General features: G+C 39.7%; 1 protein-coding gene across 2 annotated transcripts; it reads left to right on the top strand.

Moving 5' to 3' along the window:
• Nucleotides 1–17736: 17736 nt before the first annotated feature.
• Nucleotides 17737–411953, top strand: LOC123613404 (teneurin-2-like). 2 transcript variants are annotated; one of them, XM_045508114.2, is made up of 4 exons: nucleotides 17737–17870; nucleotides 150507–150620; nucleotides 335440–335739; nucleotides 410079–411953. In XM_045508114.2, the coding sequence occupies exons 3-4, from the start codon at nucleotides 335514–335516 to the stop codon at nucleotides 410369–410371; spliced, it is 519 nt and encodes a 172-aa protein (XP_045364070.1). In that variant the 5' UTR covers nucleotides 17737–17870; nucleotides 150507–150620; nucleotides 335440–335513; the 3' UTR covers nucleotides 410372–411953. The 2 variants fall into 2 exon arrangements, with proteins under 2 accessions (XP_045364070.1, XP_074206424.1); XM_074350323.1 differs by lacking the exon at nucleotides 17737–17870 and adding an exon at nucleotides 148973–149616.
• Nucleotides 411954–501790: the final 89837 nt, after the last annotated feature.

Raw genomic sequence — 501790 nt, 5'->3', positions numbered from 1 at the left:
GGAATATAGACCAGTGGCTCTCAACCGAGAGTCATTTGTCTTCCAGGAGACTGTTGGCACTCTGGGGATGTTGCTGGCATGTCAGACGTAGAGACCAGGGATGCTGCAGAAAAAAAAATATTACCATGCATAGCACAGTCCCGTCCCCACCACCACCCAAACTTCATCTGGTCGAAAACGTCAGCAGTGCTGAGGCTGAGAAATTCTGATATACACCAGGCACGAAGCTTTGTAGAAGTTTCCAAGTGGTGCTGTTGTAAGTTACAGAAAGTTGTCAGATATTTGAAATTAAAGCATCATCAGGTGAGGCCATTCATGAATGAAGCACTCTGTGATAGTCAAGGGGAAGATGGGACTAAAAAGTCAGTGCTACGTCATTTTGCCATCAGTACGCATCTTTTTTCCTTGCTTGTAGGACCAGTTATGTATGTGTCTGCTCAGGAAAGCATACTTGAGAGCTAGGGTCACAAATGTAACTCTTGGGACAAGGCTGATAATTCAGCACCAAGTACGGGCTGTTTCACAGCAGATCAAGAATAGTTACTGCCTCAAACCCCCCAAGGAGCCTCAAGCTGCCCCAGGTATCCTGGGTTATTTCCTAGGACGCTTCTCACCACTACGCATCCAGTCTCACAACAAAAGGGTGAACTTGTCGCAGAGCAGGGAGCTCCAGGACACTGCCTCTAGGTGTAAAACCAAGTCCTGCACTAATGCCCAGTGTTCGGGGCTCCAGGCCACACCTGCCGTTAAATATGTATCCGTCCAGATGAAGTAAATGGCGAAGTGGCCCAGGTGTGAGATGCCCTGGGGCTGGTGACACTGAGCCCCGTGGAAGAGGAAACCCTCAGGAGTGGTGGGGACGCTGGGGCGTGGAGAGCACATGCCACTGTAAACATGAGCAGCCCCTACCAGGTCCAGCAGATGGTCGCCATGTGGGAATGCAGGCCCAGAGCTGCCAGCTTTTTCAAGAGAAGCAGTGAAATCTAATGATTTTTAAACATTGGCAATTAATTCAAATGTAGAACACTATTCAGCCCCCACAGCAGCCCTGTGTAATCTCTTCTAGGGTTATCCTGTGGGCCAGCAGTTTGCAAATTCTGCTCTAGAGGGATGGTGAGAGGAAGGTCCCGATTCTCTGTGCCAACGTGGGATCATTTCTCTGATGAAGAGCTTCCCCTCCTTGACAATGAAAAGCATTTCTCTGAAACACCGTTCTGGGTGAATTCAAACTGCTGCTGGTATTTGAGGCAACAAATGGGCCTGCCTCTTAAGGGGCCAGACAATTGACACTCCTGGTCATGCCTTTTAAGGCACAAAGCTCCTACCTCCCCCGACCAGAGAAAAGGGAGGCTCCGTGTACTCACGTGGCGGGTTTGCAGGAAAACATTCCCTGTCGGTGACTTAAATATGAGCTTCATGTTATGCTCAGGTGGGTGTGAAATCCAGGGAATCTATTTATGATTTTACCTAAGAAAAGGCATCAAGTAAAAGACAGATACTAAATACTCTTCTCTGAGTGGATGTTACTAACGAGAATGCATCATGAGGCCGTTGAAAAATGAACCCAGGTCCAGATGACAGAATATTTCACTTAATGTTCATGTCAGGAAGAGTAAAGCAAGTCCATAATTCTGTTCCCAAATAACTGATCCTCCAAAGGACCACCATTTTTTTGCTGTTTATCAGTACCTCCGTCAGTATTTTGAATATTGGAGGCTATTTGGATCACTTAAGCAAGGATGTGCTGTCCCCTCTCCAATTATAGGGTCTTTATCCCCAAGTGCTAATTCATAGAATGACAGAATTGAGGACAAATATTTCAATAAAAACACTAAAAAAGAAGAGCATCAAATTTTTAATACAGGGCCACATTATAGAAGCCTGTTATGAAGAAGAGACTGACAAGGGTCAGGTAAACTACATGGAAGGCAGGCAGCAGGCACTGGAGTTCAAAATGAGTCATTCCCCGTTGCCAGGTATGAACGTCCTAAAAAGGTATGAAAGGCGTAGGGAAGGTTCGGATGAACAGGGGCCACTCAGTTCACAGCAGCAATCACGTCGTGGACGGTTACTCCTGGGAGGTTCTTGAGAAGAAGTAACGTCCAGCTCCTCCCTGCTCCAGCAGGGGAAGTTGAAGCCGAGGAAGGTGACATCCCAGAAGCTCCCGAAGTCACAGATCTCGTTTTCTGGTGACTGTTTTCTGATTGTATTTCCCTTGGCTGCCATTCCTGCCACCATTTTTCTTCTGGCCATTTCATACGATGCGGGTCAGTAAATACGAGCAGAAACCCGTGGATGTGTGTGTGCGTGTGAGCACGTGCCCGTATTATTTGTAGGTAACTCTGTTCATATGTTCAAGGAATAGGAAGTTGCATTCAAAAAGTAAAATGGGCTTTTAGTGTTGTAATCATTCCCAAACCTCTCTCATGCTGAGTGAGTCAAGAGGTGTTCATAGCTGCAGTAACCCCATCTTGGGTCTGAGGAACTGAAGGTTTTCAAGAGGAAGGAAGGAACGTTTATGTGTTTACTGTGTTACTATTACGTGTTTTCTCTTAACGTACATTGTTTAACTGTAATCCCACAAAAGCCTGAGCCAGGGACTCAGAAGTGAGGTCACGTTTATAAAGCCATGCTGTCAGCCCCTGGCCCAGCTGGCAGTACTGTGGGGTGGACAGAGTCCGCAGTAGCCCGTTGCTTGGGTGTGAACCCCAGGCTCCAACCCTCCCACGATGGAAACCTTTGACCCACTTGATTCATTCTCTTAAGTGTGAGTCCCCTCATCAGCAGAACAAATAACAATAGTTCTCACATCGTTTGTAAAATGGGAATGAAAAAAGCTCATTGTTGTAACTCTTAACGTTGTTTGAAAGAGTCAGTGAAAAAAATTAGGACACTTGGCTCTTGTTTGAACCATAGGAAACGTTCAGGGAACGTTAGCTACTGTTATTGTTACCATCACTCCCAGAGTTTCAGGGTGCATGTGTTTCTCACACTATCACGTATTTTCTCTATACCTCTAGTCGCAGTGTACCACCTTGCATGTGATGCTGATGTGTTAAAAATTCTGTAATGAAGAATTCCATTTTTCAAGGATCTACAGGCATTTTAGCAGTGGTTTCTCTTCATAATGGGTTTCTAATGAAGAAAATGTTAACAATGCTCAGTTGAAAATGAGGCTGTGTGATTGAACCCAGGATACTTGAATACCCCCTACCCTTTCACTAATCATGGACACCTTGACCACTTTCCTAATGTGATGCATGCAGATTAAGTCTTTTGTTTACTGATTGGCCAAATATATGCAGGACGAATGTATGCTACTTCATCCTTGGCTCTTCTGAGGGAGGCTGTTACCATGGTAACAGAGGCATCCTTTGACTCCTGTTTCTACACAGTTATAGAAATGCTTCTTAAAAAATACTTAGGACAATATTTAATGTTGAATCTAAAGTAATTTTTCTCATTGTTTGGGGAGCAAAATTGATTTTCCCTGGGCAAAGTTTGTTTGGCTGCCCAAATGTACTGTTTATAGCCATGTGTTCCACCAAATTTCTTTAAAAGCCGGTTAAGTGTATTTTGTCTTAACTTCTAATCTAATTTCATCATTTGGAAGTGCCTCTTGCTGCACCGTGCCTATTTTGATTTGGAAATAGTGCACATTTCGTCTTTGCTATGTCAGGGTGAGGTGGAGGGGAACAGGATGAATCATTTGATTTCTCGTAGCTGAGAACAGTATGTGTGGCGAGGGAGGGAGGACACGTGCTTCAGTTTGTTTAGGAGTCTGTGGCTTATTCGAAAGCTGAGATTTTTCAGGTAGCAGCTGGTGCCTAGTGTATGATTCCGGTGGTTCAAAACCTATTCTTTCTCAAGAGGCATCTGTTTTAATTTTTTTCCCGAAATTAAAATAATTTTTGTTGTTCTCATTACAAGTACAATGCATGATCATTTCAGAAGATTCAGAAAATGTAGATGAACAAAAGAAAGACACTGGTAATCCCACATGCTGGAGATAACCACTGTTACTATCTGGGTGTCTCCTTCCAGAGTTTTTTGTGTTTACACATGCGTTTTATTTCACAAAGCAAGACCAAGGCCACACCTACTTAATATGCTGTAACGTGCCTCTTTTCATTTAACCACGCACTCGTAGTGCCGACGTGTTGAAAGATCACTTTTAAAGCACGGTGTTTAATGGCTGCAAAAGTTGTAAGATAGCTGAAGATACTGGTAAATTGAATTAATACTCATTTGTTGGCTGTTCAGGTGGTAATCTAGATTATTCCTTAGTTTAAGCAGAATCGTAATGAATTTCTTGATATATTCACCTTCATATACACTTTCTATATACATTTAAATGAGAAAAAAATAAGGGTAGATCTGTATGCCTTGCTGGAATGGAAGGGATGTGAGGATGTGGTTAAGGTAGCTCTTGCCTCTGCCTCCCATTTCCCCTTCGTGGGAGGACACCCAGACTCAGCTCATCGTGTTTGCCTCCAGGAGTCATAGCAATGAACTTGACATGAGCTCATTCTCTGTGACCGTGGGCCATTCAAGGCTGAACTCTAGCTTCTGTTTCCTAGGATCTTGGGAGGTAGTTTAGCTTCTTTCTTGTATTTATTCCACAAACATTTACCGAGACTCATTTATATCCTACTACTCTGCCGTCCTCTGTGAGTTGCACCACCTCCCCGTACCTCGTCCCTGACCCCACCGTGCACCGGCACACACGCAAGCCTTACGGTTACACAATGTTGTAAAACAACACAACACCGGCTTTCACTTCTGAGAAGCAGGGCTCTGAATCCCAAGTCTCCTAATGAATAGTTAATTAATGTTTTTAAGAGTCAATTTTCTTATCTTTAAAGTGGTAAAAATAAAACTTATTTCAAGTGTTCCCTCCCCCCCCCCCGAGTCATTGACTTAATTACAGAAAGGGCTAGGCGTGTGTATGGCATGCAGTTAAGACAGTGGCAGTGATGGTGCAAATGGCAATGGGAAATTATGGGAAAGGGAGGTTCTGCTCCTTCCTGGAGGGATCAGGAAGGCATTAACTTCCAGTTCTGTGCTTAGTGGACTCAGCCCAGAGCTGCAAGCTTAGAACTCCGTGCCTAAGTGCCAGCTCTCCATGTGACTCACTGCCTGACCTTGGGTTAACCACTTAATCTCTCCCTGCCTTGGTTTTCCTCTCCATAATATGAACATAATAACTCTTCCCCACCTCACTAGGGCAAGGATGATTAATCAGTGTTTATAAATCTCAATAAATCCTTTGGATATGAAGTGCAGTGAGATTGGAAAGCATTATTACTATTACCTGCTTTCTTAATACCTAAACCAGCATGCCCAGGACTGCTGAATGGAGTACCACAGAGTTATACCCTCTTCCTATATCATTGTCAAGAATCTCAGTTTCTTCAGCTGCCCCTGAAGATAGCAGTTTTTCAACCACTGTAATGCTCACTCTTCAACAAGGAGCGATCAGTTTCCTCCTTCTACCCAAATGCCCACAAACACCCACACCCACCAGCAATGTTTTTTCCTTCAACAAATACTTATTGAACATTTGGAAGGCACTGTGCTGGATCCTGGAGATACAAGGATGTGTAAAAATCAATATGGCGCTTACCTTCAAGGTATTTAGTACCTGGTGAGCAACCTAGACTGGTTACCTGCAGTCCCGTTACAGCCCAAGTGCTCTGCTGGAAAATATCTCGGACCCTAAGGGAACACAAAATGTACACGCACAGTCACCAGAGTCTTTCTGCTATAGGAGTGGTGTCTAAATGAAAACCGAGAGAGACACAACCGTAAAGCTGGAGAAATAGCGGGGAGTGGGGAGAGGAAAGGGAAAGGATGTTCTGGGAAGAAGGAAAATTAACATGCATGCCTCACAATTCGAGTGAGTGGGATCTGTCCAGGAAATGGAAAGAAGTTGCTTGGGACCGAAGCTAGAGGAAGGGGAAATGGTGTATAAGGGGACACTTCCAACACAATCTGATTCCATCTTTGGGTCAGGCTAGCCTGTTGACCTCATCATTGGTACCCGTCATTTAAGGTGCCCCATAACCTGGCGTCCTGGCTCGTCCCCAGCCTGAACACCTGAGCTGACAGCTTCCTCAGCCCCTGGACTTCCGTCTCCTGGGCCCTGAACCTCTTGTGCACTTCTTAGTAGTGATGCTAATAAATGCTTCTGGGGGCCGGGGGGTCTGACTGCTCGCTATTGTCCAATCCCTGTCTGACTTTTCCTGTAGCTTTTGCCTGTTTGGTAGTATAGCTGCCAATGTCAGGAATGATGTTGCTCTAAATTGGGAGCCTAGTCATTAGAAATTGAAACTCTGTACACAGAAAATGAAAGGACTGAAAAGAGAGAGAGGCAGAGATGTCTGGGAGAGTTAAGTAGAATGTCACTGTGGTGTTCCTGTTTGTAGCTGGGAAAGGAATATGCATGATCTGGTTTTTGTTTTTTTTTTTTAATGCAGTGCATATTGTACGTTGATTCTGCAAGCACATGATAGAAAGTCCTTGAAGATAGCCCCAGTCAGTATAGACATGCAAACCTAAATGCTGTCATGAAATCTTACACAGGAGGCAAGCATTATATTGAAAGAACTAGACCCCCAAAAGGCAGAAGAAAAAAAGAAACTCGTCAGTAATAAAAACACGGTATAAAACTTTAATCAGCGTCAGAGTTAATCACCTCATTTGGTAACTGACAGTTCAATGAAGTTTCTGTTTTAAAATCACCGGCAAAGCAGACTGCCACGTTTTATTTGTCATCTGATATAAGTTGAGCTGTAGTCCGAGATGGTGGAAAACCTTTCTTGTTGGGTTTTACCTCTTTAATCGCAAATGAAAACTGGCACTCCATCTGGATAATGTCCAAAGTGACACATTTTGGGAACCATCAACTACCTAGCCTTACAAATCAGGAGCACTGATTAAATAATCAAGATTTCTGAAAAGCCTTGAGGGAGCTATACGTTTTTTGCATCAGTAATCGCCATTCTGTTTGTAGCATAAGATGTTTTTGAGCTCTGGATAAGAACTTGTGTTTGACATACAGCAATGAGTATCTTATTTATTGGGTTAGCAGGAGTCTGACATTCTTAGAAGAAATATGACAGCGAAGAGGGAAATTGTGGGGTTTAAAAAAGAATCTTAACCTAATGAAATTTGTCACTAATAAAATGAAACAAGTAATGACTTGGTTATATGTCTTTGAGGAGTATAAAGGTAATGCTATTTTGTCAAACATCCATTTAAATAAAAGCTGTTATTGTTCATCGTGATAGCCTGTAATATACAAGTATCTGCATAATTATTAATCCTCTGTATGTAAGTTGAGTTACCTTTCCCTTATACTAAATAGAAATGTAAGGGTAGAAAATTCTGCCTGTGACACATGGTCAAACACACCTTTATGGTGATTTAAAATAGCCACTGTTCAAATTAACAAGACATTGATTAGAATAATAACTGATTTCCCAGAATTGCATGCATGAAGGAGCAACTCTTTCATTAGAGATGTCAAAATTAGTCCAGAAAATATCAATGAACATTATTAATGTTATGTTCTGCTTTGGCCGTAGGCAAAATTGTCAATTTGGTGAAGTTATTCTTTGCCATTTCTCAACATCCCTTTGAAGGACTTTACTTATGCTGAATTCAATCATTTATTCATTCACCAATTTTTTAACTGAGAGCCGACTGACTAGTTGGCAGACACAGTCCTCAGTGCTAGAGATACAGCGATTAAAAAATAGTCAACCACCCCGTGTATATTCTAGAGACTAGGATGGAGTCAGACTAAACTCAACTGAACTAAATAACTAAGTTAGTAAGGAAGAAAATTCTGGATTATAGTAAAGGCAGTGATAGTCCCAAGTTAGGAAGGTATGTTGGAGTGTATCTGTATCTGGGGATACCTCAAATCAAATGATCAGGGAAGACCTCTCTAATGAGCTGAGGCCTTTGAGCCGACCATGGGAAAACGTCAGGGAGCACAAGGGAGAAGAGGAGGATTCTGGCAAATGCGAGAACCCCAAGGCCACAAAACTGGGATGGGGGCGTTTTTGGAGTTTGATGGACAAGTAGATCTGTGTGACTGAGTGTAACGAACAAAGAGATAGCAGTATAATATGAGGCAAGAGAGCCAGCCAGCCACCCGGGGGCTTCTGGCTCATGTCGGTTCTACAAGGCTTAAAAGAAACTGTATTATCCATCTGAAGGTGTCTACCTTCTTCCTTCTGCTCTCTTTGAACTTCCATTCCCTGGTTTCTGAGACTCTTCTCTTGTAGCTCCCCTAATAGTGCCTTTGCCTAAGACATTTTGTAATCCCTTCTAATAAAATGTACACTTCAACTTCCTAATCTTTCAGGTACCTGCCGAGTAATTTGTAAACTAATCTGATAAACCAGTATGAATTAGAGCATTCGTAATAAATGGGGCTTAAAATGACACCCCTGTAAGACAGCATCTTTTCTTTAAAGCAGTCTGTATTATCTAGACTTCAAGGAGTAAATACTTTGGAACTTATAGCTATTTACTAGGGGGGAAAAAACCCCACACACAGTTTAAGCAGCTGCTTTTTTTTCATCCTTATGCAAAGTAATATCCTTGATTGTGTGAAATCTTCAAATCTGAGGGCTATAAATCAGTAAGAATTGTTATCATCCTTGGTTTTTATGATCACTATGATTTATTAAGCCTATCTTAGGGGCTAGGCACTATACTAGACACTCTACATGCATATTTTCAATTTATTTCTCACTGCCAGTGCTGTAAATTCCCAATTTCGATATTGTGGACCTCAAATGAGAACAAAGTCTGGAAGCATAAAATGCAATCAATAACTGTTTGCTGAAGAAATGCATGATTGGTTTAGGAAAACCTAAATAAAGTCTCGGCCTGGAAAGGAATGGATAGAGCCCTGATTGCATCCAGCCCTTCACTGACTTTGAAGCCTACTCTCTGTAGAACGAAGCCTTCCCTGTTTAGTACGTGGTGGGTTGGGTTTTCTGATCCACAGCTCAGAGGAAAGTTTATTCAAGGCAAGAAGAAATATACACAGAGAGGCCAAGTCTTCAGTCAGTCTGAAGATTCCCTCCCCTCCCTTTTTCCGGTTCTGGGGAGCAATTTGCTGAATCTCCGGGGAAGTCAGGCAGATTAGATGACTAAAGGCTGATAATTCTGTTATTTTGACAAGACCAAAACTTGCCCAAAGGTGCTGGCGGGGAACGCACACTCACAGGCACATGCACGTACGCACAAATACATACACATTTTCCTGCAAATGGGAAAATGCCTTGTGGAAGACAGAAGGATCTGGGCTTTTGCCTCCAGTCAGTGTCTATAACCAAGCCAGCTTGTTTTTGGGTGATGTTCAATATCTTACCAGTTACAAAGAAAATACCCCTGTGGTGTCTAAGAATGTGATAAGAGTTATCTTCAAGGAATACAATTTTGTTCTTTGATTTTAGCGAGATCTACACATCTCTGTCGGAAGCTGAACGGGTGCCAGACTCTTTAAAACAGAAACAAACAAGTGTGTAGCTCTGATTCATCCCTTTCAGAAATAATACTAAACTCTGGGATAGGCGTTCTCCTGAAGAGAAGAGGCTTCTGTTTGTATTAGAAACCTGAACGTAAGGAAGTTCCCCCCCAGAATGCTCTTGTGAGGCTCTCATTCCATGGGCTACTATGTGGGAAGAAACTGCTCTCTGATCAGATATGGTTAGGGAAATGAAATAAATTGGCTGACCTCTTAGGAATTGGCAAAGACCATAATTAAAGAATCCAAGAGGTCCTTAGAAACAAACAAGCAACAACAACAGCTTACATAACTTTGTTTACCCTGTGTATCCCCAACTAATTTGGCCAGAAGATACCATGAAAAGTCCATGGAATTAGCGGTCCATGGGATATCCTTTGGGAAATGCCAATCAAAGAACTTAAAGTGGCTCGTGATACATAAAAAAGTAAAATAATTTGTGTGTCAATATCGGTTTTATAACCTCTCATGATTTATGGGGTAATTTATAAAAATTTAAAGGGGAAACATCTTTGGGGTAATATGTGCTGTTTACCTGTGGCGCTATTACTTCTGACCCTTTAACTAGAGACAGAAAATCATGGCAGGTGGGAAAACACACTGTTGGATCAAGTCCTAAGTCTGCCATGTACAACCCACATGGCTTTGTGTGACTCACTTAGAGTCTTTGAACCTGACCTGTTAATAACTTAGCTCGAGGGAAATGATGGAGGTAATGTAAACAAAGCTCTTAGCGTTTTGCTGGGCAAATAGCAAGTGCTCGGTAAGAGGCAACGGTTTTACCTTTTCTATTTTTTTTTTTTTCCTGATGCTTCTTATGAGTTTGTGCAGAGCCATTCACACTCTCTTACAGAGCTCTCCTCTTGTCAGGGGATGCATTTGTAAGAAGGCCAAGTGGGTATTAACTATCTCATATATAGACCTCATTAGTAGAATTCACAAACCAAAACCAGAGTTTTATAGATACAAAATGCAGAACTACTTCTTGCAGTGTTACCCACTTTAGCTATAATATTCAGGTAAGTGGCACTTTAAAAAGCCATTAGCACAAAAATCGCTCATATTAAAACTAGTCTTAACATTAAAAATCAGTTTTTTTATCAAAATCTGTGCCTGTTCTCTAGGCTGTTACTAAGCCTGTGCAGGGAGGTCCGCTTAAAAACCAAATGAGTATCATAAAATGATCTAGCAGGGAAATTTGCTGTACAAGATAATGGGTGACTGTTTACCCTGAGTTACAGGCCACCAACTGCCAGACGGACATTTGGATTTGCCAGACTTGCAGGTCATTGGTAGAATGACAAACAAGTGCTTCCAGTTAGCCACAAAAACATGTGACATTCACACATCTGTAACCTATATTCATAAAGAAAAAAAAAAAACACACCACTGCAGGTTTAAAAAAAGATTTTGCTACATGTACACTTGAGCGGATAATGACTTTCGTAGGATTTCTGTGCTGTGTTGTTGCGTTTATTATTTATTTTGGAGGCAGAACATGACAGTAGTTCTTAATAATTTAGCATGATTATATATTATAAATCTTGTTATTCCTCTGCTCCGATCCAGTGGTGCCCCATCTCCTTCGGAAGAGGAGGGACAGTCCTTGGAATAGGCTCTGAGGCGCTCTGATCTCACCTGGCCTCACCACTCCTCTCCACTTGCTCCCTCTGCCCCAGTCACACCATCCTTGTTATTCCAGACATGCTCCTGACCTCAGGCCTTTCTGTTTTCCGTTCCTCCTCCCTCAACTGTTCTTCCTCCAGACGCTTAACCACGTTGGTCCCCCAGTTCCTTCCAGCCTCTGCTCAAATGCCACTGCACTCCGAGTCTCCTCCCTTCCACCCCTGCATTGTATTTCTCCATAGCCCTTGATTCTGTCTGACAAAATAATCCCTGCCCACCAGAGCCAGTATTTAAATTTTCAGAAATTTTGTGCAGTGATTGTGAAGACATAAAAGCTGGAAGTTGGCCAGGGTAGGACTGTTCGCACCACGGAAGTTGGCAACTGCTACCACTCAGAGCTTCTCTTCTCTGGCTTACCAGAATGCCACAAGACATAGTCCACGTTTACTTGTTTAGATGTTGACAGCTGTCCACCACTAGAGTGAAAGCTCGGTGAGGGCAGGGGGCTTGTGTGGTTCGCTGCTGTCTATGCAATGTCGTCGACAGCGTCTGACCCAGAGTAGGCAATCAATAAAAGTCTGTTGAATGAGTGATGGGTGAGGATACAGCATATTAGGATTTTATGGCCTTCTTTAATATCTGTGAAGAATGAGGGTCACTTCTTTTATCCCTCCACTAATTTGACCATGCAGTAAATACTCCTGAGAGCCCATGTACCAAGCACTCACACTGTTCTAGGACTTGGAGACATTTTAGTGGAGAACAGAGAAAGAGTTCCTGCCTTCATTAAGCTTTCATTATGTTAGGGGAGAAGATACAGGGAACTAACACAAACAAATCAAAATCAAAATAAATAAATAAAAGCAGTAGACTCAATACACAGACAATGAGGCCCTAGTGTATAGCATAGGGACCTACATTTAATATTTTGTAATAGCCTATAGCAAAAAAGAATGGGAAAAGGAACATATATAACAAATACACACACATGGATATATAATATATATAGACATATAAACGTATGTATAACTGAATCACTATGCTGTACACCAGAAACTAACCCAACATTGTCAAACAACTCTACTTCAATTAAATTAAAAAAAAGTTCTAATATTGGTATCTGTTAGAAAAAAAATTAAGCTTCGATATTGGTAACTGTTAGTAAAAATAAACAAATAACAACAACGAAAACCAGAACGAGGTCACGGGTAGAGAGGGACCAGGGGAGGGGTTGATCGTTTACACGCAGAAGTCAGGCGAAGCCCTTCTGAAAGGTGGTGTTGGAACTGAGATAGGAAGGATGAGATTAAGGCAGCCAAACTCCGCTCTAAGGAAAGAGCATTCCAAGCAGAGGGCACAGCAAAGTGCAAGGGCCCTGAACTGGGAGTGAGTTTTGGTGAGCTTGAAGAATAGAATAAGAACCACTAATTTTGAAACATACTGGGTTAGGAAGAGAATGGCGGTGGATGAGGTCAGAAAGGCAGGTAGGGCCAGATCACACAGGACCTTCCAGGCCATAGGAAACCATTAGAAAGTGACATGATTTGATTGAGAGTTTACAAAGATCATCCTGGCAATGGAGGATGTTAAGAGAGCAATTAGAGGGCCCTGCAGTGGTTCAGCACGTATACCACAGAAATAGACCGTATATAGGTGAGTAGAACAGACCCCAGTGGGTCCTGATCATTTTAGAGATGAATTTAACCAGACTTTCTGCAAGCATGAAATCTTTGGCTTTTACATGCTGTTCAAGAGAGATTAAAAAGAAGGAATATTTTGCAATATTAATTTAAAGGTAATATATAACCTAGATACCCAAATGAAACAAGGAAGGTGTGAGAAAAGAAATTGTAGCCTGACTCAATTAAAATTCTACATGCAGAAATCCTAGATAGAATATTAGCATGCCAAACAAAGAAGTGTGTAAGAAATACTTTGTGACCAGGTAGAGTTTCCCTCAAGAATTCACGGATGGTTTAGCAGTAGAAAAACTATTAATGTAATTAAATATGTTAACAGGTTAAAGGAGGAAGAATTAGATGGTCTTCTCAAAGGATACAAAATAAAATAATTTAATAAAATTAGACACCTATTTCTGATTAAAAAAAAAAAAAGAATCCAGGGAATCTAAGAAGACATCCTTAATACAATGAAGGTACCAAAAAATTAACCCAGCATCTTAATAACAAAAGGTAAAAATACTCATTATGAAGTCAGTCAGTGGTTCTCTTGTCTCTTTTCTGTTCCACATTTTAATAATGATCCTAACTAGTGCAAAGAGATTTTTTTAATGTATATAGTGAATGGAAAGAAATGAACAGTACATTTATTATTCACAAGAGAATCTAAATTATTAGAACCCAGAAGAGCTACATACAAAATCTAGTAATATTCTCTCATACATTGACAGTAAACAGAAATGTAATTCTAGAGAATATAGCATTTAAATCTATGAGGTAACTAGGAATAAGTGTAACAAAAGATGGCTTTAATTTTTAAGAAAAAAATTATAAAACCCCTAAAATTAAGATGATAAAAAGATTTATAAATTTAATCCTATTAAAACTTAGAACTTGTATATTATAAAGACACCCTGAACAAAATGAAGTGGAAAGTCTCAGACTGAGACAATTTTTCCACCCAGGTAATTGTCAGAGGACCATAATCCCCTAATATATTAAGAATTCCTACAATGCTTAGTTAAACTAGCACAGAGCCAAATCCTTGTCCTCTTGTCTTTCTAATTTATTCCCTTGTTGATTTCATCCATCTTTATGCCAGGTATACCTTTGATGATTAATAGACGTGATCCGCCCCCAGCCTTCCCCCATCACAGTTGAAGTACCTGCATCCTTGCCGTGTCTCAAGGCAAACTCTAGCCCAGAGCAGCTGTTGACTTCTCTTTTCTTTAACACTTCACATCCAACCCATCTCAATCTTCGAACTTTGTCCAGAATCTGACCACCTTTCACCATGTACATTGCCACCATCCTGGATCAAGCCGTTGTCATCTCTTGCCAGTATTGTGCCAACAGTCTGCTGGTTGCTCTCCCTTCTTCTGTCATATTCTTACACAGAAGCCACGGGATGCTTTAAAGCCTTAGGGCAGATCATAGCTCAGAATCCTGCAGCGACTCCCTCATCTCCACTCCAGTTTCTTCCTCCCTCCCTCGTTCTGGTCCAGTCACACACTAGTGTCCTTTCTGTTCTTCAGACGTGGCCAGCATGCGCCTACCTTACTGACTTTGTTCTCACTGTTTCCTTTGTCTGAGCTGCTTTATTCTGCAGGAAATGGTTTGGCTAACTTCTCTGGCAATTTCAAGTCTGATCAAATTTCCCCTCAGAACTGCACTGACCACGGTATTTCATACTGCCACTTACACATTTCCCTTTACCGTGCTCTATCTTTATTTCCATTTGATATATCACCTTGCCACACAATATGTATTTTCCTTATCTTTCACGTTCTTTGTCTATACCCCTTCAGAAGTGTAAACTCCAAAATGTCAAATATTTTTGTTTTGTTCATTGAGGTTTCTCTAGCTCATAAAAGAGTGCCTAGAGATGGAATGTTCAGTAAATACTTGAATAAATGAATGAATGCCCATCAATAAAAAAAAAAAAGATAGAAACTGGACAAGTGATATAAACAGACAGTTCTTTGAACAGAACACACAAGTGGCCAGTCAGCACAGGAAAGGCTGCTCTACAAAGTAATAATCAACAAAATGAAAAACTAAATTAAGATAGCACTTCATTTTCATCAGACTGGCAAAACAAATTAAGTTGGATAACACGAAGTATTGGTGAAGATTTGTGGAAACAAGCAGTGACACAAAGTCTGGTTTGAATGTAAATTTGAACGATCGTTTTGAATTGCACATTAGTAATACTGACTATGCTTCAGCCCAGCAATTCACTTCTAGATGGTCTCCGCAGATAAACTCTCCCACTTGGGCAAGGAGACGTTGGCACTGCTTGTAATAGTAAGAAAGGGGAAGTGATATAAACACTTCTGTAGGGAGAGAGAGAAATAAATTGTCTTTCATTAATACAATGCAGCTTTATACAGTTGTTAAAATTCACAAATGAGTACTACAAGATGTATTAACATGAATTAATTTTGAAAACCTAACGTGAAGTGAAAACAAATTAAAGAATATATACAGTATGTGACCCTATTTGAATTTTTAAAGACACACACACAAAATATATATATATGTATATACATATATATATATATACACCCACATATGTATTTTTGCACTGTATATATACATACATACATATATAGTGCAAAAATACAAAATGCAGAAAAAGCATGGAGTGACAAGTCTACTTCAGGAGAGAGACAACCTCTGGCAAGGGAGAAAGGGAAGGCTTGGGGATTAGGGCTTTTCGTGTTACGATTTATTATTTTCTGTTAAAAAGATTTTCAGTAAGCATGAAACAGATTAATACTTAATCTCACCTGTGGTAGTCTTCTAATGTAATTTCCTTGATATAATTCTGAATTTAAAATTTTTAGATGTTAAACTAACATTTTTGGCAAGTCAGAGTAAGCAAAGAGAGATAAAAAGGGAGGCTGGACGATAACAAGGAAACAGCAAGAAAAATATAAAATTCTATTTGGAGAGGGGAGATCTAAGTATATTTGTAAGCAGGAGAGAAGGGGCTTTGAAGAAAGGGGAATAGGCAATATAAAAGGTAAAAGAGTAAAATCACGGTGACACGTGTGGAATGTCAAAACAGGCATACAGGTAGCTGTTAGTTATGACAGGAGGAAGTCATATTTCTTCTACAAGAAGGAGGAAGGAAATACTGGTTGAAGGTATAGAGTAATACTGAGATATATAGAGAAAGATAAAGAGAAATTAAACAGACTTAACATTCCCAGTGAAGTTGTAGACAATGAGATATCAAGGCTAATTCCAGTGGGGAAGATAGTCAAGGGCTTTGGTATTGTGAGAAGACCAGGGAAGACTTGCAAACCCCTGCAGGTGTGTAATAAGAAACTGACACAGAAATAATGGTTACCAAGCAGCCTTATAAGCCCAGTTGTGTTAGGAATTGGTGTGTTTCATGCTGTGCCTGATCCCGTAACCTCCTCCAGCAGTGTTCAGTCGTCAAAGGAGAAAGAAAATGGGTTGGAGGAGGGAGGAATGACTCAGGGTTGAAAATCAACAGAATTGTAAAGTCAGGGGGGAAAAAAATGAGGGCATGAATCTAGGGTATGAATGAGAACAACAGTGAAATAGCTAAATATGCTATGAGGAAGGAGGCACGTGAGATCCTCCAGAATCTCACAATAAATGGGAAGCAGTGAGAAGCTGAAGGGGTGAAGATTATTATGAAGGCAAAGGAACATCTTCAGCAAGACTGCAATGACAGGAGGAATGAAGGGAGGAAGATATGGTGTGCTAGATAGAGTTTAGGAGATTGTCACCTTGGATGTTACTTAGTTCAGGATAAAATCAAGAAGTGTCTAAAGATGGGCAAAATGAGTGAAAATGATCATTAAACTGTGGGAGAGTAATTTGAAATCCAAGTATTGGTGATATCACAAGTGTAATTTTTGAAATAGCTGACGGTGATGGTTGTGATGAAGTGAAAAGAACTCCTGGATAGCTGTTGAATTATTAAAAAGAGAATGTTACCGTTATTAATTTGAGAACAAGAGTAAAGAGTGGATGCTATTTTCATTTAAATATTTACAAATGTTTAAGCCAGTGTAATGTTACTTGAGATTTACCTGTGTTCATAGCCTGTTGACCTAATCCACGTATTTTAATTTTTTTACACTATTCATTTGTACAAATATGCTAATTTATTATCTACCCTCTAACTGATGGAAATTTAGGTTGTTTTCAGTTTTTTTTTCCCAAAGGTAATAATGCAAAATTAAACATTATTATAAACTTTCATTATGGACTCATGAGGGAATATCTTTAGGGCATTTATGTTGAAATTCCTGGGTTGTAGGCATACACATCTTCCACTAGAATATGCAAGTCTCGGGAAGATATGTGCAGAATACACCATTTTTACAAATTTTTAAAACGCAAACACTTTATGTACATGCGTATCAACTAAAAGTTTAAAACTTGGTTAGGAAGTATCAGGACTAATAGTTACTCTAAGAAGGGGGGCTAGTTGTTTATTACTTTTTAATGTATGTTTAACATATTTCATAATAAAAAGATTAAAATAATATGTTTTCAAAATGATAACAGTTCATTGTAGAAACTTTAGAAAGCAAAATGAAAGAAGTAGCTGAAAATAAAATGACCTTTTATCCCAGTACTCTGGGATTAAGAACTATTAATAATTTGGTGTATGTTTTTCATTACATATACACATTTGTAGGTATAAAAACCTTGTACTTTATGTCGTGTTTTAAAACATGCTTCTATTTTACCCAACAGGACATTGTAAATATATTACTAAACTTCATGTTTTAGCTCCGACATGTTAAGACATTGGAAGTTATCACTCCCATCCTTAAAAAAATAATAATAAAGCTGAATGAACTCAAAACTGTTATCTTCTTTTGTACCCATCAGTGAACTGAGGTTGCAAGGCAAAGTGCTACTGCAGAATCTAGAGAGAAAGGAGAGTCCAGAGAGGCATCGCCAAGGTCTCCATGATGGAGCAGAAGCTGCTGGAGCCATAAGCCGGCAGGAGCCCTTAAATGGTAACTGTAACAAAGTGTTGGAGGCTGTGTGTGGATTTCTTGGGAGTGAGAGACTCTTGGAAGGTCGTGGTCTCAGGGGCTTCTCATACATTAGTGGGCTTTATCTCTGGGAACCCCACGAGGTTCTTACGACAAAAAGTCAGAAAAGATCTCCTCGTGGCTCTGGCAGGGGAGGGGAGGAGGGAGCATTGTGAAATATGCCAGTACATTCTCCATAACTAAGGTCCACTCTCCAGAAGATACTTTACCAGAACCGTATCTATCCAAAGTGGGCAAATAGCCTCTGGGAGGGTGAGAATAGGGATCTAAGAAACACTCCGTGCAGCTCACAGTCCAGGTCACTAAATGACTGAGCTGTAATTGTGTGATTATAAAATGCCTCCCCTGTCCTGTATTTTTTCACCACATGAACGTGTTTTCAGTGTAGCAATGGTGCGTTAAAGCTAAAATCGCTGCAAGACACAGTCCTGATCTGAGGAGTAGTTCTTAGGGAAGACCGGAGACAACATGAGAGTCAAACATCAAGGCTTCTAGAGAACTTTGAAGCCTCTGGCACCAAGAGCTATAACAAAGGTAAAGCACAGACCAACTCCAAGTCAGATGAATGTAAAACCTTAAACTAAAGGCCTGTTTATCTCGGTGCTTGTTACTTACAAGGTATGCTTAAAAAGCAAGGAAAACCATAGTCTTAAGAGACAAAGAAAACATGAGAACCAGACCCAGCTATGACAGAGATTTTGGCATTATGTGTCAGAGACTTTTAAAATAACTGTGATCAATATGTTAAGAGCGCTAGTGGAAAAAGTAAGACAACATGCAAGAACAGATGGCCAAGGTAATAAGAGTTGGATACTCTGAGAAAGAATCAAAGGGAGATTCTGGAAATAAAAAACACCGTAACAGAAATGAAGGACACCTTTGATGGTCTCATCTGTAGACTGGACGCGGCTGAGGAAAGAATCAGTTAGTTTGAAGATAAGTTAGTAGAAGGTTTCCAAATTGAAGTGGAAAGTGGAAAAAAAAATGAAAAAAATAGAATCGAAACCCAAGACCTGCTGGAAAACTTCAAAACCTAGACATACACATAATTGGAATACCAAGAAGAGGAGAGGGAGAATGGAGTAGAAGAAATATTTGAAGGAATAATGGTCAAGAATTTTCAAAGATCAATGAAAGACACCAAACCAAGGATAAAGGAAGCTCAGAGAACATCAAGCAGAATAAATACCAAAACATCTGCTCTCAGGCATACTGTATTCAAAGTGCAGAAAACCCAAACCAGAGAAAATTTTGAAGGATGTCTGGGATGGGAGAACACCTTCTCTATAGAGGATAAGAATTCAGTGGACTTTTTCTGTCAGAACCATGCAAGGAAGAAGACAGTAGAGTGCAATGTTTAAAGTATTGAAAAGGAATAAACTGCTAGTCTGAAGTTCTATATCTAGCTAAATTATCCTTCAAAATTGAAGGATAAATATTTTCTCAGTCAAAAAAAATAAAAAAGAAGAAGTAGGAACTCATCCCCATCACACCTGCTCTGTCAGAAATGTTTTAAAAAGTTTTTCAGGTAGAAGGAAAACGTTATATGTGAGAAACTCAGATCTATATAAAGGAAACAAGAGTGTTGAAAAAGGAATAAATTTTGGTAAAATGAAATTGTTTTAAATTTTTAATTTATTTTAAGAGAGAGAAGCCAGCCTGAAAAGTTTGCAAATTGTATGATTCCAATTATATGACATTTTGAAAAAGGTAAAACTGCAACAACAATTCAAAGGTCGGTGGTTGCAGAGATTCAAGGAGTTGGGAGGTACTGAGTAGACAAAGCACAGGGGAACTTTTAGGACAGGAAACTATTCTGTACGATACATGGCACTATGCATCAGTCAAAACCCTTAGAACTTGATGGCACAGAGTGACATGTACACAAGTTTTTGTTTTTTTTTTTCCAAAGTTCATTTAGTTCTTCAGGGGATTCCAAGATGGAAATTAGAATGTGGTTTTGTTTTTTTTTTTTTTTTACATCTAAGTGTATTACACATATGCAAAACTATCTTCCTGAAGCCTATAGGAGAAAGGATGCTGACCTAAGTTAACACTGGACATGCGTAGAGTCTATATGATGAAAGTCCAGACAAACAACTCTGCTGAAACTCGTATCTGTGAATCCTGGAATGGAACCATTAAGTAAACGAATGGCAAGTGGTTGGAGCCAGATTTCTCCCTGTTGAAGTGGGAATTTACAGATAAGCAAAGGGAAACGTCTTGAATGATCCAGGTAGTAATGGATTAGATTTGGAGACATCAATATGAACTCTTGTGTTTAGCTTAATATAGTTACAGAGGGTTAAATATGGAAAAAAATTGTAAGTATGTATATATACTTTAGTATATTCACATATATTTCAGTGTTCTGTCAAGCTTAGAAATAATGACACCTCAGTAGTAATGAGCACCCCTAGTAACCAGATTTTTGTTTCTAATACCATTCTTAAAGGAACTAAGGCTCCTTGGAGAAAGGACTGATTTGAGGATTGGGGCAGAAAATGTACAAGTGAGCTTGGAGCATTTTCTCGTGCAAGACAGTAAGATAGTGCTACAAACAAAACAAAACAAAGCACAAGAATGGGGGTATATTAAAGGGACATAGGAATCAACTGAAAGAACATTCAGTGGCCAAGGCTGAAACTATTTAAGCAATAAAATAAAGCATAAATTCAAGGTATAAAATAAATATCCGTAAGTTTATGGTGATATAATTAAATTATTGAATAAGTTAATGGGAGAGAAGAGACAAATCTCCTATGAAGAAGAATTCTAAACAATTGATGTAGATACTCCATTCTCATAACTCCCCCCTCCTCAAGTGTGGGCTGTGTGTAGTGACTTCCTTCCGAAGAATACAGTCTGGAAAGGGGGAGAAAAGAGTAGTTACATAGTATAGAAATCCAGCAAACCCTACTTCAGCCAAGTGATCAAATTCCATGTCAAACATGCTAAACTATCCTTGATATGACCTGGTAACAATAGCTCGTTACTCTGTGTCTCCTCCCCTAAATTCCTAACCGCTGTCTTATTCGTTTGAGACGCTGGGGAAAGTTTTCCTGAGGAAGTAACATTTGAGCTAAGCACTGAATGTTGAGCGCTGTCTTCACAGGTTAAATCCCTTTTACAATGGTGACATCTGATCTTTTCCCCCATTTTGCATGGATGAGACCTGCTTATCACAGTGACACAACTACAGTTCCTTTGTGTGCTTCATGACAGGAGTTACTGGAAGTCAGGGGCATGGGGGCATGTGGTGGTGGGGGCATCAGAAAACACCTATGAAATACAAGGCAGGTCATCAACAGCATTCATGAATCCACTTGAGGCGGCTTCAGTGAGCCGATCCACTTTTTAGTGCTCGGCCTCATAAAGTGTCCCTTTCACATGATGACCCCATTCTTGGCACCCCAGCAGTGTCCGGTGAGTCCTCAGTGGGGCAGACTGTTTGATATTCCTCTCATCACTCTGTTTTTAGTTTTGAAATGTGTCATAAAGCACAGAATATAAGGAAGCATCTTCAAGTCAGAGAGCAGAGATGGCTGCTTGTGCTTGGTGGAAGGAAGGGATGGAGAGAGGGACAGAGGAAGGGGGTTCGGGAGGGAGAGAGGGAAAAATAAAAAATCAAAACAAAGTAAGTCCAGCTTGCTTTAATTAATAGGTTTTATTATCTAGGTATGGTAAGGAGAATAGATAGGAGATGACTGCCATTGAAAAGACAGTTCATTGTGCTCATCGTTCCCGGGGTTGCAGGTGGCGCATGGCACACAGCATCCATCACAAGGCAGAGGAAGCTGGGAGCTGCGAGCAGAGCACCTTTACTGTGGTTTCCAAGGGAAGAGATGTCAAATCAGGAAACAGGCCTAGGACTGGCCAGTTGGAATGATTTCAGTGGGCTCTGGGGCACAGGGCTTGTATCTGGTTGTCTGGTACCTGGCTCTGGGGTGATTAAGGTGGGGGTATAGTGGCCAGGAATGTGAGAGCCTGACGAGGGAGGTGGTTAGGGTGTGGAATTAGTTCAGGAAGAGGAATGAACTGGCCTCTAGCCCGGGCCCCAAAACTAGAACAAAACAGCGTTTGAAACACAGTGTTACGCATCAGAATGCTACCAGATCCAAATAAGCAATTTGTATGCTATATACTTTATTAGGGGGTGAAGGGGTGTATTCTCAATTTTAGCCACTGATTTTCAGATGATTGAACAAACACAAAACCCAAACTAAAAATAGTTAAGTTCATAGAGAATTTGTTTTACCCCTTTGCATATTAAAAGAAGTGAAAGTCAGTTACAACATACCAATTAAAACATCTTTATTTTAAACAGGTCTGAGGCAGGATTTATCTGAAGGAAAGCCAGTAAAACTACACTCCATTAATTATATTAATGTTTATTTTAGCACTGTTCACAAATTTGAGGCAATCTAGGCAGTTATATTCACCAGTGGCATTTTGCTTGAAAATCATTAAATTCTGGTCTGCTATTAGTAACGTCAAAGCAGGTTTCATGTAAAAATTCAAGGAAGAGAAAAAGAATGAAATTTGTATGCCCAGAAGGCTAGTCTGCAGGTGATAATAGAAAATCTTGCTCGAAAGCCCAGGGATAGAAGCTGCTATCAAGCTCATTAATTCTTGGATTTACTAATAAAAATGATGCTTTAATGAACTGGAAAATTTAAGAAAACAAGGACAGGTAGTTAAATTCTGTAGTTAAGTATATGACTCTCCATCTGTCCAAATGGCTTGTATTGACATGATTTCTAATATGAATAAAACATCACTAAGATCAATATCTCGTGTTTGTTCCAACCACAATGTGACAATAATCCATCCATGGTAGCATTTATTTGATCAAAGACTTTATGGTTATTCAATCTATTTAACAAAAAAAGCAATAACATTTTACTGAAAATTAAATTAGGGTTTTAAATGCAAAGCAATATTCTCTCTCCAAGTATTTTGGCAGGAGTCATTTATTCCAATAGGGACATCTTTTAATGATATCTAGTACTTATAAGGCATTCTCGTCTTCCACGTGTTTCCCTAACACAGATTAATTAATTTTCATTATATTGCAACAAGATAGGTAAATACAAGTTAAGGAGAAAACCAATCTTTTTCTTCCAGTCCAGATGGGAAGTCAGTGTCTAAATTTAAATCATGCTTAGAATTTTGGCTTCAGTCCTCTGTCCCAGTCGTTAAATAAAACGTACCCACCTCAGTATTGTCAAATGCTATGAAAGCATGTCTATCAAGAAAAAGAAAAGAAAAAAAAAAAAAAACTTCACAAACTCAAGAACCAAAGTTAAAAGAATAATTTCAGTTTTTCAAGACTTCTGTGCTTTCCTCTAAAAGGAGGAAAGAAAGAAAGTGAGAAAGAGAGAAAGAGAGAAAGAGTAGAGCTTTCTACTGCTTTCCTACCTCTGTCTTAATAAAATAGCTTTATAGTCCTGAAAGTTCAAACTGTAGTCCCTACAATGTGATGTCTGGTAGTCTTCAAATTATCTTTAAAATAACAGTCTTTTTTCATCAAAGTGTTGGTGAGAAAACACTGAAAAGAATCAGATGTGCAAACTATTTGTTACAGCTCCTGAATGCCTGCATAACAATGTGAGAGAAAGAATTCTTTTCAAATACACTTACACTCAAGGTATCGTTATATACCAGAGACTTAAAAAAAAATTATTGCAAGTTTGAATAATGTATACCTTCTTCTGTCCCAAGATTGCATTCTTTAAATAAATAATAAATATCTCACAGTGCTAGCCGTAAAAGAAAGCTGCGTGAAGATTTCAAACTATAGTTAGCCGGAACAAAGTCATTCCCTTTGTAGGAGTGACTGAGATACAGAAAGTCTTTGACTTTCTGTTACTTTTCAGGGGTAGGCACACCATGGCCCAAGGGTCAAATCCAGCCACCCACTTGTTTTTGTAAGTAAAATTTTATTGTAACTGTAACTCCCATTTGTTTACCACATTGCCTATGGCCACTTTTGTGCTTCTGCACTAGACTTGAGCAGTTGGAATGAAGATCACATGGCCAGAAAAATTAACATAGTTACTCTCTGACCCTTTATGGAAAACATTTGTCAACCGCCTGATCTGTTAAAGGTGACAAGTTGAGTCCCTGAGAGAAGTCAGACTACATTCATGGAAGTAAGAAGAAAACTACTAAATATGAAGAGGAAATCAATTCAAATTTGTATTTATATAGGGAGTATCTAATTTCTGAGAAAGGTATGATTCAAAATTCATTTGTAAGCCATTTGTTCCTCACTCAGTCATATTCATTAACTCATAATATGACTTTCTAAGCTATAATATAATTCAAATTGTGTTTATGGGCCAGACTATGGATATTTAAAGCATTGTTTCCCCTCATCTTCCTAGAACTCCCGGGTTGTGAAGTTACCCAGAGAAGATCAAAACAAATCCTATTAGTATTTTGTCCTTATGAAACCAGCAGATTCCGCTGGGAGTGAACAGTATAACATGTCTAATTTGTTTCATAGGAAGTTTGGAGAGGTCACAAAAATGACTTCTTCACAATGAGTAGGAAAGAGACTTATGGTACCCATTATTTCTGGGGTTGTATATTTTGTATGATATTCATGTAACGTAGATTCGCCTGATGTTTCTGACCTACTCAGATTTCCTGGAGCCATGATAAAATCTTCTCAGTTGTCTAACGTTAGTGATAATGATGACAATGGTACATAATCCTCACTGAGTGTGTCCTGTGTTCTCTTCATTGTTCAAAGCTTTGGTGTGTGTTGATCAGTCTTCATAAGAACCCCAAGAGGTAGATTTATTATTATTCTTACGTTACAGGCCAAGAATTACATAAGTTCTAATAGGTTACACAGTTAATAAGGAAGAGAGGAGAAAATAGGTCCCATCAAAGCCTTAACTATGAACTAATTTCTCCCAGCCCCATGACTCTCTTTGGAGACCTCTCCTTGTACAGGTTTATTTCAACCCAGACAAGCTATTTATGTTTAAATTTAATTTAGCTTTCAGCTAAATTAGCTTTCAGCTAATTGTCTGTTGTTACCACTAGATAGTAAAACTCATGATTTCTGAATTTTACTCTTATCTCATTCCAGTTCTGCCTCAATTTTATTTTCCATTAAGTTTTGTGAGTTTTTGAACCAGAGGCTAGAAAATAGTGCTTATTTTTAGCAGTTATCTGGGAGGATTCGATTGGGTCACTGGAAGGAGGGGAAATTTTTTTTTTTTTTAAGGTCTGTTAAAATTACTTCTTTCAAAGGAGGAATATGTAGGGGTTGTTTTTGCCGTTTACTTCAAAGATACTTACATTTTAATTGTGGGCTGAAGTAGTGAATTGCTTGCTGTTCTAATACAACAAAAGAGCAAAAAAACACCCAAAATGCAATCATTAGTGGTCATGGTGGGTTCATTAGCTTTCAGCACCTGCTTGTAAACTTGGAATCAAATAATAGGAGGAATATATATACATATTCCAAGTTTTATATATATATAAAAACACACACACACATATATACACACATACACACACATACATTTGTAGTCAGTGGACCACAACTGTTAATAAATATTGGTTTTCTATGTTGTTTATTAATATTAGCTATTTGATTAATCAGTGTTAGTAATATTAATATTGTATTAGTTTCCTTTATCCTTTCTTATACTCTGATCATTTAATAATATGCAGCATCACTTGTTAATGAACTGATTTTACTAAAAAAAAAAGGAAATTCCAAATAATTTAGCTTTTGATCTAAAGCACATAAGCTTTTCCATCATTTTGAAAAAATTTGTTATTTTGTATCATCATAAAGATTATTTAGACTTCAGCTTCTAGTAATAAATCACCAGGTAATTTGAACCAAATTTCTTATGAAGACAGCTAGAAAACTTAGACAAAATGTTAAAAATGGCTGTTTGAAACCACTGGGGAACAAAAATGTTACCAGGCCGGGATCAACAAGATGGTGGAGGCCCTGAGGCGGATCCCATTCTTAGAGTTCTTCTGGTTCCCCCCCCCCTCCCCCGGAGAGTTTGCTGATTATGAAGCCAATCACCTGAGAGACTGAAGTTTAAATAGCTCATGGAGCTAAGGTATCAGAAATTTAGAGCCTACCAGGAGAAGGAAGGGAGGCTGTTGTAAAACTCTGATCACTTTGGTTTGTGACTCTGAGGGACCGAGTCTGTAGAGGAGCGGAAACTGGATAAATCCTCTCAGGGACGGCAGCTCTGCTTCCCACCAAGCTAAACTGGAAACTGGACTGAGAAGTCACAGAGTAACTGTGCCCCCACGCATCTTATGGAAACAAACATTATTATTATTTTTTAATCAAGAGAAGAATAACATTATCCAGGTCTTTGAGCTATCGCTACATTTGTTTAATTCAGCGTTTGGTACACATTCTTTAGAAGCAGCACATAGAGTTATGATATAACATAGGTAAAAACCATTACAAATAATTTACAACATGAATAAATACCAACAGCAACAGACAATAAAAACAGATTCATTGGGACTTCAGATATTAAAGATATAGAATATAGATTTTTAAAGTAACCATGCTTGTTATGATCAAAGTAATAAAATATTAAAATTATGGGGGAACATGGAAATAAGAGAAAAAATAGATATTTGATAACTGAAAAAATACAATAACTAAAGTTAGGTACTCAGTGGGTAATTTTATCAGTGGATTAGATAGAGATAAAGAGAGACTAAGTGAATTGGAAGATACATAAGAAAATTTTCAGAATAAATCATAGAGGGACAAAAATATAGAGAATTACAAAAGTGTATAAAAGAGGATGTGATAAAGTCTACCAATGTTAGGAGTGAAAAAGAAGTCAATATTGCATATGTATAGATATTAAAAAGATAACTAAAGATATGACAACTCTATGCCAATAAACATATACATTTAGATTAGATAAATCCACAAAAGAATTACATAAGAATAAATTTTAAATCTAAATTTATCTGTAATTATTAAGGAAATTTAATTTATGAATTAAAACCTTCCAAAAAGTAAATTTCCAGGCCCAGGAAATTCTAGCAGACATTTCTGGAAGAAATGATGCTAATCTAGCACAAATTCTTTCAAAAGCTAGAAAAAGGAGCAAATATTTCCCCTGCTCATTTTATAGAGTTTAGCATAAATAATCTTGATACCAAAAACCTGAAAAGGTGATTATTAGAAAAGGAAATTAATGGCCAGTATTACTCATGAATGTAGATAAGAACATCCTAAACAAATTATTAACAAACCAAATCCAGCAATTTAAAAAAAGAATAATGCATTGTAAATAGACTTATGCCATCAATGCAAGATTTGTTTAGTATTTGAAAATCACTGTAATACATCATACTAACAGAAAAAGGGAAAAAGATACAGAAAATCTTAGTGAAATATAACATTCTTTATTGATAAAAAGCTTAGCAAACTAAAAAAGAGAACTTTCTTAATTTATAAAATTTACTCACAAAAGAAATTTAAAAATTAAAAAATGAATCATGTCAAACATTATATTTAGTGTAAAATACTGCAAGTTTTTTCTCTGAGATTGAGTTCAAGACAGGTATGCCTAATAACAGAACTTTGGTTCAATGCACTAATGGTTGTAGCCAATATCACAAATCAAGGGGAAAAAAAGGAAAAGAATGAAGTCATGATTGGGACCCAGGAAATAAAACCATTTATTTGCAGACAAATCTACATGAAAAGTCAAAAAAAATCTGCATTAAAAATACTGGAATTACTAATGTCAGTAGGTAAAAATCAACTGTATTGATTGCACTAAACAAGCAATTAGAAAATGAATTTTATAAAACAATACCATTTATGAAAATACCAGAAATACAAACCACTGAAGACCAAATCTAATGAAAGCTATGCACACCTCTGCAGATGAAACTCTGATATAGTATTGAGAGAACATAAAGATGATCTAAATAAATTGAATGGAGTTCTAAAAAAATTTTCTTTTGCTTGATATAACTTGACAAGTTGATGATAAATGCATACGGAATTGCCAAGAGCCAAGAATAACCAGTATAATGTGGAAAAGACAAAGTTGGTGACTTATTCTATGTAATATTAAGACTTTATTATAGAGCTGTTATAATTAAGACAGAACAATATTGCTATAAACATAGACAAACTGAGCACTGAAACAAAAATTCCATAAGCAGCTTCTCTCATGTACTGATTCCTGATCTATGACAAACTTGGTACTGCAGTGTGGAAGAAGTACCATTGTTCAATAAATGTTACTGCTTCAGTTGGAAATCCACATAGGAAAAAAACAAAACAAAAAAAACAAAACAAAACCCAACCTCACACACACAAAAACTAATTCCAGGTGAATTGTAGCTTAAATTGTGAAAGACAAAACAGTGATTTTTCTGGAACATTATATTTGGCATAGAGAAAGTTTTAAAGGAATAGAATAGTCATAAACATAAAGAAAATCAGTAATTAAACTGAATTTATATTAGGAATATTGGTATATTAAAGCTCAGGATGAATAGGGTGAAAAATTAAGTTTCAGGGTAAAAGAATATATTTTCAACACATATTACGTAAAGGGGCTTAAATCCAAAATATACAAAGAACTCCTGCAAAACAATTAGGAAAACAGAGATAGTGCAAGAGAGAAAAACAGATAAGTACTTGAACAGTCACTTTGTCAAAGATGCCTGATACGCACATGTAAGGTTTGTCAGCCGCGTAAGTTATCAAGGTTATACAAATCAAAGTCACAATGTGATAAGACTACGTACCCAGCAGTGCCTAAAAATGAACACCCTGATAATATGAGATGCTGGCAAGGATGTGGATAGAGCACCTGGAACTCTCATACACTGTGGACAGTTTGGCACACCTTCTTTGGAAAATTAAAGTCAAAAATTCATACAACTAGAAATTTCACCCTTAGATAGTAGCTTGAACCATATGAAATTGGATGTCTAATATATCCAAACTAATATACCCAGCTGAACTGCACACAGGTGTACATAGAAAACGTGTACAAGAAGGTTCAAAACAGTTTTATTTATAAAATTGTTCCAAACTGGAAGCAACATAAATGTCGATCAGTAGTAAAGTAAATGGTGGTAAATTCACGCAGTGTGTAAAATGTAGTAACAAGAATAAATGCATTATAGCCACACGTAACATTCTTTATTTCAATAGTAAAGAGGATGCATTTTTTATTTCACTAGTAAAAAGAAAAACAGGCAAAATCATGGTATTTGGGGCATGTTATTTATAGCAAAAGCATAAATGAAAGCAAAGAAGTGATAACTAACAAGGACGGAAGAGTAATTGTCTCTGAACAGGGAGGGAAGATGTGCGAGTGAAAAAGCACGAGGGTGTTCTGTTGCTTCACCAGGGGAGTGGTTATATCAGCGTTCACCGTATGAGCTTTGCATTTTTATTTTGATCTCTGTAGGCAAATGTTTAACAATAATGAAAAGTTAAATAAGATGACAGACTTTAACAGATAATATATATGCCAAATTATTAAGGAATATTATTGCTCTGAATTATTCATTATCAATGAACGAGTCAACATACTTGATTTGTTACAAAGCTTCTCACATCATGGGGAGCTCCCTCAGTTACTTTATTTTTGAGCAGTAGGCTAATTTACTCAACAACTAATCTACTCGTTTGGCAAATATTGAGTGCTTATTGAGTGCAAGGCACTGTTCTAGATGCTACATTTCAGCCATGAGCACAGTCTAGAATTCCCTGCTTCTCACAGTTTACAGTCTAGTGGAAGAGATGAATGATGCACCAAACTAAATAAGAAAGCATATCAATGTTAAATGATCACAAATGCTAAGGAGACAAGGCAGGAACAAGATGTTTCATTTAGGAAGTCTCAGGTGGGGTTACCCGTTTACATAGTCTAACCTCTGTGAAATAAAATGACAGTTCAGTGAGTGAGGGATTCAGGCACTGGATATCTGGTGGGGGAAAGCATCCCAACCAGAGGAACAGCAGATGCAAAATCAGTGGGGAAATACACCATCCAGAGATGATCTCAATCAGAGCCCTGTTTGGATTCTCAAAGAAATCAATGGACGAAGCTAGGAAAATAAAATAAAGAAATTTAACACAAACTCAGTAATTATTCTTGTGGTCTGACCTCACACTTCAAAGTGTCCTACACCATGGTAAACAAACATTGAAAAGTTTCTCTCAACAGCAGTCAAGTAAGTGGATTACATCTTACGGATCATATATATGAGATTTCCAGAAAAGTGGGAAAATCAGCAAAGTGTTCAAATGTTAAATGAAAGAGTTCTTGTGGATTGGTCTAAAATTTCCACTGAGATTATTATCCATGGATTTTTAAAGTTCTCTATTTCCAAGAAATTAGAATATAATGAAAATGATGTGATCTGGACAACTGTCAAGTAAGTCAGAAAGTGACTTTATTGTTAATGAAGATTAATGTTGAAGGTGCCTATGAAGAGTTTGAATAAAATCGTTTCAAGAAATGTGAAAGTACGAAAATACTCTTAAATTAATCATTTGAAAATCTCTGATTCTAGGTATATATCCCAACAAAAACTGTGCATATACATTTATAGCAGCATTATACATGATAGCTAAAAGGTAGAAACAATACAGATGTCTATCAGCTGACTAATGGATAATCAGAAGTGATGGATCCACACAATGAAATATTATTCAGCCCTAAAAAAGAATGGAGACCTGATAAATGCTACAACATAGATAAACATTGAAAACATGCTAAGAGAAATAAGCCCGTCACAGAAGACCATACATTATACGATTTCCTTCATATAAAATGGCCAGAACAAGGAAATCTGTAGTGACATTTCCGCCTGTTGGTGGTTGCCTGAGTCTGAGAAAAGGGATGGGCTGATAGGGAGGTGGTAGCCAAAGGGTATATCTTTCTTATGGGAACTCTGAATATACTGAAAAAAAAAACATTGAATTGTACCTTTTAAATAGGTAAATGGTACTATAGGTGAATATGTCTAAATAAAATGTTGAAAAACCTCTACTCTTTCATAGGTATATGTGATTAAATTAATAAATATACATAGGCATTTGATGATTTCAACTGTAGCTCTGAAAGTGTGCATACTCACACGAACCCCAAACATTTCTTTATAGCTCTCCTCTTTGGGAAGACGGGTGCCCTCTCCAACCTCTGTCTTGGTTAGATACAGGAATGAAATAATGGGCCAGTGTGAGTGTTGAAGAATTTCAGTTCATTTTTTTTCCGGTTCTTCCTGCCATGACTGTCCATACTAGTTTTGATCTCCATCCCTAGTCCCTTGTCACTTAGTCCCTTGACACTTGTTTCCCCTGCATGTTGGGAAACCATGTTTGAATGTCAGAAAATGGGGAAGAGGGACAGATTAAGACTTTGTTGGTTCTAATCAGGGAATGACTCCACTGCCAATAGGAATACATAATTCAAAATTAGAGAAAACAAAATCGAACTCAAAACCTACATGAACTATCTTCAACATCTTGTAGTAACCTATAATTTAAAGAATATGAAAAGGAATATAGGTAGGGATGTGTGTGACTGAAGCATTATGCTGTACACCAGAAATGGACACACCATTGTAAACTGACTGCTTCAATAACAAAAAGAAATGAAATAAAAATATAACCTGAAAAAGAAAAAAAAGAAAAACTTAACATGACCAGGGAAATTTAAATAGCTTTCTAACTTTTTTGTTTGCAAAACTCTAGATAAGTTCGTCAGGACTGCCTTCTCCCTCCTCTCCCTTTTTCTTCTTGATCAGATGACTTACTACAATGATGCCAGTGCCTTGAGTGATGTTTCATCCGCCTGTTGGGTGGCCGAACATGGAAAGTGGGAGAAGGCAGATGCTGAGAACCAAGACATATCTGGCTTTGGCTCTGAGTAGAAAAATTAGCATGTATAGAAATGCAAAAATGTAACTATGTTGTGGTTTTAACACTTACACAGATGACATGTTCTTACTTTTCTTTTGGAAATTAATTTGCTTCTGCCATAAATCCTCAGTTTCAATCTCCCTGTCTCCGACAGTGTTAAAAAAAGACCTTAACTAATCAGAAGAAGTGAGTCAAAGAGTTTGGCTTGATTTGGGCAAAAAGTGGCAGGAATGTGTTAAATTGATAAACCTGGTTTCCCTGTATGTTTCTATAAAAATGAAAGAGGCTGAGACATACACAGTGAGCATACACAAGTAAGCAAAAACCATGTCTTCCTCTGCCTGTGTTCTCCTAACGATTGAATCATTAGTGGTACCATGTTGTTTTGGTGTCTTCAACACTGCCCTGGGCATGACAGTCGAAATGTAACTGCTACATCCATTGACAGTTTGACAGTTTCCACCTGAATCAAAATCCTAAGACAGGCTTGCCATTTTAGAAAGTAACTGCCATTGCAAAATTAAATCTAAAATAATTACAAATATATCATACTATATATTTTAAGCAGTCACTCAATTAGCATGCTTTAGGCTTTGTTTAAAGGGTTTTTTCTGGTTATTAAATGTTATTTTTTCACAGTGTGTTTAAGAGACCCTTCTCTGCACAATTAAAGTTAAAAAAAGAAATTTTAGTAACATGAGAGTCCTAGGATGGCAAACATTCACTAAAAATGGGGAAATCTTAAAATTTATTGTTTTAGACGTTAACACTAAAAAAAGTTGAGAAAAAAATCAGAATACATTGAGGGCGTTTATCTGTTTTATCCATGTGTTTAATATCATGGAAATTCAGTCTTGATTTTATGATTCTGGAGCTTTTTCAGTATTATTCCTTCCACAGCTAACCTGTATTTACTCAGAATATCAATCAGTTGCATTTCTGTAGTGCATAAAACACTCTCTAATTAAGCTTTATTTAATTTGTTTTAATTCAGAGTGTAAAGGAGGTGACACAGTGTGAATTACTCATGATAGTCACCTCTCCTTAAAAGTACGAACAGGTACAAAGTGATCTCTGGGTGTGTTTTTATACTGTAACATCACTCACAGAAGGAGTTCGCAGAAAGATGATAACAATAACCATACTTAGCATTTATATAGCATTTTCTCTCTTCACAACACTTTATAAACCTTAACTAAATAATGGTACTTATCGGAATGAGGTTGCAACACCAATGAATTAGCACATCCCTTGCTGTAATGTTAGTCCTTGGAAACGTCACCTCACTGTGTCTGTACCTGTGGGAATGATGGCTTGTCATGATGGATTAAAAGCAGAAGCAATTGATCGGCTGATCTCAGCCTGCACTCTGAAGAAACCTCCATAGCCTTTGAATGTTAATACTGATTAACTCAAACCAAGGCCTGTTATCTGTGGTCTCAGACCAGCCCTCCACGGACAGAGCCAAGTGGAGAGTTTAAAGGAATGATTTGGACGAAATCAGTCCCAAACCTCCGCTCACTCTGAGTCAGTGAGGTAGTTGTCTCATTACTCAATGCCAGGGTTTTTCAAACTCAGCAGTCTTCACATTGGGGGCTGGAAAATTCTTTGTTGCTGGGGTTGTCCTGTGTATGGGTAGGAGGTTTAGCAACAGCCTTGGCCTCTGTCCACCAGACACCAGGAGCACCCCCTCTAGTTGTGAAAACCAGAAATGTCCCCAAACATTGCCAGATGTTCCCTGATGATCAGAATTGCCCCTAGTTCAGAACGATCGGTCTGTTCTTCGCTGGCGGCCAGCCATCCTTATTCTGCATCGCAGCACTGCACGTCTGTCTCCAGCAGCACCTCCTTCGGCGGTCAATTTTGGATAAGTTATTCCAGTTTGATTCTCCCTAACTAGGAAACCCCAGTGTCGTGGTTTAGGAAACCTTCATTTCCAGTCTGTTTATGACATGTTGGCTCGCTACCTATCCCTGTGCCCGGAGTCAGGAATTCTCTCACACTGAGTACAGAACAGCCGTATAAATGCATCCGGAAAATCAGTTTAGCATTACAGGTTATGAAAAACTTACTTCACAGGGTTTTGAGATAAGTTGACAGAGGCTAGTTTGAAAGCTCAGCCTTACCCATTTTGCTTCTCAGCTGGGCTTAGGAAATTGTGGCGACTGTAGTTGTAAGGAAAATGCTACCTCAAGGCCCCATCATGGAAGGTTCCATCAGACAGATGTCTGCAGTTATTTTGGGTTCTGTATTCAGTAAGCTTTATATGGACCTAATTCCCAGAAAAACTCCCCAGTCTGTTTACATGGGCAGGATGAACTGGCTGTGTTTTCTTTGTATTCCTCGTGTGAGCTGGTAATTATCCATCTACTGCTGGGATCGTGCGTGTAACTGGTGGACGTTTTAGACACCCCGTGCATCCTTAATCTCCCTAGGATTCTCTAGGAGCAAAATTATTTGATATGAAAAGCTTTGATATTACAAGTTGTGTTTAACATTTCAAGCCTCATTTACATCAGTTCAGTTCAGCGAGCTGCTAAGCACACAGGACGACGTATCACGTATCACGGAGAGGAGACCTAGAGATGCACTCAGTAGCCTGAAGGTATATTACACAGAATAATAAAAGTGAACCGCTGAAGAGGTATCTGAAGTTTATTATTAGCACAGAAGGCATTAGTGAGGCAGTTGAACATCATCCCAGAATATTTTTCAAAATGGATAAATAAATAAGATGAGTGGACAGTGAAAATGATGACTGTCTTGATGTACAGATTACGTCTGCTATGCGTATGGTCTAATCTGTCGTGAACTAGTTATCCAAGCATGAATGTACCCAATCCCCTATTGATTTAAATCCTACAGTTTAAAACCTCAGTCTTCCCCCCCCCCCCCCGGAAATCATGAAAGGCTTTGACAGTTTCCACGTGGGCTAGAATGAGGCGAGCAGTCGAACAGTTACTGTATGTCAAGGAGGTACTAATGGCTGTAGCTAAAACACCTGCTAACCTGCCATTGTAAGCATTTATCCGGTATTTGCCTGTGGCAGAAATAAATGAATAAATAAACTTTTGCTAGTCATATTACATGAGTTAATGCATTATAGCGTTATGTAAAGCAGCAAAGCGCATTCTTCTGGGGCTTTTTAAAAATCATTATTTGTGGCAGGTTAGAACGTATCTGCTGGCTTCTCTGCTCCGTTCTCATCGCTCAGGTTTCTGTCAGAGCCCTCCCAACTGCAGGGCTAGTTAGCCTTTGCTCTCTGAAGAGTACCTTTGAGACAAACAGCCTTCCTAATCCTCCGAGTTTTTAAATGGCATTACGAACAGGATGAATGTATTAAACACCTCAGCTGTCAATGAACAGAATCAATAGCTGTGGGTACAGAGCTTACGTTATATCTACTTACACAAGGTTTGCACATGTTTGGAAAGGAGACCTTTTCTTTTGACAACTTGGCACCAGCTGCTTCAAGAAATAACACAGCTGTATACCCCCACGACATCTGGCTCTCCTTTTATAATTTAAGGAGAAAAGATGTAAAGCAGTGACCAGAAAGGGCAAACCACTGCTCGAAGCCTTGGCTGGTATCATTTCATTTGAATTTTTAAAAAGTATTAAGGCTGAATTATCAATTAAAAATAAAAATCTGGAGTTGGTTGCTCCAATTTTTTAATGCTATAAGGATATAATACTTTAGTCAGTAAAATATATAAAATACATCTCTGAGAGACGGTATCATTAATCACAATGATATATATATAATGAATAGAATCACTGAACATAGTATGAGCAACAGTGTGTTATGCTTCAAAATACACTGTCCATAGGCATGCCTTGATTTAGACTTCCAAGGTGAAATTTTTGTTTACCTTTTCTGTATGATGTGCTCCAGTTTTTAAAGGTCTCTTTGCTTAGAATTCTAGTTCAGAAATCCTATACTGAAAATTGTGCCTGTTAGGACCTGATATGAGAGTAGGCTTCCAGAGACAGATGCCACCTAAAACAAGAGGAGAAGAGAGTTTAACCCGCATCATTTTTTAGCATACTCTTTAAACATTTGGTATTTTACTGCCTATGGGAGAAATGTCCCTAATTTAACTTCTTCAGTTGTTGTTGCCTAATTTTCTTGATACTGCACCCAGAATACAATGGTAAAAATTAAACATGGAAACCGTCCTTGGCATTGCTCAAACTTTGCATAAAATTAGCGATGTGCCATATTTCCCTGCAAGACAATTGCCTAAGTCATTTATGTTTAATGCATCAAATTTTGGAATGTATCTATGAGAATGAAATTAAGAAAACAATTCCATTTACAGCAGCGTCAAGAAGAATAAAATAATTATGGAGTGTAAGACATGTACAATGAAAACTACAAAACCGCTGGAAGAAATTAAAGATCTAAATAAATGATCATGAATTGGGGGACATAATTGTTAAGATGGCACTATTCCTCAAATTGATCTACAGATTCAAACACAATCCCTATTGAAATCCTAGCTAACTCTTTTGCAGAAATTGACAAGTGAATGCAAAAATTCATGTGGAAATGCAAGGGAGGGACCCAGAATATCCAAAACAATTTTATAAAAGAAGAACTAAGTTGGAGAACTCACATCTCTTGATTTCAAAGCTTACTAAAAAGCTGTAATGCTCAAAACAGTGCCAGCATGAGGATGGACACACAGATCAATCAAAGAGAATTGAGATTCCAGAATTAAACCCTTACATTTATGGCTAATTGACTTTGTACAAAAGTGGCAAGAAAATTTTATGGGGAAAGAATGGTCTTTCTATCTGATGGTGTTGGACAACTGGATATCTACGTACAGAAGAATGAAGTTGGACTCCTACCTCACACCATGCACAAAAAATTAACTCAAAATTAATCTTAGACCTAAATGTAAGAGCTAAAACTTCAGAAATCCCAGAATGCAAAAGAGTAAATCTTTGTGCCCTCGGGGTAGGGAATTTTTCTTTTTTAGATTTGACAAACAACAACAAATAGAGTAGACATCATCAAAATGGAAAAAAAGAAAGTGTATGCTTCTGTGTGCACCATAAAGGAAGCGAAAGAACCCTCAGGATGGGAGAAAAATTTGCAAAACATGTATCTGGGGACTTGTGTCTAGGATATATAAATAATTCTAAAAATTGAATGAAAAATAATCCCATTAAAGAATGAGCAGAGAATCAGAATAGTCATTTCGTCACACAATATGTACAAATGGCAAGATAAGCACATTGAAAGTTACTCAACATCAATCACTAGGAACATGCCCTCAAAGACAGGATGGGGTGCCACTTTCCACCCTCTAGGATTGATACATTTAAAAAGACAGACAATAATAAACGTTGAGGATGTGAAGAAATTGGAACTCTTGTATTGCTGGCAGGAATCTAAACTGGTTCAGTCACTTTAGAAAACAATCTGCTAGTTCCTCAAAAATCTAAATGTAGAGTTATCCTGTGGCCCAAGTTATCCTATACTGACGATAAATGAAAACATACATCTGCACAAAACTTGAACATAAATGTGCAAAACTTGTGCACGCATGTTCAAAGCAGCCCTATTCACAAAGGCCAAAACGTGTAAACCATCCAAATTGTCTGTCCACTGATAGATGGATAAATAAAATGTGGTACCTCCATTTAATGAGATATTGTTCAAAAATAAAAATAAATGAAGTGCTAATACATGCTACAACACAGATGAAGCTTGAAAATATGGTAAATGAAAATAAAATGGGTCACAAAAGACTATGTATAATTCCACATGGATATAATGTGTCATAATGAGGGATAACTGGACATAAAGCCTGTTTTCTTCATCTTTTTTGTCAGTAACAAGTCTCAAGTGTTTTTTTAATACCCAGAAGATAACAGTAACAGTGTTACCAAAAGAAAAATTGTTACCATTTAGGGAATTTTTTTAATTCTTTTTTTTTAATTGAATGAGAGAGGTCTGTGATTTGTGGCAAAATGTGAATAATACTTGATGTTATGTGCAAAAGTAACTTCTATGAGGTAAAACGTTGCTAAATTCATTTACGGATTGAAACACAACTGTGGATTGAACCCTTACAATGTGTCAAGGTCAGCTTGGGGCCAAGGGTCCTAAACGGTGAACAAGCTGCTGTGAAAATAGACGCTAAACAAGTCAGCAAATTAATAAGCTGCTAGCCGATGGTGATAACTGAAATGAAGCGAACAAGAGAGGGTCATGGGAGAGACAGTATCGGGGTAGGATTAAATGAGGGGAAAGATCTGCAAAGTCCAAGGGCAGAGAGCCCCAGGCAAGTGCAGAAGGAGGATGGGCAGGTGAAGAGGCTGATGTCCGGGGAGCAGAAGAGAGCCCTGCCTGTGCCTGGCGGAGATTCCCAGGGAATGAGAGGAGGTCAGAGGAAGAAGCCAGACTGAACCGTCTGAGGTCAGGTGAGACCACCAGCAGGTCTGGAATTTATTCCACATACAATAGCAAGTCATCGGAGGGCTTGGAGGGGGACAGTGCCAGGATCAGGTAGGACTTTTGCAGCTGTGTGGGCTGCATGAGAAGCATGGAGGACGGGCCTGGCTAGCAGCCCTTCAGGCTGAGGTCCGGGGCCCTCCGGACGTGGAGGGCAGCCACAGAGAGAGTGACGAGTGCTCAGAGCCAAGTTACTTAAGACATTTCTTTTTCTGCCTCATTTTATTCTTGGGGGATGTAAGAATATCGAACATTTTGTTTCGAGTTTAAAAGTGAATTCTGACTGATGATCTGGTCTTGCCAAAACGGAAGGCGTACAATGGCATCTGACTATTTTCCCGGGCAGATCTGGCCACCTCTACCTCAGTGCTGAGGGCGTGATCAATAAACATAATAGGGACTATTCATTCCACCAGGATGGATTCCAACAAAAGAGCTCTGTTCACACTGGTAATAGGCAGACTTCACCGGTTCCATCACATTATGTATTATGACTAGCGTCTTCGGTCACCTACCTCCTTTACTGTTCAGTGGTGATGAAATGCTCTGTTGGCATAAGAATGATTTCAAAGCTGGGCTGTTTACACGTCTGGTGGCCAAGACTGTGTCCTTCCAATGAGGGGGGTGGGGGTGAGGCACTGTGTATGACAACAGGACAGACAATTCACACATTTTAAAGATGATAAAATTTAGTGCATGCTGAGATTTGGATTAGGGTTGTTTTTTTTTTTTTGGAGTTTGTTTTTTTAATTGAAGTATAGTCAATTTACAATGTTGTGTTAATTTCTGGTGTACAGACAGCATAGTCATTTATTTATACATAAATACATTCCTTTTCATATTCTTTTTCATTGTAGGCCAACAAGGGAACTAGATTTGCTACCTTGTAAAGACTATAATGAAAAAGAATATGGATTGGGTTTTAAAGGTGTTCCCCCCCCCCCCCGCAAAGTATTTCAATGCAACCTTTTAAATTTATGTCAGTAGGTTTGATGAATTTTAGCAAACACGTGCTACTGACAGTGTTTAAACACTTTTCTTTTTTGAGGCATGATCATTATCTTTCTCCCCATATCTTCCATCGTGAAGAACCAAACTAGCTTTTCTTGGACTTGAATTCAGCAGGCCAGTGGCAGCATGGATACCTACAGGCCTGTGCAGAGAGTAAACCTTCATTAACTGGAACTTTTTCAGTAGAAGGCTGCTGTTCTGGGCTTATTTTAGAGCAATTAAATATGACTTATTTTCCATCATTTATGACTTATTCATCCAGCAAATGATTATTGACTGCTTACTGCTATGTTACACAATGCGAGACAGACAGAGGAGCCTAGTTAATAATGATAATGGCTAACATTTGTCGAGGAGACACCGTGCGCCCGCGCCCGGTGCTTCGTATGTTTATCTTCTTAAACTTATATTTTATTAAAAGTACCTGATGATGCAGCTGCTATTGCTATTTCCAATTCGTGGAGAAGAAAACTGGGACATAAAAAGCTTCAGAACTAAGCCCAAGATTGTACATGGTAGGTCTGGGAGTTGAACTCAGAAACTCTGCCTCAGTAGCCCTTGCTTGAGTGCTGACATATTCAGCTTGCCAAGGGATGGCAGGCATCTTGTCCTCAAAAAGTGTGAATGCTGGTAAGGGGAATAGGACATTTAAGCAGACAAGGAGAGTTCTCAGTTAATTCAAATAGAAGAATAGGTGAAAACAAAAAGCTATTAAGTGCTGAAAGGAAAAAGTCACTTCCTTCCAAAAGCAGCGGTTCTCCACCCTAGCGGCAGGTTGTAATCGCCTGAGGATTTAAAGGAAAAAAAAAAAAAAAAAAAAAAAAAACCCTGGTGCCTTGGTCCCAGCCCCAGAGATTTTGGCTTAATTGACCTGGCGTGCCTTTGTGCAGCTGGAGTTTTTAATGTTCCCCTGGTGATTCTAATGTGCAGCCAGGTTGAAAACCCTGGGCTGGAGGGACTAGGGAAAAATGTTTGGATGGAGAGAGGTTCAGAGTTGATTTGTCAAGGAGAAGTAAGGATTTGAAAAGTCGCAAGTGTCAGGGGTGCCCATGGGAGTGGAAAGTCATGTTGGGATATGGAAGAGATCCTTGCTCCTCAAACTGTGGTCTTGGGACCAGCAGCGCCGGTATCACCTTGGAGTTGGTCAGAGGTGCGGGCTCTCAGGCTATCCCAGACCCCATGAATCAGCAGCTGCACATTGATGTGTGTGCACATTGCAGTTTGAGAAGCGCTGGCAGAGAACCAAAGACCAAGATGGGAAACTAGAGAGTACAACTGGGGGTTGGCAAGTGGTACCAAGGGCCAGTAGGTGGAGGTGGGCGAGGCAGATGGTATGGCGTGTTGGGCAGGTGCAATCAAGTGGAGGCCGAGTCACCAGGTGCTTTGATTGCTCTAAGGAGCAGTTAAAACTGTGTTCTGTGGGGATGTGTGTGTAGGGACGGTGTAGGGCAATAATCCTGTGAGAATCTGCAGAACAAATGAGGGACAGGGAGAAGCCGGACAGGGAGAGGTGCTCAGAGAGGCCTCGGTGTGAATTCTCAGTCCACAAACACGCCAGGAGTGAAACTCAGGCCAGCGTGCAGCTCAGTCGGGAAGTTCTTATCTTCAGAGCACATTGTTTCACTGTCAGGAGTTCTTATCTTTTCCAGCAGCCTGACTTTAGAGCGATGTTGTGTGTCTGAATAGAGACAGAGAGTACCTCTTACCCTGAGTGGCTGCTGGGGTTTGCAGTCCACCTTTGTTACTGCGTCCATAACATACCTCCCCCCAGTATTAGAGGAAGAAGGACAGAATTCTAATGGTAGAAGAAATATAGTTGTATTTTTCCAGTAGCAGTATGACTGTTGTACTGTAAGTTTTTTATGTGGTCATGGAACAGGGCATTGATAAGCTCTTCTGATGGAGAGGGGTTACCATGAAATCTTGGGAAATTATATCTTTGGATATTACACCAGCTGAAAATACTTAATCCTGAACGTGTATCAAACAATTTTTTTTTTTTTTTTACTCAATAGTTACGTGATCTTTTAAGATCAGTAGCAACTAAAGTGATAAGGATCGTCATTAAAAGGCACCGGTCATTTTATGCATAAAAATGAGCTTATTTATAGAAAATTTTGGTTGGCCAAGTGCTGGGCATGTGTGTTGCTGTTATATTCTTTTCATCTAAGAGAATACATCTTTTTTTATGTTGTAGTGTCTGATCCATTGTTTTGTATGTAACATGTTCATTTATTAAAGTAACAAATGCAGAGACTGCACATGAAGAGACATTATATCATGAGTAGACTTTAAAAATCAACATTTAATGATAGCATTTATGATAAATAAAGTGCTTTTGTTTAAAGTATGTAAGTAGACTTTAAAAATGGAAAATAACTGAAGATACTGAATAATCAGATGCATTGCAAGTATCTTTAAAGTTATCTGTTAATAACCAGTATAATAATAGGTTGCCAAAGTGATCAAAAGGTAGTAACTCTTACTGTGGTTCATATTTTTTAAATTTAAGCTCACAGGTGTAAATTTCCAAAATTTACCCGTCTTAAAAACTCAATACTGCAATTTGCGTCTGTTGCCACCAGGTGGTGGTGTTTGCTTTGGTCAAGATCACATGATCTCAGCCACCATTAGCATTGTGAAATAGGTGAAGTGAGCTGATAGTCAAACTATGAATACTCAAGTCTTACTCTATTTGTCAAAAATAGAACAAAACAAAGCAAAACAAAAAACAAAACACTTAACGGATTGCTTCCTTGTTGGCACGCATTCACCGTATAAATAAGAGTAAGACAGAGTCGACCCTCAAATCACTCAGTTCTCTAGTGAGGTATTATAGAAGACAATTACTATGGAATCAGAAATTATAAAGTAAAAGAATTGTTAAGTGTCACATGAGGCAATAAAGTGGCACGGGAGAGAGTGCTGCATTCTTCCTAGTGGAATCTGGGAACATTTCACAGTAATGTTTTCCTATTAATCAAAGCTTTGAAGGATAAATAGCTCACCAAATGTGGAAAAGGAAAGAATATTGATTGGGCAGGAAACAAGACACGCCAAGGCACAGAGCAAATTTTATTTATAAAAAGATAGTGAGTCAGTGTCATCAAAATGTGGGGTCCATGGCTGGGAAGTAGGGAAAGACGGTACTTGATGGTAAATTTAAAATAGATGTCAAGGGCAAGGCGTGCCCTGCTGTTGGGTTTAAATCTCATTTTTAAGGCCATAGGGAGCAATGGACGATGTTTAAGAAAAAGATGGCATGATAAAATCTCTAAGATAAAGAGATTTTTAAGCTGGCTTGTTAAGAAAGAGATTTATGGATGCAGCTTTGTCTTATCAGGAAGAAACACAGCTCATCACAACATCCTTGGTGAGGGAACATTCTCAACAGGAATTTTCCCATTGTCTCTGTGTTCCTCTGCTTCCCCTCCTCCCTACCCCCTCCCCTGCCCCTGCTAGATTATCAAATCAATTTGTGTCCCAGTTTCTTACCATTTGCCTTCACATTCAGGGACTGGAGTGGTGCGTAGTTCCTTGGTAAAGCGCCTCTGTCGTGGTGTCCTCCTCAGGACCTTCTCCCTAGCTGAGATGTGGGGTGGGGTGTGTGATTGGTCCTCAGTTCCCCTCAACTCTCCTTTCCTCCCCGTGCTCACGGCTGTGCCCTGGGCTGTTGGAGCTCTCTCTAAAAGTTCTGAACCCACTTGGGATGAGGGTGGGGGTAGGAATGGGATAATTACATTTCCTAATCCAAATCCTTTAATGGCTACTTTGTTTACTGCTTGCCTTGACCTCCAGTGTTTGGTCTTTTTCATAAAATAGAATTGAGGGCACTGTGCCCTGTATCTGATTGGTCCTGAGAATAGGTGGTCTGCTCACACGGGGTGCTAAATGCTGCCTAGGTCTGGGTACCCTAGGATAAGGGCTCCTTCTCTGTTTTCCATAGAAACTGCTCTTGGGAGCTGGCTTCTGTCTTCGCTTGGCTTGCCAGGAGGCCAAAGGCTCACAGTTTGGTCACTGATAAGACTAATCCTCTCTGACAATGAGTTGGCAACCTTTCCCATTAGAATATCTTTGAAGTGTTTCCGGCTGGGGGTGGAGGCTGGAATTTGGGCTGGCAGGAAAGGACACTGGCTTTTTAATCCTAGAACCAAAAATACTCTCCCGGCTTCTTATTTCTCCAACATCATTGCCCTCTGGAAGGCATCCTGCCCCTCTGAGTCACTGCGCCCTAAGTCCAGGGCCCTTCTGAGTGCTTCTGGAAGCCTGGCAGGAAAGATGGTCTCTTTACCAGAGACGTAAAGTCTGGAAGATGCGGCAGATGTTCTTACTATAACCGGACTCCTCACCTGTCCTTAACCTGTTACTTCTCTGAGCGTGTTTGTTGATGGCTGTGAACTGTTCAAAGGCTTTGTGGAAGAGAAAAGAAAGAAAAACAGGGAGTTGAATTCCCACCCATTCAATATCCCCTACTTGAGCCGGCGGACTCTGTGCTGTGCCTCTTAGATCATGGAGTGTGTGAGGGACCACAGCAGCGAAGGTTCCCGAGGCCTCTTGAAAGCACATGCACACGAGAGCTGCTTCTGAACCGCTTTTCGCTGCTCCTTAACAGAACTGCACACTGGAAGAAAGATCTTTCTTGATATTGCCTCCATCCCTCTGTTCCTACTCGCCTCCTCCCAGCCCCACCTTGAGCACCTTATTTTTTATTTTTTTATGGATGTGGGTTGCAGAATGGCAGCTTTTTTTCAATGCTTTTTTTTTTTAATTGACGTAGAGTCAGTTTACAATGTTGTGTCAATTTCTGGTGTATAGCATCATGTTTCGGTCATACATATACACACATGTATTCGTTTTCATATTCTTTTTCACTGTAAGTTACTGCAAGGTACTGAATCTAGTTCCCTGTGCTATATAGTATGAATTTGTTGTTTATCTATTTTATATGTATTAGTATCTGCAAATCTCGAACTCCCAATTTATCCCTTCCCACCATCTTCCCCCTCTGGTAACCATAAGTTTGTTTTCTATGTTTCTGAGTCTGTTTCTGTTTTGTAGATAAGTCCATTTTTTTTTTTTTTTTTTTTTTTTTTTTTTAGATTCCACCTATAAGTGATATCATATGGTATTTTTTCTTTCTCTTTCTGGCTTACTTACATTCTCCAGGTCCATCCATGTTGCTGCAAATGGCATTATTTTATTCTTTTTTATGGCTGAGTAGTATTCCATTGTGTAACTATCTCACAGCTTCTTTATCCAGTCATCTGTCGATGGACAGTCAGGTTGTTTCCATGTCTTGGCCATTGTAAATAGTATTTCTGTGAACAGCTTATTTTAAGTAGCATCTTTTCTCCTGGAGAGGGCTGATCCTTCCCCCACCTCCAGGGCCACGGTTAACAGGTAGTGCTCCATGCCCTTTCCATGGATTAGCTCATTTTCCACTGACAGGGACCCTGATGGTTAGTGACTGAGGCTTTAAAACTGAGATCACTGAGTTAGTGGATGGAGAGGGTCAGATGAGCTCTGCTCCGTTCCTCCATCATCTCTATGTCTTTAGCATCTTTATATCTTATATCAGAAAAGAACCTTGTAATGACATTAGCATTAATGAGAACCCTGCAGCCAGAAGACCAGTGAATTGTGGACACCTGTCTTACTGGATTCTAGTCCCTGTGCTGGATACCTGCCCTCAGAATAAACGTGTCTGTTTCAGAGACCACACATCTTGCTCATCTCATTGACATTTTCATCACTGGGGAGGGGGAGTGACACAGCTGAACCACAGGGTGGGTTTCAGTGGCATTATTCTGCTCCATTCACCATTTTTGGTGCCCGCCACCTGCTCCAGATCATAGTATCCATTAAACTTTCCAAAGGATGCTTACAGACTTTGGAAGCAAACACTAAGAATTTGTTGATTTGTCTTTCAGTGGGCCAGTCCACAGAAGCTTGAGAGGGAGGAAAAAGAGGAGAAAGAGAAGGAGGAAGAAAAAGAATTACTGTTTTTTTTTTTTTTTTTTATCAGCACCTACTACGATCTAGGCATTGCTACTTGCTTGCCCCATACGGTCACAAATAATGCTCACAACAGATCTAGGAGAGAAGCGCTTTGTTTGCCTCCATTTTATCAATGTGATGACTGAGGTTCAGAGATGTTAAGCAGTAAGGAGCAGGGTCACCCAGTTTGTAAGGGGCTGAGGTCATCTGAAGCCCTTGGTCTTTTACTCTATCAAGATGCTTTTAAAGAAAGCATGTGACCGTTGCTTTTACCCAAAGGGAAATTGGAGGTTCACGACCCAGGACTTCATTCTCACCGTGGTGCCGTGTCATTGGATGGGAATGAGGACTTTAGGAGCCTTGCTTGTGGGCAGAATGTCAGGTGATCCTTTGAGTATTAAATACAGATCTTCACTTTGGAAATGAAGCTAAATCACCTTTGCCATGTGAATTAGTTCTGCCAACGTGACACGCTGGCCTCATTCACCTTCTATATGTTAATCTATCAGTGTGAGTCATAGGATCTTGTAAGGGTAGGCTTGTGTTGGAATTTCTCTCTTTTGCCGCCTCTAGTTCTCTCCCCTTCTTGCCCTCTCCCGCTTTCCTTCCTCCTACCATCACGGCCACGTGCTGAGGCGTGTCACAAGCTGTCCGTGACCTTGGGTGAGCCGCTTAAAATTTCTAGTTCTCAGTTTCTTCATCTATAAAATGTTTCCAACAATAGTACCTCCAACAGTTGTTTTGAGGAGAATATAAGCATGTGCAGAGAACTTGAATAATACCTAGAAGATAGTGAGCAGTTCGTAAAAGTTAGTCATTGTTCCTTGAACACATCGGTATTAATCCAGACGTGGTGCAAGGCTAGGGAGCAAAAGGAATCTCCCTGCTGGAGGATATCACTAGTTTTCATCATCATGCTTCCCTCTGTTTTCTTGTATGATTACATTTCCAATATAGTTTGAAAATGTATTTTCAGTGTCATTTTTTCGGTATTCTCTGCTCACGGCACCCCGTCTCTTTGTCGAAGAGTAGTCCACACACCAAGCCTCTGTGAGGGCACGAGGGCTCTGGGAGCGATCTGGGAGGAAAAGCTGGCAATGTGGGAGACCCAGGTCCCTGGTGGTGGTGGTGGGGAAACAGTTATGTAGCCCTCACCAAATGTTTTTCATCTTGAAAGTGCTTTGAAAACATTAACTAATTAATTAATCAAAAAGAATTTCTACCAATCAGTGAAAATGCTCTTTACAATGTATTAAGCCTCTTGAAAGGTATTATTTATTCAATGATGTTTCTCTTTAGTCTTGAGGGAATCGTCAGTTTCTTTTTTGGAGACATTTGGAGGACTCTGCACACCGCTCTCACTCTCTGCATCCCAGCCAGCGTGAGCATGTGAACATGCTCCCCCACACACCCCCATACACGCAAACACAGACTATTACTTCATCATGATGCCTGTTGACATTGAAGACGTTAAAATACTATATAAGGTTCTCTCATCTCCTCTGCTTATCAGGTTTTTATTGACCTGCCAGCCAAGTCAAGACGGAAAACTCCCATTAAGGGTCAAGTATCAGTGTCGCCTCTGATGCCCATCTACTTTCCCGTCTCCTCTACTGGCCTGGGAGCCCCTTGAGAGCTGGGGCTTTGTTACCATGGCCTTAGAACCTAGCTGCTCACAGAAACTCCCCCACATTAGCCCTCTTCTCCAGCCCACAGAATGCAACTTAATCTCTTTGTGACATATCAGGAGCATAGCAATAATAATCTTATGTTCATTAATTCAGCAAATATTGAGCATCCACCATTCATTTATTTATATATTCCTATAGCATACACTTTATTCAGTGCAAATCTTTGTGTGACTCATGGTGATGGATTAAAAAATGATCCAGACAGTGTTATTTCATTCAAGTTTGTTGTCCAGGAGGAGAGCGAAGGCAGGAGCATGGATAGCTTTAATATGAGAAGGACCTGATACTCACCTGCAGTGAGGTACCTTCGCAAAAAGCAGGGAGGATTTCTGGCTGGGGCATGCAGCGAAGACTTCTGGGGATAGATGACACCTGAGTGGGATATTTGAAGAGGAATTGGGTTGTAGAAATGTTGAGAGAGGAGATAGTCCTCCGGATAAAAGGACAATAAGATGGGGGGATGTATGGACAAAGGATTAGTAATTCTGACTGGAGCCTGGGGAAGAAGGTTAGGGAGGATAATGTAGGAAATGAGGACTGGTTCTATGTTTGGGAGATGCATGGCACAAGCGGTGCTGTCCTGGGTCTGCCGCAGTAACAGCCGTCACTAATCAGAACAGTGTAGGTCCCACGAACGTGGCATCCACATCCCTGTTGAGATGCCTCTCCGGGCAGTCACTTCTAATCAGATGTGCTGCAACACACACATTCAGGAGAGGAAAGCCACATGCCGCTCCTGGACCACGGCATGGAGAGCCCTAAGTGACGGGCTGAGGAATCCAAGCTTTATTTTTCTGGCTTCAAGTTGTAATCAAGGATGCGTTCGGAGTCAGCACCATTAATATCGTTGGCTGGTCTACAGCAATGTAATCCGACGATACACGGGAGTTCTGTTGGAATGTGGGTGATTGGAGGCTTACCTAAACGTTACATTAAGGCTTTCAGATATTTTGTGTAAAATTAAAATTTTATCACCTTCTTTATTAACTCTGGTTATCAGTTTCTGGTTTTTGTTATTAATTTTCTAACAAGAGCAGTTAACTTCTTGTTTTCTGATTCCCTATAGGCTTGTAAATTCAGATTTATTGGAATACTGCATAAAATTAAAATATGTAGGCTCTGAGCAATTGTTTGAGGGGTTGTCAGAATTTAAATTCAGATACTATTACATCTATGTGAGCTGCTCAGACATCATTTCTTTTATCGGGCTGATTTCTGGAGAGATGAATGATTACTCTACAAGATACAATCTCTACCCTTAAGTTATAGAGCCGGGCTGTCATCAGTTATCCTTTTCTGTACAAGGGATCCTATGCAAAAAATGCAAATGTTGCCACGCAGGTGAGCTACCTGGCACCCAATTAATCTGCCTGGATAGAATCACGTCCTGGGGGTCTTTCCTGACCTCTCTCAAAAGCGCAAAATCATAAGGTACTGAACTTTCAAAAGGATGTTTATAGACACTGGAAACAAATACGGAGAAGCGCGGCGATTTTAAAAAGCTCAGGTTGTCTCTACTTCTAAATTTCCCATCCTTAGGAAAGTGAACATTTTTCCAGCATGTACTCTGTACAGGATGCTCAGAAATTGAGGAGCATATCAATGAAGAGTGAACGATCTGGGAAATGGTAGGCAGCTGCGTTGGAATGCTGTTTGAAAGGAAAGGGAATCAAGTCTTGTCAAAGGGAACTCAAGAGTCCTTTGCTCCGATGACATTCATGTTGATGCGTTCCTCCCACCAAGTCCCACACACGTCAGTTTTCTAATGTGCCGAGTGAACAAAGGGCCGCTCCTTCCGAGGGGATAGCGGTGTTACTCCGCGGGATGTGCTGTGCACACGAAGTGCGGGTTCGCTCCCCGCCTCCGCGCCGCGCCGCCTCCATCCAGCTCCGCGTGCAAAGGGGAGCTCGAGGCGGCGGATGGCAGAGCTCCGCGCAGGCGTTGACATCCGACCCCCTTGGGCTTGCGCCCCAGCTCGGAGACTCGGTCGTTGGGCCGCTCTGCTGTTAATGGTTTTACTCTTTCAGAGCCTCTGTTTCTTCCTCTCTAAAATGGGGATTGTAACTGTGCTTGCCCCGGAGTGTTGCTATGGGGAATGACCTTGCCGATCTCTGCTATAGTACTCAAACAGAATTAGGAGAAGGCTCCTCGGAAAGCTTTAAATTCACGTCCTGGGCGTCACTGCAGGACATCCACTAACATTTCAAGTTCTCAGCGCCGTTTTCCTGAAGGTTGCCCTCTGTGACTTTCTTAACAGGTTATACTCATCATGCGTTGAAGAGCCTGCTGCTCTCGTGACAAAAATCAGCCTAACGTGTGTGTAGAAAGGAGGTCATTGAGAATCCCAGGGAGCTTTCTGCCTTCTGAAACATTCTCCAGGGAATAAACTTATTCTTAAGGGGAAGGAAAGAGGGTTAATGTTTAACTTTCCCTTAGCAGCCCCTCCCTTACTTTATTCTTAATATTTCAGTCTATAGCAAGTTACTAGCCAAACAGTTGCAGGAGACCTATCCATGGTAAAGGGCTGGTTGTGTATTTGTGGCTGGATGTGCATGTCTATGGCTGTGACGTATGTAAATACACGGACACAATTTGTGGATGCTTTCTTGTGCACAGGGAGGACAGAACAGAGAGACGAATACCAGAGATGGAGTAGGAAACACATGGGATTGAGACTTTTTCCATAGCTAAGTGTCTCATTCTCATAGACAAGTAAGAATTCTTATAGGAGTCTTTGCCAAGTGCTACACACCAATATTCCATTTAGAAGTAATACTCAAAAATGGAAAATGAGAAGGTGTTTAACAAAAGCTTTCCACTAGTGATCAAAGCAGCCCCTTGTCACGGAGCATGCCCAGTAGCCTGCTAGAAGCGGATCTGTGCAAAATGCAGTATTACTTTCCCGGTTTGTAGCCACTGCCGCTGCAAAAATGAGTAGGGAGGCGGTGAGGCATTGGGTTCAAGGTGAGGCCAGAAAAGGCAGAGGCACAGGGGCCTGAGCAAAAGTGGAACCTGGAGGAGTGGTAGCAGGTGGGAAGGGAGGTGCCAAAGGTTTGCTTGGTTTGCTGCAGCATTTCGTCTCGGAGTGAGGACTCCCTTGGTCCTCATCCACACCCCACACCCTCCTTTGAAACCTCTGAAAATCTTGGATACTCTGCCTGCCACTCATGACACTGCAGCACACATCTGTCCTGAGAGAGGCCTGGGTTTAAAACCTGCCTCTGCATGATGATACTGGCTGTGACCTTGATCAAATAGCTTTCAGTCTCTGAATCTCAGATTCTTTGTAAGATGTAATGGACCAGCAGGGGCTCTCTCTCGTGGTAGACGCAAATATATCCTTAGGCACAACAGCACGGTTAAGCTGCAAACCCCATCCTGACCCCTTAATCCCAATACCCCCTGAATCTCTAAAGTAAGACAAACTCAGTTCAAATCCCAGCTCTGGAGCTTACGAGCTGTTAAGACCTTGGGCAAGTTGCCTGATGTGTGTGTGTGTGTGTGTGTGTGTGTGTGTGTGTGTGTGTGTGTGTGTGTGTAAGAGAGACAGCAAGAGACAGAGAGTGAGTTTAAAGGTTGTTAGGTACTTTTGGATAAAATGACAAATAAAAATAAATATCTCACTTTCCCCCTGGCATTGACAGCCTAGTGGATATTATTTTTTGTTGGGGACCCTCGGTTTCCTCATCTGTAAAATGGGAATAACAGCACTGTTGCTGGAAGAATTGCTGTTAAGGTTAAAATGAGAGAAGTTCTGAGCCAGGTGCCTGGCACATGGTAGGTGCTCAGTGTGGATTACTGATGCCCAGTTGCATGCCCTTCCAGTTTCTATAATGTTGAATTATCTCTGTTTCCTCCCATAACGCCGTCCCCAGCAATCTGTCTTCTGTACTTTCCATGAGCCACTTTTGTGTACTCTGATTGATTACTGGATAACGTGGTCCAAGCAGCAGAGCCTGAGGGCTCTTCATGTGGATATAAGCACCAGACAGACCTGTTAGAACCCTTCTCTGTCACTTACTCAGATGTGCGCCCTCGGCAAGCTATTTAACCTCTCTCAGCCTTGTGTTACTCATCTTTTAAATGGAGGTGGAATCATTATTCCTGTTCCAGGAGTATTTGTGTGTGTGTGTAAGTGTGTGTGTGTGTGTGTGTGTGTGTGTGTAAGAGACAGAGAGAAACAGCAAGGTGAACGTCCACCAGGTACTACGAGATAATGGAAAATGGAAAGAGACATCCCTGTTGGAGTTTATGGTCTGCGGTGCTGGGTGCATGGGGGAGGCTGCACTAGCTGAATGATGGCATCCATGGAAAACTGAAACTCCAACAACTTTTAAAAAGGAGAGTGGTGTGATGCCTTGAAAGCCTCTATCTAAGCGGGATTTGACTCAGCCAGAGAGATCACAGGTGGCTTCCTTGAAGAAGTGACCCTGGAGCAGAAAACCTAAGGACAGATAGGAGGTTGCTGGACGAGTAGGGGAGGGAGCGACATGCATTGCTAGTGAGCTGTCAGCATCCGCATCACAAGAATATGATCACTATCTTCTTGTCACACGATAAACTCAGAGCATTCTGGAATTGTTTCTTTGTCATGTGTCACCGCTAAGACCATTCCCTGCAGGAAGTAAATGCTCAGTAAATCTTTCTTGAATGAGTGAACGTTAGTAGCAAATCAATATGTGTTTGGTGAACGAAATAAAAAGTCACTGCTCTGCCCTCAACTCACGGCTTTGTTCAGGATGCAGTTAAGGAAGACACATAATTTAGTCATAAACCAACATGGACCTTGGAGGCAAATAAACCACGCCTTCATGCTTCTAGCCCTGACACCTTGAGGAAGTCACAGGACATCTCTGTGTCAATCTCCTCATATGTAAAATCTGAATAAAGATAAGCCTCTTTACAGGGTTATTTTAAAGATGATAATGGTAAGTACACAATGCTTAATTAAAAGGGTGTCCCCGAGTACATAGTCAAGAGATGAGTATTATGAATGTTCTTAGTATTAGGACATTGGCAAATTGCAGGCATGCAGTTTTTTCAAAGAGTTGCAGATTGCTGAAGACAGGCCAGGTACAGCTTGAAAGCCAGAGGGTGTTAGCATCCGGACATCCAGCGGACCTTTACTTTGCCAGATATGCCTGGAGTTCATCAGTCTCACTGCATTCTCTCTCCAGTGCCTGAGTCAAATTGCAGGTTTGGATTGCCGGATGCTTTGGTTACCATTGACTAGCAGTTAGTAAAATATTCTGGAGCCTCAGTTTCCTTCTAGGGTTAATCATACAGTGTTTGGACAGAATAAAATCAGGTAATTCATGGGCATCACGGAGCACAAAGCCGGCACAAGAGAAGTAAGCAATACCTGTGAGCGGTGACTATGAGGACGGCCAGGCCCTGCTGGATGTTCTGTCAATTACTCTGCAACTGAATCAGCCTTTCCCCGGGGCCGGGGAATTGCTTCCTTTTGTAATTCCCTTTATGGGAGGAAGAAAAAGCAACTCCCCTCTGAGGTCTGAAAGCCTAGCTTCCTCGGACACCGCGCCTTCCAGGGCAGTTTCGGGCCACTGAACAGTCTAGGTGAGGCAGGTCAGCAGGGGCTCAAGGCGCTGGGACCTCTGCCTTCCCTCTCGAAACCACCGAGGTCGGCTGTGTCCCTCTCTGCGCCCCTAACCCTGAAAGGCGCGATCTGAGGTTCCGGCCGAGCAGTGGGCATGCCCGCAAGCCGAGGCAGGCTCGGGTCGTCCGCAGGGCGCGCCAGCTGGCTGTGCTCCGCCGTGTGCTGGGACCCGCGTGCAACTGCGGTGCTTCGCGTTTCGCAGAGCTGGACCCGCGGTGCGTGCCGCCAGGGGAGCCGAGCCTCCCCCGGCCGACCCCTGAGCCGAACTGAACTCTGCACCGCCCGCGGTTCGCGCGCTCAGTGTCTGGTTTTGGAAACGCCCGGTTTGGGGAGGAGAAGGGCAGGGGGGTCTGTCTGCAGACAAAGGGGTGCACATGCCCCCCCCAGCGCCCCTCTTTTCGCAGCCGCGATCCCCTCCGTGGTCCTGTTCCCCATTAACAGTCACAGGGGCTGCAGCCCGAGCGCCACCACCCAGCCCCGGCGGCCTCGGCCCGTGCGCGCGCTCGGGGCCGGGGATTGGCTCGCACTCCCCGTTCAGGGGCTGCGCTGGCGGGCGGGAGGTGTGCGGTGCTCCGTGTGTGTGTGTGTGTGTGTCTGTGTGTGTGTGTGTGTATATGTGTGCGCGCGCGTATGCATGTGTGTGCGCGCGTGTGTGTCTGTGCGGCGCGCGGGCGGGCGCGTGTGTGTGCGCGCGCGAGGGCTCCAGTGCGGGAGTCGCTGGGTGTGCGTGCGTGTGTTATGGGTTTGATTCCAGAGCAGGTTGCACATTGGTCCTGGGTGGCTCGCAGGCTCAGGTCGTGCTTGGGCGTCCTCCTCCTAATCGTTTCCGAAGTAGCAGCAGCAGCAGCAGCAGCCGCCGCCGCGGCGACGTCGACAGCGGAGGCAGCAGCTCGGCGGCGCAGCGGGCAGAACTGTGCAGACGGGAGCACCGTTTGGGGAGTCCGGGGGGCGGGTAAGAGGGAGGAGGGGGAAAGCCTGTCTTGGTCTTTGGGATTATTTTCCCCTTCTTTCCCTCTCTCTTTTTCTTGAGGGTGTGTGTTGCCCCCTCGAAGTGAAGGAATTTTGCTCCAAAGCGAGCTGGGACCGAAGACTCTAGGCTAAGTTATCTCTCTATGTAGATGGTGTCAGGGAGCGAAGCTACTGACCGAGCCGCTGGTAAATGTTTTTCACTTCTTACTCTTTAATGCTTAAGGCTTTTCCCCCCCTTTTCTTTCTTCCTCGTTTCCTTTCTGTTGCTCCTCATTCTGCAATCGCTCCTGAATCTGCCTGCAGTTTTCCTTTCTTTCTCTCCTGGCGTTTGTGCAGTTTGCAACTTGTTTCGTGGTTTTCTATGTATTTTTTTCCTCCTTCATCCTCAGATGAATGCTGGAACATTTAAATTCGGCACTTCGGGAGGTCATCATTAGTTGCATGAGTTTCGGGGGGAGGGGAAAGATTGGTAGAGCAGACTGTTATTTCTCTGCAGAAGGACTGCCGGTTTCTCTCTAATGTTCATCGCAATTATAGGGATTTTTTTTAGGATGCATTTTAACGTTGCCTTAATGTTTAAGGTTATCCTTCTCCAGGATTACAATGCATTTTGACTCAGTTTTGACAGCATGGCAAATGCCAGTGATTCCAGAACTACTGTGTGGTACATGCTGGCTAAAATATTCAAAATTGGAGGAAGAATCATTTGCATTCCAAAAGAGAATTTCTTTAAAATGCTGTTTTGCATCACATTACTGCAGATTTGCAGGAGGCAATAATAGACACCACTACTCATGTTGCTTGCAAAGATAATAAACATCTGAGTGGTTTAGTGCATCACATACTGTCCTGATCTCCAGCGATTGAGCTATTGCTAAATTTACTTAATAATAAACTGAGGGCTGTGGAGAAGGAGGGAGATTGCTGGTATTGTTTTTTTCAAAACTGAGACACGGACAGCAATTTCTAACCCCTAAGCCAGCCCTTTCTTAGATCTTGCTTGAAGTGGCATCTTGTCAATTGGGGAGGGGAAGGGCAGTTTCATCCACATGGAATACAATTATTTAAAATAGCCAGCATAATGCATGCAAATTGAACTCTTAACTCTTTTCTTAAAAATAGAACCGACTCTGTAACTCTTGCTTCCAGGATCTGTTTTAAATATTATTTAAAAAATTAACATACAACTGTTCTCTAATGTATTCCTATTTAAGTTCTTTGAGGGTTCCTTAGCAGTTACCCTGTTTCATTTGTTTGGCTCTTTTCCCCCTAAGTTTTCAGTTCCAGTAACTGAAGGGTCAGTGAGTAAAGGCAGATCAGCAGTTTTAAAAGAAATCAGTTTAGAGTTGTTAAAAATTCTGCTAAGCCATGGGAAAAAATGGGCTAAAATAATGGCAGCTTACGTGTAGGGAGGGAGGTCAGGGGTAGAGCCGAATGACTGCAGTTTCAGGATGTGTGTTCCCATCCTGAGGCACTTTGAACTCTAGACCCAGGTGAGGAATATCCAGTTCAGGGACACTCTGAGGCATATACATTTTACAGAGGGAAAAAATGCTGTTCTTTAAGGAAGCCTGCTTCCACTACGTGGTTGCCACCTCACAGAACAGTAATTACCTACGTGCAAAGAGTACGTTTGTAATAATGCTGTTCAACTTTGTTCTAATGTAAACTTAGCTGATGTTGGAAGAACAGCATAAAACAGTGCAGCGTGTTTTGGACAGAGAAACAAAACGAACTATAAATGAACTGAACTAGTCAGACCTTCTTTTCTATAGAAAAAACTTCACGGCATCATGCAAATCTACCTGCTCTGGGTCGCCTCTGTTGACGAAAGCTTTCCTTGAGATTGTGGACAGGATTCCTGAGATCTAAAGCTTATTTCTTCCTTTGTAATCTGCTGAGGAGAATAAGATGTTTTATTTGGAGTGAAAGCTCAGCTTACTCATGGGTCCCTTGAGATGACAATATTGCTATTTTAAAATATTTTTATGGACCTTTGCATTTACCATTTTGATCAAGTTTGGGGGGAAAAAACCCAACTTCCATTCACTAGGATCACAGTGGTCTTGAAGCATTCGTTTGCCTAAGTACCAAAGAAAAATGAATTCATACAGTACCTTATGATCCTAAGAACCCAAGTCTTCTAAAGCATCACGCTTTCCTCATTCTAGGACCAAAACCAGAAAGCAATATACTCCATGCTGAGCAGCTGCCTTATTTTCTTGCATATTTCACACACATGGGCACAAACAGATAACTGACCAGGCTAAGGACCCATTTCACGTGGCCCAGGAGGCAAGATTTCTAATCATTCTGTAATGTATTCAGAGCATGAATTTGTTTACGAAACAGCACAGTTAGCTTCAGTTTTAGCATCTTCACTAGACACGAAGACCAAGGGTCCATTGATTTAAAGAACATACTCCTTCCTGCTGAGGTTGGTTTTTCACCCACCCACTCCTCTTTCTACGTCTAGTTTCCTGGCAACTCCTGAAAAGCTCTGAGAATCTGTGTTAAAATATTAAACATACCTACTTTTTGGGTGGAATGCCTGGTGAGATTACTATTCAGTCAGCTGGATTTGTGATTGCTCTTCTATGGTTCTGTGTGGCACAGTGTTTGTGGCATGTTGGTGGTTTTATTGTTGTTGGTTGTTAAGTTTTTCCAAGTAAATCTTCACTAAGCTCATTTGAACTTTCTGTGTCCGGCGTTGATCTCAGGTTAACGTATCAAAATAATACCCTCCTTTTGCTAAGCTTGTTGGTAAATTAGGTAGTTTACTTTCAGTTGGTGTTTGTGTTGAATTTCAGCATTTCCAAAGGCATGGCCTCTGACATCGTGGGGAGAAGGTAACTTACTTGGGAAGAGACAGCTGTGTAGAAAGCGACCGTTGGTTCCTGGAACTTGACAATCACATTTGCCCCTATGGCTAAGGTTCCTATTTTCATTTTGATAACAGGAGTGTTTTCTCTGCATATATGAGGCGTTTATCATGCTAGAGCTCCTGAAATGTTTCTTAAAAGTAATTTCTAGTTGTTTTTTTTTTTCCATTGTATAATTGAGAGGAACTCTGAACTCCTTGTGTCTTTTGAAGGAAAACCTGAATGGGCGAGCTTTTCCATTGTTTTCTATTCTGTGTAGACTTAATTTTGAGAAGTAATTTCTGGTGAAATATGGTCAAGGTCATTGCCAAGGGCCTTTGTATCCTTCTCCACGTAAGAATTCAAATCGAAAGTCAGATTTACAGAGACAAAACTTGTATGAGGCTCCTACCTCAAACGGGACTATGTGGAAAGCATATGTTTTCCTCTCTCATTACTTTGTGTGAAGCAACAGTTTGATTTTATTTTTTTTTTAACTTCCTGGGTCCTAGTATCCCTGATAGACTCACAGAGAGAAACCTTTCCATTCTGTACTCATAGTACATACAACAGATTCTCAATCTTCAGGGAAGATTGTAAGAGCAATTTTTTTTTTCAGTGGATGGCTGCCTTTTGATACATCCTTAATAGGAAAGGGGCATAGCAATATTTCATAAAATGTGATGTAGATCTAATTAGATAATACCCCATGTAAAATTTTGTGAAACCAACACTAATTTTGTAAGAGTCTTCTATAATGACAGCAAATAGTAGCTTTGTCAAAGTATTTCTTTGTACTCCTGGTTTCTGGTTTGCTTTGTAAAAGGAACATTCACAATGTTCAAGACTTTGCGCTACCAGTAAATTATACATATATATATAGTATTGTTTTCTCTACCTAACAAAGGTAAACCACTACTTAATTATTTTAGCTATGCTAAATGTATCCTGCTCGTATTTCTGAAAGATTTTATGAAGTTGAAGAGATATCAAATCTTTTCCCTAAAATTCACACTACTCACTGCCCCAAGTCCACTTAATACATCATATTCTCCAATGTGATTTTGAACTTGAAATATTGCAGCCTTTTTTTTTTTTATGAATTCCTCATGGCAAAAAAATGAAGCACGTTGAGAAATAGTTTGCAAATCAAGTTCCCTCGTTTTTGCTGAAAGACTTTAATTGGTCCAGCTCTCCTAAGCGTAGAAATCTGAATCTTTTAGACAAAAAGAATTATCAGGGGAAAAAAGTACGGTTACATGCTTTTCAACAGTAGTGTAGGGGAGAAGAGAGCAGGTGTTTTAACTCCTTTTATGTAAATTTAGTGAATAGAAATTGAAGCTAAATAATACAGCTAATATGTTAAAGTAAAATCTCATTTCCCCAACAAAGATTTCTCTCCTCACCCTGGACAATATGAATTGATGTCTGATTCTAATGGTGTGATTGAGTGCCTTCCTCATCACTTCCCCAGAATATCGGTGGTGGGTACCAAAGATTCTGCACCCGTATTGGGAACATATTAGTGCATGGTTTGGGAGGAAAGAGATGGTTTCTTAAAGAGTTTAGACTTCTCAGGCCTTGACTTCAGTTCTTGCAGAAGGGGGCTTTGCTATCCTTGACATGTATTTAGATCACGCGTGAAGACTTGCCCTCCTTCCTCCTCTCCCTGATTTCATTCTGCCACAGGTTATTCACATACAAATGTGATGCCAGATTTCCCAGTTTAGTTCTTATCATCTCAGTAGTGTGTGATATCTGGGAGATGAGGCAGACCTTTTAAAGTTTGGGACTCAGTTTTCTAAAAGACAGGTCTATTTAATTGTTCTAGTGACTCAGTTATTTAGCTGTATAAGCTTCAGCCTGTTAAAAAATGTTAGAAATTTTGTAGGATCCATTTCTATTAGTCTGGCCTTGGTAAAGCATTTATTCTGTGATATGTAAAAGGGAGTTATGGCCCTTATAAAATAAAGAATTGATTTATGAATTTGGTGCAAAAGAATAAGTCATTTGTTTGTTTGTTTGTTTGTTTAGTTTCCCCAGTCTTCAGTTTACCTATTAGGAGGCAAAAACTAAAGTCAGAGAATATAATTTATTTGGTGAAGATAGAATTGATACTAGCAATAATGTAATTATTTAAAGTCTTTAGAGGATATTTCTGTAGAAGATTGTTTTGGAAAAGGCTTATGTTTAAATGTCATTTTTATTATTGCTCAGAGTTTAACTGATACTCAGCGTTTTGACTTTTCTTCTTCTTCAATTAGAGGAATAAGAGTATATGTGGAAAATGAAATACATCATTAAATAGAAGTGATTTTGGCAAAGGTTAAAAAAAAAATCCCCTGAAGTAAAAAACAAAAACAAAAAAACACAAAATTGTATAAGCTGCTTTGTATATTTGTAACAATTTTTTTTAAGTACCACTTAAAAATTTTGTCTTAAATGATAGAAATAGTCAAGTTAGGGTCTTAGATTATGTCTAAGAATGAGACTGATGAGAGAGACAGCTATATCCACGTATATGTCCTTCTTTCAAACAGTAAATATCTGCATAGCTAAAATCATAATCATTATTAGAGATCTTATTCCAACAGACCTTTTGATCTTAACTGTGATAATTTTTCTAAGCCATTTCCAATGGGAGAGTATATGGTTATATACCATACATTTCAGTAGAAATTATCCATTACTGAGAAGGAACATAGACAAATTAAAGCTGCAGATAAGTATATTTCAGTCTTTTATTTTATTCATTTTTTCTTCAATAAGCAGTTTTTAGATTCCCAAGACAGGGTAGGTTCTGTGCTCCCCTAAGAGCTAAATCTTATGGTTAAGAGCCATTTGATGCCGAAAGGATGTGTAAGAAAGTTAAATGAGAATAGAGGTGGTTGTTTTGTTTTTGTTTTTGTTTTTTAAATACAAGCTAAAGCTTTGCTCTTTGTGTCTCTTGAGAGTATATTAGAAAAGTGATTTAATTTAACTGTAGTTTAGGGTTGGCTTAGGCAGTGACTATAGACAAACATCTTCTCATTCTCCAGCTTCCATATGCCCCACTCGTATCTCCTTGTGTCGTCTGGTGTGATGTGACCCCTGGAATTAGAGACCTCAGTAAAGTTTGGTGCTACTTGCATGGATTTAGTGGAGACACCAGGGAAAGGCAGTGTGAGTTCGTGGGTCGAGGTTGCAGACCAGAGGAAAATGTATTCTGTATTTGGCTACCATTTCCTTATAGCAATAATCATGGCACCAAGTTTTATTTTTAGCCTCACCTCCACTTCTGGGGAAGACACAAACTGCTTCTCTAACCCTAAGAATAATAATATAATTATTACAAAAGTATTTTGCAGTGGTTAGGGCTCTGCAATTTGTGTGACATAGCATCTAATTTTTCTCCTCTCTAATCCTGTTTATATATCCCCACACATAATCAGACTCAGTCAGATGAAACCAATTACTAAGGGGAAAAAAATCAAATTTATTTATTATATTTATTGGATGTGTCTGTTGCTTAATTAGCCATTGGCGTATTTACACATGGCCGCAGAGAGGGCCATGGATGAGTGTGGAAAAATGATCAATCATCACTTCTCACAATCCAGAGGAGCCTGCCAAGAAAACAAGGGAAACAAGCAAACAAACAAACGAAAAACACAACCCTATCATTTCTCAGTGCTATCAAGGTGGGGGGACTGAAAACTGAAAAATAACTATGACCCTGAAAATGTGTTTGGTTTGACGTTAGGAAGATCTGGAAAAGATTCGGAGTTGTTACCAGATTTTTCTTAACCCCTAGATTTAATGTTAGGAAGAAATGTAAGGAGTTCGTTGTGCTTAGAAACAAGTAGTGATTTAGATGTTCAGAGGTGTGTGTTGGAAAACAAACTCAAATTATGCTACAGCGCGGATGACCAAGCCTGCCCCTTGACTGTGCCCTGGACTGTGGGAAGCAGGGAAAGGATGGCGGGGTGGGGTGAGGTTTGGTGGGTGGGAAGGGTGAAGGGGTCTGCAAGGTGGCATTTGCAAAGTTATTGACCACTGCCTGATACCCCGATGAGTAAGTGCTAAGACAACATGGTTAAAGCAGTGAATTAACATAGCTTTTGTTTTTGATCTTTGATGGCAAAGACATACACAGGCTTTTTTGTTCTCGCAGATCCATTTTTTTAAATTCCTTACTGCCACCAGAAATGTTTTCTTCTCATTTTTTTACCCACCCCTGGCTCAATTCAATGAGATCGATTTTGAGCATAGCTTATTTCTTAGTGTTTTCTCTCTTGTCGTACATTTTTGGAGATTTATCATTGTGCAAGTTGTTCTTCAAAACAGATAATAAGTGGAATAACCACCATTTCAAGTTAATGGGGCAAGTAAACTAGTAACAGAAGCATTATCTTATCTCTGCCATTCTTGAATTCCAGGGACCACTACATTTTCTGTTCATCTGTCCTGTCCATACCCTTAAGGTAGACCGTGCATGTCAAATTCAGGGAAACAAACAAACACACAAAACCGCTTGGGAACTTGAGGCATGTGAGGACTGTCTTCAAGGAAACACTGAATGAAATGCGTTTTTTAAGAATCGTAGCGCACTGTGAATGCGTCCTTTAGAGAAGACAATGGGTAAATTATGATTTATTGCTAATTGCCGTTTATTTGGGGATGCTGCTTTTGAAGGAACTACTTAAGCATTGTGCGTTATGCTTTTGTTACGACTGGCTGCAGCGAAATTAAAATGGCAATGTGAATCTTGAGAGCGGAGAGGAAAAGGTAGTTTTATACCTGTTGACTTAGCAGGAAAATACGAGAGATGAGCTAAATTTTGCATTTATTCTGATCTGTATTTTAAAAGTTATTCTGTAATAACCTTCATTGCAGAATAAAAGTTGCTCTCAGCTGGATTCACTGAAGAAGCCGAACAGTAAATAGATAAAGAGCCTGAACTCTCCTTCCTACAACAGTGATTTTTTTTTTCCCTAAGGACTGTCTTGGTACATAAGGCGAACCAGTTCTTTTTATATGATTTGTGTACGTTCCCATAGATTGTGAAGTCTATTCCTGAGCAATTTTCAAGTTAAAATTGTGTTACGGCTACCCTGAAGGTTGTCATTTCTTGTTTTTTCCCTCTTGTCAGTCAATTCATAACTGTTTATTAAACCCCCATGGGGTTTATACAGAGTCATGTAGTGTTTGGGGTGAGGTGTGTGTATTATTGGCTTCAGGTTTAGAAGCTTATAGTTTGCCGGCAAAAGTACGATTGTGTGTGTAAAATCATATTTTAATTACAGAAGTTAGTAGTCGTTTTGTTTTGTTTCTCATAGCGTCGTGCTGGAACTCCAAATGCATTTACTTCGAGATACCCATGGCTTCGAGGGAGGTCAGGAATGTAACTTCTCAGCTTCCTTTCTGTTACATTCGGACATCTAATAGCAGACATGTTTTAAGTAAGGCGTAAAGCCAGAAGGCTAGTATTAAGCTGTGGATTCTTGCCAGGATAACATCCAGGTTTCAGAGGAAAGACAGATTCTGATGCTGGTCATTTTTAGGACGCGCCTGTTACCTGTGTAAATTCAATCAGTGAGTCGATGAAGGACGTCGTGCCCCAAAGCTGTCAATTTACATTTTTCATGACCAATGAATCAATTTATGATTTACCTTTTTTTTTTTTTTTTTAAATGGAGGGCTTTGGAAAATGATTGAAATCGGGAAGGAAAGAAAATTTCCAAATGTTCCCATGGATGAAAAATGTTCTCTAAAGGAGCACTTTTCCCTGTTGAACTTGGAAGCATAAGGTGAATATGTAGGGTCAGGGATTTAGTTTTCAAAACTTACTCAGTTTCTCAAATTTATCTCTTATCAGTCATTTGTGGGAATGGTAATATTCTTGAAAAGTACCAGGTGAATAGCTCTGGAAGTGGATGGCTAAGGAAGAGCGCACAGAGATGCCGACCCTTTCCACAGCCCCAGGTAATAGCTTCCTGGACTTCTGGCGGCCAGCTTTGACTTTTGATGGCACTGGCCAGGCCCTTGATTAATGCTCATTTTCACTCTGATTTTCAAGATGTGCATATCTCATTTCCAGCAAATCATCGCTAAACCGTCAAATTTCTTTTCCATCTTCTGTTCCTTGTGGATCCGAATGAGAGAAGCAATGGCTAAGAAAAATAGGAACGGCTTGGCTAATGCAACCCTCATTTAAACTTTGACTCCTGGCTCTTTGCCTGTTGGGTACGTGAATTTCTAAGGATTTCTGAGCTCACTTACCATTTGCTGCAGGAATCCATCTGGATAGGATGTTTCCTAGTCTTTATGATGAGAGAATGTTCTTTGCAACTCACAATATTGCAGAATCTCTTAATTTATTTCCCAGTGGTTTATACAATTAACCAACACAGAGTAAAAGCACAATTTGATTTATTATTTTTGGTTGTGGAATTGGGTTATATTCTTACTTATAATTTGAAAAGACTAATTATGGCTCACATCGACAGAAAGGGAATGTATTAGAAGGCTAATGCAAATAATGGCATCACCAGGCAGGCGCTTCTGCTTCTGATGCTGAATACTGGGTGCCCAGCTGTGGCCGTCCACATCCCTGACTCTGGGCTCTGCCGGTGCCGTTAGCATCAGCCGGCACTGCCGCCCTGGAGAGGGGACTCTGTGTACCAGACCTGGTACCCCTGTCTTTTCTTCTGGGGATCCTTGGCTCTCTGCGCAAAGTTCTGATCAGGTACCTGCTCCTGATTGGCTGCATCTTGATCAAGTGTCATAGCCTTGTTCTGGGAAGTCGAGAGGCTGGTCCTTTGTGCTCCATAGTGAGGCAAGGCGACCTAGTTGTTGAGCAAGATACAAATGATGGAGTTCCCTCAAAATAAAAGTGGGAGGCAGTCAACCAAAAGATAAAACAAAAAACGCCTCAGCAAATATTTACTGTAAGTGACCTGTAGGATCTTAGGGGATGGACCACAAGGGCCTCAGGGTATGAACTCGAAAGGCAGACAGCAGGCAGAACTACTCTCTTGCTTAAAATGGGCTGGAAGACGGTCCTGATTATAAGGGCACGAAGTACGATGCTTTTGATTTTAGCATATGCCAATCTCACATATGTTCGTCATGAAGAATTCTTTTTATTATCATCAAGAGCCATATTACAGTGTTACCCATTTGACTTCTTCTCCTGTTGAAATGAAAGATAATTCACTTAGAATGGGCTGAAGGTTGCCTATGTATAAATAGGTAAAGTTGATAAATCGTATGAAAAAGTGAAGTTTGGTTTAAAGTACATAAGGAAAACATCTGGATGGCTGAGTAATTTGCGTGGAAGGAAGTGAATAGGAATCTGGGGTAAAAGACGAGACCAACTTTCTACTTATAAACTGCTAATAAGAGTAATTGTGGTTCTTGAAAGAAGTAAAACCATGTTTCTTTTTTTTCCCTCCGTTTAGGCTCTCTGAGGTTCGAACACGTTTTCCTCACTAAATTATTAGCCAAACTGGTGAGGTGTAGGACCCACACAAGCAATCCCTGTCTCTCGTAAAACTTTTGCATCTGGAGGCTCAGTCCCTTCTTCTTCACTTCCAAATTGATATATTTATCCTTCTATCACTGTCTCCCAGGGATTTTGAGAATTAATTAGAAACAAAATCACTTTCAGTCCTTGGATGTTACATTCCGTGCTGAAAAACTATGAGATACTGCAGTGTTATTAATAATGACAAAGGTTCATCCAATAAAATAATCCGACTGGCTGAATTCTCACGTGGTTGGTATTTTCTAATATAAATTATTGTAGGATTAGGTAGTTAAATATTGAATATTGTCTCATTTAATGCAGTTTCATGAAATATTAATGATAATGATAGTTCTCTAGTTTGGGGAATAGGGAATTTTTTTTTTTTTGGTTACTGACTAATAGCTTTGGCTGGTAACATAAAATACATTTTACAAAATGATAATGAAGATATTTAAATGAAAGTGAAGCAGGAAATAAGTAGCCACTGACTTGATAGATTTCAAACAGATCAAACATCACGCACATTTTTTTTTAGTCTGTGTGTTAAATCGTTTTCTATTCTAATGACACCGCTGTGATCATTGTGAATGGCCTCGAGATTTTGTTAAAAGAACAGATTGTCCTTATTAGGCTCTTGACGAGGAGTGTTGTTGATGTTGTTTAGTTGATGTGAGGTGTAACAGTCTTAAAACTGGGTTGGGCTTTGAAGGAAGGTTGGCTGTGTTGAGTGTGACCGTCCAAATGGGACTGTTCATGAAGATTAAAAAAGAAAAGGGGTGGGGAGAGAGAGAGAAAGAAGGAAAGAAAGAAAGAAGGGAGGGAGGGAAGGAAGGAAGGAAGGGAGGGGAGGGGAGGGAAGAAGGAAGGAAGGAAAAGGAAAGGAAAGGAAGGAAAGGGGGAAAGAACGAAGGAGAGAAAGACAGAGAACTGTTGACCAAATTGTGCAACTGGAGAAACTTAGGTCTGTGTAGAATCCACTATGTAGTGAATAGAGCAAAAACTTTTCAATGAAGACTTTTTAATTGTTTCAGTTAAAAAAAAAAAAAAAAAGACCCGTTTGACTTTTCTTGACATTCTTGAGTCTCTGCACTTGTGTCTCAAATTAGGAAAGTAAAACCCGATGATCAGTCGGGTAAGTGACTATTATTGGCATATTTTGTCACAAATACAGAATAAGGACATAAACCAGCACATCAAATTGGTTTAAATCGGCTGGGTTTTTTTTGTTTTGTTTTGTTTTCTCTGGGGCGTCGGGGTGGGGGTGGAACTTTAATGTTTTGTGAGATGATTTTATTTGAAATTACAGCGATCCTCATTTCAGACCTAGTAATTTAACAGTTGAAAAAGCTCCCTTTTTTTTTTTTTTTTTTTTTGCTCCGTGTAGTTAATGTATGTGTTGTGAGGGAATGCATTTTATTTTTAAAGTGTTTTGGGGTAGCATTCTTTTAGCACAAACTCATTCCTCGATAAAGGAGCTGGCTGTGATTTGCAGAAATGACTGTTTCTTTTTCTTTAGTTGTTGGGTAATTGCTTTTTGTATACACTGTGGAAATGTTCGTATAGACCAGTGACAATGCCTAGCAGATGCACTTGCAATTATTGGGAATTTAAGTAAATTTTGCATCTGATACACACAAAGCAAAGGCTTTGTCCGAGCAGGCTCACACGCTGGCATGTGGATTGCTGTGAATACAATGAGTAGATTTTTAATGGAAAACAAATGGGACTATTAGTAAGTCTTGTCTTTTACTTGAAAAGACACCCGCTTGGGCATGGCCTACAATCTTATTTATATTCATAGTTGGTTCAGTTCTAAATTTGACCTCTGAAATTGAAGAAAAAAATTTGAAACATTTAAAACAAAATTGTAGCCATGTTTTTATTGGAGTCACATTCGTAGTTTTGAGGGGGAAAAATGGTGAAACAAATAATTTGTTTCATACTTCGACGTTATTTTTCCTGATTGCTAAGGAGAGCAGTCACTCATTAAGACTCTAAAAATGTGAAAGGGGACTTCATAGTATAAATAAATTATGCTATAGATAAAAGATAATTACAATGTTACTTTAACAACCTCAGTTCACAGAGGGGACCATAAGAAGGAATTTATAATGGGTCCAAATTCTACTTCTTCTTGTAAACCAAAGAGATCTAGCCAGAGGAATAGTTTTCTGCAAAAGCCTCTTTTCCACGTTTTGTTTGAGATTAGTCTTTTCCACTGTGTATCTTTTTGTTGTTGTCAGACTTACATAAGTGAGATATTTGAAGGCTTAATCTTTTGCTCTGTAGTTATTCTTAGAAAATACTAAATGTACGGAGCTTCGTGGATTCTCTCAAACGCCTCTGGGTCTTTGGAGGGGGTGGTGAAATTATTTTTACTTGCACTGAGAGAGTTACAAATAATAGGTCCGGTTGACTTCTTTTTCATAGTTTGAAGGTGCTCCATGCTATTCCGGTCTTTGAATGAAGCAAATTTCAAAAGTAACTCAGGCCACATAAAGGAGTGCCTGTCTTTTCCATTTTCTGCTTTCTTCTCAGTCTAAAATGGGATCAAATCATAACTGGAGATCTTTCCTAATTCGTTTTAAGAATCAGGAGCCTCCCCGGGGTCTAAGGGTTGAGTAATTGTTGGGGGGGGGGGAATAAAGTGGATAAAGTAGATATGGGAAGAAATTTTTAAGAAGGAAAGGGAGAGCCTGACAGAGGTATTTTGGGCTCTGAATTAGAGTCAGACAGATGTGCTGTTGCTGGAGTATCGTGCCTACAAAATGTGCCTCCACCTGGACCACTTTTCCAAACCCAAAATGTAGAACTTGTTCAACGAAGGACTCTTTCTGGAATTTGATGACGCTGACTTGGATGTGCATCGCCGGGTTGTCGCATGTGTTCCACAATCTCCCCAGCGCTGTTCGTGACCTCCCCGCGCCCCCCTCCCCTCCCCCTCTCCTGCTTCCGTGTCTCCAACCATCACAGGCTATCTTTAGGCTTGGAGAGAAAGCAGGTGCTTTCCTTGGTATTTAAGCAACTTGCTATTTTGAAATTCCCTTAGAGAACTGTGGGCATTTTTATCCCTGTGTCTTGAAGCCTCTCTTTTCCTTTCTGAGGGAGAAGCTGCTTATATAATACCCAGAAGCAGACCCTGGGGAACCACCTCGCTCTTTGATGGATATTTTGCAGAAAGAGAAAAGCCAGTGCTCCTGCGTCGTGCGCGCCCTCCCACGGGGGTCTCAATTTGAGATATTTGCACAATAGCAGATTCTCAGAAGGATAAATATATACACATCCATCTTTCCAGTTGAGTGGAACCGGTAGGAAGCAGCACCTCGGAGGAGGAGAGCCCACTGATAGCACCGCCTGAAAGAGATTCTTGAGCAGTTCCAGAGCCAGGACCCAACTGTCAGCCGAGCTTGCCAGGGAGACAGATGCTGCGGTTGGAAGACAGTTTTCCTCAGTTAGATATTTTGTTCTTGTCGATGGCCAACCATGACTCATGGGGGAAAGCGGAGAGAGAGGGGAGGGGGGAATGAGTCCATTAATCATTGTATTCATCCCTCTTTAGAATTCAGTCATGGTGCTAAATGTCAACCTGGTGAACTTTCCAGGAAACCAGAAGGGTTGTCAAGACAGATCCAGGGTTTTGAAAGTCATGCCAGGTGAGAATATAGGCATCTCATTTACCCTGCAGATTAAATTACGGACACGACTTCAGGACACCTGTAGAAAATAGTAATGCAGGGATTATCTGTCTCCTAATCCGGGCACAAAGAAAGCATGCTTTGAGGGGACTGAAAGGACTTGAATCATTTTTCTCCGAGAGATGATGTTGGTTCTCTGTTCACTATTTCTCTATCTGTGTCTGCGAAAATAGATGTGTATGTGAGAGATAATCTTTTCTTCACTGTTCTTTTTTCTCCACCTCTCCCTCTAGATGCATGTGATGTGTGTGTGTGTGGGTGTGCACACACAACATGCCTGCACAGCTGTGTTACATGAAGCCCAGGTCACTGTGGCGCCCTGAAATGCCAGCTTTCACCCACATTTATCATGCACTTCCCAACCTCCTAACTCTGTACCACACGCAGTTGATGAGATAAATGCAGAAGATCCGCCGTCTGAAAGATAGTGAAATTCAGTGTTTGTGACCCATGCCTTGAGCCAGATCATGAGTTTCCTTCAAATTCCCAGAAAGGGGTTAATGTGGTAGGTCATAGTCTCAGCTTCCTCTATTTTCCCTTTTTTTTTTTTTTTTTTTTTTTTTTTTTAAGATTCCTGACTTATTTGGAAAGTAAACAAAAGAAGAGTTTCATAGTTTCCCTGATGCTCACTTGTTTGGGGCTGAGGATGCCAGGGTCCCTTTGTGCCAAGTTTATTTCTCCAGGTCTGGTCCGTAGGTCTCCAAAGCCAGACTGCGTCACGTGTGTGAGTGCCTGACAGTAGCTCCTATGTCGAACTTCAGATCTACCATTATCCTGATAGGGTCCCAGAAGTTTCTGTTTTCAGATCTGCATGTCCTTTCTGAGTTGGGGTGGCAGATGGCCAAGAGGTATATCCTTAGGGGAGAAGCTGGCTTTTATTCTCCCCCACCCCAGTCAGCTCTTAGGAGGGCACTCTGGAAACTGAACATCGCAACCATGGAGCCAGTTTAGCGAGAGTGACTCACAGTCGGCTTGTGGAAGATGCAGCCTGACTTCTTGAGCCCCTGCACTTATCTGGCCAATATTGAACTTTTGGAGATGGGGGCTCTTCCCCTCCAGGTTTATGTGTCTTCCATTGTATCTCATGTCAAATCAAGCCCTTGGAGACGATCTTGTTGATTTGTAGCACTCTCTGGAGAACTCTTGGGTCTTGAAAACCCAGGGTCGTATTGATTCTTGAGGGAAGGTGGTTGCATGTCTTCTGAGGTTTATCCAAATAATGGTGACGTTTTTTATGTAAGTGTTTCACACACTTATTTGTAAATGCACACACACACACACACAAAAGATGGATGATTCTTAGACACATGCCAGAAAGGTTACTGTCTTTTCACATTGCCTTGCATAGAGTGTGTGTTTGATAAATATCTGTGGAGTGAAAGCATCGTGGTTTCTTTTTTTTTTTTTTTTTTTTTCCTTTGAGAGCATGGAAAGAATCTTCCATGCCAATTTTTTTTTTTTTTTTTTTTTTTTTTTGTAACAGTGACTGGCTGATGGAGTAGTCTTGGTTTCATGGATAGACATTGGAATTATGTTGCTGCATGTTCTATTCTTTAATAAATAAAGAAATCATCCTAAGACTGAAAGACAGACTCAGATATTGAGCAATACATGTGTGGCAGAGTTAGAATGATTAGAACCCTGAATTAGGTGTCCACCAAACGTAGAGTATGAAGATATCATAAATCATTATTTTTTCTTCTCTTCCTTCACGTTATTTAAAAGATGCTGTAGTAGTTACTGCACAGGGATGATGGCAGTAGCCATCTTTCTGGAGTGAGAAAATATGTATGTCATTATCACTTTCCATTTACAAAGAGAAGCCAGGTATCTAGTGCCTTGCTGGAAGTTGGGAAAAGAGCCCATAAAATTGGTTTAATGTACAGGTCAGCAAACTGTGACCCGTGGGCAAAATATGACCTAGTACCTGTTTTATATGCCTGTCATTGAAAAAAAAAATACCGATCAATGGCCAGTCTAAGAAAGAAACAGAAAGTTTTATGCAAGCCAAACTCAGGATTATAACCTGGAAGACAGCCTCTGAGAGAGCTCTGAGAACTGCTCCGCAGAGGTAGCAGGGTGGGGGAGGTTAGTGTAGGTGTGATTTTGGCAAAGGGAACACATGCCATGAAGCACACGTCTCAGTAGTGCCTGCTGTCAGTCACGAGGAGCAGACATCTCTCGTTAACGGTTTTAGTGCGTTTGCACGTATGGGAAGGTGCAAGAATCTAGGTTCATAAAAAAATTCCTCCTGAAAATATCTAACTATCTGCAGGCCTGTTCTGCCAGTTTTCCCAGAGCAGACTGCCTTATCCTGATCGTTCCCTGAATTCCTTCCAGAATGTTCTGTAGCGACTGCAGTGGCGAATGACATGAGTCTTGTGGACCTGGGTGGTGGGAAACGTTCTTTGTTTTACAGTCCCTTCCCTTTTGGTCTTAATCGCCACCAAGGTTTAGGAGGCATTTCATGACCAATTTGTTTCCTGGCACTAAGAATGCTCATTCCCAGGTCAGGCAGAGGTTTCACTGATGGGCCACACACTGTGCTTGTACTGGACTGGGGCTTGTTGACAGGAACCAGAAGCCTCCGGACCGCCTGCTTTGATCTATATATTTGGTCACTTGTTTCAGGTCCCCTGACCATCATTAGTTTTATCTGAGGCTCAGTCACACATTTGGTAACGCAAGAAGCAATAGTCTTGTAAAACAGGCAAAAGTAATAGAGCTAGTACCATTAATAAGGTCATAGCTGAGTATTTAAGCCAAGAGCTTGTATTAGGTGCATCCCAGTATCTCCCCAGGCCCTCTGACCACTCTGTTTTGCACCAGTCACTGTCTTTAAGGGAAATGATATACTGGCATTGGACGTAAAGTTCACCAAAGGTCTTTGCACATCCCAGGCGAGGGGTGGGTCACCGGGACCCCTTACAGGATTGAGAAAGAAATGTTGTCTTCTGAAAAGTTACATGGCTGGTGCCAGAAGGAGAGAGACTGATCTTTAGAGCTGAGCAGGTGTTTGTGCCAGGGGGGAGGACTGGGTAATACGCAGTGCAGATGCACAGTGCACGTTACAGGGGAAGGAGGAGGCCAAAGGGCAGAGGAAAGTTCTGTGTTTAAAATTTGCTTGTTTTGCCTTAAAATGTGAACTTCTTTTCACCATGCCCATAAGCCAAGAATTTTTTTTTTCCTCAAGTGGTTGGGGGAAAAAAATTAAAAGAAGGGTCATATTTCATGACACTTAAAAATTGTATAAAATTAAAAAGTCTGTGTCCATAAATAAAGTTTTATTGGAACAGAGCCATGCCCATTCAGCTGCCTGTTTTGGGTGGCTGCTTTTTTTTTTTTTTTTTTTTTTTTTTTTTTTTGCACTGTAACAGCGGTAATGATTAGTATGACCCACAGTCCTAAAATATTTACTGTTTGTCCATTTTACAGAAAAAGTGTGCCATCCTTATCTAAAGTATGATTTGCAGTGGTTCACAGGCAATGCAGCAACACTGGTTCTGTTTTTTTATGAGTTTATGCGCTTGTATAGACAGCTGGGTTTGACCTGCTCTGGAAATTTTGAGTTTATGGATTACTGACTATGTGAACCAAAGATTTTGTACCTGAATAGGATGATGTTAGTTCTTGGTTTTACAGCAGAATAGACTGAATGTTTCCTTCTAAGGTGAGAAAGTGATGTGTTCGAAGGACAGGGCTTTAGGTTGGAATTGGAACTTTCCATTCTTTTTTTTTTTTTTTTTTTTCTGATTCTTTCAGGCCATTTGGATTAGCTACCCCCTCCCTGACTGCATACAAACACAGCAGTTATCCCAGGCAGATTTGGTTTCTTATCAGTGAAATTAGCGGTGGCGTGCATTCCTGGTTTTTATTCACATACCTTTGGACACCCCTCTTCCTCCACCAGGAGTGTGACTGGCCTCAGGAAACCAAATTCACTTGTAGTTACTGACAAGATATGTATGGAGTACTATGCTGTGTCAGGAATTTTGTCCAGGCTTGGGGTTAGAAAAATGAAAGAAAGAAAAAATCTGCCTGACCAAGACCTGCCAGTGGTAAGAAGCAGACAGAAACCAAATCATTTCAGTATGAGATACTAAATAAAGTCCGTAATACTTCATTAAAATAGCTGATATTTATCAAGCCAATGTTCTAAACGCTTTACATGTATCATATCATATAATCCTCCAAAGATTCTTCATAAGAAGAGGAAGCTGAGGCAAAGAGATTTTCTGGAATTTACCTCAATATGTCAGATATGGAGCAGAGATTGAGGTCTAGGCCATGTGACTCCAGAACCATATTCTTGACCACCATTCTACAGGACCCCCCCAAAGTGCAAACGGTGTATTTTATACATATAGTTTACTGTGGCTGTGGCATCAGTGAATGGCTTTTTTTGTGTTTAACTGAAATGTAAAGAATGAGTCTGAATGAACACGGCAGAAATGGAGGCAGAAAGAAGGCAAATGGGATATCACATGCAAAGGCCCAGAGGCCAGAGGGAGTGTGGTGGATCTGGGGAAAGCAGATGTCTTCATTCAGTTCACCTGAAGCAGAGCAGCAGTGAGGAGAATGGGAAGTTACAGGAGTCAGATCATTCATGAGTCACTGATTTATTTAGCAAACATTTATTGAGATCTCTGCTAAGTACCAGGCACTGATTTCAGCACTGGGATAGGAAATAGACATGTGGTTTATGGTCTAGTGGGATGAGATAGACAAAAACTAAGTAAACAAATGAATTATCAGAATAATTTCAGAAAGTGATAAGGACTTGGAAGACCAGTGGGAGTGATATGTATGTAACTAAGTGTTTATCTATGTGCATGCACGGACCAGTTAATTCAGGTAGGGTGGTCAGAGAAGGCTTTTCTGAAGCCATGGTATTTGAGCCGGGAACTCAGTAACCAGAAGGAATTGGGTACTTGGACAGGTGTGGGATTTTCTCAAAGGAAAAGGAACAGTAAGTGCCAAGGCCATGAAGTGGGAATGATCATGGAGTGTGTCGGTGGGATGGAGGGAAGACCAGATGCGGTTTCGAGGTCAGGGAAGGAGAGTGGGCTGTGATGAGTTCTGGTCAGTGACCAGATTGTGAGGCCTCAGTGAAGAATTTTTAGATTTTATTCTCAATGCAGTAAGAATTTATTGGATTATTTTAAGCAGAAGAGGGCTATGGTCATATTAACATTAAAAAAAGTGATTACCCTCCCTTGAATGTTACTGTATCTAAATGATATCTCAATGAATCTGACTTAAAGTGAATAGCTATCAAACTTCTAGCTCCAATAATCAATTCATAGGAGATGGAGGGAAAGAGAAATATGTTTAAAAGACACTGGAGGGATATAATCAGCACCATCCTAATTTTGTCCTGAAACTCTCAGGCACTGATGAACTCAGGTGAGGATTGTAGCAGGAGTAAGACGCAAGAGATACGGGATGTGTTTTTGATGTGGAATTGACAGCTCTTGTTTTGGATGCAAAAAATAAGAGTAAGAAAACAACCAAAGTTCTGGTTTGAGCATTAAAGTATGTGGTGGCATCATTTATGGAGAAAGAACATCTTTTGGGAGGTAAATCCCAAAACCACACTTAAAAGCAGTGGGGATCCGCTGAAGACAGGTTGCCTGGTAGCAAGATCAGGAAAAGACTAGGTGACTGAGTCCTGGCGTGAGTGAGTTTGAGGTAAAGGAAAGACCAGCATGTTGATCCTGATGAGAGATGCTGCTCACACTGACTCAATTGTTGAAAGTTAGAATGGAGAGAAGACAAGGGATCTCCAGCATATTTTGGAAGAGGAATCGGCATGACTTAACTGGAGGTGGGAATGAGGGGGGAAGGAAGACCCAATGGTGCCTTCAGGTCGATGGTGAGCATATGGTAGACAGTAGCGGTTGCAGTCAGAATAGAGCAAGCTTGGGGGGAAAAGATTAGAAGTGCAACTTGAGCCACCTGGTTTTGAGGTGCCTTTCATAGGGATGTCCTGTCTAGGTAACTGTATGAGTCTGAAGCTTAAAGAAGAGATAAGAACAGGAGCCTTCAGGAGTGTCCGTTTGAGCAAAGTTGCCCAGGGGACTTAGAAGGAGAAGAGAGAAGAGAGGAGAAAAGAGAAGTGGAGCTAGAGTGTTGGGAAACACCAGCGTTTCCAGCTTAGACTGAGGAAGAGGGAGGGTTGGGGAGGATAAAAAAATGCAAGGGAGGGGGACCACGTGAGAGTAATGCTGTAAAACCAAGGCAGAAAGGAGTTTCAAGAAGCGGGACACCACAGTCAATGTCAGATACCGCAGAAGCGTTCATTAGATTTGGACTGGAAAGCCTTCATCGCGTTTGACCATTAAGCCACTGTTACATTTTAGCAAGATCCCAGTCCGTGGAAGGCAAGGCTGCATTGGTTTACGCAGTTAATGAGAGTACAGGAGATGGAAACTGAGATACCTAATCCAGTCAGAAACTCGGCAAACACCAAAATAGAAATTAGGGAGATCAAAAAGAAAATTAAAAAAAAAAATTCTATCTGATGTCAAATGATACATGCCAAAAGCCTATTTGAATTGTTAGAATTTTCCCTCTCCTGCCATTAGTAATCATGAGTTTTACTTTACTTTGCTTTGTGGAATTGGACTGTTCATATGCTGGTTTTATGTTATAAATCTCACTCAGGAGTTTATAATTGGGAACACGTTTGCTTTTATAATTCAAAAGTAACCTCTAACTACTAAATTCATTTGTATATTTGTTGCTTAAAGAAAAGACCACTGAAAATGTAGTGGGTAAAGAATCCTGTGTGCCAAAAATAGCAGATGTTTGAGCCATTGATATAGACTTGTTTTTTGGAGTATATCATATATTTGTTCTGGTTTGATTGCTTAATTAGGAGCCCATTTATTTAATAAAATGGGGAAAGTAGCTTGGAAAATTTTAAAACAGAATATTTTTACACACAGATAAGAATACCTTGTACAGATCTAGTTTTTGGAATGAATAAATGGTTAATTTTATTATAAATGATATTGTATAAATCAATGGTTATGTATATAGATAAGATCATTGGAACTTTTAGTTCTATTCATAGAAAGTTATTCTTTTCAAAATTTAATCAGGTTGTTTAAAACAGTCTATAATTTACTCATGTAAAAGCTCTCGGATCATTGGACTTCCTAGAGTAAAAAGTAAGTTTTTTTTTTAAACTTTGTTTCTATTTGCCTGATACAAAATGACAGTTTAGTCAGTTAGCCAATACATTGGCTGATGGATTGGTTAGTGAATCAACCAATTAATTAATTTTGTCATCCTGTGGAGCTTTTGAGATAGAAATTTTAGGCTGGTGCAAAAGCTACTTCAAAGATTGTAAAGATCCAGAAGTTCCGCATTTCTAAATTAAGACACTATTTTGATTTGATGAGAAGCCCTAAAGTTGTAAGTTTATGGGTATACATTTCAAGGAAGAAAGTTTGGCCTTAGAGTCTTCATGCATAAAAGCCTTGGTTAAAGGTACTGTAGTTTGATATGGAAAGGAAATTACCTCCTAACACTCCCAATATCATGAGTTACTCTCATTTCCTTCGAGCTTATGGAAAAATCATTCTCCAGGCATTCATACGTATTTCACATAGCTTATTCTGCAGAGTGTATGCAGTAATCTCAGATGTTGAATCTTGATTTCTGTACAGAGCAGCACTGGTCTGATTTATGGGGCTGGAGGAGTTATGGTGACATGTCTCACTGCCATTATACTTTGTTGCATGAAAAGGACACTGTCCAAGACCTATGCGAAGTGGAATTAAAAAAAAAAAAACAGTAACAATAATAGCAAAAACGTATTCAATGTTCCTTATTTTTTGTACAGTTCTTGACTATTAAAGTCAATCAAATGTTAGGCTTTTTCAAAGCAGGCTGTAGAATCCCCATCACATGTTGTTACAAATGTTGCCTTCTACGTTCTCCGCAGGAGCAGCCCATTGGGTCAAAAGAAACAACGTGTCAGTGGCAGGGATTGTTTTATGCAGGAAAGAGCATGTACAAGCTCGTTGATAGCTGGACTTTGACTATTCCTGTAGTTCTCACTCTCTCTTTCTTTTTTAATAGACAAATCTCATTGGATTCTCCAAATGCTTATTTTATTTTCCTTTCTGCTGTTCCTCCCTTTGCTTATTCAGTGAGTCACTTAACAGAAAGAGTTGCTTGCCTGAGTTGATTTAATTCATATCATATAAAAGCCCTTTTTGTACTTATATCAAATTGATTCTATTATTCCCAATAATATTTTCCCCTTCTTGTAACAGTAAAATGACATGGGATATTTTTGGACAGTCTTTGTAGTTCCTATGAAAAAAGAATTAGGGGAAAAAACAGTCTTTCTCAGAAAAATATCACGGAGTAGCGTAACCATTCCAGAGCTGTAAATCACTTCAGAGAACATTTAGTTCAACCTCTTAAAAGAAGGAAATTTGGGCCTAAAGCAATGAAAAACAAGTTGTGAAAATACCTATAAAAAACATGCTGTATTCCCTAAATGAAACTTATCATAAGCTATTAAGTTGTATGTTAACTTCCTATTTTTAAAAAAAATTAACACTATATTTAGAAATCTCTTCTTGAGAAAAGAGTAACTCCAGTGAGTTGAAGCAATCTGGAGTGAAATAAATTATAACCAAAATTGCTTAATAATCAATGAGTCGTCATTGTCGTTGTAATAATAATAATAATAATAATAATAATAATAATAATAATAATAATAACAACAACAACAACAACAATAATAAATGCCTTTTAATTATTCCAGGTAGGAGTTTCCTCTTAAGAAATATTAGACTCTTGAAAGATTATTTTGCAATGATATGGATTTTTCTTCCCCCTTAAAGTTCCTCCACATAAGAAATAATTAAATATGATTAATATATTTAAAATTCTTCTTTTGCTTGGTGACTTTTTTTTCATAAAGCCCTCTAGGACTCATTTGCAAAGCTGCTTTGAAGTTAATTTCATGCAGATCTTCCTGATTTGTACTTGTGGTGAATTATTGTTGAGCTAAAAGAAAAATATCTGAAAAACGCAAATCATCCAAACTTGCCATTTATTTCATCTTTTGTTTAAATTGGTTTACTTTAAACCATGTAAGTGATACTGAGTAGTTCAAGTCTCTGGTAAATTAAACAGACCTGATAAAATCTTCCTATGAATTAATATGGGATACAGCAGAATTGCTGTTTAATAATCCAGGTGTCTTCACCCGAGAACACTTATTAAGATACCTATCACCTCATTAAAATGTCCCTACAAATAAAAACCTCTTCTTGAGTGTTCTTTTCCTTTTAAACTGTGATTTGGATAATTGGGGGAAGGGTATTTTCATTATGCAAATGACTTCCCGTGCTCAAATGCGAGTTACCTAATTGTCAGCCAGTAGGTCAGTTTATATGTCCTCATTAATATTTGAAGTTTTCCTTGAAACCCCATTGTGGCACAAATGACAAGCTGTGTCTTGTAGCATAATTTCATTTATTGTGACCATGGTGTCAGGTTTATTTTAAACTCGTAAGTGTGTCTTTGTGATTGACAATCACCGTTTGTTGCCTGATTGCAAAGGTAGAACTTCTTTTATGTCTTAAATTTACAAGGACATTTTTTGAAGATATGTGTAATTCAGGGCAAGACAGTTGACAGCCCTGCAAGTGTCTGGTTTCTAGAACTCTAATCAAATTCAGTGAATAAATACTTAGACTGATGATCTTAGAAGAGGGACTCACATTATACAATAGAATGTAGAACGCTTGGCATAACACATGTATTCTTTTCAGATGGTTCATTATTAACATGGAGTGTATCTAATGAGCGTTTTAGCTTCTTACTTGGAAAATGTCGTCAACTCTCACTTATAGGCATTTGGACTCTCTAGTTTGTGGATTATCTGTAACAAAATGTTAATCCCAGCCATGATTCCGAGTCAGTTCCTTTGCTCAGGAATTGTAATTCATTTTTAATATTAGCCTTAGGGGTAGAAACATGATTAGAAATGCAGAATAATGCTTTCATTCAAAACCAATTAAAACGACTTCTGGATTCTCCAGCATAATGGGTAATTCACAGCACTGCACTTCTCCATTAAGATAGACTGAATTTGATGTGTTGAAGGATGTTTTAAAATTTAGTCACTGAAATATATTTCGGGAAAACATATAATTTTAGTTTTTCCTAATAAGGAAAAAGACTTAGTTTTGTGTCACATTTGAAAAAATACAAGATTGCGTTATGTCTTGGCAAAAGAAAAGTTGAGTTTCTGTTTTTGATCTGTTGCAAAAAGATGATGTTTCATATAAACTGTACTATATTTGCTTTAAGCTAGCTATGCCTTGCCCTGCAATAAAGTATCGTTTTACAGTATATAGAGAAACCATCACTTACAAAATTTATTTATTGGTGGCAGTATTATGTAATCTGATACTTTTTAAATTTCAGGCAGGAATTAAAAAAATACAGTTGCAAAGAAGATAATTAATGGCATATTCTCTAAAGTCTTATTGTATTTGCTAGGTTAATTGGCTTTACTTTTTAGAAATCTTTGTGTTTAAAACCAAAGATGGGAAATGTTATTACTCTTTGAATACGTACATGGCTTATTATTTGGTTATGAGTAGGTACGTTAGTCGGGAAATAAAACTTGAGATATAAAAAGATTTTTAATAGTCTTCTGGCTTGGAGCTGTGTTCCTTTTAGGCAGTATGCTTCGCTGGGTTAGAAGGGCCTGGCGTTGTTCAGTGTCAGAGAAGAGCTTTTCTTCCACCCTGTAGCCGGCTTGTGTGACAGGAGTGTGGGAAGGGAGCCTGTCAGCTGTACTTTAGAATTAAGTAAAAAGAATTGTCTGATCATAATTATTCATCTAAACATCACTCCTGAACTGACCTTCCTTTCTACCTGTTTTCCTAAGATGATTGGAATACAGAGTCAGGAAAAAGAAAGTCATTCATTCATTCATTCATTCATTCATTAAAAAAAAAAAAAGTAAAAAGTCAAGAAAATGTCTGCAATGCAAATCACGAAGAAAAAACAAAAAGAGAAATTTAAACACAAATTCTAGAAAGGAAGTTGGTTGGGGTTTGGTTTTGTTTTCCTTTCAACTGGATTCTGTGAGTCCCTTTGCTGCCTCGCCGTCTCCGCAGCAGTGCGGTGCGGGTTCACAGGCTTTCTGCTCTGGTGTCCTTTACTGCTTCTGCACGCGGTGGGCACCACTTCACAGAAAGAGCTGTTGGATGTTGGGAATGCTCTGTGGAGGGGAGACAACATCTGAAGGATGTAAAGAAGTTTTGTCGCCCACTCCCTGAGTATCAAATATATTTACTTCCTTAACTTGTCGGTCCAAGAGAATGCCAGTTTTTAACTGAAGCCTGCAGAACGTTCTCCAGGAGCACTGTAGATGTTTATTAACTGGAGGATGTTACTCTGTGTCCACCGTTTAGGATGTTACTCTGTGTCCATCATTTTGGACTTTTAAAATGTGGTGCCCTTGGCTTCTAAGAGGGCAGATGACAAGATAATATGTAGTATACCAAACTTTTAACTCAGTGTTATGTTTCCAATATGCTTAATTAAAAAAAAATGTTTATTCTTTCTTATCTATATGGATGTGCTTGCTGACAGGGAATGCTAATTCCTACTCTAACTGCTGAAGTCTTTAATTGTAGTAGGAGGCAGACACAGACCCATCGAGCCTGGACTAGCTTTCCTAGTCCTAAAGGACCTGAAGTCTTGGGTTTCCTCCCATCTTTATTATCCTCTGAGCCAGCCTGGAAGCCCTGAGATTCCAGAAATGCTATGGCCTGGGTACCAGGTTAATATACTTACTGTAAATTTTACAAAAAAAAAAGTAAAAATAACCCAGATGCTCAATACTTCTTAGAAAAATTTTGGTTAGTTCAACATTAGAAGAGAAAGTACACACCCTTATTCCATTCTTTTTTTTTTTAATTGAAGTACAGTCAATTACAATGTGGTGCACAGCACAATGTCCCAGTCATGCATATACATACATACATTTATTTTCATATTCTTTTCCATTAAAAATTATTACAACGTATTGAACATAGTTCCCTGTGCTATACAAAAGAAACTTTTTAAAACCTATGTTTTTATATAGTGGCTTAATCTGCCCAAATCGCTAAGTAGAAGGGAGCATGTTTCTTTACACATATTTCTTTCTCCCTTTTTTTTTTTTTAAAGCAAGCTGTTTTCTAGTTTGATTTGCTTTTACTTGATGAAAATGCTGAAGCATGGCATTTCTGAAAGTAAAAATATACAGAAAAAGTAAAAGGAAGAAAGTTTAAAATTCAGACGTGTTCCTGTAACCTACATCTAACTGCTATCAACGTTTAGGTGGCACGAGTTATTCTAGAGAAACGCAGTTGTATTTACTTGTGTGTATCTATGCACGTACAGGAGCACAGGTACACGATATATTTAACTTTATGTAATGAGTCACTTATTTACGCAGCACTGCATACTCCTTTTCTTTTTTTTTAAACCTCAGATTATATTATGCTTTTTTGGTCAATAAAAATTTTCAAAAATATAATTTAATGCCTGTGCAGTGCGTGATTCTGTCTGACGCATTTTAATTCATTTACTCATTTTCCTGCTATCGATTCTTTGCAGTGTTATAAAGAAGGGAGGCGCCTGCACTCTGAATATCGTTACTGGAATGCTTCAACACGCACATGTCCTTTTCTTTTTCCCTCTTCCCTCCGTTGCCCAGGATGACTGGGTCTGCTTGTCTGTTGATTTCAGGAACATACACAGAGCCTTCAGTCTCAAAGGCATTTCCCAGCTTGCAGTTAAAAAGGACAAGCCTGTTCGCTCTGAGAAAGTATTTTAATCTGAGCATTTCCAATTTAAGGAAAAGAGCTTACAGAAGTTAATTTTGATGAAGCATATTTAATCTTTTGCCTTACTTGGCTGTTAATTTATGAATGCAATGCATGCATAGGCAACACAATAGTATAAAAGTATATCTGTGTGTGTGCGTGCATATATATATATATATATGGCTAATTCTCTCTGCTCACTGTTTCTTCAGTCTACCTCCCATACCACCCTTGGGTAATTTTTATGTTAATAATTTGATGCTTCTCATTCCACACTTTAGTGTAGGCTTATATAAATTGATCGTTCAATAAGGTGCCCCATTCCCAGGAAAAAAAAAATCTGGTGTTTTATCATCCCTGTTATTGTCTAATATGCTCCTCCTACTGCTCTTGTATATGATGATCAGCCCTAGAGTTAAATGTACGTACCTCATTCATTCTTTTTAATAGCACGTTATACACTATCGTGCCACAGGTGAGGTTCAATCTCTCCACCATTTCTGTGACCGCCAGCTCCTGGTGTGCTCTCACTTCCACCAGCCAGCACCTGCATCTCTCTGAGGGGCTTGGCTCCAGCTGCCCGAGCCGACTTTTCATCCCCTGCGGGCAGCCTGGAACCGATGACTGACAGGTGCAGGGGACCGCTGGGGACAACACTGACCGTGACCCCCGCAGCGCCCAGAACTTCTCTCTGTGACTGAGCCAGTTGCCATGGTGGGACACTGCTGAAAATTGCACAGTGGTCCCCCTCCCCTCCCTGTGCCCCCTCGCAGGCTGTTTTTTCTAGGAGCACTTCTTAATAAATCATTTTTACACAAATCTCCTCTCAGGGCCAGTTCCTGGGGAACTCAGCCTAAGACATAGAGTGTGTCTAGGTTTTCTTCCCTGCTAATGGACATTTAAGGAGTCTTGACTGTTGGGTCTTCTAGCCTTTTCTTCCACATTCAAACTTGCACACACATCCTTCCATGTGACCGTTTTCCTTTGTTACAGGATAGGTGGACCCTCACACTGATTTCTGAGTAAAAGAGTTGATGTCATTTTTAAATTTTAATAGACAAGAGCTGGAAGAAAATCCAAAAATGATGGCAGACATTCACACTCCTTCCAGCACACAATATGTGTGCCTGACAGTTTTCCTGCACATTATTCACGCTGGGTATTAACAATTAAAAAAATTTTTCTTAACCTAACCAGTCAAGAAGGTTTTTGTTATACCTGATTCCTAGACGCCTTGCGCCTCCTTTCACGCGTTGTTTTGTGTTTCTATTAGTTTTGCTGTTCGCCACATCTTTGTGGATTGGCAGAGTCTTTCATATTATTAGGGGTGCCACCTTTTTCTTAACAGTTTGTAAGATGTGTTTGTATTGAGATGTCTTCATTCTTTGTCTACATGTATATTGAAACTATGTCTTTCCAGTTGTTTGTTTGGAGTTTGTTTCAAAAATCATTTCAAAGGAGAGGCAGATAAAAACACTGAGGCTATGTCTAAGGAGACATCCCCGGCTTGGGAACCGTGCCTGCCCGTTCGCGTCCCAGCGTCTTGATGTGCACATTTGTGAATCATATGCATCGTTCCTATTTGGGTCAGTGTGCACAACTTGACTCAATGCAGACTGTCCTATTTATAGGACTCCCGCTTTACGAATTCCCACAACAAAGCTTTTAGCACCAGTCCTGCAGGCTGTCCCACTTACAGCTTTGCGCTGCACATCAAGACGTGAGAGGAGGCAGCGGATCGGAGTCCGGGCTGTCCAAGTGTGTGGTTATCAGGCACTTGTGGGAAAATGAGCTCCCACCAGGAAACGTGAGAGGATCAACTGCACCGCGCCGTACACATCAACTCATTTACACCCTGCAGCAGGGACATGAGCTCCCAAGTTAAATTTTAGGCTTGAAAGATCTGCTGTGATGGTTTATATTGATTAAATGGTCAGGTGCACATGGGCACATGCCCAGCACGCACCCACCCTGCCCGGTTCCGTTCCCTCCCCTGGTTCACCGGGGCCAAGGGAGGGGAAAGTCCTTTCCTGCACGTTGGGCTCCTCTGTGCTGTTCACCTTTTATTTCCTTTCTAACCCATCCCATCCATTAATTTTTCCATATCACTCTGCCTCTCTGCTTACTTTTAATAATTAGAAGTTTAAAAATAGTTGCTTTTCAAAACAAATAGATGTCTGTATAATTAACAGACTTTTCGTGAAGTACGCTTTTTTCCCCTTAGTGCGAAGTGTTAAAAATACGAAAGACTATCTATGTATATAATAATTAAGCTAACGAATATTTAAGGAATGGATTTCTATATCTAGTTCATACCCCTCAGTCAGAGTATAATTAATGGACATGGTCCCAGTTTTATGGAGATCATCTTTTAAATCTCCAAATTCCTCAAAGCTTCTTTGGCCTTGGAGTTGTGCACACTTGCTTTTCAGTGATCTCTGCATTTCAGCCCATGCACATAAAGCTCCCTACCTCTCACCCCGCCTCATCTCAGGAGAGGAGCAGCCCTGTGATATATACGTTTCCTAATTAAAGCTTAAATCTAGTTCCCAGCAATTGCACTTCTGAAATGTTGGAACCACAGAGTGAAATATTTTTAACTTTTTCCATCTATCACTCTGGTGTTTAGGTTGCCGGTAATGTCAGCCAGGAAAGTATCTGAATTAGGAGCATTTTTCATAGAGACGACTACTGCATTTCTTAAATCGGTAAGTTAGTGTTAAAGATATCACGGGAATTTATCCCAAAATGTAATTGAATTTTTTTTATTGGTTTTAGGGTACAGTTCTTAGTTGTTCAGTTCACATATGAACCATAAGTGAAGAACATAGCACAAGCTGGTGTTGGAACAGCCATTAAATTTTACAAAGGAACACGATCTTTTAGGAAGTCAAACCCTTTGCCTGGAGATACTGTCCATTTGGCATTGAAATGGACAGCCTCCTAGGTATGTGAACTACAATGGCAGCGCTGGGTGAGAACATCTGGAGTGTTACTTTTTGGCAATAAATTCACTATTGTCGAAAAATGAATAAAAATCTCCCACTTGGATACCTACGAGAGCTAGCCATTCTGCTTTTTTACGGCTGTTGGGGCAAACCTCTTATTTCGTTACACCTAATAGTTCCTCTGTACAGATTTCACCATGATATTTTATAATTCCTTTCCAAAGAAGTAGTGTATTTGTTTTAAATGGGAAGAAATGCTTTGATTCTATTTCTTTTGCCTTTTTTTTCCCTTTTCATGTAACACAACATTTATGAAACTTGGACTATTGTTTTAACACGACAACAGTGAAGGCCACAGCTTTTGGATGAATGATATTAAAGTGGTACCGTAGCACGTGATAAACAAACATGAGGGCTTAGTATGTGCCTGCTGTTTGGCCCAGCACTTTATAAAACACGGCACCGTTTATTCCTCATAACACCCATGTGCCCAGGTAGTGTAAGTAGCCTTATTTTACAGATGGGAAGAAAAAAAATAACACATGTGAAGAAACATGGTCAGACTGTGCCTTAGCTAATAAAGTAAAATTCCTTAATTCCTTATTTGAAGTTTAGGACATCCGGAAATACAAATTTTTCAGAGATGAAGTCGATGGTTTTTGTTTCTTGCACGAACTCAAAGTAACTGCTCATGACCACTTCCTCTGCTCTTCTTGTGCAAGGAAATGGTTAACACTGTTCACCTTGAGCAAGAGTCATTGTAACTGACCAAAAAAGTGGTGAAATCCACAAACTTCTCAGTAGTGAATTATACCTCTGTAATTCTCTGTACTATCATTCCTGTCTAGTAAGCCCTGTCTTCATCACACAAAGGCAGACTTAAACCTAGCCGTGGGTCATAATGTCTGTAGTTCCCAGGGTGAATACTTAAACGTTTGGATTTTGGTCATAGGAGCCTGGACAGGTGCAGTGTTTCAGCATTTATGGAGAGGTACCCACTGTGAGTTTGAAAATGGAGTCTTAACATATCGAGAACTGTAAGTCTCTGTGTTCTTTGGGCACTTGGTGAGGGAGGTTGAGAACCTTGCTCAGAGGGGATGCTGAGCCAGAGCGATTAAGCCAGGACAGGGCACAGTTGACAGGGAGTCCTTGTTTGTTAGTATATACTTGCCTTGGCAGCCCAGGTTTGGGATTCCCTCTTCTCCCATTAGTAGGAGAAATTTGAGGCCAGATCTGGAGTTGGAGTTTTTGTCCCTTCCATTAGGAATTGAGTTATGTTGATTTCTTTGGTGAACTCACTTGGCAGGTGACGTATACTATGATTCCATTTCCTACCCGAGACACTAATATTAGTAGTATGGATTTATGTCACAGGATATGATTTGTTGTTAGATTATTTTTGTCTTTGTTGTGGAATCAAGGTTGTTGACTTGTAAAGTGCATGGTTCTATTGGTTGTGAAATAGCTGAGGCAAAGTGTCATGGCGGGTGATGGCCATGAAAGCTTTCAGCTCAGCCTTCTCTTCTGACTGTCCCTTCTCTTCTGTTGCTGTCAAGATTCTTCTCCTCCTGGAGTTGTGGCCTCTCAGTAACCATAAGCATCAGAATACAGAAGATAAACACAATTTGGCTTCTAGCATCTTCACAGATTTTATTGGCCTTTTACCATTTCTTTCTCTGTAGAAGTCTTGCCATGTCCCAAATCCAACACATTTGGAATGAAAAGGTTTCATGGAGAAAATCACCAAACTTCTCAGTATGCCCACTGATTTAATTTTCTTCCCACACTAAACTCTAGTACCTGCATCCAGCCATCATTTACACATAGTTATCAAATGCTTCCACACATGAGGAATGCCATTGGTTCTGGAGATACCATGGTGACTCAGACTGACAAGATGCCCTCACTCTTGGAGCTCATATTCTAGTGAGGAGAAGACAGATAATACCATATGAACAATCAGTATTGAGACAATTTCAGGTGGTGATAATGCAGGAGAGGTAATAAATGTGTAGTGTACAGGGAGGGTGATGGGGCTGAGAAAGGGAGGTAGTCAGGGGAGACTCTCAGAGGAGGTGAGATGACCTGAAATCTAAGCAATGGGAAGGAATCAGATGGAAAGATTCTGGAGGAAGAGCTTCCAGGCAGAGGGGTTCCAGGGCTGCCATGGAAGGTTGTGTGGTATGTGCACTGCATAAAAGGCACCTGGACAAGTGGAGAAGTTGAGTCTGCAAACTTATGCTCCTCTCACACAGCTGTGCTATGAGGCAGGGGGCTGCGTCTTCCCTGAGAAACAGCAGGACTTTTTGTTTGTTTGTTTTAACCACAAAGGCTGTCCTTTGGCCAAGCCGAGCACCTGAGGGGACCGTGTCCACCAGAGGGTACATATGTGAGTTTTGTTTTGCTTTGTTTGGAGTGGAGACCACTTTATAGGCTACAGTTTTGGGTGAGTTAGGTGTGTAAAATTGACCTGTTAGTGCTCAAATAGATTATAAGATTACTGACAATATATTATTGCAACTAATGTATGATAAAGCTTTCAAACATGATACATTCATCAGAGAATGTTGTAAAGCTTCTTGCGAGAACACAGCAGGTCGGCAAGCTGCAGAACCTGGTGTTGTGAAACGCTGAGACCGTCAGTGAAATCTGAAATAGAACCAGTACATTGTCATCGCCTAAGTGCGTCAGGATTAAAATGCATTATATGCTTTCATTTTGTGAAAAGCACGTGTTAGATTGTAGGACTTAGGAATTATTGACTGGGGTTTGATGCCATCGAAGAAAACCAATCATTTCCCCCCAAAATGATCGTGAGCTTTGTAAGAGGAAGACCCTGACAGCTAGTTTTGGACTTAAGGTTTCTGAATGTCACAGAATTCGAATTTGACAATGGTTTTTGGAGAAAGATAGAACAAAGCATGGGTGTGTTTTAGGTTTAACAACAGAGGAGGTTTCGGTGATCTGCTCGTAGCTCTAGGGAAAGGAATTAAAAAAAACAAACCAACCAACAAACACTCAATTCGGTGGGCCTGAATTCTCCCACTCTCGCCCGTGCCCCTTCCCCTAACCACATTGTGAAAGATCTGGCCCAGTCAAGGAGTCTGTTTAAGGATTAAGTTCCCTATTCACACAGGAAAGGTGATCACACGGACGGGCCTGTGTTCTGAATTTTAATGAGCCCCCCCTTCCATCCCCCCAGGGTGAGGAGAGGTAAGAAACAAATGGGCCAAAGAGACTAAACAGTACAATAACCCTACAGAACCCTGTTACATAAAGAGAAAGAACCCAGACTGGGTACTTCAAAGTGAACAGATGTGGCTGGTTAATTCAGTTGCCCTGACCAAGCGATTAAGGGAATTAAACCTGGCCTGTTTCATTACGCTGAGCATCCTTACACCCACTCTTCTTTCGAGATACAATGCTGCTTGGAGTCTAAGAGTTATCATCAAAGACCAGGGTGAAGCCAAACATTATCAATCCCAGCTGTGACATTTCACCTTTTCCCTTAAATAAATGCATTTGTGAATGTAGGAGGCTTCTGCAGAGTCTACCTAAATTAATCCCTTTTGAAAAGGGTACATAAAAACCTGGAGCTTTGCTTTGTGATAGAGCTGTCTATTTAAAGGGTCCAAAAATTTATATAAACCATCATTATACCAACCTGTTTTCTAGCTGTAATGCGAGGCTCTCTTGGGCGCAGTTTACTATTTATATATAAAGTGTATAGATGGTTTAAACGTTTTTCTAGCACATACTAGACTCTCAATAAATGTCTTTAATTGGTGACTGTAAGAATGACCAGACGAATCTTTTAGTTTCCTGTGATATTTTGAGAGTCTAAGTATTTTTGGTTATTTCAGTGGTTGGTAAAAACAGAATTTTCTCTTCAAAATGCCACACTCCTCTAAAATACGATGAAAGTTTAGAGAACATAGTAATTCTTTTTTAGTTATACAGTTACAGAAGAGAACATTTACCATCATTTTTAGATTTAAATAGGGGTAGTAAAAAATTCCTTGCACAAAGATATTTTGGCATGCGGGTGTTTGGTTGGAATTCCAACCTGGAAATCACTTTTTAAACATAGGTATTTCTCCAAAGAGCAGACAGAACATTGTAATCATAGCATAAGAATATATTTCGTGTTGTGTTTACTATTTATTCATATACTTCCCAGGATTACTGGATGGTCTTATTAGTGAATGCTTTATAAAATAAACTTGAAAAAAAATTCTTATCCATACCTTAGAAAATTGTTGTTATGTAAGATAATACATGATTTCTGTAAAGTGTTTGCACCTTGTAGATAGTTTGTTTGACATCTTGCCATCTGTACTTTCATGGAAAGGATCCCAACATGCACAATTGTGTACCTTTTTCAAGCAGGTAAATCAAGTCTTTATGCTAAAGGACAAGATGTAAGGGTGTTTTGATTTGTTTTGTTTGTTTTAGGTTTTCCCCTCTGTTTTAAATAGAGTCACTGCTTCTCCAGTCTGTGATGTTGAGTCATCATGGTACTAACTCCAAATATATCAAAGCCATTTCCCTTTCCGCTTCCCTTGGACCAATTGACTTTTCCCTTTTCTGCCCTAAGTAATCCTCAGAGGCCCAGAAAGTGAGGAAAATTCTGGCGTTAGAAGAGAGTTAGAGGCCTCCCGTCTGTTGTCCTTCCTGAAGAACCATTAGTGCACACTGTTTATCATATTGACAAATGCCTTTTCTCCTGATAGTCCGTTTAATTTCTGGTTTTGCATGTATTAGAAAGGAAATGGGACCAAAACCCAAAGACTCCCTGATTATGTGGGTAAAATAGAAAATGGATATATGAATTGACTTCACATTCCCAGCAATAGTTTTTCTCCTCTCTGATTTTTGGGTTGAAGGAAAAAGGTTGATAAACACTTCTTGTCTGATGCGACTTCAGTCATGACACCAAGGTGGCTCCGTTCACTGCAGCTCTGAACTCTCTCCTGGTTATTGGAACTGTGCTAGGGAGGAAGGACAAAGGGAAATGCTTTCATTCCTACTAATATCATCACTCATCTTAATGAGATCAGGATAGATTCCCCTGTGAGAGCAAGATACTTTTGTTTACGTCAAAGCCCACCTGATTAGTACATAAAGAGAAAACGGGGTTTGGTGGTACCTGGATTCCAGGCGATTGTCGTGGGTGTTCCTTAGAGATAGCTGTCAGCTGCTAACAGTGATGCCTCAGATTCAGGTACCTGCTCCTGCCCCAAATTAAAGTCTCTTAGCCTCTCGTCCTTCCTGTCTTGACTTGCAAATATATACATTATGAGCATTTCCTTAGGAGATTTGATTGAGTGATAGGTATTTTCCCTTCCTGGTCTTATTACAAATAAAAGTTCTTCATCTTGAATATTATACTTGTGGGATTTTTCATGTCTGCTGAGATGAATCAATATATTTCAGCTAGGTTAATTTTGACAAAATAAACAGACCAATTTCCATCCCAGTGTTCTTATGCTCCTTTGGCCATATAACTAAAGAACACCAGGGGAAATCTGAATTACTTATCTGGAAATAACTGCAATATAATTATTTATATTGCAGTAGAAAAGTTATATTATTTTGACTATAAATGTTGTATGCACAGCCTGATTGTATTTTGCACAACATTTGTAAACGTGTGTGCGTTTTCTAGACATTTTGTCCAGTGGAAATTAATATTCATTGAAATCAGTGAAAATAACTACCTTCTGTTGAGTACTGTGTGCCAAACATGTGCCGTATTAGCTCATGTCATCCTCAGAACAGCCCTGTGAGATAGGTGTTTTCTTATTCTGAAATTTAGAGAAGTATTTTAAATATTCAGATGCTTTTAGTTATAAGGAATAGTCTGAAACTGATGAAAGCAATAAGGAAATTTTATCTTGTAAAACTGGAAATCTAGAAATACATCATTACCAGGCAGGATCTGGTTAGAGTTCTGGCTTACCTTTTTCTTTTTTTTGGCCTTTCTACTCAATCGATCCTAATCTCTGTGTCACCATTGTCCTCAAATTATTTTTCCTAATGGTTAGAAAGAGTTGTTAAAATTGATTGGAGCAAAAGACTTCCTTGTTCATATCTAGTGGTAGAAAGAAAAACTGGCTCCCTGTTAGTCTCTGGGGAAAGGAAGAATTTTCCCAGAAACCTCTGCAGCAAGCCTTTATTCACATCACGTTGACCATGCCTGTCCTGGTGCCCCTTCCTGAGCCAATCACCGGCAAAGAGGAAGGGAATTACTCTAAGCTTATACATATCAGAGCTCAGGGTGGAGGTGAAGGTAAGGTCAGCTTTCCCTCCCCCTTTCTTTGGTTACGGTAGGGAGAGAATGGGTAACTGGTCGGGGTTAAGATTCTGTGGAGGAGGGAGGGAGGCATGAATGGATTTCAGTTAAAAATCATTGTCCAAAAACAGAGGGACTGGATAATCCATAAGGCTTTATGGCTTCTGACTGGTGGTCCCTACCCTGAAATTACGTCTTTTTCATTTCAGAAACCCAGGCTTCTCTGTTGTCTCTGGTGATGAATATCAGGTCTTATTTATGAGAATATATTTTCAATAAAACTTAAAAAATAATCTGCGTAGCCTTGGACATGTCACTCTCCCTTTCGCCTCAGTTTCCCTATGCGTACAAAGAGTGAACTGAAACATTTTAGGCTTTGTTACAACGCACCATGCCACTCTGCCCGTATAGTGTGAACACAGGCGTGGGCGATTTGTAAATGGGTGGGCGTGGCTGTGTGACAAAACACTTTATTTACAGTAATAGTGGTGACCCATGGCTTCCAGTTTGCCCACCTCTGAACTGGTTGATCTTTAAGATCTCTATCCTCTAAAATGTAGGCTTAAGATTTGTATACATTAGTAGCAGTTTTAATATACATTTTGAATCAGAAACTTTTATTCTAGCAGAATTCCCATATTTGATATATTGTAGATTTAAGAGCTATTAACATTCATAATTGCTAAGACTTGATATTATATTACTTCCTAGCATAAAATTTTAAAGTGCATCCTCTGCCATTTGGATATCTGCAGGAAATTTCTTATTTTTGGATTGTCATAGCATTTTGGAAACCTTTTCTCCCAGACTGTGTTGACACTTACTCGTGAAAGTAACATTCCTGTCTTGACTGGCAGCTTAACCTGTTGAAGATGACAAGACGATGTCGATAAAAGTAGCATAAAAGGCCTAGGAAAAGAGAAAATATGGGAGGGACCCTTATCATGTTAATGAACATGTGATTATCAGGTGTTCATCTTTTATTTAAAAAACGAAGTTGTTCATGGAAAATAACACTGAATAGTCTTTTATGGTTCCAACACTCCTCATAATTAATATATTCCTCTCTTAATTATAAAATGTGCAGGTAGATTCAAGGGATAGAAAGCCACTCAGTCACCTTCATTAATATTAAATGAGATACATTGCATATAAAAATGACATATTCAGTCAGTTTCCCCTGAAATAATACATCACAATTCTTGTTACTCCTGGAGTAAAATAAATTGGTTTTAGTGTTTGGTTTTAGTGGGTCAGTGTCACACCTGTAGCAAAGAGACAGGTGCTTGGCAGACAGCAATAAAACTATCAGGGAGCTTGATAGTTGAAAATCCATCTTACCTGTTTCTTTTTTTCCCCCTAAATTCCACTTTAAAATATATATATATATATATATATTTTAAATTTATATATATATATAAATTTTTATATAAAACACATAAACCAGATATCATCTTTGAGTCAGAGATGAATGAATTAATGAAGGTTTATTATGATCACAGCACATGCCATTTGCATCTACTAAGAACAATTACTCATGAGAAATACAAATTTTAATTTTAGGGATGCACGCAAGTAATAGCTCATTCATTTGTCCACAAATAACATGTGAGGAGATGAGATTTCTGCCTGAATCTAATCTGTCTTCTTTCACCCTCACTGCCAGGGAAATATGTGGGGAAAAAACATCTAGAGTGTCAAAGGCAAACAAAAGTAAAAGAAAATTTGGGGATGATCTGAACCTTTCAAGAGGGCAACCAGGTAGGTGGTGGAGGTCTGGGAGACTGTGCCACAGTTTAGTTGATCAGGAAAAAAAAAAAAAAAAAAAAAAAGACATTTCTGTTCTTGAAGCTTCAATTCTGATGTTTGTAAAATGGGACAAATAATATATTTCCTGACTGCTTCAGAGGCTTGTTAAAATCAAGTAAGGTAATATATGTGTGAAAATGCATTGTACTCTGATGTGATTCTATGGGAATGAAGGATTTAAAAATCTTGTGCGGAGTAGATTCCTTTTGAGGTCCGGTCAGCACACCTGAACGTGAGTTCTTTCTCCCTGTTTTCTATGTGCGTCACTGGTTCTTCTCTTCGCTTTGATTTACCTTGCCTCAATCCCACAAATTACAGATTTTAGGTTAAGGCATAATCTCTTCTATTTATCCATCCATCCATCCATGCATGCATGCATGCATCCATCCATCCATCCATGCATGCATCCATCCATCCATCCATGCATGCATGCATCCATCCATCCATGCACGCATCCATCCATCCATCCATTTATCACTCAACATTCATTTTCTGTCCTTTAGAGGGACTGAGGTGATTCTCTCTGAAAGGGTCGTGATGATTCAACAGTCTTGATGGATGTTTTCTCCAGAGGGAAGGGCCTTCTGGAGTCATTGATGTCAGTCAGTTAGGTCTGTGACTGGCTGTGGTCAGATGCCTGAGTAGGTATCAAAATGGCCTGGCAAGGTTGGTTGTGGAGAGATGGCAAAAGACCCTTCTGAGCAATCTGGACTTTTTCAGGAATAGACAGCAGGCACTCTAGACATTTAGACTGCTTCCAGGACAACTTTCGGATTCTCAAGCCCTCCAAATTAAGAGTAAATTAATTTAACCATTAATTTATATTTCCTTCAGAACAAAAGAAAAAAGATTTCTATTGAAGGCCAAGAGCCAGTAGGTAATTAACCAAATTCTAGCTCTTTGGGGATGGGAGGTCATGTAGATCAGAGGGGAAAAAAGAAAAAAGAAAAAGAATAACAAAAAATGGAGGAAGAATAATAAAATATGGGACAGTGTTGAAAAAGTTTTTTCCATGTCTATACTAGACCCAACTCTGTGCCCTGAAATGAGAAATACTCACCTAGTGTTAAAGTTCTTTATCTTCTGGCCCATCCGGTCATGTCAGCACATAGGATGCGTTTTCTATGGGGGAGTTATTCCAGGCAAAACTTGACTCGCGGATACTTTTGAAACATAGCATGTCAGGAAGTGGATAGTCAGCACTGAGTTCAGGAAGAACTCTGCTCTGGGCACCGAAGCGCCTAAAACTCAGCGTTCTGTAGGCCTGATGACTCAAGGTCCTGGAAATCATTTTGGAAGCTACCGAGTATGAAGAATGCTAGGAAGAAACTCAGAAATACGTTTTTCCTCTTCTCATTTTATAGCTGAAGACAGAGATTCGCAGATGTGCAGTCTCTGGATGTACTCAGTCAGCCCGGGCACCCCTTCTCCCGGGCCTGGGACAGAGGAAAGGCTTAAGGAACCTCTCTAAAGTGGGCGTAAGATTATTATCAGTCATTTCACCCCTTCGGATTTCAGCTTCTTGTCTTCAAAATAGAGAGTTCGGACCAGGTGAATTGTAAGGGCTGTCTTCATTGGCTGGTTGAGTCTTCCTTTTTGAGAGGCAGCTGTTTATTGGTCTGAGTTGGGGACAAAGAGAATCTCCTCCCCTGTGTATCTGCTCTTGCCAAAGTTTGCCCGTGGTGGCTTCTTAAGGAAGGCCCCAAGACGGTGATGAAAGTTTATATATATCCTGCGACCATGGTATGTTTTACTCATTGCACGAAGAGATCTTTTTTGAAAGAGGTATTCATGGGATAGAGAACATCCTTGAAAGGAGACCTATATTTGGCCCTGCTCTGTTAAGTGCACAACCTTTCACCTAAAATAAGGCAGACTGGTGAGTTATCAGTGAAGTCAGTCAGGAAAGACAAATGGCTTACTTCTTTAATTTGGGGGATGGAATGCCACATCTGAGTTAAATTTACTCAAATGATGGCTGCAGGACCAAAATACAGTAGTACAGGAAATTAATTGTGGTAAAAATTTAAAATGCTATAAAGAACTGTGTTAATTTAATTTCCCGTTACTTTGTGGAACGCACAGAACATAAAATTCGCAGAACGACTCATAAAGCCAGAGCTATACTTTACTCTTCTGACGGGGAGGCCCTGGTCTCAGCTTCATGTTGTGATTTTTTTGTTTTTTCCAAGAAGAGGTTATCTTGAAAGATTTTTTTTTTTTTTTTTTTTTTGGTCTCTGTGTGCAAAAAGGCAACACAAATTACACCAGATGCTGCTCCTTGGATCTGGCAAATTTTTGTTCATGAATCTAAACCTGAATTAAATTTCTCTGTCTCAGCTTTCTGTAAAACTGAAAGATTTTTTGCCTAGTTGTGCCTGTCTTTGACAGGTTCCTGCTCATTGATTTTTTTTTAGCTCTTTATTGGAAGATTGTGGAGGAAATACCAAGGTTCCGGTTCTGCTGGGCACTGACACTGTGACCCTGGATAAGATACTTACCTTCTCTGTGCCTCTCTACTTCATTTGGAAAATGAGAATAGTTAAGATTACCGCAATTCATAGCAACAAGAGAATTAAGTCATTTAACGCATATAAAGCACTCAGAAAAAGATCCGATGCACAGCATACACTTTAAAGGATGCTGATTATTTATTATTGTTATTGTTGTTATTTTTGTCCTTGATTCAATGATCCAAATAATCTTTCCAGTGGAAATTCACAGAAGTTTATGTTCTTCCACATGTATATACAAGACTTCATGTTACATTTTATCTGCTCTTGAACTTACCTCTGTGTAGCTACCATCAAAAGGAAGAAGATGTTTTTACATTCAAGGGACTTTAACATCTATTTGTTAAAACAAGATGTCCCCACCAAAAATTTTAAAAACACAGAAACACAGTAATAGAATAACAGACTCTAATATAATGGTTCAAATTGAATACCCACGTGAAGAGTCTGTTGGAATTCATCAAGGCAGGAATTTTTTTAAAGTTGGTGCAGCCCAGCTTTATCTAGAATCTAGCTTGCAAATGGTTCGTATGTACGGTTACCAGATACAAGGATTGCCAGAGGATACACAGCTAAATTTGAATCCCCAGGTAAACAACCAGTCATTTCCACTATAAGTATATCCTGGATGTTCTTATACAAAAACATTTTTCATTATTTACCTGAAATTCAAAATAACCTGGGTGTGTTACAATTTTATTGGTTAATTCTGGCAACTCAAGTCACAGAGTATCATTATAAAAAGCAGGTGCTAATTGCCAACTTCTAAAATTTGGGGGATTTTTACAATGAAATACAAATTGTTGCTTTTTTGAAAAATTAGCAGATTTGGCAAAACTGGACCTAAGAAGCAATAACAAATTGGACTTGAAGCTTCTGTTCCCTTCCCGTGAGGCGAGTACTCACAGTCAACACTGTCTTCCCCTCCTCATTGTCTTTCTTCATTCCTTTGTCTCTAATTTCCATCACTTTCTCCTGGAGACCTTTGGTTTTGAAATCTTTACTCTAATGACTAAATAGGAATTTGGAATTTTAATGTATTTTGCTCATTTCAGCGTGCATGTTTTTTAATAAAGGTTCAAAGATACAGTAATTTAGTAAATTACTCAACCACGATCTATTTACTGTAAGATCTGTAGATACTTTGCCAAGGCATTATCTCGCCAAATGAAAACAGTTCCCTCGAAGCTGTGATGTGCTAATAAGGCCTCTGGGACTTACCACCCACTGGCCCTCTTAAATGCTCCATCCTCCTTCTGAGAATTTGAGCTTCTAAGATTCTGGCAACTTGTAGATGAGGAATCATAATTCTAACATTCTGCACTCCTGGGTCCAATCCAAGGACAGTAACAGGAATTCTTGCTTTCCTTGCAACTAAACTTCATTAGCAATTTCCAGCTTAGTGTGTTTTAATGCATGGCATTCTGAAGTGGTTCAAATGAAATGAAGGATATTAACTTAACATTAGTAATTTCTTGAATTGCACTTGGCTTAATATGTGAAGAGCATTACACACATTATACCTGTCACCAGTGAGAAAGTCATACACCTGGATGGATGTAATCCTTTCATTGGTTTATGTGGACACAAACCATGAGAGAATTGTTTGAAAATCTTTTGAGATTCAGAGAAATTAGGTGTGATATTAGTACTGTGAACTGACTGTGGGAGTGTAAAAGTGTAGATAATTTTCAAAGGTGAAATGCATCTAATAAAAATGCTATCCTTTTGTCCCTGTTTCCCTGAAGGATGATGGTTTATATTTACGTCACTGACCAGAATGACAGTAGAATCAGAGAGTCAATGAATTAAAAGCATCTCTTTTCAAAACCACTCTCTGTTATCTTTTCAGTTTTTCCCTCAAGCCGACATATTTCCTGAGAATGCACCTATAGGTCCAAAATAGAAATTGCAATGTGAGGGCGTGTACCTTACCATCAAGGAGTAAATAAGCCACATATTAGTCTAAGTCTACAAGTCTAGATTCAGCTGCATTTTTCTGCTACTGTTGAGACAGAAAACATAATCCCCTTAGGGAATTGTCCCCTGGTCAACACTTCTCTTCTGAAAGCAAATTATTCAAGAAGTCTTGCTAGTGGGAAGGACCATTAGTAAAGAAATACTTATTTATTTACTGGTATTCTTAAAAATTGACGTGTGGCATTTTACTCAAGGAAAAAAGGCTTAATTGAAATTTTAATATAGCCACATCTCAAATTGAGGTAATAGGCTATTCAAATAAATGAACAAGCAATCAAATTAGCCTTAAGAATAGAGATTTACAATGTGTCAGTTTCTGGTGTACAGCACAATGTCCCAGTCATGCATATACATACATATATTTGTTTTCTTATTCTTTTTCATAAAAGGTTATTATAAGATACTGAATGTAGTTCCCAGAGCTATACAGAAGAAATTAAATTTTTTATGTTTTTATATACCGTGGCTGACATTTGCATGACTGGGTCATTGTGCTGTGCACCAGAAATTGACACATTGTAACTGACTGTACTTCAATTTAGAAAAATTTAAAAATAAAAATCAGAAACAAATTTTTAAAAAGAATAGAGATTTGCCAGAAGTGAGTATTAATCAACTCTCTCTCTTCTGAATTTAGTCATTAGCTCTAAGCCTTTGAAAAAATTATCTCAAAGTGTTGGTAAACTATTTGAAAATGAGAGCATCATGGTTATAATCTGTTGTTCAGCATCGGGTGCTCATTGCCTTTCTTGGTAAATAGTTATGGAGGTTCCCCTATTTGCTAGTCACTGTTCTAGGCACTGAGGATAGAAGAGTGGCTAATAGGGACCAGTCTCTTCTCCTAGAGCTCCTTTCTAGAAGGACAGACCCAAGATAAGCAGTGAACAAGAGGTTGTCAGACGGTGTCAGGCGTCATGAAGAAAATGAAGTGCGGATGAGGGAAGGGGCAGGAGTGAGAGTGAGAGACAGGGCTGGTGAGACGACTTCAAATCCTGGAATCAGGTTTGGGCATGGAAATAGGGGTAACAGAACACACAGAACCATTCCCGTAAGGATCTGTGTTATGAGCTTTGTGGGCAGAAGCAACCGCGAACATAAGAGCCGTAAGGTGAGACTAGCATGGCTACTTCAAGGAGCTGAAGGAGAGGCATTGCGACTGGATGTTAGTGAGCCAGGGGGACGGTAGTGACGGTGAGGCTGGGAGGTGAGTGGGCTGGACCAGGTAGGGGCATCCACGCATATGCATCTTTCAGCCCAGGACTCCCAGATGCACCTTTGTACCGTATCTGACATCACTCTGTTCCTTCCCCTTTGAAAACCTTTCTGCATCTTCTCACTGTCTGCACAAGAAAATGGACTCATTTTAGCATGCCACCTCATTCCTCACTGCGAGAATCGCTGGGACATCTTTAAAAATATAAATGCTCAGGTCCCACCCTAGCTAATCCAATCAGGCTTGACATTGATAATTTATCTAGCTTCCAGCTGATGGGAAGATACAGGCAAGGTTTAGAAACACTCATGTAGATTTATGCAATCCAGCAGAATTATAATACAAGCCCCCTGTATTCTACTGGCCACGTCAACAGGTAAGAAGAAACAGATAGAGTTAACTTTAATAGTGTATTTTTGTTTAACCCAATATGTTCAAGATACCACCGGTTCAATATGTAATCAATACAAAAATTATTAAGAAATAGGTCAAATTCCTTTTTTTCAAACCAAATCCTTGGAATCCAGTCCGTATTTTATACCTGAAGCACATCTCAATTCTGATGGCAAATGTTCGTCAGAATTACTTGACTTACATTTGGAGTACATCAAATTCATGGTTGAAAAAAGAAGGTGCCCGCACCTAAGCTGTCCATCACATACTTAAGATCTTCCAGTAACTGAACTGAGTATCATTGTCAAAAATTGAATTATAAACTAAAAATGAAATAAAATCGAAAGATTAATAAGTTCCTTAGTCTCATTAGCCACACCTCAAGTGCTCCAAAGCCATCCAGGGCGAGTGACTGCCATACTTACCGCGAGGCTTTGGAGTGTGAGTCTGATCTGTTGTCCAGCATGACACAGTCCTGGATTAAGAACTTGAGTTTTGCAGTCCGACATTAATGGGCTTCAATCCCAACTGTGTGCTGTGGGATTGTCGATTAGTCCGTGCCTGCCAGCTTTAATTCTCTCACCTGTAAAAGACGAATATTATTGTTTCCATAGTATCGTTAGAGTTAATTATGGAACCAGAGGTCAAGCATTTAGTGCAATACAGTAGACTTAACAGTTGGTTAGGTTTTTCTTCTACCCTTCCCCATTCCACCTGCCCCATACTTAATCTTATAATTCAGTTGAATCTCTAGAATGGAAAAAAAATAATAATAATAAATACCAAGACCTTCATGTCTGTGTGCCTTTGGTTATGGTCATCTTTCTGAATTTCCTTCATCTCTGTCCTTTCTTTCCTTCTTTCCCTCCGGTGTTATCTTGTCCACAAAACCCCCACCAAACAAGTTGCTATGTGTATGTTAATACAGGCATGTTGTTTAGTTCTTAAGAGTCTCTTCAAGGCGTTGTGGAAGAATTTTACGTTTTTGTAACTCCATTTAAAATATGACTTTATCCTTTGTAATCTAGAATCATATTCAGATAGGAGTTGGGATCATTTTGAGGGGATGTTGAGTTACTGAAGTATTGTTGTTGTTGTTGTTGTTGTAAAAATGCCTTCAGAGGTCATCAACCTCCAATTTCTCATGCAATGCTTTAGTAAATGCAGTCTAGGGAACGTTTACTGGTTGGGTCTCGTTCACCCAGATAGATAGCATTGAAGTCTCTATTTTAATTCAAATATCCTCTTACTCAGTACAGCCCTGGAGATGCTTATTTATTAGCACTTATTTTGGATGCAAAATTTGTTAGGATAGTAAAGATAATTCTGCTTGCTTTTTTAAAAAATGGTGAATATTAGATATTATTTAGGAAAAAACTAGGCTATTAGTATAATCTTGTGCTTTTATTTTCTTTTTTAGAAAAAGTACATTTACTTCAGAAAAAAAATCACACTAAAGTTATCTATTTTTTTCACTTAATTATAATTCATGGTCATTTAAATTTGATTTAAATGATTCAGGAACATATAGGAAGAATGTAAATATTATCCAAAATCTAAAATCCAAAAACTATCACTGTTAATACTTTGGTGCATATTGTCCCAGATACCTCTTCACTCATATATAAAATTTTACATAAATGGCATTATGTACTTACACGTCAAGCATTTTTATTTATTTATTTTTTACCCAGTCAGTGATAAAACCTTACAGACATGCCCATAAATACAGAACATTATAATTTTTGTGGGGGTATAAGAATATCATAAAATAAATTTACTATAAATTATTTTACTAATATGGCATATAAGTTTTTTACTATACACATTAAAATGAACATCCGTATTTATGTACTTTTAGACAACTCTTTTTTTTTTTTAAGTGAATCCTTGGTATTGAATTTAATGAATCTAAGGCTATACATACACATTATGTATTTTGATGCACGTTGTGAAATTTCCTTCACAGAATTATCAACAAATACTTTGTGTTGATTTACCCATGTATTCACCAACAATATGTTTTATTATGTTTTCACTCTTTGCCAATCTAGGTGAAAAAATTTATCTCTTCAATTTTCGTATCTCTGATTACTATTTATTTTCTAAATTTCTCCTGCCAATTTTTGTAGACGGATGTTCCCATTTTTCTTATAAATGTGAAAGAACTCAGAATATTAGTTTTATCAAATGAGGTGTATTTATAGCAAACATACATAGCAAGTAGTCATATTTATTAACCTTTTCTTTCATGTATTTTTCCTTAAAAATGATATCAAATTTATTGGGTCCATTTTAAAGTAACAAAAGACCAAGCAGGCTTCATCTATTTGATCAATAGTTGGCCCAAGCTGTCTAAGCTCTGCCACTGATGAGTCAATGTGATTCGAGGCTTGTATTCTCATTCTTTCTAAATTTCCTAACATACTACATGAGAGAGTTGTATGAAATTACTTATAAGGTCTAAAATTATTTGAATCTGTCTTAACATTTTATTGGGGTTTTCTACATTATCACTGAATCTTTGAAAAACATGACTTAAGTTTCTTAAGAACAGAACATAAAAATTTTGTCACTCAGCAATCTAATTTGATCAGTTAAGCAGAGTTGTGCTTTATTTTTAGTCTTTTTTAATCCGGGCCAATCTAGTTACATTAGTTGTGTGGCTTATATGGACTGGATATTCTTAGTCCTAGGATGAGTTCCCCAATAAACACGTCTCTTTGCTGCTTTGTAGCTTATGGTGCAGAAGGCTGAACTGAAGTGTTTTCTTCTCCCTGACACTCCATCTGCCAGTACAGACCCTTGACCGTTGTGCGTTCTCACGGTCATAAACATAGCGAGCACACCATTTTCTTTATAAAATGGAGTGAAGAACAACTAGAACTTTTGAACAATCCCCTTTGTGCTCGATGAGTCAACAGAAAATAGTATAATCAATGCTTTGGTTTATCTGAAACGTTTTGGACAGGTGGGAAGGGAACACTCAACATCTCTGCAATGCCCATACTTTTCCAGACTCTATGCTCAGCAATGGGAGTGTCGACAGTGATTCAAAGCCCTAAACTTGGCTCCATTGCTTCCTACATGCACAGGCAAGTCACTTTGCAGGCTCTCTCTGTCATCCTCATCTTCAGAATTGGGATTAAATTAATTTCCTGTCATGGGGCTGAGGTCAGAGGTAACCCAGATGTTAAGAATGGCTGGCATTTATCCAGTGCTCGGCGCCAGGGACTGCGGACTAGATTTGTTGTTATTTTCACAACCCTTCCACGCTTAATACTTGCCCCTCCATGAATGTTGCTTTCTTAGTTCCACAACACTCTTCCATGGGTGAAAATAATGAAACATTTTGTTCCCTTTCCAGTTACAGAGCTGTAAAGCCAGTGCTGGTTAGAGTCCTGGCTGCACCTTGCTAATTACCTGACTCCCTGTGTCCTGGGAGCAGCCCTCCAGCTAGTGCTTCGCGTCCTTACCACTGACAGCCACGTGGACGTTCCTCTGATGTGGGCAAAAAATAGCCAGTGATTTCTTAGAAACAAACCAATTAAATCTGTGATTGTCAGGGATCAGCCAAACATCCTGGCTAATCTCTAACAGTTCCCTGGTCCTCTGTTGAAGAGTAACGGGAAGCTAGTTCCTTTTCCATTGTTCTGCATCGCGTTTTCCTTCCTGGGCGCATTCCTTCTTCACTGGTCGCTTTCTCACGATTCACACATCTTCTAGGATAGTAGATGCAGGCTGGGGGTCAGTTTGGTTGGTAGAATTTAACAAATAAATATATTTTAATTACTTATGAACACTTAAATGTTAAGAATTGCAAATAAAATCTAGATTTCCGAATTTTCTTGGGGGTAAAAAAAAAAAACAGTGGATATGGCAGCCGTTGGCTCTTACTCCTACACAGCTGCAGTTGACTGGTGACTTTTTGGATGGGTCACATGCTCACTGCACTCAGCATCCCCAACGTTTTCCCTCCTTTCCATTTCCCCAGCTTTGTCTTCATTCCTCACCCGCTTGTGGATTCTGCCCTATGAGGATTGGGTTTTTCCTCCTAACTCCCATTTGCTTGCTTCTTTCTTCTGACCTTGCTCCTTCCTTCCCCAATTTCAGGAGTCAGCTCTCTGTTTGCATCTCTGCTGCTGCTTCTGGCTTCTGTCTCCATAGTAACGGGAACAGAGCGGGGAAGTGAGAAATTCTGGGTAGTACCAGCAGGGGGTGAGAGTCCTAAAAAGGAAAGGGAAGGACAAAGTCTGCATAAAGGAAGAAGTGGCAACCCTGTCCTATGTTTAAACTCTGCTGATGCCTGCCAGGCATCCTTTATGTACCACTCCTTGCCTCCTTGTTCCTCTTGCACGGAACGCCACTTCCTGTAGGGGTTCCTGGCAATGTTACATTGTGCAAGAGCTGAAGGGCCCTAGTCCCCGCTCCTCTAGTCCTGTGCGTCACCAACCACCTCCAGGCTTTGCCTGTGGAGTTTCCTGAGCATCACCTCTGGAATTTTTGGTTCAGTAGAACTGAGTGGGACCTGGGAACTTGCAGTTGTTAAAGGTGATGCAGGTCTTCTGAGGAGCTGGTCCACAGAAAGACAGCTAGAAACCAATCAAAACTTCACTTTGCGTGTAGAAAATCTGAAACCCAGACAAGGGGCAAAGCTGTCTAAGAAGCTCATGCTCCAGACAGGCTCGTGCTTCCATGCAGGAGCCAACATCTCTCCTTCATGTAAACATTCATTGGAGGGTACCACAGAGTATTTGTTTTCCAGTTTAGTATCCAATTTAGACCGGCTTTCATTGGAGCCAAAAGTAGAGAGAATTTTAATGTTGAAATTTTCACATTAAAAACAAGTTAGATTTTTTTTGGCTTTCCTTGAGAAATGGCAACCTTGCATTCCCACATAACATTCCTTAAGTTAGTAAACTTGCAGTCGCCTGAGTGCTCGAGTCTGGAGTTGATTCCAAAATAGGACAACCTCGTACATTCTATATATAATTAAACTTATAGCAAGAATAGAATGAACGGCTTGTAAGGGTTGAAAGAGGGTTTCCTGCGTGCATCTCCTTTTTTTTTTTTTTTTTTTCCCTGTTGTATGTTTTGAATTCTTTAAAAGCCTTATGAGTTGTTCAGGTCTCTTTCCTGCTAAGGTGACCTTCGTACAGGTTCGTGTTGGAAGTTCAGCCTGCGAGCAGCAGGCCACTTTCCAGTCTTGCTTTGCCATCCTTCGAAGATGGATAGCCACGATTGCTGGATTAAAACACCTCGCCATGCGAACAGGAAGTTCAGTGTTCTGTCAGATTTCCCCTGAGAATCCAGAGAAGGATATTAATTTTAAGTGAATATGTACAATTTTATTCACGGTCTGGGGAATATTATAAGATTACAGGTATAGCTAATTTTGAGAAATTTATGAGCTTTTGTGGAATATAGACTCAAGGGTAAAACCACCAAAAAGTGCATGCATATAATTGCGCCACAAATAAGCCACAATAGAGATGCTCAGTGGCGCAATTTGCAAGCCTAGCCTTAGACTTCAGGTTGAATAATGTCCCGAAGATGCAGTGGGATTTATATTTTTGCTGCCTTTGCTGTTGGGTTTCTGTATTGTCAAGGGTGGATCACACAACAATTCTGATCATTAGTAGGAGAGCTTTTTGGAAGAGGATGAGAGGCCTGGAAAGTAAAATCTTGGAAATCAACTAAATGCCCTCGTGTTTTATTAGCTAGCACTTTTTATAGCTCCTAATAAAGTCGGCTCAGAAGGTCACTTCTTGAGCACGGCTATGAATATTGTAGTGCATGAGTTCTCAAATTGTTTATAAGCAGGCTGGGCGAGGATTTCTAATAAATGCTTGGCCAAGAGAACTCTTTGATATATATATGCATGTGAATCATGCAATGAAAAGTGGAACTGGATTCCTCTTCCTCTCTCCTGCCCTCTTCTTACCTCACCCCAGGGCAGCAGCCAGCGCCATCTGCACGGAAGCTGTGGTTGTGAGAGTCTTGGTTTCCCTTTTGCATTTGCTCCCTGTGGAAATTGTGGGGTGCTACAGGGCAGTTTGCATACTTCATTTCTAACTCAGCTGAAGGACTTTGTCACGTTTATTTCCTGCTATCTTGTATCTATTCCGTCAGGTGTTTCTGAGGTGAAGCCAAGGCCCCTATAGATGAAAATCTCACCTGAATGACTTTATTTTTCAGCTCAGAAATTGAGGTGTAATTATTGCAAGCAATACCAAGTAGGTGCATGGAGGCAGGGCAGCGGGAGAACTGCAGTGAGAGAAAGGAGCAGGAGGAAGCACGTGGGCTCGCTTGCTGGAATGCTTTCCTCAGCGTTGCATGCCAGATTGACGAGTGTGAGATCAGAGGAATAGGATGCAGTTTAGTACTATCTGCAGGGACCACACTGAACAAGTCAACAGTATATTGTGATGAAGGACACATATAGTTCCCATCTCTTCATTTTTGCTATTTTTTTTTTTTTTTTAGAAAATTTGCTTTATGGGATAATGCACTCAGTCCAGTCAAACAGAACTAATATACAACCTTGCTGATGGGCAGATATTCCTCTACTTGATTTGTGGAACAGGGTGAATAGAATAAAGCCGTCTGGCCCGCGTTCAGTTCCCATCCACTTGAGTTCCATCTTTCAAACTGTAGACTTGGACATCACATCTTAGCTGACGTCCGGTTTTCCCTCAGTTGTGAAGTTAATTATGATAAGCTGATTGTTGTCTTTAGCACCAGCACCGACGAGGAGCCTTTGTAAGGTGTGCTTGCAGTTTTACTTGCTGTTTCTTTTTATCGAAGGTGCAGTTTGAAACATGGAAGCCAGCTAGTCGGTTTCAGTTTATTTCATAGTGATTTTGTAGTTTTCCTTTCCTGTCTTTTTTTTTTTATGAAAATATATGATGGACTTTTTTGTACCTAATATCCAAAAGAGATAACAGTGAAATTTTTAAAATTGTATCACTTGAAAGAAGGTAAGCATGTGAACATAAGTACCTTAACTATTGTTCTGGGGAACACTGATTCTCATTAGGGGAAGATTTTTTCTGTTTTTAGCAAATGTAAGTAGACACACTGCAAACACCACACTATCATTTAACATTTGTAATTCAGTGTATTTTTGGGAGGTGGGGTTTGGTGTTCAGACTTTTGGGGGGCAAGATAAATGATATTACAAAGTAAAAATCTTATATTGTTGCAGTGCCCATAATTTTTTTTAATGATTTTTCCTTCTTTAAATAAAATTAAAGAAACGAGAAAAATCCATTAATGACCCATTTTTATGTGTATTCGGCAAGTCAATATGCATGTCTTTCTGACTAGGTGTCTACTTGAACTTTCCTAAATCCTCAAGATAGTTCTGAAAATAGGTATTTGTCTATGTCTAAAAGTTCCTGGATCAAATACTATATTGGAGTTGGGCACTTCAGATATTTTGAGTGGGGTGAGGGGGTGGGCAGAGCAGGGAAGTGAGGAAAACCTCTGAACTCCGGAAAGGAAATCTGGACAAGACATTAGGAAATAAGAAGATGGCGCTGGGTGTTTCTATGCACTTTCCTACTTTCCAGACCAGCCTAAATAATCCCCCAAACTACTGATGACTCTTGCCACCGAATGCAGTCTTGAGGATTCAGTAGCAAAATCCAGTCCATCCTTTCAGGGTTTCCTTTCATTTAGATATGTTAGCATTAGGTGATATAGGAGTTGGTTGTTCCATATTGATACCTTAGCACTGAGCTTTTTCTGACTGTAAGGTGGAAAAGATAGCAAAAAGAAAGGCAAGTGTACATGTGAAATTATTTTTATTTTGTTTTTGTTTTGTTTTTTATTGGTTTTTTTTTTTGGAGGGGGTAATTGGGTTTATTTACTTATTTATTTTTTTAATGGAGGTACTGGGTATTGGACCCAAGACCTTGTGCATGCTAAGTAAACACTCTACCACTGAGCTATACCCTCTGTCCCCATGTGAAATTATTTTAAATTAGTGGTTCGGGAAAATGAGTTGAATTAATATTTTTATTTTCTTCCAGTAGCTGTTCCAAGCAACTCTTTAACTGTGTTGATCATTTCTGAGTCTTTTGAGGCTAGAAGCCATGAGTTGGTTATTTACAAGTATCTACTTTACTAGATTTCAGGCTGAGCACTCCAGTCATATCTTAGGGTTGCAGGGAACCTTGGCTACAATAGAAATTAATATTGTCTTCTAAGATGCCGAAATTTCTCCTCCAAAGGGAAAATACTCTTCTGGAGTAGGTTAAGAACATTTGTGTTGGTGATTTTCTGTTACACATGAAAGTGTTTCCATATTTCTTGGTTTGTGGGCCACGTTATATTTCGTTACAAACATAAAACAAACCTCCAGACGTATTATCATGTTTCAGAATGGGCAGGAGCACGTTAAACCATCAGTGTTTCATTGGCTGTCTTCGCATTCAGGTTACCCAGATGCAGTCTGAAATCTAATAGCGATTTAATTTTGTTTTTCATTCTTTCCATTCCTGAAATGTCACCACAGCCTCTACGTTATTTGAAACATATACACGCAGGGCTATTACTATGCACGGTAGTTCTTTAATTGCAGCATATTTCATTAGGTGGCACACATTAATTCAACTCTGTTGGAAGAAGGAAAAAAAAAGAAAACTGGAAGTAACTACAGGGTAGTTAACTTCATATGAATTTTCATGAGTCAGTATAGGCACTGATGTGATGCTGTTGGATGACTGGTCCTCAAAATGTCATCCTTCGAGGCCTCACACGACCAAATGAGTAACTGCAGAGTTAGCGATTTAACTACTCCGACGGATTTGTGTTAATGCTGTTTATTGAAATTTGTGTTAATTCGGTTTATTGAAAACTTCAGTCTGAGTTTAGATGCGGTGCAGTTGAACATTGGTAATGACGTCACCCACCACCATTTGCTCCGTTACCGTGTCTCCCTTCTTCCTGTCTGGGTGGGGTTTTCACAGTGTCCTGTCAGCCGGGTTATGTACGTTCATTTACTCGGTAATCTCTTATGGAGGAAGCTCTTATTGGAGCTGAGGCCACAGTAGTAAAAGAGGTGAGGAGGCTGCCTTCCCAGACTATGTTTGAGGGGAAGAAGGGGGAGACAGAAAGAAGCAAAGTAAACAATGAATTGACTAGAGGGTAGTTTTACATAATGGGTAAGTCCTGCAGAGAAAATGGAGCAGAGTTAAGGTAACATAACGGGCTTGGTAGGAAGGTCAACGTTAAGTATGATGGTCAGGGGATGTGTGCCCTGACTCCAGACTGGGGAGGATCTGGGCGGACTGGGGGAGGGGGGTGTCCTCGAATGAAGGGAGAACCATTGCAAGGGACCATGCACAGAGCCACTGGAAGGTTCGTTTTAACCTTTGGAGATGGTGTATTATGTACATCACCGAAATTAAGTAGGAAAGAGAGGAAGCGCGACAGGTAAGGGGGAGTCAGGCTATTTCAGGCTTTATTCTTCTTTATGGTGATTCATCTGCTTTGTTTATAATAATTGTCAAGCATTTCCAAGATGGCTTACTTATAAACAAATTATATTCTTCAAAAATTTTAATTTTTGAAATTCTTTAGACCAATGATACAATGATCAATCACATTTCAATAGGTAATCTTAATTTCTTCTCTAGTTTAGTTATATTATGGTTATGGAATTATATCAATAAAACATCCTTGCTTTGAATTCTTATATATTATTTAGACATAAACACATTTTTTCCCCAAGAATTGAGGTATATTTCATGAAGTTTTTGTCCCCTTACTTACTATTATTCTACGTCCTTGAGTGGGAAGGCCACATGATGTTGGTGATTATTTTCCAGAGGCACTGAACTAGGATTTATTTAATTGTCTGTATAAGCAGTTGAATTTGTCTTTCACCATCCTGTTTTCCAAGGGCCTTATCCTGTTAAACATATGCACTTTCCTGAATTCTTTTTTATTTGCTCTCTCTCCCTAATCTCCAAAGCCGCCTTATTATCTCTCACCAGTCTTGGCCCCTCAGACCAATTTAATACTACCTGTAGGTTTAATTAACTTGTTTATTTCTCTGGTCTGGACCATTAATGAAGATATCAAATGAGACCAGGCTGACCTTCCCACACTGAACATGCTTTGCCATTTAAATGCTGTTTTGCTTTGTGATCCTCAATTCCATTGTCAAAATATTTCTCCCTACTCAGAATCCAGTTTGCAAAGCAGAGTGTGTGAATCCTGTTTCTATTTAAAAAAAAAAAAAAGAAAGAGTGCATCATATATGCATGGAAAGGTGTATTGGTTTCTTCAGGACTCGTGAGGACATTTGCATTTTGAGAAAGATTTTAGCAAATTACCTCCGACTTTGCTCTTTTCCCCTCGGTAGAAAAACACCACCTCAGTATCCTTGCTCTAAAGTTTTAAGTTACGTTATAATCATTGCATGTCTTGAGGCACTTTGGTGATGGTTTCTGGACAAAATTTTCCTTGGCTGATCCCAGGTGCTGTGAGTCACTTGTGTTTATTACTATTGTTTTTATTAAGTTCTATGATTTGAAGCTTTTTGTTTTTAAGGTCTTCATTTAGAGACTTTTTCAAATATGCTCAAAGACAAGAAGAATGTTTTACAGATTCATTGCCAGTCTGTAGCAGGCAGTTCCATAGGGAATCTCTGTGTCTGCTTTCTGCCTTCGGCCCCAGTTGCTCTCGTTCCAGCACAGGGCCCGAGGCCAACCATGCAAAACCTGCAGAAGAAATGCCTGAGAACTGGTTTTGCTACTTTTACACCACCACCATCCTTCCTGTTAAAGAGGTGGCAGAAACTGGTAGGAGAAGTGGAAATGGAGGGTGCGATTTCTGGGAGGGCAATGTAGGGTCTTATGAAGGGGCAAGGAGAGGTCTCTCTCCCCAGGCCCACTGAGCAAGTCTTCAGAGAGTGACTGACCCGGATCGCCCGCTGTCTCTGCGGCATAGAGTCTGGTGCTGGGACCATTCCTGGAGAAGACGGGGTGAGAGACATGGCTTAGATCCGGGAGTAGGGAGAGGGGCTTCTTTCAGAATGGCCTGTGCTCCTGGGTCCTGGTGAAGGGAAAGATGTGTATGTTTCCTGTGGACTTTGTGGGAGAAACTTTCCTGAAGGAGGGCTCTTGGCAGGCAAGTCAGGCTCAGAAGAGCCTGGGGCTGTATTGTGAAATGAAGACTGAGAGGCATTGCTAGAAGCAGTCGATGGGGACACTGGCATCCCTGGGCGATCTGTGACGGAGATGGTGTGGGAGGAATGCTTGAAGAGTCAGCAGTCGAGCATCAGACATCTTTCATGACCACAGGACTCCACGGCCTTGACTTACATCAATGCTAGTCAAGTCAGTGGTCATGTCCCCTCTGCCTTTTACCCCTTCTCTGCTTCCCAGCTCCAGGTCTGTAAGGCTCAGAAATTGAGACAGAGAAGCTAGGAATGGGGGGAGAGGAGAAAGGGCAGGCTGTTCTGCCGTTCAGGGGATGGCAGTGGCCCTTCTCCATGACCGTGGAGTTTAGACTTGAAATGGAACTGAAGGAGGAGAGAGGGAATAATTTATCTTTAAATGAATTTTGGAGTTTTAACTAGTACCTTGGAATAGACATTTTAAATCTGGAAGATTTTTTTTTTTAACTGAAAAGCGTTTTAGTTAACTGAAAGTCACTGACAGACTTTTATTATCTCAGAGCAGTTAGAGCAGTCGTGGGGTCAGGCCAGGTTGTCCTTAAAGAGAGAGACAAGCCACCACTGCAGGAAGGGGCTTACATGAGGGTGATGGTCAAGTCTAATTTTTTTCCACCCGTACCTGGTGTAGTTCTGCCCTTTCAACCTAACATTTACCTTTTTTGCCTTTAGAGATGACCAAGAATATAAACTTAAGTGATGAGACTTTTAGTTCAGCAGCTCAGAATCTCCTTGGAGTCAGCAGACCCAGCCTTTATTTGATACCTACTCTTTGTCTCTTTGGTTGGTAGAAATGAAGCCCAGATCTGGCCAGGGAGAAGTTCAGCAGGAAATGTAAATACCAGGAGAAGGGGACAGGATGATAAAGGATCCGAGATCCTTGAGGAGCGAATATAAGGGCAAGGAGCGTATTTACTGTGTAAAAGTGAAAGAATTTGGCACCTAGCTTCATGTTTTGTAGGTGAAGGACTCTAATTCTGTGTGTGTTCATAGAAGCAAACTGGGCGCATTCTAGGAAGATAGATGATGCGCTAATCAAATGACAGCGTTAAAGTGTTCTGAGCTGTTTTTAGATCCTGGAATGGGTATTCCTATGAGAGTAAGCTACCATCTCTAGATAGTTGCAAGTGACGACTGATTGGCTAAAAACAAGGGATGCTGCAGGGGAGCCCTGCATTGGGGGCAATCTCAGATTTCATACCTTGGTGTCCCTTGCCAGCACCGAGGTTCTAGATGTTGATAGCATGTCGCTGAAGAGGCACTGCCCAGGAACCCGGACCGCCATCGCTGGGCAGTTACCACTGCCACACGTAGGCTGGCCACCTGCACCCAGAGCCCCTGCAGTGGCACGTGTGTCCCACCACGACCAGTATGGCGGCTGCCTGTCCTGCAGTTTTGTAGCTGGATTGTGTTCGCCTTTCCGGCTGTGGTAGCCAGCCAAGGGACGCTAAACAGAGGACAGATGCAGTATTAATTACAAAAATAGAAGGTTGAAGCCCCAGCAGATTTTGATTTGGTGCTACCAGAAACATCTGTGCATCTCTGATGTGTGAAGCCGTGTGTCCATATCAGCATTGGTTTCACTTTAAAGATTTAGTTTTCCGAAGTGATAAGCATTTCTGTAACCAAAATAACACAAGGTTCTGAAGTGAAGTTTCTGTATACAGAAGTTAATCTTTCATTGTCATAAAAAAAAAAAAAAAAAAAAAGAAGCACAAGTCTTCATCTGCTCAGTTGAGTGGAGTCGAGTTTGAAGGCCTGTCTGCATTCTGCATGGCTCTTCTGGGATTTAGTTTCCAAATTGAGACTAATAATCTTCTGCTCCTGCTATTTACAATAGGAGTTCATCTGTCAGCCTAGAGACACAGCCCTCTTCCTGGCAGCAGAAATAGGGCTTATAGGATTCGTTCATTCCTCCATAAGTATTTTTAAACATGCAAACATGCTGTTCACTGCATTAAAACACACACGCATGGCTTTATCTGACACATTGGTCGAGCTAACCCCCCCACTGATCTGCTTTACAGCAGAACTTTCCAGGAGCTTTCTTTAGTTGTGGTCTTCAATTCTTCTCCTACCATCCTTTCTTGAACCCAGTATCTTGATGACCTCAAGGATTCTTCCAGTTTTAAGATCATTCCCCAATGTATATTGCCATCCCAGACCTTTCTGTTGTCAAAACCGGGGAACAGAAATGGTTCCCAGAGGAGGTAAGCTTGGATATGAGTCTCAAAGTTGAGGCTAGCAATTTAGGCAAGTGAGAAATGGGCTGGCAGGCGGCTGAAAGTGAAGTCCCCAGGTCAGAGGCACGGCCTTGTGAAGCTAAACACTAAACCGAGAGAGTGAACAACAATCACCTTGTGGAATTAGGGTCAGGAACACAGAAGGCAGCAAAGGAGTTGGCAGAACACAGGTGAGATGCCACAGTTCCTGCGAGAAGAAGCACTCGCAGGGGCTAAAGGAAGTCTTTGAGACCTTACCTGTCTATAATTAGACCTATTGTCCTTGTCTCTGAATCCGGGTCTGGAAAATTCTTCCTTCCCAAAACTTATTTTTCCTTGTAGAGGCTTCACTGAGCTACCATGCAAAGGGAAAAAAAAATCTATACAATGTTTTTTAATAAATGCTGAAAATTGTATGAATAACATTTCCTCCACTGATGGTTATGAATCTTATTTTACTGTAGTTAGAAGGCTATAAATACATTGAGCTTTAATGAATCTTTGAGATAAATTATCGATGATCATGAATTTTCTTACACCAAAGCCAACTAGAGCTGTACCCCTGCAGTTTTATGGAAGCAAATTGTGTTTGTATATTATAAGTCTATTAGGAGAATCACGGTTTCCTGCTGCTGAGAGCTGTGGGTAGAATGATTTAGCAACATGGTGGTCAGTTTTCAGTAACCCTTAGGTTATTAGATACTAATAAGATACATTTTCTTTTCTGTGACACATCAGGCATTTGGAGGAAGGGGAGCAGAGCACAATAAACAGATAGCCACATGTGTGGAAATAGTTAACCATCTATACATTATGCATTTCTTCAGCCCTTGGCATTGAAGTTGTGACAAGACAGCCTTTACTGAGTGCAGTTCCCTGGATGTGTTCAACATTTATCTGGCACTGATCACTAGTATCAGTGTAGATACAGATCTCATTCAAGATATGGAATTAATGCATAAGGAATGTCTTCAGGAATGCCTTTTGTTGGGAAGATACCCTCAAGAGGACATAATTTATGCAACCAGCCCTAACTAAAGATCTCAGAAATCCACAACCACCACCTATGCCTAGGGAAGCAGAGCTCCTGAAATAGATTCTGATATTAGGGACCTGAGCGAGGGAAGCAAGTGTGTGCTGGTTTTCTTGGCTGTGGGAAAATCCATCTTCACTTTTCCCACCAAGTGGCTAATTACCAAAGAGGCAAATTGTGAAAGGGCTCAGGGTCCTAAGAAAGAAAGGGACACCAAAAGCAGGGACACCAAAACATTTCTAAACATTCAGCTGGAAGAAAAAACTGGAACTTTGCAACCAAAGGAATCTGGAAAAACTCCATTTTAATTTCAGCACGTGCATGAAATTGGGTGTTTTATGATTTTTTAAAAATTACAAATGCAAGAGGACGCACCAAACTCTTTTCAGGTTTTAGGGCTCTTTAAAGGTCTTCAGCTGACCTTGTTCTGCCCTGAAATGGAAGCAAAGCACCCCCTCCCTTCTCAAAGCACACAAGTGTCCCATGCTGGGTGCTGGTCCACTGGGGTCTTTGTGATCCCAAAGGTAATTAGTCTGAGCCCAGGAGGATGATTGGATTACTTTTATCTGCACGTGAGGTTGCAGCACGACAAACGTTATTAATGGTCATAAAATTATCTGATCCCTTTTCCACACCAGTTCAGCATTTGTCTCTCTGACCTTGTGCAGTGATTATTCTCGCAGGCTGACCAATGTGTGCTGGCTGAAGACGAATTCCTCTTTTATTGGTTTGAAATGTATTGTCCGTTAATTTCATTGATCAAAGGGAATAAAAGATCAAAGAAAGGGTAGCCCATTACATGAAGATACAAATCATTATTACTTCCTTTAATATTTTTGACGTTAACATTAATCACTATGAATTATGGTGGTGCTCCTTTGGCTGTAATGTGCAACTTCAAACACATTTCCTTTGAACACCGTATTATTGCTCGCCATGTTACTTAAGCAAGGTTTCTTTTAGCACAGTTTTTTTTTCCCTCATTTGCAACCAAATGGGGGGGAAAGCATCATGTTTGTATCTCTAGAGGCTGTGATCACACATCTGTGTACCTGTATCTGCTTTTGCAGCAAAATACTTAATATTTAATAGACTTGACTGAGCTGTGTTCTTTTCCCCAACAAACTACGCTGACTTGAAAGGCATATAAATATTCAGGATCTGTGGAATCAAAGACAAATTTGATATTTTGGGGGGGAAACTTAGGGCCGTGAATAATAGGATTGTGTACTTGATTTGAAAATGTGAAGGAAAAGATAGAAAAGAGGCCTTTGATGCATCTATAAAGACATACATTTCCTAGCCAAAGGACTATTTTCCAAGGCAGTTTTGGGGGGTTATTTTTTAGAGCTAAGTATGAAAGATTCAGTTACATAAGTACCTTAGGGAAGGTGGTTGGAAGCAATTTGTTATTTCTTCTTAACTCAGTATACATCTCTGGTTATTTACAAAAAATAGGGGTTTTTTTTGTTTTTGTTTTTGTTTTTGTTTTTTTTTTTGGTAGATTGCTTTAGTTCTTTTCTTTGAATGTCTGCCTGTGTGGTCAGTTATGACCTCACATAAAAAAAATGGATATTTGAGAGCTAGAGAGATTTTAGAGATTATCCTATTCACCTCACTGTACAGGTGGAACGCTTAGATGAAGCAGCGATAAATGATTTGTCCAAGAATTCACGGTTGGCCAGTGACACCACATGTTCTGGAGCTAAACATTTCTGACTTCCAATTTATTGATCTCCGAAAGAAATCTCATTTGTTCTCTGGCTACATTGCTTCTAAGGCATACTGATTGTTTTCAAAATAATTGAGGCTGCCTGTCTATTCTCTTGAGCTTAAAACTGAAGGTCCTTGTGCCGCAGACTTCAGGTGGAGTTCACCAGTCACTTCCCCAGCGTCTGCCATGTGATAGGCCCTGTGCTTCGTCCTGGAAATACCAAAGTGATTGAAAAGGTAGCTTCTGATTTCAAAGTCTAGTGAGGCAGACAGACTCAGGCAAAAATAACATGACAACACAGTGGAAAGTGTAAATGCTAGAAACTTCATGCTGCTTGGACCTGCATTCAAGGAAGAGAGGGCTTGCCTCTGGGAAACACCAACAGCTGTTTCAAGACGGAGAAAAGTCTTGTCTGGGTGAGGTACTGAAGAGAAAATAGGTGGTTTCCTGGCAAGATTCTTTTTTTAAAAAAGGGCATTCAAGGTGGAGAAGAAAAACTGAAAGTGCGGATATCCAGAGATGTGAAAAATTACAGGATGCTCAGAGCACGCCGCTGTGCAGGAGGTACAGGGATGAGGTGCCTGGGGCGGGGGCGGCGGCGGGGAGATGGGGCTGAAGAGGAAGACAGAGCCGAGTCCCGCACACTCCCGCCAAGGGAGCTGGCCGTGGGAATCCAGAGGAGGGCTCGTGCAGATATGAAGCATGATCTGATTTGTGTTGTCTGGACAGTGAAGAGGACTGATTGAAAGGGGTAGGAATGGGCATGGGGACACAGGACGTAGGCCATCTCCTTGGCCCAGGCAAGAGTGGCAAGGGCCTGAATTATGACGAAGTGGGGTGGTTTATCAGAGAGGATTTGGTGGCCTGGGGGACTGTGTGAAAGGAGAAAGAGGCTGTTGTGGAGACAGAAGTGTCAAGGGTGATGTCCAGAGTGTTGGCTTCTATAAATGACATGGGATACAAAGTGACACTGGGGTGGAGAAGAGGAGTGAGGACACAGTGCGCTCAGTTGTGAGTATGTTCAGTTTGAAGTTACCACACTCATCCATGAGGTCCTCGTGTCCCCCACCCAGTGGGATGTCCAGTTCTGGTTTTCAGGTGAGAAACACAGGTTGGTGGTAGAGGTGAAGGAATTGCCTGTGTGTACAAGTCACTTAAGCTCATGAGAGATTGTGAGCATCCACAGGGGCAGCAGAAAAGAAGGACACCAGGGAAATTCTGAGTGCCACCAACATTTCTGAGATGTTGAAGGGAAGGGCCCTCAGTAGAAACCTGCTAAGGAATGGGGAGCCAGCAGGCTGAGTTTAGCAGACAAGGAAAGAGTGTTTTAATGAGTCCGAAGTCTCGGGTCATGGTAAGATGAGTGCTGGAAAGTGTCCATTTGACTTGTCCATTGAGGTGGAGTATTGGTGACTTCAGGAGAGGCAGTTCCTGGCATGGTGGGGGCAGAGGTCTAGTCCGGAAGCAAGAGAGAAGATGGGAACAACCAGGTACAGTTGACCCTGGAACAATGAGGAGGTTAGGGACACCAACTCCCTCCCAAATGTAAATCAGAATATAGCTTTTTATAGTTGGCCCTTTAAATCTGAAGTTCTCACCCTGGGACTCAGCCAGCCGCAGATCATGGAGTACTGTGGTGTTGATTGACAAAATATCTATTTATAGTTCAAACCCATGTTGTTCAAAGGTCAACTGTACAGATAAGGATTCTGGCACAAAGTGGTGATGTTCAGAGAAAGTGCAGGGGTCAAGGAATGGGGCTGGAGTGGGCAGATTTGAGCAGTGTTAGAGACCGATGGGGAGGAAGACTCTAGAATGGGAGAGACTGGATCTAGAGGTGAGGAGGCACATTAAAAGGGGACATTCCTATGTATATATGCGTGTATATGCACGACTGGGACATTGTGCCGTAAACCAGAAATTGACACATGGTAATTGTACTGCAATAAAAGTAAATTAATTTAAAAAATTAAAAAGATAAAAATAAAAGGGGATGTTCCTGGATGCGCAGAGGGAAAGCTGCCTTTGACAAGGAGAAGGGAGAGTGCATGCTTTCAGGCTGGATAACGTGGGTGCAGCCTTGTTTGAGGGAGAGGAAGTAACGTGGAAAACCCACCCAAACTGCGTGATTTTGAATATAAATCCTGACTCTCTGGCTGTGTGTCCTGGAGCAAGTTTTTGTTACCTCTCTTGTCTTCAGCGTTCTCATCTGTAAAGTTGTGACATTAAGTAGCTAAGCCGTGCTGAGTTACAGGTATGAAAGGCGAGAACGCCTGTAGGGGTCTCACTTTGGCACCCGACTCCATGCAAGTGCATGCAGATGGCGGCCCTCACTGAGGGCTGGCTGAGGAGCTCTTTCATTCCTACATCCTTCCTGATCCCTTCCATCCCCTTCTGCAGGTGTGGCTTCTCTCCCTTCCCTTCTCCTTCCTCCCACTTGCAGACCTACCCTGGCACCTTCCTCATCCTGTCCTGTGGTTGCCTTTTAGAGTTGGTCAATTTACTATGCGTGGCATCCCATTCTTCTGTATTTCCGTCCCTGCACGGTTCAAAGGGAAGGCACAACCAGTCTATCATTATCAAGCTGTCAACTGTTTTCCCAGTTCATACGCTCAGCTTGTTTGCATTAAGGCACCGTAAGCCAGGCAGAGGGTCTGTCACAGTGCTCAGACCGACCTGCGCATCCCTGGGGAGCAAACAGAATGCTGCATCTCGAGGTGAAACAGTAGTTATTTGCCCACACACTCAGCTCTGGACATAAGGACTTCAGTCCGCACTTTCAGAGACTGATGGTTGCTTGGTTTTTCGTTTGTGCCCGGGGAGAATTCGTGTTGGCAGAGGGGTGACTGGAGGGAGTAAACCATGCTCGTCTTCTCTGCTAGCTTCTCCTAGAGTGAAAGACCACTTGTCTTAAACGTGATGCTTAACTCCATTTCTCGGTCCCCATCTCAAAATTTGTCAAAGTTCCTTAAAACATCCAATGTAGCCACTTACAGCCTTGCTTGTGAGCACATAGAGCAAAAAGGAATCAAGAACACACTGGGAAAAAAGGCAGAGTGGTCTCCTTCCAAATCATAGTCACGTGTGGCATAACCATGTGTGGACCCCTGCCACGTGTCTCTGTGCCCTTCCTTGCCCATTCTTACACGCACAGACACACCAAGAGGTATAATGAGATTTTTTCCCCCAAAATATTTTATTTATTTCCATGGTGAAAAAGAATCTTGTGATTTATTAGTCCATTGAAAACCCATTAAAGATCTACTTGCTTTGATTAAATGGCACCATTTTAAAGGTTAATCAGTGTCATTTTTTATATTTAAAATTTAAAGGTACAGTGCTTCTTTCATACTGAAAATTACCAGCAAAAAAAAAAAAAAAAAAGGAAGGCGAGCAGTCATTGAAATGCATACTTACATAAAGCATGGAATAAACCGTGCGAATCATTTCTTGGTCAGATCCTATGGGTCAGTACACTACTAATAATACACATTTTTCTCACTTTTAGTAACTGCAAGGTCAGTAAGAGTGTCGCTGTTTGTAGTTTTCTCCATGCATCTGTATACTAAGCAGGCTGAAGACTGTCCCCTCTCTCTGTCCTCTGATTTCCAACAGCCTGTGTTAGTGGAGTTCTCACCAACGAAGTGGAAAACTCTGCTCCCAACGGGTGGAGAAATACTCTGTTTTTCTTCATGGAGGCTTTATTCCAATTTGCTTTACTCTCTTTCATAATTTTCATAATTTTGGTTATTATGTTTAATGTCTGCATATCCCTCTTGTAAGTCGTACTGAATCATCGCAGAGAAGACCTGTGATGCCTCTGACCCTCATTCCACATCTGGGTCTCCTCCCAGCCTCTCTGCTCAGTGTGGTCCCTATGTCATCATTTTCTTTCTTAACAGCGAAACATCATCCTGTAGGTGTTCATCTACACCTTGCATTTTTCAGCCTCTGATATGTCCTAGATTTAGCTTGTTTTTTGCTCTCTTCACTTATAACGTGAGACTTAACAAAGAAATGTTCAAATTCTTCTTGAAACTGTTGAAACGAAGAAGCTCTTCACCAGTAAATCAAATATGAGCAGGTATTGGGAGGTAAATCCTGCAACTATTTAAGTGAACTTCTTGGCTTCATTAGGTGATAAGAGAGAGGCTAGTTTATATTATCTCTTGAGATTGTGAGATGCTGTTCTGAAGCGGACTTTTCTGCATTGGCCTGTGTAGAGTGTGGTTTCCTTGCTGATGACTCTCAACCTAGTGAGTCTTTAGTTGTGAGAACTGACTGTGTGGGGATGTGCCTTCTGTTGCCCGGCTTTTGCTTTTCAGTGAATCACTGCATCAGGGAGCTAGCATCCTCTTTTAGTATGATGCACACACACCTCATTGCTGGAGAGAGAAGGAAGAAAGACCCTATAGCAAAAGCCTGCATACAGCTTGCTCTTTTTGTGCAAAACATATTGAAGAAGCAATACTGCTTGGATAGTGCTATGCTCAGTGGCTTTGCCACAGACAGAAGAATTCAATAAGAAATTTTTTTTAAAAAAAAAAATCTAAATGAATTTAATCTGTATTCATGAATAATTATTTGGCTACGATTCCCTTGTTTACCAAGTAATTATGGTTTTAAAATCTGTTTGGGTTAGCATTTAGCATTTCTCCATCCAAGGGAATCATAACATTGATGGAATATCTATCAGCCCATTCTTATGAGCTAAAGTAATTAAAAAATTCTTTATTATTCTCTGTATGATAGTAACCTATAATAAATTTGGAGTGAGTTGTTCAAATATTGACTATCAAAGCAGTGTCCTTCTGCCTCTCTGAATAAAGGAGGGGGAGAATTTGAAGGGTTTTATAAAAAGGCTTTAATAACACTCATGATTTCAGAATCACCATACATTGGAAAAGAAACAAATAAGAGTTTTAATCACACCACACACACACACACACACACAGGACCAACTCCAAAATTAGAGATAAAAGTTATGCCTTTATTCATCAGACCTACAGAAACGCACTTAGATTCTGAACCTCGTTAGACTGAAATTTTAGGGCTGTTCTATTGTAAGTTATGATTTAGTACCCTTTTCTTTTGATTAACTTAAATAGAGGAGTCCACCCTATTGCTGCTAAACAAAAACACCTATTTGTGTTACTTTTTAATCTCGAGTTATCTTCTAAATTAGGAATAGTACCATAAGAGATTTAAAAAGAAAATCTACAACAAAATGAGGCCATTGGACCAGAATATATCTCAGGTCTGACTGCTATCATCATATAATATAATTCTAAGGTAACTAGCATTCCAATAGAGATTCTTTGATTTATTTTCCTTTGGAAATTTTTTTTGCAGCTATTCACATTTTCAAGTGAGGATAGTGGAGCCGAGATAGGGGTTCCCAGCAGGTACTGGGAGAACAGTGTACTTTTTTTTTTTTTTAAGAACCACAATGTTGAAACTACGTAATTACATAGTAACTGTTGACCTTGTAATTACACTATAAGTACCTGTAGTGACAAGATAAATGCATGGTTATTTCAGTCTTTTAAGCTATAGGGCTATCATGCGACCCTAACAATGTAAGCTACATAGTAATTTATTTGTAGAGTAAATAGTGCTTACCCACAAGTAATACCCACACATACGCTGCACTTGCCACACAGATCCAGAGAAACATGGCAAATCAGTGCCCTCTAGGCACTTTTATTGAAATGACGTTCAAGCCACCTGTGTGTATATCACTGGGATTATGTAATTTTTTTTTGTAGAGCACTTGGGGGTCTTCATCACTGCCTTTTTTTCCCCTAAAATTGCCTAGCGTCTACATAAATAGAGTGAACTATTTTTCACAGTAATTATTTTTTGTTACAGTAGCATGTGATCATATGGTTCAACTGGGAGTCCTTTTGTCTTTACAAGTTTTCTTCGCTTAAAGACATTTTTGCAAAAAAATAAAAACAGTATATACATCAAACTGTATTTTAACAAGTTTTCAGTGGTCATCTTTATATGAGTTTGCAATAGGAATAGTAGCTGTGAAGAATGTTGTAAATCATAAATGCTTTTGTAATGTAAACAATAATGGTTAGTGCTCACATTTATTGAATGCTTATTAGGCCCTTGGACACCATGATAGTTTTACTGTGTCTACTACTCACGTTTGGATTTCAATATACTGAATGTTTTTTGGACAATTTGATTTTAAGAAGATAAATGACTAATTTTTCAGTCATTTATTCGTTCAAAATATTTTTTTTCCTGTATCTCTGTTGTACCAGACACTGTTACAGGTAGTCTTTAAAGACTATGCATCTTTATAATGTGAGAGAAAAGTGAACCACTTACTTCAACCTAGTGTATAAAAATAATAGTAAGTGTAGAATGTAATGGAACCTATTAAAGGTATCCAGTCACGAGGGCAAAGGAGGGCTTGTGATGGAGAAGGAGTGTATTCTAGGCTGAGAGAACAGCATGTCACAAGTACCCAGAGACAAAGAAGAAGTGACATGAGGAATCTGAAGCCTCCATGTCTGGGACTAGGAGTTTGAGAGTATGAGCTTGTAAAGAGTAGACTCCGAAAGACAGGCTCTGTTCCTTGAACGACCTGATGGGAGGAAGATGGGATTTCATCCTGTGGTCTACGAACATTAGACTGTAAACAGGAGAGTGAGAAGTTACATTGTGAACAACGAATGAGAGTGAGGCACTATGGCCACCAGGGAGACATGATTGAGATCCTTACAGGAATCCAGCGGAGAAGTGATGCTACCCAGAGGCTCCTCCCAGGTTTTGTTCCCTGTGGGTCACCATTCTGGTGTATTTACTGTCACCGCCCTTCGTGACTGTCATACGTGTATCTGGGTCCAGTGTAAGTACAGAGTGGATTAAGTCTGGAACTAATAAGTCTGTGACTGGCCCAGGTTTAGCCAAGATGCTTATAATCGAAGCCTGAACTTGATGTATCATACACTAATGTTTTTAAGTTCGGTAGGTGGAAGTTTGTCACAGTGAAGGTGATTTCAGCCACTGAGGCATGCTTCAATCTTGTCTAAAACACTGAATCATTTCAACCAATAAGCCACTGGCATTCCCCCACCTCCGACTCCCCATGGCCTCTCTGTTGATGCTCTAACCAACACTCAGTTTTCACATGGCATGTTTGTTCCTTTTTTCATAAGGGTTGTGAGTAAACCTCTTTAGGAGAGACTGTGTATATGAACCACACTGAAGGGCTTATGGAAAGCTAAATTGAGGCTGTTTTTTCTTAGCACATCAGTGTATGATCCGGAGAAAAGAGGAGGGGAAAAAAAAAAAGCAAAAGACAAACTTTTGTTTGGATTCAAATGTCATCTTTGCCTGTGCTGCATTTATTTTTATTTCCTTTCTGACAAGGAATGTTAACTTTCCAGGAAAACTCAACTTCTCTAAGAGAACAGCCAACACAAACAATTTTTTTTTAAGGTGTGATTTTCCTTGAGGCTGTGATTTTATCATTTGGAGCGAATGGTGGGTTGGGAAAAAAAAAAAAAAAGAAAGAAAAGCTTGGAGTGTACATTTCCTTTACTAGGACATCAGCTTGAATCATGCTTTGGATATTGTGGCTATGGTTTTCCAGTCCTTTGCCTCTCAGGAGACCCTGATGTGAAACAAAATGGAAAAGTGTACTCACATTCTCTTTGGGTCAGATCTCCAGGGGGTCTGGGGAAGGTGAGAGAAACTTCTGCTTGCTTATGACACATCCTAGACAGACGTGGTCCCTGAGCATATTTGCATTGTGAGCATTTTCTATTGGGGCAAGGCGGATTTTTCTGAAATAAAAGCAGCATTTTCCTTTCCTTAAAGGGAGAAAATTCTCTATTTGGGTAGGATGTCCTCAAAACAAGTTTTAATACAAAATAATCAGCTATAACCAACAAGGAGCTAAATTCTCTGATCTTTGCCCCTGTCTCTTCAGCACTGCAGAACAAAGATAATATATATTTATTTTTATTTTTTCAATTCATTTAAAGCTTAAGTAGATTTCTTTATGCCTTCTATGTGTTAAGAAAAATACAGATTCTCTTTGTATCATTTTCTTTGTGCTTTTGAATTTGAATAGATATCTTCTGCTTATAATATTTGTATGTTTTGGAGTTTGTAGTGTAAATAATTGACCAGTAAAGCCATTTCTGTCCTCCATATATTATGACAAAAGATAAAGCTCATTTATAAGTGGTGATTGGCATGTTAGCCCCATCTTACTATCACTTTTATAATTATAAACTGTATCAGTGATGGTTATTTAGAAAATGAGCAGGAAGGATAGATAATAGCTCAAGAATATAATTTCACTAGTATTTCTAATTATGTGACACCTTGAATTCTACTCAATACTTCAGCATTACTTATTCCTTGAACTTTTACTATTAATGATATTCAGACTGTAAGGAAAAAAAAGGTTGAAATGCCAACATCATATTGGAAGACAAATTTACATTTCATTCCCAACACCGTAATTTAATAAAAGTTTTATGGTGTTATGGGTACTTAATTATGCTCAAAGCAGAGCTGGAATTTAACATTGTTCCACATACAGAGAGGATCTGGTGGTGCTTTATTTTAAAAAGTTCCTTTGAAAGAGCATTGTACTATATGATACACCAAATATGCACTTTTAAAAGACACTTTGGAAAATTGTGAATTACTTAATTGTATTTCATTGCTGTTTTAGAGAATAAACTCTTCTAATTACTTAAGGTGATTTAATATATGAGGTTATTGGATTATCATGCGCTGAAATATTCATTCCTCTCAGAATCGCAACCATGTCGATGTTACTATGGTATAGACTGTGTATGCAGCTTTTACATTATAAGCCAAGACATGAGTTTTCTGAGGTTTTTTTTTTTTCCTAAGTAAGTGTAACTTAATTCTCCTGGGCACCCTTGGAGATAGGGTTTATCATCCCATTCCCCTCTTCTCATATCTAATCAGCAGTTCTATTGATTTGATCTTTTTAAAACTCAGTGAGATTCATGTTATCCTCGTCTGCTTAAAATTGTTCAAAGCTTTCTTCCCTAGTGTTGACACAATCTAGTCCAAACTGCCACTTACAGTTGTCCAGTCTGGCTTCTACCTACTTCCATTTGCATCCCTCACATCCCAGCCAAACTTCACGCTGCTCCCTCCGGTAGAATTCCTCCGCTCCTCCCATTCCACCTGGTGATTTTTTTCATCTTCCCAGACTTGGTCCATATGCTGCCTCTTTCTCTGACAGAAGTTCTTCTCCAGCATTGGCTTCGTTTACTATATTCTTTATTTTCCTTTCCATTTAGACTTACAAAAGAATTATTTTTTTCTTATGCGTGTGACACCTCCATGCTAGCTTCCAAGATCCCTGCCAGAGGACTGTACGCCTCACTCATCCTCTGAGGCACTTGTGCAGTGTCTTCTGCAGAGTAGCCAATTGATTACTGGCTGTGGAATGAATGGAGCCACTCTTGGAACAGATGTGTGTACGTGCCAAAAGTGATGGAGTAGCCATACTGCTTTTCCTTTGAACGAATTTTACGTCGTGGCTCCATTTAAACTGGTTTTAACTTCAAAACTACCACCGTAAACTGTTACCCTTGTCTGTGCATGAACTTTTCCACCATTAGGAATTCCTGTTTGGTTGGAAGTATCAGTTTTTCCATCCACTTTACAGAGTATTCATCTTTTATGTTAACCACCTCATCATTTTGTAGGGTTGTGTGACCAAGATAGGTATTCCCAGATGGAGCTCTCTTGAGAGTAAGGGGTTTTTTAATGAATAAAAGTTATTTTTAAGAGCAATGCTAGGTTCACAACAAAACTGAATGGACAATATGAAGAATTCCCATAAACCCCCTCTCCTCACAGGCTTATACTTCCCTTCACTGTCAGTTTACCACATCTGAATGGTGTATTTGTTACGATCCATGAACCTAAACTGACGTTTCATTACCACTCTATGTCCATTGTCTACATTAGGTTTCACTCTTGGTATTAGACTTTCTATGGGTTTCCACAAATGCATGTCATGCATCCACCACTACCGTATCACCCCGAATAGTTTATCCACCTTAAAAATCCCCTATGCTCTGCCTGTTCATCTTTTTATCCCCACTAGCTGCTGGCAAACACTAATCTTTTTACTGTTTCCCTAGCTTTACCTTTTCCAGAATGTCATACACTTGGAATCATACAATCTGAAGCTTTTTCAGATTGGCTTCTTTCACTTAGTAATATGCATTGAAGAATCCTCCATTTCTTTTCACGACTTGAAAACTCATTTCTTTTTAGTGCTGAATAAAATTTCATTGGATGTACCACAGTTTATCCACTCAACTACTGAAGGACATCTTGGTTGCCTCTAAGTTTTGGCAATTACAGATAAAGCTGTCATGTTCAGCTTTTTTTTGTGTAGACATGAGTTATCAGTTCCTTGGGGTGGATACTAAGGAGTGTGAATGTCAGATATTATGGTGAGTTGTTTAGTTTTGTAAGAAGCTGACAGACCGTCTTCTGGTGATACTGGCTGTATCATTTTGCAGTCACATCAGCAGTGAATTAGATTTCCTGTTGCTCCACATCTTTACCAACATTGATACTGTCAGTGTTTGGGGTTTTGGACATTCTAATAGGTGTGTAGTGGTATCTTGTTTTTATTTGCAATTCCCTGATGACCGATGATGTGGAATATCTTTTCATAGGCTTACTTGCCATCTGTATATATTCTTTGGTGAGGTATCTGTTCAGGCCTTTTCCCATTTAAAAATAGGGTTGTTAATTTTCTTATTGTTGAGTTTTAAGCATTCTTTGTGTATTCTGAATAATAGCCGTTTATCAGATGTGTCGCTTGCAAATACCCTCTCTCAGTCTGTGATTTGTCTTACCACTCTTTCAACATTGTCTTTCCTAGAGCAAAAGTTTTTAATTTCGCTTAAGCCCCACTGATCTATTATTTCTTTCGTGGATCATGGTTTTTGTGTTGTGCCTAAAAATTCACAGCCATATCCAAGGCCATCTAGGTATACTCTATGTTACCTTCTAGGAGGTTTATAGTTTTATGTTTTACCCTTATGTCTGTGATCATTTTGAATTAATTTTTTAAGGGAGTAAGGTCTGTGTCTAGATTTTTTTTTTAATGTGATTTCCAGTTGTAGCACCAGTTGTTAAAGAGACTGTCTTTGTCCTATTGTATTGCCTTTTCTCCTTTATTGAAGTTTGATTGGCTATATTTATGAGTCTATTCTTGAGTTTTCTATTCTGCTCCATTGATAGATTTTTTTTGTCTGTTCTTTCACCGGTACCATACTATTTTGATTACTATAAACTAATAATAGGATTTTGACAGTGATCACATTGACTCTATATGTAAAGTTGGGTAGAACTGACCTCTTGACGATATTGAATCTTCCTATTCATGAACATGGAATATCTCTCCATTTGTTTAGTTCTTCTTTGGTATCTTTTGTCAGAGCTTTGTATTTTTTCTCATATAGTTCTTGTATAACCCTAAGTCTTACATCTATTAATGTAATTGACATTGTATTTTCAGTTTTGAATATCACTTGTTAATTGATGGTATATATTAAAATGATTTAATTTTGTATGTTAACATGTATCCTGTAACCTTGCTGTAATTGCTTACTAGTTCCAGCAGTTGTTGTTGTTGTTGTTGTTGTTGGATTCTTTGGGGTTTTCTACATAGAAAATCATGTCATCTGCAAGGAAAGACTGTTTTATTTCTTGCTTTCCAATCTGTGTAACTTTCATTTACTTTTCTTGTCTTATTGCATCATTTAAGACTTCTAGTAGGGTGTTAAAAAGCAATGGTGAGAAATGACATCCTTACTTTTTTCCTAATCTTAATGGTAATGCTTCATGTTTCTCACCATTTAGATGGAAGTTAGTTATAGGTTTTTAAAATATATATATATTATTTACTACATTGAAGAAATCCTCCTCTATTCTTAGTTTGCTGAGACTTTTTATCATAAGTGGATGTTGGATTTTTTTCAAATGATTTTCTGCACTTGTTGATATGATCATGTGATTTTCATCTTTAATCTGTTGATGTGATGGATTACATTAATCAAATTTTGCATGTTGAACCAACCTTGCATACCTGGGATGAATCCCATTTTATCATGGTGTATAATTCTTTCTATACATTGCAGATTCAGTTTGCCAATATTTTTTGGACATTTTTGCATCTACATTCATGAGGAATAGTGATGTGTAGTTTTTTTGTAATTTTTTTTCTGAGTTTGGTATTAGGGTAGTGTTGGCCTCACAGAATGAGTTAGAAAGTATTTCCTCTGCTTATATCTCTGGAAGAGATTGTAGAGAATTAGTAAAATTTCTTCCATAAATATTTGGTAGAATTCACGAGTAAATCCATCAAGACCTAGAGTTTTCCCTTCTGGAAGTTTATTAATTATGGACAGTTGCTTTAATAGATATAAACCTATCCAGATTGCCTATTTTATCTTGTGTGAGTTCTAACTGATTGTGTCTTTCAAGAGGTTGGTCTATTTCATATAGGTTGTTAAATTTGGGGGCATTTTGTTTTTCATAACATTTCTTTATCATTATCCTTTTAATGTCCATAGTATCTGTATGATGGCCCACTTTCATCTCTGATGTTACTAATGTGTGTCCTCTCTCTTTTTCTTAGTTAGCCTGGCTAAAGGCTCATTGATTTTAATGATCTTTTCAAGGAATAAGTTATTTAGTTGATTAGTTGGTTTCCTCTATTGATTTCCTGTTTTCAGTAACATTGATTTCTGCTATAATTTTTATTAATTTCTGTCTGTTTACTTGCACTATTATTTACTCTTTTTGTATTTTTCTAAGGTGGAAACTTAGATTATTGATTTTAGATCTTTCTTCTTTCCATATATATATGTATATTTCAGTGCTATTCATTTTATTCTAAGCATTACTTTTGCTGCATCTCATGAATTTTGGTAGTTTGTATTTTCATTTTCATTTAATTTAAAATATTTTTACATTTCTCTTGAGATTTCTTCTTGACCATGTATTATTTAGAAATGTATTGTTTGATCCCCATGTATTTTGGGATTTTCCAACTATCTTTCTATTATTAATTTCAAGTTTAATTCCATTGTGGTATGAGAGAAGAAATTGCATGTTTTCTTTTATTTTTTAAATTTATTAAGGTGTGAATCAAAATGGGTCTATCTTGGTGAAATTTCCACATGAGCTTAAGAATAGGTGTAATCTACTATTGTTAGAGGAAGTAGTCTGTAAAAGTCAGTTATATCCAGATGATTAATAATGCTTTTGAATTCAGCTGTGTCCTTACTGACTTCCTGACTGCTGGATTTGACCTGTCTATTTCCCATAGAAGAGTGCCAATACCTTCAACTATAATAGTGGATTAATCTATGTCTCCTTGTGGCTCTAACCAGTTTTAGGATCACATATTTTAATGCTCTGTTTTTCTACATTACACATGAAAGATTGTTATCCCTTCCTGGATTATTGATCCCTTTATTTTTATGTAATGCCACATATCATCCCTGTTAACTTCCTTGCTCTAAATTCCTCTCCTCCTCTATCTGAAATTAATATAGTTATTTCTACTTTCTTTTGATTAGCATGTTAGCATGATATATCTTTCCACATCTTTACTTTTAATGTATATGTTATAAAGACCATATAGTTGGGTCTTGTTTTTTGATCCACTCTATTTCTGTCTTTTAATTTATGTATTTACACAATTGACTTTTAAAGTAATTAGTAATATAGTCAGATTAATATCTACCATATTTTTTACTGCTCTCTGTTACTCTTTTTCTTTATTTGTTTTGTGTTCCATTTTTATGATTTTGAGTGTTTATATTTTACTTTCTATCCTTCGTTAGTATATTAATTGCACTTTTTTAAAGTGGTTGCCCTAGAGTTTGCAATATACATTTAGAATATCCAGGTTAACTTTCAAAAAATACTATATCCCATCATGAGTAGTATGAGTAGCTTATTAAAAAATCCTTAATTCCTCCCTCCCATTTCTTACGTCGCTGCTAGTACTATTTTCACTTATACATAAACTTATCTAAGGAGCTACACATCTATACAAAAGCATACATAACCAAATATATTCTTGCTGTTATTCTTTTGAAAAAACTGTTTTTAGATCAATTGAAAAATTAAGTTTTATTTTAGTTTTATTTATTCATTCTCCAATGCTTTTCTTTTTATGTACATCTAAGTTTCCAACCTATATTATTTTCATTCTCTCTAAAAACTTCTTTTAAAATTTCTTGTAAAGCAGGTCTACTGCCAATAAATTATCTGCATTTTATTTGTCTGATAAAGTCTCTATTTCTCCTTCAGTTTTAAAGGATAATTTTATAAGGTATAGAATTCTAGATTGATGGGTTTTTTATCTTCTCAAAACATTGAGTGTTTCACTCCACTCTCTTTATGCTTGCATTTCTTCAGAGAAGCTGGATGTAATTCTTATTTTGTTCCTCTATAGGTTGTTTTTTTCCTCTAGTTTCTTTCAAGATTTTGTCTTTATTTTTGATTCTCTGAAGTTTGAACATTATATGCTTAAGTGTAGTTTATTGGGCATTTATTCTGCCTGGCATTTGATAATTTCCCTGGATCTGTGGTTTGGTATCTGACATTAATTTTGGGGAATTTCTCAGTCATTGTTGCTTCAAGTATTGGCTTTTGGTTTTTTTTTTTTTTTTTTTTTTTTTTTTTCTTTCTCTCCTCTTTTTTTCTGTTACTCCCATTACACATATGCTATACCTTTTGTAGTTGTCCCATAGTTCTTGGGTGTTTTGTTCTTTATTTCTTCCCAGTCCTTTTTCTCTTTGTTTTTCAGTTTTGGAAGTTACTTTTGTCATATCCTAGAGTTTAGACGTTCTTTCTTCAATCATGTCTAATTAGTGAGCCTATCAAAGGCATTCTTCATTTATGTTAGTTATTTTGATTTTTAATATTTCTTTTTGATTCTTTCTTATAATTTCCTTGTTTCTACTTACATTATGCATCTATTTTCGCATGCCCTCCACATTTTTCATTAAAATCCTTAGCATTTAATCACAGTTCAAAAAAATATAGTCCAGTAATTCTAACATTTCTGATATTTCTGACTCTGGTTCTAATGCTTGTTCACTCCCTTCACACTATGCTTCTTGCCTTTTAGTATGCCTTGTAATTTTTTGTTGAAAGGCAAACATGTTGTACTAGATAGAAGGAATTGTGTTAAATAGATCTTTAGTAGTGTAGTGGTAATGTGTAGAGGGAGGGAAGTGTTCTATAGTCCTATGATTCAGTCTCAGTAAACTTGGACTGTGAACTTTACCAGTACTTCTCAGTTTTTCCCCATTTAGGTGGGGCAGGGTGACTGGTAGGGGCTGATGTGTCCTTCCCTTCCCTCACGTGAAAGGCTGAGAAGGTTGGATTTGGATATTTCTCTTCCTCCATGTGGAAGGCTAGAGGGAGCTGGAATTGAGCATGTCTCTTCCCACAGACAAGTTAGTCTCTGATAAATTTCTGCCAGTTTAAACTCTGGTAATAGAGTTTCACCTGAAGTCAGACCTTGTTAAGAAGTATAGAATGCTCTGGCATATTTAAAAGTGGCTTCTTTTCCTCTCCCTTGCCAGAAGCACAAGTGAATTTTTCTCCTATAATCACTGTGAGAACCTGATAGAGCTTCTGCAGGTAAAACTCACCAAAGTGTGGGAGACTCACAGTGACTGTGGGCTCCTGGAGTCTTTAACTCTTTTATTTGTCCACAATGAGCCTCCAGCAGTTTGTTCATTATAGTTCATGTCTTCTTTCCCTGGCACTGGTTCCCATGGAGGTTTCTGATTGTGGCTTTCTGCTCTGGGAGGTTGTGATTCTCTGTATCTGCCTGTCTATCTCTGCAATTTTTGAGGGCAGTGGCCTCATGTCTCTATCATATCAAAGAAGGGTTGTAATTTTTCAGTTTGTTCAGCTTTTTATTTGTTAGAATGGAGTGGCAACTTCTGAATAATTTACATGCAGATAGGAACTGGAAGTTGAAAGTTAGTTTTTAGTTTTTGTTGACTCTTTCCCTGTTTGAGTCGCTACCTCTATCTGTGTTCTGAAAATGACAGCAACATTGTAGTTAAAGCATTTCATCTTCAGAATTTCACAAGACCTCCTAGTCATCACAAGAATTTTTAATCATAGGTTAATTTGAAAAGCATGATAAGTAAAGATAAGAAACAAAATGATTTAGATTATATTAATCATTTGAGCTCCCTATTTGAGTCATGTGATGGTTTTTTTTAGAAAATGTGGAAAATCAAAACGTTGAGATGTATCTGCAGATAAATTAGTATTGGCTGTTTGAGAGTAGACACTTGGATATATAATAGGCATTCTAGAAACGCTTGTTGACTCACCAACTGATTGACTGATATAATCTACCCTAATTGTCAATCTGAAATAGTTGACCAGTAGTGTAGTACATGATGACTTTTACAAACCCTGATAATAATTAGAATGTGTTAAAAGTAACAAAGCTCTAAATAGCTATTAGTATTAGGTGTATTCTTTCCCTTAGAAATGACAGAATTTTCTTCTCTTAAACATTTAAAGTTAATGTAGTTCTGTAGTTCTAAAACTGGGCTGAGGCAACTGTGTTAACTTTAGCAAACTTAACTTGGGACCTATGAGATATTTAAAATATTTAAAGACAGCAACATCTGCTTAAATAATTATGATTAAGTTGTTTGGGCCTAATTACTTAATACATGCAGCTGTTATATAATTCTTTTACCCTAGGGCACCATGAAAATACCCTGAGACACCAAGGACTCTGTAAACAGAGAGTGCCTGGGGACTTCTGATAAAAAACAATTATCAAAATATGAGTATATGGTCCATATCAGGAAAGTCAAGACTGAAATTCACTCATCATCATTAAAACATATGAAATACTATGAAAATAAATATATGAACCTCACTTTGGTAGCATAATGGTGGTTAATTTACGGAATATAAGTAGTAATTCCTAATACGTTGATTGCAGAAGCTCCAATTTAGGTCAGCGCTTTAGGGTTCATAGTACAGTTGGCCCTTCAACAGTGAGAGTGATAGAGGCACTTACTCTCTGTGCAGTGGAACACACGGCTGTCACTTTGCGGTTGGCCCTCTGCATGGTGGTTCCACAGCTGCTGATTTAGCCAAATGGGAATTGTGCAGCAGTTGTAGTACGTATTCATTGGGAAAAAATCTGCATATAAGTGAGGCCACGTGGTTCCAACCCCATGTTGTTCAAATGTCAACTGTACCTTGGCCAACAGAGAGAATGTTAACAAAGGTCATTATGTTCCCACATACCTGTATACGCCTATTTATCTCATAGATAATGCCAGTTACAACAATACTGGATGATATTTACCAGTTGGCTGAATGTTTCCACTACTCTGTGGACAAGGCACTGGATGAAAGATCTTACCTTGTGGTGGATTGTCTAAATAGCATCCAAACATCCAAACATACATACATATATACATACATCATGCCCCAAGGGAATTCATAATTGAAGGCTGAATCCCAGCCACAGATGGGATTTGATAATCTTTGAATGATAGTTAAGGATAGTTAGTTAATGCTTCAGTTTTCTTAATAAAAAAAAATTTGGTATACCTATTTCAAATCTTTAGATGTTTAAAAAAAAAACTTACATACTAAACTTTTCAATACATACACCTTGGTCCTGATTTTAATTTAGAATAATTTTACTACTTTTGTTTTGAAATGAGAGGGTCAACCAGTGTTGCCCCCACACTTCAACAAAAACAAGTTCACATAGAGATATAATGTTCAGTTGAAATACCAGTATGAGCTATATATAAGATTTAAAATTTTATAGTACCCACATTAAAAAATAAGTAAAAAGAAATAAAATGAAATTAATTTGTGTAATACATTTTACTAAACTTAATATATCTAAAATATTATCAACATGTAACAAAAATTATTTGTAAGATATTTTAGATGTTTGCTTTCATACTGAGTCTCGTACTAGTCTGAAATCTAGTTTTTTTTTTTTTTCCATTCAGTGCACCTCATTTTGGACTAGCCACACTTTATTTTTTTTAAACATTTTTTTATTGAGTTACAGTCATTTTACAATGTTGTGTCAAATTCCAGTGTAGAGCACAATTTTTCAGTTATACATGAACATACATATATTCATTGTCACATTTTTTTTCGCTATGAGCTACCACAAGATCTTGTATATATTTCCCTGTGCTATACAGTATAATCTTGTTTATGTATTCTACATATGCCTGTCAGTATCTACAAATTTTGAACTCCCAGTCTATCCCTTCCCACCCTCCTCCCCCTTGGCAACCACAAGTTTGTATTCTATTTCTATGAGTCTGTTTCTGTTTTGTATTTATGTTTTGTCTTTTTTTTTTTTTTAGATTCCACATATGAGTGATCTCATATGGTATTTTTATTTCTCTTTCTGGCTTACTTCACTTAGAATGACATTCTCCAGGGACATCCATGCTGCTGCAAATGGCATTATGTTGTCATTTTTATGGCTGAATAGTATTCCACTGTATAAATATACCACATTTTCTTTATCCAGTCATCTGTTGATGGACATTTAGGCTGTTTCCATGTCTTGGCTATTGTAAATAGTGCTGCTATGAACATTGGGGTGCAGGTGTCTTTTTGAAGTAGGGTTCCTTCTGGATATATGCCCAGGAGCGGGATTACGGGGTCATATGGTAAGTCTATTCCTGGACTAGCCACACTTTAAATGCTTAATGGGTACCTTATTGGACAACAGTGGAGCAGACTGTCTTATTGTAGGATCACCTGTTATTGCTTATAAAAAATCCAGATTTCTTAATCTTACCTGACACTTACTGAATCAGAACCTCTGATGGAGGGTCTTATGATCTGAAATTTAGAAATTTTTCCAGCTGACTCTTCTGCATGTTAACATTTAAGAATCATTTTACTTCTAAGAGTGGTGAACAATTAATCCCTTCCCACCTTCTCTCTCTCTCTCTTTCACTCACACACACACACACACACACACACAGAGTGTTAATCTCAGTTAATTACTGTCTTTCTGGAAGAGGGAGTAAATTCTCTTTCTTCCATTTCCCCTTTCCCAAGTATATGGTGTTGGAAAAAAATCTGTGTTTTCCACAATGATTAGAAAAGACAGCAAGTAATGTGACTCTTTATAAATAAAAGGAATGCTACCAAAATATTAGTATCTTAGGTCAGTCTGAATACTCAATAATTTGTGAGTCCATTTTATATTTTCAAAATGTAAATCCATATACTTTTGAATACAAGAACATGTGAGAGTCATTAGGTAACTCCACTGGACTGCTTTTATATGCTAACTCTAAAGAATTCAGGTATAAGAGAACAGGCCTCATAGCCCAGTGCTGGCTCAGACCCTGGGGTTGGGTATCAGATAGATCTAGGTTCAAAATCCAGCTCCATGGTGTGTCCTTGGACACTAGGTTTACTATTCCCATGCGTAGGTGTTCTTTTCATGAAATGGGAGTGATGAGTGTTCCAATACCATAGGTATGGTTGTAACAATTGAATGGGATAAAATGAAGATCCGCACAGTACTTAACATGGTACGATTCTTCTGTGGTTACCACACCATCCTTTTTGGGTTTTGCCAGCTAATGAGAGAATAAACCCTAATGCTCCTCATGCATGTATTTATTTTTGGAAATATATTTCTTGGCAGAAATAATTCACTTATTTTTATTCAAAGCGTTCAAATTCCGAGAATGTCTGCTAGACAAGAGCCACATTTTGGCCATGATCAGCTGCCACTAATCCTGAAGTTGGGCTTTTCTGTTTGAGTCAGTGGTGGGCTACTCAGTGGGATGTACCAGGAACACAGATAATTTACCAGGCACAGTTTATTAGATTCTCCCCCCGCCTCTTTTTTTTAGAGTCAAAACATTTTCGGTCAATTTTATGCTTTAAGGTTGAGTAAACATTACTCAGTACTTCCTGAATGAGTTTGGGACAGTCAGGGAATTGGTAAAGATGTGACCATAATACTTCTTTTTCCTCACAGAGATCATTGATCATCACATCCCCCGAAGTATCAAGTGTTCATGAAAGTTAAAGAGTAAAAACATTAAATGTCTCAAAAGGAACATTGCATCCCTTTTCTAGAGGCCAGTGACTTTTTACACACTTCCTGTTGGTGAAGCAAATACAAACTGAATTCTTGTGTTAAACGTGTTTACTTTTGCACCCAAAACAGTAATGCAGACAGTGTGTTTCAATTAAAAGGGACCCTGGAGCAAAAATGTGTTACAGTCAGGGGTAGAAGCAGAGTGTGTCATTATCTCGTAGGCACAGCAGTCAAGATAATGAACAGCTAAGGAGACTGGACAATGCAAGGTGAAGTATGACTTGTCATGGAACTGTCAATAGACTCCGAGCTCCCTTTCCATTAGGTGCCATTGAATTGCAGGGAGGTTTTGAGCAGCTGGAGGGAAAAAGAGCTAAAATAAACGTGGCTTGAGAGTTCTTAGTAATTTTAAGCCTGATTTAATATTTTGCCATTATTACTGGAAGCCTTAAATCAATGATTTCATTGTTTAATTCCTCTTACTCTGGGAGTTGATGGTCTGGGTTTGTCCTCTGTTGCGTTGACCTTGAAACAGAAATTCCTTAAGGATTTTTTTTTTTTTTTTGTCCTTTGAGGGGATTTGTTTTCCTGTTGTTCTTCTTCTTTAGTATGGAGTGTAAGATTCAAATAAGATTTGGAACTCTAACACTGCCGAAAGGCATTAGGATACTTTATAAGTTATAATGAGAGATGGACTGAAGATGTGTTGGTTTTGCATAAACGTGGATTGCTGCTGGGCTGAGTTCAAGCGTAAGCACCCACTGTGGATAAAAGCTAGATAACAGATAGACCCCCCCCCCAAAATCATAAAAAAGAATCAGGTTGGACTTCAGATGAAAACTTCACTAATATTCTAAATCCTAGAAGATATATTGAAAATAGATCTGTGTCTGGTGATGGCAGAGATCAAGGAATAGTAAGTGTAACTATTTTGGGTTCATTAATGTATTCATTCAGCATGTATCGGATACCCACTTCATGCCAGGTGGTGTTCTAGGTCCTGGGGACAGGGGACTGACAGTCAAGGTCTCTGCTCTGATGTAGGGAGACAGATAAGAGATGAATAAACAAATGAACAGGACGACTGCCCATCGCAGTGAGTGAGAGGAGGAAAACAGGACCGGGGGGTGTGGGAGAGCCACTGAGGGTCCTGGGCATGTGCTCAGTAACGACCTCTCTGAAGATAACGTCTTTTCAGTCGAGAGGGAGAGCGGCTGGAAGAAGGGAGATCTAAGTATAAGCAGAGGAAGGATGCAGGAAGCAGCTACCATCTTTCTGGCTTCCTCTTCAGTGCTTAAGTTCGCCCTTCTTCCCCTCGGGCATGGATGTTGAGATCTTTCTGGTAAGTCTAGTAGGTTTCATCCTTCCCAAATCTTGTAGAAATGTCCAAATTGGTAGACACATTGTAAATTGTTGGAAGGTAGCTCAGGGCTTTTTCACTCCCTTTAGTCCTCGTATAAGAATCTCTCTGCTCTCATAATATTAGGGAGCCTGGAGTCTGTTCCTAAACTCACCTTTTGACTCTCCAGGGACAAACCTTGTGTCTGAACAGATTCTCTGTATCCCTAGTGCTCAGTGCCAGGCCCAGAGTAGATGCACTGTAAATATTTTCTGCATAAAAGAAAGGATGGGAAAGAAAGTCTCAAAAAGTCAAGCTGTTAAGTCAGGTTCTCATGAATAGTTCCTGAATATACTTCCAGGAAGGTGCCAAGTTCAAGGTCTAGGATCAATTTCAAAAAGAGCATAGAAATGTAAAAAACTCTGGATCTCACCTTTGGAGAACTCTTATTGATCGGGAGTGACATGTGTGCATTGATTTTTGTCTTTTTTCCCTAAGTTCTCCAGTTGAATCTTATCAGTAAGCAGTTTGGGGGTGCTGTTTAGGGAGGTAGGTGGGGGAGAAACTAAGATTTACCTTTTCCAAGGCTTTCTTGACTTTTGTTGTTTTTTACTAATTTACTCCCTTAGTAAGTGGTATATTTGAAGTGGAGCCAACAATCGAGATTATTATTTTATTTAAGACATCAAAAACAAACTTAAGGTTACCAAAGGGGAAAGGTTGGGGAGGGATAAAGTAGGAGTTTGGGATTAGCAGATACAAACTACTATATACAAAATAAACAACAAGGTCCTACTGAATAGCACAGGGAGTTATATTTAATACTTTGTAATAACCTATAATGAAAAAGAATATGAACAAGAATTATATATATATGTATAACTGAATCACTATGCTGCACATCAGTAACTAACCCAACTTTGTAAATCAACTATACTTCCATTAAGAAAAAGAATATAGCAGATAAAGGCAGATTTACATTTAAATTCGAAATTCAGAAGGCAAATGGACCAAATACAGGTCTTCTCTTTTGAAATATGTACAAAATCTGATCATCTGTACCAGCTCCCAGTCTTAACAATGAAATCAGTTCTCTTAATAGCCAGAAAGTTATACCAATTGAAACATATTTACTAGTGTCTATATTCACATCCCCAAAGCTTTGGATAGTTAGGGTTTTAGATTAGAATTCAACTTTCCCCCCCCCTATTAAATGTCAGCCGGGCGAGTTGCATTAATGACGGTGGTTATGTTTGAATGTAAATGGGGGACATCTGGCGATATCAGGAGATCAAACGCTGGGAGTCTGCAGGGTGACTCTCATCTGTTTGTCACCCAGCAGGTGTAATGGATGGCAGGCATGTGGGCTCTTTGCCCAAGTGAACGTACAGACCTAATATATCGAGGGGAGAAGTTTCCTGTGCAATTTTAAAGCATCCATCGCAGCTCAGGAGAGGTATATGGGGAGGGGATGGGGTGGATATTTTCCACTGCGCCAATTGCTTTAGTAAAATTGCCGCTTTCTAGCCTACGGGCATTTCCCTTGTCCCGTTTCAACAAACTTCCACCAGCCCAATTTGTTATTCAAAAATTTATGGAAAATGTATGTTAAAGTGAAAAGGGTACATTGTGCAGAAAAGAGAAGCAGCTTGTAAGCATATCATTATGTGTGAGCCATGGGGCCCGCAGATGGCACTTGTGCTCAGAAGCGAGAGCGGTGCCAAAAGCTAAACTCTAAATACATTGAAATCACATATCTTTACTTAAAAATGGAGTATTTTGGAAGGAAAAGCAGATGATATTTAAGTACACAAGGGGTATTCTTTTGTTCCTCATAGAATAGAGCCCTTTACCAAAGTCGTTGCCTTCTAAGTGTGCAGTAAGCCGCTGATTCCTCAAATTCCCCAGAGGATTTAGTGGAGGTGCATGGCTCAGTTCTTAATAGGATTAACCATTGAGGTAGTACCTTGCTAGGAGAGCGACCCTTCAAGTCTCCTTGCAGTTATTGAAAATTAAAGGATTTGTTTTGATTACTGTGTTCAATGCTAACAGCAAACCTTTGTTTTGCACATTAGAAATAGTAGCAAAAAAATTATCATGACATACGGGCTTCTTATTTTAATTGAAAATAAATTTAGTTCTTACACTGTGCCAATCTTTAATTAATTAGGGGGAGGGTAACGACAGAGATGAAGGCATTTGTTTGCTACTTAATATAATGATTTTCTGGGACCATATTTTTTTTAATATAGTAATCATGCTGATTTCTTGTTGGGAGTGTGGTTATATTTATTTTTCTGGGAGAATTTTTATCTTAAAGGATACAGTTCATGCTTGTGGGATGAACATGGGAAGGAAATAACCAGTTCATTTTTATTTCTTCTTCGGGAAGAGCAGTGTTATTTCCACTAGCACCTTATACAATGAGTGTTTTAGCTCTGAAATTAATTGGAATTGAGGTAGCCTTAATTTTTATCAATGCCATTAGATCTGACAGCAGTGTGATTAAAATAGGCATTATTTGTATTAAAAACTTAGAATATAACCTTTTATTTTAATATTCTAACAGCTTCATCTGTTCAGTGATTGTACTTTTAGAAAATCCCAAAATATAATTATATCTATATGACATTTGGAATATGGGATCTTTAGTTTTCAAAATATTGCCAACACATGTTACTTCCACATTTCTCCACCTCCTTTTCCCTCTCTTATTCTGAAATACTGAACACAGAGTAAATCCCTTCCAATTCAGTTGACCTGTAATAAGTCGATGTGCATGTGTGAGTGAGAGAAAATTGTGTGTGTGTGTGTGTGTGTGTGTGTGTGTGTGTGTACTGAGCAGTGTGACTAAAGGGGAGAAATATGAATTATTTTTTTTAAGGAAATACAATTTCATTATTTTCAGCCAATTACAGAGAAAACATAGTGATGGCTGATAAAGTAAGAGAAGTCCCACTGGTGCTTATTCTTAATGCAAAGATACGAATCAATTATGATTTGTAGTAAATTGATCATTTCAAATTTGAGTGCCAATAAAGCAAACTTAAAGGTGCTTCAAAAGATTTTGTACACAGACTAGATAACTGTATTGAATCTATTATTTTTTCTGTGAAAAATCTCCTACTGTGAAAAAATTATTGTAGACCAGCCCTGGTCAGTGTTCATGTATTTGGAAACCAAATTCCTTATAAACTGAATGCCCTGAACTTTTTTCCATCGGCTTCTTTTGTAGTGTTATAGCATTTGGTGGAATGCTGTGGCTGTTTGTATCCTCCTGTTATTCCGTATTCCAGGTCATGCTCTCTCCAAGGTTGACTGTGCGTTGATGTAAAGTTTTAGGTGGTTGGTTCACTTGATAACTTGTTCTCTTGCTCACCTGAATAACCTTCTCTGGGTGGTGAAAGTGTAGGAAAGAAGTTCAAGCGTCTCCACGTCAGGAGATTAATACGATGGACAATTAAGTTACTATTTGAAGCTGTCATGGGAGATAGTTGAGGGGGTCAGATTAACAATTGAAGAGTTTGCTGATAGACTGGGGTCAGATATGATGACTACTAAATTATGGTCCTGACTGAGCAGTCTGGGAAATGGGTTAAAAAGAGATGGCTACCATACACAAAAGTCAAACTCTTTTAATGATTTCGAAAGCATTCTTTTATTCCATGGGTTAGCTCTCTGTCTATCCATATTTAAAAAGACATGATGATAATTTTGTAAATCTGTTTATATGTTTCAATGCAAATCCAATGCCTCAGAATGTTTCACTGTAACTCAATCTCAAGCAATGTCTTAATGTCTTTTGGCAAGGTTTTTTTTTTTTTTTCCTTCAAGATTTCAAAATTTCTCCAAAGGACCCATGTCCATTCCTCAAAGTAAAGGAAATGAATCATCAAGGGTTCCACAGAGACCTGCAGGTTTCTTCTTGAGCCAGTTTGTCTTTGAAAATGGTATATGGTAAATTATATATTGTATCCTAATGCTATTCAGCAAGTAAACAGTCTTTATGTGATGGAGTACTGTTTTAATTGTCCTCTAAGCCTCCGTGTAAATGCTATTTTACATACTTTGGCAAAAACGAATGAACCTCAACTATCTATAAATTAATTATAATTACTGTCTGACTTAATGATTTCTTTTGCATTCCTTTTTAGATTTATCCCTCTGAAGCAAACATTATTCTAGGCTGCGATGCACGATTATTAGTTCAAGTTAGAGTGATTCTGTATAAAATGGGCCTCATATTTATTCATCCAAAAATAAGCAGGAAGAGAGTGAATATTTTATAAAACTCCAGGAATTTCTCTATCAGATAAGCCTTAAGCAAAATAAGATTCGACCCTTTCAAAATTGCCTAATGAATTGGTATTACGTGGCATGTCTTTTCCACTTCTGTCGATTTTTTTCCCACTTTTATTGAAATCTTTGAACATAAGCTTTGGATCCGAGATTCTGTATTTGAACGTTGAAAATATGATTGTGTTTTGATTGGTTTGGTGCATCTCTATGATAGGAACCACGTATTCTGAGCAAAATTATGCCAGAATTTGACAGGTTATTGTGGAAATCTCTCTGTGGGAGCGAAGATGATTTACATTAATTGAAGTGTTATCCTTAAGAGTGAAAATTCAGAGATTCCATATAGTGAGAAAACGAGGCTTATTTGCCCACATGTTTTGGAGGGAATAAAATATAAAAATAGAGAGATGCGGTTTTACGTTTATTCTAAGCATACCTTGTCGATATGTGCGATGTCGGTCAGAGGCACCAAAGAGTGTGCTCTGCTAATTATCTCTAACATATACTTGACAGTTCTGTAATCTGTTTGTCACAGCCGCAGTGGGCCTTCAGATCCTCTGGGAGGCTTCAGGGGCCTCCAGATGTTTTGAAATGTTTTCTCGGGGCTCTGTCCTCCTCAGATCCAGCCTAGCTAGCTTGGGGATATCAATGCATTTCAAATAGCATATGTGATGAGGTTGCTCTCTTTGCTCCACTGTACAAATTTGCCATTAAAAGCAAATAAAATATGAGCTCCTCTTCCCTCCCCTGTAGACAGAGGAGCATGCCCACCACCCCAGGGGTACTTTCTGCACCACAGATTGACCTCATGCTCTCCTTTGGATAAGAGAAGTGAGATGCATTGGACAGCCATCACTTCACTGGAGAGATTTCTTTGCACAAAGCAGCGTTATATTTTCCTTGTTTGTATCTAATAGCTTTGCTTTCCTGTGACTTTCGATGTGTCTTTCTGATGCATAGGACTAGATGGCAACATTTCAGGGCTTGGCTTGCAGCTCCCACTTCAATGCCCCTCCCTCAGGGTCTGCCCCAGGTCCTTAAACAGCTTTAGTGCCTGCCCATAAGCACTCAGATGCAGATACAAAGATCTGATTTCCTTGTTAACTACTATCATCTTCTGAGGGAAGGCTGTCCCATAGAAATGTAATGCAAACCCCATGTTATTTTAAAATTTCTAATAGGCACATTGAAAATAATGGAAAGAAGGTGGTGAAATTAGTCATGTTAATTAATATATGATATCAAGCATTATCTTTTCAATGTGTAACCAGTACAAAAAATGTTATCAAGTTAGTTTACATTTTTTATACTGAACCTGTGAAATCGTGTGTGCATTTTACAGCATGTGTCACTGCAGACTAGCCACATTGTAAGTGCTCTGTAGCCAGTAAATAGCCCTGTGTGGCTGGTGGCTCCTCTGTTGGACAGCATAGATCTTGAGCTTGAACTATTATCTGCTACATGATCTATTAAATGTTTATCAAATAAATAGGAGAATGGTACTAGCTGGTAGGTCTTAGTATATCAAGATCAATTAACAATTGTCTGCATCATAAAATTTATTTCATTGCAAGTCCAAATGCCTCATTATCAAATTTCCATACTAAGTTAGTAGAAAGATCTTTTATTTGGACTTCGAATATTTCTTTTTCAAGTAAGGCTCCGGTCTCTAAACATTTATAGGAATAGTAGAATGCAAAATGCCGTGAGAACTCTGAAATTCACTCGTTTGACCGCATCATTTCATTTTCTTCTGCTGTGTGGAATGAAACCCACATACTCATATTTTTTATGTCTGTGAAACCTTTTGTTTTTATGCATTAGAAAGAAGTCAATTAATTTGCATTTACTAATCTCCCACTCCTCACACTGTAATATCATTCTCTTTATATCTAAAGGGAAAATTTCTCATATTTCTTTTCAGCCTATAAACTTAATTTCCATTAAGAAAACTGGTAGTTTGAATGAAGATAACAACATCTTGCAAATTTTACTTCTATTCTCTGACTTTCTGTGAATTTGTCTAGATCATTTTGTTTTGTGGCACTTGTGTAAAATATGTAATCTGATATTTATTTAACTTTTCTGATTTATATGTTTAATGATGGAAAAATCTATCTCAAAGATGCAACTTGAGGCATCCCTAAATGACTCCCCAAATGTCAATGATATTTAATTAATTTAAATTGCTTGTTTTGTAATACTTTTAAAAAGAATATTTAGATTTCTCAAATTTCCTATAAACATTAAATGAAAAGTTAAAATAATTTGATTGAATCAGCCGTGGACCCAGATGAACTGCGATCAGTAATCTAGAAAGTACATTTCTATTAGAGAAAAGGGTTTGGAATAAAAAGAGATGGATGGCATTGTCCTATTTATGCACAATTTTGTGAATTCCATATGAATTTATTTATAGAGGGATGTCTAGAAAGGTGTTAAACCCACATGAAGCAGCAGTTATCACTGGCTGATGTGCTTTTGAATGGCTTTTACTGTCTTTGTTTATTCAACTGTACCTCTTGTTATAATTATACTATAAAGGAATTTTCAACAATAAATTTGAAAACATAGATTTCACTGTAGTTACATAAAATCCCATATGTAAAATCTTAACAGAAATTTAAATTTTGAAAAAAGATAAAGTTTAGTTGTAGTATAATTAATAAGGTATTTAATTTTAATCAATATATATTATCTGATGTGTCAATGCAGATGAAAACCTAATAAATAACATTTGGTAAATGCATTGCCTTAAAGCATGCGTTGTTTGTTACTGAATATTTGATGAGTGAAATATACTGGTCAAAAAATCATTTCCATTTATCCAATTGACAAATATTCATAATGCCTATTGTAAAATACGGGGTGAATTGATACTTCAGAAAGCAGATTTTTATGTAATTCTACGTCACTAATAAAAAAGTAATAATAGCTAACATTTACTACGTACCAGTCATTGAGTGAGTTATCTATGTAATCCTGACAACAACCCCATAAGTCAGATATTGTTATTAGCCCTGTTTTACCCAGGAGGAGTTTAAGGAATATAGGGGATTAAAATTTGCCTTGGAACTCATGGTTATTAAATGTTTGTATCACATGTTAAACCCAAGCAGTTTAATGGTAAAGCCTGGTGATTTCATCATTGTGCCATATTGAACTGAATATGCCATGTACACTGACCATGACTATTTTTATTCTACATTGTAGCAGAAGGCTTTTAAATTGTAATTAACATGATCTGAAATAACAAAGCCAGTAACATACCTCTTGCCTAAAATTAACAGCCGTCTTAGTATCATAGGGAATTCCTAACTTATCTTTAAAATAAATTTGTGATCTAGCTGAGGCAGATAGCTGACTCCTGCAGGCTTATCCAATAGGTCTGAAGATGAAGGTCAGCGACTGGCCCAAGGCTGTGCCGCTGTTTGCTGGGCAGGCGCACAAGCTCCGTGTGCTTCTACTGTTGAGTCTGCTTCTTATGATTTGGTACTATTCCTAATTATAAAAGTCGTTTTTAGATTCAACCCATTCGTGAATCTTCCTCAAAATATTCTTGCAATTTGATTTAGTAATAAAATTGTTAAATTGTGCCTCTTATTAGCATTAAAAACTAAAATTCAAGAGAGATTAAAGGATCAGAACCGCGCAAGTGAGTAAACAGACTTGATTATAAGGACACCTAATTATTACAAGGTAGGATATAATTAACTGCTAAAGTTGTAGCTATAAAGACAATGAAGGCCGCAGAGTTTCTAAGGAGGAAATCAGAGCACCATATTGCTTTGCTGGGCTCTGATTGCCAGGTTGAAAACTTGAGAAGAATAAAACAAAATGAAAACAAAGCAAGTTCACCCAAGGTCTTAAAATTCTGCCCACTCTTGTCAATTGGTCTTTTAAAGACGCGTAGTCTTGATCAGACAATTCTGCTTCTGTCATTTCCTTATAATCTGATTATCAAGGTACCAAAATAAGCATGATAGCCAAGCAAAGACAGCAAAAATTGTGATTAAGGTTTGTTGTCTGCCTGCTGCGTTCTTGAAACATTGTCTTTCTGTCTTATTCAATTTCATGTGGGTGGGATTTTGCCCTCTGCCTCCATTTTACAGATAAGTAGACTGAGGCTCGGGCGGTCTGAGGAATCTTGTCTGAGGTTATACTTACTAGTGAGAGGGACACAATTCAAACTCAGGTCTGCTGTGATTTAAATTCCATCCTCTGCAGGGCTTTGTGGCAAGCCCTCTTCCTGTCTGGAAGATCAGGCAGCTAGCACCCAATATTTATTCCATATTACCAGGAGTCTTGGTGGAGGGCTGAAAGGCTTTCAGAGGACTTAGAGAAGGTAGTGCCAGCAGTCTGAAAATACCACTTGCCCTGGGGAGGAAGGTGACTAGGAGTGTGGTATTCGGCAGTGGTCACTTCTGGGCACTGGCGATGGGTTCAGCCAGACTGGCCCCTCTCTCGCTCACCTGCATTACCTAGAACCCTGCCTGGGACATGCTGATGGAGGAGGGGCTCCTTTTCAGGTGTAGAGGTCAATTTCTAGTGTTCAGGAGGAGAATGATTTGAACTAAGCTGGGAAATTAGAACCACTTGTTTTTACCTGTTGTCACTCTTTGTTGCCCTCTCTTTCCAGTTTTTGCATTGTTTGTGAAATCCCTTTGCAAACTGAAGACATCTCCCAGCGTCTCCATCACTCCCCAGTTCTCCTGGCCAGGGGGGAGTCATTAGGAAATGAGCCCCAAATCTCTGTTGATGATTTCAGACATGTGGCCTTGGAAGGACGGTAACCACAATGACAACTCTGACAACTGACAAATACTGTAGGGTCTGTGTCCCAGGCACCGTACTAGGAGCTTTGATGGATTTTGGAGTTTCATCTTCAAAACATTTCTGTGAAATAGGTGCTATTATGTCCTAATTTTTAGGTTATGAAAGCTTAGGTTATTTGCATAGAACAAGTTGTGTCAGAGTCAGGGGACACCCCAGTATATAATACACTCCCATATCCTATTGACTGTGGCACAAACTAGCAAGTATTTGAATTTAAAAGTTGGCAAAATAATGTTCAAATGGTATGGATGAGCAAGTAATACATTTTAAAATGAAATGAAACATTTGTAAATGTGAAGAGCAGACTTAAATTCTGTATGTTGCCAGAAAGATGCATTTATTTTTTATTTTTTTTTTAATTGAGGTATAGTCAGTTTACAATGTTGTGTCAATTTCTGGTATGCAGCACAATGCTTCAGTTGTACATGAACATACATATATTCGTTTTCATATTCTTTTTCACCGTAAGCTACTACAGATATTAAATATAGTTCCCTGTGCTATACAGTATAGACTTGTTTATCTATTTTATATATATTAGTCAGTATCTACAAATCTCAAACTCCCAGTTTATCCCTTCCCACCCACTTCCCCCATGGTAACCATAAGTTTGTTTTCTATGTCTGTGAGTCTGTTTCTGTTTTGTAAATAAGTTCATTTGTCTTTTTTTTAGGTTCTATGTATAAGTGATATCATGTGATATTTGTCTTTCTCCTTCTGGCTTACTTCACTTAGAATGACATTCTCCAGGGCCATCAATGTTGCTGCAAGTGGCATTATTTTATCATTTTTTATGGCTGAGTAGTATTCCATTGTATAAATATACCACAGCTTCTTTATACAATCATCTGTCAGTGGACATTTAGGTTGTTTCCATGTCTTGGCTATTGTAAATAGTGCTGCTATGAACATTGGGGTGCATGTATGTTTTCAAATTAGAGTTTTCTTTGGAATATATACCCAGGAGTGGGATTGCTGGATCATATGGTAACTCCATTTTTAGCCTCATTGTAGTTTTGATTTGCATTTTTCTGATAATTAGTGCTATTGAGCATTTTTTCATGTGCCTATTGGCCATTCATATGTCTTCATTGGAGAATTGCTAGTTTAGGTATTCTGCCCATTTTTGGATTGGGTTATTTGTTTTTTTCTTATTAAGTCATATGAGCTGTTTATATATTCCAGAAATCAAGCCCTTATCAGTCTCATCTTTTGCAAATATTTTCTGCCATTCTGTAGGTTGTCGTTTCGTTTTGCTTATGGTTTCCCTTTCTGTGCAAAAGCTTGTAAGTTTAATTAGGTCCCATTTGTTTATTGTTGCTTTTATTTCTATTGCTTGGGCAGACTGCTCTAGGAAAACATTGCCAAGATGTATGTGAGGTAATGTTTTGTCTATGCTTTCTTCTAGGAGATTTATTATGTCTTATCTTATGTTTAAGTCTTTAAGCCATTTTGAGTTTATTTTTGTGTGTGATGTGAGGGAGTATTCTAACTTCATTGATTTACATGCTGCTATCCAGTTTGCCCAACACCATTTGCTGAAGAGACTGTCTTTATTACATTGTATGTTCTTGCCTCCTTTGTCAAAGATTAATTGAACAAAAGTTAGTGAGTTATTTCTGGGCTCTCTTTTCTGTTTCATTGATCCATATGTCTGTTTTTGTGCCAAAACTATGCTGTTTTGATGACTGTAGCTCTGTAGTATTGTCTAAAGTCTGGGAGGGTTATTTCTACAGCTTCATTCTTTTCCTTCAGTAATGCTTTGGCAATTCTGGGTCTTTTGTGATTCCATATAAATTTTAGTATGATTTGTTCTAGTTCTGTGAAAAATGTCCTGGGTAATTTGATAGGGATTGCATTAAACCTGTAGATTGCCTTGGGCAGTACGGTCATTTTAAAAATATTGATTCTTCTAATCCAGGAGCATAGGATATCTTCCCATTTTTTAAATCTTCTTTCATTTCCTCAATCAGTGTTTTGTAGTTCTCCACGTATAATTCTTTCACATTCTTGGTTAGATTTATTCCTAGGTATTTTATTACTTTGGGTGCTATTTTAAAAGGGATTGTTTCTTTACTTTCTTTTCCTGTTGATTTATTAGTGTAAAGAAATGTAACTGATTTTTGTACATTAATCTTGTATCCTGCTACCCTGCCGAATTCTTTTATTAGCTCTAGTAGTTTCTGTCTGGAGCTTTTAGGGTCTTCTGTATGTAGTATCATGTTATCTGCATATAGTGACAATTTTTATCTCTTCTTTTCTAATTTGGATCCCTTTTATTTCTTTTTCTTCCCTGATTGCTGTGGCTAGGACTTCTAAGACTATGTTGAATAGAAGTGGTGAGAATGGGCAACCTTGTCTTGTCTCGATTTTAGTGGGGAGGTTTTCAGTTTTTCACCATTGAGTACTCTGCTGGCTGTAGGTTTGTCATACATAGCTTTTATTATGTTGAGATATGTTCCCTCTATACCGACTTTGTTAAGGGTTTTTATCATAAATAGGTGTTGAATTTTATTAAATGCTTTTTCTGCATCTACTGAGATAACCATGTGGTTTTTTTCCTTTCTTTTGTGGATGTAGTGTATCACATTGATTGATTTGCATATGCTGAACCACTCTTGTGTTCCTGGGATGAACCCAACTATATCATGATCTATTATCTTTTTTATGTGCTGTTCGATTCTGTTTGATAATATTTTGTTGAGGATTTTTGCACCTATGTTCATCAGTGATATTGGCCTGTAGTTTTCTTTTTTGGTAGTGTCTTTGTCTGGTTTTGGTATCAGGGTGATCAGTTTGGGAGTACTCCCTCCTTTTCAGTCTTCTGGAAGAGTTTGAGAAGGACCAGTATGAGTTCTTCTTTGTATGTTTGGTAGAATTCCCCAGTGAAGCCATCCAATCCTGGACTTTTGTTTGTAGGGAAGTTTTTTATTGCTAATTCTATTTCATTTCTAGTGATAGATTTGTTCAAGTGATCAGTTTCTTCTTGATTCAGTCTTGGTGGACTGTAAGTTTCCAGAAACTTGTCCATTTTTTCTAGGTTATCCATTTTGTTTCCATATAGTTGTTTGTAGTATTCTTGTATGATATTTTATATTTCTGTGGTATTGGTTGTAATTTCTCCATTTTCCTTTCTTATTTTGTTTATTTATGTCTCTCTTTTCTTCATGAGCTTGCCCCAAAATTTCTCAATTTTATTTATTCTTTCTATTGTATCATTTAGTTTCTCTGTTGCCTTATTAATTTTCTGTCTGGAAGATCTGTCCAGTGATGTTCATGGGGTGTTAAAGTCTCCTACTATGATTGTGTTCCCATTAACTTCTCCCTTTATATCTGTTAATATTTGCTTTATATATTTAGGTGCTCCTATATTGGGTGCATATATGTTAACAACTGTAATATTCTCATGTTGTATTGCTCCTTTAATCATTATATAACATCCTTCTTTATCTTCATTCTTATTTTTGTAGAGAAGTCAGCTGAAAGCCTTATGAAGGTTCCCTTGTATCTAACTCTTTGTTTTTCTCTTGCTGCCTTTAGAATCATTTCTTTATCCTTAACCCTGGCCATCCTGATTATAATGTCTTGTGTGGGTCTGTTTGGGTTCTTCTTGTTTTGGACCCTCTGTTTCCTGTACTTGGATATCTGATTCCTTCTTTAGGTTTGGGAAGTTTTCAGCCATGATTGCTTCAAATACCTTTTCAATCCCCTTTGCTCTTCTCCTTTTGGGACCCCTATTATGCATAAATTGGCACATTTTATATTATCCCAGGGTCCCTTATATTGTTTTCATTGGTTTTTATTTGATTTTCTCTCAGCTGTTCTGATTGAGTGACTTCTGTTGTCCTGTCTTCTAAGTAATTTACTTATTCCTCTGTATTATCTACCCTACTTTTTACAGCCTTTAGCTCAGCTCTTATCTCAGCAAATGAGTTTTCCAGTTTTAACTGACTCCTCTTTATACTTTGAGTTTCCTTTTTGACATATTCTGTCTCTATTCATAATCTCTTTTAGTTCCTTCAGTACTTTGACCATTCCTTTTTTGAAATCATGATCCGGGAGACTATCAAGATACATTTCATTGATTGCTCTTTCAGGGGATTGTCTTCTTTTAATTGGGAGTGTTTCCTCTGCTTCTTCATTTTACTTATATTTCTCTGGCACTATGGATTATGGAGTAGTATCAGTTACCTACTGTGGTCCTGAAGGGGTTTAGTTATTTATTTATCTAAACCGGATATGGAAATAAAACTAAAAAAATTTTTTTAAAGAACAAAGAGATTTGAAAACAGAGTATAATCAATAATAGAATAACAAACCAAAGAGAAATAAAAATCAAATCGAGAGAAATTTTAAAAAATTTAAAAGAAGAATAATGATTTGAAAACAGGATAATTGATAACAGAACAAAACGAATAATCAAAGAGACAAATTTTTAAAAATTAATTTAAAAATTTAAAATTTTAAAAGGGATTAAAAAATTAAAAATTAAAAAAAGAAAAAAAAAAGAACAGAAAAAGGTGGATGTGTTCCCGTGGAGACTATGCACTCTGAATAATTTTGTTGAGCGGTCCTTCTTAAGTATGGGTGGTTGCCAAGTCTTCCTTCCATGCCTTTTGTCTGTTATCCTTTGGCTGGGGGTGTGGCCAGTGTTGTGGTGACCAGAGCATGCCCTGGCCATACAGCGGGGCCTCCTTTTTGTTCTGTGGTTGCCGCTGCTCCTGCTCTCACCCTGCTGTGCGAACTCTGCTCGCTGGTTCCTGAGGCCCTCTGGTCGTGCCCCTGTCTGTGCTGGTCCCAGTAAGCGCGGAGGTCGCGCCCCCTTTGCACGCAGTCTCAGTGCAGCCGTGCGTGGCAGGCGGGCGTTCGTGCCCCCCTCCCAGCGCTGCGTCTTTACGTCTCGCTTGCACGTCAGGTCGCTCCCTAGTTGAGTGCCGCTCTCCGCAGTGCGTCAGGTGTGCGCTCTGAGAAAATGGTCACACTGGCCGTCACCCATTCTGTGCCACAGCTACGCTCCTTGTTCGTTTGTCTGAGAGGCTTGAGTTCACAGAGGCACCAGGGAGAACGGCCCCTCAGCCTGGGACCGTGTCTGTGAGGTGTCAGAGCCCCTCCGTCGGGATTCAGGTTCCGCCCCCGCCTCGGAGCCGCGCACTAGAGAATATGGTAAATATGGCGGCTGTGGCTGCGCCCCGCCTCTCCTCTCCTGAGGTCCCGCCAATAATGGTTCCTCAGGTCTAAGGAGACAAAGGCTGCGGCGCCCCTCCCCCCAGGGCACATTAGCAGTGTTGCTTGGCTGTTTTTCGTTGCATTTTGTGGGGGACCCAGGCTGTTCTGCTCTGTGTCCCCTCAAAGCCACGGCGCGCAGCCCCCCTGCAGTCCCCCGGGGCTGCCTCAGTGCAGCCGCCCCTGTCCTCCGCCCTGCTCGGCGGCCTGTCCCGGCCCCAGCTGCAGGCTCGCGTCTCGGGCTGGGTGTCGCAGGGACCCTCTGTGCCCGTTTTACTTGGTTCTGTCTGCCAAGGGCTGCTCTGTACAGATCCGAGCCTCGGAGGCTCCCCCTCCGTCCCGCTGGCCTCTCCGTCGGGGAGGGGAGACCCAGCAAGCGAGCGCCTGTCCTCCTTTGCCGCTCCCTCCCCTCGGGACCGGTCCTGCACTGTTTTGCTTTTTCTTCTTTCTGTTCGCCTCTTCTCCTATGAGATTTGTGGCGAACTTAGTCTTTTGAAGAGGGCAATGTTTTGTCAAGGTTCAGCGGGTGTTCGGAGTGGCTGGGTGGGTCCCTGGATGTCAGTCTTGGTGTATTCGTGGGAGAGGGCGAGCTCCCAGCATCCTCTACTCCGCCGTCTTGGCCCTTCATATATTTTATGCCATATTCTACATTCCTCTATTGAAGGATATTCCAAAGGAGAAGGTGTGCAATTAAGCCAATGTGGCTCCCAATTCCAGCTTCCCTCCGTTTTGAAGATATATGGTATTTATTTGCATTTTTATTCGTTTTTGTTCTAAGTGTTCATTTGAATCTTATCTATTTTCTTTGTTTCTGTCTTCTTTTTTAACAGTTACACCCAGCTCTTTATTCCCTACACGGTCTGGGGCTTGCTTCGTCATTTGGCTTTGCTGTGGAGCATTCCTGTCGCACTCACTGAATTGCACGTGGAAGATCCACCCTTCCGGTGAGTGGCATCATAGCTACAGTTCTGTGTTTTGCTCTGCCTCAAGTCGTGTTTGCATTGTTGACTGAAGTGCTTTCATACAGTGTGCAAAATAGGGCTCTTCCAGCTCTGTGCAGGAAAGCTTGCTTTTTTTTTTTCTTTTCTTTTTCCTTTCTTCCTTATGAACCAAAGTAATTTGTACTGTCGTTTTCTCTGAAATCTGCAGTTGTCTCTCCCCCTCCCAACCCAATAGAATGACTTTACAGCTTCTTATTTACATGGGTGGATCCCCCTCCAGACCCCCAACTCCTCATCCCCTGGACTCTCTGAATCATTTGTCTACCACGCTCTGAAATGTACATATGGAAATCAAAGGTGACGGTTGTGACTAGCTGGACCACATTGTCCTGTGCAAAGACCTTTTGGATGGAAAAACTTGGCCCCCTTGACCTTTTTAAAGTTGTTAATCTATGCAGGCAAAAAGCAAAAAGGAAGCCAGTACGTCTTTCTAATGCTCCTAGTAAAATCCTTTTTGCGTTTATTGTCCCTGAACTGGCATCCTCAGTATATTTCCACAGCATCTAGCATCATATTTCGAACATCTCCTTAAGGCTTTCTTGGGCCTCCTACGTTCATTTTTCTCTAGTGTTTTGCTTTTTTTGATCTTGCTTTTTATATTTTTACAAGTCAGTTCCTACTAAGATGGCTCACTTTTGGATGGGGCAGTTAGAGGGTTTTATGGGGACAGTTAATGCATCATGCAATTCTAATTTGGAGACGGGGGACATCTGACTTAGCAAAAACATCAGTTACAGAATGATTTCAGTAATTTGAGTATGTAGAGAGATTTTATGGCCAAGGATAAAGTATGAAAAGAGATATAGTAGATATTTGTAAGGGATCTGATGGATAAATAGAAAAAGTATCTGGATTAAATTCTTTTTTCTTTTTCTCTGTTTTTTTTTTTATTATTGCTTGCAAGCGATTTTCAATGAAAATGAGGCAATGAGTAAAGGGTAGGTCTTATGTGGAGTGAGAATGGGTTTGAGGGAGGGATGATAATGTAAATGCCTCCATGAAGGAGGTGTGTATAATACAGTCATCAGACAGCCTGGTTGAAACAGTCCGTTTAGGAAATACTTATGGAGTGGATAATATAATGCCTGAATCAGAATCTCATGCAGCTGTAGTGACAATTAAAGCAGATGATGCAATAAGGTACTTACCCTGGTAGTTGAACACATAGTCGGGGATAAATGAATGTTACCAGCAGTTTTAACTCCATTTTGTTGGCAAAGAAACTGAAGTCCAAGCGGCTTGCTTGAAATGGACCTTTCTACTACTGCTGCTTTTCCACATCATTCTTATGTTCTCATATATTTTCTTGGGTGTATGGTCTGAGTGGGAACAGTCCTCCATCAGAGTATTAGTGGTTTCTTTTTGGATTGTACTGTGCTTTCATTCTGGGAAAGGCATTAGATTCAGTAATGCTCAGCCAACACCCTAACTTTCTCTGGAGCATAGTTGTTCCTAGTGTCTTGGAGGTCAGATCCAAACTGGGTTGTACAAGGAAATCTTGCTTTTAGTTAGAGCACATCTCTGACTTTAAAGTTGCTTGCACACAGATCAGGGGCCATCCCCTCCCAGATCATCTCCTGGTTCCACTTCCTGTCTTGGAAGCTTGGGTTCATCCTTGCTTCTGTTTTTAAGCAAGGGTCACCTAGTGCTCAGGAAATCCATTATACATATTGTTGACAAAAGTTGACAAACTTTGGAAGAAACAGAAGGGCATATAGTCAAACTATAGTTTCCGGCCTGTCCCATCCTAGCCCATCTGTCCTTTCCCAGAGCAAGTACTAGATGACAGCGCTGCAGAGTTAGAGGAGGTGAGTTTGGTGGGACAGGACCTGCAAGAATGGAGCCTGCTTGGGAGGATGAGATCTGTGCTTAGGATTCCCAGAGGATTTCCCTGACCTTGTTAGATCCAGCAGTTGTCCCCTGTTTTTCTTGTCCATCATCCTAATCTTATCACTTAACCTTTTGATAAGGTTTTCTGAAAAAGATGGATCTTTGGGACATGGAGGTCAGGGAAACAGGCAGGATAATGAGGAAGAGCATGTAGGTGTGGGGAGAGACAGACAAGGCTCCATGGCCTTAGGAATTTCCTTGACAATAAAGCAAATCTCAGAATCTTGGGATCTGTCTAACGTGCTGGCCTGAAAATTCATTATGTATTCTCAATGCTCTCGTTAGGTTTTGCCATCATTCTGTTAGGGAGTGCAGTGCTTTGATGATTTACTATTGCAACCAGCAGTGCTTTGAATGTTGGCTGAATAATAAGCCAGTCAGTGAGGCGGGGCTTGGTTTGCAGGAAACTACTACTTAAAATAATAACTGTAAGAAGGGCTTCATGCTAACCGTCAGCATTGTATTTCTATAGTCTATTCAACCTGTTGTCAAGAAATACCTACCTACTTGGAAAAGGACTTTGCAAGGCCTCTGCCCTCTGCTGTTCGTTCAGAGCATCATTTGCAGCCCCAAGACAATAAATGAGGGTAGCTTCCCCACGTTTTATAAACATACGCTGGGGTTTGCCCAGGTTTTCAGTTTCCTCCTAGGCCACCTCTAGCTTTTTTCTTTTCACTTAGGTTTATGTTTGAAGTTTCAAATGCTACTCTCTTGTTCATAAGAGACAGTATCATAAAGTGTACAGCTTCTCCAGCCAGGGATCCACCTTAAGCTTTTCCGTGTGGCTCCTTTGGCTTAACTGGTAGTGCGTGTAATGGTTTTTACTCCACGGTGGACTCATAGAAAACACTAGATTTAACTGTAGATTCTCATAATTCTAAGGCAGTCGTATCTGCTTTCAACCGGACGAGGATGGAATGCAAGAAATGATCTTGTCATCATATGCTTTGGGGCTATTTTTCACTATTTTAAAAATGAAGATGAAAGAGAAAGAAAATTTTAAATCATAGAAAAAAAAAACACCCTGATACTTTGAAAGATTGCCTTTGATAAAGGCTAAACAGAATCAATGTTTCTGATATTAAAATGAAACCCCACTTTAGGTAGAAATTTTGGGAAAGTCAACAGACCTACATGAAGGCTGTGTTTTCAGCAACACATCCTGCAGTGGGTGATGTGTGGATTTATTCCCTATCAGTAGAATGCAAGTGAGACATTTTTTCACTTTCTTTCCCATTTAAAGAGTTCATAATAATCAGTATGTGCTGAATATGTAAGTGACCAAGTCTCTTTCTAAAGAAAAATAAAAGATTAACACATTTTTTTCTCTAGTTTAAAATCCACTTCTATGCAAGAACTGAAATTATTAGCACCATTTCGAAAGTATTACACTGAGCTCTTTTTTCCCTTTTCTTTTTTTACCAACAGAGAAACACCCTTTCATACTCAACATCTAACCTTTAAGATGAGTGCATTTTGAGATTTTTTTTTTGCCTACATTACATGCCTGAGTTGCTGCTTAACATTGTGAGATTTACAACAGGTTTTCTTTAAATATTTCACATTGTCTCGCTTAAAGTCTTGCAATATTACACATTTCACAAAATATATTCTTGAACATTTTAAGAATAAAACAGAACTTACATAACCAGAACTAATATATGATACACATAGTTATTAAATGTATACCATATCCCCCATTTTAAAAGGTTTTTTCTTTAACATAAATTATTTTATTTAACATATAAACAAAGTCCTCTTTAATCCTAAAAACTGAAGTCCCAAGAGGTTACATATCTTGCTCAAGTTTGCATAGTTAAGAGGGAGAAGAATGAAGTTTTTTGGTCTAAACTGTTTCTCCAGATACTGTTCCACTGAGTGAGTATATTTTGAGCAGTAAAAATATGGGATCTAGAGAAAGGCATGTGTTTTATTATGAATATGATCTGACAAGCTATGATCTAGAAAATTAATTACATAACTTTCTAAAGGATGGATTGTTTTGTAAACGTCCCCTGTTGTCACTTATGCTGAAACGAGACGAGTGTGCTTATTTTTTTTCCAACCATCACTGGATGCAGATTTTGGTGTTCAAATCCCTGAATATATAAATCAGTGAGATGTTTGTAATACAAACTAAGAAAAATAATTATAAGATGCTTTTTACGTTTTTAAGCAGTTCATTGGGAAAATTGAGAGAGAGGGAATATCTTTGAATGACTTAGTTTACTATTACAAAACAGTTACAAAAAGAAGAAAAGTATTCTATAGGTGTTTGTTGTATCGTTAAAACTGTGCAAACCAGGATAAACAAACAGACAGAATTTGGGTGACACCAGGCAGTTTAACAAGGTGTTGAGTAAATAGAGGACAGTAAGCAAATGAATCCAATTTGACTGGAAAACTAAAAGATAAAAATATATTGTTAAAAGATCAATTTAATATAAATTAAATATCATCCCACATAACATAAATTATAAATCAAAAGGTTACAGTTAAGGTCTTTAAATGGATATTTGCTTGTGTGTGTGTGTGTTGTGTTCATGCATATCACACCGAGGTCCATTAAAAAAATGGGTTACAAAAGTAGGCATCTTAAGAAAGGACTTAAGAATATAGAATCACATTCATACAAAGAGTTAAATGTCAAGAACATAGGGGAAATAAATAAATACACTTGGTTCTCCTTCTTTGTGGTCGTCATGTTCTATAAAGTTGCCTGGAACACTGAGTTAACAAATGCTGAAACATTGCTCCTGGTGGGAGTAGAAGATTAGGTAAGTGTAGCACTGTGGTCGCCACGTTTTTATCAGCCAGTCAACAGATCAATACATCACCTTGTTGATGTGTGTTTCTGTTTAAAGGCTTCTTATTTAATATGTATTGTTGACTGTTAACAGTGAACTCACAGAAGACAGCAGCGTAACTCGCACCTGAACAAAGCTTACCGAGGGCACGAATTTCCCCCATAAGTCACATTGCACTTAAGCTCACTAGTCAGCCCTTCAGTGCCACGCTTCAGGGTCACTTTTAAATAGCAAACTCACCAACAAAATGTACAAAAAAATGTAAAAAACGGGGCACTAAGTAGACATTGAAAAGGACACTTACGATCTGAGTGTGGAAACAGTTCATTGTTACCAACATCGCAGCTGGAAGCCCTGGCAGCAGGTGACTCGAAGTTTTCCCTGCTCTGTACGTGACTATGAAAGTGCCAAGAGGCTTGATTCTAGAGTTACAAATATCTTTAGTTCCTCTGTAAAACAGAGAAACCAAAAGTGGATAAACCTGTGTTCAGTAATTAATGTTTCAGTATTTTATCTTATTTGGAAATAATCTAGTTACTCAATGAATATTCATCACTGAATTTACCTCACTACAGACGGTCCCTGACTAAGGATGGTTTGACTCAAGATTTCTTTCAATTTTATGATGGTGCAAAGGAGATACATGTTTAGTAGAAACCATTCTTTGAATTTTGAATTTTGCGCTTTTTTCAGGTACATGACTCTCTCGTGAGGCTGGGTAGTGGCCATGAGCCCCAGCTCCCAGTCAGCCATGCGATCATGAGAGTGTAAACCATCAATACAACCATTCTGTTTTTCACTTTCAATACAGTTCTCAGTAGAGTCCATGAGGTGTCCAACTCTTTTCTTACAAGCTTTGTGTTCGGTGATTTTGCCCAACTATAGGCTGATATAAGTGTTCTGAACACCTTTAAGGTAGGCTAAGCTAAGCTATGATGTTTGGTAGGTTAGATGTATTAAGTGCATTTTCAACTTCGTATTTTCAACTTACAATGGGTTTCTTGGACCATTATCCCGTCTTAAGTCAAGGAAGGTGAATGCAACATTAAGGTTTCAATTTACCAAAAAGATCTTGGAAACTATTTTAAATAGACATGCCATAAAGCATAATTACTGTTGAAAAGGTCATTTATAAACATTGATCTTACTTGCATCTATTTAATTTATTTATTCATAAAAATTACGTTTAGGTTACTAATGAAAATTTCATGAGACATTAGACAGCTAGCCATCATCCTAAGTTATCTTTCTTGCCGACGGATTCTGTAAGAGAGATAACTTGTGCTTACTTGAATTTTAGTAAACCTAGGTAGAATAGAAGTATTATGTTTAATATTGGTAACACTAAAAACACACCTGTTTTCACTGAAACCAACAAACTTAAACTAGCTTTTATTTATTGAAGATTATCCTAGATCACGTGAACTTCAAAAACAGTTTGGTTAGTTTCTGTATTTCTGAGAATATACTTGATTTATATAAATGGCTGTTTGTCTTTGAGACAATTAAGTAGAGCCCTTTATGAACTGATTTTGGTAATATCATCTGGAGGTAGGAAAACGTATATATGTATATACGTAGACATATATAAACTTACTGATGTCTTAGAGTTTTCATTTTTAAATTTTAGCCATGAGACAAGGAAGATAACGAGAAAGTCACTAATTTATAAAGAAACAGTTGAATCCGAATTGCATTTCTGGCATATAGAATAAGTTAATGTTACCTTCTCAGATGGCTATAGCTTTTACTAATATTTGTGGAGAAGACTTTAAAGATTTTTTTTATTCACCCAGTTTCCAAATAGCCTCCTGAAGTTTGCATTTCAAGAGATGGTTCTGGGTTCTTAGAGAAGGCCAGGTAGAATATTTACATCCCAAAGGCCCAGAGAAAGGATTTCAGTTTCTCAGAAAAGGGATTTTTGTCCCCTCAATGTAGATTTTTACAATACCTGTAATCCTTTCAGAGGGATGGGCGAGGTTTAGGGGTTGATAAAAGGGTTAAGTAGGCTTTGAGTTATTTCTGGAGTCACATTTCTGTTCTTGTAAAGACCCAATTTGTAAGACAAATACAGTTGTTCTTACATTTCTCAAAGAATTGGGCTGTAACCTGAATGATGTCCAGAAGCTGATCCAGCCGTCCAAAGGCAGTGTCCTCCAGTTCCTTCTTTATATCAGGAAGAAGGTCTTCCTCTCAGTTGGAAATCACAAGATTCCTGTGTTCGAGATACAGAGCTCTGTGTCTTTGGAATGTGTTAGTAAAATCTTCCACAATTGTTTCTGAATGTCTGTCTTTCCCTTGTGTAGTTTCATTTAACCTTTAGGAAGGAGACCTGAAAAAAGTTCCTATAAGGCTCTGAATATCAACTTTTAATTGGGTCAACTGCTGACCATAGGTCCACGTAAAAAATAGTCCTTTTGAATATCTTGTCAGGTTTCAGCCAGGGCAAACAGTAAATACTCCTGACAGTATTGAACAACCCCATGGACACAAGATGAGTCCCCCAAAAGAGTGAGAAAGATATTACCCTCCCAAGATCCAGAGCCACTCTCAAAGACAGCCAGAAGGAAGAAAGACTCAGACAGCTCCCCTGAGAGCTGGCAGCACTGGGTAGGACCCGAGCCACAGACAGAGCGCAGTCCACCCTTCTGTCTTGCCATGCTTGGGGGGCCCCCCATCTGCCAGTTGCCATGCCAAGTTCTCTGAACAGAAAATGAAACAAACAAGAAGCAGTATCTGGGAGATACCAGGGAGAGACAGGATTCATTCTCAATGCTTTTTTTTCCTGCTAATCTGAGCTTGCAAAGAAAAGACTCCATGAAATTTTACTTTCCACTCTTGACCAGGTATCACAGAGGTCTGGGAGAGCTGGCTTTGGAAGGAATCCTCACCGTTTGCCAACTTCTGCCAGTTCCCCCAGGATCCCCTCTGGGCTCTAGAGTAAGTGTGGTGTCCCAGCAGGTCGCTTCCTGGTCACTGGCAACTGTAGAGGAGGAATAATGATTGTCCCTTAGGAGTGAGGGCCTGGTGGAGACCCCTTTTTCTCTAGGGCACCTCATAAATGGATAACCTTATTTAAGTTGAATGAAAGTCCTCCACTGTAATTCAAGATCATCTTTCTGTAAGGTTAACCTACTTGTTTAGCCTTGAAACAAAATTTCATTCACCCAAGTCCTCACCCTGGACCCAGTCCAGCTTAAGTCGGACCCAGTCTGGTTTTTAAGACGGACTCAGACCAACCCCCTCTGGTTCTGAACCCAGGCTGGACAAGGACATGCTTGGACAAAGCCTGAAAGCTCATTCTGCAAAAGCTGGTAGGACTCAGGAAAGAGGAGGTGGAGGAGGAAGAGAGGAAGGGAGCGGGGTTTGAATCTTTCTGCTGCCACTTGTTAGCTCTTTAACCTTGAGAAGGTTGTTTACTATCTGAGTCTCACTTTCTTCATCTATAAAATGAGATGATATCAGCTCCCGGCTAACGTCGCGGTGACCGTTTTGAAGGGGTTGGCAGTGAATGTCTAGCACGGTAGCCGGGATGTAACAGGCCCTCAGTAAGTAGCCCGTGTGATTATTCTGCAGCGTGTTTATCAAGTCCCCAGCCATCATTCACGGCTCATTCTGTGCCGCTCCGTCTCTGGTGCTTTCCCTCTGTGCGCTGCCGCAATGATAACCACACTGATAACTCTTTCCTCTGAATTTCATATCACTTATTTCATTTTTCCACAAGAACCAACTTGCACTTCCGATGCAATTGAACTTTTTAGAAAGCAAAAAAAAAAAAGAAAGAAAAAAAAGAAAAAAAAAGAAAAAAGAGACTTACAAGCTTCTCTTTACCAGCTTATTTAACATACTCTACTCTCTTTAAAAAGGCAAGCAATTACCTTGTAGTGGACTAATTTTTTCAGTTTATAATTATGTGAATGAGAAAGGTCATGTCAGTAGAACCTCAGAAGGTGAATTCCGACCTAAGTAATAGTGGGAAAAGTATAATTTAATTCTTACCTCTCCAGGTTTCTGTTTCTCCTGCAATGTGGCATTAAAACGGCTTGCCAGGGGTTGCAAAGTAAATGGTGAAGCTGGAAACAAGGTCTGTCTGACTTAGAGCTGAGGTTTGGTCAGTGACTGCCCTTAAACTTGACAGGTCTGTGAGCTTGAGCAAGTTACCACACTTTTTAGAGCTGCAGGTTCTTAAGTGTAAAAGTGCTTCCCTCATGGGCTATTAGGAGGAGTCAGTTAGTTATGATGTGTAAAAGTGCTTAAAACAGGGCTGGACTTGGAGTAAGCACTTTAATTTTTATCATTATGATTTTAATTGTTATTTTATTGTTATTATTATTACTACTATTAGTCGTGGCAAAGGCATCCTCACTATTTTTGTTATTATTTAACATTGTTACCAAAAAAAGCAATGTAAGTATCCCTGGTGGTACAGGATGTTTAAGTGATTAATAGAAGAGTGAAACAGGGAAGCAGAACGATGAGGAAGTTATTCCCATTTCAGATTTCTCTGATAAATCCATCACTTCAAGAAGTGCATCTCAGTTTGCCTCTATATGAGTTTTAACAACTTCCTTAAACTCGTTCTTTTCTCTATTTTAGGGGGGAAAAAAAAAGATAGGCTCGGACTCAGAGCTTCCATTAGCTAACTGTATCTAGTTTGCAATTAGGAGCATTTTAAAAATTAAATTAATTTTAACAGCCACCTCGTATTCATAGTAAATAGGACTGTTTTGTATACTTAAGTCTTTTATAATTGACTTTTAAAAGAGTGTGTTTAAAGAACAAAAATTCTTCAAGATAAGTAAAAATATTAAGAAATAATGCTGATGGTATGAGATGGTGACTGTTGCGAAGTTAGTGATGGAAATATGATGGGGAAATCCTGCCTGGGAGGAACCTGGCAAAAAAAAAAAAAAAAAAAATAGAAAAAGAAAAAAAAAAAGCAGTGAGAAAACAGGGAAGACTGTGACGAGGATGGAGGGTTTACATGGAGAATTCGTGGAATATAAGGCCAGTGAAGCTCTCATTTCCTCATTTCGCCAAGGAGTGGTGTAAGTGGGGGTCAGTGAGGCAGCACTGGGCTGTGGACAATTATTGGAAAACCTCTTCTCTAAATGACAACATTCAATTGAGGGTCATCAGTGACCACTGCTTTTTTTTAATTTAAATTCAGGAAACCTTTTTGGAATGGCCAGTTTGATTCAGGCTTTCCACCTTAGGAAACTGAGTTCCTCCAGGGCAGCCACTGTGGCTGGCTTCCTAAGTGCTCTGTCCCCAAGTCCTAACCAACTGGTTGGGACATTCTAAGTGCTCAGTGAACAGTTCTGAATGAAGGAGTGAATTCTGTCTCGTCAGGCTCCTTCACTGAGTTCATTTTTTATTTGTGTGATTACATCCGAAAACTTTGATGGGCTTGGCATAGAGCGCATAAGTGAACTAATTGAAAATGTAGAAGATAGATGACCTTCAGTGAGGTCACCAGTGTCAACACAGAAGTGTTTTCACAGTCAGATGAAACACTGGTAGCACAAATTGAGATATTAAATTGATTCAGGAGACCCAAAGTGCACACACATGTCACTCCTGGGATGCCTCTATGACCATGGGGGCTTCAGGAGAAGAAATATGACTGACCACTGAGTTTTCTTGAAGGATCACATCAGTTCTAATGCATTGCCAGCCGTGGGGTGGAAGATCACTTCAGTAGTGCAGTGGAGAGCAAAGAGATTATGCTCCCTCACAGCGGTATTGCTGTTTTCACAGGACATGAAGCTGAGTGATTCGTGGATTAATTCTGTACTGTGGTCCTGCGTATGTGTGTCTGTGTGTTTTAAGTCGAGGTTGTCAAGGGAAATGCTTTCAGAAAAGTTGCCTGCTCTGTCCCTCTGGAGCTTCCTCTTTGTATACATCGAATATTAAAGATGTGTGAAATCAGCCATTTATAGGATGATTCCGCTTTTGGTGTGCTTTCTATCTCAGGTACAAGAATGGTGATTTTTTAGCGGGAGTACAGGGAGAGGAAGGTTATAGATATTTTGTAATAAGGAATGTTGCATCACTCTTTCCCAAATTCATTGCAAAGCAGTTAAGTTCTGACTACTTTCTCAAACACAACCCTAGACTGACTAATAGTCTGAAGATGTCAATATGATATCCAAGATTTTGCCTCTAATTACCTGTCAAGCTCCGTGTTGTGGGATTGCTTTAGAGAGAACCATTTTAGTTCTTTATGTATACAAAGCAGATTGAGAATTTTCCCAAAGTGTAGTTATATTTCAGACCAAATGGTGAAATTCAATAACAACAACAATAATAATAATAAATTCTGGAACTGAATAATAGCTCACGTACAGAGACCACGTAATGTCATGGATTGGTTCTGCTAGGAACTAACATACATGCAGTATCTCATTTGATTCCTGCTACACTCCATGGGACATGCCACACACATACCTTCTGTACTCTCTAAACCTTCTCTTCATCAATCAGCTGTACCTGCATTTTGTTTTTCAGTTCCTATTGACATAACAATTTTTTCACAGTGTAATTCAAGCCATCATTGTTTAATAGAAAACAAAAAGACCCATGTTTGTTTGCTCAGTTATGTCCCTATCAGAACCCAAGCTGACGTTATGTATTGTAAATGGCAGCTTTCTGAACAAGTTAATACCCATTCAGTGAATGTCTTGACCAAATATTCCAGGCAAAAGAAAGGCATTATACATACTTTTTCGTTGTACGAGGCTCTTAGTCACAGCATCACCTACAACTTCTTTAACTCAGGGGCCCTAGTAAATTATTTGCCTGATTCAACTATGATAGAATTATTTATTTTCAGATTTATCAACTGGAGATCATGAACTCCAGATTGCTGTTTTGTATCCTTGAAGGCCACCTTAAGTGATAAGGAAATTCCTCTGACCTTGGAGTGACTCCAAGAGACAATTCAAAGGCAAGACTCTGTAGCATTCAAGCAGAACTCAACATAAATTTGAATGTGCTCTAAAGAGGGGGCAGTTGTCACCATGGTGATTTTATTGTTTCCTAGACTGAGCTCAGAATGAAAGTGGAGGAGTTTTCAGAGCAAAGATGCTGGAATAGGTGAATTGAAGACCTGGGTGTAATTTCTAGCCATTGTTAGAAACTTAGTTTGAAGTTTGCAGCCTATGTTTGGGATCATATACCCAAGATAATGATTGTTAAGGTAGCCTGAGAGATCACCCTTCTTTTGTTAAAATATTTGCAGTTAATTGCAAGGTTATCTTATCATTATCAATATTTTGCTAAAAGACATTATACTCACACTGATTTTTCTGTGACTAATAATATTGAATGTTTACCATTCCTTTGCTATGCACAAAATGTTTTACATGTGTTATTTCATTTAATAGTTAAAAAAAATCTATGACATACTGTAATATTCCATTTTAAAGATGCAAAAAATGAGGGAAAAGAGACAAAGACTTTAAAGTTCTTTTGAGTTTTTGCTTGGATCTGATTTTAGGTTTTTTTTTAAACATTTTTTATTGATTTATAATCATTTTACAATGTTGTGTCAAATTCCACAATTTTTCAGTTATACATGAACATATATATATTCATGATTTTAGATTTTTAATGGTGTGTCTGTATGAAAAATCAGGATCTGATTTTAATTATTTAAAATGGTGTATCCTTATACAAAATCAGATTAAAACCCCCATCTTCATGGAGATTGCATCTGGTAGAGGTTTCTGTAGGTCATACAGTTAGTAAGTGGCAGAAGTAATAGTCAAACCTAGGTTCAAATTCAAAACCCTTTTAAAAATAACTAGAATCAGAGTGTCAAAGCATATGTGAATATTGTATGATGTGGAAAGCCTTGTTTAAGGTTGGCCGTACCTACAGGTCAAATTTCTGAACAATACAGGAAGGAAGATTGCTGATGTGAGTCTGGAGTGCTCACAGCTACTTTTGTGCCCTACTTTCAGAATGTCAGGAGTAAGCTACCAGGATGTAATTTCTTTCCCATCCTGCATTACCCAGAAGCCTCTCTGGGGATTCCTGTCAACCAAAATTGAAGGATGATTCTCTTCCATTTGGGAAGGGCCTTCTCTTTAAGTGAGCATAGAAAGCAGAGATTTATCAAAACCAACCCTGGCTGCCATGGTGGTGACAGATGTCACAGCTAGACCTCCCTCAAACAATCCTGGAATGACTCTTTGGAATTCTACATGTGCCAACAGTCGTTTTCAAACACCACAATTTTTTGCTTACGCTCTCCCTCCCGCTTTCTGTGTGAACTTCCTCAGGATCTTACCTCTGTAGCTCTGTGAAAACTTTAAAGATCAAGGGAACATTTCTCTCCTCTTAGAGAAATCACTGGGTCTCTGGCGAGATGAATATCTTGATGTATGTTTATCAGCACTTGGCAGTATTAACTTTCTTCCTTGTGGCCCAGAAGGTCCTGGTATTGTTCACCTCCTAACCAAAAAATAAAAATAACCTTCCTTTGTCTTCTTTTTAAATACTTTGGAGAATTTCTAACCAGTATCTTCATGTCCCTGGAGCAAATGCACAGGAGCCAGCTGCTAAGTGCTGGTGTTTGCATGCACCTGTTTGTTTATTTTTTAAAATGTAATTGGGAACATGCCTAGAAGCATGAGTCTCTTTCTCTCATGCACTTGAAACTGATATAGGCACACAGAAGACAATCATAGCCTTGTATTGTGCATCTTACACAACAATACAATTCTTGCATACATAGTTTTCTAGTGCAATCTTGCAAAGGTATGATGTTTAGAAATGCCTGGAATGCAAACTTTAAATGGGGAGCTGAGACACTAAACATTAACCAGAAACATTAATGAAAACACAGCATAGCAATCATCACTCTTTATCAGGGTCTACAAAGCTGTTTATCAATGGCTTTTAATGCTGGTTGCATTTTAATATCATCTAGGGAACCATAAAACATACACACACACACACACACGCACACACATATACATACATACACAGATCTTGGACTCCACCTTTAGTGAGTGTGATTTAATTAGTCTGTAATTGAGACAGGAGGGAAGGAGGCAGGGCACAACCATTAAAGGAATGACACAGCAATTAAAGATAGAACACAAACTTGTTAGAACCAACTTGGCTAAAGATGGCAGAAGATTCAACTTCCAGTAGACCTTGAGCCTCATTCTAGGCTTATTGAAATACATGAACATGCTAATGATTTACCCACAGGCGCCATGACAGTTCCCAGGCTAACCATAAAAGGCCAAAAAGTGGGCAGAGGTCCAATTGCAGGAAATCCCTGCCCCTTTCTCAAAACAGCTGGAATAATCCTCCTATCATTAGCTTATGAAATTACCCAGCCCATAAAAACTAAGGATCCCATGCTCTGGGGCCACCTCTCACCTTCTGAGATGGCCCACACCCTGTCTATGAAGTGTGTATCTATCCCCAAATAAATCTGCTATCACTTTACTAAGTCTCACTCTTAAATTCTTTCCTGCAGGAGACAAGAATCTCTTCTCTGGCAATAAAGTGGGGCCAAATACCCATATTTTGCCAAAGCTGTGTGATACCACGTAATTGAGCCTGAGAACCATAACACCTACCTTTCCCACCTGATCTCTGGGCATTTGCTTCCATGCTCATGTGCTGCCGTCAACTGTCCTGCATTCTGTTTGAGCATCCAAAGCTCATTTCTTCTCTAGGATCTTTGTTCTGTCTTTTCCCTTCTCCTGCTCTTTACCTAGGTCTTTGCCTGGCCATTCCTTTTGTGCCATTTAGCTCTTAGCTCACAGCCCATCTTGTTGGAGTCTACATAAGCAGGACCTTGTGGAGTTGTGCAGCACATGTCAAGGGAGGCCACAAACTAGGGGATAACCTTCCCTGACTGTCAGCAGGATAGTCTCAAATCAACTCACTTTTTTCTTTCCCAAGTTACTGAGACCAACTTATTCATTGGATTATGTTTTATTTATTTATTTTTTACCTCCTATCACTAGAGTGTGGGAACCAAGAGAGTAGGAATTTACTCTGATTTGTCTAGTATTGTATTTCTGGTACCTGGACTAGTACCTTGCATACAGTAGGTGCCTGGTAAACATTTGTTAAATCAATATTTCTGTGTTTGGTGCTCAAAGCTGAAAATCTCTGCTCTAAGACGGTGATATAAGGTAGTTGAAGTTCATCAGGAAATTTTAATAGCTGAAGTAAATACATTTCCAGTAAAGAGAGGGTAGTCTCTGGCAAGATGTTGGGAGGGTGATGTTTGTAAAGGGAGCGGTAACCCTTTAGGGTAGAGCAGGTCATGCTCAGTGTAGCATGAGCTAGTTGGCTTTGCTGGGATGAACAGACTATGATGAAAATTAACCCAGCCTCATGATATAATGAAATCATGCAACATGATAACGGTATTTGGAAATAGATCACAAATGGTGTCTAATGCAAATATCTCTAAACAATACAATTGTAATTGCCATAGAGAAAATGCTGTTTCTCCAATTCCCATAAAACCTTGATTTTCAATTAATATTCTCAAAAAACTAAGCAGCTAATAATAATAAAACAACAACAACAATGCTGACCGTTTATGGAGTGCTTCCTTAGTGCTGGGCATTGGACCAAATACTTGTAACGTTTTAACCCTTGCAGGAAACTTATGAGGTGATCCATATTCAGAGTTTACCATCAACAAAACAGACTTAGAGAGGTCGAGCCCTTGACTGAAATCCTACCCCAAGTAAATGGTTGCAGTGTCATTCGAGCCCAGAATCATGAAGCGAAAAGCTGCTGTCTTCACCCAGAATGCTGCACGCCTTGGTTTGGACCCAATTTCATCAGGTGTGACCCTGATGATTGTCTGTCTTTCATACTAATGACATCTCACCAAACCAGAATTTTAATAGAAAGTCCTGAAAGTCTTCAAATTATAATTGCTTACATACTTTTAAAGTCCAGCATTTGAAGCTTTAAATATACCTTCACAAAGGAGGAATTTTATGAATACTGCTCAGATCCCCAGCCCACAGAAGCCAAACATAATTCTGAACATTTTCTTAAACAAGAAAAAAAAACTTTTATTTTGCATGTTGTTTTACATCCTATGGATAATTTTTAATTATAGCAGTAGCATATAACATTTAGAATAGACAAAATATAAACAGTTTGCCTGCGTTTTAATATACTGTACTAATATTTCAGCAAACTAGGCCCCCAGAATGCCCGTTCAGTCTTCAGTCTATACTTAAATTGATTGCTCATGCCCAGTAATGGTTTAATTAGAACAGATGAAAAAGATGTCTGAGTGATCTTTGTGCCGATGTCAAAGGAGATTGGGGCTCCTTCAAAGAATTTAGGTGAACTGCAGTTGTTTCTACTCTGTGTGATTTCATTTCGAACAGGATCATGTTTTTCTTTTCACGTGGTGGCATCATCCCTCTTAAAGCATGTTAATAGAAGGTGTAGGATGGTGGGAGGGTTTGGACAGGACGTGCAGCTCAAAGATGCAAGAAAATACAAATGCATTCGGTGTACTATTGAGCATCAGAAATTAGAGACAGAAGAGGAGGGATGAGTGCAGAGAGAAATTTGAAAGAAGAAATGTTACTTGGGTTAGGCCCAGTCGCCGGGCCGTTGCTGGCTTGCATCGCTTTACTTGTCCAGAGTCCAGGGTATGGGGCTGCCGGTAAGTTTGGAGCTGGGTGACAAGAGGGCATCAGCTCTAAGAACTCAGTGGGCCAGGCTTGTCTGCAAGGAGGTGCTTCTGACTCAGGCGAAGGGCTGCTTTCTCTTTAGTGATGGAGGATTGACAGATCATATAAAAAAGGTAATTCCTGTTGAATTCAAGTACCAGTACAAAGAAAGTACTAGGTTCTGATAATCAGCCTCAATTGATATTGAGTGCACAGGTGGGCTTATTTTACTTTCCTGTTTTTTAATGATTTATTACTGTCAGAGAAGAATGGTAATAAACCATTCCAGTGTATTTCCTTCAAAAACTGGAGCTACTGCTGGTTTGTTTTTAAAACAAATAGTTAATTCAAAACTAACAGAATTCTCCTTTAAAAAAAAAAAAAAGATGGTAGCTGCTTATTTACTTCGTCTCAAAGGTTTTTTTTTTTTAATTCAGTCTCCCTAGCAACAGAGACATCTGTCTCTATTCTCTTAGTCATTAAAGCCAAAGAAAGTAGCTGCTTCAAAAATAATAAAGGCAATTTCTATGAATTGGGTAACTGTTAATTGTTGCCAAGAAATCTTAGTGAGATAATGAGGCATACAGCAATTGACAAAGATCTTTTCATTGATGTATGAGCTTCTAGCTAGCCCACGGTGGTTAGCTAATATATACAGTACCATCGATGAGGCATTGTGTGACTTGCTATGTAACACAAATAGAGAGGTGATCTTTCCCTCTTTCTAATTTCTTTCCGAAGTATGCCTTGCTGTGATTTTTTTTCTGATTGCTTAGTAACTAATCATACCTTGGGATTCCAAGGAATATACTTGCCCATTACATTTCATGAAAGTGGAAAGATTTGAAGCATTCACAATGGAGATCAATGCGACAAATAGTAGAGGAGTTGGTGGTGGTGTTAAAACACAATATACTTCTTATTTGAGTTGTAGATTCTGCAAAACCATTTGAGCGAAAGTGCTCAAAATTGCACTCGATTCGAAAATGTATATTGGCATTTGTGCTAAAAATGTTTGCAGGCCCCTTATAATGAAACCCCAATCACCCTCTACAATAGCTTCACTAATAAACACCAAACAGTTTTTCAACGCTTTCTGCTTTCCTAGCAGCCAAGGAAGCAAATTATATTAAGTCAGTATTTTTTATTATTGGCCCCTATGTTTGGCACATGCCTGGCTGTATGTGAAACTACTGTTAAATGGGTAATAACAGAAGGAGAAACCAAGCATGTAAAAACAGCTTTTTGTGATTTTTTTTTTAAATCAGGAAATATGCTTCCGATAACCAGATGTGGAATAGCTCGTCACATCATTGGCCTCAGGAGCCTATTTTGGTCTCTTAAAGGCGGGTGGGAGTCGGATGATTACTAATAGGAAGTGTAAAAATGTGCTGAATCTAGTTTCAAAATCAGGTTGTGTATAACATTCACATAGTCATAGATAACTATCAAGGCAAATACAATGAATGTTAAATGTATATCAATTCTCATAGAAATTTGAATAATAATTTTGATTTTATTGTAGTGTGTTGTGATATGCATATAGTACAGTTAAGAAACAGGAGCTAAAACTTGTTTTTAACCTCGCAGTGACATTTATTTCACATTGAGCTCTGGGTGGACGTAGCTTAGTACATCATGCGAGTCATGAAAACATTGCTGGTTGGAAATTCGATGAGATCTCAGAATAAAAATGTAGGCATAGTTAAGCAAACTGTTTGGAGATAGTTCTATAATTCATGAAGTACTTTCTTTAAAAATCCTCTAAATACAGATATCCCTAGTAAACGCTGATGAATATAAATGAATACAAGGTATTCTCTTTTATAAATTACAGTTTTTTGTCTGCATAATTTCACACTGCTAAGGTGACAAACTGTTAATTTCCTTTCAAGATGCCTTTAATATAATGAAAGTAGAAAGAATTTTCCTAACAACCAAGTAGAAAGAGACTCGAATAGCTGTTGGTGACTTTTTTATCGAAAGTTTAAAAAATTCAGTGTAAAGAAAATCTTGGCACTTGATGTAGCACTTGTAACATACTCTGGAGGCTCTCAAGAGTTACAGTGCAGGCTTTGTGGATCAAGTTCTACCATATTGTCTATCAGCCTGTCACTTAACAGCAGGTGCAAGCCTGGAAAGGAATGTTGCCTGAAATGAGGGCCCTGTATGGGGGCTTTGTTTCTTTCTCTAGATAAGAGATTGGGACACTGTGGCCTGTGGATGAAATTTGACCCATTGCCTGTTTTTATGTGGTCGGTGAACTAAGGACTGTCTTTTTTTTTTTTTTTTTTAACCTTTTTCAGTTTTATTAGGTAGAATTATTACAGTTTGATTGCACACATCCATCATATTGCATGTAAATACATATATACAATATACTGCACATATTTTTAGTTTACATAAACATTGCTTCTAAGAACAGATTAAATAATTGGAAAAAATCAAAGAAAGAAAAATACTTTGTAACATGAAAATGTATACATTAAAACATCAGTGTTTAGAAATGAGATTTTTAGTGGCTCAGGGCACACCCACTGATGTACCTCTGGTCTATGGCTGCTTTCTTGTTACAATGTCACGGCTGAGTAGTTGCAACAGAGATGGTCTGGCCCAGAAAGCCTAAAGTACTGACTATCTAGACCTTTCCAGAGAGTTCTCTGATGCCTGCTCTAGATTTAGGTTACAGTGTCAGAGAGAATTTGTTAAACTGTGACACATATGATATTTTCTAACACTAATAAATGCAGCTAACGTTTAAAGAGAACCTTACTGTGCCGACGACTGTGCTAAATATTTTGTGTGTCTTATCCCTGTGGATTTCTACAGTGGCTCTCCGAGGTGGGTGTCAAAATGTTTCCCACTTTATAGGTAAGTAAACAAACAAAAGATTTGCCCAAGACCACAAAAATAAGGTTTGTCTGAGGGCAAAAATCCATATTTTAACAACTGCACTATAGTCATTTCTATGAGCACCAGCCCTTACAGGTCAAAGAGAAAAAGATGAACAGTTCAGTAGAAAAACAAAGGAGAAGAGTAGATATTTATTTCCTCAATGAAGACAGACAAATGCCTGCTTGCCCGCACAGCTGTGAATTTGGGGATGAAGATGAGAGGATTTATTGAAGCCCTTTCTGGTTTTCTGTCTTAGAACCTGAGATTTGGATTTCTTTCCTCCTCACGATATGGTTGATAATTCAGGGGGTCTCCAGAGCTTCTGAAAGATAACTTTCAGATCCCCTCACTGGTGTTTCCACTGGCCAGAACTTCATTGTGCTCACAGACACTGTAGGAGAAGTGGATTCCTCTAGTGGACTCTCTATGAGAGAGAATTCAATGGGGAAAAAAATAAGTTGTTATGAGCACTAAACAAGTGCTCCCGGAGGGTCTGGGACATGATTCTGTGGTGTTGGGAAAGCTATTTAAGCCAGATTCACTTTAATAATCAAAGATTCCATGGAAACAGGTTCTTATGGGGAGGTTCTAAAGGTCTTAGGCTACTTCCTTGCTCACTCCTGTTTTTTTGGTCCTGTGCTTTGTGCTAGATTGTCTTTGTATAAACTAGGATTCTAATCTGTAAGCAACCTAAGTAGAGAAGGAACTTGTTGGAAGAATGTCAGGTAGCTTATAGAATCATCAGGAAGCCAGGAAAACAAGATTGATAAAGGAGACAAGAACAGGTGCAGCCGTTATGGAAAACAGTGTGGAGATTCCTTTAAAAACTAAAAATAGACTGAGCATATGATCCAGCAATCCCACTCCTGGGCATATATCTGGAGGGAATTCTAATTCAAAAAGATATATGTACCCCAATGTTCATAGCAGCAATATTACAATAGCCAAGACATGTAAATAACCTAAATGTCCATTGACAGATGACTGGTTAAAGAAATTGTGGTATATTTATGCAATGGAATACTACTCAGCCATAAAAAAGAATAACATGATGCCATTTGCAGCAACATGGACAGAGCTGGAGATCCTCATTCTAAGTGAAGTAAGCCAGAAAGAGAAAGAAAAATATACCATATGATAGCTCTCATATGTGGAATAAAAAAAAAGAGACACAAATGAACTTATTTACAAAACAGAAACAGATGTGCAGACATAGTAAACAATCTTATGGTTATCAGAGGGGAAAGAGGGTGGGAAGAGATAAATTGGTAGTTTGAGATTTGCAGATACTAACTGCTATATATAAAATAGATACAGTAAGTTTCTACTGTATAGCTGGGAAGCTATATTTAATATCTTGTAGTAACCTATAAAGAAAAGAATATGAAAAGGAATATATGTATTTGTATGTGTGACTGAAACTTAATTCTATACACCAGAAATTGACACAACATTGTAAACTGACTATACTTCAATTAAAAATAAAAAAGGAGGCAAGAACAGAAGGGTTTGGCAAGAAGAGCTGCAGTATATGCCCGACTGAAGAGTTGGGCTGAATGGGATACTGTAACTAGTATTGGTGCCACTGAATGCTGCTACCTCGATCAGATTTGACCTGTCCCTTCACCTTTGTGTCTTTCCTAAACATTCACAGTCATGGATGGGAATAACCAATTGCCCAGATCTTCGACTATGTGCATTATTTCATCAGCTACATGTAGGAAGGAAGGACCATGAGGCCTTTTCAGTTTCCAGAGTGTGCAGGAGAGGGTTTGGATATGGTGTAGACCAAATTCAAGTGAACTTATTGCTATATTTGGTGACACCCTGGAATGAAAAGATGATTTTCATAGTCCTTGACCTTTGATGCAAAGTCATCAAAGTGCTGTGGTATCTCTGGGCAGTGATTCTTGGAAAGCACCGCCAAGGGAATGCTCACTGACCCAGTGGATGATGAGAAATGCCCTCTGACATCTTTTTAAGAGTAGGGACTGGTGACCCCTGAGCTGAGCTTTGGAGGGAGAATAAAAATGGACAGGTGACAGGGAGGACTTAGTGCACTACAGTAGGCTATTAGCACACACCCAGTAATTACAAAAATTAAAATGTTGCTAATTTGATGACGTATTTAAAGTTTTTAAAAATCACCCCAAATGGCAACTTCCTGTTTTATCTATCACAGTTTTATTGAGATATAATTGACATATAGTAAAGTATACCTATTTAAAGTATGCAATTTGATGAGTTTTGACAAAGGTATACCCCCAGGAAACCATCATGGTAATCAATTTCATCACCTCCAAACTTTCCTTGTGTCCCTTGGTAATCCATCCCTACCTCCATCTCCATTCTCACAAAACCACTCTTCCGCTTTCCGTCACTGTATGTAAGTTTGAATTTTCCAAAATTTTGTATGAGTAGAATCAGTCAGTATATACTGTTTGCAGGGGGAGTGTGAGATCTGTTTTCTTTCACTCAGTGTGTGGAGATTAACCCACGATGTTGTGTGAATCAACAGCTTATACTTTTTCATTGCTCTTTATAATTCTGACCAAAGAAATGAATCAGGAATCTCCATCACTTATCACTATCTAAAAATCTAACATTAATTTTTAAAATTTGTGTATACAGCCCAGTGAGAGAATCACTAAATTTCTCCAAAATTGATCATTTTTGAAATGGTTTCATTAAGAATTGTGCTACTTGTATGGGTCACCTGGAGAAGATCTGGGTGAATTTGCTGCAAGTTGGCTTTCTTATCCCTTTGAGTCAGGAAGCCAAATCTAATCTGCAGACTGGGAAAATCCTTGTAAACCTCAGTTTCTGTGATGTAAAATTAGATTAAGTCCATGCATTTCTTAGGAGGCAGATGAAATTTCCCTGCAAAATGAAATATTCTTGGAATTTATTGGCAAAGATATGTTAGCTCTAACTGTAAACATATGTGTAAATTCAGCAAACCTTTCAAGGGCTTCTAATATGTGCCAAGTACTGAGCTTGGTTGCAGAGATGTAGAGATGATGACAGCATGGTGCCCTGGAGGGACTTCTAGTGCAATGGTGGTACAGGCTTCAAGAAGGTACATTATATACAACAGTTTACAAACAGCTGTTTATTGAGCATCTATTATATGCTGGGTCTGAACTGGATCTTGGGGAAGTGGCTGTCCTGCTTCAATCACAGAGCTTACTTCCTAGTGGAAGAGACAGATGAAAAGTGATTAAATACATACGTAGGCAGGTTGAGTAGAGGTGATACAAAATTTTATGGTGGAAATAAACAGGATGAAGAGGTAGTAATTTAGGAAGCCCATTTTATAGGAAGAAATCATGGACAGCCTTGCTGAGGAGCACAGGAGTTAAGGGCAAGAACATTCCAGGAGGTGGAGAGAACCACAAGCACAGACTGGTGTGTGTTTCATGGTTAATGGAACACAGATGAGGAGGATTTGGCTGGGAGAGTGAATGGGGAAGAGTGACTGGAAGTGATGGTGAAGAGGCAGGCAGGGGAAGATCCTGGAAGGTTTTATCAGCCATGATCAAGAGTTTGGGGTTTTGATGTTAAATGAACCAGGGACCCCCCAAGAGGAATTTAAAGGAGGGAATATCTGATCTTTTTTTCCCCTGTAATGTAATTTTATTTGAAAAATGAGGTCAAGTTAACACAATAAAATTAATACATCAAATTCATACAATTAAATGGCACAGATTTTTAAGTGTTCATATTGAGTTTTGGCAGTTGAACATTATTCCTGCATAACATCACCATCCAAAATGAGATACAGGGTATTTCCAATCCTAGAAAGTGGAAGGATCTTGTGGCCTTTTCTGATTTGCTTTAAAAATACCAACTCAGAGAAAAACCATAGGCGGAGGGGTAGGTTTCACCTCTGTGTAGTTATCTGACTTGAATTCTTATTTACCTCTCTGGAATCCTAACACTTTTTAAGAATCACCGTTCTCTTTTTTCTGGCCCCAGTTAGTTACTTACCACAGACCTCCTGATATCTGATTATTCTCTTTCAGACTTTCTCAGGTACTTTATTTTCAAGGTTGGTTCCTGGTGAGATTCTGGTCTCTCCTCTCTTCTACTCGTCCAAATTCTATAAGCCTTACCAGCCTCAGCTCAAATGCTGCCTTTTCATAAAGCTGAAAGCCTGTAATCCATCCATTCCAGACAGGCCTGTGTTCTCTGAGCACTGACAGTGTTGCTCAGCCCTTCCACATTGGGTTTTTATTTATATTATCTAGTGGAAGGGTAAGCAGAAATATATGGTGGTAATGAGAATGAATATACTAAATGATTTAGAGAAAATAATCACTATGGTAATACAGAGAGGACAGGTTGGTAAATTCTACCTCAGTGAAGCCTTGTCGTTTTTAAAGGAGAAGTCTTATATGACCTGTAGGCTGAGCCCAAACACACTGCGTTTGGTTTGGTAAAACTGCTGAAACTGTTTGGTGTTTCCCTTTATCTTGCACTATGAGTCATTTTTTCTGCGATGTACTCAGCCAGTCATGAAGGCTTACACACTCCAGAGAACACTGGATGCCTTTCTGCCTGGTTCAGACTTCACTGTCTGCTGCCTTGTTATCCATCTAAATGCTAACTAATGCCTTTTTTTTTTTTTTTTTTTTTTTTTTTTGGAGACAGTCAGATGCTCAAGGCACTGGCTTGTCAATGGTGGGTGTTTGCTTGTGCTAGTCCTGTGGTCTTTGGAGGTAATGGATCTGTGGGATTTGCTTATTTTCAAGATGATTTGATCGAGTGTGCTCTGTGTGGGTTGAAGTATTAAAAATTCAGGATGTAATTTATAAAGAATGGCAGAGGAAACGGGTAAATGGGGCCTTGGCCAAGACTTTCTTTCTTATCAATGCTGCCATTACAAATATTTAACTGGCATCAAGGTAAATATTCAAAGGTCAGTGTTAACATGCTGTTCATGGGTAGAGAACGTGTGTGGTCCTTACTGCCTCACTTTGCTCCTGAAATGTAATGATCAGCGTCAGGATGGCCAGATATGGAAGCTTTGTATCATCTTTGGCATTCGCCTGTAAGTAGTGCACCCAAGAAATGGCAATGGTTATAATCCATTTTGTGTGTTTTGATGCATTAGTCACAATCCGTTGTTTGCATTTCCGTGTGTTTAAGATCCAACATCAGTGAATTAGATAGTGCTTTTTGGCAGCAAGACAACGACACTGAAAATTTATATATTTATTCCAAAGGAGAGTTGGATTTATTTCTAATGCAAGTTCTATCTTCGTCATTTCTTGGGGTCGGGGAGTGGATAACAAGACCCTTTCTACAAGTTCTTTTTTCATGGTATGTGTTTTTATTTTTCATGTTTTTCACATCACAAACTTAGAAAAGAGCCTGGCACATAAGAAGTGCTCACTGCTGTAGCCCAGGAACTGCTCCTCGGTTCTGGCTTCTTGGGGCAGCTAGTTCTTTTCTGATGGTGCATCTCCTCTGTGCAAATTACTTCTAATTTTTGTTTGTGTTGTGGTTGCAGCGACAACGATATTTGAATGACGTGACTTATCATACAAGTAATAGCGTGCCAAATTTTGTCTCCTTGTCTCCCCCATTTAAAAAAAAAACTCTCTTGAGTCATGAAATTCTATTCCAAGCAAATCAATTTTGCTAAAATAGATTACTTTTATATGGTCGTCATCTGGGAAATGATGGCTATCATTTCTGCTCCAGTGTGTGTGTGTGTTTTTTTTAAAACCCTTAACAAGAATCACAATAAATAACATGGGGAAGTAGGTGTGTTTGACCTGATGGAGCCCCGTGACATTTAAGTGCGAATCACACAAGTGACGTGTTAACAGAAGAGAATGGTTATCATATAATCACCCATGCCTTTGCTTCTCGTTTCTAGCTGGGGCTTTCTGCTTACGTATTGATAATAAAGGAGAGCTATTTTTGAATGGTAGGTGAGTCTTAGCCCTCTTTAAAATCCACGTGTATAAGAAAGCATTGAAATTTGAGATCTGCACTTGCAGGTGCGGGCCATACACCTAAACGGAGCATCCCCCGGGGCTCCGCTCCCATTGGGTACTCCAGCCTGGCCCTCATCCCTCTCTGAGCTGTTCCTCCCTGTTGTTTCTGCCTGTTTTCTTAGCAAAGAAGAGATTAGCAGCTTTTAAATGCATATTAGAACCCAGCTGAGACATTATTCAAGGTGAAAACAGTAAACTTGAAAACACGCTGTAGAGAAAGGGAGCCCTGTAAGGAGGGAATGGTCAGTTTAGAAGCTGAGATAGCTAACAAGGGTTACTTCTTGACGCCCAGTTTCCATGCCTAGGGAGGTTGCTCCCACAATAGATAGGAAACAAAGGGAGACAGTGATGGGAAACAACACGACCTGAATAAGCATGGCTTTTTCTCTTTTGTAGCCAACTACGCAGAGTCACTAGTGCTGTTTTTGGAACCACGTCTGTGTCACTCCTGTGACACATCTCTGGGGCCTTGCTACCTTGTGGATGCCTCAGTCCACACCAACCTCTGGAATTAGCACCCGGGCAGTCAGGGCCCAGGGCCCAGGAATCTGCTGCCTTAGACCTTTTCTAAAATGTCTGTGCAAGAGCTGTATTTGCCGAAATTGTATATCTTTTGACTTTATTGATACAAAGCTGTTAAGAGAGTGGGGTGTGGAGCCTGACCAGCTGGCTCTGTACCCTAAGGTCCACCGCTCATTTACTCTAGTTACCTGACCTCTCAGTTGCACGTTTGTGAAATGGGAGGGGAAGTGGTGTGACTTTTCAGGGTTGTTTTGGGACTTTGGTGAGACCGTCTCTGTGAAGCCGTTTGCACTCTGCTTGGCACATATCACATGTGCTTGTAAGGGTTCATTGTAGTTGTTATTAGACCAGTATAGTTGTTATTGTTTTATTAATAAAAGTAATAATAATTACGTCAGAGTGTACCTGTAACAGACGCGTAGAATAACTGTATCAACAGAAGCCTCATATGTTTTTGAAGTGTAGAAATGACCACCTCTGGAGCTCTCTCTCAAAAAAAAAAAAAAACCTGCAAAAAATGAAAAAAGAGAAGTGAACAGGTTTTCTGTATTTGGGCTATTTATTTCAGCAGCTTTCAGGAGAGATGCAGTAGGCTGCAGCCTGGAGAAGGCTGCCTTGAGGGCGGATGACCGGCTCAGAGTCAGCCCTGCCGTCTTATTCATTGGCTGAACCACATGACAGGTTTCTCCACACTTCCTCACCCTCCAGTGCCTTCACCTTTGCCAATGGCCACGGCCAAAACCTGTGTGTAGCTCCCCCCACCCCCACACACCTGCACACCGAAGGCCATCCATCCGGCAGTTCAGAACATGCCTGTCACCTTTCCCCCCGTAACGATGGCCTTTCACCATACTCATTTTCAGGCAAGTCCCCACACACTGGGCTTTTGGCGATTAGAGGGCTTTAATTATAGCTATTAGACAGACATCTGAGAGAATGACAGTGTTTTGCCTCTGGTCGTCTAGCAGAAACTGGAAAGGGGGAAGGTACAGACAGAGATGGGGTGCGAATGGCTCCTGCTGTTCAGTTGCCAGTGGCACCTGCGGGGATGTGAGATGGTGATACTGTTTCTCTTCTGGTCCCAGTAGACCCACCATTGTCACCTGGGGTCCCTGGGCCACCTGTCTCCGGTTACCATGAGTCATCAGTTGTGGCTGCCTCCAAAGGCACCAGGCCTCTCCCTCTTCTTGCTGGTAGATCACTTTTGTTTTTCTTGAGACCAGATTTTGGAGGACTGAGAGGGTCCTTCAGATTGCTCTTTATAAGTACATTAATGCATTTAGACTCAGTCCTTTTTAAGAGCTGAATGTTTTCCTTTTTTTCCCATGTAAGGAAAGCATCTTTCTTTCTCACCATCTCCTTTGCCCCTGCCTCATTCTTTAACATACGTGGTGCCTGAGAATCAACTTCTCAGGGTGTTCTTTTTTTTTTTTTTTGGCAGCAAAGTGAGTTTTATAAAATGCTTCCCTTGTATATCTGTTATAAACAGCCATCCAGAGAATTAATTCAGGCTATTTTCAGACCTTTTTCAGACATTTTGATGACTCAGAATCTGAATCAGAGCAAATAGAACAGGATCTAAATACTACAAGGTGACACAAATTCAACACAAATAGGAAAGGATTAAAAAGGCAGTAATTACAGTTATTCATCTTTAATTAGTTTATATTGAGAGAAGTAATGCTGAAGTTCTGGAGATGTATGTTTAGGTATCATTTGCATCATTTTTCAAATATATAGTCCTAGGAATATAAAGATAACTGAAATTTATGGACCTTGTAACCACACTACAAAGGGTCTCTCTCCTTGCTTGACGTTTTGAATGCTCCTCTTTTCTAGTTAATTTGAGATTTATATTCTGTTCCTCACAAAAATCAACAGTGTAATCAATAGTGTAATAATCAATAGATTGATCTGCCTCAATTCTAGTAACTTTTTTTGGCTTTGTTAGTTATATAGAAAGAGTACATGGTGTAATTCTTGCCTTCAAGAAGCCTCTACTCTAATTCAGGGGAGAAGACTCATATGAAGCTAAGGGGAAATTGTATATCTGTTTATTCAATAACTACTTGCAGAAAATACCAGCTATATTCCATACATATTATTTATATACGAACAGGTTTTGGGTCTTGAAGAAGTAAGGAGTTTTACACAGTATCCCTTGCTGGGAGATTGTATTTTCCAAAGATGGGGCAGTAGTAGGGTCTCCCGTGAGACATGCTCTTCTGGAATGTGGTCTTGCCTCTCGCTCATCCAAAGATAGAGTCAGTTTCCCATCCCCTTGGTGGAGACTGGTCTAGTGACTCACTTGTAACCAACGAACTTCGGAGGCTAGGTCGGAAAAGGTCAGGCAGCTTCCCCTGGATCTTTCGGGATGCTTGTTCTGCAGACACTTCCTCTCAGGGAGTGTCCTCTTGGAATCCGGCTGCCATGCTGTGAGACCTCAGGTCAATGGGAAAGGGCCTGGTATAAGTGCTCTGACTCCAGCCTTTGGGTCCTCTGTACCCAAGAATCAGACATGAGTGAAAATGATTTCAGACCCCAGACCAGAATCTTCCCAGTGGAGGCCCCATACATTGTGGAACAGACGTGGTTCAGCTGCCTATGTCCTGTCCAAAATCTTGACCCAAAGAATCTGGTGTTTTACGCTGCTGGGATTGATGCACTCTTGCCAACATCTGATGATAGAGGACTGAGCAAAACGGAGACCAGTGAAAGAGTGCTACTGACATGCCCGGGAATAATAATCAAGTCATAAAACTTCCCATCTATTGTTTGCTGTGTGCCAGGTTTTGTGACCCAGTGCCTATGTAATCTTCACCAGGTCCCTGGGTTTGGCATCATAGCACTTCCCACTGTGTAGGTGAGGGAACTAAGGCAAAGGGAGGTGAAACAGTACACTTACATAGCAAGTGACGGAAAAAAACTTGGAGCCTCTGTCCTTAACTGCTTGGGTCGATGATGTACCTAAGGGTTAAATACAGTTCAGTCTAGCGCTGGCATATGAGTTCAGAGATAGTATCACTCTGAGGTGGGGTGGCTTTAGACTTTGTGAGGAGATCAAGTCTACACTGAGCCTGGTCAGGTGTGTAAGATTTAGATGAGCATCATCGAAGAGGAGAGGCAGGCATTTAATGTGGAGGTAACCATGGGAACAGCTGAACTAGGAAAGGAATTCATGAGTGCATGGATGGAGAACAAACCAGGAAGAAGAACTGAGGAGGAGGATGCTACCGGGTGCTGGATTTCTTCAGAGATAGAGGGTCCTTCAGAGATGTAGGCATCTGAGTGTTTGATCTGGGAGGAGAATGTCTAGGTTACCAGTTCAGTGGAAGGTGACTCCAGCAACAACATGGCGGCTGGGCCAACCTGGGTGGGGTGGGCAACCAGGAGAAAAGACAACAGCTCAGATATTGTTTAGTTAGCCCAAGAGAGTATTGGGTGGGTGGCACACTGATACAATTAAGGGTAAATTTAGAGAAGTTTCAAAGAAATAAATGACACAGCTTAATAACAGGTTGCATATAAGGGTTGAAAAAAAAATAGAAAGTGGTAAAAATGGTTTCTAGCCAATGAGGTCAGAAGTGTGATAAAAATCTCTTCCATCAAATATTGCCAGAAACAGTTAATGCTCCTGAAGGGCAGTGAAAGCATTAAAATTAGAATTGATTAGCATTAGAATTGCAAGACTAGGGTACTGCAAAAGTTTGACAAAGCTCACACAGTAATAATAATAACATAATGCGTTATGATTTTATTGCCTTGTATACGAGTGACTGTTCACTTCTCTGTGTTTGACATGCAACTATAACATTTGGTACTCACTCTAAGACCGTGAATTAGACACATAGAGCAGGTGGCTGTCCCAGGTACGGAGGTTGTAACTGAGTCTTGTAGCGCTTAAACTCCTAGTTCGAGATCCCACGATAGATGAGAACTCATCCTGGGACCATGTCCTTTGACTCACAGTCCACTGCCCTTTCTATTTATAAAAGCACCTTTTTGAATAGATATTTGGACATGGTAGGCAATTTTCTATGCCGAGAAGCTGAGGAACACAAATATTCCCAGTATTCTGTACCTTCACAGTATCTTGTGGTTTCTGGCTTAGAGGACCAGCCTTGCATGTAAGACCTCATCATCTAAGCAGGCTTGGATTAATGGGTAAGTGAAAGTGTGGGTAAGGTTTGAGGAGGTTTCTTGAGCTCATTCTGTCTACAGATTGAGTTCAGGGACTTTTAAAAGCTGTAAATAAGCTAGTTTTCAGTTTTCGGTTACTCAGAGCAGAAGCCCCAGGAATCCCTGTACTTCTTCACCCTTTATGTGCTGTCTTATTTTTTTTACCTCCTGATCGTCTCTAGAATCCTTGCAATCTCCTTATTCATATTACTACTACCATTGTTTACACCCTTTACGTGTTTCTTGGAGTAACTCAACAGGCTTCAAATTTGTCATTGTACTTTCTGCCCACCCATTCCAATGATTTTCCATGAAAATTTGACTATGTGTGAATTATCAGTGGTTTCCTAAGACATACACATGATTTACCAAGCTCTTTGGCATCTAAGGCCCCTCAAGGCTCATTTAACCTCTTTAATGTCATTTTGTGTAGGTCTCCCTCGTACTTCACATTAGAGTAATATTGATAGAATGATGGGTTTATAGACACTCAGACACGCATGCGTGCGCTCACACAAACACACACACACACACACACACACACAGATGCACGCCTGTTTCCTCTGTATCACACGACGTCTTTCCCTTCCTGGAGCATCTTCCACTGCTGTTTGGTCTCAAAACCCCACTCATGTCTATTTATCAAATACATCCTTTTTCCACCGAGTCCAAAAGTGTCAGTCCCTCCTGCCTTTGTACCATATGTGGACCCAGCACAAACTCCATCTTTCCTGGATCAGCCTGGATTGTAATTATCTTCATGTCTACTCTGCCTACTAGACTGTAGACCCCATGAGGGCAGGGACGATGGTTGTCAGTCTCTTCATCCTTTGAAGTTTTTACAGCGCTTGCCGTATGGTGGTTGCTCATTAAATGATTGTGGACATGAGAAAAGGCAAACATGTTTTGGTGATAGAAGATTTTTGGCTGGGAAAGGTCACTACCCTTGTGCCACAACCATGAATTTATCAAGCACCTGTTTTCATGAAGCGCTGTGCTGCGTGTTCCTCAGAACAAATTACACAGACCTGCTTCTTGACCTCTGAGAACTTATTTATAATTTAATACGTCTATCAGGCATGAGGGCAAATATGGAAAGGACAGACAGTAATTGAATTACCAACATTAAACACATATACAAATAGGTTAGATTAAATATTTACTTTGCATGTGCATTACCTTGTAAAGGGTAATTGCATTTTAGCAGCTGGTGAGTGTATGGGAACCATTTGAGTTTTATGTTTAGACAATAGGATCCTCTCATAATGATTACAACGTAAACTGCATTTTGATGTTTTTATGGGTGAAGATGGACATTAATATTCCCTCTGAGGTTAATTTACATTACACTGCAAGAAGAAGTCATAAATCTTGGATCAAGTCCAAATCTAGACACCTCTGGACACATTAGAGCAAATGTTGCTTATCGGTGGAACGCCACCATTTACAAAAATATGGAATCTGAAATATATGTGTTTTTCGTCAAAAGCAGGAAATAAGGTATTTGACAACATGCATTTGTCTGCTGAATGTGATGGAATATGTGATGAAATATGTTTTGTCAATAAAATAAATTGCCGAACAAAATGTAATCCTTTCTGCAAATGCATTTGGTCTCCGGAATGAAATAAGCTACAAAGCGCATTTTTCCTGAGTTATTTTAGATTTGCTGTCTATCAAAAACCACGGAGAAAATGTGTTTTGTCAGACGCTGTATTTCAAGGTGTATAGATAAAATATATTTAATTAGGAAAAAAAGTAGACTCAGTTCTGGAGGGTCAGTACATGTTCATAGTATATTGATGCAGTTTAAATGAGTCTATAATTTTTGACTCGTGAGGCTAAATTCTCTTTCCAGTGTTGGACGCATTCTTGAAAACATTCAAGTGATACCCTGATGGTCCTTGAGCATATTCCTAACACTTCTACTGTGCAGTGTTATCATCACATCACTGAAAGAGTTAATTACATGACTAATTAGGTTCTTTTAGTTTCTTCTCCTCCTGCTCTGTGAATTGGTCCTTGGCCCCAAGGCTCCTGAGGAATTTCAACTTACATAATTAATTAATGCAGTTTAACCCTTCAAATGGGACTCAAACACCCCACCTAGTTTAGTATCACTTTAGATTTCTGGTTAGCAGTCTGTATAGCAGCCTGCTATACAGTGGACCAGTTAATGTCAAGTGATTACGTGTTGTTAAGTTAAAAGAAAGTGTAATTTTTAGAAAAGGGATCAAAAGAGTTATATGTGTAGAAGCAGCTCTGAGAAGAGTGAAATTTTATCCTACAAATGAAAGATGATGTGATGGGGAAAGTTTCTGGTCTTTTTCTCCTATTCTTTTTTTTTTTTTCTTTTTAATAAGAACACACTTCCTCACTTGTGGTATCTCCTTAATATTTAAAGGATTGAATGAGATAATGTCTATAAAGCTCTTGGCTCCATGCCTGGCATTGTTTTTTATAATGGTTTATAATTTTCCAGTATTAAATAAACATTGTTCTATTTGGTTCTCAAGCTGTCAAGCATGCATTTCCTTTTTATGGAGGAGTAAGTGAAATTCAGAGGATCATGCGGGATGGACCCGAAGGAGGGACCCAGCTCTACTGCTGGGGGAGAGGGATTATCTGTGGAGAAGGGAACATGTGAACTATATCCTGAACCATAAGGAGGAAATAAAAATGCAGGAACTGCACGGTCATTATGAATGTAGTTGGCTTGTTGATTGTACTGTTAACTACTACATTGCCAGGGAGAAGGGCTTAATTTATTGGGAAATGAGGCTAGAAAGGTAATCTGGAATCATACAGTACTAAGGAGTTTTCACTTGATTCTAGAGGTACAGGGAAGGATACTCATGAGTTTTGAAGCAGGGAGCTGGCGTGAGTCAGCTTACATTTTAGAGAACTAGGTTTGCTGATAAATGTGAAAGGGGATTAGAGCAGGGAAGAGACCTGCAAGCCAGATTGTGTGTCGGTCTCTCTCTGTTGTACTCCAGGTGAGAGACAGAACCAGACAGGTGCCTGTGTTAGTAGGCATGAAGGAGATGGGATAGGGATTTTAAAGACGTTTCCCGGTCTAATCAGTGAGAGGTCATACATGGTGGGGAAGGCATGGGGAATTTGAGAATAACAGAGAAGTTGCAGAGGAAATGAGGCCATTGATATAGATAGAAAATGGAAAAAAAAAAGTTGATGATGGTAGAGCAGATATATTTGGTTTTGAACATAAGGAATGTAACCACAAAATCAATGGGCAGATGTGTTGTAAATATGGATTCTAAGTCCAGGAGGGAGGCTCGGGGAAGGACTAAAAATTGGAAGGACTATTATTATATTTGTTTTTATGATTGGTAATAGATGAATGAAATACCTTTATAAGAAAAAAATTTAATTAATATTCAACATAATGTATCAAAAGGAAATTTGACAAATATGGAGACCTAACTCTCTTGTATTCCTCTCACTTTTCATAGGTAATGATTATTGAGAATGTGCCAGGCTCAGGTTAAGCTGCACGTTAATTATCTTAGTTAATTCAGAAAACTTGGAGAAAGCTGGAGGAAGAGATACTAGCATTCCCATTTCCCAGTGAGAGCACTGAGGCTTGGAGAGATGAAATGAATGGCCCAATGTAGAACAGGAATTCAGATCCTTGTCTGTCTCAGAGTCTGTGTTCTTAAACCACACCGCACGTGGAAATGTTCAAATCTGATTCATCTTCAAGGCATCTGGTTCTCAGTGGCTATACTCACTGGGGTTTCATGGAGAACCTAACATCTTTGATGTGAAATTATTCACAGCTACCCAGCAGAGGACTTGACCTTCAGAAAGCAGACAATGGATATTTATTCCTTTCTTTTTTCACCCCAATTCTTTCCTCTCTCTTAACCCTTCTAACACCCCTTCTGGATGTTGTTTAAGACCCATAGTTCTCTCTACTTTCATCATAGACATTGATACACATTATTTCTCTCCTACTGGACTGTAGGCATTTTGAATCCAAGCATTATCTTGTCTTTCCTCAGTAGGCAGCCCAGGACCTTACACTCTGCCTTGGTTGCACTGACTCACTTGTAACCCCATGAGGTGACACTGTAATTATCTCCATTTTTAGAAGAGAAATATGTAGCTCAACCAGTATCTCACCCAGAGATTCAAGAAGAGTTCAGTCATAGATGAGGATATGAACCCTTGTCTAGAACAAGAAGAGTGCTATAGGTGACTAGTGCCTTACACATAGTAGGACCTCATCCTTGTGGGAACAAACAGAAACAAAAGCACTGTTTTCGGAGGCAAGACTTTGGGGGCATGAATTTTAGTTCTGTTATATGGCAGATTTTTTTTTTCTTTAGTCAGTGCTTGTGGTAATAGGATTCTGTCTAATATGACTCATTTCAGAGAAGACTTGAATAAAAAGAACTCCATAATAATGCCAGAAAATTTAAAGTCAGTCTGCTGGAGTATCTGAAAGGCACACGTTCATTACTTAATCTCACCAATCCAAATAATGAACAGGGGAGTCCACAACAGAATTAGAGAGATTGTTCCAAAGCTTAGAGGCTAATTTGATTTCGTACGGAATGTTAAGAAAGGGTTTTAAAGAATTTTTAATGAAAAGGCAATTAACGTTGAAACCTTCATTAATGGATAGTTGAGAGGAAAAATCAGACTTCTTGCTGAGTTTTTGACTTTTTAACTAATTGCAAAACTTTATGGTATTTTTACTGTATATTAGAAAATGGTAAGGCACTATCTGTTTAATACAGCCAGACCTTATGGGCAAATAGAACACTTTTAAGGGCTTTTAATTTTTTTTTTTTTAAGTAAAGAGGACAGAGCCCCCAAGAACTAATTATAACTGAACCGCTCTCATTTGATAAAATGGATGTGGAGTAATGAAATGTTCACTAAGAAACACTAATTTTCACTCAGCTTAAAAGATTCTTGAAACTATTATTTGTTACCTCATATTAGCCTACATTGACCAATTTCGCATACAACAGAAAATGGACATTTTATAAGAAAACTATAAAGAACAGTCCTGAGCATTGAACAACAGCCACAAATAGATACTGATTAGGAACATTGGTTTCTCAATTCCAAATTCTCTAAACCCTTTAAATACGGTTTATTTCTCACTTTAACTCCAAGGATTAAAGTGAATGGAACATCTATTCTTTGGTTTTTCAGTGTTTAGTTTTGGTACCCATATTTCTCAGACTTTGCCCTAAAATGTTGGTAACTGTTATGTTCCCCATCCCCTACCACCTGTGTGGTCCTCAGGGCCTGAGAGTGATGGAAATAAAGACAGAAATCTTTTGGCTGGCAGATTATTAGAGCATTTTATTGGCCATATGGTATACCCTCATGCCATGGAATTAGGAAAAGTCTCATTTCTTGCCTTTCAGAGCAATGCAAATAATTTTTGTAAGCTCCAGAATTAGATTAACTTTCTAAGTTGCCTCCCAACAATTTCTTTTGCTGTTACCAAGGTAACCAGCTACCATATGGTAGGGCAGGGGCAGGAGTGAGAAGGTTGCCCCCCCCCCCAAGAGCTAATTTGTTATCCAGGCTTTGTCCTGTGGCTAGTCTTTTTATATGTCGTATTGTCCACCACTGAATTTGATAACAAATGTCAGACATCCTAAATTTTAGATTTGAGGTATTGAATAAGTAAAACAGTCTTTCCTCTCCTTTTTCATCCTAACCTTGTGTACTGGGGTGTGGCAGTGTTAAAGAACTGGACACATGTTTCTTTAACGAAAACATTACAATGCTATCTGTTGGTGATACAGAGAACAAAGGAGAGATGCATGTAGCTGCTAACCAATCAAAACCATCCCACCTTGAGAGGATCCATGGTAGTAAATGAAGAAAGAACCGAAGTCTGAAAAGTCACTTCTCCCTCCAGGTTGACTGCTCATTCTCTGTTCATGCTAGAACTCATTTAATCTTAACTATATTAGGACCCAACACACAACTTCATAGGCATTTGGCATAGCTCTTCCTGGATTCTCTGGTTAATTGATTGTCAGTTAAGTACATCGTGTCAAAGACTTTTCCAGAATAACTTTGAAATAAGAAGATCTGGGCTCCACCTCTGCCACTTATCAGCTTTATTACCTTGGCGATTTCTTAATTTTTTCTTTGATTTGGAATCTTTGCTGTTTAAATATAGGTTCTCCTGAGCTGAGACTAGACTGTCTTATTTTATAATTAAAACATTTTTGGAAGCTCAGAAAAATACACAGTATCTCTCCATGATGGACAATTTGTGTACGACCATTTTTCAGGCATGTGTTTTCCTTTATTTGAGGATTTGTACTTTAATTGTGGGGGGGGGGGATAAAGAAATGTGGCAGAAAAACAGAAAAATAGCAGGTAAATGCGTTCTTTCCATTGACTGGTTGTCCTGGCCCGGCAGCTTCTTCTCTGTTCTTTCTCTCTCTCAAAAGAAGTAACTCCTTGAATAAGCTTCTTTGGGAGTGATGCAAAGAAGCTAAGGATTTGGGATGATAAAAACTGTGGAACTTATGTTTTCATAGACTTTAATGCACTTATGCTCTTTTAAATAATGTTTCAGGAATGTTTCTATAATACCTCTCCCCATTATATTTTGGTTTACTTAGGTCTGGCTATATGCACTGGCCTCATTTATGAGTAATATCAGTAACCTTTCTGTTGTAGTTCTTTGGTAACCTGGAGTGCAAAATATTACAATATTGAACCTTGAGCAAGATCTCAGTGATACCACTTTTAACTGTTGATACATTTAAGTAGTTGAGTTTTAATTTGTGCCAGGGTATAACTCTTTTGTTCACTGACACTATTATTATTATTATTGTTGTTGTTGTTATTGTTATTGTTATTATTAAAATCTGGCATGTCCATTAAGCTACACAGAGCAGAAAGAAACCAAAGTGACATCCTCTGGTGTCAGTCGTTGTAGGCAGGGAGGGCTTATTGAGCTAGGAAAACCGATAAGAGTTCACAGCCATTTATTGCAGCTAAGGAGTTACCTAAGTCCCCTCTCTGGGCTCAGATTTGTCATCTAGCCTGTATTTGATGTCCACATTTACTGTTGTTTGTATTAAAATGTATACTGAGTCTGCATTCTATACAACAAATCTGCATTTTGCTACTTTACTTCTATTCCTTTCTTTTCTTAAGTCACAGAAATCATAAAACATAGCCGTTCTGAGGAAACCTTTGTGCTAAAATAGAATCTATTTATAATAGATGAGATATGTTAATTTTAGGAGACTGTTTTATACACTTAGTCTGGTGAAATTATCAAATTAACCAGCCTGTATCATGTTTTTTTCATTGTCACTTTCATTCCCTTTTATTATGCCTTCTTCAAATTACTCATGTAAGTGATGTGTTTCCTTATTTCTGCACTAGATTTATTAATTTGTTCACTTGGCCATATGTTTGGACGCCTTCACATGAACTGGATATCAATTCCCTTGTCACTTTTTTCTCTTTTCTGCCATATTGTGAGTTGACACCCAAATACACCCTGCAAAATGTATGTTAGGCTGGGACATTAAAATGATTGACAGTGAACTTGCAGGGTGAGGAGGAGGCTAATCCATATATGACACACCGAAGCTGTTTTCCTGGCAACAACTTCATCATTGTTTCTAAACATGAGAGATGAGCCAATGTACCTAAAAAATCATTCAGGTAAACAGCAAAGAATTTTGTTTGGCAGGGCATGAATATGATAGTCTTTCTCCTTCTCACTCCACTGTGGTAAATGGAAATAGATTCTTCCCACCTAGATTAATAGCTGTTTTGACTCAGTAAAAGATGTGTAAATCTTTGGCAGTTTCCTTTTGAGTCGATCCTCTTGTGTGTGTGGAATAACATCTCAGAGTAGTTAAGGTGTGTCAGGCTCTTGGGGAAAATATCGACATGTACACTTGGAAGGTAGGCTGGATATGTAGCCACTTGTAGGGGTAATACATTCTTTTGAGAATGCATTGAAATCCAATGATAGCCTCTATCCAAAATTTTGGGCCAATGTCTCATATTATTCAGTATTTCACATGATATGAAGCAAAGAGAAAAATCGGAGGCTCGGCTGGATCAAAAAATTGTATGAGGCCTAAGAAAAGACTGTTCCCAGATGGAATTCGCTGAATATTCTGTTTCTTTGCATTTTCATTATAATTAATTCTTTAATATTGCCAGTTGAATCTCACGAATTGAAAGTGTTCCAGTCTATACAATCTGGCATCATGCTGCTCTTCTGAAATTCCAGGGAGCTCTCCTAAGGGAAGATTGGGAAATTCACAGTGTGAATGGAGCAATTAGAGCAGAGGTGTGGCATCGAGAGATAACGGGCCAAGTAGATAGAGCTTCATGACAATGGCCTCTTTCCAAATGCATCCTGGTCGGGTTTGCACATGGTAACACGAGTTGGAGAAGAGACATGCTGCTCTTTGGAAAACAGGATACACGTAAAATTTTACATTGCATGGTCTCCAGACCCTATCCTGAAAGAGATGTGCACAGAGGGGAGTTGGAAGGAGGATTAGATGAGTTGCCAAAGGATGTAGAGCTGCCAGCAAGGGCATGTGGGAGTTGAGGGCAGTGGGAAACAAGGAAGGACCCAGGCCATTTCCTGGAAGATAAATTACGGATCAGGGACCCTCACATAACTGAGGATGGATAATTTAGCAAAGATGAGAACATCATGTGTCTGTTCCATTTGTTTTGCAGAAGAGAAATGGAGGGAGTCACAAAGAGGCTCCACATATGCATGCAGTGGTGGGTCCAAGGTCCATCCCTTGATATCTTTCTCTAGGATTGCCCTGAAGGCTTCGAATATTCACTCTTTTAAGATGTTAAACACAGAGGAAGTGTCAGACTCCTGGAACCTTATGTAAAATTCATATAATCTTTTATCTTACCTTATGACATTTTAATTGTAAAGGCAAGACGTACTCATTGTAGAAAACGTATAAAACTAAAAGGGAATATTTTCTCTCTCCCCATTCAGAGATCACTGTGGTTAACCGTCTTATCCTTAGTCCTAGAAGACTGAGAGTGAACACAAAGATGGTAGGAATAAAACTCATAGACAATGAGCAGTTTAATTCACAAGTTTTATGAGGCATCATTAAGGCTGCGAAAATCAGGACAGGCAAAGGGAACATCTGAGCAACGCTGGTGTCCCCATTTTGCTCTTTACAGGCATGAGGCCAGAAGAGTCATAATGATCTGTGGCCTTTGTTAGCACCAAAGAAATGGTCCCTAATCTTTAAATATTATGATCACCCCCTACCCCCGAAACTATCACCAAAAGACCCACATCAATTTCCAGAAAGACCTTTTTGCTTTCTGTTTCTGTCAAAGTTTTTTATTCTATCCATCCATCCATCCTTCCATACTGACAAAATTGAATTGATAATATACAGTATTGGACTCTGCCCTTTTCATTCATTTAATACTTTGAATATTTCCTATGTCAGTATGCGAAGACTTTTCCAAAAACATGGTTACAAATTATTAGCTCACTTTTAAAGAAGCAAAGGTAGGCCCACCAGATTTTTATTCACTTGGGAAAAACCAGAAGGGGTTAATTTAATAAATTCTTATATTAAAAACCTCATCACTAAGTTCTGAGGGCAAAATGTATTGATCTTTCTACTTGTATCATCAGGAAAATAATCATGAATGTTTGCTAGAGAAGGTATCAGTTAAAATTAACTGTGAGAGACCTCTACAAGGAAAGAACACATATTCAGAGGTCTTACATAAGTTAGAATTCTTCATGAAAATAATTCCACATCAAAACCTTTAATTTTTTTTATTGAGCCTTTATTTGCTTGCTTTCTTTTCTTTCTTTTTTTTTTTTTTTTTATTTTACCTTCTCTCTTTTTAGTGAGCCCTCAACAGCATCTGTAATTGTGTACTGAGTAAGTCATGTTAATGGATTCCATAGGTAATTTCCAAAGGTTGAAAAGGCCTTTGACTTCAGAGAAATTGAAGCAATTTTGAAAGAAGCTAGAGAGGTGTATATGAGAATCCTTCCCATACACATGAATAGTGGAGTGACATTTGAATTTGACACAGAGAGTGAAAAGATCAGGTTGACATGTGGCACCCGAGAAGGGAATGCCGCCTCATCCCTGCCTTCTCCATTTGCCGAGAGAGAAGAGGTTCTGAAACTCTGAATGAGAAGTAAAGGGCATTAGCATCGAGTGAGAGTTACAGGAGTCAACCTGGATTTGCAAATAACAAAGTCATCTCGGCTCAACTCTAGGAAGACCTTGAAGCTGAGATCCAAGATCACATGCTTAAAAATGAGTAACTTTTGTTAGAGAAGTGTGTGTGGGTGACCAAAGTTGAATTTGCACAATAAAGGGGAGATCACAGAAAGGAAGCTCTGAAGGAACACAGCCACCTGGGCTGGTCTGGGGAGTCTGATTCAGGAGGCTGGGCCAGTCTCAGAGTCTACAAAACCATTTCTGAGAGGTGAACATCTTCCGCTTTGGCTTAAAAAAAAAAAGAAAAAAGAATCTGAGGGCACCTACATTGACATTTTATCTCCTTTGAAAGATGGACTCCTCACTGCAGATGTATGGACCTATTCTTAATAATAAAGGTTGCATTTTTTCCCCCCTGGATTCTCTCCTCAAAATTTAGGGCACCCGTGGCCCCTGAAGGCCATTAATTCACAGTTGTACACCCAGGATTCAGATTGTAGTTTTAAATATCACTGCATTTGATTTAGTTGGAATAAAGAATAATTCAGATAGGGAACTATTCATTGAAATTCACCTCCTCAAAAGCTACAGTCTGTAGTTAGCTGTCTATAAATAGGATTTCTGCCTCTGTGTTGTTAGATGCTGTTAGAATAAGAACATGTTCATGTATTATTTGGGAATCTAAAAATAAGTCTGGAAATAGCAAATAAATTATAGTGCAAGGAAAAAAATAGCATAAGCAATATTGAAAGAAGAATTTTAATTAGGGAATGCATGAAACATTCTGCAGTAGTAATGTTTACCTATAATAAATAAAATGGGTTTAAGGAAGTTGAGCGGAGTGTTTAAGAGAGCTTGGGTCTTCAGAGTCCCACTGCCCAGATTGAAGTCTGCATTTGCCAGGAAATCCCTGAGAGTTTTCGAGACGGTTGTTGAATTATAACATTGGAATAATAACAACATGCACACCAGACAGAGTTGTTTTGACAGGGCAGTGAAATGAGATACCTGTAAAGCAACTAGCACATCGCGTGGCACGGGGTCAGGTCTCTGATACTGCTTGTTCCCACGTGAGGCAGAGAACGCCTGTGCTAGCTCGGATCCTTTTGCAGATGTGGCAGTGGAATTACACATGGGGGGATTAACTGAGGGAAATTATCTGCGAAGGATGAAGGGGGAGAAGCAGGCGTAGTGGGGAGAGTTCTCAGGCAGTCGTGTAGGTCTGACACCTGTCGAAGAGGAGGGCAGGAAAAACAGGTGGAGTCGGGAAGTCTCAGACTGCAGCAGAGTCCTGAGAAAGCCTGGGGCAGTTTGATGCAAAGTCCTTGTGCCAGAGTCATCTGTTGAGGTCTCCTGTCCCACTGGAGGAGGCCTGTGCGGTCATGGGCTGGGAACATTCCAAGAAGGGCAGGGACTCTGTGAAGGTGGTCATGGGTGCTGAAGGACATCTACTAGGGAGTTAGCAGCAGCATCCCACAGTAGAGGCGTGTGAATGCCTTCCTGCCACGGCCAGGGCCACCGCTTGTGATTGGCTATAATAGTTACACATCCTTAGTATTTATTCATTAACCCATTTCTTCACTCCAGCATTTTGGTAGCTTGTGCTCACGGTACCCTAGCTCTGAACCTCAATTCTCACCAATGAAATGGGTAAAATAAAATAGGTATTGCACACTTCTTTCAGGACTAAAGATTTGAGACGTTATATGTGGAAGCATTTCATTTTTCATAGTAAAAAAAAAAGGGCTTTGGAAATGTAAGGTAGCTGACAGCTATTTCCTTTCAATATTTTATAATGCAAAAATTTTCTTTCCAGTAATCTGGCCTTTCCATTAGCTTGACTTGGTAAGACTTTATGAGGACTAATTTTCACATGAAAATTTGTGTCTGTGAAAACACATAGACTCTCTTATCTTTGAAATTACCGAGCATTTCAGGTTTACCAGCAGAACGGTTTGATTTGATGATGTGTGGTAGTGAATCCGCCTCCACTATTCAATACCCAGTGCTTGGAACCTGAGGAATTCAACGCACTGAGTCCATTTTAAAGATGCTGCTGACTGAAGCTCAGGAATACTGTTAAGCAAGGCATCGGTCCATCGTGATTGTCATGGGGCCTCCTCACAAGATGACTGGGACATAGAAGGCCCCCAGCAAATATTTTTTGAATGTTTCATTGAATTGATTTTACCTGATTAACTTTTCAGGTTGATCTCTGTGATTTTTCCTCATAGAAATTAGGGACCCTAGGGAGGTGTAAATTGGGAGTTTGGGATTTGCAGATCCTAACTACTACATATAAAATAAACAACAAGGTTGAACTATATAGCACAAGAAACTATATTCAGTATCTTGTAATAACCTATAATGAAAAAGAATATATATATGTATATATGTATGTATAACTAAATCACACTGTTGTATACCAGAAACTAACACCACATTGTAAATGGACTATACTTCAATTAAAAAAAAAATTAGGGACCCTAAACATGAAAAACATAGAACAAAACATGATGAAAGCCCAAATCCCTGATACTTGTAGAAATTAGAAAGAAATGGGTCTGGTATTTAGATCATACCTCTTAGAATCACAAAAATCACCAAAAAAAAAAAAAAAAAGGGTTGGGGGTAGACTCTTAGTGTTCATCTAATCCTGCTTTATTCTGGAACAGGCTTTCTCAGCACGAGCCTGGACATTCTTCGTTGTTGGGGTGCGCTGGTCCCCATGCCTTGTAGGATGCTCAGAAGCATCCCTGGGCTCTTCCACTAGAGCACCTGTAACATCCCTCGTCCTGTCTTCCAGTTGTGACGACAACAACAAGAAAAATACATTCAGAATCGCGAAATGTCCCCGAAGGCATAAAATCATCCCCGGTTCATAACTGCTGATTTAGTGATGAGGCAATCAAGCAAACCTTGAGAGTGTGAAACAAGCCACCAAAGCCTTTGGCAAAGCTAGCACCACAACTCAAATCCTGGGACTACGCATACTTTCTACTGTGGAATGCTGCCTCTTATTCAGTGCATAATTACATGGGTCTTCAGTTGAGTTGTTTATTTTTTTCACGACCATTCCTATTTACCCATTCTTCCAGTTTGTGGGCTGTTCGGCATTCTACACATTTTACTGCACAGAAGGCAAGGCTTGATACTCCCTTCTATAGAGGATTAAAAATGAAGTTCCTCTTGGAGATAGAAGGGGCATGTTCTGAAGCCCAAAATTGACAGGGAAGAGGGAGTTCAACAATCTTTCTCTTAGGGACTGACTCGGGGATGTAGGATGCTTTCTTTGCCCAGCTTACACTTAAATTGGAAGATATATCTGTACACAAAGATTTCTGTTTAAAAAAAAAAAAGCCTGCCAAGTGCAGAAGACACCTCTCTAAAGTGGCAGAGAACAGAATGATCTTGCAGGGATGGTTGAGTGTAATTTCAGATAATTCTGTATCAGGTTTCTGAGAACCCTTTTGGAAAGCTCTGTTACATATTAGAGCTGGGTCTCAAAGAAATGGAAAATTAGTATTTTCTTTCCCAGCCTACAATTTATTGATCAAAGAAAACTTATTTTTGGCTTTGTAGTGTTGCGACAATCTGAAGCATATTAATAAAGAAAGAGTTGCTTCTTGGGGAGATAACCTTGATGACTGTAATTTTTCTCATGAGTATCAATGTGCTTATGTGCCGATATATCACAAGTGAAGGGGGAGGGAGGGGAGCAGATGTCGCCTAGCAAGGGCAGCACAGAGCTCTGTGTGTTTTGCTTTGTCTCCTTTCAGTCTTTCTCAAGGAGTTCTCATCCTTCGCTGTTTATTCTGGAGAAGGACTTGAGATAGTATTATAAGAAAAGAAAGGCTTTTGGATCGTGAAAGTAGAAAAAGCTGACAAGGATTTGCCTAGTTCTAATCATTGGGTAACCTAATACTGTCATCAGCGGACCCAACCATGATTTGTTCCTGTTTGTATGCACACGCACATTTGCTCCAAAAGCCACCTGCTCACACATCCCTGCTCCGCCTCTTAGTATCCTTGTCACCCAGTGCAGATTACTTGGTCTCTCTCTGCCTTGGTTTCTTCACCTGTAAAATGAGGAAATTAATAGTACCTAACTCAAATACAGATGCAATTAGTTAATGTTTTTAAAGTATGTAGAAAATTGCCCAGCACGTAACCATGTAATTGTCTTTTTCATGAAAATAAAATATTTAAGTATTTAAGATGCATAATGAGTGTATAATACGTAGTGAAGCACTCTGCTAGGTGTTGGTGACTTACTACAACAGAAAACAATCCGTCAGAGACAGGCAGACTCTCAAAGCAGGAAATAAATCGCGTTTTAAAAAGTTTACTTTTGAGTTCTTGTTTATTAAATACTTGTTTCACAGAGGCCACTGTGATAGCTACAGGGGAGGTAGAGGTAAGAGTCAGCACTTCTGTGGTCTAAGAACTCTGTCTGATGGAGGAGGGAGGGTAAAATGTAGTTATAAGAGAATGTGACAAGTGATGTAATAAGGATTGACACAGTGTGATGTTTCCATTGAGAAACTTACGTCTCAAACCTAGGCGTGGGCCTTGGAGGTAGAGAAGAGTGGAAGGGGGCGTGGTGTATGCGTTGTGCTCTCAGTGAGAAAGATTGACTGGGACACTGGACACAGAGAAAAAGAAGTGAGCCCTGGAGCCTGGTGAGGAGCACAGTGAGGATGAAGGTCAGTGCCATGGCATGTCTAGGTCAGGAAGGGCTCTGCAGTTCGGGGAGTGTAGGTGCTACCTTGAAAGAGAAAGGAGGCCATTGGGACATTTTCAGTTGGGGAGTGGTCTGGTCGGAGAGGGAGGGATTTGAATTGATAAACTGCAGTCTCCTGCTGTGGGGAGGAAAGGTTGGGAGAAGGCCAGAGGAGAAAAGGCTGAAAGCCCACTTTGGTGATGCTCCACTCAAAGGTGATGAGGCTGGAACCTCATCCCCTAGAGAGCAGTGAGGAAGTAGTGAGGGACGTGGAAACGGCACATGCAAGACTCCAGGAGAATCATGCTGACCGTTATCCCGGAATGGGATTTGAATTGAAGAAAAAGCATGAAAACCAGGTTTGCTGTTTCTCAGTGTTGCATAGTCTTATCTGCCCTTTCCAGACCCTGAGAAGAGTAGGGAAAATGCAGAATTAGCCATCGGGAGTCGTCTTTTTGAGATATTCATCCATCTTAGAACGCTGTGGACTTAGATTCCTTCCTGGTACTTCTTGCTGCCCTCTTCCTAGGTCCTGGGGCATGGACCTAATTTTTTGACACTTTAGATAAGATTGTAAGATTTTCTTTGGCCCTTGTCTTCAATCATAGATATTTGAGCAGAGCCTGAAAGGCTCATTAGAGATCATCTAATGAAGTGGTGGCAGAAAACTGTTTATCTCAGATGCCATCAGCCAAGTCTTAATCGTGGCTGCTTGGAGTGCTGTATTGACAGAGAATATGAGTCTCATACGGTTGGTGGAAAAGTGACCAGATCAACTAAAGATGCCCATCATGGGGGCAGTGGGGTGGAGCAGAAGCACATAGGCTTTGCCTGTCCATTTCTAGGGTAAAGGATCCAAGCCCCATAGCATCAGTAGACTTGCCAAGGGTCACCGACCTAGTTAGAAGCATGGCTGCAAAGAAAACCATGTCACGTGGCTCCCAGAGCTGAGAAGCTTGATTCATTTCCTTAACATGTTCGACTGGGGTGACTCTGTGGCCATGTCACCTTTTCATGTGTTCTTGTTTTGAGTGATAGATTTCCAGCTTTTAACAGTGCAGACAGGGTCCCTGCTTTTAGGGAGACCATCTTCTAGTGGGAGGTGGGCAATAGATAAACAAGTAAGGAAGAGACTGTCAGATGGCAGCTGAAGATTATGAAGACAATACAAGCCTGGGCACAGTGATGAGAAACAGTTAAAACATGGCAGTGGGGCGGCAGGTCGGGAGGGTCGCCTCAGAAGAGAGGACATTCTAGCCGAGACTTGAATGAGAAGAAAGAGCCACTGGGGCCAAGATCTGAGGATTGCACCAGGCAGTACGGAGAGCAAGTGGAGACGCTAAGCTAAAAGGAGCTGAGAGTTTAAGGAACAGAACAGAGAGCCTGCAGGGTGGAGGCACCTTGAGTGAACGGGACCGTGGGACCTGGTGAGATGTAAGAGTCAGGCGGGGTCCAGATCGTGTTTCTGTGTCTCTCAGGGATGGGAATCTTAGCATCTTGCTCGGTGGCCCCAGGCGGTCGAAAAGTGAGGGGCTAGTCCTCGGTCTCCAGTTTCTTAGTGCGGTGCTTTTGAAAGTCTCCATGAGTACGTAGCCCTGTCTCTCTTTTCATAGGAAACTCCTTGATTATAACTGCCAAGATCAAACAGCTGATAGGATCAAAAACTTGGCTCTATATAGATTAGAGTGGAAAATAGAAACCTGGAATAAGTGTGTTTCCTTCAAGTGACCTTAGTAAAACATTCATGGGGTGCTGACAAGTACTTTGAATTTATACAATGGGGAACACAGTTTAAATACTTTGATATATTGCAAGCCGCTTCTGGAGAATCTCAAAAAAGATTGTGAAGCTCATTTAAATCTTGTAACCGACCCTGTGAGAATAGGTAGGAAATAGCGATAGCTATTTTTTTTTTCCAGATGGATAAAATGAGGCAGAGAGTTTAAATTACTTGACTTCAGATTTCTTCCCATAGTCTTGCATTCGTGGATTCTTTCCACGCACCTTAATTTTTACATAAATCTCTGGTTAAAATCCAAATTGTGATAAAACATCATTAAATTTTTTCAATTTTTGAGGTCCCAAGCTCCCAATTTATATACATACCTTACTAATTATAAGTAAGGAATAAAATGAAGTGAATCTTTCAAGATTCATGTGCTCAAGCAATACGCGAAGGCTGTTGAATTTGATTTGGCAGTTTGTCCCTAAATATTTCCTGCTGGGGTGTATTGTGGCCAAGTTTCAGGCTGCCCCGTTTGATATGTGCATATATTCCATTAAGTGTACTGTCCTTTCCCCTCCCTTTCTCTCTCCCCCAGTCTCCCCTCCCCAGACTGATTTTCCTGTTCTCTGCATCCCGTTCCTTACAGGGTGCTCCCCAGTGACAGCTTATGAGCCTAATAAATCCAGGCAAATGTGTAAATGGCTGTTAATGGTCCACACTCCCCTTCAGCCTAGCTTGTATACACTTTCATGGTGACCTTTGACGGTTAATACCTAACTTTCAAAGGAATGACTAATGGCAGAATTAGGAAGCCAAGTAGATTTGGAGGTCAGCATTGCAGCTAATTGAGAGTAGTACATTTGGGGGAAGTTCAGGGGCTTTGTGTGCCCCTCCAATCATCAGGATATGCCTGTTCCCAGAGCCAGTTCCCATCCTAAAAGGTGAGTCTCATTATACAGGATTTCATGGACATCAAGTGTGTTTCTGACATGGATGTAAAAAGGTGTGAGCTTACCTAGAATGTTTCTCAACAAGTTAACAGAAAGGTCTGTTGATGTGCAAAGTCATACCTGGGGAAGGAGGGATCTGCAGGGTTACGATGATTAACATCTGCAGAATCATTTCTTCATCCACGTCCTAGGAAATATTTGTCCCTACCAGACTCTTTCCAGGAAACAGGCCAGATTCTGGCTGTTCTTTTTTTCTCTCTTGACCATGATCTTAACGCCTATTTTAAATTGTGATAAGCCAGTGATGTAACTCATAAGGGAGGCATCTAGAATAAACAGACCCTGAAATCCTTTCTCAGTGTATCCCCTGATGTAGAGCACAGGGCATAGACACCTGGCTACCCCTGGATGTGGACAGGAAAACCCATGCTAAAAGGATGCCTCACATTCCAATCTGAAAGCATATGCATTTAACTAAGCTCCCCAAATACTGCTCTTTGTAATCTCCCGGTGTATTTTTTTTTTCTTCCTCAAAAGAAAAGACAAATGAATCTTAAATTCTGCTTTCTATATAAAGGTATATGCAGGTATACACAGAAAGGAAATTCTTCTCCCAAAAGTACAGAAAAAGAAAAATTACATTTATATCTAGGCAAGTTATGCCACCTTCTAGAGCTTTTAAAGCATCAGTAACGAATGTTCTAATTCTGTTGAGAAAGGTAAGACTGTTGGCTCATATAATTCTAAGTAAACCTGGTTTGAGCCCCAACTTGTTATAAAATCTTTTAATTGTAATAATTGTAGGTATGTATTTCCAGGCTTTCATATGTAATGTGGACCAGTGGTGTCTAGATGGAAAAATAGCTTCATATGCCATCAGTTTTGTTTGCCTCGGAATAATACCCCTCTAAGAGTGAAGTGATGTGGGTTTTCTAAGATTCATTTTATGATCTTGGGTTCTTTACTTTTTTGCAGGACTTCAGATTCCTTAGCCATAAACTCAAGGGTTACACAGAAGTTTATTTGAGGTTACCTCTCATCTTTAAAATTCTAGAATTTCGAGAAATAAAAGCAAAAACCATAAATGTTTTTATAAGGACTGTTTTCCTAAGGACAGAAGATGTCGTGATGTACCATCCGGGGTCCATCTCCCTGATACTAAGCTGTGGCTCCCATAGCAATGTGTCTGCATTGTTTTATTTGATGTCCACTTTGGGATATAATTATTTATGTACTCACCTACCTTCCCTTCCTAGGATGCAGATCAAAACAGATACAAATAGGACTTTGTATAAAACCTTGCCCCTGTGAGGCATTCCGTACACGCATCTCTCTTGGATGGTTGCCTCCCACAGAATGTTCTTGTGTGGCTTATCGAAATGGGCGCTGTTGCTTTAGTTTTAACTTCCGATATGTCATTCACTCCTACCTTTGGTAAAAACTTTCCTGAGCACCTGTTACGAGCAGAGCACTGTGCTTGACGCTGTGAGGGTTCTACAGATTCCATCTTCTGTCCCAGGGAGCTTCTAATAGTGGTAGTATGTGACCACTCGCACATGCGAGAGTCACCAGCGTCAGGGCCGGGGCAGTGCCTAGCAGTAGCCAGCGTTCAGTAGATGACAGAGCTGGTTTCCCCATCAGCTACACATACACTCTCTAGTGTTAGTATTTTCATTATTTTTGGAATCAAAGATGGTCTAAAAAGACCATCCTATAATGATTAGATACTGCTTCAGATGTTGTGACTCTATCATTGGTGTCTGGGTTTGGTTAAAAGTCTTTGGTGCTGCTTGGGAAAATGTGTGGTGTTTCCTCACAGTAGAACTAGGCATCCAATCCACTTTCGGGACAATATTCAGAGTAGTTCCTGGAACAGCAGTAACAGCATCTCCTAGGAACTTGTTAGAAATGTGAGTTCTCATTGGGTTGAATCAGAAACTCTGGGGTGGAATCCAGCTATCTGTGTAGAAACAAGTCCTCTGGTGATTCTCATGCCCCCTAAAGTGTGTGAACCACTGTTCCAGGATATCGGAGAGCCGTGGTGAAGGTACCTGCGGAGGAGCGTGTCACAGTGAAATGCCAAAGACAAAAAGAATAGGAATTTTGCAACCACTGCTTTCTCAGATTTACAGCCTGGGGAGGAAGCTAGTAATCGCTATGCTGAGTGCACAGTCACAAACTCATGCATACTGCAAACCCAACATGCCGGTGCAGGCATGGTCTGTCCCAGGAAGAACTGAAAGTCTACAGTTTAGGCAAGTCCCACTAAGGAATGAGTCTGAACAGAATTTGTGCCTTTGATGCTGTGCAGGTTCAGGAGGAGAGTCTAAATCTATTTGATTCTAACAGAGCAATATGGAACCTATTTAATAAGATGCTTTTGTGCATTTCTTTACCCTGTACCATTCTTGGAGTTAGTGGCCATATCCTCTGTGATTTTTCATAAGCTGGCTCATGAATTATCTATACAGATATGTGCATTTACAAACATATACGGGAATATTCACCGAGGACTATAATATTCAGTGGGTAGCGTGCTTTGTACTATTGGGAGACAATTAATATGGATTAAGTACCAGCTCTGTACGAGGCACTTCCCTAGGTCTTTTACACACGATGTCTACACTCAGATTTCTTCAAGTAGGAATTGTTAACTCTGCTTAAATGACTCAGTAAAAGGTAAGTCACTTGCTCCAGGTCGTACTGCTGGTAAGTGACAGACGAGGGCTCAGTCGGGTAATTTGGCTCTAGGTTCCTCTCTCTCAGCCACTACACTGAGAGTTCATGGGACAGAATGAATTTCTAATTAAAAGTATGTGCACAGACAAACTCTGCCTCATCAATGTGCACTTTAACTTGACGTGTATTTTTCCTGTCCCGAGACTTCTCATGACTTGAAGAAAAGGTATCAGGCACCATAGTTAATTGGGTTTGAAGCAACCTTCAAAATGTCATGTGCACATTCAGAGAGGCTGAGAATTCTAATGTCTATAGATATAGAACTTGAGCTAGTCCTAAAATATGGCAAACCGGGACATAGCTGTGAGGATATATGAGCGTGGGTTTGGGGAGGGGAGCGATATATATAGATGATCAGGCATATTTCAGGGCAGCAGCCACTGGGAAAGAAGGTGGTGTCTTTACCAACTGGCACAAAACTGATCCCACATCTTCCCCCTCCAACTTCCAGACTCTTCTCTGTTTCTTGGCGTATGGTTAAAATGTCCTCTCTCATCATGTATTTCCTGCAGCTTGCCCTTTTGTGACTTCTTTCCTCCCTCGAAATACCTTTGATGCTAATTTCATCTTTATGTTAAACAACAAAAATAAAACCAGAAGAACACACGGTGTGTATTTCCCTGATTGCTACTCCCTCCTTATCGATTTAAGGTGGAAGAATTATAAACTACAAAGTCGCAAGCACAAGGAAATGCATTCATTTCCTAATAGGAAGAATGCTGATGGCATAATACTTAATAATAAAAACAAATACAGCTGTAATGGCATCCCCTTATAGCACCACTCAGAATGTACTGCGCATTCATTTTTTGTTGGTTTGATTTCTGAGATAAATCATATCCATGCTATTTTACCTTAAAAAAAAAAAAAAACTGCATCAAGGAAAACCCCAAAGATTATCACTTTAAATTCCAGTTGTGCTAAGGAAGGTTTCAGGTGGCAATGTTTCCCTGGAGCGTTGGGCTTAGTAAGGTAAGTGCATCAGATCCACTTCTGTGAACGGTGGATGGCTCCAGACTGTTTTGTTATCATTTTGACTTCTATTTTCATGCATAGTTATTTTGATAGTCTCTGAAATCAGACCATGTGTCATGGAACCATGATTCACGAGACAGACTTGACTTCACAGGTGCATTCACCTCACCTGCCTTTACTCCTCATTGAAAGCTGCCCTAGGACATGAAGCTTCCTCGGCAGGGTGACAGGTAGCCACCCGGAAAGGCATCTGTGGCCAACAAAAGCAAATCATTTTGATTTGGGTCAAGAAGAAGTGTTTGGTTTATTTAGCAGAAGCAGGAATGTTTCCCAAATTTGTACTCTCTATAAAAACGGTCCCTTTGAAAAAATAAGCTCTCAGTGAGAATTGAGGGTTTTCAAAAATGAGCAAAAGCAGTTGTCTATAGGGGAATTCAAAAAGCAATTTATAGGCAGCTTTCCCAACCCCAAAAGGCTTTAGTGAAAACACTGCTTTTATTCATTTTCTTTAAGTTTGCAGGTGATTAATACATCTTCAAATGAACAGTTTAGAAATTTTCATAACCTTCTAACTGTGAGTCAGTGGTACATCTCTACCTGCAAGAGTGACTTGATGCATTCATTTGACTACAATGAAAGTGTCATTTAGAAAGCCATTAGAACAGAACCTTAAAATTAGCATCGTGACCCTACAAGGAAACATTAAATGGGTTGAAAAGTAATGGTCTTGAAAAGGAAAGGCCTGCCTTTAGAGTACAAATTTAAAAAAAAAAGAAAGAAAGAAAAAAGGAAAAAAAAAAAGCCACTAATGAGTAATTACTTTAATGAGCCTCTGGTCTCAGAGCCACTCGCATTCACTTGCATTTATGCTGAGAAATGTCCGATGGTGTGAACGTTAAACTAGTCATTTCAGTGCTTTTTGGTTCAACAAAGCAACTGCATATCCCACACTTCTCCATGAGGTGCCTCTTTGGCAATTGACCTGGCATCAAAATGCAAACGCTGCCCAGGCCATCATCCCCACCACTGCCTGGAGGAGCTTCCTAAGACACGAGGGTTCTACTTGGAACCCTCCAGCACCTCAGCAGCCCCGCTGCGTAGGGTCTGTCACCACAGAAGGCACCTTAGCAAAGCAGTTAATGCTGAAGACGCCAGTGTGTGAATGCTGAGTACAAATACTGCTTCTTTAGAGCCTTCTTGTGCCTCCAAGTCCATACATGTTACAAGAGCAAAACTACGGTGCTATTACAAGGAATTGCTTTGAAGGATGAATGAAATAGCCTAGAAAAAAACAACTTGGCACAGTGCCATCCTTAAGAAGACGAAAAAGGTACCTATTATAAGGTTGGGAATAATATTTCTCAGTATAGCTTACAAAGTCCACCAAGAACTGGCCCTGGGTTTACTGGTTTACTATAGAAGGTTATTGCTTGCCATTTCTACCCCCCGCCCCACTTCTTGCCTCTTCATTTGTGTTCTGGTCCAGGGGGGTCTTAAACTTGAGCCTGAATCACAAATGTTCTGGAAGACTTGCCGGGCCTCACTCTCAGAGCTTCTGAGTCAGTAGGAGTGAGGACAGGCTAAGGAGTTTACAGTTCCAACAGGTTCACAAGTGGTGATGACGCGGCTGGCCCCTTTGAGAACCACTTGTGTCATCTCCCCTTTCTAGAAAATGCCACTCTTCTCTCTGCACCTGGGCAGTTGACACCAGGGCCCTGCTCAGAGCACCTCACTCAAGCCTTGGCTAATTCCTCCCACCAGAACTGGCTTTTGTTCTGTGGTGTGTCATCCTACCACCCTTGGGTTCCATTAGCTTCTCTAGCACTGACCCCATCGCATTGCAGGTGTTCAGTTTGCACATTGTGTGTTTATCTCCTGCCTGGGCCAGCAACTCTTCCCGGGGCAGGGAACATGTCACATCCATCTTTGCAATGTCAGGTCATATGTGCTGCCTGGCACAGGGCAGCTACTAAATAAACTGCTAGAACAAATGAACAAACAAGCATTCTCCCCGTGCCCTTTGTTCAGTCCTGTTGCCTTTGTAAGAGTGGTTTTCCCCTTCAGACACGCTGTTATTTGTTGACTATAATAGTGAGTCCTGGCTAGAGTTTCATAAGTCACAAAACCTTCCCAAGTTGCTGGAGTAGTTCCTGCTTCCCCTAGGCACTCATTGCTCATAAGTTTTGTTTCTTTGTCCTTCCTTCATACTGAGTTCTTTAGGACGGCACCTACGCCTTACAGATCTCAGTGCCCCCAGAACCCAGTCAAGGTGCTGGGCCTTAGGAGACTCTCAGGAAATGGGTGAGGAGTGACGGGATGCGGAGAGAGCTGGTTCAGGGCCAAGGCAGCCTTGTCCGGGAAGTGGGACTGAACTCATCGCTGGTGTCCTGATCTCTCCACTGTCTTCCTGAGACCCTCTCCGAATCTCTTCCAGAATCAGTTTCCCCCACCCAGCAGACCATATGAGACACAGAGAGTGTAGTTAGAAATCTGCTCTCCAAACTCAAGCAAAATATGAGAAACCCCAAACTAAGCAAGAGTGTAAGAATGAAGTGGAGATGCTGTTGGAAGGGGAACCACGGAATAAGAAACCTCTACATTGACAGGTTAGAATATTGAGCTTCAGGGTCTAGGCTGAAAGTAAAAGGTGTTTGAATCCTAGCTTCTCCACCCATCTTGTGCTTTAGTTTTCTAAGTGTTGGTTTCCTTATCTGTAATCTATGGGAATAATAAATTATCATGCATATTAAATAAGAGGATGCCTGTAAAAAAAATACTTAGCACAGTGCTTGGAATGTAGGAAGTATGCAAGACAGAGCTGTGTGGCGTAGCTGTGATAAACTCTCAGTGCCTAAGGGGTTGAGGCTATGTCATGTGCACAGAGGTATGTGATTTTGTTTTTTATCCACAAAGAATTTACAGAATAGCTTGGTAGGAAAAGCTGACCACACTCAAAAGAAGCCTTTGATTATATGTTGCTCAGTATTCATTACTCAGGAAATAATCCAGTGCAGAGTTTTGCTTTATTTTTTTAATTGAAGTATATAGTTCGTTTACAGTGTTGTATTAGTTTCTGGTATACAGCATAGTGAGTCAGTCATGATATATATATATATGATATATATATATATATGTATATATATTTATATTCTTTTTTGTATTCTTTTTCATTATAGGTGATTACAAGGTATTGAATATAGTTCCCTGTGCTCTACAGTAGGACCTTGCTGTTGATCCATTTTATATATAGCAGTTTGTATGATTGTAGGTTTCAACGTGGTTGGAGTTCACAACAGGGACAGAGTGCTTGGACTGCAGTTACACTCCATGGCTATGCTGTCACTGGGGAGCTGGAGGTTAAGAAGTCATTGAAATATAGAAAATAAAAGGAAGGATCTGGGCCCTTAGAATTTTCCTCGATGTAGGCTTCCGTGTGGGTTATTGCAGATTGCTATCGGCATTTATCTTTTAAAGATAGAACAGTGTAAACTCAATTAGATGACTTGGGCACAACGCACAATTGGGTAATCTGGACCTGATGCGCAAACGTGTGAAGAATGACACGGGAGTGTTGATGAATTTCTATGGACATATAGATCAGTATGTGTGTGTGTGCTTTTTATTATCTGCAGATGCAGATAATTTGGATAGACAAAAATAATAGTAGTCAACACACAGAGTGTTGTCTACATGTCAAGCCTAATTCTAAGTGCTTTAATATTTATTTAGCCATGCAATCCTTAGAACAGCACGAGGTAGGTACTGTTCTGATGCTTAATTTATGGATGATGTGACCGAGGCACAAAGAGGTTGGGTCATTCACAAGGCACCACATGAACTCAAAGCAGTATGGCTTGTAGGTCCATGGACTCAAGCCAAACGTCACTGGCAGTTCCTGTTTCCTTTTCCAGTCCCCAAAGCTCTACTTGTTGCCTGCCGGCACAGGCAAGGTTGAGCAGGTGGGACCACACCCAGGCTCTGTTTCCCTTGAGCAACACAAGGCTCCCCGACTCCACCACTGTCCATGTAGTGACAGTGATTCAGTATATTCTCTCCATGGACAGTTTTTATTGCTACCACGCTTGGGATACCCACACATTGCAGATGCTAGTCCCATACTCCTGTTTGCTCAGACAAGTAGATTTGTCACTTGAAACAATCTTTTAATTGTTTCTTTTCCCCTGGCTTCTTTCCAGGGCTTTGTAGCAAATGTTAAATGCTGTTTAAAAAATGTTTTTCCTTCTAGTGGAATAGGTTAGCATGTGTGTTGGTTAACTGTGGCATTTTGAACTTCCCACTTGGTAACTGACAGCCCGTAATTAAGCATAACTTGCACTCTGACCATGTCTACATGTCGCTTTGTAGCCTGTCATCAAATTTCTGTTGAATGTTTTCCGTGAAAATGGCATTCAATGAAATACTTTCTGGGTGCGCAATATCTCATAATGGTTAGGTTAAAACATTCTCCTGATGGGCTGGAGACCTGGAAATTCTCTTACCATGTTACAAATGTGTTTATTTCTTCTTGAAGCCATAGTTTCTATATAAAACATCAATTGCACATTTTCCTTAGGGACACAGAGGCTCAAATTAGGGAATAGAAGGTGAAGAAATGACATTTCTTGAAATACCTGATATGTACCAGGCTTCGGGCTGTGTGTTTTTCTGACTGCAGGATGGGGTGATATACCGCCTACCTGTCCAGCCTGGACAGCCCTGATTGAGGGTCTGTGTCCTAACACCTTAGCTAGAACATACGGCTCTGATCGGGGGATTTGTCTCCAATATCACTGGGGTTCTTGGTCATGATGTCCCCTGCCTTAACTTAGGGAAGCCTTACAAGCTACCTAGCAGCTTCCTTAGGGATCCCCATCATGGTTACCTAAACACTCCAGAGTAGCACTCATCAGTAGCATTTCAGAGTTCTGAACCAAGAAAGAAATAATAAGAGGATGAGGGAGAGATGAGATTGTACCCTCTTTACTAATAAAACCGATATCAGTAACTGGAAATGGAAAAACACGCTGTGCTAGGCACTGGCAGAGCTTGGAACCCTAAAGAACTGCTGTGGGTAAAGAAGTATCAAATCCCTTTAAAAAAATTCATTTTGTTGTTGTTTCTTGTTGCTTTTTTTGCTTTTTTAGTGGCATATAACTTATAAAGAAGGAAGTCAAATATCTTCTACAGCTTGATCAAATTTTGTGTGTGTATGTGTATATATATATATGTGTGTGTGGGTACACACACACACACACACACACACATACCTGTGTGACCACCACCCAGATTTAGCAGGTTTCTAGCATCTCAAGAGGCTCCCTCCTGAAGGAAACCCCTCTTCCAACCTCTATCACTGTACGGCAAGTTTGGACAAGCCCTTTCAAATGTTACAATCTGGAGGGACAGAGTAGCATTTGTGCATCTTATGAGATGCTTCCTCCCAAGGTAGGCAGAGGAGGAGAAAGAAGGAGAGAGAGAGAGACTGAGCTACTGCTGAGCAGTTTTTCCTTTCAAATTTGCCAAGGGATTAAGGCCCTCCTCCTTCCCCTGGGAATAATTGAGGGTGGCATCTAGGTTGGTCAGGCGTGTTATGCTAATAGATCGCCAGTCACAGGGGAGAAATCTAAGGAGTGGAGAAGCCCTCCCCGGACCTGCATTAGGTGTGTGAACCCCTGGAGGGCAGATGATGCTATCACAAGATGCACCAAGTATCACAGGATTAACGTGACACGTCTTCCGGGAGCATCAATTTTACTGAACAAGTTGGGGGGAAATATTATTTTAATAGGAGCACAAATACGGAGATATTTATAGAACCGCATATAAAAATTCACATGAATTTTTAAAACGAAACACAATACTTCAAAGCACTTTCATGCTTGCTTTGGGCTGCTTTGGGCTAAGCCCCCAGGTCCCCCAGGGGTACGTGTTCATTCCTCTCTGCCTACGGTAACTTCAGTGGGGAAAGTCTGGGAGCTCTCCTAGGACACCGAACATGTCGCATGAAACATTTATTAAAGCACGAGCATGAACTTGGCAGTGTTAGCAGATTGAAAAGCAAGGGGAATGACTCAGGATGAGAGAGAGACAGTCATCAGAGAGGCATGTGACTGAAGAGGCAGATGCACAGCATAGCACCCAGTGGGTAGGCTGACTGATAAGCAGGAAAGAGCGAAGCACGAGGGGAGAATGGGAAGCATACAGGCTACAGACAGAGAGTGGCTACGACAACAAAGGAAGGGGAGGAACTGAAGGTCAGTGCTGAGGCAGATACAACCTCCCTGTCCACCTGCTTTTATGGTCCAGGGAACCTTGCCACACAGCCCTGCCCAGCTCTGTGAGGTGTGTCTGCTTTGGGATTTTGTTTGCAGAGAGGCAAGGCTCATTCCAGTCCCCTGGAAGGTTCCGAGCACCTGGTTGATCACCTGACCACTCCGTAGACTAGACCAGGCTAGAATAAGGTGGAGTAGGATAGGATGGGGTGGGATAGAGTGGAATGCAATGGAATAGAATGGAATTGAGTGGAACAGAAGCCCCATCCTATCAATCAGGCCTTGCTGTCAAAAGTAGAAAAATCAAATACCTATGGAATCTAGGCAGACAGAAAAGATGTATCGCTGCCAGATGTTGATTATTGCAAACACAGGGGCTTGTAGTAAACTTGAGGGCAGGCGCCTTATTTAAAGGTGCTCAAGTGACAAAACAAACAAATACAGAAATCTGGCTGGCTAGCCAGTCCTTTTCTGCTATTCTGCACATTTCCACAAAGAGAAATCAGGGCCCAGAAAATTAAATATTATTAATATTCCTAAGGCCACAAAACCAGTAAAAGTTAAAACCAGATTTGAACCAAAGATCTTTTTTTTTTCAGAGATTTTCTTTTTCATTGTGACATCCATTTCAGAGTTTCTAAAATCACTTACGATTGAACACTACAGACCGCAGAGACAGAGAGCCATCCTCCTCCACAGAAATGCGGTTTGCAGAATCTTTATCCATAGAATAGTTAATCAAACATAATACTGCTATTTAACAAAATACAGTGACAGCTTTGCTATTTTAAATAGCTTGTTTCAAAATAAACAACAGCAAAACTGGAACTCTTGAAAGTCAAAAGAAGAAATTGTTATTGATTTGGGGGAAAAAATAATTGCTTTAACAGCAGAAAGATTTTAATATGAAACTTAAAAAGAAACTGTCAGTGAGCGTGGTCAAAGGCTCTTTAATAGCCAGATATTGGACAGCTTTTTCACAACTGTTACCTTGGTGACATCATTTTATATAATGAATTTTGATTTTTTTTGGTAGGGGGGCAGCATATGTGTATAAAATCCAATAAAACACTGAAAGGAAAAAAGATAAAAATTAGTGGAGGTGAATGACTTTCCTAAATAGATAATTGTTCATAGCATTCATTGTTAGCAGTAGATTTTTATAACGTACCCTTGCTACATTCTAGTTCTTGTTTATTTTTATGAGAGCTCAGTCATGAATGTTGATTTCCCCCAGTAAGTGGAGAGTTGACAAAAAGCCTGGCAAAGTGGAATTAGACTCGGAGCCTGGCCTGGCTGGTTCTGTATATTTCCTTTATTTAGAACCTATCTCTGACCCATTTTTTCCCCACTGTTTTACTGGACAAACACACATTTCATTGGCTAGAACCATCACCATCTTGGCAAAGGAAAATTAGGGTCTGTTGGTAACGTATTTTTCTTCCTGATTCTAGGCTTTTGGTAGAATTTAAGCATTGGTGGTGTAACTCTAGCCACAGAGGCTGCAGTAATGACTTTAAAACACCCACACAAAAAATTACCTCTCTCCTGGATGTGAAGCCACAGAGGGAACATTGTTGTCCTCTCACACTTGTGAACAATTCTATTGTTAAGGATGGTGTATTAAGCCGGTAGCCTTATTCATTAATACAAAATACAGCAGAGTACATTTTCAAGTGTGTGCAGTGAACTGCATATGCAGTGCACATTATTGTCATCAGAGCTGTGCTCCGGGAATTTAGCTAAAACTGTTTAGAGGCACACCATAATAGTTGCCTGTAATTGTTTCAAAATTGCCTTTCTGGGGTTTAGAGCCCAGTTTTTATTATTGTTGTTATTTATTAATCTCATTCTATGACTGTCAGACTGATCCTGGTTTTGCTAACACTTTCAAAACAGGAGCACTCTCCAGTTTTATTTCATCAAATAATCACAGTACGACACTTCACCTTTAAGTGAATTGAACCCTCATACATTTTTAAGCTATTAACAGAATTCCTTATATTTGGCATAGAATTTATAGATCCACTGAAAGCAAGTGTTTGCCAATATGCAGAAAATTGTATTCCGTCTCATTTATTGAAGTTACTGTTTAAAAAAAAATCTCTACATCCTTGGTTCTTAACAGATGAAGAAACAGATAGCATGTATTTTGACAGTTCTTGCAGAAACATATAATGAACTTGGTTATTTATCCTGGTTCATTGAGACTTATGTCAAGAGCAAGGTAAAGTAGTGGATTTTGTTACCAGTAGTACATTAGTACATCCGAGTTTTCCATTTTAATGAGACAGGTAACAAAGTAGCTTCCAACTCCGTATCCCACCCCACTCATTAATACAGTATACAAATATGGACAACTTCTAAGCCCTGTATTTAAGGAGAGAGGGTGGTTAACCTTTGAGTATATGTATTACTTATATTTTATGCTTAAAAAGCTTGCCATTAGACCAGTATTTTCTAAATTCAGTCCTTTATGTATCTCTTCAGCTATTTCCCTTGTCCACATATCAACCCAGCGGGGCTATTATTTTTTAACCTATGGTTCTATGTCATCCCTCCTCACTGTGGTCTGGACCTCAAGTGGCTGAACTAATCAACAAATAGTTGTCCAGTCACCAGCCTTGGTCCTCAGGATTGTGAGTCCCACCACTTCTTAGTCCCAAGTCCCTCCCAGGCATTGACACCAGTAGAATGAATGAGAAGCAGTGCAAGTGCCGCTAGGTTGGATTCATGGTACTGGCTGTGAATAAACCAGTAGAAGAAGTAACAGGGGAACACAACATCCAGAGAATCTCAGGACTGTAGCCATGTTAAACCCTTGTACTCACCCATGTTTGCTTATTCTCGTCCAGATTTCTCCCCATGCCTGTCTCTGTGATAAAGCTAATCAGATACATGTTGTCCCCCCTCAATTTCTTTATCACTTCTGTGTTGCTTTTTCATTGTAACATCCTTAGAATGGGGAACGGGTCCTGCTGCCAAGATGGCCAAGAGTGATATGTGCTCAGCGCAGGCTCCTTCTTCCATGTGTTCCCATTCCGGCTGAATCTGTGGCTCATCCCAGTCTCACGGTGGGCTGAAGTTCTTGTCCTCATACTGGGTTTTTCATCCCAGAGTGTCAAGATATTTTATATGTTTCTCTACATTCTCTGACCATGTTAGTCTTCTCAGGCTGCTGTAACAAAATGCTCTAGATTGAGTAGGTTGGATAGCAGATACCTGCTTCTCACCATTTTGGAGACTGGAAAGTCCACGATCAAGGGTGCCAGCTGATGTGGTTCTTGGTGAGGGCTCTTTTCCTGACTTGCAGATGGCTGCCTTCTCCCTGTGTACTCACCTGGCAGACAAAAAATGATCTCTCTCTCTTCCTCTTCTTCTAAAGCCACTTATCCCATCATGAGGGTCCTACCCTCATGTCATCATTTAACCCTAATTACCTCCCAAAGACCTGTTTCCAAACACCGTCGCGCTGGGAGTTAGGGCTTTAACATATGAATTTGGGGGAACACGGTTCAGTTCATAGCACCAACCTCCTCTGTCTTTTTGTGTTAATTAACCTTGATCTCCCCCCTCCCCACCCCTTTCAACATTACTTAGTATTTTTATTGAAACGGGACTCCCTTGTTGTACTTAAAATACTTTTAAAAGAAAATATTAGATCAGCACTGTAGGTTGAAGCCAGTACCATTTGCTTAAATTGAAAGGTGAATTCACAAATATAAAACTGTCGGGGGAAAGGATAAAACCCCTTTTCTGGGTCTTAATGTGCCCCCCTTGGGGAGCACTAGTGAAGGAGGAAAATGTGTGCGGGTTCTAAATTCAGGCTGTGCTCTAGGTACCCCAGATGTCCGTCACTGATGCAGCTTGACAGTGGGTTCAAGCCATGAGGTTTCTGTGTAACTGTGCCAAAGACCTTAATCTAGTTTAGAACATATCTAAAGTAGGGAAAAACAAGGAAGGCTCCTATTAATTTCATCACTTTCTCCTCTCTGAGTCCAGATTTATGGTCAAGTCATATATATTTGTTTCTCGATGTGAGCTGTACTGACTACCGCCTTGTTAACTTTAATTGGTGGAACTGTGATCATTTAGGCTATTAACAGAAACTAGTCATGTATTTTCAAAGAAACTGGTATAAATTAGAATCTTTCATTAAAGACCAGTCAGGCATTTTCACATTTCAAAATCTGACACCATTGCTTTCTTGATGGGGCAGCAAACTGACCAGAAAATTTCATCTAATTCGTTTTCTAAGGGTAAGAGTCAAGAAAATAAAAATCCATCTATATTAACAGCTTGAAATATTTATATTATCAATTCTGGCATAACTAGTTCCAAGAGTAAGATTATAAAGTGATTTAGCCAATGTTGCTTGAAAGTTAGGCATCGAGAGTCAGCCAAGGCTTAAGCCTCATTACTGTCTGTTCGGATCTCTAATGTTTGCTTTCAAAGATTTAGAAAAGAATCAAAGATTAAAAAAGAAAAGAATCAAAGAAGTGTTTACGTAAAAAAGAATCAAAGAAGCATCTAGCTGGAGGTAAAATGGCAAATCTTGCTTTTCTAAGAGCACAATATAGCACTTAAAATGTACTGAAAAACATTCCACGAATGCTTTTTAAACTGACTCAGAAAGAGTTTCTTAAGGAAGCCCAGGGGTGACCCAGGATTGGAGTGATGGACGGGGACTTCATGACTGCCTGGGAGTATCTGGACAATTAGCTATGTGGGAGGCAATGTGGTTGGTTATGAGAACCTTGAAAGAGTGGTAGCCTGATGTCTTATAAATCTGGTCTACCACTTAGAAACTCTGATCTTGGACAAGGTATTGAACTTTATAGAAGCTAATTTTTTTTCATTCATAACTGTACTCGTATGGGCAAATTTCAGTGATCTATTCTGCACATTTCTTTTCCTTCAATCACTTCTATTTTATGCAATCTGGCTTTAAGTGTCAACATTTCCTCAACTGATACACAGAGGAAGACAATGAGAATTAAAATGTTCCTGTATCAGAGTTGTTTTGAGTGAAGAGGTTAGAGAATATGTTTTATGTATGTTACGTATGTGAAAACCTTTTTTTCTTTTTAACAATCTATATACCATCAAATTGTATGATACATAGATTTGCATAGTGGGCATATAACCAAATGTCAGCAAGAGTTTAGGGCATAAAACTCTAAACTTCAGACAAATTCATAAGCTTCTGGACATAGGCTGTTTTTTTGTTTATCTGTAATCATCTTGGTAAAAATAAATTCTAGGAGGCTTTCTGACATACATATTTTTATAAGAGAAACACTTTTCCCTCAGTGAAAGTCAATCACCAACTCATGATAGTATATAATTTTGCCATACAGAAAATTTTATTGCAGTGCTATATGTAATTCTTACTTGTGTGACTTATCTGCCCCTTACACAGTCTACAAAAGATTTAATGCAACTGAAAAATGACCATACATAGCAGAAGTGTAAATATGAAAACGAAGTGATTCAGGACAAAGGAAACGTAAATATGTCTGAAAAGTCGAAACCAGGGATTGTAATGACCTCCGATATGCCGTTACTTGCTTTCATGACGGTTCGTTCTTTGTGGCTCTTATTGATTAGAGAGAAAGATGCTAGTTGCTTTAACGTGTATTTTTATATTTTATTCTAACACTGGCATCATGAGAAGGATTTCATTTTCTTTTCTGCAGGTGATGATGCTTATTTTTTTATAAAGGTCCAGTGACCTGCCTCAAGTTTCTCTGCTAAAAAGCAGCAAAATTCTGAATTGAATACAGTGCTAATTCCGATGCTGATTTGACGTTCGATGAATGCTGAACACTGCCATGTCTGATTGCTATGAACTGATTCAGTATTTGTTACCTTCACTTCTCAGCTAATACCCGTCCCTCACAACCCTGGTTCCCTTAGGTAGTTTTATGTTTTTAGAAGCTAGGACTGAGTATTTCACATTAATAAACACTTTGCCTGAGACCTGTAGAGCTGAATAGTGTTTTTGGAGAAGATTTAGGAGACTTGTAATATGAAAAAGTACCTTTTTATAGAATCTTATGTAGGGTGGGGCTGCTGTATGAATGGTGACAGACTGCTCTCGGGCTTTTGTAAAGTAGAATGACTGTCCCAGCCTCTGCTTTTGGATTCCTTAGGAACCAAATGACTGAAGGGAAGAGTGACACCAGATGGGAGAAGGATTTGGATGGGTAGTGGGAGTTCTTTTCAGAAACTTATTATCAGTGACTTAATAAAGAATAAAGTCAGACATTTAAAATGAGCATGCAAGCCCTGTCCTACGCCTGCCATTAAAACCAGGAAGACTGGGGCAGGCTGCGATATAGAACCTGGCGTCACTGCCCCCTCCCATGTTTACATTGGGACTTGTATTCTGTTTTCTGCCTCCTTCAGTTTCTCTGAAACATGGTTGGTAGATTTTTTTTCCATTCAGTCGATTTCAGACTGCCTTTGGAATTTACATCAGCCAGATTTTACCCCCGTGGAAGTGTGATCAAGAAGGAAGGGAGACCACATACTGCGATTTGCTTCATGCATACGCAGCTCTATTTTTATTGTATATTAGTCAATGGAAATTAATTGCTAATTACCCAAACATTTCTATGATAATATTTCAAGCTCTCTTGTAGCAGATGTGGCCCAAACTATATTTGGAAGGGAGTCCATGGTATTATCTTTCTTGATGGAAATGATTGCGTGGGGCTTTAAAAAAAAAAAAAATTGCACCATTTTTTTTTATTCCAGAAAGAAAAATGGCCCTTGTGCATTTGCAACATTTGTTACATATTCATACTGACCAGAGTAATTACGCACTGACTATATTAGCAAACGTATACTCCGTCAACTTTAAGAAATTGGGAAATGAAATTAAGCACTGTGTGGCTAATATATCCGTTTATATGCTCGTACATACATATAGATTGTTTAAATAACCGTCACCACGCTGCATTTGCAGTCATTGGCAATGACAGCCTTCTTTTATTTGGGCACTCTCATGCTGAATTATTTCTCTTTTTTTTTAAATTGCATTAGATGTCTGTCCTTCAGTGTCTGAACATGGCTTTTTCATTTCCCCTTTATGAATGCTAATAACATACTGGATGGAGCAGTGGCTATTTTTAGTAATTCAGCATTTCCTTATATTTATACTGTGACCAAACTTGAGAGAGTTTAGCTCTGATTAAAACAGATAATTTTCTCTTTTTACGAAAAGAATAATGTGGGACTGATACATGGCGAGGACAAAAGGAATTTGATGGGCACAGTGTCAAAGCTTAATTGTGTCAATAATTATTTGTGTATTAGTGCCAAGTTTTTAATGAGGAGTAGTCACTTGTGTGTAATCATGATCAATGACAAGTAGTTAAAATATCTTCATGAAGTGGCAAACTGGGGGAAGAAAAGGAAGCAGTATCAACCTCGCCTAGGGTTCCTTATATACCAGCACATCTGAAATGTACAAGGAGAATTAGTATTAAAAAACTGAACCTCCTGGAAGGATGTTGATCTGGGGGTGTAGGTGCATGTGTTTATAGAAGATTTTTTCCATGCATTCTAAGCTGGTTAGGACCTTTGGGGAGGAAGGACTCTCACTGACTTTCTCACCAAGCTGTACCTCCTGCCCGGAGACCTAGCCCCTTGTAAGTATGTTTTCCTTGCTATGTTATTACAATGGCTCCCGTTCCATCCCCTCCCCATGCATGCTTTCCAAGTCTTTAGGACTTATCACCCACCATCTTGAGGACTGTTGCTCTACTTTGTTTAAGGTCCTGACGTTTTTGAAGTGGCTTGCTTTTAACTTTTATTCATATTTTGAAGCTAGCAAATCTGAGTGGTCCACGCCGCATGATGTCCTACAGAGGAGGAGGAGGTAAAGGGCTCACAGACACCCTGAAGCATCCATGAAGGACCGGAGTCCTGCAGTGGCTCGGATACCCGCTTTCTGAATCTCCACTAAGTGTGGTGTCAAGTATAAGCTTTAGTAGTGGTGTGGGAGAAGCCCAGAGACTGGGTCCCTTAAGTATCAATTTGCTCGCTGTCATTGTAAACTTTAGTATCTGCATCCACTAGCCTCAAGTTGTGAATGAGGGCAGCCCAAATGAGTGCAGCCCTGTGGTGCTTCACAGGCGTTGGAATGAACTTTTATTTACTGATGAGCATGACAAGGCTTAGATGTGACCATGGGTATGTGGAACTGAGAGAGTAGCTTATTAGACGGTGTGCTTGGCAATGAGGTGCCAAAGGAAACAGTGTATGGATTTTTCTAATTGTGTTTGCCTTTACCTAGAATTCAAAATTAGTAGGAGTGGGGGATCATTATTGAGTTTTCTGTGCTTTACAGTCATTTATTGGAATCCTATATTTTATCTCCTTTATTATAATTTCCTTCAATCTAATTTTTCCTTTGTAAATGATGTTTTCTGGAGCTGGAAATTGATCTCATAAATTCTGGGATTATAAGGAAGACTTTTTTTTCCCCCTACTTCTTTTGGTATCTTACCGGTGAGCTCCTTCCTGTATGAATATTCACTGAAAGGGAAACACACACACACACTCCAACCACAGAGTAGTTGCTAGTAGCAGATTTTGAGTAGGCCTTAACCACTGAGTTGAAGTCTGGAGACTTGCTGACATTTTGAAAATAGTTTTTAGAACAAAAATGTCAGATGATCGGAGCTTTCCATCATGCATGAGCAAATTGTGCAGCTGATGCTAACTAAGCCGATTCCCACCAAGCCGTGTGAGGATGGATGACCACTGCGCTTTTAGGAGAACTAAATATATCCACGTGCATCTCCCACACTTCACATTTCGCACATGCCAGGCTCTGCCAGGCTTACATATGAGCTGCCGTTGACCAGCCCCTTTCTGGACCAACACGATCCTGGCAAACTGCTGTTATTTTTACAAAGGAGCCATGGGCGACAGGACGTCATTACACGCTTCAACTTTGGTCCAATGGCGCTGCCCGCCTTCTGCAATGGCTCATCAAGACAGCTGTGCTGCATTCACATTGAAATGAGGGGATTTTTTTAAAACCCAAGCAGCTGTATTCTTCCTCCTTAAAATAAAAGCTTAGTTTCCCCAAATGGGTGTGACGTAAACATCTCATTAAATATTTTTAATTTTGTAAAAAAAAATATTTTAAATGGCAGCAACGACACGGGTGGTGACAGCGGCTTGCGTGTGTGTGTGTGGGCTCCTGGGAGGCCGTCCCGTCACTCTTCTGCTGCCTTGGCATACTCTTCCCACGAGCAGGGGTCCAGGGATGGATGCTCCGTGTCACAGGTGGCAAGAGATTCAGAGACACGGAGAGCCTACTCCAGCTGTTTGTTGATGTTTGATTAGGTAAACTCTTGTCTCCAAAGGAAACCCCAGTGCTTTGTTCCAGCCCATTTCATTTTCTTGAGTTACAGTGTCCAATATCAACTAAGCCCAAAAAGGGTAGAGCGTTTCTTTTCTCTTAGATTCTCTTTGGTTTCTCTCCTCTGTTCGTTGGGTAGTGTCATGCGCTGGCTGTGATGTACTAAACAGTTAACAGTCTCTGGAGGGTTGATTCACTTTCCACAGACCAAGAGATCCACGGGATCCATTGGGACCTCATTTCTTTCCTTCACTTTTGGGAGGAAGTTATTTATAAGCCCCCACCTCCAAGCTTTATGCTATTAATTAAATAATGATGCGAGAGGTGACTTTGGTCTTTTAGTGTGAGAGCAGCCTGGGTGCCCCATCGTTAGTTAAGAAAGCATCCCCCCAGAGGTGTGTACTGTGGTCCCTCAGTATTTGCAGGAGGGTTGGTTCCAGGTCCCCCTCCCACTCCTCTCACCCCACCCCTGGGGCAGATACTGAAATCTGTGGAAGCTCAAGTCCCTTACACTCAGCCTTTGGCCCCTGCAGATTCTGTGGATATGGAGTAAAACTCTATATTTATTGCAAAAAAATCCCATGTATAAGTGGACCCGTGCAGTTCAAAGGGTCAATGTTTGGTTAAAGGGTCAATGTATTAGTTTTCTAATAGTGCTGCCATAGCAAATTATTACAAGCTTAGTGGATTCCGACAACACAGATTTATTCTCTCGTAATTCTGGAGGTTAGAAGTCCAAGTTGAGTCTTACCGAGCTAAAATCAAAGTGTCAGCAGGGCTGTTTCCTTCTGGAGGATCCAGGAAAGAATCTATTCCTTGGTTCTTTATCTTCTAAGCACTTCCCCCTTCCTTGCCTCTTGGCTGTATCACTCCCGTCTCTGCTTCCTCCGCACCAGCTTGACCTCATCTCTAGAGCCTCCCTCTGCCTCTCTCTTAGGAGGACCCCTGTAGTACTGAGTCTGCCTGGGTAATACATGATCATCTCCCCATTTTGAGATCTTCATCTTAGTCATCTCTACCAAGTCCCCTTTACCACATAAGGCAGTGGATTCTCAGTCCTGGGGATTTGAATGTGAACATCTTACGGAGACTGCTTGTCATCCTCCCTCAAGGATGAGCTTGGGAGGGGGCTGGATCTCGATGTGAATTCTAGTTTTGCCAACTGCTACCCATATATCTTTGGGCAAGTTATTAACCCTCTATTTTTTTTTTAACCCATAAAATGGGAATGATCCTGCCAACTCCACAGGTAATGTCTGAAGAGCAACAGGCTTTACGTAGTAGGTGTTCCACAAATATAATCCCCACCTGACCTTCAAGAAGTAAATGTAGAAAGAATGGAGTATTTGGAACACTTCACAGTCTGATCAGGCCAAATTACTGGTCAACAGAAATGGCTGGCTAGGTTGTTTTTGTTTTTGTTTTTGTTTCTCTGTCAGTGGACTTCACAGTTAGAGAAGTATTAATGCATGTAGGAGATTTAAGACATTCTCATTTTATTTGTGTCACTAAGAACCAGGGCATTTTCTCCCCGCATCTTCTCATATTGGGCCGCATCTTCTCATATTGGGTCATGTGCACTGGTGGTTTTTGACAGATTCTTCCTGTCACCCAGCTGCCTTGTGTCACAGGACGCCCCTGGGACTGAAAACCGTCTGACTGATGCTGCCCCCGTGGAGAACAATAGGCATTTGAATTTGATTTGCCCATCTTCCGGGAAGACAGTCAAAGTTCCACGTCAGCGCGGCCGAGCTGACAATGGGCACCCTTGTACTCTTTACGGCGTGTTCACCTATTATGATGATGATGTCATTATTCACATTATTGCTTTCAGTATTATTATTATTATCCAGTGACCTCTGTTCTGGGGTGGAACTCCCTGTGACAGATGGGAGCCTCATTTATCGGACTGCTTTATGCTGCACAATTCCCCTGCCATTCTGAGTTTATATTGAGACGGGCTGCTTTCCGAACAAAGGCAGCCTGATCACAATTTGTCAGTGTACTTGGTAGCTATGTATCACCAAAGCTCTCTGCCAGTCCTTCTGGGACCCAATTATTTATGGAGCTGACAATATGGGATAACTTGTCTTGTTACGAATGCCACAATTACAATAAAAGCTTTGCTATCTTGAATGGGAAGGCAGCGGAAGTTCTGGTTGGTCAAAAATTCCATTAACTAAGAGTTAATTCACATTGCTCCAGGTGATGTCTCGGGGCCCCAAGTGAGCTGATGAGATCCGTGGGGAAAGTTCTGTTTCAATATTCTTTTCTGTCCAGACTTGGGAGATCCGTTGATAACCTTTGTTCCTGTGCCTTCTGTGTAATACAGGTTTGGGGTTTTATAGCTCGAGAGCAACCTTTCTTCTGAGCCATTCTGGACAGAATTTACCAAGTACTATTGGGGGTGGAAAGAAGTGGAAGTCGTGGGCTCTCCCTGTAAAGTGCTTATAATTGAATGAGGGGAGCGATCTAGCTCAAAACTATATTTACCAACGCAGATGACAGAGAAATAAATTATCAACCAAGTACAGCTTGACTGCCTCGAGCCTGAAAATGGACTCGAGTGCCAGGCCAGTGAAGAGACCCCTTTATTCTCTGACATCCTTCACTAACTCTGGTGTCACACTGATTTTAAATCAAATCCCTTATCTCTGCTTTTGAGATACCTCGAAAAAGAAAAAGAAAAACCCTGAAAAGAAAGGACACTAATTAAGCCTAAAAGAAATGAAAGTTTAAAAAACAAAAAAAAGGAAGAGATGAACAGAAAAGTGAAACAGTCATGATTTGATATAAAAGAGAGGGTCTTATTTTTAGGATGTGAGATGATACATTTGTGGCATCGCAAGGAATGAAGGAACCTATTTTCAGGGATAGGTCATTTGAATTTGAATTTTTTGCCTTCTTGGCTTGACGGGTCATAAGTGTCACCTTTGGATTTCAAATAGAGGGCAGATTTACAGAGACACACCTTCTCCTAAAACATATGCTTCTATAGCTTTGGTTGTACACAGAATTATTTTTATCCCTTTCTCTCTTATTAAAATAGTCTTTGAGCGAAGCACAGTGCTTAAAAGATTAGAACTTATAGGGAAACATAACATATTGTATTTAAATATGCTAATCTTTTAGAGGAAATGAAGGATCTGAGCCTGCTCATTAAGAAATAAATTAATTCATCACCATCGCATTCATCATCAATCATCATCCAGTCGTGTCCAGTTTTCAATTAAGTTTTTCCAAACTGCTTTGTGCCTTTACCAAAAGAACTGATTATCTGTGATGATGATTTTTTTTTTGTGGGTGTTCGGATGTTGATGGCAGTTGAATTGGCATAAACATGCTGAATGTCTTTTTTATTCAAGTAGTTAAATGGTAGCTGTTCGGTGCATACAAATACATTATGATGACAAGTAAAAAAAAAATCTTATTTTTTATAATGTATTTTAGTGGTCAGATATCCAGCTTCTTGGATTGACAGGGAACAGTTCACATGGGCGTTGCTAACGCGAATGCAGACGTGGAACATTTATTAAATGGACATTATTCGTCCATTCATTCCAGCATCATTCCTTGAAACCATTTTTATTAAACACCAGTAATAGGTTTCCAGTACAGCGCTAGGTAGGTGCTGCGTGTCCAAATCAGTCCATATGACTGTCCTCTCCCTGCCCTGATGGCGCTTCCAGTCCGTATTACTCGTTTCCTTGTTTTGAGATGTATTTTCACTCTGTAACACACTGCGCATCAGTTTTAGCAATTACACACTCTCCGCCTTACTCTAAAGTGAACACCAGAAGCTGCGATCACTTCCTCGATGACCCCTCCGGGTGTTACACACGCCTCCCTAACTCCCGGAGTTAGTAGACCTTCCACACCGGAAGAACAATTTCGGGCTATCTCTTTAAGGTTTCCATGCGGAATGAGGATGTATGAAAATGACTCACCATGCCTGCCACTTATCTCTAGATTCCTATAACATGAAGATGATCACAATCTGCCATCGTGCTGTTAAAATGATGCATCGCCCCACCAGCGCTCTGAAATGATCGAGTGTTATTGCAGCCTCTTACAAGTTGGGCACTGAGATAATTTGGCTAGTGTTGGAGAAAGAATGTTCCACAACCCCCGTGGCTCACCCTTCATTGAATAAATATGGCATGCCGCTGCTTTTGTTCTCCCCGTGTATGCAAGAGCAATTAATGTGTCAGAAAAGAAAAATCACAAAAATGGGCAGACTTTTTTTTTTCCCCTATGAAAATTGCAGGACTGCGTTCAATCCGCCTTAAAATGATTGTACAACATTACAGGATGTTGTTATCTCTGAAATATTAGATAACTTGTGGTTGGCATTATGTTTCTTATTGTGGTTTCATGGCTTCTGTGTCCATTAAGGATCCCACAGTGGGTTTATGTGATTTCTTTAAAAATGCCATCGGGCTACCAGTGTTTACAAAGACACCTTGATGTATTGTTTTCTTATCTAGATAGTTTAAATGAAGCTTTTTTTTTTTTTTTTTAATGCAAACATCTGTAGATTTTAGCCAAGAGAAAGGATCAAGAATACAGCCAGGCTTCTACAGTTTTTTGCTTTCTAGTCAATTAGTTTTCTGATACTTCAGTACAGTCTTAGGAAGATTCATTAAATGTTTGTGATAAGAAAGGAATCAAAATGGTTTGCTGTTGCTAGTATTCAGAGAAATGAGAGGGGGGAAAAAAGGAATTCAAAGGCTTTGTTTTTTTGTCCGTTTTGTTTGTGAATGTAGTCCAAGCAAGTCAGTTAATTCAATATGCTGTACCATAGTAAGGGCTCAATAAATTTATGTGAATTGAATGAACAAATGAACTAAATCTCTTTAATGATAAAACTTATTACTAAGCGTAGGAAGGAACTTAGTTCCTGATAAATTATTAAGCTAGTCCACTAATTTCCTTTTATAGTTTGAATTAGAACTAGTTCATTATCTGAAAACAAAAATGAGTATTTTCATTTTACACTGTTGCATTGTATATATTTGTTTTTCCTCTCCCCTGCTAAATTATAAGCTTTATAAAGTCTGTCCTGTTTACTCCTCTATCTGGTACTTGAGACAGCCTGGCACACATCAGGTGCTTACTGATTATTTATTTAATAGATTCTGCAGCCAGAAAAATGACCTAGTGTGTTTCTGAAAAAACGTACACATTCAAAAATACTTGGCATAAGTGCTGCTTCTGATTACATTATATGGAGTATTTTAAAGAACAGTGCATGTGGTTGCCTAAAATCTTGAGCTATTGCAACAGAGCCTGTATAGTCCAACAGCATAGACCTGATTTTCTGTCCCTTGCACAGGTCACAAGGCTTCTGAATACCCTGCCTTTGTCAGGCTTCCCCTCTGCGTGAACAGCTGCCCTGCTCTCCAAGTCCCTTTTCTCCTGTTCCCACAAGCTAATTTCTGCTAATTCTTGAAGACTCAACTCCATCAGTTCCTCTTTCAAAAAACCTTCCTTATCTCTCCTTGCCACCCTCCTCGTGGTGACCCTTCCACGTTTTTGTTGTCATCTGTAACTGTCTCCTTACTCATGGCGTTAGCTGTGACGATCTGCCTGTGGATCAGTCTCTTCCACTAGACTTGGGAGGATCTTAAAGACAAGGATTGTGTTTTATTCACTGTCATAGCCCCAAAGCCTAACAGAGTGCGTGGCATAAAGGGGGCTTTTGTCAGTGTTGTAGGGAAGGAAGGGAGAGAGGAAGGAGGGGAAAGGATGGAAGAAAGATGAAAGGGTAAACAAATCAAAGGAGATGCTTCAATGACTAATACAAAAAGGTTACCTCCACTGGAGAGCCACCATAAGTTAGAAAAAGGAGGGGGAAATACAGGATTTACTTAAAAATTACTATATGTGTTAGGCGTGTTTGTCTATATGAAAGACCCCGTTCATTTCCCTCTGTCCACTCCATGGCCTGCTCCTTTCTGACTGTCTGTTCCCCCTCTCCTTGGGTAGCCATCACCATAAAATTGCAGCACATTTTAATGATCTCCTATATTGTTGAACTTAGTGGTGAAATCTTCATTTCTGCTTGTATTAGAATTGTTACAAGCTTGCTTTTGGGAGTTCAGGGGAAAAAAAGTCATCATTATAGGGAAAAAAAAATCTGTGTAACAAGCTTAAATATTTAAGCTTGGGGTCATTTAAATTTAATTAGCTTATCGTCTTGTTTTCAAAACACATCTTAAGGGCCAGAACAGGGTTTTCTGGTCCTAGAATTGGAAATTTTTATGAATTGACTTCTTCAAGTTCTCATAATAATAGCGAATCCTTACATAGTAATTACAATGCCAGTAGCTATTCTGCTTTACAAGATCAGCTCATCTAATTCCACAACAACCCAATTAAATACAGTTTATATCTCTTGTAGATGAAGAAACCAAGGCCTATGAAAGCTAAATAATTTGTCCAGGGTCACACATCCTGGACAAAGTTTAGTTGAAATTCTGACCTAGGTAGTTTAGATTCCAAGCTAACTCCTGTCAAACCTCTCTTGGGATTTATCCTGGAGCTTGGGTGATGGCAAAAGCTCTTTTGTGGCAATGGTTGAAAGCACAATGATGTTTCATAATGTAAACCAGCATAGTATGATTATTAAAATTTCATTTTCAGGAAAATGGTGGGCTGGGCTTGGCTACTTAAATACATTATTTACTGTGATCATCACGACGATCTTAGGGAACTGGTGATCATCTTCTCTGGGACTCATTTCAGGATAAATCAAGACAGTTGAACCAGGACTACAACACAGATACCCTTGGAGTCTCCTGACTTTTCTTACTAAATCTATTGATTTAAAGTATTTGGTAAACTCCTCCTCCAACAGGAATGACTAAGTGTTGTTAAATCTTTTATTCTTAGAGAGCAGACTGGGAGGACAGGGAAGAGTAAAGGAGATCTTGGGCATCTCTGCCAAGTGAAGATCAGTTAAAATGGAAAGTAAGGAAATTTCTGAAACATTATTTTATTTTTCATTGGTGATGTTTTATGAACATGCCTTCTTTCGACAAGGTATCTATCCATTGAGTAGAGTGAGGCATACTGATAGATAAGTGTTAGCTCACTATGTAATGCTCTTCAGTTCTTAAGATCTGCTTTCTACCTACACACACTTCTGACACCAAATGTGTAGGTTTTCCACACCCAGTTTTCTGTGCACACCAACTGGGTGTCCTACAGTTGAATTCACTTCTGGCTTTAACCACCCAGAGTGAGCACAGATCCCAAGGGTTAAGGGCTCAGTCCCACAAGACAGTCCTCTACTTCAGATGAGCTTTGCACATCCTGGTGTTTCTACGCTGCTGACTGACCTAACCACCACGGGTTACAGAACTCAGGAAAAGTTTACTTATGATTGCTGTTTCGTTGTATAGGATACAACTCAAGATCAGCCAAATGGAAGAGATGTATATAGGACAAGGTATGAGGGAAGGGGTTCAGATCTCCCATGCCCAGTCCAGGTGTATCACCCTCCTGGCCCTGCGATGTGTTCACCAGTATGGAAGCTCTCCAAACCCCAATGTTTAGGGTTTTTATGGAGATTTCATTACATAGCCAGGTTTGATTAAATCATTGGCCATTGGTGATTAAACTCAATCTTCAGGCTCTTTCCCCTCCCCAGAGGTCTGGGAGTGGATCTGAAATTTCCCACCCTCCAGTCCTAAAGTGGGTTCCCTGGGCAGCCAGCCACCCCACCTACTCATTTTTTAAGAGTTTTCCAAAAGGCACCTAATTAACATAAACTCAGGTGTGATTGAAAGGGATGTGTTATGAAGAACAAATCACACATCTCTCTCACCTGTCAGGGAATTCCAAGGGTTTCGAAGCTCTGTGCCTGGAACCCAGGACAAAGACCAGATGCATATTTCTTATTATACATATCACAATAGCATGCCAACATTTAGCATTCATGGCTGTGGAGGATAATTTGGAGGAAAGTGGAGGAGCCCTCCTGAAGCTGCTACTTAATGACCATTTTCACAATTTCGTGGCCCTAGTTGGTACCTTTAATGTTTGCAGCTAAAAAAAGCAGGCTCTTTTTTTCCTCTTTAAAAATGCACCTGAAACCTTTTGGTAATGTGCGGTTTTCCACTCTACGGGAGGCCAATAAATCCCTGTTGACTCTCTTTACATTCAGCAGCTCCAAGTAAAAGGGAGAGACGGCATGTCCATCCAGGCATTGCACATACTATGGCTCTTTCGCACGCTCCATTTAGATGCCTAACAGTTAAGCCAGTGTAGTGTGTGGGGCTCAATTTGGAACCACCGGTGGAGGCACACAACATTCGCTACTTTTTGTCAGAGGAATAATCACATTGGGAAAGCAAGACACTCTACACGCTTTCAGGCGCCTCTGATTTCTCCTACTTATTTCTGTACTGTGCACTGTTGTATTTTTTTTCTGTTTCTTCACGAAGCAAATTTACATGGAATGGGGCAGGCACTTCATTCTGAAGTCCGTTCACTTTTAGAACCTGAAGAAGTAAGGGCTGGGCTGACAGCCTAGCTGAGCTGCGGATGTCATTATGACAGTTGTTTTAGGCACACGGGGTTCGAATCTGCTGGTGAATTTGTCCCGAGACTTGTTTTATGAGAGACTTGATGTCACAGCAACATGAAAGCTGGTCGGAGAGAGTGTGTCTTGCCTCTCAAATTGGGAATTAAGTCGACGTTCAGTTTTGTGGGTTTAAAGCAGAGATGACGTCTTCACATAGGTCCCCAGTTTCTAGCTTCTACATAGTGTTCAGTTGAAGGGCAGCCTCTCAAATATATAGTCCATGGTAAGCGTATGTGTTAGACATGTCTAGACACATCTGGAGGAAAGTTTTTTTCTTTTTTTGAATTGTTTGCTACAAATAATGCACCCTAGCTGACAGAGTAGCTTGCCCTCTGTTGGCAGTGTTTAGTGACTTGGACTACACTGGGGTTGTAATTATTTTAAATCTTCTAGACGTTAACAATAAATGAACGTATTTTATATATATATATATATATATATATATATATATATATATATATATATATATATATATTCCACTTGGCTGTGATATAATTATATATTTTTAAACATGTCAATCTGGATCCAGTTTGACTTTAAGAATGAGGATGGAAGGGTTTTCTTCTTGATGTTCATTAGATATTTATTAGATAATTAAATAAACGTTTCATCCTTTACCCAATTTGTAAAAAATCTAAAAAGCAGTACGAAAACCCCATGTCACAATTAACACAATTATCAGACTTGCCAGAAATTCAGAGCCTTTTCTAATAGTCACCCTCCCTGTTTTCAAATCTATGTTTTCACCTTTACGTTAATAATGTTACCAAAGAGCGTTTCTGCCACTGCTGTAGAAACTGTAACAAATTCAGTCCAACGTGAAATCAATAAAAGCTGCTTTGAGCTCGGTGAAATACAAGGGCAGGGTCTCTTTGTGCACAAAATAAGACTGAGTGCTGATTTTCTGCTGGAGATGAATATTTCTGCTTGTATTGTCCAGAGCAGACAGAGACTGTCAATAATCAATTGATCTGAAGCTAAATGATAAAGATGATGAATGGGTCTGTTCTTGTGTTTAGGTGTTGAAGAATAGGGCCTTTGTTTTGGATGTGAAAATTACACTCACTGAAGGGATGGAACCAATGACAGATTTTGTTTGGAACATGTATTTTAAAACTTGCCAGCATTTTCCATGGGCTGAAAATATTTACACCTTTGTAGTGTACCTGATCCACACAGGTAATTGTAGAACTGATGAGAGCTCTCCATTGCCTTGTTAAGTTATGTAAATTTGGTATGAATCTGGGTGGTGGGTGAAGGAAATATGTCAAGATGCAAAGGATTCCGATATTCCTTTAATTGAAAAATACACAATTTCTAAAAATTGAAGGAAAGCATAGACTAGTTTGAACATGATGATAGATTTGAATTTTTAAGTGTTTTAATCCTAAGGAAAAATCTGTATTTTACTTTAAGAATCTTCTACTTTTTTTGTGGAAGACATCAACTGATTTCTGTCATTGGTTTGTCAGAGTGAAGCATTTTTATTCACTAGCAATTGATCTGTAATCCGGCTCAAACTGTCTGTATTATCTTTCTCCATTGTTGTCATTTACTAATGGTGTGACTTTGTACAAGTCACTTAATTTCTCAGTTTCTGAATTGCCTGATTTGGAAAACAGGGCAAAATTAGCCTAATTTGCATATTTGCCCTTAGGTACAAATGAATTTATCACATATAAAGTAAACAGAAGAATGTTGGCCATGTAGAAAGTGCCGAATACATACAAGCCACTTTTATGAAATATTCCAACCCTGTCTGCCTTATGAAAGCATAAAAGTCATGCATATTGCCTTGTTATCTTTCATGGTTTCTTATTGGATGAACCTAATTATATCATAACCACCTTGATAGTAAAGCTTTTGTCATATTCTTTGATATTGCTGATGAGCTGGTAAAGACATAATTGGTTGCATAATGGGGTCTATTCTGTGGAGCCAACGTTAAGAATTCACTAGACAATGCATGGATTTTGGTCTGTCAAGAGGATTAGTGTAAGTGATGAAACCAAAAAAAGTTCACTTCTTCAGGGACCTGCCGTGTTGTGACTTTTGAAAATATAAAATGATGCTTTACAGAGCACAAATTTCCAAACTATGTTTTATGGGATGCTATGTCCAAGAGACATGACTAAGGATCCACTTTCCAACCTAGTCCCATTGTCATGGCCCAATAATACTGAGAAAGCAGAACTCTCAGAACCTTTAATGTGCTGATGTGCCCTGAGATAATTCAAGACGGGGAGGTAGCAGTTTTCACATGTGCCCTGAACCCTTTTTTGAAGGGAACGTATCTGGTGCTCAATATAAAGAATAGGGTCTGAGAAGTGATGCTCTAAGTCTGGCCAGGACCACAGGTGCAACATTGGGTTTCACTGATTCCACAGTGCCAGGATAGTTTCTGCACTATGGGAATTCCCCAATTAAGTACTGACATTTAAAAGCGATTTCCCAAAAATGAAATCAAATCAAGCCAAGTCAAATGCATCCCCGTCACTCTGTCTCTGTCATCCATTTGCATTTCAGTACATTCACTCCTCCACACTCCTGCTGCATGTGTGTGGTTATGGGGCATGCGTAGAAAAGGACTGTCTGAGCAGCCCTGGTTGTCTCAGGCCCTCACCTGTCTTCTAAATGATTCCCTGGGCCCCATATTTTACTAACTGCTTCTTCTGTTGTCACTCTTGAGTTGTCTGGGTATAGCCATAGCAAAGCACTTTAGTTTTATGATTTTTCAGATGTCTTGTTAGCGGGCAAATGAAGTGACGGGACAAGTGGGTTTTGTCTAGTTGCTAAGGAATAAAAATAACAAGTACCTTTATTACTTTGCTGACAATCTATTTATAAATTTCTGAAGGAGGTGCCTGCAGAGGAAAATATGCATGTGTTTTGGACATACCTGAGGTTTCTCAAATAAAATGATTTATTGATGGCCCCTGCTTTATGCTTCTTTGGTAGCATGCACAAATATTGTTCCTACACTCCAGGTAGGCCTTGGGCTTGGTTCTTTAATGGCCATTACAGAAATGACATATGGCAAAGGCTGTTTTGCTCACCTCCTTCAGGCCTTTGCAAATACTGAATTGCATATGGGATTTCCAAATATTGTAGTGTTGTCACCTTAACTGCAAAGAATGGAAAAAAAGAAAAGATGCAAACTCCTATCTATCTATCTATCTATCTATCTATCTATCTATCTATCTATCTGCCTGCCTGCCTGCCTGCCTACCTACCTACCTACCTACCTACCTACCTACCTACCTACCTACCTACCTACCTATCTACCTATCGATGTTTGCAGTGGTTATTCTGTAATGGAAGTTAGCCCATGAAATCATTCTATGAAAGCTGTGAACATTTTCTTGGTTTTTATTCACTACTCCTCCTCCTAACATCAAGCCCTTTTTGAACCTCAAGTCACAGACCAGCTCTTCAGTTACTAGCCCATGCGTACCTCTCACTGCCTTGCCAGAGGTTGGGTCCTCACACGGCTGGGAAGTGGCAGATGGCTAGAAGGGCATTGTGGGTACTGGCATGCAAATGAGTGGTTCCAGCCAGGTTGCTCTCACCTCCTGAGAAACCCAAAGAGAGCAAAAACAGCTAACCTGGTTATACACCTGGCCTTATCAAGCCCTTACCCAGAAGAAAATGACAAAAAAAAAACTTCCTGAGCTAGGAGAATTTTGAGTCCAAATGGCTAAGCAGAGCACCTGTTGGTGTCTCTGACATATCTCAGTTGCATGTTGGTTGTATTTTAAGGGGGTTTCAAACGTAAGGGAATGTGGAAGAATGGTAAAATGTAGTGGCCTGTTGTTTCTATGTGAATACTGTGGTATTTCCGACTTTGGAAAACTCACTTTTTTTATTAAGGAACTAAGCATTGCCATTTGTTTTCATGCAAGTGTGATTCATAATAGCCCAACATTCTGAGTTAATAAAGCAAGTTTGTAGATTTGCATATCGCTGGTGCTGTGATAATTTTGGCAATCTGTTACAGTGGTAAAAATATCTTATGTAGTCACCTCGGTGTTTCCATTTACTTTATGCAAAGAAAGGCTTCCATCCTGCTCTTGTTCTCCACTATTTAGGTTTCAAAAGGCCTCTCCCTCCTTGAAAACAAAAGGGTACCACATGGTTCCAAGATAGAGTAAATCAAAGTGGAATGAGAGTGGTTTGTTTATCAATAAGCTTGTCATTTAGAGTGAGCAGCTTCCCTGCTCACCAGGTAATGATGTACATTTTTCATGGAGTACTTAAACATGCAATGTCCCAATTGCTACGTATTATTATGTCGTGATGGTATGCAAAGAATTTATAGTCAAATGACCAAAGATGCTAGGAGATGATGAAAAAATCTGGAAAATTTCCACAGGTGAAGAGTCTTTTGCAGTCAGTAAAGATTTTTAGACTTGTATGTTTCCTTCTGATGTCTGGGGTGGAAAAAAAAGGCAATTTCGGGAGGAAGACTAGTTTTATATTTATATGAACACTAAGGACTGTAGTTGCTTATTCTTTTTTATATTAGATCCCATGAACTATATTGTAGAATTACTGCTTAGGAATTAAAGAATCATAAAATTAATTGTCCAGTTTGTTTGGAAGGTAAGATTTTTATAAATCTATCCTCAAAGTCTTATCAACAAAAATGCCTTCCTGTTGGTTATTTAATTGATACTTTTGTCTTACAATATCAAGATATGGGGGCAGCTAAGCGACATATAAATTAATTGAACTCTGTAATGAAATAACAGTTTAATTAGTCACTTATGATGTACAATCGGTAGGGAGAGAAAAATTCAGCAGAAAATGGGACACTATCATTACTCTCATTTTGTGTTTTTTTTTTTTTTTCCTGTTGCAGCACAAATCAAGCCATTTTGTGAACACCAAGATTGATTTTTTTTTTGACTTTGAAGATTTGTGACGTGGCTTTGACTGAAATAACTGACATGTAAAAATTTATTTTTTATTTGCACTTCATTTCCTTTTCACTGGTTAATCATCTTCTTTTAAAATAAAACACAGATATAGAACTGAATAAAATAAATATATAACTTAGTAAGTTGTCATAAGGCAGCATCCTTGTAAGTACCACTCAGGTCAAGAAATAGAATTTGGTCAGCACCCCCACTGCTCCTACCCAAAAATCCTGTGCAGGTCACATCCTGTCCTCCCTCAAAAAGTAACCACGAATGAAATTTTATATGAGCACTTTCTTATTTTTCTTTATCACTCAGGGGTGTATTCCTAGATGTCATGGTCTTGATTTGTCTCTTTGGGCACCATTTTTAAGTCTCTTTTAATCCACAGTCCCCCTCCGCCCCCCCCCCCCCCGCATCATTTCACTGCCTTTGCAATTTATCTGAAGAGACTGTCATTTCTTTGTTTTTAAAGTAGTGATTTTGACTTGATAAAAGGTATCCAAATGGCTAGCATAGAAATTTTCCAGGAGATGCTTTGTAAAAAGTATTCAGTTAGCTCCTAGTCTTTCTACCACCTACCTTGCAGTTCTGCTTGAACAGCCAAGCACATCTGAACACAAACACTGCCCCAGTGACACCCTGCCCAGGGATGGGATTCTGAATTACAAGGAAGGGTTCATGTTGCTCTCTCCCACTGGGCACTGGAGAGGGCAGGTAGACTGGGAAGGCTTTCTCTCTGCAGTTACTCATGGTGTGGCCCGTTTGAAATACCAACAGTCTCGAGAGGTTATAATTCAGAAAGCTGGGTGGAATGTACAAGGTTGGGAAGGAGGAGGTCGGTGCAGACAGACAGATGAAAGTCTCTAAACGAGTTGGGCGCCATGTCTCAGGCAAGAAATGGGAGCTGGAAGTGCTCTTTGGGCACCTTTTCTGTGCCACGCTTTTGTGCAGGTTTCAGCTCCTTCCCACAACAGTATTTGTGAAGCGTGAACATCCTAATTTTGCAGGGGAGGAATCTGAAATTCTTTCTTACCAAGAAATAACCTTCTAACTGGTCTCCTAGTTTCCTTGTATGATTTTTTAGAAAACTTAGGTAGTACTACTCCAGTATCTTTGCACTTAGTTTTCTCTCAAGAAAAGTCAGCATGCCACACTGGTCCTGGGACCTTTTTATTAGTTTTTTTTCCCTTCTGTGGAACATTATATTGGCACATTTTGCTTATCTGGGTCTCACATCTTGTTCAGGCCTCGATGTAATTGTCACTTCCTCAGAGAACTTCCCTGTGCTCTCCATCTACATTAGTTTTTCCCTGTAATTATCTCTGCTACTTACTCTTTTTTCCTTTCTGCCACTTATCAACACTCTAAATATACATGTATTTGTTTAAATTACCTGATGTTGGGGTGTGTCTGTTTTGTTTACTGTGCTGAGTTGGCCCAGGACTTGGAACACCACAGATGTGCAATAAATATTGGTTGGAACGCAAAATTGAAAGGAGGTTCAGAGAGGTTAAGTAACTCATCCAAAGTCACACAGCTGATAAGTATCAAAGCTAGAGATTTAAAAACACACGCCAAAACCCATGTATTTTCAACTGTAGTTGGTTTTCCTAAACTGTGTTTCTTGAACAGTAGTATCCTGATAAATCTTAATAGAGGTTCTAAGCACACACAAAAAAAGGATCTATGTTCAAATAAACTATGGATATTAAACAGTTATTTAAACGAAATTGAACATATTTCCTTCCCATAGGACATGTGACTTTAATAGGCAAATACACACTGTGATTCTCCAAGAAACTGATAGGGCATGTGGCATTTCTCAGTAGTGTTGGCCATGATTTACTTCTTTCAATTAAACTAATATCTTGTGGGACACCAGTAGTTAGCAGAAGGCAGCATGAGAATGGCTCTAGTATGCCTTGCTTCTCCCTGGGCAGTAAGTAAACGGAAATTTCTATCAGCAAATCTATCAATATATCTATCTGTCTGTCTGTCTATCTATATATTTGTTTTATTCTTTCTATCCTCTTCATCACTGTGAATATTGGGGAACTTTAGCTTAAGAGAACAAGATTAGAAGATAGAAATGAAAGAAAGTGGCATGGCTTGTAATTTGGAGTATTGTGGTGAAGATATGGGAGACATGTATTTTAAGAAATAACTGATTAGAAAATATAAACTAAAGAAAGTGAAGTGGCTGGTAACTTAAAGTGGTAAGCATTTTCTCCCCCACTTTAGCATGCTGTTAAAAATGACTGAGAGTGATCTTAAATGCTGACTTCCCTTAATGGAGAAAGTATGAAATTACAAAATAACCAATGTAATCACACCTTAATCTTGTTAAATTGAAACACTATAATCTACATTCAAATTTCACATATGGTCAGTCTTGCAAGAGCTCGGTGCATGAACCAAAGCACTATTTGGAATTTTAAAGAGTCTTGTGTACCTCTCCAAAGCCCGTTTACTTCTTTATGACAAATATTTCCCTGGGACTGGGGTAGGGAACCCCAAGTTAAAAACACAAAAAGCAAGTAATTCTTTTTTTTTTTTTGGTAATTGAAAGAAAAAGAAGTGTATTTCCAGAAGCCTGACACTCATGAACAATTCCACCATAAAGAAAGCAGAGTTTATTTCAGAAAAAGGTAGAACTGGATGAGGAGGAAATAGGTTTCAGCAGTATTTTGCCTATGTAGTATTAGTCTGTTGACAAATGGGATTTTTAAAAATAATAGCTAAAGTGAAGCATTGTTGTCTAATGCTGGTTGAGTGTGTGTTAATTGAATAGGTGTGATATGATAGGAATCCATTGTCTTGTCATGGAACACATATTGGAGGGGAGTTTCAAGAAAAGAGATGCCCACATTTTGGAGGGGGGTTAATTAGGTTTATTTATATATTCTTGGAAGAGGTACATGGCATTGAATCCTGGACCTTGTGCATGCTATGTATGCGTTCTACCACTTGAGCTATACCCTCCCCCCCAAAAAGATGCCACATTTGATTTGGAAAAAAAAAAGGGGGTAGCCCTTTCATCAGTGGGACCACCAAATGAAAAGCCTCTTGAATTTCTGGTTGCCTTTCTTAATATGAATATATATATATATACATAAGATACAATGATATCTTATTGGAAATGTGTATGACTTAAAAAAATTCTGGAACTAGAAAACGAGAATCATCATAATGGAGGAATAAAAGAATATTCATTTGTGAGTTTTCCGGACTTTTCTATTCCATCTGCTACGTGCCACTGTACTAGGTATTAACACTTTCAGCAACGACTTGGAAAGTTATTGAAATCGGCTTTTCCGTGGGGATTTCTGATTAAGATAACCACAGGCAATGCTACTGATGGCGTTCCTGACTGCAACATCACAGGGAAGATTCGGCTCTTTTATTCATTCCAGCCACTGTGGCTTCCCAGGAAGTCACTTGTCTCTGGAGTATTTTACTGTATCTATAATAAGAGAAAACAAAAATGTTTGAAGGTTTCGATAGACACAGCCCCCAGAGCCAAGGCCTCTGGAGACCTGGAGGGAGAGAAAGCTGAGATGAAGGAGGAGTATCCACACCCTCTGTGACAACGATGCTCAGTTGTGGTCTTCCTCCTTGAGCCTTCCGCCTGCTGAGAACTTTCAGGGGTTCCCTGTAATTGTGTTTCCAGTGTCCTTTGTTTTAGGGTGCAAGCATGGTGACATCCACAGTGCTAGAAAAAGTAAGCCCTCTCCCCAAATCAGAGACCCGTGTGTCCTAGCACGGCAAGTTTCCAGCTTAAAATAAGGGACCTCTCTCATCTCAGTAATGAAAGGGGCAGGATGGGAATAAAAAAGGCAGAGGGACCAGCATTCACCCAAAAGAGATTCAGAAGATGTCTTCCTCCATCCAGGAGTGGATTCCTGGGTGGCTTTGGGTAAGATGCTTCAGCACTCAGACCCTGAGTTTTTCTCTTCCATCAAATGGAATTGTTGAGACGTCACATTTTATTATAAAAGGACCTGAGAGATCATGTGTATTTCTGTGATGTATCTTCACTAGAGATGTAACTATAAAAGGCATGTAGCCAACCAAGTATGGAATATTAGACTCAAGTTTTGAATTGAGTGAATGCACTCTAATATTCTTGCTGTTATGCTCCGAGGCTAAAATACCCTATTGCTTTTGAGCTTACATAAGCTGACCTCATTTACTATGGGAACATTTTAAGTATTTAGGAATATGAGGGTAAGCAGCATAGAAAGAATAATTCAATGTAGATGTGAGAGTCTTTTTTTAAAGCTTCATTAACTGATAATTATTTGAGTGCAAAACAATACTCTTACTGTTTGATAAATGAATATTAGCCCATGTCATACTGATAAAAGTCATGAACAGAACTAGACCCCTCTGCATTTCGAGGGGGGAGGGGGCTCTGTTATTTTGGTGCTAATGGATTATGTTCATTTTGGGTAGATAGATATCTCCAGTGACTCAGCAGGGTTGACTTAAATTAGATTTGCTTTTCTTATTAGTATGTGCTGAATATCTGATACTGGTCTTACATTACAATCTGCGCTTCATAGAATTTATCCATCATGACCTAAAAACTTCTATGATAGGAAAATTGGATCACAAAAATCACGATTATGTATTTATTTGAAAGAGAAGCCTTGTGGGTCTTTCCCCCCAAAACTGTATTCTCAGAATCAGCAATATGGAATAGCTTATTAAAATCTCTTTACAATGTGTGCTGTTTTGGAGTCTTTTGAATATTAGTTCTTTGTGGATATTAACTTCTTATAATGGAGAGTCGTATTAGTTGGGTAGGCTAACAGCTGTAATAAATAACCTCTAAATGTCAGTGGCTTAACATCGTGAGGGCTTATTTCTTGCTTACATCACACAGCCTTTTGTGGGCTGGTGGGAGCAAGGGGTAAAGGAAGGATTCAGGGGGAACGGGTTCTGTCCATCACAGCATTCAAGGACCCAGGCCCCTTTGTATTGTGGCTCCAACCCTGTCTCGGTACTTGGGGGTCTTCTCTATTCAGTGAGTAGCTGAGAAAAAAAGAGTAAGGATTATAAATGGGAGAATTTCCTCAATTGTTTCAGCTTGGAATTGGGGGCCTCATTTCTACTTGGGCTCCACTGGCTGGATCTTTGGCATGAACTTCAAGGAAGGCTGAGCATGCTGTCTGGCTGAGTGACCACAAAGAAGACGAGACACAGATCCTAACGAGCATTAACTGTCCGTTATGCAAGACCTAGATGACAAATTAAAGTCAATTAAAGACAGGTTTGGTGAACACAATCCATGAAAGCCTTATGCTGAGCAGTGGTTTCTCTACTGTGGAGTCATTGAAGCAAATAAGACAAGTAAGGTGTGCCAATAATCATATGGTAATAAAACATAGAGCATGGTTATCCATCCAGACATATATCAGTACTTTTTAAAAGAGAGATTAATTCTTAACAATTTGGGAGAATTTGGAAATTTCTTGATATTTGGGCACTGGCACTGGGCTCCAAATTCAGCTCTCAGAATTTCCCTACTCTCCCTGCCGTTTGCTTCCTGCAAAATCCTAAATAAGATTTCTGAACCTCACTTTGTCATCTATAAAATGAATATCGTAATGCTTGTCTGTTTCATGATATGAAAATGAAGTTCAAATTTGGTAGTGAATGAAGAAACATTTTGTAAGCGGTCATTCAGGTATCAAATTAAAGCTGTTGTTACTGTTGTTATTATTATTATTATTATTATTATTAATCATCAATTTTTAATTTCATGCCCACAAGTAAGGGTCATTTTTACAAAGCATTGTTCTACACACACATACACCCGTGTAGATGCACAAACCGAATACATGCGCGCACGCACACACACACACACACACCCTTTCAGGTAGAAGAGAATGAATCAGATGCTCCATCTTTTTCAGGCTTCAGAATGAAACTGACAGGAAAATGCCCAGGTATTTGATTTCCTGGTCTTTGATATGTATTTCACCTGTGCCAATTTTATAACCTGTGCTTGGACAATGCTGTCACTTATCTGTGTCTGTCCAGGTAGGCTGGACATGGAAACCTTTGTCCTTTCTGCCAAGTAATATTGTTAAGAGCTTCGGACACAATTACGTCTGTGCTTGTGTTCTTTAAACTGTAAAGTGTCTATGTGGAAGGGGGTTTTATTATTATTTTCACTGTTTTAATTTACAAATATTTATCTGGTTAATTTGAGTCCCCTGTAAGAAAAGTTATTTAAATCACACCTTCACACAAACTTCTACCGAAATCGAGGATGCTTCAAATAACACATTAAAGCAGCAAGCAGAGAGGAGGCATTCATAGCTGGTGCCCATTATTTTTTTGTTGTTGTGGTTAACCTTCTTATTACTGATCATGAAATACCCAGATTGCTTGTTCTCAGTAATACTATAACATTTCTCTCTGACAATTTCACATTCTTTCAGAGGCACAGGGCACAGGGGTTGGGAGTCAGGGAGTGGATGGTTTCTCAGCCACCCCAAACCCAGCTTGTCTCAGTGCCTCAAATCAGTATAGACATGTGTTTAAGATGCTGTCCAGGGTCTAGATCAACTAAAGCCAGGTCACCGGTTTGGTTTCAAATCCCCATACATGAGAAGACCAAACCTCCCACATCATTCCTTCACTTTCAAGCTGGGGCCACCTGGATGATTGTTTCGGCAAAATGCTTGGCCAGTAAGTTGTCAGAGTTAACATCCAGGGGGAGGTTTCACAGCAGTTATTTCACTGATGTTACTGACATAGACCTGGGGAAATACAAAGGGCTAGTTTTTTGTGGTTTTTTTGGGGATCAGCAAGTTCCACTTGCAAATTCTAACAAACCATAGAATCTTCAGTGATTTGGGACTGGAGGGAAATTCACGGGATAAAATTAGATGACTTTTTAAATGATAACTTGGAGACGTACATGACTTTTATTCAGTTCCTGTTCATCTACTCTGTCTCTGGTTGTTTCTGGACGACAAATGCCATGACCAAGTCAAATTCAAACATTGTGCAGTGTCCAGGCCTTCTTGATCCTTCCCCTATCCTAAACTCAGCTCTGGACCTCTCTTTCTGACAGGTACTGTGATTCCCAAGCATGTAGACACTTTTTAGCCACTGCTAGGAGTATCTTCTCCCTCCTCAGCCTCCTGGAGAATAGCTACTTATTCTTGACACTTCAGTTTAAAAATGCCTTCAACTCTATTCAATATCTTGTAGTAACCTATAATGAAAATGAATATATGTATGTATATGTATGACTGAAACATTGTGCTGTACACCAGAAATTGACACACTGTAACTGACTATACCTCAATTAAAAAAAAAAAAAAAGCCTTTCTCTGGAAGGCGTGCTAGGATGCACCAGACAGAATGAAGGCTTTCCAGTATGGGATCACATAACACCCTGAATGTAGGACCACTACAGAGCTTTCGCCAGTATATCCTGACTGCTCCCCTCTGTCTCCCTCAGGCCCATGGCGAGCTCTTTGGAGACAGAGATGGTGTGTGTGTGTGTGTTTGTTTTTTTTTTTTTTTTTTTTTTGCATCTCCAAAGCCTACCACCTGGCCCGGCACTTTGTAGGTATTCGGTAAACACACAGCGAGTGAATGGATGAATGAATGTCCCTCTTAGAAGGAGCAGGGGGATTACCAGTGACTGACAGTTCTGCCTACTCAGAAAAGTTAAGAATTACAAATTTAGACCCACAAATTTAGAGTAGGGAGAAAAAAAAAAAAAAGGGTAGTAATTGCAGAGGGAGGGCAGCTAAGCATGTGGCTGCTTTGCGTATTTACTCATCAGACCAGACTGAAGCAGCCTTAATCAGGGGAAAATCAATCTGCCTGTTTTCAGCATGAGCGTAAACATACTGACGGTAGAGGCAGTCTAGGTGTTCTGAACAATCTCACATCAACCCTCACGTTCGCTGTAGCTTTATTTACTTTCTGCGTAAAAGTTTGAATTGTTTATGCTTACCTAGAACAGAAGAATTATCGCCTTCAAGCAGTGTTTTGTATCATGTCAAGCCTGAGGTGAGATGTCTCTTCATTTACAGAATACAGCCCAAATCCAGCCTGGCATTTGGACTCCTCTCCATTTGCACTAAGCATCCTTTCTATTTGTCAGCCCTCTTTGCTGAAATTGTCCACACATCTGTTTTGGGGTTTTTTTGTTTGTTTGTTTGTTTTGAAAGTCCACCTCTTTTCTTTAAGACTGATCAAATTATCATTCCTGAAACTTACCAGATGACAGGTCCCTGGGGATCTCTCCATCCTATGAATTTTCATCTCTGTTCAAATAATCACATGCTTACTTCAGACATGTTCTGAATACTTTAAAAAAAAAAAAAGAAACTATATTTAACGGAATCAAACCTGAAAACTTTCATGAACCTTTGTGCTTTGTTTTCCCAGCTCTCTTTTTCAGGTGACTGAGAAGGAACCTCACTTTTTTGCTTTCAGTTATAGCATTTAGCGCAAGAACTTGACCATAGTTAAGTGTGCGATACATGTGTGCGGATTCTTGAAAATGATGCCTGTGTTCAATAATACCATTAAACTTTAGGACAGAAGCATCTGTGCAGTAGGATACAGCACTTACTTTGGGGTCAAGAGTTAGGTATCAATTGCGGGTCTCTTCCCTCCTTGGCGGCATGAGCCAGGGCAGTCTCCTTCAACTCTTTATGCTTTGATTTTTCTCATCTGTAAGATGGGATGATAGTAGTTGTGAAAAGAAACACATGGAAATAAAATCCACATCAAGGTCATACATCATGGTAAGCAGCCGTTACATGTGATCCAGTATGAGTGACGTATTTTGTAGACACGAGGGTTGGTCAGCCTTCCTGTGCTCACGTCCCTAGTCTACCATTTGCGTGTGGTCTGCTACCCTGGGCAAGCCACAGGATCTCCCTGACCCTCTGTTTCTCTCTCTCTACAGTAAAAAAAGGTACCAGTGCTCTCCTCACAGTGCTGCTTAGAGGAATCAGTGAAGCTGCATGTAACACACTCAGCGCAGCTCCTAGACCATATCCAGCACTTAATAAATGTTAGCTGCTATTAGTGTTCACAGTAGCAGTGATGTTCATTGAGAATTTCGCTTGCCCCTACCCACATGGCCATTGGAGGAAACGATATCGTGTATCACAGTAAAAATGATCTTTCCAAAAATAAAGTCCAATTAAATCCCATGCCCCTTTTGTCCCTCCTTCTTGGTGCCATGGAATAAAAGGTAAATGGGCTTTAAGTGGGGTTCAAGTTGATAGGACAATCGTTTGCAGCTTCATGTGTCATTTCGTGGGGTTGTGATTCTGTAGGAGCGAGCTGTGTAGGGGAGGCTTGCCTGAGTGATTTCTGTGTATCTGATGCTTAGCACAACTCCTAGCAGAAGGACGTCTGTCATCATGGGAAAGTGTGTGGACCCGGAGCAGGACACCGGGGACACACGCTCCTCAGGTGTGGTCAGTCCTGTGCCTCCTGCAGGGTGCGTGCCACCATCTGAAGGACTCACGCTCTTGCTCACGTCAAACAAGTACCTATATTGATGGGAGTCTTTACATGGGATCTGATTTCCTCTTCCTCGAGCCTGTGCTGTTTCTAAGAAGGGATTAAACACACTATGGAAGTCCTTGTAGGAAGATACACAAATATGATTCTTTTCAATTCCTTCTTGGGAGAAAAATGTACAAACAAGTTGTTACTACTATTTTCCAGCCTGGGAAAGCCTCATGGGTGTGCAGGTCACTCTTAAAATAGGATTTGGTGTAAATCTCAAATTTGGGATGTCCACCTACTGCACAAATGCTAGCCAGGTATAGGGGCGGAGGGTGTGTGCGTGCGTGCAGTTTCTTAGAAGAAGAAAAGTTGTTCAGGACACATTGAATGTATCAACCTTCTGGGATAGTGCTATGCAATAATGTGATACACAGTATTTATTTCATTTGATTTGTTGGATGCCGTTTTTTCCTCATTCTCATTTGATCCCGGTTTTTCCTTCTCAGCATCTTTCATTGTTTGCCAGTCCACCCTCTTCTCCTCCACAGCTCTCTCCTGGACCTCCCTGTCTTCTCTGTGTGGAATTCGCTCTCTAGGGGATCCCATCCTGGCCCACGTCTCTAATGCCACCTAAATACGGAGGGCTCTTGTCTCTTTGATTCTGTTCCAGCCACACCCACTTCCTTCCCTGCCTTGAAAATTCCAAACAGGCCTCCGCTTTCGAACTTGCTCTTCACTGTTAACTGTAAACTCACTCTCCCTGGTAGCCGCCGGGCTCACTCCATCAGTTCCTCCAGGTCTTAATTGTCATTTTTGATCTTTTTTATGAGAAATCCTTAGCAAAGTTTCTCTTTCTTTACTGCATGATTTTCTCTCTCAACAAGAAGTCTGAATTCATTCTTGGATTTGACCAAAATCTAGAGCAGAGTCTAAAGATACGATGTGCTGCTGCTCCTGACCACATCCCTTGCCCCAATCTCTGTACGCAGAATGTACCTAAAATACACATGTTAACTATGGAGACAGATTCCCTTCTGGCTCGTTGTCTGTAATGTGGGGCCCAGAATTCTGAAGTGTGAAGATTTATAGCAGGTGACACCTAAGCTGTTTTGACAGCGGTACCTGTAAAGTAGGAGTGCTGGACTTTACCTTAGAAAGTGCTCTTTGAGAATCTGTGTGCCACGTACATGAAACAATTGACAAACTTGAATTTTATTACTCACCATTATTATCGATACCCTTTACAGTCCTAAAGGTCTGCTTCCTTTCTCTCTGCTTTACTATGGCAGGTGAGCAGAATACCAAAGAGAAATTATTCATTCAGACACTTCCTTTGCAATAATTATTTCGAATCCTTAAATCCTGACCCATACCTGTTGGGGGCCCCAGATGGGCTAGGCTACCTGTGTGGATAATTGGACGGCTCCTCTGGGTACTGGTTTTTCCATCACAGCTTATAATGTCTTTGTTCAAATGAACAAACTTTGTGAAATGGAGGAGGCAAAGATGATTATTATGACCAGGAGCATGTTAGAACCTTGATTTTTTTTTTTTTTTTTTTTTTTTGGTTTGTGTACATCACACCTGTCTTCCTAAGTTAATGAAGGAAGAGTGAAGACTTGCTACTTATCATTTTAATACAGTTTTGAGTTTCCCAAGAGAGAATTTCTCATTTGTCTCAGGGTGATTTTTTTTGGGGTGTGTGTGTGTGTGTGTGTGTGTGTGTACTTAAGTTGTCCAAATGATAAATAGTGCCCTAGGTAAGTTGCAGGCTGTATATGTAAGAAAAAGTAATATTGCATTGGAAAGTTTTCAGATAAAGTAGAATTCAATTTTGTTTTGAAAGGCTATGATGAATGTTAACCACTTTTTTGCTGAAATTCTTTTCAGACATATCTTAATCTTTCTTAATGATCCATATGTGATTTTTTTTAAAAAAAAAATCATATGAATAATAAGGCAGGATATTCCAGTATTAATAATGTGAGGGAACGGTTTGTTCTTGGTTTCTTTTCTTTGTCCCCTCCTCCCTCCGGAAATAAAGACAGGTCTAAGCATACAAGCTATAAAGTGAGCTGAGTTTTAGAGTGTTTTTTTTTTTTCTTCTTCTTTGTTACCAGAGTTCTGCAACTGAGAAAATTATTTCCCTGGTTTCCTCACAATGAAATGCTGCGTGTTTCATTCAAAACAACAATAATGGAAAAAATAACCTGTGTGTGATATGTCTAAACACCCACAAATAAATAGTGATTGAGATTAAGGCCACCCTCAACTCAGGCTTATTCTCACACACTTATGTAGGCATGAAGATTTTAATTTTCCCTGTCACACGAAGCAAATGCCACCTCTGATCGGGCGGATTTGTTTTGGGGGTTCTGCCTACTGCCTCACTTCCCACAATGCTGTTTTGACACATAATGAGTCCCGCTCAATACAGGCCTTGTTTCATGAAACAATGAAGAACCACAGTTAGTAAATAGAGTTACCATGTGACAAAGTTTTAATTGTGTGCCCAGCGTTTATATCATGGATGCCCTGTTGCTTTGTGTGAGGATGGTATCATGATGGTTGTTGGCCTTCGAAAAATTTTTTTAAACTTTTTTTTTTTTTGAGAAATAGAACCCCTTTATCTTAGATTCTAAATATGCCCTGAAACATAATTAAGCATCCCAGATGGTATACTTATTTAGAAGTTGATGTCATCAGTCATTTTATTTTCAGATGGCCAATGGTAGGACTGTTTGCATTTCAAGTTTTAAATGAGGTGACGGATTTAACAAGAGCCAGGCTAGCTGATGTGACCCAGAAGCTAATATCGTCCCCAACACTGATTGCTTTCTTCTATCTAATGTTCTGTCACTGTGTGAGACATCTGGACTTGAAATGTGGCTTTTGCATTTGTTCTTCCTCTGTCCTACCCCACATCTAATTAATTGCTAAGTCCTGAATTTTCTACTTCTTCGGTGTTTCTCCTTTGTCGTTTTTTTGTTTGTTGGTTGGTTTGTTTTTTCATTCTGCCTGTCATTATTCTAATAAAAGGTCCTTGTTTTTTGGAGCCTAAACCACCCCAAAGCTTTGGCTTCCCTGTTTGAGGTCATCCCCAATTCGAAACCCATACACAAACTTACCAGATTGCTTTCTGAAGGTTTGGCAAATCTCTCTTAAACATTCTGAAAACCTCGTTCAAGTAAATAGTAAATCTTTGGTGACAGGCCCTCTGTGAGTCTTCCTCCTGTTTTTCCAAGCTGATCTTCTAGAATATCCTCTGTAGGAACTTGACATCCTAGCTAAACCTGGTTATTTCTCAAGATGCCTCTTTTTCCCCCTGAGACACCTCCCCACCCCACTTCTCACCCCTCACCCTCGCCCCCTGGCCTTTCTGTTTACCCAGTACTTTCTTTGTGTCTAAACACAGCCTTTTAGCTTTTCTGAAGTCTCCCTTGAACCACCAGCCAGGTAGGGCTACCCCACTCTCTCCCAAACTCGCTGAACTTTTCCTGCCATTTTGTTACTCTACTTTACTGGGCTGTGCATTAGAATAACTTTACATATTGAAATCTTGTATCTTTACTACAAGTGCATTATTTTGGAGCTTTGGACTAAAGGCTTCACAGTCTTATTTATTCCTCTGCCAACTTTGAAAGCTAGGTCCAAATGCAGCTCAGAAATCCACATTAAGCCCTTGCTTCCACAGAAACAGAGGCACCATGCTTGTCTGACTTCAGAAGCTTTGCAGAGGTCTCAGTTACAACTGTTAGTCTTTGTGACTTGTCTGTTGGATTTGCTGTCCTTTGAGGGCAAGCCTTATTCTTTTACTCAAAACTGTGTCTTCTATGTCAGGTGCCTTACACAAAGGTTTATATTTTCTGAAAGCTATTAGAAAAAGATATCAATTTAGTAAATAGGGGGAAATAACTCTATCGGGATGGAAAAGAAAGGAGTCTCTGTGTGATCCCTGTGGGTTGATCTGGGTGGGGACCTGGATGAGGGGGTGTGTTTTTAATGCTGTCCCCTCCCACTTTCAGGGGCCGTACGCAGCTGGACCTAAGAATTGTATCTGGGACGTGGTGAAGAGAAATTGCAATGTCAAAGCTCCTGCAAGTTCTTAGCATTGCTGGAGGTGTTGACCCAGGGCAGCTGGCTCTTTAGTTAATCACATTAATGATGCTTTTAGTTATAAAAGTAACCACCAAGTGTAATCGAGGCAGGGGAAGTTTAGACAAAAGGGAAGTAAGTTTGTTGTACATGATAAAGGGGCAGGGCTCCTTTCTCCAGTTTTTCACCTGGCAGCCTAAAAAGGTGTAATGGATGGTGTTTGTGCTGAATGACTAGTACGTGTATATTAAGGTATCATTTGAGATATTTGTAAATATAAGCCCTAAAACATTAGAATACAGGGGATCGCTACGAGTCTGGGAAATAGCTAATTAGACCAAAATCAGAAACCCATCTCTGTAGGTCTTCTCCTCCTAGAATGGAGAAGGGTCCCAAGTTGTGTGAATCTGCAAATGTCCTATTTGAGCTGGTTTTCGATCCCTTGCAGATAATGTGCTGAGATTCAGGAAATACAGTTTTCAGTTTTCTGCAGCCCTTTCCTCATTTATTTGCATGTATTCCATGGTAGGGTCTCTGTCAGGGTTGTGAAGCAGTGACACTTCTTGTGTCAGATATTCGAAGGTGCACTAGATTAATGAGAACTGACTTGGTCTGATGCTGGGGACTGGAGGGGGCGTATCAAGGCTCAGAGAAATCATCTAGTCTGCTGAGAGGAACAGTTGATGTGAAAGAGGATAAGGGGCAGGAGGCTACTGATATTTGTGTCAGGGAAAGTCGTTGAAATGTGGCCTGAAAGAGAATAAAGATGCAGAAGAGGGCTGAAGTTAGATGTAGTGTCACAAGGTCCTACAAATGAATTTGTATCACTTATCATTGACTTGGCCTGAATAGCAAAGTGAGGTCTGTTTAATTAAGTGAAAGTCAGCACTCTTTACTAGGGGGAGAAAAAAAACTACCACAGATGCGTATGGTCCCTGTTGTGAAACATGGAAAGCCTGGAGGTGGTCAGACCCACAGAGCATCAGGGACTCTCCAGGAACAGGATGGGAACCATGCGGTCAGCTCCTTACACCGCCCCCTCCCCCTCCATGGCATTCTTAACCTCAGAACTGTGATCTCAGTCTCACAGTGCCAAGTGACAAATTATAAACATTGCTTTTAGAGGCACATTTAACCTCATATTCCCCGAGTCCACTTGACAAGTGAAAGAGGTGATTAATATAAACTCACTGACGTGGTGGTGTGGCATCCCGGCCACCACAATGGCTGGCTTTTGAAAATCACCCGTGACACGTGGGAGTTGGGGAAGAGCCGCATGGCTGGGCCCCCTGCCAAAGTGAAACTTCCCGAGTGATGCTGGCACCTGTCTGCATGTCAGGGCCTATGCCCTCAGACCTCGGGGTGTTTCTGCCTTTGTCTTTCAAATTCGGAACTCTGTCTTCGGGCATCCAGATTTTCTCCAGCTTTATGAAAGCAGCCCCAGAGCAAGGTGAAGGAAGCGCGTTTCTCATCCTCGTCGGGGGCTCTTGGTCCAGCGCGATGCTTTAGTCCTCTCTCCCAGTGGGTGAGGATGGAGCGTCAGCACAGACAGCAGAGTTAAGCTGGAACGTCCTGCCAAGACTCACCATCACAAAGGGTAAAACTGCTTTATCGATCCCTTCCACACTGTCTCCCACCGTCGTGTTAAGCCTGTGGCGAGTACAACCTTTACAAAACGAGATCTGGAGATACGACTTACTTTCTAACTTGAACGCGGACTTGAAAAAAAAAAAAGAAAAAGAGAAAGATGGATAAAAGCGTGTTTTGTAGGAATGGCGTGGTGTTGGCATTTCAGAGCGCAAATGATAAAAATAAAATCAAAGCCAAGCATCTCAACAGAGGGAAAAAGTCACATTGAGACTTGCACACAGGCGTCTAAAATCGGGCCACTGTCTTCCGTTTAAAGCAGAAAAGAACTTCATTTGACCACGTTTTATTGAATACTCCAGCTTTTTTCCTTGTTACTTTGAGAAAGGCAACATGGTTAGCATACATTTTTAGAGATTAGATCCTCATTTTTGTCTCAGACTTTATGAACAGGAAATATTAGTTATGTCAGTGAGGTTAGGAGAGGGTCCATAGACCACTAGACTTTTTCAAAACTATTGATGGTTTATAAGCCATTACGCTTTGTGATTCTTTTCCTCTTAATAAGGCATTCCACTATCAAGGAGTTAAAAAGAAAAAAAAAAAAAAGCATTTGCTGAGAGCTGCACAGGAACGTGTTTTTAATTGGCACTGTCTCCCTTCTAAGGATAATGGGGAAAAGCTTATACTTCACTGCTTGCATGATTTTTGATTTTACCTTTGTTTGTTACAATGCAGAATTAAGGAGGAAAAGAATTGGCCATGAGGTACCTTTTAAAAAGGCTTTTCCTTTCATTGTACGTACTAATGGGATGAGAGAGAAGTAAAAGACAGATTTATTTTTATGTTTAATCAAGTCCAATAATTATTGCATTGTGGTAACTGCTTTGAGCATTACATTTTCGGTAAGTAATTTATCAGCTGCATTCTTTTTTATTTAATTTTTAATTTTTTTTTTTCCTGGAGGGGATTAGCAGTCACTATGGGATTTATACACTGCAGGCTTTTTTTTTTTTTTTCTTCTTCAGTAAATAAAGCTTATTGACGACATAAGCTACCTGAGGCCTTGCTGAACTTCCGGTTTTATCCTGACATCTTTATTTTTAACTCATTTTGTTTCTGGCCCTGACTGAAGAGTTAAGAACGTCTGTGTGGCTGGTGGGACCTGAGGACAGAAGACGAAATTGGTGGTTAGGGAGGGAGACCAACTTGCTCCAGTTTGTCCCTGGCATTCCCAGTTTCAGCACCGGAAGTCTCAGGTCCCCAGAAGCTCCTGGGTCCCAGGCAAAGCAGGAGAGTCGGCCACCCTGTGTGTTGGAGCTCGAATGCCCCGATAGCAGCTTCGTGCGGACGGTTCTAAAATAATAAAGATGAAGTTTCCCAAGAGTCAAGAGCGAGATCACAGAGCAGACAGGAAGGATATTCCCGAAAGGCAGGACTGGGAAACACTGGACAGGGAGCTGGCTCAGGCCCTGGGGAGTCACCTTGCTCCCTTTTGACCTGATGCTTGCACTGCTTCCTCCTCACCTCTCCATCTCCCCCAGCTTTTTTCAGATTCAGTGGCTCATTTACAAATCCTCTTCTGTGAGAAAGAAATCATCCAAGCCGGATGGACTCGGTTACCCGACGGCTGGTTCAGTATGGCTGTGAGCGGGCACTTCGATTTCTCAACCCTAGTGATTCTTAGTTCTGTAAGGAGCAGATCAGCATAACGATCGGCCAGAAATAACCACGGCCTATATGTGCATGGTGGTATTCCTAAAAGGCTTTGTGGGAAATTTGGGTACAGCAGCCATGGTATTTTAGAACTTAGGGCAGTAAAACTGCTGAACTGGTTGGCCTGATTTTCCCTGAATTGAAACTGTTAACGTTGTTATAGAAACAAACCCAAGGGCAGCCCTTACCTCCTCTCTCTTCCTTATCAGAATTATTTTCCCTTCCTCCCCCCTGTTCCTTTCTCCCTTTTACATTCCTTCCTTCCTCCCCTTCATCCTTTCTTTTAAATCAGCACAAGTGTTTGCATTTTTAGAACTTTGGTTCTCTGGTTTTTCGAGGAAGCAGCTCATTTGTGTTGAGTGTGTGTGTGTTTCACACGTCCTACCTGTCAGTCAACAACGATGAATGACATACTTTTGTGTAAAGCAGAAAAGATCTAACTGTGCCTTTGGCTCAGCCTAGGAATAAGAAGTAGTGTTGTGTAAAGCAGAAAGTACCTAAATGAGTTCCCACTTGCATATCAATGTATCAGTGGAAAGACTGAAACTCTACATAACCAGTTCTGCATGGAATAAAAATGGTGAGATATGTTGGTTTCAGTGGCGAGATGGACAAACATGTTAAAATGAATTTGCATTGTAAAACAGCACGTGCAACAATATACAGCTCTTGCATTTTTGTTTTGTTATGAAACTTAAGAAATCTACATATTACGTGTTGCCCCAAATCTTAGATTTCTTTAGAAGGGATTTAGAATGAAAATGCTTTTCCTTACTCTTCATGCCTGGGTACTCTGTATGCGGTGTTCCCTGTTTATTTCTACCAAAAAAAGCAGTCATTTGTAAGCAGCAGATCTTACTTGAGTTTTCGTTCATAATGCAACTAAAACTGAGAAAGATTTTGTAATTTTTGATAACTAATAATCCTTATCAAATTTAAAACATAGGGGCAATTTGCTTTCTTGTAAAAATTTAAAACAGTAGCAAAACATTTCAATTAAGTGTTATTTTATCATTTGCTTCTTGGGTGCTGAGATGAAAAACAGCATTGCTAATGATGTTGATTTAAGTTTAAAAATTCCTACAGAGGGGAAATTTCTGCTATGATATATATGTATGTATATATATTTATATATATATATATATATTTAATGATTTTTCTCTAAATTCAATTGAATGAATGAAATTATTCTTCAAATAGATTAGTGGGGCAGCTCAATGCATCCATTAAACATTACATAAATATTTCTTATTTTCTTGAAAGACTTTTGTTGCTTTTTTAAAGTACTCTTTGAATCTTGTATTTTAATTTAAAGCTTCATCCTGATGTTTTTTGTCCATTTTCTACTACACAATTAGTGACTAGAAAAATTTTTTAAAGAAATGACTTTAGAAATCTTTATAAAATTATTTCTAAGCTTTTTATGCCCTTTATTGTTTTTACAACCTTAGAAAATTTCTAAATTAAAAAGAATTCAGAACTTCTAATTTTACATTTGCCTTTTTACTCTATTCCCAAATAAATTGTTAGAGAAATAACTTATTTTTTAAGAGCAGGTGTAGAAATATAGTGAGTTTCCATATAAGTCTACCAATTTCCTATGTTTGTAGCATTTCAGACAGAGGGTTCCACTCCTCTTCTGTTGCTTTAACAAGGAAGTTCCTCCCAAATTACAAATAATAGTAATAACATCATGCTATTTTGAGGTAAAAACTATTTGGGGAGATCTTATAAAATGTGTAAAGTGTCCATTAATATAAATGTGTTATTAAATATTTACACCTAATTTTAAAAATATTAACATTGTGTTTAAGCTCAAGAGATTCTAACAGTAAAGTGAATCTCTTTTTTTGTTGTTTTTTTAACTTATCTCCCATTAGCTCTTTATTTCTGTCCTCTTCCTCTTTACCACAAATGCAAGCAAGGAGAACTAATGTTATTTATACAATTTAGGGAAGGTTGCATTTAAAGGCCCATTATGTCATTTTTCACCGTGATTTGCTGTAAATCATCCCTCATTGTCGTCTATTTTATCCCTTGCATTCACACACATGATTAGAAGTGATGGCACAGAAGGTCAAGCATGAAAATGATGCTGTTTTGATGATGCATTCAGCTTGGTGTAACTGATATTTATATCGGTCCTGACTCTACCACTTACTCCATCTAGAGCTTCAGGGAAATCGACTCCGTGCAATTTCCTGGTGTGCAAATCTGATAGATGTAATACTTGTTAATAACACAGATGTTTAAGTTGAAGTTGCCCTGTTAGCAAAATACTTATTTACCTAGGAAAAAACCTGATAACATGTTGTTAAGCCATCTTTCTTGTCAACAAACGACACATTTCATATCTCCCTGAGTTTTGATAATTTAGACGACCACATCGTTGTCTTCAAATACAACTGTACACCCAGAATCAGGCCAGTGATCCATTCTCAGCAAATATTTGCTGGATAAATACACCATGTTTAGGCTTCCCATAATATACGGACCCAGCTGTTTGATTTTCCATTTGGGGAAATGGCACTTTATTCTCCCTTAAAAAATGAGAGATCATCTAGCTTGTTTTAAAGATTTGCCAGCCTTCAGAGTCTCTGACTCTGTAATGTATGTATTTTATATGTAAGTGACTCACATCCAAGCAACAAAACTTGCAAAATCAGCGTTATGAGCTACCTGAACCATAAGATAAAGAAAAAAAAGGCCACCTACTGAATTTTTAAAACACATTTCAGATACGAATTTCAGAAATGGAAATGTACTAATGTAATAAATATACTGCAACTAATATAGTAAATTTATTGTTAAATGCCCATCTCATTTTACACAGTAAAGGTAATTTTACAATTTTCTTTGGAACAAAGCTTTCTAACATTTATTTTTTTGCCCAAAAGCACACACGATTTTGAAATCTCCATATTCAGGAAGATAGGTTATTTTTAGACCCATTTCTGGTCACTCAACCTGTGTACACAAAACTCACTCAGAACAGATTACTTGGTGTTTTCAAGAATTATACTAATTCCTGTTGTTGAAAACATACCCTTTGAAGATATAGCCCAGAAAATGAATTCTTGGCTCTAAGCATAGTCTTGAACCAGAAAACAAGGAGAACACAAAGTGAGGAAGTGAAGTTCATGCTGCCGTAACCGAGAACAGGCAATTTCTTTCCAGCCTTTTTTGCCCTTATTGCAGAAACCAAAGTGCGTACATCTTTCCTCTGGCTGGGGCTTGTTAAATACAAACAATGGTTAGCATTTATATAGCACCTTATACTAGGTAGGAAAGAGCCAGAAATACTGAAAATGCCATTTATAAATAATACGTAAACATAGAGGTGGTAGCAAGTTTTTGTTTTTATTTTGTTCTGATTTAATGGGGTGGGGTAGAGCAAAGTGTCTCATGTCTACCATATTTAAATGTCTATTGGCGCACTTAAAGAGCGTTCCATGGTAGTGATCGTGATCAATTTGCAATGGTTGGGGTCTCTGAGTGCCTGACCCTTATTTGTACATATTACTGTACAGGATTAGCAGAGTGGCTCTGAACCTATCCAAGAAAGTCACCCCGTCTCCGCTTCTTGTGTCCTCATCCCATTTTTGTGTTTGCTGATTTAACCCCAGGTAGTCTGTTCTATCGCCCTTGGGCTACTTTTTGGGGACAGCTGCAAAAAGGAGAATTTAGAAGGGGCCAGTTTGGTGTAAAGGTCTGGAGTGTAGGTCTTAGAGCCAAAACCTGGAATTCTGTCCTTGTCCTGCTAGATAATATGATGTGGAAATCTGTCTTCCCAGGCGTGATTTCCTTAATAATCCAGCACAGCTAGGAGGGTCAAATAATGCTATGTACATAAAAGGACATGTATATTTGACATTCCTTTTTTTTTTTTTTAAATCTCAAATTTTTTGTCCAAATACCCTTTTATTTTGTTAACTTTACCCTCACCCCTCTCAAAGGTCTGTGTGTTACCAATGTTTCTGTCTAGTCCCTGTGTTTTTTTTTTAATATTTTTTATTGATTTATAATCATTTTACAAAGTTGTGTCAAATTTCAGTGTAGAGCACAATTTTTCAGTTATACATGAACATATATATAATTCATTGTCACATTTTTTTCTCTGTGAGCTACCATAAGATCTTATATATATTTCCCTGTGCTATACAGTATAATCTTGTTTATCTGTTCTACATTTTGAAATCCCAGTCTGTCCCTTTATTTGACATTTCTTGAGCATGCACACCAAGCAGTAAAACATGTAAACACAGTCTCTAATGTATGTATATATTTATATATAAATTAAATACGTTTATATATATTTATATATAATATATAATATACTTAATATATTTAATTATATAATAAAGATACATATTTATTATATATATTTGTATGAGATATATATAAAGTAAATATGTAACTGCACTGATATGCCATGCAAATTGTTAAATGAAAATGAATATTTTTCTCCAAAACAAGATAAAGAAATCAAAGTGAATAGTAGTTCTCATGTTTTCTTCCTTTTATCCCAGTGATTTTTTTTTTTTTGCCCCCAAACCTGAGGGATGCAACCCAGTTTGGAGATGGCTGTTTTAAATAATATGGAAAATGCAAGGTATAATTGATGCGGACATTGCTAGTTTAGTATGGCTGCAGACTGAATTCTAGACTTCAGCTGCTGTACTAATTCTGTTGGGGTACATAGCTGTATGTCTACTTTTTTAGCACTCTAAACAGTTCAGGCGCCTACATTAGGTTAATGCGTGAGCAAGCAAAAAGGGAGGCCAGGACCTTGTAAGTTTTTGTCCAGTCTGAATATTACTAAAAGTCTGCGGCACTTTGGAAACAGTGATAATTGACATTTGTACAGTACCTAACAATCTGCACATCTCTTTCAGACACATTTAACTCATTCAGGCCACCCTATTGCCTGTAAGTTAGATACATGCAACATACTGATTTTATAGATAACAGACGGCATCTTCCTCATGTTATGAAATACCGCCTGGGTCCAGTGCCTGTGGAAAAGGTACTTCCCACAGCACCTTGTTGCCGTAATTTTTTGCTTCCATTGATTGTTGAAACTTTCCAGTACAAGAATCCTGATCGGATATAATTTCTTTGGTTTTCTTCCTGAGAAGCATACTGAGTAAACCAATATATTATCCTTTGCAATTTCTCCACTCACCACCTCCCTCCCCCTGCCTTCCAGCGGTACGTGATTTAGTGTTAATTAGAGCTTTTTTTTTCTTTGCTTACTATAACCCATTTAACACACCGGTTTCAATCCTTCCTCTTAAAGCTCAGAATGTAGTTGATTTGGGGATTTTAGTGTGCTTTTGTGTGACATTGTACGTGACAATATCATTTTATTTATTATCATTTATAGCGATTCTTGTCCTTGACTAAAACCCTGAAATAATGTGTGCATTGTTATGTGTATATGCATACCTGCAATTTTCTGGACTGAGGTTTTTATATGTGTCACCAGATTCTCAAAGTTCTGTGACCCACAATCAGTCACCGTCTTGGGTTTCCAGCTCTTCCTCAAGATTCGTCTATTCAGTGTTGTAGAAACTTCATGATGTAACCACAGGACGAGCATGGGTAGGCTAGGTCATTGGGTTCCATCTCTTTTGGAGATGATTTGTTGACTGGAGTTGTTCAGAAAAATGACATGTACCTCCAAGCTGCTTGCACACCCTTCAGAAACCTTCAGAGTGTCTTTGAGGGGGCAGGAAGCAAAGCCTCTCTTACTCCAGATTTGAGGGTTTTGTTGTTATAACACCTACGTTCTCACTTATGCTGTATACACAGAAAACTGCTTCCTGCGGGTCCCCTGACGGCCGAGATGACTGCTGTGAGTGTCCGGGGTCCCGTTGGTGTTGTCTGAGGTAATCTTTCAGCAGAACCCTGATGATGTCTGGCATTTTTCTGCTTGATGGTTGAGGGCATTTATCATTTAGGGTAAGAAGAGAAAACATTTTTAACAAAGTGGAATTCAGCATATGTCCCAGAGGGTGGCTTTCATGATTACAAGTTGAATCAGTCCTTTCAAAGACTGACTTCCCCCGCTGGACCCCAATTTCTCTTTGAAAGTCTATTTCAAGAGGAATCTTCATTTCATGACACTAAAATATTTCAACAGAGAGAAAATAAAACAATAAAAACAGAATATTAGCTATCATCTCACCTGGGTTTATTGTCAGACACTGCATCTGAAAGACAGATCTCTTTCCTTTGACCCTGAGGCTTAAGTCTGAGTCTGGGGGTGAAACACTGCAAAAAGGGTGAAGGAAAGGAGTTCTTCTGTCACACGGATTAAAACAGCTGCTCTCCCCCCGTCTGTCTTCAGACAGGCTTGCTGAGGCAAAGAAGGAATCAGGTGTTGAAGGAAGGAAGCTGTGAAAATGAGTTGTCTGACAGCAGGCCGGGAGGACTTGAGCGAGTTTCCTTTTGGGAGACCAAATTTGGAAACAGCCCTCGGGACAGTGTGGAGGTGGCTTCTCTGTCAGTCACTGCAAAAAGCGTGGGTCCTCACAGGCTGCTGAGCCGAGTGTGGGGCACAGCCATGTGTCCTGTGTGGGGAGGTTACCTGGATACAAAAGAAAACACGAAATCCAAATTGATGATCCCACCCCGGGCTAGAGATTAAGTTCCAGAACTAAGCAGATTGTGACTAGAAAGTCCGGTGGTGTGAACAGAAATCGTAGTTGCCAATAGAAGCCGCAAGGCAGGCCAACCCGCCTTTCAAAAAAGGGATTGTTACATTGAAAGGTTGAGTGTCAGTCTCCTTTTTGTGCATCACATCATGTTTGAAAAAAATCCAGCAGCATTAACCACGTGTCTTCCATTAAGCATTTTTTTTTCCTGTAATGTGAATAACCCCTCCTTACCACCAACTACAGCTCCAAACTTCTCTGTTAATAAATTGGGTCTTACTTTCTTGGTTAGATTTGCTGGCAAGGTTAGTATAGAATGCACTAACCAATTTTTAAATAGTCATAAGAGAATCATTCTCCTGCTTTGATTCCTCCATGCGGCTAGACGTCAAAGTGCTACTCCAGCACAGCCTCAGGTGTTGTGAACATCAGTTTGTCCCAGGGAAGCGCTTTCTGATTTAACAAAGCTCGTCCTCATTGGTCACTTGCCTTTCGAGGAGCAAATGGTGGAAGGGAGGCCGACGGTGGATCCTGCGGGTCTTGGGAGGACCGCGTCCTCTGATGCCGACTGACAGCCTTGGCCAAAGTGGCACTTCCTCACCTGTGGGGCGAGGAGCGGCGACATCAGGTAGACTTGAAGACCCTTGCTTGCTTTTGTTTGAGAACTGCTTGTGTCTTGCATCTTGATTTTTACATGGTAGATGTTAAGGGGCTGGCATTCTCTCCAGATTAACCAAAGTAAGTGGTCTGGGGGATTTTGCATTTGTTTACCCTGAACCTAAAGGTAAAAAGGTCAGACTTAACTATTACATGGGGTCTCTCTTCACCATGGAAAGTGACTCTTAAATTCCCATCAGCAGTAGCTGTTGGGACGCCCCGTCCCCCACCCTCCTCTCCGCCCCCCAACCTTCCTCCTCATATTCCTCCCCATTCCTTCTTTCTCCACTGCCTCCCTTTAGCTGATGTAAGTTGAATTGAAAAGTTAGCAGCAGTGGGGTTCTCATTCAGTCTGTTCTCCAGGGTACTTGGTTGTTTGGAATTCACAGCCCTCCCTGCCCTCCATCCTGTTATAAAGGGGGTGGAGGTGCGGGAGGATTACCGCTGCTCTTAATTTTCCAAGAACAGGTGAAATACATTCTGTCGTGAATAAAACACCCCAAGCTGTAACTTTTGAGGCTATTTCACATTTTACCCCCTGGCAGAGGTGTTGTGTTTTGTTACAGCAGCGTGTGGAGTTGTTATTAGAGTGTTATGGAAACCAGGTGTTAGAGCTGATTAGCCACTAATCTTCCATCTCTGGGAGCTTGGCTCCAATCTTCTGTTCATCAGAATCATTCTGTTGCGTTAATTTATTCATCCCGGCTCTAAGAACCTTGTCCAATCAACATGGTGGTCTCCGCTGGGTCCCTAATGCACTATAGCCGAGATCACAAACCTGCTATATGACACATAATTCAGGATAATTGGCAGTCAGTGCTCAAACAGCCCCGTGATTAAATGGGGATGGAGATTGAAATAGCTTCTCACCTATTAGAAGGCGGTCTCGCTAGGCCAGTGGTGGTCTTCAGCCCGAGCCACTGCTGGAAAGGGCTGCCTTACTTTTCCAGCTTTATGTGGTTTGTGATTGATGAGATAGCACTTCTTTTTCCTCTTAATATTTTACCTCTCAAAACATGAAATGAGCCACTTAACTTTATGTTTCCTTTTTTTAGACTCCATCTCAAGTCTTCATTAGTAAATCGTAATGACTGCTCAAATTATAGGAAACCCTTCACTTAGTATTAAAGGGAAATAGACCATTCCCCCCCTCCCTTCTTATGATGCTTTTGTAAACAGCTCATTTTTGACAACTAATGGTTTATAGTGCCACAAAGGGAAGAGTTTGACAAGGTTTTTAATTTTTGACAAGTAATGTGACCAGTTCTCTGTGTCTTGAAACACTTGCTTCTGGTGGAAGTAATTTAGCACAGCCAGGAGGAATCTTCAGGTGGTAGTGCAAGCTGCATTTGCACTCACTCTGAACATTGTTTCTTATGTCCCTGAGGTCTTTAAAATTTTAGAAATAATATGTTTTTTCAAATTTGGAAAAGACAGAGTGATAAAAATCTATGATACCTCTCTATACAGGGAGAAATTATTTGGCATTTATTTCCTTCTGGTCTTTTTGCCCATGAAGTAAACCCGAAGTTATGTGGTGGGTTAGATCAGTTAGATTCATGATGTTCTGTTCTGGTGAGGTTCATGTATTTGCTTTTTAATTTCAACACGTGTTTGTGCTACTCTCTAGCCATTTTCTTGTGTGAAGTAATTCACATCTGTAAAAAGTGTCTGCATGAATCAGTTTCCCCCCACATCCTGGGAAAATGACCACAGTAAGAAAGCTGCTTGCTACAGCTTGAGATGGAAGTGATGATACAATCAAGCAGTTCATAGATAAGTACATAAATGAATGAACAAGTGAATAAACAGACAAACTGATGGTCTTTTGCCATAAAACTACTTTATAAATTACTGGAGTTTATAGGATCACTCATGGTCTGAAGGAGACTTAAAGTTTTCCACTTACATTTACTTTGGTTGGGGAGAAAGTATCTTTGGTTGCAGTATGTGTGAATTTAGTTTCTGAAAGCCACAATTTACAACGGGGGGGGGGGGGTCAGACTTATTATTTCAGTGTAGAATTTTTTTAGCTTCATGTTATAATTTTCACACTCCCAAATCACAGCAACCGTCGATGGTAGATTTGTATTATTCTGACATAGACAAGTAACAAAATTTAAATGCCCAGTGCCCTATTTGGAGGCATAAGCATGTTTCTTTTTCTTGTTTTTTTTTCCACTGTTAAAAAATAATACCTTACTAAGTACCCTGTACTATAACTTTTTATTCATGGTTTCGATGGTTTATCGTAAATTCTCCAAATTAAAATCTAGTGAGACATCAGAGTCCTATAAAAGTCTAAAATTAAAAGAAAATTACTGGAAATGAACTCAAAAAAACTTCCAGTATGGCAACCTTAATGTACACTTTATTCAAATTCTTTGAGGCAGACTGGCTTTGAATACCTGATGTTTACACGGTTGTAACAATTCCACATTGGCATGGCTTTGTTTTATTCTTTTTGGCTAATTGAACTGGAATATCTCCATGAAATAACCCTACCCCAGATGTTGGAGTTGAAAGGGTACATACAGCCTTGGAGGGTCACCTTGGATGGTCACAGTCCTCCCCATCAGTAAGGGTCTACGTGTGAGGTAAGGATAATGATGATTTCCCCAATCCAATGTATACATTCTGTAATTTGGGATTTTTAGGGTATGGCATTCAGGCATCAAGGATGAGAAAATAGTTTTCTGGACAGGACCAGTTGTTACTGAAAGCAATAGCCTGTGTTAAGATTTAGGTTCTCTGCCTTTCAACACAACTCTCCAGTCCCTCTCCCTACGACCCACTTAGATATGTGGTAACAGAGGTGCAGCAAGAGAGGAATGAGATTCCTGTGGGGGAAATGTTTTAAGTTATTGTATGTTTAGGGCTTTTTTTTTTTTTTTTCCATTTCTAAAGCCTCCACCCTTGAGCCAGGCTAGAATCTGTATTCTTCTTGATGCCCGTGGTGTGATGTAAGCTACGTGCCCAGTAAAGTCTCTAGGGATCTATCTAGGTAATTTATTTCTCCCCTTAGTACTTTACCTGAGGTTTCTGAAAACTATGGCAGTAGGAGAAGAAGGAGCTGGGTAGGCTAATACATTTTCTAGGTCAAAACCTATAAATATTTTTAAGGCCCACTGGCTTTCTCTTCTGTACGCACTCAGCATCAGTGTTTGAGAGAAGGAGGCTTCCCCAACTCCTACTAACCTGGATGTGCTCACTGGTTGAAAATACCTAATTAAGCAGGTGGGCAACACTATCTCCTTTGTGTTATGATTAGAAGCTCGAACATTTTTGCATGAATTTATTAACTCTTGTGAAATATCAGTTTGTTTTTCTTCAATTTTTAAAAATCACGTATAGATATGCTTAAATTACATTTTTTCTCCTTTATTGTGTAGCTGGTAATATTTTCCTATCTTTGTGTGTGTTTTAGGCATGTTGCACATCAATAAAAGTTGCTGGGAATATATACATATATATGTGTGTGTGTGTATATATGTGTATATATGTAAGTTATTTTTTGTGAATGAGATTGATTGAAGACTGTATTTCTGATCATTCCAGGAATGCTTTGTCGAGGATGCCATTTCTTCGTGTAGATAATCATCCATGTGCTTTCACATATGCTTGAAGTAGATAGATTTCTAAGACAGTCTCCATGATCCCCACCCTCTTCTGTATATGTCCTGTGTAATACCCTCTCCTTCTCTCCCTGAGTGTGGGTGGGACATGTGGATATGATGAGAGTTCATGCCTATATTTAGGTTACCTTCTGTGGCAGAAGCAAGGGATTTTTCAGATGTAATTCAAGTCTCTAGTATGTTGCCTTTCAAATAATTTTAAAGGGTGAGTCTGGCCTAATCAGCTGATGCTTTTAAAATAAGGACCTGGAAAGCAGAGAGCTTGTTCTTCTCATTGAAGGAACAAAGTGCCATGTTACGGAGAGAGCCAAAGCACAGGAAACTGCAGATGGCATCTAGGAGCTGAGGGCTTCAGTTCTACAACCACAAGGAACTATATTCTGCCCACGATCCGTGGACTTGGAGAGGACCCCAAGTCTCAGATAAGGCTTTAGGTCTAGACATCACCTTGATTCTAGTCTTGTGAGACCCTGAGCAGAGCACCCAGCTAAGCAACGCCCAGGCTTTTGACAAATAGAAACTGTGAAATAATACATGGTTTGTTTTAAGCTGCTAAGTTTGTGATAATTTGTTACACAGCTATAGAAAACTAATACACTTGTCATCCACAATTCTGCTTCAAGCATTCCCTTGATAAAAGAATTAAATTAAAGCCTCGAACTAACTCATAGTAGTTTCTTGCTAAATGTAATGTTTTGTGTATGTAGAAAGAAAAGGGTCAGAGACCAACCACAAAAAGGTAGATAGAAGTCCAGTGAAAAGAACATACTTACTCAAATAGAAATATTTTTACTGAAGTACAGTCAGTGTACAATGTTGTGTCAGTTTCTGGTGTACAGCACAATACTTCAGTCACGTAGGAACATACATATATTTGTTCTCATATTCTCCTTCACCATAGGTTACTACAAGATATTGAATATGGTTCCCTGTGCTGTACAGTATAGACTTACTGTTTATCAATTTTGTATATATTAGTTAGTATCTGCAAATCTCGAACTCCCAGTTTATCCCTTCCCACCTCTTCCCACCCTGGTAACCATAAGTTTGTTCAAACAGAATTGTTGTGTCGTATTTTTTTTTGGCGTGGTTGCAAAATTTTATTTATTTTTTAAATTCTTTTTAATTGAAGGATAGTCAGCTTACAATGTAGTGTCCATTTCTAGTATGCAGCATAATGTTTCAGTCATACAAATATATATAGATTTGTTTTTATATTCTTTTTCATTATAGGTTACTACAAGATATTGAATACAGTTCCCTGTACTGTACAGTAGAAAACGTGTCATTTATCTGTTTTATATATAGTAGTTAGTATCTGCAAGTCTCAAACTCTTAATTTATCCCTTGCCACCCTCTTTCCCCCTGGTAACTATAAGTTTATTTCCTCTGTCTGTGAGTCTGTTTCTGTTTTGTAAATAAGTTCATTTGTGTCATTTTTTTTAGATTCCACATATAAGTGATATCATATGGCAGTTTTCTTTCTCTTCTGGCTTACTTCATGTAGAATGACAATCTCCAGATCCATCCACGTTGCTGTAAAGGTCGTTATTTAGGACAAGGTTTTGGTAAGCCTAACAGGCACTTTATATTCATTTTCTTGCATGTTAGTAACAGGAGAAAATTCTCATTTTGATAATGGAGAAAGGGGTGCAGTGAAAGCCTCTGCAGGGTCGGCAAGGACAAGCCGTGGTGCGTCTGTACAGGGCTGTGTGGTACTAGGAAACATGTGCTGTAATGACATAATCTGCTGCAAAGACTTGCAAGTGCACTCCCAGTGGCATCAGATGGGCAGTTTGTTTAGGTGTGCTTATAACGCATTGAAGAAGTAGGTGGAACTCACCACTTGTGAGCAATTCTTCTGCCTCTTAATACTTGGAAGCTGATTCTTTCACACAAAAGAAACATGATAATGTAGCAGGCACAGGGAAGGTGATCTTGCTGGCACCGTGACATGTCACCACATCTGTGAACAGCACCCATACACGGCTTCACAGGAGTGAAAGCAAACATTTTGTTTTCAAGAAAAATCCTTCAAAAGCCCTCATTGTTCAAGCTGGATCATTTGTTTTGACGTCCATCCTTCGGCGGTCTAAGCCACGTCCATCCTTTGGGGGTCCAAGCTAGATAGAGCAAAGCTGGTACTCGCTGCCCCCCCCCCAACCTCCCTCTCATCTCAGTGCAGCCAGCACCAGTCAACCGTCATGGCTTTTCTGCCAAGTCTGGATTGCAACACCAGAATCCATTCAACACGGTGCCTCCCCCCCCCCCCCAGCTACGACCAGTGGCTTGGTGTTGGTAAAAGACGTGCAGACTTTTTGTTTGTTTAATTCCCTGTCTCAACTTGCTGTATGTGTGAGGACACTGAGGTCTAGGCAGGATAAGGGAACTCCCTGCGTGCCCACAGCTAACCAGGGGCAGAGCAGTGAAGTGGAAACAGGTTCTGGAGGCTTGTAGCCCGGCATACGCGTATCAGAACCGATCAGATTACGATGTGTCATCGAATCACTGAAATAGGGTAATGAAGAAGGAGACCCGTTCCCTCCTGTTGGTGTTGAGCCATTACCACCGTGGCTGGGAAATCGCAGTGCATTAGCCCTTTGCTGAGATGTCCTAGGGAGTGATGACTTCTCACCCTCTGGGTTGTACGAATGTGGAGCTTATTCATGACGGCAGTGGGTAAGGATGTTCTCTGTACCTGTCTGGCATCATGGGAAGTTGAAGGAAGAAAGGAAAACAGTATTGCAGGACATAAATACCTGCAGTCGATGTGGGGGGCTGGGGGAAGGGGGGGCAGCAGAGGCATCTTACAGCTTATATGGGATCCAGTTCCCCTTTCGTACAAGTTCGAGATCAGGACTGGAAAACACCTACGTTTGCGTCTGAGCAGCCACCACAGCATAGAAGCACAGACTGAACACTTTTCTCTCAAAGGGGAGAGTCCTGCTGATGGGGGGAGGAGTGTGGAAAATAACTCATCTATCTTGTTCACCCCAGGTGTCATTTTCATGTCAGTTCCTATTCTTTTCAAGCCATTAAAAGTCGGACATTGCAGTTGTCTTCAGGAAAGACAGACAACGCTCTACAATGTGTTCCTGACACCTGGGGGTACATTTGCAGCCTGGTACCCCTGGGAAATCACTGTCTGTGTGCAGTTCTTGCGACTGTTAAATGGAAGTGTGAATCCTATTCTCCACGTACACCCGGGACACTTAGGCAGACGATACCTCTGTTTCCTTCAGCATTTTAGCTTCCTTTCAGTGGAGCCCGTGAATTCGTTCCTCTGTACACAGCCTGGGGAAATCTCTCTACCACACAGTTTATATCAGATGGAAGGTGGGGGTGGGTGGGGGCAAACAAAAAAAAAGGCCAAATAACATTCTTCTCAACATAGAGGAATGGCTTCTCCATTTTCACATACAAGCTCTTCTAACCCTAGGCAGAGTCTGAGGCCCCAGGGAGGTAGACCTCTTTGCAGGCGTGGATTGAACTTTTGAAGTTCATCCTGTCATTTGAGCCTCTTACTGTTTCTATCTGAGGTTTTCGAGGCTATGAGCTCTATAAAAATAATTCTGGATCCTTGTCCACTTTTAATGACAGCAGCAACAGTGAAAATGCTGCTGATGACAGTAGCTGCCCTCAGAATAATCATTTACTGGGTGTTTGCTCTTCGAGGACCTTCCCAAAGAATGCGTTGATTTAGAGCGCATTTGACAGAAGTTGTGTGGTGTCCTGTCCAGGCGCCTTTTATTTGTCCTAGACATCCCTGTTTTTATTTTTGTGGACAATGACACTGAGGCTCCCAATAGTGAGACATTTTGCCCAAGATTATTAGCACCGCCAGAAGCCAGCTGCAGGTCTGTCTCATTTCAAGCCCAAGTTCTCTGCATGACATCTCTAGAGAAGAACAAGTCACTGCCAAGGGTGCCTCCTTGCTTTTGTGCCAAGTCAGAAGGTTACACCAGGGGTTACTTCACTGGTAAGGAGGCCATAGTGAGGTGGGACGCCCCATAAAAAAAGACCGGCAGGACCCCCAGGCAGGGCCACTACTCCCTGCCAGCACCATCTGGTTCCCTGACTCAGAGGCTCTATCTCACTTTTTGCCTCTGAAACAGCTTACTTCTAGGAAAGTGGAACTTACCCCCAAAATTCTGTTGGTTCCCTGAGCTCACTCCTGATTGGTTATTTCTCTCACTCCTGATTGGTCCATTTCCCTCCCTCCTGATTGGTTACTTCTCTCCCTCCTGATTGGTCCATTTCTACAAAGCTTGTTCATAATTAGTCAACTTTTGTTATACTTTATTTGCATATGATGTTGCAAAGTATAAACTGGCAGCCTATAAAAGCCTGTGTAAACCTACAGATGGGGTCCAGAGCTTGAAGTGTTAATTCCTCTGGGCCCGCTGGCTTAATAAACCTGAGTTCTCCAACTCTGCCAGTGCTGCTTGGTCTCTCGCCCAGATCCAGGTTGCTCTCACAACTGAGCTGTAACACGTTTTTCCGCAACAATAGCAGCGCTCCTCCCCCACCCCCACCTCGCCACAGTTGAACACAGCATACTAACATCATGGCAGAAGCCGCTTCCCCGGTGATGTCTCATCCCGTTCTGTACCAATGAAACATTAGAAAATGCATCAGACTCATTTGATTCACAACCATCCAACTCATCATAAATAACAGAGGATGACACATGAGGCAAAACACCTCTTTCTTCCCAAAGTCTGAATTTCCTCTCCTTCGGCATGACCCACTTTAGGCAAGATTTCCACTAATGAACACATAAGCTAGTTTCTGATTTCTAGATGTACATGAAAGCTCATCTAATGCAGAATTAACCTGTCTTTATTACTGGAACTGTAGACTATTAAGATAGCACGCGGAGTGACCGAATTACGAATGTGGAAGAGATTTCCATGGGAGGCACCTGTGACTTTATGAAAGCTGTTTCCCTTCTTCTGAAATTGAGTTTTGAGTCAAGGATTAATGAAGGTGAGAAGGAACAGGGGGTGGGGGTTGGGACAGGGAGCAGCTCTTGAAGGTCACATACTCCAACTTTTGGTCTCTGGACAAACCCAATTTAGGAGGGATCATTATCCCTGGGAGGTACTGACATTTGCAACACAAGGTGTAAAAATAGTCAAGCTCTGTAAATGTTGGCTGTGAGAAACACTTCCTTTGCAGTTTCTTATTAATCCTTATGGATCCCCGAAGTTGAATGTTATTTTTGTCTCCACTGTTTGGATGGGGACACTGAGCTTAAGTCTTTGTTTCTTGATACAATTTTTTTTTAATTGAGCCAGTTACAGTGTGTCAGTTTCTGGTGTACAGCATAATGTCCCAGTCATGCATATATACATATATTCATTTTCATAATCTTTTTCATTAAAGGTTATAAGATATTGAATAGAATTCCCTGTGCTATATAGAAGAAATTTGTTTTTTAAAAAATTTTATGTATACAGTGGTTAACTTTTGCAAATCTCAAGCTCCCAAAGTTGTACCTTCCCACCCCTTTTCCCTCAGTAAGCATAGAGTTGTTTACTATGTGAGTCTGTTTCTGTTTTGTAGATGAGTTCATAGTGTCTCTCTCTTTCTTTCTCCCTTTCTCCCTTTCTTTCTTTCTTTCTCCCTTTCTTTCTTTCTTTCTCCCTTTCTCCCTTTCTTTCTTTCTTTCTTTCTTTCTTTCTTTCGTTCTTTCGTTCTTTCGTTCTTTTCTTTCGTTCTTTTCTTTCTTTCTTTCTATATATGAGTGATATCATATGGCATTTTTGTTTTTCTGGCTTACTTCACTTAGAATGACATTCTCCAGGGCCATTCATGTTGCTGCAAATGGCATAATTTTATTCTTTTTATGGCTGAGTAGTATTCCGTTGTATAAACATACCACAACTTCTTTATCCAATCCTCTGTCGATGGACATTTAGGCTGCTTCCATGTCTTGGCTATTGTAAATAGTGCTGCTAGGAATACTGGAATACATACATCTTTTTGAATTAGAGTTCCCTCCAAAACTTCATAAATGACTCTTTCTGTTTTCTTATTTTTCTGAGCTTTCTACCATCTAACATGTACCTCTGTATTTGGCTACCAATTTTTTTTTTAATCATTGAGCATATTTTAATGTGAAAGACTTTAAATATGTTTAAAATAAACTGAATAGAATAATTAACCTTCATAAACCCATAACCCAACTTCAGAAATTAATAACATTCTACTTACTGTATTATCTATACCTTCATTTATGCCTCATTCGTTCCATACAGTTATTATTTAGTCACAGGTTTTAATGTAATACATATAAGTGCAAAAAATCTCAACTGTGAAATCCTCACTAGTGTGTATAACTGACTGTGTAACTCACACTCCTCTTGTGTCTATTGTGTGTTTCACCTCGTGAAGCAGTTGATCGATTCTGGATCCTGAATGCCAAGGTTGGCAGTAAATTCTGGGACATGCCACTGGGATTCACCAAGGAATAGGGCAGCTGCTTCTTTTTTTTTTTTATTACTCTACTAGAGATGGACATTATTGGGACCATTTTTACTAGTGATCCTTGTAAAAGGCAAGATGTATAAAATCAGAGAGATTAAGTAACTTGCCAGAAAGACACAGTAAAGTGGCAAGACCAGGACCCAAACTCACCTTTCAAAGCACAGGTTTCTCCTCCAGCACAGTTTGCTAGAAGCCAATCCATCACTTGTTTCTGTAACAGAACCTCACACGTAGCATTTGCTCAATCAACATTTGTTAAAAGAATGGGAGAGAGGATATAGAAATTGGATTACAAGGGTCCGTGACCTTCTTAATACTTTTGTCTGCTGCTGGCAGAACACAGTCTATTGATTACTTGTGAGCAAAACCTGCTCCTCACTGTAAACCGCACATTCCCTGCAACCCTAGGCGGTACAGAACATCAGAACGTGGACCAGAAAAATGAATAAACTGTGTCCTGGGACTTCTCTGGCAATGACTTCACTATGGTGCACCCCATAAGAACAGATGAGTATCTATCCATATAATCATAAGCTGGGCCACCTCAACGTGGTCCTCTAGACACTTTTCAAACAGTGACATCCGCTTGGGCATACACCAGGTTCTCTTTCTGTGTTCTTGGTTATGCAATGGACTTTTGCTAAACAGTTGTTTCTTCCTGGAATATGATACATCTGTATCAACATCTACATGTCTATCTACCTACCTACCTACCTACCTACCTACCTACCTACCTGTCTGTCTGTCTGTCTGTCTATCTATCTATCTATCTATGTTCCTCTCTGTATACAGAGAGAGAGGGAGAGAAATTGAGAGAAAGAAGGAGAGAGAGAGAAAAAGGAGCAAGGAGTGAGAAAAAAAGAAAAAGAATGAGGGAAAATACTTTTTAAGTAGTCTGAGAAGGGAGTTATTTGTATTAGAATACTCTCAGATGATTTAAATTATTATTGTGGAGACGGTCTCCACCAGAAACTGCAAAGTCCCCCCGCACGGGGCCGAGCAGGTAAACAGCAGCAGGTGATGGGAGCTGAGCGAGGATGCGGGGATCCCCAGGAGCCCGCACCTTCTCTAAAAGGGACCGTCGCTCTTCAACTCCATTAATTGCACAATAAGCCATAGAGGCTCAGTGTTGCGTGTGCATCTGGTTTTCTAATGAGAAACCGGATATCCAGATGCTCACATGAAGTATCCTGCTTTCTGAAAGTTGGACAGTAATTTCTGTTTTCAAAAGTTGCACGCAGTTTCCAGGCAGGGCTGACATCACGCTGGCTGAAAGTAATGTGCTGGAAAAGAGAGTCAGCCTGTGAGCAGCCAGTTGACAACTTCTGATGATCTAGGTGTGTCTCATCCTTCCTTCTGGTTCACCATTTCACCCCGGAACTAGATTGGGGACCTGGCTTGCTTGAAGCCATTAAGTAAAGTGGGAGAGTTAAGACTAGAATTCAGAGGACTTCTCTTTTTTATATTTTCTTTAAAAAAAAAATATTGGGTAACCAAAGTTTGCTGAAAGAGTGCAGGGGGGAAGTCAGAAACACCATCTTACTCTGTGTCCCCCACTTGGCGAGAAAGATCACCCCCACCTTTCAAATAGGTGAGGAGAGGACGTACCTCCGGGCCCCATCCCAGCTGTGTCATTGATCACCCGCCACCAGCCTTGTAGCACACACGGTTGAATTGCTTTTCCCCTGAGGGAAGCAATGCCTCCAGGTGTGCTAATAATAAAATTAATAGCTTAGAGAAACTGCTTGCTCCAGCAGCAGCAGCAGCGGGAGAAAGGAAGGATCGATTTCAGTGTTTAACTGTCCTAATTCCATAGTGGGTACCCCACCTCAGCCCCCAGTGAGCCATGCTGGGTCTCACAGTTAATCAATAGCGGCCTGATTTAAAACAAAGAACCGGTTTCAAGATTAGAAGTCTCTGTGAATAAAAAGGTGTATGGTAAAACTGTCAGAACCCTTCAGTTCCTGTCTTCATACTGCAACTCCAAGGGCGGTCACTGGCTGGTATGGAAGGAAAAGAAAGGGAAAAAAATCACCTGCATCTGTGCCCTCCTACCTATAAACAAAAGAAGGAAACTATGCAGGCACCGCTGCTGCTGCTGGCGTCACATAAATAAGAATTTATTGAGTTGCTCTGTGTTTAAAGGACTGTAAACATAAAGACGTGTGAATACTTTCAGTTGCAAGGAGAGTGATCTGTTTCTGTTCTAATCGCCTGCTATCTGCCAGTTCAGTTTATACCTTCTTGGAGCTGGCGTTCTCATCTATCCTCTGGAGGGAAGGATCATGTTTGCAGTCAACTCCTCAGCCACTGTTCACCTGTCCCTCTCCCTTGAGTTTCCAGGCCCAGCGCTTTCGAAGGCTTATAATTCTGAATTTCTCAGTCTCCTCTCCCGCACCTCATCTGCCTTCCATCCTCATGACAGTAACCTGATGGCCACACGCTCCCATTTCCAGGAGGGCAGTGAGCTCCCATCTCCTCTGGGAAGGCCTTCTCAGCGTCGGCTGTTCTTTCTGCTGGCCTGCCCGACTCTTCCAAGCTGTGCCCTTTCTCTTGCTTCATGTTTTCTCCCTTTTGTGGAGTCAGCTCTTTGAGGGCAGTGAGGAGGGCCTTCCTCCCTTTTGACATGTTTCTCAACAGGCTCTCCAATAAGTGCTTATGTTATAACGTGAGCTCCTAGAAAGAAAAGATGGCTTTTTTTTCTTGCCTATTTATTGTTTTAAATGCCAATGGAATTATTTTAGGGAGCCCTAAAATAGCCCCATCCCTACTTTGTTCATCGTGTATAATTTATACGTGGGTTAAGATATAAGTATCTTTGCTTTGTCCCCCCCCCCCCCAGGAGGAAAGGGGGTAGGCTGCTGGTCTGGCGGGGGCTGGTCCTCTGAGGTGCTACTTGGCAAGGCTGGTTTTCTGCAAGCTCCCTTTTCTTCACCACCCACTACTTTCTCTGACGATGAGCCAACCGAAGAAAAGGGTTGACTCTCTTCACTAATTCAAAGAGAATAGAGAAGAAGTGCCTTCCCACTCCCCACCTTTTTTCTCTTTTGTGTGAATTCTCCAAAGGCAAAGCATTTAATTTGAAACTGAAAGCTGGCATTAAGTTTGGTTTTTTTTTTTTTTTTTTCCTCCATATTTATTTTTTACAATGATGGTGGGAGTTGATTCCCAGTATGGGTTCTTTTCAATTCGTTTTCCCGGCATGAGAGACCATTCCACATCAGTTCAGTCCAAGTGGAGCCTTTCACTTTTCAGTTAGCCCTTATTTTTTGTCTCCATTTTATTACATTAAGTTCTACTTCTTTCTTTCTTTCTTCCTTCCTTTCTTTTCCTTCCTTCCTTCCTTTCTCTTCCTTCCTTCCTTCTTTTTTGTTCTCTTTCTGTGTCTCTCTACTTCTCTCTCTCTCCATTTCTTTCTATCTCTGTTTCTCTCTCCCCTTCTATGGGTGGAAGGGGTCTAAAGATGATGTCAGAGCAACTTTTCTGAAATTCTCTCTCTGAAAAGAGTGTTTTCTAAATTCGAATAAGAGGTAGGAGTGGGGAAGTGTTCTACAGAAATGAGATCTAAGAATAACTCTTCCTCCAATATAAGGGATCTTGTGGAGAATTAAAACTCCTTTTTTGTTTACAGTGTTTAATTAAGAGTCGTATCTCCAGTGATGCCAGGCAGTGGGAGGTGCCTGAGCGTGACTGCACGAGGTAATTCAAGTCCAGCAGCCACTGCTCTGTGCAGTCTTAGTTCTAGAGATTTTCCCCAGAAATTTAGAAAGGGTGTCCATTTTCTCTTTGGAATCCAAAGATTGGTAAATTTGAAGACTGTCTCATTTGTTTGATCGTAGAATCCGCTGGCAAACCAAGCCAATTTCATTTACACACTCTTAAGAACCCAGAAAAGTCAGAAGGCACTGAGTTCCAAGACCCATGCACGTTATCTTCCAAAGGGGTCCTGAGACAAATGAGACATTCCAAAGACAGAGCCCGGGATGGGGAAGAGGGACATAGAACATCATATCCGGCCCTGTTACTCTGCCCCCGGCTTCCTCCATTTCTTGCCACTGGTTTTCAGTTTCTCTTGAGCCTTCTTTTCCTCTTTTATTGACAGAAGTCAGAGTGAGATCAGGATTTTCCTAACAAAATCACGCACTTTCCGGCCTGCTTGGTTAACAAGTAGCTATTGCTTAAAGTGAGAAGTATCTGTAGGTAGCAGGTCATGTTAAGGGGACCTGAATTTTGTTCCCAGGAACATAATATTAAAAGAAAGGTAAAACTGTTATTGTATGCCAAGCACTTGATTGGAGTTATATTGCCTTTTAAAGATGTGATGCTGGTGAATGAAAAAGAAAAAGGGAAAAGTCCAACTTTAATGACCTTCATTTTACATCCTGGCAAATGAATGGTAATAACCAGAAAATAAGAGAAGATCCAGGGAGTTAGGATTCATCAATATTAAATGTAATGGAGGGAAAATCACAGATTCTTAAGAAATTAACTTGAACAAATGGTGATTTTAGTTACGACGTTGTCATTTTGAGTAATGGTCACGAGCACAGTGGATCGCTGCGGGTACGCGCACACTGTAGAGAGAGAGAATGCCTTCTGATTAACTCGGGATGTTTTTTCCTGATGCTTCAGCCAGTTTACAACTGTACTGTATATCCCTTCATTTTGAGTTTATGATTGGCTCCGAGAGCTCTTTGTGTGGAGATGCGTGTGTTCTGTTTTCATGATTAAGCTTTTTGTGATTAGTCTCCATTTTCTTTTTTTTTTGTTTTAACTTTTACTCTGAATAATATGCCATGCCTTGGGAAAACTGATCGGCTGACGGATGTAATTGAGTTCAGATGCTGTTTCCTTTTCTCTCCCCACTGTTTCCTGTCCCCGCTCCGTTCTGGGTGGTTGCTGGCTGCCTGACGACCCTGCTTTGCAGGGCTGCTGTTTAGCATTTTCTTGGAGTGAACTGGTTTCTTGCACAACCCGAATGGAATTGACTTCAAGGCAGGCAGTTGATGGGAGTCCAGAGAGGCTCCTGGCCTCACTCTGGACCCATTTCCTCCAACACTCACTTCTGTGCGCCCCCACAGTCACTGCTGGAGGCAACAGTTCAAGACATAGGTTCTATTGACTTTTCATGGAAAGAAGCACCACATGGCCAAACTCCCTAACCTGTTAAAAATTTCCTGGGCTCCCCGAATGTCTTCTACTCTCTGAAGCCATCATGAGCTCTTAAACGCTCTCAGATCCTTTTGGGTTCTCGCTCTGAATCTTTCTCCAGCATCTTCTGCTGCATCTCCTAGTCTCTTCTCTCCTTTCCTCCCACAGGTCTGCCCTTCCTCCGCTCTTCTTTGTCAGCCTCCTTCTCTCTGGACATACCCAATCTGCACCCCCACTGCCTCGTCTTGCTCAGTAAAGAACCTACCTTCCGCTGAATGCCCTCTTGTCTGCAGGGAGAAGCGAGGGATGTCAGTAACTAATAGTGGTTAATTATATTTCTCATCACATTGAAATTAACCTTGCTTTGGTGTTTAGGTATCCTATGGGAGTAAGCAAGGCCACTTCTTCATTTGCTGGTTTGGATAATCATGTCCACAGTGGTATTTATTCTCCTGTTCCCCTCTTCAAAATTCTCCATCTTTGACACAAGTATCCCAACTAATGACACCACCAGCCTCCCAGTCACACAGGCGTAGCTCCGAGGAGCACAAGACCCCACTGCTCTTGCTTTGGATCAGGACATCTCTGAGGGGTAACTGGTGCTCTGGGGTCAGCTGGGAGAATGAGGGGAAAGCCAGTCTCTGTGGCTGCGGCCTGAAATCGTACCCTTGTTTGACTTGCTCCCTTTTTCTCCCCTCTGTATCCTGACAGCGTCTCCACAGGGAGAGCTTCCCTAATAAATCTTGCACTTGAGTCCTCCTCTCAGGTGTTCAGGCTCTGCTTCCAAGGAACTTGAACCAAGGCAAAGCCAATGAGATACTATTATCCATATTTTAGGGATGAGAAACCTAGGTCAGAGCGACCGTAGGTCATTTGCCGAATGCCACACGTACCTTGTAAAGGGAAAAGTTAGAAGCAGAATCTGACCCCAATCCAAATCAAAACACGTGTTCTTTTCCCCTACAGTATCACCTTCCGGTGCCACTCAGATGATTTTCCAAAGAGTAGTGTTGACATATACTCTGAGACCTTCAGGGTTCCAGTTCTGTATTCCTCACCCTGCCTTCACTCCCTCACAGTCCCTGGCTAACCTGACGCCCCAGCCTTTTCCCACTGCATCACTTCTGGTACCCTATCTGCCCAGGTTTGCAGGACTAACTCAGTGTTCTTCACCTGCGCCTTCGACTGGTCAAAATTTGTGCCTCTTTTTCTCACACCACCATTTCTCTCTGTGTTACCTTTCCTTCTCCTGGCCTCCATGGTGCTTTGAGAACTGACCCCCGTGGTCCCGATGGATGGTAGAGCTGAACTCTCACGACTCTCTTGAAGCATGAGGATGTTCCCAGACTGAAGCACTGCTTTTTTCCCTTGAACCAGTGTAGCAATTTATAACTTTCTTTCCTATCAGTCGGGTCAGTAAGGAGGCAAAGTTCTCTGCATTTGAAGAAAGAGGACAGTGGAGGCTCTCCCTAAAAAAAAAAAAAAAAAAAGTTAGAGATCATTGATTCCAGTAGAACCCCAGAACCCTCAGTGGATTAGAATATGTCATGCTACAATAATAGGACTATAGCAGATGCTTTTGGTGGTTATCTTGATTTTGGTGATGATGGATTTTTTTCCCTCAATTTTTCTTTCTTACACTTTCTTGTATTTTCTGAAAGATATCAAATAAAAATGTTGCTTCTGTGGGTCTGATGAAAAACTGTAAACCTTACATAAAGAGGGAAAGACAGGAAGATGGAGAAAGAGGTAAAGAAAAAAGAAGAGGGAAGAGAAAAAGAAGGTAAAAAGTGAGGGAGGGAAGATGGGGGAAGAAAGGAGAGAGAAGATTTAGTGGAGCTACAAAAATGTGGGGAGGTATAAAATCCAGGAGAAGAGAAATGGGTCATTCTTAAATAATAATGGGGAGAGGTTAATACCTGCAGTGGAAGGAGTGAATGGATAATGTAAAGTTTTTACTGTGGATGTTATGTTCTCTCTATTTGCGGCTGTTCGAGATTATTATAAGGCCTTAGAAAGAAAAAAAACTAAGTGGTGATTGACTGGAACTGGAAGAAATAAGAAGTAATGACCTGAAACTAGTGTGTGTGTGTTGAGGGGGTGGAATAAATTAGATAATAGAAAATAAAATTAATAATAGGGTCAATTAGACAACAGAACAATTTCACAAAGAAAATAATTGAAGCAGTATCACCGAAGCTTTTCAGAGCGAGAAGAGATAAATCAGTGAGAAGATTAATGTGGACAAACCCCAGTGGAGCAAGGTGGACCAGAGGTGAGAAAATCCGTTCGGCGATCCAGATGAAATGCGTGCACAGATTTCCTGGGGCGGAAGCCAGAAGGGTGCTGCCCCTCCCTGCAGGAGTTAGAAATGCATGAAGGTCTTCAGTGGAATCCCATTTAGGATTTTGCCAGTCTTAATTCTAGAATTCAGAAGGGCTGCATTTTCAGCATCGGGCACCATATGCCGCCGTGTTTAGAACTGCCTATCACACCAAGGCCAGGGCAGCCTGGTGTCCTTGTTTGAGGGCATCACTTCAGAGAGGATGGCACAGTTACTGTTACCTTCAAATGAGCATCTTGTTTGCTGAAAGCTTCCTTCAAAAGCTCAAAAATGGTTGTTCCCAGTAGGGCCTCTGAAGCGACCGTGTTTGAGCTGGACACATGAACACAGACAACCGTGGTCTGAACAGCAGACCTCCTATATGTGTTACATAGGTGAACGCTGGGAGCTTACTCATCAGAAAGATCTGGGTTTTCTGAAAGCCACTCCTGCCTTGCCCAGTGATTAGCTGTTGTCTTTGACCTATCACTTAAATCGAAGAGCCTTAGTGTTTTCATCTATGAAATGGGGAGAATGATATGTTTGCTCCACCACTTTGGTATGGTGATTACACAGTAATGTGATGGACCTCGTACAATGCCTGGTACGTGGGAACTCTTTCCACGAAATGTGTGTCTTTCTTTTGTTACCAGTGCCGCTTCTTCTTTTTAACTTCTACCCCCACATTAAATGTGATGTTGATCTTCAACTGACATAGCAGATTTATCTGTAGATCTAGCCTCCTTTTGAGCTGCAAGGGGTTAGAGAGTGTGAGGGAGAATTTTTTTCTTTTTATTATTCCCCCCCCAAACCTGTTATCTAAGATGCCATATTACTTTTCTACTGCTGCTTTAAAATCACCACAAATTTAGCCACTTAACACAATACTGATCTGTTATCTCACAGTTGACCTGGGTCACATGCCTGGGAACAAGATAGCTAAGCAGGATTCTCTACGTTTAGCGTCTCACAAGGCTAAAATCAAAGTGTCAGTAAGGCTGCCTTGCTTGCTGGAACTCTGGGGAAGAATCCACTTCCAAGCTTATCCAGGTGGTTGGTGGAATTTAGTTCCTTGTGGTTGTAGGAATGCAGTTCCCATTTTCTTGACATGTGGCTCTCTTCATCTCAAGCTAATGACACTTCCTTGAATCCTCATCGTGCTTTGAATCTCTCCAGATTCCTCGTCTACTTTTTTTTTTTTTTAACTTTCTTTACTGATCTTAGCCAAGAGAAAACTCTGCTTTTAAAGGCTCATGGGATTGCAGTACACTTACGTAAATCTGAGAGAGCCTTCCTCTGCTAAGGTCAAATGATTAGTAACCGTAATTACATCTGCAAAGCTCCTTTTTCCATGTGATATATTCATTGGCATGATGCCGGAGGGAAAGGGTCATGGGCAACAAAACTCTGCCTACCATAGATGCATGCCCAAATATCCAACTGCCTCACCTAGATTTCAGTGCCAAACTTTACCCTACTCAATACTGAGTCCATCATCACTTCTGACACCCTCAGAAATGCTTCTGCTTTTGTGTTCTCTTTTTCTTCTCCTGTCCCTTTTCATCGTGGTGCCCATGACATCTTACTTTATTATTTCTCTGCCTGCCTTCCTTACTATAAAAGGTTCCATGAAGGGAGGGGCTATGAGCTGTTAGCTTTGGGATCCCCAAAGCCTGCCACAGTTCCTGATACAGTGCTTGAGGAGCAAATGTTCTCATCTATGCTAGAGAGAACCGGGCATGTCTCAAATCCCGTGACAGATAATTGAGGCAGATCATGTATCATGAGCAAGTGCCTGACTTAGAATTTTAGCTCCAAGCTTTGGCCATTGAATAATCTTAGACCTATAAGTCACTTAATGTATTTAAGCCACAGCTTTCTCTTCTGTATAATGAGGCATTAAAATAAATTGATGTTTGCCCATCTTTTCATTGTAATCAAAGATGTATTTTTATCTCCCAGAGGACTTCAGTTTGAAAATATTTTTAATATCAAATCATATTTATTCAGTAGTAAATAAATTTCCCCCATGTGTATCTGTCAAAACCATGTGTTACTTTCAAGCACACATAATCAAAAACACTTGATTGGCAGTGACTGTAACTAGCGTTACTGTGATTTGACATAATCATTGGCACATCAAAACAATAAAAAGAACAGAAAAACATCTTGAAGGAAGAAGTAGGATGTAAGGAAGGCCATTGGAATCAAGGTTTTAAATAAGATAATTTTGTATTAGAGAAGGAAAGTGGGTTTATTTTTGCATATGACGATTAGATTTTAATATTGAAAAAAAACTCAAGGAAATGATTTTGAGTGTCCCCCTGGAAACTTGAAGCTGCTGGTTTGATCAGGTTGAGTGATCTGATGGTTGGAGATTGAAGGATCTCAACATTTATCCCAGTTCTGAATTTCTGGTTCTTAAACCTGATTCTGCTTTCCATATGCTCTCGTTGGGACACTGTGGTGATTCTCTGTGGACTGCGGGGGGATCTTTGATGTGATACATGTGGTTGGGGCCGTGTCTACATTCAGATGCCTCAAGGTGGCCTCACAGATGAGCAAGGAGGCGAGGCCAAAGCAGGACAGAGAACCCACGGGTGCAGCTACTGAGCTCCTGCCAGTTGTTGTCCTGAGAGATACAGGGCTGGTGATGATGTCAGATCTTCTCATCTGAAAGTGAGGTGGAAACCTGGATTTTATTTGTGTTACAGAGTTGTGTTTTTAAATATCAGCAAGGAATTCAACGTTCACAGATCCTGTGCAGACCATGTAGAACACGTCTGCTAGCTAGATGAAGTCCGCCGGTGGATGTTTCATAGCCAGATGTGCAGCTGGAGAATGGGGGCCCCATCAGGACCAGCAGTTCTTTTGAGTTTTCTCTGCACCAGGCCTTCTTCTCCACCACTGGCCACACAACTTCCTGGTGCTTTAGTTTCCCTCCAGTGAAATGTGACAGCATTCACGGGGGTCCTTTCTAAAGTGCAGAGGGCTGCGTAAGTGACTCCTGCAGGATATTCCTACTTAAATCTTTCATTGAATTTAAGAAGGAAGTCATGTTATTTTAAAATTTAAAGTCAACTTATGAGGGAGATGTGCATTGTATGGAAGATGTGTGTGTGTGTGTGCACGTGCATGTGTGCATGCACATGTGATATGAGAGAAGGATGAGAACAGAGGAAGAGAGAGAGAAAGAGAAAAGATTTGATATACAAATTATTTTATGTTGCTTCTGATAGTCATGACAAATAAACACATACTCATTGCAATGGTATGATTGAGATAAACTGACATAGCTTGATGCCTGTTTTAATCATTCTAAGCTAATAGTAGATGATTAAGCCTTTGGGAGATGAGACGAAAACATTCCAGGGTACCTTGTCCTGGGAAGAAAGCAATGGAATAGTTCCAAATTTGAACTGCTAACTTTGACGTACTTGGAAATAAATAAGTCAGGCATTCGCCAAAGAGCACTAGAACTACATGGACATAGTTCATGTTTTCTTCAGGCACAGGGAATGCACCTGTGGCCTTAAGATTTAGACTGCAGGTCGACTCATTTCGGTATCTTTGTCGTGAATTAGAGCTCTTCTAAGCGTTTCCATTGAAGATGTAAAGTCACAGGGACTTTGCTTCGTGTTGTTTAACTGCTCATCCCCTTAATAAGACCACTGTGGTTGAAACTAAGCTAATGAGGACTGTCATGTTCTACCATGCCTGGGTTTGTCTGTGTTCCCAAGGTAGCTCTCTGCCCATGAGCATTGCTCCTGATGTCCAAACACGCGTCAGGTCCCGCCAGCGCTTAGTGGGAGACGTTGCCTCTTCCTTGGTTTTTGGAAGCCATTTCATTCTGCTTCTTGGTTCTGTTCAAGTCGGTGGTCAGAATGAGAACAAAGCTGCTCTGTGAAGGTTCCTCTCAGTCTTGGGTAGGAGGGAACAGTGACCATAGGAGTTTCTGACTTTCTAGGAGAGTCAGCTAGCTGGAAGACTGAGGAAGAGCTGCCAGTTTCAGACAACTTTCTCCATAGCTTCTCGTGTTCCTTCTTGCTCAGTTCTCAGGAGGCCTCCACGCTGTCTTGGTACCTTGGGCTAGACTTGCTCGAGTCCTTTAAGTTTCCTTTGCCTTAGGTGTCAAATGAGGATCATAATAATACCTCTCTCCTCATACTGTTATGAGGAAATGAGAACATGCAAGTGAAAACCACAGCTTTCCTGGAGAATGGAAAACCCTCAATAAATGTTAGCTATTTTTAGTAATATTGTTATTCCTCAACTTATACTGACTGAGTAATTAAAGTTTCTAATTTAAGGCAGCTAATGATTTTTTTTTTTTTTTTTGCATTTCCTGATTTTGGTAAAAGCTGCTTTTTTCCCTCATGTAATTCACCCAATTCTGTGGAAATGCCCGAATTTGATACCTCATGTTCCTCAGGGTCCAGGGCTAATTTCAACTGCTAAAAAGAGAGAGGGGGAAAAAAAGTTCTATTTTTGAGGGGCTAATGCCTGATACTAATAAGGCTCAAAAATACAGTCTTAGCTTAATATAGAATTCAATTATTCAATTATATCAACTCTCAGTGGCCACTGCATTAATATGGCATTTAGTTGTGTGCTATTAACTTTTTCCTTTGTGTCTGGCTTACCTGGTATAATGTAAACCTCTGAGTGTAGGAAACCATGCCTTAACATCTTTAGCTCCTTGCAGTGAATCACACAGTGCTAGAAACGTAATAGACTCATAAAATTGATGACTAAATTGGTTTAGCCCATTGCATGGATTATTTCATATATCTCATGTGACAACTCCATAAAACAGCTACTGTTGTTACTGTTATTCCTATTTTTACACAATAGGAAACTGAGGTGTAGAGATGTAACTGATCAGAGGTCATGTATCCAGCAGTGGTCGATACAGGACTGGTACTGAACAGTTGGGATCAGAGTCCATTTCTAACGACCCTGCTCAGCTTCTTCCTGAGAGGTGAGGTGAATAAATGCATGCACTAAGGAATGTAATCATAGTCTGTGAAGCACTTCTGTATATTAGCATATTTGTCCTACCTAAAAGGAAAGAAATCTCCCTTTTCTTAGCTTAATACTCATTCTTAAACCACCAGATATATTTCTTTGCACTTTCAATGCCTTTTCAATGACTGCCTCTACACACTTTTCTTCTATGAAGTTTGAGCAATATAGTTCACATGTCATTTAGTTAGTTTTGTAACAGTATATTGAACAAACACCACAGGCCAAATTGTTTGCTAGGCACTATGGGAGAAAAGCTGTCAATGAGAATGTGGTGCCTTCCCTTTAGGAGAAAACCAACTAATAACCCCAGAGAAGTAAATAATGATAAAACAAAGTAGAGTGTGAAAACACGGGACACACACATACCTGTGCCAGCCTTGTGAAAGGAGAGACTTGAGGGAGAGTCCACGAAGGCCTTTTGAGCTTTGAGAGACCTTAAGATTTCACTTTGGTCTCTTTTTGAAATCATCTCTTGTCACCTAATTTATTTCTTCTCCAAAAAACAGTATCTTTTCCACAATTCCACTTTTGTTAATCTGGTTTCCTAGAACTTTCTGAAAAAATATAGTGACTCTTACGTCTAACTTGAAGCTACAATCAACCTATTAAGGTTTTATGAACAGTAAACAATAATACCATTTCAACCATAGGGTAGAATATGTGTGATTGTAAATTCTACATTGAGACAACTCTGAGGATAAGATTCTACAAAATATTATGAACATTTTTATGAGAGTTGATAAAATTAGATGGTCTGATCACCATCTATCATTGAGATATCCATGTGGACTCAGAGAATAATCATGTATAATGCATTTGGGCTTAAAAGACACAGTAGCCAATAATATAATATGGGTTTCCTTAGAAATAGATTTATTATTCACAACGCTGTGTTGAAGCATACTTGGCTAAGGAATGTGTTTTCCTCATTCCTCCAACAGTATGATAACATAAAAAGAACTCTCTCTTTTTTTTTTTTTTTCTTTTGGTTTTGTTTTTGTGTCCAGTGCTAAATTAATAAATTGCCCCCTATTCTGAAGACTGTAATCCCAGTGGGCAGTGGGTGCTCCTCTGTATTTAGTACCTTGCAAGAAAATGACTTATTATTGGCAGCCCTGCCCATAGACTGACTGGTTATGATGACTGAAAGATTACAGTTTTTTTCTCAGTAATACTAATGATGGCTGTCATAGATTGGTTATGTATTATTATATTATAAATACTGTATGTCATATATAATATGTTGACTGATGATACTTATCATTTGCCATCATTTTGCTAAGAGCTTTACATACATGATCTCATTTTCCCCATAATGACCCCATTGAGGTCAATTTTATTAGTCCCATTTTACAGATGGTAAGACTGAAGCTTACAGAAGTAATGTCCTCAAAGGCCAAATCCTTTTAAATGTATGGTACTTTCCCACCAGAATCCTTCTTTCTAATAGTTTCAAACATTTATGTCTCACTGGTACCCCAAGTTCTGTTGATTTGAACAGAGTAGAGAAGAGAGCTTTTAGCTCTGGGGCTTGATAACCAGAAAAAAAAATTTTTTTTAGAAGTGATTCTTCAAGTGGAGTAGAGAGAAGAGAGGCAGCTCAACTGAAAAGCTTCCCCAGATCAACAAACCTGCGGCAGCAGCTTCAGGTGAAAAGGATTCTTCTCTCCCCAAGAGCAGAAGCAGTGGCAGCCGTCCCGCCATTCTCTGGGTCCCCGTTCATTAGTAGTCAAGGTTTCCATTGTGCTCAGCAAAACAGTCACAGAAAATAAATGTGCTGTACAGATGGGCCCATAGAAAATCTACTTGATGCATTCTTGAAAATTCACAGCTAAATGACTTTGAAGAGACAGGGGTTATTGTGTCCGTGATTAAAATGAGGTGTGGCATGAATCTTTCAGATATAACGCTTTCCCTGGAGAGCTTTTGAAGCCTGATAAGGTGCGAAGTGGTCTCCGGCCTCTGGTTCGTGGATGTACCATGGCTTATTGAACCATTCCCCTGATGATGAAGTGCATTTCAAGTATATTTGCTTTATACAAAGTTAAAGTTAAAAAACTATATAAAACAAAGCTGCTTTGTTTTCATATACGCTGAAGCCTTTCATTTAGGATTTTTCAGCTCGTATTTTCAAAAGGTAGAGGTATTAGAGCAATATTTCTTTGGACCTACACCACCCACACCAGAGTTTTCTGATTATTATCTGATTGCTTGTCAGAAGTGCAGTCTGCACTCTACTCCATATGGACGTGGGAATAGAAACCAGGAATCTTCATTTTTAGCAAGGACCCCCAGATTATTCTGGTGACTAGTATGTCGCACTTTATGTGACTTTGAATTAGTACAATTTAATATGATTTACAACTCAGCCATAATAAAATAAAATAGATATTATATGCAATGTTTGAAATATGATTCCTTTAAATTACCAAAAAAAAATATAGTTGAGCTTTGCTGTTTTAAAGCAGACCAGACCATCAGCCATGCTAGTTTAGTTGTTAATTTGAAATGCCTGCTCTGTTGTGTCATTGAACCACATTGTTTTTTACTTATAAATAATGCTGTCCAGTATTGCTGTGTCATTGTTAAGTTCACCATTGCTGTATATCTTGTATATTATAACTGTGCCACCTAATATTTACCAAATGGTAATGTCTCTCATGCTAAATAATTCTGAAAATTCTTACTTCAAAAAGGAAGTTACACATGATGATTATTTTGTGAAGAAAATCTAACAACCACCAATGGACCCTGTATTGTTAATTTGGGATAGTGGCCTCTATAAAACATTAGAAACAATTCCAAGAAAATTAAAGTAGAAATAAACCTATGTTGCTAATCATTGAAGATCTATATTCTCATGGGAAAAATGCACCTTGAATAGTGTGAGCTTTGAGTTATGTGGGGTTTTCAAGAATTGAAATTTGGATAAAAATGACCTACTGGTACATGAGAGTCTGAAAAGCTCTGCAGAGGTGGTGACCAATTTCTTGCCAAGTTGGCCACTATAAGCCATTTTTCACAAGGATTATCTGGACAGAATTGGAATAACAGTCCTACTATTCTTGCAAGTAAACCTCTGGATGAAGGGATGCAGGATCATAATGTTGACCAGCTCAGGAGGAAAATGCATGTGATAGTCTCAGGGGGAGCCATTCACACTGCAGTCTGTGTGGATGGCACGTCTTAAGAGTTGGGCACAGCTGTGGCCCTGAAACACTAGTGTGCTCCGGAATGTTTAACAATTGATGCTGGGACTGGAGGAGCCCCAATTTGTAGTATTTGCCATTTTTGATGGTGTAGGTACTCCCACCATGGTCAGCTTCAAAAAACTACCAAACTGAACATCAGCTAATCCAGTTCCAGAAAATGTTAACAGTCAGCAATTCTGAGCTGGTCCTAGCTGGCTGCAATCTACCCTTACCTGAAGGGATCCATGGGTGTGAGAGTCCTTAATTATCCAGAAGCCCATAACCCTTTTATAATAAAACTTGTAATTCAGAGCCCTCCCTCATTCCTTATACTGAAGAGGCACAAAATATAAGACCCTCCTCTTTCTTTTCTTGGCCTGCTTTGTTCCTTGTCTAGACATCAGTATGACCGTCACCGTATTGTTTGGATATGTGACCAATGTTCTCCAGTTATCTTTATTTCTTGGTGAGCAGAAGAAAAAATGTGTGTGGGGCTTACAATTAAGTAGGCTTGACATTCTGATTTGATTAGCAGTAATGGACCCCGGGGTTGGACTGGAGATTGGCATTAGGATGGGATCATATGCAGCAGAGGAGGAAGAGTAAGCAGCCCATTGATTGAATATGATGCATTCACGGAAGTTGACTTAGCAGCAGACGCATTTACCTTATCATGCAGACATAGATCTTAGCTAAGGGGCTTTCTCCATTTTGCCTTGTGCTCTAACTCTAGCAGGGCATTTTCCTTTTTCTTTGTTTCCTTTAAGTCCCTTCCCTTGCCAATCTCCTGGTCTGGGTTTTGATTGTCTACCATCCCTTCAGAATATGTTTCTTTCTGCTTCTTTCTTAGATTATTGATACAGTTCTCTCTAGGAGTATTTCATCCTCTAGAATAAGATGGAGCAGAGAGAGGTGCTGTCTTCCTTAGAATCCCTTTCCTTTATTACATCTTCACATCCATCTCTTCCTGCCCTTCAAGATACAGTTCAAACAGCACCTCCCCCTTTTGAATCAGTCTAGGTGAACATGATCTCACACTCCTCTGGACTTAGTTGGCACTGGTTCACAGCTCTGTACGTGGACATCACTTGAGAAGCTTTTGAGAAACAGCTGATGTTGAGGTGCCACCAGGGATTGAGAATCAGTCAATCTGGGGAGGGGTGTGAGTATCGGCATGTTTTCCAGAAATGCCTCATCCATAGCCAGAGTGGAGAACCACTGTTCCACAGTGTCATAGTCTCTCTCTTCCATCCACAACTCAGAAATGGTTCAGGCTCCATAAAGTGTGTAAAAGAAAGGATGGCTCTTTAGGTTGAAAAGGGCTGGTATGGTCAGCTGAAGGTGGTGGACAGCTCCCTGGGAGCACACACGGAGCCCGTACCCTACTGGAAGGGGAAATCATTGGAAGAATAGGTGGGGAAAACTCAAAAGTCATTTCCAGGCATCTAGAGTAATCATGGAACTGAAATCCGTTACAGGGAAGTGCAGTCCAATGCCTCACATTCAAAAGAAAGAAATTGAAGCCTCAGGAGATTTTTCCCGGTGTCCCAAGTGGCCTTCCCAAGATCATATAACCTATGTTCAAAGGGCTAAAAGATGAGCTCATATTTTTAGAATGTACACACTGGGCCAAACCATTTTATATAAAGCTTGAAAGATCTAGGGGGTTAGGGCTGCTGACTTTCTGGCCATTAGGAAATCCAGGTATAACTTGCTTTGGCCCTCCACATTCGTGGATACCGCGGACCACACATTGTCTATTACTATGGTATTTACTATTGAAAAATACCCACATATAGGTGGACCCACACGGTTCAAACCCATATTGTTCAAGGGTCATCAGTTATTAACTTTTTTTCATATATATTTTTTTTCCTTTTTATTACTTAGTAGTATTCTGTGGCATAGACATACCACAGTTGGTTTATCTTTTTAAATGTTTTATTGATAAAAATTTACATCTCATAAAGTTCACCTACGTAAATTATACCATTCAATGATATCTATGGATTATATCTGTAGAGCAGTGAAGTCATAACCACAAGCTAATTTTAGGACACTTTTCATTACCTTGGAAAGAAAGCTTGTACTCATCAACCCTCATAGCCGTCACGAGGCAGGTTCAGTTTTGCTGTGCTTAGCGATAGGACTGAGTCAGGGAGAGATTTAAGCATCTTGCTCATTGTCACACTTCTAGTTAAGGGTAGAGCTGGAATAAACCACTCAGGTGGGCACTTTCCAAAGTCCCTACTCCGAGCTGGGGCTAGTCCAGCCATGCTTTCACTCACTCTGTGGGAGGGGATTCAGTTATTTTTTTTCCCCTGCAGATTATTTACGGGAAAAAGATCTTACTGGGAGGGGAAAGGAACAGAGGCAAGTCTCAAAGTCTTTCCGTCTCCACTGGAGGCTTGCCCCACCCCATGGAGTCATTTTCTCGGGGCCACTTTGTGCCCTTCTTCAAGCCTGGTCCTTATATTCTACCGTGTCTGTTCGCTATTTAGTTTTCCCTTCTCCGGTACAGTATCCTTGAGTATCAGGACCATGACGGATTATGCACTTTTTTCTCTTTCATCATGTCTAATGCTGTCCTTAGCCTATGTACTGGTTCTTCATAGATACTTGGAACAAATGAGTGAATGCCTGGTTCCTGGTAATGCTCGAGGCTGGCATCCAGACAGCAGGTATTCTAGATTTTAATATCGTTAGGTTACTGGTGGAAGATTTTTTAAATTACATGCTCATGATGTCATAGATAATAGAAGACCATATTTGTTGTATATAAATAGTGCATTTTCTGGTAAATTATTGGTATTACTTAGTTTGGTCATTTAAAAAAATCCATAGCAAATACACATAGATTTATCCTATTTTAGGTTCTTTTTGAAAAATACTGACCTTCAAGTGGTAAAAGCTTCGTCATGATTTCTTAATGAGTTTCTAAGAAAGAACCGTGAGTTCCTAATGTATTTTACTCATAATTATACCTTAGGATTGTGTTTAGAAAAGTAGGTGGCCTGAGTCACAAATTCTAGCAGAATCCTTTGGAGTTTTAATTACACAGCACTGCCACCTAGCACCAACCACACAGGGTTTTTTTTTTCTTTTCTTTTCTTTTTTATTAAAAAAAATACAATCGATGTTTTTGTGTATTTAAAGTATTATTAGGGGGATCAGTGTACAATCTTTTAAGAAGCATGGACAGAGATCTCTTCAGGAAGGATATGCAGTAGCTTCCCACCAATGTTGTTTACTTGAAAACCCTTGTGATCGGGAGTGAATTGGTGTCAGTGAAGAAAGGGGTTGTGAAATCTGCGGAAGACTTTCAAATGTCAGAGCTGCATATTCATGAGTTGCAGGCACCTGTGGCCTCCCTGTCTTCCTGCAGATCCCGTTCGCTGCAGCCTTCAGAAGGGCGCTGGTTTCCAAATGGCACCCTTGTTTATTTGCATATAAATAAATATATAAAGGAAATAGTGAGGAGCAAAGACACGTAGAATTATTTCAGGTAAGAAAAATACTCAGTCCCTTCCTTGGAGAGGATGCCGGCTTGAGCTGAAACTCCGCCTGGGAGCGGATGACACCCGTTGCAAATCTGGATCCCTTTGGCTGACAGGGTGGGTCAGCAGATTTCCTCTGCCAGCCTGGGAAGTCGGTAGAAGCCGGCTACCAGGGTGGGAAGGAAAAAAAGGACATCAGTCCTCTTTGCCATTTCTATTGGGTGTCCTGCAATGTGATGGACAATGTGATTGCAAGACCCAGTTCTCAATCTTCTGGGTTCCCAAACTGTGCTTAAAAAAACACATCAAAACAAGTCAATACTATTTAAGAAGGGGGGAACATCACACTTAGATTGATGCTTTACATAATGAGCCCTTTATGAGATGTAATGCCAACTGTTAATCAATAGACATGCCAGAATTGCCTCTAATACAACCTTGTAGAGTTTTTTTTTTAATTAATCCTTATTAAAAATATTGACTTGTTGCGACTTGCTGGGGCCGCTCCTGGCTCTGTTTTTTTTTTTTTTTTTCAATCCTAATTAGGAGGTTATGCTTCAGTGCTTAGGCTGCAGATAATAATGGAATGATTATTGTCTTAAAACCTGAGAATCAATGTAAGATACTATCAAATTGTGCCAAGTGTCCCAATTATGAAAATGACTAGAGAAGTTAAAAGGTTTACATGAGTGAAAAATTTTTTTTCTGTCTTATACTCTTTTTTTTTTCTCGTCTGCTTCTTTCTACAGTTTTCTTGGGATTGGATAGGTGCAAAACTTTTGTTGCCAAAGGGGCTTTCTCAAATCATTGAAATACAACATGCCATCTTCCGTGACCGTTGCCACCTTCCTTGTCGTAGGTGTTTAAAAGGATTCCCTCTCCCCACCCCCCACATCTCAAAAGGCATTTGTGCCTTCCTATTGACAAAGGTTCTAGAACAAAAGGAAAAACAGAGCGTCCAAAGATTTCACCAAGGGGAGGGAGGGAGTTACTAATTGAAAAAACTTGTAAGAAAGAAAGAAAGCTAAATGACTAAAAGTGAGAGAGCTGGTTGTTGCCTTTCCAAGAGGCTCAGAGAATCAGAGTGGGGAAGGATGTACTCATAATGCTAAGAGTAATAGCCATTAAGCTGTATATAGTGCTTCCTTACACAAATTGGACATTGTTCTAGGTTTTTTTTTTTTAATTTCTTAAATGCTCAATATTGCTAATTATCAGAGAAATGCAGACCAAAACTACAACGAGATTATTACCTGGCATCAGTCAGAATGGCCATCATTAAACAGTCTATAAATGATAACTGCTGGAGAGGATGTGGAGAAAAGGGAACCCTCCTACATTGTTGGTGGGAATGTTGTTTGGTGCAGCCATTATGGAAACCAGTATGGAGATTCTGCAGAAAATTAAAAATAGACTTACCATATGATCCAGCAATGCCACTCCTGGGCATATATCCAGAGAAACTGATTCAAAATGATACATGCACCTCAATGTTCATAGCAGCACTATTTACACTAGCCAAAACATGGAAATGACCCAAATATCCATCGACAGATGACTGGATAAAGAACTTGTGTTCTAGGTTTTTTATGTGCATGAACTCATTTAATATTCATGATAGTCCCAGAAGGATTGCACGATTATTATCCCTGCTTTACAGAGGAGGCAGTTGAGGCAGGGAGAGTTTCGCTGACGGTGTCTAAAGTCAAGATGGGGAAATGGCAGGGCAAGGATTATGAAGCCAAGCCTCTGGCTTTCTTGTCTGCCGGTGCTCTCAGCCATTGTGATCCCCAGATCACCTGTCAAGCACAGCCTCCTCACTTGGCCCTGGAGGAAGGTGGGTGAAGCTCAGCAAATGTGAATGACTTATCTCAAGGTGTCCACCAATAGTAAAGGATCCGCTATCCTGTGTCAACATAGCTTACAAAGCTTGATCCCTTCCAGCCTCCAGGTTGAAGTCTTTATCCCTGAGGGTGTTCAGACCAGGGCTGGCTGTGGATACTGTGCAAAGCCCCTGCCTTCGGAGTCACCCTGGCATCTGCCCTCCCCGTCTCCTCATGACCAGCTCTTGACAGAGCCATTGTTCCTATGAAAATTAGGGAGGGCTGGTTAGGGGAGGGAGCCCCACTGTTTGGCTCTATGTTTGTGAATAAGGAAAATGTTTTCCTTCTATAGTCTCTTTAGAGACAATTAAGCATTAGCTTTTGTGGGATGCTAAATTATGAGTGAATTTAGTTTAAAGTATGTGAACCATGCACCCTTTGAAATTTGCCTGAAAAGCCTCATTATAAAACTAATGCTATGAAAAAGCACTCCCTTTCAGATTAGGGAAAGCACCTGAATAGTTTTCATAAGTGGCTGCGCATCGTTTGAAAGCATTCTAGTGTTGCCTGAACCGCTTTCAACACACCTTTCAACTAGGAAATTTCACATTCAGCATGTCTGTAGTTCTACAAGACTTTCAATAATATTTAAATTGGTTAACTGTATTTCTTTTATATCTTTTTTAATGCTTTTATTGATTTGAGGTAGATAAACTTGATTGTGCATGAAATCTTATTTTTCCACACAAAGGAGGTAGGATTTTAGTGTCTACGGGGAGAACCGCACCTCTAAAGCAGACTAGACCTCTGAGATGCGAGGGTCTGGGTCACAGAGAAGTTTGCTGAGGACTTTGAACTCTGCCGGTACTGATTCCAACGTTTGTTTCCCCAAAAAAATCAGTGCTGGGAAAAGAGGCTCTGGATAACATCTCTTTATTAAACTCACAGAGAAGAGAAAAGACACGTGAGATTTTGATATGAAAAAAAAATAATAATAAGTGCTTCTCTTAAAAGCTCAGGTGTGTTTTTGGGGGAGTAGATTATAGACACTCAGATTCTTACAGCCAATAGTGTTAGATTCTTTCAGTCACAAGGAAGCTAAGAACCAAATTTGTGGACATTTCAGCTACTGTGTGTAAGAATACAGTAGGCAATATAAAGTAAAAAAGAAAAAAAAATTAAAAAGACTGTGTTTTATAGGCCAAACTGAGGACATAGCTGATTTCACTGCTCATACATATAAATTGAATTAGATTATTGCATCCCAATTAAGACCGGCTGTGTGACACTTGAAACCCTGAGCTGGACCAGGGCACCGATGTTCTTAGAGAATCTGTGCATCAGATCCAGGCATGTAATACACTGTAGGCTGATGAGAGTCTGTGGCACTGGGTTCCAATCTCAACTCTGCCACAATTTAGCCTTGTTACATTGGGCAAATGACACCCCCTCTTGGATAATCCATTTTCTCGCCTGAAAAAGGGGGGTGTGGTTCTCATCTTACATAAGCAAGTGATGAGAAACTCCGCCACACTCTTTATTGTGTGCCTTCTGCGTGTCTCTTACTTCACAAGGGTTTGGGGATGCAGACAGGTGTGATGCCTGCCTTCCTGGGGCTTACAGTCTAGTTGTGGAAGTGGCTTGGGAAGAAGACAAATGTTGAGGCCAGTCAGTGCTTGTAAGCGCCGCCGTAAATCATAAGTGCATAACTGAGTGCACAAATAAAACAAATGTGCCAGATCTTGCAAATGAGAAGAAAAGCAATGAAAAGGATGTGTTGTAGTTAGGATGCTGAAGTGGCATATTTTTGTACTTTAGTGCCCAACCCTGTGCTAGTAAGTTGAAGACCGTGAAAACTGAGTAACCGTGGCACTCCCGTGCAGAAATGAGGGGACAAGAGCAAGGCAGGGCCCTGTGTGTGTGTGTGTGAACCTGTCCACGGCTGCTTCTCAGTGAGTCGTAAGAGGTCAAGATCTCTCCTCTTCAGTCTCCGAGCTAGGATTCTTCAGGAATCCCAGGAAAAACGGATGCATGCACTCAGCAGGCATCCTACACTTTACAAAAACATGTTTAGTGACATTCTCCTCTTTAATCCTAGCAACAGTGCTCAGCAATACGGTGGGACTGAGTGAAACTGGGAAAACTAATTTTGCACGTGAGGAGTGGATGTGTTCAAGGCTGGGCAACCGGTGAATGGTGGGAGGCAGAAATTCAGTTCTCCAGGAAGCCTTTGCTCTACAGCTTGTCTCTTCTCGGCATCCTAATTGTGTACTTTCGGTTTACTCTCTCAGATTAAATATGCTCATTAAAAAAAAAAAAAAAAAGATGTCTACAGCATAACTAGATACTGACAGAAAGGTGAGGGTGGCCGTCTATTTGAAAGGCCTGTAAGGGCAGTAAACCTAACTGAGTATTGAAATGTTACATTTAAGAAACAGTTGGATGCACAGCTCAACTCGAGGGAGTTTGGGGTTATACAATGAAGAAAGGCCCATCTATTCCATTGTTAAAGTTGACTGAGAACGGTTTTCTGAGGAAAAATTTGGCCCCGTCGAAACGAGCCTGCTTTTGACCATGTAACTCAAGAGACGGGCTTTCAGCATCTCAAGCATGTGTCTCCATTTGGATTTTTATTTTTAGCAAAAAGAACCAGAATTGTCCCTCTACACAACTGATGGTCAAGCCAGTAAGTCCGCCCTTAGCAGTGGGGACTACCGCCGCCCGAGGCTGTCATGTTTGCAGCGTCTTAAACTTCTATGCGTTATTATCGAAAACACAGTCACTAGAAATAATATCTCTGGAAGAATACCTGAAAGACCTTCTTCATTCTCTCAGATTTCCTTCCTGAATAATCGCACAGTTTAGGCTTCTTGTAGAATGGCTTTTGGCTGCTGGGAAACATGGACTTAAATAAATCCGTGCACTACCCTCAGCCTTTGACAGGGCACTGGGCACCCCGGTTTGCAAACATTATGCTCCTGAATTCCCCCCCCCCTTTTTTTTTCTCCCTGCCGTTTTGTTTCTTTGGTTTCAATTCCCTTGGTGATTAAAGTTTTCTAAAAGCTGCTTCAAATCTTTTGTAAAACAATGTGGGAAATGAAGAAGTATGTGGGTGCACAGACACACATAAATTATAGCTATTTGATTGCTCCTTTCTTTGTATGCACCCATTCTTCAGGTATGATTTAAATAATATGGCAAGTCTGTAAAACATTTCAAAAACAGAAAAATAAGGCTAGATGTTGGCAGGAATACAGTCTATGAGTAGGATTTTTCAATGATTTTCAAACCTGTTTGCACATTAGAATCATCAATAGAAGGATTTAAAAAAAACCCCACAGATTATTGAATTTTCTCTCCAAATATTCTGATATTTTAGACCTTGGGTGGGACCCTGGCATCTTTATTTTATAAAGCTTTGCAGGCAGTGTTGCTATAAAGCCAGGAGGGAGAACCACTGACCAAAGGTTTTAATGAATAAGAATCTGTTTGAAGAATAAACTGTCTACAGAAATGCAATGAGAATTAACTCAGTAGCTGAATACCAGCTTCCTCGGAGTGAAAGAAAATTGCTTAAAATTTACCAAACTTGGCTAAGTTCCTATAACATACAAGGCTTTATGATTGGTTATAGCAGAGGATTTTCAAGTTGCCTTCATGTCCCAGGGCAAACTGAATAATGCCTCTCCTTTATTGCATCATCACCACCACTATCTAAAAACAGATGTTGAAAACCTACTCTAGCAAAGCAGTTTGCTACATGCTGGTGATACAAAGTACTCTAAGATATTGCCCTTACAGTCAAGGAGAGTCAGCTACTTGGACAGACAGGACGTGTACATAAAAAAGATAATTAACAACGCCAGGTAGCATACGCAAAGTGCCAAATCAGTGGCGGCAACGATAAATACTCCATGAGTTCAGGGAGGGAGACCGTCACTGGGCTCGGAGGTTGGAAGCCTGCTGGAGAAGGTGGAACGTAAAAGCCTGACCTTGCTGTTTGTGTAGGAATTAGATAAATATTTTTCTGAAAGTCAGTATAACTGCAGCTGTCTGCTCATGCAGATTTATGCAAACTTTACTTTTAAATAGAAAAGCCATATCTTTGTATGTACAACTATGAGTTTTAGCAAAACAATGTCTCCTGCTCTTTTTTTTTTTTTTTTTTCCCGTTTATAGCTCAATGTCTAAAACTGTCAAGCAGGAAACCAGGTGGAAATACACATTTTAGGGAGGGCCTAAAACCCTGACCTATCCATAAAATGACACCCATTTATAAGGCGCGTCCACATCCTCACTGGGATTTCAAACCCTGCCTTAGGTTGGCGGCTGTTGAATCAGAGAGTTCATTGTATTTCAGTCTAAAAGCAAATCTGCTTTATTACAGTTAGTGAGAGTGAAATTGTGCTTAACATTTTTTTCCATTATAAAAACAAGAAAATGCTTGTTAACATAGAATGTCTTTAATAGGATTTTTAAAAAAGCACTTGATTTCATTCCCCTACCCCGTAAGTCTAAAAAACATATAGAAGAGCTGTTTTTAGAGTGACTCAACAGAAAATATTTCAGGCGAGACTGAAAGCGAGCATCCATGAGTCTGAGAAGGAAGTATAATTTCTAAAAAAAAAATTTTTTTAACTCCGCAGAACTGTCCGTGTGTGTATGACAGCCTGATATGGAGGACGTGATTTATACAGTGATCAGAAAATTAGTAAACAATTATATCAGGAAGCAAAACGGTGCTTTAAAAAAGAAAAAAGAAGAACCTTATGGTTTTTTTATGAGCATGGGTAAAAATCCATGAAAACACTCAAGAATGCCCAGATGCTTTCTATGAAGCGAGTAAAGAGCACTTTAAAATATCTCTGCTAAAACTCGTAGATCCAGAGGAAATAGCACTGGTCTAACTTTAATAAGTGGGGAGTTAAATAACACAGAAGACTGGTTCCCTTGAGTTACCAGCTCCAGCTCTGTCTTTGTGTATCCAGACGAAACGTGAAGAATTTAGTCGGTAATGAGTCTGCCGCACACCCAAGCTAAGGGCAAGCAAATCCCATTTTTAAAATTCTCTTTTTTTTCAAGCAGAGTTCCTTCTTTCCTTTCTCCAACTTTTGAATCATCCTTCATTTTCCCTCTCCTTCCCTCTAACTCCCAGAGCTGAAGAACTTCACCGTGGTTCACAGTGAGAGTGTGTCCTTGAAGTGCGGAAGTTTTTGAAGATTCAAGAATTGGGTTTTTGGTTTTTTTTTTCAGTCATCATTGTTTAAAGGCAGGCTATACTTTGTTTCCTCAGGACTCTGCTGTGCACAGACGAAATAGAACCGCATACCATTTTGAAGCAAAAATCACAATAACCCATTTCTTAGAAGCCAGGCTACTTGAAGAGACCAACTTGAAAATGCCAGACTTTCATCAGACTCTGCACATCACAATCGCGGGGCTCTTGCGGAAGAGAGTTATTCCATCAACTTAGCAGGAAAGGGTGATTATATGTGGCACAAGTGGGACCCTGATGCATTTCAAACAAATAGGTATTCGAAGCCTTAAGTCACAGTGTCTAAAAACTAAGCGCTGTGGCTTGTGCTCTGTCCTGGACAGGGGGATTCTGTAAAAGGAAGAGAGAAGGAAACAAAACAAAGTTGTGATGAAAGCGGCATACGTCCCTTTCACTTTCTGTGTCCATTTGAGCATACTTTACGCTGTCTCCTTTCTACCTTAGAGCTTTCAACCTATCATCACTTCTAAACGGACCTATTTTGACAACCCTGGTCCTTTATCCTTGGCAATCTTTCTTCCTGGGAGCCTGCCTCTATTTGCTAGAGCGTCCGTAACAAACCAGTGCACACTCAATGGCTTAAACAACAGAACATTATTTTCTCACAGTTCTAGAAGCTAGAAGTCCAAGATCAAGGTGTCATCGGGGTTGGTTTCTTTTGAGGCCTCTCTCCTTAGTTTGTAGGTGTCGTCTCTCCCTTTGTCTTCACATGGTGTCCCCTGTGTGCATGTCTGTGTCCTCCTCTCCTCTTCTGAAAGGACATCAGTCATACTGGATTAGGGCCCCCTCCAGTTACGTCATTTAACCTTAATTACCTCTTTAAAGACCCTGTCACCAAGTATAGTCACATTCTAAAGCTCTGAGACCTAGGACTTCAGCATGTGAATTTTCAGAGAATACATCTCAGCCCCTAACACTCCACCCCACAGTCCCTCAAAATCTTTCTCACATGCACCACCCACCCATCTCCACCATTAGGAGCCCTTTAAATGCAGAAAACAGAATACAATTCAGTCTGACTTTAGTGAAAAAGGAAAACACTCTATTCACACGGTTGCAAAGTTTGAGGTCAATTTGTGGCAGTTTCAGGCATAGCTGGATCCAGGCGCTTTAGTGATTTTTATCAGGTATTGGTCTTATTCTCCATCTGTCCGTTCTGCTTTCCTCTGTAATGTCTACACTCAGACAGGCTTTCCCTCGTGATTATAAGATGGCTTGCCAACTGCTCCAAATTACAATCTACCCATAGGCAACTCCACAAAGAGAGGCTGTTCCTTTCTCACCTATTATAATAAAAGTCCCACATTCAAGTCTCATTAGTCTGCCTAAAGAACTCTATCCATCACTAAACTAATCTCCTCTTGGTCACGTCAGTGGGACGCACAGTGGCCCTGAATCAGAGGTGGAATGAATCACATGGTGAGATGGGGGGGTTCCCTCAGGTAATTGATGTTGCTGTCATCAAAGGCAAGAAGAAGGGCAGCTCAACAGGCAGAAATCAGTAGGTTTTGACTCCACCTTCACCCAGCCCTCCCACCTCACAAGCCACCCATTATCTCTCAGATCTCTACTCGCGCATCTCCTCCTCTTTGAGATCATCTGTGAATATTTTCAGCAGAGGAAGCACACATGCTACCTTGTCCACATCTTGTTCTGTGAACTTCTGCATGCCTTCCTTCTGCTCTGGGCCATGGGAGCTCCGATGGGAAGGGGATCATAGTTTTACCTTCCGTACATCTAATACCAAGACGATGACTGACGTATAGGATTCAGTCCTAGAAGTGTCTCTACACATGTGAGTGTGTCCATGCGTGTGTTTTAAGCTGCTCACCTCGATGGACCACAAAATGTAGAAGTTACTTAATCTGTATGAAGCTAGTATCATTCCTAGTATAAGCAACAAAAAGAATCCATCTGGGAGTGTCTGAGACAGAGATACCTGTCATTGAATCAGGGACTGGAAGACATTGGTGGAATGATAATCAAATGGCTTCCTTGTCAGAGGAGGAAATATGATCGGAAGAGAGCCGAGTGTTATATGAAGGTGTGATATGGGGGAGGTAGACAGGAGGGCCAAATCCAGATGTGTGAGACGGGTAGGGATGGAGAGGTCTAGATCTTGCATCTAGGGAAGCAAATTCTAAATTGGAAGAGCATCCTGTAGGTGGATCCGCTGGTGTCCAAGGGAAGTAGAACTTCAACAAGAATAGCTTCTTGCATTTGGTCCCTTTCCATGTCACTGGCTGGCTGGTACTCTCATGTCTTTCCCACTCAGCCTGCCTCTGCTTGTGTACGCTTTTTCTCCACCCAAATGCAGGGATGTCTCGGTCCACTTAGTTTGTGTCTGCTCTGTTCCTTCTCTGCCTTTGGTAACCATTATTTAAGAATAATACCTTTATTTATTTCTACACATCTCTCCACTTAACTATTCCTCCTGTTAAGGGGATATGGCATCTTGGCAGAATGGCAAAGTTTCTCTTCCTGGGGTTTTTCTTGATCAACAGAAACCTTGTAAGAAACTGGGAACCCCTGTTTATTACCAGGTCATAAACACTGTAAAACAGTATGTAACTGTAGATCTGTGAATTTCTGAGCATGTGATTGGAGAGACCGATCCATCCATTTCAACAGTCCATGTCCCTTATCCATGTGCCTACCAGACAGTGAGCACTCAATAGCTTCCATTTCTAGTGGTTCGATGAGTGAATAAATGAATTCCTTATTTACTTGGAATATGCATATTTCATCAATTTTAAGACATGTTTTTCACATTTGAATACCTCTGTAACAATTGATGACCACCCTGAATCCCTGTTGACCAGAGCCCACTGTAATGGAATTGTCATTGTCTGTGCATGTGGGAACATAGTCAAAATTTCAGTCAAGCCATGCACAGTATCAGTAATAGATGTTGGGATGGTTTTGTCTGCATTGAAATGCAGCAACTTGATGTTTCCTTTAGTGAACATCTAAAGAATAAATATTTGTCCTAGTTGCTTTCTGATAATCTTCTATTTAAACCTTCTCCTAAGATCAAGAAAGTGTCAACAACGAAACTTAGAGAATGGGTGACAACAGCTTGGAGGAAAATCACCGAGATGATAGCAGAGCACTATTTTAAGAAATGCTGCATCACCAACTCTCCAGCGCAGAGAGGTTTCATGTGTGGAAAAACATAGACATTTATGACTCTCAGTAAAAACACATGATTCGGAGGAGCTGGATTCTGAATATAGGAAGTGTTAGGAATTTATTCTGTTCATATTTTCCACAAAAGGATTATATAATTGGAATCTGTGTTTAAATAAGTCTTAAGAGCTCTTTCAATGAGTTCAAAAAATGTAAGTGATAAAGCATTAGTTCATAGGTTGATGGCCAACATTTTTCATTACTTAGTCATTTATAAAGTAATGGTATATCATACAATCCATAGATTTTAAATCCTATGAGATACGGTAACATCAGTGGGAGAGAGATTTTTGGCCCCAAGGCTTAGTTATCATGCCTCAGATCTTGCCACATGGAATATTTACTGCTGCTTCCTGAGACTATATTAAGTTATTCTCCATGAAGATAGCCTTGAATTAGATCTAAGGGAGACTTTCTCCAAAGTTAGAATGTGCTGAAGACAAGAATTAGCTACTGAGGGAGACTGTAAATTCTTTAGCCTCTGAGATTTGCAAGGGAATTTTTTTTCTGTGCCAGTGATGGTTAGGTTCTGCCTTGGTTTGCATGCACAGGGCAGCTACTTTTGTCAGGAGCACACCTCCTTTCTTGGAATAATTGGTGAGCTGGACTTCCCTCCTTCAGACTTCCCAGGGACAAGAGCGAGACCTTAGGAAATAATGGGAACTGGTCCTTGGACAGTGGTCTTCATCAACATATCAGAAGCTCATGAAGAATGAAAAATAGTCAAGTTGTTTGGACTCTGACTTCACTGATTCAGAAAAGATGTTCTTGATCGCAGATAAAATTTCCCCCACTGGCTTCAGTTTTTGTTTTAGAAAACCAGACGCATTTATTTGCTTATGGTCAGATATTCTTTGAGAGAAGCCTTATCTGGAGGCCCATGTTCATTGTACTGAGGTGCATAAAGTATCATTTGATAACAGTATTTGCATACTTGGTTCCCAAATATACCCCTACCCTTATGTGGCTGAGTCTACAGGTCTTTCTGTAAGCAGCAGATGAAGTAAATCCCAGAGAAGCTGGTGTCTGAGCCATTTGCCTTTTGGAATGAATACAAAAAGATCTGGTACCTTGAAGGACTGTTTGAAGGGTGTTTGTCGTGTTCGTTCATCTAAACGGTTAGATGGTTTACATGGTAATGTAGAATGCCATGGCTAAGAGACGCTTTTCATTTATTTTCTAATTTGGATGAGGCCATATATAAGGGCACCAGAAAGCTCTAATCTGGATCAGGACACAAGACTCATACTTGAGAGTTACGTTATTTATCTCTCATTTCTCTAGGATTTGTTTGTTTGTTTTGTTTTTGTTTGTTTTTTTCCAAAAACTTGCTTTCTCCTTTTCTTGACAACCACTACTCTTCCTTAGACACATCATTCAGGCGGTACTTCCCTGAGACGTTTCACCTGGCCAGACTCCATCCATGGGTTATGTCACTGCCATGGCACCAGAACCTGTACCCACATTTTTCTCAGAATTATCCAGACTGTGGTGTGCCTCTTCCTTATCTGCTTCTCCACCAGGAGTCTGTGGGCAATTGAAGGGTAGACATGGAGTCTGGACAGTGCCTAGACTAAAAGACATCTCTCCATAAAGAGTGAAACATTCGCGCAACGCTTGTAAAATGTTACTTGTTTGTGGGTGAATCAGTGAAGTTTTCCTTGATATTCCTTATTGGAATTTTGTTGACGTTTCTCTCTAGAAATACTTTTTCATGCAGTCTTTGTTTTCTGGTACCTGGGCTTCTGTTGCGTACTGCTGTAAGCATGTGATTGAATAATGTGACCAGTATTACTCCTCTGAAGAGAGGGATAGATAACTGACTTGGGTGGATCGCTTTTTTTTGGCCATACATGTCCCAATTTATATTTATTCTTTCTAACTATTAACCTGCTTCTTTAGATAAAATACTTGCCAACTGTAGTGGTTGACTCCTCCCACTGTTTCATCAATGGTGTTACTCTTTCAGTGAGCTTGTCCATTTTCTGGGTTTTTCTTCTGCTCATTCCCCCAGGCTCTTGCCTTATATGGTAACAGGTAAGAAGTTTTCAGCTCAAAGAAAGAAAAGAAAAAAAAAAAAAGAAATCAGATAATGTGGCTGTAAATAGCCTGTTAATAGGTTATTGGGTCCTAACAGGAAAGAGCAGAGTTCGGGGGCTTCAGGGCTTGTTAACCCGGCCATTGATTGACATAGTCAGGAAAGCAGGTTCCTTCTGTCTTTTGGATTTGCAGTCCACACATGGGCTTTATCCCAGACGTGGCTTTGCTTTGTGACAATTGACAGCAGCAACTAGGGCCATGTGCTTCCTCCCTGATTTCAGCAGGACAAAGAGAACATCTCTTCTTGGTTCTCTAGGAACAAGACAAATTTTCCCATCTGTTTTAAGAAACCTTTCCTTCATGTCTCCTTGCCTTGAGTTGGGCCCCCTGCTCATTCCTGAGCCAAACCCTATTGTCACTGAATGTTCTATACCGATTGGCTTTGACCTGGGTTCACAAACAAATCCTTGACAAGGAGAAATGAGAGGACCATAAGTAGTTTCATCACTGGAGGGGGGGGAGATCAAGTCACTATGTTATATGGCTTCAATGCAGTAGGTTATGGTGGAGTGGATAATGAGAGAAAGCCACACCGTCTACTAAAACAGGTCTCCATCCGTGTGCTAGATCTTTCCTTTAAATACTGAGTAACAGCTCAGAATGCTCAAAATGGATCACAGTCTTTTTCTAAGAGCAAGTTCCCTTCCAAATTTTCCTACATTATGGGTTTCACTGAGATTTTCCTTATTATCCACTCCAAAAGACAAATCTCAAATGTGGTACAATATAAAAAGAACGTAACACCTAGTTTATTTATTCAACTACTGTTTACTCTGCGCCAGGCATTAGGGCATAGAGGACCCACATCATGACATTCCTAGTCAGAATAGTAATATAAACTCAGTTTATAATGGTGCAACAAATTCTTGTTTTTAAAACAAATTTGCACGTACTTATATACATTGGTGACAGAGGATCTGGTGGCAAAGAAGAGGGTAACATGAAAGGGAAACTGAAGTTCACATTAGATTGGCTGGACAGGAAAGGCTTCTTGGAAGAAGTGATGGTTAAGCTTAGTCCTGAAGAGGAGAAGGAGGCAGGCATGGAGGCGGACGGAGAGAGCTGCACGCATGGGGAGATTCACACAGAGTGGAACAATCCAGGGTCTGAAAGAAGTCCAGCCAAGGGCGTGATAGAGCAAAAGTTAAGAGAAGAGTGCTTCGGAAAGGAAGGATTGAGGACGCAGTTCAGGGGTGCCGAGGGGAGGATGAGGACCGAAGGGCAAGGTTGGACTTGGCAACCTGGATACCTTTTGAGACTTGAGCTGGAGCAGGTTTAGTGGGGTGATGGGAACAGGAGCAAGACTGGAGTGGTTTGAAAAACGATTGCAAGATGGTAACGTCAGGACATCGTGGGTACACAGCTCTCAGAAGCAATTTCTCTATGAAGTGGAACAGAGTAATGGTTGATTCCAGAAGACTGTGTCGTAATGGAAGCAGATAGTTTTATTTTTATTTTTTGTTTGTTTTCAGATGAGACTAGAATTTCCACTAGCAGACTCTAGAACACTATGGGTTTTTTATTTTAATTCATAAATCCCTGAGTCATAAACACCTGATACATAGTTTGTACTTGTTAAAACCGTGATGATGAAACGAATGACAGTCTAGATCATGTTTGTGTGTGAGTGGGAAGTATCAGTTCCAGAATGTGAGGCCAAAATTGCAAAACGGAAATCTTTTTGAAGGTGCAGGGCTCATATCCAGCGCCCATGTGAAAGTTGTAGCATTTCACGGAAGAAAGAAAATTTTTCCCATTGTAATAACAGAGTAGGGGAGAATGGCTGCAGGCGCAGTGGGTTAATAGATACGGGATGAAATTTCCATATCACAGTTTCTAAATATGCTTAAAGAGAATGAGGCAAGATTATCTGATAAAATTAAGGGGTTGCCTGTGAAAATGCTCCTCATAGTTACAGAGCATAGAGATGGACCATACCAGAGAAATGTAGTGAAATTTCGGGGGCAATTTAAGGCCACTTCTCATGGGTTTATACCTGCGCCATCCTGTCTTGTTGGATAATCCCCTTCGTTGCTCGCCTGCAGCAGTGCAGTAGGGCTGGAAATAAGCTGATGCCTTTTTGGGTGCATTCAGGGTTCTGTCCAATAAATCCAGGGGCAAGGGAACTGAGGACCCTTCCTAGGACATTATTCTGGTGGAGCAGGAAAAAGAATGACATGAAGACTAGAGGGGACTGCAGAAGAAGAAAAATGAGTCCTTGGAGACCAGCTCAAAGAGTTATTGTTGTGAGCTGAAAGGATTGGAGGTGATGCAGGGGTATCTGAAATTGTGATTTTGAAGGCTGCCCAGCTGGTTGCAGTTAGTCACCTAGGCTGAACAGCCCATATTTCTCCCAGGATCTCTCTAACCTGCAGATTTTTCTCCATTTCCTCCACATCCCCTCTTGTCTGAGCCCTTGTTACATTAGTCAGTTACGGTGTTCTCCTAACACATCTACGTCTCTCCTCTTCCTCTCTGCCTCCGTCCTGTCCTAATTCGGTCCGGTCTTTTCTGCCATGGTACCTGGTTGATCTCCAAACAGTGTCTCCAGCATCCTAGCTTGAAGGTTTTCATTCTGTGTCTGGGGCAAATCAAAAAAAAAAAAAAAAAAAAAAAAAAAAAGCAACCCAGGTTGGCATTCAAGAATTTCTCTCATTTTGTCATATTTTAAATATTGAATTATTTTTCTGGCATTTCCTTGGCAGGAGTTCCCTTTGTCCCCACACTGTCTCCTTATTACCCTCCCCCACCCCGCAATGCCTTTGCCTGAAAACTCCTTCCTTTTTCCTTCCATCACTGTGATGGTTTTAATCTCTTTTTACTGCTATTTGTAGTTTACTAAGATTCAATTAAGTGTACTTTGTCTGTCAAGGTCTTATCTTTTGTGTCTTCTTTGGATGTTCTAGTGATTACGTCAGGAGTCTTAATATTTCAAGCTTAAGGACCTTTTTTCTTTTTGTATCACGTTTTAATGATAAACAATAATAATAATAATAACTGTCATAATAGGGGCAACTGCAGTTGTCCAAATATGGGAAAATGATTCTATATGATTTAACCTACAGCTGCATTTAACACGTGTTCACCCCACTCCTACATAATGGAATCTGCATTATGTTTCAAGTGAAACAGCCCTGCTATTTTGGATACTCGGAAGTATGAATGATGTGGAAAATGCACTTTGACCATATGAGGCACAAGCAGTGAAATGGTTACATTTCCCCACGTGTTCGTCTCAGGGTTATATCGGCTTCCCGTGAAGCAATCAGAATTTTTTTTTTTAACTGAAGTATAGTCAGTTTGCAATGTGTCCATTTCAGGTGCACCGCATTAATGGGAAGAATATCCTTGCTGTCAGCGTAACCTTCAAGGAAGAGAGAAGGCTAGGAGGTCAGGTGTTCTAGGGAGACCCTGGTCAGCGTTTGACATGTTGGGAAAACACAGCAGAGAAGCCAGGCGTTCTGACTGCAGAGAACGTTAGTCACTGTCAGCTCCTCCCTTGCAGGTGCTGGACTTGGACCTGGGCTGAGTAGTGGCTCCCCCAGCCTCCCAGGGGACAGAGAGCCTTTCTTTGGGGAGGGGGGGAGTGTGGCACGTCATCACTTGTATGCACCCAGACTGCCATCCTGTGGCCTAAATTGAGCTGTGTTTGTGTTGTAACTGCCTGTCGTGTTTTTAAGAAACTGCAGGAGAAGCACTGTAGTGGAGATAGGATTTATCGAGGGTCCCTGTAAGCATGACCAAAAAAGTAAGGAAAATGTAAAATGCAAAGAAACACCTTCTCATTCTTGTCCTATCGGTTCCAGTTACATCCTCATCCGGTCCATCCCGCTGTCTCAGACTTAATTGCCATTTTAATTCCTCTGCTGGTTTCCATGGAACTCTCCCCCCACACACACATACATGTACATTAGCAGGGACGTTTGCTTTTGTCTTAATTTCAAAACAGGTTTTAAAATGCTAATATTTGTAATGTCAAGAGATTAGGTAATGTGATTTAAGGGAATATGGCATTTCACACTTGGGCAAACTGCAGTAAAACAGTGCCTCCCAAACAAAGCATCCACCTGGCTCTTTTCCACCACCTAAAGCATGTAAAAAAATCACAGGAAGTGAAATATAATGAAGTCTTGTAATACTGTCCTTTTATTCTAGTTCAGGTACAAGGTAACAGGTATTCCCATTTACTGCTGGGGGGAGGGCATTAAATGACGCAAACTTTCTGGATGACAACTTTGCACTGTATATAAAAAATGAACACACAAAACATTTCAAATGTTCATCTGTGTTGATCCAGCCAGTCTTCATTTCAGAATTCATCCTCAGGAGATGAACTGAACAGTTTAGAAAGATTACTGTATGTTTGTATTATTTACAGTAACTTAATATTTTAAAACCCAGTTATCTTTAAAACCCAACTCAACCAGGAGACTGATTCAGTGAGGTATGGAGAATCATGCAAAGGAAGGAAATGCTGAATAGTCATTAAAGAGGGTGCCACAGAAGAAAGAGCATTTAACGACAGGGGAAAATACTCCCTGTATGTGAAGGGACAGCAAGCCAGTTATACAGTAGAGATTTGGGTCTTACCAAGGAAGTGTCAAGCACCAAGGAATCACCCCCTCTCCTCCCAACCTAAGGTGGAAACCAGCAGAGGGAGAGCCAGATAATGGAGATTAAAAATAGCAGCTTCCAAATACTCTCTGTCACTCCTTGACCTCACCCCATCCCCGTGAAACTCAGGCACTCAGTCCTGGGAGACCAGGCCTCCCTGTCACGGTGGCTGGAGAGTGGCATCTCCTTGTCCGCTTCCTCTCATTTTTCACGCTTCAAGTGAGTGACTCCTCCTCTCCTGGGGAGAAGCAACAGAGGGGTTGGAGAGGGATGGAACTGGATCCTGGAACCAGACGCTTTTTCTATCTGGAACATGGGAGTTTCTTCCTTTCTCCAAGAAGAGAGGAGTGAGGAACGTAGGCTTCTTTCACACTTAATATCCTCCAGCTTTTCACTGCTTCTTCATGAGCTTAGGATTCAAGAGGAGAAGAGAGGATTATTACCCTTGCTACTTCTATAAACACTAATAAATACATTTAGTGAAAGGTTGCATTTATGTCTCTGTGTGTGTGTGTGTGTGTGTGTGTGTTACTGGGGATGTAGTGGCTGGAAGCATCCTTGTATCCATGCACAATATTTTCTACAATGAGCAACCGCTGTTCTTATGAATTCTATATATATACACACACATATATAAAATAAATACTGGACTATAGAAAAAGTATTCCTTTGTACATTCTAATACTTACAGTATATTACAGTGTATTTTATTATATTGGTATATTATGGTAATAAAATAGATCTAAATGTCGATATATTTTAAAAGAAAAATAAAAGGTGCAGTGACTCAGTTAACCTGATGCACATCGTGTCCTAAAATTCTGTAGGTGCTTTAATACGAGCACAGGTAACCTTTCCATATGGCGTCACAAGGGACCCTTTCTCTGTTAGGTGGGGAAAGTCATCAGGAGAGAACTGTGTGTTGCCCACAGACACTTGAGCAGTGGGGACCTCCTGCTTCCTCATGTGTGTGTGGTGGAGGGGCAGTGTTGTTTTGGTTGGCACGGAGTGTGGAAGGGAGGACGAGGTGGAGGGCCCTGGAAGTGGAGGAAGGATGGTTGCTGGGAGCGTGGTGTCTCCTATCCCCAAGGAAGCACCCTCCTGGAATCTCCATGGACTCGCCCACTTATTTGTCCAGTCACATGTCCATCATACATTTTGACAGGTTTATGGAAAGCACCATAAACTTTTTTAGTTAACGCAAAATAGAAAGTGTTAAATACTTGCCCCTGACAGAAAGAACTTCTTACCAAGGCGTCATTTCAGAGATGAACCTGTTATTACAAGAGCATCAACAAAGAATATCAGTAAGTGTTTGGATGACTATGAATTTGGCCTCTTGCTAGACTGTTTCCATGCACTGAGTTCTTCAATCTTTTGTAACAACAATTCAAGACTTAAGTTCTGATGCCCTTTTTACAGATGAGAAAGCTTAGACATGGAATTTAAAAAATTGCTCAAGGTCAAGAGGCCAGTCAGGGACCAGGCTAATTTCATACCTGTACAATTTGACTCCCAAGTTTGTGCTCTTTGCTACCATTCCAAACAGCCTTTGCAGTCTGACCCTTTTCAGTGTGACAGGAGTTAACTTACTGAAGGCATAGCGCACTTTGGGGAATGCCAGGGTACTTGAGTTTACCATTTTGAACCTTTCCGAGAAACACTATCAGAGTTCAAGGGTGCCAGATGGTTTGTATTAAAAGTAATTAAAAGGATCAGAATTATCAGAACATTAGTATTGGAGGAAGAAGAATCAATGACTGGTGCTTGAAAGAAAAAGCCCAAAGCAACGTGTAATCCCCAAAGAAAATAAGGTGAGGATGCCGGCCTCAGTCATGTGATTTTCTGCCAGCCGCCCCCTTGTGATTCTCAGTTTATTTTATGGTTAAAAAGAACAAACCCCTGGGATAAATCAGCTTCATTCCATATCATTCCTTTCTGCTTTTTTGAATTTAAATTTGAAAATGTAAAGCCTGAGAAGTCCTAGATTCCAGCCTTTTTAATAGGAAATTTAATTTAGGGAACGGCATGGGAGGAAAAACTGTAGAAACTCTAATGGATTTTTTTTTTCTGAAGGAATACGAAATTAAATATTGGTAATTATTTGATACGCTTTTAAATGTAGATTCTAAATCCATCCTATCAGGAGAACTTCCAGATGTACCAGGCATTTGTGTGACAATTGAAATGGCGAAATGCTTAAAAAATGATGAGAAACTTCATTTTCGAAACCAGATGACAGATACAAGGAGTTGGCAGTGTGTCTGAAAGAAAACACGGCGTGCAGAGGGAGATCTAAAAATACTGTAAACAAATACTGAAAGACAACTTGGAATTTCACTTCAGAAATGTTGTAGATTTTAAAATAGCCCCAGTGACTTCTTTTCCCCTTTATGATGAGATGTGATAAATTTCCACTTTAAGGGCTTGTTATTTTTTTAATGCTTGTGCCATTTTTGTATAAATTTTATTTGTTTTTATGGTTTTATTTTTTAAATCATTTGATATCATAAGATTTAAATGTGTTCTTTAAATATGTTTCTCTATCATGGTACCGTATTGGGCTCCCGAAAGCTAATTCACTTTTGTCTCCTTGGTAATATCTCACTTAGTCAACCAGGCGAGAGGTTCCCGAGAGCAGTGGTTTTTAAACTGTGTGTCGGATTGTATGCCAGAGTCCCCTGCAGGGCTCCATAAAACAGATTGCTGGACCCCAACCCCAGATTCTCTGATTTGGTATGTCTGGGGAGATGACTGAAGATTTGCATTTCTAGCAAGTTCCTGAGTGACATTTGTGCTGTTGGTACCTGGACCACACATTAAAAACCCCTGACTTCCCTAGAAGAAGAAGCCAAACCATCTTCCGCTTGCTCCCATGCCTTACCATAAACTTCAGGGTCAGTAAAACCTTCACTGATGCTGTGTGTGTGGGTATTGGTGGCAGTGTAGAGATGGAAGGCTACAGACAGTTTCTGCATTGGCCAACTTAACTGAATCTATTGATTGATGAAATAAATGAGAGAATGAGTAAAATATGGACTTGGAGGGAAAAGATTCAAAAACTCAATATATATCATAAAACATTTCAGAGTTCTTGACTGAAACATAAATTTGAAAATGCCTCCTATGCATATATGGTATGTGTTAGCAGAAATGCAAAAACAAAAACAGAAAAAAAAAAAACCAAACCCAAAACACTGGCCCCCAAATGAAACCGTGGTGATCTATGAATGAAATCAGTAAGAGTGACTAGGCCACTAGAAGGGAAATATTTGCACATCTCTGCAGTTAGAGCTGGGTCTGGGAGGGGGGCAGCCTCTAGCCACCCTGTCTGTCAGTCTTTGGCAAGATGACAGTGGTGAAACGTAGCCAGCTTCTTTAAAATGCATATGATGCAACATAAACTGGATAGAAAAGTCTTCCAAATTTACTGGGGTGGCTGTAAAACATACAGCCCCTTCATCCATATCTTTAGATCATATTCAGAATGAAATCGTTGAAGTAAATCCAGGAAAAGAGTCAATGAAATACAAGGTATTAAGTGCCCGTTCGGTGGAGCTTGGGAGAATCCAAATAGGGCTGCATATGAAAAAAGGTGGAGAGTGGTAAATTATGGCAGGTGGCTCTGCCATTTAGCTAATGAACATCACTGGTACTCAGAGAGAGCTGTCTCTTCTTCTACCATTGTATATCCTCTCCCTTCCTCCCTCTTTCCCCTCCCTCTTCCCTCCCTTCCTCCCTCCCTCCCTTCCTCTTTTCTTACTTACCTCCTCGCTTCCTTACAGGCAACAAGTCGTTCTGCACATCTGCTCTGTGTCAGGCACTGGCTGTGCTAGGTAGGCTTTGCAATGCAGCAATGAAAAAGACAGCTGTCGTCTTTACAATTGCATGGGTCTTTGGGGTCTCTTAAAGGATCGTAGATCTTAAGCGGATAATTTAAAGTAGGAAACGTCTTATGAAGTAGGAGTGTGTCCTGCCAAAGAATATGACAGAAGGGCAGGATCTGTCAAGGAACTGGGCCAGGTTTCTCTGGGTAAATGATTAAACTTGCTATGTTCTGAAAGGCAGTCTTTGCCTTGTCCATTTCTTTTCCTCTATCTGCCTCTAGAGGACTGCCTAAAACATTGTGTGCACCCAAGAAATATGTGTTGAATAAATACTTCTGAACTTGGTTTATGAACAGGGCTAGCTAAATGAAGGGTTAGGTGGTAGCCAGGAGCATTACAGGAAGGGGGCACCCAGTAACATTGTGCCCAAGCGTGAACTAAAGTGTATGGAGCTTGGCTGTCCAATATGGTAGCCATTAGCATTAAGTATTTAGAATACGGCCAGTCCAAGTTGAGATGCATTACAAGTCTACAACACACAATAGAGTTTGAAGACTTGGTAAGAAAAAAAAGAATACCTATTAGTAAAACTTAAAATACTGATTACATGTTGAAATTATAGTATTGTGGATATGTTGGGTTAAATCAAATATACTATGAAAATTAATTTCACCTGTTTCTTCAGTTTTTTAATATGGCTCCTGGAAAATGTAACGTTACATAGGCGGCTTGCATTTGTGTCACCCGTTATGTTTCTGCCGCACTGCACTGATACAGAGTACACCCTACCTCTGATTTTATTTGATGGAGGTATCATGCGAGTGGAGTCTGATGTGAACTGCACACTTTGGCTCTCTGATCTGAAATATGAGACCATTACATCCCACTTGCTCCTGCGCTGTGGCAAGTCCCCACACAGAGAGAAACGTGTGTCTTGCTGAAAAGCTGCTGTGTTGTAAAAGCTTACTGTTTTGACCTATTGTTGGATTGTGCATCTGAGTACAAAAACTTTAGCATCTAAGATTGCTGCTGAGTGAATAGATTTCGTGGGCAGCTTCTGAGGACTGTGGTGATCAATGTAAATGCCAACTGTATTTCTTTCATGAGTCCCATCCCTTGGTTGTTTGCTTCAGAGGTTATGTTGATTGGACAGTTTTGTTTCTATTTGGCCAAGTGGCAATATGGTGAGGCAAATTGGTTCTCTCTTTGGAGAAAGAATAAACTATGAGAATTGGTAGCAGGGTGGGACCATTCTCTGCAGATCCAGCTTCAGCTTGTAGGTGTTTCAAATCCCTGAATAGGAAACAGCGCTAATGATGAGAGTCTTTATACTCTGAATACATTCAGAGGGATTGTGGCATCTGGAAAGAAAAGGAACATGATGTAAAAGTTGATTCTGTGGTCCAGCTTTGTGTGCACATAAAGCAACGAAGCAGGAGAATGGGCTGCATTTTTGCAGTTGCTTTCAACTGAGGGGCCTCTTTGGTTTCAAACAAATAACTAAATTCCAGTAGAGTTAGAGCATACGATGCTGTAAACACAACACAATGAAGCAAGACTCTCCCACAGGAAAATCTATAGATCTAAACCCTCACTGTAATAATGTAAGGTTAATAATTAAACTGCATGTTAATGCTAATGCTATATATCCATTATACTTCTAGATGATATTTTAAGTTACTTATTTATTTAGTTATCTATTTATTTATTATTATTTTTTGGAGGGGAAGGTAATTAGGTTATTAACTTGTTTATTTTTTAAATGGAGGTACTGGGGAGTGAACCCAGGACCTCGTGTGTGCTAAGCATGTGCTCTATCACTGAGCTACACTCTCCCCCAACTTAGATGGTATTTTTATTGTCTCATTCAGTTAAAATTAGAAGGGATCAAGAAGTAATATTACATTTAATATTCTTGATGGAGAGTGGACACAAGCGAAGGCTCTTCCACTGCATTCTGATGAGCTCATTCAGGCAAGTTTATCACATCCAGCGTGCACTCCACACGGATACTGAAAAATAAGCAAGTGTCTGAGCCCACCTTGTCTTAGTAAGAGATGGATGATGTCTCGTTGACCTTATAAATTTCGCCTAAGGTTTTTTGGTTTGATTAAGAGAATCACTTTGACTTGGGACTGTGGTTCAGTGAAGCAATGACACTTTTCCCTTTGCATACATTTTTGAGATTTTTGTGCGTCAGCTTTACTTCGGGTAGAATGTTGTTTTGACATGCAAAGTTATAGCATTGGAAGTCTTAATTCTACCCTCTTAAAGACCTACAGGAGAAATAGTAATTGATAAATATTTATTGAACACCTACCATATGCCAAGGCACATCTCAAGTTTGGCATCATGAGCGATGAAGCTTTATCCACACTTGGAATGTAGAAAAATTTCTCAGCAAAGATTGCTCAGGAAAACTAAACAAGGTAGAGAGATGTATTCAGGGCCAAGGTCAGGCCTTTTTGGGGGACCTAGTGTGATGGACTTCTCCTGGCATCTGCTCAAGTAAAAGTTCACAAGGTTAATTTGCTCTATGCTTCTGAAACCCAAAAGAGAACATTTTGGAGAGCTATGAAATATCCTTACGGAGATTAGGGAGAGCTTTGCAGAAGCTAAGAAAGCTACAGAATAGAAGTACCACGGTGATATTGAGGAGGATGAGATGCTGAGCTCCAAACTTGGGGAAATATTTGTCTTTAAAATAGTTCAACAAGTATGATGGAATCTAGCTGTGTCTGCTAATGTCAGCCAACCGCTATTGTGAAGCAGCTCAAAGAAAGCATGCATTTCTCAATAATTGTAGGAGACAGGTGAACAGCCATGAGTGGTTCTCTGTCACACTGCCATTTGGAGGGACAGGGGACCCAGGCTGGTAGATACTCAGCTATCTTTAATGTATATCTTCTAAGGTCATCTTCATTTGGACCAGCTGTCTTGGGAAAGGAACATGGAGAAGCATCTAGGAGATTTTAATGGGTTGTGCCTGGATATGGTCCACATCACTTCTTCTCTCTTTCTGTTGATAGTAGATCTCAGTTATACAGCCACACCTAATTGCAAGGGAGATGGTGAAAGACAGTCCAAACGTGCACCAAGGCAGAAGAGGAGAACAGGACGTTAGGTCAGCAGCACGGGATCTCTGCTCGATGGGTTCAGCAGCACGTTGATCCTGGGCATCCTTAACCCAGCCTGATTTTTTGCCTTCACATCACTTTTTGAGTAGACATAACCCAGTCCCCTATGCCAAGGCAATACTTGTAACATTTCATTTTTTTCACAAGTATCTTACATATGTTCAGCTGCATGCTTGATTCTGGTCTCACATGTCACAGCTCTGTGGGAACAAATTCCAGTAAGTGTAACATTACATCATCTTGTTGTCTCATGACCACGTAGACAACGTGATGGATGCAAAGTTTGGGAGTCCTTGGTTTTGGGTCCCTGGTTTTGACTTCATAGCTTTATAGGCTTGGATAAATGTCTTCACCTCTTTCAGTCTTCAATTCAACATTTTAACGAGGAAGACGAAAACCAGAAACAAAAGAAGCAACTTACCTCCCAAAGTTGTCAGAGGAATTAAATATTGGCAATGTTAAAATTATTTTTAGAAATTAAAATCTTAGATCTGAGTCTCATGTTTTGTGTCTTAAAATAGCTATCAATGCCTATTTCTCAAATAATTTTTTTTCATAAGCCAAGAGTGGAGATTAAGTTTTTTTTTCTTAAAGATATTTTAGCATCTGTGAAGACAGAAATATTTTCTCCTTTACTCTTTAGGGTGACTAGTGTAAGAATAATCAGTTACCTCCCTCTCCCCAAATCCTGCCAATCCCGTGCTGTCTAAGGCCATGTTTAGTGCATAGTTGTGCTCTACAGATACTTGCTGAATCTCTGTATTCAAACCAATACCCTAGAATTAACAACAATCCAAATTTGCTGTGAGCTAAAACTCTGAAGATTCTGCTATAACGGTGATGTCCAATTTTTCTATCTCAGATGGGACTGATCCAAAAGAGCGGAACTTGGATAGGCACGTTTAAATCTTGCCTGCCAAATCAATTTGAAGTCAAGCTGGTAAACTCTTTTATCTCTTGGTTTTCCTTCCTCTGAGATATTTAGTATAAATTGCTTGACTGACATATGGAAAAAAAGAAAAGCCATTTTCTACACTTCAGTGAGGATTGACAAAAGAACCATTTACACTCCTAGAGATCAGCTGGCGTGGTGACCATGGACTTCTGAGCTTCCAGGGATCACACAGTGTTCAGAACCAGGGAGAGACAGGGGGAAAAGAGAGAAAGGGCAGCTTCGGGAACAGTTGCCTTCTTCAGACCTTTCCCACCTAGAGTTGCCTTCTTCAAAGTCTTCAAACAAAGCCCAGGAAGAAAGTGCTTCGTGTCAGAACCATGTCTAGTGCTGAATGCACAGAGAAAGCACTGTCTTCCCTGCTGTGCAGCCTGTGGAGATGAAATAGGAGCTCTCTATTATGCATTTGTGCCAAAGTCGCTCCTTCATCCAGCTATCCAACTTCCAAGGTGGAGTAGATTCTATCTGGGTCAGCCAATTAACCAGCCCTTGTCTTAAATTTCTCCACCTTCTCTAACGCAGTCTGTAAAGGTTTATTGGACTCAAGAAATATAAGGCTCTTCCCTTCATGGACATTATCCAGAAAATGAGGAGGAATCTCAACAATAAACAGGAAAAAATAAAACTGTATTATTAGGGAGAGTGATGACTACTGCTAATGAAGTAACATCTGGGTACAGGAAGTAAAGAGTGAGTGTTGAATTTGGATAAGACCATCTGGGAAGGTCCTTCTTTGTAGGGGGCATGTGAGCTGAAGCCTGCATGGGGGCAAGGAGGCAGTCAGACATAGCTCTGAGGACAGGCCCTTCTGGGAACAGGGAACAGCAAGTGCTAAGGCACTGTGTGCAGTGTTCTTGGCTAGTGCAAGGGACAGAAAGAAGACCCTTTGTCTAGAGTGTAGTCAATATGGCAGAAGGTGTGAGAACAGAAGATTATAGATCAAGTTCCTCATAGGCCACAGTTTAGATTTTATCCCAAGTGCAATAAGAAACCATTTGTACCTGCTAAGAATTGATTTCTTTTTGTTTGTTCCATGTGGGTAAATATTCTGTGCTCCTGAAAGTTCTTTTCTGGTGTCTTGAGCTCTGCATTTGAAATCTTAATCTCTGCGTCAGTCAAATTGCAAAAGAAATGGAGAACCACGAAAAACAAAATTTAATAATATTTATTGACACTTGCAAATTGGGAACTCTTGAGTGGCAAAGTTTATTCCTTTGTCATTTCCCTTACATTTAGGATAAAGTAAAGAGTAAAATCTTTAATTTTTTCCAGATGATTGTAATAAGGACTTCTATTTAATGTATCAGAAATTACACCATTAGGAAGGTCCTGTTTCCAAAGGGTGATTGCTAAAAGCCATGTTCTTTCTTTAAGGCATGTTTTCCATTTAAAAGCACTTACTTTTGCAAGAATGAATGAAATGGTTAAGAGAATCAGTGCTAATTAGGAATGACAAGCCAATTATCAACTCCAGTCCCCTTTTCCTTCCTGGTACGTTTTTCTGTGAGTTTCAGGCAAACCATTGGCATTTATTATCAATTCTTTCTTGTATGGAAATGTAGATTTCAATTATTTATTGCTTTGATTTTTACAATTACATGTGTTTGATGTTTGTCCACTTACCAGAGTTGCATTTCTCCCCAGAATTGTTTGGAACTCTGGATTATTAAAGAGATTTTTGGAAACAATGAGTTTTTGACGGTGGTTCGTTAAATGTCTTGGGGAACTTGATGAGGCTTGTGATTGCTGTTTTGTTCAATCCTCTTTATTCCCACTCATTATGCATTTGTTGGGGTTTAGCTTTGGTTTTTGGTTTTTGGATGTGACCCTACTCGAAGTGGTGCCCACCCTCTAAATGATGAAGTGCCTTTGGGTGTGTTTTCTGGAGCCAGCTCACTTGCATTGCATGAGGTGCCAGTGAATGGGCTACATACTGCTTATAAGGTTTTGGTATTCCCAGAATGCCTGGCTGCACGTGAGAGCAGGAGTTCAGGGTTTGCAACCCCTGACAATGGGTGACGGTAAAACGTTGAGGAAGAAGTGGGAGTTCTCCAAGTGTTACCACCTGAGAAATAAAAGACAGTGATTGAGCTGTGCTTGGTCACGAGTTACTGATCCAAAGCTACAAAGGGTAGAGGTGATGGGTACTTAGATTAGCTGAGCAATGGCAGTAGTGGTAACTGCCAGGGAGTTTCTGCTGGCATCTATCTTTTGGCTTTTACTTACTATAAAATTAATAGATGTTTATAGATGTCTGTGTGTGTATCTGTGTATGTGTGTGTATATATATATATATATATATATATGTGTGTGTGTGTGTGTGTGTGTGTATATATATACACACACACATACATACACACAAATATAAATAAATATTCAGACCTTTTTATTTCAGAAATATATAAGGGAAGCAAAAGATGTAATTGGGACTCAAATTATTGTGTTGACCTCAAAGTATAATGTACTATAAAGAAACATTAGTAAAATGTAACATAAATGTTGAAAAACCGATACAATTGATCCTTTTTCCTCCTACCCTTTTGGACCACACCATTGAAGAGGGTCTTTTGTTTGGCTCGTTCTCTGTCAAAATACGAGGAGGAACAAGTAGAGTACACAGAAAGAGGATCCCCCCATTTAGATTACTGTGCTTAGTGAGAAAGTAGCCAGGAAGGGAAGGAGCCATTAAGCAAAGAGGAAAACTAATGTGGAGACAGGGAGAGAAGTTTTGGAGGGCTTTAGGAGAAAGAAAAGTAAAAGCGGAGTGGCTGCTATGTGTTGTGAGATTCAGGGAGATTAAGTGGTAAAGCAACTTTCTGGGAAGTTTTACTATGCGAAAAGATAAGGAGGTTTGCTGAACATCCTGAGATGCAATTTTCCATTAATCCCTTCATAGACTCTGAAAACATTTCGGTCAAGATATCTACATTTTTCTTCAATGCACTCAGTGTTAAAGTTGTGCTTCTTTCTGATGCATCACTGTGCTGAGATGGGATCTTTCTCTGACAGGCGTATAGATTAAGATTTTGATGGAAGAGCTTAAGGCACTATATCAATAAATTAGGTTATACAGATAAAATAGAATATGCAAAAAAGATAGTACAACTTTCCCCTACTACCCCACCATAAAATAAGATCATATCCTATATAATGCTTTGTAACCTGCTTTTCCCACTAAATATATCTACATACTGATACGTATCATTGTATTCCATTTGAAGGTTACAAAATATTTTATTGTGTGAAGTATTGCAATTGATTAGTTCATTCTCCTAGTTTTCAACAGCCAGTCATTTGCAAAAACTTAGTTTCTATAAACAGTATTGCAGCACATATCCATGTAGCTAAATCTTTGAGTATAGCCTATTTGTTTTGCTGGGACAAGAATTAGTGAGGAACACATCATTTGTAAATAAAGGATCAAATCGTAAGAGGTATCTCACATTGTCTATGAGTGAATTGCCAAATTGAGGCAGAGCAAAGAAGGAATCCAGGCAACTGAAAAAATGAAGAGCTTAAGCATAGAAAATTATGAAAAGGAAGCAGAGAAGACCCAGAAAGATGTTACAAGATGAATCAAGAAAGGGTTTGTGATTAATATAAATTCTTTCCTGAAGTCTGTCTTGTAGGTTAAATGGACCAGTGAAAGGTTGTAAATATGTCATAAGTGGAATAGAAAAATGCATTTGGTACATTAAATGGAGAGTAATGTAGTAATTAAAACAAGTCAAGAATAATAAAAAGAAGCTAGAAGAAATCCAAAGGACAGTAGTTAAGATCCTCAAGAATCAATTTTTATGAGACTAGATTCCAAGGATTATACTCTTAAATTTTGAAAGGTAAAGACAAATCTTAGGTAAGCAAGGTTAATGAAATCATGATGCCAAGCTAGGTGAAGGAGACACACACCCCTTTGTTTTCCTTATTTCATAAAGCAAGAAGCAAGGAACACCCTTTGAAACTTGATACTCATAGTACTAAGAAAACTAAGAAGAAATTACGTAGTCTAATTAAGTAGCTAACCATAGGAGATAGTGTGTTTCATTGTTTTCTTTGTATGCAATATTTGCTCTCCTTTTCCATGTATGTGGTGGATGTCATGTCCAAATCAGTTAGGAATGTGTTAAGCTGCAAGTGAAAGAAAACACAAATAAGAGATCCTAAAACAAACAACAGGACAAAACAACAAAAAAAAAAGAGGTTAAATTTTCTCATGTAACAAAAAGTTCAGAGAAGTGGGCTCCTGATGTCAGTTCAGGGGCTCAGGTACTCTGGTGGTGTGTTGCATCGTTGTTTCCCAAATGAACCACCTTGCATGGTCCCCTGCCCTTGGATCTGTGCTTAGCCTACGAGAAGGCAGAGGCATTGAGGTGCAAGTGCTCCAAAAGCACTTCTGTCTTGGACTTTCTGGTGTAGAATTCCGTGGTGCCCAAAACAGGCTCTTCCTCCCTCTCTTAGCTTCCTTCTGTCGTGAAAGCTCAGGCTGTCTTCCTATTTAGAAATATGTATAGACATGGATGAAACTTTGTATTCTTAACTCTCTATTAAAACTTCAGCTGAAATACAGAAAACCTGAATAAAGGGGTTGTGGCTTTCCTCGCGAGATTACCCTCTGTCTCTGTTTCAATTTGTGCAGTAAAATATTTGCTGCAGCTGACAAGAACAAAAAGGTTTTTTTACTCACGTCTCCACTGTTATTGATCCTTCACAGGCTTCTGGAAATGAAAGTAAGGCAGGAATAAATAAGCATCTGAAGCCTTGGATACGCAAGAAGAATGTGCTAGACCAGTGGTTCTCAGACTTGGACGGGCATCGAATCACCTGAAGGGCTTATTAAACACAGAGTGGTGGGTCCTATCCCCAGAGTTTCTGATTCAGTAGGCCTGGGGTAGGGCTGAGAATTTGTATTTCTGACAGATTCACAGGTGATGCCCATGCTTGTGGTCTGGGGACTGTGCTTTGAGAGCCACTGCGTTAGAGATACAGGAAACCGGAGTCAAACATGTAAATGACAACAGGGGTTGAGCAGGAATGTAAACGATGAAGTAGGACTAAGTGTCAGACAACAGAGAATATTGGAAACTACAGCTCTGGAGACGCAAGTCCCTGCTGAAAGGGGAGAGCCCCCAGCGATCTTCTGAAGATGGTATGTTGCAGTGTTGGTGGACGACCTGACTTCTAAAGAGCAGCTGGAAATATATACTTTTTTTCTGAGTAATTTCTCAATTTGCATATGTTGAGCACTAACTAAAACAGGATTTAAATAATATGTGATTCAAGTAGATAAGTGTCTTCAGGCTGGATATGGCCATGTGGGTCACTTTTTCAAAATCTTTCCAGTGGGCAGAATGTAACTGTGTCCACCCCCACCCTCTCACTCCCCAACCAGACAATAACTCGAACTTGAATTATGCATCTACTTTGATTGGATGTAGATGTTGAAATTTTTACAGCACTTCCTTATAGACACAACCTTCAATAATGCATATGTCTATTTTTGTTAACAGCATTAGAAGACAGAGTAGCTGTAAGATCATGTTTATTATCATCTTTATTCATGGTCTTTGATTTTTTTCCTCTCCTTATAGCTCCCGGTCCCTGAAATATTTTGAATAGAAAATTTCAGTAAATAGCCTCATTACATCTGATAAATAGAAGGTAATATAAATGGCTAAAGGTAACAGTATTCTCCCACTTTCAAAGTTTAACGTGACAGCCAAGAGTTGGTACCGTTTATAAAGATGAGTTGGTACCATGTGTAAAGATAAGGGTTTGTACCATTTGGGAAGAAAAGAGTTGATGGCATTTGGAAAGTTAAGAGTTGGTACCATTTGGAAGCAAAGAAGAAAGCCTGTTGATTTGCATGGGTTTCATGCTTAGCCTTTTATTTCTCAGCCTTTCATTTCTTGAGTCATTTCAAATGTTTTGCTAACCATCTGGTCACCTACAGATTCAGGAATAAACCACTGTGAAAATACACCAAGAAATCTTGTAAACACTTTATATAAAAGAATAAAATAAATTCCTGGTCAGTTTATCCATCTTCATTAATGATTCCTAGTGTAGTTCTCCCCCCCCACCCACTATGACTAACAAGGATCACCTAGTTATGAGGGGCCATTATACAAAATCATTAAAACATGCTTAACTGTACTGTGTTAATTATGCAATGATAAATTATTCTTTATTTCTTCATTAACAGTATCGTAGCAGTAGAATTAGCATTGTTTGTTCCTTTTTGGAGAAGAAAATCATTAATATTAAAAAATGAAAATTCTAGAAATGTAATGTTGTGGAATGACAGTTTTAATTTGATTTTTAAAGCCCTATTTGCTGCTCCCCTCAACTATAAAAGTTTAACCATTATGTCACTGTAATTACATTGGCTGTTTATCTCTTTTTTCCTTGGTTATATCTAAGTCTGCGCCCCAAACTGAAGGCTGGTGTTAAGACTCTGAATCAGGAGACCTAAAGAATCTTACTAAGTCTTCTACTAGACTGAATCTAATAGTATAATTTAAATCTCCTCCAGTTTCACTCTTTGCTTTTGGGTCACTTCATTATTGAGCAAGAAACAATTCGATAAATGCCTGTGGATCAGTGTGCTAGGCACTGTGAAAAGTGGGAGAACAATCCAAATTCAGTTCATTTTCTGCCTTATAGTAACAGTTTATCACGAAAGTTAGACATCTGTATGTAATCAACTTAAAATATAACTGTAATCACTGGTGTGGGGTGGTGCAAAGACAACTTTAGGATGTAGAAAGAGGAATTAATCTGGCTAGACTAGTAAAATTTGAGCTTGTCCTCATACAATAAAAAGAACAGCAGTAAAGACCAGCCCCACAGTGTGCTTGACCCCACAATGCTTCCTCTGCCTGGGTTGCTAGCTCTAAGAGTTTTCCATGCACTAGCTCTTTAAATCCTCACAAGATCTCTGCGGGTTTGGTCCTAGGCTTGTCCCATTTCACCGGTGCAAAGACAGAGAAGATTTTTCTGAGGTCCGTGGTTTGCCATGTTCTGATCTCAGGACCGGAAGATCCAAGTCACATGGGAATTTACAAAAAGTGCAGATTCCTGTGCCCTCCCCTTCCCAGTCTTATTGAGTAAAAATTTCTGAGCGTGGGACAGAAATCTGTGTTTTGACACGCCTCCCAGTTGCTTCTGATGTTCAGTAAAGTTCAAGAATCACAGCTTTGGGTGAAGAGGGTAGGGCAGCTAAGGGTCTGACATACGACATAGAGGTTATGGTGCTTGGTCATTGGTCCCATTTTTGCCACTTACTGCATGTGTAACCTCGAATATATTTCTTAACCTCTTTAAATCTCAGATCTATCATCTGTGAAATGGGAAGCACTGTTGCCATTACTCCTCATCACTTGTTCTGAACATTCAGTGAAATCGTACACATACAATTCTTAGCACAGGTCCTGCAACAAAGTAAGCTTTCAATAAATGGTAGCTCTTACTGCAGTGATTGTCATCACATCATCGTCATCATCCCCATCCAGGCAGAGAGCAGCATGAATTAAGGCAGGGAGGAGAGAGTACACAGTTTTCCTAGGCAGAATATGTAAGGGGACCATTTCTCTCTTCTGTGGCAGAAGCAGGTCACAAATAATGAATTGAAATATTAAGGCCTCAGTATTTATATCCTTCAAAACCCCTCTTTGATTAATCTTCCCCCACAGGGATTTTTTTTTTTTTTTTTTTTTTGCTTTCTTTGAACATATATGGATGTAGCCTGTCCTGAATAAATTCTTTTTGTGTGTGTGTGTGTGTGTGTGTGTTACACTGTAATTGTTGTAATTTGAAAGAAACACATTGCATCTCTCTGGAATAGACAGCTGAGTCCACTGGGTTTCCCGTGTCTTTAATATTCTCTGGGGGGAGAGTTGAACAGCTCCTGTTCTGGCATCAGACTGGATTCAGAATCAGCTCCAACCGCTCAGCAGCTGTTTGACGTCAGGCCAGGGGCCCAAGGTTCCTCATCTTTTAAATGGGATGATAGTACATCAAGCCGTTTGTTTCAAAACATGATTATTAAGACATTAAATTTAATTTTTAAATTACAAACAAATGTACCTTCATATAGTCTCGCTGAGGAAATTGGAAGTTATATGCCAGAAAACTCTCATCTCACTAGAAGATAAGAAGATAAGAGCTTACAATCACCTTTATTTTTTCTTTTCTTTTTCTTTGCCTGCCTGCCTGCCTTCCTTCCTTCCTTTTCTTGAAGAGTTAAATAAAGCTGCCACTCATGAGATTCCAAAATGGTACAACTTAACAGGACTGGACAAAAGAACAGCAGGGTATAATTGCCAACTCTTTCCAGTGCTTTCCCTAAGTGATGAAATGTGTGTGCACTGGTTGGCTTTGGGGGAGGCAAGGTGGCATAGGGGATCTACGAGCAGGGAGGGGCGAGGAGCGGAATTGCAGACCCAATAGCTGCTTAAGAAAGCTTGGTGGGAAAGGCGGTTAGAGGAGGTACATCTTCTGGTCTCAGATACACACCTGGGAAGATATTCTGGGACCCCTGCTGAGTATAACGCAAGGCTCTAGGTTTCCTGAGTGCGATTATGTCTAAACACACTTCTGTTAACAACCCAGTCATATGACTTTGGTCGATTCACGCTCATTTCCCCCTGCCTTCTTGTTTTGAGTCAGTGAACAAATTATTGCAGACTTGCTTGTGGGCGTGAGGGCTGACTCTGTGTTAGGCGCTGCATCCATATGTTACCAAATGGTCCCTCTCAGTCCTTACAGTGCTATCCTAGAAAAGTGAGGGTTGCCATTCTCACTTCACAGAGGAGTAAGGAAAGATGCAGGGAGCCTAAGAATTTTGCCCAAGGGTCACGGATAGCAAAGGGAGTTCAAGCTGGAATTCAAATCCATGTGTGTGGACTCAGAGACTGACCTCTTGAATTTTCGAGCCCAGGAGAAAAGTGAGCAGATTGAGACAGAGAATTAACAGTGTTTTCACCTCGAACTAGAGTTCTCTGGATCCCACCCACCCACTAGTTTTTACATGGCCTACCTGGATTTTGACTTTAATTCCCCATATGCTAAAATGATACATATTCCCTCAGTCCTGTGTTTCCAATTCTTTAATATTTCAATAATGCCTTTTTCTGTGCCAGCCTTCATCATTCTGGTATCTGCTCTCTTGATTCATATAACGGTCAGAAATGCCTGGGAATTCTGCCCCTTTTCCAGTGAAGAGTCAAAACATATTTCCACTGTTGGCGCTGTAGCTTTGGTGACCAGGACCAGGTCAAACGCAGAATTACCAGTAGTCACAGTGCCTCCTGTAGATGCGAATGGAAGGTCTCATGATCTCCCACAGGTTGATTTTGCTGAAGGACTGGTTTGAAAATAAAGTGACTGTGTTTTTATATTTGGAGTATTGTTATTTCTTTTGCAGAAGAAATGGAAAGATTGGCATTTGGCTATAAGGCGAGCATGGAAATGTTAAATTTATGGAGTCCTGAGGGTAGCTTGAGGGGCATGTTTTCTCACCTCCACCCATATCTCAGCTTCTCTCTCCTTCTTTCTTTCTTCTTTTTTTTTTTTTTTGCCTGGGGGGAGGGGATGTATAAATCCTAATTTGGTAGACAAGAGAGGGCATGATTGAAATAATTTGGCTGTTACTGCATATGGAAATATATTCATAAGTGACTTGGGAAATGTGACGGTTGAGTAGTGTGTGTTTTGTTCCTAAGCTCTGGGCTGTTTCCCCATGGAGTGTGTGTCATGTCCTCCAATCCCTCCGGCAGCTGCAAAGGAACAGAAGCCCTCGCTGGTGTCTTGAGTAGGGCCTCATCTCACTGTAGGATTGTTGCCACGTTGACCCAAGCAAGGACGGTGTTAAGATGTTTCCACCTGTTTGCTTCCCGTGTGTCCTCCCCTACTCGACGTGAATTGGAGAGCAACAATTCTGCCACCAGGCTGTGAATCTTTTTTCTATTTGCATCATATTATCTCTTCGGCAGTTTACACATCTAGCACGTTGAATGTTGCCGACGTTTGCTTAGCCAGTCAACCTGGCAGACAGACTTGTTATCATCATCAAATTGTACTTAAGCATTTGGATGCCCGAGATAAGTGCAAGGTCAGACAGAGAATGGGGTAAATAGCTTTTCAGCCTAAGATTTTAGTATCTGAAACAGCTAACTCTTCCATGAGCTCAACACAAAGGAAGCTAGTGAAGACTTTCCTGAGAGGATGACACAGATGAACAGAGGGAAAGGTGAGCATCGTGGCCACTTGAAAGGATCTTTGCTTATAGAATGCTAGGCTGTCTGGGGTCCATTGTGGGTTATGGTATTATTAAATAATTTGACTTCATGTAAATTCAGGTGATGGCTTCTTACACTGAGCCTTCTGGGTTCTAAAAACATGAAATTATCTCATGTTGATTTAAGCTGAAATGGAAAATTTTCTGAGGGGATAGAGTTGTCTCTGTGAATCAAAGTGCAGAATTATACCCCCACGTCTGGAAAGGACTAGAATGAGTGACTGGAAAATAGTACAGACATTCTTTCCTACATCTCTGTACAACGGCTTTATGCTCTCACTCTGCAAACTGGCTTCATCTGCATCTGCTCACCTGCTTATGAGCAGGGAGTGTGGGCCTCACATTTTCCAAGCTTGTACGTTACAGATCCAACTACTAGAATATAGTCAGTTTCAGTGAGGCTCCTCTTTACCATGTTCCTGGAGAAGGAACTCTTATTGGCCTAGCTTGGGTCATGTGCTCACCCTTGCTTTAATCCAACTATAGAAGTGGGGATTGGATACATTTTACAATATGGTCATTATATACTATTGCTCATGTCACTGATACTGCAGCAAACATGTTAATTATCTGTGCTTGGGTCTGGCTACCAAGAAGTGGGTGAGAAGCTTGGAACAGAGTCTCTGTCTTACTTGTTTTCTGTCCACTACATTCAGCATGGTTCTTGCCTATTTGGCAGGGCACAGTAAGGGCTTACTCAGTGACAATCGTGGAGACTGCATGAAGTCAAGTTAGGGAACGTCAGACTCTTTTCCTTCTTCAACCAACCAAGTTTCTTCCTTTAGTATCTCCTTATTACAGTGATCACTTATCGTGACTGTGAGATTGCAGATTGTCACTCGTCATCTGGAGGGGGCAAAATTCCCCAGGAATGAATTGTTATTCAAATTTAATTTTTTTTTTAACGAATCACCTAAAAACACGGGAGTATAAGGGAAACGGTTAACACAGAAAGAGAGGTCAAAGAATTTAACTTTGATAAAGAGGTAGAAAATCATTCATTTGTTTTTGAAGTTTCTTCTCACTGGAAAGAAAATGTAATTTTCCAAAATTTAGATCATGATGAGAGGTGGTTGGACATAGAATCATTTCTAAATTCTTGAAATATGAGAGCATTTTGTACATTGTAGAAATTTAACCTGATTAAAAAAAAAAGAACAATGGAGTACATGGAAGAGAGAGAAAAGTAAAAGATGACATTTATTGGTGAAGTCTGGATTTAAAACCAGATATCTGGATTCACATGCTACCTCTTCTGCTTTTATGTAATCTTAAGTCAAGTTTCTTTACTTTATTGCTCATTGGTAAAATAAGGATGGCGTACTTAAATAAAATGGTCATAGTGTTCTTTAAAGAGTTAGCAAATAGACTCTCTGACATTGTACAGTCACTGGGAACTTTCTAATTCATATCAGTAAAACATTGCAGATATCCAGGTACACAGGTTAATGACAATTTGGTGTAAAATGCATGCTAAATCAGAAAATGGGAATGCCCCGTGACATGTGAATCACCTTCTATGGGTAGGGACAGTCTGATCCCCTCTGCAGTCTCTTCAATTGTGGTGTATAGGAAAAATGGAGCTCTGTTTGTTCATCCCTCAGTGTATGTTGAGTTGTTGCCTCTGCTCTGTGTCATCCACCGGTCCTGCTGGCCAAATCAACCTGTTACTTTTTAAAATCCTGCTGTTCCATAAAGCGTTACCAAGCTGTATCTGAGTCCCTACCGAAAATTGTAGGTTATCCTGCTGGGGACTCTGGGAAGGCATTTGATAGCATCTGACCGACGTTTGATTCTGGTGTGCACCCTCCTTTTGTTTGCATGACCATTTGTGTTTTGGGTCTTGAGCCATTTTTTTCTCCAACCATCCTGACTACTTAGGGTTTCTAGCAACCTCTATTGAAGACCAATATTAATTTATCAAGCCTAGGTTTCTTTGCCATTCCCAGGCTTTAAAGACTGTATGTCTTTTGAAAGTGGGGTTTTGATGACTTCTTTTTGCCTTTATTCTTTCCCCCCAAGGGTGACGCTCCGTTTTTATAATCAAAGGCAGGAAAAAAGCCAGGTTCACTTTCCAGGCTGTTGTACCAGAACACGAGCATTTCATAGCATGAGGGATGTTGGTAATTGCTTTGGGAGGGAACATTCCTCTCTCAAAAATCAGAAGCTACCTCTATATTTCAGGCGGTTCCATCACAGCTGTCTCCCGCAGAGGCTTTTATCCACATGTATGGAAGAGTTTACACTGTTGTAACATTTGATACTATATTAGACAACTGAGGGTAGTAGGCAAATGTGAGAGACTTTCATTTCCTTGAACCTCTGAGTGATTACAGCGTTATGTTTCTGGTGAATGGCAGTGCTAATGGCTGTAAAAAATATAATGGTGTACCTTGAGGGATCATTAAGAAATGCAGGAATGCAAGTACATAATTTTGAGATTGATGGTATTGAGTTATTTTTAAATTTGCACAGAATTTTGTATTGGGCTCTTTTTCTAATCTTTCATATCACCTATTGATTTACAAGCAAACCACAATAGTAAGCACAGGCTACAAAGAATCCTTTTAATAAAGGTTTGTATAAATGAACTCTTAAACTATTACCTAAATTCTTGCTCCTTATTTATTGTTAAATATACTTCTCAGCCGGAATGAATATGAGCTTCTTCCTAGGGGTCTGGGTTCCTCTGGATTTTGAAACTTGAACTATCAACATTTGGGATCATTTGGTAAATGAATTATCATCCTCTATCACATATACTTAAAATAAGACATAGAGACATTAAAAGCAGGAGAAAGAGTGATGTCAGAAAAGAATTTGATGTCATCATTGGTGCTTTTAGTATTCACTGACAAACCTAAATGCCAGAAGAGAATTGGCAAAGTCATAATTAACAGGAGCAGTCAGGCAAGAACTAAACACATATTATGTAAAAAGGTCAAATTTCCAGCTATTGTCACAAGACCAGTCAGCTACAAGTTTATCTTCTCTAGAGATGCAGTTTTGGCTTGTAGCCTAAGAAAAAAGTATCAATTTCAAATCAGCAACCTTTTAAATACAAGCCATTTCCTCCAGTGATACTGTTCTAGTTAGTGCCTCCACACTTATTCATCATGAACGTCTTGTTTATGTTAATTTAACATTGTTACAGAGTTTCTGGTGAGAAAGTCCTCCTCCTCTGGGAGATCCTTGGTGAGTGAGGCTTGGTTCATTTCAAGTTAATAAGTGGCTGGGATTTCAAACTCCTGGTTTTTGGTTGTTTCTTGTCTCCACCTAGCCAGGGTTGGCATACTATGGCCTGAGGGTCCAATCCAGCTTGCTGGCTGCTTTTGGAAATAAAGTCTGCTTGTCACACAGACACGTGCATTCATTTAAGTATGTTCTCTGGCTGCTTTTGTGCTGCAGTGGCTGCGTGGAGGAGTTGCAATAGAGCCTCAAATATGGGGGGAAAATTACTCCCTAAATCTTTACAGATATGTTTGCTGATTCTGGACAGATGGTCATGCTAGACCTCAGAAAGATGTTTTAAACGGAGGCCATTGATTCCGTCTTCACCTCATATGAGGGGCTAACTCCTTTTGAGTGCTATTTAAAAATTTTCCAAGCAGTTAGCAATATTTACATTTTGTTTTCTACTTAAGGAAGCAGAAGCTATTTTGAAAGAGAACACTTAAATTGTATTTGTTTGACAAAGCAGGAGGAAATATGTCACAGACTTTGTATGGAAAAATCTTATGTAAATCCTGCAAATTAACAAGTGACATGAAAAAGTATGTTTAGGGCAGTGTTTAACTAAACACTAAGAGAGAGAAAAATTTTCCAAGCTTTTTAAAACATCCCCCCCCACACACACACACCTTTTTTTTTTTAGATGCCTCTATGTAAAATGCACAGGTAATTTAAACAGAGCTTAATCGGTACTCTTTAATGGTGGGCTCCTGTGCTCCTGGAGGTAGATTTCCTGGCAGGAGACAAGGTCTCTGCCCTGAAGAAGCATCTCAGATGCAGAGCGAAATCCTCTCCTCATCATCATCCCTTTCTGGACTTTGCACCTCAATTCTTGCACTATGTCACCATTGAAATTAAGTCTTTAATGAGTGTTATCTGCTTTCTCTTAATAGTAAAATAGTAGGAAATATTGACTCAATCCTCACACATGCATGTAGTCAAATTTATAACAAAAAATTATAATTGTACTGTGAACACCCCCAAATCTTTTCTCAAGGGAGGGTGTGAAACACAGAGAGTTACCATCACCCATTAGCATCCTACTCTGAAGTTCTCCAGTGGACAGCTCCCATCTCCACCTGTTCTCTTTCTGCCTCTCTGAATATGCCACTTTTACATCCTTCCCATATTCTGTCTAAATTCCTCTGGTTCCAGTCCCTGCGCCTACTCCCTTAAGACCTTTCTACATTTCTCCTTATTATGCAGAGTAATTTAGACCTGTCTCAGTTCCTCACATCTTACTTCTCCACACCTAACGTTTAATTTTGGCAGTCAACAGAATTGCCACTTACTTATTAGAAAGGGATCTACCTTTCTGGACAGAGAGTGAATTAATTATAAACAACGAATCATTTTCATTTCCTTCTCCTTCCGTGTCATCGTCATCTGTAATGTGGTCTACTTAAAATCCAGGGCAAAGTGCGTCTCATGTGCTAAAGAATGGGTGATGTTGTTAGAACACTGCAGTTTCAGATTTTTAGTGTTGGTGAAACTTTCGTGGTGCATTGGTTGAACATAGGAATATTAGTATCTGTCGATCCTAAGAAAGTGCTACGGTGCTAACCTTTGAGATCTCAGAAACGTGGCACCCCAGCAGACATTACTTGGAATAGTGGTACTTGTACTTCGGGGATCACTAATTAACAGCTACTACAATTTCTCATGGCTGGCTGATACTGACAACTGATGGCCATGATGAAGATGATGGTGATGGGGGGAAAGTCTGTCACAATTTGAGCATCTATTTAAGAGATTCACATGTGCCTGTTTGACATTCTCATATTAACCCTTCAAAGTAGGTTTCTTAATCTCTGGAAACTGAGACCTCTCCCTCTCAGCTCTTTTTGTTTGTTTTTGTTTCTGTGTATTGAAATGTAGTTGACTCACAATGCTGTGCTATTTTCTTTTGTGCAGCAAATTTTTTTTTATCATTTTTTAGGTTCTACATATAAGTGATATCATATGATATTTGTCTTTCTCTGACTTACTTCAGTTAATAAGATAATCTCTCCGTCCATCTGTGTTGCTGCAAATGGCATGATTTCATTCTGTTTTACGGCTGAGTAACGTTCCAGTGCATATATCTATACCGTATCTTCTCTATCCATTCATCTGTCAGTGGACACTTAGGTTGCTTCCATGTCTTGGCTGTTGTGCTGCTATGAATGTTGTCGGGGGGAGGTGGGTATATCTTTGCAGATTAGAGTTTTCTCCATATACATACTCAGGAGTGGGATTGCTGGATCATATGGTAACTCTATTTTTAGCTTTTTAAGAAACCTCCATACTGTTCTCCATAGTGGCTGCACCAATTTACATTCCTGCCAACAGTGTAGGAAGGTTCCCTTTTCTCCACACCCTATCCAGCATTTATTATTTGTAGAGTTTTTGATGGTGCCCGTTCTGACCAATATGAGGTGATACCTCATTTTGGTTTTGATTTTCATTTCTTTGATGATTAGTAATGTTGAGCATCTTTTCATGTGCCTGTTGGCCATTGGATGTCTTCTTTGGAGAAATGTCTATTTAGATCTTCTACCCATTTATTTGATTAGGTTGTACCCCCCTCAACATTTCATGAAATTTCTCGTGATGTCTCTCTCCTTTGTTTCCATTGTTCACGATATAAAAGAGGTACTTGTGTCTACTGGTCAGTTGATTGGATGTTTCTCTTATTGAGTAACCAGGACTGTGATGTAGTTAGGGACTTTCTTGAGGCAACTGCATTGGACCGAGAGAAATGGGTTCTCAATGACAAACCTAATGACTAAAAGGGACATGACAGAAAGTTCTAAGGCTGCATTTTTTCCTGAGTTACAAGTATTTTTTTCTCACTACCCAAAATTTATTTTTTATCCATCACCAGATAGTTAATCCCTTTTACCCATTTTGCCCTCCCCCAGCCCCCTTCCCCTCTGGTAACTACTACTCTATTCTCTGTGTGAAGATGTTGTTGTTTGGTTTGGTTTGTTCAGTTATTTTGTTTTTTGTATTCCATGTATGAGTGAAATCATTCTGTATTTGTTTCTCTTCGTCTGGCCTATTTCACTAGCATAATGCCTTCAAGGTCTATCCTTGTCGTAAATGGCAAGATTGTATCTTTTTTATGACTGAGTAGTATTCCATTGTGTATATATTCCACATCTTCTTTACTCATTCATCCATTGATTGGCACTTAGGTTGTTTCCATATCTTGGCTATTGTAAATTGTGCCAGAGTTAATATGATGATGCAGGTATCTTTTCAGATTAGTGGGGATTTTTTTTTCAAATTCTTTGTGTAAATACCCAGAAGTAGCATAGTTGAGTTTTATAATTAAAGCAAGCTTTGGATTCAGATAGCTCTCAGTCCCAATCTATGCATGAACACTTATTAGGTATGTGGAGTTAGCAAGTCATTTAACCTCCTGGAGTCTCCATTTCTCAATCTGCAAAACACAGGTACGTATACCCGTGTCCCAGGATTGTGAAATTAGTGATAACCTGTGTAAGGAGCCTAACTCAAGGTCTGGCCCTCTGTAGGCATTCATTAAATGGGAGCTTGACTTGACAATGATTTTGACTTGACTGCTTTGTCTAGAAACCTGTGGTCCATCACCCTCTGCTCCCTGTGCTTACTTGGGGCTGCTTTCAGCCTCATGTACTGGAAGGGCACTCAATAGGATTGAAGGAGGGTGTTGACTAGGTTTTGAGGCTGCAGGCTCCCAGGCTGGCTCTGCTGCCTCTCTGTGCACTGCCTGAGAGGGAGGAGGAAAGGGGAGGGACTATCTTTCCGTTACGGTAGCTTAGCCAGTGTCTAAGATACAGCCATCTGTGCAGCTCCTGATTGCAAGAGGCAGAGAGAAACATGGGAGGAGTGCAGAGTGTGGGGAAGGCGGAGCTGAGGAGGCAAAGGCTTCAGTAAACTTCCCCATTTCATATTGAAATTTTAGCAGGAGGTGTAACCATGCTGACTTTCTTGAATGTTAAACAGTTTGGACTGGAGAGGGGGGAAAGGGGCATAGAATTAGACTAAATACCAATCTGACATAGGCTTTTGACTTTGCATTGCTATTCAAATCAGAATCTACACAGACACACAAGAGTGTCCTGAGATGGCAAATATTTAGACTTATGGGGTGCATTTTGCCCCTTTGTGACTTGAGTCCATTGGCGATTTCTTGCCCAGAGAAATATCTCTGCATTTTCGCCATTCGTAGGAGGTAGAGACAGCAGATCCTGGGACGGCTCTCACCATTTCCTGCACAAATGGCTCCCGGGACCCTATCAGATTCTAAAAGGCAGCAACATGGACCTCTGAATAGAGAGAGCAAAATACAATTGTGAATTTGCTTATCCTTTCCTGCTCTGGACATTAACCAGAGTTGGCTTTTTATCCCCAGACATATCAATATAACAGCGCAGGGGAACAGAAGGCAAATTGCCTTTGACCTCTTATTTACTAGTGCATTAAATTACTAGGGCACTGTCTTCCACTTTTGTAGATTTTAAACCAGATTTTCTTTGGTCCACTCAGAGGTCACGGGGAGAGTCTGTCTCTAGGTATTTAGAAGTGCATCTGTGTTCAGACTTGTTCTTAAATGTTCCGCAGAGGAGGGACTGGAAGTCTTCCAGGGCACAGTCTGATTTTCACACAGTGTCCTTTAAAGCCCTCTCTGGGGGTTGGAGGGCCAGGTGAGTGAGTCTTCCAATGCCCTCCTCTTCTCTCTTTTACGTGTGGGCGTCTGTATTACATTGCGTTTGGTGCTTTAAATAAGCTTTTAAAATAAACCATTTGCAGAGAGGAGTTCTAATACACAGGAAGGGAATCTGTGACTGCACTGTTTTTAGGTTGACTTAGCATTTCTGCTTGTGGTAATAGGCACAATTGGCAGAGGAGTTAGGGATAAGGGGGCCATGCGTTATCTGTTACATCTTTTTAAACATAGAAACATGACATTCCTGCAATATTTAAGAAACAAGTAGGCAATCCAATTAACATTTTATCAGAAGGAAGAAAGATATTTCACAGAAGCTTTCATATTGAGCTTTTTTTTTTTTAAAAAATACCTATTTAAACTGAAAACACACTCCTATAATGAAACATTTTATTGGATTTCTAAAATATCTGTGACACCTGCTCAAATGAGGAAACAAGAATATTTGCTCCCATGTACTGACTCTTTCCCCTCCCTTGTAGACAGATTTCTTCAATGATTTATAGCAATTCGAAATGGGGGAGAAAGGTGGTCACATGGATCAATATTCAGAATTGATAAGAGTCCCAAATCATATGGATGTTTGAAAATGGCTGGTTTTCCTGGTACCACACCTCTCAGGGGTCTGCAGTCAGTTAATAAGAAAGAAATATTTAAGCACAGTGATGCCCAGAGTGTAGTCAAAGACCAGTGATGAGGATAAGGCAATTTTAAACGATGGTCTGCGGTGGTAGTTGTGACAGGGAAAATGTAGCTCCCCATTGGATGCATCTGAAATCTACCTATTCCTCATTCATGTATATATTTACATACACACACACACACACTCTCTCTCACACACACTCACACACACCTCAAATTGGCTGTCAGTGATTAACAAGTCAACCCCCTTAAGTAGCAGGATAATCTGAAAAGTTAATAGTGAACAGTGTTACAGCTCATAGGATTAGTTAATTAGGCAAAGGCTTGCAGGCAAGATCTCTGTCTTCTGTTCTGCTAAAGTGATGGAACCCACTTAGGCAACTGATGAAAAAAAACAGTGTGAACACTCTTCTAGGGAGGAAGTGTGGAATGTAACAGGAGAAAACCTCAGCATAGCAGTCACGAGCTGGCAGAGGCATTGCCGTCCAATGATTGCCATGTTCCAGTGCCGGAAAAGGCAGAGGCTTGGGGAAAAGATTTATAATTCTGGTTACCATCTTTCCTACTGCTTCAAGGCAATTTTAATTACTTTTTAAAATCAGTCTCTAAACTTGCGTTTCCCCACATGAAATGTTGACCTTCACTTTCAAGGACAGCCAGGCAAAAGAGTGCTTGTCGGGAGTAGGTAGTAAATGCATTTTGTTAGATAGAGGATGGATATTCAAATTAAGAGCAATATCTTATTATTTTAGAATTGTCTTAAGAAGAAAAATATGTTGGCAGATGCTGCTGCTTATATTATAGCTGGCTCTTTGTGATTCTTTCCAGGGGCCATGAAAGTGGTTCTCTTTTTCCTTTGTTCCAAAATCCACAAATATAATGGCCAAGCAAGGATTTCAAATAAGGGAAGTGGACTGTCTATACAACCTAAAGAAATGTCTATAAAACCAAAACAACAACTACCAGTGCTACTATTAATGATAATAATAGTGTGGAACACGGGTACCCAGTTTAAAATTGTGAGTGACCTTCCAAATTAGGCAATGATTTTCATGATGGTGTATCAGCCCAAATTTGCTGGACTGTCTGTTACATTTTTTAAATGAAGCTCTTTATTTTGACATGATTATAGAATCATGCACAATTTCAAGAAGTAATACAGAGATACCTCTCGTAACCTTTAGTCAGCTGCCACCAGTAGCAACATCTTGCAAAACTGCAGTCTGACATCACAACCAGGATTCTGAGGCCGATACAGCCAAGACGCAGAACAGCCCCATCACTGTGGATTCCTCCTGTTGACAGCCTTACTCATTTCCCTCACACCTTCACACCCTCCTTACCTCTGGCACCCGTTCGTCAGTTCTCATTTCTGTAATTTTGGCGTTTCAAGAGTATTACATAAACGGAGCACACTGTATGTAGCCTTTGGAACTGGCTGTTTTCACAGCATTACTCCCTGGAGATTCACCCTGATTTTTGTTAATATCAATAGTCTGTTTATTTATCTTTTTTATTACAGGGCAGTATTTCCTGTCATGGGAGCACCAGAGTTTTGTTTAACCAGTCACCCCCTGAAGGACATCTGGGTTGTTTCCATTTGGGGGGCTATTAAAATAGACATTCTGCTATAAACATTCATGCACAGGTTTTTGTGTGCATGCGAGTTTTCATTTCTCTGGAATAAGCACCCAGCGGGGCGATCACTGGGTTGTACGGGAGTTGTACATGTAGTGGTTTTAAAAGACACTCAACTATTTTCCACAGAGGCTGTGTCATCTTACACCTAGGCCAGCAACGTATGAAGGATCTAGGTTTTCCATTTCCTCATCAGTACTGACTGTTGTCACATTTTAAAAAATTTTTAGTCATTCTGACAATTCTGTAGTAATATCTCATTGTGACTTTAATCGGCATTTCTCTAATGATTCACGATGTCGACCACCTCTTTATGTATTTTTTTGCCATGGGTATTTTCTCTTTGGTGAAATGTTTAAAGAAGAATGAACACCAATTCTACAAAATCTCTCCCAGAAAATAGAGGAAGAATTTACTTTGTGTTTTAGAGAACCAGCTCTTTACCAGTTCTTTTAGAATAAGTCTGCTGGTGATAAATTCTCTTAGTTTTTCCTTTATCTGAGAATATCGTGTTTTCTCCCTCATTCTAGAAGGATATTTTCACTGGATATAGTAGTTTTCTGGATTGAAATGTCTTTTCTCTCAGCATTTGAAAAATGCGGTGTCATTTCCTTCCAGCCTCCATGGTTTCTGATGAGAAACCTACTTTCATTCAGATTTCTTTCCTCTGTAGGTAAGGTGTCATCTGTCTTTCAGTGCTTTCAAGATTGTCTTTGTCTTGAGTTTTCCAAAGCTTAGCTGTGGTCTGTCTTGAAATGGATGGATTTGGATTTGTTCTCTGTGGCACTTGCTCTGCTTCTTGAATGTGCAGCTTTATGTCTGTTGCAGATTTGGATGTATCCAGCTGCTGTTTCAGCACTTCCTCAGCCCCTCTTTCTTTTTCTTTTCCTCTGTGACTCTGACAACATCAAGTCTTCTGCTGTCATTCTGCAGGTGCTTGAGGCCCTGCTCATTTTTCTTCGTTGGTCTATTTCATAATCCATTGTATATATCGGGTAATTTCCATTGTTCAGTTTTCAAGTTCCCTCATTTTTTCTTCTATCCTTCCATTCTCTTGAGCCCATCTATTAAATATTTTTTTTTAATTTGGTTATTTTAATTTTCACTTCTAAAATTTCCAATGGAGTCTACTTTGTATCATCTGTTTGTTTTCTGATACTTTTTCTATTTTTTTCATTTGTTTAAAATGTGTCCATAATTGCTATTAAAGCATTTTATGGTGGCTGTTTTAAAATCTCTGTCAAATAATTCTAACATCATGTCATCTCAGTGTTGGTATCTGTTGATTAAACTTTCTTCATTCAGTTTGAGATCTTTCTAGTTCTTGATGTGACAGGTTGTTGTTTTTACTGAAATCTGGACATTTGGGGTATTATGTTACGAGATTTTGTATCTTTTTTCTGAGGTTTTGTTTGTTTTTTTGTTTTGTTTTGTTTTGTTTTGGCAGGAGGTAATTGACTTTATTTATTTATTTTAGTAGAGGTAGTGGGGATTGAACCCAGGACCTTGTGCATGCTAGGCACGTGCTCCACCACTGAAGTGTACCCTCCCCGAGAGTCTATATTCTTACTTAAACCTTGTGTTTTAGCTGGTTTCCCCTGACACTACATGAAGGATCCCACCTTGTTACTGCTGGTTGCCATAGTTCAGGTTCCCCACTCAGTCTTTGCCAGCACCCAAGGGCAGAGAGTTCCTTGTTAGGATCTGGAAGAGGGGAGGAGGTGGGAGTTCTTGTGCCCACTAGACCTCCACTGATACCTCCCTCGGTGGTAGGGATAGGAGTGCCTCGTTCCTCCTTCTTGCATGACATCTACTGACACCAACATCCACCAACAAGGGGCAGAAGGACTCATTACCACTGGGAGATTGATGGAAGCCCTGACCCTCCTGTACCACCGCAGCAGAGGAGACGGGCACCTCGTTACCACCTACTGTGTTTGGGGGGCCAGGCTCCCTCTGAAGAGAGGGTTGCCTCCTTACTTCCTAAAAGTCACGAAAGTTCTGGTTCCCATCGTAGCATTTTCTGAAACCACTGTTTGGGGTCAGGGTGTCTTATTGCTTCCCCAGCAGCATGGAAAATCTAAGCCCTACACTTGGCTTTTGCTGGTGAAGGTGAGAGTGGGGCTACCACATTTTCTGTGTTGTTTGGCTGGAGTGAGATGGTTACTGTCTAAAAGTTTTCTCTCTTGTCAGGCTGCTCCTTTCATAGTCCTTTGACTGGAGGAAGCAGGCTTTTGTTGGAGCTTTGTTACCTGTGTCTGTTGCTGTTTATGGGTTCCCAGTGTCTTTAGCTCCAAGTCTGAGAAATACAGGGCAAACAGAGGTTTCAGAAACTCACCACAGTGTTGTTTCCTGAGAGTGCTAGTTAGTCTGCATCTCATTTCCACCTTTCAGATTCCTCCTATGGTGGTTTTATATATAATGTACAGCAACTTTTGCTGTACCTAGCAGGAGAAATAGATAAAAAGTACACTTATTCCATCTTTTTGAAAGTGGACATTTCCAGATTGCCCAATTTTTTATAAGCTGGAGACCCAGATTTTAACATAAAAAATCTCCTGTTTCGTCTTTTTTAATATTGAAAATTAATTTTTAAATAACAGACAGGCTAAATGTAAAATGTCTACAGGCCAACACTCTATGTATTCTGCTCAGTTTCCTGAGAAATTAGCTTTCCCTGGCTAAGATTTGTCAGCTTCCTACCTCATTTTATATAAATGTCTATCATTTATCTGGAGGTGACATTGCTGACAAACCTAACTATCAGGGGCATAGCCAGGAAAGAGGAATTTAGCAGGTAAAGATCACTAGGCAACCAAATTAGACGTCAAAATGTCCAAACACTAAATTTCTTGTACTTTATAAATAGGTAATAAGCCTTTAGGCTCCCACTTAGAGCATGATTTTTAAAAATTTGTATAAAATAAAATCATATGCACACACACGTAAAGTCAGCCCACTTCCCAAAGCATGATGTGAATTAGAGGAGATAGGATTTCATGAGTTAGGAACACTGAAAACATTAAAAAGTAGAAACTCACGGTGAAGCAGAAGAGAGGAGAATTATAAAATCCATTCAAAAACAGCAATTTCCCCAGAAAGAACACTTGTGAATCTTCAGTGTTGGTATGTACATTCCTATACACCCTTAGTAATAGGGGCTGAAGGTCTTCCTTTATTGGCGAGTAGTTCAAGTATTGATATTTATAATTAGAAGTTTAAGTTTCAGAGATTTATAGTATCATCTTCACCCTCTGTCTTATGCAAATCTGGAACTACTTCACTGAGGAAAAAAAATTATTGTTTTTAATCATTCAGAGAAGAAAAAAATAAAAGAAAGTTAACTATTTCTGATAGAGCCTCTACTGTGTGTTTAGGCAGCATTTGGGGAGTTTTATCACATTATCTGTCTTAATTTTTATAAAAACCCTATGACATACATAATATTATTTTCTGTCTTCACTGGTTGAGAAACTGAGTTTGAAGGCCAGGAGGAATTTTACAAGAGCTCTGGCTAGTCAGTGGCTGTGACAGGGTTGGCATCCAGCGAGACTCCAGTGGCCATGCTCTTAACCAGCCCGTAATGTGGATCCCAAAATGTTGAGATCACATGTTGGAAATTAAGGGAGGAGATGTTTGACATCTAGAAACGGCATTAATATTAAGACACTTGAATTGACTACGTATGCAGCTGCAAAAAATTCCAGGCCAGCACTGACTGTGTCCCCCAAGCTGGCCCAGGGGTCTTGACATGCCTCTCAAGGATGCTTCTCAACTTCCTGAGTCAAGAACTTCCCGTAGGCTCAGGGAAGCTGAGAATTTGATTTTTCGTAAGTGACTGTGGCAACAGCACAACTGTGGTTGTTGTTCACAGCAGACGCACCCTCTTCTTCATTGCCCATGGTCAAACAGAATTGTCCACAGTTACAGGCAGCATTTGATCAGGTATACAAGTTGTCTTAGTTAGGAAGGTTCATGAGACCCAGCAGGACCTCTTGGTATGAGGAGACAGGGAAGGGGTAACTTGGCTCCTGCTGTCTTGGGACAGGTGCCGTCCACATTACTGCACCTCCAGGCTAGTCCTTTGTGGATGTCAACATCCCACTGAAGCATGGTAAATAACCGAAGAAGAGCAGAGGGGTTCAGAGGTACAGATCTGCTCCCCAAGTATTTCCTGACATATTAAGGAGGCAGTGAGCAGCGGTGCCCTGGAGAAAACCCAGTGTGCTGGCTCTGGGTTGTGTTTGTCATTTTAATTAAAAATTGTCTTTTTCCGTTCCATGCAGGCCCTGGCCCTATGGGCCAGGCTATGTTGCACGGCCAGTGAAATCAGTGAGGGCCTGTCATTTGGAACTTGGAGGCATCTAAGCTTTTTGGTCATATTTGCTAGGCAGAAGGCTAGTGTTTTCTGAGTGATGTTTGGCATGTGGTTGCAGGCCCAGGGTGGCAAGCAACAGACTGTGCGGTTCCCTGGTTGCCAGATCATATGTTGGAGAGGTTTCTTTCCGCCGTCTTACCTGTTGCATCCAGGGCTCTCCCCCATTTTTACTTTCCGTGGTGGGCATCCCAGCAGTATGGGTGGGCTTAGGTTGTTGGTCCTGTGATTGTGCCAGTCAGCCCTCTTCTCAGCAAGCTCTCCTGTTGGCAGGTGACTAGGGAAAAAGAAGCAACCAGATGCGTCCAAGACAAGGTCTGCTTAAGAAGGGGAAACTGATGAAGAGTTTGCTGAAGGCTCATGAAAGAAATCAGTGGAAGATGGTCTGCGTGTCTAGAATGCCTTGCATTACTAATCTCCAGACCCAGCCGGGCAGTTTTATGTTAGTCGAATGTCACTTGGTACAATTACAAAGTGCCAGGAGCAAATATTTATGCCTCCTACACCTTTCTTTTATTTTTATTTATTTGATTTTCATATTTGTTTTTCCCCAGCCCTCCTCTAGCAAAAAGAGAATGTAATTAAAGCCGGATAAAATCATTTGTGCTTTGAACCGCTCCCATGGTAAGATCTCGCATTAGAGTGACAGACTTACCATGTCATCTTCGCACATATAGAAAATCAAAGGATGAGTTATTTTGCTAATGCTTTTCTTGCCCCAAATCTATTAAATTAAACAGCAAGAGAATTAATTTACTGTATCGAGTTCTTCTATGTAGGCTGATTGTTTAAGTATACATTAAGCGTTTGCCGAAGAGACGACGCAGCGCGGAACAGCTTCGCCTTTTTGTGTTTTTATCTGAGTCACTGTGTGAGTAAGAACTGAAGGCAGCATTTCTTATCATCACAACCTTGTTTTGTTTTTTTTTCCCTCGTGATGTTTTTAGGTGGCAAAGTGACAAGTGTCCAAACTCGGGCCTGACTTTCCTGAACGCACCAACCTTTCACCAGGTCTGAAATCATGGACGTCAAGGACCGGCGCCACCGCTCTCTGACCCGGGGCCGATGTGGCAAAGAGTGTCGCTACACGAGCTCCTCCCTGGACAGCGAGGACTGCCGCGTGCCCACGCAGAAGTCCTACAGCTCCAGCGAGACGCTGAAGGCCTATGACCACGACAGCCGGATGCACTATGGAAACCGAGTCACAGACCTCGTGCACCGGGAGTCGGATGAGTTCCCAAGACAAGGTAGGTAGAGCTTACCCCGCTGACTTCGTCTGAGTGCTCTCCCGTTTTTGCACCCTTGGTACGCCGGTGGCTGAGGTTGGTGGAAACTGGGAACAAAGTGTGCCGGCGTCAACTCCCTGTTCAAGTTTTAGTTTAAGAGAACAAGCTTTTCATCAACTCGTATCGAACTCCGATGGGTATCGTAGAAGGGCCTGTTTTGTCTTGGACACTGAATTCTTTCATGACTTGGTGGTTGCTTTCGGAGACCCAGTGTGGTAGGTTTTGCAGGCGTAACAGACAGCAGACTGTTGGTTCCCTGAGAGCTATTCCTGAGAGCATCACGGACCCCCATCCTGAGGGATGCAGGCTTACCTGTGGTTTTTAAACCCTTCTCTTTGACGCACACACACGAACCTCCAAGAGTTCTAATTTCTCCTGCTTCTCCTGTTGGGCTTCTCAATTATATTCTCTTGAAAAAAATGGTACGATGATGAAAATGTATTCCCTCCCTCACCCCATGTAATGATATACAATTTCTCCCCCCTCCAAAAAATGTGGTGTTAATTCTGACTTGCACATTTTTTAAAAATGTGTCAGAGCACAGGTGAACACATTATTACTCAATTCCACTGATACAATCCTCCCCCCGTCCTACTTTCACCCAAACTTATCCTGGCATATTTTGATTTCTTCGGGGAGGAGAATATTTTCTTCCCAAGCACTTAACAGTTGACATTCTCTTCCTATTCAATATCCATGAGGGATTTTGTTATCACTTGTCATGAGTTGCTGTAAATACGTGGACATGTAGATAAACCAGGAACAGTGCTGAGAGGCACCGTGGCTAAGTGGACTCCCTGGCTCCGCATCCTGTGCTCTGTGTTCTGGCTTTGCCACGTGTGTGACTCACATGACGGTGCAGCAGAATGACAAGTGCACGCACAGAAATACAGTGAATGGCACCAGGAAGGGCCCCTCTGCCAGTGCCGAGGGTCAAGGCCCTGCCTGTGGGTTGCGGCACAATGTGTTTATAACCCTGACTCTTTTAGTTCGTGTTCTATGTCCCTGTCAGGAAATGTTGCAACTAATTTCCTTCCTCGGGAGATCTGTTAGCTTCATCCTTTCAGGCTGCTGTAACAAAATGCCATAAACCAGTGGCTTATAGACACAGAAATGCATCTTGCCCAGTTCTGGAAGCTGAGATGGCTAAGATCAAGGCCCTAGCAGATCTGGTGTCTCATGAGAGCTCTCTTCCTGACCCGTCTTTTCCTGTGTCCTCATGTAGCTGAAGAAGGCAAGGGAGCTCTCGGGGGTGACTTGCATTTTTTATTTTTTAAGTTTTTTTAAATGGAGGTACTGGGGGTTGAACCCATGACCTTGTGCATGCACGCACCATACCCTCCACCCCCACCCCAGAGCCTGTTTTATAAGGACATTAAACCCATTCATGAGGGCTCCACACTTCCAACTTCTTAACCTCCCCAAAGCCCCACCTATAAATTTTATTTGGAGGGTGACAAACATTTAGTCTGTAGTAGCTTGGAATTCCATTCCTGGTTTCTTCACTTCCCTAAGTTACTTTGCTTTTTTTTCTCCCCCTTATTTCTCAGAAAACACCACATATATATGTACGTAAATATCCTATCATCCCGTGGTGGTTCTAAAAAACATGTTCTCAAATGTTCCTAGCTTCACCTAGCTCCAGCTTTTATATTTAATAGAATATTCCACAGAGTCAGCAGAGAGCCAGTTAAAATCGTGTTTCTGCCGCCGCTGTAGACTCTTGCAGAATACAATTTTTACTTAGTCTGCACTCTGATTTTCGGAGTTATCTTCATGTAAATGAAACACATTACAAATAGGGGGAGGGTTGCTTGAAAACTGCTTCTATATCAAAAGTCTTTGATCTGTGAGTAACTTCAACGAGTGTTTTACTTTAAGTTCTCACCCGACCCCAAAAGAGCATGTAGTGGGAACTGGAAAAAAAAAAACACTGTGAGGAATCACAGATTAATTAATTATAAAGGAGTGTTTAAATTTCCAGTATGAAAAATGAAGACACCTATCTTTTATTTACAAGAGCATCACTAATACAAGACTCAAATAGTCTGAAAAGCGATGCACAATCAATGTGGTTGAAAGCCTTTCATTTTCTGCTGTGTTTTTGATTTCATTTACGATATTACTGCATACATTTTTGTTTCTCGTGAGTCTGTGCTGAGATGTAGAACCCTACTTCCTAAGTCTCATTGAAGGTAATTCCTGGCTTCTGGACCGTTGTGCACTGAGCTGTAGATCCCAGATTACTGTTGAATTGTGGATTTGTCTGTCTCCTTTCCCCTTATTAATATTTACATAAAACGAAACCAAGTGCTTGGGATTTTATTTTCAAATATACCTTTCTTCTTCCTGTTTAATCTTGTCCCTTCCCATTGATGCTAATGGAAGTCGCTTGGCCACATCGAATGCGTAGCCGTGCAATTAACAATTCACACATGCCGTGTGTTGTTATTGAGCTCATATTTGTTTGTGTAATGTGTTTGCATGAATTAAAAACTGTGCAGGCCAAAAGTAGAAATGAAAAGGCACTGGAAGTATTTGCATATGCAAGTGCAATTCCTTCTGAAGACAGCTATGAATTTATGCATGAAAATGTAGTCAGTCTGAGTGGATCTACTTTGATGGGTTCTAAAATTGAACTCCGCAGGAAGTAAATAAGCTCATATTTAAGGAGAAGGAGGAACAGGAGATACTCTCTGGCAAGCCGCCCTTTTAACGTGAAACTGAGCCACTACCGAGAGGGTTAAAAACAAATTTTACACTCAGTAATAACAATAATTTTTTTAAAAAATGTCATGCATTTCCCATTTTATGTTCTGAGTCATGAAATCAAAGAGCAGGATCATCTCAGTACTTATTAGCCTAGAGGTACACGAGCAAGGATCATAGCAGGATCATCTCCCGCGGTATTCTTACTTAAAAACCCAAGACACCGATCATAAAACAAACAGGCTTCTCACGCACAAGCCAGTTTGGCAAACACAGTTGGATGGCTCTCCAGATGCTCAGAGGGGAAAAGAATTGCCAGGCAGTGAAAGTGATCTGGGGCCAGGGTCAGACCTTGTCCGTTTCCCCAGCTGGCCGGCAGCAAGCAGCAAATGTGAGGGCCGGCAGGTGCCGGCAGGTGTTCCCCTGAGAGGCCTATGGGAGCTCCTGTCAAATTAAAACTTTTTTGCTTGCTTTCAACACACAGTCCTCCTCTGTCTCCTTCTACTGTGAGTCTCTTCTCCCAAGAAGAGACCATGCAAATTACCTGTCTGGCCTCTTCCCATGCTAAATCCTCCTGGTGTGAAGGGAGAAAATTGCTGACCCGAGGTCTGTGGCCATAGGAGTAATTAGTAATTAGTAAATGACTAATCCTGCACTGAATAGCATCCTGGTGGCCTGAGAGCTAATGCACCTGACAGAAGTGACCAGCAATCTGATCCCTGGCCAGACCCAGTCCCAGTCTCATCTGTGCAGTCGATGCCCCTTTGAATAATGCAGGTCAGCCGAGTTCCCAGGCAGGTTGTATCAGCTTGTTCTCTCGGACCCTGAAGTTGGGGTGTAGCGCAGTGTGATATACAAGACATTCCCTCGTGGCTTCGGAGCTGAAAGATAGATTTGAACTCTGCTTTTGCATATGGATGTGCCTGTGACTCTGGTCTCATTCTGTGTTTTGCCAGAACTGTTACATAGTCTTCAGGTGTATTAGAAACAGCAAAGATAGTAATAAAAGAATCATGCCTAACATTTATTGAGACTCCCTACCCATCAGGTGACACTCTGAGCATTTGACTTGTAGTAACTCAGTTAACATTCACAGCAACATTGTAAACTGGGTACTAATATTAGTCTATTTTTTATGGATTTGGAAACTGAGGCCTGAGGAGACTACATAAATCATCCAGGGTCACAGGTGTAGGGAAGAAGTGGAGACAGGTTTCAAGGCCAGGGAGATGGATTCAAGAGCTCTGTTTTAAATCACTGTGCTTGCTCACTTCTCAAATAAATAAGGAAACCAACAAGAACCAGACCTTAAGCGTCAGCGGCTGTGAAGTTCAATAGATAAACCTTTTAAGTATCAACACCTTGAAACCCTTCTTGGCATAGGACTGACTGAATGTACCATGACCACTTCCACCAGCGCCGCTGGTCTATACTCCTGTCCTCACCTGTTCCCCTTCGAGTCCACAACTGTCCCAAACTCCCGGAAGCCTTCCTTCCTCCAATGCTTCTCCACCACCCAGCACTGCAGGAAGAAGCTCCTATGGTCAGCATTGGTGCCAGGCTGTCTGCACTGATTCTCTGTCCTCCCCTATAATCATGACCTTTTTACACAACCTCTCAACCTGGAACCCTAACCAAGAATGGGGTGGCTCTCCAAATGATGTTGCTCAGCTAAGCAGAACGGACTGGTTTCTGGGTCAGCCAAGGCCCAGTGGGTCAGACAGTTCAACCAGGCTACTCACACCTCAAAAAGCCTTCTTTCCAGTTAGTGGTACAAGTCTCTTGAAAAGGGGCCAAGATTGCATCCTTTCTCTGTCCCTCAGGCTGTCTGTTTGGGTCAAGGTTGAGGAAAGAATTGGGGGAGGTTTGGATTTTTGAAAGCATGCTTGTATCAGACCTAGCACAGGAATAACTCACACTAACCCGCCAATGCACTTAAAAATACCTAAACATGCACATGTATGCATTTGGGGCTAGGTTTGATTTTGGTGTTTCATAGACTAATTTTCACTTCTGTGATATTTAAGATATTTTGGACAATACTTTGTTGGCTCTGTGTAATTCAGCCTAGCATAAACGTAACCTGTGCTAATGAGCTGAAAACTCACAGACTTCCAGTAAGGTGAAATATTCCCTGTATTGATTCAGTTAATGTATATAATAATTGTGAAAGGACTTTGGAAACCTGTGAGCATTTCTCTCTCTCTCTCTCTTTTTTTTTAACTATTGTCTTAAAATACTTATTTTCCCACTGTACCCAAAGCAAGAATTAGGTTCTATTTTGAAAACCCCAGCCTTCTAATTTAACCTGCAAAGAAAACCTTGTACGGGGAAAGTTCAAGAGTTTGGTTCGTCAGTATTTGGGAGGCTGAAAAACACCTTGAGAAGATTGCTTTCAGTTCTATTCTTCTACCTCTTGGCAGGACTCCTTTTCCTCCCTCAGCTGAGAGTAATGTTTTGCTTCTTAGTCTTTGTGCTGTTGCTTTAAAAAAAAAAAAATTGGAAAATAAATCTACAGCCTTTAATACAAGATGCTCCCTTATCTTGTTGCTGGCTAACTGGAATCCTTGTTGCTTCTTCTGAAAGGCATATGGGGGAGCAGTTAATAATGCAGACCCAGAATTCAGCTGCAGCTGTTCTGTAGTATTGATGGGTTTGGTCAGTGTGCCCGTGATCAGAATCTAGAACGTAGACTCTGTCTTACTTTTTCCTCCTGTAAATATTCCCGCCAGTATACTTACTGGGATCCTTTCTTATGACTATGCATATGTCATGCTGTGGGTGTTGTCTTTGTTGTAATAAGTGCTGAATAAATGCTGGCAGTCATAATTATCGTCATTTTAATCCTGTTGCCAGCAAAAGTGGAGACCAGCAGCTCTGCAGTCCGCATCGTATCGTGTGCCACAGAAATCTGCCCACCGCGCTTGGATTCGTTTCCCGTGACTTGCAAAAATTCTGACATCTTCATGCCCAGAATGTCTCTTCCAGCTGTTGATAGCGTGTGTTCGACTCCCTACGCACCATACCTTTTGCTCCCAGAGATGAATACAACTCACACATTACTTCCGTATTTTTAGAAAGGAATGAAAGATACCATCTAACAACTGTCAGCTGATGCCAACACACTGTAAGAGAGTTGCCAGGCAGACGATTCTGCAAGTTTAAAAAAAAATAAAAAGATTGGAAAAATGCTCTAAGGTAGTGCCACTAGATACAAGTTTTTAAAAGTTGTGCATTTTGTGGCATATAAGTGACCTGTAAATCTTAGGAATGGGTTTAATTAGGAGGAGACTTTATGCATATACACTCTGGGTGAAAATGAATCCATCGTATTGCTCTCCATGTAATAATTTAGAGTCATTATCACTTAGAGAGACAGGCTTACCGAGATTTTCACTGTTGGTATACACTGCCCTTCTAGGATTGCAGTCTTCATGTTACCCAATTGTTACTCTGTAAGTAATTATCTGTTGTCAATTCTGCGTTCAACTTTGGATCTGTCTTCGAATTGTCTTCCTTTCCCTGTTCTTTTTCCATGATAATTCTCCACTTCACCTGAGACCTCCCCTCTTTGTTTTCCGTCTGTGGTGCCTCTATGAGAAGAGTCTTGTTTGTATAATTTCGGTGCACACTGTTTCTCTTTCTCAAGACTCTGAATTACAAGTGAAAGTAAGATAATATCCCAACTGAAATTAGCTCATGCAAAAATCTGATGCTTTGTCTTATTGGAGAATCAAGCAATACATCTGGCCTCACACTTATCATCTCTTATTTCTCATTCTCCTTACTTGGCTTTACTCTCGAGAGAGAGATCTGTTTGAAGAGGTCTGTTGATAATCCCACTTTTGCAGTCTCTTCCCTTGGAAAGTCTTTTTTTGGGGGGTAGGGGAGCAATTATCAGCACTATGTTCCTAAGAAAGATTCAGATGGGATTCAGACACGAGGCGATGCCTCTGTCACTCTGACCGCAGTTGGCCATGCTTGGACTTAAACAACCTGGTACCTGGAAGAGGTATCTTATGGTGAGAATTTCCTAAACATGATGGAATGAATACCATATAGAAAATAAATGTTCTGATTTAAGGAGGAGGTAAGGAGTATTGATTGGTCTGATAGTACATACCCCTCATACTAGTGATGCTTGAGTCTAACACACATATGGTCTTTCCAAGTTCCATCTCTACTTTCCCAACTGCCCTTGAATAGTGTTTCTTAGATAATCAGGAAACAGACTTCATTGTCTTTTCCTCAAAATCTGTTTTCATTTTTTGTTCCCCAGTTCTGGGGAATTGCATCACAACTCTTGCCTTTAGGTAGAGTCTTCCAAGACTGTCTCTTTTTCTTGCATCCTGACCATCAACCTTCTTAATTTATTTTATTTCCAAGTTTCTCGTCCCATGGGAAGCTTCCAGGATTTCAACATTGTCCAACTGCTTCGCCATTTAAATTGCCTTTTTCCCCTAGTCTTTCCCCTGGCTTTTCTTTTTCTTTCTTTCTTTCTTTTTTCTTTTGTATCAGGGATAGTCTTGAGTTTCTAAAACACTGCATTATTTTTGCCTCTTACTCACATTAATTCAGAAATATTTGGGAGTGCCCACGAAGCAACTGTGTTAAGCTATGGGACTCTAAGGCAAACGTGGTCACTAACCTCGCAAAACTAGGCAGTCCTAAAGGGGAAAAATATAATAGACGTGTAACTAGGTTTAGTCTGATAAATGTTGCGAAAGGGAAATTCTTGGATGACTTTGGAGAGGTGTCCGACCCTGAAGTGTGCATCAGGAATATCAGAAATTGTGACACCCTTTCATACTCTTGAAGGGTGAAGAGGAGTCGGGGGACCAAAGAGGCAAGAAAGAGTGTTCAGGCCAAAGACAGAACATATGCAAAGGCCCAGAGGTGGCAACATTGGGTTGTTCCACGGATCTAAAAGAAGCTCAGGTTAGCTGGATGTGGTGTGGGCACAGATGAGCTGGAGCAGGAGGGAAAAACTGGCTCCTGAAGGCCTTCCAGAGAAATGATGGCTTGCTTCAGTGTGTGAAGTACGTTATGGGGAGACAAGACGGTCAGCACGGTGGGGTAGGAGGCTGGATTTCACTTAGGGTAGGGGAGCCTTGTAGCCTGAAGTGGGACAGTGGAGATGATTGAAGAAATGCTGTTGAGAAACAAAGACTGTTGACTTTTTAGGACCCTATAAACAAAGCAGGCACAGTTCTCCGTCTCTCTGACATTGCCTCCTTTCTTCGCCTGCGAAGAGAATACTGCTTTTCCAATGCCCAGATTACTTAAAGAGCCAGGGAAAGTCAATGCTTGTAAATAAGCCCTTAAACGGAAGTGCATAGATTGTTAGTTCAAGTCCCCCTGGAATGGCCACACGAGTCCGAATATCAAACTGCCGTGTAATATATATTTGGGTGTTTTTCTCACCGTTGTTATGCCAGCCTGTGCAAAGAGTAGTGCCAGCAACAGAGCATCTTACAGGATCCGGGGTGAAGAAAATACAGGAGAAGAGTTGCATTTCATCTGTTGCTCTTCTGTGTGACCGCAGTACATTGTTCATCTTCTATTGTTGGCTAAATAAATCAGGACTCATAACAGATGTGAGAGCTGTGTGTGTGTGTGTGTGCACCCGTGAGCACACATGCATGAGTGTGTATCTTACTCCTGTGGTTGGTAATTTGACCAGCAAAGCAGAGGACGTTTAGAATATGGTATCAGTCCTTTCTGGCAACCGACAAAAGCAAGGGCAGGGAGAAAAGAAGCAGCAAGTGATGCAGGAAAACATATGTGGGGCGTGAGGAGGGCCATGTCCCAGGCTTCGGTTGAGCCCCTGGGATGTGCCCCGCCAAGTGTGAGTCCTTGGCTTTGCGTGGGAAAGAATTCAAGAGTGAGCCAAAGTTGAGTAAATGTAGATTTATTCAGAGAGGTACATTGAAAGGCAAGAGAAAGGCCATGAGGTGGAGGTTGGGTGCTCAGATTAAAAGTAGGTACACATTCCATAGACAGAGTGAGGGCCGTCTCTGAAGAAGGAGAGACAGGGGCGGTGGCCATGAGGCACCCTGTTGCCAGTTTTTATGGGCTCAGTGGCTTCAAATGCTAATAAGTGGAAGGACCAGTCTAAGAAGCCTGGGGGAGGGGCTGGGATTCCCAGGAAGTTGGCCATTTCCCACTCTTTGACCTTTTGTGCCTAGCCCTGGGACTGCCATGGTGCCTGTGGGCATGTTGTTTACCGTGCTAACATATTACAATGAGGGTATAATGAAGCTCAAGGTCTACTAGAAGCTAAATCTCTCACCATCTTGAGCCTCAAGGCTACTGGGGGTTGAATCTTTCACCATTTTGATGTTAATTGCTGTAGCATTCCTTGAATGGCTGTGCCCTGCCCCCTTCCTGTCTCACAAGGACACTGCTGGAGTTTCTGCTGATGACAACTGACTAAATGTTAGTGCTCATCACCGGGGCTTGAAGCAGAGGACAGGTTGGTTGCTGGGCTGAGCCAGTGTGTGCAACTGCGGACTGTTTGAGTCTGAGGAGCCCTGAGGCCATGCACGTGTAGAACATCTAGTAGGCAGCTGAGTGTGCAGCTCTGAAACTCTGCGGAGACGCTTGGGCCGGATAGAGACTTAGGAGATGACAGCTAATAATTTCATGGGACTTGGTGTGATCAGCCAGGAAAAATGTACAAGCAGCCGAAATAAGGGGCTCACACGGGAACGGACAGGACGGGGAAGAAGCTCCTGCGAAGGAAAAAAATGGACTTTCCTTCAGATGCTCTGCCCAGTCCTTCTGAACTGAGCCTCCATTCCAGGTGTAAAGAAGTAAAACCACACTGGTTTTATTTCCCAGCCCACTACTCAGAGAGGTGGTTTCTTTTTTGTCCCCTGAGTATCTGAGGTTATGAAGTCCGTGCACACAGGCCATGCTCGGCGCCCAGACACATTCTGTTCGGTCTGCAGATTGTGTTAGACATTTGAATAGCGTGCCTGCAGCCAGTTGTCTCACATTCATGTTTGCCACCGGCCCCGTCACTGCCTTTTGTCTTAGCACTAGTCCTCCTCTTCGGTGGATTATTTTACATGCCAGGTCCCTGTTGCCACTGCAAAAACAGCAGGAGCCTTCCGCTGCCCCTTCCTTCCTTGTAGAACCTCTCAGCCCCCGAGGCTGGGCTAACCTCCAGACCGCCTCCGGGGAGAAGGCTGCCCTCTGAATTCCGGTGGCCCTCCGTGGGTCTGGGTGGTGTGGTTCCTCGTGATGAGTGACTCCATATCCCCATCCCGTGGGCTGCATGACTCCTGTGAATAGGGAGGGAAATGAAGTGCTTTGCAGTCTTCTGCTCTGACTCATGGATGCAACGACCAGAGAATTTGTTTATTACTAGTGGCTCGTTTCCTGTTCTCATGAGAAGGATCGAAAGCACGACTTCAGAAAAGGACTCCACTTAGAAATGCGGGCTGTGGATCTGTCCGGCATGTCAGTAGCAAATCTCACATGGTGAGATGTCAGCCTGTGAGGGTTTTCTGCACACACCTTGGCACGCGCAGGTGGAATTTCACTACCATTTGCCTTTTCTGAGAATTGGCGATCCCGTAATACTCTGGGCTTTTCTAGGCCGGTGTCCCATACCACAGTCCTGTCTCTGGAGGGACATACTATGTCATATCTGTAGGAAGCCTTTGGTACAGTGTGATTGGTGACAGGATGCAGTTCTGACCGGCAGCTTTCAAAATATGGTACTGTGAGAGATGGAGGAATCGCCTTAGTCTGTCTCACCAAGGCTTCCAGTCCAGGTCCAGCAGGGCTGCCCTCCCACCCATTGAGGAACCATTGTGCTGGTATTGTCAAAGGGGAACATTACATTTTCAGTGTCATGCTTTAGGTTTATCATTTAATTTTCATCTCTGACAATTCCAGAAGCATCCTTGGGGACATATGAAGAGGAGGGGCCTGGTGTCTACCCAACTCAAATTCAGTTTCATTTCTTGAGCACCTTAATTGGCGGATCTCACAAGCCTTCTCTTTCCACTGAGCCAGACTCCATCGTACCACCGAGTCACTCAATATTCCTCCCGCGCTGACAGCTTCCCTTTCCTCTCAACCTCAAGTCAGATCGACTTCGGTAATAAATCTCTGCTGGGAGCCATCCGAGCAAACACGGAGTGTGCGCAGAGATATTAAAAATAAGTGCGACATGGACTTATTTAATCATGTCCAACAGCCTTTTATAATATTTGGAATATTTTACCAAAGTTACTATGAGAATTAGGTTTAATACATTTTCTCCAAGATAGAAAGATCTTTTTTGGGAATTAAAAAAAAAAAAAGCCACAGATTAAAGTCAAATGGGCTCTGTTGTATTCTCAGCTAAACCTCTTATTCTCCAACCTCTTCCAGGTCTTTTTCTTTGGCCAGAACCACAAAATGTGAAGCTTGTCTTTTGTTCACCCTGATTTATGAATAGTAGGCACTGGGCAGTTGCTTTCCCAGTGGGATGCATTTTATTTTAAAAATAGTTCGAAACGCTTCCTTTTAAATTCCCCCATGTCCGTTGCCACCTTGACTGTATCACGGGTGCTTCTCAGTTCATCCTTGTTCCGTTCAGGTCTGCTCCACACATGGGGAATTCAGGCACTCAATTTATTTGCAGTCCTTTGAACCAAAATGTTGAATTTATTTCGAGAGTAATTCCAGTGGATTAAATTTGTTTCTGTGGATCTGTCTGCTGCAGCTGGAACATTGATAGAAGAGAGGAATATTACATTAATATTCTCAAAAAAAAAAAAAAGATCCTGTCAACTGTGAGATAAATATCCACAGCCCAGACAGGTCCCTCTCAAAATGACTGCAAATTCAGGTGACGCCATCAACTTTAAAAAGGTCCCTACCTCGGGTTCAAATGTTCCTTAGTTCCCAGTGACAATTCAGTTAATGCTCACACTCTGACCCCCATTTGTATTTGTGGCAAAAGCCCAGCCTGGAGGTGACCCAGTTAACACTTTCTGCTTCGCAAACCCAGAGACAGAACAGCGGGGAGGCTACAGCAAAGCGCTGAGTTGTCCTAGCTGAGCAGTGACAGGACCACAAGGGAGGCCACCACCTCATGCCATTTCCATCGCTGGACCAGTGGCGACTCATTAAACTCTTTTGGGGAGTTTTGAAACAAACCCTGCGCCCAAGCCAATTAAAGCAGAATCTCTGGCGGCGGGGAGGGGTGCAGAGTCAGACCTAGGCATGAGGATTTTTAAAACTGTACTTTTATATAAATGAAACATCTCAAAGGGTTGAGTGTAACAGGACATGCTCTGCAGAAAATAATAATTCCTTTGGTATCTGATAACATTTCAAGCTTACAGGGTCTTATGCTTAGCATCGTGACTTGAAGTCTCCCTTTTCACTCAGAAGCCCATAACTCTAGTTTTTTTTTGTTTTTGTTTTAAGTTGAAGTGTAGTCAGTTTACAGTGTTGTGTCAGTTTCTGGTGTACAGCATGATGGTTCAGTCATACATATACATACATAGATTCATTTTCATATTCTTTTTCATCATAGGCTACTACAAGATACTGACATAATTCTACTTTTATTAGAGCCTCTGAATTCTTAGAGGGTTTTGGTTAATAAATGCCATGTAGCTGGGAGTGTATTACAACACTGGTTACCAAACCAAACCAGGAATGACCGACCTTTTGGCTCTGCATTAGTTATCACAGGTCTACGGTGCCAGTGTCCACTTTGTTCTGGGTCAAAAGAAGCAAGTGGACTGATTCTTCCAACATTCCTGCGTCTCACCTTAAATCCTCACTTTTAATGTTTAAGAGAATGTAATTTGAGCACCTTGCTTGGACTGTAGCACGCACACAACTAATTATGTCAACAGATCCCCCATCTTCAACGTCAAAGCAGTCGTGATGAGTTGAAACCTACCCTCAGAAGAAAGGCAGTCCAGTTACATGTGTGTTGAAAGGGGAAGCCAGTGAGGAAAGATAGTGTTACTAGTCAGTTCTTACCTGCTTTTCAGTATGAATATTTATTAAGCCTGAGAATAGCTCAAGCGAGGGCAAAAGCCCCAACACTCCCAGGGAAGGTAAGATCGAGGGATGACGCAGGCTGGGTTTTTACCCATGTGTCCTGGTGGACACTGTCCTGATCTGGATTATATATGTCCACGCTGTGCCTCTCAGCTCTGGCGATTTGGTAGCTTTGGGAATTCAGGTCTAGTGTTGCTAAGTTTTCCAACTTTTCAAAAAAAAAAATGAGAAATCTGGATTTTATTTTTATAAAAATTCTCAGATTTTAAATGTTGCTGTAATGGCCACTTGTGGTGCAGTTTAAGTAGGCTTTGCATACCTGCCGGCTTCATTTCCTGCCCTGGAACTCTCTGATGATAAAGCACTGAACACCCTTAAGGATGAGGACAGTGCAATGTAATGAAGTCCGCAGTGAGCATCTGTGGGGCTCCCTTGACTGATAAGTTCAGAAGCCAGTGGATAGGAGGCTCACGATAAATGCCTTCCCTTTCATCCAAGAAGCCCAGCCTTGGAAGGTTCCAGCTCCATCATCACTCAACACCCACAGCAGTGGCCAGCTCTGTAATGCATTCCTGTATCGGCGCTGCCTCTGGTCCTGTTTCTCACCCTGTCCTTGGCTCCTGCTCCTTTGAATCGCTTCCCAAATAATGTGCTTGTTCACGAGAATTTTTCTCCACCCCTGCTTTCAGAGCAAAGTGGGTTAAGGCTTTTGGCAGCTAAATTATTTGAAGAATTACTGTGTATAGACCAAAAGAGGACTATCTATAGGGAAGAGGGAGCTGCCTCTTAGTTGGGAAATGGTTGATTTAAAAAAAAAAAAAAAAAAAAAAAGATGCCAAGCTTGTGTTAAAGATGTGACTTGGTACTTAGTAAATTTTAGAAGGTTTGTGATTTGTTTTTTATTTTGTTTTATATAAGAAACATGGTGATTGTTTTCTGCTTATTTGGTTGGTTGGTTTTTCAAAAAAAAAATTTAATAACCTTTTAATTTTGGAATAGTTTTACGTTTACATAAAAGTTGTAAAAATATAGAGTCCTCTGGTTGGTTCTTCTTTGTTGTTGTAGTTTGTAGTCCAGGTGAGATTTTTGACTACACGCCTAGCAAACCTGACATTGCTTTTTCCTCTTAGAAGCCATTATATCACATCTCAGTAAATACAGACTAGCAAGTGGTAAACTTACCCTATAAGTTCCTTGAGGATGAAGACAATGCTTTATTCATTTTTCCGTTCCCTTTAGTATCTGCCACAGTGCCACGCACAGGGTCATTTGAGAAATATTTGTTGAACGAGGTATTCCCATCACACAGAGGGATCTGGAGGGATCACTTCCGGTCCCCCAGCTCTGCTCCCGCCCCCAACTCCCCTTTCCGCCTCCCCACGGGGCAGCTTTTCCCCTGTGTGGTTTCAGTTTGGCCACAGTAGACTGGGAAAGAACATCAGAAGGCATATTTTTTTTTTTTTTCATTTAGGGCTGGCTTTGCCAGACCCCCCACTTTCACAGGCATGAGTACATGATCTTCTTGCCAACCAAGCCAGAGCTGCCTCTTGGCCGCCCCTCGTTCCACGAGGGCTTTCTAGGACATGCCTGGGCACCACACGTCATGGTGTATTTTTAGCCAAACACTGAGTAAAATCCAACACGCCTTGTGTTTCTTTTCTAGATCCTCTAAGCACATGCCCTGCTTACTTACTGGGTGGCTAACAAAAACCATTAACAATAACACATGCGGTAATTTCAGCTGCGGATCTTGGAACACCTTTACAAGTTCCTTTTTTATTAACCCTTTTCAGGAAACTCAAATGGCTTGATTGCAGTATCATAAAAGATAGAATTAGGGCACAAATGAACTTATTTACAAAACAGAAACAGACTTACAGACATAGGGAACAAATATGGTTACCAAGGGAGAAGGGGGAGGTGGAGGGATAAATTGCGAGTTTGGGATTAGCAGATACAAACTACTATATATAAAATAGGTAAACAACAGGGTCCTACTGTACAGCACAGGGAACTCTGTTCAATACCTTGTAATAGCCAGTAATGAAGAAGAATATATATGTATAACTGAATCACTATGCTGTACACCAGAAATTAATGCAACATTGTAAATTAACTATGCTTCAGTTTAAAAAAAAAAAAGGTAGAATTAGTATCTTTGTGAACAGCTTGCTTTTGTTCAACCTTGGTTTGCATCTCAGAAGAATGGTTAGTCATAGGATGTTAAATTATGTAGTAGCTTAATACTGTAAGCTACTTACTTTCAGTCTTTTAACAGAATTAGAAGGATTCAGCTTTCTAAGGCAGGGGTTCAGCACATTTTATAAAGGGACTGCGTCAAGGATGAAACAAACAGAGGGTATCTTGTTTCATAGTGTTTTGTTGGGTCTTCTTTTTTTTTTGCAATGACAGTATTTTTGGTTGAGTATAAAGTGCGAAGAGGTCTTCCACACACCGTCAATTCAGTATCTCCCTCATTTGACACATAGAAAAACTGAGATACAGACATCAGAGGTAAGTAAGGCTCAGTGGACAGTGGGAATTAATTGGAGGATTTCCAGCCGAAGAGCAGTATAATACCATTTACGTGATAGGGCAGTCCCTAAGCGTTCTCTGGGGGAAATAGTTCCTAAGGTGGGGAGAGTCATCCAGATCCCTTAAAGGAAACGGGGTCTGGAGACCTAGACGGGGTCCAGGTGTGTGATGGACGTTTGGAGTCTCTGAGTTCATTCACCCTTGAAGGTAGTAAGCCCACTCCTTGTCCTGGATTTGCTAAGTTTCCAACATGAGCGTTGGATGTTCTGTGGAGCACAGTGAAAACCCATGTCAGTCTGATCGTGGCCCTGATCCATCAGTCTTGCTTTCTGAATCAGAGCAGCGGGCCCAACCCTCCTGTTCTTTATCTCCAACCAGGTGCCCCCCCCCAACACTAGTCTCCACTCCCCTGCCCTCCACACAACCTGAGTATTGACTTCCTGCTCGTCAGTCACCCTTAGTGGACAAGGATTCCTTGGCTTTTCAGAACTGATTTAATTTAGGTGTATCACAGCTTTTTTTCCATAAGAGGGAATATTTGTTTCAAAGACCAGAATATCCTCTGTTATACAAAAACATACCCATTGCGGCTTGTACAGGATGTCACAGCTTCTCGTTCACAAGTAGCTTTCACAGAGACATGCAGGAATGCCAGCGAAGCCAAGCGTTAAACGAAACAAAGCCATGGATAAGAACTCACCTTGAAAATTAGCCAATTGCATGCCTTGTTTAGCCCATGCCAATTACTCTGAAAACTCTGTCATTCTGGAGTTTTCTTTCTGTGGCCATCATCCATTTCCCCATTTCCGTATCACCATAGTACTCTCCTCTTGTCTAAGACAGAGACAAAAAGGTTGTGACAATAATGTTGGTAGCTTAAATGTACCGAACAGTTTCTCTGTGCCTCATTATAATCTATGAAATTTGTGCATGAAAATCACCACATCAGAACAAGCAAGGTTTAGAGGATTTAGTTACCCTACCCAGGGCAGGCACCTTGTGCGTAAGGGATGGAACAAGAACCAAACTGTAGCGGTCTGACTTTGGCGGCCGCAGTTTGTCGGTGCTAGAAAGTGTTTGTTGATTGACTACATAACAGCCCTGCTTCCCTCGGTACTTGCTGGAGGGAAGAAATCAAATCCAAAAGTTGAGATGGTCTGGACAGGCAGGCTGCTGAGAAGCAGAGTATCATTACAGCTATTAGGACAATGCAGAGGGTTATTTTGGTGCTCAGATCTGTGCAGCCAGATGGAAATCATAGTTCAAGCTTAGTGTTGTCAGACAGCAGAGGCTGTGGGCCAAGGGGATGGCACGGGTGAATGATTTTTGACTGTTTATCTCTAATGTGTGTGGCCAGTGTCACTCCCATCTCTGATGGCTGTGATTTATTCTATTATACTGTCAGGATTAAAGCACCTTAGCAGGAGGAAAATAAAGGGAGGGATACAAATGCTGTGTCATTGACGTGACAGATGCTCTTTCTCTGGAAACCATGGACTGTAAGGGCATGGAAACTCTCAAAAGTGCCACGACCAGAGAATCTCAGACTCAGACAGAGCCTTGGGGCCATCTGTTTCAAAGCACTCATTTGATAGATAAGGAAACTGAGACTCTGGGGCTTCTCTGGTGGCCAAGGTCACACAGGCTCCTAAATTCAGCACTAGAACCCTAGTTCTCACCTCCTAGTGCAGTGTCCATCCAGCTCCATCACCTGCTAGTCAAGTTCATGCTTCCTTCCCCTAAATTCATCGAGCTGAGTTTTCATAACACTTAACGAATTATACGTTTTACGTCAAGTAAAGCATCTATGTTTTAACAAGGTTAAAGAAAAGTAGGAAGCAGTGGCTGGAAATTACTCCCTTTGCTCCCCGGGATTCATGCAAGTATTATCATTTTAACCCCAGAACAGTGGTCCTTGGCTCTCCTCGCTGTTACCTGTTTGGCGAGCACCTTTCCTTTCTCGGATCCAAAGAGACCCTTTGCACCTCCTCACCCCTGTTAAGTGATGGGCTGAGCTGTTCTCCACCTGCTGCAGCCGCCAGCTCTGTGCTGTGTTCTCACCCATCCTTCCCTCACATCCTTCATCTCCTGTCTCTCTCCTGCTGTTTCCAGGACTGGCAGAGAGGGTGGATCAGAGCAAGTCAGAGTTCTAGACTGCCAAGAAACCCAAGGCCCGTCTCTCCAGCTCCTGCCTCCCTCCTCACTTGTTCCTTTGCATAGATTTTTCCAGCAACTCAGATATTCTGATCTCCTTGAGATCAGTAAAAGGGACACAGCGTTTAAAGCAGGAAGGGATGGCTTCAAGCCTGAGTCAGACCACAGGGAACCACGTGATGTCAGGCGAGCCTTAGTCAAGTCTCTAGAGGAGTGAAGTGTGTTTCTCTGTACAATTGGTGTCTTAGTACCTACTCCAAAGTGTTATTTGGGGAGTAGAGTCCATTAATGGTGAAATACATCGTAAACAGGTGTGTTACCACCAGACTGCCTAGTGACAAATTATTTTGGAACCAGGACGACTCTTTCTGCGAATCCCATAAGCCCAAACACGTTCATGTGTTGACACAGACCTCCCATGGGACAATCTGTCCCAGCCCAGGAGACTAAGGCCAGGTACCCCCAAAGTTACTGGATTCTTTTAGGGGTCAGAAAATACCGTACTTTCTTCTAGCTTTGCTGCCCACCAGTGCCGTTCTGTGTCCACCCAGAAATGGGGCCAGTGACTTCCCAACTCTCAACTCTCACTTAGCGATGAGGTGGCATTTCTTGTGGTCCAAATCTCACCAGGTCCCCCATGTAAACCTGTCATGAGGTTCTGCCTGTACTGTTCTCTAAGAGAGAAGTCTGCCTTCATAGGCTGACGTTGAGACCACAGGGCTCACCAATTTTCATTTTTCTAGGTGGGGACATGGATACGTACATGCAAAAAGTACCCCCTGAAAGACAGACCAGGGGAAAGACAGATCATTGCAGAAGTGGGGGAGGGGGCGGGGAGGGGGGGGTATTCTTGCTCAACCAGAGCTCAGACTCATCTAAAACCAACCCAACCACTTGATACATTTATCTTTAGAGTTGCCTAGACTTCTAAATTATCAGATTTGGTAGGAGCTGAAATCTTTATCAGTATGGGGATAATTTTAAATTTAAAAAAAAAACAAAAAAAAACCCCACTTTTCCAAGAGAATGTTTCTGTTTCCTGTAATAATTCTCCTCTTTTGTGTCACTGTGCTGAGGCAGGTAAGCTTGCTGTGGCTGTAGTTCCACAAAGAGAAATGGGAGGGACAAAGACCTCTGTTCACCCCTCTCTGATCCCAGTGGGTTGGTACCAGAATAGAAGCAGTCTTTTCCAAAGCTCAAACCAGGATGGGTCCCTCCGAAAAATGAGTGTCTGTAAACAGCTTGAAAGCCTCATCTGCTGGTTGCTTTATCCTCACCCCCATTCAAACCTTCGGGCTGTGTGGAAAGGGATTCGTAACCTCAAATCCAGGCTGGTTACTTTAAACCATGGGAGATCACTCAGTCAACAAACACCTAGAGCTGGCTTTGTCCCTGGTTTTGTTTCGGAGCTGGGGATACAGACATGAAAAAGGTACATAGTCCACGCTTTCAGGAAGTTCACAAGCTTGTGCAGGGGAGGTAGTAAGAACTGTGTAACACTAATACCACACAGAAACTACCCTGGCAGAGAGAAGCGCACAGTATTATCGGAGGGAAGGAAAGGCTTCCTGGAGACCCTCGTAGGGTGGGGAGTTTGTGCTGCGAGTCAAGGTTGAGTTTGCTGAAGGTTCCCTGAGATCCATTTAGGTTTGCTCTCGTGTGAACCAGATGACTAAAATAGACAGAGAGAATAGCATCCCGATATTTAAATATACGATTACCCTTTCTTTAGAAGTACTTAGCTGGAAGTGTCTTAGGCTGAATACTAAAACGCCTATCTGTGAATGTACACCATATTGGAAGCAGATTTACTGCCCCAAAGTGTAATGCTTACTCAGCCATCTGATGAGATTCGAGCACTGAGCAGTCTGAGAGGGATGCACAGAGCTGTTTTATTACAAGATGCTGTTATGAGTTATAGCAGCTTTCCTTATGCTATATGGCTGTCGCCAAACAAGTTACATGAATATAAGCAGTTTTATTTGCAATTTTTTGCCTACATTTTCTTAGCATATTCGGATTATGGTTTCTCACAGCCCGACTCGTGCTCCTGTGGCAGTCCCAGTATATTGCTTTATTCAGAGCCAAAAGGAGCCTTTAAAAATATTTGTAGAAAGTTCTCCTTTGAGTATGCAGTGTTTGTGTTTATGGCTGCTATCACCTGGCACTTGTTTAAAAATAAAAGAGAAAGAAAAAGGAAAAGAAGACTTTTCACTCTTGAAAATGTGTGTTTACTTCAGAGCAAACGTAATAAACACGTTAATTAGCCTCTCGTTTGATGCAGTTTCGGTGACCTGAGTAGGAGGTTTTGTGTTTCAGAAAAAAAAAAATAATAAACTAGGTTTTGAATTTCATTTGATCAGAACTGAATCCAAAATAACTAAAAGAAGAGAGAAGAATTAATTTTGTATGAGAGATGTATACTAGGCTTGGTGGTTACATACAAATTATAGGCTGGAAAATTAGTATTGTGAATTCCCCTTGAATATGTGAAAGTGAATCAGAGAAACTGATGACATTAATAAAAATGATAATAACAGTAAATTAGTTTATATTAAATGTAAATAAATGTTAAGCAGGGACCTGAATGAACCTTAGATGGGGAGGGACTTAGCTTAAACCCTGTTTATGTTTATTTTATTAAGTATCCTTTTCATAAAATTAATTATTATTAATAATTACAGTAAGTGTCTAGCATACAATGCCCAGTACTCAGTCTTTCTTCGTTTCACTGTTTATTTTTGGAAAATAGTGTGTTCGTTAGTGCTCGGCGTGACTTGGTATTTGGGAACCTGGACATTTGCATGTGACGGCATAACCAAGCTTCAGTGACAGGGCGGGTGGGGCACAGGCTATACTGCATGGGGTTTTGGATAATTTGGGGAATCCGTCTTCAAGAGTTTTTTTAAAGTACTTGCCTTGGATTTTTTTTTCCTGGGTAAAAGCATTTCACATCCATTGTAAAGACTTTGCAAATAAGTATATGAAGAAGAAAATGATGACAGCCTATTATTTTCTGTCCCAACAGTAGCTGCTGTCAACCATTTTGGTATATTTATTTTCTAGCCTTTAATTGTTTATGTATTTGTGTAAATGTGTTTTCAGACTTGGAATTCTGTGTACTGTGTGGTACCCTACTCTTTTTACTTATGTCATGAATGTTTTCCTTTTCTTAAGATACTCATCTGAAATAAGATTTCCTTAACAGCTGTACGGCATTGTCTTGTGAATATACCCACACTGTTTCCTTTTCATTTCATCTTTTTATTCCAGTGGAATTTTAGTTTTCATGCATTTTTTTTTGTTATAATGCTCCAGTGAACATCATTCTACATAAATCTCTGTGCCTGTCACTAATTTCCTCTGAAACACTTGTGTTTTAAAGGATGCTAATGTGGAAGGAAAAAAAATAAGTAGGTTAGACTTCTATGTCAGTTTAAACATTTCAGGCACACATCAAAAATCAAATATATGTTTTAGAACAGAATTAAAAATTTGACTTACAAATCACATCCCAACATCATACTTTATAGTGTATCATTTTCTTATAATGATATTTTGCTAAACCGATTTTAACCTGTATGACTGTAGGAGACCTATGGCATGTTTCTCTGGAATCCAGTTAAGGAGGGGCTACAGAAGGTCAAATGACTACTCTTCAAACCTCAGGATTTTGGCAATGGCATCTCAATTGCTAAATCCTATGAAATTTAGAATTGTGATGTCTAGTTAAAGATACACTTTTATTTTTTTCACTTGACCATACACATATATATTTATATTCATGTGTATAAATATACACATATTACATATGTATGTTACACAAACCATGCAGAATATATTACTTATATTAAACATGTTAAAATATGTATTTATGTATCTGTGGTCATGAATATAAATAAAATCATATTTATTAAGTGTATGTTATATAAAGAGTTTGTACATAGAGTCGAGTGATTTGATTTGGTTTGGTTGTGAAGTGTTTTAATCAGAGGATCAGTAGTACAATTCCTATAAATTCTATAGATCAAATAGCAATCTGACCTGCTATTAGTTTCCATGTGCCCTAACTATAAAGTGTTGCTTAAAGTTTATCTCGAAAAGGAACTCTCCAGTCCTGGTCCAAAATGCACAAATGCCTAGAACCAAAAAGATGCAGTCGAGAGACAAAGGCAGGGATTGTTGGATTTCTCTGTCTCATTTTGTATGTGTCTGTGGGAAGCTTTCCACCTATACAGCAAATCATCCCTAGGGAGGGCAGTGTCATGATATGAGGAAGGAACAAAAAAATGAAATGATGTCTGATTCCCATGGGAAAAATAGGTCTTATGTGGAAATTAATCTCAGTGTGTTATAACATTTGCTATATAAACCTGAACAAAAGGGGAAAAAGAAAAAAAAAAAAAAACCTTGTGAGAAGATGCTTTTTCCCTCTGCAGCTATCTTTCATAGCTATCTCTAGTTTTGTGTGGCACTGCCAAGGGGATGCAGTTGTAAGGCGATATTCTCAGAGGATTCAGGAGCTAAGTAGCTCATACACGTGCTGAGGACCCTGGCAAGAGGACCACATTGTCCTCATGAAGCCTCGTCCCTTACCTGGATTCCAACACTAATTCACTTTCTTTACCTTGGCAAGTCAGTTATCTTCTTTAAGCGTCAGTTTTCCCCCCTCATGCGAGGCCAAGAAAAGTGTGACTGATCCTGAAGACCCCTCTCAGGTCACTTCCTCTAACTCTGCTTCTCTGTAGACTCAGACTCAGGTCTTCAACTGACTTGCCATGTCTCTGAATGTATCTTGTCATAATTAATTTCATCAAGAATTATTAATACCACAGTATGAGAAATCTGATGAGCAAGAAGGCAACTATATTTAAATGTCCACATACAAGCAAGTGCCATTTGGAGTAAAAGACCTCCAGATTCCCCCCAAAGGAGTGTCCTTTCTCCTCCACTCCTGCCCTGAATGTCACTGTCATGCTTCCTAAAATTCCTTACCAGATTATGCCATTGGTGTTGTAAAGAGATTGGGCATTTTGGAGAAGTTCATATGGATATTAATTATATATAGGAGGACTCAAAAATCTCTTTCTTTAGGTTTTCGCTTCTTGCATTCCTGAGGAATTGAATGTTTATTCTCCCATTATGCTTATCAGTAAATTCTTAATTTTGTTAAGAAGAAAAAAGAAAATCCAGGGCAAGTGCTTACATTATCACCATCATCTGCTCGAAGCCTGAATTTCATTAAGTAGCTTGTTAATAAAATGAGGAATGATATATCACAACTGCAATGCCGTGTCTCCCAAAGTTAATGAAGAGTTATAATTTTCTAGACGACAAATTAAAAGGCTGTTAAAATGGTCGGTAAGACTGTCAACGGATTTAGCAACATTCCAATTAAAATAGTGCATTAAAGGGAATTAAAATCTTGAATTTGGAGAAATGAGAAAATATGTTTAATATGTGATTTAATATAGTTAGAAGCCCTGGAATCTTCACATAAGATGAGATAGATATCGTATTTAAGACGACATGACACAGTTAACAAAAAAGTAGGGCACCACCATCTCATTCAATTTCACAGACTTGTTCAACAGTTCACTTGCCTCAAACATTAAAATTATATTTTTAAATTGCGTGATATTAGAGCAATGATGGTTTCATATGTAGAATACGTTAGTCTATGTATTTGATATTAATATATATCAAAAATCTATACCTTTTTATATCACCCATTCCTAACACATCATGAGTTTTCATTTTTCCATTTTCATTGTGGTTCTCATCCATCTGAATACATAGAATCATTTATAGAGCAGGATACATCTTTATATAGAATAGTTAACATTTTTGTATGCTTTTTTCAATTATACTTCAGTCCCACACATCTTCAGTAAGTTCCTTTTTCATCCCTGAATGCCACGTTTTGAATTGATGCACTAAATTTTAACTTAACGATTCCCTGCATGTCAAGTAATTAGGTCACTTCTGTTTTGAATATAATAAATAAGCTTCAATAAATAATTTGCATTCATTCACAGTAAGTTTCTGGAAATCAGATTATTGGGGTGGAGGGGAGAAAATGAACTCTTTTGTGGCTCTGGAAACACCAAATGACTTTCATCATTTTCTGCGACCACCAGTAATTTAACTATGGTTGTAATTCAACTACAAGCTGAACAGCGTTAGATGGCATCACTATTTGATAATTTTTGCAAAATTAATAGATAAGATGGTACCAGATGGTTGTTAACTTACTTTTAACCAATCTGCCCCAAGAATTTCACAGGTAATTAAATAACATGGCCATTTTTCTCTATTAATTTAGCTGTCTATGTTTTATTCTTTGACAAGTGGTAATGTATAAGGTGGCCTACATGTGATGCCATAATTTTCCATTAGATTTTTAAGATATTCGTGGAATTGAGATTCAGCTTAGTTCAAACAAAGGTACCCATGGAATGAGTAGGTGTCTGTTGCCAAGAATAATAATATTTAACATAATAAGGCAGCAAGTGTTTAGAGGAGTGTTGTAAAGTCGGTAACAGGCACCGTGAGGATGGTTTTTTTTAAGTGATACTAAACTTGAAAATTGACCCTTCCTAATTAGTATTTCAGGAGCTATAAAATCCCTCCTTTTCCAAAGCAAAGATGGGGAAGAAACAGAGAAGGACAGACAGCACTGATGCACAGCACAGAGCTGAAGTGGTACATCCCTGCCTACTCTATAAAATCTAAAAACACTACACTCTCTCCGTGCCCCTCACTCCCTGCCCAACCTGCTTCGTGCTTCATAATCTGATGTTTGGCAGTTAATGTATGTGTGCGCCCCAAGAAGGTAGCCTCCATAAGGGCACAGAGTTGGTATGTTTGTGTCTCTTTTGCTCGCTAACACGTTCTTAGGGCTCAGTAGAACACTGCTTGCCACCTAACGAGTGCTTCATGAATATTTGTTGAGTGAAGGAACGAAAGAATGAACGAATGAATGGTGGAATATCGCAAATGGAAAAGTTACCCAAACTCCAGTTGATACATCAAACCTGATACAAATAAATGACCATTCCAGTAAAGCATTGTAAACAAGGAGATGTAGTATTGGGACCAAGACACCATGCAGCAAATGGTGGAGAATGAAGGCAGCCAATGAAATAGAAGAAAAGATTGGATCCTGTCCACATCTAAGTCTGTTTTCATTCTTCCTGAGGAGGGCTTGGAGGTAGACTCCAGAAGCTCATTGTATGTTATTTTTAGTTACGTAGGGATATAGGTGTATATCCACATATGGATGTGATGCAGCTATGAATACATCTAAACATACGTACCCACGCGCAGAGGGTAGTTTACGTTAACTTGAATAAACTCTGCAGGGAGGTGTCCTGTTGAGTAGAACCAGTTAATCTCATTTTCATATCTTCTAAAAGCCTTTTGAGGGGAGGAATTAGCTCAAGTGGTAGAGTGCATGCCTAGCATGCACAAGGTTCTGGGTTCAATCCCCAGTATCTCCTCTAAAAATAAATAAATAAATGAACCTAATTATCTCCCCCCCAAATAAATAAAATAAAAATAAATAAATAAAATAAAAATAAAATAAAAGCCTTTTAAGATTTCTCGAGGTATTGCAATGGAGAGAAGCCTGGAACAGGTGAATTTCAGTTGACACTCTCGCTCCAGTTCTGGTAGAGAACTCCTGTGTCGGCCAGAGGTAGAGTATCCTATAAAAAGTTATGCTTTTTTATGGCTAGTGATGCTTTTCTGACAGTGCTGCAAACAAAGAGCACAGTCTGGTGGTATTCCAGCCTTTCTCTGTATCCCCATCTCCACCCTGACCATTCCCATGTCTTCTTAGGTCTCAGTTTTCTTATTATTCATTGGTCACGTCTTGGGCTGTTTTTTGTTTTGTTTTGTTTTGTTTTCATCACATCGATGACTTGTACTGTCATGAACTCCTGGCTTCCATCGCATCTGCAATTCCCCCAGCCCAGCAGACTTCCCTACATGTAAAACGGCCACGGTCATCAGAGGCAATCTTTTTCTTCTCAGCGGTCAATACTGCAACTAGAAAGGATCCTTTCATTTGGCTCACGATTCTTCTTCATGAAGTAACCCTTGGTATTTTGCCTTTAAAAAATCAATTGCCTCAATTTTTATATTTAGTTCTTACTCATTTTTTAAAAGATTTCTTTTCTCTGTACCAAGTTGAATCAGCACTAAACTATCTCTGTGGTGGTTATATCTCTCGGCTCATCTTTTATCCTCCTTTCTAATTGAGAGTAAGAATGCTAGAAGAGACCAATAAGAGCTCAACTCGTCAACCCTACTATTCATCACAAAGTGAATTCTCCTCTTTGACCACCTACCCTTCTCCCAGGAAATGGATCCCTGAGCATCTCTCTGTTATTTCTTCTGTGTGTTGTGCTCAACAGTAATTTTCCATAGCTCCATTTTTGAGGCTCTTCTGTCAAGGACAATCTCCTGGGCACTGCCTGTCATTGTGATTATTGCCAATATCACTGAATTAAGGTAATCAGGCCACATTCATTGCATGCACTTGGAGCAGAAGCTGAAACCACAGGTAAAATTGAAATGCCCAGTAATGGCCATTTCAGTGTTGGTTTCCTGTACTTTTTCCTAAAGTGCATTTGCTTTTGCTTTTCTTCCTTGCCTGCTGAGATCATTGTGTGGGTGTGAGTGTCTGAGGGCTGAGGTTGATAAGTTGCAAAGGGAAAGGAGGCGGTGGGGGTGGGGGAAGGCCACACAGCTTGAATAAATAAATACATAAAAATATATGGTGCTCTAGCATGCCCTACTGCCATGTCTCCATCACTACACAAGAATGTCTTCATATATTAACTTCAGCATCAGAATTCTGAAGGCAGGGAAGCAAAAGTAGCAGCTGTGGGAGCTCCCTAAAGTGGAGCCGGGCATGACATTCTGAATTCTGAAATTGCAAACCCACAGTTCAGTAGGTTGCAGCAACACAGAATGCAGATGGCGTGTTCCTTTGGATTGTCAGTGTAGTTCTACAGTATATATAAATGGCTTCGGCTCGTTCCTGTTGGCTCTGTCAGTGCCTTTTAACACCGATGTGTCAGTAAAGCCGTGTTGCAGTGACAATCATGTGTTGGTAATGGGGCTTGGAGGAGAGTACCTTGGGAAAGTTTGAAATTAACCATTTAAGAATGGAGGAGACTTTTAAATGGATTCCACGTTCAAGAGGTGGAAAGTGCTACACTGCATCTGTCAGGTGGCTACAGTAACTTGGATTCCCTTAATGTATGTTACGAAATTGAAGAACAGATGAAATCGTTCATTCTTTTTTTCCTTTTTTTAAAAAATACAAATATATGTTCACACAAAAAAAAAATGCACGTTCTTTTTCTCCCCACAGCATGAATAAAGTGAGATAAGTGCACATTAAAACCACCTCAGTGATTAAACCATCTTCTTTGCCTCTGTAAATATCAGATAATAGAGTCAGAGCGAATACAAGGCTGTAATTAACTTAAGGCCCCTGCTGATGCATTGTAAGAATAGGGCCTAACTACTTTTCCAATGGCAGCTGAGTCAAAAAGCATCCTCTCCCTTTAGAAATCATGTTTAGAGGCTTCTCACTTCAAGGAACATTCGCCTTCTTTCCACACACAGCCTCCCTGACTGCTTGGAAGACTTAGGTTCCCGACCGCTTGCAATATCCCATGGACTTCTGGGTGTCTCCAACTTCTCAGCTGCTTTGTGACCCAAATCCAACAGGTGGAATCTGTCTGTGTGAGACCTATTTAGAAAGTAACTTTAAAAAAAATTTTTTTTAAATTACCCTTTTGAGACTGTCAGCTTAGAGCTGTCTTCCATTAAGTTGAGAATGAGAGGAGCATTGGGGAGAATGCATAAAATCACATTTTTCTCAGGAGAGTGATTAGTTACATCTTCTGAAGGCACTTTGTCAACTGAGGCTTTCTTGCATGGTGAACTGGAATGTCATTGCCCACGCTGCAGCCATGCTTAGCGACCCACCCTCACACTCACACATGCAAACACACCACAACCGCACACTGTCAGAGATTTAAAAATATCTGTCTGTCAATCTCTATACAGAGGGCTGATTCGGGATGATGACTCTACTTCGGTAAAGACTCATCCATGGAGGGAGTTTAAGACCACTCATATTTCTGTTGAAGACAGGCAGAATTTGATTGATTTTACCATTGTAGAATATTCTGAGGTCAGATGTCCTCATTCTGCTTTTTAACTACAGGACCATCGACGAGTTCATAAATTTCCCTAAGTTTGAGTTTTTGTTTTTGTTTCTATGGAGATATTAATACTGCTTTATTTTGACTTGTGAGTGTTCAATGAGAAAATCCGCATAAAGGCACTTAACACATTGCCTGGCATTTAGAAGTCCTCAGACAGCGTTAGCAATGATCATCATTATGTGAGTTATATTCATCCGTACACACTAGGGAAGTCATGGAGGGAAGACCAAAAGAGATATAACTTTGCCTTCTATATTTTTTAAAAGACTTTCAGAATCTTACTGTGAAAATTACTTAGAATCACAAAGAGTTAATGCTGGAAGGGAGCCTCAACTTAGTCCAATCCTCCTCATTTTACACTTGGAAAAGAAATGCTCAGGAATGTCTAGGAGGTGATTTTTCTAATGTCAGGCATCTAGTTGGAGGAAATGACACCATCAGCGTGGTGGGTTTCCTCCAATCCTGTATGATTTCTGCTACCATGCATAGGTCTCATATATGCCAACCTAAAAATTAACTAGACTCTCTGAGCCTTTAAACATAGAATGACTTCATTGTCAACTTACTATATGCAGACCTACCCAAAACCTATTAAGTGGCTGGAACCATGGGACCAGTTAGTACTGATGATAAAAGATAAAACCAGTTTTATACGACATGCAAGGTCACTGCCATTTTGGACACTGTGTGCAACTGACCATTGATCATTCATTCAGCAGATACTTATTAAACTCCGGGTGTATGCCTGGTGTATACAGGTGACAATATGTGTTGAGCCCTCATGACATTTCAGACCACAGGTTAAGATTTGCTTGTGTAATCTAATTGGATTCCAATGGAAACCCTATGAAATAAGTACTGCTATGCTTCCCATCTTATGATAGATGAAGAAAAAAGTCAAAACCAAGTAAGACATAGGTCCTCAGTCTAACTTACAGTGTTTGCATTGTGGCACACACTTGATGCTCAATAAAGTATTTGTGGAATGGACAGACTTATAGTCTAATGGGAATGAAATATGTATGAAAAAAAATGAATGCACTTAAACTGCAAAAGGCAGTATAAAAACCAGCACACCGAACATAGTCAGGGCTCAAAAGAGGAAATGGACTTCATTCAGGAAAAGATAGAGCCTTAAAAATGCAGATGAACCCTGTCCTAAAGGACATCTCAGATTCTCCCCTTCTTTTTTGGTAGACGCAGAAGTAGATCATTCAGGGCCCAGCCACATAGAAAGAACTTTCTTTAAGAATTATTCAGACCTTCCTTTCCAAGTATTCCTTTTTCTTTTAGAGGGACCTCTTCCTATAATGACAAAAATGCATCTGGAACACACCTGGCATGCTCGTTCCCTGTTTTGCTGTTCTAAGTCCCTACCTAGGATAAGGAGCACCTACTCTCTGAAGCTTTAGGGCCCCTGAAATAAATTCTCCATTTTCAAACAAACTCTTGTTACCAAGAAGGAGTTAGAAAATTGCTAGTTCAGTCAAAAATATTTTTATTTAAAAAAAAAAATGGATGCTCTTCACTGGAGATTCTAGCTGTGATGCATATGCACAAAATGAAGACATTTGAGTCCAAAAGTAAGATGCAGTCTTGTTTGTTTGGCAATATATCAAAACAGGCAAAAAGCAAAACAAAACAAAACAAAACAAAACAAAACATTTTGGAGGTGTTCAGACCAAGATAGGAAAGGAAATGAGTGTCACTCTTGAAGCTTCTTTCTTTTAGGCTGGCTTTCCCCTTTTCCTATCTGGAGGCTGACAGGCAGGGGTCCCCTAGAAGCACTGCAGTGAACTTTATGTGGAGTGTAGATATTTTTCCCCTTTGGCAGACATGAGCCCTGCAGGATTTATCACCTGCTCCCAGGGTGAGAAAATTCCTGGCCAGGAAGTTGTCCACTCTAACTTTCCTTGACTTTGGGTTCTCAGCCAAAGGCCTGCCCCTTGTTTCCAGGCTAATGATTAGGCTGTTCGCTAAGGTAGAAGGGGAAGGAGGCAGTGAAGGCTAGGATGGCCAGATCGCTCTGTCACCCAGGCCTGCTTGCTCTGTGTTTTGCTTTGCTTTCCCTGTTTCTCAGCTCTAGGAAGCCTCCTCTGCTCAGACTTTGTTTCCACCAATGTCTGCCTGGCTCTTGAATCTCTTGCTTTGTTTTTGTTGTTGTGATGGTGGTTGTTTGTTTGTTTTTCATTTTGTTTTGTTTTCTTCTTGACTTTCTTTGATTTGCTCATTTGTGATGCTAATTTACTTAGGTGCCAAAAAATGTTTGTTTTAAGAAAAACCGAACAACAACAATGACAAAATTAAGGAGTATCAGTAAGGGACCCACTGGAGACCATATCTCAGCTGCAGTGGACTTGGAGTCTCCTATTGTCCCTTTTAGGCCCCCTGCGTCGCGGAGAGAGAATCTGAGCATTTCTTACCCCCCTCTCCCCTCCGGGGAACATCCCATAAGCACTTGCTCTCTTCACTCAGAGAGACCACATTCAAACCTCACTGCCTTGCCCCCGGCTCTGTGACCTCAGTTATGCAAATTCTCTGTACCTTTTCCTCATTTCCAAAATAAAGCTATTTCCTTCTTCTGTATCATTTATGAAGATCAAATACCATGGCTCATATCAAATGTTTAGCACAGTGCTCAAAAAAATCTTAATTTCCTTTTCTCTTCCCCTTTTTTCTCTCCCTACTCTTTCTGGAAGGTGGAAAAAAAATCTAACACTGTTGTCCAAAAGAAAAACAGGGGGGAATAAAGCTTTAAGTGGTTAAAATTCCCATTTTCCTTTTTTCTATACTTAACCGGTAGGTCATTCAAGGTACTTCACAATTTGTTGAGAAAACCATTAAATACCATTAGCAGGTCATCTGCCACTGACTCCAAAACTATAGTCTTTAAAACTCACACAAATAGGGAAATCATCCTAATAGCTCCGATCACTTTGATTTGGGCCATAAGGCCATGGTGACAGATGCACTAAGCATCTCATGAATACCAGAGTATTTGCTTTAGCTGGCATAATTTGCAGAATGCAAGCGGTCATGTGCTATCATTATGTAATACGATATCATTTAAAAATGTAAAACTGCAGCAGGGGTAATTTTGACCAACTGGCCCCACATCCTTAACCATCTTGTTGAACACCCTTCAGTTTGTTCTGGTCTCATCTAAACGACCCTCACATCCCAGGTTGCCTGATACTTGATCTTTTCTCCTTCAAATCCTGAAAGGAGAATTTACATTAGTGCAGTGGATAGAACTGGACTGAACTTTGGAGGCGAGATAGTCTTTTAAATGTCCTTTAACTCTGCAATGTATGATTCTAGCCCAACCTTCTAAATGGACAGCTAAAGAAACAGATGTGAAGCAGTGAATTTACTGGCACGGCCAAGTGGAATAAGCCCTTGGTTCAGAATTTGAACTCAGATCTTCCTAACCTAGGTTAGCCTAAAATATGAAGTTTGTCTCCTTGTTTTACACATAAGAATATGTGTGTGCTGCATATGTATGTCTGTAATACATGTGTCTGCGTGTATGTATGTATATTCTCCTCCCTGGAAGAGGCATTGAGATGCTGAGAGCCATGTGAATGTCATGCTTGTGAGGTTTTTGGGTTCATTTTTTTTCCTAAATGCAATTCGTTTTTTATTCATCAGTAATAAAATTTAAGGTCAAACAGTTAAGAAGGGTATAAAGAAAGCTAAAAATTGCCTGAAATTCCAGAAGTAACCATCTGTAAACATTTAGATAAATGTTACGTTGATATATTTTTAAATTTCACCAAAGTATATGTAAAACGTCTGTAGTAAGGCCAGTACTTGGCTGGTCTTACTGCCAGGACTTCCGTTTCTAACCAGGAACGTGATATAAGAGAACAGTACCCAAAGTGTGGTCTGGGACCAGCGACATCATCACCTGCGAACACATCATCAGGCCCCACCCAGGACCTCCTGAGTCAGCAAGTCTGGAGATGAGCCCAGAGGCCTGGGTTTTAACAGGCCCACCTGACTGTTCCGATGGCAGATCAAGCTAGAGAGCCTAGGTATCCCATGCAGTCTGAAAGACCAGAGTTTGGATTCGTGTTAGCTGTGACCCTCATTAGACTTTGACCTTGAGTAAGTTAGCCACCCAGCTGTGAGCCCTGGGTTCTTCATGGTGAAGTGCAGGTAGCATGTACCCTGCAGTGTTGGCGTGGAGGTCGGAGGCAGATTGTGTGAAGCGGGGACTGCAGTGACTCACCCACTGAAGGAGCTCAACTGATGATACCACTATAGGAGGCCATGGTAGCTTCCATCAGCTGTCTGGCTGTACAGTTCATTCTTGAGAAAGACGGTTGTGTGCGCTCTAGGAAACACGCTGTTGTTAATATTTAGAACTTGCAAATGGCACTGCAGCCAGAGAGACATGATTGCTATCTATTTAAACTGTGTACTCCTCAGAGACGTCATGTGATTCTTATTTGCCAACTAAGTCTCATTTTAAAGCAAGTTCACTAATTATTTTTTTTAATATTTAATTGTTTTAGTTTGAGCTAATAATTCTGGACATGAGCTTCTCCAAGGAAAGCTCCAATATGATCATAAAACTGGAATGCAGATATGAAAGTGTATGGAATTCCATCCTTTCTCTATTTACCACGTATGGAAAGGTCTAAATAGAACCAGGTGGCTAAACCCCTCTTCCTAAGAGCAGTCATTTGGGCCACAGTGCATTTGGGGAGAACTAAAGACAAGACTCTAGAAATAAATACGAAATAGAAATAGATGTGACTATAAGTGTTTTTAATTTTATGTGTAATGCCTTAAGATATTAATCATATCATTATTCTATAACCAGGAAAATTGATCTTTGGGAAGATGGCTGAAATAAGTTATGGAATAAAGGAAACAAAATGAAGTTAACTAACCCAACAACTTCCTTCTAAGTCTGCAGAGGGTCCAGAGAGACTAAATTTGGCCTAAAGAGGCACGTTTCAGTATCAGTGCCTTTCAGTCTTATTCAAGGGCAAACCCACTCTAGCAGCCTCTACTGGCAACTAGAACAGTGATGTTTTGTAAGTCCGTGGAGAGTTCCCCTTCTGTTTCTGCCCCACGGGTTTTAATCACCTTAGGTTGAGAACACATGGCTATTAGGAACTTTCAACCAGTTTCAGAAAGATTTTAAAAATAAACCAATAAAATGAAATAACGCAATGACAATATTTAAGTAGGAATATTATGGCAGATAAAGTTTTGGAGGTTTACTGCTAATGACCACTTGACATTTTTAAATAGAGTGTTTCAGTAAATCACTGGAAATTAGCCGACAAGAATTTATATTCATGTATTTAAATGATAACTTATAAATAAGTAAATATGGTTTAAATATAGTTTGAGTGATGCTGGAGTTTACAGCAGCAAATGTTCTGGCATAGGGTTCTGTTCTAATTTCAGATCAATTCGACAAGCATCCATTGTAGGTTTCATGTGAGCCAGGAAATGTGCTAGTTTCTGGAGACCCACAGAGGAGAAAAGCCTAATTCTGGGAATCTAGGAACCATAGACCATGTTAAGAGTCCATCATCCTGTACCTGTGTTCCGAAAACCTTCTTTATTTCTTGTATAACATCTTATCCAAGGAGACTTACGTGATTTCCAGGTTTAGAATTTAGAATTGTTCTGCTTCTGCTCTTAATTAGATCTTGTGGATTTTAGCTTACGCACAGTTCAAGAGCTGTATCCTGTGTGACTGTTTATAATAAATACCAGTGGAGTCTTTTAATTACGTATGCATTAATTCATTTCATCCTGCAAATACTTACCATGCACGTTCAAGCACGCTCCAGGCATTGTTCTAGGAGAGTAGTGGGGAACACACCAAGATTGGTGTTACATTGAACTTATATTCTATAGTGAGGAGATCAACCACGAATTCGTAAATAAAGAAATAAGTTAATTTCAGTGAGTAGTAAGTACTGAGAAGAAAAACATAAGCAGAGCAATTATAGGGTACTCTGGAGAAGAGTAAAGAAAGGACCCAGCACAGAACTTTCTGCACAGACCTCTCTGAGAAGGTGACACTTGGCTTGGAATCCAGAGGAGGAGCAGAAGGCTGAGCTGTGGACACCGGGATGAAGGGCATTCTGGGTAGAGGTGTGGTCAGTGCACAGGCCGGGGGAGGGGTGTGCTCTGTGCAGTTTAGGACTGAAGAAAGGCCCGCATGGCTGAACCTTCATGGATGGGGGAAGGGAAATTGTCCTGCAATGTCAGTTTGGTGAAGAAAGCAGGACATATGGACATATTTTATAGGCTTGTGGAGGCTATGATCATTTGGTATTTTTTGATATTAGGAAGTCATTAGATTTGAAGCATGGAAAGTGCATTTACTTTGTTGTTAAACTTCTGGGATGACCGAGAACCTTAGTCATTTTACCCCACCCTTTTAAAATGGAATGAAGGCAAGTCTCCTAAAGAACATTCATTTGCGATGTTGGAGATAACCCCAACGTTCTACCCAGTCACAAGTTAAATTCAAGATGTACTTACAGTTACAAAGCCAAGCTAGGCCTTTTGAAAAGTATCATAATGATAAAGAAATGGTTTCTGTCTCAAATGAGCTGCATACTACTAGGAAAAGAATGGCTTATAATGGCCTGTGATATAAATTTAATTAAATAAAATTTATGATAGAAATCTAAAGGAAAACCCAGCAGATTCTGAATAGCATTATTTGGATTTTCATTCCCTGTCACACACTGGAAATAATAAGATGGTGAGCAGAACAAATACGGCTCCTGTGGAGTCTGTAGTCCAGCTGGGAAGACAGGAGTAAATATGAAGTATAGTCACAAATTAGGATGAATGCAATGAGAAGAAGAGAATAGCCCTTAAGACAGTACTGGCATGTAGGGGCTTGATCAAATATTGGCTGAAGTTGTGAATGAATGAATGAATGAATGAATGGTGGGTAACAGAATAACAGGGCGTGACATACTTAACACAGCATGGTCAGAAAAAGCCTCTCTGAGAAACTACCACTTAAGCTGTGATCGAAAGGAAGTGAAGGCATTATCAATTCAAAAGACCACAGGGAGAGGCAGCCTCTAGGTAAAGGAACAAGTGTGCGAAGGTCCAGACGTGGGAAAGAATTCTAGCATGTATCAAAAAGCCAGAGGGCTGATGTTAGAGAGGGAGACACTGGCAAAGTAGGGTAAGACACTGTAAGACACCAGGAGTAAAGCTATGTTCTAAATTAATGGATAAGCCATGGCAGGGCTTCATGGGTTTAAATGACCCTCCTAATTTCTCCCAAACAGACTAACTCAGTGGAGACAAGAGCTGACAATGGAAAACCAGTTATGATGATATTGTCTTAAATTAGATAAAAAATGGTGGTGGTTAGGCTGGAGCAAGAGCACAGATGGATAAAAGCAGATGGACCCAAAGGTTTTATAAATACAATCACTGAATGAGATGGGATGATGTGTCTTCCTTCCTCCAGTTTTTCAGGCTAAAAGCTTAGGAGATACTCTTGACATGCATCAGGTGTGACCCCGCTTAAAAAAAAAATTTGTTTTGTTCCTCTGCTCAAACCCTCTAATGGTTCCTCATAACATTCAAAGAAAAAGGTAAAATTCTCAGTATGACATACAGTACCCTAAATGTTCTTCTCCCATGTTAAATCTCTGAATCATTTTCCTGTGAATGTTCTCCTCACTTGATTCGAGCTAACCACTCTGACCTTCTCCCAGAATTCAGACACCACGAATACGCTCCACCTCATCCTATTTGTCATTGATGTTCCTTCCAGATGGAATTCCCTAGATACGCATGAAAGCAGTCTTTCACTTTGTTTTTTGACTCTTGGCTCAGATATCACCTTCACACAGAGGTCTTCCTTGGCCACTGATCTAAACGTGCGTACACTCACCAATATGCTATATCCTTTCTCTCTGCTCTATTTTCGTTCTTATTATTTACCGACATCAAACAAAGTTTATATTTTATTTATTTATTTTTACTCTTTTGCTTGTCTCCCCACTAAAATATAAACTCTCTACACATTGGTTGAATGATTAGATAAGTGACAGGAGTTGCAGAAGAAAGTAGTGCCTTCCAGAATAAATGCTATTGTAATAGCTAAAGTTTATTGACAATTGGAGTGTGTCAGGGATTGGTTTTATTGACTCCTTGCAGTGTCTCTCTCAGTGTGAGATAAGGCTGGGTATGGGTAGATAAATATGGGGCTAGTTGAAAGAATCTGGAATAGCTTGCCAGGAAGTTTGGACATGGTCCTATAGATATTTGGGGTTCAATAAGTTTTTAAAGAGGGAGGTGGTGCAATGTGTCCTATGTTTCTTTGTTTATTTTTTTTAAACTGTCATATAGCTGATTTATAAGGTTGTGTTAGTTTCAGGTGTGCAGCAAAAGGGATTCAGTCATTCTTTTTCAGATTATTTTCCATTATAAGTTATTACAGGATATTGAGTATAAGTTCCCTGTGTTATACAGTAGGTCCTTGTTTTTTTATCTATTTTATTGTACTGTGTTTTATGCTAACAATAACTTGGAGAATGGTATGAAGGAGGAAGCATGACCTTGGAATTAGGAAAAATGTGTCAGAAATTTCCTGAATTAATCCAGCTGGAAGATGTATGCCAAATCCCCAAGCTTCAGTTTCGAATACAGAAATGGACAGAAGAGGAAGAGAAATGGGGAATGGAAATCGTGGCTTCTTACTTACAGTAGTGACCGCTGCTGGTGTTAACGAGCTTCTTCCTCATTAAGACAATCTGTCTGGTTTTTTCATGACCAGTCTCTCACACAGCAGTTGAGCCACATGGTCACTGGGAATATTGAAATCTACCTTGAATCTTGTAGTACCATTTATTATGGAAGGAATCATGATATTGTCTGGACTAAAACCTTTGAAACTTTCCTGAAATGTTTCAGAGTGGCAAAGTCACTGGTTTTTGTTTTGTTTTGTTTTGTTTTTAGGATATTTCAGTTCTTGCTGCATTTCTATAGTTTATCAGACATGTGACCTTGATCATGTCACTTCCCTAAATGTTATTATATTATGATATAAAGAACATCATGGAAGAGGAAACCAGAGATTTATTTTTGAAATCTGGATTTAGACCCAGTCTGACTCCAGATCCTGTGCTCTTAAACAGGGGAGTACATTGCATTATCCCTCAGGTAGAAGTAAGATATTTGCATGGTTCCCAATCAATATAGGAAAGAATTTTCATAATGCAGGGAAGATGAGTTTGTTTTTTGTTTTTTGTTTTTTTTTTTTTTTGACAGGAAGTGATCTTCCTGTCATAAGAGAGGTTCAAGAAGAGGCTGGGGATGCATAGACACCTGGTGCTTCCACTCACCAAGTATTTCCCAAGGAGATCCAAGACCCAAGATAGGAACTGAATTAGATGGTTTTGAATAATTTCAGGGTCCAAGAACTCAGATTGGTAGAAACTGCACTTGGGCAGTTTTCTACCACCTAGCATCATTTCTGTTTCCTCTTAATTCCTCTAGCACCTGGGCACCACTGCAGTTTTTTTTGTTTTGTTTTGTTTTGTTTTTAGTTTAACATTCATATGTTTATATCTTAGGTTTTCTTGTTAATTTTGAGGGCAGGGATGAAGATTCATTCTTCAGGTCTTCTCCAATGTGCAGACTCAAACTTTGCTCACAATACACATTTAAATTATACTTTATTTTTTTTTTTTATCTATTGAAGGATATTATGAAAGAATAACTTGTTCAAGTCTGCTTAAAAGCCAGGTGAAATAAGAAATTATTTCAAACATGTAGATATAAAAGCTGAAAAGTCCAATCAACTAACACTCTTTGATGATCAAAAGCTTGATGGGTGGCATGTTGGAAATAAGGCCAAGCCCTTTAACCTCAAGACCTGAGTGTGTGTGCCTTTGGAAGTGATGACATCAGGCGTCTAAACATCCTTAGCCATCCCTGGGACAGATTAATTTTCAATGCAGGAAGTTCTGTCATTTATGAAAATCAAAAACTATCCTTTTTGTTGGGAGAAAAAGAGAAGATGTTTTGTTGGGAGTAAAAGAGGAGGAGAATGTCTGCCATTTGAAAGAGGTAATTTCGAAGAGTCTGTGGACACAGTGATGGGAAATGGAACCATATGAGGGAACCACCATTAAAATAAATGTGGTAGAAGCAAGCCCTGTTTAATGTGAGCACCACTGAGTCAGGCTGCAGAGAATGATCACAGAAGACAATAGGCAAGCAGAGAATGTTGTTAATGATTTGCTGGAGCCCAAGTGGTATGGAAAACAACTCAGAGTGCATTTTCTCTTTCTTTTCTGCACCACTCACAATGTAAAATTGAGGGGGCACCTGGCATTAAACAGTGTATTTACAGAAATGCAGCAAAAAAAAAAAAAATCAAGATAGCATTTAGTGTATTGTTCTTATACAAAAGAGAAAGAAGGAAAAAAAATTGCCTTTATCGACCAACATATTCCAATTACGATGTTTTATTTAAATAATCACAAATGGGCAATTTGTTCAAACTTACTTCTCTATTCCCAGCATGAAATAATCCTCTATCCACTCAAGTTTTTCTTTGAATCTGAGCTGGGATAAGTAGAACCGTAATTACAGGAAAAAAAACTTGGGCGTTGCAGCTTGAGCCCAGAGGGTCAGGGCATTGGCTTTCCTGGCCCTGGCAGTTCGGATGGCTTTGTTGGGCTCTATTTTCCCCCTCACTTTAGCTATGGTTTCCTTACGGTATTTGAAATTAATTATCAATACCTTTTATGCTTTTTTTTTTTTTAATGTTTTTGTTCTACATTTGTATGGATAGCTCTTGCTATTCTTTGTCAAAATTGCTTCCTTTGCCTTCTGTGCGCCTAAGCTGAACAGCAGCTGAATCATGGTGTTTCTTTGCTGGTAGCTGCACTGCCTGAGCAGAAATAGGCTTTGTTCCCTGGAAAACAGCTTTGTGACAGACTGAACCAGAGGCTTCTGTCTTGCCAGGGGAAGGGGGTCAGGAGATGAGAATTCATTTCATCTGGCACTGGACGCTTGGCTTTGCCCCAGTTTCATCCCCGTGAGTAGCATGCCTTCACTCCTTGGGATTCTTCATGTGACCTGTCACTTGAGGAATATTCTGCTCTGTATTTTTTTTTTGCTTGGGCTGGGTTGAGTTCATAAACACTCATCAGACACACACACACACACACACAAACTGATTAGTTCAACCATGACCATGGAAGCACTGAACATTAGAGTACTTAGAGAATGGTCTTTCAGGGTTGTGAATGCCATTAATTATCTTGTATATTTCATGTCCTACATATTCCAGTATAATAATGATATTTGGTAGAGTCACACTTATCACAGAAGCCAGGAATAGAAGGTACTGCCTATAGACTTTATGGCTGTATCCCAGGTTGAAGAGGCAAACCGATCCTTTGAATTATGTGCCAGTACAAATGCCAAACCAGGTAAGTAAGTTGGTTTAAAAGGTAGTATGAGGTTAAGGAAGAAATGGATGTGAATTTAAATCTCAGAAACCATAGTGCATGTAATGGAAATTCCAAACTGAATCCATGAGTCATCAAGAAAGAGGAAATAAATACGGGTATCAGTGATACAGGCTGTAAGTAAAATACATGAACAGAGGAAAATGTTAAGTGGAGGAAGCCTTTCCTGAGCAACAGGAGAAACTAGGCTGAATTCTTTGGGTTTTGTTTTTTTTTTTTAAATTTCTCTTTAATTCTTTTTTGGGGGGAGGTAATTATATTTATTTATTTATTTACTTTTTTTTTTTTTTTTTTAATGGAGGTACTGGGGATTGAACCCAGGACCTCGTGCTTGCTAAACACATGCTCTGCCACTGAGCTATACCCTTCCCCCTAGGCTGAATTCTTAATGGATTTTTGGGCCTAATCAAAGAAAATGGGAGGAGAACTATTGTAGTTGCTTGAAGTTCTGCATTCAGCCGTTTCTGACTGTGGGACCCCTAGAACTACTTATTTCTCTTATTGGTCCCAAATCTCTCACATGTAAAGTGCGAATGATTATATCACGTCCTAAGGTTGTTTAATGAGCTAACCTCTACATAAGTGTCTTAAAGCAATACCTAGTGTCTGTTACATGGTAGCTGCTATTATTATTACTATAAATATTTTTTATCATTATTATTATTAAGAAAACAAATCTATTTTAGATAAGTTGATCAGTCTCCCTCGCAAATTTTTAAGCCTTTTAATTAAAAGAATAATAATTGCAAAGAAATTTGGAATGATCACGTATTTCCTTGTGTCCTTGGGCCAGCCAGTATAGGGCACATTCTTCAGGGATGTGCAAATGGTGGCATCAGAACTGGATTAGAGTACGTCCAGGGAAGTGGAAGAGAGACTAGAGTTGCTGGTGCTTTTTAGTTCGTGGTTGGCGTGGATGTTTGGTGTTCTTGCCCCTTTGCATCAAGGAGAGGGATGTGGATTGACCTACGTAGTGGGGAAGATGTGTTTTTAAAAGTAGGTCTCTAAACAGCAAGACTGGCATAACATTGGTGTCTTAGAAAATCAAGGAGATTTAGAAGAATCTGTGTCAGCTTCCCAAGGTCTACCTTCTAGGCTCATGAATTCAGTGATTGCCTTGGCTTCACCCAGTATGGCAGCAGTGTTGGAGAAAAATTTGATGGCATTATAATAAACTCATTAAATCATTGGTATAGGTTACCTTGTCTGCATCCAATTATGAGTTGATGTATGTCATATTTTATAACAAAATATATAACATTTAAAAACTTAAATATGAGCCCTACTAATAATTTCAGCTTTATATTTATTGAGCACTTATGGTATTCCAGATACTATTTTAAATGCTTTTATGAATTGTTTTATTTATTACCCCATCAAACCTTTATGATTATTTTTACTCTGCCTATTTGGCAATGGGAAAACTCAGAGGAAAAGACTATGAGTAGCTTGCTGAAGTTCACACAGTTATAAAACAGTGGAGTTGAGTTCTAGCCTAGGAATCCTGACTCTGGACCCATGATCTTAACCAAACTTAAAACAAGAGCTGACCTTAGGCAGATCTATGGTCACCATTAGGGTTTGACTGAAAGACACTGAAACTTGCTTACAGTTCCTGAAAGGTACTTGATGAACTTTAAAAATATTCCCTCAATGTTAATTTTAAAAGAGTTTGTCTTTTGAAAATAATTTGTTTCCAGATATACTTAATGATGGAAAATCATTAAAATACCATCTGCATGAGCACCACCTCTGTCTCTGAAAACGGGAGCTCAGTAGCCCATTTTAGACTTGGCCAAGCAAACAATGAATTTGCTATTGCAGGAATTCCCATTCAACAAAGCATTCTCCTTTTTTATCTTTTGTTTTCCGTCCTTCCCCTTCCCTTATCTTCTTCCCTTCCTTTTTCTCCCTTCCTTCCTTTGTGCTTTTAATTTTTTCCAGACTTTCCACTTCGGGTTAACACGTTATAGGCACACTGATCTTGGTGATAGTAGGTCCTCTTATAACACGTCCTCAGGTTTGTAGGTCACATTATTTGAAGTGGCAAGCTCTGCTGATGTCTTAAAAGGACCCAGCATTGAGGCTCTGATTAGAACGAATTTTGCAGTGGTCACCAAAGCCATGTTTGTCTTTTAAAAATCAGAATTCGTGGGAGGGCTTAAAGATTTCAAATCCAGCAGAAGAGTAAGGTGACAGAATTCGTGGTCGAGTAGAAATGCAACTCTGACTTCATTGCAGGTAACTCATTTGCGTTGCCAGAGTGGAGCCTCTTAGGTTACCGTGAGCAGGTCTCGAGTGGGTGTTAACTTGGTTGGCTAACAATCTACTGCTGTGTGGCTTCCTTAGGACACCTGTTTTGTGAATATATCCTCTCACTCCACCCCAGCCTCTATCACCACTTCATTTTTTTGCATATAACATAATCCAGTCTAGTGTTTCCCAGAGATTTAAACATTAGCACTACAGCTGAGACCAATGGTTGTAACACTTTTATTTTAAAGATGAGGAAACTGAAGCTGAAAGAGTGATGTGTGAGATAATGCAGCCACTTAGAGGTTCGGCCATGCCTCAAACTCAGCTCTTCCCAGTTCCATTCCAGCTACTGCCCCCATATTATTGCAGCAAATCAAACCAATCAGACTACTATCAGTTGCTGGTATAATTCTAGTGGTTTTTAGTAATGAAGGCTCTGATCCAGTTTATACTATAAGGGGCCTAATAATACATAAGGTCTCAGTAGGAGTACGAGCTATGTATCATGTGCTAAGTTCAACACTTCTTACCCCATCACCCCAGCAGCCCTATTGGGGACCTACCATGAACCGTCCACCTTTGTAAATGAAGGAACAATGTATAAGTAATTTCCTGAAATCCATAGTCATTCAGTGGTGGAGTTTACTTTCAAGATGCTATCCTACTGACGCCAACCTCTATGCAGTGTAGCCCCCTGATGTGTTTCCAGTCCATCCCTCTCCTCTCCCAAACTAGAACGTGTGTAGACGTGCACTTGCACCCACAGCAATCTCTCCACAGTCTCATTTGATGTCCGTCCTTTCAGTTTCTCCTTTCTTTGTCAAGGTAGGGGTTCAGGGTAGGGGGTGGGTGCGGTAATGTGTAGTTTCCTCTGTTTTTGCCGGCTGCATGCGGTGGCCAGCCCATCTGGACCATCCCGACTTGTGAGAGCTGCTTGGAGTGTGTGTCAGGCTCAGGCAGCCCCAGTCTTTGATTAAGACCATGAAAAGGTATCTCTGGTCTCTGGCTTTTTTCTGCTTTTGTTCTTGCCCACAGGAATTAGGGTTGGAGACTGAAGAGGTTCAGTAGGCTGGCTGTGAAGAAAGTTGAAGCAAGCTCCTTTATTACCTAAGGAATAAAAATCACTTGTGAGAACTTTGCAAAGAGAAATTTGGACAGAAGTGTAGAGACGTCTATGGCTCCTTATATTCTTTCTAATCAGCTGCTACAAAGCATAGTCCAGCAGACTTAAATGCTAGTATGTGCAAACCTGCTATGTTTTAATGGAATATATAATCCATAGGGCAGAAACAAGAAAAATGAAGGCAAGTAAATTTATAATCCCTTTTCCTTGGATGATTAGAAACAGAATTAAACATTATGCACATAAATACTTGCTTTTAAGTATCCAACATTTTAAGGTAGAAACAGTTTGTAATTTGACACTCACACCCGTTCATTCAACAAATACGTTGTAGCTATGTAATGGAATAAGTGAGGGATGTTTTCAGACTGCTTAGAATTCACAATACAGTGAACAGACACATTAGCAGAAAATTATAATTAAGGGAGTGACTGTTATAGTAAAGATATCTATAATGTGATTTGGGAATCTGAACGAGGAAATAATTGGTTGCTAGAGGTTTTGACCAAGAGGTTTTGGAGTAATTGACATTTGAGTTGAGTCTTCTGGAATGAGGAATCATCCTGCAGATGGTGAATGGGAGGAAAGAGACCTCCAAGGGAGAGGGAGCCCATTGTGTAAAGACTCAGTGTTGCAAAAGCTTATCACCCACGAGGGAGAAGATGGATTGTTCACAGTGGTGGGGTGACGTTAAGAAGTAGCAGTGAAGAAGGAGAGCAAGGATTATCCTTGGGAATATAGTTGAGATTATAAAAAGTTCATACCAAAATATAACCAATTTCAAATGCCAGTCTCACTGTGTGTTGGGATGTTTTCTCATAAATCCAGTAAGATTAATTTTCTATTGTTCACCCTTATACATAATAAAAGCTTTGCAAATCATGTTAAACAAGGTTAGATGAAATCAAAATTCTGCTCCCAAATTATCTGGGATCTGGATAGATATTTTTAATAAAATCTTAAAGCATAAAATGAAAGTTGGTGCCGTCTCAGTAGATAGCAAATCAGTTGGGCCATCTAGTAATTAAAATGTCTACACGGTTACAGAGGTTAAGGCGTTTTTATTTATTATCGCATCTGTAATGTATGCCCAATGTGGTTATTCCGCGGGCTATGCAGAGCATTACCAAGTTGTTCCCTTCTGCTTTTTTCCCCCTAGAGGACTAAGAGTTTTTCGTTTGTTTGCTTGCCTGCTTTCTTGTTTTGTTTTGTTTTGTTTCTTTTTCTTTTTTTTTTTTTTTTTTTTCCTTATAGGACTAAAGTTGCTATATCAACCTTAACAATGGAAAGTCTCAGTGACTTAAAACAACATGTGTTTATTTCTCACTCATACTGCATGTCCATCGGGTAAACTAGGGACTTGGCTTTTCCATTGTCCCCGTTCAGACATTCCGCTGACACAGGCTTCACCATCTGGAGCACTGCAGGTTGCAGAGGAAGGAAAAACAAAGCATATGGAAAACCATACCTTCTCTTTGCATTAAAGACGCACTGAAAGTGACATATGTCACCCTTGCTGACATTTCATTAGCTAAACTGTATCACATGGCTTTCTCTACTTTTAAAGGGGGCTAGGGAAGTATGGTCCTACTATGCACCTTGAAGGAAGAGAACCCTAGTTATCTGGGGTCCACACTAAGTTTCCTGCATGAAGTACTGGTCGGCTCAGGCTGCTTAACAAAGTATAATGAACTGGATGGCTTAATCCACAGGCATCTACTCTCTCATGGTCTGGAAACTGGAAGTCAGAAATCAGTGTGGCTGCATTCTGGTTAAGTGCGTTTTTACTGGCTTGCAGACAGTTACCTTCTCACTGTGTCTTCACATGGCAGAGAGAGAGCTCCAGTGTCTCATCTTCTTAGGAGGGTACCAGTTCTGTGAGATCAGGACCATACCTTTATGACCTTGTTTAACCTTGATCGTCTCCTCCAAGGCCCTGTCTCCTGTACAATCACTGGGAGGGCTAAAGCTTCAGCATACGAATTTGCGGGAAGGGGGACACCTTGCGGCTCATAGCACCTAATGTATTTTGTATAAAGTTTGATTGAATGTAAACTTTGGGAATGACGTTCTCAAAGTGATTCGGTGCATATCAGAGATGGAATGGTGCTCCAGTAGCATTCAGCCGCATTCATTATATTGACAAATTGTTAAACTATGTGCTCTCAAAATTGTTAGTAAATACTGTCAAGATGTAGATCCTAAAATATTCCTGAATAGGCTTTTTTTTTTTTTTTAAACTTATTTCAACAGGATTCTAAAAAAGACAAGTCGGAAGGGAGTCGAATGGATGAGAGCTTGCTCACCTGTCAGTCCTCGCCTCTCCTCCCTTCCCACTCCCACTCCGTTTGTGGGATGGAGGCAGTTGTGCTGACATCCTACAGACTCTTCCTCAATGCGGGGCCACCCCTGCAGATGCTGTCAGTGCTATTCCCGTCGGGGTCTAACTTCAGATAAGTGATAGGTGTGCCGCCGTTTCTCCTGGAACAGGTCCCAGCAAGCTCTCTTACAAGTCATTCTAGTTTAATTGTGTGGTTTCTTTTCTTTCTTTTTTTTTTTTTTTCCTTCCATCTTTAGGTTTTTTAAATGAGAAAAAAAGATTTTATTTTCTTGTAGCTCAGTATCTGTGAGTCATTGGTTTGTCCTAAGGATAAATTATCTTTCTTTCTTTGCTGCCGCTGAAGGACTTTTTAGGGTTTTTTTGTTTTGTTTTGTTCTGTTTTGTTTTCCTTTCAGAACGCAAGGATATTTGGTGAGAAAATCAGTCGAGGTTCATCACTCAATTTCTTTATTTGTTATTTTTCAACTGAATCATCTACCTGTTTCAACAAAGAATAAGTCCAACTGCTTCTTTTCTTCCTTTCTTTTTTTTTTTTTTTCTGTTTGTTCCTTGATTTTCCTGTGAACATTTCAGTCCGCTGGTTACTACTAGGCTGTTAAATGATTCAGAGGGAGGCACCGCATGACGTTTATGAAGTGCTTCACATTTGAGATGATTGAAGAAACCTCCTGTCTTAAATTTCGTGAAGGAGGAATCATGTGCCTCTGTGCTGTTGTTCAAGATCGAGGCAGTAGGTCTCTTATTCTCAACCAAAGGGATGACTCCTGTGCCTGGGGGGCAGAGTAACAGTTGTGGCATTATTTGGCTCATTTAGCTCTGGTTTAATTTTAAAAAAAGCAAAGCAAAATTTACATCTCACCAAATATGTCCCCAACTCATCTCCCTAAATACTGTTAATTTTTCCCGTTTCTATCACTTTCTTTTTTGTCTTTTCTTTCTGAATAGAGTGAGGTGACAGAATACATTAGGATCAATTATTTTAAAAGCAAACTTGTAATCTTAACACAGTTTTAAATTTTTTTAAGTTTTAAATTCATGAACCACCTGCAAAGATGGTCCATCGTTCTGGTATACCCCTATAGTGTCTCTTCCTCTTACTAACATCTTGCAGCAGAATGGTACACTTGTCACACTTCATGAACCAACAGCGATACATTGCTATTAACTAAAGTTCTTACTTCATTCAGACTGTCTCAGGTTTTTGTTTTTCTTCCCCCCAATGTTCTTTTTCTCTTCCAGAATCTTATCCATGACGTTTAGTACTCAGTGTCTCCTGAGCCTTTCTCTCGGTTGTGATAGTCAACCAGATTTTCCTTGCTTTTAATGACCTTGGCAGATTTGAGGAGTTCTGGTCCTGTTTCTGAAAGTGTTCATGAGTTGGGATTGATCTGATAGTCCTCTCCTGGCTGGAGTGGGGTTCTGTGGTTTTCAGAGGAGCGTCACAGAGGGGAAAGGGCCAGGCTGATCGTAACATGTCAAGGTTACACTCTATCAGCACAACATCACTGTCGACAGGACCCGACTACCTGAGCAAGGGGATGTTCTCAAGCTTCTCCCCTGGAACATTGTTCTTTCTGTCTTCCTTTTCGCAATTTTTTTTTTTTTTTGGAAGAAAATCACTCATACTTTATGAGCGAGGAGTTATGTTCTGCGTCATCTAGGGCAGAGTATGGATGTATGTGATTTGGAGTTTTTCTGCCTGGGAGAGGCACATTTTTGTTTATTTATTCAATAAGTAATTCATATCAATATAGGCTCTTTTTTTTTTTTTTTTTAATACTTTGGGTTAAAGCCTATCCTACTGAATTTATTTGGTTGCTCACAATGCTCCAGTTTGGCTATCAGGAGCCCTTTCAGTTGGCTCTTGGGTCCCTTTGGTATATACCCATCGTGTGGGGTTTTATTTTGTTTTGTTTCGTTTGGAGCACTTTCTTACTGTCTGGCACTGCAAGATGTACCAGACTTACATAGTTTTTGTATATTTTCTATCCCCACCCTTAGAATCAGCCACTTCTCCATGGGGCCCTGGTTCCCTTTTTTTTTTTTACTGGAAAATAGTATTAAAAACCAAGATTTAGGTGTGATTTGATGTTTTGCATTCTCTGTTTTGACTTCACTTTCATTTTGGTTGGCCATTGAGGGCTGAATGTTTCTCCCACTCACTATGAAGAAATCCTGTTTTCTTTTATTCCCATTTATGTACAGCATGAACTTGTGTTTTGTTTCCAGATATTTTGTTTCATCTGCTAGGACCTCTAGAATCAGACAGATGAGGCTATCCAAAAAGGGATGTGCTTTTATTTTAGTTCAACAGAACCTAGCTTTCTTCTACAGTCTACTCAGGTCTGAGGAAAATGTGAGAAATCAAACTAGACTGGATAGGGAAATGCCTCAACTGAATTTTTTAAAAAGTGAATTAAGGAAAGAAGTTTGTTCCTTAACACAAAATCATAACTAATGATTAATTTAACTAATGAGTTAATTAGTTAATTAGTAACTAATGAGTTAAATTAATTGTTCTGAGACCATTTTATTTTGTCTTCACTTTTTTGTAACCCTTTGTGACCGTGATCTGCCTCCCCGTTTCCCTCTTTCTGATTTGTGGAATTGGTGACAAGGAACGACATTGTGGCACACCAGAAACCTGGAGGGGATTACCATGTCATGTCTCCTCTTCAATTTCCCATAGTAGCTTTTCTTAGCTCCTGGGCAACCAGAAAGAGGAGAGTCTTTATATGAAGAGGAAAGCTGGGTCAGTGATGACCAGTTTGACCTTCCAAAATCATCCCGTTCCAAGCCTCTGTTGTCCTTCTGGTGTCCCAGGCCCCGAGGGGCATTTGAGGGAGAAAAAAGAATTTCAGCTTTCTTAAGCCTTTTCCTGCTGCACTGCTGATCAGCACTGTAAGAGTACTTAGAGACCGGATTCCTAAAAGCCATTCCTCTTGGTTTTGGAGTCATTAGTCAAAAACAGGCATCACTGAGTTCTAAGGGTGGGTGAAAAGTGAGCTTGCTGCATCCCAATGGTTGACATCACGATGATGTGAGAAAGCTCCTGTCCTCAGGCCCTGTCTCTGTTCTGGCTTCAGTGGCCACGGGGATCCACTGGCCCGGGGCTGAGTGCTGGGGAACGCATAGCTTTCATTCTTAGGCGACAGAAGAGTAGTCCAGAATACCAGAAAACTCACTTTCAATTATTTGTCATTTATGCTTCAGTTTTGTCAGATTTGGAGACCACAGGGGTATGCAGATGATAGAAAGAAAATTGATATTAAAAGGAGAGGATTTATTTACATTTATTGTTTCAATTTTTTGTTAATTTGCTGGAGATTTGAAACCACATCTTTACTTGGAGAATGAACACTCAAAGAGAGGTATTAATTAATACAGACGTTAGCCTTTGGTAGAAATAGGGTTTTTCAGTGGCCTTTAAAATTTTTTATTTATATTATTTTAAGTAATTGGCATAAGCCCCAGTCCTGGAAAGAAGCTAATATTCCTGATTTCTTTAAAAACTATATTTGAACAAACCAAAAGAGGATGTATCACAGAACCTCAGTATAGAAGGGGGTGTTATTTGGCAATCTGGTGACCCTAGTGAATTTTTTTTTTTTTTTGAGAAGGAACTTTTTTCTTCTTATCTCTGAATATAATCTGATTAGCTCTGATCATTTAATTCAGCTGAATAATACATCATGAAAAACAAGTAATCAGTAAAAGGAAGCATAACATGAGTTTTACCAAATATCTGGCTCTGAACTAATTTCTTCCAAAAGGACACAGTAGTAAATGTGGCCTGAGAAAATGTTTTATGAAATTTTGCCAAAAGTGGGGCAGAAAGACCTGGCTTCGTTATCATGGGACTTCTAGTCAAGCTCACCGATTCCCCCATCCTTTCTTTCATTCTTCCTTCTTCTTTCTTTTATTTCTTCCTTTCTCCCATCCATCCACGTGTATTTAGGGAATGCCTTGTCTCTATACACCTAGTACGGCCACAGGTGCTGAAAACACCAAAGTCAGTTAGAGAAAGGACTCCCTTCATGGAGCTTAAATTCTGGTGATCAACTTTTACGCCCACAATGCTGCAGGATTATGGTGGATGGAAGCACGGGATGCTGCACGGAAAATCTACCCCGGCCCCCAACAGACTTTTCCTACTGCCCTCCCTTCCCTTCAAGAAGAAAGGAAAGGGTATCTCATCCCAAACTCTGGTAGTGGACAAGGGAATTGTCCCCTCTGCCTTTTAAACTGGACAGAGGGCTTGTTATTCAGGAATCACGCTATTCTACTGGTCCCACTTAGAGTTTGGGAAAGAGTTGTTCCAATCGTATGGGAGGCTAGAGAAAGGCCCTAGCTCACATGAAAAGAAGAAAACAAACAAACAAACAAAAACAGAAGATTTACAATTCGAAGCCAGACTTAATAATACATAACGAATTGCAGCTCTGTTTGGGAATCTCCCTAGGTACCGTTCCTGAGGATTCCAAGTGTTTAATTGAAATTTCTTTGGGGACAGTAGCAATTACTCACTTAAGCATTATATTTATATTTGTGCACGAGAGAAGGAAGTCAAAGGGCTAATAGACCGAGTGAGCTGCGTGGCTGCTTTTCCGCTGCAGGCCACAGCGAGCCCGCAAGTCTCAGAGGTGCGCTTATCCTGGAGACAGCTCGCTTACATTGTCCCCCCAGGGATGCTGGGAGGAGGACAGAGATGTGACGACAGCTGCTTCCTCCTGGACTGAGATGGTGTGCATGATCCCAGTGCAGCCTGTTTAATCAAACTATTTTCAATCTAAAGGATTAAAACACCTTAAGATGGAAAAAGTATTCCGGTATAGATTTATTCTTAGCAAGGCTATTCTTTTTTACCCACACGGTTAATGTAGAGTGTTTTCATCCCAGGGGACTTGGGCCTTCCCAATTTTCAAAGCAAATTGAATGAGTAACTATCATTCTAGAAATATTTTAGCTGCTAAAATTTGTGGTGGAATCAAAATAAAAGGCACGGGGTTACACGAATGCAGCTTTCTCTGCATTGAGATCCTACTTGCTTTCAGTGCCTAATACGAGAGGGGTCATTTAGCTTCACCTAGTTTATTCCACATCCTGTGAATCTTCCTGTTTTCTCTGGGTTTTACAGGTGCAGTTTTCACCCACCTACAGAGAAATATTTGCACGCAACCGGTTTAATTTTTAACAGCTTTGTTGAGGTGTAATTTGCAAATCATGAAATTCTCCCATTTCAAATGTATGGTTGAATTAATTTTAGTAAATTAACAGTTGTGCACCCATCACCACAATACAATTTTAGAACATTGCTACCTTTTCCAAAAAGATCTCTCCTACTCCTTTGCTCCCAACTCCAGTCCCAGGCAATAAAATGGTTTAATTCTAACTTCACATTATCACGATTTATGCTCATCACCTAGGAGGTCTAGGTTTAGTTTCCTTGGGTGTGAACTTTAGTCTGTATCCTTGATATTATCATCCTTAATTTATAAATAAGGGCATTAAGATTGAGAGAAGCCAGGAAATTTACCTAAGGTCCCAGAACTAAGACGTGGGAGGATTTGACCTTGGTTTAGTCGGATTCCATAGCCCTTTTGCACTGGGCTGCACCATCACTCCAACTTGACAGGGAGCTGGTTGTGGATTTTAACAGAAGTTGGAGATTAATCAAAGATTATTCCTGTTACTCGTGTGTGTGCGTGTGTGTGTACCATTTCTCTCTGCTCATTTCTCACTTCTTCTTATTAATATATATACATAGATTATATATATACATATATTTACATGACGTGTCTTTTTTTATTTTGTTTTTTTTAAGATTTGATGGCTTCCAATTTTCTGATGCTAACTTACATAATAGTTACTTTCTTTCATATTAAAAATTGCATTATCTCTTTTCTCATATGTATGAGAACATCTCATATAAACATTTTTTGTTACTGAAAATAAAAGCGCCTATATTGAAACACATTTTTGTAATATTATTCATTAGCCAACTAATTCTTTACGACAGAGTGTTTATCAGGAGATACTTGCGTTATTCAGTGTTGTTTTTTTTTTTTTTTAATTTGTAGTACAAATAATCAGAGATCTAACATCTGACATATCAGAATTTCATCAAGTTGGACTGGTAAGGATTTTAATAAAAACTGAGACACTGACTCATGACACTGCAACAGAAATCAGTGCACGTTTGGTGAGAACTTCTTTGGAGCTTTCAAAATCTGAGTTTGAGTCCCTGCTTTTCTCTGGACCTGTTTCCTTCAGCAGGTCATGTAATTTCCCTGGTCGTCTGCTGTTTAACACACAGTAGGTCTCACTGACAGGCAGTTACTGGCATCAGCATGTTCTCAATAGCAGGCCGATGTTTAATTTGTTGGACCACTTAGTTGTGTATACATCTCCTGTAAAACAGTGTCAGACAGTTCATTACTGGCTGTGTTATTTTGGGTAAATCTGGATGATGGCACAAGGAGATCTAAGTGTATATAAATAATCAACCAGAATCAGAACTCATGTCTCATTCCTGGGAAGTCAGCAGTCAGGAATGCTGATGCCAGAGTTCCCTCCAGGTAGAACTCTAGGAAGCGGGTTTCTTGCATCTTGTGGTGCTGCCGTCTTGAATCTGTCTGTCTTGGCTCATTCCTCCGGCATCATCAGGGAAAGAGAACGTGGACAAGGAGCATTTGCCTTTCAAAGTCTCTGGTTCTTACATGGCACCATCACTTCTGCTCCACTAGGTTGACAAGAAGCAGACACGTGGCCTGAGCTAGATGCGCTGGAAACGGAATGATAGGTCCTGGGTGGAAAGCCACTTCCTAGTGGCAGTTCTATACTGTGGGATGGGAAACAGTAATTTTGGTGGGCGGTTAATTTTCTCTGACACTCACGCTGAGCTTCTAAGGCAGAAAGGTAGAGGTGATCTGACCCTGATACTTAATGGAGCCTAAAACCTTGGGCCAATTGAATGTTTGAGGAGAGGGTAGTGAATAAATGGATATCCTCACTCTCAGATGAGGAGATGGTCCTAATTAGCTGTTTTCAGAAGCTTTCTGGCCCACAATCGTTCTTTAAATAAGAAAGCAGAAGTGCTCTGGTTGAAGGGGCTTTGGGAAGAGACCTCTCTAAGTAGGTCCTGCAAAGGGACTGCAGGTTCACAACAGAATCCCCAGAAATCCTGCAAAGACATTAAAACCACTGGAGATTATCTCAGGATTCCTTTCTCTCTCAGTGTTCTCTCATTTCAAGTTTTTATTCCTCTCCTTCCTTTTCTGTCTCTTACTAAAATCTTATGTAATTGACTACTAGAAAATCTAGAGCAGAGAGGAGAGATTGGCAGACCCAAGACCTATTCTATTTGGATTGGACTTTTTTTTTTTATTACATTTTTTGGCCATCATTTATACATAGGTAAATATCACATAAAATCCAGAGTTCAGGCTTTTCTAGAAAAATTGCAAGAGCTGGCAACATTCATTCTACCCTCTTGAGGGGCAGAAATCTACTGGAACTGAAGAACAGTTGCCTTATCCAAAGGGTCTTGCACTTTTTTCCCATTTTCCCACAGGCCCCACTACTCCTTATTGCCCTGTCAACGAGCTGACTTAGCTGCTTTATGTTAACTGCCTCGCTTCTGTAAGTCATTTAAATTTACAAAATATGACCTGATGGGAAATTGTGTGACCTCCCTGAAATTTTTATCTTTTTCAGGCAAGCAGATAATTATTAAGAACTTATGAGCAAGAATAAATTGAATCTCCACTTTGAATTGTTCTTCAACCTATTTTTCATAGAAAGTTCTGCTGCGCGATCCTCTCCTTCTTGAAAGACATTTATTTATAAAATGATTTTCCACGATAATTATTCACAATCGCCTGGGTTACTCCCTGTAGCCTTTTGGCTTAACGGGATTTTAGTCTCCTGCTCTGAATTAATTTAAGTAGTGATTTTCTCTTACCGGACCAAGGGTCTATAGAGCAACAATATATATGACAAAAGAGATAATGGCACTTTTTAAAAAAAAAAAAATTTGGCCATCTTTTTTCTTAGAGTTGTAGCTAATAATGTCTTTCTGAGGATGTGTAGTGAAACTCTGACATATGTCATGGTTGTCAAAGTCAGCATTAACACAAAATAATAAGTTATTTAATATAGGATTCAACTTTATTATTTTTTCAAGTGAGCTGTCTATCAGCAAGTTCTGAAGTGGGTTTCTTTAAAGTCTCCCCGTCTCCAGAGAAAAAAGGGAAAAGGCAGTGTGTCCCTGGACAGGATCTATGACTCATTATGTCAATCAAACCCCACTTCAGAAGGGAATAAAGAGATTTGTATCTCAAAGCTGTGCATAACGACTCCCCGGCTTTTCATTTCATATTTATGAGCAGTTTACTTTGAAGTGTTTATCAGCCAATACGCAGAAACATGAGGGAGCCTTGCCTGAAACCATACTCAGGCATCTAATCTGTGAAATGCTGGCTGAGCAGACTAGCTCATCAGCGCATGCCATGCAAAAATAAATACATAAATAAACTTTTTGTTATTTGAGGTCTTGGAGCCATGTCTTTATGTGAACTATAAAAAAGGGATAAATGGTGCTGAACATTTTGAAATTGGTGTAACACGGGAAACTTGGCTCTGTGATGTGCAAAAAAGGAGGGAGGGGCAGATAATTTCTTGCTTGAAATAAAACCTGGTAGAATGCAGAGACATAGAAACACACAAATATTTACACACCCTTCTCATATGGTCTAAGGCTTTGGGTCTGTCCAAGTGACCACTGGGTGACAGTGAAGAGTATAAGGGGTTTTATTTTGTAACTTTTTTTTTTTTGAAGATGTTAATTCTCAGAATGGTTGGGGAGATGGCACTGCCAAGATGTTAAAACCATTATAGGGAAAGCTTGTTTAGATTTTTTTAAGAATCTGTATGAATACCCCATGTGTATTTTAAGATACATAAAACAGGTAGAAGGGAAAGTTAAGGAAGGTAATAAAGGGGATGCACAGAGCAAAATAAAACATTCATTCTTGATGAATGACACTGGTGCATTTTTTCTAGCTGTAATCTACCTGCTCATCTTTGTTTAATTGATTAATTTGACAAATGTTTATTGAGTAGCTAGTACACTAGAACCTGGCTTGACAAGGGTACAGATCAGCCAGAGTCGCTGCAGGGTATCTGATGGCGAGGGAAACTAAAAAGTCAACAGATCAGTGTCAGCGCCGCATGTCAGCTACTTACTTGGCTGAGAGATTCTCAATTCCCCACTTCTTTACATTGAGTCCTGTACCTCTGTGCTCATTTCTCATTTGTTAATAGCAAAAAAAAGGTATTTTAAGAAGTAAGTCAAGTTTGCTTTTATAATTACAAATAATTTCTTTGTTTTGAACAGCTGGGAGAGAATTAAGTCTAGGAGCCCATGAGCCGTTCTCTTAGAAGAGGGTTACTTTCCTCTTTTCCCCTTCCTCTACAGATTCTTCAAAGAGCCTTACCCCTCTCCCATCACCCCACCTTCCAGTAGCCTAATTGGAAAAAAAAAAAAGTTACTCTGATGCCTCATCTCTTGCTGGAAATGTTACATAATCACAGAAGTTTAAAGGTGAAAGTCTTTAGACACAGTTAGAAAGCATGGCAGGTGAGCATAGAGGCTTTGGAGCCAAAAAGAGAAAAGCGTGAATAGAGTCTACCCAACCTTCTCTTGATGTGGCTTTAGGAATGTGATTGCTCTATTTTGAGCCTCATGCCTTCCTCCTAGTTTTGTGCTGGGCATTATCTGAGATTTCACATCTAAAGCGTTGATAACCTAGTGTGGACACATACAACATAGTCAATATCAAGCCATACATGTTTGTTGAATGAACGAATGAAGGAAGGATCCTTCATTTTAATCCTTTTAATTTTATAAAAATCTGAGAGCTTGGGGATCAAGGAGTTTACCAATGATTATATATTTGCCACCCAGAATTCTGTTTTCTAGAGGACCGTGAAATATAGTTGCCTCTCCATGCATCTCCCTTCCCATCCCCACCAATGTAGGAGGAGCAGAAAATAAATTTACCAGGAAAATGATATGATATGATAGTTCTATATTGGTATGTTTACCTTACTTATTACTCTGTGAAATTCCTGAAAGCAGGGACACCGCTTTTTCATCTCTGTATCTCTAGTTCCTTCTTAGCACACATTTTTGTCTATTTGTAGAACTGAATTGAACTAATCAGTTTGAACCACGAGTGGTGGGTGCCCTTGGGTCTGTGTGAGCCATATCATGGAAGCGAATCTTGGGGAGAGAAATCCAAAGAAGCATAAAACCTGCCAGACAGGCAGGAAAGTCAGCCAAAGCCTTGGTGGGGTGTGTTCCTGATCATGTTGACGGGGAGGTATTCTGAAAGGATGATCTTGATTTCCTTACCCGAATGGAGAGTGAACACATAACACACAAGAGAAAGTGATCAGGAGCCAATTCAAAGAGAAGGGAAATTGAAGCAAGAAATGTGTTTGAAATAAGAATCTGCTTCTGATCCCTAAACAGCCTGAAATGAGAGCACACGAATTAATGAGGCTCCTCACCCCTTGGGACATGGGCATCATGGATCTATGCCAGGGAAGCAGCGATTTCCCTAGTGGTCCGCTCACGGGCTACGAGGGAGCAAGCAAAACCATCGTCCCCTGTGAAAGCAAAGCCGTCTTCATAAGGGAAGGGTTGTTTCTCAGATGAAGGCTCACAAAGTGCCAGAGAGGGCAAATGTTTTTCATAAAACACCTGGCAAAAAACCTCAGCAAAGAGGAATGTCTCGATAGAGAACAATTAAGTGTCACATTGGATTTCATTGCCCGTGTTCCAGAGAATTGGCAGTTTTGCTGGGAAGAGTTGGCTTTTTAAGAAAGAAGCAGCCTACCTGGAGTGACACCCCCACCCCGTTTTAAAAGAAAACGAAAGACAGGGAAATGCCAGAGAGAGATGCATCGCCCTCTCTCCCTTCTCAGCTCCATGACAGGCATGCTGTGTGACTTCTGGGAAGCCCAGGGTGCACCCCCTCTGCCCGCCATTTCTCTGCTTCTCAGGGGAGGTAACTCTCGCTACTTTCCATGAGCGATGTCGAGTCCTAAGGCAGGATTCCATTTGCGTTGAAAGTCTTCAATAAATGTGCTCTCCGGTTACCAAAAAGAAGGGAGAAAGAGTAAGGTCACTGGATTCCGGAAGATGTTACAGGGAAATGAGGCAGGGCCAAGGAAGAGGTTTGTAATGACTGAACAGTTGTTCTGCCAATTAGGAGAGGCACGATGATATTAACACTACACACACCTTTGCCAGAACACCTGAGAACGGAGACCAGATACTCTGCCTGGGCTGCTCAAAGAGCCAAGTGGCCAGAGTGTTTGAGGTTTATGCAGGGGGCAGGGATAGGGAGTTGGTTTTTGTGCCTTTCGGAGTGATGACACTATTAGAACACAATCCACATTTCTTTCTCACATCCTTTGGGGAGGTTGGTGTTTTGATTCGTTGTGATTTTGGTCTTCCTTCCATCTAAGGCTATCGTGGAGTAAGCAGGGCTGTACCATGACCTCTGTGGACCCTTGACACGCTTTGGGGAGACTTTCCTTCCTAAAAAAATATTTAGAATTGTATTTTATAACTGCATCAGTATAAAGATGGATATATTACTGTTAGAGATTAAAACATTTTCCACAAGCTGGAAGTTTACTTTAATTTTTCCCCCTGATTTTAAAAGACATTAAACCATTTTGGGGGACCCTGCAGAGCAGTCTGGGCCCTGGTGACTCTGTCTATAGCCTCTACTGGGTCTGTTTATTGGTCCTGACCTTGTTGAAACTAACATGTCTTTTTGCTGCATTCCCTCAAGGATGGACACGTATGAATTTCAATGTTTTCTGATAATGACCTCTTGTCTTAAAGATGGTACCTCCATCTGATGAAAAGTAGAAATTTGTGACATAATGCTAATTAATTTCTGTGGATTCAGAATCACAGTTAACAATGTTCGCTTAAGGAATAATTTGGTCCACGTGTAACACATTCTTGTAATTGCTCTGTTTTTGCCTTAACATAAGTGCCGTTCCTTTTAAGGACGGGGTTTGTACATTGCATTTATTGTGGTCTTCTTTTTAAAAACTGGATATAATCACCATAATTTAATTTTTCCCTGTGAATCAAGGCAGCCCCAGTGAGTGATGGTTCAGTGTTGCATGTGCACTGTAACACATCTGTTCCCAGCAGTTTTTGAAGTGTGTTAAATTTCAAGTGTTCCCTTAGTTCTGCTCTGCAGTTGTCCTGAACTGTCTGGTCTCTGCATTGTCTCCCTCTCCCCGATGTCAGCCCATCCCCTCTACTCTCTGCTAAATCAATGGCACTTCTTTCCCAACCACAGTCAGAGGTGAAACCCCAAATCCACACCTGCCATCTACCCATTCCCAGGGTCTGTGACTACAAGCTCCGCCTTCCCACCGATGACTCTAAATGAACAATCTCTTCTCTTCTCCCAAGTGGAACCCCAATTGTGTGCTAGATCAGGGTCCCACTGATCTACTCAAGAATGTCACTCCAGGAATTCTCCCACCTGTCTCTCTAAGTGAACCATCTTTTCATTCCTACCAGCGCACAAACACGCTGTGGCTTTCCCCGATTTCCATTCATGACTTCTCCCTCCAGCTGCCGTCACATTCTCTACCCCTTCCTACAGTACATCTCAGAAGAGGTGTCTAGCTTGCTACCATCAGTGCCTCTCCCCTCTAGATTCTTATCAACACAGTCCAGTCATCCTGACACATACCCCTCCACGTAACCGTTCTTGCCAAGATCACCAGCTATGGCCACGTGGCCACATGGTGATGGTCAGTTCCCCAGTCTCACCTTCATGACCCGCCAGCAACATTTGCAGCAGTTGGTCACTCCCTCTTCTTTGATGCACTATTTTTTCAGTTAAGTTCTCCTCCAGCCCAAGCTGGGGGCATCTCTGCTCCTGCAAGGATGGCTCTTTTTCACACTCCTTTGCTGATTCTCCCTCATTGCCCGAACCTCTGAATATAAAAGCAACTTAGCACTCAGTCACTGATGTTCTTTTTTCTGTCTACAGTTATTCCACACTGGTGACCTTGTTCAGCTCCAGGACATGAAGTAGCATCTGTACGCCAGTGACTCCCAAATCTCTGTGGCTTCTATCAGACCTGTTGCTTCTGTATCCATTGACCTACTCAGCATCTCCATTTGTCTGTCTTACACACATTTTAAAACTCAGATATCTAAGACTGAAATCCCGATCATCTGTGTGCACGTGCACACACATACACACACACACACACATACACACACGCACACATACACACACACACACATACACACACACACATACATACACACCCCCTCGTTCTTCTTGCAGCCTTCCCCCTCCTAGTTTTGAGTTTGAAAGCACTGATGTCACTTCCGATTTCTTTCTTTCGACCACGCCTCCGTTCAAGCCATCAGGAAATCCCACTCTGCCCACTGCTCCACTGCTCCCATCCGGGATGGGCTGCGATCATCTGTTACACCTGCATTCTGAGCGATCCTGGACGCTGCCTCATCTTTTAACACAGTTGTGCAACCTTTAAAAAAAAATGTAAATTAGGGGATGTGGCTCCTCTCCCCAGACACAATGCAGTAACTTTCAATTTCACTATGAGTGAAAACCAGTGTCCTTAAAATCACCCCCCTGAGCCCTTCAGGGTCCAGCCCTCATTAACCCTCTGACCCCTTCTCTGACCTCTGAAGTGACCTTTGTTCACTTCATTCCAGCCATGCAGTCCTCCTTGCTGTTCTAGAACATGCCGGGTATGCTCCTGCCTGGGAGCTTTGCACTAAGGGTTGCTCCTGGCCCCAGGTACCAGAAAGGCTGACTCAACTCTTTGCAGCCCTTGTTTAAATGCCATCTTCCCGATGAGACCTTCTCACATCAAATTATCCAAAATACTCACACATGGCTTTCACGACTGTCTTTTTTTCTTTTCATAGCACTTATCACCTTTGAAGATCCTAGAACTTAGTCATTATGTTAGCATTTTCTTGTCTGTCTCCCCCAGTCAAAATACAAGCTCTAGGAGAACAGAGGTCTTTATCTCTTCTGTTTGTGGATATGTCCCAAGCCCTGAGAATAAGACTGAGCACTTAGTAAGCACTTGATAAATACTGATCGAATGAATGAATGAATGAATGGACTTTTCACCTTTGTCCTGCTTGCCCGCAGTCCCATTCTCTTAGGTGTATGTCTCTCCCATGTACTCAGCATGGGAGCAGCTGTCCTTCTGCCTTGATACTGCCCACCGTGCGCTGTGGTGTGGGCTGATGAGGTAGCAGTGTCTGTGATGAACAAATGTAGATTCCAGGAGTGAGGACCTGAAAAAAAATCTCTGCTGCTGTTTCTACTACTTTATAGCATTTTTAAAAACATTTTCTTCAGTACTTCCTCTGCTCCAGCTACACTGCTAAGTGTTTTATGAGCGTACCTATGATCAAACCTGTTTTGTAAGTGAGACTGTAATTCTGGGGTTGATTAACTTGCCTGTGATCAAACCGGAAGTGGTGGAGCAGAGATTCAAACTCGAGTTGCTTGCTTGTGAAGTATCATTAACCACAGGGAATATAGAGTTGTTCTCCTAGGGAGAAAAGGACAAGGCTGTCCCGGCAGTATGTCCGTCACATAATGATTTGGTTGTGTTTACTTTTTATTTTTAAATTAAGGATAATTTTTAAGGCACTTTTAGGTTCACAGCAAAATTGAATGGAAAGTACAGACATTTCCCATATGCCCCTCCCACTTCCCGACACATGCATATCCTCCCACATTATCAACATCCCCATCAGAATGACACACATTTGTTACAACTGATGAATCTACATTGGTACATCGTAATTACCTAAGGTCTATTGTTTACATTATGGTTCACTCTTTTTTTTCCTTAATTGAAGTACAGTCAGTTATAATGTGTCAATTTCTGGTATACAGCACAATGTCCCAGTCATGCATATATCCATTTTCATATTCTTTTTCATTAAAGGTATTATAAGATAGTAAATATAGTTGGGAAAACTGGACAGCAGCATGTAAATCAATGAAGTTAGAACACTCCCTGACACCATACGCAAAAGTAAACTCAAAATGGCTTAAAGACTTAAATTTAAGACACAATAAACTCCTAGAAGAAAACATAGGCAAAACATTCTCTGACATAAATCTTAGAGTGTTCTCCTAGGGCAGTCTACCCAGGCAATAGAAATAAGAGCGAAAATAAACAAATAGGACCTAATTAAATATATAAGCTTTCACACAGCAAAGGAAACCGTAAGTAAAACAAAACAACAACCTACAGAATGGGAGAAAACATTTGCAAATGATGCGACTGACAAAGGTTTAATTTCCAGAATATATAAACAGCTCATACTACTAAATAGCAAAAAAACAAACAACCCAATCCAAAAATGGGCAGAAGACCTAAACTAGCAATTCTCCAATGAAGACACACAAATGGTCAATAGGCTTATGGTTCACTCTTGATGCTGTGTGCCTGTAGATTTGTCTCTGTCATTGTAGAGTCATACAGAGTATTTTCACTGCCCCAAAAGCCTCTGTGCTCAGCCTACTCATCTCCCTCTGCCCAGCCCCTGGCAACCACTGGCCTTTTTACCGTCTCCACGGTTTTACCTTTTCCAGAATGTCACATAGTTGGAACCATACGGTGCATATCCTTTTCAGGTTGGCTTCTTTCACTTAGTAATGTGCATTTAAGGTTCCTCTCTGTCTTTTCCTGGCTTTATAGGTCATTTCTTTTTAATGCTGAATAATAATCCATTGTCTGAATGTAACATCGTTTATTTATTCATTGGTTGCACTTACTTTTGCTTCATAAGTATGTTTCTTATTGTCTGGAACTTAAAACAGCATGCCGCTGGAGGCATTTCTTTTAACTCAGAAGGAAAATGAAATTTTTTGAAATTTCAAAATCAAAAATATGTTTTGAAGCATGTTTTGAAAATCAAAACATGAGCATTTTGAATGACTTGACAATAGAAAAAAGTGTGATACTGTGAATACTCTAAATTAGGGAGTGGAGGTAGACTGGTCCAAGGTGTCTATTTTTTAAATTATTTTAATTTTAAGGGAAAAAAACCCTTTGATTCACAGAAAAGTACAAAGAGTAAAGTACACAGTACTCATAATTTCTAATTAACAAGTGTTACTATTTTGTCAAATTTGTTTCAAACGTTATCATCCCCATGACCCCAACCCCATTGCTTTCTTCTCTCTGCATCTCCAGAAATGATTGCTATTAAGGATGTGGTGCATATTTTTTCCAGTTCAAATTTATCCTGTTAGTGTATATGTATCGGTAAACCACACACAGCACTCATTATATTTTTCTAATTGTGCTTTTGTAACTGAACATTTGGATTTTGAGCTCTCTCTCTCTGTTGAGACCAGGACTATTATTTCTGACCGTTCTCTCCTCATAAAATTGTATTGTGTTGCAAATGGTGGCCAGGGTTGAAGGCTTGTAGCTCTTCTGTGCAGTTTCTTAGGAGATTCACTTCTTCTAAAAGTATGCAGGGTCTGAATTAAATGACTTAACGCATCTCACTGTGGTGACAGTTTCGAATGGATAGTGTGACGATCTTGCTTTTAAAAAGTCATGCCTCCAGATACTGAAATCTCTGTGAAGCCATGGTCTCCACTGAGGTGAACGCACCCATCACTTGTTGAAAGTAATACTTGTAAGGCCCTTTGGTTGATGGCGCTAACTGCTTTGGGAATATGTATTTTAGCAGTGATAGTCTCTGGTGTTGCTGAAACTGGTTACTTACAGCATTGCTCACACCATGAACAGAATGGTGCTGATGGTGGAGTATTTCAGCTGTGATGATGACATAAAGATTTTTTTTTACCCCTTTGGGCAAGCTTCTGCCTGAATTCATGTGACTCAACAACTCTCTGTAAGTCAACAGCTGCCGGATGCTAAACGTAATTAAAGCTTTACGTGTATTTGGAACCTACAACATGTGTTTGGAACGCAGGAAGCAAGGTAGGAAAGGAAGGAAAGGAAAACTCTTGACTCAGTTTCAATTATCCCCTCCCTGTTTAACGGATGCCAACGGGCACACAGAAACTCCGGTGGCTGGATGCATCACATGGTTTTAGACAAGTATCTAAATCCTAACAGTAATTGGTGACAAAGTAGGTAAGATTTAAGGGAACTGATTTACAGACAAGAATGTATCATTAACATCCCCCCCCTCCCCGGTCACCAAATATTTGTGGTTACAATGTAGACTCTGATTAGTCACTGAAGCAAAATATCTGCTATACATGTATTCACCTGCTGATAGACTGTGATCTATCCATCTCACTAGATGTCAGACTACAGATGAGTCAATTAACTCTTGAGATCTAGAATAATTCTTCAGTGATGGGAAAGTCAAAATGTTTTCAAAACATCAAGGGCGTGATGGAGACAGGGACCTCCAGGAGTGCTGAGAATGCAAATGTCGTATGCCTTCGTCAAAATTTCAGTTCATATTGCTAGCTTTCCCTTCTGACATATCAAATATTCTTTGTATTTTGCTTTGCTTTGAGAAAGCAGCATATTCTATTATACAATGGAATAAACATTCAATATATCTAAATATACATAGCTTTGCTGGAAAAAAGTGTTTCACTTGTATAGTGGTAGAAAAAATTTCAAAAATGGAATCACACCCATCGTTTTGTAGGTTTACACTTACTGGTAACATAATAGTAACAGTCATAATAATACCTAATGTTTATTGATTTCTTACTCTGTTCCACAATCTTATTAAAAAAAAAAATATATATATATATATATATTTGCCCATCGACATAGTGACCACAAGAGGCAAGCACTGCTCTAATATCCTCCATTTTACAGGTGAGAAAATTGATAGAAATATTAACTAGCGTTTGATCAAAACAACGAGATAGTCCTCAGAGTAAGAGAAATCTCAAGCAGCTAAAACAAAACAAAATAAGAATTAAAAAGTAGCTGACGTCAGAAATCTGAAGATAATTGCAAGCTCACAGTAGGTCTTCAGTGAGAGCAACGGTTGCTTTCAGAGCTGCGGTTGGGAGATTGGACCTTGGACCTTGGACTTGGTGCAGGACAGAGGCCATGATGCTGAGATTCTTACATTATGCTGGAAACTTGAAAAGAGACATGTAGTTAATAGTACCACATGGCCTGGAAAGAAAAACATTTTTCAGGAGGCAAGAATCCTCAGTTTAGGCCCTTGTGATTTTTAAAAATTAAACCAATGCCAGCTAAAATTAAATCGAATTAAATATGTAAGAAAACAAGTATTTATAATTAAGAGTGAGCAAATCAACAAAAAACCAATTTTGATTTTTAAAGTCCTAAAACGTTAGAATTTGTCAGATACATGCTTCCAATGATGTATAATATGCAAATTAGCAAGTAAGACTATAATGGAAAAACTGAACAGCAACACTTAAAATGCTGTATAAATTGTATAAATGAAATCCATAGTGGTTAAAATAAAAAAGCTTAGTAGATACAGTAAATCTGAGCTCAGGCACAATTCAAAAGGGAATTAGTCAACTGAAAAAAAAAAAATGGCCAGAAGAAATTAACAAGAGACAGCACAGAAAGAAAAGATATTAAACATATAACAGACATTAGGAGAGGATAGTCTTAGTTTAATTAGTGAAGGCAATAAAAAGTATGGAAGTGAGTAAATACTGAAGAGGCAGTGGCCAATAATTTTTTTTAGAATAAAGAAATCATGAATACACAGAAATTGGAGGAACAGCATGTATCAGGTAGATTAGAACACTCAGTAGACTGATGTTAACGTAACATATTGTAATCCCCAGAGCAACCACGAAAAAATTATGTGAAGAGGGAGCTAACAAGCCAAGAGAAAAATTAAAATGGAATTTTAAAAATTGTTAACTTGAGTGAAGGTAGAAAAGGAAAATAGGAGGAAAGGGACAGACAGGAAAAGACAACAAAGTGGTGAACTTACATCCAGCCATATCAGTAATTCCATTAATATAAATGGGCTGTCACACCAGTTAAAAGGAACAGACTGTCAGATTATTTAAATAGCAAGTCCCAAATATATGCTGTCTATAAGAGACATATTTTACATACAAAGACCCAGAACAGTTGAACGTAAAGGAATGAAAATAGACATACGTTTACAGTTTACAGTAAACTTGAAGAAAGTTGAACCTTTTGTATCAGGCAAAATAGGATTTGAGACCAGGAATATTACCAGAGAGAAAAGATGGATATTTGAAGTGGACAAAAGAGTCAGTTCCCCTTGGTGATACAAAATTGTGTGTGTCTAATGACACGGTTTCAAAAAAAGGCCAAAGAAAGGGGGCAAAGAAGGAAGAAAGGGAAGAGGAAGCTGGGGGTGGGGAGGAGAAAAATTGACAGAAGTAAAGGAAGAAAGAAAAAAAAAAACCACGTAATTAGTTACAGATGTAACCCTTTCCTCACTAACTGATAGAACAAGTAGACAAAAATGCCAGTGAGGGTGTAGAGAACAGCAGTGTTAATCATCGTGATGTAACAGACGTTTGTAGAACATCACGTATGACTTCAGGATACATTCTAGTTTTCAGTGGAACATTCAGCAGCATGTACTATATTCTGGCTACACAGTAAGTCTAAGGTAATTTCAAGAGGGAATCCTAGAGAATGTGTTCTCCATCTCCGGGGTGCTTAAGTGAAATATGATTAACAATAAAAAAAAACTCTGGACAAGTCCCAAACATGTGGAAATAAAATTACACACTTCTCAGTAACCCATGCATCAAAGAAGTACAAGAGAAATTAGAAAGTATTTGAAATTGAATGATAATGAATATACAACATGTCCAGATTTGTGCATTGTAGGTAAAGAGGGAAAGCTGATAGGTTTGTGGATTTGAGAAATAAAGAAGATTGTTTTTAAATCAGTGATCTGCATTTCTACCTCAAAACCTAGAAAAGAATAAGCAAGTTAAACCCAAGAAAGTAGAAATAAATAATTAAGAGCAAAAATTAAAGAGATGGAAAATTAATAATAAATGAAAATATCAGAGCCAAAAAGCAGATCTCTTGAAAAACTGATAAAAATTTATAAACCCACAGCTAGAATGACCAAGAAAAAGAGAGAGAAGACACAAATACTGCAAATCAGGAATAAAAGAAGGAATATTTTTATACATATCCTATACACATTCAAGGGTTCTGACAATTTAGAAGAAATGGACAAATTCTTCATAAAATATAATTAGTATTAAAAACTAGATATTATCTCAAAAGTATTTATTAGAGATAGTTACTGCGCATTAATGATAAAATGTGCAACCCATCAGAAAACTGTAATAATTCTAAGCCTATATGTACCTATAATGTAGCCTTAAATAGACATAAAGCAAATTGAGAAACCTGTTGGGAGAAACTTCCATCAGAGTAGGAAATTTCATCTTATATGTTCAATTCTTGATAAGACAAGCAAATGGCAAACTGGTTCCATCTAGACGAATTGAACACATGATGAACAATTTGGTTTAAGTGGCATATATAGAATCTTGCACTTAATAATTAGGGAACATGTGCTGTTCTCAGACACACATGGGATACTTATAAAAATTTAGCAGGTTATAGTGCAGATTTCAAAGTTGTTTAAAAATTTAGTAATATAAAAATGATGCTCTCTGGCCAAATAAAATTAATTTAGAAATCGACAACAGAAATGTATACGAAATGTCCCAATGCATTTGGAGATTTCATAGATTCAGCAGAAATATGAAAACATTTAGATCTAAACAACAGTGAAAATGCTGAGAGTCAGAGCTTGTAAGATGCAGTGAAAGTGGTCCTTAGTGAGAAATACACAGTCTGAAATGCTTACAGTAAAAAGGAAGAATGGCCGAACACTAATGACATAAAGAATCTAATTTTAAAGATATGGAAAAGGTTAACTGAATGAACTCAAAGAAAGGAAGAGAAAGAGATAACTTCTATACACAAAGGTAGAGATTAATAAGCTAGAAAACATGTATAGATAATGGAAACAGAAAAGCAAAAATTATTTTTTGAAAGACAAAAACAATTATTCAATCATTGCAGAGAACAATCCAGTTAAAAGAAAGAAGGCACAAATAATGTCAGAAATTTTTAAAAAAAGGGCGATATTCTACAAACCTAGCAGAAATTTAGAGGGCCTTAAAAATACTTGGATAACTGCACCAATCTGCTTGAGAACACAGGAGAAACAGACATATTCCTAGAAAAACTGATTGTTCCAAATTTTTCAAAAGTGACTCAAGAAAAGAAAAAGGAAAGTGTTAGTAATCCTATAATTTAAAAACTTGTAAACTGATGATCATCATCATATTTACATTTGTTGTGTGGTCACTCTGTGGCAGGCAACGTTCTCAGCACTTTTACCTGCCTTAGGGAATTCAGTGCTCACAAACATCTAAGGAAGGCAGGCGCTATTTTTATGTCTATTTTATAAATGAGTAAATGGAGACTCATCAGAAGTAATTACTTCTAAGAAGACATGGTCAAGGGTATTTTTAAAACAGACACTGAAACTCCCACTGTAACCCTAGGTTGTATACGTAGTGACTGTTTTATACAGTGGCTGTTGTAATTAATTGTAAAACTGTATATAAAAGCACTTAGGACAGTGTCTGTCACAGTAGAAGCCGTCAGTAAATGGAAGCTAATCTTACATTCTCAAGCACAGAGCAGCTAGACCATTGCATCTAACCCACTGTTGTCCTTTATTTATTTTTTCTGATTAAAAAAAAAAATTGGAGAAGCAGAATCTCACGTGGTCAGATGACTGTATGCCTTTGTAATGCTCTTACATGGGATAGTAGTAACTGATTAGTGTAGATTTTAATACTGGAATAGATTTTTAATCTTGTTGAAATTTTCAGCAGCAGAAAAGAGTCTCCACCCAGCTAGGTTACTGGACATTTCGTTTCTGTTTGTGAACTGACAGTCGTTCAGCAGAACCTTTGGTTGTGGCCGCTTTTGGGTTTTCCAAATCAGGCTTTGTTCAGGTTAGAATGTAAAAATACCGCATCAGAGGAGAATGCCACATTCACCTTTGGCTTTGAGCTTACGGAGAAACCTCAGATTTTGGAAACTCTCCTGTCTTCGCTAGCCTTTTTGGTGTTTCCTTGATTTGGAAAGGGTTTATTTACATTGGAATGATTCTGGTTACAAATTGGATACATTGTGATTCAGAGGCGAAGATAATTAATCTGCACGTTTAGAAATATCAAAAAATGAACATTTGAGGTTGCTAGACACAAAAGAAAATTGCAATTCTTAAAGTGTATTTTTGAAATGTAAATATTTGACTTCTATTTTTATGAATAATAATAGATGTATACCTACTCTGTAGTTTTAAGCCACAGGATTTTCTGTGAACAGTTTTGTCAACATTTGGGAAAATATCTGAATGTTTAGTAAAAGCAGGTGAACTTTAGAAGGGCATTAAGAGAGAGTTCAGGTGAAGAATTTTAGTATACACAAGCATGAAACATTAGAATTCATAAGGTGTTCCTTTAGTGGCTTTCCAAACTGTTACCATTGCATATACAAATCTGTAGATTTTAGATGTGTATGAAAATAATAGATAATGTTGGTAACAGCTTTGGACTGATTATTTTCTGTAGCTTATACGTACGTATCTTTAAGGGCTCAAAATGTAAATATAAGGTATTGACATTAAATATAAGGTAACAGTTTGGTGATATGTCTTGATTATTCAAACAGAAATGAAAGTTATGTTTTGTCTCATAATTGTCATATTTTTCCTTGATAACTTTCTATTTTGCAAACTCTTATGACATCTGATTAAATTACTTCACTTTCTGTGATAAAAAGAACTGTAACATTGTAATTTATATTCTTTCCTTACATATCTGCTAGAAAAATTTGGAGTCAATATTCATTCGGGGCTTTAAAATGGAGAGTCTAACATTTGCCCAAGAAAAGTGCCCTGTGTTTATTTACAAGAGATTCTCTTTGTCTTAGGAAAAATGATCCCAGAGAAAGGCCACTTAAAAAAGGGATCAGTGTTTAAAAAGAAACAGTATTTCATATTAAATAGTAAAAGTAACTTATTGCAACTTTTATCTTGAGAAAATAAAACTGATTATCAAGATTACATTTTATGTTATGTTGAATACAATTTATTATCCTAACTGCTACAATTATTCAGAAGGATAAAGGATAGCAACTCATACGGGGTATAGTATACATTTTACAGCACAGTTGTATGACTGCAGGATATTACGTCTTTCGTTCAGAGTCACTTTGTGCAGCATGCATGATCACAGAGGGTCACATTTTGCAAAAACTATTTGATGGATTCATTAATTTTCCTAAGGGCCTCTCATTAACCTGTTATTTAAATAATTACCTTCCCTCATTCAAGTTGAGATTTCCCTGGTTCTTGGTAGGATGAGTGGGTTGTTGTTTTTTTTTTTAAATTGTATCCTGGCTATTTGAAGTGTTCTGGTTTGAAAATCTGCATCTTATTTAAATCTTCTGTTTCAGCCTCCTCCTCTGACACCAAGCCAGTGGGAAAAGTGGGACCCTGTGGCCTGACTGCCAGGTGGAGGCGACAGTCTGGGTTCCTCTCCTGGCCTCCTCTGTGGAGGAGGGAAGTGGGTTGGATGGAGAGAGGTGCCTCCTTTTACTGGGCAGAGCTGGGTTTTCAGACTCCCGACTAGGACCCTGCAGACACCAGCCTGGTTGAGAGGGAGAGGATCACCTCCTGACAGTTACCTATGAGTCCCCCTGTGCTGCTGAGAGGGGACTTGACATTTATCCTCCTCTGACACCAGCAGGGAGAGGGAGGAGCACCTCATTACCACTGTGAGGAGATGGAAATCTAGAGTTCCTTAGGGCTTCCGAGGACACCTTTGTAGGGAAACCAGGGAAAGCCGGTTACCACTGGGCGACAATGAAAGTTCCAGCTCACCACTCTATCTTCTTTCTCTTTTCTTTTTAAATTGAAGTATAGTCAGTTTACAATGTTGTGTCAATTTCTGGTGTACAGCATAATAGTTCAGTCATACATATACATACACGTATTTGTTTCCATATTCTTTTTCATTATAGGTTACTGCAAGATATTGAATATAGTTTGATTCCACCCTGGTATGTTTGTGGAGCTGGGGAAGGACCCCTCATTGCAGTAGGCTTCACTTTAGGTTTATTTGATCTGCCCCCATTGATGTTTCCAATTTGCATATTTCTCCAGCACCCTGCCTGGGAATATATATATCAAAAAGGCAAAAAGAAAACCCAGGGAACTCACTGCTGTGTTTTTCTTCAGGTCCCAGGTTCTAGTAGATCTGTCTTCTTCTCAGCCCCTTTTAGACTTGTTTTAAGTAGTTTTTGCATGTACTGTTCAGGGATTGTAGCTGTATCTTAGTGGGAGGAGTAGAGAAGTGAGAAATTTCATCTTGGTCTAGAACCAGAAGTCCATCATCTTTTGCAGAAGCCATCATCACGCCAACACTCACTTCTGTTTTCTCTTGTTAACAGCCTAATTCTGTTAGATCTTGGTTATTTTGTTGACTTGATTGTGATCCTAGTGTTTTTTAGCCTCACTTGGATTAACTTCATGGAAATCTGCATCTAATCACAAGTTTTACAGTTTGACCTCAGATTGACACCAGCCAAATTTCTGTTATCAGCAACTAATTGAGAACATTAACGTTGATATGGTTGATATAAGAAGAGATACTAGTATTAAGTGGGTAGGGTAGGTGGGGGTTAATTTCGTAAGTGATGACTGCTGACTATTTTCATGTTATAGCAATTTTTGCTTCCCTGTGTAAGGCGTCTTCTCTTATGCTCAGGGGACTCACATGGTAAACGTTTAGATGATAAAAGTTGTCTACATCGTACTCCTCCGCTACTACAGCTCACTTTTATCTTCCTGCCCTCATAGTAGAAAATCTGTTCCAACGCTGACATTTCCAGTGCTATTTGTATTCGCTGGTATTACCATGACATGATAATTCTAACTTAGCGACATATGTGCTTTTCCCAGTTAAAGGTTATTTCAAAGTGGAAAAAGTTAGTGAAAACTTAGAAAATAAAGCCAAGATCACGGTGCGCTGACATATTCTTCCTTAGAATTGTGTCCCCAGATAAAATTTGTTGGTCAAAGAATGACTTGGTATCTATTGCAAGATGTCTCTCAAAATATTTTGGGAAGGATCCGGGTCATATCCTGAGGTTATGATAAAAAAAAAAAGAAAAAGAAGATAAAGAAAAAGAAACTTAATGATAGAGTTATTTTTAAAGACTTATGTTTCGCTATCCCGATCACCTAACAGATTTTAGACACTGACGTTCTCTCCCAACACCTTAAATTACACTGAAATTCCATAATGTAAATACCACAGATTTTTGAATAATCATTTATCTGTGAAAGTAATGACTCTGGCCTTGGTAATGTAATGCGGGGCAATACTAAGCAGTGTAGAGGTCACAACCATAAAATACACACCTGAGAGGAAAGGAGTGTGAGCTGTCGTCCATACCCACTTAAACTAGTGACGTCAGGGAGGTTGGAGGCAGATAGAGGGTAAACATGTGTTCCATGAATACTGAAATAGCGTGCCTCTTTTTATCTTTCTGTAAGAGGGTAAAGAAGCAGTGAAATGGTGACTGCTTTCCATTGGAAACCTTAGCCTGGAGAATCGCACAATGACTAAGCCTCTCTCTTCTATTCAAAGCTGCCACGGAGCTTAATAAAGGCATAATTACACAAGATGAATTAGAGCAAAGTCAATCTCCTGTCAGTGAGCAATGAAAGTGTCAAACAATAAGCTGACATAGTATTAAAATTCCCCCATACTACTGACATGCTAAGCAGAATGGTATATCACATGAGGGCTCTGTGCCGTCAGACAAAATATGTGAAACATGTTTGAAATAAACTCACAGAGGGAAATGTTTGGGAAACTGGGGACGGTAAGAGGAAACTGAAGCGGGGCATGATAACTTCACCATGGAGTAAACTCGCACTCCTTTGAGTTTACCATTGGATGAACCTCCGGTGGGCACGCTGTGAAAGGATGAAGGGCTGGACCACTATACGATCTTTCATGGCTCCCTCTCTTTTTTCTACATAGAATTTATGTAGATTCGTGTAGATTGCACCTTTCTTATGTGATTCTTTGATTAATGCTCCTTTCCTGATCAGACTGTAAATGTCATGGACTGTATTTTCACGCTGCTCACGGCTGTATCCCCGATGCCTAGCACAGCACTAGGAACAATAAATATGTGCTGAGTGATTTAATAAACGGTAGACCAGTTTTTCCTTTCTATTGCACATATGGCTCTCCAGCTTCCAACAGGAGGCCAGCAGACTTGGGCAAGGCTTGTTCCAAAATCTGACGCAAGTCCTTAGAATGAGGTTTCTAGCCTCTGAGTGAGTTGAGGACCAAAAGGTACCAAACCGGGAATTGGAGACATCGGACAGCATTGGGGGAGTGTGGTCCTACTGGGAGATGACGCTGAGAAGTTTAGAAGGTCATATTTTTGAAGAAACAATTCTGTTTTTAGAGGAAAACCTGCCTCTCTCTAACCCGATGTGAACTTTTTAACTTGTTCTGGTGAGTTCGGTACAGTACCTTCAGTGTTGTTTATGATGCTGCTGGTTTGTGGCTTTGGGTTGTCAGCTTGAAGCCGAAACCCTTGAAGGACCGCCCCTTTTTTTTCTTTTCTAACATTGTGGGTATTTTGGAGATGCATGCATATTTTAAGTGCTTTATGAAGAGTTCAAGTTTGTCTCAGCAGAAAATGATTTTAATGTCTTGTCATCAAGTAAATTGTATAAGCAGAGGAGGGCACTGCATTGATTCCATGGTTTCCCAGGCCCTAGGCTTCCTGCCTGCTCCTTCTAGTGCCCAGATGGAAGAGCACACGGGCTTCTCAGAGAACTGAGGCTCCCTTTGCTCACATAGCCGTCTCTTTTCCTGAGGAAACCTTTGAAGCTCGTTCCAGATAATGAGATATGAGAAGACATTCAGGAAAGCTGCCTTCATGCACATGCACACACTCCATTTCAAATGGAATCATACAGCTAAAAAGTCCCACAGGTGGAATCAAAACAGGTGTGTTTTCGTTGGGATTGTTTTTGGTGACTGGAGGAAAAGGAAGCGATGTGGTTCACGCCTGTCTAGAACAAACCTGGGCTCTCAAGACAAGATGGGAGAATGCGCACAGGAAATGACCTTTTCCAACTACTTAGGAATGAGAAAAGCAGCAACAGGGAGAAAGGTGTTGTAATATCAGATCCATACGAACTCAGTAACTTTAGTTTTATGGACAACTGCAACCGAAAGAGACATTTGTGTGTCCAGTTGGGAGACAGTACCTTATCGCCAAGGATGCAGACAGGGACAGAAAGCCCTGGGGAGAGCATTTCAGATGGTGTGCCAAGCTGTGCCCAGGGAACGAACACTCAGAACTGTGCTGATGGCAGTGAGGACTTCCCCTCTTCCCTGCCCATGCAGTTGTACCTCACCCCGTGCCCGCAGACATTTTTGCTTGGGTTGGCTCTAATGAATAGGTTTCCCTCTACGGAGACAATTATGTATAGAATTGTGTTTGATTCCATTTACACGGGGAACTAAGGCCGTGGAAGATTTATGTGCAGTGAAGAAAGGAAAGGAAAACCTCAGAATAAAAAATACGTGTGTCTGTTACAAATTAACTCATACTAGGTTAATATAAACAGTTGTTGGTGCTTTTTTAAAAATAAAAGCTGAGAAATGACGTCATGTATGGGGGCTATCATGGTGTTAAGTTATGTCGTGAGCTTGGAGACATGAGTGGCCCTAAGGTAGCCAATGTAGAGAGAATGTGTAAACCCATGGCTTTGGTGTGATTGAGAAGATTTTCTTCACTTATACCATGAAAATGCATTTCTTCACTGCATTTTTTCAATGTCTATAAACTGGGTAAAAACAAACAAATAAAAAACCATCAGATTTACAATGAATACAGTGGACCCCATGATGACATCTCACTTGCATGGAAACCTTAAAGTGTCTTTTTAAGAAGCAGAATGTTAAAGCACCTGAGTAGAGCGAGCCTTTCACGGTGCAGAACTGCTGCCAGGCTGATCTGTGACTGAGACCAAATTGACCTTATAGAGAGACCACAGGCTTGGGGTCGGCAGATGTGGAGGTGACTCCTGTGTCTGCCACTTGCCCAGGTGTGGCCTTGGAGAGAATATTCAGCCTCTCTGAGAAGTGTTAACATCCCCACTGCTGCGCTAGTGTGAGATTTAAATGAGATAAAGCCTCTTAGAGTATATATGGCCCCCTGCCCAACACATGGTAACATAGACGTGCTCATTACATGCCTGTTCTGTCCTGCTCCCACGGGCTCACCCCTGGGCCCTCCACATGTGTACACATTCACGTTCAGTGGGAAAACCTACTTGTGGTTTTAAGTCGTTCTAGCGAAAAGAAATTATTTGATAGCATTTAAAAGTGAACGGACTGACTCTTTACCCCTAGGATGCTGACTTCAGTAACACATATACTCACTTGAAAACACACACACACACACACACGGGTGTATATATTATCACATATAAAACACACAGTGATCTGAGAGCAACTTAAAAGATTAATACCCAGATTTTACAGAAGAGAAAATTGGGGCTCGAGGAGTTAAGAGACTTGCCACAATGAGAAGCTAGGACTGGGGACCCAGGTCCCTTGGCCACCACTCCCATGTATTGGAGGATTAAGCTTCCTTGACATGAAGACAGACTGCTCAAGGATCAGATCCAGGTTTTGCTACAATCTAGATGTGTGACCTTGGGTAAGTCACTTAAATTCTCTGTTCCTCAGTTTCCTTATTTACAAAATGATTGTAGTAATATTATCATCATCATCATCAACCATTGCAAAATGTTTTTAACGTAAGATAAAAATTGCAAAGTCAGAGATGCCTGGAGCAAAGTCAGTGTTTGGTATATATTAGGTCTTCTTATAAATCCAGTGGGTTATTTTTTTTCTTTTTTTTAGCTGCATGGCGATACCTAGACAACAGTAAATGCTTAAACATTTCTGAAATAAAAACCTGAGCATTCTGTCCTTGGATTAAAATTAACCTTAGATGTTTACTTCTGAGTTACTGTTGTCCTTAAAAATACCTCATTATCCTAGATCCTCTTGCCCAAGACCCATTCCTGTAGACCATGGCAAGTCTGGTGTATTTGTTGAATGGAAAGATTGTCTGTCCGCTCTTGGTAAGAATGAATTTTAACTCTGAAAGTATTTCACAAGTCTTAATCGGTCTCTTTGTCGCTGTCACCCTAGGAACTAACTTCACCCTTGCGGAACTGGGAATCTGTGAGCCCTCACCGCACCGAAGCGGCTACTGTTCCGACATGGGGATCCTTCACCAGGGCTACGCTCTGAGCACAGGGTCTGACGCCGACTCCGATACGGAGGGAGGGATGTCTCCAGAGCATGCCATCAGATTGTGGGGGAGAGGGATAAAGTCCAGGCGCAGTTCCGGCCTGTCCAGTCGTGAAAACTCAGCCCTTACCCTGACCGATTCTGACAACGAAAATAAGTCAGATGATGAGAACGGTAGGCCTGCTTCTTAAATATTTTTTGATGTTCTGGGTGCTGCACAATGTGGGGCTGGGGATGTTTTTTGGCTTTTTTTTTTTTTTTTTTTTTTAATAAAGAGGAGTATGAAACCATCCATTTTCTTTTAAATCGACCTTGTCGGCCCACGCTGAGCCAGGGGGAAGAAACCAGCAAGCCTCGAACACACGAGAAATGAGGAAGGAATTTTAACATCGCGTTTTGATGATGACACACACTGTTCAGGCAGAGTCAGTTGGTCTTATTAGCAAGTAAATTACACGGCAGAAGAGGCAACTTGATAAACTATGACCTGTACCTAGAAAATGTCCTCTCTCCACAAGTTTCTAGGTCTTTATATTGATTTCCTCTTCCCAGGAAATGGTAACCTGGCTTATTTTTTCCCTTGAAGATCTCTTAAGAATCCTAGCTTATCTTAGACTTTCATTTCCAGGCGGCAATGCCTCATATCCGTATTGAAGATCAGACTTGGAACAGATGCTCTGGAGTTTAATAATGACAAATAGGAAGGGACTTGTCTTCAAAAAAAAAAAATTCTCCTATGCTTACTTTTCTCCTTGGTCCCTATTTAGGTTAATGTCTCCCCACATCTTCTCTCGCAAATCACTCCTCCTTATCCATCAGCTTTCGAGATGGGTTTTAATGAAACTTTGAAAATTAAATGCTTCCGATCATTAAGCAGTGAATATAGGGAAGCCCAAGCAAGTCATTAAAGAGATAAGGTGCTTATTTTGTGGATTTCTTAGCGACTCAGAACTCTGTTTCGTCCAAAACATTTTTTAAAAGATAAATTGCATTCGGTACAGTTGATTTATGAAGGAAACATCAAATGCTGTGTGGTTTGTTATGACTATCTTGTGTGTTGGCTAAAAAAATTCCCATTAAAATGTTTACAAATAGATCAGTTAAGAATGTTTCCATAAAATGTTTTAAACCTTGACTAGAGCAGCTTTAAGTGTTTTCTTGCATTAAAAAAAAAAAAAAGAAAGAAAGAAAAAGAAATTTACAGGCAGACAGCTTGTTGTGAATGCAGAAACGTAGCTAAATATCATTTAATCTCAAAACCATGTTGAACATATATCGTTTCCTGGGTAAGTCGCGTATATTCAAAAAGATGTCACTATGTTGCATTTAAATGTATGTTTAATTCTGAAATAATCTATTCTGCAGTGGGGACAAGGGGATGTGTCTTACTGCTGCCTCTGTTCATGTAGCTAATCAAGGTGTACTCTCAAGGAAAAATCTGCACTTGACTCCTTTTGAATTTTAACAAAATTCTGACACTTGGCATATTCAACACGCTAAAGGTGCTTGTTTGATAGGAAATTACTTTTAGAAGTTTTCATAAAGGCATACATTGAACCCATTTACTGAGGTACGTTTTCAACTTCCGTGTGTGTCAGACTATTTAAATGGAGGCAGTTTGATTACCTAGTAAATAAAATCACTTGTAATCCAAGAACATTTGGCACATTTTAAACAAGGTATTTTAGCAAATGTTCCCTGGTTGGTATACCCACTGGTCTCATGGGATCCACCTATAATGGATTACTTGTACATACCTATAGAATTTTTACCTCTCTCTTTTTAAAGTTATATGCATCTTAAAAACTCAGCTGTAAGGGGAGGTTTCCAGTGAAGCAAAGGGAGCCAAAATGCTTGCCTAGAATTTACCTACAACTGTTAGGGATGAAAGTATTTTATAAGTAAAGTTATATTTGGTAGACCAACAGTAGCCTCTTTTTTTATTTTTTTAATTTTTTATTTTATTTTATTCATCTTATTTTCAATATTAAATTAAAATTTTATTTAATTTAATTTATTTTTATATATTTATTTATTTTATGATGTTTATTATGTGAAATATTATATTTGAACAGTTTTCACCTTGGGGGTGTCTATACAAATCCCTGTGTCCTGACAGGAAATAGATACAGTGTTGCAATCCCCACCCCCCATAATGCTAGTAATAACACAGTCAGAATCACATATAGAAAATGGACTTAGAATCACTAAGCAGCTCTTTTATTCCTGCATCTGGCAGATCATGAAGTTCTGAAGCCAGAGTTCAAGCTTAGGTGATAGATGGTTACTGTAAAATGTACAGAGAGAATGGGTTCCTTTTCTCTTTTTAAAACTTCTTTTCAGTATTTCGCATATCCTCAAAAGACGTGCATGATGCATGTTCTGTTCTCATAGGGGGCCAGAAATAAAAATCGGGAATTTTACACGCCACATCATAAACCCTTTAACCAAGTAAAAAGTGAAGTGTGAGCTATTCTGCGGGCTGAGGCGTTAACTTCAGTCAACTTCTTGCTCTTTCTTTTTGACAAATTCTGTTTGGCTCACACACACACAAAATCAATGCATTTTCACATCACTGATTTTATGAAGTTTGGGAATGTATTATCATATAGATTGACAGTTGCCCCACTGGTTCCACACCACAGCATGGACACTCACAAAGCCATCATTAATTTCTCACACTTGTACCCCGCCACGGCTACCTCCGTAATAAACACTCTGTCCTTCAGAACCAAATCAATAACCTTTTAGGTATGCCTCTCTTGAAGAGGAAGTAATGAGAATCTATACTTTGGGAAAGAAGGCCACAGTTCCATTTTAGATTTTAAGGATACGTGGCTACAGAATGAATCTTTTCTTTGGATCGTATATATTCTTATTTCATTTTTATGGCAAAGTCTTGGGGTATACAGATTTTCACAGTGCTTATTTAAAATGGCTCTTAAAAAATTCCTATTGTCATTTTGCTAATAAGCAGAGGTGGAAAGCCAAGGCAGGTCTCAAACATCAGCTTCACTTTCTGTAGCCTAGAACATGTATCCAACCTTCAAAGACAAGTAATAAAAATCCCCGACTGCCAACAGTCCTTTGTACTTGCTGCCATGACAAAAATGACCTCCTAGGAGCCGGTAACTTGAAAGTTGCGTCACTCTGAACACACGGATGAATTTCTCCTTCCTTTTGTTTCATTCCCCAGTGCAGATACTTCAGTGTTATCACCAGTCACAGCTCTGCATCTTACACTCCCTCTATGGCCACCAAATTAATATTGCACTGGCTTGGATTTCTTTAAATAGACAACAGCCTCACGTTCAGGTTAGTTTACCAGGTCCTTGAACTCTAGAAGCTAACGATGGCTTAGTTAGAAATGGCAACGAGACAGAGCATGAACAGTGAGGCCAGATTTTTGCAGCTGTGAAATTTCACTGTGTCGATAGAAAGGGCTTTCCCAGTGACTTTAAATTAGAATCATTCCTTTTTAGGGTAATAAATGTCCCACTTGAAATATGTCCTCTCCGAGGCCCTTTTTATCACCTGAGTTATGGAGAAAATGGGGCAGTCACTAATACACAAGAATAACTAATTGCCTCCTTAAAAATGCAGAATAGCACACACTGTAAAAAATCTGGTCTATGTACTTTTGACTCCCTTAGGCAGTTTCTTCACCTTGGGGAGTTAAAAATATCCTTGAGGGTTTTGTTTTTTTTTTCTCCAGCAAAATTCTACTTTCAGATATTTTATTGGAAATCCAGAAAGAACTCAAAGGAAAAAAAGAAAGAAAGAAAGTTTGGCTATGGGGTAGGGAGCTAGAAATTACAGAAAACGAAATCTGGCCTTGAATAAAGCTTGAAGGAAAGTGTCCTTCCCTTCCTCTGTTTGTTTCCACCCAAAGTAAACAAGGACAATGTTCATTTTCATCTGTTGTCAATTGGGAAATTTATAATTCTCATAATGTACTTTGAGGTTGAAACTATCAATGTTAGGTTAATTCCATTACATTTCACAAAATGCATTTATAAAGCAAGCTGGCTCTCGGCATATAATGGATCTGTATAAAGTGTATTTGTGGAACCCAGAGGCTGTTAGATTGTGTGTCCTCTTGGATAAGTCCTGCCATGTTCCTGTCTCCTCGGGAGAATGTGAGCACACCCAGGTATTCGCCGCATGTTAATAGAGAGACACGAGGTATGAACTCAAGTGGGAAGGGAGGATTTCCCTTGGTGCCAGGGACAATGTCTGTAGATTGTTACTGCCAACGTATTGCATTCGTTTGTCTTAGGAGGAGAGTCTCTTCAGTCTTTCTAGGGACAATGTCTGTAGATTGTTACTGCCAATGTATTGCATTCGTTTGTCTTAGGAGGTGAGTCTCTTCAGTCTTTCTTCGTTCTCTTCAAAAGGCAGTGCCTGAATAAATTTTGCATGGAGTGCCCTATAAGTAAACACACCCAAGACCTACCAGTGGCTTTCTTTCTCTGCCCCACTCTATTACTCTTATATCTTATATTCTTCAATTTACTTTGTGTTTTATAATCCACTCTACTCCTTTCCTCACCTGCATCCCACATGTAAAAATTACAGAGAATTCCTGGAATAGATATAAAAACTTACTATAAGCACCAGACAGTTATAGCAGAGCTCAAAATTTTGCTCTTAATAGAAGCAAAAGTAGCTACAAAAACATCCAGTAATATTGGTACGTTTAATGTTGATATGACTTCTTCTTCAGCCCAGTTTTATGGAAAAAACTTCCATGGAAGCTAAAGTAAATATTGCCTCGTACCCTTAAGAACAAAACCAAACTTTAATCTGTTTTGGATGACTGTTATTTCAAGTTGTGTTTCTAAACTTTATATTTTTTTTTTGATACTTGCAAATTTGAAAGAGTAACATTGATCAAAAAGAATCTGAAATGAGTTATCATGGATGGAAAAAAAAATTAAGGACATACGAACAAAATGTCACATGTCCTTAGTCTTGTGTACTCCTAACTGCAGGGATGATTTGATTTTAATAACTCCGGTGCAATTCCCTGGAAGTCCAGATACTGGAGGCCATAGGGACAGCTTATCTTACAGAATGTTATTCCGAGGAGTCTTAAATATATGATCATCACAGTGTTAAAATACAGCTGATAATAGTCTAGAAGCAGAGGCCAAATTTAGGAATATCACATTGTCACATGGCAGGAAACACGAGCAAGAAGCAACAGGATTGGTATTTTGCAAAAGTACCCATATAGGACTTGAGAGATTCAGGTTTTTGGCAAATTAAGCAATGCTTTCATAACTTTAATGTGGAACAGAGTACCTGAAGGAAGTTAAGAGTATGTACCTGATTTCCAGGACTGCATGTTCCAGATTATAAAGTTTAGTGGCATGGTTTTTCGTTATTTATATATTTCTTTCTTTCCTTTGTGGTTTCTTTCATGTTTGTTAATGCTCCCAGGGGCTATTGAGCAATGGCTGCATTCAATAAATACAATAAATAAAATGAAGCATTAAGCCTTACTTTCGGCAAGGGCAGCCTGATTATTAACACGTGTAATCTCCAAGCCTTCGGGGAGACATTGGGCTGGGTGGATAACCATTTGGTTTTAAGCTGCTGAGTTTCTGATGTCTGTAGTCTCCCTTCCTTTAAGAGCAAAGGCAGTAATTGCTGAGAGCACGATGTTTTTGTCGGTTCGTGATTGGAAGCCTCTTGACTCAGAAAATTCTTAACTTTTTTGCTTACTGTTTGGTCACTTTTTAGTTTAATTGTCGTTTGTCAGGGATCAGATAAAATTTAAATACGGGGGGGGAGAGATGTAATCAAGTATTAAGGACATAGATGATATGTTAAAGGTAAGGAAGTTGCTAGAATAACTTTTCTACAGACAATTGGATTGCTCAGAACCTAAATCAGACTAAGAAGGGTTGAGAAGTGTGTGTGAGAGCCAACGAGACATTTCAGTTACCCATTCTGAAAGTGGGACACGCAAGTAGAAGGAGAAAATTTCAAACAACAGATTTGTAAATAAAACAGAATTTGCAAATGTGTATGTATTCTGTCTCTATGTCTATACGCAAAGGTAAAAACATTGCTGGTGATTTAATGTTGAGCATTCTTCAGTACTAGCTAAAGAACTGCCTAGAAAATTGTCTTTTCAAGGATTCCCTAAACAGTTTGAGGAATGTTAAAGAAGTCAGAGGTAGAGGGAAGTGAGTCTCGGAATAGTCATTCACAGCAGAGGTGACGAATCCAGCCAGTGAGTTACTTTACTGGGTCAGTTCAGTGCTTAAGACATTTTACATGAGTAACTGACATTTTAAGAATGGGAGATTTCGTATTAGGTATTTTCATTTCTGGCCTCCTTTGCAATATACAAGACCTGGTAATACTTGTCCAGGTTTCCCTCTGGACACACTGGGAGAGAAGCAGTGACCATCACAGCTCCAGGCGACCCCGTGTCGTCTGCTTCACTGGAGCTCCCTCCAGCCACTCCTCTCACTGCCCTAGCCTTTGTAGCCATTTAAATTACCAACCTTGACCTGTGTACCAACGTTAGGGAAATCGGTGATCCAAAAAATGGTAGAAAGAAAGCTAGAAACCAGCAGTTTTAGCTTAATTTAACATGTGTTTAGCATAGCGATGTGGCTTCTTTTTTTTCTATGAGTTTGACTCATTCGTTAAGTGGGTTCCATTTTGCTTTTCCAAGTTTCTAAAATAGTTTAACGGGGTTCTGATAAAACTGCGTCAAATGAAAATCAGTTTCATTTGGAAATTAATAAAGTTAATTATAATGGGTGCAAACCAGGGGATGGAAAGTGGGGTCTTCTGAAGGAGATACCCTGAAGTACTGAAAAATTAGAGCCAGAGCCTTTCATTTTAGCATCCATATTTGAGTCACTTTAATGTAAAAGTATTTAGGTGGACTTTTAGGAAATAGATGAAGGGTGAACCCACTTGGAAAACTTTAGCTACTTCAACGGATTGAGGAAGACTCCAGGGCTTTTCAGGATGAAGCCATTTAAAGAGGAGAAGAAAGACTTTGTGCTAATCACGCTCAGTTTTGATCAGGCAAGGAAGTGATGTACGGAGTCCGTTACAGTGAAACAGAAGACAGTCGGCTGGGGGCTAGAAGAGGAAAATGCAATGATAGATGAAGACCTCCAGCACCTCACGAGAGGAGGACTTGGAGCGGGGTTGGGGAACGCTGACTCGGGAACAAGGGGGTCAGGAACGGGGCTCCACAGACTGAGATGCTGTTCCTCCACACGTGGAGAAGCGGGGTACCCACGTGCTGTCAGGCGCAGCTCTGACTCGCCGCGCAGTTTACTCCCGGTTCTCTCTGTACCCCAAGGACAGGTGTGAAAGAGACGAGATAATTGAAATACAGGGATGTTTACTAATGGAAGGGACTGAAATATTTGAGCTGGCTTTTTTTTTTTTTTTTTTGGAACCTCCCTTTGTGGAGGTTTATACTGGCCTGAGGGGGACAGAAAAGATCAACACTGCTATTTCTATAGTAATATGGAAACAGAAAGACTATTTCTGCTTGCGTTAAACATAAAAAGAAGGGTCATGGATTTCGATGGTGAGAGCGAGGCACAAGAGAAGGTTCGGAAAGTATTTCTTTATAGTGCATTTTATGCAAGAAATGCACTATCACTAATCCAAAAGAATCTTTGATCTTTTTTTAATAGAAAAAGAAAATTGATATTTGGAAAATATCATATTTAACATTGGTTAAATATGCCTATTTTAATACACATACTTATATGATGCCAATAAAAGTGTGTTGTGTTTTATTTAATATTGTCAGAACGTGAGCTCGGTAATCACAGATGAGGAGACACTTCAATATGGAGGATCCTTATTTTACTTCTGAGAAAAGTTAAGGAGTGGCTGCTGGATGCTCAGTGTTAGCACAAAGCCATTGTGTGTCTCTTTGTATTTGTGTGTCTGTGTTGTGCATGCATGGAGGGGAGATGGGAGAAGGGAGTTTATTGAGAGGGACAGACATCAGGAAATAAAAATTGATCAAGTTCCAAGGAGATGGTAACATAAGGCTATTTCTGAAAATGCCAGAATGAGTTCTGTAGGCATTTTGTAGTGCACAGTTTTAGGAGGAGAGTAGAGAGAACTGTGCTGATTCTTCTTGGAACTTGAACTCTGTTGGTCACCTTGAAAGCTTCAAGCCACTCTTCCGAGTATGCTGTTCCATCCGTGTAAATCAGAACGCATGTAAAAGGCCCACTTTCTCTCAGTTCCCTCATTAGAACTCTTGCCTCTTGGGAACCCTAAACCAGTTTGAGTCGTCAGAGAAATAATACCTGATTTGGTGGGGAGACTGATTTATTTGCAGCATAAGATACATTCTTCCATATCTTTCCACCCTTCTGAACCCTGATCTCTTCCCTCAAGATGACCCCCCTCAGCCTGCATCCAGCAAAGCCCAATCACCCCATCAGTGAACTTGTTTCTTTATTCATTCTACCCTCTTGCTAAAATCGGTGGGATCATGTTTCCCAAATAGGATTTGAACATCGTGATTCACTGGGTTGCAGGGGGAAAAAAATTTAAGCTTTTATTTAAATGCACTATTCTTTTCATTTATCCTTCACATTTCTATTTTAGAGTACGTTTTATGGCACATGTAATACATTAGTGTATGTACACACTCCCACACACAGATAGGATAGATTACATAAATGCAGAAATGTATATATTGCAAGTGCATCCAAAAATTTTACAGTGACACAGATAGCTAACAAAATGTTCAGTGACTATTGTTTCAGCCATTCTGTTTCCCAGGAGAAGCAGTCTAAGCTGCAGCCCCTCCTTGGAGTGTTTGGATAATCCGTTATCTTGTGGCAGCTGCATCGACTGGCTTTCTCATCGTTCAGAGCTTTCTGTACTGATCACACCTTACTCTGTTTTGATACAATTCCTGTTTACTTCTCTCAGTTCCGTGCGTCAGCTTCTACTTCTTTTGTGGATAGATGGAACATATTTACTTTGCTCTTTATTGAGGATAGCAAACACCCCTGTACATTTACAGAGAAAGTCCTGCCTCTTCTCAGTAGAGAAATAAGAAAATAAACATTGTATGCATCAGCCTACTGGTATAGTAGGAGGCAGCTTTAAGGAGAGAGTTTGAATTAGGTTAGGTAAGTGAGGGTGAGAGTTTTTATAAGTGGGAACGAGATGATGGCTGTTCCAAATGAAAGACAACCAGTGTGTATGGTGGTTGGGAGATGAATACATGGTGCAAAGGTGATGATAGCTTTTCAGGAACATTGTCTTCCCCCAAATTCCCACTCCGGTCAGGCTAATGGGAACGTGGTGATTTGCTTGGACAGCAGCAGATGTTTGATAATAGAGGTGTAAGAACAGAGGACCAAGAGCTTTGAGTTTCAGGCTAAGGAATTATGGTCTGACCAAGAAGAATTAGAGAACTAACTAGTCAGAGTTTTATCTGAGCAGGAATGGTTGTGTTTTAGGAAGTATCTGATGAAAGCGCAGAAACACGTGCCCACACAGAAATATTTGAACAGGAAAGTAACAAAATAAAAAGCAGTGATACCCAAGAGAGATGTTGTCATCCAAGTAGGAGGACCCGAGCAATCTCTGGACTGCAGAGAGTCCTGCTTCTCAGTATTTTCGTAGGAAAAATTAACCTTTGACTAGCACATGAATGCTGAATATTTGTAATTACAACATTAAAATTTGGAAAGCATCTAGTTTGAAGCTCATAGGGTACAGGAAATGTTCCTTACCGAGCAAGTGATTATGCTCACACATGCGACACGGTGTTACAGCAGCCGGACTCCAGTGCTTATAACTGTTTCATCACGGAATTAAATAATAAAGTAACATTGAATACTGCTGTGTACAAGGAAGACAGGTCATAATATTATTTTGAAGTGTATTTTTATTTTTTGACGTAGAGTTGATTTACAATGTTGTGTTACTTTCTCATGTACAGCAGATACATAATATTACTTTTAAAGGAACATTCAGTGTTGTAGGTGAACATGGACTAGGACTCGTGCGGGTTGATGACCAGTTTCTTGAAGATTATCTCTGTTTCTGTATCCTTGTTACTCTTCGCAAGTCAAATTCTCATGTAATGTAAGTTCCTCAGTAACTATAGTTACCTTTCCCTTCTCATCCCAAATCCTTTATATTTTTACTGCTCATTTTCTAAAAATCAAGCTTGAAAGAGATTTATTTTTCTTTTAAGCTTTTGATTTGTCTTTATTATGTATACTAGTTTTTTTTCTGTTTTATTAATTTCATTCTTTATTATTCTTTCATTTTAACTTTTGGAGTACATTTTGTTCTTTTTTCTAATGTTTTAAGATGAATATTAAATGTTGGTACTTGCAGTCATTTTTTTTTGGTTAGAGTCAGTATATGTACCAGGTTCTGCAGGATTTGATACAAAGAGTTGTTCTCTTTCTAAAGAGTCTCAGCCGTCTGGACTCTCAAAATGGAATCGTAATATTACTGATTTTCACTTCAGTACTAATAATTGCTAGAAAAGGCCAATTTTTTGAATTCCTTGTGATGTCTAAAGTGAGATATATATGATATATATAAATATATGTTAATATATGATATATATGTAGAAGTATATGAATATACATATGTGTAAATTATATACTTCTGCAAAGGATGTCTAAAATGTGGGAAAATACACATGCGTGTATCACACACACACAGAGAAGCTTGAAGAAGAATAAAATCATGTGTAGTTTGACATCAGAAATAACCATGGTTAATATTTTGGTGCATACTTTGTTCAGTGTATGTGCTTGTGTGTATACATGTATGTGCAATACAAATATTTTTACAGAGTTGGCATAATTTATAAAGCTTATCTAGCCTTCTTTTTTTCCAGTAAATATATTATAAACTTTTCCCCATGGCTTTAAATATTTTCCCCAATAGTTAAGGGGTTGATAGTACTTTTGTAGCATAAGACATCTCCTCCATTTTCTTTCAATGGACATTTAAGTTATTTTATTTTAGAAGCAATAAAGAATGGCATGATGAACAAAAATCCTGTCAGCTAAATTCCTGTTCACATTGCTAATTCTTTTCCTGTTGTAAATTCCTGGGATATTTAGAACGTACATGGTTAGGCAGAATGACAGTCCTTTTCAGTTTCATTAAAGGAATTTTCCCTTTGCACCAGCACTGAGTGCAGATAACCTGGTGCACACACCTGTGCTCAGAAGTCACTGAAAGCGATCTTAGAACTTTTCCTATTTATTGACGAAAATGGTTTTATGAATTACTTGAATACAAGTAAGGCTGAGTGACTATATCCGTGTGTTTGTTGTCTATTTGTATTTCTTATTTTATGATTTATACATCTTCTCCAGATGAGAAGATGTTGGAATTATTCTTCTCATTTTTTAGTTAGTATTAACATTTTGCAATGCCTGCAGTGATTCTCGATTGCATTCTGTTGTGCTTTGTTATTTATACAGCTGGTTTAAAATGTTCATTTACAGGTGTGAAAAATCATTTGGCTACATTCTCAAAAACATGATTTATTTTCTTTAGAATAGAAGTATGTGTATCTCTCTATATGTATAATAGAAATACATATGTATACATATATACACACTTAATCCATCAGGCTTGAAAGCTGGAAAGCCATTTTAAATGGTTGCATTAACCAAAAGAGAAAAGCTAGCTCTGAGTAGGGTAGGACATTTTTTTTCCTTATTAAATATTTCAGCTGTTGTTCAGAATGCAGGACTTTATTTCAGATTGTTAATTTATAACAAACTAAGGCTAGAATTGCATTCCACATGATGAAAGGGAATTCACATCTGCTAAGACAATCTGCAAGGCACCTTGAGGAGAGAGAATCAAGTAAATGATGTATTAAATATTCTTAAAACTTCCTCCATCTATGGTGCCTTTGATTCAATGAGGTTGGTAATCATAAACTCAGTGGTATTCCAGCTATTGGTATTTGTACAAAATAGGTAGTACTGCATGCAAGATAGATATCTCAGTACATAAAGAAATACTCTGAAAATAATCCTGGGGAAGAAATTACTGTTATAATAAGCGTATAGCTCTGCTAATATAGAGTGTTGCTTAATAATTGATGATATAGGGGGGAGAAAAGATCAGAAAAAATTCTATATTCTGAGGCATTCCCGTGTACATTCAGAATGGAAAAGACCCTAGTGAAATGCAGAACAATTAGCAGAATACAGGCTGTCTTCCACTTCCGCTGATGCACATTTATGGTTACAAAAAACAAGGCACACTGGGAAGGCAGGAAGTACACAAATCAACTTAATCTGTCCCTTTGCGGTATTTCAGGCCCTCCACAACTTAGTCCAATTTTATGTTTTTAGCCCTTGCTCCCACTTCTCCTCTAAATATATTTTCAGCTCCCGCCCAACTGGACTACTTTTTTTTTTTTTCCCAGAGCATAGTCTTTCCTCCTCTGTGTCTTTCTTTGTCCTGTTCCTTTGCTTCCTTTGTTATCCCCAAACCCACCCATCCGTCACGTTTCTTTACATCGTCAAAGAAGTTTTTAATATGCCCAGTCCTCAGTGAAACTATATTGTTCCCTTTCACTGTGTATGAACTCCCACTCCTTTGACTTCTTTAGCATTTTATTTATCCATTTGTTTTGGAACTTAGAAGAAATGGTGTAAACTTCAAGGTAGAGGAGTAGATGACTTGAGATGCATTTTGGAAGTAGAATATACTGAACATGGTTTGAAGGTAGGAGCTGGTGAAGAAGAGCATCGAGGACTGCTGACTTAAGTGACTGTATGGATTCCTAGTTACTAAGATGGGGACTGTTTGGAAAGGCTAGGACTTGGGAGCTGACAAAGAGCTCCGTTTGGGGCACTGTTAAGTAACATGAGACCCAAGTAGAAGGGTCATGTGGAGAGCTGTGTAATTATTAAGAATGGAGCTTAGAGGAGAGGTCTGAACTGGAGACCTCCATTGGAGAATGTACCGCATAACAGTGGTCTCTCTCTCTATACCCATGGAACCAGATGAACTCACACAAGCAGAAAGGCAGAGAGGGAGGAGTAGGGGGCCAGGAGCAAACTCTGGAGAGCCCTTGTATGTTGGATAGAGGAGGAGGATCCTTCAAAAGAGACCGAAAACATTGGCATAAAAGAGAAAAAGGTGATGCCAAGACTTTGGCCTGAGCAACTGGAGGTATGATTTTTGACCCAAATGAAACAGTAAATTCCATCACCTGAAACTGAGGTGGGTGGAATAAATTTCAGATTGGGAAACGATGAAAGACTGAATATGGTGGTGTTAGTACAAAACAGGGTGATAAGAACTAAAGACACAAATAGAGACAACAATTTCCATGAGCTTTGCTGCAACTCTAGGAAGGAGAGTCAAGAGAGCTTTCTTTTTTTAAAAAAAAAATGAGAAAGAACTGTTGTGTGATGGGTAAAAATAATCCAATAGAAAAGAAAAAGTCAATTGATAATAAATGAAAGAATGGGGGATCTCTTTTACAAGTAGCAAAGCATGAGAAGTTCATTTGTGGTAAAGAGAGAGGGCAGATTATGGTTGGTGAGTGGATATGTGATGGAGTTTTGTAGAATTTCTCTACTGATTGCTTCCATTTTTGCAATGATGTGTGAACTGTTGTCATCAGCTGAAAGGGAGGATGGAGGAGGAGGTGTTAAATTTTAAAGAGAGAAGAGAAGTCAGAAGAAGTTGCTAGGAAAATGAAGGCAGTACCACTTACCACTCCCCATGGTTGGGTGTGCACGTGTATGTGTGTGTACCTGTACACGTGTGTGTGTGTGTGTGTTCACATTTTAATAGCATGTGCAGACACAAAGGAGTTAAGAGTTTGATTTAACTTAGGGCAGTGGTTTTACCAAGCCAGTACCAAACACCATAAAGCAGTAGAGGGGTCAGTGAGTACACGGAGTAAATCTAGCAATTATAATGATTCATCATGAAAGTTAAGCTAAGTAAGGATGAGAATGAGAGCATCATGGGGTGAGAGATGGTCATAAAATCAGCTGAGTGGAGGTGCCGATGGACGTCAAAAGACTAATGGGGTCAGGGCATGAGACAGAATGAGCTATGAAAGTAGGCAGTGATAATGAGAAAGTAGACCACATGAAGGGGAGATTAGAGAAGGGTTGTTGTTCTCAAAACTGACAGGTATGACCATGAGCATGAGTCGCTGAAGCTGCATAGAACACAAGAACTATGGCAAGCGTGGTTCACATCAACAGAACTGGAAGTGTTGGAAGCATCACCTGTGTGTGTCCTGAAATCGCCACCAGGGTAGTGAGGAGGAGTCCTAGTAAGTGACAGAGAGCTGGGAGTCAAAATTATCCAGAAAGGAGGCAGAATGATGGCAGGAGAGAGATACAGTGTCAGTGGATGAGAGGTCATGTGAGTTATAATCAGATGGCAAGAGACTCAAGGCTGAGAATATTTACAGAGCTTGAAGGAGCATGATCTACCAGTGACAAGGAGCAAGATGTCCCTCTTTCATGTCTTCCGACCCAGTGGTGTGAAGGCACAGGGAGGAGAAACTGCCACCACTTGAGCACAATCCAGGAAGAATAGGATTCCCGTTGGAGCAAGAATGTGGCATGTCTATTTGGAGATATGGCTGAGATTGATTTAAGATGAACGGTGAAGGCAAGGCTTTGTGTTTTGAGTGATAAAGAGAAAGGGATCAAACTCGAATGAAAGATTAGGAAATATTCACTTGGTGAAATCACACTGTACTTTATAAAGCAAAGTATCGAACCCATGAAGGTTTTTTTTTAATTTTTTTTTTAGCTGAAGTATAGTCAGTTTACAATGTTGTGTCAATTTCTGCTATACACATAATAGTTCAGCCATGCATATGTATGTACATATATTCAGTTTCATATTCTTTTTCATTCTAGGTTGCTATAGATATTGAGAATAGTTCCCTCTGCTATACAGTTTATTTTATATGTAGTAGTTAGTGTCTGCAAATCTCAAACTCCCAATTTATCCCTTCCCTCCCCTTCCCCCCTATGATAACCGTTAAGTTTGTTTCCTATGTCTGAGTCTGTTTCTGTTTTGTAGATAAGTTCATTTGTGTCTTTTTTTTTTTTTTTAGATTCCACATAGAAGTGATATCATATGGTATTTTTATTTCTCTTTTGGGCTTATTTCACTTAGAATAACAATTTCCAGTTCCATCCATGTTGCTGCAAATGGCATTATTTTATTCTTTTTTATGGCTGAGTAGTATTCTGTTGTATACATATACCACAACTTCTTTATCCAGTCGTCTGTTGTTGGGTACGTTTGTTGAGTAAGAATTGAACTTAGTTTGACTGCATGTGTGTCCATGGTTTAATGTGAATCTGGTGCTGCTTATTTTGGACAGGCACTGACCTGGTGAGTTAAGAAACCAATGAGCTAGAGTACAAGAAGTAATATGAGAAAAAAAAATGTGTGTTTATTATATAAAAGGTACAAAATTTGTTCCTGCTGAAATAGTAGGTTAAGAAAGAGGGATGACTGTATTTTGAAAACATAAGAGTAACAGCCTGATTTTGCTTACCTTTTGTTGCTTTCCTGGAATATATATCAAAAATGGGTGCCAAAGCAGGACTCAGGATCATTTTCTTGAGGGTCTATCAAGTGGGCATGATGCATTAAAAATAGAAGTAATTTCTATCCCTATCTCCCCTAGGAAGACTCTGCTGATATCCCTGACCGTGACCTTTGTTCAGCTTTCAATTTATTTCTGTTTTAAAAAACCCAGCTATACTGAAGACAGGGCAGGAGCATGTAACTCCATGTTACATGTTAATATTGGTATGATGTATTCATGGGAGAGGCTGGAGGGTTTAAAGAAAAAGTCTAGAGACCTGGGTTCTTGCCCTGGCTCTAAAACTAACCAGCTGTGTGGCTGAGGACAACAGAACTAATCTCATTAGGTGTCAGTAGGTTGTGATATGAACACATCGGAGGCAGGGTAGCATGGCTATTAAATGCATGGATCTTGGAGTCAGATAGGTAAGCTTTGAATCCTAGCTCTGTCCTTTATCAGCCATCTGACCTTGCCAATTTACCACTAAGCTCTCAAAACCCTTGTGTCCTCTTCTGTAAAATGGGAATAATGCTTGTACCTCTTTTTTGTTCTTTTATGCTCATGATTATCAAATGAAATCTGTCAAGCTGTTAGCATAGAGTCTGACACGTGGTAAACACCCCATGCATAGTACAGATTCTTTTTTTTTTTACTATCGATTTTAAAATAATTTTCTTTGTGGCCGTATTTAATCAATTTAGACTGCTTTTAAAGTTTATGGATTTATCATATGGTAGTGACTCAGCATGATTTCTGGCGTCTCCTTCTTAACCCTTCGCTATCAGATCCTTGGGCAGAAATGTAAATCCTTGCTCTTGGATTGATCCTCCAGCCAAGGTGATGGGGATTAGACCATCTCCACTTAGCGTGGCCATCCCCTTTTTCTGGGCACCTGTCGTAAGTGGGAGGTCTGCCTTGTATATCAAAAAGGGATTCTAAAAGCTGATTTCATTTCTGCTTTCATTCTGTTCTTTAAGGAAAGGGAGTTACATATTAGTTAAGGAGTCTAATGTCGTAAATACGGGGATGCGACCATCCCAAATTCAGAGAGTTTGAGATAAAAAGAGGCTGGGAAGGGTTTGAAGCCAACAATGAGCCAGGATGAGAAGCAGAGCGAGAGATGTGGGCTGTGAACAAAATATGCAAGAAGCCAAGTCATAGTCTGCAGTGCAGAAGGCCTTGAACTACAGAACACTGCAGTATCCCTCCTTCAGAACACAAGTCATCAAACATTTATTGAATATCTACTACATGCTGGGAGCTGGAAACACAAAGATAAATTTCACATAATTCCTGCCCTCAAGTAAGTCACATCCTAGCAGGAAGAAAGAGACCTAAATGGTAACACGAGGTACAATAGTGCAGTCATTAAGCACATTTCTTTGAAATGAGATTGTCTGGGTTTAAAGCTCAGATTTGCCACTTCCTACCCTTTGGGATGGGGAAAATGACTTCATCTCTCTGAGCCTGAGTATTTTCATTGGTAAAATGGAAGAATCTACCCATGGATTTGCTGTGAAAAGTAAATGAGTAAAATGTTGAAATGGGCTTCATGCAATACCTCCTATCTAATAAAGGCAAGAATACCTATTTTCCCACAATTAGAGGTTTCACTAAGAAGTTAATATTTGGGCTGGACTTTGAAGCTACATGAAGAACAGAAAGGGAGTTGATGACATCTTGAACTGAAGATACTGCAGAATCCACAGCTGTGACTATGTTGTTAAAGTTGGGGAAATAAAGAACAATCTCATAATAGAGAAAAGAGCCATCTCTCAGGGGTGGGGGAGAAAGTGGAAGTGAACAAGAGGAAACTGGAAAGTTCACTCTGGGACAACGTTTGGAAAACTTAGAATTGCATGGCAGAATACTTTGACTTTGCTGTATAAGTAAGCGAGGGTGGCTGAAGGTTATTAACAAAGGAGTGACTTGATGAGATTTGAATTTTAGAAAAGTTACTCTAAATGTGCGATCTGTATTTGGAGAGGGAGGGCTTGGACCAGAAGGAGGAATTAGACAGCGAAGAGTCCATCATGGTCCTTTGTGAGGCAGTGAGAGCGATGGGAAAGAATGCGGGGAAGGGGGGTTTCACAGGCAACTTGACAGTGGCTGGCAACTGACTAGAGAGGACGGAGATGGGTTCACAGGGAGAAGGAGGGTTCAAGAGTGATTCTGAGGATTACAGCAAGGATGATGAGGTTAGAAGAAAGGCAGTAAATGGGAAAGAGGTAAGGAAGAGGAGACCATCTGGCAGGGAAACAAGAAGTTCAGGTTTGGAGAATATGGATTTTCTTGGACTTAGTATGAAGATATTAAATAGGCACTCAGAAATGCATTAGTGAAAATAAGGCAGAATGGCAACTTGGGAACAGAGATCAGGAAACTCACCCATGGGACTGAAGTGGGGCTACCTCAGGGGTGGGATGTCTGGGACAGGGGATGCACAGTGATCAGAACCAAGGACAGGGTCCTAGAAATGCTGCTTTTTTGAGGGCGATCCAAAGCAAGAGGAATCAGCAAAGTTGGTGGAGAAAGGATACTGAGAAAAGAGGGGCCAATCTTTCCTCCTCCCGGAAGCAGAGATTACCAAGAAGAGCAAGGTCAACGATGCAGAAGCGTCTAATTAGGAAGAAGAATGAGAAGAGGCCTTTGAGTTTGACATTGATGGCATTTGATGGAGCATTCTGAAGTGAGGCAGTTGCTGACGCTTGATTTTTTAAAATGGCTAATGGAGAGGAGGGTGGGAAGGAAGTGGAAGCCGAGAGCAGGCATTACATCCTTACATCTGTGAAGACCTTGTATTTCCTGCACCAATGCCTTATATATAGTCGATGACTTAACCGTGACCCTTGCTGTGTGTGTTTTGTGGCTTTCAACTTAAAGGAGTGATGCTAAATGATAGTTTTCATCATATTCTGTCCAAAAGGACCTTGATCTAGACCAAGGATGCTTAGAGAGAGGGGCAGATGCTTGGAATGTCTCAAATTAGAACTCTTAAGAGTTATGTTTGCTGAGAAGCCTGGACAGTTGGTAAGAGTCTCATAATTTATACAGCATTTGGGGCATTATTATAAAACAAGACGTCTTTAATTTTTAAAAAGGAGGGAGTATATAATATTCTGAATAAAAGGCTAAAAGGCTTAACTGAAAAATGTAGCTTCTCTGCAAGCTTAATCAGAGAATTTTCATCAAAGCCACTGCCCTCTGTTCTGTAGTTATGTAGTTACTCAAAGTTATACCCGATTTGAAATGATCAGTGGGCTTTCATGATCCATTTAGAACTAAGTCACAAATCTTTTTTTTTTTTCCTAAGAAGACCTCGACTTTCCAAGTTTAGATGTGGGAGTGCATTTTCCTACCAGAACACTGGTACTCCGAATTTTGGCAAATGGCATAAAACTCACTGACAAATTAGTTTTTGTTGTAGTCGGTAAGTTAATTAATTAGTTTTGACTATTTTTAGTTGTAAATTCAGCTGATTTTTATCATTTCCCTAGTGGTGGAAGACAATGTAAGATGGAGAAAAACAGAAATCTCCCTCCCTCCCTCTCCAGCAAATGAATAATTAATAATAATTATTTTGTTATTATAATTATTATTAATAATGGCTCCCTCCTTTCTTTTTAAATTTTCTTTAATAGACCATGTCATTTTTTAAAGCTTTTCAGTAATCCCTTTAAAATAATACAATTGGCAGTACCTTTTTTTTTTTCTTAAATAAAAGAAGCAGTTCAAGCCTAGGTTTTAGAGTAAGACAAACCTGAGTTAGAATCCCACCTCTCTCAATTTGCAAGTTGGGTGGTCAGCCAATCTCTTAAGCTTTCCGAGATTCTCTTTCGTCTTTGGAAAAATCACAGAAGAGAATCTTAACACTCATTCTAAAAGGTCATCGCGATGATTAAATAAGCTAGTGTGTTATATCAGTGTTTCATCTTTCCTTAGTTCTGTACTCAAACAAGAGGTAAAATCATCATCATATATAGACACAATCACCGCTGGAAAATCCCTTAAACTGGCTCTAAAGTAGAGAATGCATGGTTTTGTGAGCACAGCCCTATCCTGTGATAAGTAGATATAAAAGTTGAGTGCTTAGAGTAATACACAGAACATAATAACAGGAGTGTGTATCAAGCATGGATTTAAGTGTGTGAAGACACACACACCGTGAGCATTAGCCGGAATGACATGCTGACATCTGAGCAGATTTCTGTCTCCATCCCTTCCTCTCGCTGAAGCAGAGACTCTCTCCTTTCTCCAACTCCCACCGTCAGGGAATTCTCCAGGGTGCATCATGGGACACCACCGTAAGCCAAAGGCACGCCACAGTTCCTCGCACATAATAAACACTCAATAAATTACTATTTTTAATGCCTTTTGTTCTAATAGAATTTTTTTTTCAAATAATAGAGCCTTCTTCAGAGCCAGCAGTATCAGAACTCCGAGACATTGTTGCCTCATCCACCCTTGGGTGACCATGCCCAGGTGCTGCGGTGTGATCAGGCTGCAGGGTGACCCTTTGTGTTACTTTTGGTCTTTCTCTGTAGTCACAGAGCCTGACAAAAGGAACATTTCCTTAAAGCTAACACCTAAAAGCTCCAAACTGTGCACCTTTTGGTGGATTTGACATGAATGCATTACAGGAACAAGGGAGACTGGATTTAGTTATGGTTCTCATTCCTTTCCTCAAAGATTTCTCAGCCTACACAGTGTGTGTTTGTGTGCACAGGCATGCGTGTGTGTGTGTGTTTTAGTTTTAGTTTTGGTTAATAAACAAAGTTGCTTTGGAATAAAATACCCCTGATATTGAGAGAATAACACTACAATATTTAGTTCGTGTGCGGTTGCCTTCACAAAGATGCTCCCTGGGAACCCCGAACTAAACTGAAAAGTCTGCTACCCTTGGCGTTTTGGTAGTAAAAAAAAAAAATAACAGTTTGAAGTCGCCTAAAGACAAAAACACAAATCAATGTTGTCCATAGCCTCCTTGTGCTGTGCTAGCATATTTGCCATAGGCAAGAAGTAATTCAAAATATTAAACTAACTTTAAACCATTAGTTTCAATGTCTGGCTCTCCCCTCTCACGGTCTCACCAACTTAGGTTTTGTCTTAATGTTTCAAAGGTCTTCACATTTTGCACCCAGAAGTATGTGTCATGCTAGACAGACACAACAAAAAACCTTTATGAAATGTTTTGAAAATAGGATTGGAAGACCCTAAAACCTTGCTTGAGTGCTCTGCTGCTGATTTCTCCAAGGACGAAAATATACGTGGCAACTTCTTCAGAAAGAACATATTAAAGTTGAAGTATAAGGATTTTTAGATCAAAAGGATAATGATTTTTTAAAATCTTTACTATGTGATAAATTATTCTGAAGGCATTATAAAGATGTACAAACTTCCATGAGGGAATAACCCAGAAAGTTGGTGGTGACTTTGAAATTAGGATAGACATGATTACTAACCTCCTTCCATCCTTGGCTGAGGTTCTTTGTAGCGTGATACTGTTACTATTAAAGAAAAAAATCATTTTCTTATCACCCAAGGGTTTTTTCTTTTCATTTTTAAGGGAAATGTGTGAAAACAGTTGCATGTATTAAAACATGAAATGTGATGCCCTCACCAACAGTTCCCCTCTCTTTAAAAATAATGGTTTCATGGAGAATTGTGAAATGATTTCCATCCTTTACCTTTCATGAAGGAAATGGCACCTAAATTCTAAGCCAATTTAAATCTCGAAATCTGCCATCTGTGCCTCTCCTCTTGTCTCCCGGCCAAGGGAAAGTCATTAAACTTGAAGATGGGTAGGAGACAGGGAGAAGCAGAGAGAGGCATTGCAGGGTTTGAGAGGCAGGAGGGCGGATGAAAGGTCTGAAACCAGAGAATCTCCTGGTACATTTCCCTGAGAAAGAACTCATGACGGTGATCGGGGGATATATGAAATGACTGACTATCCATCAGCCTAGGGTGAGATCAGAAGACAGTATCATGACGGTGAAGGCAGGATTCCTGCAGGCAAATATTATGATTGACAATCCCTTGGGTCTCAAGCGAGGTGAGTTCAAGCGAGTGAAAACGATCAAGCTCTGCTCTAGCCCCTTCACGAGAGAGAAGCCTTTGAAGGAAGCCCTTTCAACCATTTTTGTCAGCAAGGCTGCCCGTGACTCCCTAGGAAGTTTGCCACAATTGCTCTGGCATGAACCTATCATTCACCACATTCTCCAGGGACAGTAAACCCAGGGCTGCTGACCGTTGAAATCTGTAACGTCCCTCTCTCTGGGTGTTGGTTATCTCCAGTTACTTCTTGGTGCCCTTTAGGGTTGGCTCTTGCTTCTCCAAGTTTCTCCTGTGACTCTTTTTTTCCGTAACAGTGTTATTGTGGTATAATTTACATAGCATACATTCAGCCACGGGAAGTAGACAATCCAGCGGTTTCTAGGATAGTCACAGAGTTGCACAAGGATCAGCATAATGAATTTTAGAATGTTGTTAGGACTCCCCAAAGAAACCCTTTAGCAGTCGCTCCCCGTTCTCCCCCCTCCCCTTCCCCCGAACCACCAGCCCTGTCCAGCCGTCAGTGTGTCTTGTCCTCTAACTGCCTGTTCTCGACATTGCATCTAAATGGAATCGTGCAATACATGGTCTTTGTGACTTGCTTCTTTCATTTAGCGTCTTCTTCTCAACATTCGCCCCGTGCTACAGAATGTATCCATAGGTCATTCCTTGTTACTGACAAATAACATTCCATCACATGGATGTACTGTGTTTGTTTATGCACTCACTGTTGGTCGCCACTTGGGTTGTTTCTGCTTTTGGCGGCCCCTGTGCTTGTTGCGTCTAGACATCATGCACGGTTTCCGAACGCGATGGCGGGATGAGCACAGGCTTTGGGGTTACCTGCCTCTGGGCCCAAACCCCAGTTCTGCTGCTAATTAGCTGTGGGCCCATGGTCAAGGTAGATAGTCTTTGTGTTCCCTTATTTCCTCGTTTGGTACAAATAGGCATCTTGTGCCGTCCCTTTGGCTTGCTGTGAGGACTAAATGAGGTAATTGTTGAACAGTTTTCCATTTCTTGAACAGGCAGTCACATTATATGATCCTGTCCTGGGAGAATCTTGTATATTTTATATAAAAGTAATCTGGGTAATGCCAGGCTATTATGCTGTATTTTAAATCAAGCAAGTGACGACTTCAGAGACACCTGCTGGTGCTTACAGGATGCTCTCAGCAAAGCTCCATGAGAGTTGCTCCTCTTTTCCTAACTCAGCCTCACTCTGTAATCCCAGGAGGTAAACCCTGCAAACCTTTGCCTTAGATACAGTGCATTCAACAAAATACTAAATCAGTGCTGGCAATCAGTCCAAAAGGGGAACTAACACAGGTCTTCCCATTTCATAGCATTATCTGTTGAGGCAAAGATAACGTCATGGATTCACCTAGGTAACCCAGGATTTTAGAAACCCAAGCACAAAGCCTTTTCATGTCTTTAAACTTAAAGTGTTGTTTATCATATGCTGTTAAAACTTTCCATTTTAATTTCAACCAGAGAAGAATACCAGAATACACAGGATACAAATAGGACCCTTTTTAGAAGTCTGAGATCGTGCTGAGAGTTTCTTTAGTAATTGAGTCCAAGATAGTAGCTCCCAAGTCTCTCGATAGAAATGCTACACCTAAATAAATGTGTCTAAATGAGGTTGCAAAAAACGAACAGACTTGTTTAATTAAACTTACTTGTAAAGTTTGCTCAGAGTGTGTAGTAATTCACCTTGTCACTTCTCATCCAGGATGTTTAATGATGGGTTTGCTTTAGTTTCCAAATCAGAATCAGCTTCTCCCTCTTTACAGCCTGACATTAGGCAGCCTGTGGAAATTGCATTATTCTCTGCATGAATATTCATGGAATTAAGTATTATCGATGGACTTAAAGAGCTCAGTTATTTTTTGCAGTTGCATGCTTAGTTGCATATGCTGAAGTAGAAGTGATTGAAAATTTCAGGGCTGGGTCAAATCCTTGAAATATAAAATGTGAATGCGTTTCAGCAGGAAATCACCATCCTTGCTTTATCAGTTGGATTTTTAAGAGTGTTACCATCAGTATTGTTCCGTGATTTATAGTTCATGAAATGTTTTAGATTATAATGAGCACGGCTCTTCCTCACAAAATTCTGTGAACAAAAAAGTATTTTACAGATGACGAAACTGACTCTCATACAAGAAGAATGTCTTATTTAAGATCACACTGTAAGTACTGAAGCAAGATTGGAATCTAGACACTTCTCATTCTAATTTTTTTTTAAGTGAAGTATAATTGATTGACAATGTTGTATTAGTTTCTGGTGTACAGCAGAGTGATTCAGTTATACATATATATTATTTTTATTATGGGTTATTACAAGATACTGAATGTAGTTCCCTGTGCTATACAGTAGGACCTTGCTGTTTATCTATTTTATGTACAGTAGTTTGTACCTGCTAACCATAAATTCCTAATTTATCGCTCCACCCTACCTTTCTCCTTTGGTAACCTTAAGGTTATTTTCTATTTCTGTAAATCTCTTTCTGTTTTGTAAGTAAATTCATTTGATTCTGGTTCTTTATAACATTGTCTGCATCCTATGGCCTCTCTGGGGAATGAAGTGTTCCTATAGGTTTGAAAGTACCTACCTACTTTAGGGTTTTTTTTTTTTTTTTTTCAATTTTAGCTTATAGATATGTCATGGGAGTTATCAGTTTAATTGCTGGGCTCCTGAGCCCCATGGACATTTGGTAGTGGACAGAATGCAGCCTTTCCTGATGCCAGGGTAAATGTAATTCTTGATTAATAATTTATTTTTTAAAAATATGGTGTTTGTTTACAGTATTAATTAAACATTCAAGGAAAACATACACCAGCAATTCATTTGATAAACACTGAATGCAAATAAGCAAACAAAAGAAATGAGGATAGGTTCATTCTATACACATTTGAAATATACCATGTGCTTTGCCATTGCTTCGGAGACGTTCAAGGTCATCTTCTTCCCTAGGATTATTGTCCTTGTGTTGGAGAATTACTATTACAGTGATGGTTGGCAGTGATTGGTTTGTGGAGAGACAGGGTACTTGAAAATAGTGGTCTCAAATTCAAATGCTGGTAGGAGCCAGGTAGGGGATATACAGGACTGGGTGTGTGGTGGTTAGAGATCCACGTGCATGTTTTTTGCAAGTGGTGGGAACTGCAGAGCACTAGATATGTGTCAGGTTAACGGAGACATGCCTTGCTCTGTTTGGTTGTTGTCACCTTGATATCAGCATCTGATTTTTCCAGATCTTCTAGCTTTCAAAATAAAGACAGAAATCAATAGTTGGGTTTTTTTAAAGTTGTGAACTCCCTTAATATTTGACTTGATTATATGTAATGAAATAAAATCATTTGAAGAACAAACAAAAGCATAAGATGCAGATATTGATCCACACGCCATTTACTTTCAAATTTCACTTAAAGGGACCTTTCCCCTGGAGAGAAAACCCATCCCCATTTAATACTGAGGTACAAAAAGTGAACAGAGGTCTGTTTACATTCTGATTATTTCAGTATTCAGAAATTCATACAGAGAATCAGACATAACCAAACCCTCATTTTGTTTTTCTGGAGAAACCCCTATACTTCATTGCATCCTCTTAATTCCATTGTGGCCCATTGTGATTTCTTGTTATACTTAAAGACATCAAATCAAACAAATTTATCTTGAAAACCAAGCACGTAGGAAGAAAAAAAAAAAAACTAGAGAAACACAATAGAGAAAATAAATTATTCTCCACCAAAGTATAATCTCTTAAATCTTTTCACCTCTCAAAATCATGAGGAATCTTGGGAGTGGAAGCGTTAAGGAGTTTACTTGGAAAAAGAAATGCAATAAATATTGCTTCTTCTCAAGAATGTACCTCTATGTATACATGTGACTTCAGTGTTTGAGTCTAAGTGTGAATGAACTTGGGCTCTTTTGACAAGAAGCTTCAGTAGATGAGTATTCCTTACCTTCCCTGTATTTCTTAAGGAATGCCCCTACTTCTTGATAACCTTTCTGAGGTGCCCGAGATTCAGGTGACAAATGACATTTTTATTCCTGACATGCTACTTTTTATTATATCATTGAGAATGAAGTTCAATAAGTGACTTCTGATAATACTTTACCGCTGTCTTTATGAAAGATCGATTCCATTAAGTAGATACATTTCAGTTGCTATTACTTCAAGTGATGCCATAATGTACTTGAAATGCAGTCTTTAGTTAATAATAGCAAGCTTATCGAGTATGTTAGAGTTGTGCCGAAGTACTTACTTTTGAGGCCAGGTACCAGCCAAGAAATAGTATTTTACACCTGTAGGCTTTCTGTGTATTTTCCCCAAAATCTAATGTATACATAATTAAAAACACACAAGCATATATATATAGTTATTTCATAGGGTGTGCTATCACTTATTGTAATGAAGTAATCCCACTACATAAAACATAAAAGCCAACTTTACCCAAAAATCATTTGGGAGCCCATCTTAATGGTCACGCTAGTTGCCAAAATGAACTCAAGTCCTCTGCCTACGTAGGAAGAGCTTCAGAGACGTCATTTGGAAAGGATTAAGTAGTAACAATAAGCAGCTACATCCATTCTATTTTTTAAAAAAATGCGTTCTTATTATAAGGAGTAGCTAACAGTGGTGTGTGGTGAAAAGAGGTGTATCCAAATTAAGATGGAAATTTGTTTTCTCTCAGCTTTCGGGGCTCAAGAAAATGAATATCGAAACTGAACAAAGTGGATAAACTTACTGAAAAGTAGCAAAAACAGTCCACGACACTTCCATATCCTGAAGGGGCAATTTTAAAAGTAATTGTGAAATTTTAATAACATAGGGAAGTGTTCACCCATCTATTGTTAAGTTAATAAGCAGTCTAAAAATTGGCATGCACATTATAGAACCAATTAAGCTTAAAAAAAAGATAAACTCACATAGAAAGCAGACTAGAAGCTTGTGCTCAAAAAATATGAACAGTGGCGTGCACACACAATAGGATTATAGATGGTTTTGTGTGTTGTTCTGTTTTTCTGATTTGTTGAATAAGAAGAATATAATTCCTTTATACAGTGAAGATATTTTAAGTAAAATTATGTTAGTATATTAAAAGTGCTTATGCCATTTTTATTATTCAAGGTTTTTTAGCTTATTGACTCTAAGGGAAATGTCGGATACATAAGTGATCCTTGATGGAATCTCAAACACTTGGTGATGATCTATCATAGCAGAATTTTCTAGTAGTTTTCTAATCCCTCTACTGTCCTTAGTGTTTTTTTAAGGTAGAAGATGAGGTCACAAGGCAAGTATTAAAGAAGAATTGAGTGGAGGTGGGGTAGAACCTTGCAACTGATATTAATTTCATTCCCCTATTTTAAAAAAAAAGTATAAATTCTATGCTTTCATTATGATATAAGTACTTTGTTTTAGTTTCATTTCTCTCTACCATCAGAAAATAAAATTCCTGCATTTTCACCATGGAATGTATAGAAATACCTGTGGACAGCATGGAATTCTTTCACTGGTGATACCAGTGAACACCTCCGAGATGTAATGTCAGATCTGGTTAATCAGTAGAGTAAAATAGACTAGAATTAGTCTTGATTAGGAAAATAGCAATCAAAGCATTCGACTTCTTTTCACTTGTTGGGACAGATGGCCTGTCTTTATGAAGGCAAATATCCAAAAACAATAGCCCACTACCTTATCTTTCAAAATATGGTGCTTAGAATCATCTTGGAAAAGGGCTGTTTAAGCCTAATAAGCCATATGCTCAATGAATTGATTTATTCCATTCTGTGGTGTAGACATAAAACTCGTCTTTGCCATGTCTTTATCATGTCTGCATTCCCTGCAATTCAATTATAAAAACTAGCAAAGCTTCCAAATAACAAGTAAATTGTTAAAGAGAATGCAGCTTTTGTATTGGAAAAAGGGGGGGCGGTGGGAGTTAAATGCATTTAAGTAAACAGTCTCTGATTTGCCAGAGATTCTCCCCGTAGGGTTCACAGTGCTATTTGAAGATCAGATAAACTGACAGCTTCCTTAGTATCCATAAAGCAGGGCTGAAATTATTCCAGAAGGAATTCCTGAGAGGAGTGCCACGCTGTCATTCTTACTTATTTAAGTTAGAGGTTGACCGTGGGCTCAGAAGGAGTGTTTCTGAGTCCTTAGACAAGGGAGTTCATTTCATTGTTAACTTTATGTATTTTAAAGTACACGTCAGTGCATTGTATTCAGTGTTGTAAAGAATGTTCTATCAAAATAGGCAGCTACCTGCAAGTATGAGTGACTGAAAACTCGACCTATATCCCTCCAGCCATGTCCAAGTGATCCAGTAACTGAAGCCTAATGTTGGAGAGGCATTCCTCTGTTTTACGTATTGTATTCCCCAGAAAAAAAAAATTGTAAGTATAAATTCTATGAACAGAGGAATAATGTATTGAGTCAATTTGGGGAAGTAGGGTTATGAGATGAAAGACTATGAGCTTGTCACTGAGATGGATTCCCAATGTGAGTCCACCATTTGCTCAGCTGTGTGACGTTGAGCACGTTACTTAAACTCTCTGAGGCTAAGAGTGTAGGACAGCATGGTGATGTAAGTAATCAAAACTAAAATAAATTTTTGAAAAAGCTACACCGTGTTTTTACATGTATAAATGTGTGCTTGCATAACCATGGCTGTTTTCTGATAATCTGGGGAGTTCGATGTAAAATTACTAGACCAATTACTAATTCCTTTGCGTCTAGAAATGCGCTATTTGAGAAAATGTATCTTTGGCTTTTAATTACGTAACACAGAAGTCTAGTCTTTCTGGAGCATGTTGAGCCTTGAACTGAAAGAGAAGGAGTCAGTCTCAGAGTCAAGACATGAATGAACCTGATGTAAATTCTCAGTTTTTGAAAACTACAATATTGGTTATTCCATTTATTTGTGTGTGTGTGTGTGTGTGTGTGTGTGTGTGATGAGATAATGAGAGGCAGCTGAATGACTTAGCTTAAAATGTTACCGTGGGGTTCCAAGGAGATTTGAAGAAGTTTTTCAAAATTAGAAAATAATCTAGAATAGTGTCACTGTCAGTCTACTAAACCACATTACCAAAATTCACACAATTTTGACAAGCATCCTCCTCAGTGTGGAGAGTGCACCTGAAACCATGAGGACTTAATTTTTTTCATCTCTCAGTAATTAGGTGTTCTCTTTACAATATCTTCATATGTATCATAGCACGTTTATGTCCAAATGCCTCTGTTTTGACTAAATTACTGCTGACCAAACCGCATGTATGTGTAGAAAAGGACAAAATGCAGAAATGTAAAGGCCAGAAAAACATGTGCTACTTAAAAGTGAGTCTTTTCATTCAAAAACATTATCAGAAGGCTGAGCTGGATGTATTTTGATGCATAAATCTCTAGCTACCAAATTGAGTGCAGTGGGATTTGAAGATTCACCTGGAAGCTATATTGAAATGTCGTCTAGATGTAACAGGTGACCCGAGTCTCTCCAGTTTAGGGAACTTTTACAATCTGCAAAGCTCTTAGACCCCGACCAAATTTTCTTTTGCAAAACAGCCTCCCAGAGAAAGAGGAATGGAAGTCACTGGGAAGTGTTTTGTAGCAATGGTTCTCAAAGTATGGTCCCCAAACTAGCAGCCTCAGTGTTTCTCACCAGAAAACTTGCTAGATATGCAAATTCTCAGACCCCCACCCCAGACCTCCTGAATCAATCCATGTGGCTCCAGAAGATTCTGATGATCACTCAAGTTTGAGAACCACTGATGTAACATCAATCTTGTGAACCAAAGGCAAACTTTGCAAATATAATGTGATTTTTTTTCCTTCTTTAAAAAAGATTTGATGGATTACTGAAAGATAGCCCAATTTGTATCTTTCAGTAATCTGTCGGATTTTTTTTTTTTTTTTTTTTTTTTTGCCCCACAGATATTCTTTCTGTAAGAAAAATGATTACCTGGCTTGTTACCACCTGTATTTGTGGGCAAGGTCAGACTTTTTGTTCTCATAATGAGATTGTCTCTTATCAGTCTTGGAAGTAGTGAAAGAAAATATGGAATACTTTTTAACTACGTTTGTCCCTTGAATCAGAAATAAAGGAAATACTTACCAGGGGAAACAGAAAGGTGAGGCAGTTTGTACTTTCCAGTGGTTTGGGGGAAAAACAAAACAGTGGCTGTTACATTTCTGCTAAATGCTGCTAAATCAAAATTGATCTAACTTTTGGCCCAGCCTAGCATAATTCCCTTTGAAATGTTTTGTCATGTCTGTCAGTGTAGTCCTAGTTTAAGATGTTTCATGTTTAACTTAGGGAGCTGATGCAGAGTCTGAAAATATGTCATCGAAAGGGAAAAAAAAAGTGACTTCAATTTATGACAGAAATATTGTAAAGGGACTACATAGGCATCTTCAGAGAACATGAGTATTTGAGATCCTGCCAATTGTTCATCTCTTGGAATAGAACTAAGGATTAAAATTTTATAGTGGACTGATATCTGTAATTTTACTGAGGAAGATCATTTATATAAAAGAAATTTTTATTCCTGTATCTAATTTTGTACCATTTTGGCATCTTTTTTTAAAAAGGCTTTATCTGTTTTTTGTTTTTTTTTTTTTTACTGGTTTTGATGACCATTGTTAATTTGATTCTATCAGTTTTTGACAGAAGTAAGAAACTGTTCGATTAGAGAGTGTTACTCTTATGCCAGTGTTACAACCCAGCTTGTTTCCAGGAGGTGATGCTGGTATCAATCATTATTTTTAGTCTCTGAAATAATCTGTAGGTCTTAGATTGAGGAGCAATGAGATCCAACTCTCTGGCTCTCTTAATGAGGCCACTCCTTGCACGTTTAGCCCCGTGGAGCCGTGTTTGTCAGACTCACCACCCAGTGAGCACCATGAACTTGAAAGAGGTCAGGGCCCATCCCAGGGATGGTACTAATGTGAAGGATGCCAGTCTGTGACACCTCCTCGCTGTGGCATTCTTATCCATGTCTGTCAGGCTGGTTGCCCTGAGTTATCCAATTTGAATCTCCTGAACCATGCCTTTCACACTCACATACCTCAGGTATTTATCCAAGCACGTTGTAGGTTTACCTCCCTCAGATATCCAATCATCCATCTGTTGCCTTCTGAGCAGAGCCATAAAGATCAAGCCAGACCCTATGCCTTACGTATGGAACCCCATACGATTTACAGCCTGGCTGAGTAGAAAATCATAAAACTTTCAGAACGTGGTTAATATATAACCATCAAAATAACAGAGTGCAATTCTAAATTTATGAGGCTGAACTTAACACTGAATATCAAATAAGAATCACATTGATCTCTGTAGTGGATGACTTAAAAACACATTAGGTGGCGTAACTGCAAGACAGTACATTGATTTAAGCATAAAACGCATAGCACTCAATACTTTACCACCTAACGTTTCTCAATAATGAACAAAGCTGTTGTATATTGATGAAAGGAAAATTATTTGTTTTGTTTTATTACAGTGCTCATAAACATGCCTTGCGTTTACGCTGGGCAAACATGATTTGAATCACATTTAGCGAAGGGTGACATTGGATGGACATTTTACCAAATTTCCACTGGTTTCTCAAAATAGCTATACAGAAGCATAAACCTGATGACAGTTTTCTCTTTTTTTTTTTAACAAAGAGGAAAGATTCAGACCAGGTAGGTACTGACTTTGTAGAAACACATTTTGCTATAAAATTTCTGATACTGATAAAAGCCATTCCTCATGGAGTTTTAAGGTCAATATCTCTAAATGCATGAGTCTATCTTGTCAAATTATCATCCTATTCAGAAAAATCTCAAAGCATCTTTTAAAAGAGAAATAATAATCTTATGATAAAGATATGTTTTATTTAAAAAAATCCTTTGCATTAAAAGAATCTGTCCGTTTTAAGTTTTGGGTTGTTTTAAGGAGAATTTGGAAATTTGAATAGCTACAGGTGTCCAGGTAATGTAGGTAACATAAATGGATACAGTTGGTTCTATATGAGATGAAAAACGGTAGCTAACACTCAGCCAGCGATTTGTGGAGCCATTAGGATGCGCTAGGACCCTGATTGACTGGACAGTGAGCGCCCCACTTCTCAGGTTCGTCCAATTGTTGTGTCTGGGTGGACAACGATGCCAGATTTTGCGTTTTGCATAAAAGAAGTACAGATATGAGTATGAAGTCTCTTGATTTTAAATCATTAAAAGTAAAATTAAATGCAAATTTTAAGCCATCTTAGGTCAATTTTCAGTACACGAACTCCTGGCTTATGGCCTCTCATCTTAGGGCTTTTGAGAACATTGCTCCATGCAGAGAAGCAAGAGTCATTCTTCACATTAGTAGGGGAAAAGAAATCAGTGGAAAGACCAAGTATATTCATGTGTTTGGAACTCACATGGGAAACACCACCGCGATAAACCTTAATGCTATACTGCTTGCCCACTGTTGTGTTAGACGTTTTCATCAGGTTGGTGGTGATTTTGAGATGCACTAGTGAGAAAAGTTTCTTTGCAAGCTGATATTCCTGCCTCCTGAGTCTGAACAGGTGGAAATCATTGCCACGGCAAGCGAGTAGCTTTTAATTAATCCACATGTTAATTGTCAAGCAAATCTAGCCATAGCGTTGGCTGACAGACTTCAGCACACTTGGACTTTTCTGTCACTCTTCCAACTTGAGGATCGCTGGGCAACTCCTTTTTGATAGAAAGGTGTTAAAAGAAAACTTTTTCTTTCAAATAAGAGACCCTTATAAAAAATTCTACAGCTTTTACTGTACGTTTGAATAAATTATATGTGCATATTTGTGACATTTATTTTACCTGTTGTATATGTTCTAACATTGTGTTTTCAGGCTATTTTTTTCTTTGTAATAAATTAACTTATTACTCTTCGTGACATGCAAGATGGACTGTGATGTTAAAGAATAATGTTTTCTAATTATCATTGACATTTGCAGAGAAGATTAAAATTTAATAAAATTAATTGTCCATCCTTGAATGGCTCACTTTGTAGTTAATCATAGAACTCTGATTTCTTCTACTTATATGAAAACTTCTGAGTTCTTATGTCTTATTAATATCCATAATGAACCGTGCACTTAGGAAGCGTAGAAAAAGAGTTTGGTTTTTTTTCCCTGTTGACATGGTTAGTATATTTTAACCAAAAAAAAAAAAAGAAAGAAAAAGTATTGATTGTGAAAGAAAATTCTGTGGTTGTTATTTTCCAAATGCAATATTCGAAGGTAGCCTCACCTACCTTATTAGGTAACCTAACTTCTGGAGATCATATCGGATGGTGGGGAATGCACCCTCCTCACCGAGATACGTCGCCGGTAATGAAATTTGAAGTGCTAGGGCCCCTTGCATCCATTTCTGAATCTATTATTAGTTGATTAAATTAACCAGCTGGATCAGTACAGTGAGAAGAGACGCAGTAATGATATTATAGAATTAGTATGCGATGATGAATTGTCAGGAGAAGTAGCTGTGACAGCCCTGTGGCCATGTGCACTTAGCCACGCAATTTATAGTCAGTTGGAGAGCCAAGGACTTTCCAGTTTGGGTTAGGAAATTTGTTCCTGCTTTTGACACAGTTTGAGGGATATGTGTGTAAGAGTGACGGAGAAGGGGGTGTTTAGTGGCAAATCCAGAAAGAAATCAAGTCTCTGTTTTTAGATACTGACATTTGCGTGATTTTCAGAAAATAAACCACAGTGTATGGATTTTTGTAACAGTGCCAATTCTTTTAAATAGATTTATATGATAGTGCAGTTTCTTTACGGTTGCAGAAGATAATGTTACTTTGGGTAAGATAAAAGTAAATGCAATCTGGTATCACAATTTCCCTGCCTGTAAAACACTGTAAATTCTCATCTCTGTATTGCATTTACAGCAGTCCTGAAAACATTGCTGGGATGTTTTGATTTAGAGACATTTGAGGCTCCTAATTGCAAGGAGTTTTTAAGCAACTTAAGATATAACATTACTTTTGTTTTGCTTTGCAACTGTTCGCAAGATGAACAGGCCGTCAGATGCCTCTAAAAGGCTGGTGATGACAGTGGTGGACGATGCAATACTGACACATCACCACATTAGGCTAAATTTATGACAGGATTTGCAAAACATGTACAACTGTGAAGTCACCTCAGTGCTACTATTGTATGAGCATCATTCCCTGGCCGTGTTTATTTCATTTCTGTTTTAATGATTACCGAGAGCATATTCAGGAGTACAATGGACATGGGTACTGACAGTCTTACTCCAAACCAGATTCATGCAGACAACTGCTGTCTTTTTCTTTTAGTGGGCTATAGAAATTTGCCATGTGTAAATGATTCCTTTTATTCCTGGAGCAGGATGGTCATTTGATGACCAAGCAGAGTGTGGAGTATGTATTTTTTTTTCTTTTACTTTTCTTTGTGGAGTTATTGTTTTCATCAATTGCTAAATTGATTTCATAATTTCAAAGCAAACCCATCAGAAGATGTTGTCTTAGCACCTCCATGTACACCTTAGCCCCCTTCACCTCGTCCCAAACTTTAATTGCCCAGAATTATAAATTTAGAAGAGCTTCTTCCCAACTTTGTCAGTTGGTTCTTTCACTTTGAAGGTAATAGGAGGACACCTATCACTCCCTCCCTTTTGTGACTGTCACCAGTGTTTTGCAAGCTCCCTAAAGCCCTTCTCTGGGAGTTATTTTCGACTCTCTGCTTCCCCTTCTATGTCCAATTTATCACCAACACCAGCTGATTCTTTCCCAGCAGAGTCTCTTAGATCTGCCGCCCCCACCACCACTTCTTTTCCATTTCTAGAGCCACCATCCCTGTTCCCTTTCATCTTTCTGTGCCTGGAGAACCGTGCTGCTGTCCCACTGCATCTCTCTGCCACCTCCCCCCCAATGCCAGGAGAGCCTATGTATGCCACGCTGCCAGATGGATGCCTTAAATATTGATCGTATTCATTCATATTGCCTCCCTGTGGCACTGGGCCTTTTGCTTATTCTTATTTCAGCCCAAGGAACTTAGACACTTTTTTTTCCTTGCTTCTTTTTTCCCCCTTTGCTTGGCACACAGCATTGGCTAATTACATTTGTCATTTATAATTTTTTTTTGACCCAGGCACCATATAGGGCTTTTCCTATATCATCTAATTTAAGCCTTGCACCATTCCTGCAAGATCAGTGGAACAGTGCCCCTTTTATAGTCAAGAAAACAGAGGCTCAGAAATGTGAAACAACTTTCCCACTGAGATGCAGCTATAGGAGAGAGAACCAGGGTCCGAGGGTTGTCTGTCTGGCTTTGCAGTGATGCAGGAGGCCACTGTGCAGCACCGGTACCCTTGCCCGTGTGGCTGTACTTCCATAACTGTTACCAAGCCTGAGTTTGTACTGCTCACTGCACAACAGGCCAATAAATCAAGAGATGAGGTGTTGGGGCAAGGAATAGCAGCTTTATTTGGAAAGCCAGCAGACCGAGAAGATGGTGGACTAGTGTCCAAAGGACCAGCTTACCCAAGTCAGAATTCAGGCTCCTTTTATACTAAAAAGGGGAGGGCATGGGGTTGGTTGTTGCCGACTTCTTGGTGTCAGAATCCTTTGTTCTTGCTGCTGACCACTTAGATCAGGTCACAATGTTCCTGTAACCTCCAACAAGACAAGTGTGACTTTCTGCTCTGCAACTTTAATCTCTATATGAATGGAAGAGTGTTGTATCCTTAAAGGTCAGAGCCTTGAGAATGGGCTCTCCTGTGTATTTCAGGCTCTAGGCAACGTTTTTTTACAAAAGGGGCAGAACCAGTGTGACTGAGAACAGGAAACACAGCACAGGTTGGGGCTAAAGGAACAGATCTAATACAGAGTCAAATTTCTTTTTCCGTATTACATTACCTTTGGGTGAATTTGAATTCTTTTTTAAAAATAAATGTATATGGAGAGATTTCTAAAACACACATGCAAGTGAGTGCCATATTTTGTAAATACTGAATCTCTCTTATTTCCTCCCTTCATTCATGTTTTATTTCAAAATGCTCCCCCTCTTCCTTATAATGTGAAAGGGTGTGTATTTGATGTTTTTAGTGGGACTTAATAGCACAGGGAACTGTATTCAATTTCTTATAATACCAAATAATGGAAAATAATCTGAAAAGAGAAAATAATTTATATGTATATGTATAACTGAATCACTTTGCTGTATACCTGAAACTAACATTGTAAAGCAACTACACTTCAATTAAAAAATTTTAAAAAGCCAAGGTTGTATGGAAAGAGAGGATTTGCTATATTTCTAGAGTTTCTTTTTAACGTATTAACGGCAGACCTGGAATGCCTGTTCCCAGAGGACATCCATTTCTGCATTTGACATATAACATGCTGCTTGCTCTCCTGTGACAGAAGCAGCAGATAATGTAAGGTAAATAAAAGCCCATATATGTCATTCCAAGGCTCTGTAGGAAGAAACTGGGAAATAAAGGACAAGACAGCTGAGAGATTCTCCGATGGAAACACTTGAGTCTTCCACTGGAGAGGAAGAAGGTGTATCAAATAGGTGCAGAGAAGTTTACAGAAACGAGGTCTTTCATTAGGACTTTGGATTAGAGGTCACTTCTCAAGGTGGTCTTCAAATACTCCTCAGCTCACAGACAATCTTAAGGTCCCCTGGAGCATAGATAGGACCTCAAAGGTCCAATATTTAATATTCAGTTTTCTGATAATTCGTGTCCCTCCTTCCCTTTGTGCACATGCAGAGACTGACCCTGCTTTTCCTTTGACATTTCTGTATTTTTTTTACTGCATTAATTTGCATTGGCTAATGTGTCACTTAATATCTCTGCATGTCCATGTGTATCCTAGTCTCCATCCCAATCAGATTAAACTGCTCTGCAGAGACAGATAGAATCAAAATATTTTCCATCTTCTGGGCAATACTTTGTACCCGTAGTCCCCGGTGAAGGTGAACATGAATGTGTCATTTTGTAACGGTGGCTTGGTTGCTCTATTTTATTATAGTATTTCCATTTCCACAGACTAATTATATTTTCTTCCAGTATGAAACTAGTAAGGCAGCATTTTGCAAACAAACCCCTGACCATCCAGCTACATCCAGAACAATGATCAGGGCTTAAATAGTAAAGAATCGGTGACCATTTGGAGGACTTGGAGATTTGGATACTTTCGAAATTTTATGTGATTAATGTCTGTACTCTTCTTTTTTATAACATTTTTTGTAAAAATAAATCTTACAAACATATTTTCTCAAAGGAGGAAAATGTTACTTATTCTTAGGGTTTGTCTTATTTTGTTTTGAAAGGTCAAGAATGGGGAAATCAAAATTGGTCAAAGCAACCAGTGATGAATAGATCATACAGTGTCCTTTGGTATCAAGAACGAATATAAATCATTATCATATATATTTATCAATAAATATATATGTCATTTTTTTAAGTTGTGATCGCTTCAGGGTAGTTTAAATGTTATCATTAAATAAGACAAAGCATTTAGGGAAGTTAAATAATTTGAATAAGGTGGATAACCATATTAAACAATCCAAACTTAGAATTATATACATATACACATGTATATTTATATTATAAAGTATGCAGTATTGTATCTATGTATAAAGACGTAAATGTAAAGATAATTACTTAAATATGTTGATAGCTAGATAGTTACAAAGAGAACATTTCATCAGCATCATTTCCCACTTTGCCTAGCACTCTGAAAAGCTCTGCTCAGTCAGAAGGCCGGAAGCAAAGAAATGGCTTTTTAAAAGTTACATCATATAGTTAACACATCCCCTGCCTAACATTATACAAAGTACATCCATTTGACAGCCAGACAGGCTAAGTTGCAATCCTGAATTTTCACATGACTTTCTCTGTTTCTTTGGATGAGTTATGTGACTTCTCTTCAGTAAAACTATGAATAAAAAGTACCTATGTTACGGGGCTGAGAAGAACCAAGGAGGGAAAACTCAGGTCTCATTGGAACTAAAATCAGGTTAAAAGAGAAGTTGCAAGTAACAAGAGGAGACTCACTCCAGGTTTTACCAACAGTAAACATTCTAGGACTTTGTAGTAACAGAGAAATTTTTATTTTTTAATGGAGAGAGTTAGAATTAAGTTGAACTTGAAGGGAAAAAGTGGTAGTTAAAATGATAGAAGAAGAAAGAGTAAAAGATAACTGTGTACGCAGGGACAGAGTTGTACGCTCTGCAGAGTGTGGTCAGGCACCTAACAAGTCAGGATGCCAGAAGCAAGAGTATTTTGCAGCCTGAAAAGCACATGTCTGTGAAAAGTGAACAGCTAGTCATTGCCCCGCCCCGGGAATGAACTCTGGGGGCACCAGGTTCCCCGATTCTTCTACAGAATCCTGAAATCCAATTTTTGAAAAACCTTCTGATTTTTGAATAATATGATTTAAATTGTTAAAGCATTGTAGGACCAAAATCATAGAATCGTGTGGACGCCTAGATGCTTACGTCTGTAGCATACTGTGAGGACCGTGTCTACCTGTAATGGGTATGACACAAGTGTGGCGTAGCTGAGTGGAACCCTGGAAGGTCTGTGACCTCCCCTCCTACCCGTCCTCCCTGCCTTGCTCCTCCCAGCCACGCTGTCTTTGAACAAGCCAGACCTGCGCCAGCTTGGGAAGTTATGCCCTGGCTGTGCTCTCTGCCTCGAGCTGTCTTCTCCCAGGTATCTTCTTGTCTAACCCTGTCCCCAGTTTCAAGCATCACCTTCTCAGTAAGGCTGTTGTAGCTAATGGTAACTCCCTTCCCACCTCCACTTTACCCTGATAGCCCTTGTCTTTTTTCCAGAGCACTAAAACCCTCCAATCTGCTATGCCATTTGCTTATATATCACTAAGTTTGCTTCTTATCTGTCTCTACCTCTGGAATGTTTCAGGGTAGAAGAAGTTTTTGTTTTGTTTACTAATAAACTAGAAACATTTGTTGCAAAGTGAAATAAGTGAGTGAGGGGATGGATGCATTTGTGATTTAAAGACCATGGTGAAAAAGAATAGATACACATCTTTTGGAGTTCAAGACTAAACTAAATTAACCAGAGCAGAGAGGACCTTTTTTCAAATTTAGGATTGAAAGGGTCAGAGCATTAAGAACTGGAAAAGGCTTATGAAATAGTGAAAGTATTTTGAGGTCACAGTTAAGCAGTAATAATGTTGATACTAAAACTTAAGAGTATTCTCTAATTAACAAAACATATGAAAAAAAAAAAAAGAATTGTTGACATCTCAAAAGAAACAGTCACTTTTAGGCCACTGATCCATGCTATTCAGTGTTGTTTTTTCTGACAGTCGCAATAAATATAATTATATTTGAGTGTTAATGGTTGTTTTGCAAAACCTTCTTCTCATGGAGTAGTCACTTATACCAAAATTAACATTTCCACTGTCTGCACATTAACCTTGCTCTCAGTCAGTCAGCTACCTTAAGTGCCTATTGTAGCTCCATGTAACTAGAGATCAGACTACTCATCACAGGGTGTTATCCATGAGGTGTTTAAAGAGAGTCCAGTCCACTCAGCAGGTGGCCCCTGTTGGAACCCCTAGAAAGAGCTTCCGTGAACAGAGAGACTCAGTGGGCAATTTAATCTGCTAGTCCAGAGCACAGATTTTGGAGCTCGATAGTCTGGGTTTAAAATGGCTCTTCTAATTCTACTCACTCTGTAAACCAGACAGTTTCTTGGGAGGTTGTCTCCTTACCTCTAAAACAGAGACAATGGGAAAACCTACCGCGTGAGATTATTGTGAATCGTACGAGCTAGTGCATGTAAGTTTCTTTATAGCGCACTGTTCTCAAGTCTCACACGGTACTTGTGGTAGTATTCCTAGGAATGTTGAGAGTGCCTTCCCCATTGAGAGGGTCCACCCATGGCTTTAATAAGTAATCATCATACCCGTTTGCCATTTGTGATGGTGATGATGGTAGTTTGGGAATTAGAACAGTTATTCTGTTCCAATTGGATATAACCTAGCCAAATATGTACATATATATATATTTATGAATGCATAACATTGGGCTAGCATTTTCACAATACTCAATTCTTTTGAAGTCCACAACATGCAGTTCAACATGATCATTTTTTTTTATATTCCCCAATCAGCATCCCAGGAGATCTATTTATCCCAGCAAATCAACATATCCATGACTTCAGCTGTGAGCCTTTATGAACGTCAGTAGTCCAGAGCAAATAGGTAGGAAGATACCCTTTCAAGGGATTTTTCAACTCTCTCCCAATCCCGTATATTGCAAAAGGACTCTGCAGCCACATGTTATCAGGCAGCCTCTCTGTCCATACTGGAGTGTTCTCTAGGACGGTTCTGTGCTTATTTCGCATTTCCCTTCCCCGTGAGAAGATGACTCCAGGTGGGGAGAGGAGGGAGTTCCTAGGATGCACGCCGCTAATAGCCATCGTCTCTTTGATGTCCATTTCCAGAAGAAAAATGTAAAGTGGAGTGACTTAAGGCCTTACTGTGGGGCGCCCCCTTGAATCTTAATGCATCCGCGTGAATCCAGATGCCAGGGCTGCAAGGAGCACACTGTCAGGGTACAGAAAATGAAGACCTCTTGGCTTTCAAGTTTAAATGCCCTGCTCAGCAGGGAGTCCAGAGAGATTTGTTCAACTGAAATGAGCTTATAATCAGGCTTTCATCCAAAGATAAGGAAGGACAACAGCCTGTAGTTTTACGATGCGCTCTTACCAGAAAAACACAAATAGATTTCTCTCTGCCTTGGTGCAGTGTTGACTCCTGCTCCTGTTCAGAATATTTCACACTGCAATCAGGAAAATTTTCCATTTTAGACCACGAAGAAGAAAAAGTCACACATGAAACTATATATATGTATTTTTTTTAAAGCAGCACATAGGAAATACAAATTGTTAATGTCTGCCATTCTCTCTTGTTTTTTCCAATTTCCTCTTATGAGTTGGAGGGTGTTTGTAACACTTGCGTTTATTTATATAGAGTGATTTTAGTATTTGTAGGGATCATGGAGACATTTACTCAGCAGAGTTAGCTAGCCTGAAAGACACAAATTAACTGCCAGTCAGCCCTTAATGAGAGCTTTATGGCGTGATGTTTGAGCGCTTGTCTGTATGCACATACTGACCAGCCAAGCCACCTTTTGGATCTACTGTTGGTGAACTGGGTGGATGGTGAGGTGGGTAAAATGCATGGCTAGGTATTCTGTCCCCCGTGGGGTTGTCAGGCTGTTGTTTCTCACAAGGTTCCTGTGTTCTTAATGAACTGTTAACAAGCTGTCAATTACAATGTTTATGCAAATTAGGGAAAGAGACATTGAAGGATTGATGCGCTGGCGTTAAGAAAGCCTCCTTGAAATATTACAGTGTTAATAAGTCTTCTTTTAATAACTGTCCTGAAACATTTGCTGTCCTTTATCACTGAACCGTTCCCATGATGTGCGCAGTGGAAAAGGACAGCCCACATCTTCAGGGATGTGTGGGGAGCGTCAGTCTACAGGAAGCGTTTTGTTTTACCTGAGCAATTCTGGAATCGTTTTCATTCAACCTCGGCCATAAGCGAAGTTCAATTTTATGTGTTCCGAAATTCACGAGTAACTATTTTATGATTCTCACATGGGACATATATTTTTCCCTTTCTTCTCACTGCAGACTCTCCACTGCAGTGAAATCATTGCTTCCTCCAAACCCCTTAAATGCCCTGTACTAACATTTGCTGTCCCTGATCCCATGTCTCTGTGTAGTACTTGAGATTGCCTCTTTAGAACAAATCCTTTTTGTGGTTGTGAACTGTCAAATTAAAAACACGTCTTTCAAAAATCTGCCTCTCTGCCTGTAACCCATGCACTGTTTTCTGGCCAGTGGCCGATACATCCATTCATTCTATCTTGCTTTTTTTTTTTTTAAATCTCAAATGTTCTTGAATTTGTCGACCTAATACATGTCCATGTATCCTTCTAGGTCCTGTACATCTCTTACATTTCTCTACAGTTCTCTACAGTCCCCTTACCCAGGCAGCGTACCTCAGTCCCTTTTTACAATGTCTCCAGAGTACTTTGAACAACTGAAATGCTGTCTACCATCACCACATCCCCCCCCACCCCTCCCTCACACACAAAAATGTGAGCTCCTTCAGAATCCCTCCTACCTCACACTCATCGTAATGAGTCACAAAATTACCTGTTTTCAACATTAGAAAAGAGCCCCCTCATGGCACTTTTGAAGAAATTCTGCTCAGACTTATGTTTTATAATAAAACGAAAGTTATTAAATGGTTCCTAATATTTATAAGTGTAATAATTTTGCTGCAGTCTCATCACTTTTATTTTTAATTGTTATGATCAGAATTCTATCCAGATGGTTATTATGAGAGAGCAACCCTTTAAGAACGCTTCACCTCACAGTACAATTAACGCAGACATCTTCTAAAGCTCTTAATATTCCCCCCAGAAATGTGAAATTACATCTTGTTTTGTTTTGTGAAAGTCATGTTTTGATTATATGAAATTGGTATTTTGTGTGGGAAAAAAAATCTTCTGTTCAGCTTTGAGCAGGGAGACTTGTGCACTTGTTAGCATATTACTTATTCCAAAATTATTGAAAATATTATTCTTGAAGGTTTTTTATTTTTAACCTCATACTCTCAGCCCTGGGAGTTACACTGTTTCATAAAGAAAATACCATGATCTACAGAAGAAAATCATGCATTCATATCTAGTTGAAATGATGGATTAAGCTGTTTTATTATAAGTATATCAAAAATGCAATAAATATTTGCCAATGAAATGTAGTTATCGTGAGGTTTTGCACAGTGCAGTTTCATGTGAACGTCCAAGAGGAATATGGATGGCTTTATATGTTTGGTTATGGTACCTGCTCTGCAGTTTGAAAAATTTATTTGTAAGTGTTGAAAATGTAAATATGAGAGTTTCAAGTATCTGGGAGCTATTTCTAAATACCACTTAACTCCTCCCAAGACAGATGAGGGCAGTATGAAACTGTAATTCTGATGACTGATAAAACAAGCCGGGCAATTGAAGGAAATAATCCAATAAACTAAAGGAAAAAAGTGAATTGGTCTTTTGAGAAGCAGGCAGGCGTGATGGGAAGATCTGGGCTCTGAGGTCAACAAGCGTCTTGACCTCTTAGGGTCTTAATGGCTTCATGGATAAACAGGGGGTGATAATGCCCGGCTCTGAGGATGAGCCTCTGGATTAAATAGGTTAATGGAGGTAAGTAAATAACCCTCCCTGAGTTCCTGCTGTGTGCCAGGCACTAGTCTAATGCATACTGCATGCATGCTTCCATTTCTGTAGTTTCAGCTCTACATAACATATAGTTTGTGATGTTTGATATGTGTTTTTGGAGTTTTTTTTTCCCCTTAGACATTTTTAGATTACCTTCCGGAGCATGTGTGCAATTTCTGTAGAAATAAGAGAAAGTGCAAAGTATTATAGTCTATTTGTCCTTAGTTCTACAACATAGTAACGATGTGAACGTGGGAATAGGACTTACTCTCTCTGCATCTCAGTTTCCTCACCTGGAAAACAGCAGTGGCTGCTGCTTCGGGGGGCGACAGGTGCTTCACAAGGCTGCTGAGAAGATGAGCTGAGACCATCCCTGGGACGTACTTCACTCAGCGCCTGACACATAGCACGTGTCATGCCAATATGCGGGTGCTAAAAGAACTTCCCAAAGACAAAGGATGGTAGTAGAAAAGGGGGTTATTGGGTCTGTTATAGACAGCAGCAGGCCAGAGGTGAGGGGTCTCTGGGTGCGCAGAGAGTTGCTTGTGGAGGGCTTTTATAAGGGAGAGTGATCTTTTACGACCTGTGCTGATGTGGCATTAGGGACAAGGGGGTTGCAGGTGCGTGATTGGCTTGTGTACGAGTTTCTGGTTGATCGATGTTGGGGTAACAGGGAAGGGAGGGGATTTTGGTAGGGGGGTTGTGACCCGTCCTGGTGGTCAGGCTTCCAGGCATTGTATAGTTGATCATTATCTGGAGCAGTTAGTTCGGCTAAGGCAGGTATGTATTGGGAAAGGAAGGTTCTTTGCTAGCACTAAAGGCAGTAACTGGACGCTTGAGGGGCCTTGGAGCAGGAATCTGCCAGACGTCTGCGGACCTCGCAGCGAGTGCTCAGTCACCGAGTGTTACTGTTAGCTGCAAAATCCCAGCGTGATTGTTACTATTATTAAGGGTAATGTGATCTTTAGAAACCGTGCTGTACATAAGAGGTCAATAGAAAGAGCTGGAATATTTTGTGGCTACTCAGTTTTGCGCGTGTCACATTCCTCTCGTGTTTCTTTTCATTAGACTCCAGGTCTTAGCAGTCTACCTTGCGCGATGCAGAGGACAAGGAAAACCTGGAGTCAGGAGGGACAAGTCTACCTGTTTCCCCTTGTCCCACTATCCTAACGCCCTTAAGTGTCCTTTAGCCTGAGTCATAGTAGCTTCGTCTTTGCTTCCTCCACCCTCACCATTGATGTTAGGGATGCAAGGGGCTTCAAAATAAACTTAAGAACCAGGACTCCCTTTGTTCTGATCCTAGACACCACATCCCACAGGAGTACACTGCAGTCAGTCACTCTTTGAAATTCTTTAATTAATCTATATTTTGAAAAGTGTTTTCTTAAAATCGACATCACTCAGATTCTCATGAGCTTCTGCACTGTTACTGGATGTTGTCTCTCTGACTACGTTTGTCATGCCTCTTAAACATGGCCCGCCCTCCCAAATCCTCCAGAAGTCTCAAGGGTTCTAAATGCATCCTTCCTGCTTACAGTAGCCTCATTGTTTTTCTCTCTTGATCTCTTCCTACAAGCCAAAGAGGTCATTTTTACTTTCCTTGATGGCCTTTGTAAAGACCACTCCTAGCAGACAACGTGTTAGTCTCATGGTTGTTTGTGGTAGCTGCGAGATTTACCCTTTTTTACGCTGACAGGGAGAGGAGCCCAAAGTCAGCATGACTTTAGGATTTAGTTCAAACATAATAAAGGTTTCACAACTTTACAGCATGTCCATGACGCAAAAGACATAGCAGTCTTGTGGGGGAAACAGCACAAATGTCCACCACGGGAAGGTATTTGCAAAGCAAAATTACCTGTTTTTCAGTATATCCCAAGCGCCCCCAATCATCCACTTTCTTCTTACACTTTGTCCAGCATGTGTATCTGACTACGCAGTCAACCGAGATTTAAGTTCTTCATTGTAAGCAACGCCAGCATAGTAAGTAATCCAGCCCCATTCTTCCCTGCTGCTCACCATCTCTCACGTTGCTTTTTTATATCTCGTAAATGAGAGAGAACCTCAGCCCTGCTACTTAAAAAAAATAAAAAATAAAAAATAAAAAAGGAGAGGGGCATATTGCTAACAGCTGCTTTCAATTCCACGTAGTCCTCCTCTGTCTGGCCAGCATAGCTTTTTGGCTATGCAGTATGTTGGTCTGAAGAAGAATATATTGCATAAAACAAAATATTATCCATAGGGCTGTGATTCACAGAGAGATTACAGGGAATGTTCTATTCATGAACCCGTTCTAGCCAAATGGTGCCTGTGTCTAGAACCAGACCGATTTTGTTGCAAATCGACTTTAGCCAGTAACTTGCTGTGCGAGCTTGGGGAGATCATTTAAACCTCATCTAAATTCCCCATTTCTCTTAAGTTCTGTGGTATTTTACCTCTCTGTCCACTGCCCAGCCTATAGCCAGTGCTTAGTAAATGTAACCATTATTATTATTGCTATTCCCATTATTGTCTAAGAGGAGATTTTTTTCCAAGAATTACACAGGTCTTGTAGCACCTTTGAGATACATCTGGCTAGTTACTGTTAAAGGCCACAAGGCTGCCGGTAAAATATATTTCTCCTAGAATCCTAATATTAGTTGTGCTAATATTGGTACTATATAAAAATGGTACTGTAAGATCACTTCAAGTATGTGCACTTCTGTTCAAAATAATGTTAGTTTAAAATAATCTTGCAGATGTTTTATTAAAGAGTATCTGGATTTAAGCATTTTGATGACGTCTCCACATCCCAGCTACTGTTTTAACTGCTTTGCCATGATCGGGAGTCATCTTGTATTTGATGAATTTAGTGTTTTAACTGAACTGATTTGTCTGCTCTCTCAAAACGTGGGCGGTTGTCGACACAGTTGGACCTTCTCTCTAAGTGTTGACTTTTAGTGTTTGTTGGCAAATCCTTAGGGAGAATTCAGAGACGTAGCAGCAAGTTGAATTCTAGGAAAGAAATAGAGAAGTTTGCTGTAGATTTATTTTGATTCCTAAATGATTATCTCAAAGATCATCTTCATTACAAAAAGCTCCACCAGCCACATAAACACAAAAATTTTCAAGATCCTAGAATAAAAAACCACAAGGAGAGGCACAGTCCAGTTGCGGTCCTCCCAGCTGAAACGCTGAGAGAAACAGGAGAGGGCTGAGAGGGCGTCATTTGGTCAGGATGTGCGGGTGTGTCCAGTTTTTATGTTCAGAGAAAGAAAAAGAAAAGAAAGAGAAAAAGAGAGAAGGAAGGAGAGCGGGGAGGAGGGACTGATGAAGGAAGGAGAGAGAGGGACTAAGTCAACAGTAACCATCTCTGGTTTCAGCATCTGGCATTCTGCTCAGTTTTTCCATCCATATTCACTCATTGAGAATTTTTTCTGTGCTTTTTTTTTTAAATCGGTTACTGTTAATCTTGCACATCTTTGAATATCTCCATTTTGAGTAAATATACTCTTCTTGCAGAAGACAAAATGGTATAGAAATTGAGATAATGCCCTCTTCCCAACAGATTATGGATTTTTAAAGAAACAATCCTCTCACTATTATGATTACATGGAAACGCTTAGTAGGGAATGGATTCCAACTGCATCTAAAGCAGTAAGGTGCCTGGGATCGGCACAACCAAATTTCAGTTCCGTATTTTTTTTTTTTTGCAAACTTTTACAGGTTATTGAAATTCCTAAAGATTGTCATTGCCTCTATTTTTAAAAATAACATTTTAATATGTTAAATATGTTTAAATATGTTCATAATCAGAAGCACACCTTTGCTGAATACTTAAATGTGCTAGTAGATCTCTGAGCCGGGGTCGCAGTTAAACGTCTTTTTTTATATCATCTCTGTTCACTCACACTTGATTACTTAAAGAAGTTTTGAAATTGAGAAAAGTGAATTTGAAATTTCACATGTGCCTTTTTCAAAAATGAAGAATGATTAATTTGCCTGGGCTACGTTTCCAGTGCTGTCATATTGAAGGCTTGAAAGATGTATGTGATGTGTTTGATTTTATCTCAAAATTGAGTAGCCTTGTTTTAGTGTAAAACCCTGAACAGTGTGGGGGAAAAGTATTTTTTTTATCCCCGGTTACCCTTATAAATGATATCCACCTTGAATAATTGTTCAGTCGAAGCTGAGCTCAGTACCCAGAGAAAAATGTATTTCCTCTCCTTCTTAACAGTGGTTAAAGCCTCAGACGAGGTAGTCCCATGCTTTGTTCTCTTGGACCCCATAATGCTTAGAAGTAGTTCACTGATAACATGTTCCATCACTAACAAAAATAAAATTCTTCTTCATCTGTAATGTCCTCTGGGTGTTAAAACCCATCATTTTCCACATTCCCACAAAGCATTTATATACACATATAGTATTTTTTTCCCTCTCTTCTGGCAAATCTATAAATGAAATTTTTGAATGGAAATCCTGTAATATAAATATCTTTGAAAGCCTTCTCATAGTTTTACCTGCTTTGCAATCAGCCATTTTCTCCTTCAAAATCAATGCCCCTCATTAAGACTACTTCTGACAGGGATGAGGGTCTCGCGTGAGTTTGTAGAAAAGTGGTCATGATTTTGCCTGTGGGTTTGTTTTAATTGTTCTTTTCCATGCAGTCAGCTCTGTGGCTTGAATAGTGGAGATTTCATTTGTAAGCTTGCCTCCTATGTTTCCCCAAAGAATGTTGTGAGGACTATATTAACCTATCCCAGATTACTATTGCACATTTACTCTTTGCCAGGTCCCCCTCAAGGTGCTGCAGACATAGGTGTATACAAGACAGTACCTGTGTTTCTGGAATTTAATTCCAGTGGGGAAATCCTGAAAAAGAATGGGACAAAAATCAAAAGTGAGGAATGCAAAACAGAAAATGCAATATGGTAGCATGTGAGTAGAGCATCAAAGATCTTCCTAGGGAAGGTCATGGAAAGCTTCTCTAAAGACCTATCTGAGCTGAGATGTGAATTATAAAAAAGATGGAGGTAGCCATGGGCATACCCGGAACAAAACATGTCCTAGTGTCCTGAGAAGAACGGTTATGGCGTATTGGTGGAAGGAAAGGGCATCTCCATCAAGCCTTATATGGCTGAGCTGGAGGGTGTAAGAGACGAGACTGATGGGGGGCATGGGAGCAAAATCATATAGGGCTGTGATGTATAAGAAGTTTTGATTTTATTTTATATGGAAGTGAAGCCATTGGAGAGCTTTTGTGGGAGGAGTGGCATGGTGTAATTTGCATTTAAAAATAATAAGAATGTATGCAACAATCTACCAAGATTGAATCCTGACTCTGTGACTTACCTCCCTAAACTATAGTTTTGTTATCTATCAAATGGGCATCCTTATGGTATCACATAGGATCATCATATGGCCATCATCACTCATGGTAAAGCTGAAATAAGACAAATCAGCATAAACTGCCCCGTCAACAGGAAGCATTCAGCAGATGGAGATGTTCAGGAGAACACTTAGGTCTCTTTTAAGTGTCCTCTTGGTCCTCTCGCCTGCGACCATTCATTAATTTATTTTGTGTTCTCCTCCTCTCCCTTAGTATCTGAAATTTTTGACAATTTTCTCTGAGATTCCTGGCATTTGGGCCTCTGGAGGAAGCAGGGGGTCTGGTTTACTGTCTGTTAATTTTAGCTGTTCTCTGCTGGAAGTGCCATCACCAGTAGGGTGACCAGGGAGGATGCGAAGTGGTGCAGCCTATTAAGTGGCCCCATGGGGCTGCCCTCGCAGCAAAAATCAAAACAAACAAACAGTGTCCCCAAACAGGTTTGGACTTTAAGGGGTTTAAAAATGGACATTTTCCCGTTAATAACATATCAGTTAAACTCTAATGTGACAGCTCTCAAAAATTTTTTTCTAGCAGAACCATTTTGAATCCCAAATCATTCATGTTGCCTACAAATGTCAGAGCCAAACAACACCTAACATATAAGTCAGTGCATAATTTTCAAGGGTCCAAGTAACAGCAAATAGAAGTAATCTACTGCTGTTTCATATTTCCAGTGTTTCTATACAAGCCAACTATTTCATGGAACTCAAGAAATTCAAGAGTGTTTAATGATTCAGAATATTTAGTTGAATGGCTTACATAGAAACAGTACCCCCAAAATTAAGTATATTTTGTCCTCTGTTTCGGTTAAGGAGTCCCCAACCTAAAACCCTTCATAACGAAAGGAATTCAACATTTAAATATAAAGCAAATGAACTATGAATCTTTATTGTTAGCCTAGCCATAATATTGCTATGAAATTTTCATAGTAAGGGTATAACATTTAGACTGTAGGTCATTAAAACAGTTACTAATTTCTTTTTATTTGAACCATCACATACAGAAGCAAATGGTATACCTTATTTCATTGCTTGGTTAATATCAGCCTGTGAAAAAGAAGGATTTTTCAAAAGAGAATTATATAAAATAGGTAAGATTGGTCCCCTCATGTTTAACTTGATGGCAAAGAAGGCAGGGAGATTTCTCTGGAATGTTTAACTAGGGACAAAATTGTATCTATTCGGACACATAAGGGCGGGGTAGGATGTTAAAAATATTTTATAAAAAGTAAAGAAAATTACTTGAAAAAAACGGGATTATATCCCTACAAACCCAAGACTGGGAAAACAATTGAAAAAGAAGGAAAAATGAGATAATTGTTTCCCATTACATTCTCATGTCTCTCCTCCCTGCTTGCCTCACTAGTGTTTTCTACAAAATACATTGCATTTGTTCTTGAAATCTGTATAAATGCCTGCCTGCCTAGACATTTCTACCCCTATACACAAACACACATTTATCCATTTGTATATCCACGTACATATGGATCACGACTTAGCAAGTACAAGATAAATTTGTTTTTCCTACCTGCTGTTTCTCATAGGACATTCTCATCCAGAATGCCTGCAAGTAATATTTTTATTACTTCACAAGCATTAAAAAAAGTTTTAATCATTTATGTTATTTACAGTAAGAATTATTACTCCTTTGCACTTAGGTGTGATACTGCACTATTTTTTTCATTGTATGTTTCAATGCTTTCTGTGAACTGAAACTTTGAGTATGTAACTATACTTGAGAAAAATAGTGGCCAAGATGGGAGAAAATATATAGAAGTTAAATTCTAATGCAGCGAAATCTCCCCTGGAAATGAACATTTACCCCTGTTCAGTTACCCACTTGCCACCATAGACATTTTCTATGAGACATTCCCAATTTGGAAAAGCACCATGACTGGTTTATACCAACAAAACAGCTCATCATGGACCACGGACGCACACTCCCCGTATTTACATCTGATTTACAAACATTTGAGTTTTGCATCATGAAGCAACAAAAGATTGAAAAGCAGTGGTGTCTAATATCGCTCTAAATTGTCATTTCCATAGTCACAGCCTTTATCATTTCTCCTCTGTACTTAAAAAAAAAAAAAACCGGCTAAGGTAACCCCACTGCCTGTTTTCCTTCAGCTTGCTGTACTCTTCGCAGTCACAGAGTGAATCAGCTTGGCTAAACACACTCATTAGTGCTCAATTTGTTTCTCTTCGTCTCTTTAAAGAAACCTTACGAACAGTTGGAACTCTTATTTTATTTTGATTCCACTGTGGAAAATTGTATTCGCGTAAGTAAGCGTATACCAAACAGCAATAAATCATTATTTCTTAGATGACCAATGTCAGCAGGAATCTCATATACCTCTCTGCTGGAGTTGATTTCCAAATTCATTGAATAATTATTGGTGCTGCTTTTCATAAGTGAAAAACATCTTTTCCTTTCTATTCTGGTTCACTTTTAAATGCTAACTTTCTCCCTCATTTCCTCAGCACTTCTGAAAATTATCTGTAAAGGGGAGGAGGGGGTGGGAAATGAAACTTCACATTCAGCAAATGTCAAGGTAGTGAGATAGACAGCCACTCCCCTGCCCCTAAAATTTAAACTTTTCTATTATGAGCCTTTGGACAAAGATAGAATCTCATCTTAGACTGTCAATTAACAGAATAAATATAAATTAATGCCTTAATGTTTTAAGGCAAATCTGAGAATTTACTAGGCTGTTTTAAAATATAGCACTTAGATGATTAAATTTGTTTTCTCTTGCTCTGCCAAGAGCAAAAATACGTTGCTGTTTCTCCTATCCAAAAGATTAATTGAATTTTGGTAATAAGCACTGAATAAACGTTGAATAGTAGACACAAGTATTTCTGTATTTCCCCCGCTTAACAAAACTTATTAACAGCAGTTGACTCATATCCCTTGCCCCTAAAATGAATTTATAAGGCATTGATGGGTTTCAAGTCAATGTCACTAGAGATTAGATACTGTGGCCAGTTTCCAGAAGTTGTGAGAGTTCTCTACTCAGTTTAGAACTCGAACGAACATTTTTAATGGTTTCTGTGTACAGTGTATTGTGTTAGTCATTATTGTAGGGAAAACAACAAAATAAGGCTTTAAAATTAGTTTCAGGATTTAGACTTGGGAAGGGTTAAGAACAGCAGGCTGAGATTCTGACCAGTGTTTGGACTCTTTCTGTTTATGCTTTGGCTCCTTTGAGGAATTTTTTTTTTCTTTTATGCTTTTGGTTCATGTCCTTAAATTTCTGAGCTCCTAATTAGAAAGGAAGTTGAAGCGATTTAAGGAGTGATTTTTTACTAAATTTGTTTCTTGAGTTAAAGCCTAAACATAGTTAATACTTGAATAGAGTGCAATGTAACATTTGTTCTATTTGTATCTTTCCAGCAAATGTATAGTCTTTATTCCACATTTGTCTTTTGCTCCTAAACTGAAAATATAATATGAATATGAACATAATTCAAAAAATAGTAAGATGAAGTCTAAGAAACATTTCAGAATAAAATATGATAATGCACATCGTTACTGCCTTTTTATTGAAAAAACTCCTAATCTTTAAGTTGGTGTATTTGCAAAAATACAGTATAGTCCATATCTATGAATCCAAGAATAACTCAAATATATTTTATTTAAAGTTAAAAAGAGGTCTATGTAACTACAAAAATATCAAAGTGATAATTTACCTTTGAGTTATTCTCCTGTGAAATACCTTTATCTCTTTACCAAAAAAAATTAATATAAAAATGACTTTTAATTAATATGATGGACAGGGTACTTTTCAGATGCTCTAAAATATCTTAATATAGATGTATTAAATAAAAGCATATTTGAAATCATAATAATGCAATAAGATAATCAAATAATTTAATAACACATGAAAACATTTCTAAACCAAGATATATTTTTCATGAATATTTTAGTCTTAAAATACCCAAGCCAAACTATTTCTAAGTAAGTAATTATTTTGTATTTCAGATGTAATCTCAAAAAATGAATTTCTGTTCAATTATTAAGCTTCTGAACCTCATACAACAAATTTTTTAAATTACTTTGAAGAAGATTAAGATATCTGCAGCACAAAATGTCTTACCCCTGAATTTTATCCAGGCATTATTCTAAAGAAAAGAATCAAGTGTGGTTTTTCTACATGTATCACAGAAGAGAATCAACACTGAGTTTTTCACAGGAGGCAGGTGATCAAGTTAGCTTTATGGAGAGGGTAGGACATCTCGATGAAGTAATATACCTGATAACTTTTTTTCTTTTGTAAATGGGATCAGGAGCTCTAAAATCATAGGATCCCTGTCTGTGATGAGTGGGAAGACTTAGAAAGGAGATGGTTTGCTTTGTAGAGATGCTCTACCTACTTTTGTGGCTAAGATGCAAGAATCTCTGTGGGTTGCTGTCTGAGCTGTGATTCAGTGATCCAACCACTGTTAAAGGCACTAAATCCAAGGGTGAAAACACCTTGAATTGAAGCCCATCTCTGCTTCTTGTGATATTAGGAAACTTACTTCACCTTTCTAGGCTGGTTTCTCCCTCTGAAAACTGGAATGATAATACCAATTTCCTAGAGTCCATGCATGAATGAATAATAAATTGTATACAAATATGCAAAAGATTGGCATGTGGTTAAGTTCTCTATATGTGGAAATATTATTAATAGCATTACCCCTCTTCATCTTGTGGCTACTCCTAACTTAGACTAAGTCACAAAGAATTCAGTGGCATTTCATGAATATTCACCACTTTGAGAGTCATGAAGCATTCTTAACCACCTATATTTTTCTTGAAAAGAACAGGATTCTAAATCATTACCAAGGCCAAATTGTAAGAGATGGAACATTTTATCTATAATGCATAATTGCCAGTTCTAATTCAGTTACAGTATAAAGGCATTATTTAATTTAATTTATACATTTGACCATCTCTTGTGGCTGGAAAAATGTCCCATTTTACATGGCAGCTCTAACCTTTCCCCAATTACCACTGTCTGATGTTTTCAGACATAATTTATTTACGGTAAATAGATTTTTGTTTTAAAAATGTCTATCCAGTGCTTTATACCTTATAACTAGATCCTGTTTTAATGAGATAACTATAGATAACACAGTCATATTTTCATGTCTCTTAAATAATATATTGAGATCATTCTACTCATAGCAATTTAATGAAAATAAATGTTTTTTGTTATTAAATAGAATTTCCATAACACAATGAGTTTCCTGAGATAAAAGCTTCAATGCTAAGTGAAATAAGAACAGGGACAACTATCCTAATGGAGAGATGGCAAACCGTGTTCATCTGGGGTGCCAACTGCGACTCAGTGGAAGTTGCTTCCAGGAGCCCTGCATGAAAAGGATTATCCGGGCTTAGGAACGAAGAGCGCCATGGTGGTTATGAGTGTAGGAGCAGGCTACGGTGGATCTAGGGCAGGTGTTTATTTTTCCTATCCAAATTAAACATAATTGTCGTATCTATAATTACTAAGGAAATGTGAAAAAAAATACCAAGAATATTTCCCTTCAATATTGTAGTTACTGTTCGACCCCCCGACAAGAAGGCACCGTGTAGTATTAATCATGGGCAGCCTGCTTTCCCTCTTTTAAACTTTTTTCTTTCTCATGTCGTCTATCTCTGTCCTCACTCCCATTCCTCCCTTCTTTTTACCTTTGCCTCTTCCCTGTCTTTTCTCCATCTCTTTCATTTTACTCCCTTCCAGCTTTTTGAGCATCTCCAATGTGCTTATGTATTAAGCCAGGTGCCCAATTAAATCAAGCGTCTGTACCAGATTCAGATGATAGCTGTGTTTGGTTGTATCCAACTGGTCAGTTGTAATTCTTCCTGATCACATGGAGGACTCCAGGTAGCTCTTCCTGATAAGCATATGGATGTTCCAAATTCCTGTTTGCTAACCCCCTCCCTCAACTTCCCAGCAAGCTAGTGACCCAGGAGGCATCTATTTCCCACCTCCCTCCTGGAGGTAATGTAGAGCTGGCTGCTTTGAAAATGCCTGCATGCTCACCCTCCCATGTCAGTTTTTCCAAGACCACCCTCCTTCATGGAGAGTTAATTGCCCTTCAGATTTCCTAGGTATTAATCTAAACATTTACTTGAATGTTAACACTTTCCAAGGCCAGCCTAAAGCAATTTTTTTGTCATAATGCTGAACATGTTTTAAAAAGTAATGTTTATAATAGAGGTTTTTGTTTGTTTGTTTGTTTTTTTGAGGTGGGCAGATGGGAAAGTGATATAAGAAAATTTAGTGTTAGTCACTGACTGTTACCTGCCTCTATAGTAGCCAAAGCTAATAATAACTTCCTCTTCTTTGTGTCCCTTCAACTCTTGATTTTTCAAGTAAAATTGCTGCATAATTCTATCCATGGATGTTTCTGAAACTCACTCATCAAAATAAGTATAAAACATAGTATTGTACGTCTTGTACAATTTATTAGCATGCGCTTCCTTAAGTATAATGTTTTTTTTTCCGGCTATCTCTCTATTTTTCTATCATCTAAACTCTATAAATCCCCTTTTATTAAATTCTAATGAGAAAACTCCATTGCAGAGTAATTTTGTTCCCTATTTCATTAACAGTTAGGTGACTGTTACTGGCAAATAGCTCTGTGATATGGTCTTAGTGCTTCTTCTTAGGTAGAAACAGAAGGGAGAAAAATTATCTCTACCTTTCATACGTTACGCTGGTGAGGGATGTGGGAAGTCTTTCTCTAATGAACAGAGTTTTTTTTTTTATTTTTTACTCGATTTTATAATAATTTTATTTTTTTCCCTCTGAAAATGAGTTTCTGTACTTTTCTGGTGAAGATGGACAAGGCAGTGGAGGGGAGTTACTCTGTTTCCTACTGGGAGAACGTTGGCACTCCAGAGAAGGGTTACAGCTGGGGCATCACGTGGTGACCTTGCCTAGCATCTGGTGCCTTCTTTGCCTCTTGCTGGACATGTATCCTTGGGTCAATCTCTTAAGCTTTCTGAGCCTCGGGGGTTTGCTTTAAAAACTTTGTTCTACCAAAAGAGAAAATAACAAAAAAGAAAATTGTCTTCTCCAAAATAATTGAGTATTTTTAAACAGTTTCTTCCATTCCAGACACTCTACATATAGAAACCAAAGCCTATTTTTCACTTCCCTACAAGTAATCATTTTTATAAATTCCTATCATTTTTTTAACTTGTTTTTTCACTCAGTGATGTTTTCTGAGACAGGGTCATGACATGTCAACAACATAACTAGGTTTCATTCCTTTCAACTGTTGATAGCATTATATTACATGAATGAATCATTTATGTAACCATTTCCTAATGATGAATGTTCATATTATTGGCAGTTTTTTGGATTACACAAAATGCTGTGTTGAACACCCTTACACATGTGTGAGTGGCTCTCCAAGGTTGATACCTGGAAATGGATTTGCTAGATTACAGGGATGTCAGTTTTTAGTTTTAAGAAATACCGTCTCGTTGTCCTCAGAGTTGCTGTACCACACAAGCTTCCACCGCTAGCTTGAGAGATGTCCATTTCCCTCCAATCTTACCAACACTTGATACTGTTGTTGCTATGAGAGCTTGACCTTTATCTGCCAATTTTATCAGAAAAAATTTTTTTTATCATTTCTTGGTTCATTTTTTAAAAATCTACACAGTGAATGAGTTAACTGTTCTAATAAAAATAATAATTTTAAAAGAACTTAAAATGTCTTAGAGATTTGAAATCTTTGAGATATTTTTCAAAAATTGCATGATTTACCTATGCTTTAGAATGACTAGATGAGTAAAAGGAGAAATGACATAATGTGGTGAGATTTCAGTGAGAGCCCTCACCTCTGATCTTCTCAGGGCAAGGGATCAGTTAGCTGTGTGAGCACCCTGTTGAGTTTATCACGGGCTGGTTATGAAGACGTAGGACTCCTGACCCAGTTATACAGGTGTCTTGATTTGGAGTTGGCCAACTTGCTTATATAGGAATGGGTTATGAAACATTACCTTTACTGGGCTAAAAATGAAGTTGCTATGTGTACAGAACTTGGCAAATGCACGGAAGGTCACACTGCTTGAATGCCTTTAAAATGGGCCACTCAGGTCGAGAAGGAGATGAGGATAAGGTTTGTAATTCTGTGAAAGTCTTTCAGGTGGTCAGGACATTTCAATAGCTCGACATTTGCTCCATCTGTTCTACATTTTGAAATCATAAAGCCCAAGAAAGGGAGTGCCTATGTAGTGATGGTTGGTTTCCACGTGGACTCTGTGATGCTGGCCTGGCAGTGGTCAGGAAGTTACCACCTGCGTGTCAAATCCAGACCAAAGCTTGTTTTTTGTAAGTAAAGCTTTATCAGGGCAATTAAGCAAAGTCCACTTACCTTTGTATTGTCTATGGCTGCTTGGCTTACAAAGGCTGCGTTGAGAAGTTGCAACTATGGGGCCATCTGATGCAAAGCCTAATTTATTTGCTGCCTGGCCCTTTACAGAAAAGATTTACCTACCCTGGGGCTACTATGTACATAATGTAACACAGACTGAATTCTGAAAGTTCGAGAACTAGTTTGTGAGTAGATATATGAATACTGCATTTTTATTACTAAAGAACTTTTAATAATTGCCTTAGCAGATAGATTTCAATGGTGGGAAATGTACCATGAAATGTTGTTGATAAAATATTTTTGTTTGTCCTGAAAGAGGTGAGGATTATAGTACAAGTACTTCTGAAGAACATCTTAACTGGGGAAAAATTAGACTAATGTAAACAATGTCTTTAGTTTGCTATTATTCTCTAATATATCACTGAAATAATATCTCCTTTAACTTCGAAAAAGGGAGCTTATTACACATAGTAACTCTAACTTTTAAAACTTAAAAAAGACAGCTAAATTAGAGTTTATGAATTTTTGTAGTGTCTGATTTAATAGTAAAAAAAAAATCTGTCTTATGATTACTCAAAACATCTGTCATTTTATCCCAGTAAGTTAATTCATTAAGTTCAGAAAGACTTGCTTAAAATAGCATTAAATATTTGCATATTCATTGGCAAATAAATGTTTAATAGTTATATTTTATGTTTCCTCAGTTCATAGTGATTGGTATTATGGTGGTAGATAAGTAAGATAACCTTAGGAGATTTTACTAATGCAAGAAAATACTGCCAGCCTCAAATTTTAACAGCAGAGTCATAAAGAAAAACTACAAAGTCTTAAACAACTTATAATATTAATTTTTTATATATTTCCACACATCCAGTATCCAGTAAATTTGTCTCAAAGTCATATGTATGTACACACACAGACACACACACACACTGTCTTGAACTCTGTTACAGTAAAAAAAATTACATTGGTGACTTTCGCATGTAACAAATGAATAAGCTCTCAACCAGGAAAAGTCAGACATTTGGGGACAATCAAGTGTCAATATAAAAGTAATGAACCGTCTGGAGAAAAATCAGACACTACTGTTAGCGAATACCTAAAATAAAAACAGAAGTAATCACACCTTGAACAAATACACATTAAAAGAGGCGTCCCGGCTTATCCCTCATTTAGAGAAAGAACTCGCCCAGGAGTAGGTGGCTGGTTCTGGATAAATAAAAGCAGACTTCTCTTCCAAAAGTTCCTGCAGTTCTTCAACTTAACACTAGTTCCTATCATATTGTTGGCAGCAATTTTATTCAGAGAACACACGAGTGAGAGTTTATACTGGCCAGGAAACAGGAGAGGAACTTTATGTCTTCAACCTGTAGCTGAAATACCCCGAGCTAGGTCAAAGCTCAGTCAGCTTGTGACATAAATGAACATTTGGGCGGATGTTAAAACAAATTGCTGTATTGAAAATGTGTTCCTGGAAAGATCGTCACACCATCAGTATTATCAGACCAAGACACACGTTGAATTATACATATTCTTCCTTATTGACATTCAAGTGATCACAAGCTCAAATCTCTCTGTGCCTCGATTTCGCCCTTTGGAAAACTGTGTATAATAACGAAACCTACCTTGTGGGGTTAAGGAGAGACTTAAGAGTTAGTATCCATAAAACACTTTAAAAAGTGCTTGTATTTAGTGCTCCATCAATATCACGTGTTTATACTCATGGCATTGGTACTAGCAGAACTAGTAAGAGTAGTCAAAAGCATCCTTAGATGACCCCAAATTTCCCAGTGTAGAGTGTAAATAAATAATGCCAACATTAACAAATGTCCTATCTAAAGTCTTCATCATAAGAGACAGATGTTAGCCATTCATCTGTTTATTGATTCTACACACACGAAGCAGGCTTTGTCCTACTGCTGGGCAGAGATATTGGACATAAACATAGTTGCAAAGTTGTCTCTGCTCTCAATGAGTGCCCATCCCTGGAGAGGAAACAAATTAAAAGCAAGTCATTTCAAAACAATTGTATTCGAGACAAAAGTAAGAACTATGAATAACTCAGTAGCAAACAAATAAAGCTGTCATAAAGGGACTTTGTACATCCGTTTTATTCTCCCAGCAGCATGGCAAGGTTGGTCTCATCATCCCCATTTTATACCTGGAAAAAAAATCTGAGGAGGGCATCACTAACCTAGAATCGTGAGCCAGGGTGTGGCAAAGGCAGAATTGATTCCAGGTCTTCAGAGAGCAAATGCTATGGTTTTCCAAGCCCTCAGCCATTGCTTGCCTGGATCCAACACTGAGAGTGTTGGCTCGAACACTGCTTATTCCATGGTGAGGCTGCCCAAGCCATCCCTCGTCTGGACACCACAAATGGAGCAGGAAAATAAATGGAGAAAAGCCATTTGATTTTCAGACCCTTGATGGCTGTCGGTACAGTCTAGCCTGGCTTCTCCTTGGTGCTTCTGTATGTGCTAATCGCTGTGGCTAAACGGTGTCATTGTACGTAACTGATGTTGTGCTGAAACGTTTCATCTTCCCTGGGGTTTGGTGGACCTCTTCAGCTGGGGGCCTGGTGATGACACTGAGTAACAGGAGGGTGGCGTCCTGTTTTCATGAAACCATGTGTTGACCGTATGAATTAACGACTGAGATTTAATTCAAAGTGATACGAGTTGGAATGAAAAAAATTGTGAACAATTTGAATTCTGCTTCTTGCTGAGGTTTGGTTTTGTTTGTTTTTTTTCTCTCTTTTCTCTTGGACTTTAAAAATTGAGGGAACATTGAAAAGCCATCTACTCCCTTTCTTGCCTCTTGACTGGGTCTATTCAGACCAACTGAAAACAGTTCTGAATCGCTCTCGTCAGCACTCCCTCCTGGTGCCCTACCTCTGGAGCCTGGAAGAGATCTACAAATACAACCAGTGGCTTTTTGCCCCAGTTTGTCTGTTTGTTTGGCATCGATTAAATCGCTCCGCCTTCCAATTTGGAGAATTTATCATTCAAAAAGTCTAGCCACACATCTCCTGGGCCAAAGTGTGTTAACTTCTGATGCCTTTCTAAATATGTGACTTGGAACTGACGCATCACGCTCCGCCAACAGGGGTTCATGAACTACAGACACCTAACTTCACCTCCCTCTCATCACCTTTTGCCCTGAGCTATTATCCCTAACCATTTCTCAAAGTTTTATGCTGACTGTCTTCAAACACACAATAATCTTGGAAAAATTAGGCAGTGAACACCTAAACTTTTAGGGGAGTTGCTACCCATGGGATGCCTAACTTTGGTAACACAACTTACATTTTAAGTTTTTCACTCATCACTCCCATCTCAGTCTTTAAAACAAATACACACACACACATGGAGGATCAGAATTAACAGAAACATGACTGTGGGCTTTAGAACTTTTTAGATCTGGTTTTTGAAGTTTAGCTACGTTAAGTAAGCCTCAGAACCTCTCTAATTTCCTACTCTGTGGAAAGGGGAGAGCAAATCCCACTCCAGAGATGATCGTTCAGATTAAGTAAGGCAGCATGTGTTAAGAATTTGGCACAATCCCTGGCCCATAATGGGTACTTAATAAACGGTAAGTGTTTTAAATAATTACTACATGATATGTACTTCGTTATTAAAGTAAGTTGAAATTGCATTTAAATTAGTCTATGTTAGCGTGTGGTGAAATAGTTCGCTCTTGAGCAATTTTTTTCCCAGTTAATTTAACAAGCACCTCCCTTGATCCTCACCGAGCGACTGAGCTGTTACAACCCAGAGTTGAACAAGCATCTCTGTCTGACCCAAGGCTCAGCCAGTACAGTTTGATTTCCAGTGAAGAGGACGAGGGAATGCTTTGCAAACATGAGCAGTGGCACCTGACCCCACTGGAATGGCCTGGAACTTCTTCCCCAGGGAAATTCTGGGCTTTCTCCCAGATGCTGCATTTGAAGGTGAATGCCTAGTGCAAAATGCCACCTATGTGATTCTCCACCTCCTCAACGGTTAATGCCGAATACCACGAAGATCCCCTGCCCAGGCTGTCTTTCTTAATGACTGGTGACGATGCACTAATTTCAGCACAATTGGCCTGGTGTCTCTCATTGTGACAGAGGCGTTGCCGCCGCGGAGAGTGGCGCGGGTACTCTGAGACTGTGGCTTGTCCGGGGCTGAGTTTGATTTATGAAATGAGACCTGGGAGCCTGGATTGAACAGATTGGCTTGCAAGAGACAGCTGTACTGGAGGAGCCGCTGCCAGGTACGGGGAGTGGAAATAGAGAAAAATGAACAGTGGGATAAAAATTCCTTTCCCAGTCCCCACTTATCAACATGAAACATCTGTTTCAGCTACAGTGGTTCCCAGTGGCAGTCAGAATTATTGATATGGAGAAATCGCTTCCTATATGCAGCACAACGGTACACCCCTCCCTCCCCGGCTACGTTGTAATAATTCAGTACTGTACTCCAGCGACCAAAGAGACTTGTGTGCCACATGAGAGGGGCGTCGTGCCAGGGCAACTGTGCAAATGGGGAGGGTGGGGAGGAAAATTTTCCCCAGGAGCAATAAATTCCTGCCCACTGTTCTGTTTTATTGTGGATGAACACAGCGGTTATACTGGTTGGAAAATAAGCAATAAGCTTCTATCTGCCTCCAATTGTTTTTAATATTCTTTTTAATGGGATAACATAGCTTTTATTTAAACTAAACATAATGAATGCATTTTAAGATTTGGATTTTTTTTTTTAATCTCGCTACCTCATATGTTATGTAAGCACATGCTGCTATAAATAGGAAAACAAATATGCTTAGTTCAGCTTTTTGTTAGACAAAATTTGATTAGGGTTGTGCAAAAGTTGATGCTGTCAGCCAACACATAGCACCAGGGAGCAAGACATACCACGTTAGAATGAAAATTAAATGCATTTATTATCAAAGGAACTGGTTTTGCAGAAACGCACTAAGAAAGTTTCCATGGCCAAATAACTGGGAACTAGAATGCCTTAATTTCAGTAAAATCACTTTATAATGCAAGATGGTAAACTTGCATGAGTTCTTATGGCAGTGGAAGAACAATTCAACGATTTCCTAACCAAGTTCTTGTGGTTCTTAGCCTATGTAGCCGAACAATGCCAAAAGAAAAAGAAAAAGAAAAAGAAAAAGAAAAAAAAAAAAACAAAAAAAACAGCCCATCATTTATAAAGACACTGTACTGTAGGTATGCTAACTGTCCTTAAGCTGTAAAAGAATTTTATTTGCACCTTTTTCTCTGGTAAGGCATTTATGTTTTTTTTTTAAAGATGGACTATGAAAGCATTGAGTGTGGGAAAATAAAAATTTTCAGTTACTTTCCAACTGAAATTGTAATGTGACCAATGTAGATGTGAAAGCTACAGAATATAGGCAGTGCTAGGGTGTGTGCCCGCTGCTTTTACTAGGGGTACTCAGCGCTGGATCTCGGGATGAGAAAAAGTAAGAGTCTGGTGTTGCAGACAGCAGTGAAACGAAACACTGGCCAATTGATAAGCAGATTCTGCCTGTCAGCCTGGGCAGTGAAGAGGTTAACAGGCTACAGTGCTGACACCGTGATGAGAATTTATGGGGAGCGGGAGGTGAAGGTGGGTGGATGCGCCCAGGCTCCCAGGTTGAGTGGCTCTCGGTACCTCAACAGGAGTGAAGGGTACCTTCTGGGTTGTGGCTACAGCTGGGACTGGCCACGCTGTGGCTACGTGTGCAGGTACCAAAGATATGTGAGTGAGAGAGAGTGTGTGTGTGTGTGTGTGTGTGTGTGTGTGTGTGTGTGTGTGTGATTATATTCTTTGGTATGTCAGTCCTTTGTAATTTCAGATGTACACTGGGTTGAAGCACATTTTCATTAAGAAAAGAAAGAAAGTGGTCCCTTTGTCTCGTATGAGACATATTTGGAAGGATGGATGGATGGATGGTTGGATGGATGAATGGGTAGATGGATGGATGGGAAAAAGCAGTTCATATAGCTTTCAAATATCTTCATGTTCCAGGCTTTGCCTGCTCCCCCAGCTTCAAATATGAAACCTCTTTTTGCTCACTCTTTAAAAACTATACATCTGTACATATATACAGGTATAGTTTTTAAAGAGTGAATATGTGTATATATGTATATGAATAAAGCTATTTTTATTTTTCTCAAAAACGCATGCTCATTTTTCGCTCAAGGGCCTTTGTGCTTGTCTTTCTCCATCACTGGAACACTCTTCCTGGCTTTTCACAGGACTCGTTTTGTCACCACTGAGCAAACATCCCAAATGTCTCTCTTCCTCCCCTTCCTCATCCCTTAACACAGGTGATTGTGTTTTCCTGCTTTATTTTCCTTATGACTCATTATTTGCAAAATGTACCCTGTGCATTTACCTGCTAATGACCTCCCTGCTGCTAGAATGTAAGTCCCAGGAGAGCAAGGACCTTGTCTAACTTCCTTTTATTTCCCTTGTGCCAAGAACTGTGTCTTTACTTGGATGCGCACGCATAGGTCCTGATCTGTGAGGGGTGGATGGAGGAAGTAAGACTGTCAGAACCGTAAGCTGTTCTTTGACTTCCCGTACGTGTGTACTTACATTCAGAGGTCTGTGGACTCTTTTAAGTTGGTAAGTCTTAAGGAGCAGCTAATGTTGGGAGCGTTAGGGAAGAAAGTGAGTACCGTTGGGGCGGCAGATGATCTCAGCTCACAAGGAGGGGCTCAGGTTCACATCAGAATGGATGTTCTCAACTTTCCCCTCATTCAGCCGGCACTAACTCAGCTTAGTTCTCACGACTTTCACTCGGTGCTAAATTAGATACCTTAATGGGTGGTATGACTTATTAGTCAAAAAGTAAGGATGTTTCTCTGTGGGATATTACTATTAATACCCCATCATATTTCACTGTTCCTGGCTCTTTAATGTGTTGATATCCATTGTTAATGCAATATTTTGCAAGAATATATCGTTTCTAATTTTTTAAAAATCACTGTTTTAAACATTACTATAACTGCTGCCTTTTAATATTATAAAGTGAATTGCTACACTATTGCATACAGTGTATTTCCTCTTTTATAGAAGATGTCAATAAAATCATAAACGTGTACCTGGGAACAGAAGTCTTTATCTGCACACACTAAATTCAAACCAGTTTTGTTTTCCCTGAGGAGGCAAGTCCGTGTATCGTTTCTCATATTTAAGCGATGATATCTTGACCCCACGGTTGTCAGAGTCTCCCCACAGTACTTGGCCATGAGATTACTCTGGAGGAGCCTGTAATGAGCCTTGTGCACGCGCCACATGGTTTCAATTACAGCTTTATATGACTAGACAGTGTGGTGCCCGAAAGAAGCGACTGGAAACCATGTAAAGGGTCTTTGTCTTCATGATTCAGATACCTGGGCCTCTGCTTGCAGCATCTCCCTCTCCCCATCATTACTAATGTTTGTTTCATCTGTATGAAGGCAGTCTCTGAAGTAAGGGATTCTGTGCTGAAATGAGAGAAACTGAAAAGAATAGCCCGGGTCACCGTACCAATCCTGTCCTGCTCTTTTTCCTCTCACTTCCACACTTGTCTGAGACCCCTGGGATGACGCTGCCTTTCTCAAGGGTGCTTTTGGGAGCAGGTGCCAGATAGTAAGTGTCTTCCCTAAGGCTGCAGTCCGTGAAGGTTTCCTCAACGTTTGGGGAGGGGAGGTGATGGCTTTTTCTATGACTCAAGAGTTAAATCAGAGCATCAAACACTGCCTACGTAGGTACAGTAGTGACTTATGAAAAAAAATAAAGCTTGGGTTTAATAAACCATCTAATAGAATTTGCAAACATTAGTTCAAGTCAGTTATGTGCTTGCTTCTGGCTTCCAGGTAGAGTGATGAGCAAATTTTTTTCCCCAAAAATTTCCTAAAGAATTGGCTCTTTGTAAATATACATGCATTAAAAGTTAGAAATTAATGTGGCCCTAGACTGGAAGGTTCTATGGGAGGAGGGTGCCTATGGCTCTCTGGTCTTTTCTCATCAGTGAATTATACATGCCCAGGACATAGTGGGAATTCACTGAATATTTGTCAGATTTATCAGTAAATGAATGCTCAGTTTAGCCTCTTCTCTTATGGTTGGAAACAGAAACCCAGAGGAAAGATGTGGGTAACCCAGAGTGACAGAGCCAGTTTGTAGCTAGAATGAGACCAGAATCTAGTTATGCTGTGTTTTCCTGCTTACATCAGTAGCAAAGGAGGTGTGGTGAAAATGGAATGTTTTGGAAATTGGAAAGGAGACTTAGGCACACACCTTATTCAGAATGCCTGCCCAGGTTACTTCGAACCCTGATGCATGGATCTATTTAATTTAACGCCTCTGTGCTGATATTAAATCAGACTCGCTGACAGTAAGTTCAGAATCTTATTGTTGGTGCAGATGTGCAAAGGTAAATGCCTTTCTGTAGGTGAGGGGGGAGCTGAGTGAGGAGGTGAGCTTTCTGACAGCATGTCAGACTTCCAGGGATGGAGGAAGAGAGATAGAGAGAGCAAGAAAAGTGGGGTGAGAAATGGAAAACAGCCCAGAGAGAGAACTTGACAATATATTGTAACTGCCTTTGGAAGCTTCAGTTCCTTATATAACTGAGTAAAATAGAAGCTGGCAACAACAGGTTAAATCATTTTTTTTTTAAATAGAGTTTTTAAAGCTTTCCAGCTCATGTAAAGACTCAAAAATTCTCTTTCTAATACACTTGTTTTCTTAAAATGGCCCACTCTTTTTGTCTCAGAAAACCCATCTTCCACCAGTAACTGAAGAAAGAAATGGTTAAGCATGCCTGGTCACTATTGCTTGAGTTTAAAAAAAAAAAAAAAAAGACATATCTATCTTTTTCCCTTGATAATGAAACCTAGCATTCTGAACATCTCTGAATCTCATTATAAGAATAAGAGACAGGAAACTTCAAAATGACTGTCATTAACTGGTTGTGTGACTTTGGACAAATCACATTGAACTTTCTTTACCTCAGTTTATTCCTTTCGAAGGGAAGTCATTAAATTAGAGGCCGGCCAAGTTCCTTTTTATCTCTTTTATCCCTCATGTATTTCATAGGCCAGGGAGAGACGGGCCCTGGAGTCCAAATCTACCATTAATTCAGGATCAAAAGAATGGATAATTTAGGGACTAGAGTCATGAACTGTAAATTGAGCCAATGCAGAAACATCAAACCTAGTTCAGCCGTCCACTCATCTCAACATTCAGTTTTCCTGTGTGTGAATTTTGAAAGGGAAAGGGATCTTTTGGTACGTAGCCGCTCTGATTCATTTTGGAATATTCACTGGGCGAATCGTGCTCTGACCAATTACTAACATGTTTTAGAGTCTTCCTCCATCCCTGTCTGTGAGGGTTTTAAGCCTTCTAATTTGCCATCTCTTCACTGCTTAGGGACACAGGTAATCAATGAAAATGTGTATTTCAAGAATACGCACGTCCCCCAGATTGTAGTTTATCAAAGTCACTTTGAATCATTCCAATTGAATTTTCACTTCTTGTAAAGCATCCATGTCTATAATCGTGTTACAAGGTCACAGGGGATCACCAAGAAAGGTATATTAAAGGGATGGCAGAGGAGTTAAGTGTGATGCCCTTGAGTCATTCCTCGGTAGCACGAGAACGGAATTTGTTCTTGGAAAGCCGGTGGGGGTGAGAACCTTCTCTTCCCTTTCCAACAGGCATTTGACTCACTCTCAAACTGGAAGAGCTGTACCAGTCAGGGTGTTTACTGTTTCAAACGAGAGGAGCTGCAGTTCAAACCGGCATAAACATGAAAGGGAATTTGTTGGCTCATCTAATTAGGAAGATCAAGGAGTGAATATGGATGGCTTCAGGCATAGCTAAATACCAGGGTTCAAAAAACAAGGACACCAGAAAAATCTCTCTTTCTCCCCCTCTCCGTCTCCCCCTCTCTACCTACCCACTCCCCCAGCCATTAATTCTTTTTTCTTCTGTTACCCTGGCTCTCAGGCCAGCTTATCTCGGAGTTCTGGTTATAAGTGACATCAGACCCTTACTCTACCATAGTTCCAGCCAAAGCCCTGGCACTCTGACTGGCCTGCTTTTCAGGCACGTTCATCCCTGAATTAACGTCATCACGATCATCCCAGGTCTGGTTAACGTGTCCACGGCAGGAGTCTGCAATGGAGCTATCCCTCCCAGACGAGGTTCCCTAAAGTTACAGAAGGGAGGCTTCTTCAAAGAATATAAGAATGCTGTTAACCAGAAATCAGAGAGGGCATAGGAGAAGCATGCAGGCATCAACTGAGGTGGTTTCCCCCAGAAAGTGGATTCTGTGTTTCTGACACACACGAGTATGAAGCAAAGCAATGCAGAATCATAAATTGATCAATAGGTCCCCTTCTGATCTTTCTAACTCCAATTTATCTGTTCCTCCTACATTCATGTCAATCTTCCAAATGTCACATGCAGTCATTAATGTTGAATTCTTTCTTTTGAGAAGCCAAAGAAATTCCCTATTATTAAGAGTTTCTTGTTCAATGAGTAAACATTGGAACAAAGGAATTTCTAAGTGGTCAAACTCAAAACATGCAATTCATCACTTGGGTTTTGTTCTGAGCTTTGAAATGAAAATACAGCTCTCCTCTGAAACAGGTATCTCGTCTTAGTCCAAACAAAATATCAAATTTCCTGAAAAAGGGTGTATGTTGAAATGCTTCATTTCGAAGTGTCAAAAGCATGGCTTATTCCCTTGTTGTCGATATATGTGTATATTTTTCAAATTTATCTCCTGGGAACATTAAGATAAAACATTTTATTATCCATCTTCTTTTTATTTTTTTTTCGAAGTGATGTCTCTGCCAGATATGGAAGGCATGTAATTCACTGTTGCTTTTAATTTGTCAGTACATTAATTTTGGTTGATAAAGAAGTTAACTGAATCTGCTGTTCCACTTATCTTTGATAATTCAGGTTCATTTGGCTCTTGCTTTTAAAGGCTGCTCTGTGCCTCCCCTAATCTCCTTGGGTTTATAAAGCTTTTAAATTGTCATTGACCCAAGGGATCATTCAAGGGTGATTATAGTTTTCAGGCTTGTTTGTATGCAATAGTCATGACCTTTCTTCAGAAGACACACAGCTGCTCTCAGCTGCACCTTGACCTCCAAACGGGCATTTATTACAAATCAATTTCATAGATTCTTCATAAAATAATATAGTGTCTCTGGTAGCCAGATGATGAGAGGGCACCAATTTCTTGTCCTTTGGAGGTTAGAAAGGACAAGTGGATCATGAATTTTGAATGAGTGTTGAGTGGTCTTACTAACTTTCTCATTGTCTGTCTCTCAGGGGAGCTACTGTGCACTAAATTTTGGAGACAATTTCTTTAGTAGGTGCCACTTGGATTGCTGGGCAGAATGAAGCAGAGATGTTCATTTTTTGGTTGACAACCCTGAAGTCTCAAAGTTGGCTATACGGAGTTGGGCGTGCCCTTGGAAGAGATGCCCCGCTGTATCTGATTGTTCAGTTACACTCTAGTCAAAAGGAGGGACCTCAAACCACTTTGAGCATCCCAGGAAAGGAAAGAGAGCTTTCATTGTTTCAATGACTTACCAAATCCCACAAGTAGCTAATGATCTTTGTGGTTTCTTCTCTAGACTTACTACTACGGGCTTTACACATAGTAGGTCCTAGTAAGTACAGATGAATCAAACTGAACTAAATCTGACCTGTTTTTTCTTTTCCAACTCTGTTTTTTTTTCTAAGTACATTTCTGATTGTCACGAACACACACACACACACACACACACACATACACACACAGAGATCTATTTTTTATGTGCTTTGCCTTTGTTCCAGAGGCTTTACTGTGTTGTTTAGTAAAAACATCATTTTCAGACAAAATATAGACTAGATAGAGGTAGCTGGGCTTCAAAGTGTTTACGCACTAGGATATTAATTTCCATTTCAGAGTATTCCTTTTTACACAAGATGGATGTTCTGCTTTCAATTTATTAGCTACATAAATGAGCTTATCTATTTCTAATTTTGACTTAATATAAAAAGCATCAAATTTTAGGTTTCATCCATCTAATATTCATTTGGTATAATTATTTCTGGTAAGCTGATTTTAGTTTATGCCATCTGTTCGTCAGGTTCAGGCAGATAATATTAAAGGTATACATTTGCCAATATCTGAATTTCCACATTCGTAAGTCAAGCTGCATCTCGAAGAACCCTGTAGTTGATTTCCCGGAGAGAAGACTATTACCAGAGCTAAATACAAGAGTGAGAATTCCTCTGTCCCCTCTGCTGTTTCCAGCTATGTTTGGAAGCATATAGTTTCTTCTCACAGGTCTTTCTTACCTTAGGCACAAATGTAAAAATGATTTTAATAACTTCTTTCCTCCTCAGCCTCAGAGCCATCTTGGAAAGCTCTCGTCTCGCATCTTTGCGATCTCTAAAGCAGTCAAGAGGCAGAAAAGTCTGTTACCTTAGCAGAGAGCCTGTTTCTAGCATACCAATCCCTTGAAAAGGTATGCAATCGTACCGCACAGGTGAAAGCTTATTAATTTAGATCTTTCAAGTTCACTTGCCTCCTGCCTTGAAAGGCTGTTCTCTGCCTCCCCAAACTTTATGCAAAACATTCAAGTCCTTTTTGAAAGAAGCCACTCTTCAGCATCTTTGAAAACGGTCTCTTTTATACCATAGACACCTCCCTCCCGGAAGACAACACATTTGTCTTTCTTTCTTTCTTTTTTTTTTTTTTTTGTCAAACAAGTGAACAGTTTCTTTAGAGACCTTTTCCTGTGTTCGTGTAGCACCCCTCCTTAAGTCACAACAAAATTTCCTGTTTTCCGAGAAACATCCAGGCGAAATAATTTGCTATGCGAACAATGCCAAGATTTTCAAACATGATCATTGATGAAAAGAGACACAGAACTCAAGGCAGCTTGAGTTATCTGTTTCTGTGATGTATCCTTTTACTGATGGTCTTAGACTCGGGGAGGCCATCAGTTCTTCCCATCACACGGGTCAAGGTATCAGTCTTCTGCAACGACCCTTTCCCTTCCCAAACCTTCAAATTATTGTAGACTAAATATTGTTTACTACAGCCAAAAAAAGAAAATAAGAAAATATTCTCATTTTCCTATTCATTTAAGAGCAACTAATCTTTTCGTTATAATTATGAGATATTTCAAAACGTCAAGCAAGCTAAAAGGATGTCCTTGCTACCACTAGGAGGATGAAATTGACATTGTGCCTAAAAGGCACTGCAGCAGAACTTTGTCAGTGGCAGAAACACTAAGTAATAACAAGAGGCAGCACTGATACCATGTTTCATATTTGCCAGGCACCTTGCAAAATGCCTTACTATATCCACACGTGTCTGCGTCACAACAGCTCTCTGAAGAGAGTACTGTTACTGTCCTCAGTTTACAGATGAGAAAAAGGAGTCACAGAGCGTTTACATAACTGACCAAAAGTGGCGCATGGTGGGTGAGGGGTGGAGCCGGAATTCACAGGCAGGCGGTCCAGTTCCAGGCTCTGTCCTCTTAGCCATCGTGAAATGCTGTTTCTCTGAGCACAGTAGACAACAGATACATTCAGCTTCAAGTCATACTTCTCATGTATGTATTATGTGTGTAGGTATGTAATTGGGATAATATATATAACATACATTTTACAGTCAACTATTTTTAAGTGTACAGTTTAGTAAGCTTTAGGTACATTCATATATTGTGCAACCATCATCCATCCTCGGAAGTCTTTTTCATCTCTGCCCATTGGGAAACTCTGTACCCATCAAACACTAACTCCCAGTTCCCCTCTCTCCATAACCCCTGGCCAACTGTTGTTCTGTTTTCTGTTTCTAAGAACTTGAGTGATTTTGGTGCTTCATATAATTGGAATTATACAAGATCTATCCTTTTGTGTCTGGTTTATTTCACATAGCATCATGTCCTCAAAGTTCATCACAGTGTAGCATATGTCAGATTTTCCTTCCTTTTTTTTTTTTTTTTTTTTTTAGTGGAAATACTGGGGATGGAACCCAGGACTTCATGCATGCTAAGCATACACTCTACCCTTGAGCTAGCCTCCCCCGCCTCCTTCCTTTTTAAGTCTAAATAGCATTCTATTGTGTGTATATACTGCATTTTGTTTAGTCCTCCTTTGGTAGACGCTTGAGTCACTTCCGTCTTTTGGCTATTGTGCACAATGCTGCTATGACCATGAATGTACAAATATCAGAAACTCAGCTTTCAATTCTCTCTGGTATAGAACTGAAAGTGGAATTTCTGGATCACATGAAAATTCTATTTTTAACTTTGTGGGGAGCCACCAGACTATTTTCCATAATGTTTGCACCATCTTACATCCCCACCAACAGTGCGTGAGAGTTCCAGTTTATCCACATCCTTGTCAACACTTGTTACTTTCTGTTGTTCTTGTTGTTTCTCAGTAGTAACCATCCTAGTGGGTGTGAGGTGGCAAACTTTTTTAATCAGTCACATAAACCGACACACATGCGCTGAGACTATAGCCGATGTCACTCAAAAGTAAATTTCCTAAATATTTTCTTACTTGTTGTTTGCAGTTTGCAAACTAGAAAGGCCCCCAGATCCTTTTGCATATTACTGGATGTAAAGATAAACACGTTTATTCAAGCATTACATATACATACGTATATCTATATGGAACATTTGTTATTATACAAATATATAGGTATATTAGACTTTATATTACACATATTAAGCTTTGGTGTATCTCACAGAAAATAGGACAGACATATTTAGTCCCTCTCATTTCTGAAGTGCAGAATTTTTGGTTTGGAAGGAGCGGTTGTCTCATGTCAAAGTTGAGGAAACTGAAGTCCAGATGGGTTAAGTGACTGATCCCAAGTTGCAAATGTAGTGAAAGCCTGATCCAGCCTGGAATTCCTGTCTCAAAGCTCTCTCAATCTAGTGCCCCATCCAACCTCTAAAAGATATTATCCAATGTCTTTAAGATAATATCTACAACATCTCACTATCATATCTCCAGGATATAGCATTATGTATTATATTATTGATATTAAAAGATACTGTCAATTTAAAATAATTTTCGTCTCCCACATGGAGTTCAGATGCGAGTCATCCCCCATCATTTTCCATGTGTTACAGGTGTGCTTGTTTTAGATTTTGAATTGAGATGCATATTCAGCTTAAAAACTGTGAAAGGTTCTTTCAAAATTTCATTTGCACTCAAGATGCTGAGTGTGAAAGACATAAGTTCGTCTGTATCTAACTCACCATAGTTCTTAACATAGAAATGATGACCCTGACATGTCACTGATATTTTTAGAACTAATGGCAGTGTCTTTTTTTTCTGTCTGCTGAACACACCACAGACAGCCACAGTTCATTGGGCTGGAGAGTTTCAGCTGTATAACTAAAAATAAATGCCTCTGTAAAACACTAACAAATACAATGTCAGTTTCCCTAAACCACCCCCAAAAACGTGTCTTTAAGAAATCTGCTGAATTTCAGTTGGGTCAAATGTCTACTTTATTTGCCTCCTGGCTGGGCTTTTAGGGGACTCTTTTTTATTTGAATACCTTCTGTTTTCAACTCTGTGACTTCAGGATTGTGTGATTTGTGCTGCTCACACTGTTGAAATAAACTGCAGTTGCTTATCCACTTGCAGTGAAATCGTAAACTCCGCTTTCCTTTCAACCCACAAACAAGCAGCTAATAAGTGAGCACCATGCACCTTTTGGTAGGAAGAACGCCTAGACTAAGTGCAGTGTTTGGCACTCCCACCTGAACATCCCAACAGGCTCATAGCACTGTTTTATATTTTTCATAGCACAGCACTTTCTGTGTCACTACTGGTTTTTTGTGTTGTTATTGTTTCATTTTTGGTGGGGAGGGTATACAATTTTTAGTTCATATTCAGATACATTGTTATGTTTTGTTTTTTTTAAAAGAAAACAATTAAGATTTATAGAAGTCCAGGAAGTCTTTTTTTAAATGTTCTTCCAGGGGATGTTTGGATTCCTTTCAGGGACGCCATTGTTCTTTGCATATATTTCGAAGAGAATACAAGAAAGACGTGGACTCTTTCCTTTACAGAAGGCACATTAGAAGCAGCCTTCTTCCTTGAGGTCCATGTATTAGATGGCCTAGAGAGAGCTTTCTTCTAGAATGTTCTTCTTACATTTACCTGGGTACCCCCCCAACAAACTTTGAAGATGCACAGAAATACCTACTGAAATGTACTTTCATTGGAGAATAATGTCACATTGTGTTGCCAATGTGTTGAACATTTTCCAGCAAACTCAGCCTTCCCTAGATTTTTTTAAATGTTTATAAGAGATATTATACTGCCCTGAACTCTGGTGATTCAGCACCATATCTACATAGATGGGCACTCAATAAATATTTTAGAAAAATATGTGATACTTCTATTTCATGTACCTTACTTACATCTCAAATACAGTATACCAAAATCAGCAGCCAAAGTTTTATGACAGAGAAATAAACGTGTGGCACAAAGCAAAAGGGAATGTATCTCTATACTAAGGTATAAATTACTTTAACTATTTCTGGTAGTATGATTCTAACTCACACATTATATTTTTGTTGATTTGTTTCACCTAGAAGCTCATACTCTTGATAATTTCAGATACTGATTGCCTATTGATCAGATAGTGTTTGACAGTATACTTGAGATGAATTTAAGCTTAACAAATCTGAGTGATTAATGGCCCATGAAAAGCATAATTGTTGTAGTTAGAGACAGAAATAAGCTATGTAGCCCAAAAGACAGATACAACAGTCAAGTTTCAGAGCCAACTGGCTGGTCAGGTTCACACACATGGATACAGACACATGCACACATACACACACACACACATATGCACCCCTTCCTTGGATTTTTTTCAGACTAATACACTCCATAGGGTACTGAAGTAAATAATGAATGCAACGAACTCTGTCGTCCCCATAGAGCCAAAAATATAAAACCATGAGGTGCTACTCTTTCATGGAAATCCAGAAAGGGGCGAGAGAAAAGGTCTAAGAACAGGTCGTGTTTTCTAGTTTAATTTCTACAGATCATGTATCCTAAGGGACAAAACAATGAATTAGAGTTTTGTCCTTCTCAATATCACTGTCACGACTGCAAACGTAGCCAGGCATGCATGCCTGCCGATGATGACAGCAGCTCAAGTTCATTGATCATGTTTTGTGCACCAGGCACCTTGATAAGCCCTTCACATGGGCAAATTTACTGAAGCATCGCACCAGTCACATGATATACTTCTCTGGTCTTTAATCCCTATTTTATATTTAAGGAGAGCACAGGTCAGCGAATAAGAGAAATTATCCTAAATCATAAAGACAGCAAGTGGCAGAATTAGAATTCCAGCCCTGAGTATTTCACTCTGGACCACGTTGGCCAATTGTTAACTACTAGCTGGCTGGCAGTTGCCCAGAGGAAAGTGTTTATTCCAGGGCAACTGTTGGAGACTCAAATGCAAATGGATGTCTTTTCAGTAATATATGTGTATCTGAGCATTTGGGGATCTCCAAAAAACATCTATTATATACGTGATACGTTCGTTTCATTTCCACTTCTCCAGACTGTTAGTTGTTTGGTTCCTTTCTCAGTTATTAGAGGTCAGAGAGCTGTATTTCATAGAAGAAAACATTTAAAGTGTGAGTCTAGAATGTTTCTGGTGGTGGTGAGTCGGTGGGCAGACACAAGGAAGCTCTGGGTTCGGATCTCAATGAAATTTCAAATAAGAAAGATGAAGACGGCTGCGTGTGAAATCCCAGGGAGCTGCCCAGCTCACTTTTGGGTAAATGGGGGCCAGAACTCCTCCAGGAGACTTAAGGACAATTTTTTTTTTTTACTTTCACTGTATGTAGTTGCATTGCTGACTCAGAGTAATATTTTTATCTTGGGAGACTGCATGTCAGGAAGGAGTGAAGAGTTTAAGCCATAAGGAAAAGCACCAGTGAGCTGGAGAAAACGTATCTTATCGAGAGCATTGTTTTCTTTTCCTTCTCCCTCCCATAAAGAGAATAGTGCAATGTTAAGTTTGTAAACCATAATGCTGACTACAACCGCATGTTACTAAAGAGCTGTACCTTTGACAAGGATGCATCCTCTTTCTGCATACAAGTAATAAAGAAGTTAGCATCTATTACAATCTAATCATCTATCTGGATGCACAGTTTTTATAGCAGTTACAGGGAAAGACAAGTGAAATCCTTTGGTGATGAATTGCCAATATGAGCCTGGATCATGAATACCGTATTAGGTATTTTTTGTTCCCTGTCATCCAGTATTATTATTTTGTTTCCTGTTATCCAGCATTATCTGAACTGAACCCATTTTCATCATAACATTAGAGTGAGGAGCCATAAATATGCTTACCTTAGCGGAAGAGACCAAATCATTGGTAAACCTCTTCTGCAAAAGTTGAGAACTGACCCTGTCTCTTCAGAACACGTCTGACTGTACTCGCTTGCAGGAGATTATGGTCAATTGCCCTTGCAGGAAGAGATAGGACACTGTTTCAGCTTTCACATCCCTTTTATCAGTATTAGCAAGAGACTCGTTTCTTTCCAAGTAAATTCTCTAAAAAAAAAAACAAAAAAAGCATATGACTATGCATTTACCGGAAATGTGCTGAACTATTCAAATTTAATTCATATAATGAGCATACATAGTACCTATAGCTGAGTCTTACTTATGATCCATAACTTTCCCAAAAAAGGGGGTCTCACACTTGCCATGTCACACTGGTTATCCTGGGAAAGATTTTAAAACCCACATGTCTCCCAATATTTCACATTTCTCTAGTAATTACACGTTATAAGAGATTCTTAAGTTGCAGGTGATATCACGTGCAGTTTCTCTCTGGCGTCAGTTGTAAGCACCTTGGGTGTTAGGTGCTAACTCATAGCCACACTCTGGTTTGGTAAATGTTTTCATGTATGCTTATTTAAGGATTCTAATATGGTGCTTTTCATGAAGCCGGGCTGCAGAAATAGTGTGGAAAGTTACTGAAGGTGAACGTATCTTGTTTTGCTCAATTAAAAAAATCAGTAGTTTACATTTTCTCTTTTTTTTTAATTTTTAAAATTCAAGTACTCTTTTTAAATTTTTTAAAAATTGAAGTATAGTCAGTTTACGATGATGTGTCAGTTTCTGGTGTACAGCATAATGTTTCAGTCATCATATACATGCATATATTCCTTTTCATATTGTTTTTCTCTTGAAAGACTTTTTGTGCTGTTAGATGAGGAGAAGCGATGTTGAAAGGGAGAAGCATAAACTGAGCTCTTCCTTTGCTCCAAGCACTTGCTCCACCATTTGCATGGTTTTCCTTGGACTTGGCGACCACCTCGTAAATGTGTTATTATCCAGAGTGGCAGTTGAGGGTCAGCCTGCGTAAGAAACAGGCCCAAGGTCACAGAGGTACGGAATTACAAAGCTGGGGTTTACCAGTATCTGCCTTAACCCAAAGCCCATGAATATCCAGGGTGAGTGACTAAATGAAGATGCTAATTCTTAATGATATTCATCTAAACATAATCTTCCTTAAGAAAGAAAAGATCCAACGATGACTGATTTCACATCTAAACCCCCAGTCCGGCTATGTTCTCTATTCTTTGGACTATCAGACCATTAAATATCCTTGAAGAGGAGGGTAACACTAGAACTTACCATTATGGTTCTCTTTTCATGGCTCTGAAAGCTTCCTAAAGATAGTTTGACATTTCGATGCTCAGAGACAGTGAAGCTCCTCCTCCTCCACTCCTAACTCCCCTGCAATCGTCTTCCTGTGGGGCCCAAGAATACTACTTTCTCCCTACTGTTATCATAAAACAGCCCGCTGCTCCAAGTGCAGTTGTTTTTTGGAAAAGCACAGCAGAACTCTTCATCACACCCGTATCTGGTCTTAGAGTTCCGTCATGTCTGATATCCGTAACAGAAAAGGGTAAATCAGATGCATGGAGCCCAAAAACCTACATGTGTCTCAGTTCATCCAACGTGACAAACTGTGTATTATTGTTTCCAGAATTCTCATTTACTGTAATGTTGCTGGTCATTGACATCTTGCACTGTGAAAACATCTTCCAAGAAGTAAATTTATAAATGATAGCTAAATATATTTTTACTATTCCCATTAGGTAAAAATAAATAAATAGCTAGGAAAGTTTTTTTTTTTAATTTATAAATGGATTGACTTTCAATTTTCCAAAAAATACTGTTTTCAATGGAAAATGATTTTTTTGAAAGCACATCTTTAACTGTCTCTTGCAGGATCATAAAAATTGCTTATTTACCTTTTGGCCAAATTCTGACTTATTTCTAAATTGTTGCTGATGATTTTCTTATTTGAGCAGAATCTCTCCATCCCTTTTGATTGTGTGCAAGGAGGCCTAAGCTGAACTGGGATTTACATAAAGTGTTTTGGATTTAGGTCCTTTTGCCAATTGTATCCATGTGCTATACATGCAATCAAGGCATGCATCACAGGATGAACCAGAGTTTACCCAGCCAGTTCTGAGGAAACGAATCTTAATTTTGGATTCAGCAGTAAGTTAGGCATCTTAATCCTTAAAGCCACGTGCTAACCACGGGTAAAATGAAATTTACAAAAAGACAGCAAAGTAAAATAGGTCATTCTCACTCTTGTTTGGAGTTGAGGGGGAGTCGCCACATGCCTTTTCAGAGGCGGCTTCAAAGATAACCTTTTAAAATATTCCCCCTTCTAAACAAAACCCCTCCTGAACTTCTTGGACCCTGGGGAAAGTGTTTTTATTTCATAATTCTTAGAAATAGGTAACTCAAAGTGTATAGCTGTTGGAAAAACTATCAGGCAAAGTTGTGTTTAATCCTCTTCCTCTAAGACTTGGAGCAACGCTCTCTTTGTGCTGGAATCCAGCATCAAATACAGATACTGTTCTGATACACCTTTCTCACGTACGCAGTTTATAGGAACCTGTATGTTGAATCACTGATGCTTGAATGAAATGTACGCTGTATACATTCCCACTTTCTCTTTGTGGTACTCAAACAATTCAGCAGTCTTAACAATTAATGTGCACAGGAAGAGGGAGCAAATACTCTTAAAATTGTGATTCTCCTGTGATACAGAACGTTTCTCTTATACTCAGTTGAATAGATTACCTTTGCCGTATTCAAAAATGATGCCACCAGTAAACATCTCTGTCCTCCCAAACTATGCATAATTGAATATACTTTCATTCTGACTTGTTTTTCTGTATTAAGAATCAGTTGCCTTTAGATTTGCATGGAAACTTTCAACACTCTCCTAATCAAATTATTCCATCAGGCACTCTACCAGGAGTGTTTAATCTTGACAACAGATAAAAAGTAAAATATATGTGTGTGTGTGTGTGTGTGTGTGTGTTTAATCTGAAGTTTGGCTGATAGGAGGATCATCAGACCAGGGATTAGTTCTAGCACTGCATCAAAATGCACATTTTATGTCTGTGTAATTAGGTTTTAATAAACATGTTTGATGGTTACTTAAAAAAGTGTATTTTTCAATGCAGAAATGGCATCTTGTAAGCTACAGTAAAAAGAGACTCTTGCAAGACTTTATTTTTTAATTACATTGTGATTATGATAAGCATTTGTTACTTTCGCAAGTAAAGATTAATGCTATAAATCAGTTTTCTAAATTTGAGGCTTAAATGCAATATGTTAGACACAACTCTGAATGTCTGGCGGAGTAAAGTCTGACTTTTCTGGCATTTTCCCAAATATGCGTTGCTATGTGTAACCTTTTAATTGGGGCCACAGTTTTTAAAGTGCTTATACGGTTTACAATGCCAGTGTTCTGTTTAGTGAGTCATTAGCCATTAACAAATTACTTCTGTGATGGTTTTTCTGATTGCCAGCTAAGTTTTCATTTCATTCTTAGCCCTTTACATTTTTAGTTACAATTTATTTTTATTGGCGATTGAAAACCTAAACTCTTTTAGCAAAAATATGACATGAACTTTTTTCTAGCTGTGTATGTTTATTAAAAGAAACTACACAGAATAGAAACTTGGTTCAGGAGCCATCACAACCAGAATCTTACACTTACTCTCCTAAAGAAGAAAACCTTTACTTCTATTTCAGAAAAACTGCAAAGGTGTTTTGTTTCATCATCATCTTATAATTTCACCGTATTTTTAGCATTTGTTATCTTCCTTTATACTTGTGTCTCTACACACGTAACATTTTCCAAAAATGACTCTGTTTAAATAATCAATCTTTACAAGTTTAATAGTCTACTAGAAAAGATTATTTGTGTCAATCATTTGTGACTACAAAGCTTTCTGCATGGACTGGAACCAAATGAGCATTAACATTTTCGGCCATAATGAAGCTTTAATAAGCCAGTGATAGAAAGTTTTGCAGTAATAGATGGTGACCAACATGGAAATCAAGTTAGCAGATCCTAAGCACAGAAATTATATTTATCTCTATTGACAAATATAATTGCTAATTTTATGTGGCTGCAATGCAATTATAAGTCAACATTGCCCTTTACTATGTCAGGAGAACCTTTAAAAGTCTGGTATGATTCTGCTATTCCGTGTTATGGTGCATTCAGAAATTAAGAGCCGTGTTCACAATGGTGGTTTTGTTGGGTTTTTTGTTGTTGTTGTTGTTTGTTTGTTGCTTGGAGTCAGGTGGAGTGGCTCATTTCTCCAGAATCTATTTGCAATGAATTTGGTTTGGTTTTTATTTTTGCATTTTAAGTTAGAAAGATTTGTTCACAGTTGCAGGACTAAAGAACACAAGGTAATATTTTCTTGCTAATCTGATCTGGATATGGGTCTAAGAATGATGATATGTTCCATAGAGGGGAAGGTAGAGGGGTTGCCTTTGCTCAGTGCTCTGAGCCAGTGCCTTGGCAGAGTATCGGGAGTCACGTGACTGGTCATGGAGGCTCGGGGAAGCAACACAAGTTGGATATAGCCACTTAGGATCAAGTAGAAAGAGATCCTGCAGTAAAATTCAGAAACCGTTCATTCTTTTAAAATTATTTACGGAGGCCTAGTGGAGGAGGTCTATCCTCCAGAAACGAATTAGCAGTTTGGTTGTAAAAATCTGATGAAAGGGCAACCAGTGGATTGTCAAGGAATCTGTTATTTTTCTTGGAGAGCTGAATTATTCTGAATAAATCCTTTAGAATTGCAGGACCCTAGTTTTTTTAGGAAAGGAGTTAAAAAAGAAATCTGAATCTACAAGACCTGGGCTTTTCTGGAGAGGATTCCTTCACTCAGAAGGCGTGTAAGCCAGTTATGAAGATATCAATTCTGAATGGCCTGGCCTTGGTTCCTAACATTGCATGCTGGTGACAGTGCTTCCTTGTTATGCTGTACAGAGTGAGGCACACTGGGTTACTTGTGAGTTAGACTTGCAAGTAGAATCCTAGTTTATTGTCTCTTCGGGTTTGAGCTAGCAGCACTTCCCATTAAGTAGGGTTTTCTGAATGTTTGTAAAGGAGGAATGGACTTTTAGCTTTTTTCTAAAGAGGATAGATGGATGGATGGATACATACATAGATGGATAGAAAGATAGATAGACAGACAGACAGATTAACAGACAGCTAGACAGATAGATGGAAGTGTGGTAGTGGGAACAAAGAAGTTAATTACTATTGTAATGAAACTCTGAGAATGAAAGGACGTAGGTGCGTTACTGTAAGAATTCGACTTCAGTCAGCTACACTGAAGCGCAATCTCCAATAAAAAAGTTTAGCTCTGAAGTGCACAGAATATTAAATTTGATAAGATGATTGCAATTTTATGATTTCAAGATGGTTGCCACCTCTTAGAAGTGTCAGATAATTACCATACACATTTAACAGGACCGTGTGAGCACGTCCGATGACGTTCCCACAGCTCTTGTTAGACGGACAGGTGTGTAGTGAGTGGCCCACAAGCAGGGTGCCTGTAACAGGGGAAAAGTCAAGAGAGGTTTGATGTTGAAAATCTAGAGGAGGAAGAAAAGCGATCTCCAGGTCGCAGCTTTGCCGTATCGTGGGAAATGGACTGGACCAAGTGGCAAGAGGCTGAGGACTGGGTCCCGGCTGAGTGGTAGGAGCAGAATCATTTTCTTTCCCTGAGCCTCAGTTTCAGGGACTCTTCCTTGACGTGCAACTCCGTTCCTGGCAAAACACGCTGGAGCCCCCATTTGCTCACCAGCCTTTTGCTCTTCAGACCTTTTGTAATTTCTGGAAGTTGGCAGTAATCTAGCCAAATTGAGAGTTGAGGTCTCCTATTTCACTCTTCTCCCTCTAATGTTCAGAGCAAACACATCCTGCCTTTTCTTTCTGACTAAAGACAGCCAATGTAGAAATTCCAATTCCAACTCTCTGTGGCCCTCAGTTGGGCATGTGGTTCTTTAATAGAATAGTTGTAAAAGAGAGATTTAAAGGAAACATCTCAAAAGTTAGCTCCCTGTTGGGTTTTCACCAAGTTAACTCTCCCTTGTATACCTCAGATTGGAAATTATCCACAGTGTTCTAAGTGTAAAACAAAACACTGTTCTGAAGGCTTCTTTTACAAGCCTGCTATTTTTCTTGCTGCAATTATTTAATCTTGTTTTGACAGTGGACAAAACACAAGAATTTGTTGGGCTTTGATTTCAAATCAGCAACTGTCTTGAATAAAAAAAATAAATTTTCATTTCTCTCCATTCATGCCCCAAGTGGCCTGCTTTGCTTGACTGAGGTTGTCCTGTTATCAGTTCAGGAACAGAAGTGGCCTTGCCTTGGTTGCCTTAGAATGACAGTCCAAGAAGATGGTGGTGGTGACAGGGAAGTGATAGCTTCCTTCCCTCCTCCCGTATCTGTAATGTTCCACTTATCTTTCTATAAAGGCTTTATCTGAAGAAAAATTAAAAGTTAAAAAAAAAAAACTTCATGCTAAACAGACAGTTTAATTGGTTCTGCTATTTTTGGAAACTGGAAGATAAATGCTACGTGTGAAGTTAATAAACCGTAATTGGAATTTGCTTAAGAGCATTCTTTCATTCCACACGGACCCATCCACTGCAGGAAGCAACAGGACCTGACTGGGATTCAGGAACCTGTAAGCCCCTTTCCCAAGAACAGCCGTGCCTTTCTGTGTGACCTTGCGGAATTTAATAACTTCTCTACATCCCCACTGGACAATAAACAAATTGGGGTGGGAATTGAAAGTCTAAAAACAAACACACTAACAAAAAACAGAAGGCTTTTCGGTTCTTGGATGATAACACTATCATATATGCGTTAACATTTGCCATTTCCCCACCTCTCTGTAATACTTTCTCAAAAAAAAAAAAACCAAAACTTTAATATCTTCACGATTAATATTGAGCTGTGTACCTACATAGATTTATCATTGTGAGCAGTGTGTCCTTTGGGCTCTGCATATTATGCAGATGTGACTGTCCACCCTGCCAGAGCTGTTTGACAAATATATATAATCATTCTCATTGCATGATTGTTAATGACATAGATCGATAGATTATATATATATATAGATATATATATTATATATCTATATATCTATATATATTATATATATATAGTGACCCTTGAACTACATGGGTTTGAACTGCGTGGATCCACTTACACATGGATTTTTTTTTTTTTACATTTCTTAAATATTTCTAAAAATGCAGTTTTTCTTCCTTACGAATTTTAATACCATTTTCTCTATCTTTATTATTTAAGAATACAATACATAATACAGGTAACATGCAAAATATGTTAATCGACAGTTGAAGCTGTCGATAACACTTCTGGTCAGCATTGGATTATTAGTAGTTAAGTATTGGGGGGATTCGACAGTTATAAGCAGATTTTCACCTCTAACCCCCATGTTGTTCTAAGATCAGGTGTAACCTCTGGGATTAAGAGATTCAACCCTCTCCACGTATATCCATGTGGGAGCAGCCCCTGGGCCATGGGAAAGATGCTATGTGAACAGCAGCCTATGGAAAGATAATGAGCTTGACAGTGGACCTGGGTTCCAATTCCAGTTCTCATGCTCCCTAACTGTGCAAGTGTGGGCAGGTTCTCAAACTCTTTGCTTCTCAGATTCCCATTTGTAAAGTTGTTTTTTCCTTAATGGAATGTGTAGAGGATTAGAAATCTCACCTAGCCTGAATGTAAAGTGATCTCAAGAAAAAAAGCTGCCCCATTAGCCGAACGATGAGATTTTAAAAATGAAAATGTTTTTGGCCAAGTTAATTATGAAAACTTTTAAAAGGTAGATAAAATAGTTAAGTGTTCAGTTATAGTCCTTAATTGATTAATTTAGTTTTACAGAACTTTAAGTGTACTATATGTTCAAACTGTAACACAGAATCCGTGAGATTCTTTTAATTTCACATTCATATTCAATATCCGTGTCTTTGTTAACTAGTGCAGGTTTTCAGAGCTTTCATCTTTGCTTCATTCTGAGGGTTCTGGGGTAGAGCAGTTTGTTGATTCATGCATGGTATCAATTTTATTTCGAGTCACAAGAAAGAGCCCATTACAACTCTTAGTTTTTTCATTCATTCTATGGGCAAATGTTTATCTCCAGAGTAAATGGTTACTATATTGTTTTTTAAAGTGATAGGTAAAAGACTTACTGACATGCTTTTTTTGCAAGTTGTATAAATCCTAGAAAAATGACAAAATCTACATTATTGTAAACTTTCTCTCCCTTTTTTCAGTGATTCCAGTGTAGTCAGTGGACCTCCAAAAGTTTGCAAGCCTAGCATTGTTTGAAATGTTTCAGGCTAGTGTGTCTTCCTCAAGCATGTTATGTTGCAACAATAATGTAATTGATAGGGCATACCATAATATTATTAACGCAAATATATGCAATATCTGGTTTCTAAGGGATATTTCTTTTGGTCGGCACTTACATTAAACTTAAGTGTGTATAGGAATATAATTCAATTAAAATAACTTATACTTAAAATTATTAAATAATATATAGGCTGCTAACGATTTAATACCTAGAATGTACCTACAATGGCATTTATCAAAATTTTAGTTAAAAGATCCCTTTTACACTCTTAAAAATTTTGACCCAGAGGGATTTTATATACATTATATCTGCAAATATTTACTGTATTAAAAATTAAAGCCAAGAAATGTTTAAATTTTTATTTTTATTAATTTAAAAAATAGCAAAATAAACTCATCATAGGTTAACATAAAAAAAAAAATGCTTTGCAGAAAAAAAAGTTAGAAGAATGACATTCTTCCTAAATATCTTCAACCCTGACTTAGTACAACTGTGTTCATTGTTTTGGCCGAAACATACAAAGAAAATCTAGCCTCATGCGGACATTTAGATACAAAGTGTGAAGACTTTTTATTAGCATTTTCAGTTGATTATGGATATTGTTAATATAAAAATTCAACAAGTGATAGTTTCTCAAAGAGTCTTTACAGTGTGGGATCTTTCTGAAACTATGTAAATAACTTTTTACTCCATTAAATGAAAACCCAATGGCCTTTCTTGAACTTGGAATGGATCTTTTTTCTTATGCAGTAAGTTGTAACACCATGCCTTGGTCATCTGGAAAATATTGGCTCAGTGAAATGTGCAGATCTTCCACATACTGACACATTTCGTTATAAAATGTCAAAAAATCACATGTGTAAATATCACCATCAGTCTCATCAGAAGAGTCTTGAAGTGCTGGAAAGCTGAGTATTGAAAAGCTCATGGTGGTGGATTCATGTTTCACACGAAGTTAATTTTTGCTTGAAAGCCTGAATGTTATCATTGGGAATAAATACTAATAAGAGTTGACTTCCTTAAAGTGACTAAGTTACTTCATTCATTTCTCAGAGAGCACTTGTTAAATATTCAAGTCAGAATAACCATAGGTGGTCTTTCAGTAATTATTTTAAGTAAATATAATGTCCCATAAAAAAGTGAATAGTTCAGTTCACAACTCAAACAATCACACAGGTGTGTTTCCTCAAGACAGCTATTGGATATTTGCAGCAGAAAATGCTTCATGTATACTTAACCACCTTATCACACAGCATGTTTTTAAAATGCATCAAAGGTCAATATTTAATAAAATTAGCAATTTTTACTGCTTCATCAAGGACATTCTTGAGTGAAACTAGCATTTTCCCCTGCAAGTAAATAGTGATGAAAAATACAGTAACTGTTTAGTGCCACCACCTTGATTTACGCTCAGACACCGGCAGTTTTATCCTCCGTTGCTTTTGCACCAACAGTGAAAAACACAATAATATGTAAACATTATTATGAAAATAGTTTTGACTTTAGGGACCTTCAGAGGCCTCAGACTATATTTGGAAAACCACTGACAGAAGAAACTAAATAAATGGTATTTATTTGTAATAATATTAACAGCGTCTACTCTTTACATGCACTTTTCACATTATGGCACTGATAAATGTCGATATGCACAAGTCACTGTGATTGCCTGTTCATCTCCTTTTTACCATGCTGTGTTCCTGTTTAGTCACCAGTTTTCTCAAGGTGGTATCTCTCCTGGGCCTTCAGGTCAAAAGTGTTCATTTGTGAGATTCTATTAGGCTTATTGGTGAGACATTTTTTAATACTACACTGCCTCCTCCCCAAAAAGACAGATTAGACAGAGAGATGGATAGGAAGGTTAGACATTAAGAAGGAAGGAGAAGAGAGAGGAGGAAGGCACTGAGGCAGTAATGAAGGATCTAAAGAAGGGAGATGTGGAGGAAGTCAGGAACTGAGAAGAACACTAGGATGCTTTCGTCTGGGTTGAAACTGAAGTTGGGGCAGGGAAGGTCTTTGAAATCACTGTTCTTTGTCATCCCTGGCTGCTCTTAATCGTGGCGCTGAATTAAACCTAGGTCAATGTGTGTTATCCCATTAAATCTATTTCTTGTGTGCACCCAAAGTTGGAAAACCAGTATGAAGTTGCGACATGAGGTTCTGGTATGTTTTTGGACAAAACAAATAACTATTAACAGCCACTTAAAAAGAAAAAAAAAAACACTCATACTTTGAGGGAGGAAAAAAAAACACACTCTAAATGAAAACATGGTTTGTAAGAGCTGCTTCTGTTCCCTTGCCTTCTTTTGCATTTTTTGTTTTTACCTAGAAGGATATAGCTGTGGTTAAACTCATTGTACTAACAACTGCCAAGACGTGCCCGTGACTGAACTCCAGGAGAAGGCTTTGCCGGAAAACTCTCTCCTAATGATATGATCTGCATATTTTAATGAGGCTGAGATTGTAGGTAACCATGTAGACGCTGGACTCTGCTCATTCTGGGTTTTTCTCCATCCTTGTAGGTTGCACGTTGTTTCCATTCATTAACATATGATAACTGGAAATGGGTTTCGTATCACCATCCACCAGCCCTATCTGACTTGACATTTTTGGGGTTCAGATGAAATACTAACAACCCTTCTGTGGTTGCTCTGTCTTGTGCTTATTCTAATGATGTCCGTTCAGCGGGTGAGAGGCGTGGCTACTGCACGAACCAGCACACAGGCAATCTTGTATCTAATTACAAAAAAGTCAAGCTGTTCAAGATATGAGGAGTAAACCTTTTTAAAAAAGTTTTTACCTTCCTGTCTCACTTTTATGATAGGAGTTCTCAAATTTTTTTTTTTTTAATTTCACTTTAACCTCAAATCCCTCCTGCTCCTGGTCTTTTTCTCTCCTTCCCTCATCCCTACCACCAGCGTTCACTGAGCACCGGCTGTGAGCCAGGATCTATGCTCATCACTTTATACTCACTTTTTTATTTAATCTTCACAATATTGCAAAATAAGCACAATTACTTACAAGTACTTTGTGTATGTGTGTGTGTGTGTGTGTGTGTGTGTGTGTGTGTGTGTGTGTGTGCAGGTACATTTGTTTCTGTGTGTGTATCAAATATACATGCTGTGGCCATGATCTGTATGTTACTAACTCAAGTATAGTTATAAGTGGAGACAAGCAATGAGATTAAGCTGTCCAAGGACACACAGCTAGTAAGTTAGACCTTGGATCAGACCCAGGTTTATCCAAAACTCTGAGTTTATCATGGCTTCTCTCTTAGATCAGAATAATTGGAAATAAGAACTTTTGCTCTGTTTCATTCTACTCAACCCCCAAATTATTCAGTTCAGTCATGTATGAAAGAGGAGGAAATTTCTTCACGTGTTATTTCTCTGAACACAATAAGGTTTGGGATTCTTCTATCCCAAACTAATAACAAAATTTCATGAGGAACAGTCCAGAATAGATTAAGCCCTCGACTGAAGGCAAAGGACTGACTCATTTGCATCCAGATAATTTTGATGTAAATGGTTCACAGATCACTTTTTAGAAACAGCATCAAAGATATGGTCAAAGTAGGGAAATTTCAATCATGAATAAATAGTTTAGGATTAAAAAAATATCATCACCAAGGAAAAAACATCTGAGAAGAAGGAGATTACAGTATCCTGAAGGCAAAATGGGCTATTTACCTGAACATACATTTTTTGTTTTCACTTTTGAGTGTTTCCTTGGCATCTTGGATTTATTGATTGTCACGGCATTTATCACTGCGTTGTGGCAGCCCACTTACCTGCATTTCCTTACTAGACTGTGGACTTTTTCTGAGGCTACCACAGCAAATTCATTTTTTAAATTGTATGTAGAATCCTTTATTGTGGCTAGATGACTATGATGTTTGTTGAAATGATTAAATTTAAGGATTTTTAACAGCTCAAAAGGAAAACTGGTATCATGTGCCCAGGGAGTGGGCCATTTGAACACTTTTTACTTGAGATATAATTGACATAACATTATATTGCTTCTAGGTATACAACATAATCATTTGATATTTGTATATACTGCAAAATGATCACCTCAATAAATCTAGTTAACATCCATCACCATACAGGGTTACAGAATTTTTTTCTTGTGATGGGAACTTTTTAAGATCTACCCTCTTAGCAACTTTCAAAAATTCAGCACTGTGTTATTAACTACAGTCACCATGCTGTAGATTACATCTGGATGATTTATTTATTTTATAACTAGAGGTTTGGACTTGTTGACAGCCTTCACCCATTTTGCCTACCCCTTGCTCCCTGCCTCTGACAACCAACAATCTGATCTCTGTATCTATGAGCTAGGGGGTTGTATTTCTTTTTATTTCTTTTTTTTAAGAGTCCACAGATAAGTGAGATTCTACAGTATTTGTCTTTCCATCTGACTTATTTCACTTAGTATATTGCCCTCAAGATCCGTCCATGTTGCCACAAGTTGCAAGATGTCATTCTCTCTTTATGACTGAATAATATTCCATTGTGTACATGTATATATATTCCAATGTGTATGTGTGTGTATTGTGTGTGTGTGTTACATACACACACACACAATACACACACATATTCACATTTTCTTTATTCACCCATCAATTTTAACACATTTTAATGCATGACTTGTCAGGTGATTTCAAATAGATTTATGAACATATTGCAGAGATGCTGAATCAATAGGTCTGGAATAGGTCGAGGAATATGAATTTTTTTAAAAGTACCTTGGGCATCTCAGAAGACGCTTCAAGGAACATGATTTCCTTAAACAATTTTAGGGAGTTATTGAGAAAGGTCCTGATTTGTGATTGACTCTCGAATTTCCTTTCTCTGCTTTGCGCATTTAAATCCCTGCTCCTAACAGATACGCTTCATGTGGCACTCTTAATCCAAAAGTCCCTTGGGTCTTCTTTTCTGTCCCAACCTGAGACCTTTCCTGGTTACCTCCCTTAACTGACCACTCCCTTTCTGTTTCTCTCCATCTCTGGGTGTAACACATTCCCAAGGTATGAGTTATACAAATAGCCGCCTGGAATAAGCATTGATTACTTTTTATATTTTTGTGTGAGAACATACATCTTTTTACTAGGTGCAAAATTGCATCTCCAAATGTCATCCCTTTGTTGAAAGGAAATTATACCTCATAAGGAAGTGAGTGGAAGAGGTAGATTATACATATAAGTTTATTCAAGAGGGAAATCTAGACATGTTATGCTTTGTAAATGGAAGCCGTGCCATGTTTGCCTGAAACAACTTCTGAAACTCTCATTCTCCAAATTGACTGCTGTGAGAAACACCTAGGACTTGGGAATCCACGTTTTAACGAGGAACCCAGATGGTCCCAATGGAGGTGTTTCATGAGGAATTTTGCACTAAAAATATGGTCAAAACAGATAGCTCCTGTGTTTCAACAGTTTTTCATCTTCTTTGAGCCTCCGTCAAATATTTTCCTGCTCAAAACTCTGATGCATCTTTTGTGGTCTGCTAAGGTCTCAAATAGCCAGTCAGGGGAGAAATGACACATGAATGTAAGAACGGGGTACAGAACTTTAACAGACTAGACAAATTTATTTTTAAGATTCTAAGTATTTGATGTTATTTCTTAAATGGATAACATAATGGGTCTGTTCAGCACAGTTCCTGACAGTCTAGAATTCCCATAAAAAATATCCAGCGATCTGGAGGATAGAGCATTGAGTTTAGCTCTCAGAATCTCGATTTTCTATCTGATGCTGTAATTATTTCCTTCCAACTGTCTCTTGAATGGTTCACTGTCTGGTTGTGTAGTTTATTTACCCACAGGAGAGTTAATTCATAGATATACTAGAGACATCATTTTACATAAAGGTATTTAAAATTTTTAGAAAGGATATATTACTATACTCAGTGCTCTCAGAGGTAGGTGTCAGATAAAGTTTACAAGAGAGGCGTGTAGGGATGGCCCAGTTCCAACCCACAGACCCAGCATGGCCTCCTTGCCTGTGACTGTGTGGACCACTAGCTAAAAAGAGATGCGTCTTTTCTTTTTTAAACATTTCATTTTGGGAAAAAAATAACAAAACTTGTTTATACCTTTGAAATGGTTTAAAATTCAAAAGCAGAATAATATTTTGCAACACCTGAAAATTATTTGAAATTCAAATTTTAGTGTCCTAGAAATAAAGGATTCTTGGCACACGGCCACACTTACTGGTGTACGTATGCGGTTGCTTTCACACGACAAAGGGCACCGTTCTGTAGTTACAGCAGAGGCCACGTGTGACGCTCACTGCTCGGCACGGCATAAATTGCCGTGAAGCAGTTACAGCTCGCTGACGTTTCAAGTGCCACAGGTTGCCACCTATCTTTGTGAAAAGCCATTTTCAGAGATAAAATATGTAAGATCTCGTTACAAATCAGCATTAACAGATGAACGTTTGCAGTAAACTTTGGTGATGGGGAATGCTAACTTTGAACCCCAGTTAAGCAAAATGTGAGCACGTACATACCAAAAGAATTGCAGCCTTTTCATTGGTATTACAAAAAGTTATACTCCATCATGAATACTATATTTTGAATTTTGTCAAGAAACTGGGAGGATGTGTTTGCTTTCTTGTTAGGTATCTAGCTACATAATATCCCCAATTTTGCCCCTTGGTCTGCAAGTCTATGATATTTATTCTCTGGTTCTTTACAGAAAAAGTTTGTTGATCCTTGTTTTTGAGCATTGAATGCACAAAAATTGAGGTGGTTATTTCAGTTATATCTCATTGCAGTAGACTTATCTATCAAAAATATGATCTTCTCTGACTATATAATATGTGCTACTGATAGACAATTTGAAAAAAGTCTAGAAGGTGTAAGTGAAACCCCTCCCTTAATTTTTACCATCTGGGTATGAATATATCCTGCCAACATGTCAGTGTATTTCCCTCGAGACCTTTTTTTCAAATACTTTAATATAGTTGCAAACTTACTATGGAAACAATACTCAGTATTACTTAAAACTTTATATAAAGAGTAGTTTTCCACACCATTTGTAAATCATTGTACATGCTATTTTCATGGTTTAATATTATTCATTCATTTGGATGTGCTATAATCAGAGTTCTCCTTTAGTTAAGATCCTTAAGATTTTTTGGTTTTGACTTTTTTCCTTTTTTAATACTAAAATAACCTTATGGTGAATAATTTAGTTGCTTAAACTGCAGATTTTTTTTAGACTTTTTTATTGACATATACAGGTTATTTACAATATGATAATATGTGGAATTTTCAGGTGTTGTAAAATATTCTGCTTTTGAATTTTAAACCACTACAAATGTAAAAACAATTTTTTTCAAAATAAAATGTTCCAAAAAGAACATTTAGTTAGTTTCAGATGTACTGCATAATAATTCAGTTATTTTTTTCTGATTGTATTCCATTATAAGTTACTATAATATACTGAACATAATTCCCTGTGCAACACAGTAAATCTTTCTTGCTTCTCTATTTCATGTATATGAATTTGTATCTGTTAATCCCAAACTTCTAATTTGTCCCTTCCCCCTCCTCTTTGGTAACCAGAAGTTTGTTCTCTATGTCTGTGAGTGTTTCTGTTTTGTATATAGATTATTTGTATTATTTTTTAGATTCTACATATAAGTAAGGTCATACAGAATTTGTCTTTCTCTATCTGACTTATTTTATGAAGCATAATACTCTCTAGGTCCATCCATGTTGCTGCAAATGGCAATATGTCATTCTTTTTCATGGCTGAGTAATACTCCCATGTATGTGTGTGTTTGTGTGTGCACACGCACCACATCTTCTTAAACCAGTCATCTATTGAAGGGCATTGGGTTGTTTCCATGTCTTGGCTATTGTAAATAGTGCTGCTATGAACACTGAGGTGCATGTATCTTTTCAAATTAGAGTTTTTATTTTATCCAGGTATATATCCAGCAGTGGGATTGCTGGATTATATGGTAGCTCTATTTTTAGTTTTTTAAGGAACCTCCATACTCTTTCCCATTGTGGCTGTACCACTTTATAATCCCAGCCACTATGTAGAAGGGTTCCTTTTTCTCCATACCCTCTGGAGCATTTATTATTTGCAGACTTTTTGATGGTAGCCATTCTTACCAGTGTGAGGTGATCCTTCACTGTGGTTTT

The sequence above is a fragment of the Camelus bactrianus genome, chromosome 22 (genome assembly GCF_048773025.1).
Source record: "Camelus bactrianus isolate YW-2024 breed Bactrian camel chromosome 22, ASM4877302v1, whole genome shotgun sequence".
Lineage (NCBI taxonomy): Eukaryota > Metazoa > Chordata > Mammalia > Artiodactyla > Camelidae > Camelus > Camelus bactrianus.
The sequence above is the reverse complement of the archived record's forward strand: the minus strand, read 5'-3'. Positions and strand labels throughout refer to the sequence as shown.

Excerpts from the sequence above, each read along its gene's own strand:
- LOC123613404 (XM_045508114.2), top strand. The coding sequence starts at position 335,514 with ATGGACGTCAAGGACCGGCGCCACCGCTCTCTGACCCGGGGCCGATGT. Across the intron at positions 335,740-410,078 it reads GGATGAGTTCCCAAGACAAG|GAACTAACTTCACCCTTGCG; the intron begins GTAGGTAGAGCT and ends CTGTCACCCTAG.